This window comes from Phascolarctos cinereus, unplaced genomic scaffold, assembly GCF_003287225.1.
Source record: "Phascolarctos cinereus isolate Bilbo 61053 unplaced genomic scaffold, phaCin_HiC Scaffold_726;HRSCAF=1367, whole genome shotgun sequence".
Taxonomy (NCBI): domain Eukaryota; kingdom Metazoa; phylum Chordata; class Mammalia; order Diprotodontia; family Phascolarctidae; genus Phascolarctos; species Phascolarctos cinereus.
The window spans coordinates 326,473,981-327,050,696 of NW_027556098.1; the positions used below are offsets into that span (position 1 = coordinate 326,473,981).

The following is a 576,716-nucleotide window of genomic DNA, read 5'->3' on the forward strand; positions in this document are numbered from 1 at the left end:
TGTCCATCTCTGCCTGTCTCTGTCTCTGTCTCTCTCTGTCTCTCTCCATCTCTGTCTGTGTCTATCTCTCTCTCTCTCTGCTCTGTGTGTGTGTGTGTGTGTGTGTGTGTGTGTGTGTGTGTGTGTGTCTCCACTTCTGCCTCAGTGGAGCACATGTACAAACCACCAGGATATTCACCCTGGTGAATTCACCTAGGAAAAGCCTAGCTCCTGAGCCTTCACTTTGAGCAGGACCCAGATAGTGGCCAGTAGTATCAGATGGTAGTTAAATACAATCTTTTTATTTAATCTCTGAGGTAGCCAGGTGGTATGGTATAGAGTAATGGATAAATGGAGTTCAAATCCAGCCTCAGTCACTTAGCTGTGTGGACCTGAACAAGTCACATAAACTGTATCTACCTCAGTTTTCTCATCTGTAAAATGTGGATAATAATAGCATCTACCTCCCAAGGTTGTTGTGAGAATAAAACAAGATATTTGTAAAGTTCTATATAAAAGCCATTTCTATCACTATTATTACTCTCCACCATTATAATCTCCACTCATGCAGACCACATTACTTTGTGCACAGTTAAGTGCTTGATTAATTTTCATTATTCAATGAATGAATTGTAAAAATGAGAGTTTAAATTTGATTTTATGGTTATAGCATCATTTATAAACATTGTCTTATTCATTCCTCACAATGTCCTTATGAGTCAGGTCATGCAGGTGTCATTATCTTAAAAATGCATATTTCATGGAGCAAACAGGACTTCAACCCAAGGCACCAACATCAGGGAAGTGCACTTCCTCCCCATGTTGACCACCACCTCAAGTCCTTGCCTTGCAGTTTTACACAGGGAGGGCCATACTGCCACAAAGTACGCCCACGCCTGAGCCACCTCCCTCAACAATGTTCTTGGAGCAAGAGCCAGGCTCTTTGGGGGAGTGGGGAGTGGAGATGAGGGAATGGGCTACTGCATGACTATGAGCAGAATTGGATTGTCCTCCATGTTAATCGTGTACTGGTGCCACCAAATGAATTTGACCCAAGCACAATAATTCTCAATTCAGAATTATCCATTTTTCAGATGAGGAAACTGAGGCTTAAGTGATTTGTCCAAAGTCACAAAACTAATGTAACAAGAATGAACACGGGGTACTTCCCATAAATGTAGGCATACACTCTGGCCCCTTTCTGGGGGAATATGTGCTTTGGACCCCTCCTAAAGGACATATATGATCAAACAATTCCTGATTGGTCTCCATGATTTGGATTTCATCAGAGATGATTGGCCATTGAAGAATCTCTCATCTCCCCCAACCTTCTCCCTCCCCCCTGCCAACTGTCTTCAGTAGACTATAAGGAAAGCTACAGGGAGATATCACCTTATTTGGGGCACATGGCTTTGGGACTCTACCAGCTCTCCCAGTCATGGGACTTCCAGTGAGGAGGAGAAGAGATTTCTCTCCTCTGCTCCCCATCCCCCATGCAGCAATGGCAACCAACAAGCACATGTCAGAAAAAACACAGGATCATAAGATAATAGTATTATAGATCTAGAATTGGAAGGAACCTCAGAAGTCTTCTAGTCTAACCCCTTCAACTTACAGATGAGGAGATTGAGGCCCAGGGAGGTTAATGTGCTTGCCTAGGTCACCCTGAAGCCCTAGATGTTCTCTTCTGCTTTTGTGCTCTTCCCGGAGCACAGGTCTACAACAAGGAACCAACAGTCCTTGAGAGATGGCTGTTTCAATCCCTAATGGTTAGCCTGTTAGTTTAAGAGACTCCAACTCCTGAACTGGTGCCAGCTGCCCAACAAGAGGTAATTCCTTTAATTGTATTGATTCTTGGATCTGAAAGAACTAAAGAATGATGCCTGGCTAGATAGAAGATCTAGACCTTGTGAGGCATTTGGATAGTGCAGGTTAGAGGCAAAACAGAAATATTGATTCAGATGTCCCAGAAAGTGCCTTTACCTTATAATGAATTGTTTTATATTTTAGGTATTAACGTCAATGTACATTTCTGAGTCTTGTGTTTTAAGCATTTCTTTTGCATTCAAGGAAATCAATAGCTATCCTATACCTGGTATCTATTTAGTATACTAAGTAAGTTTTTAAGAATGGAAACTGCTTAATCCCTATTGCAGAGACCCTAAACATGAGCTACACAAGTGTTTTTGGATATTTCCCTGGAGTTCCAAGTTCTGCTCTATAATAAGCCAGAGAGAGTGAGAAGATCCTGATGCCCTCTCTTTAGGGTCAAATCAAGTCAAGATGAATCAAGATGAACTTGGGAAGGGACTTCCCCTGAGCCATGGATAACACTAGTAAGCAACTCAGCTGGGATTCAAACCTAAGTCTTCTAGCTCCAAGTCTGGATCCTCATTACCTTCCCCTACCCAGCTTCTCAGAAAAACAAACTGATGAAGAGGGAAGCCTGAAACCTGGTAGATCTGGGAAATCTAGACGATATCTCCATTGAGAGTAGTAGTGACATCCAAGACTGGATGAGATGTTTTTCAACAAATACAAGAGGTGCAAATTGTGAAAACAAGGCAAATAGACAATGGATGAGGAGTCAGAAACCCTAGGTTCTACTTTTCTGCCATCTAGTTGCTATGTGACCTTAGACAAATATCCCCTCTCTGGGCTTCAGTCGCCTCCTCTTTAAAATAAAGAAGTTGTATTTGATGACCATTAATATCCCTTACATCTCTAGTATTCTGTGGTTCTATGAAGGAAGATAAGATTGAAATTGAACCCTTTAAAATTGTCATGGACATACTTTGCATATTGGCCCTTTAAAAAGGTCTGTCAAATTGAATTGAAATTGGAAGAGTTCCTTCTCCCAATATACTATAAATCATCCACCAAGTTTCATCTTATAGAATCAAAGGATTTTGAGCTAAAAGAGAGCTTATAGATGATCTACTCCAATTGTCTCATTTTGTAGATAAGGTAACTGAGGCCCAAAGAGGGAAGATGATTTGCCCAAATTCACACAATAGTAAATAATATAGCTGGGATTTAAACCCGGGGATCTTCTGACCCCAGATCTTTCTGACTTATACTCCATAAGAATATGGCTCATCATAACCATTTTTCTTTATTGTACCTATTTCTTCACAGAGGGTTCTATTGAAGGCATAGTTTAGGGAAATTACAATGTTAACAAAAAAAGTTTCAATAACATTTTTAAAATGGCTAACCTTAAATGATCATCAACACCCATGAAACTCTTTCACTATCTTTTATATATTGCCTTAAATATTTCCTGAAGGCTGCATTTGATAACAGCTGGCCCCAAACTGTTGACCTACGTTTCTTCGAATTTCTCTGCATACTAATAGAACCCTGTATTCTACAAGGAGGAATGATTACCTTTGTCTCAATGCAATCACTTACCTAAGCCCTCAGTTTATCAGAGATATGAGGTACAGCGCAGAGTAATGGACCTGGAATCAAGAAGACCCAAATTCAAATCCAGCTTCCAATACATACTTACTATGTGACCTTAGGAAGTCACTCAATCTCTCTCAGCCTCAGTTTCTTCATTTGTAAAATAAGGATAATAATAGCACCTACCTCACAGGGCTTTTGTGAAAATCAAATAAGATAACACATACAAAGGATTTTGCAAATTTTAAAGGGTAATATAAATGCTAGCTATTATTATTGAGGTACTGATGAATCCTGCTACCTGGATAGAACACTTTTTAGTGACATAGGAATCAATAGGGAACCATTTAAGATAGACTTGCATATGTATTAATCGACGTTACCTATATTCAAAAAAGATACTATGTGAGAAACAGATATTTCAGTGACACACATTTATTAGACACCACATGTAGATGATATACTACAACAGGCAATGTGGGAGATTCCAAAATAAATAACTAGCAATGGGAGGAAGTTACCAAGAGGCAAATTTAAGTTGGGTGCAAGGAAAATCTTCCTAACAACTAAAGCCATCCATAAGTAGAGTGGGCTTCTTTGGAAGGTCGTGGGGTCCCCTAACTGAAGATCTTCAAGCAAAAACTATACAACCCTTTATGTTGTGGAGGGGATTGGATTCTTTTTCAGGTATGAATTGTACTAGGTACAACCTTTCCAAATCTGAGGTTTGTGATTCTGTAAAGCCTCTGTCTTCTGTTGTTCAGTAGTTTCAGTCACATTAGATTCTTTGTGATTCCATGTAGAGTTCTTGGCAAAGATACTAGAGTGGTTTCCTTCTCCAGCTTATTTTACAGATAAGGAAACTGAGGCAAACAAGGATAGGTGACTTGCCCAGGGCCATGCAGCTAGTAAGTGCCTGAAGCCGGATTTGAACTTGGGTTTTCCTGACTCCAGGCCCTTCTAAGAGTTTACAATCAAGGAAGGAAGATACAAAGGTACACAAATAAATGTGATTAAAAATGGAACACAAATTCATAAGAGAGATACCCTACAAAACTTTTCTATGAGAGTTCTAAGGAAAGAAAAAACCCATTCCTGACTGGAGAAATCAGGAAAGTCTTCATGAAAGTGTTAGCAGAATCTTGAAAGACTGCCTTCAAGAAGATCACAGATTGACTGGAGAAATTCCAGGCACAAACACATAAAAAGATAATAATAGTTTGTATTTAATAATACTTCATGATTATAACATGTTTTAAATTCATCGTCTTATTTGATCCTCGTTTAGCCATTCAAAATAATTAATTCTCCCATGATTTCTAAGAGTGGAGGATTTATTGTCCTCTCTTGCCTGAGGATGAGTTATTATTCACTTGTTGAAGGTTATTCGTGTGGCTCTGACAAAGTGGAAAACATGGAAACTGAAACAAATATTTCCTTTTTGTATTTCCACAAGTGAGTTATAAGCAGTTCTTTGAAATGCGGACTTCACTCAGTGCAACTACAACACCTTGTTTGTCAGAGTTCTTGAAGTCTAAAATGTAGGCATGCCAACGAGACAGATGATGAGATTGTACAGTACTTTAAAGTCTGCAAAGTGATTTCAGTATATCCGTTTTCTAGACTAGGGGGCATGCTCCTGCAGCATGAGAGATGGGATGAAATCCTCAAGGAGTGAAGGAACAAAAATTGAATTACTGAATATTTTAAAATATAGCTCCCACAAAAATTTAACCACTTTTTTCAGTGAAAACAACATTCAGATCAGAGTCAACAAAAGCAAGGCAATATGGTGAATTCACTCCAACTGATAGTAAATACATCACAATGGTTAGTTAACATAATTTGCATAAATGGGGTCATATGTGAGTTATCGGGCATGGGATCTCAGTGGAGGCATAATTTGTCATCATCACCATTTGTCATCATGATCAGGGTAGGCTTGTGACACCAACAGTATTATGTTGCTTGCTAAATTTGAGCAAGACACATATAAACTCAAAGTTAAACAATTGTTTGTGGAAGTTAAAGTGTTATAGTGTCTATTATATTTCTAAATGTCATTCATTTCTATATATATGATATAATAACCTGATTCATTGAGGGGAAAATAATTTGGAAAAATTATAGATTATTGTTTCCAATTTTAAAAAATTAAATGCCTTAAATTTCTTATTATCTCTGACTTTTAAGTAAAATAACTTCCTTTTGTGATAGATAAATACATAGGTGGTTTGAAGAGAAAATCTACTGGAGCAGACAAAAATAGCATAAGCAAAGAAAAGAGACAGTTTAAATGGGAGAAATACAGAAGTACAAAGTTAAAACACACATACAATTATATTTATGATAGGGATTCACAAGTACTATTACTTATGGAGAGAAAATCTCTGTATTTGCAAAAAAAAATACAACTTGTATTTCTTTTGTATGGATACTTTAGCTGCAGATAATGAAGCCTGATCAATTACAACACCTTGAAAATGTACAAGTAGAATTCTTTATTAAGGTGAAAATTTTTCTAGAGAAAATGAGATGCTTTTAATAAATAGAATTAAACACTTTCAAAACTGATGTCTATGGTAACAAAAGGATGGTCTGAATAATAGAAAGTTGAGGGGCAGCTAGGTGGCGCAGTGGATAGAATACCGGCCCTGAAGTCAGGAGGACCTGACTTCAAATCTGGCCTCAGACCAAACACTTGACACTTACTAGCTGTGTGACCCTGGGCAAGTCACTTAACTCCAATTGCCTAAAAAAAAAAAAAATAGAAAGTTGATTATAGAATTAAGAAAAAAGTGTCTCATTTGATAGGAAAAATCTGCTATCTCCAGGTATTGAGGGGTTTAAAATTTTTTTTTATATAAACAGATAAGGGGCAGCTAGGTGGCAGAGTAGATAGAGTACTAGCCCTGGAGTCACTGAGTTCAAATACAACCTCAGACATTTATTAGCTGTGTGACCCTGGACAAGTCATTTCCCCCTCAAATACAAAAACAGATATTAACATAGTAAAAAATAATCCTTAGCAAATAATATGTAAAGCATATTGCTCCATCTGCAAATAATGCAGTGGGAAGGAGAATTGTCCATATATCTAAAGACCTTTCTTTAGACCTCTACATTTGGAAACTACTGCATATGTTATCTCATTTGTTCTTTATGACAACTCTATGATGTAAATACCACAGATATCACAACCCCCATTTTACAGATGAGGAAACCAAGGCTCAGAGAGGGCAAATGACTTTCCCATGGTCAGCCAGCTAGTGTTAGAGGTGAGACTTGAACTAAGGTCTCTTATAACTCCAAGTCCAATATCTTTTCCATTACACTAAGTGAAATGTCACTGATAGAAATATACACTCTCTGCCATTTTCTCTCTATTTAAATAGATAGGTAGGTAGAGAGATAAAGAGATATCGAGATCTATATGGATATAGAAAGATATATATGTAGGTATCTATATATGTGTATAGAAATACATACACGCTTACATACAAACAGGAGATTGCAGATGACATCCATAGCTTTTGAGATGAAGGGCAGTGGAGAAGAAGGAACTCATTTCTTCATTTGGCCTCTTTTTCTCAGTAAAGATCAAGGCAAGGAGGAGAGAAGGATGGAGGGTTATGTCAAATGGTTTTGAGGCAGACTGTGAGAAAACAGAGAGCTCTTGGAAAATTGCCTCTATTGATCCATTAAGAAACTAAAATCCTGATATTTTGTAATGTAAGTTAATAAAGCAACAGATATAGGTACAGATTCTCATATCATTACATGTGTGTGATTTATTGTAGAACCTAATGTTAGGGAAAATTTGTTATTTTGCAAACATATTGATGATAATGGTACTTCAAGAGATGCTTTCAATAATAATATTTAACAGCTGTTTTCATTAAAAATTATATAGTCTAGGGGAATTGCATCAAGTAATCAAGTAATGTCAGAAGTAAATGCAGACCTACAAGCCCTAGTCAAAAATGTGAACCCGTATGCAATTTGGACACATTGCTTATTTCACAGAAATCCAGTTTGATCAATAAATGAGTCAGGAACTCATCCTATGTGTCTATCCCACCAAAAATTACAAGGGGATAGGGGACAAGGCTCTTAAAGAGCCTACCTGCTGAGGGGCTCCTGGCAAAAGGGAGAGGTAGATAAGCTAGAAGGAAGTGAATCTTCCCAAAGGCATATGCACAACTGTTGCTATAGATGTGGGGATAGCAGTTAGGTTGTAATTGCCCTGAAGAGCCAAGGATGGGGGAAAGCTGAGAGCCCGAATAGCAGAGCAAGGCAGAGAGGGAGGGGAAATGGGGGCATGTTGAGGGATAAGAGTAGGAGTGGTTGTGGTGGCTCTTGGCTGGGGGGAAGAGGGGAGGGTCAACTGTACTGGGAAATAGATCATTTGGGTCTGGTAATGAATTCATTGGAGACAATTCATGCTTTCTTAATATTTTCTCTTTTATCTCTGGTATCAATTTCTTACTAATCATTTTGTATTTAATCTTCCCAGTGTGAAAACCATTTTGCTTAGTAGAGAAAATTGGGATTGGGGATAGCTTGTGGAAAAGGCATTTAGAGAAAGAGGTGAGACTTTAGGCTTATAGAGAATGGAAAAGGTTTGAAAAAGCCCATGTGGGGAAAGATATCCTCAAGTTTCCTTTTATTTGTTTTATATAGTTTTTCTCTTGTACGCTTAAACATGTGCGAACTGTCTCTCCCCTGATATAAAGTAAGCTCCTTGAAGGCAAGGAATGTTTCTTTTAAGGTTATCTATCCCTAGCACCTGGCACATCATAGGTACTTAATAAATGATTGTGAATTGATTGAGTAAATAAATGAAAGCATTGCTAAGCAACAAAGAGGACCCACTTAAAATAAGGTAAAACAAATGTAACATCTTTTTCCTTTGCTTACTTATATTTGTTTTTATTTTATTTTAGCAGCTTGTTATTATTATTGTTATCATCAAGTTTTAATCCCAGGCCTCAGGTCCTCCTTACTGTTGTTTTCTGAATTCTGTCTGGGGGCTCAACCTCAGGGACTTCTCTCCTAAGGTACAGTGAGGGTCCCCAGCCACCCTGTCAAGAAAATATCGTTGCTCCCTGTACCACCACATTCACTGAGCGTCTCCCTCCTCGTTCACAGCCACAGCCAGGGATCACTTCTGGTCAGCACCTTCAGCCTTAGCTTCTGGAAACAGTAGGCACGGGGGTCCCTCTGTCTTGCCTCTCTCAGCTTCTGCAGTTCTTAGAACAGATGATAGTTTGTGAAGTGAAAGTTTGTGAGGTGAAATTTGTTGAGGCCTAGTCCTCCTCCTTGAAGAGCTACCGTCAGGGTATCCACTTGAAGGTACCTGTCTACACTTCATTCAGACCAAATCTCAGGCCTTGGAGGTCCTGTCTTTTCTGAGGTCCTCTCAAGTTATCTTAGGAGGACAACTGCTTTATCCCCTCAACATTCATTTCGTGGCAGTTTTCTGTCTGTTTGCGGAGGAAATCTAGAGAGCTTGGAAATTTCTGCCCTACTCTGCCATCTTCCCAGAATCCTCTTCAAGATAGTTAATCACTTTAGTATAAAAGAAGATCTGGGTTCATATACAGAAGAAAACAGTGAAGATAAAAAAAAAAAGCCACTCCTACCCCAAAAAGTAACATTATATGGTCACGAGTCCAAAAAGAGTTTTTGTAAAAACTTAGAAAGGAATTCAAAAATCAAATGAGAGATCAAGGAAAAATTAGGGGGAAAAAGGAAATCCAAGAAAATTATGAAAAAGTTAGCCAATTAGAAAAAGAGATACAAAATCTTAAAGAAAAAAGTAGAAATGGGCAAGAGGGATCAAATGACATTATAAGACATCAAGAAATGATAAAACTAGAAAAAGTAGAAGAAAATCTGAAACATTTCATTAGAAAAACAACTAATCTAGAGAACAGATCGAGGAGCGACAATATAAGAATTTTCCAACTACTTGAAAATTATGATCAAAAAAAGAATATGGGTATAATATTATAAGAAATTGTTAAGAAAATTTTCCCTGAAGTTTTAGAATAAGAGGGTAAAGTAGAAATAGAAAAAAAATCTACTGTTCACCATCTGAAAGAGGTCACAGAAGGAAAACTAATAGGAATGTCATAGCCAAGTTTCAAAAGTCCCAGGTTAAGGAGAAAACAGTGCAAGCAACAAGAAAAAAAACCATTTAAATACTGCAGAAATAAAATCAGGATTTCACAGGACCTAGCAACTTCTACTCTAAAAAACCATGGGTCTTAGAACATTATATTTCAAAGAACAAGAGTTGGGGTTGAATCCAAGACAACTTACCCAACAAAGTTGAGTATAATCCTGAATTTAAAAAAGGACATTTGATGAACTGAAAGACTTTTAGCTCCTGTAACAAAAAGATGAGAACTCAACAGAAAATTCAATATAAAAGATCCAAAAGAAATACAAGGAAAATGCTAAAGACAATTATAAGGCATTTATTAAGGTCAAACTGTTTACTTATTATATATATGAAAATGTTTTCAGTATTCTTAAAATTGAAATCATTACTAAGGTAGTTTGAAAGAATAGCTAGGGCTGAGTTGTATATTATTCTAAAAAACAAAATTGGGTAGGAAAAGGTAAAAGGGAGCAATGTGAGGCATGAAAGGAATATATAATACAATAATACAAAGGAAGCAGGTGGGAGTGGAGGCCTGGCAATGTTGGAATCTTACTCTCATCTAAGTTGAAGAGGAAACAACATGTACATCTGGAAGAGTTTTGAAGTCTTCTGAACATGTAGAAAAGTGAGAAAACTGGAAGACATGGTGGGAAAGGGACTTTTAGAGCGGTGTGTAGATTGGGATTGGGGAGGATGGGTTGAGAAAGTATGGGGGGATTCTTGGAGGGGTGGGTGGGATAGGAAGTGGGAGAGTGAAGGGAGAAGATAAGGTAACAGGAATAGGATTGAAAGGCTGAGAAAGAAAATAGTGAATAAAAATAGGATGGAGGGAAATTCACAAACGGTAATTATAACTTTGAATGTGAATGGGATATTTCTAGCAGCTCTCTTTGTGGTGTCAAAGAACTGGAAAGAGCAGGGATCCCCATCAATTGGGGAATGGCTGAACAAGTTGTGGTATGTGATTATGATGGAATACAACTGTGCTATAAGAAATGATGAGCTCAATGATCTTAGAAAGGCATGGAAAGACTTACATTAAATGATGAAGAGCAAAGTGAGCAGAGCCAGGAGAATGAAGTAACAGCAATATTGTTTTAAGAACAAATTTGAAAGCATACAGAAGTGATCATTGATAAATCAAAATAAATTAAAAAAAAATTCAAAAAAGAACAAACCTGAATGAGTAAGTCATTTTGACTATTATAAATATACAAATTAAAAATAAAGGACATATGAAGGTGCTGTCTGCATCCAGAGAAAGAACTGATAAATAGATGTTTAGAATAATTTTACATATGTGTATGTATTTTATATATATATATATATATAATATATATATACCTATATATAGATATATATGGTATTTGTATCTAATGTGTCTAAGCCCCATCTTTAGGGAAGAGCAGGGGTGAGGGAAGAAAAAAAAGAAAAAAAGAAATTTACATGATAACATTGTTTTATATTTAAAAGACATAGCAAGTTGTACATAATAGATTTGCAATTTCATGTGCAATCATCTTTTTATTGTACTGTTATGGAAATGCTTGTTTTATTCCATAAATTAAAAATAAAATGAATTTTTTAAAAAATTTAAATGTGGTATGAATGTAATGGAATATTATTGTGGAATGGAATATTATTCACCTTCCCTGAGCTTATCCACTTCTTCCCCTCTAGATTACCCAGTGGCTGTGCCAGGAGCCCATTAGCAGTCAGAAAAAATGATGAAATGGACAATTTCAGAGGAAACTGGGAAAACTTCTATAAACTAAAGTAGAGCAAAGTAATCAGAACTAGGGAAATAATTTATGCAATGACAAAAATATTATGGATGTAAACTGCAACTCAAAGTTCATTTGCATAAGACTCTCCTGATTGGTGGAGATTGTACTCAATGTTCCATACCTACAAACACAAGAAGAGGAGTTGGTGAGAGTTTGAGAGAAGAGAGAGCCTGGTCTTATGGCTTCCAGCTTTAAGAGAGAAGACACACAATTTCAGACTTTCTTCAAGTCCCTGAATGGAGAGAAAGACTCTGGGAAGAAGCTGACTGTTGAAGAGCCAATCACTCTATCACGTCCCTATCCCTAGTTTACTAGAGACTTTGAGAGATTTTCCCCTTGGGTGATTCTCTCTTGGTTCACCTGAAATAATCCTACTCCCAGTGAGAAAGTTCATTCCCTTTGTATATTGAAGTATGTATTCACATGTGTATACTTAATCTGATTCCTGTTTTAATATCAACTTGAAAAATGGGTTTGTTTACTATCCATCATGTGTGTTCATTGCAGAGCTTACTTCTGGTAGGAAGAAATCAAGTCTTTGGTAAATAGCTTGGGGCACTCCTCTAATCTTCACTTTGCCACTTACTCTCACATTGCCATATATCCTTGGGCAACTCACTTAACCTCTTTGGGCCTTGGTTACCTCATCTGAAAAATGAGGAGACTGAACTCAATGATGTCTAAAGTCCCTTCCAGCTTAATATCTATAATTCTGTAAATATAAAATGGTTGATAAAAAGGTCCCCAAAATGTCATACACTTCTTGGAGAACCATTCCAAGTAGCAGGAGATTCATATGGGGTGGCAGAAGAATTGAATGAGTTATAGGGCATTCAATTATAGGGTCTTCAAACTGAAGACCCAAAAACCTAATCCCAGCCACCCTAACAAAAGTCCCCCTTCCCCCTCACATATGCATACCACCTCTTTTCTTTCTTCTTTCTGAGGTTGGAGGCTATTTCCTATTTCATCCAAATTGCTTCATTCATGGCCAATCACTGGCATGGGTAGAGGGGGGTGACTAACTCTTGTCTTGGCTCAGACTGTTGGCAGGTGTCCTAGCTGCCGTTCTACCCTAGAGTTTGGGGGGAGGAGGGGTGGCTATAGATCTTGGGCCTGGATAAAGCCCACTCCACTATGTAAATAGGATTAATGGTAATGTCCTCCTGAAGTTTTATTGGCTCTGGGGATCTCTGGATCGACCTGCTTAGGAGAATGTACCATCCACAAACAAACTTGTTTTCTTTTCCTCTTCTTCCTCTTCTTTCTTTCCCTGGTTCTTTTCCTCTCATTCTCTTCCTCCTCCCATTCTTTCCCCATCCCTATTCCCTTTCTCCCCGTCCTCCTCCCTTTTCTTCCTCCTCTTATAGTTCCAGGCAAAAAAAAAAAAAGTAGGAACTGGGTTTGCCTGCTCCAAATCTCTCTCTTTCTATCCCCACCCCCTCCCTCTCTCTTTTTTTTTTCTTCTGGTGTGTGGTCTGATTCTTCATTTCATCAGGCAGACAGTACAGGGACTCAGGGTCAGCCAGGTCATCAGAATGCTAATAAGAAATCTGATTGATGAGCAAGTGTCTGGAAAAATGAATGGGATACTTAATTAATGACTTCTGCTGTGTTTAAAAGAAACTTTCCTCTATACCCATCCCTCTCGTTTTCTGGGGAGGAAGAAAAAGCAGGGGTAAGGAGGAAAGGAGAAAGAGAGCAAAACTCCACCAATAATCCCAAGTTTTCTAAAGAACATAGATGAGACTTCAAAGACAGACATGGTCAGGGTTTTTTTGTTTTGTTTTGTTTTTCTTCTGTGTTAGGCTGGTTCAATGATTCTTTCCTCCCTTTGTTGACTTGGGCAGCCAGGCTTGATTCCAAAGTTGGAAAATAAAAGAGGACATTGTTCCTGGGGAATCTGGGATTTTACAAGAAATTTCTTCCTCCCCAAAGGGGCACAGTAACTGCTTCAGCTCTGGCTAGTTGCAGGGCACAGGGCCAGGAAGTAGTTCAAATAGTGTGGCTGGCCTGTGGGGAAATCTTTGCAAAGACCCAAAGTGGAATGGATCATCACACCACCATATGTTGCCTCTTACATTCAGGAAATGGACTATGGACCACTGGACAGACCCATTCTATTTAGAGAGACTAACCCGGATTTTTCTCAAGTAAAAATCCAGGTTTTGACCTCAGAAAATGATGGAATCTCAAAATTGAGAAGAAACTCCAAGGGCTCCCTTCTGCAGCACCTCTGAAAAATAATCATATAGCCTCATCTTGAAGAATTTCAATAATAGGTGAACACAATACCTTCCCAGGCAGCCTTTTAAACCCAGTGGTTTAAAAGATTTTCCTTATTTCACACCAAAATCTCTAAAACTTTCAAAGATTGTGGCCATAAATTGGACTTCTAGCTCACTACACTCTCCATCTGCAGCTCTGCTTGCTTTCAACTCCATGGAACAAGATGCCTCTTGGCATTTTCCCTCCCCTTGCCTCTTTCCAGTTTCCTTTTGTGTTGCTTCCCCCATTAGATTATAAGATCCTTGAGGCAGGAACTGTCTTTCTTTTTTTTTTTTATTTGTATCCCTAGCACTTAGCATATAGTAGGCACATAGTAGGTACCTAATAAATGTTTATTGAATTGAATTGCTGTTGCCTAGATACAATCAAAGAACTGAGTCATGGAATTTTAAAACTCGAAGTGGTTATTTGTACAAGAAAGAGTTATTCTGGAATGGGTCTTATCTCCCCTAGAACTATAGAATCTCAGAGTTGACGTGTACTTCTAGTTAAATCCATGACAGAAGAGGAATTTATGACATTGCTGACAAGGAGTCAGTCAGACTTTACTGAAGGGAAACTTACCACCTCCCAAAGGAGCTTATTCCTCTGTTGGGAGGTTTCTCAGGCTGAAATCTGTCCATTCTGCCATTTCTACCTTTTGCTCCTCTAGGGAACATCCTTCAAGCAACCAACCAGCAAGCATTTACCATGTGTCAGGCACTGCGGTAGGTCCTGGGGTACAAAGGCAAAAGCAAAACAGACTCTGACATCAGGAAGCTGACATTCTATTGGTTCATAAACAAGTATACAGGGGGCAGCTAGATAGCGCATTGGATAGAGCCCTGGCCCTGGATTCAGGAAGACCTGAGCTCAAATGCAGCCTCAGACACATAACACTTACTAGCTGTGTGACCCTGGGCAAATCATTTAACCTCCATTGCCCCCCCCCAAAAAAAAAACCCACAAATAAGTATACACAAAATAAAAACAAGGTAATTTTTGAGGGGAGGCACTAGTAACTGGGGTGGGAGTGGGGGATCAGAAAAAGCCTCATGTCAAAGATGGCGCCTAAGCTAAGCTTTGAAGGAAACTTGACTTCTAAGAGATGGAAGTGAGGAGGGAATGATGCCCAGCACAGGGGACACCATGTACAAAGGCATAGAAAAATGGGAGCTGGAGTGCTGTGAGTGAGTAAGAGCAAGAAGTCCACTCTGGCTGGACCACACAATGCATGAATCAATCAACTAAGAAGCATGCATTAAGTGTTTATTATGTGCCAGGCATCATTTGATGAGAGTGAAACAAAGACAAAAATAAAACAACCCCTGCCTCCAAGAAGCTTGCGTTCTCTCAGGGGAGACAACATATATAAAATAGATTCAAGACAAATATAAGGTAAAATATTCAAGGCAAGGGTACTAACAGCTGATGGAACAGGAAAGGCTTAATATAGAAGGTGTCACTTGAGTAGAGTTTTGAAGGAAACAAGGGACTCTAAAAGATAGAGATAAGGTGGTTGCATATCTTAGGCATGGGGATAGCCATTGCAAATATGTAGAAATGGTAGGGGGAATGTCATGTGTGAATAATAATAATCACCAGCATTTACATAGTGCTTTAAGGTTTGCAAAGCACTTTATAAATATCTCATTTAATGCTCACAACAACCCTGGGAGATAGGTGTACTATTATCCCACTTTACAGTTGAAGAAATTGAGGCAAATAAAGATTAAGTGACTTTACCAGAGTCACACAGCTAGTAAGCATCTAAGGCCAAATTTGAGCTCAGGTCTTCCAGATCCCAGGTCCAGTGCTCTAGTCACCACAGGATCAAGCTTTCTCTAGGCAAGAAGGTAGTCTGAATGGTCTTAGAATGCCGGAAGGGGAGTAATGTATAGTTTGGAAAGATAGATTAGGGCCAAGTTGTGAAGGGCTTTAAAAACTAAGAGGAATTTATAACTAATACTAGAAACAAATTTAGAAGCTATCGAAATGTATTGAATAAAGGAATTACTTCCCCCAGAAGGAAAGTAATGTCTAGGCAGGTAATTCTGAGTCAAATTGGAAAAGGATTTTAATGCCAAGCAGAGGAGTTAGTATTTGATCCTAGAAGTAATAGAGGCACTGGCCATCTACTGCATAGGAGAGCAGCATGAGCAGACTTGCACTTTAGGAATATCATTTTGGCAGCAATGTAGAGGATGGGCTGGAAAGAAGAGAGACTTGAGGAAAGAAGTGCTGTTAGGAAGCCACTGGCATAGACCAGGTAAGAGGGGATGTGATAAGAGCATGAGCTAAGCTGGTGGCCATGCTTGTGGGCCACCAAGAGTAGAAAAAAGGAGATGGATGAGAGATCTATGTTGGAGTATAACTTCTCTTCCCACTTGACAATCCTTCAGAGGTTTAAAAATAGCTACCATGTCCCCCTATAAGTCTTCTCTTTTCTGTGATAACAATCACTACAACGTAATTTTAGTACTGTCACTATCCTGGTTATCTTACTTGAACATAACAACCGTGGATGGATGGATGGATGAATAAATGAACAAGTGAATGAGAAAGCATGTATTAAGAACTTACTATGCACAAAACAGTCTTAGCACTGGGGGTTAGAAATAGAAAAACAAGTTGGTCCCTGCTTTTAAAGAGCTCACATTCTAATGGACAGAAAACTCATATACCGTGACAGTAGGGATAGTACATTTATTAATCTTTTCTCCACCTAGTTCAGTGTCTTACACAGAGTAGGCACTCAATTAATATTTGTTGCATTGATCAATAAATGAATAAAGCTTAGAGATCTTTAGTCCATCTTCTTCATTTAACAGATAGGGCACAGAGACCTAAAAAGATTAAGTGATTTCCACGATGGTCACTTAGCTTTTTATGGGGTAAAATCAGATCTAGAATCCAAGTCAACTGATTCAGTGATTCTTTCTAGAATATTGCTTCCCTGAACACAGTAACCTAATAATAATGATATAATAATATTGTAATAATTATAATCTAATAAAAATTGGCTTTGTGTCAACAGGAATTTGTACTTTTTCAAGTTATTGCTAAATCTGGAGCCAGAGTTATTTGGTATAGAGGTATTAAGAGAGCTAAGACAGTCATTAAGATTCCTCTAAACATGGCCTATAACTTTGTAGCCAGGATCTTGTTTGGTACAGAACTTTATTTCATTTCACTAAAGAGCTCAGTCCCGTGCAAAACAGAAGTGAATGGCAAGTTCAAGCCAACAAACATTAATTAAATGTCTGCTGTGTGCATGGCACTATTCTGAGCACTAGGGATACAAAAGCAAAAAACAAAATCATCCCTACCCTCAAGGAGCTTACATTCTACTGGAGTGATATGTGTAGACAGAAAAGAAAATACAAAGTATATGCAAAGTTGGGAGGAGACCCTTGGGAGGTGCTTTGTGCCACCCTTGAAGTAGACTCAAAGATATGTGTGCTGAGCTTTCGGCTGAGTATGGCTAACCAAACTATGTTTTCTGCTCTGAATGGGAAAAAACATTGGAAGTGTTAATGAACAATTTAAATCAAGTCAATGAATATAATCTCTAAGGCAGGAACCATTAATCTTTTTTTTTTAATAGAATTTTTGGCAGTCTAGTAAAGCCTACAGATGCTTTGGAATAATGTTTTTAAATGTACAACATAAAATACCTAGGATTAAAAAGGAAATCAATTATATTGATATTGTTGTCAAAATATTAAGAAAACAAGTTTATAGGGGCAGCTAGGTGGCTCAGTGCATAGAGCTCCAGCCTTCGAGTCAGGAGTTCCTGAGTTCAAATCTGGCCTCAGACACTTGACACTTAACTAGCTGTGTGGCCCTGGGCAAGTCACTTAACCCCAATTGCCTCACCAAAAAGCAAAAAACAAAAAACAAACAAACTAACAAAAAAAAAAACAAGTTCATAAAGCCCATGTTGAAAAACTTCTGAGTTAAGGGAAATGTAGAGTATTTCTAAGCCTCTAAGGGAATCTCCCTTAAAACTTTGGGAAAGGGAGAAAATGGAAGAAATGGAGATAAAACAAGAGCTCAGAAGAATGACCTGTTAACATTCTAGCTAATCTGAAAAAAAAAAACAACTCAAGCTGGTTGATGTCCCAGGGTAATTTGCATTTCTATTGGACACTTGGAGAATACTGATAAAACTGGCTTTTAAAATTTTCCCTGGACAGATGGAATATCATCTCCAACATCTGTGTGGAAACACAAAAGGGGGTAGGGGGAAATATTTCAGTGATGCAATCCTTTTGCAATGCAATTGCATTTCAGAAATAAATATAATTGCACTAAATATACCATTTCCTCCTCCCTCCTTTCACCCCGATCATTTTGAAAGGGAAAAAATATGTAGGCATATGCTGAAAAATAGCCACAATTGTAAGCCACAGAGGGTTTATACAAGCCAGATTTGCAGAAGGAAAGCAAAACCTATATTTGGAACACTACAATATATATATACATATATATATATACATATATGTACATATATGTATATATATATATGCATTCACATACATACACACGTATACTTTATCTGCCTTATTCTTTCATCTAGCTTCAGAACCCCCAAAGAAAATCTCATATATGATTACTTTGATTGCTCATGAAAGAAATCTGAGGGGCTATTTCCAATAACAACCTAACAACTAGTATTTCTATAACTCTTCAAAGTTTTCAAGATGCTTTCTTTCTGGCAATCCTGTGGGATATGGAGTACATTTATTCTTTGCACATCATTTAGTAGGTGAGAAAGCTGATGCTCTGAGACATTAAGTGACTTGTCCAGTGGGATTCAAATCCATTTCTCTAAAGGTGGGGGCAGGGAGTCCAAGAAAATATAAACTTAATCAGTGGTGAGGGGCAAGGGGTATGGATAAGGGGGGCTCTGGAGATATTGTAGCCATCAAAGCTATAATGGAGAAACTGGCTTCTTCTTTAGTGGTCTTTCTGCCTGCCTACCGAACATTTTAAAAATGCTTCCCTCTATTGGCACTGCTTAAAGAAACCTTGTGTGTATGCCTGCACCCTGAGCCAGGACAATGACTCACTACCATTCAGGCCAAACATTAGCAGAGCCAAAAAGGGGCCTCTAGTGATCCAAATCCTTTGAAGAAAGAAAATAAAGGCAGGAAGGCAGGTGGCAGTTTCAGAGCATTTATAGGCAGCCCCTCTGTCCATCTCCCTCCCCAAGTTATCTTTGTGGGATGTAGTTGTGGCCATCCCCTTCCTTTCTTGGCTCCCTGCAAGGTAAAATAAGGCAGTGAGGAGGGGAGAAAGTACCAATTGTACCAAAGGGAAGAAACATAAATTATCCTGGAAAATGAAGACTTTTTGCAGCTGGGTTAAATTTCTCTGTTCTGAATCAAGTCAGTCACACAACTGCACTCAGTATACACTAAACTTTGCTCAAAGCTACCTTGTCTATCAAGCCAATTGTTTCTATAGAAATTTGGAGTTCCTTGTGAGAGAGGAGGCAGCCTAGCCTGGCCGTCATGGTGGGAGAAGAGAGAATTGGACATAACAGTGGAGATAACTGGAAGCTCAGTGAGCCTTTCAATTGTCTAAACAAGTTGGAGAACCATCTTACTATGGAAAGAGAGTGTCTTTTCCAATGAGAGGGAGTCAGGAGACCAGAGTTTGAGTCCTAGCTCTGCCACTAATATGCTGTGTAATACTGGACAAATAGGGTCTGGGTTTTCTCATTCAGAAGATGAAGGTGGAAAGAGGCAAAGATTATTATGAGACTCACTCCAGCTCTGACTTTCTAAGTGGCTAGACAGGAATTCATGCAATCAATTAATTCAATTGATTAGTCAATCAATAAACTAAGGGCTTTAATGAACTGCAAATTTAATACAACTTAACTATTGCATCCTACAACTCCAAAAGTTGGTGTAAACTTGGGACAGGCAGTTGTCGCAACGGGTAGGGTGCCAGGTCTGGAGTCAGAAAGACTTATCTTTCTGAGTCCAAATCTGGCCTCAGACATGTACTAACTGTGTGACGTTGGACAAGTCACTTAACCCTGTTTGCCAAAGTTTCCTTATCTGTAAAATTAGCTGGAGAAGGAAATGGCAAACCACTCTAGTATCTTTGCCAAGAAAACCCCAAATGGGGTCACAAAGAATTGGGCATGACTGTAAATGACTCAACAACAATAAATATAGGTTACATTACAAAAGTATTGTGTCTCAAGTTTCTCCCTGAAACAAAGGCCCATGATTCTTAATACCAATCTGCTTCCTAGAATAGTGTATAGCTGTTAATCAAGGAACTCAACAATTTCTGAAGATTTTTTCTCGCGTTACTTGCATCTAGCACCATGTCAGCCACATGGTAGACATTTAATAAATGCTTGTTGACTGATTAAACAACTAAATACATGGAAAAGAAGGTATAAAAGATGTCATAAAAGAAATACATGATGGAAAAAGAATATAAACATGGTAAGAATGCACACTGAAATCCTGTTGGGTGGACTCCCTATATTGGGTGGACTCCCTATGGTGTACTCATAGGAGCATAGGAACTAGAGTCTCACAGGATAGGCAAGCACAGGGATTTGGGTCTACATAGCTGCAAAGAATACCCATAATAGCTCACAGATCTCTTAGAGTATTGAAGGGTGTCCAGAGCAGGAAGTCTGTATGTATTCTGCTTGGTCAGACCCATCTGGAGTATTGTGCTTACTTCTTCTCCTTAAATTACATTTCAGGAAGGACATTGACAAGCTGGAATTTGTCCAGAGACAGATGACCAGAATTGTGAGGGGGCTATAAACTCTACCACACTTCTGTTCTTACAAATGTAGGATCCATGTGGGTAGTCTATAAATTCAGCCATCATTCCAAGTCTTCGTCCAAGAAAGCAGACAGAAACTTTTTTAAAAAACAACAAAAATTGGAAAGCATTTTTTAACAAATGGGAAGTAATTTGCTGCTCTACTAAATAACATCTATAAAGTTGTAAAGTTTTTAAAAATCAAATAAATTAGAAACATCAAATAAATGTAGCAAAATTAAAGTTTTCCAGACACATATTGTTTAAAGGAAATAGGAATGTTTAGCCTGGATGAGAAAAAACTCTGGGGAAATGGTTTCGGCCTTAAAATGTTTTAAGGATTATCCTATGGAAAAAGGCTTAATCTTATTCTGCTTGGCCCCAGAAGATAAAACTAAGAGCAATAAATACAAGCTCAGAAAAACAACATGGCTTAGTGGGAAAAAATTAAAATTTGAAGTTAAAGAACCTCAGTTGACGTTTCTTACCTTATATTGTATATCACAGCCTCCTTAATATGTATCTTTTCCCCTTAATGTATTGTAAGCTACCAGGAGGCAGCAACTGTGTTCTTTTAGCTTTATATTCCTTATAGTACCTAGCATCATGATAGTATACAATAGGCTCTTAATTGATGTTTGTTAAATGGCCAAGTTTATCACCTGTAAAAAGCAGATAATAATATTTGTATCTAAAGCAGGACGTAACAGATAGAATGCTGAACTTGGAGTCCAGAAGACTTGGGTTCAGCTCTGGCCCCTGACACTTTCTAGCTTCGGGATTCTGGATGAGTCACATACTGACTCAGATAAGCCCCTAGGACTTAATTTTGAAGTCACAGCTTATCTCTCTCACAGGTTTACTGTGAAGAGTGCTTTTCAAACCTTAAAGCACTGCACAACAGTGATTTATCATTTTGTGGCTCAGCATAAAGACTTCCCTATCAATCACAACAGTTCATAAGTAGACTGGGCTGTTGCACAAGGGTGTGTGAATCCTCTATCACTGGATCACTTCATGTGTGAAAAGGGGGGGGGGGACACTTGTAGATGAGAGTTGATCATCAGGTTAAGTTTTTTGCTAGATCATACGATCATAGATTTAGAGGTGGGAGGGTCCTTAGATTATCTAGTCTCACCTCCCCCATTGTAAAGATAAGGAAACTAATGCCAAGAGAGAGTAAGTGATGTTCACACTCTTTCCTAGCCATCAGTCCCTTAAATGTGTTGTCCTTCCTTCTTAGAATGTAAGCTCTTTGAAGGTAGAACTGTCTCTTTTGTTTTTGTACAACCAGCACTCAGCACAGAATATGACACATATTAAAGACTTAATAAAAATACTTTTCCATCCATCCATTTATTCATCATTCATTCATTTCTACTATACAGGTAGTATCTAGGACAAAGTTTCTTAAACTGTGGGTCAGGACCCCATGTGGGGTCATGTACCTGAATGTGGGGGCCATGAACAATTTGGCAATAGTAAAAGTTTGTGAATGCACAATGACCAAAAATTAATTCAAAATCAAATGCATAATGAATCCGAGGTGTTTCTGGTAGCACTTACCCATGCTGAGTCATGCAACTTCATTGCAGCCTTGGTTCTGAACACACAACATGCATGCTTTGCACGTGTGCCATCATGCCTCACAATGCCAACAAACGCTGCCAGAAACACCTCAGCTCAGACTTGAGACTATTGTATGTTATAAATTGCAGTGTTTGTACTGTACATATCTGCTCTTACAGAAACATAATAGTTTAATTACAGAAAATGAAGACTTTTAACATTTTCCGACTATCATTCATTAGCATGTAAGTATCATATGAGTATATCTTTGGATTGGATTGTGTTAGAATGTTTTATTTTAAAAATTCTGTTACCTCTTTCTTTTACAGAAACATAAGTGTTTAACTGCAGCCAGTAAAGACAAAAGCCCTTGAATAATATTTCTCCATCACTGCTGTATATGTATGTAAGTGTGAACATCATTTTTTAAATTAAGCACAAACAAATGTGATTTCATAAACTAAAGCTAGTATTTATCTGAGAAATTATTAGCAACATTATATTTTAGGACAAAAATATTTTTGAGGCATGGATAAGTGGCTAAGTTTAGACAGAAGAGGTTAAAAACACTGATGACAATATGGAAGAGTCTTTGCTACCAGGTGGTAGTACACCTAAATTGACAAGAAAAAAAATATGTCGAATCATTTTTGCAATATGGATTTACTTCTAATAATGATGGTGTCTGCAGAGAACATGAAACCAGCCAAACTAAAACAACATATCAATACCAAGCATGCATCATACTGCAAAAAACCAAAGGAATATTTTGAATAACTTTTAAAATCTTCAAATAAAGAAAAACAATGTTTACAGAAAATTGTTAGTCAATGAAAAGTATTTACTGGCATCTTATGAAGCTTCTTATTTAATTGCAAAAACTAAAAAGTCCTATGCAAAAGTAGAAGATCTCATGTTACCTGTTGCTATTAAAATGTCAGAAATAGTTCATGGGGAAAAGTATAGGGGTGAATTTCATAAAATCCCTTTATCAAATGATACTATTTCCAAAAGAATTTCTGAAATTAGTAATGACCAATTCCAGCAGCTTACTACCAGGCTTAAGGGCAGCCCAAAGTTTGCAATTCACTTACATGAAACAACTGATATTTCCAACATGACAGAGTTGTTACTTTATGTAACATGTTTATGAAGGAAGCATACATGAGGAAGTATTGTTTTGTCACCCTTTGGAAGGGCACACAAGATGGGAAGATACATATCTTAAAGTCGATGAATTTTTCACAAATGAAGGTTTACAGTGGAAAAATTGTGTTGGAGTTTGTACAGACAGTCCCAGAGCCATGATGGGTGAGCATGTTGGATTTGTAGCAAAAGTTAAGGCTATTGGCAATGAACATATAACTTTTACTCACTGCATGATCCATCAGAAGGCACTCATAGCCAAACGAACAAAATCACCAGAGTTAGATATTGTGCTTTGCAATACTATTAAAATCATTAACTTCGTGCCCTTACCAGTCATTTGTTTTCAAACCTTTGCAAAGACGTGGAACTAATTACAAAAGCTTATTACTACATGCAAAGGTAAGGTGGCTCTCAGAAGGGGGAAGTTTAAACAGATTATTGAAATTGAAAGATGAAGTTGTGATGCTTTTGACTGAGCAGAAATCTAATTTTGTTAATTTTTTTCATAATGACTTATGGCTTTCAAAACTGTGTTATTTGTCAGGTATCTTCAAAAACTCAATGATTTAAACATGTCACTTCAAGGAAAAATTTGTAACATATTTATGTTAAAAGATAAAATTGAAAGTTTTACTAAAAAAGTTAACATATAGAATAGGGTAGAAAATATTTCTTTAGAAATGTTTACAGCTACAGATGATTTTATAATTGAAAATAACCTTCCCAAAGATTTAATTGTAAGAGTTATAAATGATCATCTGAAGTGCCTGGAGACACAGTTTCAGAAATACTTCCCTTCAAATTTTGCTTCTAAAAAACTAAGTTGTGTTCGTAACCATACTCAACTGAAATTCAAAATGTCAATCATCTGCCATTAAAAGTTCAAGAAGAATTTGCCGAATTATCAAGCAACACAGGTTTAAAACCTGAGTTTCCTAAAAAATTGTTAAATGAATTTTGGTTTGGGATTAGGACAGAATTTCTAACAATTTCTGAAATGGCCTTAAACATACTTCTGACAGTTTTGTACTACCTATTTATGTGAAATGGCATTCTCAGCATTGACAATTATAAAATCAAAATATCAATCAACTCTGAAAAACGTTGAAGATTCTCTACATCCTGCAGTATCAAATATTCTGCCAAGATTTGATTCTTTATGTAAAAATAAACAAGCATCCATCTCATTAGTATGCAAATTTGCTTTCATCTTTAATAAATGGTAAAATTATATGTATACCAAAGAATTGTTTTAAAATAAATTTCTTTATGATTTATTATCAGTAAATGTTTGATTTGTACATCTGAGGTCATGTAAAAATTTCTTGGGCAAAAAGGGGTCGCAAGTGGAAAAATTTTAAGAAGCCCTTCTCTAGAGGAACTAGGATTTGAATCCAGATCCTCTGACTATTTCAGTCTAACACTCTATCTCTCCAGGCTGACTCAATGATGACCCTTCTAAATCTGAGATTCAATGATTGTGTCTTTTCGTGACTGGTTCTTCTTTTCACTCCATCACCACCACAAGCAATCCCTTGAAACCACAAAGGTTATGAGGAAAAAAAGAGTTTCTACCTACCTCAAAATCTTCAGGTTATTCAATTTCTCTTCTTTTCACTGTAGCCAGGAAGGGCTCACCAGTGTGGCATCCATAACCTGTTTAATCGCTCTTGTTGGGCATCTGTATTTTAGAATTGATTGAAAGTTTGCACATCCTGAGGAACTTTTGAGGGTCATAGCCCTATGGCCATGTTCAAGGAGAGAAGCCAAAACTCAGCCTTCCCTTATTAGGGGAGAAGGGACAAATCTCCTATCTTTCCTTTTGTGGACATTAATTCTATTCAATTGTCTATTGCATACTTATCATCAAGCTTGGCACTGTGAAAAATGCAAAATTTAAATAAGTCCAATGCTACACTTAGGGAGCTGGGATGAGATATATACACAGGAAGTTCTAATATATAATTTAAGTGCATTAGAGAGGTAGAAAACAAAGTGGTGAGATAAAAGAGGCAAGAAAAAGTTTTTACAGTGGAGGGGAACAGGGAGGAGATAAGGGAGGGTGAATGAACTTTACTCTCATCAGAATTGGTTCAAAGGGGAATAACATAAACACTCAATTGGGTATAGGAATCTATCTTATCCTACAGGAAAGTAGGAAAGGAAGGGGATAAGAGAAGGGGAAGGATTGATAGAAGGGAGGGTAGAATGGGGTACTGGGTAGTCAGAAGCAAAACACTTTTGAGGAGGGACAGGGTGAAAGGAGAGAGAAAATAGAATAAATGGAGGGGGAGAATAAGATGAAGAGAAATACAATTATCAATAGCAACTGGGGAAAAAGTTTGAAGCAAATTTCTCTGATAAAGACCTAATTTCTCAAACATATAGAGAACTGAGTCAAATTTATAAAAATAAGAGCCATTCCTTAATTGATAAGTGATCAAAAGATATGAACAGTTTTCAGATGAAGTAATCAAAACTATCTATAGCTACATGAAAAAATGCTCTCACTATTGATTGGAGAAATGCAAATTAAAACAATTCTGAGGTACTACCTCATACCTGCATTGGTTATGATTAGATTGGCTAATAGGACAGAAAAGGAAAATAATAAACATTGGAAGAGATATGGGGAAAATGACACATTAATGCACTGTTGGTGGAGTTGTGAACTGATTCAACCATTATTTAGAGCAATTTGGAACTATGCCCAAAGGGCTATAAAATCATGCATACCCTTTGACCGAGCAATACTACTACCAGGTCTGTATCTCAAAAGAGATAAAAAGCAAAAAGGAAAAGGACCTATATGGAGGAAAATGTTTCTAGCAGCTCTTTTCTAGTAGCAAAGAATTGGAAATTGAGGATGTCCATCAATTAAGGAATGGTTGAACAAATTGTGGTGGTCGTGATAGAATATTGTGCTATAAGAAATGATAAGCAGAATGCTCTCAGAAAAACCTGGAAAGACTTGCATGGGATGATGCAAAGTAAAATGTACTGGGTACAAAGTAAAAGCAATATTATAAGATGATCAGCTGTGAATAGCTTAGCTATTCAAGACAATTCTGTAGGACTTATGATGAAAAATGTTATCCATCCCCAGAGAAAGAACTGATGGTGTCTGAATACAGATTAAAGCATACTTTTTTTCTGCTTCTTTATTTTTCTTGAGTGTTTTTGTCTACGTTTTCATTTACAACATCATTGTTATGGAAATGTTTTGCATGACTATACGTGTATGACCTATATTGAATTGCTTGCCTTCTCAATGAGGAGAGGGGGAGGGAAAGAATTTGGAATTCAATTTTTTAAAGATGAATGTTAAAAATTGTTTTTACATGTAACTGGGGAAAAATAAAATACTAAACAAAAAATTTTAAATTAAAAAAAAAAAACAAAATAGTGAGGTAACAATAGAAGTGAGCTTGAAAAGACAGGTAGGAATTCAACAGATGAAGACCAGGTAGAGGTTATTGCAAGCATAGGAAACATGAGAGCAAGGCACAAAGGCAGGAAAGCTGAGAGAGTATTCAGGGGACAAAGAGTACTTCTGTTTGGCTGAAGCACAGAATACGTGCAGGGGAATAATGTGAAATAAGGCTAAAAAGGGAGAGTAGCCCCAATTTTAGAGGGCTTTGAGTGCCCATCAAAGAGATTAAACTTTACTCGGTAAGCAATGGGGAGCTGCTGAAGCTTCTTGAGCATTTTCACAATTTATCTCAACTATTATTGCTTCATCTACAAAATAGCAATTAAATCAGACCTGCCTGAAAGCAGAATAAGTACCTTTACAATCCTTCCTATACTTCATCTCCACCAACACAACCACCACTCTGGCTCAGGGCTTCATCATGATGGCTTAAACTACTGCAATAGTCTTCTAATTGGTCTCCTTATGTCAACTCTCTCCTCTGAAATCTATCCCCTGATTAGCTAACAAAGTTACTTCCCTAAATCAAAATATAATGTCAATTGCTTGGCATTTAAAACTCCTTATAGGTCAATATAGTGATTTGTTTTGCTTGATGATGCTTATTTGTTATAAAGCACTTTCTTTTTTTTAAGAAAAAGTGAATGTTATAAGAGGCAATGATAATGATTAGGATGATGATCTTTTGAGATCCCTTCCAAATCTAAGAGAAATGATTCTGTGAAACCAACGAACCCTAAAAGGCAAGAGACCACAAAGCTATAATAAAATCACGGTTACTTACATGTATATAGTTCTTCAAGTTTTACAAAGGACTTTTCTCAGAACAACCTGAGGAGTAGTGATACAGTTCAGAAAAAAAAGAAAGTTTTCTGACCTCTTCTTCCTTTATCCAACAGGTTGTCCATTCCCTGGATGCCTACTTCCTTTCTGCCCTGCACCTTCTACAGAACCAGCCATAACTGTGTAAGGATAGGGGTAGATCGAATCAATTACCCCAGTCCACTTAAAGTAACTAACAAAATGATCAAACGAAGCCATAACATTATCAGGTGAGAACACCTCTAGGAATAAATCAAGGGAAATTTAAGTGTGAAAAATCTACTTAATCAAGGTAGAAAGGAATAGAATACTTCCAGTATTCAAAATGACTCTGAAAAAATGTAAAAACGTCAGTTTGGATTTCATCCCTAATAATAATAAGCATGTATGTAGTGTTTTAAGGTTTTTTAAGTGCTTTACAAATATCTCATTTTATCTTCACCACCACCCTGTGAAATAAATGATTGTATAATCCTCATTTTAAAGATGAAGAAATTGAGGTTAAAGATGGTTGTGTGACTTATCCTGGTTCACACCCATAGTAAGTGTCTGAGCCTGGATTTGAACTCAGGTCATCCTGACTCCAGGTTCCAGCACTCTATCCATTGTTTCACCTGAGAGGAAGTCACTTGGAGATGGACAGAGAAGAGCCTCTGTCTCCAATGCTCTCTCCCCAGCTCCAACCAGAGGAAGACCTTCAAAAGGTCTAAGATATTTGGAACTCTCATGTGTACCATAACTCCAGAACATGTGGAGAGCAGTATCTGCCTCTAGAACCAGGGACAAGCTGGCACATTAAAGAAAGGCAGACTTAGGATTCTTCAGGGAATCCAGAAGAAAGCAATAGCCTGCCTAAAGGAAGCTTCATACAGGGCTCCACAAAAGGAGAAAAAGGACCTCCAATAACCAGGAGTTGTGAATTACACTCCATTGTCACATAAACTCTCTAAGTTTGTTCCTGTTTTACCCCAGCTCTGTATGTGCTTTGAGACAGTGAGTCCACATAGTTTGGGGAGGATATTTGTACCAACTATTTTTACTATACCATTTTAACAAATGATTGTTTACAAAAACTAATTAAGTCAGACTGGTTAATTGATATCAATGGATAATCACTGAAGGAAGCATACCAATGGGGGCTCATGAACTATAGTATTAGAGAAACTCCCTCTCCAACCCTTCAGAGTTAAGCCTTTAGGATCCTAAGTGGGGAAGTAGGAGCCCCCCTCCAGAGACCCAACCTGCCAATGTGAATATCTCAGGGCATTCATTATATCTGAAATCTTTTATTGGAGAGCTATACACTTACAGTCTCCTAGTTAATTGCTATCTCCTTGTCTGTGACCTCAGGGATGAGAAACTAGACGCAACCAGGCAGTGTACTCGATAGAGCTCTGGACCTAGAGTTAGCAAGACCTGAGTTCAAATGCAGCTTCGGATGTTTACTAGCTATGTGACCCTGGGAAAGTCACTTAACCTCTATCTGCTTCATTTTCTTCATCTGTAAAATGGGGATAATTATAGCACCTCTATACCAGGGTTACTGTGAGGATAACATGAGATTCATGAAGGACTTTGCAAATCTTAAATCAGTCTATAAACGTTAGTATTTGTATATTAGCCTATTTCTTGACTTTAACTTGATATTAAAGTTGGGTTCTGCTCCTGGTAGAGGGGGCACTGTCCCAAGCTTCAGGTGGTTTTGTGCAGCTATGTTCAGAGCTAGTTCTGGGGGTCTGTAAGTTCTCAGTTCTTCCAAGGTGGTATGACCTAAGGAGAAGTGTGGTCACCTCTCTCCTGGCCTGTGCTCTGGTCTGTAAATGGCCAGAAGTGCTCTTTTCTGCCCTAGAACTGTGACCAGGTTCTCTGTTCCTCTGTGGCCACAAGCTCTGGCGCGCTAGTGCTCCTCTTTGCCCTGGGACTGTGACCCAGATCTGTGTATGGGCAATGTAAGAGTCCTGTACCCAGTGCAAGCCAATGGACACCTGTAATCTCCTTCTGACCAATTGTCCAACCCCCTTTACCATCTGTGGGCTGAGAGCTCCGGAAGCTGCTGGTGATGACTCAATAGCCCCTAAGGCCCACTGCTGTCCTGCCTGGGCATGGCCTGCACAGGGCTGCATTCTACTCTCATCCCATTCCCTGCCAACCTCTTAACTTGTCTTGGGCTAGAAAATTGTTTGACCCTGTCCTCTTGTGGGTTCTGCCTCTCTAGAATTCACTCTGAAGCTATTTAAAGTTGTCTGGAGGAGAATTTTAGAGCTCAAGTGAGTTTCTGCCTTTTCTCTGCCATCTTGTCTCTGTTCTTTCTAAAGTGATTTTCTTTAAGTGTAGGTCCAGCTATATCACCTCCCTACTCAACAAACTTCAATGGTTCCCTCTGGCCTCCAGGATCAAATACAAAATGCTCTATTTGGCATTCATATCCCTTCATATCCTAGTCCCCTCCTACCTTTCCAGTCTTATCTCTTACTCCTCTACATATGTTCTTTGACCCAATAATACCAGTCTCCTGGCCATTCCACAAATAAACACTTCATCTTTCAGCAGGCAGTTTCTCTAGCTATTCCCCATGACTTAAATGATCTCCCTCATCATCTGTATCTATTGGCTTCCTTTAAATCCCAACTAAAATATTATCCTCTACAGGAAGCCTTTCCCAGCCCCTCTTAATTCTAGTCCCTTCCATCTCTTACTTCCTATTTATCTTGTACATAGTATGTTTGTACATACTTTTGGCTTCCCCATTAGACTGTAAGCCCCTTGAGGGTAGGGACTATACTTTGCTCCCCACTTTTTAAAATTTACTTAATATTTTTTTTATTTACTTAATAAATGTGTATTGACTCTCTATTCACTTTCAAACCCAAACTCCCAGAAAAAGCCATCTATATTCATGGCTTCCATTCCTCACCTCCCACTCACTTATCTACTACCCTTTACCATCTGGCTTCCAACTATACCACTTGACTAAAACTTCTCTGTCCAACCTTACTAACAACATCTTAATTGTTGAATTGAATAGCCTTTTCTCAGTTCTCATTCTTTTTAACTTTTAAGCAGCTTTTGAGACTATTACCTTTTCTCTGGAATCATCTCTTGTTTTGGCTATGTGTCTGTGTGATACTGCATTCTCCTGGCTCTCATGCTACCTCTCTGATCAGTCTCAATCCCCTTGTTAGATTCATCATCCATGTCCCTTTCCCTAAGTGAAGGTATACTCTCTGATGAACAGATGCTAGATCATCTATTCTCCTCCTTCCAGTTTCATCTTTAAATGCCCTCAAAATGATCTGCCTTAATTGGGTCTTTCACTAAACATTTCTATAAATTTGTTTTTCTTTCTACTGCTTATTAGTTTATGAGGCAAAAAAAAGTGTTCATTATTTTCCCTTACTCCCATTCATAAGATTTTACAGAGGAGTTTATATTCTAAAAGTGTTGCCTTTAGTTGCTATAATCTTTATGGTTGGTGAAGAGATCAAATGTTTTCTCGCTGGAATGGTTTCTAGGCTCTTTTGGTGTCATGTGGCAAGTGGCAAGGTTAATCAGTATTGATGTCTATTCTTTTATCTATTTCCCATTTTTTCCCATCAGAAGTCAAATTGGAGTTGCCTCAACTGCATGCCATATGCTCTCCTTTTGTATTTTCATCTTTACTTGAACAAAAGTTTGACTAAGCTCTATAGCAGATTCAGAAATAACTCTCACATTGGGAACTAGTCATTTTTTGTTGGTTAAAATATAATTGATTTAATTTTTATACTGCTTTTACTGCTAGGAAAAACTCAGGCAGTTACTATTTTCCAAGACAACTTCAAAATTTCCTAGGTCGTCTTTGTATATTTGTTTGAGCAGGAAGATGAGGAGTGAATATAATTTCCCCATTGGCAAACTCCTCAAAGATACATCTGGGTTAACAAAGATTGTGATCTCAGCTGACTAAATCCGTTAGTGGACACCACTAATTTCTCTGATCCAGTTAAAATGCTAGGGCCACTTATTCCCACACTATGTCAAAGAAGGTCTGACAATGTTCCTTGGATGTTAATTTAAATTATTCTGAGGGGGGCCTAGAAACCATTTTCCATCTGTCTCCATGGGGCCTATTGCAGAAGGTCTTTGATATAAATTAGTTGACATGGATGGCTCTGTTTCCTCTCCACCAGCCCATCCCCCAAAGCCATCCTCCTAAGCAGTCTGCACTGGTACCATAAGGGACAACCAGTGATAAGGGCTGACTTGCATAAGCTGGGGGTTTTTGTTGGGTTTTTTTTTTTTGTTACCCACACAAACAGCCAGTTAATATTGCTTTTGGTTTTGTTCATCAGCTTGGTTGCCTGTTTTGTATTTCTTTGCTTCACACCAACATCCTGCTGTTTGTTGATGGTATTAATAACATAATCAGCAGGACACTCTGTACCCCGGAGTCTGGTCTGTCTGAATAATTACTGAATGGCATTAGGACCAGTCTGTAAATTACTTTGTGACCTAGGAATTCAGCAGGTTACCACGATAACTCAGGCCGCTCACTTTATTGCTCCCACCTCCTGCTGTACCAACATTTATTAGACTATTTTACATACAGAGTGCTGACTTCATTTTTCCTCCTCCAGTAGAGAGAAAGCCATGGGCTCTTCTTTGGGGTTGATTGGTACATAGGGCAACGTTTTTTGATGACTTTGGCAAAGCATGTGGGGAGACACTGAGCATGAAATTTTCCTTTGTGTAGATATATGATTTCCTTGTATAACAATAATCATATTTAGGTGGACCCATAATTTCATCAATATGGATATTCTCTCTGCCAATGCAAACTATACAGTCTCTTCATATCTTTTCATTCTGTGAGGTTCAATAAATCACTATATATACATATACATACATATGTATATCTACATATGCATGTATGGGTATGCATACACATATATAATATATTTATATTATTAAATCATTCACTAAGCAATTATTTGTTATTGTTGAGTCATTTTCAGACATGTCTGACTCTTTGTGATCCCATTTGGCATTTTCTTGGCAAAGATACTGGAATGGTTTGCCCTTTCTTTCTCCTACTTATTTTACAGATGAGGAAACTGAGGCAAATACGGTTAAGTGGATCAGGGTTAAGCCCAGGATCAAACAACTAGCTAGTGTCTGAGAACAGATTTGAACCCATGAAGATGAGTCTTCCTGCCTCAGGACCAACACTCTACTTCACCATCCAGCTGCCCTGCCACCTAGCTGCCCCAAGGAATTATTAGCTATCTACTATATGCAGAGTGTAATAGCAGAGCCTGGGGAAGATAAAACCATCAGTACCCTCATGGTACTCACAGTCTGGCAAGTAATAGCCTATTTATTTAGGTGCATATCTTATCAAGGGGCAAATCAAGCAAAATGGTTAAAAGGCTGGCCTTGGAATCAGGAAGACCTAAGTTCCAGATCTGCTTCTAATACATAATGGCCATGTGACTATGGGCAAATCACTTAACCTCTCAGTGCCCCCCAGACAACTCTCTGAGACTATAAGTTACAGACAAATTGCTTTTCATTGGAGAAGGGAATTTGCACATCATTTCCTACTGACATAAAATCACAAGCCCAGATCAAGTAAGTCTTATTACCTACACCAAACTCATATAATGTCATGAAACAAACTGTTCAAACCTCAAATATACTTTATCACATTAAATATATCCAAAGTGGTGGCCACATAATAACCTGACAGATGGGAATAAATCTGGCAGAGGAAGTGAATGAATAAACAGAAGTAGTGTTATCTTTGAATCTGAAGCTATCTCCTCTACAGGCTCAGTTGAAATTTAGTAAGGATAAAAGGTAAACCCCACCTTAGGTTAAATGAGTCAATAACACAAGTATAGGAAGAAGATTCAGTCAGGCTAGATAGCAGTTCATACAAAAAAAGACCTGACAGATTTAGTGGGCTGAAAACAGGGTGATATGACTACCAAAAAAGCTAATCCAACCTCAGCTTATATCTCAGGAATGCAGCATCCAGATGAGAAAGGTGCTAGCCCTATTTTACTCTTCCCTGGTCAGACCTAATCCAGAACTGTGCAGTCAGCTCCAAACTTTAGATTTTAAGAAGTATATTAAGAAATTAGAGCATGACCAGGAAGGTATGCTGAACAAAGAAAAAAAAACCAACCATGCTTTATGGAGTCTTGTGGTGCTACTGGGGGAAAGAACTCTGTAAGCCATAAAACATTACAAAAACCAACTATTGTTATTATTATTATTGTTGAAAGATGAAAGGGTGTGACCCTACAGACTATGAACTCAGACAACGAAATCCAAGTCTTTCCTTTTATAGATGTATAGAGAAGACTTGGGAGGAAGACACGACAGCTAACCTCAGTTATTTGAAGTTCTGTCACATCGAAGAGGAAGAAAACTTATTATTCTTTGTGACTCTAGAGAGAGCCAAAAGTGCATTTCTTCTCAAAATCAGGAAGAAACAATAAGAATTATCTAATATGCAGCCTCAGGAGACAGTGAGTTCCTATCACTGGAGGTGCTTCAGTAGAAGCCAGATGACCATTTGAGAGGGAGGGTAGAGATCAAAAGAAATTCAGTTTGAATTAGTACTAATTAACGTCCTTCATGATTCCTTACAAACATAGCATTCTATAATGGTTATAAAAATGTACATTCTTAGTAACAGCCCACTAAGAATTCAAGGAATATGTTTAAAACCTAGGGGTAAAGGACTTGGTTAACATTGTAAAATTCTAACAGCCATTCCAGCAATTTTTGCAGTTGGTGAGATTAAGAATTAAAATTTATTCATTTTTGGTGAAAGAGAAATATAGAATGCCATACATAGGTCACAAAGTAGAAGGACAGGATGAACAAAAAAAAAAGCTTCACAAAAGATAAATAAATGACCATTCCTTAGCAATTAAGCCTTTGAATTTCAAAAAATTATGTGTCTATCCATCCAGCACCTAACACTAGCAGGAGCTAGGCCTAGTGCTTTTTTTAGATAAGAGTCTTGCCATATCTGTGGCAGTTACTTCTGAGATGTTTCATCTCTTAGTAGCTGAAGATGAGGCAGAGAAAGCATTTCCTCCAGAGTAAGTTTTGCCTTTGGCTAACACAGGAGAAGCTGGCTTTCTGTAAGCTCTCAAGTCCCTTTGGGTTTTCCCTGTGCTTTTGTGCTTTTTAGAAGGTGAAGCTAAGGGTATAAAGTGCTGCAAACAGTCCCTACCTCTGGAGACCAAGCATTTACTGCAAGAAAGAAAGACCAATAGCTTCCCAGAGCATTGTTCACCCACATTAGAGAAAGGATTAAGCAGATACATTCAGCTATTCTAACAGATTTTCTTTAAGCCTTCAATACCCCTCTCACAGTCACTCGGATAATCACATTAGTTTTGTCATTAAAAGATCCCTTTTATAGAAAGTACCTAAACCGCTTAAACCACCCAGAGAGGTTGCATATATTATCAAACACCAAGACAAACGGAAGGGATTTTCTGTTCCTCATTTCAGTTTTCCCTATTCCTACTTGCTAAATTCAGGAAACCAAGTTAAAAGATTTTGCAAATTAACAGTAAAGGGAAAGCAGTTCTCTCTTGTTCCCTCCCCCAACTATCCCTACTCCAAGGCTGAACAGCAATGGACTGAGAACTCTTGTCAAGAATAGGACTGGATGGAACACACAAGATAAAAGTAGAAAACAGCAGGGGAGAGAAGGTATAGAAAGAATCACACTAAATAACACTTAACACCCATACAATAAGAAACCGGAGGTTTGTTTTGGCCTAGGAAAGAGAAGACAGAGGTATGACTCAATAATAGATGTCAAAAATAAGAGTTATTATTACAGTATGGAGTATTTCATTTTGCCAGATGATAATGGAAAGTGGAAAGAAGGCTGAATTACGCTGTTTTCTCCACCAAGGGTTCATCCAGGGAAGGACTCAACTGATCTCTAAAGTCTCTTCCAGTGATAGACTATAGAAATAGATTGTCATCCTTTGATCTTTATATCTCTTTTAACAACTACCTAGCACTTAACAAAAATTTGGTGAAGGTGAAGGTATTTTTATAATAATTTAGCATCTAAAACCTTTACTAAGAAAATTTGGCCTGTTAGCAGAATGTTCTTCCAATAGAATTGTCTAGAAAGTAGATTTTAGCTAAAAATTTCTGCTTCTGTTTGGAATGCAAAAGATCAGGAAAATTGGCCTTGGCTCAAATTAATTTTATACCATCCAATTTGTTGTTGTCAGTAGAAAACAATTGCCTTTTTATTAATAATTTATAATCATACTGTTTTCTAATTTTTTCATGTCTTCCTCTTTTCATGCATTCATTTATCTAAAAGAACATAAGCCTGTTTATAGCAGAGACCATGCTATACTTTTATTTTTTGATCCCCTGTAAACACCAACTACAGTGCAAGAGACATATTAAGCACTTGTCAGATGGAACAGTACAATTGAACAAAATCTGAAATTTATACTAAAATCTAATTAAACTATCACTTTATATAAAATAGCATCTAATTTGAAGCGAATGATATTCATTCATTCATTCATTCGACGAATGTTAAGTGCCCTCTGTATGCAAGATTTGTGGAAGGACACAGACAAGAATTTGACACAATGGAATAGTATGCTTGGGTCACAATCTGTACTGCTCAACAAGGTATCCATGTCAGTAAGATCACAGACCCATTGAATTATTACAGTACTACATGCAGAGTTCTCACTGAATTTTATTTCCAAGCCCCCCCAAAAAAAGGCCTGCCTGATGTTCTTAATCTTTAAAAGATAACAGATAAGCCAAATCTGATTTAAAGGCTACTTTTCCCATCTTCTGGAGATGTATATAGTTTTTCTTCCAAAGACTTCTCCCCAGTGAAAGTCCCAGCATCACATATGTCAACTGGAAGTAGTTATTATATTAAATCAGTACAAATCTTTGTAACGACAGCAAAACAAAACAACTGAAAATCTTAGCTATTGTTAAATGTAAAAATAACATTAAATGTAGAATATTGAAACCAAATTTCAGTCAATGTTTTCATCTGTTACAAAATATACAGGAAAATACAGACTAACTAGTAATTTAGGCAAGTCCTTCTTCACCTCATTCAGCCTGTTTTCCCATACATAAAATGCAGTAGTCCAATGAAATGATCACTAAGTTCCCATTCTACTGTTATAGTCTATATTCTATTTTCTAATATTCTGCATATTTATGGATCAAAGGTTCCTCCTTGCTCTAACGTTCTGTATTCTGTATTCTAACATTCTATATCGTGAGGTCCCTTCCAGATCTAACAATCTATGAAATTATTGGGGATTAAATAATATTTACTGGGTATTAGAGTATTTTTAAGATTTTCAAAGTTCTTTATATACATATTTCACATGCTTCTCACAAAAATTCTGTGAAATAAATGCTACAATATTAATAGCCCCATTTTATCTAGGTGAGGAAACTGAGAGACTTGGTCAGGGTGAGAGTTATTAAGTATCATCTGAGTCAGGATCCACACCCAAGTTCTTCCTGTCTCTAAGCCAAATACTATCCATGATGCCTAGCAGCCTCTCAAAAATACCAGGTTGTGGGAAATATTATTTAAAGGCTCCCCCACCACCACCAAAGGCCACAAAATCTAAATAATATCAGCTGAAATAACAATATTCTAAACATAGTTTTAAGCTATGCTTGATACATACATAAGTATGTATGTATGCACACATACATATGTACAGTGTGTATGTATGCATGTATTGGATTTTTAACAAAAGCTTTCTTGGGCCTAATTTTCATTAAAAATTGTGGGGCTGTGTGTGTATGTGAGTGTATGGGTTAGAAAAAGAAAGAGAGAAAGACAGAGAGAAAGAGAAAAACAGAGAGAGACTGACTTTTAATGAAAACTTTTTTAGGCCTAATTTTCTCAGGAAGTTAATAGGATAGGTAAAATTTTTCACTAACAATACCATTTATATGTGTATATATATGCATATATACAAATACATATACATATATGCTACATAGATATAATACATAGTATAAAATGGACATTTTAATGAAAATTCTCTTGGGTCATTCACACACACATAACAAAAAAAACTTTAATTTATAAACTCTGAATTACATAACTATTCATGGGTGACAAAAAACAGCACTTGTTACACTTTGGTCATGAGATCCCCACGTCATGGAATTGTGCTGAATTTAAAATGAAACCAGTGACTAAATAATTCAACATAACATGGAACTGAATGTTTCTAAAAAAGGACAATTATCTTCTTATGTTTCTTAGCTCACACACACATAATCGTCCTCATATCTGAGACAGAACCATGAATTGGCATTTTTTAAAATTTTAGACTTGAGGTAAATTTTTTAAAGAACAGACATTGTTCCCAAGGCAGAGCAATGGGAAGACTCTGAAGAAAGAGACCAGCAGAAGTAAGAGAAAAAGGCTTTCAACAAAGTAGAAGCTGTTAAGAGAGTCCCTCTCTGCCCTTGAAAGGTTTTGATCCAGCCCTATTTGTTATCCTAAAAAAGCTCTCGGAAAGAAAGGTTTCAGTGTAAGTGCCGCATGAAAGAAGCCAAAAGCTTGAAAATAGGAACAGCTCGGCCATTTATTAATGTCAAAAATGCTGTCTCTCTGAATTGGTCAGTTGGCCTTTTTGGATACCAAACAGGAAACTTGGTGTGCACCTGCCCCTGTGTGCTGCAACACCCCAGGCTTTCATGACATCACTCCAACCAACAACAAAAAAGGAAAGGTAAATGTAACCAATTTTGAATAGTTAATCTATAATTTTAAAGTCTATATTGAAACTTCTATATGTGCCAAATTATATATAAGCAAACCCCTCAAAAAATGAAATGGGCAAAGTTGAATCTTTTTTTTTTTTTAAACCAGCAGAGCCTATCAAAAGTGTCCCAAAACTGAGCTAAGAAACAAAGAGAAATGGAACAGAAAATAGCCAAATTTCTCTCTGGCAGAACCACTGTGGCAAATATCCCAGAATTAAGAGAAGATGCCAAGAAGGAAGAAACACATAAAAGAAAAAAAAATTAAACAACCAACCAAACTAAATATGTGCTGTATTAAAAGACAGCTGGTATGTCCTTTAATATAAACAAACAGGTATAAGGTCCAGCCCTATTCCTTATTTACAACCCAACTTATATCCTTGGTTAACAATTTCAGAACAAGAGAAATGGTTTCCATGTTTTAGATGTGGCCTGATATAGGCCTGTTGAGAAGGTTTTCACAACAGCAGGTATCATTTTTTACCATTACCCGCATACCCTTAATACCATTTCTGGTTTCTTGGCTGGTTTGTTTTTGCAAAATTCTTTGGTGAGAAGTGACAAGTAGCCCCAAGGTGATCTGAAAAACTCAACCAGTGAGGAACCCAAAGCCCAAGATTAGTCAAGCTATCCCTCAGGAGAGTCATCCCTTTTTCCTAAGACAATCGGGAACTCTGACATTCAGAGAGGACACACCAGGTTAGATTTTTGGCAATTTGTAAAAACTGAAAAGGACCTCTTTATGGACATGGAATATGGAAGTCCAACACCTGCAAAATAAAAATCCCCAAGGGAATTTTATTACATGTACTTTCCCTCTCTTCTCCCCCATCTAGTAATGGAAAAAGAATACACAGAAAAAGTAGAGGGGGTGATGTTTGGAAAAAAAATCATGACATTATGTTGCATCCACATCACTTTTCAGCGATGACCCTGAAACTGTGTGATCCATTTCTTCATGTAGTCAACTTCCATGGTTCGGGCTAACAGCACTGACTCAGGGTCATCAGCATTCCTGGCACGTAGATCTAAGTGATGGGCCCCATCTGGGATGACTATGGAGACAAGAGTATCTGTGATGTTCTCATTCACTCCACCTGCGTACCAAGGATCCAGTGCACCATTGCTGCAGGAAGAAGAGGGGAAAGGCTATTAGCTTAACATCCCAACAAGTGGTATTAGGAATCTACAATGTGTACTATGATTAAAAAAAAACTACATTATAATCACAAGTTCATCTAGGTCCTCCTTGTTGCTCAGAAATTAATTTATTCCTCACCTCAAAAGTGCTGTTGTTTTCATCCATCTTCTGCTTACTTTCCCCTGTTTTTGAGGGAGAATCAGTTCTAAGTCTGGTCAAGGTTAATTCCTCCACTTATACCCCTAGATTCCATCTCTCCCTTCTTCTTCAGTCAGTTAACAAGCATTTATTAAGCATCTATCATGTACCAAGCACTGTGCTAGGCACTGGGGAGATAAAAGTGAAACAGTTTCTATCCTCAAGAAGCTTTCCATTGTATATGAAAGTATATACAAAATAGTGTAGGGGGGAATTTGGAGGGAAGGCACTTGCTGCCAGTGAAGAGAGATTAGGAAAAGCTTCATATAGAAGGCAGCCTTTCAGCTGAATCTTGAAGGAAACAAGGGACTCTAAGAAGCAAAGAAGAGACAGTGCACAGGAGACATGAGGAATAATCCAGGGCAAAGTCATGGAGGCAGGAAATGGAATGCCATGTATGAGGGAAGTAAGAGGCCACTTTGACTGGATAACAGTAGATGTGAAAGGGAGTAATGTGTAATAAGACAAAAAAAGTAGGTTGGGGCCAAGTTGTAAAGGGTTTTAAAAGCCAAACAAGAATGAATGTTTTCTATTTCTACTGTTGCATCTTCAATCTCTCTTCATAAATTCCTTCTATACCTGAAAAAAGTTTTCTCTATCATAATTTTTTAAAATCTCTTGACATCACTATACCCTCAAATGATTGTCCCAACTCATCTCTTTTCCTATTAACTGTTAAACTTCTCGAGGCAAAGTTTCTACTCATTGCCTGTACTTCCTCACTACCTACTCAATCCTCAATCCCTTGTATTCTAACATCTGCCCCAATGACTTCAGTGAAACCACTCCAAAATCACTAAAGACCTTCTAATTGCCAGGTCCAGTGTGTTTTTCTCAGACCTTATTCCCCCTAGATCTTTCTTTTGATCAATCCTTTTCTCCTTAGGATTCTCTCCTTCCTTGGCTAGTGAAACACACTAGGATCTCCAAAGACCATGTCCTTGACAAATGAATCTCCTCAGCTTTGAATCTCCTATCCTGAGGACTGAGCCATTCAGATCAGTGCATTAATGAGTGCAAATTCAGGGTCCACTGTATCTGGCCAGCATCAGCCATATTTCAACATTTTACCAAAGCTATCTTCTTGCCATCCACTCCTACCCCTGCTACCATTAACATAACCTCTCTCCTCCCACCCCACCTCAACTGTCCAGCTCTTAAACAGCTGTCAAATCAATATTGCCATTCCCTAGAAAAAGAATGTCAATCAGTTCCCCTATGGCTCTTCTCACTATCCCAAACACCCTTCCCATAAACAGGGTGTCACATGAGTCTTAGTGCAATTTTAAGCTTTAATACCTTAAGATAATCTTGAAGGTTGTTTTAATAGCTTAAAACTGCACTAAGATTCATGGAATGCCATGCATATGTGGCCTTCCCTATTAGAATATAAGCTTCTTGAAGGCAGGCACCGTCTTCCTTTTGCTCTTATATCCCCAGTGCTTGGCAAAGAAGCTTCATAAATGTTTTTACATTCACACATTCATTTATTCATAATTTTCCTAACTAACTCTTATCACTTGTTCCTCTTTCTTATTCTGTCCCTTTAATGCAGTCATTCTCCTAAGGCTTTGCTTAGTTGACTTTTCAACTTCGAATCTGTTTTCCTCTCTACTGCTTCTCAATGTTTGAATATGTGAAAATGTGCATAGTCTTAGGATCATAGAATTAGAGCTGGAAAGAACCCTAGAGGCAATCTAGTACAATACTATAATTTTACATATGAGGAAATTGAGGCCCATCTTTAACCATCATCCTCCACCATAACATTATGCAAAAAAGTTTATGTTCTAAACCACTGCTACTCTCAGCTGCCATCTCTTTCCATGTGATAAAAAGATCAAGTATTTGCTGGCTGAGAAAGTTTCTAGGCTTTTTTTGGTCAGACAACTGAGTTATATCTAAACTTCTATGGGGAAATGTTATGAAATGTTATAATCAATTTCAAAATAAAGTTTATAAAACATAATCGAATTATTACTCTCAGTTGGTTACACACTGGTTAAAGTATGGTGCAAATGAGGCTAAAGCAATTAGTTTAACATCAACATTAGACAGTTAGCTTAACATATCAAAAGTTGCTATTGTATAGCCACAACCAAAATCACTACTGAAAGAACAAAAAAGTGACTATCCTCCTGAATTACACCTAACACAATGGCTTTACACAAAGGTATTTAATAAATGCTTGTTGGATGGTTGAATCTTTATAAATAGGGAATGGCACCTTTTCTACTGTGGTCTCAAATTTGTATAAGATTATACCCTTTGCCCCTTTGGTGGCGAAGAAATGGAAATTGAGTGAATGCCCATCAATTGGGGAATGGCTGGACAAGCTATGGTATATGATAGTGATGGAATCCTAACGAACTGTAAGAAATGATGAGCAGGCAGATTTCAGAAAAGCCAGGAAAGACTTACAGAAAAACCTAGAAAGATGCTCAGTGAAGTGAGCAGAACCAGGAGAACATTGTACATAGCAACAGCAACACTGTTGGATGATCAACTATGATAGACTTAGCTCTTCTTAACTCTACAATGATCCAAGACAATTCCAAAAGACTCATGATGGAAAATGCTATCCACATTGACAGAAAAGAACTACAGAGTCTGAATGCAGACTGAAGCATACTATTTTCACTTTTTGGGTTGATTTTTTTCTTTTTGTTCTATTTCTTCTTTCACAATATGACTGATGTAGAAACATATTTAACATGATTGCACATGTACAACCTATATCAAATTGCTTGCTGTCTTGTGGAGGGGAGATGGGAGGGAGAAAAATTTGGAACTCAAAATCTTGTAAAAAATGAATGTTGAAAACTATCTTTACATGTAATTGAAAAAAAAATTCTATTAAAAATTATGCCTCTTTTATGGACAGTGTTACAAACCTGAAATGAAATTTTCAAAGTCAAATTGTCAGATAAGTCATTCCTATAATATATGTATATATTTATTGATGTACATCTCATGATCCAAATCATGTTTTAAGTAACTAACTTTGTATATACTACCATCATGCAAAATAAAGATAATTATATGTCTGAAGTCACACTGCCTATCCCTATCAAATACAGACCTACATTGTTTTTTAAAAAAATTTAGTCACTGACTTACTATTGTCTCAAACAATTCACTTAACTTCATTATAGCCACTTGCTATGCATGAGTGCAGACAAAACTAACATTACTCAGAGGTAAAAAGTGAAAACCAACACAAATCATGTTATTTGAGCCATACCCCCATCACTTTCTGAAAGTTATTTTAGATAAACACTAAGTTCTTAACATTAAAAATATAGCTAGTAAACTTCTGTTTTTTTCTAAGAAAAATTTATTTTCTCTTTGTAAATGTAAGTAGCTCTTTACCAATAATGGGTGTTAAAGTATGATTTTCAAATGCCCTGTTATTATTATGTTCCCTAAGGAATTCTCACTAGTAACTCAATAGTATACGAGAAAGACTCACTCCGAAAACAACACTGTCCTGCTATTGTTACACACAAAAACAGAATAAAACAAAGAGGGAACTGCCCCCTTCAATTACCCAAAGAGAGTTCTAAAACAAAGAGGGACTCTGGTTTTCAATTATTTTAAAAAATGTAAAAGTAAACTATACATCCACAGGGTTGGATTCTTTTAATTGACAAGTAACCTTTATCATCGTTCTAATTTCACAGACCTAACAAAAATAGGAAACACTACGTTATTTGCAAAACAAAAAGGTCATCCCAAAAGCAACATAATAAACAAACTGCATTTGATTTAAAAGGTCATCTGAACCAACCTAGTGGCTTAGCAACACTGTTTTGAGTTGCTGAGAGACCCATGAACTTGATTTCTTGGTCCTAGTCATGTGAAAACTAAACCAATCACTGAGAAATATACAAATGTATTTGCTTTCATGGGGGAATCTGGCTGACCTGTGTAAAGATTCCTATCATCAAGCCAAATGGAATCACTGGCAGCAGTTACTGGGCCTGAGAAAGGAGGCAGCTCAAAAAGGAACCCCTCTCTCATTTGTATTTAGAGACTCTACACAGACATGAGTGAAGCATTTCTTTTAAATTGTGTGAAGAAATGTTTGGCATCTTATTAAGCTATCCAACGGGAGAGAAAAATAAGTAGATAAAAATATTCTGTATTCTTCTTAAAGCCAAGTCAGAGAATGGGCTGTGAAGCTAATGGGTAGTAGCCAAACACAGGAATTAAGTGAGAGAAAATCCAGAGATACATTCTCCACATGCCATTTTAGTGCCATGATCCTTTGATAGGAGGCCATCTGGCTCCCCAAATACAGAGAAAAAATTATGATGATGATGATGATGATGATGATGATGATAAGCCTATTGGACCTTTTCATACTCCTTTCTTAGAGACGCCTTTAAAAAAAAATCCTATAGATGGTGGCCCACATCGAATGAAAACAGAAAATTGTGAGCTCCAAAAAAGTATACCCAAGGTTGCTTCCCTTCTGCCTTTGGAGAATGTGCATTCCTTAGCACAAAGAGAAGAGTATTTGAGTTGATTAAAAACCACTTCCTATGATTATGAATATTGGCTTTTAATTGATCTACTAAACTATTTACATTGGATTTTTTACACTTGACATCCAATTGAAAGATAATTTTTTTACATCCATGAAAAAGGTACCAATTTTCTACTACCATGTGGTAAGCCTGTCTTCTTTCCATCCTACCTTTCTTTATATTAAACAATGCAAAGCCTTTACTGTTTTTCTGGGATTATTTCATTTGAAATATTAATGGCATAGTAACAGAAACAACATTGTTCGTTCACATGAAGAAATCTTGTAAAACTTGTGAATCTCTTTGTGGTCATTTACATATACTTGTTTTTGTCCCTTAGTAAGTGCTGCTGGAATGCAGTATTAGTGTTTCTGGCAGCAAGGGAACCCTGCAATAAGGAGATACTCTGAATTAGAGTGTAAGATGGACCTGCTCCATAATGAATTTCTATTCTATAATAAATATTATAATATCAAGTTAACATGTCATTTGAAATGGGACCATGATATTGACAATCAAAAAGGTGACACTCACCTTGGTGTCTACCTAACAGAAAATCGCTGTACTTATATAGTTCAAGGAATACATGATATCATCAGTGAGGATCCCCTCCCCATCCATGCAGATCAAAACGGTTCTAAGACTTGTGTTTGAGAATGGCTATCCCTCGTTACCACCAGCCCCAACCCAAAAAGAAAACCAACCTTATGCCCAATTTCTTGGGCTGTACCACTCTGATTGTAACAAGGCTGATCTTAAGTGATAGATAATACTCTGACGGTCTCTCTGAAGAACTTTGGAATTGATTGTGTGATGTGGGAGATACTGGCAAAGGATTGCCCAGCATGGTGTACCCACATCGAAAAAGGCACTAATCTCTTTGAGCAAAGCAAAACTGAAGTAGATCAAAAGAAATCTGCTAGATGCACAAATTTAGAGAATCTACCACAAATGTTCACGTGGACTATTTGTGCCTGACCTGTGGTAGGTAGAGCATTACAAGCTCATATTGGTCTGATCGGCCACAGTTGGACACACATAGTGATGTCATTTTGGCCCTCTTCAAGAACAAGGGATGACCACCACCCAGAGATAGACAGACAAAGAGATAGATAGATAGATAAGATAGATCACCTAAATTAGAAAGGCTTTTCAAATTCCGATGTGTGTACAGATATCTTGATAGAAACAGATAGATATACATATATCTACAGATATCTATCTATAAATATTTATATATCTAAATAGACTTATCCATCTAGATTTACAAATATGTGTTATACACATATTTAATCACAAAGATTATGCTTAAAGCTTTTCTAGCTAAGTAGGGCTGACAAAACTTGGGCTTTAAGAGTGTAGAAGGATCTTTCAAGACCCCAGGATAACATCCACAACAAGAATAGGTATTATGAGAAGCTTAGTTACTGCAAGTTTTCATAAAATATATTTTCTGTGGGTTTTTTTTAAACCTAGACTATTATTTAGACACGAAAAATGTCCAAGTCTATGGAAAACACAGGAAAGTTTGGGAGTACAGTGATATTCTGTCCAGACAGAATAGCCCTTCTAGATTCTTATGGAAGTTATCTGTTGTCCTCCAGAGCTTTCTTTCTGCTCTCCCTAAGAGTTTCGTATCTGCCACACAGCCTTTCTCTCCTCTCCAGCCAATGCCCTTCCACTAGGGAACTTTGACATATGTGCTGATGTTCCCTCAATCACCCTGGCCTCTCAGTTCGTCAGTACGCTCAACTCTCCTGACCTACATCGCCAATCCAGCTTAGCTACACAAAGAAACAGTCACACCCTTGATTTCATCCTCATCCAAAGTGTTCCACTTTAATGATCAACAATTCTGAAATTCCTCCATAGAAGCAGCATTCTATCTCCCTCTATGCCTCCCTCCTAAACTTATTCATTCTCACTTGGACCTTCAGTCCCTCTATCCCTCAATACTCTCACAGACCATCACCCCTCATCCGGCTTTACTTTTCTCCCTTTTTGATCTTAACCCTATGGTTAACCGGTTCAACTATACACTGTCCTTTTCTCTCAAACCTATTGCACCCTTTTTCTACATCTGTTCACACATTGTCAAATCCCAACTGTGGGCTGATCCACTAATAACAATTCTCTGAGCCTGACCTCTTGTTAATCATGCATTTATATAACAATGTTGTGCTCTAGATAACATATCATTGTGGACAGAATTTAAAAAGGTTGAAGTTAGATTACATTCTGTCATTCTGCCTAGGCTGCCACTTTACCACAAAAGGAAATTAGATTATTCTGATAGGTCTTGGGCCTTTGTAGAGCCATTCTGTTTGTTATCCTTGTCTTCTTCAAATAACTTAAATTTTATTTTGTTATTTATTTTATCCTATATCCCACCATCTACCTTTTCTGCTCCTCCTCACACATTGCTGAATGGTTCTATGGAGGAAGACACACAGCTCTTTTGACTGAGATAAATTTTGCACATTTCAAAATTGTGCCTTTTCTTTAAAAAAAAAGCTGCTAACCTCCCCAAATGAGTCAATGAAGAAGCTTCACTTTTTCAACATTAACCATTTGCTCTTCCTTCTCCTCTATTCTACATGATGTTATGCTCCATTATTTCTTTCTCTACTGTATTCAATGATGATGAGGTGGCCCTTCTCCTTGACAAGGTCAACTCCTCTAACTTGTACTCTTCATCTTTTCTCCAGAAAATTATCCCCATAACCATTCCATCTCTTTAATTAATATTCATTTTGTCCCAGTTTTCTGGTTTCTTGACTGCTATCTACAAATATGCTAGTCTTCCTCATTTTTTAAAAACCCTTGCTTGCCCTGACCATTTTCTCAAGCTATCATCCTATATCTCACCTTCTTTTTCACAGGCAAACTTCTAGAAAAAGCTATCTTCACTCATTGCATCCATCCTCTTACTCACTTCTCCAACCCCTACAATCTGGTTCATGACCTCATCATTTGACTGAAATTGCTCTCTCCAGTCAATCAGTCAATAAACATCTATTAAGTGCTTATTGTGTACAAGGTATTGTGCTAAGTGCTGGGAATACAAAAAGAGGTATAAGATAGTCCCTGCCCCCAAGAAACTCACAATCTAATAGGAGAGACAAGAAGCAAAGAAACATGTACAAACAAGATGTATACTGGATAAACAGGAAATAATTAAAAGAGGGGAGGCACTAGAATTAAAAAATGTTGGGAAAGACTTCGTGGAGAAAATTACAGTAGGTAATTGAAGTTACCAGTGATTTCATAATTGCTATATCTAATGGCTTTTTCTCAGTTCTCATCCTTATTGATCTCTCCTTAGAGACTGAGACTGTTGACCACCCTCTAGTCCTAGATAATTTCTTTTCTTAGTTTTTATAACACCACTCTCATTTGATTCTCACCTTGCCTTTTCAGGCTCCTTTGCTTGAGCGCCATCTATGTCCAGTTCCCTAAATGTAGATGTGCCCCAAAGTTCCATCTTGGGTCTTTCTCTAAATTTTCTTTCTTGGCGGTCTCACGAGCTCCCATGTGCTTAGTTATCATCTCTATGTAAATGACTCAGATGCATATATCCAGTCCTAATCTCTCTCCTGAGTTCCAGATCTTCACTACCAACTTTCAACTCAATATTTCAAATCATATGTACCCAAAGCACCTCAAACTCAAAAGATTCAAAACAGAACTCATTATCTTTCCTGGCTCCCCAAATCCTACTCCTCTTCCAAACTTCCCTACTGTTGCAGAAGGTACTGCCATCCTTTTAATCAATCAGGTTGTAACCTAGCTGTTATCCCAACTCTCCCTCACCCCACATGTCTTATCAACTCTACTTCCCTTACATCTCTCATATCCACCCTCCTTGTTTCCAGTCACATAGCCATCACTCTAGTTCAGGTTCTTGTCACCTCTCTTGAACTATTAGAATGGCCTCCTAATTGGTTTCCCTGCTTCAAGTCTCTCCCATATCCCTTTCATTCTATACAAGCTGGTCAAGCCACATTACTCCACTGTTCAAAGAGTTCCAGTGGCTCCCTACTGCCTCTCAAATGCCTAATCCTGCCTTCTCCTCTGTCTGGCATGTCAAATTCTTAATAATCTGGATCCAATTTACCTTTCCAGGCTGGTTAGGCATTCCTCCCCTATCTGCCCTCTGTGGTATTCAAAATGGTCTCCTTGCCATTCCTAACACATCACATCCCATCTATGCCTTTAACAACAGGCTATTCCTCTCAACAAGAAGACAGTTCCCCTTTATTTCCACCTCTTAGAAGCCCTAATTTCCTTCAAAACTCTACTAAAGGGCTGCCCTTCCCCGATTCCCCTTCTGGCCCCTCCCTAACCCCATGTATTTACGCTGAATATATTTCATATTTGCCTCTGTGTAAATGCCATTTCCTCCAATAGAATACCAGCTCCTTAAACACTCTTTCATTTTTGTCTTTGCAGTCCCAGCACTTAGCACAGTAACTGATACATTCTAGGAATGTGGTGAATATTTGCTGATTGCCATAAGTATCACCAATACTGCTTGCACTAAAAAAGGAGATGAATTGCAGCACTTCCCACATAAAACTATCATACAAAGGCCTAAGATTCCATTTCAGTCCAACCATGATTTCCTTTTGGTGGGAACAAATCAAATATAAAATTTAAATTCACCAGTGGTAACCTGCTTGCTACACTGTCAGCTTCTTGAAGGCAGGGACCATGTACTTTACATCTTTGTATTTAGTAGATACTTAAAAGAACTTTGGTTGAATATATGTGTCATTCAATTGATATTAAAACGCTATACAACCACTTTAAGAGTACCTAATGGAAAAACAGCCACCAGACAGATACTGTAGTGAAGGTAGGTTCCTAAAGTACAAAATGGTGACAAAGTATCTGCCTGTGAAAGGACCAAGATGAGCTTTGAGTCTCACAGTGTTGTGTTTAAGCACTTATTTCTTTTCTCATTCATTTGGTTGCTTTGAGGCTTTTATAGTTGCAAACATCCTAATCTGGCATGGACCCCTTAAATACTCTAAAACAGGTTTATTTGTTCAACTGTCACTTTATAAAGCTGGGTTGTACAGTATAGTTTTACAGAATTATAATGAAGACAAGTAACTCAATTTAAAGAAATTCAACAAGATGGAGCTGTAAGTTTTCCATCAAAGTGATGCAGTTTTTAGTTTGGGGCTGATACCCTGCTGAGCTAGTAACAGCAAGAGCAAAAGAAGACAGCAGCTCTTTAGCAAAGCTAGCCAATGCCTGCCTCTGAAAGCCTCAAAGTAATCCTCTAATTCAAGCCAGTACTTCTCACTTTTAAAAGACTCGGGCTATTTGCTATGACCCAACAGCTAATTTTGACTTGTTTAAAGAAGTTTCTAAAAGAAATGAATTTGCAATTTGAACAAAGACCCAGATTTGGAGGGTCTGTGTGTGTCCCTCATGGTGCACTCTTTACAAAGACAAGGAAGTTTGCTGGAGGGTATGAGCTCTAAGTGTGTGGGGAAAATATGCTTAACTCTTACCTTTATAATGGGAAATCTAGTGTTCCAGGCAATATTTAGAAATTCCAAATTCACAACCTACGTACTCACGTATACATTTCACTCGATTAACTTTGACATAAACACATCCCAAATGCTTAGCTTCTTAAGACAAAATGGGAGGAATATATACTTCAATTTGATATCACATGCTGTTGCCCTTGTAAAGCTGTTTAAGCAAATGGGGTAATAAGTACAAAATATATTTATTTTCTGTCTTTTTTATCTTACAAGGAATAGGAAAAGATAACTAAGATTTCTAATCCAAACTACACAGCTCACTAGTGTTTTCCAAATCATATTTTCTCAGCTGTTTTACTAATGTCTTATTAGACCAAGATGCCTCAGCAGTTCATGAAGATACACTCACCTGAAGATGATGTTACTGTGTGAACTGATGTTTTTACCACCAAACACAGTTGGAATCCATGAAGGTCTAGGTCTCACACCCCATTCTTGGAAACACTGGTCAGAATATGCAGCAAAGTCCCACGCCTGAGGTTCAAACATATCACTGATACCAGTGGTACAAATGGGCATTACCATTTCTGTGCAGGCCTAAAAAGCAAAGACAAAAGAAATTACGCCTGCTTTACCCAAATCACTATCGTTGGTTTTGTCTTGGATAAACTTTGCAAGCAGGCCATCAAGTAAAAGCCAAAAGCAGTAAAATGATAAAAATGAAGTTATTAACATAGCTTGTAATATCTTTAATTGAGAATTAATAGCAGCTGATATTTAAAGAAGGTCCTTTTATAGGAAAATTATATATCTTTACCTGATAGTTCCAGCCCTGGATCCCAAGATTGCTTGTTGCTGTTTGTGAGGTATTCAGGCAGCTTGCTTCTCCGGAATAATTGTAATAGATATTCACTGCCTGGAAAATATTCTGTACCAATATTTTATCTGATGCACTGGGATCTTTCAGATATTTGCATACCTCCTATTGTTTTAAAAAGATAAAAAAAGGAGAATATCAGGAAAGAGAAAGAATATAAATATAAAATTAAATTTTGTCTAAACTATATTGAAAACCTGCCATTAATTCTATGGTGTCTTTTGATGATGATAAAACATATTATTATTATTTTTACCTTCTAGATTTCTCTATGGTGCTATAGTTCCTGAAATAAACAAAGTTCAGCTTCTCACTTTGACTGATAAGTAGCCCCAAAGCTAACTTTACATATGAAGAGTTGCCTACTAGATGTGATTTCAGGAACATTAAAAAGGCCTCTTGCCCCATAACTACCTTCCCTATTATAGCAAATGCCTGGAATTCTCTCATTAAAGGTCACAGAATATATATGAAGAATGCAGAGAAGCATGGAAAGATTTATATGAGGTGATGAAAAATGAAGTAAATAGAACCAGGAAAATAATAAACAAAATTACTACAATATAAAAGATACAATGAAACTGTGTAATGCTATAAAATGCTGTATGATTAAAATAATCAAGTTTGGCCCCAAAAAGAAGAAAAGATGCATCTCCCTCATCTTTTTGGTGGAGGAAAATGAGCATGGAACACTCAATATTCTGTCAGATTTAGCTGATGTATTGATTTGCTTACCTACAGTGCAGTTTTTCTCTCCTTTTTTATTCCCTGTTATGAGAGAAAACTGTTTAGAAAAGGGAGAGATGAGGACTATAACTAGAAATTGGCTCCAAAGGAAGAATATATTTGGAAATGAATGTGAGGCAAAAACAAAAGATAGGAAGGTCATAGAACCATAGAACAAACATTACCTCTATTAAAATATAATGAGGAACATAATACTTTAAGCTATTATATGCTATGAAGACCTCAACATAAATTTGTTTCTCAGCTCTCTCCCAATATGGCAGCCAACTGGGAATAGCTCCCTACAAAGTGAAATAATTAATAGGGAAGTTTGGAAAAGAAGAAAGGAAAAGAGATAAATCCACAGTCAACAGTTTTGCAAGGTCAAGTCTGAGTTAGGGATGTATAAGAAGAATAGAAGGAAAAAAAATGCTTAAAGGGAGAAGTAGAAAAGCACAGGAGATAAATTTTGCACATTTCAAAATTGTGCCTTTTCTTTTAAAAAAAGCTGCTAACCTCCCCAAATGAGGTATCATTAATGCTTAGCCTGAATACTCCCTGCTCATAATTAAGGTCTTAAGAAATTGAAGAAAGAAAAGTAAAAGCAGAAAAATTAAGAAAATCCAACAAACTGAAGGAAATTATAGGAACATTCCACCAACCCCTTGAGGACAGGGGCTATGTCCCATTCACTTCCATGTTCTTCTTGGGGTAAAGTTATTAAACTTTTAAGTGCTGTATAATGCTAAAGTAGGAGGCAGCTGGGTGGGACAGTGAATAGAGTGCTGGCCCTGAAATCAGGAAGACTCATCTCTCTGAGTTTAAATCTGGCCTCAGACATTTACTAGCTGTGTTTGCCTCAGTTTCCTCATCTGTAAAATGAGCTGGAGAGGGAAATAGAAAACCGCTCCAGTATCTTTGCCAAGAAAATTCTAAATGAGGTCACAAAGAGTCAGACTCAACTGAACAACAACGCTAAAATTCTATTAAACAGAGCTGACTAAAATCAAAGTTGAACAAATCCATTCAGCTCTGGAATGCAATAATAAAATAAGAACTGATGTTACAAGAAAATGAAAAAGGTAAATAGCTTTCATTTTTCTGGCAAATCTCCTTTATGTGGAGTAATATTACTAACTCCTTATATTTACACAGTATCTTTAGAAGAAAGCCTTGGCATGAAAAATGCCAACCAGAGTTTTTCAATAGCATTTGAAAGTTAGGAACTATTCAGAGAAGTTACTAAATGTTCAACTACGAGTTAAGCTATACACTTTTTGAATCTGAACGCTAATACTTGACCCAGTCATCTCAAAATAGAGTAATTAAAAAAAATACTCACTCAGCCAATTAAGCAACACTTTCAAAATCTTAGACTCTAGTAGTAAAAATATAAGGCCTATGGTGAAGCAGATGATAAATAATGCCACAGTATTCTATGATTGTAAGCCTACATTTGGAATAGTGTGACCAGCGCTTGGTGTCCTATTTAAGAATGAAAACTAGAGCTGATAAATCAAAATAAATTAATAAAAAAAAAGAATGAAAACTAGAGAATCTAGAATAGAACAACTAGAATGAAACATAAATAGGGCAAGGGGGAGAGGGGAGGGAGTTTGGGAATGGTTGGGAAGATGACATTATGACAGTTCCATATAAGAAAACTCTTTCTAATAATTAAAGCTATCCAACAATGAAATAATTTGCCTCAAAAAGAAGAGAATGCCCCATAATGGTAGGTATTCAAGCAGAGCTAGATGAACAATAATGTCAGAGAAAGAAATTGTGAATTGTAAGAAAAGACGGCCTTGCATGCGTATGTGTCTATATATATACACACATATATATATATACATATATATATACACACATATATGTATATATATATATATATATATATATAATATATATATATATATATATATATATATATGTATATGCAAATGTAGAGCTGTTAATTTGTCCAACCACTCTGGAAAACAATTTGGAATTATAAAAAAAAATGAACAAATTGTTCAGATCCATTGACCTAGAAATCCCACTAGTGGGTTTATGCCTCAAGTTAATGAAAGTAACAAAGTAAGAAAGATATATGTGCAAAAAAAAAGTATAACAACAATATTTATAAAAGGAAAATCAATTATATGTCCAATGATTGGAGAACACTTGTTTGATCAAATTGTGATATATGATATCATGCCATAATAAAAACAACAAAAACGAAGAACACAAAGAATTTTGGTAAGAATTACATGAAGTGATGCTGTGTAAAGGAAGAAAAACTAAAAGAATATACAATATAGCCACAGTAATATAAATGAAGACAACACTAAACAGAACAATACTCAAATCAAACACAATGGACAATACGGATATTAAATAATTCAAATTAAAGTCTACCTCCTTTTCCATTAACCAGCAGTAAATGAAACGTAGAAAGTAACACATGCTATCCATCACAGCCATTTTTTAAGGTAGTTTTGAAAACTGTTTTTAAGGCATATATTTTACAAATTGCGTGCTTGCTGGAATGTTGTTTTATTTTTTAAAGCATCAATTTAAAAAAGACTAACTGAAAGGAATATTAGGAGCAATACTTTTAACTGGAGATATTTTCTTGCCAATATACTTCAATGAGTAATAAAGTAAAATTGATCATTTAACCTCAAACATAAAAATATAAAAGAAATTGAGAAAGACCTCCAGGATGTGTTAGTTGGACTCTTTATGGATGATGCATAGGAAGCTAGGAGCAAGAATCAAACAGTGCCACAAAGTTGTAGCAATCTTTACGGGTGGAAGGAGTATACCCATACCCAATAAGGACACAGACTCCAAGTATCAGAATATCCTAGGTAAATACCCAGAAAAAGAGGAGATTATTCCTGTGGCTACAATAGTGGGGGAAGGAGGAACTCTTCAATCAGTGCCAGGTAGTGAAGGGAGTGCTAAAAGCTTCAGGCATCAGCATTTGAAATGACTGGACTTAAGTTGATTTTACCTTCCTTTTACAAATAACCATAATGCCACTTAGCATTTCTATAGCACTTTAAGGTTTGCAAAGTACTTTACATGGGCGTTCTTTTTTAGTTCTCCCTTCCACAGCTAGGAAGATGGAGGTAAGAGCTTAACCTCTTGATCAGATGAGGAACCAAAGTTTAAAGGAAAGGAAAATTCTAACCTTGGGACATAATCTAGTCGACTTTACACTAAAATATCAAAAGAGATAATATTTGTACAGTGTTTAGCACAGTGCCTTGCGTGTGTTTGGCATTTAATAAATGCATATTTCCCTTGCCCACAAATATATCAGGTTCTATCCTTATTCCCATACACGCCAAGGAAAGCAAGAATAATAATTCTTTTTAAAACTTCCAGTGGTTCTACATCTGAGAGTAAGTGTTTGAATAAGATAAAGAAGGGAGGAAGGGAGGAGAGGTTTGGAAAGAAGAGAAGGAAAGAAGACAGTCTGTTTTTTGTTTTTTAAAAAAAGGCTAATTTCTTCCCTTTAGAAAGTATGGTCCATCCACATTACAGAAAAGATTAAGCAGATACATTCAACTATTCTAACAGATTTTCTTTCCCTCAGTCCTCAATAGCCCTCACTCTCACTCAGATAATCACATTAGTTTTGTCATTAAAAGCTCTCTTTTCATAGAATGCACCTAAACCGCTTAAACCACCCAGAGAGGTCGTGTATGTTATAAAACACGAAAACAAGCAGAAGGGATTTTCCATTTTGCATCTTATTATTTCACTGTATCTATCTGTATGCTCAGAAGACTAAGCTAAAAGGTTTCATGAGCTATTCCCTAAGAAAAAATGCCATTTAGCCTGACAAGAGATCCAGTATTGAAGGTGTTGATAGAACAATCAAATGACAGGGGTATTTCTATTTTCTCCTCTCATTTTATTTTTAATCCATCAGCACAATCCATAATTATTTTTGTATGAATGCTGCAGCTTTTGTTAACAATATACAAAAGGAAATTGAACCCATCTATACATATAAAAATGTACAAAAACAATCAAAAGGAAATTACTGAAATTTGGATACTAACCAATGATGATTCCAAGCATGTGAAATCCAGGATTTAAATTCCCCTAGTATTTTAGAGATATTTAAATATGTCATCTGTAACATGCCACCCTGAAATTCTTAGTTCAAGTCACAAATCAGAAAAGGATAGCTGTTTGTTAACCCTTTAAAAAGGAGGAAATGGATCAGAGGGAGGAGGAGTTCTGAATAAATGGAACTATCCAAGTGAAAGAATAGTCACCAACCGGCTAGTGCTCCAGAGCTTAGTGGAATAGGAGAACAACATAAAGAAGGTCAGGAATGGAGAAATGGAATGAAGAGCTGAGAGAAAGTGATCCAAAGCTAGAAAGGTGGAAAAAAGCCGGTAGTGTAAATTTTTTGAAAAGCAGGGAAGCAATATTGAAAGAAAATTGAAAATATCCAGAAGCAACAAATATTTCCATACATGAATACAAGAATAGAGTATATCATGGGTTTTTTTTAATTACATCAAAGAGAAGTGTAGTTCAATCACTCAAGAATTCCTTCAACTTTGAAGAGTTAGGATAAAGCTAGTAAAAAATGAACTGAAATGCAAATGATAAAAGCTAGATCTGATCAAAAGAAGAAAAAAAGTGGAAACATACAGAAACACAGAAATTTTATGACCTTGAAAAAAATTAAGAACATCAACAAGAAGAGTATTGTTAGATGAGGAAAAAAATGTAAAGTATATATTAGAGTATACTAGATTGGCAGTGGTGAGAGGCTTCTGAGAACAGCACATTATCCTTTCACTTATAATGAGTACACTATTGTCTTAATTTTTTTTAAATCAACACTTAATTAAACAGATTACAAAATTTGGGGAAAATAAGGTCAGCAGACTCTATCTCTTACCATAGGACATCATGGAGCTGGACCAACTAACTATAAAACAAATTCCACTAAGTTTGCACTTTTTAAAAGAATAGCAGTACCTTGGGTGTACATTATAACAGCTCCTAAGCACTTAACACACTTTTATAATTGCTGTCTTATGATTGCATCATTCCCATGAGGATAGAGACTTTCAAATATTACTCTCATTTTGTAGATTGGAAAACTAAGGGAAAGAATTTAAAATGACCATCCCACTACAGTGTGTTGTAATACAATGGTTACTAAAGACTGGCCTCTCAATTCCAAAGGTGTATCCACTGGACTATTTTGTACAGAGAAATACTCTACTATGAAAAAAAAAAACAACTAGCTAGTTTGGACATTTTCCCTTCGTTATTTTGATGCCAGATCTCCCACAAGAAAACTTTTTACAATCAAAACTCACTGGTGATTATGCTTTTCAGATTTAAGAAACACTGACTCTGTAACAAGTTGAATAGTTGTTCCCTTCACAAATCAGCCTCTCCGAGCTAGAAGTGACTAACTTCAAAGGCCATGTGGTTCACAAGACACCTGAGCAAGAATCCTTCTACATCACTATCAAAAAGCTGGTTAGATAGCTTTTACCTGAACACTCTTGATGAGGAGGGAAATCCATTAACCCTTGATGCAATCCATTACACTTTGAAACAGCTCCATTTGTGGGGATAGTTTTCTTTACATTAAGCCCCAATCTGCCTCTCTACAATTTGCATCTATTGCTTCTATTTTTGCCCTCAGTGAACAAGCAGAGAAAAGTTTAATCCCTCTTCCATGAATAATAACTCTTCAAATTTCTGAAGCTTACTATCATATTCTCCACCCCACCTTCTAAGCCCTCCCTGAACCTCAAAGTCTTCTCTTCTCCACATTACACACTTCCAGTTCCACCAATCAATCCTTGCATTCCAAGGTCTCCTCTCTCCTCACCCTTGTAAGTTTCTTCTAGACACACTCAAAACTATCTGTACTCTCTAAAATGGACTAAAAGAACTGAACAGAACACTCCAGATGTGGTTAAACCAGGACAGCATGATGACCATTCCCCTTGACCTGGACACTATACAGGAAGTAGAAATAATATTAAAGAAAACAAAGTTGGAAGGAAAAAACCCAGCAAGACTAGACAATGTATACACAGAAGAGATGTGGGTTGGAGGCTACGCAATTCTGAGGGTGTTCATAGGCTGATTCTCAAAGTATATGAATAATAAAGAGTAAGATGGCAAAGGCATGAAAAAAAGATTTCAGACCTTATTACAAAATAAAAGCCACTGAAAGAACATCAATGACTAATTCATCGATATGACTTTTTTTGAGAACAAGCTATCCATCCTGTCTCATAAAGGAAATCCTGGACGAGGATATTAAAAAAAAAAGACAGGTTTTTGCAAGTGATGCTCCCACAGTACAGTACATATTTACCATCACACAATTGACTCAATGGATGCAGAGAATACAAGATATCACTGTGTTTCCTGTTTGTTGACTCCATAAAAGCATTGAATTTTATAGAGTAAAACACCACCTAAAAGGCTCTTCTTCAACAAAGTGTCTTCCAACCTAATGGTGACAGTGAGATAGATGCATATTAAACACAAAAGTAGCATTAAGAATGATTGAAGAACATGTTTCTGTTACCTTAATAGGCCAAGCAGGCAAAGGCATTAAAAAGTCTGAACTATATGGGTAATCCACCATTGCCAGATTCACCCATGTTTCAGCTAGCCATGATTTCAACATGATTGCATCAGTTTGGCTTCTTAATGGGTTGCACAGGTGAAATACTTCAGAAATCCATTGCAAACCTTCACCTATGGGAAAGAACAGGATCATTTGCCTTTGCTTCACTTGGTAACTACTAGTCAGCAGAAATATTTGAAAAATGGCAGTACATTTCACAATACTTCATGACAAATACTGCCTCAGATAATAGAAAATCACAACCTCAGAGCCACAAAGAACCTCTGAGGTTCTACAGAGTGTGCCAGAAGTCTTAGTTTGGTTTTAAGTTCTAAAAGCTTAATACTAGCTACTCCTCTTCTGTTTTGTATACTTGAGATTCATAAGCTTGCCATTATCCTGAGCTCCTCACTCTTCCTCCCCCAACATATCAAATAAGTTGCCAAATGTCATCATTTCCATTTCCTCAACATCTCTCACACCTTTCCCCTTGTCTCTACTTACAAAGCTACTACTTTAGTTCAGGTTCTCATCTCTTCTCACTTGTTGCATCAGCCTCCTTCATTGGTCCCAGTCAAGTTTTTCCTCCCCTCTGTAGTCCATCCTACATTCTGCTGCTAAAGTAATTTTCCTTAAGTGTAGTTCTGATCACATAAGTCCCCTACTTGCCCAACTCCAGTGCTTCCCAGCCCTTTGGCTCAACCTCCTCACCAAACGCCTCCCCCAAAACCCTCCAAGTGAAAGCAAAAGAACAGATGCTTGGAGAGGCTTCCACTGCCCAACAAAAGCCACTGATCATATCCAAAATGTACTATTTCAACTTTGAGGGAAGTCTCTGTCTAGGAGAGTGCCCCAGAATCTGCCCTTGGTCCTCTGCTGTTCAACACTTTTTATGAGTGACTTAGTGGAACAGATGGCAGGCTTGTCAAATTGCAGATGACACATACCTTAGAAGCTGATAGAGTACGGTTTCAAAAAGATCTCAATAGGTTCAAAAGATTGAATTGGAGAAAATGAAATCTATGAGGGATGAATATAAAGTTCTGTATTTGGATTAAAAAAATCAGTCAACAGTATTTAAATGCCAGGAACTATGCTAGCTGCTGAGGATACAAGTACCAAAATTTAAAAATCCCTATTTGGAATGAACTTACATTCTAATGGGAGAGACAAATTCATATTACATGTTTTGCACACACACCCATACATAAAACAAAAATAATGTTAACAGATACAAATATGTACAAAGTAGCTAAATACAGTGTATTTTGGGAGAGAGAGTGCTAGCAGTCAAATGGATTAGAAAAAGATGATTCAAGAAGATGTTGACTGAACTGCATCTTAAAGAAAGAACAACACTCCATGAGGAGGAAGTAAGGGGCTGGGAGAGTGTGTTCCAGGCATGGCAGAGAGCTAGCTCAAAGGCAGAGAGAAGAGGGACGAGAGGGCTTTGTGCAAGGAACAGAGAGGACATCAGTTTGGCTGGATCAGAAAGTTCCAGAGAGGGAGAAATGTCCAGTGAGGCTAAAAGATAGGTTGGAACCAAGTTGTGTAGGCCTTTAACATTCAATTAGAAGTATTTATATTTTGTCCTAGAGGCAAGTAGAGAAAGAGCCCACAGGACTGTACAGTAAAGTTAAAGTAGGCTTTTGGGTTTTTTTGGAATGCAGATTTCTCTCAGAATTCTTTATGTACAGTTGAATTTGTGTAACACAAATTTATGTAATGTGAAAACTGTCCATAATAATAAATATGATAGCTAACATTTATGTAACACTTACTATGTGCCAGCTACTGTTCTAAGTGCTTTACAATAAAAAAGAATAATACCTACCATTTATGCAGCACCTACTATTACCAGGCATCATGCTAAGTACTTTACAATCATTATGGCATTTGATCCTCACAACAATCCTGGGAGGTAAGTACTATTATTATTCCCACTTTATAGATGAGGAAACAGAGGCAAACAGAGGGTAAGTGACTTGACCAGGGTCACATAGCTAGTAAGGGTCTGAGGCCATATTTGAACTCGGGTCTCCCTGATCTGAAGCCTGGATGCTCCAGCCACTGCACCACTTAGCTGCCCTTTTATTCAAACTGACTCCTGGGCTGGCAGAATACCGAATGTAGAAGGTAAGGTGCCACATCAGCTGATCCTTGGAGAGAATCAAACAAGCAGAATAAGAGAATCCCAAGAAAAGCTAGGAAAGAGCCTTCCATTTTGACAAGGAGGCACAAGACTGTGCCTGATGTGGCCTGATTTGCTCAGAGGTAATAGACACGTCTTCAGACAAGACTCCTGGGTCTTTGTCCTTGACCATGTGGCGGTAGAAAGTGAGAGGCACTGTATTTTCTCTTTCTTGACAGACGTAGCTCCACTTTAGAAGAGGTCTCTATTGAATGAATGGTGGCAGTCACATCTAGGCTCTATGTTTTGCCTTCCTTTACCCCAGTTCTTGTGCAAGGTCAACCAAAAGATAGAGTCCATCCTGTCTCAGCCCCCAAGGCCAATAACAATACTAGCAGATTAAGATATCTCTGCTTCCCTTACCCTGAAACACAACAAATGGCCTTCAAGGTAGGTGACTGACTAGTTGTAAAACCAGCAGAACTATGTACTTCCTGTGTACTATAAGCACCTATGAGAAAGAGCAGACATTCACAAGCTCACTTGATCCATTGAAACATCCTTCTCTATGTAATTTAATATTTCTTCCTACCTTGGCTTATAACTATGGGTGAAATGAAACCTTTTACTGAATTGTGTCGTAAACTGTAAATAGTAGGTTTTCTATGACAACCCTGACCTCAGCTAGGGAGGAGCAGTAGCCTGACCTTGCTCTCTGGTCAGGCTTTCTCCACTTCTGAAAGATGAATCACTGGGAAACCTAAATGTCTCTTTCTGGATCGCGTTTTCTTTCATTTTCCCATGTGGCCTCATGTCAGAGTATGCCCAAAAGACAAATCTACAAATCTTTCTAATTTTGTACTGTTTCATATTCCTAGAGTTGTTAAAGATTTTTTTATTATATCAGTCATTGTTTTGTAGATTTCCATGTTCATTCATACTGAGCTAAGGAGTTCCCTTTATAATCCCTGTGCTTGATTCCTAGATTAGGTTTAGAGATTCATCATTGAGATAATAACTTTCCCTTGCAGTCTGAATGCTTGATAGCCATCATAAATATATCTCTCAAACCAAATGGAGTCTATATTTTCTGAGGCTCAACCTCCAAGTACATTAATGTCCAATGCCTAATCCAAAGACCATCAATAAATTTGGGTAGCAACAGACTAGACAAGAATGGCAAAAGACACCAAAAGTCTCTCGACCAAAGCTCCCTCATCTTCCAGCAAGACGAGTAAGAGTCTATACTTTTTTTAAAAAGCTCTTCTGATCAAGAGAAAATTTGTTTTCTTTAAGGTACAGCCAATTTAAGCACACAGCCATTTATTTCCCTTTTTAAAGAAGTTCAAGAATCAATTCAGCTGATAAAATGTTATGAATATTATTATCAAAGCATATAAATAAGCTGAATTTCACTCCTCTTTAGAGCAAAAGATTCAGGAAATGAAGATGTATGTGCTTTTACAATTTTTAAAGATTCAGTAAACCACCTTTTCCTCATCTTTGTTGCTGTCATTATTATTATTATTCCCAGCTACATTTCCAAACAATGCCCTCTGCACTCTAGTCACCATCCTTATCTCCACCACAACCTTGAACTCTTCCTCAGAACCTCCCTGGGCTCCAAATAGTAAGGTTTTTGCCTTATTTTGCCTAGGATCAGGTCTCCACCTCACTTCCTGGCACCTTTTCCAAACCATGCCACAACACTTGAATCTCCACTACCCAGAATTCCAGATCCCTTTTATGTGTTATCTTCTCCTTGTCAAAGAATGTAAGGCCATTGAGGGCAAGAACCGTCCTGCTTGCTTGTATCTGCATCACCCAGCACTTTGCACAGTGTTTGACACACAGTTAAAAGCTTAATATATGTTTTATGTACACTATATATTGATGCCAAATATACTGATTCCCTACTTTTCTCAACAACTTCAGCATTTCTCTCTTTCTGTACTAACTCCTACCACCATCCTTGTTGACTTCAACTTTTACTGATCTTTGATGGCATTTCCAATACTTTGTGCTCATGGTTTCTCTATCTCCATAACTCTAATGACTTTCATATATTTGCTTTACTTCACCCACACCTTGGACCTTGTCATCACTCAAAATGTCTCCACTTCCACAAATATAAACTTTGAAATTCCCTTCTCAAAAGACAACTACCTCACTCCTATTGAACCAGCTATTTGCTCTCATCATAACTTTCATTCTCTTGATCCCTACCAGCTTGCTTATTTCCCAACTTATATTCATAGCCAATCCAGCTATTACTTCACCAGCATCCTAAAATTCTTCATCCCTGTTATTTTCAACCACAGCACCCATCCTTGCCAATTCTAAGCCTGAGTACACTACATCAACAATTCTTTCTCCAACAATGCTTAAGCACACGGGGGCAAAGTTACATAACATTTCTGATTAGTGCCACTACAAATTCCTGCTACCTAGCCAGTTGTTTTCAATGCACCTACATATTCATTTACTCACATTTATGGTAATGTACATAACATACCTACCCAGAGCTCCAAGGAGTTAACTTTAGAAACTGATGAGTGATTCTTCAAACTATCGTCAAAGCAGCAATGTCACCTCTTACCCCATCACTGTCTTCTTACTTTAGAAGAGAGGGAGGGAACAAGGGTTTATCAGCCCATAGCCCCTGCTACGTATCAGAGATTATGCTAAGCACTTCACAAATATCATTTCATTTGATTTTCACAGCAATTCTAGGAGGTAGGTACTATTATCCCCATTTTACAATTGAGGAAACTGAGGCAGACAGAGGTTAATTGAGTTGCCCAGTGTCAGGTCACACAGCTAGTAAGTATCTGAGGCCAGATCTGTACTCAGGACTTTCTGACTCCAGACTTAGCCTTCTGTCCACTGTGCTGCCCAGCTGCTTCAGATAAAGGCTATCAAATACAAGCTCCTTTATCTTCTTTTCTTTCAACCCATCACCATGCAGTCCTCATTCCCACAGAAATTTTCTGCATGGCATCTCTTCTCTCCCCACCTCCCTGCTGTCCAGAGGAAGAAGTCTCTCCATTTCCAATGGCAATCCCTCTGCCCATTTCCTCGTTCTGATGTCCTTCAATGATCTCATCCTCCAATGACCTTGCACCATGAAGAACCCCTTCTTTCTAACATTTTTAATCAGTTAGTCAGTGAATCAATAAACAATAAGCATCTCCTGTTTCCTTAATGTTTAATGTCACTGTGTTAAGCACTGAGGACACAAAAAGAAGGAAAAGATAGTCCCTGCCCTAAAGGAGCTCACCATCTAATGAGGGAGACAACATGCAAACAAATACATACAAAGCATGCTATATGTAGGATAAGTAGGAAAAAAATTAAAAGAAGGAAAGCACTAAATTTTTAAATTAAAAGAAGGAATTATGAAGGGTTAGGAAAGTTCCTTATAGAGGGTGGGATTTTAGTTGGGACTTCAAGAAGCCAGGGAGGTCAGTGGTCACAGCAGAGGAGGGAGAGCATTTCAGGCATGGGGGACAGCCAGAGAGAATGGCCAGAGCCAAGAAATGGAGTGTCCTGTTCGTGGGACAGCCAGGAAGCTAGTGTCACTGGATTGAAGGGTACGAGTCAAGGAGTAAGATGTAAGAAGACTAGAAGAGGACAGAGCTGGGTTATGAAGGGCTCTGAATGCCAAACACAGCATTTTATATTTGCTCCTGGATGCAACAGGAAGCCACTGGAGTTTACTGAGGTGACATGATCTGACTTGCATTTTAGGAAAATCACTCTAATGGCTGAATAGAAGATGGATTGTAGTGGGGATGGACTTGAGGCAGGCAGATCCACCAGCAGACTATTGCAATAATTTCTCTCCATTGACTTTTTACACTTTGGAAGAAAGATGTAATTTCCCCTTATCATTTAAAAAAAATTCCTTTTCTCTATCCTGTTAAGCTACTGTTTCATCTCTCACCCCACTTTCACTAAAAGAAAAAACTTCTTAAAATAGTCTATACTTAGCTGCCTCTACCCACCTTTGCTTCTCAAACCACTTCTTCAATACCTTGTAATTATGTTCTAACATTTTCCATTCTCCAAAAACTGTCTTAAAATCACCAATGACCTAACAGCCAAATTCATTGGCTTTTTTTTTTAGTTCTCATCCTTGACTTTTCTCCAGCATTTTCCCCTGATCACGACTTCCTTGAAACATACTCCTCCCTTAGCTTCTGTGACAACGTTTAGTTTTTCCTCCTACCCCTCTAACTTTTATTGCTGCCTCCTTTCATTAATTTGTTTTCCTCTTTCTCCCCTTTCAAAGCTACAATTGTTGGTCCTCTTTCCTCACCTATCTTTATATTCTTGCCCTAGGCAACCTCATCAACTGCCAGAGCCTCCACTATCATCTCTCTTAAATGATTCTCATATCTTACATCCAGTACCAACGTCAACTCCAGATTCATATTTACAACTGCCCATTTGACATCTCTATTACAAGCACCTCAAATTCAACACAGCCAAAAACAATAAAAAATCCTTCTTGTTCTTCTTTCTACCTTTCTTATCTTTGTGATTGGCGTCACCATTCTCCTCGTCACCTAAGCACAAAAGATCAGTTATCTTCTCTTGTCGTTGACCCTACAACACATTCAATTAGTCATTAAGTACTATTAATTTAATTTCCAAATCTTTCTTGCATCTATCTTGTTCCTTTCACCCGCACTGCTACACTCTTAATTCAGGCCCTCATTAGCTCTCACTTAGACTAAAGCATTAACCTTCTAATCAATACTTTTAACTCCAGTTAGTCCTTGTTCCAATATATTCTATGTGCTGCTGCTAAAGTAATTTAAGGAAAAACCTATTAACATGCCAGTCTGATGATGCAGACTCCCTACTGTCTACAGAATGAAGTCCAAGTTCCTTTGCATGATATTCTAGGTTCTACATACTCTGGTCTCAACTTGGAAGTCACGTTGCCCACTGTCTACCTTCACACATCCTATGCTTTGGCTATTTTGAACAGCCTGTTGTTTCCTAAATATGCCCAATGGTCTCCTACCTAAATGTCTTTCTTCATATTACTTTACCTGGACTGCCTTCTCCCATTCCCAATTTTAAAAGTCCTACCCATCATTCATGGTCCAATTCAAATGTCACCTGTTCCTTAGAGTTTTTTCTGATTCCCTCTCCTCTTCCTCCCCATCCCACTGTCCATAATTCCTTCCTGTCTTGGGTATATCTTACTCCAATGCCTCACTGTGGAATAGAGGTGACCCTAGGTTCTTGAAGACTATGCCAGCAGGGCATAATCTCAGTAGGTCAGTCTGGAAAGGTTTCAAAAGCAAGTGCAATAACAAGCTGCATGTTTGTTTCCAAGGTCCAGCTTAGTACTGTTTTGAAAATGTCATCACCAGAAAGTAAGCCATTAGATGAATTTTTTGGAGTCACAGCAACTTACATAGGCCATCTACTAAGGTGAGTAAGGGGATGGGAGATTAGGGAAAGGAGAGGAGGTAGAGGAGGAAAGCAGATTTTGATCTGCATTGGTAATGAGAATATTCAAATTGTTGAAATCACACATCTGAAGTTTTGAGAAAAAGTATGACTTAAGTCCCCTACTAAATTAAAAATCTCCTTGACAGCAGGAACTGGTTCATTGTTAACCACAGTATCTTGAACATAGAAAGAGATTAATAAAATCTGTTGAACTGAAATTGAATCTGCTTCATATGAGACTCTTTGCTATACCTGTCAATCAGATAGCCATGCTTAATGTAAGCAAGGGATTTCAGGGGACTAGAAAAGTATCCATTAAAAATCAGGAAAAAACAAGTATGTACAACATCATTCTATAATTCAAAATCTTTTTTCAGACCAAATTTCTGGTTCTTAATAAAAATCAGCAACAATTGATGTGAGTTTTAAACTTTTAAAAAGTCTTCTATTTGACTTGGAAAATCAATTTCACATACTTACCTGTGGATGTCAGCCTATCAATTGCTTTCCAGGAACTCTGGATAGTTTCTGAACACTCAGAGCCACTTTTCTTGAAATCATTGGTTACAATTTCAAAAAATTTTCCACAAGAGACCAAATCCGTAAATTGCCAGATGGGAGCAGAGGCTGCAAGAGCTCTGAATAATTAAAGGAAAAACATAAAAAGTGGGAAAAAAGGAATAGGGAAAAAGAGAAAAAGATTAGTTTGTAGAATTCTAACTTTAAAATGTTAGATGAGATTGTGCAGATGTTTAAATAAGGAAAAAATATTCATTGAAGAAATCTAAACTGAGATTTACAATACAGATTAGAATGAACAAATTTTAATATAAATTAGATTTGCATTTAAAATCTTTAAGATGTACTACTATTCACTGGGTTTGCACTCACCCAATTACTATATGAGGATATTTCATTCTGAACCAAGCAGCAAGCATCCCTCCATACGAGCCTCCTATAGCAATGACTGGACTGTTTTTAGCACCTGGGATTGTTTTTTTCAAGTATTCAATTAAAACTGCAAAGTCAGCCAGAGCCTGCTCTGATGTCAGATAATTCAAGTGCTTGGAATCCTAAAGAAAAATCACAAATAGCACTATAAATGGCAAATAAAGCACAGCTTTAATCTAGATAAGAAACAAAAGATCACTGAGAATTTTGTTCAATCCAGTCAAGGTGGCTGATCAATGCAATTAGTATCCTTAATTAAACAACTGCTATTGCTAAAGTATTTTGGGGTAATGAAACAGCACATATATATGATACTTAGACTTAATATCTTTGTTATCGATTAAGTTTCAGTTACATATCAGTGTTACTATGTCTTTAAAGAAAAGGTCTAGGATACTTTTATCCTGTGAAGCTTTGGTAGTGTTCATCAAAGAAACAAAATATACACAGGGCAAAAGCTGATTCATAAAAAAATTTAAAGTAACTTCATTATGCAATTAGTCAAAGCATATTCTTATCAGATTCTGACAAATGAAAAAAATTGATATTTAGATGAGAAAGTCAAGATCCTTTCCCAATCCCCCCAATTCTGGCATTTTCCCTCTATTAGCTCCAATTTATCTTGTATATAGCTCTTCTGTACAAAGCTGTTTGCATGTTGTCTCCCCTATTAGGCTGTGAGCTCCTTGAGCACAGGGACTGTCTGCCTTTCTTTGTATCCCCAAGGCTTAGCACAGTGCCTGGCACACAGTAGGTGCTTAACAAATGTTTATTTACTGACTGAGGACTGAAACTGATTTAAGTTGGGAAAATAAATTTTACCAAAAAGATTACAGATCAAATTCATCACATCTAAAATCAAGTTTAAAATTGCACAAGGTCTAAATGTGCAGGGTTTTTCATAAAGATGAAGAAAGCTTCATATAGTTACTGACAAATTAAGTTCTAAAGACACACTCCAGAACATTAGACAAAAATAGCTGAACTTGTCATGTAATCCTAGAAAAATTTCCCAAGCTACCATGTTAGTTTAATTAAGCTATCAAATATTTATTGAGGAACTAACTGCCTCTCCCTTTAATGAACTGGTTCCTCCTAGAACCTCTATTTTAGTTAGGACAGCTCAGCCCCCCTTTCCCTCCCCACACCAGTCTTCATTTTTTCCCCAAGCTCCCCTGATGACTCTCCTTTGGGCTTTCTCTACTATGCCCAAACTAGATACCTTCAGTTCTCCCCACCTCCCTTTTCAGATTCTTTTCTGTTCCCCCCCCCCTTTAGAATGGAAGCTCCTTGAGGGTATGAAAGGTCTTTTTTTTTCTGCTTGTATGTATTCCCAGTGCTTAGCACAAAGCCAAGCACTTAAGTGCTTGTGGTCTCACCAAAGGCTCTGGGCTAGGCCCCCAGGGGCTACAAAGTGTAAACTATGGCAGAGATTACCACAGCTTTCTAATTACTATATCTGCAAAATAGTTCATCTTTAAATATTTTTTCACATAAAAAGACTTGAAGAAGGTCTCCTACAGACTGGGTAGATATGCTATGGACCTCTATATGACAGAGTGAAAAAAAGTGAAGAAGACAAAAAAGTTTGGTCAATTTGCAAACTACAACAAAGTAAGGGAATACTCACATCAATGTGATCACAGATTCATTAAGTATTGGCATGTTTTCATAGTTTCTTCAAGACCACAATCAACAATGTAACAGACTCTTGAATAAATGTCTCAGTGATAGGTACTATTACTTATTAAGTTTTTTTTTTAATTCCTAAAGGTATTCCAATACCACATATCCTTTAAAATGGTCGTACAAAATAATGTTAGTAGGACCAAATTTATTAATTAAACCCTGCTTTACAGGGCTGATCAATTGATCAACATGAGACAGAGAAATTTCCATTTTCGTAGAACCAACCATATCATCCTGGAACATGCTTAGGATCCTGGTCAATTTCTAAGGGCAGCTGCATGCCCTTAGTAACTACCAAAAGGACCTCTGGGGCCAGCACATGTAAGCCACCTTCTATAGAGCCTGGGTGTCCAGAGAGGTAGGGAGGTAAACTAGAATAGGAGTTCTTAACCATTTTTGTGTCATGAGTCCCTTTGGCAGTCTGGTGAAGCCAAAGGACCCTTTCTCAGAGTTATATTTTTAAATACATAAAATAAAACATATAGGATAATAAAGGAAGCCAGTTAAGTTGAGATAGCTATCAAAATATTAAGCAAGTTCATAGACCTCAAGTCAAGAACCCCTGCTTTACAACTTTATGATCACATATTTACCAGTCTAGGTGACAGCTGCATGCCTACCTTTTTGCTTGACTCCCATTATTGTATGGAGCTTCCTTCACAAGTTTTATGTTATCTTCCTTCTTAGTTTTCATCTCCATTTTTTTGCTGTTATCATTTCTCCAGGATATTTGCCCTTTGTGCCACCCTCCTGAATCAGGAGGTATAGTCCTGTACTTCATGATTTCCTATCCCTTTTAGACCACCTATTTATTCACTTGGTTCCCCTTCTACATTTCTTCTGAAATCCTCCTTGTGGCCTGACTTCTGACCTCCAAATACTACTGTTCTTGCTTCATCACTTCATGGAAATATACAGCTGATTAAAACATATTTTCTAATTCTAATAGGATATTATACAACTTCCCTCATTTTGCTGATACCACAAATTTTGTGACTGTATAAATGAATGATAGAGGAGAATCATCTCTAATGACAACATACATAGCATTTTATAAAATTATGCAATTTTGGTAATAGAGCATATATTCTCTGAGTACGTGATGCATGGATGAGGTTTGTTTTTTTTTTAATCCAAAATAATCACATAGTTTCCCAAACTGTTTTTAAGGCCCATTAACCTCCTATCAATCAAATGGTTTTGTAGATCAACAAATAATAGTGTATATATTATTTCAGATCAGTAAATAATGATTTTTTTTAGTGTTATAATAACGAGATGTCTTAATTAACTAATCTTCAGGGTATAAAGCTCCTTTTGCAAACTGGACCAGTGATGGGCAGGTCTGAACACAGAGTGGCCCTGTTGCTGAGGGTCGGGAATGCCTCATTTGGGTTACAGCCAACTGAAGCCTCTGGATTGATGACGGACTAATCCACCTCTTCTGGAAGGGAGACAGGAAGGAAATGTCTTGCAACATAAGCAGTAGGAAAAATGTCCTGCCCCCCACCCCAAGAAGCACTAGTTACTGGCAAAACTGGGACAAGAAACCAAGTCTCCTGAGCTTCATTAAACAGTTTCTCCAAGTTAATAAACATACACTTACACTGAATGACAGGTTACCAAAGGGTAAGGATTCTCCATAGTAGCGATGTTCAGCAAACACCAACATGGCTTTTAGCTCCTCGGCCACATCCCACATGAAGCCCTAGAAACAGTTTATAAATACACAAGATAACAACTGGCTCTAAGAAAAAAACTAAATGCATGTACAAGAGATCTAAAAAGATCTATTTTGAAAATGTAATTCCTTAAGCACTCCAAGAAGTTGCTTGGTTTATGCCTGTTCTACAGATGAATGAAAGCTCTGGACCTCACTTTTGATCACTACATTCATATTATAATGTGATCATTTAAAATTACTGCAATTTGCCAATTATCCCAGCCTCTGATTTTGACCCACAACAGAATGATCCGTGTAAGTAAAAGATCCAGTCAAAAAATATTACTAGATGTTTCAGGGAATCATTGAGAATGCTGAAGATAGTTCCCACTCTCATAGATATTTATAAGCCAAAGGTGGAGGGAGTATAGATATTAAGCTATATTTGAACCATTATAGAAATATTAATGAATGAGCATGAAGGATTGTAAGTCCTCAGTCAGGAATGTAGGCCTATTAAATTGGAAAATTTTAAAACATCCACTTTGGGGACTCCAAAATAAAAGAGAAAAGGTAAATATAATTTATTCTTTAATATACTAATGTGCTTTAATGAAGTCTAAGACTCCCACCTTTTTTACTGAAAAAAACTATTAGACTAGTTCAACCCATCTGGTTGAGTTTAATCCAGTATCTACAAACATATTCTGTTATTACTCCAATGATCGCTTACTCTCTTTGCCATCTATCTAATTACAAGCAGTCACCTACTAAACGGTCCTTCTTCCTTAGCTTAGTTCATTACCCACATACATTCTCCCCAACCCACCGAGCCACATTCTCACCCTATTATCCAATTACCCTGTTAAGTGTGTGTATACGTATGCTGTATGTTTACCCATGTATGTATACACATGGGAATTAAAAACTGAAAGTGAACTCAGGAATCATCTAGTTCAACATTTTTGGGAAGAAAGCGAGGGCCAAAGAGGGGAAATGACTTGTCCAATGTCAAAGAGAGAGTAAATAGTAGAGACAGGATGTGTACATATAGTTATAAATATGCACACACAAGCATAGAAGTATGTATATAAGCATATGTATGCACTTTTGTGTAAAGGGGGGTACAATACTCTCATACACTAATACTCGTCTCTGATTAGAGTAGAGGAGGAAAGTGGAAATAAATCTACGTCAATAGTTCAGGATGAGGGTTAAGTTCATTTTTTTTCAAACAAATTAATAAAAACTATAGAACAAGACATCTTTTAAAAGATGTAATCAGCTGTTTCCTACCTTTTCCCATTCTCTCTTGAAAGGAAACCTTTATAAACAAGTTCAAACATTCATATTCACCGTACATAACAAAACCAGAGACCGATGTTTCCTTCATTCCAAATACATAAACAGGGTCAAGAAGATTAGGAGTGACTGGCCATGTGAAAATAGTTAGTCCTACATAGGAATACCAGTACTTCAATATGCCCCTGACTGAATTAGATATACAGTCAATTCCCAATTATTCATACTAATTGTAAAGCTTAGAAAGTTCAAAAAACATAATGTAATTAGCTTTTATAATGTGTTTTTGTACTTAACATTTGAATATGTGTGTACAGCATTCTGGGATTTTGGTCTAAAACAATCACGACGCCTTAGACTGAGAAGATTTGACTGAGGAGCTGGGAAAGCATCCAATTTCCCCATCCAGGACCCATGCAGAGAATAAATAAATAAATTGTATTCCCTTTCATGGCTGCCTCCTCCATTGCCTCATCATGGCACAGAGACGACCCTGGCTTCTAGAATGGTATTATAGCAGAATGCAAACTCTGGCAAATTCTACCAAGTGAGAAAGGCATCAAATACGGGCTTGTCAAAAGACTATCATCTTTTGGACCAGACGACCAAACTGACTAAAATTCCATGAAGCTCATCACCAGAAGCTTAGCCATTGGGTGATAATTTTATTTGGGGGCAAGAATCACAGAAATTCACAAGAACCACCTTCTAAAGTAGAGAGGAATTGCAATCTATATTGGTAAAAGGCATACCCATACCTTTAATAAATCACAGATCCTTAAAGTGTGTATTTGCCTGATCTAATAACTTCCTGAGAATAAAACAGATAGATCTGGGAAATAGAATAAGTTTCTCCATTCAAAAAAGAGGTAACTGAGACACTGAAAATGTGATCCAAAGTCTGAACTGATTCACATTAGTACAGGTAGACCCTCACGCTTCAGAAAAGTGTTCATCTTTAATACGATGGTTGTTAACCTACAGGAATCATTAATTGGTACAATTTCAGGAGCCATGTGATGGAGGGGAAGAGGCTGCCAGCACTATGTTGGAAAAGATTTGGAGACAGGACACCACAAAATAAACAGATCAGTCCAGTCTGAGAGTGTATACAGCCCCTGCTTTTTTATAGCTCATTCTTCTTTTCACTATTCTCTAACCAACAAAATTCTCTAAAAGATTAAAGGTTGTTGTTTTTTTTTTCCCACATGGAAGTAATGTATGTCCTTCTTACCTAATAGAGAACAAACATTTGTGGAAGTACTTGGAAAACTTTTATAAAACATTTTACAAATGGAAGGTAGTGTCACAATTCACGACTGCTCCCCTGGCAGTGGCAGAGGGTTTCAGTATGGTTGGGGTGGAGCGGGGCAATACGGAGCACCCCCTTACAATGTACAGTCGTTTGTCAGATAGATGCTTTCAACCCAAGACTGGCTATACTGTCAAGTGCAGTCTATAAACCTGAAAATAAAATTTACCAGCCATAAACTAAAATATAATGACCTGTTCTCAATGTCAAAAGACTAGTTTATATGTACGTGTGTGTACATATATATATATATGTGTGTGTGTGTGTGTGTGTGTATACATACATACATACATACATACATATACACACATGGGGCACCTAGGTAGTGCAGTGAATAGAGTGCCAGGCCTGGAGTCGAGGAAGACTCATCTTTCTGAGTTCAAATCTGGTTTCAGACACTTACTAGCTGGGTGACCATGGGCAAGTCACTCAACCCTGTCTGCCTCAGTTTCCTCATCTATAAAATAAGCTGGAGAAGGAAATGGCACACCACTCCAGTACCTTTGCCAAGAAAACCTCAAATGGGGTCACAAAAAATCATGCACGACTGAAATGACTGACCAAGAAGATATCTGTGTATATGTGTATGTATGTATACACACATAGATATATACGTACATACTTACATTTTAGTAATTCAAATATTAAATGACATGCACAGGATCATAGGATTTAGCACCAGAAGGGATCTTAGTCTTCATCTAATCTGACTAGATAAGGAAACTGAGGCCCCGAGAAAACAAGTGACTTATCAAAGATTACACAGATAGGTGAGTTTGAAGCCCAGATCCTCGGACTCAAAGTCCAGTTCTTGCCACGAGGTCAAGATGCTTCATGGAGGTAGAAAAATCATATAAGTGGGCTCCTAGAGAAGAACAATCAGGTCTGAGAAGGGGCATAAAGGAGCCAAAGAGAATTCCTAGAAGAAAGATGAGCTTAATTCCTTTATCAGGTGATCTAATACAACTGAATAGCTTTTAGACAAGCACAACCCCTCACATTTGAACAACATATCATAGTTTACAAAAGTTTGTATAACTTATCTCACTTGAACTGCACAATTACACTGTGAGGTAAGGAGAATAGGAATTATGCCCAAATATGAATAAATTTAGGCTCCAAGTGGCTGGGTGATTTACTCAAGACCATAGAGCTGACAAGTAAATGAAAAGGTATTTTTTTTGAGATCCTCTGATTAATTTTAATATAATTCCTTAATTTCTTATAATTATAATAAAAACAAAAAACAAAATTCAAATTTCTGGCTTCTGTACAATTACAACATAATTAGATTTGCATGTCTTCCTATAAAAAATACAAAGTTCTAGTTTTTCTAAATGCTACTATGGGAGAATAGAAATTGGGCCCTTCTCCAACCCTAGCAGTATGAAGGCTGTGAGCTGGTGGCAGCTGAAGCTCCTGTCCTGGCCATGCCAGCCTGGGCCTGGGTTTGTAGCTGCCTCTTCTGCTTTGCTTCTTTTCTGAGTATGGATGACTGAATAGTGCCTCTGAGGTGGACATTTCTAGCCTTACAGACATCTTTGTGAGTGATCTAGAAGTCTCAGGTCCCTCAGACAGAACAGAATGCTATAGTTGTAGACTGGTCAGTACCTTCTAGCTCAAAATTCTATGATCTTACAGATGTCATTTAATAATTGTAGAATTTCTCCAACGTCTACAACTATTCCTGTCTTGGAGATGATTGCAGACAGGAGGAGTAACTCCAAGCTCTGCCCTGGCTTACCAGAAGAAATACACATTAGCTCCTATTTGCTCAGGGAAAGAGTGAAAGGGGCCTGACTTGCTGAGGGACAGCAGGAGGGTGTACAAGAGTAGTGTGAAGGTGAAGGTCAGAGTCACTCCTTTTCAAGGACCACTGAGTCAGCAGTGGCCAGTAAGGGGATTGCTTCATCATTCAAAGCACCAAACTAATTTAGCACCGTCATACCTGTCATAGAAACTGCCATGGGAGCTCTGGCCCATGCTCTATGGGATGGCCCCTATATGCCCATCCCTATGCATGCTCCCTGAAGTGTAACCCCCCAATACATATAAAATAAGAGATTTGGACTAGGTAATCTTTAAGTACCCTTCTAGTTCTAAAACTATAATCCTACAAAAGTAAGCTTCTAGCTTGTTGTTACCACTAAACACATAAAACAGAACATTTCAAATTAAAATGGAATCTGCATATTCCTGCCTTCATCCAGTCCTCTCAGAAAGGCAAATTTTATAAACATGATAAGTTTCATAAGCTTATGCATACCGTATTTTTGCAAAACCATGTAATGTCCCCTTCATTTCCAGTGTAGAAAAGTACTGCACCATTATCATTCTTCCAGTATTGATCTGCTATTAAGTACCGTTGTTTAAATGTCAAATTAACATCAAATCCAAAATGATCAACCTGTAACCAAAATAAACAATATTTCAAAAAAGTAAATTAGAGTCAAATGTAGTTAAAGTAACTAAATGGCATCTTTCATAAAATCAAAACCTACAGAAAAAGACACATTAACAGTATAACAAGTCCATTTTTTTCCTTAATTTTACAAAATGAGATTTTTAGATGTTCTTTCAAGTTTAGTTGTCCCATCAGGACACAAAACTCAACACATTCAAAACTGAACTCACCATCTTCAATCCTACACCATCTCTCCTCCAAATGTCTCTATTTCATTGAGGCCAGCAGTGTCTCAGTGCCTTAAATTACACTTTGCACAACCAGTACACCCAATAATGGCCATTTGTATAGCATGCACACAATAAAGATCTTCTCTCTCTCTCTCTCTCTCTCTCTCTCTCTCTCTCTCTCTCTCTCTCTCTCTCTCTCTCTCTCTCCACACACACACACACACACACGATACTCATCCCCAGCCCATAACTATACAAAACCATGTAACAGAACATTAACTGAAAATGTAAGGTTGAGTAAAAAAGACTTTAAAAGATTCTATTTTCTAAGTGGCTTTGCCAGAAAACTAAACTGCCAGAAATAGAGAACAACCTCTTATCCATACCAAACACCAAATTAGCTTGAATTTCTTATTACCAAAGATATGTACATGAATCAACTGAGGCGAGCTAAAGGATTGTTTCCACTCTCCAAGTGATACAAAAGGGCCAGGACTGGGTGGGGAAAGGCTGCCCTCTGCTGGCAGATTGATTCAAGCCTATAGCTTTAGCTCTCCAAAAAAGATAGATATAATAACCATTTGTAAACCTTTTCTTGATTTTGAAAAATAATTTGACTTGATTCAAAACAGAAACCTACCTCACTTAAATGTAAGTGATATAAAAGCAGCATCAAAAGAACAAAATATAGTTCAGTTCCAACAGAGTTCTTCCCAAATAATGATGCTGAAAATTTTCAAATGTTATCATTAATGCTACAAAAATTAATCATTAAGAATGATTTGGTGGAAAGAAATAAAAAAGAAAAAATTCAATAACAATTAGGTATCAAAATAACACCATTCTAGTTCTACTCTGATGTCTCATTAGGACAGAGAATTAAACCTGAGTTCTTGAAGGCAATTCCAACCTACCTAAGCTGTGACATTTCCTTCCATGTTGAAACACCTTGAACTACAGGCCTGGTGATCTTCTGAAGTCCAGCCCAGATAACTTTGGAAAAGTTTATCACCAAGATGGCTATACCTTGGTAATTACTATCTCAGCCAAAGCAACTCACACAGAGCTCCTACAGCACAAAAGGCTTGCAATCTGCAATGTGGAGTGAAGGGAGTTTTATCTACACCAAAAAACCACAAATCCTTTAAGTACTAAAGTCATAATAACAATTTTAATTATAAAACTTCTAAAGAATAAATTTCACAGTATATGTCACCACATATGCAAAGTGTTATCTACACTTTGGGGGACAGTTACTGTTCCTGTAGCCCTTGAGAAGATAGTGATGAAGGCTATTATAGTACTGAGGGTGCCATTGCTAACTTGTGTGAACAGACATACCGCCACACACTATGTTAAGACTTCTAATAAACTATGTAAGGATCCAGTAAGTCAGTGAATCCCATTTTCCATTACTTTATTCCTGTCCTTCACCAACGCTTAAAGTTATTCTATAACTTCTATAAATCAAAAAATGAAACTCTAAATACCTCACAGTTATAAGATCACATCATTATTTTTAACTGGATCTATGATTTCATCCCTTATCGAGAAACTCCTCTACGAGTGTACCTTCTCTGAAGCCCACATAAGAGTTGTATGAGGCACTTGAAGGTTAAGTGATTTGCTCAAGATTACATAGTCAGTATGTGGCAGAGGCAGGACCTTCACCCAGGGCTTCCTGGCTCTATGACTAATCTATCTGCCTCTCTTATAATTCTCAAATAATTCTTACTTCTAAGAAAGAAATCTCTGGATATATATTGAGGCCCAACTATATAATGAGCTTTGTGTTAGACCCTGAGAAGGATATATATCCCTGGCCTCAACTGGAGTTTTTAATCAGAAGACACATTCACCTGAAAAGACAACAATATAAAGCTAGTCATCAGTGCCAAATTAATTAAATAATCAAGCCATTGGTTTATTTTTTAAATAAATATATATATGTATAATTCTGCTGAATAAAAACAAAATATATGGAACAGATGCAGTTATATGGGTCGGATGATAATATAATTAAATGGACTCAAGTGATTCAATGGACAAAACGAAAGACTAGCAATTAATGGCTCAATGACAACATGGAAGGAGATTTGCAGTTGGGTGCCCCAGTGATCTGTTCTTATTTTCATCATGACTCAGGTAAAGGCATAGATGGCATTCTTATTAAATTTGCACAAGAAACCAAAAAAAATGGCTAACACACTTGATGGATTCAAAAAGATACTAACAGGCTAAAAAACTGGGCCAAATTGAATAATCTAAAATTTAATATAAACATAAGGTCTTACACCTGAGTCCAAACAATTGAATTCACAAGTATAAGATGGGTAGGGAAGCAGTTTACATTAAGAAAATCTGGTTTTGGTGAACTGAAAGTTCAATAAGAGTCAACATCGTGACAAGACAACCAGAAAAGCTAATGGGATCTGGAGCTGCATTGAGAATCAGAGAGCAGCCAGAAATACACAAATGAAGGTATAGGGCTATACTCTGTCCTGGTTAGAGCACATCTGAGGCACTGTGCTCACTCCTACATTTGAGGAAGGACATGATATGCTGGAGACTGTCCAGAAGGATGGCAACCAAAAATGTGACAGGCCTCGGCATTGTACAATATGGAGACTGACTGAAGGAACTGGGAATAGAATGGGTAGCCTCTAAGAGAAAAAATTCAGGGGTGACAAGACAGCTATCTTCAAGTGTGTGAAGAGCTAGCATGTGGAAGAAAGATTAGACTTACTCTGTTTGGTCCCAGAGGGCAGAACTGGAAACAATGGGTGGAAATTGCCAAGAGTCAAATTTAGGCTTGGCTTGACATAAGGAAAACTTCCTAATGATTAGAGCTATCCAAAGATAAAGGAGACCCACCGGGGGATTAGTGTGTTTCCCCCCTCATTAGAGCCCTTCAAGTCCCTTTGGTGGGTAGCTGCTTTGTATTGGGTTAGATGAACCTTACATCCCTCCCAACTCTGAACTTCTCTAACGTGAATTTGTGTCTAACGAGGGTCCACACATACAACTTTTTTGTGTTATCTGTGACTGTTGTTAATGATGAGGCCAGTGATCGTGGGCTGCTAGACACAGAACTGGAAGGGGTCTGGGAGGCCATCTAGTCCAACCTCATCACATTACAGATGAGAAAACTGGGACTGCTCATGCTGGGCACCTTTGCTGAAGTACTTCTCTTTTGTTCCCACTTGGAAACGTCTCAGCTTCCCTTTCTTCATCTATAACATGAAGCGGGTGGATGAGACGGCCTCCCATGTTCCTTCCAGCTAAAGATCTATAATCTCATGCTTACATGGTATATGACCATATAAACAACAACAAAATAACATAAAGAGGTTTGATGAAAGCTAAAGTTGATATACTCTTTTCCAGCTGATAGAAAGATCTGGACAGACACAACTCTTCAAGTGCCAGTCAGGTTTTGATTATCTTTCCTACCAAAGAGAAGCTGACTTAGAGTGCCTGAAGGGCTATCATGTGAAAGCAAAAATCAAACTTGCTTTAAAAAGCCCAGAGAGCAGAAATAGGAGAAAATGGTCCCTCCTAACTCTAATTCCTGTGACTTAGAAGTTATGGAAGGGGCAGCTAGGTGGCGCAGTGGATAGAGCACTTGCCCTGGATTCAGAAGGACCTGAGTTCAAATCCTGCCTCAGATACATAACACTTACTAGCTGTGTGACCCTGGGCAAGTCACTTAACCCCACTGCCTAGCCAAAAAAAAAATAAGTTACAGAATTAGACAGGCCTCAGGGATCAATGCAAGTAAAAACTTCTTAATAATTGCAACTCTCCAAAACCAGAATGGGCTGCCTCACAATAATGATGACCTCCCCTTTAGGTCTTCAAAAGAAACCTGGATGACTTACTAGAGAGATATTATTGAGGGGAATCAAGTTTCAGATGGGGGTGAAACTAAATGACCTCTGAGGTCCTTTCCTCTCAAGATTCTCAGGAGACATTCTTGTTACCCAAATAAATTTGGGGATAGGAATTCCATGCTTTTATCTTCTACTCTCTTTTCTGACCTTCTCCTACAACCAGGAACATCTCTTTTCTGTAGGAAAGGAGATTTAAATTGTAAGTAAAGAAATAAACTTTTTTTAAAAAGTAATAAAAGTAGAAGGATTAGAGTTTCAAGCAAAGAAAAGTAATGATACAGAGAGTGGTGGAAATTTCAGGATAGAAGAGGCCTTATATCATCCTATAACATAGACCTATTTTTTTCCCCTGATATGAATACCTTGAAAGAAAAAAAAAAGTCAACAGAGCACAACTGGTCTTAAACTACGTGGGCATTCAATAAATATTATTTTAATTTAACATAAATTTGAAAATTTTAATGGTTGCAATGTTCTAAAATAAGAACATCCTATGTCTACAATTTTCTAGATACAAAGCGGACAATTCCTAAAACCAGGAAGTAGAAAGTGGAGCCAGATAGCAGCTAAGTATTTCAACAGATGAAGACAGCTATCATAGTCTAACTATACACTCACCTCCAAGGAGGGGGAAAAAATATGTTTTTCACTAGAGATCCTGACTAGTAGTAGGAAATACATGGGTTCTAATTAAAAGCTGGAGCTTTAAAAATTAAAGTAGAAAAATAATGCCCTACATACACTAAGACCAAACCTAAGATCAATGGCCCCTCCCAAAGGCTATTACTAAATAATGTCATGAGAAACATTTTGAAGGAGAGAGGCAGTGAGGATAATGGAGGGAGGATGGACCTCAGAGTCTGTATCTTGCTTCTAATACACACTGTATCTAAATCAATTAACCTCTCAGTTCTCCAGGAAGCCCTCTAAGACCATAAGTTGCAGATCAGGAGCCAATCTCACCATAAATAAATCAGAGAGTTAACCCCTCTTCCCCCAAAAAAATCTTTTAGAAGCATCATTTTGTATCAACATCCAAAAAAGCAAGAGTCTAAATCTCTGATAATCCTAAGTCATCATATACAGCAACAAGAATACACAAATAACAACTTCCAGGGACCTCAAGAAGCTTTGAACCAGTAACTTTCAGGAGTGTTAAGCCTTCAAGCCAATAACTATGGACCTAGTACATATTATATATATCACCTGTGATAAAATTAAAAGCAAAGCAAAAATACTAAAGAACCACAAGGGGGTGCTATTGTACAATCCAGCTCAGATAACTGGTGAAGGAAAAAAGAGGGAAAAAAAGATGTTAAAGCTCATTGATTTGGGTTTTTGTGGGATGTTTTGGTTTTGTTTTTGCTTTGGATGGGAGTTGGGGGCTTGAGTAGGGAGGGAGCCTTATTTTTATTATTTTAAGCCAAAATGTTTTTAAATGAGATGTAGTCACATAATTAAAATATGGCTCAATCAACCTGACTGGAGACTTCAATAATTAAATAGGTTTATATCTAGATATAATTACATATCAAGCTGGAAAGTGTTCCAGTATGGCCCATTATATGCCTATTGTCCAAGGAACAGCTTTGGCTAAGTCAGAGGCTCCTCATCAGCTTAGCTGTAAAGTGATTAATTTTTCAGCCACAGTGACTCCTGAAAACCATTTCCTAAGTTATAGAAGGGTCGTGATATGTTCCACAATATGTTTCATAATATCCTTGAAATACCTTGGTATATTTAGGAAGTTGGATTATACAATGTTTGTATACTATAATACAATTTTGCATATAGATATATTTAGGTATAATGTGCTTAGATATCATTTACATTTCAACATATTTCATTTATAATAATACTACATAATAATACATAACAGAATTGTGATCTTGTTCACGTGGACGTTTCCTCCACCAAAATAGGTAATAGCCCTTCTTGACTTAGTCTGTAAGAGTGGCTACGAGAGAAGAATTCTTTACCCCACGGCCAACCTAGTGACTTGGCTAGGCTGATCTTTAGACAACAAATACACATTAAGTCACTAGGCCTATACTAAAGGCTTGCCAAAATCTGCATTCTTTTACACAGCATTTAAGAGTTCAGGTTTACTTCCACAACAGGATAAGTTACCACAGGAGGACTTTTTTTTTTTGAGGCAAACAGGGTTAAATGACTTCCCCAGGGTCATACAGCTAGTTAAGTGTCTGAGGCTGGCTTTAAACTCAGTTCTTCTTGACTCCAAGGCTGGTGCTCTATCCACTGCACCATCTTGCTGCCCCCACAGGAGGACTTTCACAGAAGGTTTTATTTGGAATAACAAACTCAATACTAGCACGCTAGAGTCCAATCAAATAGGCCTTTTTACCGTTTCTCATACATGGCCCTCTATCTCCCATCTTTGTGACTTTGCCCTGGTCCTCCTCCATGCCTGGAATGGACTCCCTTCTCACCTCCACCTCTTAAGAATACCAAGCTTCCTTAGCAGCTTAAATGTCACCTCCTCCATGAAGCCTTTGTTCATCCTCCCAGCTATTAGTATCTCCCCTTCAATATTTCATATGTTGCTCTCCCTCACTCAATGGTAAGCTCCTCCACAACAGGAACTACTTCATTTTGTCATTGTATTGCCAGGATCTAACACAGGTACTTGACAAAAGGGGTGTGTGTGTGTGTGTGTGTGTGTGTGTGTGTGTGTGTGTGTGTGTGTGTGTGTGTTGATGGATATTTATACCACCTATGTCTGAATAGAAATCTTATAAAATTCTCAAAACTAACCCACCATGAACAGATCAGGTTCATAACTGTTTTTACAGTCTTATATAGCATAACATTAAAGTAGTACTGAAATACCTACAATAGCAACAATGGCCACAAAAAAAATTCCTAGAAAAATCACTTTCACAAACGAATGTTTACTATGTGATTCTGAGTTGGTGATGAGGTAGACTGGTAGGTAGGGTTTGTTGCAGTGATCTGTATCTATGTTTAAATGGTGTTTGGGGAGCTAACACAGGTCTAATGAGGTTGGGGGAGGGAAAGAGGAATGTCCTTTTGCCCACTGAATCACATGCCTAAAGGAAAGATTAATAAGCAGATAGGATGAAGAACTGAGAAGTGTCATTGCCAGAACATCTTTAACAAGCAAGGTTCCTCGGAAACAACAGGACTCAGAGGAATAGACAGGGAACTGTCAGGAAAAAATTAATTAGAAATAAAGCAGAAAGAAGCACCTTAGTAAAGCCTAAAGACTACCAATTTATGGAATCAGTACAATATGTCTACCCCTAAAACAGTATGGGGGGGGTGTAATTAATCCAAAGAACAACGCATAGGGTAAGAGCAACTACACTGGAGACATAAAGGAGAGAGAATGTCTGGAGAAGGCAAAGTAAGGTAGGACCAATATGGGATAGAGGTTACAGAGAAGAAAAATTTCAGCTCAGTACAAGGAAGAACTATATAGAACAATGAGAACTGTCCGATAATACAATGGGCTACCTCCTGAAGGAGTGCATTCCCTGTCACTACTAGAAGCACTTAGGTGACAGTATGACAGTATGAGGATTTGTTAGCTATGAACATGGTAGAAAAGAATACTATACAAGGTATAGGATGGGTGGTGTATAATTAGGCCTTTGAGGTCCCCTAGGGCTGATTTGATTGAGTTGAGATAAGGCATTTGCTTGATCTAAGCAAGTTTAAAAATCAATGCTTGCTAAATCCCTACCATGTGTTACCATCTCCAGGAAGCTGGAAGCTTCACTTTATAAATAGCTATGTGCCAAAGAAGTAAGAATTTTCTGACATTAAAAATGTGCTAATACAAAAAAGTAATATGAAAACATATCTTTCACCGTATCTCTATGTACGCTGGGGCCCTAGTCAGATGCAGCAAAAGTATCTACTGGCAAGGAAACTCGAGATCCAGGGAGACCTCTAAGGGGTAGAACTGAGAAGTCACAAGACACAGCAAGGCAGTGTGCTGGACTTGGGGCTGCTAGGTGGTATAGTGCTTAGAGCACTGGCCCTGAAGTCAGGAAGACTCATCTTCTTGAGTTCAAATCTGGCTTCAGATACTTACTAGCTGTGTGGCCCTGGGCTGGTCACTTAACCCTGTCAGCCTCAGTTTCCTCATCTATAAAATGTGCTGGAGAAGGAAATGGCAAACCACTCCAGCATCTTTGCCAAGAAAACCCCAATTGGGGTCACAAAGAGTCAGATGTGACTGAAAAATGATTGAAACAAACAATGAACGTGCTGCACTTGAGGCTATGAGAATTCCAACAGGAAAGAGAGGCCAACTGCCAGGCAAGCCTTTCTCCCTTAGAAGCAGTGAGTTCTCCCCTTCCCCTTTCCTGGGTGATTGAGGCTGTGGAAGATTATACCCTTTCCTGTATGGGGAGGCTCCAATTGAATATCAGCCTCTTAAATTAAAACAGGTGGTAGTAGGAGTAGTGTGATTCCAGAACTAAATAAGATATCCATTACATGCAATAATTTTGAAAATCAAAACAATGCACAATATGACTAGCAAAAAGAGGTGCAAATACCATATCATATAAGGTACAAAGAAGGAGAAAGAAAGGTCACTATCAACTTAATGGATGCATCAGTGAAAATTTCCTAGAGGATGGAGAATTTGAATTGGCTTTCAAGAATGAGTAGGAATTCAGCCAGTGTCATTTTAAAGAAGCTTTGTCATTTTATCTTGCTGTAGACATGAGGAGTAAAGCAAAGACACCATCAACAAACACAACCACATTTTAAGTGATGTGTTACAAAGGATGAAGAAGTAAATTCCATAAAGAATTTTATGAGATCCTCCAAACCAAATCAATAGGTAACAGAGCTATTAAAAAGAAAAATAGCTACCTCAGGAGGTTTCCCCTCTCCAAAGGTCTTCAAACAAAGGCTTGTTAGATACATGTTGTGTAGAGGGAATATTTTCACACTCAGGTTGGATTAAATGGCTTCCGAAGATCCTTCCAACTTGGAGACTTATGATACCTGGAAACTCCAGCGGCTCCCTCACCCCTCTAACACAGGACTTTGTCATGTTTACCTAGTCTAGGGAAGCCTATGGACCCCTTCTCAGAATAAGGTTTTTAATTCATAAAATAAAATACATAGGATTAAAGAGGAAACCAGTAATACTGAAATAGGGTTATCAAAATATTTTTCAAAAACAAGTTTCCAGGCCTCCAATTAAGAAGCTCTCTACCCTAGCATATGATACAAACTCTTCTTTTTGGCTTTTAAGGCCCTTCACAACCTGCCTACAGCTCTCTCGTGCAATTTACCATCCAGTCAAACCAGCCCACTTGCTGTCCCTCCCAGACAGCATTCCAAATCCCAGCTCCATGACTTTGCATGGATTGTCTTCAGTTCCTACAATGTAACCCCTCCTTATTTGCACCACTTAAACTCTCTAGCTCCCCGCAAAGCTTCAAAGTGCCATCTTCTACACATCTGTCCTTAGCCCACCAGCTGCTAGTGCCCCTCCTCCAATGATCTTGTACTGTATATAGTTTGTATTTACTTAAATGTGAACGTATTGTTTCACCCTATGGGGCTGTTTTGTTTCTTCTTTGTATCCCTAACTGCTGGCATAGCATATGCACTTAATACATGTTTATTGATGGATTATTACAAACACTGGAATGAATAAATGAGCAATGAGCCTAAAAATACAATCAAGGCTGAGATTATTCTATATCACTTAGATAACATATAACTCCTTGTTTTAAGATAAATTATTTGATAAAATAAAATATATACATGCCACCATAAAGGCTTTTAGTACTCTGAAAAATAAACCCTTTGCAGAGTTCTGATACAGTAAAAAAGAAAGCAAATGTCTACAGGGAATTCCACAACAAAAAGTACAGTTCTGAGTCCATTGTCAAACAGTCTCAGGAGGCTTACTTATAATGTTAAAAACTATACTCCACACGAGAAAAACACCAACCTTATTGTTTTAAATCTTCATCCTGCCTGAATGATAAGGTCACTGTGAAAAGATACAGGAAGAAAGGAGGATATCCTCACATGAAACCAAAAGGGCCAGCACAATGGCCACAAGGTAAAGAACTACAGAACGGCTTCCTGTGATTAGGTTCTGGTTCCTTTGCTACAGGATTACTATCTTTTCAAACAACTGTTGACTGTTCCTGAAGATAAACGGAGAATTTCTTTTAATGGTTATGGATTGCTCCTTAATTCCCACCAGCCATCTTACTCAGGATGTCTGAAGGTCAAAGGGAGTCACAGGTGACTCCCCATGTGCGACCCTGGCAGGCCAACATGAACTAGATTGGATAGAATCCAATTCACCAAAGACAACATTAAGGACCTACAACTTGTACTAAATTAGTTAACTCAATTCTGCTTCCTTAAAAATCACATTTTTTACTCTATCATCTTATGTTTATATTAGAAGTTTATCACTAAAAGTACAAACCAACACTGAAACCATCATGGTATAATTCAAAATACATTCAGAAACTCAGATAAATGGGGGCAAAAGTTAACTCAAAAAATTTATTTTCCTTAGAGATCTAGTCATAGGCTTATTGCCATAATACTTAATAATACTTAAAAAATTAAAACTATGTAGGTATCTTCACAACTCTTTTTTATACTGAACCATAGTGCTATGGTTCTGTATTCTATTAAAAATTCTAATATTCTACAAGTAATTTTTTAATCACACAATTCTGCCATCTGGGAAACAATGATAAACATTTCTTTGATTTAAGATACCTTTTCAATAAAGTACGTTTTAAAAGAAAAAGAAAAAACACTTCAAAAATTATCACCAAGACAAGCTTCAACTCAAAGAGTCATTTCTTTTAAAATATCTGTCAGTAACATTAAGACTAGAGCCTTGACTAGAGCAAGGCCAGGTGTTGCCACACAGCATTCACTCACCCACCTGAGCAGGTTATGCATAAGGGCTTCTAGCAGACCACCCACAAAATCAGAGCTATTTTTCCAAGGGGCTGAAGAGGCAACAGGCCAGAAGGCAGTCCTCCTGCCCCACAAACAATGCTGCCTCCCTCCCATTCACCTAGAAACAAGCTCTTTAAAAACCAGCAGATGTCTTCTAGCCATCTGCCAGTTAAAATCTTAGCTCAATGGAGTTATTTAGTATACTGACTCTCAATCTCAAACTATCCGTGTAGTTGTGAGTGACCACATCAAGCCTAGCTTCACCCTTTGTCACGTGAATTTTAGACCACTCAGCCAGAATTTTAGGTATTATCAGGACAGTTATCTTGTTACTGTCCCTTAGAGAACTAGTTCCTAGCATGAAACTTCACGGGTCTACACATTCCAGTGAGGAGTAGATAAGAATATCTGAAGAAATCTAATTTAGCAGAGCTGTGGCATGACAGATAACTGACACTGTTTTGTTGTCTAAGGAATCAATCCAAAACTACATTCGGGGAAGTGGGGTAAAAGAATGAAGAGTAGGGGGAAAAGGGAAAGCCCAGCTAACTATAATAACTATAATAAATACCAACTAAAAACCATTCTAAAGTAATTCAATTACCATAATTATGATATGCAGTTACTATAAATATATTCCTTCCCTTTACAATTATCAACTTTGTAGCCTGGAATTACATGGCAGCTAGAGTTACTCTCATGTGATGATTTTATTCCACAACCTGGAATCCCCAAGGTTTTCTATTTTAGAATATTCCTTTCCAACTGTTTTAAATCAATAAAGAATGTTTAAGAACACAGGACTAATCACTCTTCACAAAGTCCTAATGTCCCTTCACTCTATTAGAATAACCACCCAAGGGGCAGCTAGGTGGCGCAGTGGATAGAGCACCAGCCCTGGATTCAGGAGGTCCTGAGTTCAAATCCAGCCTCAGACACATAACACTTACTAGCTGTGTGACCCTGGGCAAGTCACTTAACCCCATTGCCTAGTCCCCCCCCCCAAAAAAAAAGAATAACCACCCCCCCAAAAAAAAACCTCAGCAAGGAACCCTGCACCATAATGTAAACCTATGAACACAGTTGAAAAACCAACAAAAAAGCCCAAGAGAAGCAAGGAAAAGGAAAGCTACAAGTACTATACATGGCTGTTATTGTTGAAATCACAATTAAACACAATCTAATATAAGGACAATTATTGTGTAAACAAAATGTAGCCAAGGGCTGGGGAGAGTCTACAATGATCCTATGTAGAACTAAGCATCTACATAATGGGAACCTTAAGGAAGGTTTTAAAAGTTTTCCTTCCACACCATACCTATCATTTTCTTTATCTTGCTTAGAGTCAGTCAAATCAATAAACATTTGTTAAGCACCTACTATATTTCTGGAACTCTAGGCACTGAGCTGTGGAACAAATACAAATAAAAACAAAGACAGTCCCAGCCTTGCAGAATCTTACTTTTTTGTTTGTTTTGGTGAGGCAACTGGGGTGAAGTGACTTGCCCAGAATCATAGGGCTAGTTAAGTGTTATGTGTCTGAGGCCAAATTTGAACTCAGGTCCCCCTGACTGCAGAGCTGGTACTCTATCCACTTCTCCACCTCGATGCCCCAACGAGCTTACTTCTAATGGGGAAAGACAACACCCACAACGAAGCTGAATAGGGGAGGGGAAGGGAAAATACCCAGAGTGAGGGCATGCAGGAAAATTCCAAAGAAGTCCAAAAGCAGTACAGCTTTGGGAAATGGGGAGAAAAAGCATGCTGAGCCTCCTACTCATGGCCCTGCCCTCTAGTCAAAGGGAAAAGGGGGTACTGATGAGATATGAGTACCAGGCAGATTTAATCCTACAGCATAATGAGATTTCCCAATGATGAGTTTTCTGGACCGAAACTGGTAAATCTATTATGACAGTTTACTCCTCTTTCCCACTTAAAGCTCTCTTGATCAAATATAATTCCTGACCCTCATTAGATGCATCCCATTAATCCTCAATCTTAGGTCAGAAATTCAAATCACATTCTTTGATACCATGTTCAAAATCATATCTTCCTTTCTCTTCTGGAGTCTATCATCTCCATTTAGTAGCAGTGATTAAAAAGCCACCACCTATATACTTAAAGGTATCCAGTTTCCTGCCCAGGACCTCAGCTCTCTTAAGAGACTTGCTAGGTCCCTTCTGGTGACATTATTTATGCTCACATGAATCACTAGAAGTGGGCTTAGTCATCAAGTTAAACAAGTCCCAGATACATAGTAATGGACCACAGTGGCAGCAAAGTGGTCAGATACATGAAACCCAGGAAAGTGGACATCAACTTGGTAGTGGCAAAAAGTAAAGGAAGGCCCAGAGAGGCCTTTTTGCTTACAATAATCTACAACTGAATGGCCTTTCTGCATTGCTGCCAGCACAGCTGCTGGTGATCACTGGACAGCTCCTTCCCAGGAAAGGCTTAGAGCAGCAGTAGTATCAAACTCCAGTAGAAAAGACAGCCACTACCTGCCAGCACATACTGACTTAGAAAATCACATATTAACTTTATTTATGTTCTATTGTATTTTGATTTACTTTCCTAAACATTTCCCAATTACTTTTTAATCTAGTGGGCCTGTGGAGAGCAGGCTGAGTGTTTAACACCCATAGCTTAGAGGAATATGGGTGGTGTTGGGAAGCAGCTTGATTTCTGGCGATAAAAAGCAGATGAAATGGTCTACCCAGACACCAAAGAAGCAGACCCCAGTGGCAAAGGGAGGCCTAGTGCAGCTGTCCCCTTTTTGTTACTGTAATCTGGAATTGACAGGTTCCATCCAGATTGCTACCAGCAGTACCCAGGGGTTGACAGAAAATTCTTAAAGGATAATTCTGGGCATTGACCCTGGCACTGGGACATGCTGTATGTAGGAGAGTAATGATCTTTTAGTTACATGACTACAGAAAACTCTATCCTGTGATGAAGACTGGTGAATAATGTATAGAAAGCATCATGCTTTTCCTAGCGCTACTTTTGTTCATGGTCACCTCTTTATATCAGGAGGCCCACTATAAAGAGCAAAGATGTGTGGAATCATCCACCACATGGACAAAATCATTTAGATGTGGGGTTCACTCGTTCCAACATGGGGAGATAAAACCTGGGGCTTCTGGTCTTTGTCTTCCTGTATTCAGTCACTCTTTCAGGGGGTAATTGAGCGGCCTGTTTCTTTTGTTTTGTTTTTGCTGTATTTGAGATTTGGTTTTTCCTTCTCCAGTGCTGCCTAGGCCAGGCTTCTTGGGATGTCCAAAATAGCCCTAAAACCATAAGGTACTCTGAAAGAGCTCTAGAACCTTGTCACCAAGGGTTAGGATGTGGTCAGAGTAATAGCTACCAGAGACCCATTGCACATAAGCTGGTCTAGTTCTTTTCCTTAATAAATAATTGTGTGTGTGTGTGTGTGTGTGTATACATATATATGTGTATATACATATACATGTATATGTATATATGTATATACATATATACACATATACATATATATATACATTATATATATTGAAACCATCTTTGAGACTTTAGCTCAGAGAATTAAAGGTTCAGTCCATTCCTAAATAGAAAAAACCACTAAAAGCTCCATCTCCTTCTTGACGAATAACCAGTAGACCACCACAAGAAATGGAGAGGCAGAAGATCTGTGCTCAGCTGAATCAAGAAAATGTCCTCGAATATCTTTGTCAAATATCCTTCCCCAATACAGCTGAGTCAATCTTTCGTTAACAGTCGGACCTTCTATGAATGTTTCCTTTCAACCCAAAATTGAACCAAAACTGCCAAGAGACCTCTCCTACCACAGTCAGAGAAAAACTGTATATCTTCCTCCTGTTCAGATGCATCTGCCTACTGTTCATACAAGGTCAACTTGCTCTCTAACAATCAGCAGTGAAACATCAACCACCGGACCTCATCTCTTCCTCTAGGAATCAGTGCTAGATAGTCTTTCTCCAGAATCGATGAACCTTCATCACCTAATTGTGAAGAACGAGAATCTGCTTCCTCCCCAGAGGGTCCAGCTTTAACCGCTATGATAGAGTTTCTTTAAAATGTTTTTGTCACAGCTCCCCTTTGGCTGTCTGGTGAAGCCTATGGCCCTCTTTGCACAATAAATTATTTTAATTCATAATCCAAGAAAATGCTAAAATCAAGTTAGAAGTAAGAGAAAACAAAGATGTAATTGTTCTCCTTCCAATTCACTAAAATTTAATCGTCTCCCTGAGGGGCCACGAACCCAAGATCTAAAAACCCCAGCTCTAGAGGAGGAGCGTCAATTCAGTGGTTCTTTTCTACTCTTCAGCTTTCTGACACAGGGTGAAATTTCCTTTAGCTCGCTCCATGATATTCTTTCTTTTCCTCTTACAATTCTTTTCAGTTTGTTCAAGGAACACTTAATTCTCCCTGATAAGAAAAGACATTAAACATCTTGACTAGATATGCTATAGACATCTTAAACTCAACATGTCCAAAACAACTGATTATCTTTCCTCCCAAATCCTCCCCTCTTCCAGAATTCCCTATTATTTTTAGGGGTACCACCATTTTCCCAGTCACCCAGGCTCATAACCTAGATGTCATTCTCAACTCCTAACCCTCTCTCACCACCACTCCCACATCCAATCATTTGCCAAGTCCTGTCAATTCTATCTTTGCAGCACCTCTTGTATATGACCCTTTCTCTCCTCTGAAACTGCCACCACCCCAGTGTAGGCCCTCAACACCTCATGCCCAACTATTACAATATCCTGCTGGTTTCCCTCCCTCCATTCTCTCCTCACTCCGGTCCATCTTTAACTCAACTGCCAAAGTGATTTTCCTAAAGTAAAAGCCTAAATATGTCACCTTTCCACTCAAACGTAGGGGCTTCTTATTTACTCTATCATCAAATATGAAATCCTCTGTTTGGCTTTTAAAGCCCTTCATAACTTAGCCTCTTCCTACCTTTCCAGTGTTCTTAAGACTTACCTACTTCCATGTATTTTATAATACAGTGACATTGGCTTCCTTGCTGCTCCTCCTTGATATCTCCTGACTGCATTTTCACTAGCTGTCCCCCATTCCTGGAATGTTCTCCTTTATTGTCTCCACCCAAGATTCCCTGGCTTCTTCCAAGTCTCCATTCAAATCCTACCTTCCACAAGAAGACTTTCCAGGGGCAGCTAGGTGCTGCCAGTAGATAGAGCACCAGCCCTGAAGTCAGGAGGATTTGAGTTCAAATCTGGCCTCAGACCAAACACTTGACATTTAGTAGCTGTGTGACCCTGGGCAAGTCACTTAACCCCAATTGCCTGAAGAAAAAAAAGCCTTTCCAATCCCCCTTAATGCTAGTATCTTCCTTTGCAGAGTCCCTCTAATCTACCCTTTTTATATTATTTGCATATAGACGTTTGCATGATTTTCCCTGTTAGATTGTAAGCTCCTTGAGGGCAGGAATCATTTTTGAGCACCCCAGCACTTAGCACAGAGTCTGGCATGCAGAAGGTGCTTAATAAATGCTTGGTGATCAACAGGGTCGAATGCTGCAGAGGTCAAGAAGAAAGGAGATGCTGGAGACAGTAAATGCCTTGCCCAAGGTCCTACAACTAGGAACTAGCAGGATTTGAAGCTGGTTGTCCCTAGTCCAGATTCTGAACTCTTTCTGATCCACCACAACTGCCAAAATTGAAGCTCCTATTTACTTAATAGTGATGAAAAACTCTGGCTCTGTCTGGTTTACACACTCCTCTTTTCAAACAATCACCAGACTACAGTCTTAGGCTGTCTGCAAAAGTGTCATAATCTCTTCCATGTTATTGCCTAAGCATTTTACAAGGCTATTTTTAAGTGATACCTTGAAGATATTTTTAGTCATGTTCTTAATTCCACTGAGTGCTCAGAGGCCTGAAGCATAATCAAACTCCTCCTTTTGTAGGCCCTTCTTATATAACTGTAAAATTGAGAGAAAAAAATGAGCCATTATATCACCCTACTTTACCTGCCTAGCAATGGGTAATAGAAAAAGACAAAATATTCTCAATTCCAATATAATCCAACATGACATGATAAGCAATCAGCCTTCAGATTTTAAACTAAGCTTGCTCAGTAACCAGTGCCTGGGCCCAAATTTAGTATGAAAATTTTGATCAACTCTATCAACTCCTGAGAGACGGACTCCAGAAGGACCCTGGAGCTACTTAAAGCATTCCACAAATCCATAAGCTGGTCATTCTAATAGCTTTGAATAAACATAGCTTCTGTCAACTAAATAATGCACCCCCAACACATACATACATATTGCTATTTTTCAAATGTACATACATACTGTTATGATTAATAAAATAAAAAATACATTTAAAAGTGTCACTAAGTTCATAGAGGTGTTTTGCCAATATCCCTTTACTCAAAGAGTACTAAGAGTACAACTCAACATAAATTTAGTGTTAAAAAGAGGCACTTGTATTGCAAAACTTTGGAAATCATTGAGCAAGATGAACACAACATATCCTTATCATTAAAGCTATTAAGCAACATGTTATCTTAGATGCTGTACAAAGCAAATTAAAGACAAGATCCTTCCTGGACCTTACCTCCTGGAGATAAAGACAGTGACATTAGACATTCTGGTATGTTATTAATAGGAGGCAGCGAGCAGAGCAATCTATAAAATGGTGGAAGTGAAGTCGGGAAGGCCTGAGTTCAAATCAGCTTCAAACACTTTGTAACTGTGTGACCTTAAGCAAGTTATTTACCCTGTCTGCTTGTTTTCTCATCTATAAAATACGGATAATAATAGCACCTACCTCCCAAAGTTGTTGTGAAGATCAAATGAGATAATATTTGTACAGCATTTTGCAAAACCTTAAAGCCATACATAAATGCTATTCATTATCTATCGCCTACTATGTGCCAGGCACTGTGCTAAGTGCTGGGGATATAGATTTGAAAAAGAAAGACAATCCCGGCTCTCAAGGAGTTTATAATTTAATGGTGGAAAGACAACATACAAAAGGATTGGTGGTTCAATTTAAATTAACTGTCCTGATAATAAAAGCACAATTCCACTGCATTTAAAAAGCTTTCCTCACAACAATCTTGTAGTTAATGCAAAACACTACCTCTATTTGAGAAAACTAAGACTGAGAAAGATAAAGTCACACACACACACACACACACACACACACACACACACACACACACACACCCATCCCCAAACTGTACGTGGCTTTGGATTAATTTATATTATCTCTCCCCATAGAAGATTTACTTTCCTAACAATGTTTGTACTAAGCTGATTACTAAAATTATTTTCAAGCATCTAAACAACCTCTCTGACAACAGGCAAGGTAGTCTGGGTACAAGCTAAAAGGCTGGAAGAAACCTAAAATGAAAAACTGGACGCACGTAATCCCTGTGTAAATAACCAATAGCCTATCGCATTGATTTTATATGTAAGTCTAAAATTACTATTTTCAGCTAATCAGAAAAGAATCCCTAGAAGAGTGACTTTGGGCTTTTTGAATGACATAAAAGAACTGAGTTGGCGGCTGAAGGCCAAAGAAGCCTCTAAGTAAATTTGAATCAGAGAAGCTAATAGGTAGGTGAATGACCAAGAAAGCAAAAAGAAAGAGGTTATGTAGAAATAAAGTTAAAGAACACCGGGAGAATTTCTTCTCTGATAGATGAGCAATAGCCCTACTTGAAGAGTCCACACAACAACCTGACAAAAATAGTGTGTGTTCACACACACATGGATATAATTTCTCAAGCCTCTACCAGAAGAGAAGCTATAGATTAGAAATATCATCATACTCATTAAAGTCCCTGATACATATGATAGGATTTGAAATAAGACAAAACAAAGTGCAAGTTTTAAAAAAATGAATTAATGGCTATTTACTGAACACCTAATAGGTTAAAAAAAGTCACTTATAAAAGTTAAAATTATTTTTAAAAGAGATAAAACCAAAAGATACATTTTAAATCCTCCACAAACCTTGGGTATTCCTATAAAGATCATTAATATTTTAAGTCAATTGTTCATGAAAAAGGAAATACTCGTTGCCAAAGAAAGAGAAATAATTTTCATTACTTTCTGTAGATGTTGTACTAACTTCTCAAAGAAAGGAAGAAGCCCTCATTGTAAAGGAAGTAACCATTTCCGAGAGTTTTAAAAGGGAGTGTCTGCAGCATGACCCATAGTATACAATGCATAAAAATAAAAATTCACTAATAAACAAGTACTTCCTCACTTTCCCATCTGCAGAGTAAGAACCATTGTCTTGATTGTCATTCCTTGTTTAAATTAGGTTATTAAATCACAGTGATCTTTGCCAAATACTCCAGTTGTATACTATCGGGAAAACATATCAAAATAAGCCAACTCCATGACAAATACCAACAATATTAAAAAAAAAAAATCTTAAGGCTGTGATTTAACTGTTATTTAATTAGCACCAAGGGCAGCTTTAAATACTTTGTTTTTTCCTTCTCCTAGAGATTACAAACCCAGTTACATATTATTAGTGCCCCTCTCTCCATTTCTATCCCACTCCCCCCTCAAAAAAATCTTAACTCTTATTACCTATGTGACTTTCAACAAATCACTTACACCTCTCCAGTTCTATCTCAGCTTGTTTATAAAATGACAGATAAAAACTGTGCATAGCACTAGTAGGTTCAATAGGTAATTAGAGCAATAACTCTAACAGATCCAAAACCCAAAGAGATCAAAGAAAGAGGAAACATGCCTAAATGTGCAAAAATATTTATGGCAGCTCTTTCTGTAGTGGCAAAGAAGCTGAAGGAACAAGGCACTCTGGGAGAGACAAGAGGCAACATGTACCAGACAAATCCAACCACCACCACCGCCACCACCACTTTGACCCCCTTATTCCTTAAGATCACAATGGAGACAGTCCAGACCCTGAGTCCAAGAGCCTTGGGAATAATGACCTTAATGTCATTAAAAGAGAAGCATTACTATTGACTTTGCTGCTGCTCCCTAAGGACCATGGGACTTTTCCATCTGACTTGCAGCTAAAATCATCCATGTGTTGTTGTCTCCCCCATTAGAAGGTGACCTATTGGAAAGCAAGGGCTGTATTACTTTTATATTTGTATCCTTGGCACAGTGCTTTGTATATAGTAAGTACTTAATAAATGCATCATGCATCCAAAGAGCTAGAAACCAAATAGTATCCATCAACTGGGGAATGACTGAACAAATGATGGTACATGAATGTAACAGAATATCACTGCATCATAAGAAATGATGAAAGGGACAGTTTCAGGGAAACTTGATTAAGGCAATGACCCATCATGATTCCAGAAGACTAATGACAAAGCACATTACCTACCCCTCCTGATAGAGAAGTAATAGACTTAAGCTGTAGAATGATACATGTTGTACATGACCAATGCAATAATTTGTTTTGCTTAACCATGTATATTTTGTCTAAGATGTTTTTCTTTTTTTTAATGGAAAGGGGGACATGAGGAAAAAAGATATATAATTGTAATTAATATGATCAATAATATAATATATGGTAATAATAATAAATAATATACTTAATATATTGCATATAATATAATTAATAATATTCCAAGCAATAAAGTGTCCTAAGCTGTTTTGAAGCCACATTGACTTTTTCCCTAATCAGAAGCTTCCCTGAAGTTTACTTTTTTTTTTTTGCAGGAGGCAAAGAGAGAAAGAAGAGGGATAAAGAGTAATGAAAGTGCCCTATACTTAAATTTTCACTTCCTTATCGTGAATGAACTATAATGTCCATCCACTGGTCCATTTAGCAACCATCAGCTACTTCTGATAAAAATTTTGTAGCTATAAAAATCTAAATTTATGCCAGAAACTTTTTTTTCTTCCAGCATCTCTCCGTCAAAAAAATAAGTCGAAATAATATTGAAACAGATCTGAACAAAATATAATAATAATAATAATAGCTAACCTTTATATAATACTTCCTATGTGCCAGGTACTGTGCCAAGTTCTTTACAATTATTATCTCATTTGATCCTCCAACCCGAGGAGGCAGGCACTATTATTATCCTCATTTTATAGATGAGGAAATGGAAACAAACAGAACTTAACATAGGATCACACAGCTGCTAAGTGTACAAGTCCGAATTTGAACTCAGGTCTTCCAAACTCCAGGCCTGGTTTGTTAATATTATCTATGGGATTTGACTAAAGCTATGATTCTTTCTATTACAGCTTTAGCACTATAGTCCTCATTCTGTCAGTCATTAATTCAATTGGGGATGTAATTTTGACCTTTGCTCCATCAGTACTATACTTTAAGTCTGTGTACTTAACTAACTTTGCTATGGCATTCTGCCTTGTGTTATAGTCATTCATATATCTTATCTCATCTAACATTATAAACTTATTGAAGGAAAGGATTCCATCTTGTTGATTTTTGTGTCTCCCACAATGTATTGCACGTAGTTCATGCTCAATCAATATCTGATGAGTGAATGACCCAGGGTCATTCCCATACCACAGGATTTAAGAGACTGTGAAGAGAGAGAGTATGGTATAGTACAGAGCTGGCCTTGGAGCTAGCAAGACCTGGGTTTAAATCCTACCTCCGACATATACCAACTGTGTGACCCTGGGCACGTCACACATGCTCTTAGAGCTTAAGTCAACTCTTTCAGACCATAAGTAGCAGAGAACGTATTGACTTACATTGGTCAAGGGCATTTCACCATCCAAGAGTTCCCTACAACAATGAAATCATAGGTCCAGTTACTCTTGCTGTCCTGATCCTATGATTCCATACTAGTTCAGCATTAAAATACCCATAGGCACATGATGTTTTTTGCTTCATGCTCTACAAAATGAGGTAAACATCAACACTACAGCAGTTAAAATCAGCACATCCCCTGGAGCAGTATTTCTCAACTATGCTATGGGGAGGTAAAATATCTGCATTCTCTCTCATGGACTTTATCTGCCCTATGACTCTCTCAGGATCCAGAGGAAAGGGACTAAGGGCCAAAGAAAATAACAGACCTTAGAGTGGAAGGAACGAGATATATTTAAAGAATGATTAAGTGAGATTGTGCCTAAGAGTACACAATAATCTATAACTTCAACACAATGAGTTATATTCATATATGCATTCCTGCTAAGATAATGGTCCTATGAGACTTTAATAGAATTGTTCTTTTCCCACCCAGTCTAGGCTGGGAAATCAATACAACATAGGCAGGGAATAAAGAGGTTGTACAGACTCATTTGTTTTAGCCTCTAAAATGACAATCAAATTGTGATGCAAAATAGCTGTGAATAATTTGTATATTAATGTCAATTGGATATAAGAACTATATGTGTACATATAGTCATATATAGATATATATATATACCTATAAACATTATAAATTGGGATTAAATAAATCAAAACTAGGATTCAAAGAAAAATAAATAAGCCTGGGTAACTGTCACACTTCATCTCCAGCACTTAGGAGAGTGCTTTGAACAAATGCATAATAAATCTTTTTTCATTCATTCATTAATTAAAAATGTTGAGGAGCAGGTAGGTGGCGCAGTGGATAGAGTATGGGCCCTGGAGTCAGGAGTACCCGAGTTCAAATCTGACTTCAGACATATGATGCTCACTAGCTGTGCGACCCTGGGCAAGTCACTTAACCCCGACGACCTCACCAAAAAGAAAAAGAAGAGTGTTGAACTCAGGTCTTCCTGATTCTAAGCCCAACACTCTACTACATGATGTTGCTTCTTGATTAAAGGATTTGAGAAAATGGTTTTATTGTGTAACCAAAGGTAACAAGAAATATTTTATAGGCTACATTGTCTTCTTTTTCTTGCACTGGTAATAATTATGTTAAATAAACAGACCACCAAGAAGATAATTGCAGCTTTTGTGCCAACATCTGTTACAGAAGAGTAAGAAGAAAAAGGCAATGGAAAAACTCGCCAAGATTCTGCAAACCTCACTACTTCACCATGAAGGTAAGTATAGGGAAAGAATGAGAAAACTTTGTTGGAAAATATAATCCAAGTTCAGAAAATGAAAAAAGTCAAAGGCTTATAGAATCTTCAGGTGCCTAATAGCTATATATCATGAAGCCTTTGGTTTCAAGAACAAAGTCAAAAAGCCCTGGATATGAGGAATGCCAGAAATCATAACCAAAAATGAAGCATTAAATCTCAAAGAACAGGAAGTGACTGCTTACAGATGTTGAAATCACTTCAGAATCTGCTACATGGTCAGATCAAACTGATCTGGCAAAACAGGCAAAAAATAAAGAGACTGATTTTACTACCATTTCATAGAAAATTTTAATCATTGAATAACAATAGCCACAATTGGAAGATCAAAAAAGATCAAAACTATTTTAGTTCGCAAACACTTGCCAAGCAAAGAGTCATGGCAGTGAGGATATCAAAACAGCAAGTGGTAATGGGAATTGAGTGAACCAATCTGATGCCACCTTGTGACTCAGTTCTGGAGTTAGCTCAGTTCCCTTTCTGCTCAGTTATGGGTCTAGTCCAATTTATGTCTTCTGAAAAGACTTTATTCAATTATGGGAACTGTGAGAAAGCTTTATTGCATTGTTTGAACCTAGCAATGAGTGTCTGGGAAGCAGGACCTCCTCTCCTTGCTGTTTAGAGACCTTCAACTAAGGACCTAGACTATGCAGACCAGAAATCCAGTCATACTGAAGACTGATGCAAGGAGATTTCTCACAATTATACATCTCAAGCAACCCATATGTCTTATCTGAAAACTGGCCCCATACTGATTAAGCAGTTATTGTTTCCATGTTCCTTAGACTGCATACAGACACTTGTGGGGAGTGGGACACCTCTTTTTCTGATTTCAGGGAATTTTACCTGTTCACCCTCCCCCTTGCAACTTGGAAAGTCTCTAATCTTTCATCCAATTAGAAATCCAACCATTTAATTTTCTATCCTGACAATTGTTTTATTTTAATTAATTGGTCTTATTTGAGTAATTGTTTTTAATGCATAAAAATCTGTCTCTCCCTGTATTTGGGGTCCAGTGCCCAAGCTGAGGAGGCCTGGTCCTGATTTCTTATGCAATTAGCATGCATTGCTTAATAAATCTATATGCTTGGAAGCTTGAACCTTTGTTTCCTCAGTCATTTCATCTTTCACCCACCACAGTAGCCAAAGGCAATACCAGTGTAGAATAACAACTCATTTGCAAATAATAATAGAGAAGAATAATGAAATATTATAAACAGGATTGTTTCACAAAATAGTGAAGAGTAGGTTAGGAAAAAAAAGATCTTAGAGAGCTTAGAATGAGAACCAGGTAAACCAAATCATCCTAAAGGATGGACTAGATCTGCCCTGTTCCTACTGTATCCTATTCTTATCAGCACTGTCACTTCATCCACCACATTTGGATTCTTTCTGCTCAGTAGCCAATGTATTATGTGAGGAATTTCCAGCATCAAAAATCAAAAAAAAGAGAATTCACTACCTACAAAGAGGGAATAAAAGATGAGTAGAAATTATTTTGCCTAATTATATGCAAGCAAAACAGATAAATAGATGAATTTTTACAAAAATATAAAGGGATAGGGACAAACACAGAGACAGGGACTGGATCTGTGATTTTGTTGGTGTAGGGAGCTCTCAACAAGAAACATTCTCTACCACTGCAAGTTAGCACCTTCCCTGCAGTTTATAGTTTTAGATATTTGCCTAGTATGCTGAGAGATTTAGTAACTTGCCCAGGGTCATATAGCCAGTATATATCAGAATTGGGGCAAAAATATAAAATACTTAGAACAACAGAGCAAGAAATAAAAAATGTTAATAGTTCAATCTCAGAAAAAGAAATAGAACAAGACCAAAATGAACTTTCAAAGGGGGAAAAAAAAAAACCAGGACCAGATGGATTTACAAGTAAATTCTATCAAACATATCCAAAAATAATATAAAACTTTGCAAAAATAGAAAAAGGGATCCCACCAAATTATTTTCATAATACAAATATGGTCTTGATATTTGAAGCAATGAGAGACAAAGCAGAAAAAGAAAGCTACAGACTAATATTTCTTAAAAAATATTGAATAAAATATTTTAAAAGAGTCTACAGAACCATATTAAAAAGATCATACCCTATAACCGGGTTGGATTTATACCAGACATACAGGGTATGAAACTATAAATATAATAGGTCATACTAATAATAAAACAACAAAAATTATGATTACATAAATATGCAGGAAAAACTTTTAACACAATATTTAAATATTCAAATAGATCTGTAATGTCAATTTGAGAGTTCCCTTCAATAATGCAGACCACAACCTATTCACGTCTGATCATCCTGTGCAACTCTTGTCCACATCCTCTCCAAAATTTGCTACAAGGAATCCATGCAAGGTTCTCAAAGCTTTCCTCCATTTTCTTCAAGATTAGGGACTTCCAAATTGGGAGGGGAAGGATGAATAGGTACAATTCTCTGAAATTAGAAAAAGAGATGTCCCGCTCCCCCAAGAACAATCAAAGGAACATGGAAACAATAACTGATTGATCAGTATGGGCCAGTTTTCAGATAGGAAATATGGGTTGCTTAAGATAAACAATTGTGAGAAAACTCCTTGCATCAGTCTTTGAATCTGAGTCTCTGATTAACATAACCTAGGCTCTTGGTTAAGGATCTCTAAACAGAAAAGAGAGGTGGTCCAGTTTCCCAGCCACACAGGGTGAGGTTCAAACAGTGCAATAAAGTTTTCTCCCAATTCCCACAATTGAATAAAGTTTTCTCACAAGATAGAATTTGGACTAGACCCATAATTGAATAGAAAAGGAACTGAGCTAGCTCCAGAGTTGAGTCACAAGATGGAGCCAGTGTGGTTCACTCAATTCCTACAACTAACCACTTGCTGTCCTAATTCCCGCAATTTCCTCAATCCAGAATGGCCTTGGCAGCCATCTCTTTCCATTTGGCAAGTAAGTCAAATGTTAGCTCACTAAAGCACTTTCTGGGCTCTTTGTTGTAGTGGAAACAATAATTTCCATTTAATTTCTGTATGAAATTATAATTCTGTATGAAATATAATTAGTTATCACTTCTGTTGTCTACTTTCTATGTTTGAGTTTCAATAGCTTATTTAAATAATTGAATTCAATCTTCTTTATCATGTTCTACATCTTTTTCTCATTACATTCTTCTTGTTTATTAAAAATTTTGATCTTGGCTCTGATGAGTCAATGGTCTGATTCTGCACAAAAAGCCAAACCAGGAGTATCTCTCATGTCAATAATAATGTATTTTCGCTTTGTTAAAATATAATCCATTTCATTCTTTGTGATGTCATTTGGTGGTGGGCCTACCAATTTCTTTCTTTGAAGAAAGTGTTCACATACAACTTAAAGTTATTGGTCTCTCTCATTTTTTTTCCCTGAACCATATTTTTCCCATATATTTCTCTCCATCCTCACCCTTTCCCACCTTCACAATCATATATTCTTTTTTTGCAAATACTTGTCAGGGGGAAAGGAGATGCAAATATTAGCCAAAAAGGAAGGTGAGTGAATCAACTATTCTATAATCAGAGAGGGCTGATACAGCTTTTTCACCAACTACCTGGACAGGCCCTTGGCCACAAAGACTAACCAGATCCAAAGACTCATCTTGACCTCAGAAAATCAAGCTAACATCCTAAGTGGGGTCTGAGGCACAGTTCCCGTTTACTGGGAAGTGAATGACAATCTATAGTTTTATAATACTTCCTAATAGGTCTTCCTGCCTCCAGCCTCTCCCTCCTTCAATTCATTCTTCAGATGGCTGTCAAATTGAAATTATTAAAACACAGGTACTATTATATCATTCCTCTGCTCAAGGAACTTCAGTAGTTCTTTATCACCCTGAAGATAAATTACAAAACCACATCTGTTAGCATTTAAAACCATTCACAATCTTGCTTCAACATGTCTTTCCAAACTGAATACACAGTTTATTGTGATCTCACACACATTATTTATCCTCACATATTCTGCATGCCAGTTCAACTGGCCAACTTGCTGTTTCCTATACATAACATTCAACCTCCAACTTGAAGGCTTCACATAGGCTGACCACCTCCCCAGACCAAAAATGCTCTTCCTCCCTCCTCTAGCTCAATGCCTTGCACACAGTAGGTGCTTAAGGTTTGTTGAAATGAATCTATAAAACAAGGTAGAATTGCACTAGATGATTGATAGAGACATTACAACTAATTACTATGATTATTTGACCCAAAAAATTTGTGATGTATAAATACTTAGCTCAATATTCACATAACATTATATTTGCTATTCAAATTTTGTTTTAGGTTATTTCTAACAAATGAGCACAACCTCAAGACTTTTGAGGAAGTGAAAAAAAAACCCACTGGTACAAAATGGACAAGGAAAGAAAAGGGAAATAATCCTGCTCAATGACATGCACAGTGGCAATTAAGTATTCTCAGTCTTCAGTTTCATTTGATTTGGGGCTTCCTTTTGTATGAACTAAAGCAAATTGTAATCTCAGACTCTAAAAATTTTAGAGGCAGAGAAGCTTTAGAAGTCATCCAAGAAATATTCTATTCTTTAAGGAATCTAAGGCACAGGGAAGTAGTGATTTATCCAAGGTCACACTGTTAGTTCATAGCAAACTTCTGATTTAAACCCCACAACCTTTGACAATGCTATGCTATGCTCACTAAACCATGAATATATAGTGAATCAAGTTAAGGATTCTCGAGATCAATGGAGTTTTTAATCACTCGGTAATTAAAACACACTTGAGTTAAGTGTTTAAGAGTTTGCAGTTTTTTTCTTCTTTTATGAACTGAAAGTACTGCATATTTAAAGTAATGAGGGTATGTAAATGATTACAGGTAAATAAAATTTTTTAAAATGTGACAATTCACTTTAGCTATTGACTCTCAAACATTTTGAAATAATATATAGAGTTCACCTACATAAAAATTTTTAAATGTCAAAATTAATATGGTCATGATGTACTTGGTTTTATGCTTCTTTTTAGAAGGCACAATGGTTTAAAGAAAAAAATTAATGGTATAAATATTTACTTGAAAATCTGTACACTGAATAACAACAAACTGAAAATCTGTGATTCCGAAATTAACAACTACTAATACTGTAACAAATACAAGAAATATATGGATTATTTTCTCCAAAACACTATCACTTGTAAAAAATCAAAGTGGTCTGGCAGATGAGGAAGAATAGTTTACAACAATTTTAATTTGTTATTGACTGATTTAATTAGTTATTATTTTGTGCTCTAAAAAATTTGATATCTTGCCAGTATAAACCCATGAGCAAAACACAAATTGACTAAGGATTTATCTGATACATGTCTTTGCTACTTCATCCATTGGCCATTATAACTAATATAAGAGAAGTTAATACAAGAGTTACTTTGGGAAACTCTCTAAAATACAGAAGTTACTAATCTGGATCATTGTAGGGACTTTTTTGGACAGAGAGTTAACCACATGTATGAAATCACAAGCCCAGTCAAAAAATAAAAATAAAAAAACACTCACTTCACAATTTTTTCATTTGCTTTCTACTTCCTCTTTTATGGTCACTTTTCTATACCAAAGTCCAAAATCTCCCTTTCTTGTTTCATACAATTCTCTTCATCATAAATAACCATTTTCTGAACACTTAAATCACATTAACTCAACAAACAATAGACCTGGAAGGTACTTTACACATTACCTGGTTCAGGCTGCTGCTCAGTTTAAAGATGAGAAAACTAAGGCCTAGAGAAGTTGTGTTACTTGCCTAAGTTCATAGAGTGAATTAGTGGAAGAATTTAATTTCCCTACTTTCTCTCTTATTTCCTCAAAAACATACCTCCAACTTAAATCACATATAGTTAGAACTGTGTGCTACCTCAAAAATTATCTAGTCCAAATCCAACAATTTATGGATGAAAGCCAGGAGAAGGGAAATAATTTAACCAAAATCACAAAAATTAGTGGTAAGGCTGGAACTCAAATTCAGATCTCCTAATTCCTAGTTCAATGGTCTTTCCAACATGCCATAATGCTTCAAGAAAAACTCCTATTCTTATTCTAGACTAGAGATTCACTCCCCTTAACTCTAAATTGTAAAACAGTAGGCCAAATTCAGGTGAGTAAATGAAGCTTTGCTGGAGAAGGAAATGGCAAACCACTCCAGTATCTTTGCTAAGAAAACCCCAAATAAGATCACTAAGAATTAGATAAGACTGAACAATAACTATGAAGTGTTGCCTTTTTTTTTATCCCTATCATTCTACCAAGGCAGAAATCTTACCATGTTTCCACACAATACCTTTAAACCCAAAATCTGCCTAGAAATGCCTCATCTTGTGTAGCTAAGCTAAGCGTAAAATGCATTCAAGCCTATCTTAAAACTCAAAGTTCAAGTTTCATAGGAAAAATATGTATTCAAAGCTGCTTACACCCACAAACAACCCTAACAAACCCCAGACTGGATTTCTTTAGCTATCTGGTTAAAATAGAAAGAATCTGGAGTGGAGCTAGGAGATGGAGGAAGGGTTCTTGGACCAAGGAAAGGGTGGTGAACCCCTTGAGATATAGGTAGGAAAAACAAGTTAGAGTAGAACAGAGGTATGTCAGACTCAAAGCCCCAAGGTACCAGTCTTCCACAAAACTGGTTAGGCCAGAACTAGATTAAATGTTTAACAATGTTTAACAAAATAAATTAAAATACATTATTGCATTTGGATTTGTAATGGATGTTAATTTGCGGTTTTCCAAGTCAATATGCCACCTGATGGGACCCATTTCTCCTTAAGTTTGATACCAGTGGTAGGATTATGCAGGTATTTTAAAGGGGGGAAGAGAAAAAAGGGAAATTAGAGCGATCTCTTTAACAGAATGGGTTTCAAATTTGGTGGGGAAGATGGAATTAGATGGATCCCTCACACTGAGGAAAGTTTCAGACTTATATGTGTCTGAAAATGCTGGTATGGGGAGAAGAATTAAGCTGGGAGAGTTTGGGGCATTTTTAGCTGCTAAAAAGGAAAGGACTGAAAGAGAGGGAGATAAGGAGAAAAAAAGGCCTTTGTGGATATAGAGAACAGCTAGGTGGTATAGTGGATAGAGTGCCATACCTGAAGTCAGGAATACTTGAGTTCAAATCTGGTTTCATATTCTTGTGACCCTGGGCAAGTCACTTAATTCTGTTTGCCTCAGTTCCTGATCTGTAAAGTGAGCCGGAGAAGGAAATGGCAAACAACCCCAGGATCTTTGCCAAGAAAAACCCAAATGAGCCCACGAAGAGTTGGACATGACTGAAACAACCAAACGACAACAAAAAGGATAAGGAAGGTAATTCAAACCCCTGGTGCTAGAGTTAGGGACATGAATTCTGGAAGGTGGAGATGCACTGTTATATGCTGATTGAAGGGGGAAAAAAAAAGGAAAGGAAAGAAATCTGGCAGGATGACCCTGCCATCACTTGGCCTAAGGAAGGGGTCTCTAACTTGATGGAGAGGATGGAGTTACAAGTATTTCTTGTATTATGAAGAATTTCAGACTTGTATCTGCTTGGAAATGTTAGGTAGATGAGTTAGGCTAGGAGAGTTGCAGTCATTTTAAGCATGTAAAAAGGCAAGTTCTTTACAACATGACTAATGTGAAAATAGGTTTAATATGAACATGTTGACCCTATATCAATTTACACACAGTCTTGGGGTAGGGGAGGGGAGAGGTGGGGAGAAAATCTGGAACTCAAAATCTTATGGAAGTGAATGGTGAAAACTAAAAATAAAAAAATAGATTTATTTTTTAAAAAAGAAGTTAATATACATTTCAGAACTTTTGACTTTTAAGGATGATTCCTGTGACTCTCAGAATAAAGATTTCATATTTTGTATGTGAAAATGTGAAAACATATTATATCTGTAACCTTTAAAAAAAAAAGGAAAGGAACTGGGGAGGGGGGGAAATAATAGAAGACAAAGGATCTATTCAAACTTTTCAAACACCTGGACCTCACTAAGGAGAGGAGTTAGCTAGAAGAGGGAGGTTCAAGTGTTATAAGCCAAAAAAAAAAAGGGGAATTCAGAAGGATGGAGAAAGACCTCTCTGAGACTACTAAAAACTCTGGGGGGTGAGGGTAGAGGAAGAATGAAATCAGAGGGCTCTCTTCCACTAAGGAAGGGGTTTCAGACCTTCAGCCTGGAAATGCTATAGATGAAGAGATAAGTTAGGCTGAGGATTTTCTGGCATTTAAAGCTGGTATAAAAGGATAGGAAATGAGGGAGGGAGAAATGATGGAAGAAAAAGGGTCTCCGACTAGGGAAGAAATTTCAAACTCGTGGAACTAAGATAAGAGTAGGGAGATGATCTAGAAGGCTGCTAGAGGGGAAGATACAAATGTTAAAAGCAGATCGGGGAAAAAAAAAAAGGAAAGGAAAATCTAAGAGGCTGCAGGAGGAGGGGTCGCTTAGACTGAAGAAGAGTTTCCAAACCCCTGGAGCTGGGGAATTGTGCCAGTGTTCTCGGCTGGCTGTGGGAGGCGGTGTGGCGGCTCCCCCTTTTCTGAAGGCACCCTTTCCCAATGGAGAACAGGTCTGGGGCATCCTCTGAGGGGGTGGGGATACAGATCCAGCGACCTTCCAAGCTAGGACTTGGGGGCACGGGCGGGGGTCGCAGGAGAAAGAGGCTTCCTCGAAGGACAACTCTCCCTCTCGACCAGCGCTTACCTGCTGGACCAGGTAGTGGGTCTCGTAGCTGAGCCCCGCGGCGGGGGCGGGGGCGCTACTGGACAAGCTGGACAGCCGGAAGGTCTGGGCGGCCCGAGGTAGGTGGGGGGCAGCAGCCGCAGGGTTCGGCAGGCCCAACGCCAGGAGGAGCAAAACTGAGGAGGCAGCAGCAGCGATGGAGGCCCGACTGCCCATGGCTCCCGACACTAGTGAGGCTAGGGGCGCCGGGAGCCGGAGTCGGGATACAGAGCGGCACTTCCTGCTGCTCCGCCCCGGCCCAGCCGGGAACCAATCCTGGCCCCAGGGAGGAAGTGGCTCCGCCCCCTGCCGCCCACCAGGGAGTAACCCCGCCCACCGGGCACCAAGGGCTGGCTTAGCCCCAACCAGCAGACTCCCAATGAGGATGTAGCCCTGCCTATGGCACCCCCAAATAAGAGAATGGCCCTGCCCACCAGGCACCAAAGGATAGCTCAGCCCTATCCACCAGACTCCCAAGGAGGAAAAAGGCCTACTTACCAGGCCAGGGAAAATAGGAATTAGCTTGCCCACCAGGCCCACCCATTCCTCAGCCTCCCTCCTCCCTATTCTTCCCCTCCTGTCACTTGGCCACGTACCAGTTTCCTATGTGTCACACCACCCCCACCCCACCCCCCCACCACCCCACACTCCTATTGCAATTAGGCTAGTGGAGGTAATGAAATTCTGGCTGAGTTATTTAAAATCCTAAAAGATAATGCTGTTAAATTGCTGCACTCAATTTGCCAACAAATTTGGAAAACACAACTGTGACCATTGGATTGGAAAAGATCAGTTTATGTCTCAATTCTAAAAAAGGGCAGAGCCCAAGAATATACAAATTACTGAGCAATTGCGCTCATTTCACATATCAGCAAGGTTAAGTTTACAAACCCGCAAACTAGGCTTCAGCAATATGTGAACTGAAAATTACCAGAAGAGCAGGCCAGTTTCCAAAGAGGCAGAGGAACTAGAGACCAAATTGCCAACATTTGATGGATTACGAAGAAAACAAGGGAGTTCCAGAAACACATCTACTTCTGCTTTATTGACTACACTAAAGTCTTTGACTGTGTGGATCACAACAAAATGTGGCAAGTCCTCAAAAAGATGGGAGTACCAGATCATCTTATTTCTCTCCTAAAGAACCTGTATTCAGCCAAGAAGCAACAGTTAGAACCAAACACGGAACAACTGATTGGTTTAAGACTGGAAAAGAAGCACAACAAGCCTGTATATTGTCACCTTATTTATTTAATTTATAATGTCATGTAAAATGCCAGGCCCGATGAATCAAAAGACAGAATTAAGGTTGCTGGGAGAAATATCAACAATCTCAGATATGCAGATGATGCCACTTTGATGGCAGAAAGTGAAAAGGAATTAAGAAGCCTCTTAATTGAAACAGGTAAAAGAGGAAAGTATAAAAGCTGGCTTGAAGCTTAACCTAAGAAAAACAAAAAACAAAAAACCTAAGATCTTGACAACTGGTCCCATGCTTCCTGGAAAATAGAGGGAGAAGAAATGGAAGCAGTATCAGATTTTATATTATTGGGTTCAAAGATCATTGCAAACAGTTATGGCAAATCTGGACAGCACACTAAAAAGCAGAAACATCACCTCAATGACAAAGGTCTGTATAGTCAAAGCTATGGTTTTCCCAGTAGCAATATATGGCTGTGAGAGTTGGAATGTAAGGAAAGCTGAGCACAGCAGAACTGACACTTCCAAACTGTAGTGCTAGAAAAGACTTTTGAGAGTCCCTTGGACAACAAGGAGATCAAATCAGTCAACACTTAAAGAAATTAATTCAAGCTATCTCCTGGAAGGTCAAATACTGAAGCTGAAGCTTAAATAGTTTGGCCACATAATGAGAAGACTGGTCTCATTGAAAAAGACCCTGATGCTGGGAAAGATTGCAGACAAAAGGAAAAGGGGACAGCAGAGGATGAGACGGATGGTGTCATGTAAGGAATGAACGTGAGCCTAGACAGATTTCAAGAGACAGTGAAAGATAAAAGGCTCTGGCATGCTATGGTCCATGGGGTTACGAAGACTTGGATACACAAGACTGAGTAACAATAACAACTTATTCTCTCTTGTCATGCCATATCCATTTCCTTACCGCCATCTCAAACCCCACCCCTCCATGTCACTTCCCAAACTTTAACTCTATTTTAGGTCACCTCCATACACTAGTCTTTACTGTCATCCCATATCCTATTTTTATTCATCCCTTCTTTATATGAACCCCCACCCTATATTTTCTCTCTTGTCCTCTTATTCCCATCACTTTCTGTCACTCCAAAGCCTATTCTTTACTATTATTCCCAAACCCCATCTTTCCTATTATTCACTTTGTTCGTGCTTGTACTGTATTGTATTTCACTGTATTTATACTGTATATCCTTATATATGTACTTGTCTCCCCCATTAGAATATAAGTTCTTTTCAAACAGAAATTGTTCCATTCTTTGTAATTGCATCCCCAGTGCCTTGCTTATAGAATATGATTAATAAGTGCTTGCTGAATGACTGATTGACTTCTTCACATCACCCCCACATCCTTGTCTTTAATGTCATCCAAACTTCACCCCTCCATGACAACCTATATCTATTTTTTTACTGTCAAGCTTCCCTGCTTTCCCAGGCATTAATTTCTACCTTGGTCTCATGTTCCTCCCTTAAAAATCTCTCAACTTTTTAATTAATAAGTTCAACTTTACTCCACCTTGCACCCTTGAATCTCTTACCCAATTGTCCTATCACTGCTACTCCAGTTAGAAACTTCAAGTCTGGATTATTTCCTCCATCCACTTCTCCAAATATCACAAAAACTAACTGACTGATTAGGTCTACTACAAATTTGTTAGCCAAACTCAACTGGGTCCTCACCTGCCTAGATCTCCCCCATTCTAAAAAATGTCCTTCACTTGACCATTCTATATCTTTTTTCCATTTCACAGCCAAACCCTGACAGAAGCTATCTATGCTTACTGCCTGTACCATTCGCATCTAATCTGGTTTCCAACTTTATCATTTAATTGCAACTGCTCTCTCCAAGGCCAGTACTGATCACTTTATTGCTAAATCCAAATGCCTTTGGGAGTCAATCTACACTCAGAAACTAAATGAATCCAACTACAAAACACTTTTTGCAGAAATAAAGACAGAGCTAAATGATCAGAGAAATATTAATTTCTCAAGTAGGGATAATATAATAAAAATGACAATACAGTACTGTGTAAATTAACTTATTCAATGGCATACTAATCAAATTACCAAAAGATTATTTTATGGAGCTAAAAAATAAAAATAACAAAATTCTTACAGAGTAATAAAAAGTCAGGAAATCTCAAGGTTAGTAATGAAAAAAAAAGTAGTAAAGAAGAGGGTCTAGCAGTACCAGATTTCACACTATATAAAGTAGTAATCATTAAAATTATTTGGTACTGGTTAAAAACAAATAGAGAAATCAATCAGTAAACCAGGCTAAGTACTTAACATAGCAAAGCAAATGAACACGGTAGCACAGTATTTGATAAACCCAAAGTTATTAGAGTAAGGATTCGCTATTAGAAAAAGCAAAAAAGAAAAAGAAAAAAGAAAAAGGGAAAGAAAAAAAAAACTAGCGGGGTGCCAGGCAGAAATTATATAAAGCCACAATCTCATACTGACTATCAATTCCAAATGGATACATGACTTAAATACAGGCATACCTCAGAGATATTGTGGGTTCAGTTCCAGACCACTACAAGAAAGCAAATATCTCAATAAAGTGAGTCACACAGATTTTTTGGTTTCCCAGTGCACATACAAGGTATGTTTATACTATATTGTAGTCTATTAAGTATACAAGAATATTGTGTATCTTAAAAAAAAATTCAAGGTACATACCTTCATTTAAAAACATTTTATTGCTAAAAATGCCACCATCATCTGAGCCTTCAGCAAATCATAATCTTTTTGCTGGTGGATGGTGTTGCCTCAATGTTGACAGATGCTGACTGATCAAGGTGGTGGTTGCTGAAGGCTGGAGTGGCTGTGGCAATTTTTTTAAAACAAGTCAATGATGAAGTTTGCCACAATTAATGCCTCTTCCTTTTATAAAAGATTTCTCTGTAGCACGTGATACTGTTTGATAGCACTTTACCCAAGTAGAAGTTCTTTCAAAATTGGAGTCAACCCTCTCAAACTCTGCTGCTGCTTTATCAACTAAGTCTATGTAATATTCTTCAATATTGTTGTGTCTCAAGGAATAAGGAGGTCTGAGGAAAAGGAGAGAGGCAGGGAACAATGGATTGGTGGAGTAGTCAGTAACACAAACAACATTTATCAATTAAGTTTGTTGTCTTATATGAGTGTGGTTCACGGAGCCCCAAAACAATTACAATCGTATAAAATCAAAGATCATAGATCACCATAACAGATATAATAACAATGAAAAAGTTTGAAATATTATGAGAATTATTAAAGTGTGATACAGAGACACAACATGAGCACAAGCTGCTGGAAAAATAGTGCAACAGATTTGCTCAATGCAGGGTTGCCACAATCCTTCAATTTGTAAAAACAAACAAATAAAACACAGTTATCTGAGAAGTGAAATAAAGCAAAGCACAATAAAATGAGGTATGCCTGTATAAAAAGTGACATCATAAGCAAAATGGAGAAGCAGTAAAGAAATTAACTTCCAGGTTGATGGTTAAGAGAGAAAGTCATAATTAAACAAGGGATAGAGAGGATCACAGAAAATAAAATGGAAAGTTTTAATGATATAAAATTTACAAACTTTTGAACAAACAAAATAATTAAAATTTGAAATGTAATTGGAAAAAATCTTTGCTGCAAGTTTCTGAAAAGATAAAAATTAATATTACCTTGAGTTTCTACTGTATTGATTCTCCAATGTAACTGATTTTATGCTGTATTAATTTTATAATTGAGTCTGCATCTGCCTAAAGCCACCTTGCTCTTGAGTTGGGCTGAGGAATTTAGCTTTCCCTCTGAGTTAGTTTAAAGGGATAATTAAAAAAAAATTGTTATGGCTCATACCTGCAGTCCCTGAAATATTTCCAGGCAATCAATTTGTTCTAGCCCCTGTAAAATTCGGGGATATTTTATCTCTTCCAAGAATACAGCAACTCTGGTAGTTTTGATCCCCTAGCAAAGATTAGAAGATGCAGATGGGTTCCATAAAACAATTAACATTTCTTATTTGTCAGAGAGGGGTGTAATTAACCTCACCTGAATGCCAACCCATTTTTCTTAGTATAACCAATTATAATGTTCCACTTGACTATCAAGACTCCTTCTTTCTTGTGTATCTATAGAGTTCCCTCCCCCCTTCCCTTCTCACTGAGGTCACCGGCTTTATGGAGGTGGCCAATATGGCCTACTTTTGTTAATGGTTATATGAGTCACTGTTCATAAATTGATTGTGCTCGGAGTATGTACCTCAGTCTACCTTCATTACATTTACTTAAGTCACTTCTCTAATAAAAGCTTCATTTCCAAGATCTATAAGGAACTGATTTATATTTATAACATCAAGAGCATTCCTTAATAGATAAGTGGTCAAAGGATATGGACATTTTTCAAAAGAAAAAAATCCAAACTATCACTAGCCATATGAAAAAAAGCTCCAAATCACTAATAAGAGAAATACAAATTAAAGCAACTCTGAGAATCCACCTCATACCCATAATTTTTTCAAAGATGACAAAAGAGGGAAATGATAAATGACGGGGAGCTATGGGAAAATAGACACATTAATAGACAGTTGGTAGAACTATACATTGGTCCAACCATTCGAGAAAGCAATTTGGAGAAAGCAAAATGTCTCAAAAGATACTTAATCCATACCCATCCTGCTCCTAACTTCCTTATTCCTCTCAAGGGCACCATCAGGTTCACAATCTAGGAATCATCCTCATCTTCCCTCATTCCCTATACCAATTAGTGACCAAATTCCATCCCCTTTTGTCTACTCACACTACTCCTGGTTCAAACCCTCAAAGACCTCTTACCTGGACTATTGCAATAGCCTCCCAATTCATCTACTCCAGTCTATTCCCTCTCCAAGACACCTGCCATACTACTGCCAAATTGATATTTTAAAGGCACAGTTTTGACCACGTCACTTTCCTGCTCAAAAAGCTTTAGTGGCTCTTCATACTCTATTTAGGACAGGAGTTCTTGAGTTTTTTGTGTCATGGATCTCTTTGGCAGTATAGTGGAGCCTATGGACCCCTACTTAGAATGTTTTTAAATAATTCAAAGAAATGCTCAATTTCAGTTACTGAAAATAAAGATGTAAATTCTTCCCCATCCAAGTTCACAAATCAAGAGATCCCTCTTTTTTCAGAACCCTTGCTTTAGGATAACATTTACAAACTACTACTTGGCATGCAAAGCCCTTCACAGTCTGGCTCCACCCTCTTTCCAGTCTGATTATTTATGCTGTAGCCAAACTGACCAATTTGCCATTCCTAACACACTGCATTCCATCCCCACCTCCACACCTTTGCACAAGCTGCCCTGAATGCCAGGAATGCTGTCCCATCACATCTCAGCTTCACAGGATCCCTGGCTACCTTCAAAGTTCAGTCCCAAAGTGTTACCTCCTTCAAGAGGATTTTCTTGATCCCCCAAATTGTTAGCTACTCTCTCAAATCATTATATGCTTATTTTGCATGTAACCGGCATTTACTTATGTTAACATGTGTCACCACAGAATATAAGCACCTCAAGAGCGGTCTTTTTTTCATTTTTATACTTGTTACTCCATCTCCTAACACAGCAGCTAAGGTTTTGTATTAGGTGCTAGTTATAAATTTGTTGATTAATTGATTGACTGATCCTGTCACTCTCTTAACCTGTTTTTTTTTTGGTTTTTTTTTCTTAACCTGTTTTTGACTTAGATCATCTCTATACCCCACTCCATCATCCCCCAAACTGCCCCTTTGCCCACTTCACTCCTAAATCCCACCATTTCTATGATGCTATTGCAGCTCACTCTTCCATGACACTATCTACTTCTCTTTTTTCTTTCATCTTCCTACACATGCTACAAGGTATGGCTCAGCAGTACATGATGAACCTGGAGTTCATTCAGGTATGAAGGAGCCCTGAGTTCAAAACCTACATCAGCCTCATTAGCTGTGCAATCCTGTGCAAGTCATTCAGCCTGTTTCCTCATCTGTAAAATGGGTACCTCACAAGGTTATGTCAAAGATCATAAGAGGTAACAGATGTAAAACAATTTATAAACTAGCTATTAACAAATGTAGCATCAAATGAGATAACATGCAAAAGGCATTTTTCAAACTTTAAAGAAACATATGAATGCTATCGTCATTATTATTATTACAAGTCATAATTATCAGTGTGAAAAGAAGGGGCATTACCATCTGCTCTGTTGCTGCCTCCTAAGGGACTTTTGCATCAGACTTGGAGTTGAAACCTTCCATGTGTATTGTCTTCCCCATCAGAATAGCAGCTCTTCGAGAGCAGGGATTGTCTTTAATATTCGTAGCCCCGGAACTTAGCAGTGTTTCGCCCTTAAGAAATAGTAAGCGCTTAATAAATATTCATTCATTCATTCATTCATAAAAGATTCTCCTCTCTATTCCGTAAGTCTCCACTCTTTCTTTCCTTCTTTTCGCCTATTTCTCCCAATGCAGCCTCCTCCACATAGTACTTTATTTTCCAAAGCACTCTCGGTTCATAACCCCATGCCCCCTCTTTCCATTTTCTTGGTCTCCCTCTTTCCCCTAAATCTTCCCTTCCATGCTCTCCCTCTGCAATCCCACAGATATCACAATCACGTCCAGAAGGTCCGTAAAGTCCCACCGCATGCGCTCTGGGTCAGAGCCTAGCCTCCCCAGACCTGAGAGGTTCTACCACTGCTTCCCTCGGGGAAGGGAGGACGGAAGATTCCATTCCGGCACCCCTCCGGAGTGGGCAGAAATGGTTCGTTCTCCAAATCCGGCCTCGAGGCACTCTCGCTAATCCTTTCTGCTGCCCCTTGTTGTGATTGGTTCCATGGAACAGGAGCTTTTGCGTCACTTCCTGAGAAACGGCTGGCGGGAGATTCTATTGGTAGGAACTGAGGAAGTAAAGCAACCGAAGTCGAAGTGAGTGAATGTGTTTGGGTTCTGTGGGTTACAGTCCTGGCTTTTGCCCTGGGTCACCTAGGCTTCATCCACACTTGGCTCTCTTGGCTGGAAGGGTCGGAGGGGCTGAAGTCCTCTGGACAGCTGGTTCCCCCCGAATCTTCAGCCTTAGGAACCGATGGCCTCCTGGGCGTATGTCTGCCTCAGTTTCCCCCTCTGTGAGATGAGACAGCAGGAAGAGACCTCAGAGGCCATCTAGCTCCGCCCCCTCGTTTTACAATTGGGAAAACAGACCCTGGAGAACTTGATTGCTGAGGTCGCACTGCTACTAAGTTGCAGTGCTGGGATTTGAACCCGAAATACAGCACAGTTGGCACTCTACGATACTCCTTTCCAGAGAAAGTGGTGAGAGACCTGCTCTCGACCATAAAATGCTCTTTTGCTGAGCAAGCCGTGGGGCCCTGGGTAAGTTATTTTATCGTTGCAAAAGGGGGATAATATTTGCACTAGCTACCTACCTCATATCGTTATTTGAGGGCATTCTAAGCCTGTATGTATCATAGTCCCCTTCGGTAGTCTGATGAGACAGATGGACCTCTTCTCAGAATGATGTTTTTTAAATACATAAAATAAAACCCACAGGATCGCGAAGGAAATCATTTATGTGGAATTAGTTATCATTATGTTAACAACAACAAAAAAAAGTTCACGGACCCTGGGTTAAGAAAATATGCTTATGTCCCAAAAGTGGAGATCTGAGAAAATACTCCCAACCCACCCTCTTGCAGAGGTGGAAGGTCGACAGGTTGTAGACGCTGCACATTTTTTTATGTATAGCTCGGTTGGGCTGATTTTTCTCTTTTTTTGTCCTTAAAAATAAACTATTTGTTGTATAAGGTGGTTTTCTGGGAGTGGGAGGAGAAAAGGTACTGGGGGAAATCTATGGTGATGTAAAAAATAAAAAACATCAGAAATTTATTTAAAAAGAACATGCAAAAAAAAAAAGAATCCATGCCTGGGACTGTTATAGAAATGTGGACCATGATTATTATAATAGTTTTGAATGCAATTCAACAAAAATGCCAGTTGCCTGCAACGTAGTTTCAGGCACTGGATTAGATTAGTGGGCACTGAATCAAGACCTCCCATGCTCTTGGTACTAACTGTAGAATGTTGAACAAGTTGCTTTCCTAGGTTTTTCATTTGTAAATTGAGAGGTTGGACTAGATTATTTCTAAGGTCTTTCCTAACTCCAATATAAGGAAGGCCCTGTTATCAGTTTGGGAAAGGGAAGAAAAGACATTTAATATAAATACCATGAAGAAAAGACACTAATGTAAATAACTTTAATATGGGGAGAATCACTAAAAAATTGTTCAGATGGAGAGGTTCAGGAAAAATATGAGAAATTTGAAGAGGGGGCAATTGCTTTTCAAGGAGTGAGTATGAGGAAGAGCTACATGAAAGAAATAGACTCTGATTTGGTTCTGACAGAAAGTAGAGACTTCAACAGTAATAGATGATTGTGGAATGGAACATGATGAGAACTAGAACAGAAAGGAATTTAGTGTGACTAGAGCTCTAAATATTTGGATATGGAATTATAAGGCTAAAGAGATAGGATGGACCTTTGTAGCAGATCTTGAATAACAGCATTAGTTTATATTTTATTTTGTAAAATATTTATTTTATTTCACAAAAGTTTGTAAAATAAAGAAGTGACTTGATTAGGGCAATGCAGTTTGGAAATTGTTTTGTGCATGCTTTCAATTCTGTGGGTTAGGGAACTCATAATGAGAATTTGCAGTACTACTTAAGAGTCTTACAAGAGTCACCAGAAGGTATGTGGCAGAAGTGAGACTTGAACCCAGGTCTTCCCGACACTGAGGCTGCCTCCTCTTGGGAAAATTATTCAGTATAAAGGATAAATTAGAGATTGGGATAAGTTGAAGGCAGTTATAGTAACTAAGAGACTTTTCCAATGATCTAGGCAAGAAAAGATGACCTAAAATGGTGGCAGTGGAAGCAGAAAGAATAGCGTGAAAAGGAGAGATATAGCAGAGACAGAATTGACAGGACCTGGGAGTTAATTGAATGTAGCTCATTTTTATACTAATTAGTTGAGAGTTCAAATCCATCTCTGCTACCAACCACCAGTGTGACATTAGAAAAGTCATTTAAACTTTCTAGGCCTCAGTATTTTTGTCTGTAAAATTAGGGAGTTGCACTAGATGGAGATTCTTAACCTTTTTTGTGTCATGGGATGCCTTTGGGAGTCTGCCGAACACCTGTCCTCAGAATATTTAAATGCATAGAATACACAGAAGTATAAAAAATTATATTGAAATGAAGATGTAATGTTTTCCCATCCAAAATTAAGGACCCTCTGAAATCTATCTACAGACCCCTTGGGGTTCTTGACCTAAGATTTGATTACCTCTGAGGCCCCTTCCAGGTGTATGGAGTGTTCGAGAGGAATAGCATCTCTGGTGCAAGGGCTTGCCAAGCCCTCTTCAGAGCTGCTCATCCACCTTTGGTATGGAGCTGATTGACTCAGCTCTCACCTGTGGCTCCAAGAAGCTGTAGCATGCACAGCAGCCACACTCTGGTAAATCATATTAGCAGATGGACTAAACCAGGTTGAGGGAAAGTGACAGGCTTCAAACCCATTAATGAGTTAGGGGAGTGTCTACCCCAAGCATTTGAAGACTTCCCTTGGCAGAATGGATGAATGAGAACAGTTTGTTCCAACAGCCATGAAGGTGGCTGAAGCAGGTGCTGTGGAGCATTTAGAGCTTGGGTAGACATTGAAGATGCTAAGGTCATCCACTGCATCCTGGCCCATCATCAGTCGTCTTGACTTTTAATGCTACCACTAGACTTTGTTGACTCAGAAAGAGAGAATAAGGCTGACGACCTTGTGCAGTTATGCCTTACTTAAATCCGTTTTTTGAACACAAGTTATCACCTATGATGTCATTGATCCTCTTTGAAAATAAAAGATAAACAACAGCAGTCCTGAACTGATAATATCTCATATGTATATATGCTCATAGAGCATAGCATCTTCCTTGTTGAGGGCAGGCCATGCTGGGTGGTCCTGCACCATTGTCTCCTATGTATTATAAATACCAAAGTTATTCAGAAAGAGTCTTTGAGAGTGTTCTTGTATCACCTCCATGTGAGGACTTGCTGTGTGTGTGAGTTTTCTGTAAAATAGTCTTTTAGGCAAATACACATTTGGTATTTAAACAATGTGGCCAGCCCATCAGAGTTACACTCTCTGCGGTAGAGTTTGAAGGCTTGGCAATTCAGCTGGAGAAAGGACATCAGTGTCTGGTACCTTATCTTGCTAAGTATTCCTCAGAATCTTTCTAAGACAGTTCAAATGGAAGCAATTCCATTTCCTGGCATGTTGCTGGTATACTTTTCAGGTTTCACAGGTATGAGGTCGGCACAGTGGCTCTGTAGACCTTCAGTTTGGTAGGCAGTCTAATACCTCTGCTCTCCTACACTTTCCTTCAGAGCCTCCTAAACACTGAGCTAGCTCTGGTAATGTGTGTCAACCTTATCATCTATGTAGACATCCCTGGAAGGTGTACTGCCAAGGTATCCACAGCATTCAGAATCTCTCTATTTGTTGTTCTTTGTTGAACATTAACCATTGATTCCACGTATGGATGATGTGGTGCTGGCTGGTGGAGAACCTCTGTTTTTTTGGTGTTAATTGTCAGGCCAAAATTAGAACAAGAGGCAGAGAACTGATCCATCCTCTGTTGCATCTCAGCTTCAGAGGCTGCATTGCATGCACAATCATTTGTGAACAAAAAGTTGCACACCAATTCTCCCTCCACTTTAGTCTTAGTTTGTAACCTTTTCAAGTTAAATAATTTACTCATCCTCGTTGAGAGTGTCTGACAACATGGCTAAAAACATCATGCCAAAAAACATGGGAGCAAACACACAGCCCTGCTTCACCCCATTGGTGATGGGGAAGCATGAGAGCATCATCCATTATCCAGAACCCGGGCAAGTAAGCTGTCACGGACCTGGTGTACGATACTGATGATTCTCTGGGTGACTAAATTTTACCATATCTCCCACAAAGTCTTCATGACTGACAGTATCGAAGGCTTGTCAAATCAATGAACATTGTGCACAGATTTCTGTTCTGTCCCTGGAATTTCTCCTGGAGTTGTCAGGAAGCAAACACCATATTGACAGTTCCTCGGCCCTTTCTGAAGCCACACTGACTCTTGGGTAGATGACCATCTTGCAGGTGAAGGATCAGCCCATAAAGGAGGACTCTGACAAGAATCTGGCCAGCAGTGATTAAGAAACTCCCCTGTGATTGTCACAGGACAATCTATTTCCTTTTCCTTTATAAAGATGGACAGTGGAGGCATCCTTGAACTCCTGGGAGATAACCTCTTCTTGCCATGTAACCCGACAAATTTTGTTCAGCTTTTGTATGAGCAGCGGACCTCCTGCCTTATAAATCTCAGCTGGAATAGAATCAGCACCAGGTGCTTTGTCACAGGAGAGGAGCCTAATGGCATTCAGAAGCTCTTCTTTAGTTGGAAGTTTGGCTAGAGACCTATTGACTTCAACCTGAGTTATACTGTCAGTGGCTTCAGCGCTGATTGATGACAGTCTGTTGAGAACACAAGGAAGTATTCAACTCTTTTCTCAGGACCATGACATTCTCCCTAATCAAGGTGGCTCCATCAGCACGAAGTAGTTGAGATATACCATCGGTCATAAATAGCCTTCAGGGCATCATAAAAGCACTTTGGATTGTTACTATCAGAGTAAAACTGAATTTCATCTACTTTCTTACTGAGCCAAGAGTCCTGCATCTCTCTAAGCTTTGTTTGCTCTTTACTTTTTCTAAAAAGTTTTTAATGTTTATTTTTTTCTGAACTTAAGAAATAAAACAAGCATTTCCATAACATAGCTGAATAGAAAAAAGGATGATCATACATGAAACTGCAGATCTGTTATTTGTATTTAACTTTTGATGGAGTAAAAGCCTTCTTAGAGACAGATGAACTATCCTACTGGTAAACAGAGTTCTCATTTTTTGTTTAGCAGCTGCTGAATTTCCCCATCATTTTCATCAAACCAATCTTGATGTTTGTAAGTGTTCTGGCCCAGATGAGTAAATGTGGTGCTGTACACCGAATCGCTGAAAACTACCCGAACCATTTCTGCTCCACCGTTACTAACCATGTGTTGGCTCAGCTTTCCCTTCAAGTTAGCCACAAACTGTTAACACAGGGAGAAGTGCTCTAATCTGTTGACATTAAGTCTTCTGTTAGTCTTCTTTCCTTGAGGCAGCTGCTTTTGTTGAATGTGAATGTTTAGCTTGTCAAGGATAAGTCTTTTCTAACAATGACATAGTCTGTTAAACACCAATGTTTGCTGCGACGGTGCCTCCCCAAAGTTTTACTGCATTTAGGAAAACAGAAGACAGTGTTGGTGATGAGGTCATGAGACACACAAGTCTTCAGTAGTAAGTGACCATTGCTGTTGGTGCTTCTGACTCCATTCCTCTCAAGGACTTTCTGCCATGTTTGATAGTCACCCCGAATTACAAGCTTGTCCTATTTGGGTACTTTGATGATGAAGGTCTCTAGGTCTTCATAAAATTTTTCTTTGATCTCATCAGGGTTTGTCATGATGGGAGCATAGGCACTGATGATAGTGACATGGTACTTTTCTGCAAGTGGCAATCACATTGTCATGAACCTGCCATTCACTCCTTTTGGGAGGCATATAAGCTTGTTGACTAGATTAGGTTTTGGGGGGGTTTTTTTGCTCTGTGTGTGTGTGTGTGTGTGTGTGTGTGGCAGTTGGGGTTAAGTAACCTGCCCAGGATCACATAGCTGGTAAGTGTCAAGTGTCTGAGGTTGGATTTGAACTCAGGTCCTCGTGACTCCAACACCGGAGCTTTATGCATTGCACCACCTAGCTGCCCCACTAGATTAGTTTTGATCATAAAACTTACGCTAGCTTCATAGCACTCCCCATTACTGCAGCCACTTCAGAAAAATGTGTGTCCAGCTCAGACTTTGGTAAGCGTGTTTCACTCAGGACTTCTATTTGAATGTGATACTTGCTTTGCTCTCTAAAGAGAACAGAAGCTGTTCTTTTTAAGGTCTGCTGGATTTCATATTGTCCATAAACATGTGTACCAATGGTGGGTGGAATCATGTTCGCAAAAGTCTTTGTATTTGTGTGTGTGTGTTTCTACCACAAGGTAGGATCCATGCCTGATGTGTAACCCAGCCAGGGTTAGGTTAGGTGAAGCAGACATTTTTAGAGCACCTTTTCTAGCCCCTTCCTCATACCAGGAGGTAATCAATACAGTCCTTTAAAAAGACTGCTCAGAAACCCAGGAGGCTGCTGAATCCCACTGCTGCGTCAGTCCAATGAGAATATGACACCATGGCCTGGGCTGTGTGTGCAGGGTTGTGATTACCACTCCTAGTGTATCTACCCATGCTACTTTATCACTTGCCTGTCGCCACAGGACTTTGAGGTGAAAATAGTAAAAGGTGTGGGTGAGTGTTTCGACTCACAAATAAATTGGATTTTAGTGAGACAGTTGCTTGAAGTCATCAGAGTCACTCTCTCCATCAGAGTTCAGTGGCAAGACAAAAGTCAAGATAACTGGCAGTGGCTCAGGATGCAGTCAAGACTTCAGCGTCTTCGATGTCTAACTAAGCTCTAAGCATTACCAGCTGCCTTCAGGACCGTTGGAACAGATTGTTCTCATCTACCCATTCATTCACCAGGGGAAGTCTTCACATGCTTGGGATAGACACCCCCCTAACTCACTAGCAAGTTTGAGGACCATCAGTTAACCTCAGTCTGGCTTACCCTGACTGCCAAAATGGCTTACCAGGGTGTGGCCGCTGCATATGCTACAGCTTCTTTTAGCTATAGGTGAGAGTTGAATAAATCAAGCGGACACCAGAGGTGGAAAGCAGCCCTTACACCAGAGGTACTAGTCTTCCCTTAACACCTGTACACACTAACCCCCTTCTACTTTTCCAGCTTTTACACTTTACTCCCCAGCACATACTATTTGATTTAGGTGGTGTACTAGATAGAGCAGTAGGCCCGGAGTCAGGAAGACCCAAGTTCAAATCTAGCGTCAGATACTTACTAGCTGTATGATGGTGGGCAAATAGCTTAATCTCTGTTTGCCTCAGTTTCCTCATTTGTAAAATGAGCTGGAAGGAAATAGCAAACCACTCCTGGCTGTTTTACAAACAAGATATCCATCTCTCAGCTCCAAGCTTTCTCTCTGGCTGTCTCTCATTCCTAAAATGCTCTCCCTCCTCATTCAGATTACTGACTTTCTTAACTTCCTTTAAGTCCTAACTAAAATCCCATCTTCTGCAGGAAGCCTTTTCCAACTCATCTTAATGCCAGTGCTTTTCCTCCCTTAATTATCTCCTATTTATCCTGTATATAGCTTGCTTTGTGTGTTTTTGTATGCATATTTTTTCCCCCATTAGATTGTAAGTTCCTTGAGAGCAAAGACTGTCTTTTGCCTCTTTTTGTACCCCAATACTTAGCACAGTGCTTGGCATATATGTTGTTATTCAGTCATTTTCAGTCACGTCCAAGTCTTTGTGACCCCATTTGGGGTTTTCTTGGCAAAAATACTGAAGTAGTTTGCCATTTCCTTCTTCAGCTCATTTTACAGGTGAGGAAAATGAGACAAACAGGGTTAAGTGACTTGCCCAGGGTGACAGCTAATAAGTATCTGAGGCCAGATTTGAACTCCAGAAAAATGAGTCTTCCAGAATCTAGGCCCAGCAGTCTATCCACTGTATCAACTAGCTGCCTTTTCCTGGCATATAGTAGAATCTTAATAAATTATTGGTTGATTGATTTGAGCCTCACAACAATGTGAGATTGGAAGCACAGGAATTATTTTCTCAGTTTTACTAACTGGGAAACCAAGGCGGTGTATTGACTTACCCAAGGTTATATTGCTACTCATACTGTAACAATGATCACTTGTAAGACACTTAGCTACTCTGATGAAGACCATGATCCAAGACAATTGCAAAGGACCCATGATGAAAAAATCCTACCTCCAGAAAGAGAACTGATTAACTCTGAGTGCAGATTGAAGTATGCTTTTTAAACTTAATTTAATTATCTTGTTTTGTGTGTATGTGTGTGTTTTCTTTTGCAGTGTGGCTAATTTGAAAATATGTTTTGCATGACTTCACATCTATAACCAATATACTGCTTGTTTTCTCAAGTGGTGAAGGCAGGGAGAGAATTTGGAACTCAAAATTTTTATTTATTTTTTCTTTTTTTTAAATGTATTTTTAGTTTTCAACATTTACTTTTATAAGATTTTGAGTTTCAAATTTTTCCTCCTCCCTCCCTTTCCGTGTCCCCAAGACAGCATGCAATCTGATATAGGCTAAACATGTACAATAATATTAACATATTTCTACATCAGTAATGTTGTAAAAGAAGAATCAAAATGAAAGGGGAAAACCACAAGGAAGAAAAAACAAACAAAAAAGAAAAATAGTATGCTTTGATCTGCATTGTGACTGCATAGTTCTTTCTCTAGATGTAGATAGCATTGAGTCTTTTGGAATTATTATTACATTAGATCATTACATTGATGAGAACTAAGTTTATTATAGTCAATCATCGTACAGTGTTGCTGTTGCTGTCGCTGTGTATAATGTTCTCCAGGTTCACTCAGCATAAGTTTATGTAAATCTTTACAAATTTTTCTGAAATCCACCTGCTCATTATTTCTTTTTTTAAATTAACTTATTTTTAGTTTTCAACATTCACTTCCACAAGATTTTGAGTTCCAAATTTTCTCCCCATCTCTCCCCTCCCCCAAGATGATGGGTATTCTGAATACCTTCCCTCAATCTGTTCTCCCTTCTGTCACCACCCCCATTTCCTTATCCCCTTCCCCTTCTATTTTCCTGTAGGGCAGGATAGATTTCTATACCCCTTTGCCTATATATCTTATTTCCCAGTTGAATGTAAAAACAATTTTTAACATTCAGTTCTAAAACTTTGGGAACTCAAAATTTTTTAAAATGAATGTTCACAAATTTTTTTTCATGTAATTGGTAAATATTTAACAAAATGAATTTAAAAAGTTTTTTGAAGATCACATTGCTACTAAGTAGTGAATCTCCTAATTGTAAGCCTAGTTCTTTCACCCTACCTTATTACCTTGATAGTATGTTGCACGTATTAATATGCTACCTAGTAATATTCTTCTGTCTTTTTTATCTGTGTTCATTCTTCATCCTTTTTTTCCCTTTGATATATTCTCCGTATCCTATTGGCAAGGCCTACATAAGGCTAGCTGATATTTAAATACTTTTGTAAGGTATGTAAAGTTCTTTACCTATTTCATTTGAATCTCACAACATCCTTGTGAGGTAGGTACCACAGATATTATACCCATTTTGCTGAGAAAACAGAGGCCCAGATTTAACCTGTGGTTACAAGGTTAATGAATGCTAGGGATGGGGGTGGAGGAGATTCAAACCCGCATCTTCCTAATTTGAAGTCCATCTAGCATTCTGCCTGCGATGCCACATTGCCTCGACACTAGCATAGAGCACATAGGCAGAGCTTAGTACATAGGATCATAGGATTTAGAGCTGGAGGGGACTTTGGAGATTATCTGGATTTACTAGTAGTGCTGTTTACTGTGTTGCTTGCTGGATTCCTCCCAAGGTCAGTTAGGAAGGGCTTCTGTTGGGTCAACAGCTATATTTTGACTACTTTTTGCAAAAACTAGAATTAGTTGGCAGTGCATGCCCTTGGAGCTAATCTCTAAACATGATTAAAAACCAGTTCAGATTTGTTTAATGTAAGAGCTATCCTTAGCACAAGGTGAGATCTATTAACATGTGAAATAGAGAATATGATTCAATGGAGAGTTAACATGACAGGTTTCACAGCAGTAGCAGTTCATGGGAACTAATGAAAATGGTCCTTGCAATCCATGAGCACAGAATCATTGAATTTTAGACCTAGAAGAGATTATTGTGTAAACAAGTACATATGGACAGTGCTCTGGACCCAGAACTAAATAGAAAGGTGGGCTAGATTGCATTTCAAGAATTACATGGCACTTTGGGTAATCACAAACTGCTCTCTTGAACAAAAGCCCATCTTTTCAACATCAGTCTTCTCTCAGTGCTTCTATACAATTTCAAGACATGAAAAGAACATTACTGTCTCTGAAAAAACAAAATTACTGGTGACCCACAGGGCAATGGAAAAATGCTTAGTGGGTGTAAATAGGCTACTTTGTATAAATACAGGCAAAAATACTGTAAAATACATCATTACAGATGTATATGACTGGAGACTAAATGTAGTCTCACTAAGGCAGAGAACCAAGCTTCACTTCAACCAGTAAGTCCATCCCCTCTGAAAGATTTATGGAAAGATGAACTGCACCAGATGGGAAGGCATGGATAGCTTTCAGCTCCCCCAGGTGGAGGGAATGTCCACTTCTATGAGATCATAGCTGTAGTGACTGTTAAGGACACAGTGATAAGCTAGTCCCCTTTTGGAACAGATGAAGAATCTGAGGTTCAGAGACATAAATTGACTTAACAGAGTTGCACAGGTAATTAAGTAGTGTCAGGACTAGAATTCAGATTTCCCAAATACTAGTACTTTTTCTGTTATATCATCGAGTTGTACAGTGTACAGAAAGGAAAATTTCAGTCTGTACCAGTGGTTGTAGCCCTTGATCATTGTCTTGCATTTTTTTACTAATAGTTTCATGTGTACTAAACTTATCTCTGAAACTTTAGAATAAGTTTCTTGAAGGAATAAGATATGTATTATACTTATGTATCCTTCACTTTCCAATTAGGTGCCCTATCAATATTTTTTTCCCTTAATGGGTATGCTGGTGGGGACAGGAGATGGAATTTCCCAATAGTACTATCAGAGCTGTATAGCTGTAGGTGTCCCATTAGGGGTTAAATTAATTAAACCTGGATTGCAGGGCTGCCTTCAGTCTTAGAAGGGAAAGGTTGTATACTTGGAGTGGGGGAGGTGGTATTGGGCTATAATGGTGAAGGGTGGGTGTGATTGTGTGGAGACATTTGCTGTTCTGGGGACTGTGGAATTCTGCCTATCTCCTCACACTATGGTTAATCACACTTTGGGGGGGGTGAGGCAATCGGGGTTAAGTGACTTGGCCAGGGTCATACAGCTACTAAGTGTCATGTGTCTGAGACCAGATTTGAACTCAGGTCCTCCTGACTCCAAGGGCAGAACTCTATTGGGCCACCTAGCTGTCCCCAGTCACGTATCTTTTTAAGGTTATATCATGTTCCACCCCTATAATCTCACATTTCTGGCCTCAGAAATTCTGCTTTAAAAAAAAAAACAGCATTTCAGGCACAACAACTCGACTAGATAATAGAGTCTGGGTTTGACAAAGGGAAGAACACAAGATTTGAAGTCAGAGGACTTGGGTTTGAATCTTGGCTTTGCTAATTAATCCCTGTGTGACTTCCAACAATGGAAGTGGTATGGGATATTGGAAAGAGCACACAGGGTGGAGTCAGATCTGGGTTGATTTACTTTACTTACTTAATACTTGTATGACTTTGAGCAAATCCCAGTCTCCCTGAGCCTCAGTTTCCTCATCTGTAAAATAAAAAAGGTGAAATTAGATGGCCTCTGAGGTTCTTCCAGCTCTGCAAACTCTGATTCCATTATCCTTTATTCAGTTTTCTGAAAATGAACTTGAACATTCTAAGAATCATTTTTATATGAGAACTTGGAGTAGCAGCATGGAGTAGTGGATAATGCAACAGACTTGGAATCAGAAAGACCTGAATTCAAATATCTCTTTAAATACGAAGTGGCCATGTGACTCTAGGCAAGTCACTTCACCACCACCTTAGTTTCCTTATCCAAAATGAGGAGGATTGATGAACAGTTCCTTCCACCCCTAAATCCTATGACTTATTGAGGCCACTAGAGGGCAGCCAAGTCTCTCTCCATAGCCTGTTTTCAACTATTTGAGCAGCTATCTGTAAATTGTTTACCAGTTGTCAGGCACTGCACAGATCGGGAGGGCTTTTCTGTTGCTTAGCCCTGTTATTGGGAACTTAGTGTTGGATATTCTCACTTTGATATTACTTAGCTCTTTATGTATTTTCTTTTGTACTACTGAGTGGATTATAAGCCTCTCCTTTTCATCCTTCTTTGTACCCTGACAGCACCAAGAAGAGTGGTGTTTGCATAACCTAGCTGGTCAGATAAATCTTTGTTGATTAAAAACATGCCTATTGTGATTTGTAGATGAAAAACTAACAGGGCTTTGTGATTCTGAAATCTAAATAGAACTGTGGCATTATTGCTTTGCAGAGTAGCCCAATGTAAATGTTAGTAGTCATAGCAGCTGTTAAAACACATAATAGTAATAATAATAATAATAATAATAACAACTAACATTTCTATAGCATTTACTATGTGCCAGGCACTGTGCTAAGCACTTTATAATTATCATCTCACTTGATCCTCACACAACAATGCTGAGAAGTAGGAGCTATTATTATCCCCATTTTAGAGATGGGGAAACTGAGGCAAACAGAGAGTACGTGATTTGCCCAGCATCACACAGCTAGTAAGTGTCTGAAGCCAGATTTGAACTTGGGTCTTCCTGACTCCAGACCTACTGCTCTTATCTAGTACACCACCTAGCTGTTCCTACACATATTTTAAAAACGTCCTACTGTTTAATTATTGGCCGAGGATTTTATACATTCTGTTATCATTATGTCCACCATTTGTAATACAGTATAAGAGATTTATGATGATATTAAATCAGAGTCTCTGCCCACATGTAGAGAAAATATAAGCCGAAGGAAAGTTGCCAATAAAAATTAAATAGAAATAAGCTGTTCATCTAGATGCATGAGATGAAAGGAACAGTTTGCTGAAGTTTTATATTTTATTTTTTTCATGACAAAGCTTATTGAATAGGAGAAAAGTTCCTGAAAAGGAGTCAGGATATTTGCCAGAGGAAGAAGGGAAGGTATGAGGAGAGATTGAGGAAGGACTACAGAGAGGAATAATGGGAAATAGAGTATCCTAAATGAATATTTCTTAAGAAGATACATTCTATAGGATATGGAGAATCAGAAACAAGATTGTTTAAATTCTTTTCATTGTTAAATTAGTAAGCATTTCCCCCATAAGCTAGGTGCTTGTAGAACAAAGACAAAAACAAAGCATTCCCTACCTTCAAGGACCTTACATTCTCCTACCGGCTAGCCATATTCTGCTCAGGTTAAATACATACAAAATCATTTCGGCAGAAGCACTGGATGTGAAATCAGAGGAACTTAAGCTTGTGTTGTGTTAGATAAGTCATCTCATCTCTCTAAGCCTCAGATTTCTAATCTGTAAAATGGAGTGGTTTCACTAGACAGACAGCTTTAAATATTTATGGAGGAAAGGGGAGGAGAGGACTACCAACTGACTGCCAAGTCCTGTCAATTCTACCTCCCCCTTCTCTCCTCTTGAAACTGCTACCATCTTGCACAGAACCCCCTCTCACTATTGCAGTAGCCTTTCAAATGATCTCCCTGCCTCATCTCTCCCCACTGCAATGTATCTTCCACTTAGTTGTCAAATTGATCTTCCTGAAGTGGTCTTCCCCCCCCCCCCAAATCAATAAACTCCAGTGCCCAACCTGTGCTAGAACCTTCTGAGCTCATATTGGTCTGATCACCCAAAGTCAGACACACTATACTTTGATCCCAACATAGTGATGTCATTTTGGTCCTCTTTGAGCACAAAGGACAACAACTAACAGAATGAAGGGCCTATGTCAGGAAACCTGGATTCAAGTCTTGCCTCAGATATTTATTAGTTGAGTGATTGTGGGCAAGTCATTTAACTGCTGTGTGCCTCAGTTTTCTCTACTGTAAAATAGAGATAATAATGGCACCTACCATTGAATATTAAATGAGATAATATTTGTAAAAGACTTAGCCTGGCACATAGTAGCTGCTTAATAAATGCTTATTCCTTTCCCCCTCTACTGCCTTTGCCCCATTCAAATCCTACTGAATGAAGCTGAAGAAAATCACAAAACTGTGCTGCATCTACTGCATATTTATGTTTTATAATCTCAACTTGGACCTCACTGCATCAAAGCAGTCCTTTTACACCTCCCTAATCCATTCACAGACTTCTTCTCAGACCTACCATGACTCCCCCACATCCCATCCTCACAACTGAGAACCTTGCCTCATATTTCACTGACAAAAATGAGGCCATCTGAAAAGAAGTCTCTTCTTCCATTGTCTTCATCTCACGTCACTAAGATGCCCTCTGCTCTATCTCCTTCTTCTGCTCTATCTCACATGAAGAAATGACCCTTCTTCCCAAGGAAAACCATTTGGCATGCCTTCATTCTTTCCTTTCTTCTCCAGCAGATTGCTCCCTCTGTTATTTCTTCTCTCTCGCTAATCTTTGATCTCTTCCACTCTACTATGTGTTTCCCTACTATCTACAAACAGGCCCGTGTCTCACCCAGCCTCAAAAAACCATCACTTGATCCTTCCATACTTGTTAACTGTTGTCCAGTATTTCCTCTCTTTTGTGTCTGAACTTGAGAAGGCTGTCTGCAATTAGTTTTTCCACTTCTTTTCTTCTCACTCTCTTCTTAACTCTGCTACAGTCTGACTTCCAGCATCATCATTCACCTGAAACTGCTTTCTCCAAAATTACTCTTAAATTCCAAATCTATTGGCCTTTTCTCAATCCTCATCCTTCTTGACCTCTCTGCAGCCTTTGATACTGTGAATCAACCTCTTCTCGATACACTCCTCTCTTGGTTTTCTACTACCCTTTCTTGGTGCTCCTACCTACTTGACCACTCATCCTCAGTCTCCTTTGCTGGATTTTTATCGTGGTCACATCTGCTAACCCAAGGCTCTGCCCTGGGCCCTCTTATCCCTCTATACTATTTCACTTAGTGATCTTATCAACTCTCATGGATTCAGTGATCATCTCTGGGTAGATGTTCTCAAATCTACTTACCTAGCCTTAATTTCTCTGCTGACCTTCAGTCTTGGATCTCCAGCTACCTACTGCACATCTCAAACTGTCCCATAGATATCTTAAACTCAGCATGTCCAAAACTGAATGAATTTTCTTTTCCCCAAAACTTTCCCCTCTTCCTAAGTTCCCTGTTACAGCTGAGAATACCACCATTCATTCTCCCAGCCCTCCAGGTTTGGAACTTAGCTGTCATCTTTGACTCCTCTCTCTCACCATCACCAAATGATACAAAGTGAAGTAAGCAAAACCAGAACAGCATACACAGTAACAATAACATTGTACAATGATCATCTGAGAACGACTTAGCCATTATCAGCAATACAGTGATCCAAGACAATTCCAAAGGACTTATAATGTCCACCTCCAGAGAAAGAACTGATGGAGGCTGAATGCAGATCAAATCATAATTTTTTTTTAACTTTATTTTTCTTATTTTGTTTTCCTTTGTTTTTTGGTCTATATTTTCTTTTGTAACATGGCTAATAAGGACATGTTTTCCATGACTACACCTGTATAATCTGTATAAAATTGCTTGCCTTCTCAATGAGGGGGAATTTGAAACTCAAAATTTAAAAAAACAAATATTAAAAATTGTTTTTACATCTAATTGAGAAAAAAAATAATTAAAAAAAAAAGATCTTAGTCCAGCCTCCTCATTTAAAAGCAAGAACACCGAAACTTAGAGTGGTTAAGAGGCTTGTTCCAGATTTCCCAGGTCATAATAGCAGGACCAAGATTCAAATCTAGGACCTGATATGTATTCATTTCCATAAGTTTAGGTGTGCAAAACTTTAAAGTTCATGTAATTAGGAAATAATTTGTCATTTACTTACAGAAGCTGTTTTTTTCTCATAGAACAGAGTGAACACATGAACAGAAGAAGACAGTTTCTCATTGCCTCGATAGTTGCTGTTCAGAACTCCAGTTTCATCTATCCATCATGTCAGAAGTGCTTCTCTAGAGTAATCCTAGTTTCTAAAAGGTAATTTTTGGCAAATGCTCTGACTTTTCAAGGTTGAGTCTGGAGGAGGAGGGCAGTTTAAAATAGTTAAGTAGTGAAGGAACCCTAAGAATAGAAAAATTCAAATTTTAAAGTTCATGTACAGCAAAGCGTTCACACTCCATGTGTGTTTACTTCAAGTGTTAAGATGTTCCTTCCACTCTAGAACAAGGACTTGGACCACTTAAGAACATAAAACACAGAATACTTGAATGTTGCTTTTTAAGATATAATGTTCCTTGAAGCATTATAAGGTACTACACTTCTTATGATAATCTTTTGCTTTCTGTTTTTCTTACTTGGAAGATTAATTGTAGATAGTGAGGAAAAAACAATTCCTCGCTTTTACTTCCATACCTACCTAGTCCACTTATTTTTGTCAGGGAGTTCCACATTCTGGTCTCTACAGAAGTACATAAAAAGACTCGAAATTTTAAAGATCACTGCTTCTCTAAGCCCTTAAATTTTAGTGGTAGCAGCCATAAAAATATGAGGTTTTTTTTTCTTTGTTGCTTCGGTTTTTAACTTTGTAAAGAAACCTGTGCTAGTGAATCAATTTGCAGGTTCAATTCCTATGTGAACCAAGTAGTTTTATCTTGCTATCTGGGCAGGCCAGACTGCAGCCAACCAATTTGTAGAATAACGCTCTTGTTTGTCAAGAAGAGTGTGAATGAAGCACTGCAAATCAGTCGTGAGGACTTAAAAATAGAACTGATTGTTTAGTAACATCTTTCTTAAATCAGCACTTTCAGGCTTTCTGATTTTTTTTTGTCTCTTCCTCCTTTCTCCTTTCCCCTCCTCCCCCATTCATGCTCTATAATCATCAATTAACACAAACCACTATTTCCAAGGTAAGTTTTTTGTACCACTTAGATGATATTATTTAGATCTTAGTGTTGAAAGGGGTAAATGAGTTAGCTGCATCTCTTGTACAGAAATCTATACTATAATATCCCTGACAAATGGTTATCTAGCTTGTGCTTGAATACGTCCAGCACCATGACTGCCTTATGAAGGAGCCTGTCCCATTACTTTTTTTTTTAAGGCAATGGGGTCAAGTAACTTGCTCACAGTCACACGGCTAGTAAGTGTCAAGTTGTCTGAGGCCGGATTTGAACTCAGGTCCTCCTGACTCCAGGGCCAGTGCTCTATCCACTGCGCCACCTAGCTGCCCCTTAGGTTGTCCCATTACGAACAACTATGATTACTAGGAACTTATTTCTGATATTGAGCCAATATCTACTTTACTGTAATTTCCATCCATCAGTCCTAATTCTGCCCTGTGGACTCATTTACAATTAGTTTATTTCTTCTTTTAGGATCATAGATTTAGATATGGAAGAGACCTCAGACACTACCTAGTGAAACCCTGTCATTTTGCAGATGAGAAAATTGAGGCCTAGGTAAGTTGTGACTTGCCCAAAGTCACACAAGTAGAAAATGACAGAGGCAGGATTTGAACCCAGGTCCTGTGGCTCCAAAACTTTCCCTCGTGCCATTCTGGTCCTTGAAATAATTTCGCTTAGAATAATAGAGTTTGAATCTAAAAGACTTTTCTCCAATCTAAACAGCCCCAGTCGTTTTTTTTTTTCCAATTATTCCTTCAACGTGGATTCTAGGCTTTTTACCATACTGGTCTTACTTTGCTGGACAATAATTGGTGACCATCCCAGGCTGAAAGATAGATCTATTACGTATTCTTCAGGTCACTTAAATCATTGCCTTCAAGCCCATATTTACAAGGTCTTAGCCATTTGCATTTTACCACCTATTTTAGAATTCTTTCAACAGACTTTTATTATTAAGCACCTGTTTACAATGCAATCTGCTAGGCGCTGTTCTTATGTTTATGTAAGATTCTGTACCTAGCCACACTGAATTTCTAGTGTAGTACAGGGATAAGACACAAATACAGATAATTATGACAATATTACATTATAAGTGTATTAAGTATAAAACAAAGTGGTATGTTCAGAAGGGAAGGTTATTACTAATAGAAAGGAACAGGGCAGGCTTCATGAAGAAGGTAGATGTCATCTGGACTTTAAAGGATGACTAGAAATTCAATTGGCAAGAAACAAAGGGGCAGACATTCCCAGAATAGAGGTAAGAGCGAGTAAAGAATGGAGGTTAAAAGTAGTTCGGTCTGACTGGTATGTGGAGAGTAATACATGAGTTGTCTGTAAAGGAATGAGTAGTACTAGACTGTGGAGGGCCTTAAATGGTAGAGTAAAAGTTTGAATTTCACCTAGTAAATAATAAGGAACTACAGAAGATTTTTCAGCAGAAGAATGGCTTGATTAGATCTATGCTTAAAGAAGATTAATTGAGTAGCAGTGTGAAGGATAAATTATATAGGAAGACCTATCAGATGAATATTGTACAGGTAGGTGGTAAGGAGCACCTATACTTGAACTTTTGCAGTGGAAATAAAGAATAACACATGCAAGAGATATAGAACCCTTCAAAGATAACCCCAAACATAGGAGACTGAAAGAATCATTAAATTGATCTGGGGAGGGGGAAGAAGGGGAGGAAAGGTTGGGGTTTTTTGTTGTTGTTTTGTTTTGTTACTTTTTTGAGTTTGAGCATCCAGTAGAACATTCGGGTAGAAATGTTCTGGAGCTCAAAGAAATGAAATAACTGGTGCTAGAGACTTGAGAGCTGTCTACATAAACATGGTAATCGAATCCTGTCAATGAAAGAAAAGGAACATGAAATAGGTAGAAGGAGGTCGTGGGAAAATCCTCAAGAAATTAAAGAGTCAATAACAGAAAGAGGAGACAGGATATGTTAGGAAGAGAGCGAGGAGAATGTGGTATGTTTGAAGACAAGACAGGAATTCTGGCAAAGATGGTGACATGACAAGTTCTAGATAACCCACTACAACTATTGCAGGAACAATGAAGAGGTAAGTATCAACTAACAGGAGAAATGAGCTAAGAGAAACACCATTGAGGTAATCCACCCAGCAAAAGACATAATCACCAAGGAGTACGCTATGAGCTCTGCATCTGAGCTAGTGTCAAGGAGGCCCTCATTTCCCCCCACTGCAGTTTCTACATAGAATTGGGAGAAGACAAGGCTCAGGGATCAGATTTCTCATCAGTTAGTGACAGCTCTGTAGCTGTTTGCAGGCTTCTATTTCCACCCTGGGAAATATTCTGAGGAACAAAAGTGATATAAATTCTAACAGTTACATAGCCAAGGAAGTTCAGAAATAGCAAAGGAGGAGGCCTAGCACCCCTAGGAATCACTGAAAAAATGAACAAACAAAACTTAACAACAACAAGCAAAAAATGCAATGGATTAAGAGAACCTCAAGATAAAATTTCAGAAAAGAAAATAATCCTGCAATATTTTTAAGTAAAAACCCAGGAAAAAAAAATAGATTGTCAGCAAGAACTCCAAGAATGGTTTGATGGCCTATTAAAAGAAATAAGGCATTGAAGAAGATAAAGAATGAAATTGGAGCTCTTCATGAAGAACTAGGAAAGAGAATAAACAGCTTAGAACAAAAGCTGGGCAACTTTATCAAAGTCGTGGACACTGAAAAACAGAATGGGAAGAGAACTCAAATTCAGTGAAAGAACAAGAAATCCTGAAAGTCAAACATACATATATGACATATCTATTATCAAAAGAAATTACCTACAAGGGGTGGTCAGCTGTTTTAAATGCTTCAGAGAGAGAAGTCAAGGAAGGTGGGGGCTGGGGAAGACCATATTACCTTTGACAATTAAGAATTATGGTTGATTTTTGAGTGAGCAAGTTCAATAGAATGGTGGGTATTACCTATTACAGTGTATTGAGGAGACAGTAGTTAGTGAGAAAATAGAGGGAGGCATCAGGTGTAGGTAACGTTTTCAAGAAGTTTTACAATGAAAAGGAAAAAAGATCTGAGATAACATCCAAGATGAATCAGAAGAAGGATTTTTTAAGATTCAGGAAATGTCAGTGTGTATGTAGGCAAATAAGAGAGGGCCAGTGGAGAGGGAGAGATTGAAGATACATTCGAGGCAATGACTAGGACAAGGTAGTTGAAGTCAGAGGGTATGGGATCAAGCAGCCAAGGAGAGGGATTGGCCCTAGTGAGCATGGTACATACCTTTTTTTCCTTTGTGACTAGAGGGAAAAAAGAGAATGGGTGACAATGAAGAACAGTCTTAAGGAAGAGAGAAATTGGGAGACTTCACCGACAGCCTTAGTGTTCTCAGTGAAGTAGGAAAGTGTCATCTACTCCTTTCCTCACCCTCTATGATCCAGTGACTCTGACCCTTTTGCTGTTTTTTGAACAAAGCACTCCATCTCTTAACTCTGTGTGTTTTCACTAGCAGCCCCCTGTGCCTGAAATTCTTTTCACCTTCCCCTCCTGATTTTCTGGTTTCCTTCAAGCCTCAGCTAAAGTCCCACCTTCTGCAAGAAGCCATTCCCAGTCTCCCTTAACACCTTCCTTTTCAGTTTTATCCTGTATCTTGTTTATACATAGTTTGTATGTTGTCTCCCTCGTTAGAATGTAAGCTTCCTGAGGATAGGGACTGGTTTTTACCTTTCTTTGTATCCCCTGTGCTTAGCACAATATCCATTGCTTAGTAAGCACTTAATAAATGCTTCATGCTAGAAGGCAGAGAAGCCGAGAATCAATTAGAATAGAATGGAATTGTTGAACTTTAAGAGCCCAACTATGGCTATGTCCAGTAAGACCAATGGTTGGTAATGAGAGGAAATCAACTTGATTTTTTTGTCTTTTCTCCCTTAGTATCTAAAAGCTAGTCAGAAAAATTGGATTCCTGGGCGTTGCCCAGGAGTGAAAATCCTCAGTTTAGAAAGAGGGGAAGATTTTGGGAAATGGGGGGGAAAGAAAGATTTTAGTGTATTACTATGGGAAAAAAAATACTAAAAAACCTTACCTGTTCTCAGTAAATATGTCAGGGACAAAATGAAAGAGGAATCCTTTTTGCCCAATTCAAAATCATGATTAAAAAATGAGTATCAAAGTAAGCTGTCAAAGCAAGCTGTATATAATAGTACTATATAAATGCTGTAATAGAGTCATAGTTTCATGTAATCCTCCTTTTATGTTCTTCGTACAAGGAAATATTTGTTGATGTGAAGTCCATAATAAAAAAGAAAAAAAATTAAATGAATACTAAACTTTGATGAAGTTTTGCAAACAATTAGGCATTAGAGGAAAAACATATTTGGGATAGTAATAATTATAATCTGTATTTAGTTCTTCAAAAAGATAGCAGTGCTTTATTATATGGATTTTTTAACCTAATTAATTCTCATAAAGTTGATAAAGGGAAATTAAGTTATTCCCATCTGTAGTAAGGAAAATGAGGGACAGTGTGTGTAAAATAATAATATAATACTAGTCATTAAATTCTTGGCAGAAAAATAATGGTTAGAACTTTGGTCTTCTGTTAGTTTGGTTCTGTCTTCATTATGCTATCTCTAAAACAGTAAAATGTCACTAAATTTACAAGAAGTGATTTGAGTACCTAATAAATTCATGATACATATAATTTTTCATCCATTTTCATTAATTCCTAATATATGCCTAATGCTAATGTATGCCTTTACCTCATGAAGTAGGCCCTGGTCATTAGTAAGGTCAGTATTTCTGAAAAAAGCAATTAGGTTTGAGAGAGTCTGAGAGGAAGCTAACCTGAATCCTAATATTCTTCACTAAACACAAGTGAAAAAAAAATTGTCATTTCAGCTTCCCTTTTTTACTGGAGAAGGAAGATATTGATGATTCTTTAACCATGCACAAGTGAACACCATTCAATTCTATCATTTTCTTTTTCTCCTTTTCCAGGTTTGATTGCTCAAATGTGGCTATACTGGTGAAGCCAAGAATGTCACTTACAGATATAAACTGTCCTTAAAAGTTTCTGATGCAAACAAATTATTTGCAATTACTGTGTTTGGAAGCTGCTTGGATGCATTTTTTGGCATCACTGCTACTTGCCTAAACAGGTAGAAATATTTAATGTATAACTTCATTTGTTTTCTAACATTCTCTTTTATATCACTATAATATAGATGTCAGTATACTTCAAATTAGTATAGCTTAAATCCCGAACTTATTGTAATGTTATATGTAATATTCATAAAATTAAAAACTTCTTAAAAATCCTTTTGGCATAAGTTCTATCACAAGATGATAAAAGTAAGGCATAGAAAGACAAAGGATTATTATTTTCTGGATACACATAAATATGATTATTAATAACCAGGTGCCATTGATTCAAACTGGACCCTGAAGTTAGGATAAGAAGTTCAGTTATAAACTGGAAGAGCATAGGAAAATAGAGTAATGATCCTATCCAGTTGAAGGATTACCTAAATTGGGGTCAGAATTCAAATGGCCACATTCTATTGAGGAATAAGCTATTGGGAAAGCTGTCTGCCTAATTTCAGACCACATTATTAAATTGCTTTTCCGTTGTTGCATAGTTTGACCTGTTAAAACTTTTACAGTGTATTTAGGTGCTAAGAATTCCAAGAGTATCACAATACTAATAGCCCACATGGTTTACAAAGCATTTTCCTCATAGTAGTCATTTGAGGTAAATAATGCAAAATCCTGTTACCAATTTCCTTCTAGTTCTGTCTGCAGCATCTCTCTTACTTGTCCCTTCCTCTTCAATCCCATTGCCACCATCCTAATAAAGGCCTTAATTTCTACCCACCTAGATTATTATAGTATCCTCTCCTTATAAGGCTTTACACTACCAGTCAATCCTTCGTGCTGATGCCAGAATAATCTTTCTTACCCATACATCTGGTCATGTCACTTCATAAATTTTCACTGGGTCCTGTCAATTCTAAAATAAAGTTCACACTCCTTCCTGCTTCCACAGAAAGCAGGATTTCTCTGGTCCCGAAACACACCTTGCTTGGAATGTTCATCTCCCCCTTATGGAATTTTTCCCTATCTTTTAAAGGCCTTTGCAAATGCCACCTCCTCCAGAAACCTTGCTTCTGTGCACCTCTCCCATTAGACTTCATAGTGTACTTTGCTTTTTAACTTTCTGATGTACTTATCAGTTGCTCTCCATGGTGGTCTCTTACAGTCATCCTAGAGTGTAAATTCTGTAAGGATTCTGGCCATTTCTTTTGTAAACTCTGTAGCTCCCCTAGCACAGTGCCCTCTCCTAAGGCGTAGACACATAGTAAATGTGTTGCAGGTATTCTTAACCCCATTTTATCCATGTGACACTTGCCCATGGTCATGTTATAAGTATCAGCAGTGAGACTCACACTCTGGTTTTCTCCAGTAATTTTTCTGCTACACCCCTTCAAATAATAGTTCCTCATTTAGATATAGCACTTTACATTTTATAAAATGCTTTCCTTGAAACAGCCCTGGGAGATAAATAGCATGAGTATTTTTAATCTTCATTATACAGATGAGAAAACTGAGGCTCACACAAGTTGACTTGCCCAGTCATGTGACCAAAAAGTGTCAGAGCCAAGACTCAAACCCAAAACGCCTGACTCCAGCTCCAGTGCATTTTCTGCTTTATTGCCTCTTAATTTGTCAATAATTGCAAACTTTCTCATTTCCTTACTTCTCTACCTTCCACCTCTCATCTATAAAGTGGGGGTACCCCCTTTAAAGGGGGTGGGAAAATCGGGTTAGACTTGATCTCTAAGGTCCCTACCAGATCTAAAGCCTTTGAACCTAAAATTATTTGCCATAGATATATAAATTACTAGGATACAAGTCAGTATGTGCTGACCTAGAGTATCCAGTTGGTTGCAACTCAGTTTATAAAAGAAACAGTAGAAGATTCCGGGGTTGCTAAGGAAGAAAGAGACTCCTCTTGGCTTTAAAGGGAGGGGCTTTAGGCTACAGTGCCAGTGATAGAACAGTAACACCCTCAATTGTCAGGGAACTGGTATTATCATTACTGTAGCTCTCTGGAAAGCAGGACCATTCCAAAACCACATATTTCATTAGACCCTAGTTACATATAGGTAACAACATATTCCCTAAATTATTTTCTCCCTCCCCCCATTCCCCACCATTTTATATTTGATTATTGTGTTTCTTTAAAAAAAAAAAATTCTGATTATGTAAACTTAACTTCCTATCCTCTGTACATTTGGTCCCCAAAGAATATATTGCAGGTGGATTTGCAGAAGGCAGTTTTTGTTTCGGTAACTGTTAAGGAAGTTAGAGCTCTACTGCAGGCCTGCTCTTGTATGAGACTGATAGTTTCTAAATTCACTATGTTTCCATGTACAACTCAAAAAACTAATTCTGATGTCTTTCATTTTATCACATGATAGTATTTCAGAGTTTTTTATGTTCATATTTTAATTTCTCTTCCATTCAAGGTATATAAAAGATTCTAATGAGTTGAAGGAACATTGGACAGTAATTCAATTCAGGATTTATTAATTCAAGCAGTCCAAGTGTGCTTTGTTGGGAGAACGTTTATTTTTGGAGTGACGGTAATTAAACACTTTCTTAAAGTATTCTATTACATTTTTTGTAGTATTCAAATTATTTCATTTCACCAGATAGTTTTGAGGGGATACCTCATAAGTGTAAGGACCTGCTGTAATACTCAGATGTATTAAAATAGCAGGATCAGTAGTTTAAACCATTCAGCTGATGAAATTTAACACCTGTAGCAACTTCCTCTTTATGCACAGGAGGGAGGGCCCTGTTCTAGTTAGGGTTTTCACAAATCCAAAGACCTAAATTTAATATTATGGTAATATGATCTCAGAAGTGTTGACTCTTCTGTTCTGATACTTGGCACTTTTTACTTTCCAGATTTTGTTCAAATTATTCCATAAACTAAAATTTCATTCTGCTTCTCTGTTCATCTGTTTAACTGGGTATGTCCTCCTACAGTATATAAAAGATAACTAAAGGAAAACAAGGTAGAGGTTATATAGCCATATTATGAATTGTGGATGAGGACTCATCACTGAAGACAGGAGAAAAAATATATTAGTTTGAAAGAACTCTTCAGTTATAAGGCACACAAAATATATTACTAACAAATTGAATCTTTTCTATAACATAGTTGTTAGCTATTGTTCTGGGATGATTTGACTGTAGTCCCTACCCATTAATATGGTATAATAGAAAGAACATGAATTTGAAAGTCAGGAAAACCCAGTACTATTCCTTACTCTTAGTTTGCTAGTTGCACAGATTTGAGTGAATTGCTAGCTAGACTTCACTTTGTTCATTTCTAAGTTAAGAATACCACACCCAAGGGGCAGCTGGGTAGTGCGGTAGATAGAGCACTGGCCCTGGAGCCAGGAGGACCTGAGTTCAAATCCGGCCTCAGACACATAACACTTACTAGCTGTGTGACCCTAGGCAAGTCACTTAACCCACTGCCTAGCCACAAAAAAAAAGAATATGACACCCACGCTACCTATGGCATAGGGTTGTTGTGAGAATTGAATGAGATTAATGCATGTGAAAGAGCATTATAAATTATAAAGTGCTATGAAAATGTAAAATAGTATTTTTTTAAACTGTAGCAATGATTTCCTTGGCATAGGGAATTCCCAGTGCACAAACTGCTTCCTCCAGTGCTGACCTGCAACTGTTCAACAACTTTGTAGCCCTACAGAATAGCTCTGAGAGGACAAGGACCATCCCATAGCCAGTGGATTAGGCTAAGGACTCCCCAAGCAGTACATCTTAGAGGAATGACCAAAACTCAAGTCTTTAGAATCTGAGACCAGCACTCTATCAACTTGGCCTCTCAAGTTGTTATTATCATCATCAACATCATCATTATTATTATTATTACTCTTTGTAGACTAGTGAGTTTGTGATTTTAAACTATCCTAATTTTGATTTTGCAACGAAAAATGTTTACATTTTCAAGTGATTTTAAAATCACATAGTTAGAAAATGCTGTTATCACTCAAGTAAAGAAAAAGCATTGGGTTTTTCCTTCTTACCTCATGTATTTTACCCAGTAGTCAATATTGACACAAATGAAGCTTATTGAGAAAGATGGTTGTTTGGTCTCATTTCAAGTTCTTTCAAGAAAAGGTGTTATATATTTAAAAAAAAAGATGTTATAAAAATTCAACTAACATTGATTAAGTATCTTCTGTATCTCATAAAGTCTCCTCTCCACTCACATAGCTATCACCCTAGCTCATCATCTCCCACCTGGAGCATTGCAATAACCCTCCAATTACTGGTCCCCCTTCCTTATATTTCTCACCACTCCAAAGTATCTTCCACTCAGCTGATTTTTCTAAAGTATATAATTAGCCACATAACCACTCCCCCTACTCTGTTAGTAAACTCTAGCCTTCCTTTTACCTCCAAGGTCAAATTTAAACTCCTTTGTTTGGCACTTAAAGCTCTTCATAACTTGGCTCCTTCCTACCCTTTCAGACCTTTTATACTTTATTGTCCTCTATACATAAAGAATGATATCTAAGGAAAAACCACTTCGAAGAGATAAGTTCCCACTCATAAGAGAAGATGAATAATTTTAGAATTCATGTGACTCATTCTTCTATGTGAAATTGCATCTTCCTTTAGCATTCTAAACTTTTGCTAGGTATTTGGGCAAAGTTAGGGAAATCACATTACTAATGTCAGCTCATTCATTTTTCCTACAGAATTTTGAAAACCAAGGTGAACAAGCTTCAGCTTCCAATAATTTCTTACAGAAATGCCCTCACAATGACAGGCATATTAAAGAGTTAGTAGCCTGCCAGATTTCTCTGCCAAACTCAAATATCACAGGATACACAGTTATCAGCTACTTTGATCAGCTTTTGCAGTCTTCTAATTTCAAGACTATTCACTGTGGCCCACAGCTCCCTGATAGCCATTTACTGGAAGGTGATCAGCCTAGCAGTGAGCTCAGCAGCTTAGGTAGCTCTGGCAGCAGCTCTTGTTTTGTTCAGTCAGGTGGCAGAGATAGTCTTTCAAGGCTTTGGCAGCAGTTCCTTGGACTCACTCCAGTGGTTACACAACCAACTGATGATGAAGATGTCTCCATTTTTGAGCAAAGTAAGGACAATGGTGTTCTCCAGCAGAGAGAGGGGGTCTCTTCTGTTGAGGTCACCCACGTCAATAACTATCGTGAACCTATTCAGGATTCTCATGGTCTTCACTTGTTTCTGGTTGAGAAGAGTAAAAGGGGAGAGCTGGATACAGAATCTGGTTCACCAGCTAGTCATCCAACTGCCATTCTTAACAGTTATCATGAGACTGGAGCTGCCAATAACTGGAATAGTTTTAGACCTTTAAAAATAAAGCAGTCACTTGAGGAAAGCAACACAAATCTTTTCCCTGGTACTCTGGAGTCAGAAGAGAAGTGTTCCCAACCTAAGTTAGCTCATCACCAGGATCACAAGTCAGACCTGTCTTCAAGCTTTCAAAAGAGAACATCATTTAGCATATCATCTCCTAGCCATGAAACAAGTGTTGGTGATGCACAGGAGGAGGACCCTGAAATTTGGGATGACCTGCCATTCTCCGAAAGCCTAAATGCTTTTATGGCAGTCATTGAAAATGAAAACACTACAGTCCAGGCTACAAAATGTTGTAAGGGTAAAGACATCAGTCCAATGGATAATCACTGTGGCAGATCATTAGCAAATCCGCAGAAAGCTACTGGAAATGTACATGTGTCACATGTGAAGTCAGAGGTAAAACACAAAAACTGTGGCAAAAGTAGTGTTCTTTCCAGCAATGGCCCAAAAATTATCTCCGCTTCACAAAAGGAAATGCAACGAGATAACACAACCAATTGCTTTTCAGTAGGTATTAATGGAAAAGAAGTTTCTGACTGTGCTGTATCTAATGCCAATGTGTCAGTCCTATCTGAGGCTCCAAAAGACTTTAGCACATATCTTTCTTTTAAAAAAAGTGACAGTTTTCCACAATACAAAGTTGAAATCATTCCAAGTCCTAATACTTTGGGAAATGTCCATTCTTATGCCAGCACAAAGTATTCTGTGAAATGTGGAGAAAGGCAATCTTCAGAAATGGATGGAACAGTTACTTCTTTGTGTTCTGAAAAACATGTTGTGTTTTCTGAGGCTTGTGCAAGAAATAAAGAACATTCTATTTGTCTACAGAATCAAGAAGGAAGTTTTACAACATGCAAGGAACTTATGCAGAATTCAAACGCTCATTACAGTAATAAAAATGTGAGTACAAATGTGTTTTCATTAATGCCAGAATTTCAAGAAATAACTTCTACAACTGTAAAAGAAAACTTGCTTCAAAACTGCTCTCCTACTCATGACAGCAGTTATAATGCTTCTGCTGATCTCTTTGATGTTGGTGCCAAAGAAATGGAAACTGTGGCTGAATGTATTGATAAATCACAGGGCATTTTGTCAACATGGGAAACTGTTTTGACAGAAAATCATCCTGAATCTAATTTTCCCCTTAGTCCTATAGATGATAATTGCAGCCATATTCAAAGAAGGTCATCCTCACAAAACATACTTACACATGCTAGAACACATTCTTCACCTTATTTTCAGTCAGTTTCAGACCACAATCTGGGAAATAGCCAAGAATTTGTTCCATATTCACAGTCAACTCCTATTGCATCACTTCATCATAGACTAAGAGTCCATAGAATGAAAGAATCTTTCCAAAAATACCCCAGACTTTATACCAATCTGCACTCCAATTATAAAAAATCAGTGATGACCTTTGAAGATGGCATACAGCAACCTACCCCAAACTGCCTAAAAAATGAAAACACGGGTAGCCTGAGATCCAGGAACACTTCCATAGCTGATGATTCACAGCAAATGTTAATCAATGGTAGTCCTACTATTAAGTTCTTTGAAACTAATTTTGATGATTGGTTTCTCCCTACTGCAGAAAAAGTATTTCCTTCACCTGTACTTCCCACCTCAGAAATGCTTGGATTAAGTTTCAGGGTCCCAGGTAAATGGCCTGCTGCATGCAGTACCCCTAATGAAGCCAAGGGACCCGAAAACAAAAAAAGGCATATGGAACAAAGGACTGATGAAGATTTAATTGGGAAAGAATTTCATATGAAGAACAAGTACAGGGTGACAGCTATGAAACAGATCACTCCTGAACTTAAAAATTGTAAAGACAGTAGAGACTGTAGTTTCAAAAATGTAGCTCTTCGGACTGATTCCCTTTCACATGTCAAATGTCGACTTTCATTTTCTGAAAATGAGTCCCCTCCAGCTGCTGAAGTTCCAAGCGGCTGGTCTCCCGAATTGTTCACCCAAAGTCAGCCAAACCCAATTTCTAAACACTTATTAAAGATTCCTGTTTGGAAACTTTAGTATTTATTGGTATTGGAATCTAATAAATTTTAGACTTATAGAAAAACAAAAATTATAGAGGTGACCTTGTGAGCCTGATGCTTTTAATTTTAATGCATTTTGACATGATTAAAAAAATGTTGTAATGTTATCTTGTAAATGAACTCTGATAGAGATATTCTGGTACTTTACTTTGTGTTACAAATTGTACTATGGTGATATTAATTTTGTTTCTGAAAATGTTATCATAACAATACTTTGTCCAAAGTATTTGGACACAGAGATGGATTCCCCATCCAAAGAATAAAATTATTGCTTCATTATGTACAAATTGTGAAATTTATATGTAAATAAAATGCAAAATGGGAGAACAAATTATGTTCATGAGGAGATGCAATCTTCTGATTTCCATGATGACTATTCTTGTTCATTAAAAAAAAAAAACTTATACTTTATCTGTTTTTCTCCCAGGGCATCTTGTGGCACAGTGGATGGAGTGCCAGGCCTGGAGTCAGGAAGACTCATCCTCCTGAGTTGAAATCTGGCCTCAGACACTTAGTAGCTCTGTGACCCTGGGCACGTCACTTAACCCTGTTTGCCTCAGTTTCCTCATCTGTAAAATAAGCTAGAGAAGGAAATAGCAAACAGCTCCAGTATCTCTGCCAAGAAAAGCCCAAATAGGGTCACGAAGCATCAGACGTGACTGAACAACAACATTTTCCTCCCTCTTCAGATTATTTTTTTCAGTTGATTACCAGATCCCCAAGTGCTTAGGACTAAATAATAATAGAGGTAGCATAGTACTGTGGACAGAGAGCTGGTCCTGGAGCCAGGAAAACTTGAGTTACAGGTCTTGCCTCCAATATATGTTGGCTGCGTAGCAAGTCATTTATTCTGTCAATGCTCTAGGCAACTGTCAAAGACTACAAGTCACAGAGAAGGCATTAGTCTGCATTAGTAGTTGCCTATCCCAATGAAGCACAGGTCCAGTCCCTGACACTGTATAATAATAAAGCTAGCTTTTATATAGCACTTTAAAGTTTTTAAAATACTTTACATATATTTTCTTATTTGATCCTCGACCACTGTATTAAGTAGGTGCTATCATTTTTCAGATGAGGAAAGGGAGACTGAGAGAAATTAAGTGACTTGCTTAGGATCACATAGCTAGTAAGTATCTGAGGCAAAATTCAAACTCAAGTTTTCTTGACTCCCAAGTCCATTGCTTTCTCCCGTACACCAAACTGCAATAGAAAGTAGGCTGTCTTCCATACATTCTGAATCTTGGGACTAAGTTTTCCTCTTCTTTCAAAAAGATCACTGATACAATTCAACAACAAAAATATTTTTGCAACATATAATTATCCCATGGAAAACTCAAGAGTTTCTGAGTAATTAATAATTTATTAGGCTAGCTAATAACAAGTTAATGATCAGTGGTTTCAGAAAACCAAAGGCCCTCAATGTAGACACTGAATGCATTAAATACTTTGTAAAAGAGAATGCCCTTGACAGGTGAAAATCAGCACTAATTGGTGGACATTTAATGAGGTGGACTAGGAGTCTTCAGCTCCTCCTGCTGAGAACATGGTTTGATCATGAGATTTAGCTGCCTCCATCAATCTGGACAAGGGAATCCATCTCCATCCAGATCACTGTGGTTGGTTTTCTCCATGAAATTCTAATGGAAGGTTACAAGGACAGGGGCTCATTTCTTTGGGTCAAGAACTTGCCTAGACTGAATATCTATTTGCACTCTAAACAGAAATAAGGTCTCCTAGTTTGGTGAGGTCCAGCCCAGGATTGTGAAGCATGTTCCCCAGGGGTTAGAGCAAGTTCATCAATCAGTCATATCTTTCAGAGATGGACTTTCTGTAGTGGCTGGGCCCTAACTGAGGAAATAAAGGAGGAAAAACCTGGATCCTAATTTAATAATTGGCTATTAATATAATAGCAAAATAATTTCTCTCACACAATGTAGCACACTGGTTTTAAACTTTCAAATTGCTTTGAAACTTCATATTCTTAACATTTCCTATTTTATGTTGCACAGACGTGACTGGTATATCACAGATCCTGTTCTGTAGCTTCAGTTCTTCCATTGCATAGAAGCAGTCATGAGAGAAGACCTTCCTTTCCTCTTCTTCATTCTTCCCTTCAGTCCTAAAATCCACTTAAGGCTTGTCTTGGAGGCAGGTGACCCACAAAATTTTAAGTTTTTGCTTGGCAGCCAAGCAGCCATGGTTGCTCTTTCTTATTTCTCCATCAGCTTACCTCTCTCTTGACAATGAGCAGCTTGGAAAGAGCCCTGGATTTGCATCACAAGACCTGAGCTGAATACAGATTCTCCCACTTACTACCTGTATGCAAATCTCAGTCTCTCCAAGCCTTAGTTTTCTCCTCTATAAATAAGGGAATTTAACTAGATGACCTAAAATATCATTGTCAGCCATGAATTTAATCCTAAGACCTTAACTCTCATTTTTGTTCAACTTCCTTGCACATTGAATCTCTTGCAGAACCTTCCCTAATGCTATTTTGGTCTGTAAATATGCTCTATCACAAGTATGCTATAGCATGTTAAGAAATTAATAAATGTGTTATAGAACAAAAAGTTGAAAACTTTTTTTATATTTCCAGAGTTGCATCAAATTTTGGATTTTAGCAAATCTTTTTGGTCTATCACATTACATCAATACATAATCCATTCAGCAGTATTCTGGTTCTGATGGTAGCACCAAGGAATACATCAATAGAAGGCAGTAGTTCCCTTTATAAGATGATGGATCTAGAATAAGAAAGGACCTAGGATCATTTCCCCCAAGATAACACCAAAGGTGAAGAAGGAAGCAGTTGTCCTCTACAAGACAGAAGCCAAGTCCAAGGCCTTGAAGGCCAAGAAGGCAATGTTGAAGAGTGTTCATAGCCACAAAAAGAAGATCTGAACATCCCCCACCTTCCAGTGACCCAAGACATTAAGACTTCAATGGCAGCCCAAATACTCTTGGAATAGTGCCCCTTGGAGAAACAAGCTTGATCACTATGCCATCATTAAGTTTCCCTTGACCACTGAGTGCTATGAAGAAGATTGAGGACAACAACACTGTAGTCTTCTTTGTGGACATCAAGGCCAACGGGCATCAGATCAAGCAGGCGGTAAAGAAGCTGTGTGACATCGATGTGGCCAAGGTGGACACACTGATCCAGTGTGATGGAGAGAAGAAAGCCTATGTCCAACTTGCCCCAGAATATGATGCTGTAGATGTTGCCAACAAAATTGGAATCATGTAAACTGTCTCCTACCTACAATAAAAAGTTTTCCAGTATGAAAAAAAAGAAAGAAAGGACTAGGAGACTATCTGGTCCAACCCCCTCATTTTACAGATGAGGAAACTGAGACTCAAGAAACTTAAATGATTTGCCCACGGTCACACAAGAACTAAATGTCTGAGGTAAGATTTAAACTCAAGGACCTCTGATTCCACAGCCAGTATTATTTCTGTTATATGATGCTGTATCGCTTCAAAAAGTTAGGTATTAGAAAGAACAACTGGTACAAGCTGTATCTGTGGTAAATACCCAAATTCAAGTAAGTCTGTGGTCAAGAGATACGTCTACAAACCAACTACAGAAAAATCATTATATAGATGATTATATACCTTGCATAGTCTTGCATGCCCACGAGAAGGAATGCAACTAGAACAACTTTTAAATTGTTTTAGCACATCTATTTAACCAGCAAAAATAAAACTTGGGGTACAGAGAAGCAAATTATATATTGCTATCACAATGAATTGATTTAATTTTTTCTGAAAAGGGGTCTGGCAGTATGTAACAATAACTGCAAAACTGTTCGTATCCTTTGACCCAGTAATTTCTGTTGGGGAATGTATCCCAAAGAAATAACCAGTTGTTTGTTTTCAAAAAAAAATAGCAGTATTTATATTATCATAAATGTAGAAATATGTTAAATACCCAACAGTTGAGTGATAGGCTTGTATGTTGCATGTTGGAATACTATGTAGCTATAAACTGACAAATATGTTACCATGTCAGTAAATGGAATATCTCAAATTATGCCAAATAAAATATTGTGTTTATATCGATTATGTACAATTGTATTTCTGTAAATCAGTACCGAGTAAGAATTTGAAATAACAAAATACAGCCTTAGATGCTATCCTGCAACAGGGAATCTCATGTATTTGTTAAAATTACACAAGATTCCTTGATAAATGGAAAATTTACTTTAAAAATTCCTCTGTTCACTGTCTTTTAATACCAAATGTAGTATAGGATAGTGAGATGAATGTTTTCAAGAGTGGAAGTTCTGAAAGTTAATTCAATTATGTATTTAGAGCTGGAAGTACCTTAAAACTTCATCTAGTCCCAACTCCCTCATTTTGTAGATGAGAAAGCAGAGGCCTAGGGAGGTTAAATGATTTGCCCAAAGTCATGGGTAGCAAAGCCAATATTCAAACTGAAGTTCTTTGACTTTCCTATTCAGTATTCTTCTAACTAGAAGGGGAATTTCCTTTAAGGAAGTGAGGACTTCAGTGTATTACTGGAGTATTCGAAAAACGACTGGCCCAAGATTTCACATGGGAAAAACTAAATATGTGAAAAATTACTATTTTCCAGACTATGACAGGAAGTTGGATGTCTAGTACATTATGTTAGCACATCATATATGTGTGTGTATTAGACAAACACCTCAGGTGGTTGATAAGGTAGGCCTTGAACTACATAGGAGAAAGAAAATAGGCTGACTTGCAATTGGACAATAATGCAGTATTTTCTTTACCCCAAGGTACTTCCCTGCATATAAACCTTTTTTTTCCCATTAGAAATGCTCTCCCAGTAACTTGTATGGTTATCAATCTTAGAACACCAAGGAATCAAAGTTGTGGGTGACTACAGGTAATGGAGAGATGTCTGATTAGCACACATAAGCTGCAACCTATTGCTCCAATACTAAAGAAAGGATGTGATTTAAAAAAAAAAAGAATGGTCATAAGAGGAAGTGGCCATTCTGGTGGCAAGAATGAGAGAGAAAAGCAGGATGGTCTAAGTGCCTCACTGGTGCCTGTGAGATATGTAATAAGACCTTAATGAAAGCTTCTTGCATGTTGGGCAGATGCTTTGGGTGAGAATCAGGAATATGGACAAGAATCATACAAAATGGGAAGGTATATACACATAGTTGTCGATTATCATCAATGGAACAAAATATCCACTTTGGTAAAAATATGGATCCAATGAAATATGAGCAAAGTTTAATATTCACTAGGTTCTTATTTTCTGTAAAGATGCTTACACACCTAATATTCTGAACCTCCTTAAGTAATATTTATAGGAGTTAGAGCTAGAAAGAACCTTTGTGATCTAGGACCAAGACTTCTTCATTTTCCAGGTGAACATCCTAAGGCACTCTCCTTAATTTCTGAGAGAAATCAAATTTCTTTGATTGAAAAAATATGAGAAGAGCTTCTGTGAGAGAATTCTAATATACAAATCAGTTTCTTAACAACATGAAGATTCCAGAGGGGATAATGGAGGGAGAGGGAAAAGAGAGACTCTCGTTGATGGGCTTTGGGGTGGTAGAAGGGGAAGGGAGTTTTCTCCTAAACATCCTTCTAAATTACAGAATTGCAGAGGACAAGAGAATTTACTGTCTCTAGAATAGTTACCGTTTGTCCTGTAGCAGAGAAAGTGGTATCCTAGGTCCCAGCTAGTATAACGGCTTGATTTTCTTTCTCTCTGTAGAAGAAAGGGGGCGGACAGGAGTTATGGCTCTGCCTGGGTTGGTCCTGACGTCTAGGAAGCCTGGTGGCAAAAGGACCAGTATAAGTAACTGATAGTAACAGGCCTGATGTATGGATCCTTGCTGATTAAGAAGCAATGACTCAGTTGATTTACTTACTGATATCAACCAGGACAAAATCTGATATTTCATATTCCCCTTCAAATATTTCAAGGCAACTTTCCTCCCTCTTCCCCCTCCCCAAGCCTATTTTGGTTCCTTCCACTGATCCTGGATTAATCTCCTCCACCAAACCCGGATCTTTATTTCCTATTTACTGAAATTGCTTCCTGGATTAGGTTTAGTAAATACTACATGCAATATCCTAAAAACTTAAGTTAGCTGCATATGGCTTCTCAACAGGGCTAGAAATGAGGTTCTGCTCTTGTAGTTCACTATAGAAATGTTAATAGTAATGGCCAAAAGTACTAAATATAGGCCCATTATTTGCCTCTTGGTTTCTCTAGCTCTTTGGAGCATGCAATTACAATATGCTTGATATATTCAATAACAGCAGACATTTGGGATCATCAACCACCTACTGATGGGTGTTGGTGGCCCATAAAACACAAAGAAGTCAATTTCCATATTTGCCAAGTAACTGGTTTCTGGGGTGTTTTCTTGTTATTGCCTAAATGAAAAGGACCATGTTGTGTCTTTGAGGGATAAAAATTCAATATTTAGAATTTTCACAGTATGGGAAGGACTGCAGTCTCTACCAGTGCAGTGCCAGTCATGTTTTCTAATGATCTTTGATAGTTTATGGAATGTTCTATGCTGCCCCCCCCCAAAAAAAAGCCTACATTCCATAGTTTAGCATTCCAGACTTTCTGTAATGTGATGCTTCTCTCCTTTTGCAGTCATCACATGCTACTTCTCACCATGAATTCTAGGCCCTGAGAAAAATGGACTTCTTGGACTCTATGGAGCAGACCCGGCTCCTCCCTGCCCCAGGGCCTTCGTTCGTGCTGTTCCCTAGGTCTGAAAAACTCTCCTTTCCCATTCTCCACATGTCAGAATCCTACCCATTCTTTGATACCCATCTTTAATGCTACATATTCCATAAAGCCTTCTCTGATTATCTAGTCAGAAAGTATCTTTCTCAGAACCTTGATGGCATATGGTACTTTGAACTTATCATGCATTTGCTATTTCCTCTTTGTCCTTCCCTCTGCCTTATTTTGGGGATAGGAGTAATAGAGACAAAACTTTGATTTACTTAGGCACTTTTTTGGCCCATTTAACTGGTTAGCAGCAATGGGAAGCAAGCTTGCAGCACGCAACATAACAAACGTTTCCCTTTCTTCGAGAAATATATGACTTTATATTCCCTTCCACCCTTTGCCTCATCCTCAGGCTCATGGAGATTGTTGCATTTTTGCCCTCTCCGAATAGTTTGTGTTGCGCTATCATTCACACACATTAGCATTCTAATTCTCCTGCCAAGGTCCCACCCAGGCTTGGGAGAGTAGACTATCATCCCGGCATCAGTTTGAATGTGCTTGATTATCAGTGTCTCAGTTCACCCCCTGGCTCTTCTGACCTGGGTCCTGCTAGTTTAGGGTTCCTTTAGCATTCTAGAAGACTTCTTCTCATTTCCTTGTGTACATTAAGTCCAATATGAAACTTCACACCCAAGATTCTTTTTATTGTCAGCACCTGCATTTCTTGAGATAAAATGCTTGTAAATAATCAAGCAATGCAATTCAAATGGCAAACCGAAACTGCCGAAGTTTTTTTTCTAAAAATGTAGAAGCCCATCCTTGAGTCTGGTCTAGCTGCTGACCAAACATAATTTTAGTGGTACTCCTGTCTTCTTCCATTTCCCCTCCGAGTTAACCCTCTTGGCTATCATAATGCTGTTTTGCACTATTTGTATGTATGTCTAATCACCCCCCAAAAATGATGAGCTTCCTTAAGGCAGGAAATGTTAGGTGGTATCAATCAATGTCTTTCACCTATTTAGAAGCCATTGTTAACCAAATCAGAACCTTTCTTAATTGAGTACCATGATTCTGCTTGATGCCCTGCAACTATGAGATACAGGCAAATGGATAGTATGTAAAGATCATTTGAAAGAACTGGGGATTTTTATTCCAGAGAAGAGGAGATAGGGGAAACATGAAGATGTCTTCAAATACTTTTCATGTGGAATAGGGATTAAGTTTATTCTGCTTATAAATGGAAGTCACAAGGAGGCATATTTCAGCTTAATATAAAGAACAGCTTCCTAAATATTAAATCTGTCCAAAAGTAAAATAGATTGCTTCAGGGAGACAGTGGACTCCCCATCAATAGAGGTCTCACATGGAGGCTGGATGACTCCTTATGAGAGATGTCATAAAAGATTCATGCTTCTGGTAAGAGAAGATCCTTTAACTCCAAATCCAGTGTTTTTTTTCCCACTCTAAGTATTTGTTTAATTTATATTTATTTAATTGGGGAAAATGGAGAGAATATAGATCTGTCACCACTACAAGAATGCCCAAAAGGTCATGCCTCCTCCTTGATAATCAGTAATGTCATCCTACATATATGGAACAATTTATAGAATCTCAAAAGTCAAAAGATAACCCAGACATCTAATCTATAGCGCCACAGAACATTAAAACTGGAAGAGACTTTAGAGATTATTTAGTTCAACTAATTTTACAAATGAGAAAACCAAATCCCAGAGATTCCTGCTTGAAGCATGAAGTCCCTCTACAACATCACCAACATGTATTTATCATCATGTTTGTACCTTAGTTGTCTTTTCTTATGTACATAAGAGGACCCTACGTGTAAAACTCATTTGCTCTTGCAAATGTTAATGGTTATATGAACCCCAAGCAAGGGGAGCATTAAATGTGTATTTAGATAAAGGTACAGGTGTAAGCAATTTTCATTCAGTTTGGTTTTTTTTAAAGCTTAATTACAAGTAAACAAGTCTTCATGGGCAGATAGGTGACACAGTGGATTGAGTGCTAGGTCTGGAGTCAGAAAGATTTATTTTCCTGCGTTCAAATCTGGCCTGAGATACTTAATAGCTATTGACCCTGGGCAAGTCACTTTTGTTTGCCTCAAGTTTGCTCATCTATATAAATGAGCTAGAGAAGGAAATGGCAAACCGCTATAGTATCTTTGCCAAGAAAACCCCAAACAGGGTCATGGAGAGTCGGACACAACTGAAAACAACTGAACTACAACAAAATAAGTCTTTGCATGTTCATTCTTTTCACAAAATACATTTTTGCTCCATTTTTGCTCATCGTGATTATCTTCCTTAATAATGGAAACTTGGAATATAACAAATAGTCTGATGGTTTAGCAGTTTTACTATTCTTTTCAGGTAGAGAACTTATTTATTTTCCTACAGTGTTCCCTCTTTGCTCCTAGAATAGAACTCATGTAGTAAGTGCTCAGTAAATATGTGTTGATTTGAGTTGAATTGAATTGAAGATGTAAACACAGTACTTTTCAGGTTGAAGTCAATGTATGGAATGCATTCTATGTTTAAAAAATTTCCTTCACAGAAGGATGAGGAAGAAACCTTGTCTTCCACATTATGAGGCTCATAGGATTTAGAGTTGGAAGGTGAGAAAAGTGAGCCCCAAAGAGTGAGGCAACTTGCCTAATATTTATAGCTACTAAGTATTAAAAGGCAGGATTTATGGATCCAGGTCCTCTGACTCCATAGGACCATGCTACTTCTGATAGGTTAGCTATAAATTTGATCGGTAAAGAGGATTTCTTCCTGAAATTCTACTCAGAGTGACAGCTTAGTCTCTATGAGACTAAACTTTCTCCTCAATTCCCATATCTAAAACATAGTCTGATAAGGGCCTTTGGATGTGCCAGTGGGTTGGCCATTACTGACTGGTACGTTTGAATTATTTTATTTATTTAAAATTTTTACTTGTCCCACCTGACAGCATGGTAGAATGGAAAGAGGACCATACCTGAAGCCAAAAAACTTGGGTTTGGATTGTGTCTCTGACATTCAGTAGCTATGTGAAAATGGGCAAGTCATGTCACTAAGCCACTATTTTCCTATATGTAAAATGTAGATAACAATAAAGTGTGTACTACCTACCTCACAGGGTTGTTATGAGGAAAGCACTTTGTAATTTTCAGTGCTATGTAAATGTGAATTATTTTTTAGCAAGATGAGTGTGTTGTATCCATTGATCTCTAAGCTCCCTTCTAGCTCTAACATTCTTTGTGTCCACCTAAAGGACTTGAGGTGGGTGTCTTCAAAATACAACAAACAGTAAAACAACTTAATTAAGCAACTGGCTCAAAGCAAAAAATATATACAAATAATTTTTATGAGAATTATTTTGTTCTGACTCAATGCATGCTTTTTTCTGTTTTTTTCATTTTGGTTCAATCTTTTACTAGTTACCTTTCTACAAAATGTTTTCCTGACAATTGCTTTTGAGGCACCACTCCTCAATTGTATAAGAGACATTCTGTCTTTTAAAGAGTTACAAAATCCATTTATGATCATAATTTATGAAAACAAAAGGATTTGATTAACTATTAACACTTGTAATACCATTTAAAATCAATCCTCAAAGAGCCTTTGCTTAACTTCAAAAATCAGAGATACTGAAGGGAGAATGAATATTTTATTTGTCATCTTGGTATCTCTAGCTCCTAGCAGAGTGCCTTGCACGGAATAAGAAACTATTAAGTACTTGATGAATTGAAGACTGAGAAATAAATTCACAGTATGCCATGCAAACTCTGCTCAGCAAAATCAAGCTAGGTTTTTGTTCAAGAAATGTGTTTTCACTAAAAAGGAAGGTACAGTGAGAAAAATCCTAAATGTCATCAATCTTTGTCAAACTATTTTTCTGAAGGATTTTTCTGAAGGACTGGTGTCCTAGAGTTTATATCATAATTATGCCAAGAGCCATGCATCATTCAATTATGTAGATGGAGTAGGGTTTTGCATTAGGCCCACTTTTCTGCTTTTGTTTGCCTAATTAAAAGTATTGATGAATATGCCAACATTCTACCTACCATACCTTAAAAGATTTAAATTTTCTTGGTCTGTATTTGTTGACCTTCATTTTTGTCAGACAGCCACTGAAAACTTCTATAAGCATTCTGCAGTTATGGACAGTGGGGAAGAATGCATTTGCTACTAATCGCATTCAAAAAACAATATTGCTATTCCTTGGAAAGTGGCCCTTTAGTTTTGTTCCATTGTTATAGATCAGCTATTCTCATTTAGTCTAATCCTATCCATGTAACTCAGTTAAACTACATTCACTGTCTTAGTAAGCTAGTGACAGATAATCCTAATAAAATAAACTTTTTCTATTTTACCTTATCCTTTGTTATTCTGTAAGAGACTTGAATTTTGAATGCATCTGTGACTCCAATTTTATATTAAGAGTTTAGGGCATGCAAAGGAGGTAGAAAGTAGCAATGATCCCATGTTGTAAACTACATTCATCCAATGTGTAAAATTCATGTATGAAATAGAATTTCTTATTTATCAGTGGAGAGGTTCCCATGAAGATCAAGGCAGAAGGTCTGTAACAAGGTTCAACAAGCAGAAACTTGTGGTTCCCCAGGGTCCGATGCAAAGGATGATGTGTGTATCTTCTTGGCAGCAGCATATAACAAATGAGGGACTCTTCTGAAAGTAGGAGTAGGCAGATAAGGCAAAGTAGGTATGTTGTATACTATGGGAAGAAAAGGTATTAGGTTGATTTGTGCAGTGAGAATAATGGACCAATTGGTCTCACAGAATCAACAAGGGTAGACCAAGAAGCTGAAAGTTCAGTGGGAAGAGCTACTGGAACAGAGAAGAAAATGTCAAGCCTAGTATTATTGTCAGTTCTCATGTTCAGAGAGACCCATGGCCACCTCATGACAACATGATGACAAGAATTAAATTCTACTGGCAAATCTTGAAATTGAAAAGCCTAATTCTATTTTTAGTGAAAGAGAAAAAAAATTCAAAAAACCAAAAATAACCATTTATGAGTAAATAAGTTTAGAGTGAAAAAGATATGAAATTATATATCTGTAATCACAGGTCATCAATTGCACATTTCTCCAATATTGATACCAAAAGGGAGCCTACAGAGAATTAAAGGTTGATTAATACTTATCCTAACATTTATTATGAGGACAATGTGATTGTTTTGTGTTGCCTTTTTAATACTTATATTGTGGTTTGTTTTCCCACAGAGATAAGCATATATGGACAAAAAAATGCAATTATTTGATAGAAATGGTGGTGAGAATTTACAAATGGGAACAAGGTAATCAACTCTAACTCCCCAGAAGGACAAAACAAGAAAGAAGAGATTTAAATTGCACTGTGAAGTACTTAGGTTAAAAAGTTAAATTTCCTGAAAGTAAAGCATTGAGAGAGTGGAATGAAGTATTTCGGTTTTCAATCAAGAAAATTAGCAAAGGATCATGGGAATAGGATAGCACCTCAAATAAATAAGAGGCAGTCTGGTATAATGGATGGAGCCCTGAACTTAGAGTCAAGGAAGACCTGGATTCAAAACCTGTCTCAGATACTGTATACTATTTCACCCCTAGGCAATTCACTTAACCTTTCTATCCTCAGTTTCCTCATCTGTAAAATAAGAGGATTGAACTTTATGTTTCCAAAGTTCCTTCCAACTCTGAATCTATAATCCTAAATTTTGTTTGGGAAGTAAGATCTCATGGGTAATTAGCAGTAGAAAAAAAAAAGAAAAGAAAAGAAGAAAAGAAAAACTCCCACTCATGCTTCAAATAACAGTTTGTAACTATTTAGAACTTTGGCATTTAAAAATCCATTTCCTCAGGACAGTCCCACGAGGTAGGTAATATAAGGGTTACTGTTTCTATTTTATATATCTGGGAACTAAGGATTAAAGAGGTTATGTGACTTACCAAGGTTACATACCTAATAACTGTTCAAATCAGATCTTGACCCTATATCTTCTAACTCCAAGTTCAGTTTGCTTTCCACTATACCAGATTTATTCAGATTTGTGAATGATGATAATCATTTCCTGCTCAGAGCTTTCCTTTACTGACCTACATTAATATGTTCTTAATTAAAGAATTCTTTTTAAAAAATGATAGCCCACATTAAAAAAAGATCTGCACATTTTATGCTTGTTTTCAATATAGTTTCTATTTATTTCAAGACCTAAAATAATTTGTTTTGAAATCAGTTCTTAGGTGCTTCTCAAAAACCTGACTTGTTCCCATTAATAAGCTATTACTATTGTGACAGTGCATTGTACATCCACTCCTTGACAGCCAGTTAGCGAATGTTAATTTGTCGGGGTATAGACTTCTCTTTCTTCCATGGTGTCTTGTTTTTACTAGGCAAACTGTTAAGTGTACGTTAAAGTGCAATGAACCTGAGGAAAAGCAACATTAGAGGACAGATCGTTTTGTGGCCATAAAAAAATTATGAAAGGAAAACTTAAAATTTTAAAAGAATAAAAAATAGGCACTCAAATGTTTTTTTTTTCCACAGTCTGGAGGATAATGGTTTCTTTTAGAAGGGGCATATGAAAAGGGAGTAAGTTAATTCTGTTTGACCCCAGAAAGCAGAACTTGGGAAAATGGAATTTGCAGAGGCAGATTTTTGCTGAAAATAAAGAAACTCCATAATAATTATACTTATTTGATTTAGAGGAAAATCCTAGTCAGGTGTTGGCCTGGATTATTACCTCTAAGATCCTTCTCAACTCTGAGATTCTGCCATTCTGAATTAGTTATCAAAAATTAGAATGGGCTGCCTCAGCAGACAATGGATTCCCCATCTCTGGAGGTCTCCAGTTAAGGGCTGGAAAACCATTTGTCAGAGATGCTTTAGAGACCAATGGTTCTTAAGCTGGGGACCATAAACTTATTTCAAGAGATCTATGCATTTAAAAAAAAAATATATATATATATAATATATATATATATATATATACTGACAATTGCATTTCAATATAATTGGTTTCTTTGATAATCATTTTTACTTTATTTTATGAATTTAAAAACCTTATTCTGAATAGGGACCCATAGATTTCACCAGATGCTAAAGGCATTCATAGCACAAAAAAAAGTTGAGAACCTCTGTTATTGAGAAATCATAGATTTAGAGCTAAAAAAGATCTCAAAGGCCAACTAATCCAACCCCTAAATCTTAGAGATGAGGAGACTGAGAGAGGTTAAGTGACTTGCTCAGGGTCACATGGGTAGTAAATGTTGGTGACAGGATTTGAATCCAGGTCCTGTGCCTCCACAGCCAATGCCACACAGATTTCTGCTCATGTATGGACAGGACTAGAGAACTATAGTCATGAGGTCCCTTCCAACTCTGAGACTCACATGGAGATGTAATAAGCATGAGGGAGCCTTGGTCTACAGCTACAGTTATACTTGATGCCATTGACTTTACTAGCAGAGGTTGCTCATAGCTGCCTTTTCCAAAATGAGGGCTTTTCTTTCCGTTCCTGTGTTGAAGTTCCCTTTTATTTACTCAGTTCCTCATTTTCAAAATCAAGTTTGCTCAAGTGAATAAAAACCAACTCACCTGGTTTAGTTTTATGTGAGAATGGAAACTCAGTGGTTACCCAAAGCTTACTACAGCCTTGTGATAGAGAAAACATTTTGTAAGCACCACAAAAATGTGAGCTTTTGGTTTTTTTCTTAATCATAGCCCCATTGCTAGGTAATTATTACTGGTAATAAATTTTTAATATCCATATTTAAAATCACTGGGTTCTATATGTGGGGGAAAAATTATCACATTTTCAACATAGTTTTTCTCATGACAGATGCAAAAATCCATAACATCTTGAATAACAACTTATAATCACAAAATCTCAGGATTTGAAGAGAACTTGGAGGTCACATCACCCAATGTGGACCTGAAGAGGAATCCTTAACAATGGCCATCCAACCTCCATTTGAAAATCTAAACTAATAGGGGCAGCTAGGCACTGGCCCTGGAGTATCAAGAGGACCTGAGTTCAAATCTGGCCTCAGACAAGTCACTTAACCCAATTGCCCCTCCCCCCAAAAATGTCTGAGCAAACCCACTTCCTCACATGATAGTCAATTCTACTTTTCAGCAGCTTTAATTGTTAGGAAATCTTCCTCATATGGAGCCAATATCAACCTCTCTACAACTTCTTCCCATTGCTTTTAGTTCTTCCCTATGAGGCTGAGACAAATTTTACCCTTCTTCATGACAGCCCTTTTAGTAGTTAAAAGCAACTTATGACCTCTTTTCAGGCTAAATAGCCCCATTTCCTTTCAGTGATCTTCATGTAGAATAGGTTCTAGGCTCTTTACCATTCTAGTTACCTTCCTCTGAATATTCTCAACTTATTGTCCTTCCTTGTCACTGTGGTTCTCAGGCCTAAACACAGTATTCTAGAGAACAGTGGAACTGTCACATCTCTTATTCTAGATACTATTCTCTACTAATGCAACTTGGGATTTCATTAATTTTCTTAGCTGCCATGTCAAACTGGTGATACATATTAGGTTTGTGATACACTAAAATCCTCAGATCCTCTCCACGTAACCTGTTATCTGTCCATAGCCAACACATCCTCTATTTATACAGATGATTTTTTTTAACCCAAGTATAGGACTTTATACTTAAACTCATTTAATTTTCTCCTATTATATTTAACCCCATAGTCTTAGCCTTAACCTTTTGGTCATCCATATAAAGTATCCCTCCCAGCTTCATGGCATCCCAACAGCATACTGTCCATACCTTCATCTAAGTCACTGATAAAAATATTGAATAGTACAGAGTGCAGGGCAAATTTGTGAGGCACTCCACTAGAGGTCTTCTTTCACATTGACCCAGTCACTCAATCTGTTCCAAACCCACCTAATTACAATATGATCTAACCTACCTATCTCCATCTTAACCACAAAAACATTATGAGAAACTCTGCAGGTATTTTGTTGAAATTTAGGGTAACAATATTTACAGTATTTCCCTGATCTACCAGTGCCTGGCACATAATAAATACTTGTTGATTCACTGATAGTCTAGTAGCCCAGTCAAAAGTAAATGAGGTCATCCATTCATTTTCTAAGTGCTCCCTTCATTCAGTTCACTTAGCTAAGCTAACATTCGCTTATAAGTTGGTGGAAATGATGTTTTTGAAGTCAGAACACCTCAAAAGCATCTGCACCTCATTTCTACCCAGGACAAATTATTGTAAAAAAGCTTATACCAGCATTGGGAAAAAAGACACTTTTATAGGCCATTGCATCCAACACATTGGCAGTGACATTTGTGTGGGTGGAGAGATTGGAGAAGTATGGAGAGGAGAGAGCAGTGTGGCACAGTGGATTGGAAAATAAATGTTGGAAGGAGTCCGGCTTTGGTAGCACCACTCCTTCAGGGATCCATAAAGTCTCATAAGCTCTTTACCTTTTGTTTCAAAAACCTTACCTGTGGATATGGTGCAAAGTAACATCAAGAGTTTGGGTCTTACCATTCTTGGGACATTTGGAGGAGACACTGAAAAGATAGAGCAGACCTAGAGGTAGGGAGGACTACAAATTATGCCATATGAAGATTGGATGAAGGAACTAGAGATTAGTGGAGAAGAGAAGACTTTGGGAAGTTGACATGACAGCTTCCTTCAAGATTTAGGAGCTGTCATGAGGAATTAGATTTGTTTTGCTCGGTTCCCCTTACCCCTTTCCCAGAAGCTAGACCTAGGAGCCACAGATGAAGTTGCAGAGAAGCAAATTAAAGTTCAGAGTAAGGAAAAATTTCCTAATAATAAGTTGTATCCTGGTGGAATAGGCTATCTTAAGAGGTATGGGATTCAAACAGACAGGATCTATTCCTGAACCAACATCTGACCCAGTCCCTTTAGCCATATATATATTATATAAAAATATATGTATAGCCCCTCAGATGGAGAAGTCTAGAAGAAAAGGAAAATGGGCAACCCTCAAGTCCAATGAAGAAATGCCAGAAATGTCTTTTCAACACCATATTGTTGTGATACAATTCAGTTCATTAGTTTCTGAATGTAATCATATTGGGACTGAGGTCCTCTTCCATAACCACAGACTCACGTGATCCCCTTGTTCCATTATCCATCCATTGTCACATCCTAAATAGCACACTGCAAAAAGGTTCACAAGGATTGACAACATACAATGGTAAATTTGATTCCAGTTTGCATTTACATCAATGAGTAAAATGAAACATGTTAGATATATGGCACTAAAGAGGGCATAGCAAAAATAAGGAAGTGCTTCCATTTTTAGTTGGCTTAGCCAGGTTATACATACATAGGAGTTGGAGACTTAAAACACAAAAGCAACAAGAAATAGCATGAAAGGCGATGAATCAGAAAGTTTTTCTATCACATGGAAGAGGTGCCCAAATCATAACTGAACTTGCTTCTATGAACTGGAGTTTCCTAAGGTGTTTGAGACACACACACAAAAATGGTTCTGGATATGTCTCACTTAACAACATATTAAAAAAAAACACCCTACAAATCACATCTGGTTCTTGGTGGGTATGGCAAGAATTATCTCAATAGGCATTAATTATTCAAAGGCTTGGTGGCCTGCCATCAAGACTGTGCTCTGCTTTGAACCCTGCATTGTCATCAGTAACCACAGTATTTTGGTCGCCTGTGCTCTATACATTTAACACTATCTTTAATTTCTTGGAGCTAATTTGTTAAGTTTGTTGAACTTTTTTTCAATCATTTTCAAATGTTTTCCTCTACATAGGATTGGGGTTAGGGAGCAAGGGGGAGGAGTGAAGAAGGAAGGGGGAAATGGTGGACAGTAAGGAAGAAGAAATGGTTCCCCTTTCCAACACATAAAAGAGAAGTATAGCTCCTTCTGAACAACTCAGTTCTGATCTAGAAAAGGAGGTAATGAGACGTTAAGAAACAGCATTTTTTATCATACTTCCCCTATTTATTTCTACATAACACATTCAGAGGATACTAATGTAGTAAAACGTTTGGTCTAAGGAATTGTCAGCTGAACCATTAGCACCAAAAGGAGTCACAGGGCCTAATATCCTTTGTTAGCCATGATTGTTACTGTTGGTTGTGGATCAAAGGTCCTTTGAATTTCTCAATTCCAAAGTTCTTGAAAGGGTATGTGGACAAGAGATGTAATACTTTTCAAACTCTGTATGGAGTTGGTGCTGAAAATCCCTCACGATGTGGCAGACCCACCATAGATATTGTAGTTGGCCTTCCCAGTGTTCATTTGGCTGGTAGGCTAGAAAATCGAGGCGCTCAAAGGATCCTAGAGAAGACCCTACCCATTCACCAAGTGCTAGGCAGGATCACTCCTTTGGGGGGGGGCAAAAGAGGGAAGTCTTCCCTCCACTCAGTCCAGAAAGGCTGGTTTGGGGCGTTGTTTATTTTTTGCTTTTTTAAAAACAAAAAGCAACTATCACAGCACATGCTCAGCATCTCAGGGAGCTCCTAGTGCAATCTTCTTCTCACTCAGCCCAAGCCTGCAAAAGGGTCAAACCATATGAATGTTCTGCTAGTATTGGCCTGTGGACAATGCCCTTGGCCTGCCATGCTTTTTTAAGCTCAGGAACCTGAAGAAGTCAGAAGGTCCAAAGAGCAAGAACCACCATCTTTGCTCTACCTCCCAGGAACTCCTGGCCTATCAGAGCAGGCATGGATTCTTTTCTCCTTCTCTGCCTTTTATCAGCTTTTAATTGAAATTGCAACAAGTCAAATAGCTGATGCTTTTCCCTTCTCCTGGTAAAGGAGAGGCCACATTGTTCACAAGAGTATTCTGCCTGGCCTCACTGATCAGTCGGCATGCCAAGTCCAGGAATAGTTTCTCCACATTATCAGACTCCTTGGCTGAGGTTTCCAAGTAATACATGTCCTGAGCCTCGGAAAATTCTTCAGCTCTTTGCTGAGAGACCTCTCTCCTTTCAGCTAGATCAATCTTGTTGCCTGTAGCAAGAGAAAAAAAAAAACAGAGGAGTCACCATTTGGGATTTGGTGGGCTCAGAAACATCTCAATTGAATTCAGGCCTTGAAGTCAGCTCCAAATGGTGAGAAAAGAAAAGCTTACACTTACTGTTACTGCCATTTATATTTGAGAGTGCCACTGCCACCTAATGTAGTCTTTCACATGGAACTAACTGGCTCTTGCCCCTCCAGTCTCTCTCTACATCTTCATTTAATGTGCTTAGATGAAATCCCAGAAAACAGTGTTGTGACTCACAACCTCTGAAAGGTCTCTCTGTGATGTAAAGTCCTCATTTTCCAGATACTGCAACTTACATTTTTACCTAATGAAGTGTTTCAAGCTTCTATTCACATTGACCCAAATAAAGTGGCTCCAGATTCTCCTTATAAAAAGATAATCTAGTTATTTGCAAGTTTTTCAGCTGAGCATATGGACTATGCTAATGGAAGTTAAGTCAATCAGCCAGCCACTAAGGGAAAACCCAGCAATAAGATTTATACTGTAACAGCATCAATAATTCTGATGCCTGGATTTCTCAAATTTGGGTTGCTATTTCTCACTTGATGAGACTGCAGTAAGCATTCTTAACAGCCAGGCTTGCTTTCATTATTGAAAATTAACTACTAGCACTTTTACATGGCTACTAAAGAAGGTACTTCTGAGGGACAAATTTAGAAGTCAAAAATGGTGTTGGTATATTTCACTGAAAATCTCATTTCTGCTTAGTGTATCTACCACTTCAGGAAGGTGCACTCTTTTATATCAGAATGCACTTCTGACTGTTCCAAAAAATCAAAAAATAAAACACAACAATTTCCCAAGTAGGCTCCTCCAATAATTTAGAATTGTATAAGAGCAAGATTAAATGTGAGAAGGAAAAATAATTAAAGCCACTTTGATTTTTTAATGATTTAAACAAAAATAACTCACATTTCTTTAGTGCTCTGTCATACAGTGATGCTCCAGGTCATACAACTGATTAGCTGAAAACATGATCTATTTTGTAATCTTCACAGGTGTTCCAGAAAGAAAAAATCAAGCCACATATACCATAGCCACAGCCCTGGGGTGGACTTCTTTTTAGTACTATGCTTGCTCTCTACTGGCCTAAATCCCAAAGCTGCTGGGGGTGAAGAGTCAACTGTGCATGACCACCGATCAGTACTCCCTTTTCCCATATTTTCTTGACCTTACCTCCTCAACCTGATATTCCTTTAAAATTCACAATGTCCTCTCCTCAGGACAACCCTGGGAGGTGAGTAATTAGAGTAGTTCTATCTCCATTTTACAAATAAGGACACTGAGGTTTGGAGGTGAAGTGACTCACAGAGTTACTACATGTTAGATTCATGATTTGCAGGAACACAGATTCAGCAGCAGAAGGGCCCTAGAGATCAAAGAGGACAAGGTCCTCATCTTGTAGTTGAGGAGATGGATGGATGTCATACAAGTTATAAGTAGCAGACTCAGGATTAGAACCCACATTTCCTGATCCCAAATCCTGGCAGTGAAATAACCTGTAAATTATCTCAAGAGATATATTTTATAGCTACTTGGAAGCACAATCTGTGTTTCATAGAAATTTGAAGTCATTTTTGTGAATTATGATGGCAATAAATGAGAGAAAAGCCACTTGAGGGCAGGCTCTATTACAAGCTGTGTAACCCTAAATGAACAGCTAGGTTAGGTGGTGAAGTGGACAGAGCCTGGAGTCAGGGAGAGTTTTAATCTGGCTTCAGATACTAGTTGTGTGACCCTGGGCTAGTCACTTAACGCTATTTGCCTCAGTTTCCTTGTCTGTAAAATGAACTGAAGAAGGAAATGGCAAACCACTCCAGTGTCTTTACCAAGAAAACCCCAAATGGGGTCACGAAAAGTTAGACACTACTGAAAAATGACTAAACAAACTTTGAGCAAGTTATTTAACTTCACTGAACCTCAGTTTTCTTAATTGTAAAATGAGGATTATATTCACAATCTACTCACCGATTGATTGTGAGGAAAGCCCTTGTAAAGAGATTTGTATATGGGAACTATTAGCCTTGTTATTAAAATGGATTCCAAGGCATGGTTTTAGTACATTGACTGAATCTCTGATACTCAAAAATTAGTATCTTCTATGAGAATAAAGACAAAGTCATTTTCTCAGTATGGTAGAAGCAGTGAATTTAGAATCAGAAATTTAGGTTTGACTACCAGCTCAACCACTTACAAGGCGTATGAATAAGGGACATGCTCTCTCCAAACTTACATTTCTTCATCTGTAAAATAGGAATAATAATACTTGCACTGTTCCTACCTTACAGAATTGGGAGGTTCAAATAAGATTATATACAGATATAGATATATAGATATAGATGGATATATACAATAACACTAATAATAAGATAGCATAGGTTATATAGTCTTATAAATCACAAAGTCCAATGTAAATGTGAACTCTTTATTATCATGAGTTATTTTTGAGCCTCACTTACCCACTAATACAGTGATGACCTTGTTGCTAGCATACTGTTCTATTTCTCTTAGCCATTCTGGAAGACAGCGAAAGGATTCTTCACAGGTGATATCATAGGTGAGTATCAAGGCATTGGCACTGCGGTAGTAACTCTGGGTAATTGATCGGAATCGTTCCTGTCCTGCCGTGTCCCAGATCTGCAGCTTTGGGAACATAAGAAAAGGAAAGAATTGGGGACAGGAAGAAAGCACTGGTTACCATGCCTTCATTTGGAAATGGCAGGGCTTCCAACAAATGTTTCCATAGTCATTTTCTATCCTAGAAAGACACATAACACTTCTTATATCTTATGAGTGTTTTAGGGTGGGAACCAGAGAGTGAAAAGAGGGATAAAGATTCTTTTTTTTAAAAATTTGTGGGTTTTTGGAGGTTTTTTCCCTGGGCTTGCTTTTTTAAAAATTCCTTTTCAGCTTTAGTCCTCAAAGATTTTTAAATTCAAGGCACAGAAGAGTCAGACATTCCAGCTTATTCCCTTGGAAGCTGAAGGGCCATGCTCTTTCATGTGACTTTTAGCATTTCAATCAGCAATTGGAGAAGCAAAACAGAAAACCTACAACCCTTTCCAATTCTCCACTGAAAAGGAAGTTATTAACATATTTCTCTGCTGAAGACTACAGGAGCAACACATGATAAGATCAAGCAATCCACAAGCATCACTGTACAAAGACAAAAGTGAAACAGTCCCTGACCTCTGGGAGTTACAGTTTAGCAAGTGGAGATATATAAATATAGGTCTATACAAAATATATACAATAAACTGGGGGAGGAGGGGAGAGACATCAGCAGCTGGGTCAGGAAAGGCTTCATGTAGAAGGTGATTCTTGAGCTGAGCTTCAAGGAAGCCAGGGGTTCTAAGAGGCTTAGGTGAGGGTGGTGCAGGTTAGGACCAGTAAAAAGACCAATTTGGCAGGGCCACAATGTTCCTGAAGGAGAGTAATGTGTAATAAGGCTGGAAAGGTAGGAAGGAGCTGAAGGACTTTAAATGCTAAACAGGAGAGTTGAAATTTAATCCTAGAAGTAATTAGGAGCCATGAGAATTTACTGAGGAGTGACATGGTCACTTTAGGAAAAGTCACATTGACAGTTGTGTAGATTAGAGGAGAGAGAGAGAAAGACTTGAGGCAGGGAAGTAAACTGGAGGGCTAGGCTACTGCAATAATCCAGGCAGGTGGTTAGGAGGGCTTGATCTAGAGTGCTGGCTCTTTGAGCAGGAGAAAGGGGATGTACATAACAGACCTCGGAGAGGGAGAAACAAGATTTGGCAAATGACTTGGTAACAAGCTCTTTCCTAAACATTACTATCAGTATGACAAGAGGCAAAGACAAAAGGGAGACATAGTAAATCTCTCTATGGAATTTTGTCTATACAACCCCATGATAATGGGGAAAAAATGGAAATTTGTAGATACTACAGCAAATTCATATGATATTATGTATTACTGTGTATGAGTCTTATTCCCTTATTGTACTGTAAATTCCCAGAGGACAAGGGCAATGTCTAATCATGTCTCTTCTAAATTTAGTATCTCTCTGTGTGGATAGTATACCACTTTGCAATCAAGAGGCACTTAATAATTGGTTGTTGAATCAAAGGAGCATACAGCATGAAGGATCAAAAGATCATGGATTTAGAAGTAGAAGGCACCTCAAAGATCAGCTGCTCCAAATACCTCCTTTTACAGATGAGAAATTGAGAGTGACTACACATGCTAAATAAGCCAGAGATCTTTCAAAGTATCATAAGTCATAATAGTCACATTTGCTTTTCCCTGGCTTTTCTGGGAAGGAAGTGGGGAACCATGACTAATCCATCCGAACGTATGGAAGTAAACGCAGCCAGCATCAGAACTCTGAAAGATGAGAAATGTTTAACTGAGTGTTATTGGTCCGGACAAACGTTGTATATGGTGATAGCCAGAAACTTTGAGCGCAAAGGAACTTGGAAATGGATTGGACTTGGCCGAGGAAAGATACTTTCTCTGGGAGTGTCTCTTCCAAGACAACTTGACAACTGGTCACTTATCACCCAGGCCTCCCATGGTATGCGCAAGTATTATTGTCTGTAAATTGTCTCGGCAGTCCCAGATCTTCTACTGACTTTATTTACCTCCTCTATGGTAGGCAAGTAGTTAGTACATGTCTTAAGTTCTTCTTAAGTTTCTCTTTCCCAGAGTCAACTCAGTGATGCCCGATTTGTGACCCCCAAAATAAGGCCAGCAAGTACTGCTTGCCCTGAGTTCATGTCTTTCCAAGGTCACAGGAGCCTGACTTTCAGTCAATTCGCATTTATTTAGGTCTGGCTAGGTGTCAGGCACTATGCTAAGACCTGGGGTTACAAAGAAAGGCCAAAGACAGTCCCTGCCCTCGTGGGTCTCACAATTTAATGGGAGAGACAACATGGAGGCAACAATGATACACCCTGAGTAATCAGGAATTTGGGGTCTGAGGTGAATATAATTGTTTTAATCTGATGGTTCAAGGCCTGCAATGATCTGTACTCTTAGCTGATGAACTGTTTAAACCTGCCATAAACTTGGCTTCATTCTATCACTGACAGTCTCTCATATGGTCACTTACTACATTTCTTAGTTCCTAAGATTTCACTGATCTCCATGGTCCATCAGATGAATACTCCTCCTAACAGTGCCATTTAACCAAGGAGCTATGCTGACTTCCAGAGCTTCCTTAGGGCTCTCCCAGGATAAGATGACAATGCTCTGATACTGTGTATGCTAAAGCTTTTGCTTTCTCTTACTTTTTAACCTTTATTCTTTCAGTCAGTTGTAAAGTCCTTTTTTTTTTAACCCCAAACTCTTTCTTGGGTACATTGGAAAGGCAGTGTAGTATACTGAAGAATGGACTTGGCATGAAATCCACTCCACCACTAAATAGTTACAAGTCCTTAGACAAGCTATTTTACTTATCTAAGCCTCAGTTTAGTTTCTCCATCTGTAGAATGGGGATAATATCACTTGTAATGCCTATCTCACAGGGTTGTTGTGGGGAAAGCACTTTGTAAATTTTAAGGTGTTAAAGATATAAGTTATTATTATTAAAAAGAAGAAGAGTAAGGCCAGACAAATATGGGTAGGGAAGAAATCAAGATTCCCCAGTGACTAGGCAAGGGCCAATGGCAACAGGAGACACAGAAAACACCTCCACCCCAAGAACTCTATGATGTAGGCCAAGAGAAATCAAGCAGAGTTTTAGGAAATAGGTTTGCTGAGTCCTTTTCCTGCCCAGGACCTAAAAAATTTTTAAAAATACAGTTAATGTTTCCACTAATTCTAAGTGGCCTTGGTCAAGTCATTCATCAGAGTTCTCTAAACCTCTTGGAAAGTAATAATACTTTAATTGCTTAAAGGCAGGGACCTGGATCAGATGATTCATGATTGTAATATCAAAGAGACAGGGAACATCTTAACCCCTATGTCCTCAGTTCTTGGAATACCCACAAAAAGTATGATAGGTACTTGGTGTTCTTCCAGAGGAAATGGTTCTTAGCCCTGAAGTCTCTGGCATATTCCAGGGAAGGCTACTGTAGATTTAGAGATGGAAGGGACCTTGTACATCATCTAGCCCAAATGTGTCATTCTGCAGATGAGGAAACTGAGCCTCAGAAAGGTAAATTAACTCACTCAAGGACATATGGGATAGGAAGTAGGGGTGAAGGTCTTCTGACCCCCATTAGGCTAAGTTATAACTGAACTACCATTCAGTCTGCCACGCTGTATTAGAAAGAACACATTTTATTCAGAAGACCGCGAGTCTGAGTCCCACTTCAGCTGCTTACAAGCTGTAGGACCTCAGACCAGGCTGTTAACTTCCTTGTAACTCAGTTTTCTCATATGTAAGAATGGAAATACTTAAGACTAGTCACCTAAATGCTATAAATCACTAGCAATAAAAGACATACAAATCAAAACAACCCTGAGATTTCACTTCATATCTGGAAAATTGTCAAAGATGAAAAAAAAAATTCTTGCAACCAACCCAAATAGAATGTAAGCTCTTTGAGGGCAGACATCATTTCAGTTGGGGGATTCTTATTTTGTTTTGGGGTTTTTTTGTCTTTATACATCCCCAGATATATAGATCCTAGTTCAGTGCCTTGCACATTCTGGGTGCTTAAATATTTATTGAATCAACAAAGTTCTCTTATTTTTTTTTCTCCACAGGCTCTGAAATTGATGTGCTAACAGCTTAGAGCTGCTTTTAGTGGTAGGTTCCTTGATTTATGCCCAAACTAATGCTATTTATGAACTAATTAATAAATCAACATCTATTAAATGTTATACCACCCACTGTGCTGAGCACTAAGAATACAAAGAAAGGCAGAAAAAATCAACTATAATAATGCAATCCAATTTAACTATTACTATTGCTACTATATTCTTCTCTAATCCAAAAAGCATACATGTTAAGCACCTACTATGTGCAAGATACTGTGGTAGGCACTGAGAATAAAAAGACAAAGAGGCAGTTAGGCGGCACCTGGAGTGAAAAAGACCCAAGTTCAAATCTGCCCTCAGATACTTACTAGCTGTGTGACTCTGGGCAAGCTATTTACCCTCTATTTGCCTCCGTTTTGCAGTTTGCAATTTCCTCAGCTGCAAAAAGGGGATAACAATAGCACCTACTTCCCAGGATTGTTGTGAAGATCAAATGAGATAATAATTATAAAAGTGTTTTGCATAGTGCTGCCACATAGTTTTGTTGTTGTTGTTGTTGAATCATTTCAGTTGTGTCCAACTCTTCATGACCCCATTTGGGGTTTTTCTTGGCAAAAATACTAGAGTGGTTTGCCATTTCCTTCTTTAGCCCATTTTACGGATGAGAAAACTGAGACAAACAGGATTAAGCGGCCTTTGTAGAATCACACAGCTAGTAAGTGTCTGAGGCTGGATTTGAATTCATGAAGATGAGTCTTCTCCAGGCCTGGCATTCTAACCACTGTGCCACCTCACTGCCCAGCACATAGTAGGTGCTACATAAATGCTTATTCCCCTTTTCTTACCTGAAAATGACCCTTGCTAAGGAATTTATATTATACTCAAATGTCTCAGCAATATGTCAAATAAATTATTTCCCCAATTATCGTAGTATAAGTACCATGGATTTAGAATTAGAAGAGAGCATCTGACCCAAGGATTCTTGTTTTATGTTATGGACCCCTCTGGTATTCTAGTGAAGCCTAATGGACCCCTTCTCAGAATAATGTTTTTAAGTGCATAAAATAAGATAAAATAAAGAGGATTACAGGGTAAACCATTTGTGCTGAAACAAAAATGTAATTATTTTCTCATCGAAATTTATAGACCCTTAAAATTCATGGGCTTCTTGCTATCTGGGGCACATGGACCTCAGGTTAAAGACTCCTAGTCTAGTCTAACCCCCTCATTTTATGGTTAAGGAGCTAAGGCCCAGAGGTTAGGTGACTTGTCCAAGGTCACCAGGTAATGAACACATTTATTTAAGTATTGTTAGTGTCCTCAAAAGAAAGTGGATAAATGGTATTGTACCTCATCTTATATTCACATAAATGAATTCGTTAATTTTATTTTTATAGGAAGTGGCTGTTACAGTGACCCTAGATAAGTTACTTAACCACTTTGGGTCTCATTCTCCTTATCTGTAAAATGAGGACAACGATACCTGTAGTACTAACATTTCATGGGGCTGATTGTGAGGTTCTAATGAGATAAAATATGCAAAGCACTTTACAGACTTTGAAACACCATATAAATGTCAGACCTTATAATTATTAAGGAACCTCAACAAGAAAAATGTTCACACAAGGACCACAGACATCCTCTAATCAAGCTTCTCTTATCTTCAAAGGTGACTAAGGAGAAATAAAATATGGAATGAAAGCATGTGCAAAGAAATCCTTTGTATTCAACTTCTTTCTTTTTAAGAGCCTATTCCTAAGGTTTCCTGGGTTCGCAATTCCTTCCCCTCTTCTTCTGCAAGCAAAGGCCTTCCTCTACCCGATTCTCTTCCTCCCTCCTCCCCCTTCACTGTCACCCCTGTATGCTGAGCTTTTGAATTTTCTATTTGGCATTCACATGGCTTTCACATCCTGCTTTTGTTTTCCAGTACACTTAGCACACCATTCATTATTGTATTTGGTATGGATTTCATTGCTATGAGGGACTAATTTGAGAAGTAGAGCCAGCTGACTGCAGGGACTCCTAGCCTTCCAAGAGGGCCTGCCCATCCAGTGTTTCTATCCTTAACTCAGGAAACCAATTATTTTAAAGCTGACTCTATCTCTCTCCCTCCCTTTCTCTCTCTGTGTTTCTGTCTCTCTGTCTTTCTCCTTCCCCCCCTCCCTCTCTGTCTCAGAATTTTTCTGTGTCTCTCAGTACAATGTCTCTAAAGCACCTAGTGTGAAGGAAGGATTTTGTCTTAGAAATCCAAAATATTAGTGTTAAATCTTCAATGCTTAAATTGTTTTCAGTTGGAACCTTGGAGTTGCTATTTTTATTATTAATGCTTTTCCTTTAAGAGCCTCAACTTCATTGTAAAATCTAACCATTCTCATTTCAAGACCTCTGTGAAGTGGGGCAAAGGGCATTGCCAGAGGAATGATTCTATAATGATGGAATTTCTAGTATTGTAATACAGTAGGGATTTTCAAATAAGGGGCCCTTATCAATACTACTAAATGACTCAGTTTACTTAAAAGATAAGTCCTGTAGGTTTCTAAAAGTTTATTGGAAAGTTACTGTTTTGGAGTCAAAAGACATGCAAAGAATTCATAGTTAGGATAGGGTGTAGAGGGACAGAAAAAAAAAGATCTATATATGAGCTGCAGTTATTAATAGAACATAATCTGCAGCGGGCTCTTTTTATAAAGTTCACAGCAGACAGTACTGTTTAGTAGACTGAATCTAAGAATTACTAAATTGTCTCTGGTGTTTCATCTCTGAAATAGGATAATTCCGTTTTAGGGCTGAAAAGGACTTTAAAGACCATGCAGTCCAGTCCATTTTACAGATGAGGAAAATAAAAACCACAGGAGGGAAGTGTTCTTCCCAAAACTGCTTAGCTCATGGGTCACAGAACCAGGGCTCAAACTTAGTTTGGTTCTAAATCTAGCAGTCTTTCCACCTAATCACAGCTGTCTTTAAGACAGGAAATGCTGGGCTATTTTATAGCTACCCCTATTCTAATATGCAAAATCTTCCCTTTTGATACTGCAAACGTTGTCATCCATATTTATTGACTTATCTAGAATCATGGAATTAGAAAACTTGGAAAAGGTTCACCCAAAGTATGAATGCCCTCAACAACCTAGCCCAAGCAAAGGTGATCTGTATTCTGATGCGACACCTTAGATGGTGGGAAAAGGCAACCTATTTAATTTTTAATACCTCTAATTGTTAGGAAGTTTTCCAAATATTCAGTCAAAATCTGCCCCACTATCATTTCAATCCACTGAATCTACTTCTGCCCTTTGGGACCAACCAGATGATGTCTAGTTCCCCTTCAGCATTACAGTTCTTCAAAGATCTAAAGAGAATAGTCAAACCCCACCTACAGTCTTCTTTTTTTTTCCAGGCAAAACACCCCCAGTTCCTCAGCTGATCCTCTGATAGAATAGTTTTAAATCCTCAATCCATCCCAGTCACTATATGTTAAGAGCATCCCACCTGCTTTCACAGAAGTGCTGGAAGACTCTTCTTGTTTTTAGAAGTAAACATCTTCTGCATGGGCTAGTGGTTATAGTTTTACTTTAAAAGGTAAATTTAAAGCAAGTGACTTAATAGAATATAGTATGTTATACTATATGTGTAATATATAACATATAATCTATTACATGTATAATTTATATATCATGTATGAGATACATATCACTTAACCTCTGTTTGCCTCGGTTTCCTCAATCTGTAAAATGGATATAATAACCACACCTATCTCTCAGGGTTGTTGTGAGGATCAAATGAGATATCTGTAAGGGGCTCATACATATATATGTATGTGTATATGCATATATACATACATATATGACATGCATGTGTATATATGCATACAGAGAGAATACACATGTTATATATAATACAATGTGTTATATGTATACCATCTATTATATAATACACATCACATATGATATACATATCATATGATACACATATACATCTATAACATATTATAGGCAGCTGGTGGCACAGTGGATAGAGCACACTGCCTGGAGCCAGGAAGATCTGAGTTCTGATCCAGCCTCAGACACTTACTAGCTGCATGCCCCTGGGCAAATTGCTTAATCTGTTTGCCTCAGTTTCTTCAGGTATAAAATGGGGATAATAATACCTACCTTCCAGAGTTACTGTGAGGACCAAATGAGATAATCATTGTAAAGTGCTTAGCACAGTGCCTGGCATATACTAGGCACTATATTTTTATCATTGTTATCATCACCATCAACAACAAAGTTCATTTTTCCTCTAACCTCACAAACAACACAATGAGTATCTCACTAAAATTCTAGAAACTTACCTTGACTTTCTCGCCATTAATCTCCACTGTTTTAATCATAAAGTCAACCCCAATTGTGGCTCCTTGACCTGGTGGGAAAAGACCCTAAAAAGAAAACAGTAGAGTTAAATAAACTCAGCAGTAAAATGGAACCATACCAGACAGGTAGACCCTTTGTCTGAACTGAGCTGATATGCTGATATTACTAAATGCCAGATCTAACCAAGTCACTCCCCTTGCTCAAAACCGGAACTCTTTTATTTGACATGTAAAGCAAGCCCTTCGTAGTCTGATTCCAGTCTACCCCAACATCTTCACTGCACCCTATTCTCCTTCACAGATCCTACAGTTCAGCCAGACTAGCCTACTTGCTGTTTCTCATACACCACATTCTATGCCCTGCCTGCCTGCCTCTCCATGCCTGGAATGCATGCCTCCTGCAAGCCAGCATCACAGAATCCCGAGGGCTCGGCTCAAGTGCTGCCTCCTTCATGAGGCCTGTCTTGATTCCCACCAGATGCTAGTTCTTTTTGCACCCAACTGAATTACTTCATATACATATATATATATATATATATATATATATATATATATATGTATATCTTCAATTTATTTATATATGTTTGTGATTCTTTCTCCCGATGGAATGTAAACCATTTGAGGACTGGGACCATTGAAATTTGTCTTTGTGTCCCCAGAGCTTAGCGCAGTATCAAACACACAGTAAGTGCTTAATAAATGGTTGCTGATTTGTCTTTGTAGAGAGACACTCCTGTTTCCATGACAGTTGCCTCATCTTGACCCTGAACCCAAAATATCTACTCATTCTGAGTAAAGAGGAGAAAGACTAAGCAATTAAAAAGCCATCAAGGGGCAGCTAGGTGGCCCAGTGAATAGAGCACTGGCTCTGAAGTCAGGAGGACCTGAGTTCAAATCCGGCCTCAGATCAAACACTTGACACTTACTAGCTGTGTGACCCTGGGCAAGTCACTTAACCCCAATTGCCTAAAAAAAAAAAAGTCATCAAAATAAAAAATGTTTGAGAAAAAGGAAAAAGGAGAGGTGAGACGGAAGCTAGAAAAGGCAGAAGAGGATTGCTATTGAGACAAGACCACAAAAAGCTAAAAATGAAAATCAAGAAGTGTGAATAAGATAGCATGAAATACAATCCTGAGGATGTTGTAGATAAGAGATATTAACCAAGAATTCAGGATTAGGGACGTGGTCATGGTATTACAACCACGTACAATGATGACAATCAAAATTGGAGTTTTCCCTATTTTTATAACTTCCTGACACCTCTCTCATATGGCATTTTGTTTTGTACACCTCTACTGAACTTGTGTAATATTTTTATGCATTTTAAGTCATCTCTTCCTAGTAGACTATAAATTCAGTGAAGGCAGGGACTGTCATATCTAAACTTTTTATCTCTAGCACAGTATTCTGCATCCAGCCGGTACCTAATAAATGTCTGATGAATGAATGACTGTATGAAACTTGATTTAAAAAAATTATATCTATCATCAAAGGGATAACTAGAGAGAGAAGAAGTAGAAGGAAGAAAAAGAGGATAAGAGGTTAAGCTGAGGGAAAAGCTCCCCACAAATTCCTATCATAGCCTGAGTGAAATAAAATACGATAACTAAGTTCCAAGAAACATGCACCATCATCACCGCTCACTGTACTCAAGTTGAGGCATTCAGGAAAGGGCCACCTCCCCTGACTATTAGCATCCTCTTCCTTCCCCCCAAATTTCAGCTGCCTCAGGCAAAAAAAAAAAACACACCTGACCATAAAACGACACTTTTATTCCCATCTATGTGGATACCCCTTCCAAGGATGCAGGTCCAAATCCATCCATACTAGCCCATCATGAGTTACTGATTTTTAGCACCTTCTGCCTCATTTTTTGCCACTCTGCCAGAGTCACTGCAGAAAAGAAAGGGGCTCACCCAGGACCGAGGTCAATTTTATACTGTTCTTTTGTTCCATGGGTTGCCATAGCCAAAGAATGTATCACTGAGCAGCATGGTGAGGAGCCTCTCTTCTGATGATAGGCTGGTCCTGGGAAAGCAGACACATTCTGCTGTTGGGACCATTCTCAAAGCTTTTCATCCTGGCATGACCAATCAGAGCTTAGGCTCCAGTGGCATAAACTTTGAGAACTCAGAGGTGCCCTCCACACCACGATGAAGCATTGGAGTATGACTTCACTCCTCAAAAACATTTCCAAATAGAAGAGCATCAGTGTGTAACTTTTGAACGGGAAATTGGAGGCAGAGGAAGAATGGGGAAAATGTTTCACGGAGGCATGGAGAACAGGCCTGGGAGCAAGGACAGCTACATTTTTGTTTTCATTCTGCCAAATGACCAGCCATAGTAACACTAACCATGTGACCTGGGGCAATTCATTTCACCTTTCTATCTCAACTTCCCCATCTTTAGAATAAGGCTAATGATCTCATTTGTACTACCTGCAGAAATAAGAATAATAATAGCTCACATGAAAATAGAGCTTGACTAATGACAAAGTGTTTTCCTCACAACAATCCCGTGAGGTGAGATAGATACTTAAACACAATCATTGTGAGGAAAATACTTTGTAAACTCTAAAGTACTACCTAAAAATGAGCTGGTTTTAGAGTCCCTTCTTTTTTATTTTTCAATTCAACTAGCATCGATTAAGTGTTCTACCATAAACAAGGCACTGTGCAAGGCACTGAAGATACAGTCACAAAATGAAATGGTCCCTGCCCTCAAGGCACTTACATTCTAAGGGAAGCAGAGGGGGTGGAGAACAACATGCACAAAATTAAATTATTAATATTAAGTGCTAGATTCTGTCTGGCTTAATAGTGGAGCAGAAAGACTGCTGCATTTGAACCCAGGCTTGAAGTCTGACTGTTGCCCCCTGTGTGTCCTTGGACAAGTCCCTCAACTTCTTTGGGTTCCAGGCTCCTCATCTGCCAAATTGGGGAGAGGGGTGAGGGTTGAACTCAATAATCTCCAAAGTCCCTTCTAACTCTAAACTGATCCTATGAATCTCCCAATTTTTATTTATGATTGGCCCCAGCAAGACATGACCGAGGCCAAGGTCATAAGTACAATCTTTTGATAGGCTGCTTAGGGAGGTGTATCTAGAGAGGAAGGGAGGGGGATGGGCAGGGAGAAGACTGGGTAGAAGAAAGAGGAGAAAATAGAAATTAGAGTCCCTTTTACACCTAAATATTTAGTAGGCTAGATGGTAGAGTAAAAAGGATGCTAACTCTGGAATCAGAGGACCTAGTTTCAAACCCTAGCTCTAACGTAAATCTGTGTGATCTTGGGTAAATCATTTAGCATCCTGGGCCTCTGTTTCCTCATTTGTAAAATGAAGAATTAGACTAGATGGTCCCTATGCTATCTTCTAGCTCTGTATGTATCATCCTGTGATTTCATGATCATGAAATGAAAGGAATTTCCAAACAAAGCAGGTTTTATCTTGTAGCATCTTAGATTTTGAAGGAATCTTATAGATCATCTAGTCCAGAATTGTCAAACACATGATTAAAATGTATTTGTAAAATATTTATTTTTTTCATTTGTAAAATATTTAACAAAATAAATAAAAATACAATAGAACATAGCTAATGTTAAAATGTTATTTTCTAAGTCAATATGCAACTCACAAGGATCTTTGTATATGGTTTAGTGGCCCTGTTTCTATTTGAGTTTGAAACCAGAGATCTAGCCCATTCCCCTATCAAGGTAAAAGCATGAATTCCCAGTCAGCAGCATTCCTGACCAAATGGCCATCCAGCCCAACTAGAAGTACCTCCAAGGAACTAGGGACTTGAAGCTTAATGAGGAAGCCCATTCTAATTTAATGGTGGGTAACTATTTATTGTAAGAGAAGGGCTTGGTGTTCTTCAAACTGCATAGAATAATTAATTAATCTAAAGCTAGCAAAAATGAATTTAAAAAAAACACAATAAAAAGATGCTAGTAAATAGCCCTATAACCACCCCACCCCCAAGTATTTCTAGATTCCTAAAACTAACATGGACTATGTTAGGAACTCTTTAACTGGCAATTGTAACTGGGTCATTCTTAGTTAAGCTTGTCCCTAACAAGAGAACTCTTTAATTAAAGTTTGCCCCTCCCAGACAGGGCCTGAAACCAAACAGAAAATGTTCCCCTGCATGTCTGCAAAATATGTAAATGTAAACATTCATAACTTTACACACAAATATTGAAGTAATTTTATTCTCATTTGGCTCAACTGAATCAAAGGCCTGCCAAGCTTCAAGTTTATAGCCCCAGCTGTTTTGTAACTTAACAAATGCCAAAAAAAATTTAAAAACTTCTCAATGTTCTTCCCTATCTTTTTTCCAAATTCACACAACTAAAAAACAGCTGAATCAAATATGTTCAAACTTTCAGGTAAGCAGAAAGCACTGAAGCAAAATGCCCTTTTTTTTTTGTTAAGAGTGAACAGAAAACCAGAAGAGAAGAATAGCTTAGGGTGGGAGAAAGGAGAGCAGAATGAATCATGGAAATGGAAGCTACTTTTCAATTTTCATTATATAACTGAGACTTTTAAAGATATGGTCATGAGTCCTGTAGAATTACAAAGGCTGAGAATTATTCACAATATTCTAATTACTGGACTGGCAGTTAAAAGACCTGAATTCTAGCTCAGGCTCTGGTTCACCAACACACCATTACATCTTAGGCAACTCATTTGTTTTCTCTGGGCTTCAATTTTCTCTTCTCCAAAATGGACAAAGGTGATGGCCACCATTCTTTTCAACATTGAAAATCCGATTTACTCCAATAGAATGTAAGCAATTTAAGAGCAGAGAATATTGCTTTTCTTTTCTTTTCTTTTTAATTCCCAACACCTACCACAATGCTTTGTGCATAATAGGCTCTTCCTTGTAGGATTTCAATCTTCACCTAGGTACTCTCCATTAACCACTTCTATGATCAAGACACATATAATTGATGCTGTCTTTTTGTAGTTTCATTTCACCTTTGAGCATCAGGAGATTGCTGAAGTTCCCATGAACTAAAAACCATTTCTTGTTTCAGTCAAGTTTCAAGTTGAATGCTGGGGCTGATTAGGCTCAAATGCCTGCTGTTCATTACTTGCTGTTATGACCTCACACACCAAGAGAGAAGGGAAGAAGGGGAGGGAAGAATCTAGCATTCAGTTCCCAATTAACTTAACAGGGGGAAAACCATGACATTTTCCCAATGATTCCCTCAGCTAATCCTGCTCCAAGGTTACCCAATCTGCTACATGAATTTTCCTTTGCCCCAGTTTAGAAGCCAGGCTTGATCTTTTCCCAAACCACCTCTCAGAAAGTCAGAAGAAACACACAGAGCATACAGACTTATATCAGAACTATCTTTTCATTTTCCTCACAGAGATGGGAGTGCAATGGGAACTCTCACTACCTTGGGAGTCGAGTCACCTGAATCCAAGTCCTGACTCCATCACTTACTGGCTATGGGACCTTGGCCAAGTATTTCATTAAATCTGTTTCCTCATCTGCAAAATAAGAATGATGGTGCTTCTACTACTTAAATCTCACATGGGTGTTGTGAGAATCAAATGAGATAACGTGTATGAAGCAAGTATAATATAAATGCAAACTAAAAAACTGGGAGAAGCACAGAAAGATGGTCAAATTCAGAAGCCTCCTTTCTTTTAAACAAAAGAGGTTTGAAACCAATAAGCAATGGTTCTCAAAGCCTACAGTACAAGGCCTCTTTAAATGATCTAGAGACTGGTCTTTTTAGTAGAGTATTTATGCTTATACCAGGTAAGCATGCAAGCCAAATAACATGCCATTTCAGCTCAGGTTTGGTCCAGAGAATATTTCTGGGTTTTCATTCCAATCAAATAATTTTAGGAGAAATATATAAATATAAATATATGTGTATATTTAAGTGATTTGCCCAGGGTCTGCCTCAGTCTGAGATGAGATTTTAACCTGGATCTTCCAGACTCCAAATACAGCTCTTCCTCTGAGGTTAGTGTTCAACACAGTTGGAACTAGCATTCTGGCAGGAAGGCAAAGAACATGACATATGCCAACAAATTAACTTTGTAATTCAAAATATAAAAATAATCCAAGAAGTAATTAAGACAAATTCATTCGATCAGATGCGAATTTACCACTACAGAGGCTCATAGATGACTGTTATTTCCACAGCATGGTCTGGTAACTTCCTATTTTAGCTAATTATTCTTGATAACTAGGTGTTAAATTCCTAGTTTGTAACCAGATGCTTCTATACTACTAAGTCAGCCCATGTTAAATTTTGTGCCCTCTAAATTTTGTTGTCCTTAAGTAAAGCTGAGGTAGCCCAACCTAGTTACAGCTCTGGTCTTCAAAACAGTTTTTGGTTCTATTGTTCAATCCAAGCTTCCCATTTATGAATAAATATTTGTTGTGTTTTTTTTTAATAAAGTCCCACATCGATGTGTCATTAAAAACAAAACTGTTTTTCTCATTCATTCTAAGAAATGACAAAGGGGTCTGAATAGATGGCCCATGGAGTTTTTTTGGCCTTGAATTGTGACAAATATTGGAAAAGTCTGAGAATGACTGATCAGTATATAAACCTGCTACATTTGGAAAGATCACATTAGAAGTATGGCCCCAGTGACGGAGTGTTGCAACCCCACCCCATCAACTATCCTTACCTACGACTAAAACTAACACTCTATCCCTCCCCAGTCTACTCCATCTCAGGACAACTCCCTCTGTCCACACCAAGAGCACCTTACCTGAGTAAAACGTCGGACTAGGCACGTCTTCCCCACACCAGCGTTTCCAATTAAAACAATTTTGAACAGGAAATCATAATCTTCCATACTCATTGACACAGCTGCAAACCAAAGAAATGCAATGATTAGGAGGAATTGTAGGAAGCAGCTCAGTCAGATGGGATAGGCAAGGTTTATCTACTCTGTCCCCGTCTCCTCAGTAACCACAGGCCTGACTCATCTGAAGAAAAATATGACTTTCCTCTTCAGGTCACACCACAGATCTGAGAGTGACAAATATGTTCTGTCACTGGTGACCTTTAGTCTTCCAGGCAGTCAAAATACAGGTCCTCAAATGATAAGTTCTATTTTCTTTTGGAGTGAGAAGGAGGCATAGGTTCAAGGTTCAAAGGGAAATACAAAAACACTGTTGGTGTGTGTGAGATAAACAGAGAATCACTGAAAGGTTGTGTTTTGGTAGGAGAGAAATGAAATGAGAATCAGAGGAAGAAGATTGTGGGCCAAAGTTAAGAGATGTCCTTGAATCCCCCCTAATGCTTTGGCAGAATGGAAGCTTTTTGAGAATAGTCACTTGGTTTTTCTTGGTAACCCCGGTGTCTAGAGGCAATGAGGCACAGTGAGATAGAACCAGCCTTGGCATCAGGAAGACTTAGGGTCAGTCTTACCTTTAAAACCTACTGTCTGTGTGACCCTGGACAATTCACCCAAACTCTCCATGCTCCCAGGCAATTCTCTCTAACATTAGAAGTTCCAGTACAGATGCCAATCCTCATTGAGAGAAGAAATTTCCTTGCCGAAAGTTCTTTACACCTAAGACATCACAGATCTGTGTCCCTCCCTCTACTCAAATCCTGAGCACCTTGCCCCACACCTAGCAGCCGGTCATACTTAATAAATGCTTATTGAATTTAATTGCTTCTTGCTGTCATTCATCATATTCTCTATTCTAGTGTTGTTATACGTCTCCTTTTTTTATCCAGGTCATTTGGTAGAGTGGAAGAGCCCTGGAGTTAGAGTCAGGAGACCTGGATTCCAGTCCCAAGTCTGCCAGTTCCATTGTTTTCTGCCATATTTCAATTGTTGGACTCGTCGTGACCCTATTTGGGGTTTACTTGGCAAAGATACTGGAGTGGCTTGCCATTTCCTTCTCCAGCTCATTTTACAGATGAGGAGACTGAGGCAAACAGGGTTAAGTGACTTGGCCAGGGTCACACAGCTAGTAAGTGTCTGAGGCTGGATTTGAACTCAGGTCTTCTTGACTCCAGGCCCAGCTCTCTATCCACTGTATCACCTCCTTGCCCAATTCCAGTGTTTAAGTGATTAGGAAAAAAAAAGGTTTGAAGAGATTAAATAATTTTTTTTTATCAGAGTGACATTGTTTAAATGATAAAAATTATTAACCTCTCCAAACCTCATTTCCCTTAATTGTAATAAAATAATAAATCAAGTCCTAAATGGAGCTAGTTCCAACACACTCCTGTCACCAAGCCCCTGCTTGTACACCCCCAGAAATGGAGAGCTTATTATCCTCTGAGGCAGCACATATTGTTTTGAGATAGCTCTAATTGTCAGAAAGTTCTTCCTCACATGGCATCAATATCTGTCTTCCTTTACCTCCCGTCCATTGGGCCTAGGTCTATCCTCTGGAGCCAAACAGAATGTCTATTCCTTATTATTGTAACTAGATGGCACAGGTGACAGTGCTGGACTTGGAGTCAGGAAGACCTAAGTTCAAATCCTGCCTCAGACACACAACTAGCTATGTGATGCCAGGCAATCCCTTACCCTCTCTCAGTCTCAGTTTGCTCATCTATAGAATGGGGATAATAATAGCCCTAAACTCACAGGGCAGCTGTGAGGATCAAATGAGGCAGCATATGCAAAGTACCTTGTAAATCTTAAAGCTCATTTTAAAGGCCAGCTATCACATTCTCCTTATGTGGCAGCTTTTTAGATATTTGAAGACCTCTGTCGTGTTCCCACTAAGTATTTTTTTTCACCTAAGCTAAAAATGCCCAGTTCTGACAGTCAATCCTCCTATGACACAATTTTGAGCCCCATTGCCTCCCTAGTCATATCCTTTATCAGAAGATTAAGAATGACAATTCCAGAGGAGCCATGGTGAAACATTCTCTCTGCCACCTGAGAGAAGTGATAGACTTGGACTACAGATTGAGGCTCTATTTTTTTGGGACACAGCCAATGTCAGAATTTTTTTTTTTGCTTGACTATACTTATTTGTAACAGGAATTTTGTTTTTCTTGCCTTCTCAGTTGGGGAAGGAGGTGAGGAGAAATGGGAGGGAGAGAATTCCAATCTGAAAATAAAATTTAATTTAAAAAAAAAAGAAAAGAAGTGAAGTGAAACAGAGGCTACATTCTGCTTAAAGGCCAGAGTTAGGGGAAGTTAGAAACAACATACCCACAGTGTTGGTCTGTCAATACAAAGTGGCAGGGAGCACAGACCAGGTCAGCAGGGGGAATGTGGGCTAAAGAAAAGCCTGCTACCTGGAAACCAGTTCTACAGCCTGAAGGGCAAAATCTTGGAGATCATTCTGAATGTATTCTGAGGTCTCCTTGCAATGATTACAGACAACTTTGCCAAGGTCCAGATGGTGTTACAACCCCACCAAGAGGGGCCACCTTCTCAGCCAGAGAGCAAATAACAGAGCAACTTCAGCAGACTTCATTAAATATTTCTCCTTTGGAGCATCTGCTTATTATGGAAGAAAAATTGGCCGCATTATTTCCTTCTTTCCCCCTCTCGTCCCTTGAGTTGGAAAATCATCTGGAGTCCCAGAGACAGCCAATTATAAAAAGAATGAGGGGCCTCTTTCATGAAGTGGTCTTGGTTGGTGGAAATAATACAAGACCAGGAACCAAGAGTTTGGTTCATGTTCCAACACCAGCTGTGTATGACCTTGGCCAAGTCAAAGAACGTTGGAGCCAGAAGGGATGTTCCAACACAAAATGTTGGAATAAGGAATGGGAGAGCTAGATGGGACTTCAGAACAATGGTGTCAAACTCAAATAGAAATGAATCCCTGTGGCCCCATGTTGATTTAGAAAACCACAAATTAACATTATCTATGTTGTATGGTATTTTTACTTATTTTGTTAAACACTTCCCAATTACATTTTAATCTGGTTTGGGCTGCACTTGGGAGTTTTGCAGATAATGAGCTGGACATCTCTTAGAAGTCTTCTAACTCAGAGTATTATTTAGAGACAGTATGGTATATTCAAAAGAACTCTAAGGAAAAGATCTCTTGTCTGGGGCAACTAGGTGGCGAAGTGGATAGAGGACCAGAGTTCAAATGCGGCCTCAGACACTTGACACTTACTAGCTTTGTGATCCTGGGCAAGTCACTTAACCCTATTGCCTAGCCAAAAAAAAAAAATTCTTGTCTTCAAATCAGAAAAACCCTCAAATCAGAAGTTTGGACCTTGACTCTGACACTTATTATCAGTGTGACCCTCAGGCAGGTCACAGCCTGAGCCTCAATATCTTTGTCTATGAAATGAGGATAATGATACTTGTGCTATCTACCTCACAAAGCTGTTGTGAGCTAAGTATCTTGTTAACCGTAATTCATTACAAATCTGAGTTATCATTATTATATTCCCACCTTCCCCAGAAGAACATAAGCTCCTTAAAGGTAGAGAAGGACTTTTGTTTTGTTTTTTATACCCTGGCAACTAGCACAGTGTCTTGCATATAGCAGGCACTTAATAAAAATCCATGAAATTGAACTAATATTATTTTATAGATAAGATAACTGAGACCCACTAACGTTAAGACATTGTCTAAGGTCACACTGCTAAGGGGTAGAGTCAGGCCCGGAACCTACTAATCTCTTGACTATTAGGCCTATACTCATCCTACTAAAGACTCCCACCAGATCATGCTGTCCTCCCAGACCCATTTTAGGGCCTAATTGATTCCTCTAGCAAATGGACATTCCTTTACTCATCCAAAAAATGCACAAACACTTATTAAGTACCTATTATATCCTATACACTGCAGTAAGATCTGTGGGAGATGCAAAGATAAATAAGAAATATTCCTGGTCCATCAACTGGGGAATGACTGAACAAGTCATAGTATATAAACGTAATCATCCTGCTCATCTAATAATGAAGGTATCTCACATTTATACCCTATGTTGCAATTTACAGAGCACGAGGACTTCTCATCAAACCTGTGAGGTAGATGGTTCAAGTGGTATTATCTTTAGTTTACAGATAAGGAGACCAAGTTTCAGAGAGGTTAAGTAACTTGTCCAATGTCACACATCAAGTAACAGAAGTGGGATTTAATCAGAGAAACTCAGCTTTGGAGGAAACCCCTATCTACCCCACCCCATTCCTTATGAGAAGTATCATTTATAAGTGATCATCTAGCCTTACCTTAAAGACTTTATCTCGGGGGAATCTATAACCTCTCAAGAAAGCCCACTCCACTTTCAACAAATGAGATAATAATAATAAAAATAATAGCTAACATCTATATAGTGCCTACTTAGTGCCAGGCACTAAATGCTTTACAAATATTATCTCATTTGATCCTCACAACAACCCTGGGAGATAAGTGCTGTTATCATCCCCATTTTACAGATGAGGAAACTTGAGGCAAACAGGAGTGAAGTAACTTGCTTTGGGTCCCACAGCTAGCAGGTGTCTGAGGTCAGATTTGAAATCAAGGCCTGGCATTCTGTCCACTGCAGCACTTAGCTGCCTCTAATAATATTTGTAAAAGATTCATTTGGCATAGCTCCTGGGACATAGTGGGTGCTATGTAAAGGCTTATTCCCTTCCCCTTCCCTTCTCCTCTAATTGTTAGGAAGTTTTTCTTACGACAAATCTAAATCTGCCTCTCCACATCTTTCACCCTTTGTTCCTCGCTCTATCCTCTGGAACCAAGCAGAACAATTCTAATCTCTCTTCCTTCAAAACCTGAGGAAAGTTATCATGCCTCACCCAAGTTTTGTCTAGGTTAAACATCCCCAGTTCTGTTAACCACTACTCCTAGCCTCAGCCCACTTTCTTCAACTCGAGGTCTAGTGTTGTTTTACCACACCAGGTTATCTGTCATGAGTGAGATGGTAGATAAACACTAGAGAAGCATCCCAAGTTGTGGACCGTGTGTGGACACAGTGATATGGTACCTCACAGGGCTACTGTGAAGACAAACCTGGAGCATGTATGTAAAAGTGAATTGAAAACTTTCCTATGCTACAGATCAGCTGCTGGAGGGCGAGATTGGTTTTTTTAACTGTTTTGGCATTTCCAGAGCTGAGCACAGTGCCTGGCACATGTTCTTGCTGTTGTCGAGTCATTTCAGTCGTGTCCAGCTCTTTGGGACCCAATTTCGAGTTTTCTGGGCAAAGATACTAGAGTGATTTGTCATTTCCTTCTCCAGCTGATTTGACAGATGAGGAAACTGGGGCAAACAGGGTGAAGTGACTTGCCTAGGGTCACTCAACTAGTAAGTGTCTGAGGCCAGATTTGAACTCAGGAAGAGGAGTCTCCTGAGCCCAGGTCTAGCATTCTATCCACTTCGGCACCTCGCTGCTCCACCCTGGCATATAGCAGGCACTTAATAAATGTTTACTGATTCATTATCATGCTCTCTTCTCCTACACATGTCATACCTCCTTCTGTCTCTCAGCTCGTTATTAGTAAGCTGGCTAAAGAAATTATTATGATTAAATTTACATTTTATCACCTAGATTCACTTACTATATATATTAAAAATTGAAAATGGCTCATAACCCCAAAAAAGTAGTTTCATAAACATTTAATAAGAGTCAATAGAAAGAACACTTCTGTGAAATGATGGTGATGGAAGCTTGGCCCAAAAAAAAGAAATACGAGAACGTGTCTTCCCACCTGTCTTTGCAGAAGTGAGATACTATGGGGTGGAATACTGCATATGATGTTAAATTTGCTTAATATCATCCCTACTCTCTGCTTCTCTGACTGGAGAATGGGGCCATGAAATCTACATCTCCATTTAAGGAGAGACCTCAGCTCAGACAACTCTTCATTTCTGACTAGCTTTTCCTATCCCTTCTCCATCTTCTCTCCCCTACACCAAAATTTTCAGTTTCCCCATTATATTTTGTTTTCTCTCAGACTGTCAGCTTCTTTTTTTTTAAATTTTTTTATTTTATTTTTAGACAATTGGGGTTAAGTGACCTGCCCAGGGTCACACAGCTAGTAAGTGTCAAGTGTTTGGTCTGAGGCCAGATTTGAACTCAGGTCCTCCTGACTTCAGGGCCGGCGCTCTATCCACTGCACCACCTAGCTGCCCCTAGACTGTCAGCTTCTTGATGGCAAAAGACATCCTTTAACATCAAGGAGCTTACAATCTAATGGACAGAAAATATGCAAGCAAATATATATAAACAATCTATATACAAGATAAATAGGAAATAATACACAGGAGGAAGACATTAGAATTAAGAAGGGTTAGGAAAGGTTTCCTGTAAAAGACGAAATTTTAGTCGGGACTTAAAGGAAGTCAGGTAATCAGGTAAGCAGTAATCAAGAGGGAGAGCATCTAGGCATAAGGGGCAACCAGAAAAAATGGACAGAACTGAGAGTTGGAGTGTCTTGCTCATGGAATAGCCAGGAGGCCAGTGTCACTGGATGAAAGTAAGGGATGATGAGTAAAAAGTAAGAAAACTGATAAGATAGGAGGGGCTAGGATAGGAAGGCCTTTGACCATTTTGTGTTTGGTCCTGGAAACAACAGGAAGTCACTGGCGTTTATTGAGCACAGGAGTGATGTGGTCAGGCCTGTGCTTTAGAAAAACCAGAGGATGGACTGGAGTGAGAAGAGACTTGAGGCAGGCAGACCTACTTGCAGCTATTGCAATAATCCAGGCGTGAGGTGATAAGGGCCTGCACAAAAATGGTGTCAGTGTCAGAGGAAAGAAGGGGGCATATAGAAGAGACGTTGCAGAGGCAGAATGAACTAGGCTTGGCAACATCATGGATATGGGAGGCATGAGAGATAGTGAGGAATCCAGGATGACTCCTAGGTTGGGAGCCTGAGGGATTGGGAGGATGGTGTTGTCCTCTATAGCAATAGGGAAGGTAGGAGGTGGGGAGGGTTTCGAATGAATTGTTTTGGACCTGTTTAGGTTAAGATGTCTGTCTACTGGACATCCAGTTAGAGATGTCTAAAAGACAGTTGGAGATGGGAGATTGGAGATCAACAGAGAGGTTAGGGCAGATCAGAATGGAGATGGTAACTAAATTCATGGGAGTTGATGAGATCATCAAGTGAAGTAGTATAGAGGGAGATGAGAAGACCCAGGATCCAGAACACTTAGGGTTGGAGAGTGTGATCTGGATGAAAATCCAACAAAGGGGACAGAGAAGGAGTGGATAGATAGGTAAGAAGAAGACCAGAAGAGAGGGAAGTCTCAAAAACCCAGAGAAAAGAGAATATCAGGAAGGAGAGGGTAATCAACATTGTCAAAAGCTGCAGAGAGATCAAGGAGAATGAGGATTGACAAAAAGCCATTGGATTTGGCAACTAAGAGATTATTAATAACTTTGGTGAGAATAGATTTCACCTCCTTAGTCAATAAACTCCAGTGTCTTCCAATTACCTCCAGGATCAAATAGAAAAATTTTGCCCTTCACAACTGGCCTGTCTTATCTTTCCATTCTTCTTACATTTTACTCCCTCAAATAGTCTACAATCCAGTAACTGGCCTCCTCCCTATTCCTCACATGACATTCCATCTCTTATCTCTATCTTTCTACTGGCTGTCTCCCATGCCTGGAATGCTGCCTTTGGAGAATTCTGTTCTGGAGAGAAAAAGCAAACTCATTTCCCTTTCAGCTATCCACACCTTAAGAAACCCTTTCTGCTCCCACCATAGGAATCATTCAAATAATAATCATAGCAAGGACTGACATCTAGATCTCTCTTTAAAAAAAGATTTCTGTGCTTTACCTCATCAATAACACTAAGAGGTAGGAGCAATACAGGCCTAATTATCCCCATTTTATAGGAAATTAGAGATCAGAAAGGCCAAGTGATTTTCCCTAGCTCACGTGAAAAATCTGTAGCAGAACCAAGCCTAGAACTCAGGTCTTCTGCCCGGGCTCTTTCTACTACATCAAACTGCCAAGAGGTTTTAGCCAAGGCACCATGTTCTACCAGGTGGCAGCTTATCTGAACTCTACCTAAGGAGCCTCAGAGTCAGAGTAATGGATTATTAGAGTCTGAAAGGACCACCTTAGTCAGAAGCCCATAGGATTTAGACCTAAAAGGGGACTTTGAGACCAAAACAACATCACCTTCTCAATTTACAATGAGGAAACTGAGGCTCAGGGAGATTTAGTAACTTACCCAAAGTCATATAGGCATTAAGTGGTAGAACCAAAATTTGGCTCTAGCTCTTTTGACTCTTTTGACTTTTGTTTTTTCTACCACGGTACAATAGAAGTAGAATAGTTATCTACCAAACTCCTCATTTAACAAAGGGCAATTTGTGGTCCATACAATTTAGTGTCATACCTAAGATCACATGCCTATCCTAGCTCTCATTCTACCAATAAAGAAACTGAGGCCCAAAGTGGTTTAGTGGCACACCCATGGTCACATGGCTAGCCTAGCTCTCCTTTTATCAGTGAGAAAACTGGAGTCCAGACTTTATCCAAAGTCACAAGGCTAACAGCAGAGTTATTGTTCATACACTCACATCTTATTACTATGAAGTATTTAACATACATTATCTCATTTGAACCCCACAACACCCCCATGAAGTGGGTTGTAAAAGTATTATTTTTATTTTAAGTTCTAAATTCTCTCCCTCACTCCATCCACCCGCCACCCATTGAGAAGGCAAGCAATGATACCCATTATACATGTGAAGTTATGTAAAATATATTTCCATATTAACCATGTTATTAAAAAAAGCGAGAAAAATGAAGGAGAGAAGTATATGTGCAAGTATTTTTACAACCCCCATTTTACAGAAAAGAAAACTGAGACTCAAAAAGTTAAAGTGACCACCCTATGGTCACGTAGCTAGCAAGTGGCCAAGTCAGGACTGGAACCCAGTGCAGCTCTTTCCACCAAAAAAAGTACAGACTAGCCTTGCAAACCTAAGCCTATGTGGCAATTTCAAAAATGATACCATTGTGAGGATAAGAAATGTCCTGTATGTAATGACTTTGGTATCTACTGGCCCGAAGACAGGGTATTGAACTAGAAGTGGCCTTAAGTTCCCTTGGAACTACAGTATTCTAGGATTCTATGTTTCTCTAGAGACATCTGGCCTACAGTTACCAGTGCTCAGGGTAGAGCCTTTTTAAGAAACTGGACCCAAAGCAATAACCCTGTTTCCCTGCAGTGAAGTCATGGCAAAGTTCCAAGTAATACAAACCAAGGAACAGCTTCCCACAAGTGCATACACCCAGTTGAGATGCAGAGAAGCTGGGGAATTTCAAAGAGATGAGTGAAGAAATGGTACAGGAAAATTTTAGTGGAAGAAGACTGAAGTAAAGGACTGCAAACATCAGTTGCAATTCTAAACAATGCTGATTTTGGCAACATAAGCCATTTATCAAAATGACCTTTTTCAGCAGATTCAGGGTTACATGAAAGTGTATTTTCCCCTCCCTCCTCCTTCCATACTGATGCAGTTCATACACAGTGAGATGAACAAAATGGAGACTCCTGCTGAGCTGGGGCTCAAAGAAACAAATTATACTTTGTGGATTTTTCATTGTTCAAACAGAATTTATGCTAACGTGTGGCCACCTACTTAGAGATTCTCTATCACTGGAGAAAATCCAAGTCCCTTCCCAAACCCATTCTCTCTGCCTTCCTCTTCCTTCTTGTCCTTTCTGCCTATCTTCTTTCCCTCCTTCTTGCTTTCTATCCCCCTCTTTAATACTTTCTTCTTTCCCTAGTCTTTTCCATCCCTCCCTTGTTCTTTTCTGGATGTCTTCTATCCCTCTCCTTGTCCTTTCTTCTCTCCTTTCTCTTTCCCTCCCCCCCTTCCTTTTCTCCTTCCTGACTTTTTGCCTTTTTTTACTCCTTTCTTCCCTCCTCTCTCTTTTCCCTCCCTTTGTTCCCTCCTTCCTGACTGGCTTTCTTCCAGAAATATATGCTAAGCACCTACTATGTGCACATACTGCTAAGCAGGTCTTGAGGGATAAACAGAGGAAGTAAGTTATGGACCCCACCTTCCAGGACTTTACAATCCAGTTGAGAAGACATAGTTAAGTAACAATGCATCATCCAGTATGCTTAAGGGACCAAAGGAGTGATATAGATAGTAACTGCCACAGGAACTGAGAGAAGACAGAGGAAGAGAAAGGTCCCCATGGGCTAGATGGGCCAGGCAAGGCCTCATGAAGGAAATGGAACTTGAGCTAGACTTTGCATGGGAAGGATTAGGGTAGGGGGGTGGAGAACAAAAAGAACACTGAACTACCAGTCAGAGGGCCTGGGCTTTGTCACTTACTACTTGTATAAGCTTGGGAAGTCATTATCCTTTCTAAATTTCAGTTTCCTTATCTGTACAATAGGAATCAGTATTTGCCCAGCCTAACTACTGGAGTTGCTGAGAAGATGAAAAGAAACATCTGCAAAGTCCTTGTAAATTGTAAAGCCTCTATATAAATAAAAATTATGATATAGCAGAGACCAAGGACCAGAAGAAATAGACCACAGGACAAATAAATTGTGATGGGGAGGTGGGAGGTCAAGAATGGTCTGGAACAAGGAGAAAGCAGGGATCTGTAGCAGAGAACCTTGACTGCTTCAAGGGCATCCAGAGCCTGAGTGGGAAATCATAGACTCATAGAATGTCAGGCTTTTGAGATTATCTGCTCTAAACCCCTCATTTCCACAGAGGAGAAAACAAAAACCTGGAGGGGTCAGGTGGCGTATCTGGGTCACATGGCTAGTTAGGAACTGAGCCCGGCCTAGAATCCAACTCCTAGGCCAGAACTCTGGGAAGGCTGAGGTCCTTTTGCCTCTAGGAAATCCATCTCCTTCCTCCTGTCCTCTCCCAGGCCACACACCCTCCACAACATACCCATACTGTGTCAGGAATATGCTCTCTCCTCATGATAGTGAGGTAGCTGGGCAGAAGAGGGGATAGAGTGCTACACTTGGAATAAGGAAGATGTAGAGTTCAAATCCTGCCTCAGACGCTAGCTATGTAACCCTGGGGAAGTCATTTAACCTCTCTATACCTCAGTTTGCTCATCATTAAATTGTAAGCTCCTTGCAAACAGGGACTGACTGTCTTTTGCCTCTTCTTATATTCCAAGGGCTTAGCACAGTGCCTGGCACATAGTAGGTGCTTAATAAATGTTTACTGAATGGATCTGTAAAATGGGAATAAAAATAGCACCTATGTCATTGGACTTTTTGTGAGGATCAAATGAGATTATATAGGTAAAATGCTTTGCAAACCTTAATGCACTATATAAATCATTACTACTATTATTGTTGTCATTGATATTATTATTATTTACCCAATGCTATACCCATAAATTGTCTTCAACAATGACCTTCCATGGGCATTAAAGTCAGAAGGTCTTACCTCTTACTTTTCCAACAAGGCGTAATTCATGGACCACATTCCCTGCTCTTTCTAGTTTAAAATGTTCTCTCCTGTCTCAGATTTTCCTAGAACTTTGCCTTGTTCATTCCTTTGTTCTTATCACACTCTAGACCTTTATATTATTGCTATGTAAAGGTTATATCTATATCCCATCTCTATAGCTCTCTTCCTTCTCCTCCCTTACTCCATACCCCACCCACAGGCAGGCAACCAGGTGGTGCAAGGAATAATAGGGTGGGGCTGGAGTCAAGAAGACCTGAATTCAAATTCAGCTTCAGATATTTACTAGCTGTGTGACCCTGGCCAAGTCATTTGAACCCCTATCTGCCTCAATTTCTTCCACTGTTAAACAGCACCTACCTCCTAGGGTTGTGAGATACAAATGAAATAATATTTGTAATGCACTTATCACAGTGTTTCATAAATGCTTGTTTCCTTCCTTCCACTGTCCTACCTTAGACTGTAAGCTTTCTGATTTTTTATTTCTTGTCTTGGTATTCTCAACACCCAGCCCTAGGCCTGGAAAATGGGAAGAACTTAATAAATCTTGAAGTGATGCGTGATGGGATACCAGACACACATCACAGGCTTTACTCTTGTGCCTAGCATTAGCTTACTGGGGGGGGTCTCCCTGCCACTCTAATCTGTCCTGCATTCAGCTGCCAAGCTGATTCTCCTAAAAACCCAGGTATCCCCACCCCACCCCACCCTTATTCAGTAAATCCTAGCGGCTCTCCATTACCTCCAGGATCAAATAGAAAATCCTGTGTTAGGCTTTCAAAGCCCTTTATAACCTGGCCCCTTCCTCCTTTTCCAGTCTTCTCACAGCTTATTCCCCTCCACATACTGTGAGATCAAGGGACACTGGCCTTCTTATTATTTCTCAAACAAGACATTCCATTTCCCAACCCTATGCGTTTTCATTGACTGCCCCACTTTCTGGAACCTCTCCCTCCAGGCTTCCCTGGACTCCTTCCTATCTCAGCTCAAATTCCACTTTCAGCAAGAAGTTTCCCAATTGCCCTTAGTTCTAGTGCCTTCCCTCTAAGATTGTTCCCATTTCATCTTACACAGATTTTGTTTCTACATAATTGTCTATTGTGTCCCCCATTACTTCTTGAGTACTTCTTGAGATCTAGGGTTGTCTTTTGCCAGCACTTAGCACAGTACCTGACACATAGTAGGTGTGTCTTAATCAATATGAGTTGATTGACTGACTAGCCCTGCTCTGTATGCACACAGAAAGGAAGCACCTTTTGCTTCATTCCTAAACGGTTTCACACAGTAAGACACATAAACACTAACCAGGAGCATAAAGAAGATGGTGCCCATGGCAACTGCCCATCCTGTCATAGTCAATTCATTTCAACCAGGATTTAAGGAAACCAAAACTCAGATGAGCTAAATAGTTTGCCCAGGGTCAAACCAGTAAGCTAGTAAGTGCCAGAGGTTATATGCAAACTGAGATCTTCTGACCTGAAGACTAGTAAATGACTAATGAATGCTCTCTCCTCTGCTTCCTAATGCCTTTATAGTTCTTTAAGGCTCAATGTCCATGATGAGGCCTGGATCAGCCACTGGGGCCTAGGTATACACTAGAGAAGAAAACACCTGACTTGGGGACAGAAGACTCATGCTCAAAACCTGGTAACTGCTGGCGACAGTAACAGTATCTGAACAATAGCATGCTCATCAGCAAAAGGTTGGCAAGCTGGTGATAACTTTTTTCATCTACTACAAATGATAGAGACCATGTTCTAAGATCTGGATGCTTTAATTAATTACATTAATTGGGGGAACACTCCTACAGCAAAGATTCCTAACCTTAGGTCAGTGCTCTTGCTTTTTTTACTATTTCAAAAAAAAAACCCAACTATTTCAATATAACTAGTTTCCTTTGTAAATCCCATTAAGCCTTGAGAAACATAATTCTAATAAGGGGTCCATAGGCTTCACCAAGATAGATAACAGTGACAGGGATATACCCACAGTAGGTGGGGTAACTGTCATTTGAAGGTGCTCTTTGAACAGCCAACCCTCCCACAACAGCCCAGATATGTATGGCAGCTAATGTTTCAACACTTCTGCACAAACTCTGGTTCATTCCCTACACGTTCAGGACTAGTACCTGGAGAAAGAGGGTAAGGGATGGTATCAAAGGAGGAACAAGGAATAGGATATCATAATGAAACCTTGGCTACATCTTCCTGTGACTAGTAATTGATCCTTAAACCCAAACCACAGTTGCACAATTTTAGAGTTGGAAGTGACCTCAAAGGCCAACATTTCTACCTGATAAAGGATGCCTTCTCCAACAAATGCTCATCCAGATTTGCTTAAGAACCTCCAATGAAGAGAGATCCCACTGCCCCAGAAGCAGCACATTCCCTGTGAAACACAACTAGTAGTTAAAACCTAAATTTGTCTATCTAATGGGAGCAGCAGCAGCAATCATAGTAATATTGGGGGTTCAGAAACCAAGTCTGTGCTCAACCTATCCATATTTTCAGGATCTTGTCTCTACCAGAGCACCTCACAACCTCTCCAAAACTTAGAAGATGGCCTTTATGAGATGCTGTAGCCAAATAATTTGCACATTCATTGACCAAACTTCCGGTAATGAAACTTTCCAAAATTAGCTGGGCCATTCCTCGGACAACAGAAAAACAGTCCATTGGTAGACCCATATTCAAAGCCTTTCCAGCTACTATTACTTAATCATTTAATTTACTTAAGGACTCAAGGCTACCCACATGCCACAATCAGACATTTGTGTAGACTGTTCTATGCTTTTAAAGAATTTTATGGAAAAGATGGCAGAGTAAGAGGTGAGTTGCTCTTCCCTTCCTCATTAACCTCTGAAAGCCCAGAAAATGTCACCACAGGAAAAACCCTGTAACAGCTGAACCAGAAGAAAGATGGGGTACAGCAGTCCAGTAGCCCAGGTAGCTTGAGGAATTAACAGGAAAGGCCCCTCTTACCCTGGGGAAAGAGGAGCAGTACAGAATGGGAGGCATCCCAGCAAACTAGTGGAAAGCCCCACCTCAGCATATTAGGAGGAGATCCTGAAGCACAGATGGTGGAGCAGGCAAACACCAACATCTGGACCCTTCATTGCCTCCCTGAGTGTGGGAGAACCAGTGGAAACCAGCTTGGAAAACCACATGCCTGGGCATTCTACAGCAATTGGCTCTCCCAGTGCCTCAGCAAAACTAAGGGAAGCAGCACTCAAAGGGGCCCCAGGCAGATAAACACCTGAAGGAGTTAAAGAAAGTGAAAGGAAGGAAAGGCCCAGGTGAGTAGGAAATCTCCAGGAGCCACACTATCTAATCGTACCCCTAGAGTTCCAGTGTTGCTGATTCCAACCCAATACCAAGTAAGCTGCCAGAACCCCACAGCCGCCAACTACCAGCATTGGCGGCCCCAGCACACAAAGCTAGTGACCAGGCCCCAGGTTTCCAACACAAGAAGCTTGGGTCAGTGCCCTCTGCTCCCCAGCAGGAGAACTCAATCTTTTTAAAGGCAAGGAAATAAGCAAACACCATGAGCAAAAAGAAACATACGATAGATTCTTATTATGAGAAGAGTGAAGATCAAGGCAGAAATTCTGAAGAGGACAACATTATCAACAAACCCACATCTGGAACCTCAAAAGGGAATATGATTTGGTCTGAAGCCCAAAAAACCTTCTTAGAAGAGCTCAAGAAGGATTTTAAAAGTCAAATGAGAGAGGTAGAAGAAAAAATGGGAAAAGAAATGAGAGGTATGCAAGAGAGAGTCAATAGCTTGGAAGAGGAAGGACAAAAGTTAACTATAGAAAATAAGTCCTTAAAAAATACAGTTGGCCAACTGGAAAAAAATACACTGAAAAAAACAAGTCCCTAAAAGTTACAATTGGCCAAATGGGGAAGGAGGTACAAAATCTAATAGAAGAAAACAATTTGTTAAAAATTAAAATTGTGCAAATGGAAGCTAATGACTCGATGAGAGAGCAAGAATCAGTCAAACAAAAACAAAAGAATGAAAAAATAGTGGAAAATGTAAAATACCTCATTGGTAAAAGAACTGACCTGGAAAATCGATCCAGGAGAGACAATTTAAAAATTATTGGTCTACCTGAAAATCACAGTGAAAAAAAGAACCTGGACAGTATCCTTCAGGAAATCATAAAGGAAAACTGCCCTCAGGTCCTAGAATCAGAGGGTAAAATAGCCACAGAAAGAATCCACCAATCACCTCCTCAAAGAGATCCCAAATTGAAAACCCAAGGAAAACATAGCCAAATTCCAAAATTACCAGGTCAAAGAGAAAATACTGCAAGCAGCCAGAAAGAAACAATTTAAATATCATAGAATCACAGTCAGGATTACACAGGACCTTGTAGTTTCTACGTTAAAAGACCATAGGGGCGGAGCCAAGATGGCAGAGTGAAAGCAGTGACTTGCTTGAGCTCTCCTCCAAACCCCTCCAAATACTCATAAAAAATGGCTCTAAACAAATTCTGAAGCAGCAGAACTCACAAAAAGACAGAATGAAACAAATTTCCAGCCCAAGACAACCTGGATGATTGATCAGAAAGGTGTATCGCACGGCGCAGGGTGGGCACCCAGGCCGCAGCAAACCTGGAGCAGGCCTCAGAGGACTGAATCTCGGGCAGCTGTGGAGGTTTCCAGACTCCTCCATCCACCAATACCAAAGACAACTTAGAAGGTCAGTGGGAAAAGTCTGTTTCTGTCAGTGCTGAGAAAGGAAGGCGGGGTCTCAGCTCCATTCCCCAAGAGTGTGGCCCTGAGGGGGGCAGCTGCTTCCCGAGCTTCCAGCCCACAGACTGAGGGGGAATCCAGTGGATGATCAGAGAGGGATTGCAGGGATCTCTATGCCAGTGCTGAGGCAGGAATCTCTTGCTTTGCCCGTGTGTGGATCTGGGTCACAGTTCTGGGCATCCATGCTGGGGTGAGGAGGAGTGCTGGCTTGGTGGAGCTTGTAGTGGCTGTGGAGAGCAACCCCTCCTCACAGTTATGGGACAGAAAGGAATACTTGTGCTCACAGGCCAGGAAAGGAATAAACACCTCACCCCTTATCATACCACCTTGAAGAACTGAAAATTTACAGGTCCCTACAAGTATCTCTGAAAACAGCTACACAAACCCCTGAAGCTTGGGACAGTACACTCTCCACATTGGAAGCAGACTCCTACCTTAACAAGGAGTTTAAAACTCAAGTAATTGGCTGGGATCATGAGCAAGCAGTGCAAAAAGAGTCAGACTATTATCTTACTTTGGTGAAAAAGAAGATCAAAATATACAACCAGAAGAAGACAACAAATCAAAGCTCCTACATCCAAAGCCTCCAAGAAAAATATGAATCAGTCCCAGGCCTTGGAAGAGCTCAAAAGGGATTTTGAGAAGCAAGTAAGGGAAGTAGAGGAAAAACTGGGAAGAGAAATGAGAGTGATGCAAGAAAATCATGAAAAACAAGTCAACAGCTTGCTAAAGGAGACCCAAAAAAATACTGAAGAAAATAACACCTTAAAAAACAGCCTAACCCAAATGGCAAAAGAGGTCCAAAAAGCCAATGAGGAGAAAATGCCCTAAAAAAAAAATTGGCCAAATGGAAAAGGAAGTCCAAAAGATTACTGAAGAAAATACTTCCTTAAAAATTAGAATAGAGCAATTGGAAGACAGTGACTTTATGAGAAATCAAGACACTGTAAAACAAATCCAAAAGAATGAAAAATTAGAAAACAATGTGAAATATCTCATTGGAAAAACAACTGACCTGGAAAATAGATCCAGGAGAGAGAATTTAAAATTATTGGACTATCTGAAAGCCATGATCAAAAAAAGAGCCTAGAGACATCATCTTTCAAGAAATTATCAACGAAAACTACCCTGATATATTAGAACCAGAGGGCAAAAAAGAAATTAAAAGAATCCACAGATCTCCTCCTGAAAGAGATCCCCAAAGGAAAACTCCTAGGAATATAATAGCCAAATTCCAGAATTCCCAGGGAAGGAGAAAATATTACAAGCTGCCAGAAGGAAACAGTTCAAGTACTGTGGAAACACAATCAGGATAACACAAGATTTAGCAGCTTCTACATTAAAGGACCGCAGGGCATGGAATATAATATTCCAGAGGGCAAAGGAGATAGGATTACAACCAAGAATCACCTACCCAGCAATTATACCCAGTATAATCCTTCAGGGGAAAAAAATGGTCATTCAGGGCAATAGAGGACTTTCAAGCATTCTTGATGAAAAGACCAGAGCTGAATAGACAATTTGACTTTCTCTACAATGCCCCAGCATCAGGTACCTTAATTTCTTCCCCAGCTTTTCATATCCCTTTTATGTGTTGTCTTCCCCTATTAGAAGGTAAGCTCTTTGGGATCAGGAGTGATCTATCTTTCAACTTGTGTTTGTAATCCCAACACTTAGCATAGTGCCTGACACATAATAATAACCTCATGAATATTTGTTTACTTGATGACCTAAGTCACTTGATGAAAGTCATAAAGGTAGCAAATGGAAGAGCTAGGATCAAATCCACTGCTCTTTCTACCATACTGCCCTACATTTATTGTCTTCTCTGCACTGGACCCCATCCTTGGCCTTGGGAATACAAAGCTTAGAAATGAGTCCCTTCCCTCAAGGAGCGCATAGCCTAATTTAAGGGGATGGGTGGGTATATGTCACATATAGAAAAAGCATTACTATTTCCATCTTAGTCCAACGAGTTACGTGACCTCATGACCTTCCCCAACATTTCTTCAGCAAGTTACTTAACTTCTCTGGCCTCAGTTTCCTCATCTGTCCTTGTTGATTGATCTATAAAAGGTCCCTTTTGGATCTAACATATTGTGATTCTAAGCCATAAAGGGCATTCCTGGATCAGAAAAGGGAGAGGAAGAGGAGGAGGCAGAATCACATGATGTTTGAGATCCTTCATGCTGAGATTCTTTGATTCCAAGAATCTTTTTCCCCTCTTTAGTAACTGTTTACAATGGGGACCCCCTAAATCATCTTAGTTTACAAGCTGACAGACTACTCTCCCCAAACCCCCTTACTTCAAAAATAAACAAACTGATCTCTAAAGTGCTTTGTGTTTTGACCCACTTCCCTTCCCCTGAGTTCCTCCCAAGACTTTATATAAACTGAGGCTTGCTTCTATTTTTTTTTCCTTGTGGCACATTTTCCTGCCTCTGGACGGAAACGGAAAAGATTTTCTCCTTATCTCTGTCATCCTCCTATATGCTGAGCACACAGTGTGGGGCCCTTTTGACTCAGTGCCCAAGCAACCAAAGTTCAACACTATTGATGAAACGGAATACAGTCAGGAAATAGTGCAACAACTGCCCAAGTCACAGTCTACAGGGCTTCACATTCCTTGATGCTGGAATGACTTGGGACTAAAATTAAAACGTCAACAGAGACAACTCCCTCTCATACTGGAATACTGCCACCTCTGAAGAGGGTGGCTTCAGTGGTATAAACACCTGAATTAGGAAAGCAAAATGGACCTCAGAACATAATAGACTGTTAGAACTGGAAGGGACTCTAGAGCACAGAATGTAAAAACTAGAAGAGACCTTAGAAACCAAAATATTAGAGCTTCAAGGGAACTTAAAATCTATGCCATTATAACACTAAACATAGGATGTGTTCTCTAGAAGAGACTTAGAATAAAACATGTTAGAGCTAGCTGGTTCCTTAGAGATGACCCATTTTGTAGATATGGAAACTGAGGCACATTGTTTTTTTTTTTTCATGGTCCCTCAGCTATGAAACAAAAGAAGAACCAGAAAGCAGCATCTGCTTTGGAACCCCAAGTGTTCTTTTGACTATATCACATTCTTTTCTGAAGGTCTCCCTCCCTAGTCCTGGCTCTGTTTCTTATTAGTCAGTCAGTTAATAAATACTTATTGAGCACTCTCTGTGTGCCAGGCACTATGCTAAGTGCTAGGGATATAATAAGGGGCCTCAAGGAGTTCACATTCTATGGAAGATGACATGCAAACAAGCATGTACACATAAACGGAAGGTCATCTCAGAGGGAAGGCCCTGGCATTGAGGAGGACCAGGAAAGACCTCTCACAGAAGGCAGGATTTGAGCTAGTGCTTGAAGAGAACCTGGGAAGTGAGGAGGTAGGGAGGGTGAATAGATCAGTCCAGGTTCTCAAAGTAAAACAAATCAGACCCTCCACAATGTGTCAACATGTGAAAGAGGATACACGGTCACTGCCAGGAACCATTGGAAGATTGAGAATCAATTGTCACAGAGAAGTGTTTCTATATTGCAAGCTCCTGGAGGGTAAGGATTGTCTTTTGCCTCTTTTTGTATCCCAAGTGCTTAGCACAGTGCCTGGCACACAGTAGGCACTTCATAAATGTTTGCTGGTTGATATTGCATGATTCATGATGGGAAGAAGGAGGAGGTTGTGACAAAAGAGAGGGCAATGCACATGAGGTCCTCCATCAGATTCAGCCTCAGTTTTAGAGTGTTCCTCAACTATCCTCTTTACACCCAAGTAGGGATAACAGCAGAGACTAATGACAGGAAACAGCAGAAAGATGGCAGTGAGCCCAGTGTCTTGAAAAGCTACAGGCTATTGTGGAAACAAAAACAAAACCACACACGCTGAATTTAGAGTCAGAGTTCAAGTCTCAGATCCACCACTTTCTAATTGTATGGCCTTGAACATGTTGCATTATCTCTCCAAACCCCTGGTACCTCATCTATAAAACAAGGAGAACAATGCTCATACTACCTACCCAGCATGTTTGCTTCAGAGCTCAAGGTGCTACAGAAATATTTATCACCATCTTCATCAACATCATCATGAGATGAGACAGCATTGATAAAGTACTTTGTAAACGGACAGATAGGGTGTTCCAAAACTCAGTGCAGTTTTAAGTTATTAAATGTGTTTACAAAACTAATTGTTTTATGGGTTGCTTTCATTTCATCAATTTCAATGTGATACTTAACTGCTGAAGCAATTTAAAGTTTGCAAAGTCATGTATATGTGTATACATACATACATATATATATATACACATAGTCATATTATTTTATTTGATGTTCACAACACCCTGGGAAGTGAGTGCTATTATTTTCCCATTTTACAGTTTTCTAACTGAGGCTCAGAGAGGATTAGTGACTTGTCCAAGGTCACACAGCTAATTAAGGTCAGAGATAGGATTTGAATAGAGATGTCCTTTCTCTAAGTCCAGTTTACTATCCACCATTGCATGTTGCCTCTCAGAAAATGCTTTTCATACGTGATCTAATTTGAGCTTCACAACAGCCCTGGTAAAAGATGGTACTACAAATAGTACTATCTCCATTTTATAGAGAAAGAAAGTAAGATTCACAGAAGTTAGGTGACTTTCCCAGGGTCACAAGTGTCCAGGGCTCCAAAGAATGAGCTTTGGACCCCAATCTTCTTGACTCCAAATCTAGCACTGTATCTAATGTAGATGCCAGTCAAGATGGAGGCATTAGGAGACAGCAGACAGATGTTGTGTCTGGGTCCACCATGTCTGTCTGAGAGAAATACCTGTGATATTCCATGTTGTAAGAGATCATCAGTCAATGCCAAAGCAAGCACTAATTCAGGTAGCTGGACTAGCCACTTACGGGTGCTCTGGGAGAAATTATTTGTGAAATAAGTTATTTCACTTCTCATTTGATCCCCACTATGCCAGCTGTGATGTAGCTAGCACCAATTCTGTTTTATAGATGATTATAGACAATTGTGGTTGAGATGGATTAAATGACTTTCCCAGAGGCACAAAGTTGGTAAGCAGCAAAACCAAGGTTTAAACTCAGGTCCTCCAACTCTAAAAGCAGTGTTTTTTCTAACAGACCTTGCTGCATCCTGTAATTCTGTGATTCGTTCGTCTAGTTGATTTGACACACTTAAGTTCATTGGGCAACAGATGGCTAGGTGGTACTGAATTTCCACTTCTCCTTTGACCCTGGCTCCCCCTCCTATCTCCATGGTACTAGAGTGATAAAGGGCATGGTCTTTCATCAGGGAGTGACTCACATCTCACCAAATCAATACACATTCTATGTTGCAGGGTTGTGTGTTCAAAGACAGCCCTGCTGACAGCTAATTAGACAAACATGCAGGCATGACTAGCAAGATGAAAATGTGAGTCACCTTCTCTCTCACACATCCTACACCATTCTTTGTGTGGTGACTGCCCCCTCTTTGGTAAGGGTGACTTTTGCAAATCTTCCATTTTTCTTGACAAGTCTGCTAAATGAGCTTGCTTGCTACCAACCATCCCTTCTCCAACTACTGGAAATCAGCCTGGTCAATTGGTGCTGCCATTTTCCAAACCGCTACAAGCAGTCCCACATCACCCAAGACCACTATATAAATCTGAGCTGTGTCATGGGTAATTCTATCCCTGCGCTAATCTGTTAACACTAATCCTACCAGGGGCCAGTCACGGACAGAGAGGTTGTTGATTCATTCATCATGTCAGTGACACACAGCTGGCATACCCCTCAATGTAGACTCTTATGCATTTGACAGGCAGTAAATATAATTAGCTATAATTGGCAAAAGTTACTATGGCATAATGGAAAACCAGGCTAGATTCAAAATCAGAAGACATGACTTTGAGTCCTAACTCCCACACTCCCTAATTGTGCTTCTTTAACAAGGCATTTAACCTCTTGGAGGCTCAGTTTCCTTATCTATTCATTGGGGACAAAACTGCTTGTCCTACCTACCTCACTTCAGAAACCTTAAAGCACTCCAGAAATGCATTACCCAACTCCATGTCTTTGCCCTGGCTCTCCTCTATGCCTGAAATGTCCTTCTACCTTGGCTTCCTGGCTTGTCTGGCTTTTTCCAAGGCTCAGCTCAAATCTCAACTTCTGTGAGGCCTTCCCTCAGAGATCACCTTCCACTTACACTGTATATGTATATGTATGTACACAGTTATTTGTATGTTGTCTCTCACTCCCTCCCCCTTTAGAATCTTTGTATCCCCAGTGCTTATCACAGAGCCTGACATATAACAAATGCTTAATAAATGTTTGTTGAGGTCATCATAGAATGCTTTGATTTACAAAACATATTCCTCCCATCTCCATGAAGAAGGTGGTCCAAGCAAATAAATATTATTATCCCTCCTCCTTTTACAAAGAAGGAGACCGAGACTTACAGTTGAAGTAACTTACTCAAGGTGCTGCATGTAGCAAGGTTGGAGGCAGGACATGAAGCCAGATGTCCATACTCCAAGCCAAGGGCTCTTTTGCCTTGTGATGGTTCTCAAAACAGACTTAAGCATCAAGTAGACCCAAATTCTGCCTCTGATACTTACTAGATATGGGATCCTGGGAAAGTCAGTGGATCTTTCAGGCACAGGCTCCTCATCCATAAAATAGGAACACTACTACCTTCAGCACAACTCACTGGGTTGTTGCAAGAATCAAATAATGGAAATCACTCCCCAAGCCATAAAGCATTATCAATCAATCAATATTTACTAAGCATTTACTATGTGCCAAAAATTGTGGTAAACATAAATGTTAGTTGGTATCATTATTATTATTATTGCTACTATTATTACATCAACACTGACTCAGTTATTAGTACCTGAGACCATTTAACCTTAGTGATGGTATCTTTTTATCTCTACCAACTACATAAAAGAAGGCACTTCTACATACTTACTTTTGAGAAAGCACTGCTCAAGGTCACTCATGCCCTAGGTTTTCTGAACTGAAAGATCAAGGGAAGTTGCCACCATAAAGAGTTGGAGGCCCTGAACTGATATTTCCCCAAGCCGTGTGTATGTGCACGTGCACACGCACATGCCCATGCATGCATGTGTGTATGTATGTGTACATATGTGATACATACTATAATAAAATAAATATATGTAGTATGTAATATACAGTGTTTATCCTTAAATGTAACATTAATAAGTAGGGGCTATCTAAAAATTTTTAATTATGGCCATGTAATTTGCATCAATTCATTTATTCACTAAACACACATGCTCTAAATCACCTACACCAATTGGTCTTTCTGCCTATCTGTCTCTCCCCTCTTGAATACATTTTGTAGCTGCCAAATTGATATTCCTAAAGCACAGGGCTAACCGCCACTCTCCTGCTCAGAAAGCTCTGGTGTTTCCCCATTGCTTCTCAAATCAAATACAAATGCTTTGGCAGATTTATTCTGGCTCCAGCCTCTTTTTCTGGGCTGATCACACCTTACATTCCCCTTTATGCACCCTCCGTTCTAACCAAACTGTCCTGTCTCAAGATATTCCATGTTCTATCTACATGCTTTTATCCAGACTGTTTTCCTGAAAACTATTCCTTCCTCATATGTGCTTCACAGAATACCTACTTTCCTTTAAAGCTCACCTATTACACAGGCCTTTCAGCATCCCTGCAGTTGCTAAAGCCAAACCCCAGAAAATTGTTTTACATTTATTCCTCAGTACTCACCTCTATGTCCACGCCCCCAACTTGAACTTCTCATTGAGGACAAGAACAATTCCTTTTTTGTCTTTGTATCCCCAGGGCCTAACTCAGAATCTGGCACACAGTAGGTACTTAATAAATGCTTATTGCCTGATATTATGCCTAGTAAATTAAGGAAAATACAAAGATAAATAAGACTCAGTTATGGCCATTAGGGAACTTATAGTCTAATAGCAGGGATAAGATGTGTAAACAAAAAATTAACTAATTAGAATATGATAAGCATTAGTGGGGGAAAGAGAGTGTCCAATTTGGGAGAAACAGAATATGTTGATAGTAGTAATGTGAAATAATATTGGAAAGAAAGTATGCCTCTAGATTGTGAAGGTGTTTTAATGCCAGGCAGAGGACTTTGGATTTTATTTGGTAGGCAATGGGAAATTAGTGAAGGCTTCTGAGAAGACTAGACCTGTGTAGAAAAAAGAATTAGGCCAGCACCTATGTGAACAATGGATTTCAGTAGGAGAGGGATAGGAGGCAGGAAGACCTACTAGGTTACTACTGCTATCTTCTAGAAAAAAAAGATAAAGAGAACTCAAATTACAGTGGTGGCATTGGCAGAGGAGAGATGGGGAAGGATGTGAGAGATATTCAGAAACATGAAGAATTGGTTTCTGATTGACTGTGGGGACAGGGGTGGTGAGGAGTTGGGAAATGTTCAAGAGAGTCAACTCCCAGCTCTGAACCTGAGTGACTGGGAAGTAGGTAGTGTAATTGAATGAAATCAGAGGAGTAACAGGTCTTCAAGGAAAGGTGATGAGTTTAGTTTTGTAATATTGACAATTTCTAGTAATTTTGTTCCATCTTTCTTCCAAACGATATTGCAAATTCTTCATGTGGATAAATACATGAGTTTGGAAGAAATAACAAAATCACAAGGCATTTTAATTTTTATCCTGGAGGTTAGCTTACATAGTACAAAACCTATACTATGTCACACAAAATTTCCTTCTTGGGGAAAATGAAAAAAAGCTTTCTGGGTTTTTTAATGGCAATTAGCAACCAGACTTGAGGACCATAAAGATGATGATGATAAATTTGACAACTGACATTTATGTAACTTGTTAAGGTTTGCAAAGCACTTATAATTGAACCACACAACAATCCTGTGAGATAACAACTATAGCTATTCTACTTATTCTACAGATGAGGAGACTGAGGCACAAAGTAGTGAAGTGACTTGCCTGTGCATGATTCTATAGCTAGCAAGTATCAGAGGCCAGGTTCAAACCTAGATCTTGTAGAGTCTAGACTCCAACTCCAGTGACCTCTCCTCTATGCCTTGCTGCCTCTCTCAAGTTGAAAAGGTTTTGAGTAACAGTGTGATAAACTTTGTATCTGCAATGGAAAAACAGCCAAGCCAATTTCAGAAAGGCCTATCACCACAGGGTGGTGCAATAGGTGATATACATACATACATACATACATACATACATACATACATACATACAAATCATACACACACATACACACATATGTGTATGTATGTATATAGGGGGCCTCAGGAATTCGCAAAGAATATCTAATAAGAGCACAGGGAAATCTCATAACTACAAAACTGTGACTCCTTGTCTAAGAAGATGAAGGAGAGAGAGAGGGTTCCACTAGATGAGTCCTATGGTCCCTTCCAGTTCTAAATCTATGTCCATGACCCTATAAGTACAAAGTGCCTTTTTTTTTTAACTGGAGAGAAAAGACAGTGAAATTAATGAGAACATGGAAGGGCAGCAATTTTTCTGGGAAACAGGATGACAAAACCAAACCAAGGAAGAATTCCCATTTTAACTAAAGGATGGAGAACGAGGAAGAAAGAGGAGAAGGGGAGGGAGGGAAGCAAGAGAAGAGAGAGATAGAGAGAAAGCGACAGAGACAGAAAAGTCCCAAATCTTTTGTAAAGACGGGGGGGGGGGGGGGGGGGGGGGGGGGGGTTGACCTCAGTAAGGAGGGCTGGTGTGACTCAATTGTCCTTGGTAAACTACCTTTCTGGAGATAATTTAATTAGAGAGATAGAGAATACAAATGACTCAAAAGTAACAAGGACTTTGCATAGATGGGAGATAGTTTCAATCTAATCAGTGAAAGGAAGAAGAGAGAAAGAGAGAGAGAGAGAGAGAGAGAGAGAGAGAGAGAGAGAGTGTGTGTGTGTGTGTGTGTGTGTGTGTGTGTGTGTGTGTGTTGTAAGTGGAGGGGGTTTGCTTATTATGTGCCGGGCATTGTGGTGAGTGCACAAAAGTACAAAAAAGAGGTAAAAGACAGTCTTTGCCCTCAAGGAGCTTATAATCTAATAAGGAGACCACATGCAAATATAAACAGAGAAAGCTATAGACAAGATAAATAAGAAGTAATTAACTGAAAGAAAGCACTAGAATTAAGCAGAGTTGGGTCTCTAGGGATCTAGTGTACTTTGTATTGCAGCTAGTAAAGTTTATGTCTTATCCTCAGCTAGACTGCAAATTCTAAGAGGGCAGGAACCTCCCTAGTACTAGCACAGTGCTTTGCACACAGTAGGGCTTAATAAATGTTTCTTCGACTTCATGGGACACTGATAATTTTTTTTAAGTAAATGTTCAGTGATTGTAATAGTAGCAGATAGCTTAAAACAAAACAAAACAAAATACCTTTGAGGTACTAGTCTTCCTTAGCTACTATGATCTATAACAATGATCTAAGACAAATCCAAAGGACCCATGATGAAAAAAGCTCTCTATCTCCAGAAAGAGAACTGATGAACTCTGAGTGCAGATTGAAGCATACATCTTATAATTTCTTTATTTTTCTTGGGTTTTTTGTCTGTTTTCTTTTCCAACATAACCAATATGGATATATGTTTTACATAACTTTACATACATAATAAATATCAAATTGCTTGCTTTCTCAGGGAAAGGGGAGGGACAAGAAGGAGGAGGAGAATTTGGAATTCAATTTTTTAAAAAATGAATGTTAAAAAATATTTACATGTAATTGGGGAAAATGTAATGAAAGAAAGTAAAAATAATTTTAAAATGAAGTATTAGTGTTTAAGAAAGAGGGACTGAAGGGGGAGGGAAGCAAGGTTACTAAGATTTCAGCTCACTGCCAGTGATCAAGGAAGGCAAACAGCTGTGGGCCTACACAAGAGCAAGCAGAAATCTCTTTTTTTTAACCATTTCTTTGCTTGTGCCTATTCCCATCAAAGAAGAAACAGAGTTGGCAAGAAGGAGGCCCCTGCCCCTTGTAATGTTCTCACTCTGTTTCGCCCCACCTGGAACAATGTCCTCTGTGCTTGCCACCCAAACATACCCATTCTTGGAAGCTCCAGCCCACTGCCCCCAACGCTTCCCTGGCTATTTTAGCTTACATTCATCTCTGACTTCTCTGAATAGCACTTAGCAACTGAGCCATACCACTCAGCACCTGATTGTCTAATATCTCAGACTGTTTATTTCACTTGGAGGGATGTCATGCCTATCTCCCCAAGAAAATACTTAATTCCATGAGTGCAGAGGCCATGCTTTATCCTACTTTCACATCTCCCACAGTATCAAGTACAGTACACAGCAAACAGGGAAACTTTGTCTTATTTTTCTTCTCCTCTCCTAGAGCCTGAATTGGAAGGAATTCTGTTAAAAGGTGACTTCAAGTCAGAGAAAGAAGTTGGCAAGGGCTGTCACAAACTACACAAGTTGGGGAACAATTAAACAGATTGTGTGTCTTCTCCAAAATTGCATTTTGGAACCCTTATCCAGCTTCTTTCTGCAAAAGACAGCAAAATTGTACTGAATATTCTGGATATAATTTCAAACCTTTTTTTTTTCTGGATGCTCAGAAACTAAAAGAAACTGAGAAACCATGTATCATGATTGAAAAATAGATTGTACATATTTTGCATGACTACATGTATAACATATCGAACTGTTTACCTTCTCGATGCGGGGGAGTGGGGAGGAAGGGAGAGAATTTGGAACTCAAAGTTTTAAAAACGAATGTTAAAAATTGTTTTTACATGTAACTGGGGAAAAATAAAATACTAAAAAAATTTTTTTAAAGAAAAATAGATGGTACTAGACAGAATTAAAAGTACTGTAGTTCCAATAAAAATGAAATGGTACATAACACTTCCTCAAGCTTAATTGAAAAATTTCTCTGAAATGGAAGAGGATCAGATTTTGTACCAGAATCTACCACTGATAGCTATACTTTCAAGATGGCATACCTGGGTCATCTTGGGACTTTTAACTTTAGATTTTATAGTCAGTCAAGGTGTGTATACCTTGTTCTTGGTATAATTTTATCTTCCTATCTTTTTCCAACCTTTATGCATGGTAAGCAGTTAATAAATAACTTGGGTTAATTTGTTCAGTCTTTTCAGTCATGTCCAACTCTTCATGACCCCATTTGGGGTTTTCCTGGCAAAGATACTGGAATGGTTTACCATTTCCTTCCCCAGCTCATTTGACAGATGAGGAAACTGAGGCAAAGAGGGTTAAGTGATGTGCCTAGGGTCACACAGCTACTAAGTGTCTGAGGACAGATTTGAATTCAGGAAGATGAGTCTTCCTACCCCCAGGCCCAGCACTCTATCCACTCTACCACCACCAAGTATTAGCTAAATACTTGATTACTAAGCTTCTCATCAAATTATGTATTATATAAGGAATATTTTGTACCAAAAAAAAAAGGTCTTTAACTTTGACAGATTTCTGATGATCATTATGGATTTACATGTAATTGGGAGCAATGCAATCTAGCAATGCAATCCCTCCATGACATATTACAGGAGTTCTTCTTTTAGGCAAAGGTATGCTTGGCATTCAAAAGTGATGTCATTTTTGTCCTCTTTGACTACAAAGGACAACAACCAACCAGCAGGAGTTCTTAACACATTTTGTGTCATAGACACCCTTTGGCTGTCTAGAGAAACCTACAATCTGCTTAAGCCTGTGCCCTTCTCTAAGAATAATGTTTTTAAGAACATAAAGTAAAATAGAACAAAGGAAACTGAGCATATTGAAATACAGATATAATTTTATTCCCATCCAAGTTTATACATCCACTAATATCTATACAAGAACCCTAGGCTAAGAAGGCTTGCCATTGTAAATTGTCTTTATGAAAAAGATATATATATTGTGTACAACTTAATGTGTATATATGAACATATGTGTATATACAGACGTATATATGTGCGTGTAGATGTGTACATAGGCATGTATGTGTATATTTATGTGTAAATTCATGTGAATATACATGCATGTATGTATACATGTATATACACACGTGTATACATACATACATACATATATATATATATTGCCTTACGGCCAAAATCCTAGTGATGAGCTTCTCCTTATTCAACGATGTCAATTTACAGAAGACAATACTTACACACGAGGCCTGTCCAACTTGGTAGGATCTATGCTGTTCTGCTGGCAAAACTAACTCAGTTTGACTTCTATGCCACAAGAGGACTTTGATAAAAAGTGGCAAAAAGGGGCATGTAAATCAAAATTTTGTCAATCGTATTTAAAATGCTCTATGTGCCAAGGAATCCGAAGGCAAATCAGTTTTTAAAAAATCATACAAGTGGGGCAGCTACGTGGAATAGTAGATAGAGCACCAGCCCCAGAGTCAGGAGGACCCGAGTTCAAATCCAGCCTCAGACACTTGACACCAGCTGTATGACCCTAGACAAGTCACTTGACCCCATTGCCTAGCAAGAAGAAAGAAAGAAAGAAAGAAAGGAAGGAAGGAAGGAAGGAAGGAAGGAAGGAAGGAAGGAAGGAAGGAAGGAAGGAAGGAAGAAAAAGAAAAAAGCTTCAGATCAATTGAAGATATAGAAATGAATTTTGGGCAGCGAGGTGGTGCAGTGGTTAGAGCTGCGGCCGTGGAGTCAGGAGGACCTGAGTTCAAATCTGGCATCAGTCACTTGACACTTACTAGCTGTGTGACCTGGGAAAGTCACTTAACCCCAATTGACCCCCCCGCCGCCCCCCCCAAATCATACAAGCCTGTATTTTCATATGTTGAATTTGATCACAGAAAAGCACAAAGCTTCTCCAGCTTCTTCTCTTCTGAGAGTTTCCTAAACATCGTTATATCACTCCTCCCAATATTTCCTACAGTCAGTGGCTGGAGAGCCTGACTAAGTTAAGTCCCATTGGCCGTTGAAATTGAAGGCCAGAAGAAAAAGAATGTTGACCCTTGTCCCACTTTTCAGGTGTTCTAATTTAAGAAAAGGGAGCCAAAGTCCACTTCTGAGAGCAAGGTGGCAGCAAAGAGTACTAAAGAGCAATACTAACAGGGCCAGGGTAAGGATATTGCCATCCACACCCATTCCATGCTAATTAAAGAGAGTTTCTGAGCTATGTGTCATCATGGCACCATGGCCCTGTAGAAAGGTACCTGGACTTTAAATCAGGAGAAACCTGGCCTTAAATTCTGGCTCCTAAACTTACTAGCTGTATGATCCTGGGTCACTTCCCCTTCTTGAGACTCAGTTTCCTCTTTTGGAAAATGGGGATAATAATATCTGTCTTTCCTACCTCCTGGAGTTGATGTGAGGAAAGCACTTTGCAAACCTTAAAGTACTATTTCATTTAAGCCTTTATAAAGTGACCCCATGACAACTGCCACTTCAAGTAGACCTAGTACCAGATAAGCAGCCAGGAAACCCAGGTCCTAGTCTTGGCTCTGACACTTAATAGATGTTGATATTAAGCAAACCACTTTACCTCTATAGGCCTCAGTTACCCCATCTGTCAAATAGTAGTTTAACTAGAATTGGGCTTCTTAACCTGGGGTCCATAAACTTGGATTTTTTTGTTTGTTTTTTTGAATATTGTGGGGGTGGGGGAGGTGGTACAGTAGATGGACTGATGGACCTTGAGCTAGGAAGATCTTAGTTCAAATCTGGCCTCAGACAATTACTAGCTCTGTGTCCTCAGGCAAGTCACTTAACTTTGGCCTGCCTCAGTTTCCTTAGCTGTAAAATGGAGACACCTCTTTCCCTAGGATTGTTATAAGAATAAAATAATATTTGTAAAATGCTTAGCAGACCTTAAAGCACTGTATAAATGCTACCTAGTATTATTGTTATTATTAATTATATTTCAGTATAATTGGTTACTTTTGTAATCTAATCCTGTGTGTTTTATTTTATGCATTTAAAAACATAATTCTAAGAAAAGGTTTATAGTTTTACCAGACTACCAAAGGGGCCCATGACACAAAAAAATTAAGAACCCTTGGACTAGAGGGTAGTTGGGGTCCCTCTCAGCTCTGGCATTCCATGTTTCTATTTTTTTTTTTTAGGCAATTGGAGTTAAGCAACTTGCCCAGGGTCACAGCTAGTAAGTGTCAAGTGTTTAGTCTGAGGCCAGATTTGAACTCAGGTCCTCCTGAATTTAGGGCTGGTGCTCTCTCCACTGTGCCACCTAGCTGCCCCTCATTCCATGTTTCTGCAGGATTAACTAACCTTAAGTCTGGTAGGTTATCAACACCAAAGACAAGACATCCATCTCTTCTGAGTTCCGATCTGGTAACCTACCACGGACCTAGATTATTCAAACATGCTAAATAAAACAAGGAAAGAATTTGGCTTTCAAAACCAAATGATCTTCAAATGTTCCCAGACTACTAGCTAAGAATTCAATTGGTTTAGCAGCTTATAGAACTGCATGAGAATGAATGCTGTAAAAACTCACCATTCTTTAATCTTCACCCAGACACATACAAATAGTTACTCATATAGGATTAAATTTCTGGATCATGGCTTAAAACATAGAAAAGATAGGCTTTTAGCAAGAGCTACCTAATAAGGGCCTATTTTTTGCCTGGAGCCTATAATCAAGAGGGTTATAAACTGAAGGGAAAGACAAGGAAGACAAGTATCCACATAGATCTGACAAGCTTGGTGCCAAGAAGAGTAGCAGGTAAAAAACAGGAGGAAGAATAGTGTAAGAGAGGACTAGTAATCACAGGAGACCATATCTAAGAAGCCCCATAGCCTTAGATGTCTACACTCAAATACACAACTGTGGGTAATAAGTAAGGTGAACTGGGTGAACTGAGAACAGGAACTATTTCTACCATTTCATGTCCCTTATACCTAGCACAATACCCTGCATATAAGAGGTCAGTCAGTCAGTCAACAAACATTTATAAAATGCTTACTATGTGCTGAGTAGTCAGTCAATCATTCACTCAGTAAGCATTTATTAAGTCCCTACCACAAGAGGCAGTTAGGTGGCACAGTGGATAAAGTGTTGGATTTGGAGTCAGGAAGACCCAAGTTCAAATCCAGCCTCAGAAATTTACTAGCTATGTGACCCTGGGCAAGTCACTTGACTATTGTATGTCTCAGTTTCTCCATTTGTAAAATGGAAATAATAATAATAACACCAACCTTCCAGAGTTATTATAAGGACAAAATTGATGTATGTGTAAAATATTTTGCAAACTATAAAGTGTTATATAAATGCTAGCTATTATTATTATTATTATTATTATTATTATTATCATTATAGCATTAAGAATACAAATAAGGGCAAACACATAATCCCTGCCCTTAAGGAACTCAACAGTAGGTGCTTAATAAATGTTTGTTGAATTGAACTTATTCCAAATTTGACCTATTAGGTATCCCTAAGACTTCATAAGGTAGGACTCATAACTGGACTTTAGCTCTGAAAGGTATGCCCTATTTAAAAGGAATATGATCCATGAAGGAGCTTGTGGAATAATGTTGCATATTAAAATATATATTCATGGGAAGAAATCTAGAAACCTGAAGGGGAAAACATTGTTGAGAAGATTTGAGTGAGTAGCAACAGAAGTAGAAAGAGAAATTATATTGTTGCAGGATTATACTACAGACCACTAGGACAGAAGAAAGAATTAGATAAGAAATTTGGGAATTCGATCAAAAATCTGCCCCAAAAGCACAATATTTAATGATGGGAGACTTTTATGGTCGGTATTATCTGCTGGTACTCCCTCTGCCAAAAGATAAATTTCTGACTTGCCCTAAAGATAATTTCATCTTTCCAAGAGCAGAGAAAATCACAAGGAGAAGTGCGATTCTGGATCTGATTCTAGCTAACAAGGAAGCGCTGCTTCCTAATACCCTCTAGACATATCATGTGTGAACATACTTATTTACAAGTCATCCCCTCCATTAGGATATGAGCTCTTTGAAGGAAGGAGTAGTGTTTTTGCCTTTTGTTGCATCCCTAGCACTTAGCAAAGCACAGGCACATAATAAACACTTGATAAATGCTTATTGACTGGAAGAATAGAAATGGTAGGAAGTAGGGGACAAGTGACCACTTGATCATAGAGTTCAGGATGGGCTACTTATTGAAATTCTCATAAAAGACATTTCATTGTTGTTCAGTTATGTTCAATTCTTCATAACCCCATTTGGGATTTTCTTGGCAAAGAAACTGGATGGTTTGCCATTTCTTTCTCCAGCTCATTTTACAGATGAGGAAACTGAGGCAAACAGGGTTAAGTGACTTGCCAAGGGTCACATAGCTAGTTAGTGTCTGAGGACAGATTTGAACTCATGAAGATGGGTCTTCCTGACTCCAGGCCTGGTACTCTATCCACTGAGTCATCAAGCTACCCCCATAAAAGATGTACTGAAATCATAATAAATGCTTCTATGTGGCACATAAAAACTACTGAATTCCTTCACATGGATATATAGCAGCATTGGGAAGAATTAGAGAGGAACTCTTATGAAGGAAGTGGGTTTTCTGATGATCCCTTGTTTTCCTACTTTGAAAGGCACAGCTCCCATCTGGTTGACATGGATATATTATACCCTTGGGTATACAGGATAATTATATTGTTGCAGGATTAAACTACAGACCACTAGGACAGAAGAAAGAATTAGATAAGAAATTTGGGAATTCGATCAAAAATCTGCCCCAAAAGCACAATATTTAATGATGGGAGATTTTTATGGTCGGTATTATCTGCTGGTACTCCCTCTGCCAAAAGATAAATTTCTGACTTGCCATAAAGATAATTTCATCTTTCCAAGAGCAGAGAAAATCACAAGGAGAAGTGCCATTCTGGATCTGATTCTAGCTAACAAGGAAGCACTGCTTCCTAATACCCTCTGGACATATCATGTATGAACATATTGCCTGGATTAACTATTCTGAAACCAAACCTTATTCAGAATTTAAACCAGGATTAAAACAGGACAAGAAAAATAATGTGTGTTCAGACTATAACTCTCAGACCCAAACTTGGAAGAACACAATCTACAATATGTCCCGAAAATTGCTCTCACTGCCTTTCCACACTGAATTAAGATGGTCCTTGAAGACAACTAAGCTATTTGCAATGATTTTTTGAAACGTTATCTAACTTCCCTATGTAGAAAAGAAACAGTGATTATAAGGCCAAACTGGAATAGAAAGAGATATGATAGAACAAAGACTACTTCTAGATACTGTATCCCCACCTTGGGAAAGTAGAGACTACTCTTGATACCCAACAATGATGGAACAAGCTAATGTAGTTTGCAAAGCCTGTGGACTTTTATTTTTTGGTTTTTAATGAAAAGCCAGAAGACCATTGACCTTGAAGAATTCAGCCTGTAGCAAATAACAATTGCAAAAGCTGCATTTGGCAGTGTGAAATATACAGTGTCCCAAAAGTCTTAGCATTATTTTAATAAAGCCTAAAATGGCACTAAGACTTTTGGAATTCTTTCTCTCTCTCTCTCTCTCTCTCTCTCTCTCTCTCTCTGTGTCTCTCTATCTGTGTGTGTGTGTGTGTGTGTGTGTGTGTGTGTGTGTGTGTGTATGTGTGACAGAGACAGAGAATTGAGGAACTTTGAGGGCCTCTTTTATTTAGCTTCTTTTCTGACTTGAACAACTCAGAGAACCCTCTTGTCTTTCCAGTCTTCTACTCTTTGATCCAATGACAAGGGGCTGCTGGCAGTTCCATGAATAAGACACTCCTCCTCTTGCTTTCTCTGGTTCTGCTCCACACGTGGAATGTTCCCCCTCCCAACATTGCCTGGTTTCCTTTAAGTCCCAGTTAATATCCCATTTTTTATAGGAAGCTTTTTCCAACTTCTCTTAATTCCAGCGTCTTAACTCTCTGTTAATTATTTCCTTTTTATCCTGTATATAGCTTGCTTTGTAATAGTTATTTGCATATTGTCTCTCTCACTAGGTTATGTGAGACAAACTTTTGCCTGTTTTGTATCCTCCGTGCTTAGTACTGTCCCTGGCATAAAGTAGGCATTTCATAAATGTTGATTGAATGATTAATTATTAAATACTTTACTGTCTTACAGGCTTGGTGCTAAGCTCCAGGGATACAAAGAAAGGCAAAAACCTGCCCTCAAAGAATTTACAATCTAATAGGAAAGATAACACGCAAACAAGATACATACAAGAGCAATTGGGGGCAGCTAGGTGGCGCAGTGGATAGAGCACCGGCTCTGAAGTCAGGAGGACCTGAGTTCAAATCCGGCCTCAGACCAAACACTTGACAACTTAGTAGCTGTGTGACCCTAGGCAAGTCACTTAACCCCAACTGCCTAAAAAAAAAAAGAGAGCAATTGGAGGTAATCACAGAAGGAAAGCACTTACATTAAGGAGGACTAGGAAAGGCTTCTAACAGAAGATGGGATTTTAGCTATGATTTAGAGAAAGCCAGGGAAGCCAGCTATAAAATGCTTGGATTCTGAATAATGACAAAATATTAAAAATTATTTCTGAAAGACTTGTGCCTAAATGCAGAGCACGATATTAATAATTTTTCTTTGACATGATCAATGAATATTTTAGCTTTGTGTGTTTAATAAACCTACCCTCCTGTTTTCAAGGAAAGGCAGATGCAAGAATATGATTTATTGGATGTAATGTGCCAAAATGCATTATTGCCAAAGCTAAAGGATTTAGGTTTATAAGACAATTGGAATATGTATAGAAGAAACAAGTATCCATGAGGGGAATGAACAGTGAACTATATGTTTGGAAAGACAGATTTCAAAGGATTGTGATATATTTGTACTTCATTAAATTTTCATTTGTTTGGAGAAAAGTTAGATAGGATCCAATGGTTTAATATTTTGAATACAGAAATCAGACTTCGATAAGTTTTTAAGAATGGAAAATTTAAGACACAAGCAGAAATCATTCAAGTGAAGAAAAAGAGGGGCTCACTAAAGAGATCAAATCATACACAAGAAGACAAAAGACCCATCAACTGATTTAGATTTTTAAAAGTCACATAAAGGAGACAGAAAGAAGCAAAGCCACATAACCATTAAACAATGAAAGGGCAGATGACAGCATGAAGGCAGAGAATTTAATCCCTGCTTTGTTTCTATCTTCTCTCCTAAGGAAAAATTATCTTGGGACTAGGAAGCATGGGACAAAATAAAAAAGTTACCTGGGAATGAAAACTCAGGATAAGTAGAGAAGAAGATAAGCAGAGATCAGATAACTTATAACTGCTTTCAGTTAGTTCAAATGGAATATCAAAAGAATTGGCAGAAGAGATTGCTGAGCTGCTGTAGGTATTCTCTAAAAGATCTTGGAGAACAAGAGGGGTGCCATAAGATTAGAAAGGGACAGATGGGCCAGTTGGGATGGGGTGAGGGAGCCGCAGGGGCAGAGAGAAGAAACTAGGGAACGGCAATCTTGACTTTTATTTCTGACAAAAGTTGAGGGTAGATAATTGAGGAAAGTTTTATGGATGCTCAGAAAAGGAAGCAGTAATCAGTCAGATAACAAACATTTGTTAAGTACCCACTATGTGTCAGACACTGTGTAAGCACTAGGGATACAAATACAAATAGAAAGTCTCTGCCCTCAAGGTGCTTACAATCTAATGGGGAAAGACAACATAGAAAAAGAAGCTGAAAAGTTGGGATGAGGAGAAATCACTAAAAACCAACATGGCTTCATTTCTCTTTTTGATAGAGCACCTAGATGGGTAAATCAGGAAAAAGTAGTAGACACTGTATACTTATATTTCAATAAAGCATTTGGCAGTGTTTCTTATGCTGTGGTGGTTAAACTAGACTCAAAGAGTAGTCATTAATTAATTGAATTATGTAAGTTTGGAAGGAAGTCTCTAGTAGAATGTTTCAGGGATCCATGCATGGCTCTATGCAGTTCAACAAGTTTATTAATTATTTGGATATGTAGCAGGATTGTCAGATTTGTGGATGACATGAAACTCTGGAGGCTGATTAACACGTATGACGGAGCTGTGGTCCAAATTAGATAATATATGGGAAAAGTACTTAGCACAGTGCTTGGCACATAGTAGGTGCCATACAAATGCTTATTCTCTCTCCCTTTCCTCCATTAACAGAAATATAATGAGGAATACATGTAAGATTCTACACTTAAGTTCCAAAAATCAACTTCATGAGTATAAGATGGAGGAGGCATGGAAAGCTAAAAAATAGTTCCTGTGAAAAAGATTGGGCAGGCTCAGTGGACTACAAGCTCAATGAGTAAAAGATCTGACCCAGCATCTTAAAAACAATTACTCTCTTAGGCCACATTAAGAGAGGCAGAGTGTTCAGAATGCTAGAAGTGATAATCCCACTATACTTTATCTTAGTGAGATCATACCTGCAATACTGTTAAGTTCTGGATATTACATTTCAAAAAAACATGAATAAACTGAAGCAAGACTAGAATTAGGCTACTAGAATGGTAAAAGGATTGATTGTTTGGCTTTTGTTTTGTTTTGCTTGGTTCCAGAAACTAGGAAAAGCAGGAAAAGTTTCTGGCAAGCAGATTTAGGCTGAATACAGGGGAAAACTTCCTAACAATTTTGTGCCATTCAGCCATTTCAGTAATGTCTGACTCTTTGTGACACCATTTGGGGTTTTCTTGGCAAAGATCCTGGAGAGGTTTGCCATTTCCTTTTCCAGCTCATACAATAGATGAGGAAACTGAGGCAAACAGGGTTAAGTGACTTGTCATGGGTGATGCAGCTACCTGAGGCTGGATTTGAACTCATGAAGATCATTTTCCTGACTCCAGACCCAATGCTCTATCCATTGTGCCACTAAGCTGCTCTTCTAACAATGAGTACTAACCAAAAATAAAACTACAGAGGTAGAGCCAAGATGGCCAAATAAAGGCAGAGACTAGACTGAGTTCTCCCAAATTCCCCTCCAAACAACTTCAAATAATGTCTCAGGATGAATTCTGTTGGAGCAGTAGCACCAACAAAAGGACAGGGTGAAACAATTTTCTAGCCCAAGACAACTTAGAAGGTTGACAGGAAAGGTCTGTCTCATTGGGGTGAGAGTGGAGTGCAGTCCAGTGCAGGGCTTGAGGACTACTGAATCAGAGGATGAGGGAAACTTCTGGAGCTCTCAGCCCACAGGGAGCTATACAACAGGTTAGAAGGAGATTACTGGGGACACTTTGCTGGCACTGAGCACAGGACTCTGTTGCTTGGACTATTTGGGGATCCAAGTCGCAGGTCGAGGTCATGTTCCCAGGGCAAGGAAGAGCACTAGCACATTAGAGATTGCAGCTTCAGGGGAGCAGAGACCCTGGTCATAGTTCCAGAGTGGAAAAGAATGCTTGTGGTCACTGACAGACCAGAGCACCGACCAGGAGAGCAGTGACCACATGTTTCCTTAGATCATACCACCTCAGAAGAACTGCAAATTTACAGGTCTCCAGGATTAGCTCTGAAAACAGCAGTACAAAAAACCTGAAACTTGGGACAGTAACCCCTCCACTCCAGGAGCAGAGCCCAAATTTAACATAAAGTTAAAAGTCAAGAAATATGTTGGGAAATGAGCAAACAACAAAAAAAGAACCTGACCACAGAGTTACTATGGTGACAGAGAAGAACAAAACACAAACTCAGAAGAGGACAACAAAGTTAAAACAGCTACCTGGAAAGCCTCAAAAAAAAAAAAGTGAATTGGTTTCAGGTCCAAAAGAATTCCTGGAGGAGCTCAAAAAGGATTTTGAAAATCAAATAAGACAAGAAGAGGAAAAATTGGGAAAAGAAATGAGTGATGCAAGAGAATCATGAAGAAAGAGTCAATAACTTGGTAAAGGAAGCACCAAAAAAAGTGGGGAAAAGATGCATAAATATTCACTGAAGAAAATAACACCTTAAAAAGTAGAATTGGCCAAATGGAAGAGGAGGTATAAACACTCACTGAAGAAAAGAATTCCTTAAAAACTAGAAATGGCCAAAAGTAGAACTAACTATCTGAGGAGGTAGCAGGTTCCCCATCACTGGAAGTCTTCAAGCAAAGAATGGATGACCACCTGCCAAGAGAGTTATACAGAGAATTGTTATTTAGGCACAGTTTGGACAAGATGGCCCCTGAATCCCTTCCAGATCTTGGATTCCATGATTCTTCAATATTTTGTACATATAGCTGATTCAGATTTGTTCATTCAACAATAATGTCAAGTTTTTATTAAACCCACATTAGAATTCAAGTCTCCTACCTTCCAGTCCAATGTTCTAATATACCATTTGTTTCTGTTCCTCCCCTCCTTTCTCTGCTTGCCTATCTTCTCTCCATCAGTGTCCCTACATCATCCTTACCCATACTTCCCCACCTAAGGGAGTTCCTCTCCCAGCGTCGGGGAGAAGGAGAAATGGGTGAATAAGTATTTGCCAGGCACTGTGCTAAGTGCTTTACAAATATTACCTCATTTTAACTTCACGACAACCTTTCTGAGTTCAGTGCTATTATTATCCTCATTTTACAGAAGAAGAAACTGAGGCAAACAGAGGTTAAGTGATTTGCCCCAGGGTTACATAGCTAGTAAGTGTCTGCAGCTGGATTTGAACTCAGGTCTTCTTGACTCCAAGCCCAGCACTCTAACCACTGCACCACCTAGCTGCTTCATTGCTAATTCATTGCTCTCCCATCAAAACTGTTCTAACAACTCGCAGAAGTGATCACTAATTTAATAAATTAAATCTCCATAAACTGTTAATCCTCACAAAATTACAGTATCCAACTCAGATGGAAAGAATGCTCCACCTGAATTGTCAATTAAAAAAAAAAACCAAAACCAAAAAACAAAAACTGTCAATTTCAAAAGAATTAACAAGTGGTTATCCAGGCTACAGTAAAGCCCTTCAGAGAATTCCCCACCCTCTTCAGCAGCACATTCCATTTTTGGACAGCTCTAAGGGTTAGGAAGTTTTCCATAGGGTGGGCCAAAATTTGCCTCCCTATAATTTGCAATTATTGTTCCCAATTCTGCTTCAGAGGCCAAGTAGAACAATGCTAATTTCTCCTCCTCCTCCTCATAACAAGCCCTCCAAGTTCTTGTAGACTGTTGTTACATAACTCTAAAAGTCTTTTTGTTTCTAGACTAAATGGCTCCATTTCTTTTCATGAATCCTCCTAAGATGAAGCTTTAAATTTTCTCATTATGCTAGTCAACATTAGATGAGCTCCATCTTTTCAATTTCCCCTTTGAAAATATGGTACTCTGAACTGAACACAATACCCCAGATGTGGTCTGGCCAGGGAAAATTACAGCGAGACTATGGCTTCCCTCGGCCTAGACATTATACTCCTCTTTAATGTAGTCTCAGACTATACGAATTTGTCTGGCTACCATATGTTGTAGGAACTAACAAAACAGTGCCTGGCACATAGCAGGTACTTAAATAAATATTTACTGATTGATTATAATAAGTATTTAATAAATGCTAGTTGACTAACATTATTCATATTGAATTTGTGGGCTACTAAAGCCCCTAGATCTTTTCCATAATAACTGCTTCCTAGATTCTGTTTTTATGTAGTTGATTAGCTGAAACCAAGACAGGACTTGAGGATTATACCTACTGAACTTCACCATCTTAATTTAACTTCAGCCTACTTACTCACCCAGTCATAAGGATAAGGTCCTTTTCTGATCCTGAATTAGCCATATGATGTATTAAAATATCTCTTCTAGCCTCATGTCATCTATGCCTTCACCCCAGTCATTGGTAAACATATTGAGCAGCACAGGGCCAAGGACAGAGCCTATGGGCACTTGACTAGGAATCATCAATCCATTCATTGATTAATACTTTTGGCATTTGACCAATAAGTCAGTTTCTAAATCCATCCAACTGTATGATAGTCCAGCCCATATCTCTCCATCTAGAATTCAAGGGACTCTACTTCCCAGGTAATATATTTGCATTTTAATGGAGGCCTCCTGGAGACAATGCTTTGACCTTTGTTGTTGTTCAATCTTTTGACTCTTCGTAACCCCATATGGGGTTTTCTTGGTGAAGATACTGGAGTGGTTTGCCATTCCGTTCTCCAGCTCATTCTACAGATGAAAAAACTGAGGTAAACAGGGTACAGCTAGGAAGTGTCTGAGGCCAGATTTGAACTCATGAAGATGAGTCTTCCTGACTCCAGGCCCACAGCTCTATCCATTGTGCCACCTAGCTGCCCTGTGCTTTGACCTTAGGAAAAGACCAGAAGTGTGATACCTATCAGAAGAAAACAAGTATCTTTTCTGATGTAAAAAAATAATAATAAATAGAATTAAAATCACAAAAGGAACATTCTGAATCCCAGAAATGACCAGGTTTGGGAGAAAATTTGGGGCAATATGTCTCCAGGAGGAACACTTCACTGTCTGAAGCAGACCTATTTAGCCCTAATAATATTTCACATTTATATAGTTTTTGAAAGTTTACAACGGCCTTTCCCACACGTTATCTTGGAGAATCATATAGCAGATGAAGACACTTAGATCTAGAGACTGAAAGAGATTTGCCCAAGGACCCAACCCAGGGCTAATCTTTTAATTCCTAACCTTTCCACAATTCTATACTGCTTCTCAGCTGATTCTCACAACAGGAATGTGAGATAATACTGACCTGGCTATCTCCAACTTTAAAGGTGAGGAAATCAAAGTTCAGGGAAGATAGTTGAATTTCTCAAGGTCACATAGCTAATAAACTGCAGAGCCGGGGCTAGAGGCTAGGGTTTGTATCTTGCAGGCCCCTCTAAGGCACCAATCCCCATCTTCCAAGTGTTTAAAATGTGGCTTGTGACCCAAATACAGCCTGCCAAACTCCTAGTTAGATTGAGGCCCACTGATTTTTAAAAAGTGTTACCTAATTGTGTCAGTACACATCAACTAAAAGACCAACAGGGCCTAACGACCTGCTTGTTAAAATTGTTATGTAGCTGCTTTCTGGACAGTGTCACCTCAGCAGATTTGGATTCAACTCAATTCAACAGACATTTTTCTAGTGTGCAGAACACAGTTTAGCTAGGACGTAATTCCTTGCCCTTATCAAGTTCACAAACTGTCAGGACAAAATGACAACATGTAACTATAATATTAAGTAAGTATAATAGACACATACAAAGCAAAGCACTAGGTGAAAGCTGAGGGGAACAGCTGAGGTCCAACAAGAAGCATCAGGGAAAGTTTTGGGGAGATAAACTATATGAGAGGGGGACTTAGCAAGGGAAGTGAGAACCCTTTAGGGCTTGTCTCCCAGGCAAGTGAAAGAGATCCTGCCTGTCTTAGTACCATGGAAATCCCTGAAAGAACAATGGAAAATAGGAACAAGAAGGATGGGAAAATAGAAATAGGAATTGAAAGAGAAAGGAAAAGTTAGAATGTCTTCAGTTAGTTACTGTAAAAATTCTATCTGGCTTGCACACATGGATTTCTGGTCAAATGGTTCTTTACTGAAAAAACTCAGATGTCCCTGCTCTGACCTCGCTTATCAGACTTCTGCCCTTAATTGTGTTTACCAAACTAGCTTCCCTATTTAAAAGTAATATTAACCAAGAGACTGGCTTCTCGGAACTACTTAGTATCATATGAGACTGGGTGGCAAGTGCCAGGCTTTCTTAGGTCCTTACCATCCCTGGATAAGCTGGCCATTGGGTTTCAAATCTCCCAAATTCTAAGAGGTCTCAGCCACCTTGAGGAATTTCCTGACATCAAACTACCTTACATAGCACCCCATAGCACTTCACCACCACCTCTACCAGCAATCAATTAATCAGTCATTCATTAAGCATTAAACAAGTAACTACTATTAGTTAGAAACTATGTTAAACACTGCTACCACTGCTCCTTGGCTTTTCTATGAGACAGAAAAAAAATTTCAAGCAAAGGGCCTTCTTGATGACAAAAATAATACTAACTGACATTTACAGAGCAGGGCAGTTAGGTGATGCAGCTAATAAAGCACTGGGCCAGGAGTCAAGAAAACCTGAGTTCAAATGTAGCCTCAGAAACTTCCTAACTGTGTGCACCCTTGACAAGTCACTTAACCCTGTTTGACTCAGTTTTCTCATCTGTAAAATGAGCTGGAGAAGGAAATGGCAAATCACTCCAGTATCTTTGCCAAGAAAACCCCAAATAGGGTCACAAAGAGTCAGATACCATTGAACAACAACAAAAATAGAATTCCTCTAAGATTTACAAAATCTTTTACACACATTCCCTCATTTGATTTTTACAACAATCCTGTGAGTGGCAACTGTTATCAATTATCCTGATTTTATAAAGGATGCAACTGAGGCTTGGACAGGATATGTGACTTGCCCACAGTCATACTGATACTAAGTATCAGAGGAAGGATTTGAACCTGCGTGCATTACTCTTTCCACAGAACCTCTTCACCTCATCCTAGAAGATTATTTCAACCCTAGGAACTCACACCTGGTGTGAACTCAGCACTGGTGACCCTGGAGCACCTCCTTCTGATTGAAGGGTTCCATGGATGTGGAATACTATTGTGCTATAAGAAATGATGAGCAGGAGCATTTCAGAAAAACCTGGAAAGACTTACATGAACTGATGCTGAGTGAAGTGAGCAGAACCAGGAGAACATTGTACACAGTAACAGCAACATTGTGTGATGATCAACTCTGATTGACTTAGCTCTTCTCAGCAATACAATGATTCAAGACAATTCCGAAAGACTTATGATAGAAAATGCTATCCACATCCAGAGAAAGAAGTATGGAGTCTGAATACAAATTGAGGTATACTATTTTCACTTTTTTCTTGAGGTTTTTTTTTCATGGTTTTTCCCTTTTGTTTTTTTTTTCACAACATGACTAATATGTAAATATGTTTGACATGATTGCACATGTATAACCTATATCGGATTGCTCACCATCTTGGAGATGGGGGAGAAAGGGAAGGAGGAAGAAATATTTGAAATTCAAATCTTATTTAAAAAATAAATGTTGAAAATTATCTTTACATGTAATTAGAAAAAAATAAAATACTGTTTATAAAAAAAAAAAGTCCACTGAGAACCTTCATTTAAGGAGGGTGCCTAAGCCAGCCATCTATTGATTTCTCACCAGGCTGCACACCTCCAGACATCTCCACCATACCCCTATCCACTACCTTCTTCTCCTTCTCTCCCAGCCACTTCTTATCTTCCTTTTAAGTGTTATCTTCTCCATTAGCATGTAAGCTCCTTAAGGGTATCAACTATCTTTTTTTTTTTTTACTAGTATTAGCATTCCCAGCTTTTAGCACTAGGCAGGCACATAGTAAGAGCTTAATTAAAGCTTGTTGACTATTCTACCAGTAAAACCAAAGGTTTTCTTCCCATCCATTTTCTATTAAGTGAGAGGCAATGATGCAGAAAAGGTGTTAGACCCTCAGATAAAAATCTTTATCCTGCTTATAAGGAATGCTGCCCCAGATGAGCAGAACAGATATATAACTTCTTAGAACAGGCAAAGATAGGTCACCACTGGTGAGGTTCATGAAGGAGAGGATTGCTCAAGCTTTAAAGGGTGAAGAACCTAGAATCCTGACCCCAAGAGAGAAGACCATGGACCTAGCATTGGCATGGTAGAAAGAACACTGCATGAGACGTCAGGTGATATCAGTGTGAATCCAATTCTGCCGTGTGACCTTGAGCAAGTCATTATTATCTCTGAGCTCTAGTTTCCTTAAGAATTCATAAAAATAAGGGGCTTGGATGAGATCAAGGGTTCTTAATCTAGAGTTTATGAACTTGATTTTCCAAATATTTTTATATTAAGAGATGAGTCTTGAAATCCCAGACCTTCTCCCAACTAATTATGTAATTTTACTTCTCTGGTATGTAGTTTACTCATGTGTTCATGACTGTACCAAATGACTTCTATGGATTCTCCAGAGCTAAAATTCTGTGACTCTTGGTTAGCAGTCTTAAAATGCCAGCTAAATGGAGGAAACATTTATCTTAAAATAAATCTAATCATTCCTCAGAACATTTACTGTCAGTTAACATCATAATAATGATTATATCTTTGTCAAGGGCAGTGATGGAGATGGCATGGAAAAGGAAATACCAAGCCTTCACAATTTAGAAAGCAGTAAACTTAAATAATCTAACCCTGTAAGTCCTCCCAAAAGGCAGTGCATTCAAAGATATGCAGAATCAAGTGGCTCTTAGAGCAAATAAATATCCCTGGCTTCCCCTCAAAAAAGTATGTTTAATGAACAACTAGCCCTTTTTCTAAAGTGCTGCAATTCATGGTTTCATCATTGTATGAAAGTTACAATGCAGTCTTGACTTCCTGCAATGAGCAAAGGTTCTGTGAGGAATGGGAGAAGCACTGACAGATTGGAGAAGGACAAATGTCCCACTTTTCAATAAAGGAAACAGAATAGAGTCAGAAAATTATAGGCCAGTGGATTTGAATTTTATATCTGGTAGAATTCTGGAACAGATTATTAAGGGATAGTTAGTAAACATCTGCAAAGGAAGGAGTGCTGGCCACTTTAAGTCAGCTTAGCTTCATCAAAAGAGGTAATGTCAAACTAACTTTACCTTCTTTTTTGATAGGGCTTCAAGACTTATATATCAGGGAATACCATAATGGAGATATAAAAGTGAAGATGGAAAAAAAGAGAAAAACAAATTTCTGTTAATTAAAAAAAACTGATTTGATAAAGTATATGATGCTACTACTATGAAGAAGTTGGAAAGATGAGGGCTAAAAATATTATAAAACTGGTTGAATGGCTAGATGCAAAAAGTAGTTATTAATGTTTCAATGCGAGCTCGCAGGAGGTCTCCAAAGGGACAAGTGTTGCCATTGAATCATTTTTCAGTCGTCTGACTCTTCATAACGCTATTTGGAGTTTCCTTGGCAAAGATACAGGAGTAGTTTGCCATTTCCTTCTCCAGCTCATTTAACATTTTAGATGAGGAACTGAGGCAAACAGGTATCTCAGGCTAGATTTGAACTCACAAAGAGGAGTCTTCCTGACTCAGGTCTGGTGCCACCTAGCTGCCTAAAGGAATACCCCAGGTATCTATGCTTGGCCCTATACTTTTTTTTTAAATCAATGATTTAAATAAAGGCATAGGTGGACTTCTTGTCAAATTTGCCAATGCTTCAAAACCAAGAAAGCTGATATGTGCTGTAACAGTCACCCAAGAGGCTGTTAACTCAATATTGACCCTAATCTAATAAGATGCGTTGTAATAAGGATAAATGTAAAGCCTTATGTTTGGATTCAAAAACACAACTTCACATGCACAAAATGGCGTGGATGAGACTCAACGATTCAAATGAAAAGGATCTAGCGTTTTTAGTGGACTACAAGGTAGCCAAAAAAAAGAGAATTCTATCTTGAGCTGCTTTGAGAGGCACAATTTTCAGAAAGAGGAAATGATTAATCCTATTGTACTTTGTACTATTCAGATCACAGCTGGAAGACTGGGTTCATTTCTAGTCACCACATTTTACTAAGGACATTGAGGAGACAGAGACAGAAACAGAGAGAGAGAGAGACAGAGAAAGAGAGTGAGAGAGAGAGAGAGAGAGAGAGAGAGAGAAGAGAGAGAGAGAGAGAGAGAGACAGCTAGAGACAGCTAGAGAGAGATCAAGTTGATAAAGAGCCATAGAAGAATCTATTGGAGTGACTATATTTAGCCTGGGAAAGACTTAAGGAGGATGTATTCTTTGTCTTCAAGCATCTGAAGGACCCTTATGTGGAAGGAAGATTTGATTTATTCTTCTTGGATCCTACTGCTAGGCATATACTTAGGAGATCAAAGACAGAAAGAAAAGTCACATATCTACTAAAATATCCACAGCAGCGCTTTTTGTAACAGTAAAGAACTAAAAGACAAATGAGTGTCCATCGATTGGAGAACAGCTAAGGAAACTGCCGAGATCAAAATAACAAGTATTTACATGTCTACTATGTGTCAAGAACTATGTGGGGTGGTAGGGATACAAAGAAAAAGACTAACCTTAAATGCTTTCTGTCAGGAGAAACAGCACGAGCGCACGCACGCGTACATACACACACACAGAGTTTGCTTTGTCAGGAGAAATACATACACATATATACATACACACATACATGTGTATGTGTATATATAAATATACATATGTATGTATGTGTATGTGGGTGTGTATATATATATTATATATATATATATATTATATATAATATATATATTTATATATATATATATATATATATATATATATATATATATGAGATGAATACAAGGGTAATTTTATAGTTGAGGAACTGAGACATAGGTTAAATGACTTGTCCAGGGTCACGCAGCTTAGTAAGGTGTCTGAGGCCAAATCTGAACTCAGGCCATCCTAACTCTAGGCCCAGTACTATATTCACTATGCTAGTTAGCGGCCTTTTGGGAATTCATAATCTGGCTAGAAAAGTAGTTTGAAGCTAGCTTGTAAAGAGCTTCCAATGGCATATGAATATGATGGAATATTGCTCCTTGGTTAAAAACAAAGGCTATGAAGAATTCTAAGAAATATAGGCAAACTTAAGTGAACTAATGTTGAAGTAAGCAAAACCAGGATAACAACATACTGACTGAGTACAATATAAAGAAAACAAACTAAAAATTTTAACACGAAGGTTATGTGATTATAATGACCAAGCTTGGCTTCTAGAGGTGTCTCTCCTCCCAAGAAATAGGAAATAGTTTCCTACTGTATAGAGTACCAGATATAGAATATCTAATATAGAATACTATAGAATGTATAGAATACTATGTATATATATACTGTCAGACATAGGTGATGTGTTAGTTGGGTTTACTAAACTACTTCCCCCTGTACAACCCTTCCCCCCCAACCCCCCATGACTTTCTATTTTTTGATAAAAAGGGATAGCACACTGGGTAGGAAAAGAAGAGAGAGATACAGTTATCTCCTCCACACTGTGACATTCCCCATTGAGGTTTTGATATATCACAGGTCGCCAAAAGAAATTAAATGGGAATTTTTGAGGAGTTTTGTGGAAGCCTCTGATGACACAGAAAGCCAACAGACAGCACAGAAAAAGCTGAAAATGAAGAAATGTGTAAAACATGTGTATGGTATTATATAATATCAACATATTTTATCTCAATACCATAATAATTCAGACTTTCTTTTCTGGTACAAAGGGAGGGCCAAAAAATTTTACATGGATTTTCCAGAAAGTGGGGGCCCAACCCTTAACCCCCAAGATGTAGAAGGTATAACTGTATTTAGAAATGAAGATGATATAAAACCAAAAGATATCAACAGAAATAAGATTTTTAAAGTTTTTTGGGGTTTTCTTTCCTGCTTGACTCCAGAAGGTAGAACTATGCCCAGTGGGTGTGTACAGAGAGACAAATTTAGGCTTATGTGTCAGATTGACCTTTTCTTAGTTTTTTAACTTGTTCACCAATTGATTTCATGAGAGAAGGACACCCCTAAATATAAAGCATAAAAATAAACTTTGTGTAATTTGTTAATAAGTCAAAAAAAATGCTCCCTGAGATCTGATCTCAAAATAACTCCCTCCCCTGTCATTTCAGACCCACCTACTTTGAAAAGCTCCTGTCAACGATTCTCTTTTCCCTTTTAAATTAAATATTCAGTTGTTCAATAGAATCACCTTTAGAAAATGACTGGTAAAAGCTTTTTGATGCTCTAAGACAAACAACTAAAGGAATCAAATTCTTTACTCCCCAAAAAATAAATAAATAAAGAAGGAGGAGAATTAGCAATTGGTGGAGGAAGCTGGGGATTCTAAGAGGTAGAATGAGGAGGGAGTGTACTGCATGCACGGGGGCCAAGCAGTACCAAGACACAGAGACAGGAGACAGCATGAGGAACAGCAAGCTTCCCCATTTGGTTGGAACGTAAAGTACATGAAGGGGAATAGACGGTAATCTGGACAGATAGGCTGAAGTCAGGTTGTAAAGGCTTTCAAAGCCAAACAGAACAATTTCTATTTTATCAGAGAAGAGACAATACCCCCCCCCAATTTTTTATTCCATCAGATTTACCATCATTTGAGTAAGTTTTGTGGGTCATTTATTTCTCATTTTCTGGTGCGCCCATCAACATACCACAAAAGGCACACATTTGGAGTATTTACTGATAAGTTATTAAGCAAATCAATTTGGCCCACCCTCAAAGTGGCCTGAGGTAAGAAAAATTTCCTAATAATTGATCCTTCAGGTTTGGATTGGAATCAATGGCCTCTGAGGTCTCTTCCAACTCCCTCATTGATTAATTCAGTAAACAACCACTGAATTTAAAAGTAGGAGGGAATCACTTTTTTTTTTAACATCGAACAAACATTAATCTACTTTTGTTCATTTCATATCCACAAACATTTATTAAACACCTCTTATGTGCAATGTTCTGTGCTAATACTCTGGATGCAAATATGAGTGAGACATAATCCTTGCCTTCAAGAAGCTTCCAGTCTATTAGGGGAGATAACACCGGTACATAAATACCAGAATGTCATTCTTGTTATTCAGTTGTTTTTCCAGTCATGCCTAACTCCTCCTGACCCCATTTGGGTTTTTGGGGGTATTTTTGGCTAGGCAATGGGGTTAAGTGACTTGCCCAGTGTCACACAGCTAGTAAGTGTTATGTGTCTGAAGTCGGATTTGAACTCAGGTCCTCCTGAGACCAGGGCCGGTGCTCTATCTACTGCGCCACCTAACTGCCCATTAAGATATTTTCCTTTTTTTTTCTTTTGAGGCAATTGGGATTAAGTGACTTGCCTAGGATCACATAAACTACTAAGTATCTGGTCTGAGGTCAAATTTGAACTCAGGTCCTCCTGACTTCAGGGCTGGTGCTTTATCTACTGCGCTACCTAGCTGCTCCCATTTGGGGTTTTCTTGACAAAGATACTGGAGTATACTCTGCCATTTCCTTCTCCAGCTCATTTTATAGGTGAGACCAGTCAGGGCATAACAAATTCGTTGAAGACACCCAACAAAGTGCTATGAGAGATCTGAGGAAAAGATTTCTTCTAATTAGGATAGAGAGACCAGGAAAAGAAAGCATCCTTTCAGAGGCAGTACATGTACTAGTACTAGAGCAAGGAAAGGATTTCAACAGGCAGATGTTGTTGGTAGGGTTCAGGAGGAACCCTGGGAAACAGCAGGAGGACAGGCATAAAAGGCTAGATATCTTAGGGTGAGCGCCGGGAATAGTGAAGAGTTCTATTAATCTGGATCATATAGCGAAGGGGAAACAGGAGAGAAGGTTGGAAGTGTTTGGGATCAGATTATAGAAGGACTTGAATATTAAAAAGATTTTATTTAGTTATCAATGATTTTTGACCACAGGAATGACATGAATAGATTTGTGCATTAGAAAGATAAAGGGAAGGAAAGGAGGGAAGGGAAGGGAATAAATATTTATGGAGCTCCTGCTATGTACCAGGCACTGTAACAAGCACTTTTTTATTTTACAAATATTATCTTATTTGATTCTCACAACAACTCTGAGAGGTAGATGCTATTATTATCCCCATTTTGCGATTGAGGAAACTGAGGCAAATAGAGGTTAAATAACTCGTTCAGAGTCACACAGTTAGGAAGTGCCTGAGGCCATATTTGAACTCAGAAGTTCCTGACTCCAGGCCCAGCATTCTGTCCACCTAGCTGCCATAACAGAAACTTGAAGGGTAGATTACAAAGGGAGAAGAGGGAGAGAAGGGGCGGGGGGAGGGAAAGGGGGTGAGGGGGTGGTGAGTGGAAGACAGCAGCAGGGAGACAATCTAGAAGGCGATGAGCCTAGTCCAGGTGAGAGGTAATGAGGGCCAGAACTAGAAGGAGAGCAGTAGGAATAGTAGAAAGGAAAGGGTACATTTAAGAGAGTGGAGAAACAGAATTTATCCAACACCTGCAATGTGCTAGGTGGTCTATGGCACAGACCATAAATTTGAGCATTTTCTGATTCCCAGGTGCAGAGACAGAGATAAGGTAAACTCAGGGGACTTCTCTAGAATGAGTATCATGAAACATCTGTGTTTGCTGCACAGACTGCCTTCACACAGCCCCTCAAGAGCAGTAAGAAAAACACAGCTCATCCCGAAAGACCATAAATCTCAAGCTTCTAACTTGGAAAACTAATTAACACCTTGTATTGTATTGTTCCAGGGAGAAAAGATACAGGTTGTCCCAAAGAATAGGGCCTGCTTCATTCAAGACCAGGAGACTCAGAGCCTCCAGTTAATATTATTACTCATATTATATCAACAACAGCATTTCTATGATGCTTAAGATTTACAAATCACTTTCCATAGCTTCCTCCCAGTTATCCCCATTGGTTGTCCTGTTAGCGAATCATGGTATAATGGATCTGAAAAGGGAATTTAGAAATTCCAGTCACCTTATTTAAAAAAATTAAGATTCTAAGCTAAAAAAGGCTCCTACTTATATAATATGTAACAGTTTACAAAGTGCTTTTTCCTTGCAACTCTATAAGGTGGATATTATTATCCCCATTTTACAGATGAAGACATAGAGGTCTTCCGCCTCCAAGTTCGATGTTCTTTTCAGTAGATAGCACCTTTGCATCTGCCAGAAGTTCAATTCTTTAAATATCACATACTCCTGACAATCATTCTGCCTCTCCCCCATACAGATCCCCTTTGGAAGCCTAAAGGGATCAGCTTCTCCACATCTCTGAAGAGAAAGCTAACCAAGGTCTGATGGCTTCCAAAAAATCTCAGTATATCCAGAGGACCAAGAACCAATTATGTCCCCACCAATAACACACTCCTTGATTTATCAAAGCTTCCCTTGTCTACCTATCTTCTCCCTTCTCAGTCTAAGACTTGAGTACTAATAAATCCTTGCTCCCCAAAATTAAATGTGGAACGGGCCTAACAACATAGAATATCAGAGGTGGGATGGAGAATAAGTCACAGAATGTCAGGAATCTTAGACCTCATTTTAGCCCAATCCCCGAATCTTACAGGTGGGGAGACTGAGGTTCTATGGATATAGGAATTCTCTTATTACAAACATCTTTGTTTAGGACCTCACAGCCCTTCCTCATCTTAATATTTCCTTTTTCTCTCAGGAACATTTTATTCCCACTTATAATTTTATGGGCGTACATAGTATTAGGGGGAAAAAACACTGCAAAACCACCAGGAACGCAGAAACAGTTATGGAACAGTCTTGAAAGCCATCCAGAGTATTTTAATGAAAACCATAAACCCCCAGCCACTAACTTATACAGTATTTTATTCCAGGCCCACTGCCCCACCCCCTACCAGCTTAGTATCCCTAGGCAGCTGAATCAGCTGCAATTCAAAAGAAAGGGAGCTGGGTGAAATCTATTTTACATTCAGCAAAGGCTGGGAAAGCTGCAGCTTCCAAGGGCCAGAGAGAGAGGTGAAGTGAGTACAGCTGCACCCAGAGAGCTTGAGGAGCTCAAGGTAGAGCAACAGCAGCTTAAAATCCAAGAGATCATGAAACAATCATGCTGGGGAAAAAGAAACAAACAAACAAACAAAAAGCTCCTTGAGGCCACTCAGCCAAAACTGTCTGCACACAGACGCGCCAAGTAGAAGGAGGGATCTCTAGAACAAGGAAGGCTTGTGGGCAGGGACCAGGAGGGTAGAGGGAGATTCAGTGGTTCTGTCACTTAGTCAGGAAGAGTCAGGGTAAGTTGATACAGGGGTTCTGGTGTATGTGGAAGAAGGAGGAGGAGAGGGAAGAGGAAGAGCAGGGAAAAGGGAGGAGGGACGAGAAGGAAGGTGCAGGGAGGGAGGAGAAGGGAGGAGGAGAGAAAGGAGGGAAGAGGAGGAGAAGGAAAAAGGAGAGGGAGGAGGGAAAAGGGAGGAGGGGGGAAAGGGAGGAGGGAGAAAAGGGAGGAGGGAAGAGAAGGAGGGTGCAGGGAGGGAAGAGAAGGAGGGTGCAGTGAGGGAGGAGAAGGGAGGAGGAGAGGAAGGAGGGAAGAAGAGAAGAAGGGAAGATGAGGGAGAAAAAGGAGGAGAGAGGAGGATGAGAGTGCAGGGAGGGAGGAGAAGGGAGGAGGAGAATAACTAACATTTATACAGAGCTTATTATGTGCCAGGCACTGTGCTAGGGCTTTATAATTATAATCTCATTTGATCCTCCCAACATAGATTTCAGGAGGTATGTGAACTTAGACGGGGAAAAATTTCCATCTTTATTTTCACTATCCTCTCTAATTGAATTTTAATATTTCCTTTAATTATTTAACAAACATTATTTTGAGAAGGGAACCATAGGCTTCACCAGAATGCCAAAGGGATTCATGGAGGAAAAGTAGGTATAGGGGGAGGCAGGAGGCTTATATAATATATAGCATCATATAGCATATAGGACCCCTGGCAAATCTCTGGAAGTAGAAAGAAATCATATAAAGGTTGCAGTTGAGCATCCATCTACAAACATTTATTAAGCACTGACTGTATGCCAGGAACTGTGCTAAGTCCTAAAGACAAAAAGACCTAAATAAAATGGTCGCTCCAATAAGGGGCTTACATTTTATAAGGGGAAGACATGCGCTCATAAAAGAATATATATAATAACCACAGGGTAATTTCAGGTGGGGAGATGCCGGCAGCTCAGGGGATCAGGAAAGGCCTTGATGTAGAAGGGGACATTTGAGTTGAGCTTTAGGGGAAACCAGGGATTCTAGGAAGCAGACGCATGTACGACTCTTGCAGAGCAGAGGCAGTCAAGAGAGGGAGAGAGAGAGAAAAGGGAACAGGAAGAAAAGTATAAGAAAAAGGACAACGAGGGATATTTCAGGATATTTATTTTGAAAAAGGTCAGGAAGCCTCCCTTCCCCCATTGATACAACAATTCTGACTCCCACTTCAATAATGCTTTATAGTTTTATTTATAAACTTCTTGGTTTATTCTCATCGACTCTGTTACAAGGAAGTTAGTACAAGAATTATTAGCCACATTTTACAGATAAGGAAAAGTAAGGTTTGGAGAGGACTCATGGGCAGTAAGTGATGGAAACAGGACTTCAGCCTGGTCTTCTGACCTCAAGTCCAATTTTTGCTATTCCACATAGCCCTTTAATATAATATACAAATATAAAATGGCTTTCCAACAAGTGAAGTTGCCCCCAAAGTCACTACAGGAAGTTTCCCATCACAGGACATATTCAAATAGAGCTTAGGTGAACACTTGTCAGGGATGTTACCAAAGGAATTTGGCTTTTTAACAAGCATTTATTAGGCATCTATGTGCCAGGCACTGTGTCAAACAGATTACAGATTTTTATTTACAGATATTATGTCATTTTATCCTTACAAATAACCCTGGGAAGTAGGTGCTATTATTATCCCCATTTTGCAGATAAGGAAACTGAAGCAAACAGAGGTCAACTGACTTGTCCAAGGTCATATAGCTAGTAAGTAAGCATCTGAGGCAAAATCTGAACTTGGCTCTTCCCAACTCCAAGTCCAGAACTCAAGCCTGGTACTGACCTAAACCAGGCATGGGGAGCCTGTGGCCTTGAGGCCACATGTGGGGCCATACTTGAGGACCTAGAGGGCCACATGTGGCCTCAAGGCCACAGGTTCCCATCCCCGGAATGATCTCTTGGGTCCTTTGCCATTTTGAGAGTTTATGGTTCTAAGTCAAAATCTGGATCTGCCCTACCACATATAATGGGCCCTTACTCACTATATGACACTCCTTCACACCTAAAATCAGCAGTCACTCAGAGCAAGGGAGATGAATTTCCACAAAGGGCTCCACCTTCGAACTCTTAACTCAGGTTTCAGGGATGAGATGAGAGACCCTTCCAGCCCTCTGTGTTGTCTGTCTGGAGGGCACCAGACTCAGGCCCAGAGCTCCACCGCTTGGGGATATTGGGCAAATCATATCCCATCTCTTCATCAGTAAAATGGGGGCAGCCACATGCGTACCACACCCTCACGGGATCTGGCAAACCATCAGCACTTACAAAGGCAACGTGGCACCCAGAAGCGGCGTGGAAACAACAATGGCTCTAGAGACGGAAGAACAAAGTTCAGTCCCATCTCTGTATCTTCCTTGGTCAAGGGCCTTACTTTCCTCATCAGTAAAATTAGACAGCTGAACTAGATGGTCTTTGAGACCCTTCCAGCTCTAGACTATCACGCCATGATGCTAGACATATGTGAGCTGTTGCTATTGCCTGTGTCCTGGCTTCTGAACACAGAGCTTGGAGGGTCCCAGGAGTGTGTTTCTCTGTCCACCATGTTTTCCCCTTCCTACAACCCTGAGGCCTCCTTTTCTAAATCTGCAGCTGCCATTGGGAATAGGGTTGTGGTTGCTCCCAGATGCTGGATTCTCTTAAAGCTGGTTTCACACAGCACTTTGTGCCTGAAGAGGCCTCTGAGCTTGGCCTCTTCTGGCCCGCTGCAGACTCACTTTATATTCTTCAGGAGACATACAAGGGCCTGTTCCCTTAACAATAATTATTTCCCTAGAGAAAGTCTATGTCTAGACAGAGCAGTCCAATTTACCTTTGCTGCTGTGGCAATGGCATGCTAGTTCACATTTCAGAAAATGATTCTGGGGTTTGCAAATCATAACAGTGAAGATGTTAGACCCAGCAGGGCAAAGTGGTCTAGCTGTAGGCCACACCCCTAGACAAGAGGCCAGATGGAATGCCATGGCTTTAGGAGAGCTCCCCAGCCCCCAAAGAGTAGCAAGACAGGATACTACTGGGCATGTATACAATGTGCCCACAGCTGGTCAGGTGATAGTCCTCCTGTCCTCTACCCTGAACTCCTAAGCAATGGAGAGAGATGATGACCTAGGGAAGACATGGTGGTGATCCCCATGTGTCTAAAAGACTATCACACAGAAAAAGGAATGCATTTTTTCTAATTGGTTCCAGAACAAGGAGCAATGTGTCTTTGTTGTAAAGAAGCAAATATACTTTTGAGGTAAGGAAACTACATCCTAACAATTTGAGTTATCCAAAAGTAGAAGGGGCAGCCTGAAAGTTTCTTCTTACTGTAGGTCTTCAAGGAAAGGTAGATGACCACTTGTCAGAAACACAGTTTTATTTGATTATGGGTTCGACTAGATGGCCTCTGAGATCCCATCTCTGAGCCTCAGCATCCTTATCCGTAAAATGGAGAGAAGACTGCCTACCTCACAGGGGTGTTTTGATCAAAGCACTCTTTGCCAGCCTTAAAGTATTACAGAAATGTGTGAGCTTTGCTGTGGTGGAGAGTCTGCTGTTTTTGGCAAGAATTAGACTAAATAATCTCTAAGATCCCTTCCAACACTAAAATTCTGTGACTCTATAACAGCAACCATGTTGGGGTTTTTCTCCCACTTAATAGTTTTTTATTTTTTTCCAATTACATGTAAAGATAGTTTTTGACATCCATTTTTGAATTCCAATTTTTCTTCCTTCTCCTCTCCCCTCCCCAAGACGGCAAGAAATATGATATAGGTTATACATGTACAATCATATTAAGCATATTTCCACATTAGTCATGTTGTGAACGGAAAATCAGAACAAAAGGGAAAAACCACAGGAAAGGAAAAAAAAGACAGAAAATAGTATGTTTGATCTGCATTCAGAGTCCATAATTCTTTTTCTGGATGTGGTAGCATTTCCATCATGAGTCTTTTGGAATTGTCTTAGATCATTGTATTGCTCAGAAGAGCTAAGTCTATCAAAGTTGATCATTGCACAATGTTAACAGCAACCATGTTATACACACACACACACACACACACACACACACTCACATCCCAAAATTCTCTACCATTCAACTGCATGCCATATTTTGAACAATAGGCATTTTAAAAATCCATTAATTTTTTTTCCTGCAAGGATAATCAGGCTGAGGTATTTTGAGTCACCATGGATGTCACTGGGGAGGCCCTTGTAATGCTTGGGGGTTTGATGCAATCAGCACAATGCAATCTGAAAACAGGAATATCTAGAAGGCCTCCTCATTGATAGGGAATCCTTCTTCCACTGGGGCAGGAACCTTGCTCAATGGTGATCTTGGGATCCTAGAGACCGCAAGAGACCTCAGAGGCTATCTAGTTCAACCTTCCCATTTTAGAGATAAAGAAACTGAGACCCAGAGAGCTTAAGTCATTTGTCCAAGGTCACATAAGTAGCAGGTGAAATTGAACCAAGCTCCTCTGATTCCAAATCCAGTATCCTTTCTACTGCACCACAATGTTGTTGTTGTAGTTGGTTTTTTTTGGGGGGGAGGTTTGGGGCTTTTTAAAAAATGGATAAAAGGCATTAGTGAGTTGGTTCAAAACAGAGAAGAAAAGATTTATGGTGGGGGAGGGGGAGTATGCTAACTCTCTTCAAATATCTGAAATGTTCTTGTGTGGAAATGACATTAGACTTATTCCTTAAATAAAAGCCTTTCCAGGGCTTCTCAACTTCTTCCCAAACTTATTTTTGAGTCATTTTTCAGTTGTGTCCGATTCTTCATGATCTTATTTGGGATTTTCTTGGCAAAGATACTGGAGTGGTTTGCCATTTCCTCCTCCAGCTCATTTTACAGATGAGCTGCTGAGGCAGACAAGGTTAAGTGACTTGCCCAGGGTCACACAGCTAGTAAATGTCTGGGGCCACATTTGAACTCAGGTTTTCCTGACTCCAAGCCTGGCACTCTATCTGCTGCACCACCTGGCTGCCATTAGTTTTATTAACTACCTACCAAGTGACAAGTACCATTCTTGATGGTGAGGTTACAAAGAAAGCCAAAATAAAATTTGTTTTTTAAAAACCACCCACAAAACCAAACAGTCCTTGCTTGGTAAGGGTACCTAAGTGATGCAGTGGATAGAGGGCAAGTCCTGGAAAACTGGCCTCAGACACTAACTAGCCATGTGACCCTGGATGAGTCATTTAACCCTGTTCGCCTTTGTTTCTTCATCTGTAAAATGTAGACAATAATAGCAACTACCTCCCAGGGGTGCTGCGAGGATCACATGAAGCAGTAACTGTAAAATTTAGCAGAGGACCTGGCACACAGTAAGTGCTGCATAAATGTTAGCTATCATCATCATCATCAAAAAGCTCACAGTCTAACAGGGAAGAGACAACAGCCCAACAATTATGTGCAAACAAGATATAGACACTATAAACCGGGGGGAATCTCAGAGGGACGGCACTAAGGTTGAGGAGGACTGGGAAAGGCCTCTCAGGATTTTAGACTTAAAGAAAGCCATGGAAGGCAGGAAGTGGGTATGAAGAGGGACAGCATTCCAGGCCCAAGGGATAGTCAGTGAAAACTCTCTGAGTTAGGAGATGGAGAGTCATGTGCAAGGAACAGCAAACAATTAAAGCTACCCCAAAGTGAAAGTGGCCACGTCAAAATGTAATAACTTCTCTTATGGGAGGTGTTTTAAGTAGTAGCTGGAAAAACAAGATATTATAGAGAGGAATTCATGTTTCTAATGGTAGTTAGACTCAATACCCTCTGGTCCCTCCCAGCTCTGAGATCCTATGATTCTACTGTATTTTACAGGGTTGCTATAAGAATGAAATGAGATAATATATATATAAATATTCATGCCATATAATCTATGTAAATGCTAGGTAATATGTATAAATACAAAATATAAAAATGCTATATAAATTCTAGCTATTGTTATAATGTAAAAATGTTTTGCAAACAGTAAGTACAGTTAAATTATCACCTCAATTGGACCAAGTACTCACAGTGATGAGATTATAGATCCATTGAAGCATGGAATATTATTACTATTATTATGCATTCATTAAACCAATAGCCATTATAGAAACAAGCTAGAGAGTAGCTTGAAGTCAAATTTTTATCTGTCCCCAGTTTTGCTTCTAGATTCCCCTGGCCACCTGATGCACAAACCCTGGGATGACTCACAACAGCTTTTGAAAACTACTGCCTTAAAAATCAAGATAAATATCAGAAAATATAGAAAATCGGTTGCCAACATTACATGTAGAGGTAGCCTTCAATTTCATTCAACAAGCATTTCTCAAGCACATATGCATGCCAGGAAGTGACAGAAAGACATACACAAAAAGAAAGCCAATGCCCTTAAATACACTTTACTGGGGAAAATACATACAAGGTAGCTAGGTGGTGCCATAGATGGAGCACCAGCCTAGGTCAGGAGGACCTAAGTTCAAATCCAGCCTCAAATACTTACTAGCTGTGTGACCCTGGGCAAGTCACTTAACCCCAATTCTGGAGATCAAGCAAGGTCTCCAGTAGCATGTGACAATTCAACTAAGCTTTCCTTTAATGGAGACAGAGATTCTAAGAGACATACATGAGGGGGAACCGGTCCCTTCATTTTACAGGCATGGTAGAATAACCTGAACAAAGATACAGAGGTGAATGATGGAATACTGTGCATGATGAAAAGACAGTAGGCCAGTTTGGCTGGAACACAGAGTGTGTTAAGAGGAATAACATGGCATGTCTAGATAACAGATAGGTCAGGCCAGATGGTGAAGAGCTTTAAATGCTGAACAAAAGAGTTCAATTTTATCCTAGGATCAAAAGGAAGATGCTGAAGCTTCTTGAGAAGGGAAGTGACATATCACTTTGTCAGTTGGACAGCTGGGCACATGGTACACTGGAGATGGGAAGGGTGGAGGCAAGGAAGCCTAGAACACTATTACAGTTGTCCATGAAAGGTGATGAGGACCTGAGCCAGGGTGATGGCTGTGTTGATTGAGAGAAGAGGTGAAAGATGGTACAGAGGTAATATAGACAAGATTTAGCGACCCAGCCCCAGCTCTGCTGTGAACTCTGCTGCATTACCTTAGACAAATCATTTCACAGGTATAGTATGTTCTGGGCCTCATCTGTAATGTGAACACTTGATGGTTTTTAAGGTCCTCTCCAGTTCTGAAATGCTATGATTCTGTTATTTATCTTACGAGTTAGCGTAGCTCTTCTTGCTATATTAATATTCCTCCCTCAAGGATATGTATAACTAAAAAAGGAGAAGAGACTGTCATGAAAAGCAAGAGACAACAGATGGGCAAGATATTAAATAAGTGTATGGATGTGGTGCACTGAGATATTAAAATATCCAAAAGAAGGCCTGGAGGGCATTGCGTAGGAATCATCATTTCATGAGTCATGTACCAGTGGTAAGAGTAACTGCCTCTGATCAGTTCCATCAAAGTTTCTAAACATAGTGGCTCCAAATAGCAGTCCTCCAAGCAAACCACTGTGCCCTGACAAAATTCACCCTTTCCAACCTCTGAAATAATTTTTCCTCTGATTCTTGTAACCTCATTACTCACTAAATTCATAAACATACCATGCACATGGCACCAGGAGGATCATCCCTGGTTGGTAAGCAAATATCCACAGGAGAAAACTAGGTCTATGCTGGCTGCTCCCCCAACTACCACTACACTAATTTACTTCAGTTTGTAATAATTGCCTAGGATTTGGACCGGAAAGGGAAAGGGAGGTGGGGAGGAAAGAGGGAAGGATGCTTTTCTCTTGCCTGTCCAAGAGTTAGGAAAAGCACATGGCAAACTGCCTATGCTGAGACCAAGAAGGGAGCTTATTCACCTCAGGTTCCTGGAAGGTTTCCCCCTCATCTCTTTGTTCCAACAATAAATAAGTAGACAGACAGATAGATGAGTGAATGAATTTATAAAATAAATCCATAAAGCTAGGATCTAACTTATATTCTATCCCTTCATTCCCTCCTGCGAAATATCCACATATTCTTGTGAACTGATTGATCCAGAATGAATTTAAAAACAGTATTCAGAACTAGGAAGGTTTCTGCCCTAAAGGAACTTATACAGTACAGCTGGGGGAGAGAACTCTTATACTTATAAGTATAACCAAAAGAGAGATTAAAGTAATTTAGTGGGGAATAGACACTAAAATCTATGGGGATCAGGAAAGGCCTCCTGATACTTGAACTGAGCCTAAAAGTAAATTAAGGATTCTGAGAAATGGAGGTGCAGAGAGAGTGAGTTCCAAGGATGTGAGTTAGACAAGGCAAAGGTATGGTGGCAAGAGATAGACCATAGTGTATAAGGCATAGTAAGAAGACGAGTTAGCAAGACCACACACACAGTGTGCAGAAATTACAGGACACATATGATAAATCAGGAAAGGAAGCCAGGTTGTAAAGTGTTTAAATATCAAAGAGAGGAGTTCATACTTTTGGTTAAGAGAGGGCCCCAAGAGTTTAATTTGTAGGGGACTGATATAGTCAGACCTGAGCTTTGGGATACTTCAATAATTTTTGTTGTTATTGTTGTTACAATAGCCCCCCACCCCAATTCTGGTGTCCTCGAAGGTATACATACACTTATTTCTGCCTCTCTGTACTCCCCTCCATAATCCAGGGACAGCAGTATCCATGCCCTTCTTCCCACAAGACGCTCTATCTCCTGACTCCAAGAATTTTTACTGGTTCTCCCCATACCTGAAATGTTCTCCCTCCTCATATCCATCTCCTGACTTCCGTGTCTTCTTTCAAATCTCAGCTCAAATACTATCTTCTGCAAGAAAACTTTCCTGTTCTCCCTTAATGCTACTGCCCTCCCTCTGAAATTATCTGCAATTGATTTTATATATGTGGAGAGAGAAAGAGAACGAGAGAGAGAAAGAGAGAGCACGAATGTAGTTGTTTCTACATTTTCTTCCCCATTTGATTGTTAGCTCCTTGAGGCCAGGGATTAATTTTGTTTTTATTTGTACCTCAGAATTTAGCATAATGCCTATAGCACAGCAGGTGCTTAAAAATAGCTTGTTGACTTTACTCGTCTCAAGTAAGAAAATTTTGGAAAATAAAGCATGTCATTGAAACAAATCCTCCTGTGTCAACAGTATCACAATTCTACTAGAAGTGGAGATCAAAGGGCCAAGGGGGGGGGCTTAAGGAATATCTGTCTGCCATAGGATCAGAAAGACTTAGGCCTATATATGTCTGAACCCTGCCCTTTGCTTCTTGGATACCAAAAAAACAAATGATAAAAATGAGAGCATTTCTGAGTTATAAGAGACTGTAAAGGTCTTATAATCCATACCCTCACTCAATGCCTGAATCCAGTAGCACAGTATCAACTGGAACACAGACATATGAGAGAGAACACACTTACTACTGGTGGTACATAGAACTATGGAGAACACACATGCACTGTTCTGATTGTCTTCCCAAGAGTTTTGCTATGCCAGTAAGGGGTTAGAGTTGGCTCCTATCCTACCTGTAGCAGGTTAAATAGCAAAGAAAGAGAAAGGGACACAGTCATGCATCTCAGTACAAACAGGTTCTGTAGTTGTGTTGAAGGACAGGACTTAATTGTCAGTTTTCATGCTAGGGCTAGGTGGGCACAGTAGATAGTACACTGGACCTGGAGTAAAGAAGACCTGAGTTTAAATTTTGCCTCAAACACTTACTAGCTGTGTGACCCTAGGCAAATCACTTAACCTCTCCGTTTCAGTTTCCTCATCTGTAAAATGGACATAATAATAACACTTACCTGCTGGGTTACCATGAGTCTCAAAGGAGATAACCTGAAAAATTATCTGCAAACTTTGAATATAGCTATATAAATGCTAGCTATTATTAGGACAACTCAGATTTCCTCTACCTATGTCTCCCCTTTCAACCCAATTCAATTAGCTTTCTTAGAATTCAACCTCAGCCTATGTTTCTTGGTGGTAGCTGTGCCCCTAACTATGATTCCCAAAGGCAGAGCAAATCACACTAATATAAGCAGAGAAGAAGGTGGTAAACACCAGGGACCCAAAACCAACAGCCACACAGCATCAGTGTAATAAATCCTACCCACTTCTTTTCTCCAACATAGCAATTGTTCTCAGGATTAATGTTTATTTTGTGTCTTTCCCTTCTAGTCACAATGGCTCTCCTTTTCATCAGTAGACCATGAGGATCCCACTTTCACACACACCACCATGTACTGTTCACTCATTTCTTAGTTGTGTCCCACTCTTCATGACCCCATTTTGGTGCTTTCTTGGCAGAGATGCTACAGTGGTTTGCCATTGCCTTCTCCAGATCATCTTACAGGTAAAGAAATTGAGACAGGGTTAAGTGACTTGGCCAGGGTCACACAGCTACTAAGTGCTGAGGCCAGATTTGAACTCAGGTCTTCCTGACTCTGGCCTAGCACTCTAGCCACTGCACTACCTACCTGCCCAACAAATATTAATTGCTCATTCCATATTACATCATCCTGCCCTTATCACGGTGCCTGGCACATACTGTTGTTGTTGTCGCTTGGTTGTTTCAGTCACGTCTGACTCTTTGTGACTCCATTCTTCTTAGCAAAGAAAATGCGGTGGTTTGGCCATTTCCTTCTCTAGCTCGTTTTACAGATGAGGAACTGAAGCAAACAAGGTTAAGTGACTTGCCCAGGGTCACACAGCTAGTGTCTGAGGCCAGATTTGAACTCAAGAAGATGAGTCTTCCTGCCTCCAGGCCCAGCACTGTCCCACCTAGCTGCCCATAGTAGGAACTTAATAAATGTTTATTGATTGATTCATTGTTTGCCTCTCCAACTTCAATTTACTGTGTACATATGCACATTTCTTAATTTCCTGCCTCTTAAGTTCCTATGCCTTGGCCATCACACAGCAGCTATACTTGATACACAAATCCCCTCTATAATATCCCCAACAAATAAGTGTTCATTCAGCCTCTGTTAGAAATCTTTAAAAGCTTTTTTTTTTAAACCACTGCACTGATGAGTAGAGGTTCTGTGTCTGTTTAATATGTCTAGTATAGTGCCACATCCAAGCAGGGTCAAATTGCTCCTTAATAAGTACTTGTCAGGTAATGACAATATTTCTCAAACAGAACTTTCCCTCTCCTTCTATAGATAACAATAAGGATCTCATTAAAGTCAAATGTTCTACACTGTCCCCTGCCCCCAGTGGCCTAGGAGTCATTCATTCACAGAGTGTGAGTCTCACAGTCCCTCTAGGCAACTCTTGTGAGAAAGGGCCAACCTCGAACCTCTAAGAAAGGCAGGAATTTAAAAGGTGGATGTGAGAAGGAAGCTCACTTCAGACACGAGGTGATCTTCTGTGATCTTTCAAAGAGGATGCTGTGCTAATTTGCCATTTGTCTCGATGTGTCATTTGGTCATACACTAGTGTTCTTATTCAACTTGGGTGTCCTGTGGTGAGTAATTGGCAAATGGCACAATTTTACCAATTGACTCAAAAAGTGGACACAAAACAAGCATGCAACAATTCTGGAAAGGGAGCTCCTTATTTTATGTTTATAATTACTACAGCAAGTCATTAAAACAAATTGTCATTTCTCTTTCAATTTATTTTGATTTTTGTTTAGTGGCATACAGAAAAGTAGGTGACAGACGAAGGTTTTTTTCCCTTGTTTTTTTTTTCTCTTCTTGTATTCCCCTTACTTGGTTAAAGTCATTAATGGTTCAAATTTTTTTATTGTTGAGTGTCTTAGATTGTCTCAATATATAACCCTGTCACTTGTAAGTAGAAGTATGCTATTGTCTTTACCGCCTACGCTTATTCTTTAATTTCTCTTTCATGCCTAATTGTTACTGATAACATTTCTAAGACAATGTTAAACGAGAGTGGCAAGAGTAGACAGACGGTGCATTTGCCCTAATTTTAGTGAAAATGCTTCCTAATGGTTCTCTACTGCCTGGACTGATTCGAGCCTGTGGTTTCAATATTTCATATTGATTTTGTCAACATTAAAGGAAGATCCTTCAATGCCTATATTTTGTAATTTTTAAAAACATAAATGGATTTTGTACTTTGTCGAAAGCTTCTCCCCCACATCTAGTTACATAATCATGTCATCCATTTTTCTCCTCTTCTTGAGATAATTATTATGTTGGTATTAAACCATTCTTGTATTCCAGTTCATAAAAGCTACTCAATTGCAATGGATAACAATGCAATAAAATGAGCCTTCCTCATTTTATGGAAAGGGGAAATGATGGATTTGTGATGCAGTGGGAAAAGCTTAGGACTTCAAGCCCATTTCAAAACCTTAGGGGTTTTTGGTGACTCCTCCTTCTCCCTTAATGCTCATATTTGATTAGTTACCAAATTCCGTTGACTTCAGCTCCCCAACATCTCTTAAATCTGTCTCTCCTCCTCTCTATTCCCATTGTCACCATCCTAGTAAAGATTATTAGAGTTGTAACTAAGACAGAGCAAACAGGGTTTTGCCTCAGGGTACCAATATGTAGGTGCATTCATTTCTCATAGCAATCCAAAGGCTACTATCCCTATGCCTTGTGCCTTAGTCTTTCACAAGTCTGTGCCACATAGTACAATCATGCTCCCTTCCTTTCCACCTCCAGGGTCCCATCACTCTAGAGCCCTTGGCCAAGGTCTGCCTTCCCTTCCAAACTCTTCAGGGACATAAGCCAGACTCTTTGTCAGATAAGTCACCATCTGTCCCGTGGTAATACTGTTCCTCCTTCATTTTTGAAGAGCAGCAATGACATCACTGGTGATGTCTTAACTTGCATGTGAATTGGCTTTAAGTGAGATGATTTTGCAACTCCCGTGGTGACTACACACATGATTGAAGTGTCTTTTGTGCAAGTAATGCCCCAAGTGAAAGAATTACTAGTTATGACTCTGCAGGCCCTCATTCCCACTCACCTAGACTGCTGCAATAGCCTTTGAACAAGTCTTGACACCTCCAGTCTCCCCGCACTCCCACCCAATCCATCCTTCATAATCAGTATACCTTTACACTGGCTGTCTCCTATGCCTGGAATGTATTACTTCCCTATCTTTGCCTCTTAGGATCCCTTGTTTCCTTCAAAACTCCAGTGAAACCCTCTACCAAAACCCTTTCCTGGCAGCTAGTGCCCCCCATGTTATCATGTATTTTTACATATATTTTGTGTATGCTTATATAGGTGCATGTTGTCTCCCTTGATAGAATGTAATTGGGGAGTGTTTCATTTTTATCTTTGCAGCCACAGCACCAAGGACAGTGCCTAGCACAGAGTAGGAACTTAATAAATGCCTGTTGATAAATAGATGGTAAAATAAATGGAAGGATGGGTGGGTGGGTAGATAGATGGATGGAAGGATGGATGGAAGGGTGGAGGGATGGATGGGTGGATGGATGAATCTGGTCAAGTCATTCCTCTGTTTAAAAATCTTCAATGGCTACCTATTCTCTTTTGAATAAAATAAAATCTCCTCTCCCTGGCATTCAAAATCTTCTACAACCCACTGCCATTCCACCTTTCCAGCTTTATCTTTTATGACTTACTGTTCCAGTACACATGCTGTGAACAAAATGAATTCCTCTCTGTCCTCTGAACAAATCCTGTACTTTCTCACCTCCATGGCCCTAGGATCAGAATGTTTTCCCTCTCCTGCTTTGTTTATTGAATTCTCACCTATCCTTTGAAGGACAAATCAAATGCCACTGCATTCATAAGCCTTACAGATCCTCACAGTGATAAGCACTTTTCCTTTAAATCATCCATATAACTTTGTTTTACACACCTCTACTACCCTGGACATAATATTGTATATTACAGTTATCTGTGTTTGGTCTTACACCCTTACCAGGATGTAAAGTCCTTGATGGCAGAAATTCTATTTCATTCAAGCTTTATGTCTCTCCCAGCACCTATCACAGGTCTCTCTATAGAGGAAGTATTTAATAAATGTTTGTGTTTTTTAAAAGACCTAGGTTCACTGGAAAGACTTATACAAACTGATGCAAAGTAAAGTGAGCAGAACCAGGAGAACATTGTACACAGTACCAGTAATACTGTAAAATGATTAGTGGTGAATGACTTAGCCATTCTCAACAACACAATGATCCAAGACAATTCCAAAGGACTCATGATGAAAAATGTTATTAATCTCCAGAGGAAGAACTGATAGAGTCTGAATACAGATTGAAGCATGCTATTTTTCACCTTCTTTATTTTTTTGTCACGGGTTGGCTTGTGGGTTTTTTTATGGGGAGTGGGGTTGGTTTGTATCTTCTTTCACAACATGACTAATATGGAAATGTGATTTGCATGATTACACATGTACAACATATTAAATTGCTTACTGTCTCAAGGGGGGGGAAGGGAGAGAGGGAGAAAATTTGGAACAAATTTTTTTTAAAAAATGTTAAAAATGGTCTTTACATGTAACTGGGAAAAACAAAATATTATTTTAATAAAATAAAATAAAAGACCTAGGTTCAAATCCCAGCTGGCACTATTTACCAGCTTTAGGATCTTGGTAAGAAATCATTCAACCACTCCTTGACTCAGTTTCCTCCTCTGTCAAATGAAGATTATAATGCTTTCATTGCTTATTTCACAGGTCTGATGTAAAGGTCACAAGAAATTATGTACATAATAGCACTTTGAAAATTGTAAGGTAAAGTATCATTATTCTCATTAGAAGCTTCACCAAGCCAGTCAATATCATCGGAGAAGAAACAGGGAATCCTATGGTGTAGATGCCAAACTAAATTAAATTAAAAACTCCCCAATCCATTAACATTGAGAATTCCCTGAAATCAATATTCAATTTGGCAGGATCTTCAGTTCACATACCAGCCCCCCCCATACACACACACACACACACACACACACACACACACACACACACACACACATACACGTCCTTGTGCTATCACAAAGAAAAATTAAAACATCCACATTAGCACCAAAGGCTAGGCAAAACATAAGAATGACTGGCAGTGAGATTTCAAAAAACAAAACAAAAACAAAAACAAAAACAAAAGATACAGGCAAATGGAGCCTAGTAGGAAGGACGACACCTGGTTCTGAGTCCCATTTTACTTTTTCTGTGACTTCTGGTAACTCATTCCACCTTTCTCAGCCCAAGCTTCCTCATCTGTAAAATGGAAATGATAATTCTCACTTACCTTACCGAATTCACCGGGATTTTGTGGAGAGCAATCCAATGGCATAAACATTTATCATGTACCTGCTATGTGTCAAGCATGGGACCAGACACTACTAGGAATACAAAGAAAAAACAACAAAAAAAATGATCTCTGCACTCACACAGCTTAGATTCTATTGGATCAAATAAGATAATACAGATAAAGTATTGTATAAACCTTAAAGCTCTATATAAATGCCAGGTATTATTATAGAAGCTAAACCTAGATTAAGGTTTTTGTTTTTATTTAAATACTCTGTCTCCTGAAGAGACAGGGTAAAGTACACTTGTTAATTTTTGGAAAAGAAATAATATACTGCTCTTCATATTTGATGAATAGATTTCTCCCCATCCTAGACATGCTAAGAAACCCCACTTTGGGGACAGGTGACCAAGATCTTTGCTCTCGTTCTACAGTTAGGGGAGGGAGTCTACCACACTGTAAGAACCAGAAATCTGGCATCTGAGCAGTGTTTCTTGGAGGCAAGTGACACCCTCCCCTCCCCCAAAAATGAGGCCTATGAGGTCCCTTCTGGTTCTAATAATCCAGTGAATTATGGGTTAAAACCATTATCACCACTCACCCAGTCAAAGGCTGCTTCTCCCCGGTTTCCACGCAGCTCTGTACCCTTCCTTAAGTTTCCCTTACACCTTTGTATATACTTATATTCAAACTTAAAATGCACACACAGGGCCAGTCATACTTGGAGGCAGTTGCCTACAGTGCATTTTGAGAGGCATATGCGAAAAGACAGTAGAAGATGTTGGAAAGAGTAGTGTATTTATTTGGATCCATAGTCTGGGTGAGTTTTGGTTCTGCTACTTGCCACCTGGGCAGCTAGGTGGCGCAGTGAATAGAATGGCAGGCCTACAGTCAAGAAAACTCATCTTCATGAGTTCAAATCTGACCTCAGACACTTACTAGCTGTGTGACTCTGGGCAAGTCACTTAACCCAGTTTGCTCAGTTTTCTCATCTGTGAAATGAGCTGGAGAAGGAAATGGCAAAGCGCCCCAGTATCTTTGCCAAGAAAACCCTAAATGAGGTTGAACATGACTGAAACAAGTGAACAACAACAATTTGCTACCTGGTATGACCCTGGGTAAGTCATTTAACTCTGGATATCAGCTAACTCATTTGAAAGACGGAGAAAGTTAGGCTGGATCAGTGGCATAAACTCAAATAGAAACGGGCCACTAGACCATACATAAGCATCCCTGTGGGCGTATACTGACTTAGAAAACCACATAATTTATATTTTATTTACTTTTGTTTATTTTGTTAAATATTTCCCAACTGCATTTTAATCTGGTTTGGGCCACAAACAGGAGTGTTGAATGTGTGACACCTCTGAACCAGATGGCCTGTACGGTCCTTCTCCACTTGAAATTGACATCTGTGCTAATAGAATTCTACACCATCCACTTCATAGATAGTCACAAGACTTTGGACAAGTCCCTTAATTGCTCATCCATAAATTAAAGATAATAGTCAGAGCCCTGCCTGGTCTTCCTCACTAGGCTCTGGTGAGGATCAAAAGAAATAACAAGGATGGAAGTATTTTAAAAATTGCAAAAAGTGAGATGCAAATGTAAATCATTGTTATTGTCACTGAATCATGGGGGTAGATGTGCCCCTCTCCTTCCTCTTCCAGGCTTCAAGGTTTATTTTAACCCCTTTATGACGTTTTCCTTACTTTGCCTCAGGGCTACCCATGAAGTGTTCTTGAACATGATGGCTGGAGGAGACACAATGTAATTTGCCCCACAGCCATCTAGGATAGACTCTGTGTTACAAACCCCCACTGGGATAAATCTGGGACACCTTCTATCAGCTGTTCATCCAAAGCCCCCAAGTATTTCTCCATGGGGGTAAAAAGAGTGGGGCGGAGAAGGGGGATAGATTCTTTTTCAACTATACTTCTTAGCATTCTATCTACCTCATGACTCAAATTCCACTCTAGTCACAAGACACAAGGACATAATTAAGAGTGTGCCTCTGTGACCAAGGAACAAGAGAACAAAGAAAAGGGTTTGCCTTGGACTCCCTTTGCATAAAGATCTCATCCAGGAATGAGAATAGAGAGCCGTATAAAAGAGAAAAATCAACTTAATTTATGGGCTCTACCCAGGGAGGGAGGGGAATGGGAGGAAAACAGAACTTAATTCTTAAATGAAAGAGAGGAATCCACAAGATGTTCAAATGTTCTCCAAAAGATACAACCAATGGAGAGGAAAAAGAGAATGTCAAGAGGAAAAGAAAGAAAAAAGGGAACAAGGGGGAGAGATATAGGAAGGGGAAGGAGCAAGAACTAGATGAGAAGTTCAGTTCAACAAATATTAGGTGCCTACTGTGTGCAAAAGATTGTTCTGGGCATGTGTCTGTTTTTCAAGCAACTTAGAATAAAATAACAGGAGAGGAAATGGTAAAACTCACAGCCAAAGAGAGGGACAGAGACACACTGAAGTTGAGATGGAGGGAGAAAACAGGATGGGGGGCAGGAGGGGCAGGAACTGAGGAAAAAAAGTGAAGATGTAATCGATCTTGAAGTGTTAATAAACTTCTCCTCACATTCTACTATTCATTTGGGCAGTAGGCTCCAGAGTGTTATCATCCCTCAGCACCAGGGTATTACTGCCCTTTGAAAAGCTCATTAGCTGACTAAAGAAAGTTCACACTGTCAACTTCTCTTTACCCCCCAGTGGCAGGAGAGCAGGACTAGGGAGAGAGAAAGAGATGAAAGGTTGCCACATGGGTATGAAGATTACCACCTCCCCCGCTATCACCGTGGTGGGGATTAAATGTGCCCCACCCCCAAAAGGGAAGTGATTGTCAGATCTAAACGATGTCAGAAAAACTTCTCAACATTTGAAACAACGATCCAAGAGTGGAATAAGCTGCCTTAGGAAGTAGTGGGTTCCCCTTTGCTAGTGAGGTATTAAGAGAGGATTCTCTATGGGTTGGATGAAATAAGCTCAGATCCCTTCTGACTCAGCAGCTGTGACTGCAATTTCACTGGAGATATTTCGGAGTATCAAGAGAGTGCTGGTATAGCAGCAAGAGGAGGTTGGAAGCTGGCCTGGATGGATTAAGTACCAGAGCACAGAAGGAGAAATAATAGTTATGTTGAGCATGTTTCACACGTTCTTACCCTGTATCTCCTTACCCAATATAGTCATCATGGTGTATACTGATGTCTGCCTGGGCACAGAGCTTGTGGCTCGGTTGCTAAAACTAATCCTCCTCTCAACTTCTACCCCCACACTTGCCTATCATGTACCAATAGGAAGTAAGCAATAATAACATTTAGCACAGTGCCTGGCACACAGTAGGTGCTTAATAAATATTGATTGATAAGATTGATTGAGAGCTATAGGATCAGATTCTGTCTGATCTAGTTTATCTGAATATTGGACATAGCTAATTTAAATTCCCAATTTCTATTCCCAAATAAGAGTTCTTTGAAGCTCCATCAGTGACCTAACACCTAAACCTTTCGCAGCTCACTTATGGTTGGGTGGTCACAGAAGTCCACCATTGGAGAAATGATTCCCTTGGTTACAGCAGTGGGGCTTCTGAAGCAATATTATTCCAGTGCACAGTGAAAAAAAGACTGGAGGCCCAATGCTACCTGAAGGTCTCTCAACCCTGCTAAAGGCAATGAAGCTAGCTAGGCAATGCTAGGCTACGAGTCCTGAAACCTAGGGAAAAGCAGACCATGGAATTCTCAGACAACCAAGCAGATAAGGAAATCAGAAGTTCAGAAGTCCTGAAGGCTGCACCTGAAACTTCCTTTGTGGACTTGCTCATAGAAGTGGATTTCAGGAGGGGCACTTGCTGAGCTCCACTATCAGAAAGCAAAGTATGGTGGGAAGAACCCTAGAACAGCACTCTTAGGATCTAGGTTCTAGTCCTGGCCCTGTTACTCACAGGCCACATGACCTTGGACAGCAGAATATAATAGAAAGAACACTGGACTGAGATTAAGTCAGTGGGTCTGGCTCTAAAGATAAGCTTTGCCACTAAATCTCTGTATGTCCTTGGGCAAGCCACTTCGGTACTCTTGGCCTCAGTTTCCCCCTGTAAACTTAAGAGGAATCAGACTGGATGATGTAAGGTAACTTCAAATTCTAACTTTCGCCATAACAGGATGATAGATTTAGGGCTGGAAGGGACTTCAGGGGTCACTTAGTCTAACCTCTTCATTTGACAGATGAAAAAACAAGCCCAGAGAGGTAAATAGCTTAACCTCTATCTGCTTCAGTTTCCCTGGCTGTAAAATGGGTATAACAATAGCACCTACATCCTAGTAAAGTAGTATTTGTAAAGCTCTCTGCAAACCTTAAAGAATTATGTAAATGCTAAGCAATGAACAGGATGATGATGATGGTGATGATGATGATGATGATGCTGATGTGATTTTGCCTAAGGTCATACAAGTAGCTAATAAGTAGAGCTAGTATTTGAATCTAGGTGCCTTGAATCCAAACTGAACATTCTTTCCACTACACCATGATCCTATGCTCTCTTAAGCATTGAGTACTTTCTATGTATTAGGCAATTGTCAGAGATAAAAAGTAGCCCTCAAGGGCCGTCGTTGTTGAGTCATTTCAGTCGTGTTTGACTCTTTGTGCCCCCATGTGGGGTTTCCTTGGCGGAGATACTGGAGTGCTTTGCCATTCCCTTCTCCAGCTCATTTTACAGGTGAGGAAACTGAGGTAAACAAGGTCAAGTGACTCGCCCAAGGTCAAACAACTAATAAGTGCCTGAGGCCAGATTTGAACTCAGGAAGATGAGTCCTCCTGCCTCCAGACCCAGGACATTATCCATTGTGCCACCTAGCTGCCCTCAAGGGCTACTTGCCCACGAGAAAAGACAGCTAAACAAAACCAAGTGAAAAAGGGGACAGAGGAAGGGAGAGGGGAGGAGAGGAGAGAATGTTTTTTAAGCCTCTATTTTTGGAATGCTAAGTGTCCAAATCTGGATTGCGATTGGATCTGGACTTTCGGAATACGTTATCTCACCTAATGCCTCTTTGAGGTGCATTTGTAGGTGGGAAAACAGAGGCCCCAAAGGGAAGTAACTTGCTCAAAGTCACACAGGTGCTTATTTTTGGAGCCAGGATTCGAATTCAATTCTCTCCTAACTCTAAGTCCAGTACTGTTTTTACTATGCCATACTTCCTGTTATCATTTATCCTTTCAAACCATGATATCTATGCTTTCATAGGCAATGAAATATGCATCGAAGATCCACTACTGTCTCCTGAACCCAAAATTAATTTAACAAACATTTATTAACTATTTATTATGCACAGAATACTTGCTAAGCATGGAGGAAAGGACAATGATAAATAACTTACAGTTCCTCCCTCCAAAAAACTAACAAATTAGTGGGGATGATGAGATATGTACACAGATAAACAGAATACTAATTAGAATAAGCAGAGCACAAAAGGCATACAAATGTTCTGACTTCAGATAACGGAAGGACGTTGTAGAAGGAACTTCTACTCAGGTCAGTTTAGACCAGATGGCTCCGACATTCTGTGAAAGTACTTCCAGCAGGGGAAAGGGGAAAGAGGAAAGCTTCCTGGGGAAGGTGATACATAAATTTAGTAATTCTACTGCCATTGCATGTGATCAATTAATCTCCCGGGTAAATTGTATAACTGAGTCACAGAATGTAAGAGTTGGAAGGGCACCCATCTAATCCAGCCCATCCAACAAAGGAATCCTCATTGCAGAATACCTGACAAGTGGTTGTCCTACCTCCAAAGAGGCTAAGCCAATGACCTTCGCAGGAAGCCTATTTCCCTTTCAGACAGCTCTAATAGTTAAGTTTTTCCTGACCTAATGTCTAAATGTTCTTCTTGGCAACTTGTATCTATTGTTTCTGGGTTCAAATAGAATAAGTCTGATCTTCAAATATTTAACCAGACCAACATGTTTCCCCTCCCCCCACCCTGAGTCTTATCATGTCTGGATTAAACAGACAATTAGAATAAATCCTTTTAACTCATTCCAATATGACATGGGCTCAAGACCCTTTGTCCACTTCATTGCCCTCCTCTGGATACCCTCTAGCTTATCAATGCCCTCCTTAAACTGTGGTGCCCAGAACTGAATATATCATATATAATATAAAAATATGACATGTAATATAGAACACAAGTACATATAAAAATTGTAGCACAAAGCACTGAATGACAGAGCCAGAAAGTCTCTTAGAGAGCTTCTATTTTTTAGATGAGGAAAGTGAGATCCTGAGAAGGAAAGTGACTTGTCCAAGGTAAAATATCTATAGCAATCTAAAAGTAGCAGTTAAGGCAGCTGGGTGTCAATTTATTATTTAAATTTATTTTAACAACTTTATTTCTACATTTATTTTAATCCTATGTATCCTACTTTGTGCATTTAAAAATGTTCTGAGCACTAAATGAACTTGTTTCCATCTGTATAAAAATGTAAATTTGTTTTTGACCCACTGCCTTTTAGAATAGGTAACTTCTTTTGCTCAGGCAGGTCACATGTTAGAGATGGGATGATCCCTAGTTTCGAGGCTTGCTTCACTGTTCTCTTTATTTTTTCATTGTGAATTGTTTAGTAACATTAAACTTAAAATGTAGTTTTAAATGAAGTTTCGATTTGTCTGTAAAAAAAATGTTCTGAGAAAGAATCGTAGGTTTCACAAGATTGCCAAAGGGGTCCATGACAAAGAAAATGTTAAGAACCCCTGTATTACACTAAACTGTTTCTCTGTAAAAATGTTTAAAAATGTGTGCTCTCATCAGCATCATTATTATTGCTATTATTATTATAGCCATTCAGGCAAACTGATGACTTAATTCAAAGGTCCCTAAGTCAACTACCAAGCTCTTTTGAGTGATTTTCATAAACCATTTTGTTGTCCAAAGTTGTCATCAATATTCTTTCCTTCCTAGAATTATTTCCTAAGCAGTGATAATCCAGCCTTAGGGGTTGATAATGTACGATCATCATCTTTAAGAGCTGGAACTCTCCAGTACAAAACCCAAGTAAGTGATGGTACAATTTACAATAAAAAGCAAACAAGATTTATTGGAGAATTTATCCTAGTGTAGTTCAAAGTACTGAGGTAATTACTCAGGGATAAATGGTTTCTAGCATGAGCACAGAGCCTTGATCAGAGGATATGTTAATAGATCAAGGGGCAAAATATCCATCAATCAAGGAGGCTTCTGGGAGAATTTACAAGATTCTAAACCCTGAGATAAAAGAAATAAACAGGGAAATAGCACAGGAACTACCTACCACCTTCAGCAATGCAAATGTTTCCCCAGGAGCACATTCCCTGTAATGTGTGTGTGTTCTATTCAGTGTCCTTATGCATACCTATTACAAAGCCTAACCAGGCAGCTACTGTGGCTCACAGACTACAGTGATAGAGAAACCAGCCCCGGTAAAATGGATCATTCTACTCAAGGCCCCTCATCGATAACATTAAGCAACAGGTCTCTAGGGGACCTGAGAAGTAAAAGGAAATGAAAACAGTTAGACATTTCATTGCTTAGGTATGTATAATATCTCACTTTGTTCTTCCAACAAATCTATGAAGGCAAGCAAATCATAGCTGAGAGAAAGGAAGTGACTTAACCAGAGGCACGCAGCTAAGAGATAACAAGGACTTGTACCCAGGTTCACAGAATCTCAGACTGGTAAAACTGTAAGAGACCTTAGAGATTGTCTAATTCAATCCCTTTAGTGTGACTGAGGAAACTGAGGCCCATTTTCAATTATGTTTGATTGATGTATCGGTCGGTTGGTTTTCCTGAATTTTTTACCCTTCGCCTCCTCTTAATGTTCTTTGTTACAGAGGATGGTTCTCTAGGTAGGGTAAGAAATGATGGTGACATAAAAACAAACAATACCAGTCTTTTTTTTTCTTAATATAACAAATCTGAAATGATAATCACTTCTGACAACTAGGTTACCTAAGGAATCTTTGCAGAGGGTGGAGAATAGCATGGATGAGTTCAGAGTTAAATCAGAAATTCAGGCCATGGACAAGCTTTGGTATCTTTATTCTTTGAATGTGCTCAAGACCACCTGTGCAGGGGAGAGTATCTCACAAGCCTAGCCAAAGAAGAACAGGTTCCTATAACTAACTATAAGAACAAGCCCAAGTCAGCCATGAGATGAGTTAGATTCTCTCTGTCTCTCCTTTGTCCCTATCGACCAATTATGATGCTCAGAAATCCCAAAGCATAGATCTGGGGAAGGAGGGTAAAAGAAGATAACACCTTGCTTCCCTACCAGTCATTACCCAGACACCCCCCAAAAGCAAGGACACAACTCACCTCAAAGAGACTTTCCTTGTAAGAAGGGGAAAGTTAGGGAGCTATCTTTGGAACTGTTCCATCAACAGCTTGCTCTCTGAAGCTACCCATCTCTCATCCTCCTAAGTAGTCAGCTCTACAAGCAATTATTTGCAAACTTTTTTGGTCTCAGGACTATATAACTTTCTTAAAAATTATTAAGGAACACTTACTAGCTATGTGACCTTGGGCAAGTCACTTAACCCCAATTGCCTTAAAAAAAATTATTAAGGACCTTACGGGCAGCTAGGTGGTGAAGTGGATAGGGCACCGGCCCTGGATTCAGGAGGACCTGAGTTCAAATCTGGCCTCAGACATATAACACTTACTAGATGTGTGACCCTGCGAAAGTCACTTCAACCCACTGCCCAACAAAAAAAAAATTATTAAGGATCTCAAAGAGCTTTTGTTTATGCATGTTATATCTGTCATATGAATATTTGACATACTAGAAATGAAAATTGATACATTTTAAAAACATTTATTTTAAAATAACAATTATAAACCCATTTACATATCAACATAACTTATTTTTAGGAACAATGACTACATTTTCTAAAACAAACAAATTTAGTGAGAAGAGTGGCATTATTTTTATATATTTTTACAAATCTATCTTAATAGAAGGCAGCTGGATTCTCATATCTGCATCTACATTCTATCTCTTGAAATACGTTGTTTTGGTTGAAGTATACGAAGAAAATCTGGCCTCACACAGATATGCATTTGGAAAAGGGAAGAGTATTTTAACAGCCAAACAGTGTTTCAGTATTTTCATGACAATAGTTTTGACCCTGAAACAATCTTGGGAGCCTGCAGAGGATCTTGGACCATAAGTTGAGAACTGGTGCTCTACAGGATAATATTTAATAAATTTAATTTGGAAACTTAAGTCTTGTGTGTGGGTTTTTTTTCTTTTTCCCTTCCCTAGAACAGATGCTGAATTACCACATAATCAGTCATTTGGAGTGAGAATATATCCAAATGTAGGAACTGAGGAAGGAAAAATTGATCAAGTCATCTCGTTTTAAAACTCCTACAACTCACACAGAGAGCCTTCATTCAAATTCCTGTAGTGAATGGGCCCAATTCACTACCTCATGAGGTGGCACAGTCCATTCAGCAAGCTCAGATCATCTGCAGATCATCCATTCCATTTGTTCATCTTCAAAATCAAATTTGGACAGTTTACCCTAGACCTCCAGACCACGGGCCTTATATTATCTTACCTCTTACCCAATACTACTTCATATCTATTAAGACTTTCTCAGACATCTGAAAGAGGATCCAAACCTTTTAAATGGTTTGCCATTTCCTTCTCCAGCTTTTTTTTACAGATGAGGAAACTGAGGCAAATAGGGTTGAGTGACTTGCCCAGGGTCACACAACTAGTAAGTGTCTGAGGCCAGATTTGAACTCAGGAAGATGAGCCTTCCTGACTCCAGGCCAACACTCTATCCACTGTGCCACTGGTCCACAAAACAACCTAGTATCAGTCCATCAATTCTTTTTTTGGTTCCAATAAGACCTTATTGAACCAAAACCTAACTCACAAAACCCCTCATTTAATCAAAAATTTTAAAAATTTACTTTATTTTAAGGAGAAAGAGTCAAGGCAGCTAGGTGGTACAGTGGACAGAGCCCTGGACCTGGAGTGAGGAAGACCTGAATCCAAATCCAGCTTCTTACTAGCCGATGCCACTCAGCTTTCTGCCACTCCTAGCTTACTAGGGGTGCTCTTACTGCCTGTGTGATCTGGGGCAAGTCACTTAACCTCTGCCACTTGCCTCAGTTTCCTCATCTATAAAATGAGGCTAGTAATAGCACCTACTTCCCAAAGTTCTTGTGAGGATCAAATGAGTTAAGAACTGTCAAAGCACTTAGCACAGTGCCCAGCACATAGTAAGTACTACAGAAGTGTTAGCTGTTATTAAATGACCAAAAAAATTATATTCAAAATAACAGCAGCTGTAGGGTCAGTTTCTAATTTTCTATGAGGGCAGTATTTAATTAGCATTAACCTCAACTGACAACTTGGAACTAGCCCAGCTACTGGGCAGTATAAGGGAAGAGTAAGTTACCTTCCTATCCTGGGGCTTATGAATTACTGCCCATATTTATGGGAACACAGTCCCACCCATCTGGAGGTAACATTAGATAACAAAATGAATGCTGGACTGGGAGATAAAGGCCTTCTGTTTGAATCCTGGCTCTGTTACTAGCAATTAGACCTTGAATAGATGGACCATTCTAAGACTCAGTTTCCATAACTATAAAATGGACATAATAACATTTACATTATTCATCTCACAGGGCTATCACGAGGCACAGTGGAGAAAGTGCTAAGCCTAGAGTCAGGAAGACCTGAGTTCAAATCCAGCTGCAGACACTTTCTAGCTATGTGACCCTGGGCCACCTAGGTAACCTCTGTTTTCCTTGGTTTCTTCAGCTGTAAAAAGGGAATAATAATAATAGCACCTAGCTCCCAGGGTTGTTGCAAGAATAAAAGGAGTTGGGGCAGCTAGGTAGCACAGTAGATAGAGCACCGGCCCTGAAGTCAGGAAGACATGAGTTCAAATCCAGCCTCCAACTAAACACTTGACACTCACTAGCTGTGTGACCCTGGGCAAGTCACTTAACCCCAATTGCCTTAAAAAAAAAAAGCAAAACAAAAAAAGAATAAAAGGAGTTATTTGTAAAACATGTAGCACAGCACACTAGGCACTACATAAATGCCAGAGATGATTATTATTATTATATGTCAACTGTTTTATAAACTCAAAAGCTCTACATAAATGGTTGCTATTACCACTATTGTCACTGTCTCCAAGTAGCCAAACTGACATAGCCATAAACTCAGCCTAGAGGTTCCTGCCGTGCAGATTCATGGCATCATAGGATTGAGAGTCAGAAGGGAACTTAAAGAGGAGCAGCTAGTTGACGCAATGGATAGAGTGACAGGCCTGGAGGCAGGAAGACTCATCTTCATGAGATCAAATCTGGCCTCAGACACCTACTAGCTGTGTGACCCTGGGCAAGTCACTTAACCTTGATTGCCTCAAAAAAAAAAGAGGAGAAAAAGAAGAAGGAAAAGGTGGAGGAGGAGGAGATACCTTAGAGATCATGTGGTCTAACCTTCTAATTTTACAAATAAGGAAACCGGGACCCAGAGAGGTTAAGTGATGTACTCCAGGTCACACAATGTGAAGAAGAAGAAGAATAGCCATTATTTATTTAGTGCTTTAAGGTTTGCAAAACATTTTACATATACTGTCTCATTTGATTCTCATATTTGCCCAGGGTTCACACAGCTAAATAAGTATCTGAGGTGGCATTTGAACTCAGGTCTTCTTGATTCCAAGTCCAACACTGTATCCACTGCAGCACTAAGCTGGTACCTAGTACCAGGCCATGAATTTTTTTGTTTCAATAAAGCCCTTTACTGAATTAACCAAATTAACCAAAGCAGTAGACTGGAAGAATTAGCAAACAAAAAAAAATAATCCCATCACAAAGAACTATTATGGTGATGGGTGCTAATTAACCAAAATCCTCATTTAACCAAGATTTTAAGAATTCACCTTTTTTTAAGGAGAAAGAAGCAAAAATGACAAGAACCCATATCCTCTGACTCCAAGTGTAGCTAGCACTCTTTCCTTTAGGCCACACTGGTTATCCCTCACCTGGAGGCCGTCCAGCTGTGCTGAGCGCTTATATAACAATGTCTTGGCAACTGTCTCTCCTGACTTTCCCCTGGGTATGTGTGTGTGTGTGTGTGTGTGTGTGTGTGTGTGTGTGTGGGTGGGTGGGTGGGTGTGTGTGGGTGTGTCTGTGTCTGTGTCTGTGTCTGTGTGTTGGCTTTTGAGCTGCTGTCCTGGGCACTGGTCTAGGGAGATGTATTTTATTCTTTGTGTCTTCAGGAGACTATAGATCCTGGGTGGCCTTGTGGCAACTCACTGGTTTGTATATCTACATCAAGGCCACGGGGATTTGGGACAGGGTCCAGAGTAAAATTATAGGGATTTCAGACCACTGGGGAGAAGTGGCCTCAGTCTGATGCAATGAGAATCAGGCCTGAAAATTTGGTTCTGAGGCTCTACCTAAACCTAAAAGGAATGACAGCTGCAGAAGAAGAATCATATTCATGACATCTTTAACACCACACAATCAGAATTTATTTTCACAATGCTGACCTGGTGGTACAGCTGCCTGTAAGATCCTCTGTGCTCAGGCTCAATAGACCTTACTAGGGTAGGAAAAATTATTCTATGATGTTATCTTGTTTTTTATTGGTATTTTGTTTTTAATATTGCCTTAATTTCCAAAAATAGCCTTTCCCCTTTTCTACTCAGCAACTACTAATCTCTTATTAAAAAGATATTATTTAAATAGATTCAATAAAACTAACAAATCATTTATGTCTCATAGTATGTGCAGTATCTCCTACCCATAGTCTCTTACCTCTAAGGATTCATCTATTTTATTTTATTTTTTAAATTCAATTTTATTTTATTTTCAGGTCCAAATTCTTTCCCTCCCATCTCCCACCTTCCCCACAGTGAGAAAGCAAAAAACAAAAACAAACAAACCCTATTATAAAAATGTGTGGTCAAGCAAAACAAATTTATGCATTGGCTACGAGCAAAAGAAAAAAAGACGTAAGTCTCAAACTGCCCTCTTGAGTCCATCACCTCTCCATCTGGAGGTGGGCAGCAAGTTTCAACATGAGTTCTCAAGAATTATGATCAGTCATTGTTTTTGCTAAGAGATATCATACACTTTCCTCTAGTTGTTTAGTCTTTTGACTTTTAATATTTCTTATTCTCTCATGGAATCATTGGCTACTATTTGGTCAGTTCTAACTTTTGGGGGTTGTGTTGCCTGGGTAAGGTTTTTTACCCATTGTGTCAAGCTGTTCATTCCCTTTCTAGTTTTTCTCCCCCGTATTTCTCATTTCTTTTCCAAAATTTTCCACTACTATTCTCATTTCACTGACAAAAACATTTTTAACTCCTCTTAAACTCTTGCTTCAACTCTTTCAAGAATTTTGGTTGAATTTATGCCCAAACTGTGTTTTTCTTTGAGGTTTTGCTTGTAGATGTTTTGGCATCATTCTCTTCTTTCAGGTTTGTGTCTTGAGTGTCCATCACCATAATAGGGGGGTTTTTTTGTTTGTTTCTGTTTTTGTTTTTTTATGATAGGATTCTTTTTTTGTTTGCTCATTCTTCCAGTCTACTGCTTTGGACTCCTTGTCCAAAGGCCAGCCTTTGTGCACTTTTGTAGGAAAGATCTGGGTTGATCTTGTTGGTACTTTCCTGGGGTATTTAGTGTTTTGTTGTTCCATGAACTCAGGCTTGGGACCTACAAGATTTCAATGCTCCCAAAGCAGTCTGACTCAGAGCAAAATCAGATTTCTGCCCCTCCCTGGTCTGAGCTCTGCAAGTTTCTGACCAGGATTTGGGTCTGAGCAACAGTAGACTGCTGCTGGGCTCAGCCGCTGTTAGCCAGTTAGAAAGTTCTGCTCGTTCAGAGGGATACAACTTTGGTCTGGGATTCCTGCCCTGCTTATTCCTCTGAAGGGTTCATACTGGACTGGAAGCTACAAGCGATACCCTGATCTGCTCTTTGGATAAAGACTCCCTCCTCCATCCTGGATCTGTGACCTAGAATTAAATATTTGGTAACAAATTCACCAATTTGCATCTATTCCCTTCATATCCGTGGTATGGGTCTGGGACCTCTCCTTGCCATAGAGCTGGGGTGCTCCATTTGGGACCTGCTCCATAGTAGGCCTACCCCCAGAATTCCCAGAACTCTGTCTCCCTCTGCCAACCTAGGCTAGAAAAATAACATTCGTATACCATAACTTGTTTAGCCATTCACCAATTGATGGGCATCCCCTCATTTTCCCATTCTTTGCCACCACAAAATGAGCTGTTCTATTTCTGTACATAGAGGTCCTTTTCCCTCTTTGATCTCTTTGGATATAGACCTAGCAATAGCATCACTAGGTCAAAGGATTTAAACAGCTTTTTGGGCATTGTTCCAAATCACTTCCCAGAATGACTAGGCCAGTTCACAGCTCCACCAAGAGTGTATTCATATACCTATTTTTCCACATCCCCTCTAGAATTTGTCATTTTCCCTTTTTGTCAGTTTAGCCAATCTAATGGGTTTAAGGTAGTACTTCAAGGTTGTTTTAATTTGTATTTCTCTAAGTATTAGTGATGTAGAGCATTTTTATGTGACTATTGATAGCTTGGATTTCTCCGTCTTTATTCATATCCCTTAATCATTGATCAATTAAGGAATGGCTCTTATTCTCATAAATTTGGAATTCATACATTTTAGAAAGACGTTCAAAAAGCAGTTTCTGTTGAATTAAAAATGTTTATATAACCAAAAAAATTCCAGTTTACTAAGCCAAAAATCAGAATAAAACACCCTCTGCTATGTCTTAGCAGTGAAACTGAGGCCTTTTCTTCCAGTCTGTTGCCTATTAAGTGCAACACAGAAAAAATTTGGCAAAGGAGGTTATTGAGTTTCCATATTAGTTGTGTTTGCATTTTTTTAATATTAACCAGAAAGTTGTTGTTGTTGTTGTTGTTTTTCTCATGAACTATGGGATTTTACTGGGGCTTGGGGGAGAAGGGGAATTCTAGACTCATTGTTTCATTTCTTTTTTTTTTTCTAAACCATGATATTTTTCTGGAGTAAGAGAAAATACACTTATTTCAGTTTCTTTCAATGGTTCCCTAATATCTAAAAGATATCCAAATTACTTGGCCTGCATTCAAGGCCTTCCATTATGTGACTCCAACTGACCTTTCCAGCCTTTACTTTGTACTGTTCCTTAACTTAACTGTACTTTTACTCCCTGCAATGCTCTTACCTCTTGTTTCTGGAAATCTAAAAGTTTTTCACCTAATTAAAGAGTTCACACAAGGCATTAGAGTGAGAAAAGGGCTGGCCTTGAGGTCAGGAACATCTGGAATCTGTCCCCCCTCTGATGTTTTCTGACCTCATCCCCCTCAGTAAGCCTTTTGACCTCTCAGTGTACCAGGTGATTCTAAATTGCAGCGCAGGTACCAATCTGCCCTGGTGAAGGATGTTTCCTCACTGGGAATTCCATATTAATAAAATCATGTCTGATTTTTTTTTTAAAAGAGAGCTCCTCCAAAGCAGAAATTGCCTTGCTTTTTCCATTTGTATCTACAAAGTTTACATGGTATTTTTGGCATAATGAGTACACAGTAAGGCATTTTAAGCCTTTTCCTTTCTTCATTCATTCATTCATTTTAAATGTCTATTAGTAATGATAGCTAACATTTATAGGATGCTTACTATGTGTTAGTCACTGTCAAATGCTTTTTTTCAAATATTATTTCATTTGAGCCTCTCAACAACCCTGTGATGTAGGTGCTATTATTATCTCAATTTTATAGATGAGGAAACTGAGGCAGACAGCAATTAAGTGACTTGCCCAAGGTCCTATAGCTAATAAATGTCTAAGGCTAGATTTGAATTCAGTTCTTTCTTACTCTAGACACAGTGTTCTATCCACTTTGCCACAGAGCTGTTATAAGATCATTTTAAAGCAGGAAAGGATTGAAAAGATCTAGTCTAACCTCTTTTTTTCAGATGAGGAAGCTGAGGCCCAGACAGGTCAAGTGACCTGTCCAGCTATTGGCAGAGTTGGTGTCTGAATCTATATCCCATAATTCCAAATTAGTGCTCTTTTCTGCTAAACTATAAAATGGGTCCAGAATCATTGAGGCCGCTGAAATCCATTCCAGTGACAGAAGAAGCTTTATACTGATTCCTTCACACACACACACACACACACACCCTATCCTAGGTCACCAAAAGTTGAGAAACACCAAAAGTTGAGAATCAAAGAATCAGAGTTGAAAACTTCTTCAGAGTCATCTGGCCTACTCCCTCCCAGATGGATGAATCATCACTCCAACACATGGGTTAACTCATCAGGTGGTAACTAAAGATCACAGAATCTCAGCCTTGGAAAGGTCCTCAGGGTCCATCCAGTCCTATTTATACTGTTGAATGAATGGACAGGAATCTCCTCTAAAATATACCCATAATAAACAGAATGTACATGGTCCCTCATCAGGGGCATTATAGAAGGGCCCAGCTTCAGGCAGGGGTTGGATTAGATGCCCCATAAAATTTAATTATGACTGCTTACTTCTAATAAGGGTCTGCCAAATCTCTAATGGAATACTTCAAGTGATAGAAAGCTCAATGTAGTATAGCTAGATGGTGTAATGCTGGACCTGGAGTCAGGAAGACCCAAGTTTAAATCCAGCCCCAGAGGCTTCTTAGATTTGTAATCCTAGGCAAGTCACTTAACTTCTGTCTGCCTCAGTTCCCTCTCACATGTAAAATGGGGATAATAATAAAACTTTTCTTCCAGGGGTTGTTGTAAGAATCATATGAGATAATATTTGTAAAGGACTATGGGAAGGGAATGGAAAAGGTAGAAAAAGAAGGGAAAGGAAAGGGCATAGGATAAGGAAAGAGGAAGAGAAAGGAAAGGGATGATGTGATTATAGTTGGGGCTGGAAGGAACAAGCCAGAGCAGTAGACTTCTCTGGGATTGCATTCCTGTCATCAAGAGACCAATGTAGCCAAGTTCATTGAGGCTCTTCACCTTAGGGTGATACCACAGAGACTCACAAAAGTGGGTAGAGGTTGCTATTTATGTTGGTGGAAAGAGCACACAAACTGATAACATTACATATAGATTCCTGAAGCGCTCCAGTGGGAGGTTGGCCATGTATCCATCTGACCACAGAAATACACTATTAAGCAATTCATAGATGATCCCCAGGGCTGGAACATAAAGCTGACTGGCTAAGAAAGTACAAAAGAAATAAGGAAAATCATTATCTTTATGAGGCTCTCTTCTCCCCACGTGAGATCACTCTTTTCCCCTCCACTGCTACCCAGGTATTATATGCCAAGATAATTTTCACTAAGATTTTACTTTTGTAGCCATTTTCTACCTATCTGCTAGGAGAGAAAGGGAACTTGGAAAAGGGGAAGGAAAAATAATCCCCAGCTTCAGGGACCATAGGATCCTATCATCTTCCTCTGACTTTGGGTATCCCTTTTTCTCCCCTTCTCCTCCTCTGTGGGGAGTGCTCTCCACAGAGCTTCCAAAGGGATTTTCCTTAAGCACAGGTCTGAATACCACTCCTATACTCAATAAGCTTGCCAGCTATCTTCAACACTAGCCTTCCAATGTTCCACTCCAGTTCTGCCCACCCTTTGCTTTATATCTTCTGGAATTTCCATTCATTAATCAACAAAATTCTCTTCACTTGGTATCTCTTCCTCTTCTTCTCCTTCCATCTTCTGGCACTCATAGAGACCTTGATTTCCTCTGGCCATTGCCCCCACCCTTCACCACCCAGATAATGTTGCCTGGGCACTGCCCATCCTTTGGAGCACAGACTGCACCTTCTCTAATGACTCCAGCACCAGTTCTTTAGGAGAAACAGGAATACTCCTTGCTCCCCACTGACACTTCTAGACTCTCTCTTTGCTGCCATCACTCATCCATCTCTCATCCTTTGTGATTCTCTCTAACCAAATTTATCCCACAATTCAGATCTTACTGGCAGTTACCTACTGGCCCTCAGGTCATTCTTCCTCTTAAGGGGGGTAGCCAACTCTCACCTTTATACTACGAACCCCAAAATACATATTAGTGTCCTGTGAAAAACCCTAATTTCTCAATTCCTTAGTCTCCTCAAGTTTGATTAACTACAGACTCACCTTGGTTACACATAAAAATGATCACACCCTTGATTTTGACATCACCCACAAGTATTTTTCTGCTCCAATTAAAAAGCTCCAAAATCCCTTTATCATTCCATCTCTCCTATGCCTTAGCCTCCCTAAACATATTCTTCCTTTTCCCTGTAGCCTCCAATCTCTCCATCCCTAGGTACTGTCTCAGGTCATAACCCCTGTATTAACTTCACTTTTCTCCCTTTCCAATCTACACCCTGTAGTAAAACAATTAGACTTTATATCACCATCCAGCCTTAAATCTCTTGCTTTCTTGTCTTATCCATGCTTAGGCCTCGCCAAACTCCAACTCTGGATGACTCTCATCATCTGCCTTTTCCACTCCCACTCACATGCTGTTGAACAAAGCTGGAGAAGAAAGTCACACAACTGAGCCAACGGAGCCCACTACAAATTTATGTTATCTAATCTCAACTGGGCCCACTTTTCAGGAATGCATTTTTTTTAACTCTTCCCTAACTGATTAGCTATCCAGCTCCCCAAGGATATTCCAAACCTCTCTCCTCTAACCTTTCCACCATACCCTCCCTTGCCTGCTGAATTGAAGATCTTACCTTATACTTTACTGACAAAATAGAAACTCCTTATCTTCACCCCCTTCTTCTCCCCTTTTCTACATCATCCCTCATTCTCTTCTCCTTTGCTACAGTTTCTTGATGAAGAGGTGACACTTCATCTAAGGCCAACTCTTCTATATGTGTCTTTGACCCCATCCCATCCTGTCTTCTTTAGCAGATCACCTCTACAAATATCCCACCTCTCATCTCTAATCTCTCACTTTATATTATTTCCTTCTCTGCTGCCTACAAACACAAAGTCTCCCCTGTCCTTAACAAATATTCACTAGCCTCTATTATCTACACTTCAGCTATCATCCTATAACTCTATTCCCTTTAATAGCCAAGCTCCTAGAAAAAGTTGTCCATACTTGTCTCTACTTTCTCCCCTCATCCTTTGCAATATGGCTTCTAACATAATCTTACCCTTCATTTCACTCATCTCAACCCTTTGCAATCTGGTTTCCAGCCTAATCACTCAGTTGAAATGTTTTTTTTCTAAAATTATCACTGCCCTCTTAATTGCCAAATCTGATGGATTCTCCTCAGTCCTCATACTATTCAACCTCTTACCATTTGACACTTGGTGATCACCCTCTCCTCCAGAATACTTTCTCCTCTACAGATTTTAGTGACAATGTTCTCTTTATTCTCCTCTTATCTGACCACACCCTCTCGTTCTCTTTTGCTGGTTCAACCTCAATATCATGAGATCTATCCTGGACCTATTTCTCTTTCTATACTTTCTCAGTTGCTGACCTCATTAGATACTAAGGGTAAAATTATCATCTTGTGAAGGTGACTCCCAAACCTATAAATTCAGCCTTAGTATATCTTCTGGGCATTAGTCACACATTTGCAATTGTCTATTGGACATTTCAAATTGGATGTCCCATAGGCATCTCAAGCTAAACATGGCCAAAACAGAACTCATTTTCCTCACTCCAAAACCTACCCCTCTTGCAAACTTTGCTGTTTCTGTGAAGGACACCACCATTCCTTAGTCTCAAGTTGACAAGCTTATTGTTGTCCTTGACTTCTAACCTTACCTCAACCCACATGTCAAATTGATTGCCATGTCTTTTTGCTTCTATGTCCACAACATCTTTCATAGCCATACCCTTCTCCTTACTCTCAGGGTCATCATCCTATTTCATGCCCAAATCACCTCTCACCTAGACTATTAAAATAGTCTCCTACTTGGTCTTCCTGACCCCAGTCTCATCCCAGGAGAATCAATCCTCCACACAACCCTTAGAACTATTTTCCAAAAGCGTAAGTCTGGCCATGATAGTCCCCTATTCATCAAACTCTACTGGCCCTCTATTGCCTTGAGAACCAGCTATAATCTCCTCTGTTAGACTTCTGGAGTCTTTACAATCTGGCCCCAACTCCCCTTTCCAACCTTGCAATGCATTATTCCCTTAACTTCATTCTTCCTCACACTCAGACTGGCCTTCTTGCTCTTCTTCTCACACAACTCCCCATCTCCTGTCTCCTTGACTTTGCATTGATTGTCTCCTAAGCCTGGAATGCACCCCTACCTCACAGTTAACTTCTCAGAATCCTTTGTTCCACTCCAAGCCTCACCTCAAGTAACACCTTCTACATAAAATAAAGCCTTTCCTCATCTTCTGTGATGCTAATGCCTTCCCCACAAAATTACTCTGTATGTATTTTTATACATTTTCCACATATTTATATATATACATACATATATATGTATATATATACATATATATATATATATGTGTGTGTGTGTGTGTGTGTGTGTGTGTGTGTGTGTGTATAAAATCTCCCCAGATAGAATATGAATTCCTTGTGGGCAGGAACAGTTTCATTTTTGTTTTTAATATCTCCAATGCCTGAGTGCTCAGCATACAGTATATACTCATCACTTCTAATCTCACCACCATGCTGCTAACCCAAGCCTTGACTGACATCACCTCCCTCAGCCTCCTCTCCCCTTGGATTGGGAGGCTAGAAGGCAGAGGACCAAACTCCTCCTAATGCCTTCCTTTATAGAGGGCAGAAACTGGACTCTAAGCTCCTTCCACTTTTCATCTCCTACTTCTGCTACTCTGCCTAGTTTCAATGCCATGGAACAAGATGCCTCCCACTGGTTGCCTCCTGGTATCCCTCCCTTCCTTGCTTTCCTGCTTCCTTTGTGTGCTGTTTCCCCCTTTAGAGTGTAAGCTCCTTGAGGGTAGGGGCTATCTTTCTTTCGTTTTTTTATTAAGTCTATTCCTAGCACTTAGCATAGTGCCTGGAACCTAGCAGGTGCTTCATAAATATTTATTGGATCAGACCTGAAGTCAGAAGAATCCTGGATTCAAATTCTGCCTCCAAAATGAATAGATCACTTAACCAGTCCAAGTAAGGCTCAGTTTCCTTATTTGTAAAATGAACACAATAATACTAATAGTACCTTAAAGTGCTTGATAAATGTCAGCAATCATACTTTTATTTATCTCAATCTAATAATAGCTTATTAATAATGATAATAATGGGAACAAAAGCTTATGTTCATAGGGTATATCAATCTTTTCAAAGCACTTTATATGTATGATCTCATGGATCCCCACAATAGCTCTGTGGAGGTAAGCAGTATAAGTATTGTCCCAATTTTACAGATGAGAAAACTCAACTCAGAGCATTAAAATAATTTATTGAAGATGGTTAGTGACAGAGCCAGGACTCAAACCCAGGTCTTCCAATTTCTGGTCTAGCCCTCTTTTCACCAATGGAAAAATTTCTGAAATGTAATATCCCCCAACTCCACATAACAAAGAGTAATTATTGCCCTAAGAACATCTCTTACATATGCCCCTGCCTCTCATAGGCGACTATAGGGAAAGTGAAGGAAATAAGCATATTTAGAGTGCCTACCATGCACCAGGCACTGTGCTAAGCATTTTGCCATCACCACGATGCAGTGCCTCATCACCTCACATCTAGACTACTGCAATATCCTGATGGTTGGTCTACATGCCACAAGTCTCTCCCCATTCCAGTCCATCCTCCACTCAGCAGTCAGAATTCATCTTCCTAAAGCACATGTCTCACTATGTCACTCCACAATATTCAATTAACTCTAATAGTTCCCCATTGTCTCCAGGATCAAACATAAAATCCTCTGTTTGGCAACCAAAGCATTTCATGACCTAGCCTGCTCCTATATTTCCAATGTTCTTACATCTCATTGGCCTCCTCACCTCATCCTTCTACATGTTCTTCAACCCAGTCACATTGGCCTTTCTGTTCTTTGAACAAAACACTCCATCCCCAGACTCTGGGCATGTTCATTATCATCCATGCCTAGAATTCTCTCCCTCCTCATTTCCACCTCCCAGATTCCCTGGCTTCCTTCAAGTCAGTTTAAAAAAAAAATCCCATCTTTCCTGTTGCCTCTAAATGTGAGTGCTTTTCATCTGTGGGTTATTTTCAGTTTATCCTGATATATATTGTTTCTATATAGTTGTGTGCAGGTTGTCTCCCTATTATACTGTGAGCTTCCAGAGAGTAGATACTGGCCTTCTGTCTTTTCCATATGTTTTTTAAAAGTAAATTCATATTGTTTTTTAAAAGTAATGCAAAGTATATTATCCACTTTCCTGCCCTGGTAAGTTAGGGATACTGAAAATGCTTTAATCTTTTCTTGAAGACTCAAAGACATCCTGATGTACATCAATTACTACCTTAAGCTCTAAGATGATGATGATGATGATGATGATGATGATGATGATGATGATGATGATGACGACGACGACGACGACGACGGTGATGATAGTCCCGAGGGTTCTTGAGGTGCTAGGACTGTTGCTCCTACATTAAATGGTCCCTGTCTCCTCCACTTTTATACTTCTTCCCTTCCCATCTGCTGTCAACTGTCACTTTTCACTGGCTACAGCTGCTTCAAATCAGCCACCTTATAACCAACGATCTGGGCAACAAAAACAACAGCCTGAAGACAGCATTCTCTTGTCCTATAGTACATGGGCTTTGTGGCAACTCTTTGCAGACCAAAGGCCCTTTCATTTTTTTCTGTGTTCCAGATGGTTGAGATTACTGGAAACTTAACTCCTAGACTACTGGACCATTACATGATTAATTTCTTTTAACTGATTTCAAGCTGAACAAGTTTTTTTCAAAAGACATCTGGTAAGCTAGCTTAAATGCTAATAGGACATATATGTTTTCTAAAACTATTATACTGAAACATCAGGATAGTCTCTGAACTGACATTTCATTTGATTTAAGCCCCCTGCCCTGCATGTTGGATATCATGACACTCTCCTCACCCTGAAAAAGATCATTTGGAGTTTTATTTAGTTTTTTCATTTAAGTAAATTAAAATTAATTTTCTCTGAAGAACTTCACAACACCTTTGGAGTTAACTAATGACACCTGAGGAAGCTAGGTAGTGCAGAGCAGAGAGTCCTAGGCCTAAGTACAAACATGACCTCAGACACTTACTAGCTGTCTGACTCCGGGACAAGTGACTTAACCTCTGTTTGCCTCAGTTTCTTCATCTGTGTAATGGGGATAATAATAGCACCTCCTTCTCAGGATCATTGTGTGGATCAAATGAAACAATAATTTTAAAGCACTTAACAGTGCCTAGAACACAGTAGCACTTGATAAATTCTTGTATCCTTCCTTCCTTTCCTACCCTGGAGCATCACAAAACCACTGCCTAGGATTTCTAGCTTTACAACTCAGAATTAGAATCTAAAGAGTTAGAAAGACCTGTGCTATATTAAAAACCCTCTAAAACATCCCTCGTCATCCAATCCCCTCCTGAAGACATTCAGTGATGGGAAACTTACTGCCTTTGAAGGTAGCTAATTGTATTTTTGGACACCTACAAGTACGGAAGTTCTTTCTCATACTAAACTACCTCCTTGTAACTTCTGGACATTAATCCTAACTCTGCCTTCTGGAGCAATACAGAATAAGCCCAATCCTTCTTTCCTGTGGTAGCCCTTTTAATATTTAAAGACAAAAAAATCATGTGTCCCATATATTGTCTCCTGACCAAATATTTTCCTTCTTTCAAGGGATGGCATGGTCTCAAAGCCCTTCCCTGTCCTGGTCACCCTTTTCTGCACATACTTCAGTGTGTGGCATTCTAGAGCTAGGCACAGTACTCCAGATGTCCTTTGATTAGAGCAGAGTACAAAGGAATCATCATTCCCATCAATCTGTACTTTGTTCTTAACATATCCTGAGATCACAATAGCCTTCTTGGCCCCCATAAGAGACACTGGCAGTGCCTTCCCTCTGTTAACTATTTCCACTTTATCCCATCTATCTTTTGCTTGTATGTAGTTTGGCTGCTTGTTGTCCCTCAGACTAGACTTGTTAGCTCCTCCAGGACAGAGTCTGTCTCATCCTTAGCACTTAGCACGGTGCCAGGCACACAGCAGGCTCTAAATAAATGTTTATTGACTGACTGACTGACTGACTGACTCATATGGGGCCAACAGACCACGGCACTGACAGGTTTTTGCGAAGTGAACTTTTCGCCACATCTCTCTCATCTCGAATGTAGCAGAACTGATTTTTTACCCTTTTTACATTCATGCTCTCCTTCGCTCTGACACTTCTATAGTACCTCAAGGTTGACCTAGAACTTTAAATCAGTTATCTCATTTGAACCTGACAACCATCCTGTGAAATACCTGCTCCCATTTTACAGATGAGCAAAGACTCTCAGAGAGGTACAGTGGCTGGGCCTATAGTCACACAGCTAGTAAGTATCCGAGATCAGATCTGAACCCACGTTTTACTGACTCCATATTCAGCCCATCATGTCAGGATACCCCAAGAGTGACTTGTGACTTGCCCAAGGCTGCATAGGTAGTGACAGCAGAGTCAAGACCAGCACCTCCAACTCCTAGCTCCTGTTCCAGCTATTGTACTTCCCTCTACAACAGGGCTTCTCAAGCTTTATCCCCTTTTCACGGTGCAGGCGTTGCATGGCCTGAGGGCACACGCAGCGCAAGGTGCAGGCGCTTTGTGTTCCGAACCAAGGCTGCCGTGAAGTTGCCCCATGCAACTTGGGCAAGCACTGACAGAAACACCTCGTATTCAGTATGCGTTGATTTTGAATTAATTTTTGGTTGTTGCATGTTCAGAAACCTTTTACTGTTGCCAAACTTTTTGCAACCCCAAATTGAGTCATGACCCATAGTTCAAGAAACACTGCTATCCTGCCACTAGCCCACAAACCGTGGTGCTAACATCATCTCAGTCTTTACAAAGAAGAATAAAAAAAGATCCATGCTGCTAATCAGAGTGATTATTTTCACTAAGAACAGAGAAGTATCACAAAGTCCCTCTCCAAAGTCAGAGATGATGTCAATCAGTTAGTCAATCAACAAGCTTTTATTAATGCTTCCTATGTGCCGAGCACTGTGCTACTCACCAGAGATACAAGTACAAAGAATGAAACAAGCCCAACTCATGGGGAGCATATAAAATACATACGTGTGTGTGTGTGTGTATCTTTGCAACAACCCTCTAAAGTAAATTATATTCTACAGGAAACTTACCATCTTTGAAGGTAGCCTGTTGCATTTAAGGACACCTACAAGTGTGGAAGTTCTTTCTCATATTAAACTACCTCCCTGTAACATCTAGTCATTAATCTTAGCTCCGCCTTCTGGAGCAATACAGGATAAGTCCACTTCTTCTTTCCTATGATAGTTCTTTTGATATTTAAAAATGAAGGTTTTACAGATGAGGAAACTGAGGCTGAACTAGATTAAGTGACTGGCCCAGGGACACATAGCTAGTAAGTGTGTGAAACAGAATTCAAACCCAGATCTCCCTGACTCCAAGCATCTTTTCCACTATGCTATATATTTGCTACTAATTACATTCTAGTAGGGGAGAAAAAAAATATCAATATATTCACACACACACACACACACACACATATGTGTGTACACACATCTATAATATATATGGACATATGTATATAATAGCAACTAGGTGGTACAGTGGATAAAGTGCCGGGCCTGGTGTCAAGATGACTCATCTTCCTGAGTTCAAATCTAACCTCAAACACTTAACTAGCTGTGTAACCCTGGGCAAGTCACTGACAAGATGGCCTCCAAGTTCTTTCCAGCTCTAAACCTATGATCCTATAATGCAGTACACCTGAGGGTAATCTCTTTATCCTACTTTGCTGATGAAAAATATAGAGAAAGGTCACATTAAATCTCATTAAAAGTCACAGGAAAATAATATAAGAAGCAAAAAAAAAAAAGCCATCAACATCAATGGTCCTCCAACCAGCTATTTTCAGGAATCACATGGGCTTATGGCATAGAGAACTAGTCAGAGAGAGATGGCATAGAATAAGAAAGAAATCAAAATGGAAATAATGGCAAGCAAAAGCTATTTCACTGAAATATATATCATGTACACACACGTATATTTTCTTGTGGGCCAGAGAGCGACTTCCTCTACCAACACAAACGAGCAATACCTTTTCTCCCTTAGAAAGTTGCCTGGAGAACTAAGAGGTGAAGAAGGCACACAGCCAGTATGTGTCCAAGGTAGGACTTAAAGCCAAACCCATCTTGCCGTAACTATTATACCATTCTACCTTTCTCTACATCCCACCCCACTCCCCACCACAGAGACAGAAAGAGAGAGCCACAGAGAGAAACACAGAGAGAGAAGCAGACACATATCAATTTACTGAATAGAATTTTAGAATTGGGAGGAATCTTGGAGATCTAAAATTCCAGGTGAAAAATGTATCTCAAGGTAAATCCAACCTTTCCACCTGCGGGATCAGGAAGCTGCCACCTGGACCAGGTGAAGCAACTTGCCCAAGGTCACAGAGGTACTTAGTCACAGAGCTAACCCTAATCCTAACCCTAACCCTAACCCTAAGTTTTCTGATCCACCATTAAGTGCCATTCTTATTACATCACACAGCCTAAAATTTCCCAGGAAAAATTTTTTCAATATCCCTCAGAATCCTCTTTCACTATGTCAAGACAAATATAACATGATGGACTACATTTAAAGGAGTTTTTTAAAAAAAATTTTCTCATTTTTTAACCCCATAGACTAACACCAAATAACAATGTACTTTCTTTTACTTTATCTGTATCAATTTAAATACCTTCATCAGTCCCCTTTCCCCCTTCCAGGACATCACTTCACAGGCTGCTGAGACCTGGATACCATGAAGCTAGCTATCACTTATAGTTGTCCAAACCACTCTTTGTTATCCTTCACTTCATTTTCACTTATTTATTTATCTTCATCATATTTATGAGACTGTGGGCCCTAGGCTAGCTTAACCTATAGGTAGCTTATATTAATCTCATTTGGTTTATCTGTTTCCACTTAGGAGAAGATATCTCCTAGACTCAAGGAATGCTGGAAATCTGACTCAATACAGTCATTCACTAGTCCTTGCAAATGTCCCTTTAAGCCCATGTTTTGTAGTCAGTTCTCATATAGAGATAGCCTTTCTGATACAGCCAATGGGAGACTCATTCATGTCCATTCCAGACCATTTGGGTCATTACCTTTGAAGAACTGTTTCTCAAGCACTAGTGATTTTTACAGTGTAAGTGTCCCTTCCATAGACAGTCCTTCAGATGAACTTTATGAAGTGCTATGGCTCAAAAAAAAAAATTCCCCTGGTGGGCAGTCTTCTTATGATGAGGCTTCTCATACTCAGAAACTTTCTGGCTTAGTAGCAACTTCAAGGGCTTGACTCTACCTTCAAGAACTTAATGTCATCTTGACACCATTAGGAAGCATCCATCAGAAGAGGGCTTTAGTGGAGATTTGAGTATTTAACCAGTGAAATGAGTTTTGTTTTTGTTTTTTCGCTTTTTGGTGAGGCAATCAGGATTAAGTGACTTGCCCAGGGTACACAGCTAGTAAGTATCAAGTGTCTCAGACCAGATTTGAACTCAGGTCCTCCTGACTCCAAGGCCAGAGCTCTATCCACTGCACCACCTAGCTATCCCCCTTGAAATGAGGTCTAATGCACTTCTTAGCCTTTCTGGTCTCGTAGGTAGTTTCTAATGGTTTCGTTGCTTAGCTTATTCCACTTAACCAATCAGAGGCTACTTGGTATTTATATAACAGGGTCATAAGCATTTAGAACTGAAAGAGCTCTTAGAGGTTATCCAATTTGATTTCCTCATTTTAAAGATGAGTAAACTGAGGAAAGGCAATGATAAATGAGTCTTTTTTTTCAAAGTTATTTGACCCTTCAGCTAGTTTTACATAGCCCAAAACAGTTTAATTAATGTCTCTAAAGGACTTCATTCCCCAATGGGAGAAATAATGCATACACTCACATAACAATAAAACAAAATAGTACACGGTAGGTACCATAGAGTGGTACAAAATGAAGTTATATAAGAGTTCAAAAAGAAGAGCCTGGGTGAGACCAGGACAATCAGGGAAGGATTTCTGAAAGGTGGCTTTTCAGCTTTGCTTTGAAGAAAGGGAAGGAATTGAGACCAAGGGCCATTCCTAAATGGGTGAGAGGTCAGAAAATAATTAGTCTTCACAAGAAGATTATAAACTAACAACAAGTATATGAAATACTCCTCCAAGTTACTAATAAAAGAAATAAATGCAAATTAAAGTAATTCTGGTGTTTTCCTTCACACCTAAGTATCAAAAAAGACAAAAGATAGAAACAGTCAATGTGGCTAAAGGAAGCCAGGAACACCAGTATACTGTTGATAGAGCTATGGAACTGGACCACATGTTTTGGGGGAAAAAGTTGGAATGAGAAAAGAAAAGTCACTAAACTGTTCATACTTTTTGATCCAGAAATGCTACTACTAGGCACATAGCCCAGAGATCAAAGACTTTTAAAAAGGAGCTATAGATATATAGATATAAAATGTTCACAAAAGCATTTTTGTGACAGCAAAGAAAAAAAAAGGTGGGAGGGAAACAAAGTGGTAAGTGGGTATCCATTGATTGTAGAATGCTGAATAAACTGGGGCATATGAATGTAATAAAATATTATTGTACCATAAGAAATGATGAATGAGTTCAGAGAAAAATGGAAAGATTGGTATGAATTCATATAAGTAAAGTAAGCAGAACCAGGACAATATGCTTTATGACTATAGTAATAGAAATGAAAAGAATGATAAAATGAAGCCCAATGCTAAATAACTGGAGAAATGATGAGGAACACCTTTTTCCATTCAACAGCGGTAAAAGACTACAGGTATAAACTTTCCTATCAGTCAGACATGGTAAATACTTTATCTGGTTTTGCTTAACTATTTTTATTTGTTACAACTAGAGGCTTATTTGGTGAAAGAAACTATAGGCATATATTCCTGTCCCCATTCCTAGTAATATATCCAGGAATGACTCTTAGATGGTTTCTGCCACTATCTCTGCCCTCAGCACTGTTACACATAATGAGGTGACCCTTCTCCTTGCTAAGGCAAACCCCTCTACATGCACAAGTAATCCATTGCATCCCGTCTTCTTCCAACAGACTGCCCCTCTCTATCATTCCTACTTTTTCATTTATCTTCATACTCTCCCTGTCTGATGGTAGCTTCCCTGCTACCTACAAATATGCCCTTATCTTACTCATCCTCACAAAAACCTTACTTAAGTCTTTCATCCCCACTAGTTATCATCTTATATCTCTCCACTCTTCTGTGGCTAAACTCCTTGAAAAGGCTATCTAAATTAGGTACTTCCACTTACTCCCCCTCTCACTCTCTTAATTTTCTATAGTTTAGCTTCTGACCTCATCATTCAACTGTAATTGCTCTCTCCAAAGTTACCTATGAGCTGTTAATTGCCAAATCTAATGGACGTTTCTTAATCCTCATCCCTTTTAATTTCTCTGCAGTCTTTGACACTGTTGATCACCCTCTTTTCCTAGATACTCTCTTCTCTCTAGGTTTTCTTTCAGAACACTACTCTCTCCTGATTCTTCTCTTAGTCCTATAACTTCTCTTTCTCAGCCTGGATCTTCATTGAGGTCATACCTTCTAATGATGCATACCCCCAGAGCTCTGTCCTGGATCCCATCAGCTCCTATGTATTCAATTGTTATTTCTTTGCTGATGATGCTTATAGCTATTCATCCAGTCCTAACCTCATTGTTGACTTCTAGTCTCATAACTCCAATTGCCTATTGGACGTCTCAAATTGGATGTCCAGTAGTCATATTAAATGAAATATGTTTAAAACTGAATTCGTTATCCTTTGCCAAACCCTTCCTTCTTTCTCACTTCCCTATAACTGTCAGGGGTATCACCATCTTCCCAGTCCCCCAGGCTCTAAATCTAAGTGTCATCCTGGATTGCCTACTCTCTCTCACCCACCACATCCAATCTGTTGCCAAGGCCTGTTGATTTGACTGATTTTACTTTAGATCTCTTGTCTATGCCCCCTTCTTTCCTTGGACACTCTGGTGGAGGCCCTCATCACCTCACACCTATTCTACCTAGTAGCCAGCTGGTTGGTTTACTTACCATAAGTCTCTCTCCATTCTAGCCCAGCTTCCACTCAGATGCCAAAGTGATATTCCTAAAGTGTAACTGAAAACTGCTTATGAGGTACTGATCCTGCTGCCCTCCCAGTCACCTCCAGAACAAATATCAAATCCTGTTTGGCATTAAAAGCTCTTCATAACCTGCCCCCCTTCACATTTTCAGACTTCTTATACCTTAACGCCCATTCCCACATACCCTACAATCCAAGGAGAACAGCTTTGCCTTCGTGCTATTCCTTCTATGTGACACTGCATCTCCCAACTCTGGGCATTTTCATTCACCACTGGTCCCCTCATTTCTGGAATTCTTTCCTTTCTCATTTCCACCTTCTTTACCTAGCTTTCTCCAAATCTCAGCTAAAATCTCACCTTCCTCAGGAAGTCATTCCCAGTCTCCCCTTAATTCTTATGCTTCTCCCTTATTGATTATTTCTAATTTATTCTGTATACATCTTGTCTGTACAAAGTTGTTTGCACATTGTCTCACTCATTAGACAGTGAGCTTCTTGAAAGTAGGGACTTGCTTTTTGCCTTACTTTGTAACCCCAGTGTTTAGAACAGAGTCTGTCACATAGCAGGCACTTAATGGATGCTTTATTGACTTACTGAGTAAAAACAAAATGCATCAACATTAAAAAAAAAAGACTTAGTATGATTGGGGGAGATGGTAAGAAGGAACTTCTAGATGCATAGAATACCATGAGCAAAGATATGACTGTTAGAAAGTATAAGGAGTCTTTAGGAAGAACAAATTCTAGGACCTAGGGCAGTAACAGGAGATAAATCAGAAAACATAGGTTAGACCAGATTATATTGGTATTGGTATTACATTGGTATGTCAGATTAACTGAAGCAAGTAGAAATTTCATTATGCCCCTTTTGAATATGGAAAACACGGGGTTAGGGAATATTTCAGTAATTATTCCAAGGTCACCAGAATAGTACCTGTACAGAACAAGTCATGCACTTCAGTTCTCTCTTAGTTACCCTAGAGTGCTTAAATATTGGTCATCACTAACTACATTCAGAAGTTTAGCTAACTACAAAGCAAGAGTTTACAAAGTGTTTTACATTTGTTCCTTTGATTCTCACAACAATCCTGTGACATAGGTATCATGCTCATTTCATAAGTGAGTTAATAAAGCTCTGGGTACTTAAATTGACTTGCCTAAGACCACACAAGAAGACTACAGAGAGCGGTAAGGATTGAGGTCAGATGATCATTTCCAAACTCACCTGGAATAGCAGCAGTAGCTGCTCTCAGACCATAACTGCTGTCTGGTTTCCAAAGCTAACAGAATTGGTACTGTAAAAGAATTGCTTTTTATAGCTCACATGAGATAGCTGTATATAGTTACACAGTCCTTCCCTTCCTCAAAAAAGAAACAAAAGGAAAAACGCAGTTACAGGACCCTCTACCATACTTGCAAAGAAAGGGCAGTTTGGATACATGTATCATTCCTTAGTAACTCAACAGGGAACAGGAAGGAAGGGAAGAGAAAACCTTCCTACCACTCACTCATCCACTAGGAAAAATGGAAATGGGATTTAAAAAAAAGTGAGATGGAAACTGCTCTGAAGAATATTTATTCTTTGAAAATTACATGATAAGCACTTATGAAGTGATTGTTTTAAAATCATGATGTCTAGACTAATCTAAATACATTGACTGATGGAGAATGCCATTGTCCACAGAATGCTCTCTGGGATAGGAGCTCTCTGGAATGCCAAAGAGATGGACTTGTCAGGGGACCATACTGTCACACAGGACAACAGGCCAGAAGCAGAAAAATCATGGGGTTCCCACAGCTTTTTTTTTTAATTTCATCTTTTGATTTTATTTTATGTTTTGGCTGGGCAATGGGGTTAAGTGACTTGCCCAGGGTCACACAGCTAGTGAGTATTACGTGTCTGAGGCTGCATTTGAACTCAGGTCCTCCTGACTCCAAGGCCAGTGCTCTATCCACTGCACCACCTAGATGCCTCAGTCCCACAGCTTCTTTAGAGCTGAGTACCAGATTGGGGAGCAGCACATTTCAAAAGGGACACTGATGATCTTATATTTTTATAATACAGGAGAAAAAGTATTAGAGGGGAAGGAAAGAAAGAGAAGAAAAGGGGAAAACAGTCACAGTCAGAAGAAGGGAGGGGAAGAAACAGAGAAGGGAAAAGAGGGTGAAGCAGGTGAGTGGGGAAAAGGGAAAATAAAGTGAAGAGGATGGAAAGGGGAGAGACAAATATGAAAAGCTGGATACAAAAGCTGAGAGAGGAATCCACAGAGAAACAGACAAGAGAAACAGATAACTGGGTGATTAAGGCAGTACCACTCTAGAAATATTAAAACTTCTTCAAATTAAAAAAAAATACTCGCTCCTGCCCACCACAACCCCTACACACACACAAATCCATAAATCTGAATAGATTTTCCATTTGTTGCATCAGAGCCACAAATATTATATAACAAACTCTCTTTCAGCCCTGGAGGTATCTTGTGAAATGAAGCCAATGTGGCTCAGAGAAAATGAAAAGCAATGCTTGACTTTCCCCCGGGTTGATCCCACTGTGAAACTGTGAGGAATTTTAAGAGTTAATTCTAGTCTAAAATGTATAAATTTCTTGTCCTCTTGACATTCCAAAAAGGGGTGTGGTGAGCCAACTCATCTCCTAGGACGATTTATGAGATCGTCCCCATCTGTTCTGGAACCAACCAGATGTTTATTTTAAAGTAACATATTTATTAGGCTAGTCACCATAATAATTCTTACAAGACAAGAGCCAATATCAGAACTTAAATGATCTTTTGCCCTGTTAAATGGGTCAACTCTGGAGGGGAAAAAAAAACAACTCGGCTCATTCGTCCATTTACCTAAAAACTATGCTCACTGTCTCATCTCTGTCCCTGGACACCAGTAAGTAACGGCAAATTAAGGTTAATAGCATTTGCAGCTATTCCGATCCCTAACATGCTAAGCGGAGCCAGGGCTTCCCTCATCGATCCGCATGCCAAACCCGTTACTTGTGACTGACTGGAAACTGCGACTAGGGAAACTGCTGGTTATCACCGTCTTATTGCCAGTGGCGTGAAACCTATTACAATGTGATTTAAGCACACACTCAAATCTGTGGACTAGTCTTCCAAACCACTCTGAAACATCGCAGAGTCAGGAGGAATTGAAAATATTGAACAAAAATGCTGCTTCTACCATTTGGAAAGGACCAGTGCCATAGACACGTGAACTACTTCTGACTGGCATAGTGCTCGCCTCTAAGGACACTGTCACCTCAAATGAGCAGCGAGGGAGAAACAGAACGGGTTCGCACATAGGCACATAAGCCAAATAAAACTTCACACACACGAGAAAATCTCATCTTTGAAAATGAGTTGGCCGCTTTCAACCTCGAAATCAAAGCGTGCTAAAGCAATCCCAGTCATATTGAAATCAATTATCTTCATTTCTTGCCTCGCATCATCCCCTTCCCACTTAGATAACTGTGCATGCAGGGGCCAGCGCTGCCTGGTGAGGATGGTGCAGACGCAGCTAACTCTGGTTTCGTCTCATTTTCCAAAAGCAGCTCTCTCCATTCTCCCCAGTTCCCCTCCCCCATCCCCAAAGAGGGATGGGAAGTGGGGTACTCTAGGGAATGCGCAGGCACCCGTCCTCTCCAGGAGGGTTACTGGAGTTCTTCTTCGCAATGACCCACATCGCATAGTGGCTTTTTATTTTTCTCATCACTGACTCCCCAACCCCTTCACTCCACCTACCCCCAAAGAAAGAGATCAGAAGAAGGCACAAGTTGGTAGGAACCATCTCAATAAATCATTTCAACTCACCTGGTTTGGGATTTGTCCCCCCACCCCAGGCATAAACAGAAACAATGTGTGAATGAACCAATCACCCACACATGGGATGGTGCTGCGATGCCCCAGCTCCTATGTCCTAGAGTTGGAGTCAATCCCCGCCAGGGCTCTAAGCTCAGCAAGAGCAAGCAGCAATAGCGGGAGGAGCAGCAAGCAGAAGGGGGATAGACCTTAGCACAATGAATGCAGTGGGGTTTTTTCAATGACATCATCCCTCTGGCCAAAAGGCCCCAATAGCCATGCTCCTGACCAAGGCGTTCTGGGAAAGGTAGTTCCAGAATCCTAGCCCAAGAGAGCTCCGAGGCAGCCTGTGGAACTACTACATCCGGCATGCGCAGCAGCGGGGCGCACCCTGAGCTGACTGAGAGAGCGAATGGCCTTGGCGGCCATGTTAGATCCACACACACACGGAGGCAGCCGCGGACTCGGGAGGACCAGGGGGACGAGTGAGCCAGCGTGGGAGCACCGGGGATTGAGGGAGAGACTGTGGGCAGATGGAGGGCCGAGGGGGATGGCCGGGCTCCTTGCCTAGGGCTTCCCGCCGCTGAGGTCGAGCTTCAGGGCCACGGGCTTGGGGCGGGATGGAGATCCGGCCCGGTCGATCAGGCCCAGTCCGGGACTCGGCGGGATGAGCTTCTCACTCGAGCCCGGGGGTCCAGGTTGGGTAGGCCTCATTTCCCTACGAGGATCTGGAGCGGCCTGGCTCCGGCACTGCTGATTCTGGGGCTCGGGACGGGTGTGAGCCTAGAGCCCTCCTCCCCCAGCTGGGGAGAAGCGGGGGTGATTCGGTCCCCTTTCCGCCCCGGGGCCGCCTCCGCCCAGGCTTGCCGCGCCTGCGGCCTGCTCTCTGCCCTGGCTCCTTGTGAAATGTTTATGTCCGTGGCTCCTGCTCCTCCCTCCCCCTAGGGAGATTTCTGGGCCTTTCCTTGGATTTTTCTTATCTGTGATCCCTTCACCCTCCATTCTCAAAAAAAAAAAAAAGGAAAGGAAAAGGGGAAAGAAAACAAAGAAGAGCGAGAGAGACTGCATCCAGTTTTTGAACTACTTGGTCAGGTTTGGACGGTGGCCAGCCAGATGTTAAAAGGCCCAACAACAGGAAGGGGGGAGGGAGGATTAAGGTAGTGTAATTGAGACACCCAAGGGCTCCTGCTTATCAGCAAATGAGGGCAGATTTGGTAAGATTTTTTTTTTTATTAGGAATGACCTTGGTGGGACGACTAACTGTCGGGGTAGAGATTTTCATCATTAATGCCCGTTACTAGAGCTGGAGAGCGAGCTTTTCTCCCATCGCGAGAAAAATGATAGCAGACGCGTTCACATGGGAGTGAGGGGTGAAGGGTAGTGATGGAGTGTTTAATTTGCCCCTTTAGAAAACTGTTCTGGATTAAATTGTGGGACTTCCAGATTTGGTGACTCTTTGAGGACCACGATTTTGCTTTTTTGCATTTTCCTATAAGAGAAATTAGATAATGGGATCTGAAGTGAAGTATCCAGAACTATGGTTTTCAGTTACATAATTAAAACCATTCTCTGTTTTTGTTCTTTTTCAGAGTTTGTCAACACAATGGAAATGGAATGAAATTTCTTTTGCTCTTAAAGGTTTCTGAAGACCCATCTGATATTCGTTCTACCATTTCTCCCCTTTATCTTCCTATTCAAAAAAGACAAAATCACTTTGACTCAGTAAAAGGGCATACTTTGGGTCTTGGTAATAGCTGAATAAATAAAAATATGGTTGAGGTTATATCCTTTAACAAAATGGGAAAACTAGAAGAAAACATTTGGAAACTAAAAGCTTTTTCTTTCAGATGTTTGCAAGTGATAAAAACAGGTTGTCTTTTTTTAAATGCCATGATTTTGAGAACAGCTTAACAAAATGAGTGGGCTTTCTTTGGTTTAAGGTTTTGATGATCCCTTGGCATCATTTGTAATGAATACAGTGATAGAAAAAGCTTATGGAAATAAGTTTGCACTATACATCTGGAAACATTGTCATTCTAAAGTGGTTCTTGTAAGTAAAAATGGTAAGTACAAGAAAAACATACTATGTATATTATTTTGCTTCTAAAACTCTTTAACTGTACACCCTAGGTGGGTAGAAGTAATAATTTTGCCTATTTTTTCTATGTTTGTGTGTTGTGAAAAAGACTTGAAAATTACTTCAAAGTAAGTACTTTTTTTAAAAAAAGCAGTTTATGCACATCTCTCAGTATGGCTCATTTCCTTATGCAAACAGGCTTGGATTTTCTGGAACTTTCCCTTGAGCAGAAAAGGTTTTTTCCTTTACAGAAAAGATCTTCACTTCTGTTTGAGTTGCTATGGAAGTCCTGTTTGGTGGAAAGAAAAAGACTAGCACCAACTGGATTAAACAAGTTTCCTTGTCACATTGGTTTGTGGGGAAAAGGAGGAGAATATAGTTCAACATATTACATAATCTGATACATTTTGCAGCAGTTTGAAATTTTTCCAACCTTCACTAATGGACATATGGGGTGTGACTATAAAATAATGAAACTATTTTCTTCATGGTATTTGTGAAAACAGTCTTATTTCTTTATAGTCACATGTATTTTGTTGGCATCAGAGTTAAAGAACCATGATGGATTGTTTGGTCTAGTGTCATTTGCCTTTGAAAAAAGTGTGCTATGGTGTATTTCTGGTAGTTGAACATCAGTTACTTTTGAGGAGACAGTGAGACTGCCTTTTTGGGAAAAGCCACTGTTTACTAATGTTTGTTCTCTTGGCAAAACTTTTGTGGCTATGTTCTATGTGAGTTAATGCTTCAAAACTGCTGTGTGTTTTTTCCTACTAATTTATTTAGGGCATATTGACTGTAGTTCGAAATACCTGATCTTTCCTCATTTTAGGAACCCATTTCTCCCTGAGCCTCATGGAACATCTTAGACGAAATTTCAACTTCATTTAAAAACTTAACTTCAGAATCCCTGGTTTTTATATTCATAATGCTTCAGTGAAATTTCGACTAGAAATTTATCAGTTGGACTGCTGTTGTTTTTACCATGTCATTCCATGATGGAATGGATTTGATGCCTTAAGAAATATTGTTGAAATAGAACCTTGTTACTTATAAGCCCTATCCTAATTGATTAGGAAAACTGTATAAAAGAGAAAATCAAAATTCATTAATTAAAACAGTCTCTATTCCCTGGTATTTTTACCCATATTGTATTGGATGAAAAAGCTTCAGGAAGACTGGTACATATGTGAAGCTAAGATTTTATTGAGTCACAGTACTGGCAGCATTTGAAAGTCCCTTACCTTTAACAATTTAAAATGTCACCTATTAAACTGGGAAAGCTTACTACCAAGAAGCAAGGTAGGTTGGGACCAAGTGTACCGTGTTTTATCTTTATATCACACATTTCCTTACTGACAAATATAGCAGGAACCCTGTGATTTCAGTGAGTCAGTTACATATTTTCAGTTGCCCATACTACACATGCTTTAATTCAGGGACTCTTGATTCTTTAAAAATCAAAGGCACTGAAAGGAAACCTGTCAGTGTATTCCAAGTTATTGGTCTACAAGCAGAGGCTGTATGTATTGTGGAGATGATTTGTGTTTCGGGCATGAGTTGGACTGAATGATATATTTGAGAGTATACAGTGCCAGGACAATTATTCATTGCCCAGATAGGGTGGAGGGAATATTTTAATCTCAATTGCCAGGCCTCTTGGCATGTGGTAGTTGGCTTCCACTTAATACCCACAACAAAAAAATTGCCCTTAACAAATGGAAAGCCACCTACTATCATGCTTACCTTACTCTAAATATTTGACTAGTGAAATGTCAGGAAAGAAGAAAAAGGGCATCATTTCAAAGTCTTCTGTGGACTTGAGTATTTTGTCCTGTTGAGAGACATTTCTGTCATTCCCCTTTGTGTACAAACTTTTTGTAGCTCCCATTTACAGATCTTCGTAACATCTGTGCATCATACCTATTTTATATATTAAGGTAAATGGCTTTTGAGGTTACAGTCTTTTAGGATAGAACAAAACTTTTCTGTTAACTACCTCAGTATCAGACCTGTTAGACATTTCCCATGCCCAATGACAATGCAAGTCTAATTGGTAATGGAAATGTTTTATTTTTCAGGTATAATGAAGTCAAGCCTAATAGGATGTTATTTCAAAAGTGAAAATAAGGAAAGTTCTTTAAAAATTGTATACGTGAAAAAGGTTTTTGTTTTAAATTGTGTATCCTTTTGAGAAAATGTTAAGATATATACAGTTTAATTATTTCATCATCTAAGTCTTTGTGTGACATATTAGCAGAAATCGTGAGATTTCAGATTGGGGATTCAAATCCTGGCTTTCTGAGTTATACTTGTGTGACCTTAGAGAAGTCACTTAACCTTTCTGAGCCTCAGTTTCCACTTCTTCAAATGAAATTGGATTAGATGGTCTGTCTGAGAATGACAGGAATAGAAAGTTAAGTAGCTTGGCTAACTTTATACTTGCCCTGATTTCCAAATAGTGGTATTGCTTACTCCTGATTAGATACATCACAGCTGTAACACCTGGTAAATGAAAGACCCAAAACTTTATAAATGTCAGTAATCAGATGTGCACTGATTTGTAGTTTGATCCAGTGATCTTGATATTGAAAGTTTTTTGAGTTTGTTTCAGATCAAGTACCAGAGTGTTTTCCCTGAGGATAATCCACCACACACCTATGCCCCAAATTGTAAAAACAAGTTCTTCTGTATGGTTTCTAGGCCTAATGGTGTAAAGCAAAGAACCAGATTTCAAATCCTAGGTTTGCTAGCTATATGATCTTTGACAGATTACTAATCTGTAAAATGAGGGGTTGAAACTAAATCTCACCAAACTCAGAATCCTATGGCTTATATTGCTAGAATTTTTTATTCATTTTGGTGAGGCATTTGGGCTTGAGTGACTTGCCTACAGTCACAGCTAGTGTTATGTGTCTGAGGCCAAATTTGAACTCGGGTCCTGCTGGGTCCAGGGCTGGTGCTCTGTCCACTGCACCACCTAGCTGCCACCTATTACTAGCGTTTTTTAAAGGTCAGTATTGAAGTGATCAAGATTAAAACTACCTCAGAGAGCTATGGAAATACTTTGTGCAAAATGCCAATCTAAACAAACAAATTGAGTTGGAATACCTAGTCTGTCCAAAATAAAGTACATAAGAAACGTATGAATCCATGCTTAGGTAACATGGGTCTAACAAATGTTTTGAACCACGTATTAAAGGTGGGTGGGGTGGGGAGAGAAGTGTTGATTTGTCGAGAGTTCAATTATGAGTGTTAAATTATTTAAACATCAATTATATCCAGATAACCCTCTTTGAGTTGTCACATCCACAAAGTGGCTCCACTGTTCAGACCAAACTTTCCAAGTGGAGAAGTAGAGAGTTGACAACATCCTTCTAGTAATCAACATATCCCCTTAAAAGTTGCCAAAATTAGGAATCTTAAAAGTTAAGAATACTGCATATTTAGAATCTAACCATAAGGAAATGTTGTGAAAGTTACTAATTTGGGGGAGTAAGCCAATTTGCTAAATGTAATATAGAACACCTTGAATTTCCTTGATAAAGCAGAGTGACAATCCTGCATTTATCAAATGTTAGTCCCCTAGTGGGGATGGGAGGAAAGTTGTGTAATTGTCCCACTTTAAAAAAAAAAAATTAAAAACATTCCCATGGTATGTACTTGGGATTGGATTTAAGAGAGAAAGATGCGGCCTTAAGATTTTTGTTTCAAGTGAGGCATAGTGCAAGTTGACTTTCAAACATCTCTGCCTTAGGGTAAGGCATGCTAATTGCCTTAGCAAATAGCGAAGTTGTAACAAAATGAAACAGGTAATTAATGCTTGGTCTTCAAAACACTTTTTTTTTTTGTTTAACAGGTATGGCTAAATGCTGGTGCTGACAAATTACTAGGCAAGAGTGGAATGGACAACGAAAGTTATCTTGCTGAATAAAGTTATTGAGGGAAATGGGAGTTTTAAAGAAAACTACGATATTGACAACTAACCGGATTGCATCGGCAATGGCTAAAAGATGTATATATTTCAAAGTCTCAGACTAGCACAGTGTTTGAGGGTGGATCTGGGACAGTTCTCCTTGAGTTAGCTTTGGGTTCTTAAGGTAGCACTGTTAACATTTAACTTTGGAGAGTAGCCTATTGATTTACTTGGGATTTACCGAGTGATTTAGTGAAGGATGTCCTGAATAATTCCAAAGGTCTTCATTTTTGAATTAGGGTTTTGTTATGTATATTTCTCATATTCATTTGCCTACTTATTCAAAGGTAGATTGTGTGAGAGAAAAGGACTAAATTTAGAGTTTACCTGAATTCCATTTTTGCCATGACATGTGTCTTGGCAAATTACTTAAGTGATTTGGACCTCAATTTCCTCATGGAAGTTCTAACTCACAAATAGGATTTCTTATAGGGGGATTAAATGCAGAAACTGGGGGTGTGATTCTAATCTGGCCAATAAGATTTTGCATTGCTGAGCATCAACATAATGCTTAGGATAATACCCTTCTAAAATTTTTAACCTAAAACAGATGGTGATGTATGGATAATAAGATAGACATCTGAAAAACATAAAGAGAAAAGGGGTGTCTTTTGGGAGCCAGTTACTCATTTCAAAATAACTTTACGGGATAACATTGCACATGTAAGTGTAAACCCACACAATTAGGTGGTCGTTTTGCTTTGGCTGTCAGGGTTAAGTGACCTGCCCTGGTTCACACGGCTAGTATCAAGTTTGTCTAAGGCCAAATTTGAACTCATGTCCTGACTCCAAGGCCAGGCTGTCCACTGCACAACTTAGCTGCCCCTACATAAAAGTAGTTTTGAGAGAAATTGGACACTCATAGCATCTTTCCAAGGGATTTGATTGTAGGTATTACACTGAATTTATAAAAGCATTTTCACTGTATTGTAGCAGCACTTTCAAAGTTCTGCTTTGTTGAACTGTGCTATGCTTTGACCTATTTAAAACCTAGTTTGCTGCCTATCCTTGGCACTTCATAAATCAGTTTGATCTTTACACTGTTCATGTATTCTGTGTTAGTGACCTTGCTAGTTACTATGACTGTGTCCATCTGTTCCTACTAACGTTTATTCCTCTGCAAGATTCTTTGTATTGAGATGTTTATAAGTATTTTTCTGTTGCTCTTATAATTCTCTAAATGACTTTCTGTGGGGTTTTGTTTGGGGGTGTTTTTTTTTTTGAGGGGGAGGAAGCTTATTGTCTTTAATCTGATCTTTTTCTCCCCATCTCACCTATCCTTTTTTATCCTGCATCTGGTAGTTTTTTGTGTTTCTGGTTGAGAAAAGTACGACGGACAATTTTTTGTAATGGTGTCTGGCCACCTGAGCATTTTTTCCCTCAGTCCCTTTTTTTTCCCAGCCAAAGACAAGGTTTATTTAAACATCTGTCATATTGGGCAGACTTAAGGAATCTGAATGTTAGTGAGTTATTGGCTAGATTATAAGAATCTGAGCATTTTAATGGAGATAAGATGGACCTTATATGCAGAAAGACTATGGGAGGGATCTAGGAGTGGTCAAGTAGTCTATGAGGTAATAGAACTCCAGGGACCTGGGCATGTGACCAGGGGAGAGTGGAGGCTAGATAGGATTAAGAGTGGAAAGTGGCCAGAGGCCATAGGGAGGTAAAACAATGGAACAGAGAATTGGGAGTTTAGGTGTAGCCACAATGAAAAACCAGTTCTTGGAATAATAGCCTCAGGCCAACGCCAGAGATTTGGCCATGTGGGAAAGTCCAGGGTTTTTCCTTTTTGGGGTCTGCCTTAGTCGCTTTTTTAAAAAATCCTTTTCATTTTATATTCTCACCTTCCCGATATCCACCTTCTTTCACAGATCCTTAAGAATTTTGGTTTTTACAACTTCCGAAAAGGTCCTGAAACTACTCCCATGTTTACTTGGAGAGTAGAGTACTGAGATTACAATGTTGTTAAATGAGGTTAGTCCTCTCCACCCTTCTCATAGGTCCCCAGTCATGTGCAGCTCAGCTCCCCCTCACTTAACTGCCTAATCAACCAAGGAAAAAAAAGTTTGGTGTGCCTGAAGCTAAAAGTGGAGGACAATATAGGTTCAAATCTTGGTGCCATTTGCTTTATGCATACCTTATGTTAGCTTCGGTCTCAGTGTCAGATCTAAAATCTGTTACCTGAAGGATTTCGAGTAGCACTGTTCAGGTTATTGCTTTGTCTCTAGCCCAACACCTGAAGCTAATGTACTTACAAAAGATCATTGAGGGGCGGCTGGGTGGCCCAGTGGTTAGAGCACCAGCTTTGTAGTCAGGAGGACTTGAGTTCAAATGTGGCCTCGACACTCAACACAATTTGTGTGACCCTTAACCCCAATTGCCTCACCAAAGAAGAAGAGCAAAAATAGTTCCCACTTCAAAGGAATTTATATTCTAATGGAGACCTCTGCTCTTTATAAGTAGAGGCAGAGCTGAATTTACTGATGAGATTTGGGAGAAGTCTGAGTCTATCCGGAGGTTCCTCTGACAGATAGTGGCAGTGGAAGAGTGGGCCTGGGAGGAGGATGTTCAAGTGCAGCAAAACTTGCTGTTGACAACAAAATGTCATACAAGTAAACTAGTATGACAGTACATCAAAGCAATGACATTTTTCTTTTATCTGAAGTTCCGTTTGCCTCCATGTTAGCTGGTTTACATAAGCAAGAGTTTACCTACTTTGACTATATTGGTTTCCCCTCGTTGACATGGTACCTGGGAGGAAGGAAGTAGCAAATGCAAGAGAGGATAATTCTTGAAAGGAATATTGAGGGGAATTGTTTGTTGCTATTAGATCCTGTAAGTATAGCTAGGATTTCCATGTATTTTAGGGACCTCAGTCTTTTAAAGGCCTACCTTTTGTGGCTGAAGGAAAGTTCACTCCCCCCTGCCTAATATTGTCTTGCATACACTAATATTGACTAGCCACACTGTTTTGTTGAATGGATGACATCTACCATCCTGATTTCCAAAGTGCTTTTTGCTTTGGGGCAAACCTCAATACAAACCAGTTCCTCTTCCTGGAACCTCCTGAAAACAAGTTCAAAGATTGCTTGCTGTCAGTGATCTGTTATCAGCTGTAGAGGGCACTGAGGCCCAATTTTTGAGTGAAGAAATTGGATAAACTAATACCAACAAGAGTTCTTAGTAGTACTAAATTTAAAGGCTAATTGTTAAAGGAGTGAATTTCTCACTCTTTAGGAAATTGAAATAATGGTGCAGACCATTACATAAATTAACCCTGAATGAATTTCTAATGCTACTAATTTTGATTATTCCTTAATGTCATTGGGCCTATTTATAAAGTCCTAAATTAAGATTAAGTGATGTACAGATCTCTTCAAGGTTTGCAAAGCTGTATTTGTCACCTGAACTTCACAACTCCAAGGTAAGTACTAGAGGTATTATCCCTATTTTATATATAAGGAAATAGGCTTAGAGTTCTCTGGTTATAATTAATGTCAAAGACTTAAACCCAAGGCTGTCCTACCTCACATCTACTAGTAAATCTCCTTTTTGCTACACCACACAATTTCTTGATAAAGCCCTAAAGAATTGCTATATGATTTTTACCAGTTCGTAAATGGAAATGAAAATTATTTGCTATAACATATATGAGGTAATTGTTGTATTTCAGCATTGGAAATATCAATACCCTCTGATAATAGTTCTCCAATTTTCAGTGTGTATGTTCTTTTAAATTCTGATGGTTTTAGATGAACACATGTCATGTTAGAGGTAATTTTTGTTACTTTTGTCAAATGTTGCTATTTTAGTTTCCAAGAAATTCCACTAAGCATGTGGCAGAAATACACCCAAGCACACACTTAAGATTAAAAATATATATATTTGTCCTAGTCCATTTACTGAACACATCCAACAGTAATGCTCAATATGCTATATACATACATACATACATACATATATATATATATATATATGTATGTATGTATGGAATACTGTATGTGACATAATGCATGAGTTGAAAACAGGAAGAGATCCAATGTAAAGGGCCACATCACCATTTATGACTTACAATTCATTTAAGAAATGAAGATCATTGTCTGCTTTAGAAACATGTTTTAAAGAAGCAGATGATGGCCTGTCAAAGCATACCAGTGGAAAAAATTATTGGGTGAATTTTTTAAATGGATTTGCTTAAATGGGTGGAAGAAAGTGCAGTGGGGGACAGACTAGAATTCAACTGAATGAAAAAGGACCTGAGGTGAGGAAGTAGAGCTGTTGTATAAATCCCTCTAACTAGGTCAACTGGCCCACTGTTCTCTTTGATATACTCCCCAACTTATTTAAGCACTCCTATTCTAGACCATTCTATTCAGAAACAGCTCTTAAATGTTGGTGGAAATATGTCTCTATACCTTTCATTGCTGGTTCCAGTTCTATTTGACTTGTTTTTCCCAGGCGAAATATTTTTTCTTAGTAACTTCAATCATCCTTATGTGACACAGTTTCAAGACCATTCTAGTCTTCCCCCCTCAATTCTTTCCAGAATATGGTGCTTAGAACTGAATATAGTACTGTAGATGTGATGCAACTAGAGCAGAATAAGAGAATTACTTCCTTTTTTCTGGGCACTGTATGCTATTAACTGAGTAGTTTGCATTAGCCAGGATGATGGCTGTGTCAGATTTAATGTTCACTAAGGAAGGATACAAGCATTGATTAAACTTAATACTGTGTCTGAGATGCTGTGCTATGCATTTTACAAATAATTCATTTGAGTGTCAAAATAACCCTGTGAGGTATGTATTATCCCCATTTTACAGTTGAAGAAGCTGAGATTAATTGAATTGTCTAGGACTACACATTGAGGCCAGATTTGAATTCTGATTCCAGGCCTAGCTCTCAACTGTACTACCTAGCTGTAGGTCTTTTTCATATCTCCCTAAATCACTGTACCTGTGAAAGTGATTAGAGGAAAGGGGAAATTAAGTGCAGGACTTTACATTTATCTCCATTAATTTTGAGTATTAGTTTCAGCCTGATATTTAAGTCAGTATAATTCTGATTCCGTCATCCAGCATCCCTTCTAGGTTTCTTTCATCCGTAAATTTCATACTCTTGCCTTTTGTGACTTCAAGTAATTGATGAATGTCTAACAGGACCTTAGTTCAGTTTGATACTGATACATGAATACTATTAACTAGCTAAAAATCTACCTAATAACTATAATTCAGCTCATCTTGTCCATGAGCTTTTCAAATGTTCCATTGAAATTGATATGTCTACTACGTTGTTATCTAAGGCTCTTAGAACCCTATCATGTCTATCATTTTCAATCTCTGTCGGTCCTTTTATCTCTGCTACTTATTATCTTAAATTTTTTATCCCCTTTGTGGCCAAACTTGACCAGACCATCTACAATAGGTGTCTCCAATTTCTCTCTTCTCTCCTTAACCTCTTCCAATCTGGCTTTGGACCTTAAATGAAACTGTGCTCTTTCCAAAGTTACTCTTTCAGTCATGTCAGACTTTTCATGATCCCATGTGGGATTTTCTTGGCAATCACTGGAATGATTTGCTATTTCCTTCTCCAGCTCATTTTACATATGAGGAAACTGAGACAAACGGTGGAGCAACTTGCCCAGGGCCACACGGTAAGTATCTGAGGCCAGATTTGAACTCAGGAAGATGAGTCTTCCTGACTCCAGGCCTAGTACTCTATCCACTCCACCATCTAGCTGCCCTGCAAAGTTACTAATAATCTCTTAGTTGTCAAAGCCAATAGCTTTTTCTCAATCTTCATTCTCCCTGACCTCTCTACAGCCTTTGACAATGCTGATCACCTTCCTTTTTTTTTTATCAAGTGAAATTTTAATATTAATCTTTAACACGGCAAGTAAGCAAACTACAAAACAGCAAACATTCACTCTAAATAATTAGCTATGATTCCTCTATGTCTTCAGTGTTTAGAAGCATGTTCCTCTTCATTCTTTGGAGCAGTTAGGAAATACTTCACTCCAATAGCTAGTAAAAATGCTCCAAAACCCCATTTGAATGCTCTTGACAAAGCAGCCCACAAAGTAGCAAGTTTTCATAATCACCATGTGTTGCCAAGCTGCATTTTGGCCCCATGGATCCCTGAAAGCTTGCGTAGCCAACCTCTCTTGGACTCGATGTAATGGTGTTCCTTCTATCTTCCACTGTTTGTAATGTGGAAGTTCAGTTTTTCCCATGACTGTGTCCATCCTCATGTCCATATGCCATACCTGACAGGAACCTTGACCTCCCAGGAACACTGGAATCTCAACACTCCCCCTCTCCTTCCTGATATTCTCTTCTCTCTAGGTTTTTGGGACATCAGTCTCTTGTGGTTCTCCTAGTGTTCCTTCTCATTCCTTGCTGGATCCTCATTAAATCATACCATCTAATTATAGGTGATAGGAGATGCTTAGGGTTTGATCCTGGGTCCTCTTCTCCCTCTACAGTGTTTCACTTAGTGGCCTTACTGACTCCTGTGGATTTTAATTACCGTCTTTAGGCTGATGATTGTCAAATCTACCTATCCTGCTTCAAAGTCTCTGTTAACCTAGTCTTGCGTCTCCAACTGCCTTTCAGATACCTTGTCTACTGGACATCTTGAACTCAACATGTCCAAAGCAGAACTTTTTCCCCTTAAACTGTTCCCCCTCCTACTTTTTGTACCATAGAGGGCAACATATCCAGTCCCTCAAGTGCACTACACCTTATCCTTCACCCCTCAAATCTAATTTGTTGCCAAGGCCTACCAATTTCACCTTTATAATATCTCTTACATATTTCCCCTTCTCTCTGACACCACCACTCTAGTATAGGCCTTTATCACCTCAGGCTGGATTATTGTAATGGCTTGCTGGGTGGATCTGCCTGCAAGTCTCTCCCCACTTCAATTGTTCTTTCATTCAGCCATTAAAGTAATTTTCCTAGAAGCCCAGATCTGATCATGTCATGCTCCTTCTCAAACTCCAGTAGCTTCCTATTGTTTCCAGGATCAAATCCAAAATGCTGTGTTTGGCCTTTAAAACCCTTCATAACCTAGCCCCCTCCTGTTTTTCCAGTCTTACATCATGCTTCCAAACACATAGTTCTCGATCTAGTGACATTGGGCTCCAGGCTGTTTCACAAACAAGATACTCCATCTCTGCCCCTGGAATTTTCTCTGACCATCTCCAAAGTCCAATATCTTCTCTCTTCAACTCTGCCTTCTGACTTCCTTTTAAGTCCCAGCTAAAATCCCATCTTTTACTGTAAGCCTTCCCTAACTCCTCTTAAGTCTAGTGCCTTTGTTCTGTTAATTATATCCTATTTAACCTGTATATAGCTTGTTTTGTGTATATTTGTTTGCATGTCAACTCTCCCTTTAGATTGTAAGCTCCTTGAGGGCAAAGGGTCTTTTGCCTCTTTTTGTATCCCCAGCACTTCCCGTAGTACTTGCCACATATTGAGTGCTTAATGTTTTATTGATTTATTACAAAAGGAAATGAGCTGTTTGGCATGTCTCATTCAAAGTGAACCTGTGTTAGCTTATAGTGACCATCACTACCCCTTTTAAGTGTTTACAGATCATTTGCTCCAAATCACAGAATCTCAATAAAAGAGATCTCAAAAGTCTAGCCCAACATATGCCAGAACAGGAATCCCTTCTACAATAACAGTTATGAGTAATTAATCTCGGCTTGTTTTGAGATCTCATGAAGGATAACTTACTACTTCAAGATAGTCCATTCACTTGGGACTAGCCATATTAATTTGATAAACTATCACCTCTGTATACTTCAGGAGGAACTCACCAATTACCTGCTAATAACTTTGATTCAAAGGCCATTATGCCTGGAATACATTGTGGCTTGGCTTTGGATGATTTACTTAGCCTGAGTTAAAACTAGCCTGTTTTCTGATTATTTGACAATTGGATGGAAATATGTGACTTAGAAACTGAGAACAATCATCCCAGAATGAAAATTTCACCGTAATGCATTTATGGGTAAGAATTGATTGAGATGTTGCAAAAGTCTCAGTGCAGTTTTAAGTTTTAGAAGATCAAAACTGCACAAAGACTTTTGGAACGTGTATAATCATGAAATGTTAGTTGAAAGACTAAAATTCAATTTATCTCTACATCCTGGAGAAATGGTCTCTACAATGCTGAAAGGGATCACTAACTCATGAAGTGATCATCATTCTTAGCTCATTATTGGAAGATTCTCATATTAAGCCAAAACCTGCTTCAAACGTTGTTATGAACTTAACCATTCTTTTCAGAACTTAGAGCTCAGCCTTTTGGAATAACAGAGGAGGCTCTCATATAAAGTAAAAATGGAAGAAAAAAAAACAGAGCTAGATTCAATCCTTTTATTTTACAGGTAAAGAAACAAGGACTCAAGAAGTAAGTGACTTGCCAGAAGTCACACAGCTATAAATTAGAGGAGCAGTATTTGAAGCTAAGTCCATTGATTCCAAATCTAGAGATCTTGCCAATACAGCAGGGTTGTTTTTATTGAGTTGATCCTGTCATTTCCATCTTCTCCAATCCAAACATCCTAAATTCCTTATTCAGTGTATTACATGTAGGGATTCTTTTTAACCCCTCTCTATCCTGGCTGGTTATCCTCTAGATTCACTCCTAGTTTGTCAGTTTTCCTCTTCAGTTTAATTCATGAAACATCAGGCAACTTGTATGGTTATGTGATACTCTGGGAGTACAAAAACCTGCTCTAAATGGGTATAAGCTAATGGAAGGCAGGGAGAATAAGTATGTAAATAAATATGAGAGTGAGGTAAATGCAAAGAAAACATCCAGATTAAGCACCCTGAAAAATTTGAGAATGGAGAGATTTTTATCTGGGAGATTCAAGGAGGGCTTCATAGATGAGGTGGTGGCTGAGATGGAACTTGGAAGAAAATTAAGAAAGCTTAATAAACACAAATGAAAGAGTAGAATGGGAACAGAGGATAACTCAGTTTGGCCGTAATATGAAGAGAGGTTTTATAGTACGTCTTGACATATTGGTTGGAGCCAGATTATAAATGCCTTCCAAAGTCAGAGGTCTAAACCTTATTTGGTGGGGTGGGAGGTACAGTGCTACTGAAGGTTTTTTCAGCAGAGGAATGAGAAGATCATAAGTTATGAGGAAGATTTTTTTGGGCAGCAATACAGAGAATAGGTAGACGGGGTTAATCTGTGAAGAGGCTAGGTAAGAGGTGAGCATACTGGGAATGTAGATTAGGCTCCAGATATAAGAGATGCTGCAGTGTCAGGACTTGGCAATTGTTTGGAGACATGAGTAAGGGAGGGGGACAATCAAACATGATTCCCATTTTATAAGCCTGGGTGCCTAGGAAAGATGCTGCTTATAACAAATCAGAGGAACCAATTTAGGGAGGCAAATCATAGGATTATACATAGAGTATAGAGCTTGAAGTGACCATAGATACCTAGTCATCTCCTTCACCGCCCCCCCATCATTTTACAAAGGAGAAAACAGGCCCCAATATATTAAGCAAAAAGTTGGACACAACTGAAAAATGAACAACTAAATATGCTAATGGTAGCTTTATCCTAGAGGGACTTGATGCTTTTATCTCTGAGTTACAGAATCTTAGAATTAAAAAAGGCAATGCAGTAGAAGGGGCATTAAATTTGGAGTTAGAGGACTTGGATTTGAATCCTAGTCTTACTGTTTACTGACTCCAGGCAAGTTGTTCTGGGCTTTAGGTTTCCTCATCTGCAAAATGGGGGTACGGTAGGCAGGACTGGAATAATCTCTTAAGATTCCTACCTCCCAATCATATGACCTAATGACATACTAGTTCAACTGCTTACCTGATGCAGGGATCCCTTCTACATTATTCCTGAAAAGTGATTGGATCTGAAACTATGTTGAGAAAATAGTCACGAGGAATCCTTTGTCCCATGGCATCCCCACCACCCTTGGAGTACCATTTCAAAAATGTTTCTTGTGAGGGCGGGTAAAGAAATGTGGAGTAGAACAATTACACTAGTGTCCAGAGGCATGATACTCACTATAAACACTTCAAGAATCTACTAAGTATTGTACAGTCAGTTGGAATCATTCCCTTCCTGGATTTCTCAAAAAACAATTGGTCAATGTAATGCTCTGTTGGCTGCTTTCCCTCTACACAAACCACGAACATTTTAATTTGCTACATATTTCAGACCTTGTTTGATGCTTGGTCTTCCATGTAAACTAATTTCTGTTTGACATAGCTCTTAATGAAAGACTTTTGGATAGGAATCTTCAGTATGTGGTAGTTGCATTTCTACTATATTTGGCTGAGTAGTTTGTAACCCAAGTCTCATTTTAAAATCCATTTTTATTTATATTGAGAAAAATACCCAGTTAGAGAAATTTATCAAATTAAAGTAATAACTCACATGTATCATCTATTTCAATGGATAGATTTCTCTAAGGTTTATAAACATCATTCCTTTAAGGTAGACAGTGTAGAAGAAAGAGGTTCAGATCAAATGCTTTGCCCTTCCTCACAGAGCATTTTACTGGAACTGGAATTTGGAACAAGGTCTAGCTTAGTGGATAGAGTGCTGGGCCTGGAGTCAGGAAGACTTGAGTTCAAATCCAGCATCAGACACTTACTAGCTGTGTGATATTGGGCAAGTCATTCAATTTCTGTTCGCCTTAATCCACTGGAGAAGGAAAGGGCAAAACACTCCAGTATCTTTTTCAAGAAAAGCCCATAGACAATGGTCTACATGTCATCAAGAGTCAGACATGACTGAACAACATTTTGCTTGGAATTTAGTGCTCTCTCCATGGGACCACATCACTTCTCATAATGATGTTATCAAATACTCAAATGTGACCTCACAGATGTGGCTATTCCAATCTAATGATACAGATTGCAACCCTCTATACCTGGACATCCCATGCAACAATTCTGTGTCTTTGCCTAAGTCCTCCACAGAGAGTTTGCCACCATTCTGGGAGCCTTCTTTGATTTTCTTCAGAGCACAAGGAAGACAATGGGGCACAAAGGCCATTTGACGGTTATCTCTGATCCTTGACCCATGACCAACTCATCTTTTTCAGTCATATATTTCTACTCCAGTTCTCTGTTATTCCTTGTATGTTATATATTATGGCCTTCTCATACATACCATGTGTCTCTCCATTGCCCTTTGAGTGATGCACAACTTTACTTTTTTAGAAATTGTAGTTTTCCATGTCCAAGATGCAGATAGTGCTAATTGATACTGAGTTGGGCCCAGAATTAGGAAGAGGAGAATTGACTGGATTGCCTATGGGAAATGACGTATCTTCTTTAAAGGTACTATGCTTCTCCCTGAAACGAAGACCCATGTGACATGTCAAAAAAAAAAAGCATTTTATTTGATATACTGATGGATGAGCTCCATAGGTTGTCCATTCAAGGTAGTCTTTATGACTATACTTTTTGAAAAATTGCACTGTTTTGATATATGCATGAGACTCCTTAAAGTCTATTTTGCTCTGCCAAATAAAATTTTGTATTGTTTGTTTTCCAGGGGAGGAAGTACAATACAATGTCAAGAACACTGGCTCTGGACCCAGAGGACCTGGCTTCAAATGTTGCCTCTGATCTTTACTACCTATGTAACCTTGTGATCACAGCCTCCCTAGGCCTCAGTTCATGTATGAGTAAAATGAGGGGATAGGTTAGATGGCCTCTGAAGTCCCTTCTAACTACATTTATGTGCCTATGATTTAATTTATTCCTAGTGCTCAGTTGGACTTAGGGTAAGCAATAAGCACCATGGGAGCTTATATTTCTACATCTTTCAGTCAATTGAGTGATGATATGTGGTCTAATGTGCAATATTATTTGCAAAAGCCTACCTGTTCTCTACTAATACCCTCATCAAGGATACCTTCCAGTTGGATTATATATTATTATTATTAAATTTTTGTATAGGGGCAGCTAGGTGGTGCAGTGGGTAGAGCACTGGCTCTGAAGTCAGGAGGACCTGAATTCAAATGTGGCCTCAGATCAAACACTTGACACTTACTAGCTGTGTGACCCTGGGCAAGTCACTTAATCCCAACTGCCTAAAAAGAATAAAAAAATAAATTAAAAAAAATAAATTTCTGTATAGATAGGAGAGTAGGCACATAATTTGGTAGTTGTTGATACTCCCTTTGTATCGATCTCCCATTTTAATAAGGTCTGAATAATAAGACCCATATTAATAAGGTCTGAAATATTTTCCACACTTTTGGTTTCAGTTACCTAGTGAATCGATCCTTCAATGCCCTCATAATTATACGATTGCTCTTCAGTATGTATCTCCTCTATATATACCTGTTCTTATCGACTACTTTTTCCTATCCGTGTAATCTCTTACCTACCTTCTCTCTAACTACATCTGGAACTGTGAAGTTAAAGTCTCTAAGTATGGTGCTTCTACTTTCCTTGAGGATGAAAAGAGGTTTTTGTTTGTTTGCAAATATTTTGCAAAATAGGTATTTTCTGTCTTTTGTTTATTTGCTGACCTCCTTATTTCATCCTGAAATGCTCTCAGATGATTTTGCTCAGCTGAGTCACAAAACTTTCTTTAAAATTGTTTTCTTTAAATTGTTATTGATATTTTTCTTACATTGCCTTCATTTTGCAACATATCTCTCTGTCTTCCCCTTCCCAGAGAATTCTCTCTTACAACCAAGATTAAAAAAACAATGAAGGGGACAAACATTAATTAAGCAGCTATTATTTAATAGACACTGTGTGAAGGGGGAAAAATGTCAGTTCAGCAAAACTAACCAATCAATTGAGTCTGGCAGTCCAGGACATACATTGGTCCATATTCTTAGTCCTCACCTCTGCACAGAAGTCAGGAAGATGCATTTTCTCATATCTTTTCCAAATCCAATCTTGGTCGTTATAGTTATGCAATATTTTCATTTGGGGGGGGTTTATTTACATTGTTGTACTCAAACCGTATACGTTCTTTTCCTATTTCTGTTTATTTCACTCTGTATTAGTTTATCTGAGCCTTCCCATATTTCTCTCAATGCAGCTAAGTGGTGCCATGAATAGAGCACTAGACCTGGAGACCTGAGTTTAAAACTGATCTCAGACTCACTAGCTGTGTGACCCTGGACAAGTCAATATAACTGCTGTCTGTCTTAGTTTCCTCATCTGTAAAATCGGGATAATAATAGTACCTACCTCCCAAGGTTGTAAGGATCAAATTATGAGTTAATATTTGTAAAGTGTTTTGTAAACAAAGCACTATATGAATCCTAGCTATTCATTAAATTCATTGTTTTTTTTATAATACAGTATTATCCCAATATGTTCATGTAACATATTTTGGTTAGCAATTCCCCAATCAATATTTGCTTCTAATTATTTGCTAGTGCTGCTACAAATATTTTGGCGTATAGAGGACCTTTCAGTCTTTGACATCCTTTCCTCAAACTTTCTATAAACCATAAATCATCCACTGCTTTCTCTAGGTTTTATAAGTCAAATGCTACTTATTATTTTAATATTTTATTTCTTCCTAATTACGTTAAAACTTTTTTAGATTTTTTAAAAAAATGCTTTGAGTTCCAAATTCTATCCTTCCCTTTCTCCCTCCTCTCTCGAGACGGTAAGCAATCTAATATAGATTATACATGTGCAATCACGTAAAACATTTCCATATTAGTCATTTTGTACAAGAAGACTTGAACAAATGAAAGAAAGAAGGAAAAGAAAGGAAGGAAGATAGTATGCTGAATTCAGTCTGTATTCAGACAACAGTTCATTCTCTGGAGGTGGATAGCATGTTTCATCATGAATCCTTTGGGATTGTCTTGAATCATTGTATTGTTGAGAATAGCTAAGTCATTCACAGTTCTTCATCATACAATGTCAGTGCTACTTATAATTGTTTATCGTCCAATAGAATATAAATTCAGATGCTGTAGAAAGAACATAACATTTGGAATCAAAGGAAATGAGTTTAAATCTTTAAGTCACTTAATCTATTTGGATCTGTTTCCTCAGCCATAAAATGAGGGGTTGAACTAGGGGATTTCAAATGTCTCTTTCATCTCTTAATCTATGGTACTGTCTTATATTTCTATCCCCAAGTCATAGCACAATGCCTGGCACATAGTAGGCATTTAATAAATGCTTTTTGATTGATTTATCCTTTCCCATAAGATTTTACAAGTAAATTAATATTACAAAATGGCTGCCATATTTCCTGCTTCACAAGTCAAGTATTTTTAGTAAGGTATGTTTAGACTTTTTATTCTCCCCAGTATGGCAACTGATTTACATTGATTGAGCTTCTATATGAAATTATTATAATTTCTATGATTCTTATCTCATTTTTGTCATCAAAAACTTGTTTCTTAGATGAGGTATTGTTTAATTGTTTCAGTCGTGTCCCATTCTTTGTGAACCTGTTTGGGGTTTTCTTGGCAAACATACTGAAGGGATTTGCCATTTCCTTCTCCAGCTCATTTTTTTTTTTGTAACTCAATTGGGGTTAAGTGACACAGCTAGTAAGTGTCAAATGTCTGGTCTGAGACTGAATTTGAACTCAGGTCCTCCTGACTCCAGGGTCGGTGCTCTATTCACTGCGCCTCCTAGCTGCCCCGTTCTCCAGCTCATTTTACAGATGAGGAAACTGTGGCAAACATGGTTAAATGACTTGGCCTAAGTGTCTGAGGCTAGATTTGAACTCATGAAGATGAGTCTTCCTGACTACAGTCCCAGCACTCCATCCACTGCACCACCTAGCTGCCTATAGATGAGGTTGGAGTTGTTTTAATTGCATACTATATATTTTCCTCATTTTTCTTATGGCTTTGTACTGTTGGATTTTTTTTTTAATCTTTGCTATATCAAGTTGATGATGTAACTGTACAAAGATTTGATTCAGGAATGACTTCCACCTCCTAAACAAGCCCATTACAGTATAATCAATTTCATTTTTTTTTTTTTGGTGATACTATTCAACACTCATCATATGTAGTGCTTGCCAATTCTTTTCTTGAAGAAAGTATTAATGACATAGTCTGCAAGGTTTCTACATGGTCTACAAATCTTTGACTTCTTTCCTTCTTCATTCCTACTCCATTTTTTCCAACATATTTTTTACCACCCTTCAATATTCCCAACTTTACATTGCAGTCACTAAGCATCACAGTACTGGAGAGTCTTATTGAGATCTTCATAGATTTTCTCTATGTCTTTGTCTACTGAGCTAGATATTCATGGATAAATTACAATCATTTTCATAGTGTTCTCTTTACAAACACTTATCATGAGCACTGGAATATATGCCCAAATAATTTGTGAAAGATTTCTTGTTGCCCCTGAATGCATGATAAAAGCAACTCCATCAGCTCCTTCATTTGCCTTTCCAACGAGAACTGAGTCATCTTTCCATTTAGCTGCCACTTGCTTCTTTTTTCTGTATGGTTTATAGCCAGAATGTCAAGATTGAGATGATTTAGTTCCTCCAACAATATGTTCACTTGTTGGACCTCACATTTAGAATACCAATAGCTAAGTCAAGTATATAGACTGTCTAAAAATTCAGTTATTCTTAGCATGCTCTTTTCCCTTTTTTACCACTGCATAAGTATAAGGGGGCCAAACACATAAGATGAAGTTCCATTTTGCATTTCTCTTTGTTTCATGGGTTTCCATGCCCAATGCATCCCCAAGACTACTGCTAATGAAAGTTTCTATTCTTAGCTAGGTTGGTCCTTGAAAAATAGTGGGTCCCTGCATGAAGCCTTTGTAGCATAGGAGGACTGTCAGTGTTTGTGCTCTGCTGGCATAGCTTTTGGGAGCCCAGGGTCACCTCCACACCATAGCCCTTGATGAGGCATTGGAGTGGGACTTTGTGGAAGGTAACAAAGTAATCTAATAGAGGATAGGGACTAGACTTGTGATTGCACTGGCAGAGGAAGTGCCCAGGTAAGGAAATGCCCTCTACTACTTCAAGACAACACCTTTTTTTTACAAATGATAGCTCTGAAAAACTGCCTAAAGTCCTGAGAAGTTAAACAATTTGCCCAGGCCTGTATATGCCAAAGGCAGAAGTAGGACTTGAATTCAAGGCTTCCTGGCTTCAAAGACTACTCTTTATTATTCCATGCTATATATTATCATAATTTAAATGTATATAAATTCATTGGAATCCACACAAAGTACAGAAGAATTAGCCATGGGTTTTTTGTAAATATCATTATATTTTAGGCCACTGAAACATTTTATTAAGCATTGTTTGCTTTTTTTTTTTTTTTGGTGAGGCAGTCGGGGTTAAGTGACTTGCCCAGAGTCACACAGTGTTACTTGCTTTTAAAAACTTCTTTGTGGCTTGGGTTGATCCTTATGAAAATATATATTACTTGCCAATAATGTATAGTTGTGATTTTTTTAAGTACATAATTAATCAGGAAGCATTTATGAAGTATCTATTATGTGTTCACCACTGCACTAGGTTCTGGGGGTTTGTGTGTGTGTGTGTGTGTGTGTGTGTGTGTGTGTGTGTGTTCTGGGGTCAAAAAGACAAAAATAAAATGTCTCCTGCCCTCAGGAAACTTACATTTCATAGGAGGAGGCACTATGGTATATAAAAATAAATATAAGGTGTAAGTATAATGGAGGAAGCTTTAGAAATTGGGGGGATTGAACTAGGCCTCATATAGGAGGTGGTATTTGAGTAGAGCTTATTAATTAGTGGCAAAATTAAGACTAGACTGAGTAAAACAATGCTGTGATAGGAAAAGCACTAAATTTAGACTCAGAAGACCTCGGTTTGATCCTAGTTTCTTCTATGACTATAGACCTTGGTCAAATTACTTAACCTCCCTGTGTCTCAGTTTCCTCATCTGCAAATTAAAAGGATTGTACAAATTGATCCCTAAGACTCCTTCTACAGTAGCTCTAAATCTTAAATTCTCATGAGCCCTAGTCTCCTTACCTCCAGCCTCAGGCTTTTTTCACCATGAGAGATAAACTCAGTAAATCCCAACATCTGTGTTTCATGGTAACACTCAGTCTTGGGGAAATAGAGTATAATTCATACCTCAGAAAGTCCACTACTTGAAATTAAACACTGACGTTTCCCAAATCAAAGCTAACAACAGCTCACATTTATACAGGATTTTAAAGGTTTATAAAGCAGTTAACTTACCACGAATCTGTGAAGTATTATGGGAGGTCTCTTTGCCAAAACCCAACTCTAAAAATGTCAGAGCCAGGATATGAACCCAGATCTTCTGATTGCAAGTCCAGGATTCTTTTCATCTCACTATGCTGCCTCTCAAGTTTGATGCATGTACCATTGTGCCCTTACTGAGGGGATTAGGACAGAAAATACTTAATTGTGGGAACTGAGTAAACCACATTGATTCCATCTTATGACTCAATTTTGGAGCTAGCTTAGTTTCTGGTCAATTCTGGGTCTAGTCAAATTTCTACCTTTTGAGAAAAGTTTATTCAATTGTGGGAATTGGAAGAAAAACTATATTTTTTGAACCTAACCTTGTGTGGCTGGGAAACTGGACCATCTTTCCCTGCCACTTAGACTCTCAAACAAGGATCTGGGTTATGCTGGGCATCTAGGTGGCACAGTGGATAGAGCACAGGGCCAAGAGTCATTTTCCTGAGTTCAAATCCAGCCCCAGATACTTATTCTGTGACCCTGGGCAAGTCATTTTACCCTTTTGTCTCTGTTTCTCATCTGTAAAATGAGCTGGAGAAGGAAATGGCAAACCACTCAATATCTTTGCCCTGAAAACCGCAAATGGAGTCACGAAGAGTCAGACTTAACTGAAAAATAACTCAACAAATCAATAGTTTATACTGACCAGAAACCTTGACTGATATAATGAGTTTTCTCACAATTGTACAACTCAAGCAACTCATATGTCTTATTAGAAAACACTGATCAATCAGTTATTTCCTTGTTCCTTTGATTGTTTACAGATACTTGGGGAGAAAATCCTTTTCTGGTTTCAGAGAATTGCACCTGTTTACTCTTCCCCCTCCCAACTTGGAAAATCCCTAATCTTTATTCCAATTAGAAATCAGATTACCTCATGTTGTATTGTTTCCTTTAAATTCATTTGATTAATTGTTTTTAATGTATAAAAGTCTGTCTCCCCCTGTATTTTGTGGTCCAAGCTTAAGCTGAGGAGATCTGTTCCTGTTTTTGTTAGGCAGCTGGCATAGATTGGCAGGGATTGCTTAATAAATTGATATGCTTGGAAGATTGAACCTTTGTTTTCCTCAGTCATTCATTTTTCACCTGCCACATTTCCTAGAGTTCACTAAGTTTTTGTTTAACTGAATTGAATCAGTAAAATGGGAATGATAATAATGCCTCCCACCTCACCCTGCTGGCTCCCTAGATATGGTCACTGTGATTTTGTTGGGGCTTAAGATTACCCAGTAATGATTTGCAGAATCATTACTACAGCTATGTGTATATACCCCTAGCAATTTTGAATTTAGCTTTTTTAATGATGAAATTATACTTTATACTAATGATACCTTTTCCTCTAAATACCTAGAAGTCCTTTGTAAATATAAAATCATGGCATAGATACAGCTCCTACTAATCTGGACATCCCCCTCCCCCCAGCTGATTTGTAATGGATTACTGGAAGAAGCAGCTGCCTTCCTTGTCCCATCCTCCTAAACTCCCTACAAAAGGCTACTCAGGGTAGTGCTAAAAAAAAAGTTATGGGCTTCACAAGCACCCAAATGAGTTAACCTGGAACTACTCACACCCATCATGCCTTGATACACAGCTGCTCACTCTTTCCCCATTTAACAAAAATCTGTCTCCCTCAGTTTTTCTCAACTGTAAAATAAGGACAGAAGCAGCACCTACCTCCAAGGGTTGTTGTGAGGATCAGATAAGAGAATATAAAGTGCTTAGCACAAAGCCTGGCATGTTATTGCTGATTAGTGTCCGACTCTTTGTGGCCCTGTGGACAATAGCATGTCAGGACCTTCTATCCTCCACTATCTCCTGAAGTCTATCCAAGTTCATGCTCATTGTTTCAATGATAAAATCTATCCATCTTGTCCTCTGCCATCCCCTTTTCCTTTTTGCCTTCAATCTTTCTCTACATCAAGGTCTTTTCCAAAGAGTCCCATGTTCTTATAATGTGGCCAAAGTATTTAAGCTTCAGTATTTGACCTTCCAGTGAATAGCCTGAATTAATTCATTTAAGTATTGAATGATTTGACCTCCTTGCTGTCCAAGGGACTCTTCAAAAGTCTTCTCCAGCACCACAATTTGTAAGTGGTGCTCAGCTTTCCTTATAGTCCAACTCTCACATTCATACATTGCTACTGGAAAAATGATAGTTTTGACTATATAGACCTTTGTCATTAAGGTGATGTCTCTGCTTTTTAAGTATGCTGTCCAGATTTGCCATAGCTTTCCTTCCAAAGAGCAAGCATCTTTTAATTTCATGGCTGCAGTCACTGTTTACAGTAATCTTTGAGCTCAAGAATATAAAATCTGATACTGCTTCCATTTCTTCTCCTTCTGTTTGCCAGGAAGTGATAGGAACAGTTGACAAGATTTTAGGGGTTTTTGAGGTTAAGCTTCAAGCCAGCTTTTATACTCTCTTCTTTCACCCTCATCAAGAGGCTTCTTAATTCCTCATATCTGAGATTGTTGATATTTTCCCCAGCAACCTTAATTCGGTCTTTTGATTCATTCAGCTTGGTATTTCACATGATATACTCTGCATATAAATTAAATAAATAAGGTAACAATATACAGCATTATTGTATTCCTTTTCCAATCTTAAACTAATCTGTTGTTCCATGTTCAGTTCTAACTGTTGCTTCTTGGCCCTCACACAGATTCCTCAGGAGACAAGTAAGACGATTTGGTACTCCCCTCTCTTTGAAGACTTGCCACATTTTGTTATGATCCACACAGTCAAAGGCTTTAGTGTAGTAGAGCAGAAGTAGATGTTTTTGTGGAACTCCCTTGCTTTCTCCATAATACAGCAAATTTAGTCTCTAGTTCCTCTGCCTCTTTGAAAACCAGCCTGGTGTTTGGTAATTTTTGGTTCACATATTGCTGAATGGCATACAGTAGGCACTTAAAAAATGCTCACTTCCTTCCTTTCCTAGAGACAAAAAATCACAGACAATTAAAGAGACTGCAATGCCACACAGTGTAGGCAGTGGTGAGAGTACTGGGTTGGAGGTGAGAAGAGCTGCCTTCTACCTGCCACTTTCCAGCTGTTGGATCATTGGCAGATTACTTGACCTTCCTGAGCCTGGTTTCTCTTCCGTAAACAGGGAGAGTGCAGAGTGTCCCAAAAGCCTAAGACTTCTGAGACATCCTGTATTATTTCCCCTGCCCACTGCACAGAATGGTCATGAGGAAAGGACTTTGTAAATTGTTAAGTGCTAGATGAATTTGGGCTCTTATTATCTGGTCTAATCTCCTATAGATGAGGCAAGAAAGGCCAGTTGAGATGAAGTAATTTGTTCAAGGTGACAGAAATCTCTGGTTGCCTAGTCCCAGTCTGTCTTCTTCACAGTTCTGGGTATTCCTCTGTGTATTCTTTTTTTTTAAAGTCTTTCTTTCTTTCTTTTTTAATTAAGACATTGCTTTCTCCAGAAATCCTCTGTTGAAATGTTAACCCAGATCTTTCCTGAGTCCAAGTCCTGGGCTCTTTCTCCTCCATCATTGTCAACAGTAAGCAATAAAGCTGGAACTCCAGCCCAGATCTCTTGACTCTAAACCCAGAGCTCTTCCCATTGCATCAAGCTGTTGATCTCACCTGTCCTGGAGCCACCTTCTTTCTTCAGAGCTATGTTCCTAAATCACTGCCTAGTATCAGCTGTACCCTCTCCATCCCACCCATGCCTGCACTTGGGCATTTACCCTTCCTCCCCGATTCAACACATTCTAGGGGTGACTCTACCAATAGAGCAGGTGTCCCTCTTATTATTTCAAAGCTAGCTTTTCTTTTTGACTGTGCAGAAACTCTCAAGAGGGAAGGACTAGGAAGAGTCAGGATTAAGTATTTGCATAAAACACACTCAGCAGCTTTTGGCTTCAGATCAAGAAAATGTACAGTCTGTTCTTCTTTGTAGTAAGAGCCCCTGGGCCAGCCCTGACCTAAATTGTGAAGACAAATTAAGTTTGGCTTCAAAGCACCAGTACCTTCTTTTTCTGTTCTACTTTCCCCAGGCCACGGAGTGTTCTACCAGGGCCTGATCTCCTCCCTGGGCCTCAGAGAAACCCAGCCTGCTGATCTCCTTCACACTAGAGCCATGAACATCTTCGTGTGAATGAAGACAATTCAGACAGTGAGACTGGGGAGACCCTGTCCTGTGAGGATCAGCTCAAAGATTCTTAACATGGAGAAGAGATTTAGGGTATACATTATCAACTGTCTTTAAAGTATATGAAAAACTGGTCTAAAAAAAGAGGGATTCGGCTTGTTCTGCTTAGCCCCAAGGAGGTAGAACTTGGAATGAAAGGTGGAGGAGTTTTGTAAAGAGGAAGATTTGATTTGATAATTAGTGAAAACTGTCCTTGAAACCAGAGCTGCCCCAGGTAGTGATGAGTTCTCCACACCCCCCCCCCCCAGAGGCCATCCAGTAAAAACTGGATGACCACTCATCAGACATATCATGGAGGGGATTTCTGTCCAAGTATGAGTTGTGCTAGATGGCTTCTGAGATTCTTTCCAACTCTGATGTTCAGTCATTCTGATGAGGTACAGGCCCAAGCTGAGACCTTTGCCCCTTAGCCCAAAAGAATTTGGGTACCATTTATTTGAGGTGGGGAATGATGAAGTACTAGCTCTGGAAAACTGCCACCTCCACCCCCACCCCCCACCCCAACCTTGAACTCTCTTTGAATTTCCCCACTTGGTGAAGTCTCTGTGTTTTGCCTGAGGCATCGACCCTTCTCAGTTAATTAACTGCCTTTCATTATCTGCACCTTGCCCCACCCTAGACTTCTACTCCTGGATCCTATCTAGACACCAGTCTCTCTTGGCCATGTGGTCCAGGTCCCTCCTGTTCCTGGTCCTTCTGTTACCTCTCAGTCACTCCAGACTACTTAGCCACTCCTAGATCCTTCCCACAGTCTTTCTGTATATAAGATTCATTTTGGCCTCCATTAAGGGGCTCAGATTCTTAAAATCTGGCCAATGGCTCAATCAGGTCCACTTGCATTAGTGATACAAATGTTCAGATTCCTTAAGAGTCTAGCCAATATGGTGGATTTTTAATAAACTCACTCTTTGGCTGAAAGAAATCTTGAGTTGAATTCATTTGGGCAGTTGTTAGTGTTGCTATTTCAGGGTCCCAGCATCCCTAAACCTCAACAATTCTATAGTCTCCTTGTAATCTAAATTAAGCTCAATAATATCTTACTGAGCACCTACTGTATACAAGAAACTGATGGATCCTTGCTGGAAATAGTTTGCAGTCTAATAGAAAAGAATACATTTACCCAATAAGTACAATGCAAACTAGAGCAGGAATGGGCATGAGAAGTTCAAAATAAAACAAAACAAAAAAACTCTAAAGATTTATGAGTGTTAGTAGGAGGGAAGAATCACTTCTGGCTCTGGGAATTGAAGAAAGCCACAAGGTGGCATTTGAACTGGGCATTCCAGGAACTTTGAAGACATGGAGGCAAGAAAACCCCAAGCTTGTTCTGGAAATGTCAGAGATTGGTTTAACTAGAATTCAGAGGACCTGAAGAAGGATAAAGTAAGTTTGGAAAAGTAAGCTGGTGCCAGATTCTAAAAGCTTTGAATACTACTTCAAAGAGTTTAAATTGTATCCAAATGTGCTTACAAATTCATGTAGGTAAAGGAGAACCGCTGGAGGGTTTTGAGTATTTAGATACATATCTGTATCTATCTATGCACACACATATATATGGATGTATGTGTCCACACACATATATATATGGATACAGTAGCCACATTCACCTGTTTGATGTTGAGGCCTGATCAAATAACCATACTACATAAATTCATATTCTTTCTCTCTCTCTCTCTCTCTCTCTCTCTCTCTCTCTCTTCTCTCTCTCTCTCTCTCTCTCTCTCTCTCTCTCTCTTTCTCTCTCTCTTTCTCTCTCTCTCTCTCTCTCTCTCTCTCTCTCTCTCTCTCTCTCTCTCTCTCTCTCTCTTTTCTCTCTCTTTTCTCTCTCTCTCTCTCTCTCTCTCTCTCTCTCTCTCTCTCTCTCTCTCTCTCTCTCTCTCCATGGGTTCCCCAAGTGGGTGATGCTGCCCCCTGGGGGGGTGCTAGAACATGGGGGAGGCAGTAGCAGCCTCAGGTGCAACTGGGGGACATTGGATAAAAATAAGGGGGTGATGGAAGCATAAGGAAAGAAGAGACATGAAAAATTTGAAAAATCATGTTTCATCTGTTGTGTAACAGAGTTAAAAGTCATAGTGATTACATTGTTTTCCAAATAAACACACAAAACACAAGTTATAACCAATCAATGGTCAAGTCCGCCGATAGGTTTTAATAAGCAGATGTTGGCAGGCCAGCACATTGCACATTGTTGGGAAGTCTAGCATGTACCGGCAGGAATATATGTGTGTAATGACTTGTTTACAATGAAATATTATATAGTATATGATGCAATATTGCATCATCAAAATTTCAATGCAGGAAAAAACTCAGAAATTTATAATAAATTATTAAATTTAAGATGTGTCATTTTTAAAAAATATATTTTATATACTTTTGAAATGAAGCAAATTTTTAAAAAACAGTCACTGAGTAATTTTTTTTAAAGGGGGCAGTTTGGGAACCTCTGCTCTAGGGTCTCCCTTTTCCATTCCCATTATGGTTAATCTGGCTACTATATATACGTAAGGGGTACATGGATGTCAGGGAAGGCCAGTACCTCTGGTAGGGGCTGTCAAGAAATTCAGATGAAATTCAATTTTATGACAATAATAACAATCTAAAATGATTTTATGATGCCCTGAAGGATATTTATGGGCCAAAGACCTATGGTGCATCTCAACTACTCAGTGCTGATAGAGCCACATTGATTAGTGATAAGGACATGATCCTGGAAAGACGGGCTGAACTCTTCCATAGAGTTCTCAATAGAATTCTGAAGCCATTGACTGTTATACCTCAGGTTGAAGTTAATTCTTCCCCAGCTGAAGCTCTATTTGAAGAAGAGGTTTGGAATGCTGTTAGGTTCCTCTCGTGTGGCAAAGTGCCTGTACTGATTCTATTCCAGCTGAGATTTACAAGGCAGGGGGTCCACTGCACATTCAGAAGCTGACTGAAATTTTCCAAGTTACATAGCAAGAGGAGGTTGTCCTCCAGGAGTTCAAGGATGCCTTTATCGTCCATTTCTATAAAGGAAAATGAAATAAGTTGTCCTGTGACAATCACATGGTAGGGAGGGGGAGGGAATCTCTCTCTTAGTTATTGCTAGCAAGATTCATGCTAGAGTCCTCCTTAACGGGTTGATCCTTCACTTGGAAGATGGTCATCTACCCGAGATCCAGTGTGGCTTCAGAAAGGGCTAAAGAACAGCTTATATGGCATTTGCTGCCCAAGAACTCTAAGAGAAATGCCAGGAGCTGAACAGAGGTCTGTACACAAGGTTGATCTGACCAAGGTCTTATACTGTCAGTTAAGAGGGCTTGTGGAAGACCATGGCAAAATTTGGTTGCCCGAGGAAGTTCATCAGTTTCTTGATAGCGTGCTTGCACAGGTTCTGGATAATGGATGATGCTCTCACATTTTCCCAGTCACCAATGGAGTGAAGCTGGGCTGCATGCTTTCTCTCATGCTTTTTAGCGTGATGTTTTCAGCAGTGTTCTTGGACACCTTTAATGAGGATGAAAATGGCATCAGGGTCAGCTACCTTCCTGATGGTAAATAATTTAATTTGAAAGGGCTCCAAGCTAAGACCAAAGTAGAGGGAGAGTTAGGGCAGGACTTTTTGTTTGCACTCAATGCAGCCTCTGAAGCTGAGAGGCAACAGAGTACAGATTGATTCTCTGCCACTTGTGCTAATTTTGGCCTGATAATTATCAACAAGAAAACAGATATTCTCCACCAGTCAGTATCACATCATCCATACATGGAATCATCGATTACAGCAAATGGAGACGTTTTGAATGCTCTGGATAAGCTTACTTACCTTGACAGTATACTTTTCAGGGGATATACTTATAGATGATGAGGTTGATATATGCATTGCCAGAGCTAGCTCAGTGTTTTTAGGCTCCGATGGAAAGTGTGGGAGAGAAGAGCTATTAGACTGCCTGCTAGACTGAAGGTCTACAGAGCCCTCATGCTGACCTCATTATTGTATGCCTGTGAAACCTAAATAGTGTACCAGAGCCAAGCCAGGAAACTGAATCGCTTCCATTTGAATTGTCTTAGGAAGACACCTGAAGATCACCTGGCAAGATAAAGTACTAGACATTGAGGTCCTCTCTTGAGCTGAACTGCCAAGCATTCAAATTTTACAGCAATGAGTGCAACTCCAATGGCCTGGCCATGTTCTTTGAATGCCAAATGTACATTTGCCTAAAAGACTTTTACAGAGAACTCACACAAGGCAGGTGTTCACCTGGAGGTCAGAAGAAGCAATTCAAGGACACTCTGAAGGTCTCTCTGAAGAACTTTGAAATCTATTGTGAAACATGAGAAACACTGGCACAGTATCATCCAGCATGGCCTGCCCACATCAAAGAAGGCACCATGCTTTATAAGCAAAGCAGAATTGCAGCAGCTCAAAAGAAATGTGAGCTGCTTCCCAAATTGATAAATAAATGGTCAAAGGATATGAACAGGAAGTTTTCAGAGGAAGAAATTAAAGCTATCTATAGTCATATAAAAATGTTCTAAATTACTATTGATTAGAGAAGTGCAAATCAAAACAACTCTGAGGTCACATCACACCTATCAGATTGGCTAATATGGCAGAAAAGGACAATGATAAATGTTGGAGAAGATGTGGGAAAATTGGAACACTAATGCATTGTTAGTGGAGTTGTGAACTGATCCAAACATTCTGGAGAGCAATTTGGAACTATGCCCAAAGGGCTATAAAATTGTGCATACCCTTTGACCCAGCAATACTACTTCTAGGTCTGTATCCCAAAGAGATCATAAAAATGGGAAAAGACCTACATGTAAAAAACTATTTATAGCAGCTCTTTTTGTGGTAGAAAAGAATTGGAAATTGAGGGGATACCCATCAGTTGAGGAATGGCTGAACAAGTTGTGGTATATGAATGTAATGGAATACTATTGTGCTATAAGAAATGATGAACAGGTAGACTTCAGAAAAACCCGGAAAGACTTGTATGGTCTGATGCTGAGTGAAATGAGCAGAACCAGGAGAATGTTGTACACAGTAACAGCCATATTGTGTGATGACTGACTTTGATAGATGTATCTCTTCTCAGCAATACCAGGATCTAAGACAACTCCAAAAGACTCATGATAGAAAATGCTATCCACGTGCAGAGAAAGAACTTTGGAGTCTGAATGCAGATGGAACCATGTTAATGCTCTCCTTTCCTTTTGTTGTTTTGTTTTGTTTCTTCTTTCTGATGGTTCCTCCCATTAGTTCTAATTCTTCTTTACATCGTGACTAATGTGAAGATATGTTTAATATGAACGCGTAAGTAGAGCCTACATCAGATTGCATGCTGTCTTGGGGAGGGGGAACGAAAGGGAAGGGGAGAAAATGTAAAACTCAAATCTTATGGAAGTGAATATTGAAAACTAAAAACAAATTAATTATATTTTTTAAAAAATATGAGATGCACAAATTTAGAGACATCTCCACTCCAAATGTTCATATGACTATTTGTGCCCAACCTGTGACAGCTTTCTGAATTTGTATTGGTCGGATCAGCCATAGTCAGACATCCTGTACCTTGACCCTAATATAGTGATGTCATTTTGGTCCACTCTGAGAACAAAAGACAACAACCAATCACACACACACACACACACACACACACACACACACACACACACACACGAAAATGTGCGCATAGGTAAGTACAATGGGTAGAGTATCAGTCCTGGAATCAGGAGGACCTAAGTTCAAATCTGGCCTCAGACACTTACTAGCTGTGTGACCCTGGACAAGTCACTTAACTGTGTTTGCCTCAGTTTCCTCATCTTGAAAATGAGCTAGAGAAAGAAATAGCAAACCACTCCAGTATCTTTGCCAAGAAAACCCCAAAAGGGGTCACAATCCATTCAGTCGGATACAACTGAAACAACTGAACAACAAAATACACACACAAACATATACACATACATAAAGTGTATAAGCATAATATGTATAAATATACATACACATATACACATGAAACATATGTGTATATGATATATGTACACACATGCACATATACAAATATGAAAGGAGACATTGGAGGTAGGGAAGCCTATTAGAGAATATTGCAAATGGTCTATTACCTCTTGATAATGAAGACATGAGGTATGAGGTTTAGTGGATTAAGTGACTTGTCCATAATCAGCAGCAGAAGGCAAGTTTTGTGGATAAACTTGGATTCATTCTAGCTGTGTGATTCTGGGCAAATCCCTGAGCTTACCTCTCAGAGACTATTTACTCAACTTGGGTAAGAAGAGGAATGGGATGATTAGAGAGATCCTGCATTTATAGACTTAACAGGCTATGGGACCTTAAAGGTTAGTGTTGGTGAAAGGGTTGGCCTGAGTTTCTCTTGACCTGGCAAGGTAATTTCTTCCTTCAGGGCCAGAAGCCTCTAGATTGGAGTATGGGCCCCAGAGGCATAGTTCCCTATTTAGGCCCAGTCTGTAGACTGAACTCCTACTATAAAGTACTAGAGGGAGGTACAACTGACCACTGAAGGAGCACACACTAAGGTCAAGAGGACAAAACCCATCCACAGTACTCAGAAGGGCCAGGACTAAGAAGAAAATAAAATAGCAGAGTATTCACAGGTACCCCACATGCTAGTCTTCCATATCCTCTGTGATGTATTTCTAGTAACTTTCCGGGATCCTAGGCTGTTAGAGCTAGAAGGCAGGTTTAAGATCATTCAGCCTAAATCCTCTCATTTTACAGTTGAGTAAATAGTCTCTGAGAGGTAGGCTCAGGGATTTGCCCAGAATCACACAGCTAGAATGAATCCAAGTTTATCCACAAAACTTGCCTTCTGCTGCTGATTATGGACAAGTCACTTAATCCACTAAACCTCATACCTCAAAGTGAATAATGACATTTACATTCCCCACTTCACTGGGTTTTCTGAGAAAAGTACTTTGTAAACCTTCAAGGACTCTAGCTTCTTCTTTACTCCATTGACGATAGTATGTTTAGAGCTGGAAGGACCTCAGATGTCATTGAATTCAACCAATACCCTCTTTTTACAGATAAAGAAAATGAAGCCCAGAGAGCTTATGTGATTTGCCCAAGATCACACAGTGCCCGAGGTAAGATTCAAGTCCAGTTCTTCCTGATCCCAAGTCTAGCAATGGAACATAGACCCTGAGATTTCTGGAGGCTATATCTCATAATGGAAAAATCCTGGGACTAGAACTCAGGAAAACTGGGCTCATAGGATCTTAAGATTAAGACTTACAGTAGGAGCCATAGAGATAAATTTGTCTAATACTCTTAATTTACAGATGGGGAAATTGAGGCACTGAGGCTAGAAAGGTTTCCTTTATAGATAAGGAAACTGAGGTTCTCTTTTTTTTATCTTGATTCTGTCTCTCACTGCATCCCTCCTAAATTGATTAACAAATAACATGTTTATGCTTTCATTCAAATTATTTACAAGTACAGGATCTCAGGCCTTAAGTCAAAGTAATAAATTAAGTGACTGAATTCTGAGAATAAGTCTAGTAGCTGTTTGAGGCCCTTGGAGGAGAAGGATTTGGAAGGGTTATCGGTAGTTTGTTTTTCTTGGGGATTCTCAGATTATACTCAGAAGAAGCAGGCTCCTCTACATTCCCCTTGTGTTAGGGTGACTAGCCAGCAAGGTTGTTCCAGCTGCAGAGAATGAGATTGTCTTTTAGGACTAGCAGTTGCCCTATTCCTCCATAATACTAATTACTTAAGCAGAGATTAGGTTCTCAGGGCTTATCTGACATCTGCTCTAGTACAGCCTGTATTGTCTTACATCACTGATTCCAAGGTGGAATTCTTCAGTAGGATCACAAGGTGTGCTGATTAGTTTTGCTGAGCTTTATTCCCTTTCTTTATTCCCCATTATAAGGCATGGCTCTCTAGGGAGGAGTGAGAGGAGGAATACACTGGAAAATGTAGGCAATGCGTAAACAAAAGATTTTATTTTTAAAAAATTTTATTTAAAAATGTTATTAGTTATTATTATCCCCTTTTCTATTTCCAAACATCCTCCTTTATGAAGTAGAAATCATTTTATAAGATTTACCTATATCACAAGGAAAGCACTTCATTATTCTGAAAAATAAGGTGTTTTTTTTTTCTTCTCCATTAAGGAGGGCTTATGCCTCTCTCTCCATGTAAGAATGGCCATGCCTTTTGTGCTGAGGAAATGACTAAATTTAGTTGGCACCAGGAGGAAAGACATGTCTCAGAAAAGGTCAGTGTTCCCTGCTTGATGCAGACTCCTGTCCCCAGGGCTTTTCCCAATCATGAATGTGTACTGTATTCCCCAAGGTGAAAAATAACTCAGATGGATAGTGACTAACCATTATACCCTTTAAAAAAAAGTTGTCTGGACTTTAAAGAAATAATTTTAAAATTAATTCAAATCAACAGATAGCATTGCTCATCCACTGTGTTAAGTCTGCTAGAGGTAGAGGGAAGCATAAAAAGAGGTCTAACAGTAACAATAACTCCTATATTCAGAACACAAGCTGTGCAAATTACTTTCATCAGTCAGTCAAAAAATATTCATTAATCAATGTCATTTAAAAAAAAACAACTAAAACTCTGTAAGGAAGAGAGTATAAGATATGATCCAGAGGATGGTAATCATGCTGGTAAAGAATCTGCAAAATGACAACTAGGTTGAAGGAAATAGAGATATTTAGCCTGGAAGAGAGAAGACTTAAGAGTACATGACAACTGTCTTCAAGTAGTGGAGGGATTGTACTTTGGAAAAGAGATCAGACTTGTTTTGTTTGACCACAGAGGATGAACTAGGAATGATGAGTGGAAATTGTAAATAGGTGAATTTTTGCTTAGCATTCTAACATCATTTCCACCCCAGGAATCTATAGTAGTCTCCAGTACTATACTAAGGTACTATACTAAAGTCTTGGTTTCCCCTTCAGGAAGGAAAATAATTTTGGAGTTGCAAGAGTGGGTACCTCCTCCCCCTCAGAACTGCACTGTATAAGTAATTCATGATTTGTAGCACAGGACAAAGTTCAGGTCTTTCATCCCTTGGTATCATGGATCAGTTCCTTACTTCTCCTTCTCCCCAAGAAGTTAATGCTATCCAGGAACTCCTCCCCTTCTCTCTAGAAGTCTAGGTCTTAGAGGGATTGTAGTTAAGGTTGCTTGCTGTTTGTCCTTTGTTCTTGAAAAGATGCTATGATATGTAAGTGAATTGGATTAAAGTAAGGGAGGGCTGTGCAAGATCACCAGCTTCACTTTCTCCTCCAGAACAATCTGGGTCCAGTGGCCAGATTTGGATCAGGACAACTGGAGATGGCCCAGGATGCAGTGGGGGACCTTGGCTTTTCAAGCTGTTGTACAGAGATATCAGCGAGCAAGACCCAGACATAATTTGAAATGTGGATTTATTAGCGTGCGGCTGCAAGGGGTACATACCCAAATAGAGCAGCCCTGATCAGGGGCAGAGCTTGAATTTATAAAGGCAGAGGCCACAGAGGGACCGCTCAGGGGTTGCGTAAGCAGGAAGTTACAGAAGCCAAAGAAGCGATTGGTTAATCGTGCCTTTGGGACCATATAAGGATCATGGAATAAGATTGGGGCAGGTATCTTTCTTGGTGGGTTTTCTAAGGTGGGAACTCCTAAGGCAGGAACTCCTACTTCCTTGAAGAAGGGCGTACAAGGTGAAGGTCAGAAAACAAAATAGAGTTCAGCACATGGAGTTCAGTACTTCAAAGCTAAAGTCTTTAATAGGTCTCAATTTGACTAAGGTAGCACCCATTCAGAGATTAAAGCTTAATAAAAAAAATTAGGCAAAAATTAAAAAAAAATAGATCTGGGAGGGGAAAACCCTCAGGGTTTCTGGCCAAAACAGAAACAATTGTTATTTACATTCATTCTGAGCCAATCAGTGCCTGAAACAGTTACCAAGTAGGGCTTGGTCTGGGACTAGAGTGACTTAGGGTTAAAGCTGGTCTATCAGAGAAAAAAGCCATCTCCAGTTGTCCTGACTCATATCTGGCCACTGGACCCAGATGGCTCTGGAGGGGAAAGTGAGGCTGGTGACTTTGCACAGCCTCCCTCACTTCAATCCATTTGCTTGTCAAGGCAGCAGCTCCCTGATGTCACGGTCCTCTAGGAGAACAAAGGACAGACAACAACCTCTGCGAGGAGAGGAGCTGCCCACTAGGGACCAGACTTCCAGGTGGGCAACACAGCTGGCTTTCTGTTTTTCTTCCTTCTTTCCTTCTTTTTTTCTTTCTTCCTTTTCTCTCTTTCCTTTCTTTCTTTTCTTTCTTCACTCTCCACACCCTGACCTGCTGGTGTTCTGACCAAAGGGAATGTAAATTTTAATTTATGTAGTTGAGGTATACAAAGAGGCCATGCCAAGTTTGTTGCTGTCCAGGAACACCTGGACCCAACTTGACTATGTGGTTGCCCTCTCCTGGATCAACATACTTTTGCCATTGTTTCTCTGTGGCTGGATCCAGGAACTCTTCCAGGCTTTCCACTCATCCACACATCCATCATATATTTACTAAGACCTGACATGTACCAGGCACTATGCTAGGCCCTGGGGATACAAAGGAAAATATGAAACAGTCCATTTCCTCAAAGAATTTCTATTCTATTGTAGTAAAGTAGTTAGAAAGTGCATTGTGTACCTTTCCTCTTTCTTTGAAGAAAGAAACCCAGGTTACAAGTCTGGAATATTAAACAGTTAATGTGATTATTGGTTTTGCTTAACTAGTTTTTTTGTTTTGTTTTTTTTGTCACAAGAAGGCTCATGTTTATATCCAGAACAACTGTGCTGCAAAAGGCAGCAGTAGCTTTTTATATGTGCACTGAAAACTACAAAACCTGCTAGAAAAATGAGCTATGTCATCTTTGCTCCCTTATTCATTCTTATTCCATTTTAGGGGAGACTATTTCTTGTTCATATTAAATTGTAGAATCTTTAGAATTCTTACTTGAGATATATTAATTGGATTAGCCCTAATATGAAGAATTCTTGGCTGAATTGTTTACTTCTGCATGATAAAAAACTTTTAGGGGCAGGACTTTGCAGTATTTGGTCTGAGTGATATTTTAAACTGCGTAATTAAATCATTAAAGGAACAGCCTGATAAAGTGGAGAGAGAGCCAGCCTGGAGCCAGAAAGACCTCTGGCTCAAGTCCTGCTACTGGCACATACCAATGGGTTGACTTTAGGTAAGTCACTTAACCCTGGTAACTTTCTAACACTATAAATTAACAAAGACTGCCAATCCCATCAGTGGAGGGAGTTTTATTAACAACAACAACAAGCATTTATATATTAATTTAAAGTGCTGTATATATGTTCCTGGGATTTCTTCCTAGTGATAAAAAAATCATACATCCAGGTGACCTTACCACACTCTCCAAATAGAAAATCTTGAGGGCAGGTAGGTGGTACAGTGGATAGAGCTCTGGCCTTGGAGTCAGGAGGACCTGAGTTCAAATCCGACCTCAGACACTTGACACTTACTGGGTGTGTGACCTTGGGCAAATCACTTAGCCCGATTGCCTCACCAAGAAGCAAAAACAAAACAAATAGAAATTCTAACCAACACTAAATTTACACATAAGAAGTGGTGAAAAAGACATCATTAAGGACTTTTATAACCAGAAAAGGAAGTCAGCCAGTAATGTAATAAGAATGGGAGATAACAGATGCCAAATCTGAGTGCTACAATGAGACCACTGAGATAGCATTTTACAAAACAAAAGAAATGAACAAACAAAAAACAGAGGAAGGTTTCCAACTTGTTGTATTCTATGGAGGACTGATAGACATGGAGAAGGGTTCACAAGGGGTAAGAGGACATAGAGAAGTTGAGTTCTGTACTGATGGAGAAAGAAGTAGCCACACCAACGAGAGCATAGACCCAGCCACATTTCAAATTAATTGAATTCTTAGTACTTAGATTGGCAGCGTGGATAATGGGGGGATGGGAACAGCTAACCTTCCTCCCTTCAAAACAAAACAAAACAAAACAAAAACAAGATATGGAATCAGAGGACTTGGGTTTGAATCCTGACTGTGTGAATTTGGGCAAGTCGCTTAACACCTTTCCTCTGGGCACGGTGGGTACATGCCAATAATCCCTGCTCCTGGGGAGTCTGAGACTGGTGGGTTTATTGAGCTCAGGAGTGCTAAGCTTCAGTGGGTGAAAGTGATTGAGTTGACCTTAATGTGGTAAGTCTATAAGAAAAAGAGGTAGGTAGCATGAGGTAATGGGGGGAAAGGAAGTGTTCTCATAGAGAAGCCACCCCTATTTAATTCACTCAGTTTTGGAACGGCCACCTTGCTGTTTTGATTGAAGAGTTAGTAGTCAATGCCCATGGCCCACTATATCTAGCTGGCTCCAGACCCACAGCATGCTTCACATCTCATCCAAATGTTCACCCTGGTCATCTCTATGCCATCTGTCTTGCCATGCACTCCTTGTTCTAGGTACAACAATCAAATCCATCCTTTCATTGTTTCTGAAAAAGGCATGCCAATTAACTCCCCTATACCCCCACTCAGAAGCTCTAGGACATCCCAAAACAAAATACCCTTCCTTGCCTATCTACCATTCCCTTATGTGTGTTGTCTTCTTCTCCAATTAGAATGTAAGCTCTTTGAGGGTATGAATTGTCTTGCTTTTGTATTTATATCCCCCAGAATTTAGCACTGTATTTGGATTATATTAAATGCTTAATAAATGCTTTCTTTTATTTGTTGAGTCTCGGCTCTGCCTTTTACTAGTCATGTGATCTTGGACACAGTTCCATTGCTCTGAAGTTCAGTTTCCTCATCTATAAAACAAGGGCAGAAGTATTCACACTACTGTGAAGAATGTGAATAAATTTGAGCAATCATTATTAAAATAGTGACTTTTATTTAAAGGGCAATCACTAGCCTGGAGAAGAGGAAAACAAGCCATAGCACAAGTAATAGTAATATGGACACACCCTGCACTCTGTGTTTTCCTACCTGGCAGACGGGAGGAGCTTCCTTTGATCATCTACTAGCTGGAATAGGCATTGATTGTCTTTAAAACTGGCCAGACTGGACAGTCTCTCTTTCCTTTGAGTCCTTTCCTACAACACACAGTTTGGGTGCCACTGCGAATTGAACCTAAAGGGGGGATATCTTTGCCCCCCCTCTTTTACCCAAGCTTTCTTGAGAACTAGGGTGTTGTTTCTAAGTCACTTGTCCCTCTCTGCATCATGTGCTGGTGGCAGTCCCCACTGGACCCACGAGTTAGAGCCATGGCGACCCTGGGGCCCAAATTCCAGGAGGGATGTTGCAGTCAGCCACCCTGGAGAAACCAGAAATCTGGATCTCTAGCCTGAGGAGGTTTGAAATCTAGTCTGAAGACTTGGGAGTTTAGGAATGGGCTCCAAAGTAATGGGAACCGAACGAGGCTGTGAAACTGTTCCTCTTCCCCTCTCCAAAGACTGAGGTGGTATAAGGGGAGGAGTAAGCCCTGCATATTGGAGGAGAAATATTTCTTTGTAAAAAGCATTTATTAAGCACCTTCTATGTAGAAAGCATTAGAATACAAAGACCAAAATAAAAATGCCTGCCCCCATCTTCCATTCATTGCTCCTATGTTACCCTCTTAGAAAAACCAGGACAAGTCCAATTCCCCTTCCAGTTATCCTGCTTCCCTGAAGTGCTTATGAAAGTATTCCCAATTCCTCCAGTGAAATCGAGGATCCTAGATCTGGGGCTGGGAGGTACCTCAGAGGTCATCTAGTCCAACTCCTTCATTTCATAGATGAAAAAAACCTCAGACCCAGAAAGTTTAAATCATCTGCCCAAGGTTCCACAAGTAGTAAGGAGGTTTTGAATCTGGGTCCTCCAACCCCACAGTCAATGAGCTTTCTATTGCATCGTGCTGCCAGAATTGTCTCCAGTCCTCTTACCATCTTGGTTACTCTTTCCTACTTGCCAGAGGGCTTTGCTCTCCTCTTTGTTGGCAAATGTAGTATCTGTAAAATGTGTACTTCATGAAATAAACAAAAACCAACAAACAATACTATGCATTCCTACCTGCTATCACCATAAATGCCCATTCAGTCACTGGATAGCTCTACAAGTGGATACAATCTAATAATGCAGATGTCCCTTTCATGGGGTCTGCGTGTAGTGATTTTTGGGGTTCCAGCACCCCTAAACCTCTAGACCTTAAAGCTCCAGAAGGCAAACTGTGAAGCCTTTAAGTTGTTTTGTGAATTACTATAATTAAGCTAAGGTGAGGAGGGGCAGCTAGGTGGTGAATTGGATAGAACGCCAATCCAGGAGTAAAGAAGACCGAAGTTCAAATCTGGCCTCAGACCCTTCCTAGCGTGTGAGCCTGGGCAAGTTACTTAATCCCAATTGCCTCCAAAAAAAGAAAAAATAAATAAACTAAGGTGAAGATATAATAGCTCAAAGAATAATTATTGATGGGAATTATACATATGTGAAACTATACAGCAAAATTCTTGTCCAAAGTATTGGGACCATGGAAAAATACTCACAATTGCCTGATAGGCTAACTCATTTTATGCCCACCTGTTTTTAGGGATTTGGTCCATGGAATATAAATACATCATATAACAGCAAGCCATATTACAATGTGTTATTATTCTTGATGATAATGATTTAATTTTAACTTCAATACTATGAAATGTCAAGTACACCAATTTGGCTGGAATATAGGTACATGAGGGAGAATAATGTAAAAAAAAGTCTAAAAAGAGAGATGGAGGCAGGTCATGAAGGACTTTAAATGCCAAATCAAAGAGTCTATATGTTTTTCTTTAGGCAAGAGGAAATGACACAAACTTATTGAGCAAAGCTTTTGATTGACAACATACTTCTGCTTTAGGAATATGGATTTGGAAGCTACATGGAGGATGGGCTGCAGAGAGGAGAGACTGGAGGAAGGGAGATTAATTAGGAGGCTACTACAATAGTCCTAGTAAGAGGTGATGAGGGGGTATGAGCTAGAGTAATGGTCATAAGAGGGCAGAGGAGGGAATAGATAGGAGGGATACTGTGGTGGTTGAATTAGACTTACCAATTGAGGGGATATGAAAGTGTTTAAGACTGTGAGCTTGGGTGTGTGGTGGTACCCTCAATAGAAACAGGGAAGTTAGGAAGAGTAAAGGCTTTGGGAGGAAAGGTAATCATTTCTGCTTTGGCCATGTTGAGTTTGAGATGACTATGGTAAACCAGATGGAAATGTATAGCAGGTGATGTGGAACTGGAGCTCAAGCGAGAGGAAGGTAGATAGGTAGACAAAGGAATCACTTGCATGGAAATGATAGTTGAACTCAAGACAACTGATAGAGTTCACAAAGAGAGAGAGAGTAATTACAGAGAAAAGAAGAGGATCTAGGACAGAACTCTTGGTTATGCCAAAACAAAGAAGGCAGGACTTTGATGTTGATCTAGCAAAGCACACTGAGAAGAAAGGGCCAGATGGGTAGGATAAAAATCAGGAGATAGCAAAGTCATGAAAACCTGGAATAAAGTTCATATGCTGCAGAGAGGTCAGGAAGGATGAGGACTGGGAGATCATCACTGGCTTTAGTGATTAAAAGATGACTGATAACCTTGTTATGGGTAGTCAGTCCCATGGAAGGAAGCCATATTGCAAGGGGCTGAGAAGGAAGTGGGAGATGAGAAAGTAGAGGCAATGAGTATAAAAAAATAAGGATAATAAAACAGGTAATTTATATAATGCTTCAAAGTTTGCAAAGCCATGCAGATGGCTTTTCTAGGAGTCTGATTTTGAAGAAAAATATAGCCTGAGGTGATGGCAAGGTCAGACCAAGGTGTTTTTTAATTAAAGGTCAGGTAAGATCTATGTATGTTTATATGCACCAAGGAAGGAGCAATGGACACATTTAATTTATTCCCACATGCATTTATTAAGACATATTTACCACGTGGCAGGTATTATAATAGACAATTGGGGTACAAAAATGAAAATGAAATAGCTTCTGCCCTCCAGAACCTGGCAAACTACTAGGGAAAAGATGTATGCATATAAAAAATATCAAATGTGCAAATTAAAATGACTTGGCAGGGGGTACCATGAAGAATAAGAACCAGAAAGGTCTCTTGCAGGAGGTGCCACTTGAGCTGAGCCTTGAAGGAATTTATGGAGGTGAGGATGGAGAATTTTTCAGGAATGTAGTACAGTCTGTACAAAGACAGAAATGGGAGATGGGGAACATCGAGTACGCCAGATTGGCTGGAACCGTTCAATGAGTGGAGAAAATCAATGAGACTGAAGGAATGATTGAAGGTACAGACTCTCAGAGAAGAAAAGGAAAGATTAGAATCCAGGGCATGACTGTAGCAGCTGGCCTTGGCAAGGAAGAAAGCGACTTCTTCCTCAGGGATGAGAATAGAACAAACAAGAAGTTTGGGGATTAACGATGATGGGATTTGGGGTATAGACATGCAGAGAGGATCACAGAATCATATATCTGAGAGATAAAAGGCAGCTCAGAGGCCACCTGGTTCAATGACCTTATTTTATAGATGAGGAAACTGAAGCCTACAAGTTGTAAGTGACAGAGCTGATGATGGTTGACCTCAATTTTCTCCGTAAAATATGAGGCAAGTTTCTCCTGCAGAGGGGTAGGGGGAGGCAGTTTAAGGGAAGGAAGTTTGAAACAGGTGCTATGTGGGGTATGTGTGTGTGTAGGGGGTGCAATCACGAGAACATAAAAGGACTGATATGGAACAGAGAGGATCCAGTTGAAATAAAATAATATTATAAAAATGAACAATTTTGAAAGACTTAAGGACTCTGATGAACTAAATGATCAACCATGATTCCAGAGTAAAAAAGAATACTGCCTACCTCATAACAGAGCAATGATGGGTTAGTACATAGAATGAAAAATGCTTTTTTGAACACAATATAGGAGTTTGTTTTGCTTCACTATGCTCACGTTATTTAAGGGAAACTTTCTCACTGGGCTCAGCAGCACAGAAAGAAAGAAAAGAAGATGAAATAGGAATGTAGCTGCAGCAGTTGAGAACAGAGGAGCACATCATTTCCCAGGTGGTTCCTTGGCTTTTGCCATGCTGAGTACTGTACCCTAGAGAAGCTGACAGTTCAAAATGTTAAGTCAGAAAGTGTGCTTTCAACATGGTCGACAAGGAAGAAGACTGGTATGACACAGTGATCTTTCTTGTGGAACATTTTAATAGCTACCTCCAATATTCACAGCAGGATCTGAACTGTTCAGAAGAATTATTTGTCACCACATTCTTGTTTCAGAAGGACTTTCATCATAAACTCATATAAAAAAAAGCAGCGTTGGTGAAAATTCAAGTGACATGGATCACTGTGTGATTTGACCTAGAAGGAGATCTTTTTTTCTTTTAAACTATGAGTCTCTGACTTTTGATATCCATGTTCTTCCAGTGATGTCATATAGCTGCAAATCATAGAAAACCATATCACTAAGGAGTCAACATTGCAAATCATCCAAAGGTCAGTGGAGAGATAGAGGGGGCACATGGAACAGGCTACAACAGAGGTGTCTAATTTGCAGTTTATGGTCGGCAAAACTGAAAACTCCCGAGTGCAGAGAGAACCAGATTAAAATGTAACTGAGAAATGTTTAATAAAATAAATAAAAACAAATAGAACACAGATAATATGAATTTGAGATTTTCTGAGTCAATTTGGGCCTGGAGGGAGCAGGCTCTAGTTGAGTTTGATACCATTGCTCAATTACATATTACCAGTGATGACTGTCCAGGAGATTTGTTCTTGGAAAAGGAGTTAGGTCCATCATGTTACAAGAATGAGGTACAACAGAAAGATAGTCAGTGAGCTCCATTGATAGCAAAGTAATACCAAGAAATCTAGAGCAGGAGGAGACTAGATTTTGGGGATCCATGAACTTAGATGAGAAAAAATGTATATCTTTATTTCACTAGCTTTTTGTTTCCATTGTAATCCTATGTATTTTGTTTAATACATGTTAAAATATTCTTTTGAGGAGCCCATAGGCTTTCACTAGATTGTCAAAGGAATCCATGATATGACAAAGTGTAAGAATCCTTGATTTAGAGGAAAGTCCTTTAGGTAGTTGGGTGGAGTGTCTTTGAAATATTTATAGAAGAATGTGGGCTATAGTTGCACAGTATGAGAAGGTATGGATGGGTTTCAATCTGGGTAAAGGGGAGTATTTGCATCAATGAGATCACAGATCCATTAAAATGATAAAATTTTCTAATAAAGTTTCTACCTTTCCTCAAAATAGAAGAGATTCTATTTTGTTTCAACAGTTTTAATCAACTCCTACAAATCACATTAAAGAATCGCATATCTTTATAATACAAGCTCCATGAGATCAGGAACTTTTTTTAAAAAATGTCTTTGAATCTCCAGTGTCTGACCCTGTGTGACACATAGTGATAGTTTTACAGATTAGGAAACTGAGCCCTATTAAAGTTAAGCAATTTACTATAGATTATGAAGCTAATTTAGCAGTAGCCAGGATTCAAGCCCACTCCTGTTTCTCCTTACTCATTTTTTCTTTTCCTTCCTCCTTGTCTCTCTCATTCAATATGGTTTATTGAGGCTGGTCTCAGTCATCAATTAGACATAAGCAATTGTCACGGAAGTTTAAGTGATTTTTCCTGGGTGGCAAAGAAGTCTCTTAACACTATGGGGTCTCTAATTCCCCTTGACTTTTCCTTATTATTGCCACTACCTGTTCTGCACCCCACTGGAATCAATAAAAAGAAAGTTTGAGCTAGAGAAGAATATGAACGGGAATTTTTGGGGCACTGTAATGAAAATAGAATTATGGGGAACAAAACAATTTGATTTACTGAAGTACATGTATGTAGGGGAGCACACTTCCATTTGGAGCCCAAGTATTCTCTAATGGGAAAAATTTCTTCACATCTCACACTGTGATTATGGGCACTATCAAAGCAAAGCAAGTCAGCTTAGTGGAAAGAGCTAGAGTCTGGAGGGAGATATCAGAGGAAGCATGGCCCAGGAAAGTCAAACCACTACCATTGAGGTTTAGGGGTTCTGGGACCCCAAAACAGTGACACACGGGTCCTGCCCAAATGAATTTGATCCAACCTTTCTTTCAGCCTAAAACAAGGTTTATTAGAACACTGATTGGGGTGAGCAAGATTCCTAGTGAATCTGTGCTATTGGCTAGATTTTAAGAATCTGAGCCCCTTAATGGAGGCCAAAATGGATCTTATACGTAAGAAAGACTGTGGGAGGAATCTAGAAGTGTCTGGGGTGATTGGTAGGTAACAGAGAACACCAGGGGACCTGGACCACATGGCCAAGGGAGAATGGAGTCTAGATAGGATTAAGGGTGGAAAGTGGCTGGGGGGGGGCGGGTCCCGAGGAGGATTGAGAGGTAACAGTATTGGGATATTGGGTATAAGCTACAATGAAAGGTCAGTTGAGAGGGTTATAGCCTCAGGTGAACTCCAGAGACTTGACCATGTGGGAAAGTCCTTTTTGGGGTCCAGATCCCAAAGACATGGTCTTCTCCTTTTAGGAGTTCAGATCCCATCCCCATCACCACCACTACTTTGATTACAATATCCCCTAGGATCTCTGGGGAGTCAGCCTAGGCCCTAGATCCATGATCCCTGGGAACTAAAAAGCCTTGCTCCCAGACCATTTGTCCTGTTTCTAGTCAGGACCTTATAGCTATCATTGAGGGAAGTGATTCTAGTGGAAAGGATCCCAATCCCATCAACATCAACTGTCCAACAAATGCCATTAATAGGCAGGTAAGCCTAAGAGTCCCAGGAACAACAATTCCTCCTCTTCCGTCAACTCTACTACCAGCCTGGCTCCATAAACATCAAGCAGAGGAGCAATACTTGCGATAGTGTCCTGGCAACTGCCTCCAGAGGTGCTACAGTAAGTAATCTCCTCCCAACTCCACCCTCACCCCCCCTTCACCCTCCACTGCAGTCATAGCTATTGAAGAAGATCCTGGAAAGAAAGTGATTGACTGCCACCAAAGTCCTTGACATTGTCAAATGGGTCAACATCAGAAACCAAAATGACTTTATTATGAAGACAACATTAAAGAAGATACCTTACTATCTTTTTTGCTGTTGTGCCCTAAGGATCATTGGTCCTTTCAATCTGACTTAGCTTAAACCTCATAATGTGTTCTCTCCCCTTATTAAAACATGAGCTACTTAAGAACAAGACTCATTTCCCTTTTCTATTTCTATTTCTAGCACTCAACACCATGCTTTGTACAGTGTAAGTGTTTAAGAAATGCTTTTCATTCATTCAAGGCCCTGCTGAATTAAGTTATGAACTCACAGGATATGAACCCACTCTTAATGACCTTGGTATTTCCTCCAGCTCCTGACACAGCTCCCAGCATTCTGAAGGCACTTATGTGAGTTGACTGTCTGAATGAAGACACAGTCCTTGCCTTCAGAGGGCAGTGGTAATCACTCTCTTCTGTAGCAGTCACTGCACAGAAGCAGCCAAGTCTTGGAAGCTCCTCTAGCGCCTAGCAGAGTCATCTCTGATGAATTTTTGCTGGATACATGAATAAATATGCCTTCTGCTTATTTCCTAGTCTCTCTCTTGGGTAGTGCTTGATCATCTACTTAACTGAGTCTATGAATGCTTCTGTCACCTAGTTCATACAACCTAGGGATGTTTGTACTCTGTTGACAGTTTCTAAGACAGTTTCACCTCCAAGCCATGATAAAGTAGGGAGAAGGAACTGAATGCAGATACAGAGTGCATATATGTAACCAGGGTGGTTGGGGGACTCCTGACTTACTACAGGGGCACCTCCCCTGGAACTGGCTGAGCACTCCAGCTCTCAGGTGAATGCAGAGAGTAAGATCTGGCCCTCAGTCCCAGAACTAGGCTTGCTATATAGCCCCTCAAGGTAGAGATATTGTCTTATTTGACCCTTTTTATTTGTCTTTCCTAACCCTCAGTGCTCAATCAAATATAATCGATATTAATATAGATATTGTAACTATCACCTTTCCTTCTTCTTTGCTTTACACATACAAGTTCAATACAACAAATACTGTATTTGTTGGTTTTCAGTTGTAAGAGATGGCCTAAAGTGCAATTCCCTCAGGCCTAAGTTATACTTTTCTAGAAAGCCCTGAGTTGTGTTTCCCCTTTCTCAAGAATCCGTCAGCACGGGCAGTTCCTGGTTGCTCCCACTCCCTGGCACAGGCATACATCTAGTTCCCAAATATGGGTATGTTTGCTTCTATTGGGTATTAGTTGCTGAGTTTAGATTGTACGCCTTGAGTATCCAGCCAATGGGGGAAAGAGGTAAGAGAGTAGGAGGGGGCATGAGTTAGGGCTATAAGACTTTTCTCCTCACAGCTAGTAGGTACACTTCCTGGCTGCTGCTGCTTGAGCAACAAGGCCTGTGCCCTTTCTCATGAGAAAGAATAAAGACCTCTTCTGATCTCTGATTCAGACTCCAAACTTGATTTCGGTGGTCACTGTCCCACACACAGTCATGGGTTTTCTGTTTTTTTAAGCAAAGATACTGAAGTAGATTACCGGTTCCTTCTCCAGCTCATTTTACTGATGAGGAAACCTGAGATAAATAGGATTAAGTGACTTGCCCAGGGTCACACAGCTATTAAGTGTCTGAGGCCACATTTGAACTCAGAAAGATGAGACTTCCTGCCTCTAGGCCCAGCGCTCAATCCACTGAGCCATCAAATTGCTTCTGCCACCTGGAGATCCACATGGAACATGCCCAAATTCTTTATATTTTGCTTTTTTTGAAGGTTTCCCAATTTTTCTACATGCTTTAGTAAGAATTAAAGGGGAAAAAATAAGGTTAAGCACTTACTATGCTCCAGGAATTGCATTAAGCCCTGGAGATACAAGCTCAAAGGAAACAAAATAGTTCCTGCCCTCAAAGAGATTCCTTTCTACTCAGAGAATACAAGATGTACACAGATACAAATACAAAGCATAACCATGTGCTAACAACTGAGAAAACATACTTTAGTGGAAGGAGTACAAGCTTTAGAATGAAAGACCCTGAAATTTTGCTTTGTCTGGTTTCAGTTCCATGGAATCAGACATATCTCCCAGGTTAAATTTACCACCTCTAATCTTATCACCAGGCTGCTAACTCAAACCTGTATTGATACCACTTCCTTCAGCCTCCTCTCCCACCTAATAGGAAGGTGGGGAGGGTGGAGTACCAGACTCCTCCCAGTGCCTTCCTTTATTAAGGACAGGAAAAAAAAAAACACTTTCTGGCTCACTCCACTCTACATCTGCTGCTCTGTTTTCAATTCCACAAAACAATCCTCCCCACCCCCCAACCCCCCAACCCCCCCCCAAAAGCATCCCTTCACTTTTCTGAGCCTTATTTTCCTCCTCTGTTAAATAAGAGGATTAGACGAAATGTTCTCTAGGGTGCTTTCTAGCTCTAAGTCTTAGGATCCTGTGAATCTTCTTTTCTCCCAGAGCTGACCTTCAGTTTCTATCTGATCCTTCTCCACCACACATTCTTTAAAGGGCCTCTAGGAAAGCCACCTCAAAGGAAGAACATCAACATATGTTTACATAGCTCTTTGTCATTTTAAAGTGTCCTACAAATAGTAATTAGTTAAATATCACAACTCTACTTGGGGGCAGCAAGCTGAATCACCCTCATTAGTAAGTACAATTACACTTGCCCAGATTCAGGAAGGGGTAAAGTCAGTGGTGCTTGGTCTTGTGAACTTCCCCACCACCACCTTTTCTTAAAGACTCACAGAATGCTAAGTATCTAGAATCAAATTTAGAAGTAAGTCATCTAGTCATACCAACTCCTTTACAAATGAGGAAACAAGTTCAGAGGTGAGTGACTTGACCAGGCCTCAAACCCTGGTCTCCTAACTCCCAGTGTAGCCCTCAAAAACCTCTCTCTGCTGTTCCTTCTCCTCAACAGAAAAAAATTTTCTTGCCCCTAGTCCAGTAATCTAATTGCTGACATCTCCATTTGGTTGTAAGAAAAGCTGAAAATTGCCTTACATAATGAGGTCACCATGTCTACTTTCCTGGGAAAACAGGCAACCCTTGTTGTCAGTAGGCACCACCACCATAGTTCACTACTCCCACAAGCAGAAAGTCATTTCCTTATTTCTTTTCTTGTGTTTCTCTCTTTTCTTGCATTTTCTCTGGCTGTCCCTCATACCTGGAGTACTCTCCCTCTACTCCACCTAGTGACCCCTCTTGGCTTCCTTTAAGGCCCAACTTAAATCTTGTCTTTTACTGGAAGCCTTCCCTAACCCCTCTTAGTTCTAGTGCCTTCCCTCTGTTAATTATCTCATATTTGTCTTGTATAAATCTTGTTGGTATATATTTGTTTGCATGTTGTCTCCCCCCTTTTAGATTGTAAGATCCTTGAGAGCTGGGACTGTCTCTTGCCTCCTTTTGAACCCTTAGTATTTAGCAGGGCACCTAGCACATAGCAAGTGCTTAATAATTGTTTGCAGAAGTCTGATGATTAACTGGTGGATGCCTCTCTTTGGATCCCCACAATACCTAATCAGTCACTAACCTGCACCTTCCTTCCCTCCTCTACCTCTCCTCTGATCAAGGGTTTCATCCTCATGTGCCTGTGCTATTATTGGAATAGCTTCCTGTCTCTATAAAAAACAAAAAAAGTCTTATTGATGTCTCTTGTTTCTATTTTACACCATAGTAATTTCCTAATATAACTCTGCCCCTATTGAAACTTCCCCGACAACAAAGAAAAGCAGTTAACATAAATGACAAAACAACCAGCCTGACAGCATGGGCAACATTCCACTACCTCAATTCTTCTCCTTTTGGTATTAAGACTATTTCATCATCTGGCCTTGGGGAACAAGACTGGTCTTCACATTTCATCTGAGCTTGGCTATTATTTAATGGCATTTTCACGTGTATTATTGTAGTCATGTATATTGTGTTATTGTGTCTGTTTTCTTCACTTTAGCTCATATGCTTTCTATATTTTTCTGAATGCTTCAGTTCTATTGCTTCTTATAGCACTACAATACTCTACTAAAAATCATATGTCATAATTTATTAAGCCAAACTCCAATTTATAATCACTTTTGTTCTTTCCTTTTTTCTTTCTTTCTTCTTTTTCTTTTCTTTTCTTTTCTTTTCTACAACAAAAAGTGCTGCTATAAACATTTTGGAAGGTTTCTGTATTTGACCTCCTAAGGGTATACATCCAGTAATGAGATTACAGGATATGAATAATTTAGGGATTTTTCTCAAATAATTTCTCATTGTTTACTGGAAGGGCTGAATCAATTCATAGTTCCACCAACAGTGTTTAATGTGTCTTCCTTTCCATAATCCCTCCAGTATTTATGTTTCTCTTTTTTAAAATTTATTTTTAGTTTTTAACATGTACTTTCATAAGATTTTGAGTTCTAAATTTTTCCCTCTCCCTCCACTCCCCCTTCCCCAAGATGACATGCAATATGACATGGGCTATACATGTATGATTGTATTAAACATATTTCCACATTAGTCATGTTGTAAAAGAAGAATCAGAACAAAAGGGAAAAACCATGAGAAACAAAAAACAACAAAAGAAAAAGACAACAGTATGCTTCAATCTGCATTCAGACTTCATAGTTCTTTCTCTGGATGCGGATGGCGTCTTCTATCATAAGTCTTTTGGAATTGTCTTAGATCGTTACATTGCTCTGAAGAGTTAAGTCTAACAAAGTTGGTCATCGAACAATGTTGCTGTTACTGTGTACAGTGTTCTCCTGGTTCTGCTTACTTCAATCAGCATCAGTTCATGCAAGTCTTTCCAGGTTTTTCTAAAGTCTGCCTGCTCACCATTTCTTATGAAACAATAGTATTCCATTACATTTATATACAACTTGTTCAGCCATTCCCCAATTGATGGGCATCCCCTCAATTTCTAATTCTTTGCTACCACAAAAAGAGCTGCCATAAATATTTTTGTATACAACATTTATATTTCTTTTAAAATATTTATTCCTGGGGGCAGCTAGGTGGTGCAGTGGATAGAGCACTGGCCCTGGATTCAGGAGGACCTGAATTCAAATCCAGACTCAGACACATAACACTTACTAGCTGTGTGACCCTGGGCAAGTCACTTAACCCCATTGCCTAGCCAAAAACACCAAAATGAAACAAAAAAAATGAAATATTTATTCCTGGAAGCTTTTCTCTTCCCCTCTTTTCTTCTTTTTTTTTCTTTTTCTTCTTTCTTTCTTTCTTTCTTTCTTTCTTTCTTTCTTTCTTTCTTTCTTTCTTTCTTTCTTTCTTTCTTTCTTTCTTTCTTTCTTCCTTCCTTCCTTCCTTCCTTCCTTCCTTCCTTCCTTTCTTTTTTTCTTTCTGTAGGAGACAAGATCTCCTTATTTCATCTAGGCTTAAAGTGCACCAGCACTCACGGGTCCAATCCCAATTCTGATCAGCAAGAAGCTTTCACCTGCTTTGTTTCTGCCATCTGGATTTGCCTGACTCCTTCGGCAGCCTAGTGGCCTTCTGCCCCTTTAGGGGCTCACCATATTGGTGCTGCTTAGTGCAGACACCAGATCAGCTTTAGCCCTGCTGAAGATTAGAACTCTAGGGCTTAAGCAACCCACCACCTTCCGCCTCCTCCAGCAGCAAGGATTACCAGTGTACACTACCATGCCTAGCTCCTGGATGTTTCTTCCGCTTTCTGTCCCCAGTTCTACCTATTCTGATCCTCCATATGTACTATTGAAAGAATGACATTTCTTAAACATTTTCCCCCTCTAAACCAGTCAACATACAAAAAAAAGTTTGCTCCACATTTCTCAGGGCTGCCCAAAATCCTTTGGCATGCTGCAAGTGGCCCAAGGACCTTAAGTGACCCAATGGCCACAGGTTGTGCAGGCCTGTTCTAGAGGAATAGATGATCTCCAAGCTCTCTTCTCAGTCAAAATTCTATAATTCTACAAGAAGTGGCTGGTTATTTTCTGTCCTATGGTATAATCCTTAGACTGAACAGCCTTTCAAGGCTTTCCAACAACAGACCTCCTGCTCCAGTCGAAGTTCTTATGATTGCCCACCTTACAAAGACCATCTGATTCAGTCAAGAGAATCTATTTGCCTCCCTCCACGAAACAGCTTGCTCTGTTCCTGCCTCTGTATATTGGCATAGGCCATCAATTCTGGACCCATCTCTCCCCTCTCTGCTCTGCCAGTCCTTTGCCTACTTCAAAAAGCCAATTCAAAACTCATTGCACTCAACAAGGCTGTCTGGTTCTGTTCACTCCTCTGTTAACTCTTCCCCATGCAATTACACTAAATCAGTTAGCAAATTATTAAGCATCTACTATGTGCTAATACACTGTGCTGAGTATTGAGGATACAAAGAAAGGCAAAAACTAGTCCCTGTTCTCAAGGAGACAACATGCAAACAACTTTGTACAAATAAGATAAATTGGAGATAACATCAGAAGAAAGGCACTCTTTTACTTAATTAGTATAAGACAATGAGCAAGTGACTTCATCCTGAGGAACCTTAATTTCCTCAGTGACAAAATGGAGTAATAATACTTGCATTGCGGCAAAGCATCCTGGCATAATGGATAGATGCTACTTTTAGAGTCAGGGAGACTCAGCTCAAACACTGACACATTGACTATGTGACCCCTGGGTCTCAGGGAGTCAGGCTATGTGCTAACACTGTGGAACAGCTGCCCATCTGCATTGGTAGGAGTTTTTTCACCAGGAATTTCTTACAATGAATTAAATTACAATATCAAACCAAAAGACAAAACAATTCTATATCTGCCATTCAATTGTTGGGAGGAAAACACTTAAAGTGAACCTTAAAGCTTTGTGTAGTTGTGAGTTATTATTAGTGTATATCACACATGAATTACTCTTTCACATATTGCTTTGTAAAAAGTGTGCTTTGGTTGCTTCTTGAAAAGTTTTTGGTCATTTCAAAAAGACTGTGAGTTCCTTGAAGCTAGGAACCACATTTGCAGGATTTTAGCAGAAGAAATCATAGAAATGATCTAGTACAATCTCTTCGTTTGACAGAGCAGCAAACAGGCCCAGAGAACTGCTGTAGCTTCCGCAGAGCAGCTGAATATCAGAGCTGAGACATAAACAAAAATCTCCTGTTTCTGAATCCAAGGTCCTTTCTACCACTTCTGTTGTGTCTCTATTCAATAAATATTTATTAAGTCCCTACTGCGTTAATAATAATAATGAGAGCTAGCATTTATATAACACTTCATGATTTGAAAAAATTTTACAAATAAATATTAGGTCATTTAATCTTCACAACAACTCTGGGAGGCAGGTGCTGTTACTATCCCCATTTTACAGATGAGGAAACTGAGGCAGGGTGACTTGCCCACAGACACAAAGCTGATAAGTTTCTGAGACTGGATTTGAACTCTGATCTTCTGACTCCAAGTTCAGAGATCTATCTGAGAACATACCAAGAAGCAAGCTAAATAGTGATTATACTTAAGGGTCTTATATTCTACTTAAGGGATGGGAAAATATGACATGTACATAAATAAGCCAATACAAAATAATATGAAGCATTGTCCAGAGAGAGAGAGTGCTACTAATGAAAGGGATGAGGAAAGGCCTCATGCAGAAGGTGACGACTCTTGATCTGTGTCTTAGGAGAAGTCAAGGCTTCTGGAAGGGGGAGGGAGGGGGAGTTAAGGTGAGAGTCCATTCCCATTAAAGGGAACAGCTTATTCAAGGCGCAGACATGAGAGGTGGAGCTTTGTGTGCAGAGGAATAGCCAGCCAGTACGTTTGACCTGAATGCAGAGTAAGTGAAAGGGGGGTATATGAAATGAGATATGAGATGGGAAAAGGAGGTAGGAGCCATATTATGTAGGGCTTTCAATAGCTGGCACAACAAACATTTTATATTTTATCCTAGAGGTAATAAGTTGACACTGGCTACTTGGAGCCACTGCTTCATTACTATGTGACCATTGTGTTGACTTCAGTGCATTTATGCTTGTCTTTAAAAGTTTTTTTAGGGTCCTTCACCACCTGACCCCAGCCCATTTTGGTCCTATTCCTCCCATTCATTTTATCCCAACAAACCTTGTCTTTCTATATTTCAAAATATGCCATTTGCCTGTAGCAACTTCATATGCTCCCTCTGGGAAAACTTGGTCTAAATCTCACATCCTCAAATCAGTTATTTTATCATCCTTACCTGAAGTATTGGAAAAGTAGATGGGGCTTGAAGGTGACCAATGAAGGATATAATTCCCAGATGTATTTGACTTCAAAATCCACCTCCAGGAACACTCTGATTGGCTTCAGCTGATTCTATTTGCCCAGGCATATTTCTTTTGGTTTGTGTCTGTCATCTTCTTCTATTCCTATGAGCAGGTATCATCTAATTTGAGGTTTCATATGGTGCTTCCTGCATCTTTTGGAGTCATCAGCCTTGTAACTAAGAGAAATTTATTAGGCAGCAGAATGGTCCTCAGCTTTCTCTCATTGGATATACATACATATATGTATGTATGTGTGTATTTCTATATATACACGATATATAACATAAATATACACATATAGATATATAAAACATGCTATATATATTATGGGTATATATACATGTATACCTCAGAGATACTAGGGTTTCAGTTCCAGACCACTGTAATAAAGTGAATATCACAATAAAGAGTCACATGAACTTGTTTCCCAGTGCATATACAAATTATGTTTACACTATATTGTAATGGCCTATTAAGTGTGCCATAAAATTATATCTAAAAAAACAATGTACATACCTTAATTTAAAAATACCTTATTGCTAAAAATGCTAACCATCATCTGAGCCTTCAGGGAGTCATAGTCTTTTTGCTCGTGGATAGTCTTGCCTCGATGCTGATGGCTGCTGACTGATCAGGGTGGGGGTTGCTGAAGGTTGGGGTGACTGTAACAATTTCTTAAAATAAGAAAACAGAAATTTACCACATCAATTGATTCTTCACTTGAGCACTTAGAGGCCATTGTAGGGTTATTAATTGGCCTAATTTCAATATCGTCATGTTTCAGGAAATAGGGAAGCCCAAGGAGAAGGAGGGAGACAGGAGAATGGCTGGTTGGTGGAACAGTCACAACACACACATTTATCAATTAAGTTTACTGTCTTATATGGGCACAATTTCTGGAACCCTGAAACAATTACAATACAAATACAATAACATCAAAAATCACTGAACACAGATCACCATAACAGATACAACAAAAATGAATACATTTGAAATATTGTGAAAATTACCAAAATGTGATACAGAGACATGATGTGAGCACATGCTGTCAGAAAAATGGCACTGATAGACTTATCAACACAGGTTACACAAGCCTTCAGTTTGTAAAAAACTCAATATCCGCAAAGCAGAATAAAGTAAAGAGCAATAAGATAAGGTATTCCTATACACATATACACACATATATCTGTGTGTGTATACATATGCCACATGGAGATATATGTGTATACATATATATGTGATCTGTGGTATATATACCACATATACACACTATAAATATACACATACATACACACCACATATATATGCATATATATGTGTGTATATATATATATATATATATATATATATATATATATATATATATATATATATATATACACACACACACACACACATGTATATGAGGAAGTTCCTACTTCCCTGTCTTTGCTCAAGCTGTTCTTCATGCCTTGAATGCCTTTCCCTGAATTGAATTTCTACTCAGTCTTTTGAAATACAATTGAAATATACCACTCAATCCCTGAAACTTTCTCAGATATCTCCCACCCTTTCTCCAGTCAAATATGACCTTCCCCTTAGACCTTAAATAGCACTTTGTATGTCTCTACCATACTTATTATAGAGTTCTGGATATAATGGATATCAGTCTTGGTGCATCTTATCACCTGCTAGGATGTAAGCTTTATGAAGATAGCAATAGTATCTTACCTAAACCCCTCTTTCCCCATTTGCTTGGTACAGAGTTCTGTTTACGGTAGGTACTTAATAAATGTTTGTCAAAGGAAGAAGCAAATGCTAATAAAATAAAACCTACTTCCATTTCTACATATTGAGAATAAATTTGGCTTTGTTTTTGAAAGCTTTCCAAGGTTAGCTCCTAATATTAACACTATTTTTTAAAAATGCATCAACTTAAACATATGCCAGAAGGTTTATGGAAATTTAGAAGAAGAACATTAATAATATGCAGTCTTTGATGTGTGATCATTCTGATACCCACATTTTTATTCACATTCACTCATTCAATAAAAAACCAAAAGATATGATTCAGTTGTTTCAGTAGAAATACTTAGCTGAATAGAATCAGCTGGAGTCAATTGGGAGATTCCTGGAGGCGAATTTTGAAGTAAAAGACAATAGGGTAAAAGAGGAATCTGAGTGTTATATATCCATCATTGGTCACCTTCAGGCCCAGTCTAGATACATATAATAATAGCCAACATTTAAACAGGCCTTTAAGATTTACAATATGTATAAATGTTTCATTTGATCCTCATAACAACCCTAAGAGACAGTTGCTATTATGATCCCATTTTACAGATAAGGAAATGGAGGCTGAAAGAGGATGAGTGACTTGCCCAGGGTCACAAAGCTAGGAAGCATGTGAGGCAAGCATTCCAACTGAGGTCTCCTAGCACTCCATTATCTATGCTACCTAGCTGTCATGTAAATTAAATTCACATTAGAAACATTAAAATCAATCTACAGAGATATAATGAATAATAACTGCTGACATTTGCATAGTGCTTTGTGGTTATATACATTCTCACTTAATCCTCCCAACAACCTTCTTGGGTCATAACACAACTATTATCATTATTTTACAAATAAGAAGCCTGAGGTAGAAAGGTTCATAGTGTTATATATTAAAGCTGAAAAGGACCTTAGAGATTTTGTCTTTTTTTGTTTGCTTGTTTGTTTTCTGAGGTAACTGGGGTCAAGTGACTTGCCCAGCATCACATAGCTAGTGAGTGTTATGTGTCTGAGCCGCATTTGAACTCAGGTCCTCCTGACTCCAGGACTAGTGCTCTATCCATTGTGCCACCCAGTTGCCCCTTTAGAGTTCTTGTCAACCTTTTAATTTTAAAGATGAGGAAACACATTCCCACAGAGGTTAAATTACTTGCCCAAAGTCACAAGGTGAGTGACAGAGAAACAATTTGAATCTGTCATTCCAGATCCAGTCCTCTTTCCACCATACAATGTTGCTTCTTAAGAGAGCTTAAATGGCTAGCTCATGGAAATATAGCTTAAGTCTAAGCAAGATTCAAACCTAAATTTTTCTTAATTCCAAGATTTGTACTCTTTTTACTACACTATATAGCCCATTTAATAGGGATCAAGATGAAGTCCTGCACTTACTATTAAAAAAAATCCAGTCTGGCCTCAACTTACCTTTTCAGGCCAATCTCACTTCATTCTCATATTCTTATGCTATCCCTTCAACTACTTGCTGCCCCCCAAACACATCCCATGCTTTCCCACTTCTTATTTTGTTCATATTGGTTTCCTATCCCTGTAATACCTTTTCCACATACCCACCTCCATTTAACCATTATTTAAAGCTGAGCTGAAATACTGAGAATATTTCCCTGATCTCCCTTGAAGTAAAATATTTCTTTATCTGATCACATGATACTTCATATTCTTATAGACTTGTCACATTCTAATGTGTATTTGGGGCTTTTTTTTGTCCATATCTTATCTTCTCCTGGATTATGAATTTCTTGAGGATAAAAACCATATTTTGTTGGTTCTTGTATCTGCCCAGTATTTTGCATAGAGCATTGTATATAACAAGTGCTTTGTTATATGAATAGATAAATCCACCTCTTCCCCTCTGTACCCTCTACCTCATCTTGTTATTTCAATAGAGGTGTATTAATGAAACTGTGGTAGTTGAAACTATCTTTAAGAACAGGAAATCCTACTCTTTAACATTGCTTTAGCAGAGCTATCTTACATGTTGTCAGAGCAAAGGCGTTATTGTGAACCTGAGTGTACTTTACATAGGACGAACTCTTCTTAAATCATATTTGGAAGTACTGCCTGTTCTCCAGTCAATGCTGGAAAGGTAACTCAGGAGCAAACAACTCCTCCTAAAAGAACATTTCGATGAAGCTTCCAGGACCCAAAGAAGGCAGTATCTCTAATGTGAAGCATGATAAAGAGCAGAGCAGAGCTGTTTGTCTGAGGCTTTGTCCATCTAAATATTGATAACAAAATACCTTTAAGATCCAAAGTGCTATGTAAAGGCTGATTATAAAAAGCCCTCATTATTATTCTTTACTGTTAACACATTAATCTGCTAGGAGACTTTGAAGTGAGTACCTTATTAAGATAAAGAGGATGTTGGGAATACAGCTGACTCTCCTAGTTTTGATACTTTTTTTCTTTTTGGTGAGGCAATTGGGGTTAAGTGACTTGCCCAGGGTCACATAGCTAGTAAGTGTCAAGTGTCTGAGGTTGGATTTGAACTCAGGTTCTCCTGACTCCAAGGCCAGAGCTCTGTCTGCTGTACCACTTAGCTGCCCCAGTTTTGATACTTCTTAACTAAGCAGCTTGGACACAGAAAGATGACAGGAAAAAATATAAACTCTAGAAAGCCTGTAGGTTGATTTTCCCTTCTATTTTGAGAATGGACTTTGAAACAAGAATATCACACTGTATTGAAAACATTTGGGAACTTGATGGAGATGGGGCTGGACTTGTAGGAAACTCTAGGTAGGGAAACTTCTTCAACCAAGGAAGACTGACAGTTGTTCTGTAATTTATAGTCATAGAGGATTGCCTGAAACCCTGGAGGGTTAAGTGCCTTGCCCAGAATCTCATACCTAGTAAGTGTCAGAGGCAGAAATGGAACTCAGGTCTTCCTGACTTGAAGGCCTGCATTGTAACCACTCTGTCACATAAATGAAGAAAAAAGACCTTTTTTTTTTTCTTTTTGGTAAAAATATTATCCCTCTAGTTCAAGGGTGAAGATAAAAATGCTCATTACCTGAGGTCTTCAGTGGATCCCCTATATCCTCAGTATGGGGACAGTTCAAAGCCCATGCAAGTCCCTTCAGCTATAAATTTTCTATAGATGATATACCTAATATACTGGAGGCCTTTCTCTGGTTCTTTCAATATTAAACAGAAAAATCTTAGCTTAAAAATACAGAGAAATTGGGCTTTGAAAAGTCAGGATCTAATCACCAAAAAGTGTGGATAAAGAGTTGTTAAACTTAACTGTAAAAGCATAGTCCACCTTGATGGTTCTTTAAAGAGGTGCAACAAGTCACTGGAGTAAATTAGAAAGAGAGCAACTACTAGCTAAGTAATGATAAACTGAAGCTCAAATGACCCTTAAAAAACACTGGAACGGTTCAAAGATCAGTTGAATAAATATAGGCGGAAGCCAGACTCCAAGAGATACCCTGTTCCCAATGAGGTGCTCAGAAGACTGGATAAGAAGAGAACCTGAGAAACTCTGTGGGAGAAGGAAAGTAAAAACATCAGGTAGACTAAATAGTGGCCAGGATTTCAGGAGCAGGATTGTATAGGCTTGAACATAAGCAAAAGGAATGTCCTGATAAATGTGATGTTGCTGAACTTCCCTAACCCATATTAGATGCCCTCATGGAAGCCTGAGCTTTTTCTTCTGGGTACAGGGAAAGTCTATTTACCTTTTTAGTTTGTTGGTTTTAAACTTTTAGTCTTTGTTTTAAACATTTACCACAGGCATTTGCTAGTTTGGGATTGAAGCAGAGAGTTGGAAATGGAGAGGGGAAGCATCCCAAAGAAGATAGGGAGATAAACAGAGCACTGCCTTTGGCTGGGGGCTCAGAGATAAAAGATGGAGAGACATATAGCCTTTTGTTACAACTTCTCAGAACTGGGAGAGACTATCTATACTAGGAAACCCATCTAGGCAATGAGTCAATAATACAGGATGGGGGCAGCTAAATGGCTCAGTGGATAGAGCACAGGCCCTAGAGTAAGGAAGACCTGAGTTCAAATCTGGCCTCAGACACTTGACACTTAATAGCTGTGTGACCCTGGGCAAGTCACTTCATCCCACAGCCTTGCTTAAAAAAAATAATAATAGGGTGGGGTGAATAAGCTTGAGTCATTGTCAGAATAAAAGATGAACTTCTTAACTCCAGTGGTTCCATATTACATTTAGGATCAAAAACAAATGTTTTGTAAATGCCTCTGTTTGGCATTGATAGCCTTTTGCAACCTGGCCCCAGACTACCTCTCTGATCTTATTATACATTATTATACTATTATACATACAGCGATACTATTACACATATTATGTTATTACATATTACTATATTATTATACATGTAGTAATATATACTGGTATATTACTCCCCTTTATGTACTCTACAGTCCAGGGACAGCTAGGTGGCACAGTAGACAGAACTTCCTGGAGTGAGGAAGACCTGAATTCAAATCCAGCCTCATACACTAACTGTGTGACCCTGGGCACTTAACCTGTTTGCCTCAGTTTCCTCATCTGTAAAATGAGCTAGAGAAGGAACTGGCAAACCACTCTAGTATCTTGCCAAGAAAACTCCAATTGGGGTCATGAAGGGTTGGGTACAACTGAAAATAATCTAGCCAAACTCACTTTCTTGCAGTTCTTTCCATATGAGGTTCCAACTCCTATCTCTATGCTTTTGCATAAAATTATTCTCTAAATTTAGAATTTATTTCTCTCCTATAATGCAGTCTTGGAATCCCTGGTTTCCTTTAAGGCTCAGCTCAATTGCCACCTTCTTTAAGAGGCTTTTCCGGATTCTTCCCTTCTCTAACCCCTAAATTCCCTTCATTTGGTTTGGAGTTAGAAAGACCTGTGTTCAAATCCTAACTGACACATATTGGCTATGTAACCCCTAGGCAAGTCATTTAAATTCTCAGTAATCTATGCAACTTTACAAGATGATAAGTTGAAGAGAAGGGGGTTAACTTGCATCTGTAGAGAGGGTATCTTCATCCCAAAGTTCCCTATACCACTGAAATCACAGGTTCATTCCCTATCCCTATATTTTGTATATTTTCATATAGGGTGTTCCAATATCTTGGTACAGTCTTAAGTTATTAAAGAAGCTTAAAATTGCACAAGCCTTTGGAATACCTTGTACAAATACATGTTGTCTCCCCCAATAGAATGTAAGGTCTTTGAGGGCCAAGTGGGCTAATTTTTGTCTTTGTAGCTCCAGTGACTAGCACTGTGCCTCATGCATAGCAGATGCTTAATAAATGTTTGTTAATTGATCACTAGATGTATACAGCTAATTTTTTCATTCTTGAACAGTAAGAATTGAAGTTAAGGACTGAAAAACAGCCAGGTCCTGATTAGTTTGAATAATGAATCCCCTAAACTGTTGGAATTATTTGATTTTGCATTGTGTTTTTCCATTGGGCTGGAACAAATGACCAGATTGTACATAATTATGACTTCAAAGGATGAGAATTTGAATATATGTGATCACTTCTGGGGATTCATTAGTCACATTAATCTGCACCTAGGTGTATCCAGTCTTTGCTTAGCTGCTTCATTGTTTTCTAGAAAACATAGCTTCCCCATGACTCACCAATCTTCACCAAGGATCAGGAAGAAAAAAATAGATGTGTCTTTGTGGACTATTATTTTATTCCCAGTGTTTGTTTACTGGCCTAACAACTGGTCATCATCAGGCAGTGTTTGATGAACCTGGCAAAATATTGGTTTCAGTTGCATATTACCTGCCTGTCTGAAAATGTAAGCACAGCACAAAGGACAAAAGTCATCCTTTGGTGAAGTGGTAAGAGCCCCGGAATTGGAGTTACAAGACCAGAGATTTAGAGTCAGGAGGGACCTTACAGAACATCAAGTTCAAAGCCCTGGTTTTACAGAGAAATGAGATAACTTGCCCAAGGCCAGGATTGGGACCCACATCCTTTGACTCTAGGACCTGGGATAAATTTCTGTTTCTTCCACGTACTAGTATGACTTTGAACAAGTCACATGAGCTCTAAGTTTTACAATCTACTCTCTCTCTCTCAAAAATCCTTTGAAGTCATGTCTAGAGATGAGGAAACTGACTTATTCAGGATATATAGAGCTAGTAAGTATTAGCTTTCAGAACTTAAACCCAGTAATTCAGCCAGTGCTCTTGGCATGACACAATGCTGTCTAGTACATGGTGGAAAGAGTCTTGAATATGGAATCAGAGAACTTTGGTTCAAATCCTGGCTGTCACTTTATCTGCTTCTCCTCAGGTGAGTCATGCCATTTCTCTGGGTCTCGGTTCTTTCACCTATAAAATTAGAGTATTGTACTAAATGACTTCCAAGGTCTCTTCCAGCTCTAGATCAACTGCTCCCTGCTAAAGCTCATAGATTAAACAAATTTTTGTATACCACAATGTCTCTTTACCAAGACAGAGGTTTCCTTTGATAAGTTCAAAAAGGGAGATAACAGTATAATCACTGACAGGAATTGTCAAGGTCATCTCATTCATTCTCCTGCCTCAGGCAAGACCATTCTTAAACTTAGATGAGGATCTTAGATGTTAAAAGGCCTCTAGAGAATAATATTCTACAATTTCCCTTCCCAACTAGGCCATTCTAGTACTTGATAACTCCAAACCTTGGAAAAGTCTTTCTCATACTTAACTAAAGTTACAATGCTATGGTTTTATTCAGTCTAATTGCTTATTAATTGAGTGCCTACCACAAACAGAACAATATGCTAGGCACTTTGGGAGATGAAAGGTAAATAGATACAGTCCCTTCCCTCAAAGAGTTTGCTACAATAACAAAAATAACTAGCCTTTATAGAACACTTCAAGTTTTTTGCAAAGCATTTCACATTTGTTATCTTCTTTGATACTCACAATAACTCTAAGGCAGGTGCTATTATTATATCACTATTTTACAGATGAGGAAACTGATAATATAGGTTAAGTGATTTGGCTAATATCACACAGTTAATAAGTGTTTGAAGCAGGATTCAGTCTCAGATCTTCTTGAATCCAAATCCCACACTCTCATCACTGTACTATCTAGTTGCCCCATGTCTGGCAGGATAACTGGTGTTATGTATAAAAACACCCATAATACCAAAAAGAATGTTTTAAATACCAGTAGAGTGAAATAAAGTGCCATAAGAGCTCAGCAGATAGAGATCTAAGGAGGATCAGGTAAAGCATGGAATATGGAGCATTTAGGTGAGTCTTGAAGAAAAGGAAGGATTTCACCAGAAAGATTTGGGAAAGAGCACTCTAGGCAAAGTGAATGTTTAATCAATCTATATTAAGTATCTACTATATGCCAGGCACTGTGATAAGTGCTGGGGATACTTCTTTTTGTTCTGTCTTGTCAGACTCTTCATGACTCCAGATGGGGTTTTCTCAGCAAAGATATTGGAGTGGTTTGGCATTTCCTTCTCCATATCATTTTACAGATGAAGAGACTGAAGCAAACAGGGTTAAGTGACTTGCCCAGGGTCATAGCAAGTGTCAGAAGCCACCTTTAATTCAGGTCCTTCTATCTACTGTACCACCTAGCTGCCCTACAAAAAGAGGCAGAAGATAGTTCTTGCCCTCAAAGAGCTTTAAATCTAATGGGGAGACAACATGCAAACAAATATATACAAAGCAAGCTATATACAGGATAAATAGAAAATAACAGTGGGAAGGCACTAAGATTAAGAGAGGTTGGGGAAGGTTTGGGGTAGGATTTTAATTGGGACTTAAAGGAAGCCAGGGAGATAGTTAGAGTGAAGGAGGGAAAGAATTCCAGGCATGCAGGACACATGCAGAACAGCCAGACAGAATGCCAGGAGCCAAAAGATAGAATGTCTTGTTCATGGAAGAGCCAGGAGGCCAGGGTTATCGAATGAAAGACCTCTAACACCTGTTAGAGGAATAAGGTGTAAAAAGACTGGAAAGGCAGGAGGGGTCTAGGTTATGAAGGGCCTTGAATGCAAAATAGAACAGTTTGTATTTGTTCCTGGAGGCAATAGGAAGCTATTCAGACTTATTGAGTTGGGGGGCAGGAGCGGGGTGGTGTATGACATGATCAAAGCAGCATCATAGGAAAATCACTTTAGTGGCTGAATGGAAGATATATTGGAGTGGAGAGTCTTGAGACAGGCAGCCCCACCAGCAGACTATTGCAATAATCCAAGTGTGAGGTGATGGAAACTTGCCCTAAGTAGTGGCAATGTCAGGAGAAAAGGGGGTGCATTGGAGAGATATTGCAAAGGTGAAATTGACAGGTCTTGGCAACAACTTCCATATGGGGGATGAGAGGTAATGAAGAATCCAGGATGACTCCTAGGTTGGGAGCCTGAGGGATTGGGAAGATAACGTTGCCGTCTACAGTAACAAGGAAGGTAGGAGGTGGGGAGGCTTTGGGGGAAAGGTAATGATTTCCATTTTAGACATATTGAGTTTAAGAAGTCTACTGGACATCCAGTTTGAGATGTTTGAAAGGCAGTTGGAGATGTGAGATTGGAGATTAGCAGAGACATTGGGGCAGGATAGACAGATTTGAGAATCATTAGTATAGAGGTAATAACTAAATTCATGGGAGCTGATGAGATCATCAAGTGAAGTAGTATAGAGGGAGAAGAGGGCTCTGGACAGAACCCTGAGGTACACTGTTAGGGATCTGTAAGGATGTAGAGGGCCACAGACAGTTCACGAGATCTCACTGAACAGCTGAGGCCCCTTTCAGGTGCTGGTCTGTGAGCAGGTTGCCTGGTTCGGTGTGGTGCTCCATTCTATGCATCTCTAACTTCCCTAGTTACTCATTAGTCATTAACAGTGTATTTGTGATTGGTGGTAGGTAAGTGCACGGACTGTGCATGCACTGTCCTTGAGCACTGCATGGGTTATACATAATTGTAACATGAGACAGAGTTTTTGTTATTTTACTATATAAATGAGTGTTTTGCTAAAAATAAACGGAGCTGCTGCCATCTTATCTCCCGTCTCATCAATGAGCATTTGAGATAGAAGATCAAGCTGGTCTTGATTCTTTCGGTGATTGGGAAACCCTAGGTCGTAGGTAGGCTCTGTAGCCGAGTGAGCTGGTCGCGACAGTACACCTATGATTAGAGGGCCTGATCTGGATGAGGATCTAGCAAAGGAGACAGAGGAGTGGTCAGACAGGTTGAAGGAGAACCAGGAGAGAGTGGAGAGAAAATAGTATCAAGGAGGAGAGAATGACCAACAGTGTCAAAGGCTGCAGAGAGATCAAGGAGAATGAGGATTGAGAAAATGCCACTGGATTTGGCAACTAAGAGATTATTGATAACTTCAGATGAAATGTAAGGAGATAAGGGGGGAGAAACAGGTAGTCCAGTTTAGATACAGTAGAGAATACAAAGAAGCTCAATAGACATTTAGTGGGTACTGATTTCCTGCCCCCTACCCCTGCTTTGTTTCCATCTTTTGGAAGAACAGACAACTATATGAAGATATGTATAGTGATTGATGAGGCTGCTAAGTGAAATGGAGGAAGAAAAGGAAGGGCCAATCTTCCAATAAGGTGACAGCTGGAGAGAAGAGAACTCTGGAAATGTTGCTTTCATTCTGTACTGGAAGATGACACAGATAGATTAGAGAAGCTTGGAACTTGTCCTTACTGAACCTGAAAAACTGGTAGGTAGACATGATATTGAGATGGGTAAAGTGGGAGTCCCAACAGAAATGTCATGGAGAAAGAAGGAAAAGAGACAAAAGAGAAAGATTCCACTACCCACTAAATTTAGGATTGTCAATCAGAGAATTTACATACATTAGGATTGTTTCAAGAATCACATTCTTGAATTTCCTTGAATTTTCCTTTTAATACAATTTCCCTCTATAATATTTTGAATATTATATACTTGCAATGAGGAGTATTAAGTATGCCCAGGGAACATTCTGCATATATTTTCTCAGGCTAGCAGTTACAAGTAATAAATGTATCTGAGTTCCCCAAAATGTACCTGAGTCCCTCCCACCCCTCATCCTGCCCTGGCTGAGTGCTTGAGCACAGGCAGGGGAACTGGTAAACACCAGCTTGGAAAACTACCATGTGCACCAGCATTTTCCAGCAGCCAAACCTCCCGGTGCTTCAGCATAACTCCAAGCTGGCAGACAAACTCCAGCAGTCAAACATTTGAGTGCTTTAAAGAAGCCTGAGTGAGTAGGCATCCTCCAGGGGCCAGACTCCCCACCCCCACCCCAAGAGCTCTAGTGATGCTGACCCCCGCTTAGCAACAGGTAAGCTGCCAGATACCTACAGCCTCCAGCTGCCAGCACCTAGGTTCCCAGTATGGAAACTTGGGTCAGTGCCCCCTGCACTCCAGCAGAACTCAACTTTAAAAGCCAGGAAATAGGCAAACAGTATGAGCAGAAAGTAGAAACAGACAATGACCATAGATTCTTATTATGGGAATAGGGAAGATCAAGACACAAATTCAGAAGAGGACAACATTGTCAATATACTCATACCTGAAACCTCAAAAGGGAATATGAACTGGTTTCAAGCCCAAAAATCCTTCTTGGAAGAGCTCAAGAAGGATTTTTAAAGTCAAATAAGAAAGGTAGAAGAAAAATTAGAAAAGGAAATGAGAGGTATGCAAGAGAGAGTCAATAGCTTGGAAAAAGGACAAAAACTGACTGTAGAAAACAAATCCTTAAAAATACAATTGGCCAAATGGAAAGCAAAACTCTAGTGAAGAGGGAGAGGGAAAAAAGAGAGAGAAAAGGAGAAACAGGTGAGAAAATAGGATGGAGAGAAAGACACAGATGGTAATCATAACTGTGAATGTGAATGGAATAAACTCTCCCATAAATTGGAAGATGATAGCAGAGTGGATTAAGAACCATAATCCTACAATATATTGTTTAAAAACCTGGAAAGACTTATATGAACTAATGCTGAGTGAAATGAGCAGAACCAGGAGAACATTGTACACAGTAACAGCCACATTGTGAGATGATTTTGATAGACTTAGCTCTTCTCAACAATGGGAGGATCTTAGACGACTCCAAAAGACTCACAATGGAAAATACTATCTGCATCCAGAGAAAGAACTTGGGAGTCTGAATGCAGATGGAAGCAGACTATTTCTGCTCCTTTTCTTTAGTTGTTTTGTTTTGTTTCTTCTTTCTCATGGTTTCTCCCATTAGTCCTGATTCTTCTTTACATCATGACTAATGTGAAAATGTGTTTAATATGAATGCATAAGCAGATCCTATATCAAATTGCACGCTGTCTTGGGGAGGGAAGAAGAGAAAGGGGGGAGATTTAAATCTCAAAAACTTATGGAAGTGAATGTTGAAAACTAAAAATAGATTAATAGTTTAAAAAAAAGAAAAGAAAAAGAACGTTTAAAAAAATCTATAACACCTAGAGATATCACAGAAACAAGGTTACAAAGGCAGGTTGGGGCCAGATCATGGAGGGTCTGAAATGTCAAAGATCTTTTTTCCTCTTTTCTTTCAACAAATATTTATGGAGTATCTAGAGTGTGCCAAGTACAGTGCTATGTACTGGGAAAGATACATTTACATAAGGTCTTAGTACTGGTCCTCTTTTAGCTTACAGTTTGTAAAGGGAACAAGACACACAGGTTAAGTATAGTACCCAATCTGATTTGTCTTAGAGTGTAGCAGAAAGAGAATTAGCCCTGGAGTCAGACATCCTGGTTGGAATCCCTGGCTCTTTTACTTACTTGCTTCACCACTATGGGCCTCAGTTTTATCATCTGGAAAATCAGGGTGTTGACTAGATGATTTTAGGTCCTTTGCAGCTCTAATTCTCTATGAGATCCCAAAGAAATCAAAGGAAGAGTTAAAGACTTGTATGTACAAAAATATATCAGCTATTTTCATAGTAGCAAAAAACTAGAAAGCAAGAGGTATACTCTTCAATTGGGGAATGGCTAAATATGAAGAATAAGTCATAATCAGTAAGCACTCAGATCCCTTCTTAGATGAAAAGGCAATGTGGTGTAAGAAAGAAGGCAGTGTGGTACTGTGTAGGAATTCCTGGCTGTCACTCTCTGTGTGACTTGGAGCAAGTCATTTAAACTTTCTGGGCTTATTTCCTCACCTGAGAAATGAGAATGTAGAATTAAATGACCTCTGAGGTCCTTCCAGTTCTAAATCTATGATCCTATTATGCTATGTACTCTGTATTTAGCAGAGGTTACACAAGCAGAGGTATGCTGGTGTCAGTCAGACCAAACCAATCTCTAAGCTGTGGATGGATGGTCAGAGCTGAACAGAGTAGGCTAGAGACAGGAGAGTCAGGAATTAAACAGAAGTTTAATTTCAAAGTTTAAAGTTAATTTCAAAGGAAATCACTTGCAAACAAGAAAGGGATCTAGACATATATGCTAGGGCCCTGTACCTAGTAGAGGGACCTAAGGCAGCGTGGGGAGATCTCAATATTTATACCAATGGCTGTGCAGTGAACTGTAGCCCTGACAATGAGGGATAACAGCAACAATGAGCAAGTTTGGTTCCTAGCAGAGCTTTGTAACCAGAACTTGTCCAAGCTTGTCTGGTGCTTATCAGAGGTCAGAGAACACATGATGTTGGTCAAAGCAATACCATAATTATATGATTTTGCCAGAGGGTGAGATCATCCAAAGGGTGAGCCCAAAGCATTGTTGTTACGCCAAACTCAGGGCACAGCTTGCTTTCTGAGCCTTGGCTCTGGAAAACAGGGTGTCTCCTAATATCTTGACACTGGTAAATGTTTAACAACCAGCTCTCTGAAAAACATGACATACTTCTAAGTTTAATTTTCATTATTAACATTTTCTCTATCACTTTCTTAAGTTTAGAGTCTAGACTTAAGTGAATAGAAAACTGACTCTAGAATCATAAAGACCTGAGATCAAATCTGGTCTCAGACACCAGCTAGCTAAGTGACCCTAGGAAAGTGACTCAACCTCTGCCTCAGTTTCCTCAACTGTAAAATGGGGATAACAACAATATTTATCTCCCACCGTTGCTATACGAGATATTAATAAAAAGCACTTAGGACAGTTTCTGGCACATAGTAGGTGCTGTATAAATGCTTATTCCCTCCCTTCCCCATTTAGACAATCAAAACAATAAATCAAGCCCTGATTTGTAGCACTTGACAATTTCTGAGGTGTAAATGCTTACACTGAAAATTTAACAATCAGGCTCTGCCATAAATATAAGCTGGTTCCAGCATATCCCTCAAAAACCGGGGGAACACAGACATGCACATGGGATTTTGGTCTTCATTGGTATTAAAGCCAGGGCCACATACAATAACACTGGAAGAGATGGCAGGAAAAAGCTATACCATCATGACACCTGAGCCATTAAAGTTTCTGTTTTCTATTCCCTCAGTCTTTTTTCAATTTATTCCTTCTTTCCCCACTCCAAAAAAATGTGACTCTTGTTTAAAAAAAAATAGGTTGGTCTGATAAGGGCACATCATCATTATGGGCAGTGTAAGCTCAATTCTTGCCTTTTCCCTTTATCAAATATGGATAGAACCTGAGCTTGGCATAACAACAATGCTTTGGGCTCACCCTCTGGATGATCTCACCCTCTGGCAAAATCATATAATTATGGTATTGCTCTATAGGTAGCCTGTCAATTCAGCTAGCCAGTCGGCCAGCCAGTAGTGCATTGTGCTGCCACTGAGATAATAAATAAATAAGAAAATGGCTTTGCCTTCAATCTAGTTGAAAATGCACACACAAATTATGATCTAAAATTCATTATAAGAGCATTAGTGCTTTCCTCACAGCAACCTGGTGAGACAGTAGAATATTATTAATACTTTTTCAGAGATGAGAAAACAGGTTTAGTGACTTACGTAGTGACAAAGTTAGTATCAGAGCTGGGATTCAAACATAGATTACTCCTGACTTCAAGGCCAATAATCTTTACATTACTCTAGGATGCCTCCTTAGAATGTGATAAGTATATTAGCAAGGTACAATACTTATACCAATGGTTGCACAGTAAGCTGTAGCCCTAACAATGAGGGGCAACAGCAACAATGAGATAAGTGGGATTCATATCAGGACTTCATGACTGGGACTTGTCTGAGCTTAGAGAACACCTGATGCTGGTCAAAGCAATACAAAGTTGATTTCTTTGGGTGACTCTCATAACCTTGCCTTAGCTGAACTAGAATGGCAGCTCTCTATTTTTAGTGGCCACTGTCTCTTGTCTGCTCCATTAAATCACAGGATCTCAGAATTCAAAGGAATTATTACTATCCCTGAAAAGTGGTCATCTGGCCTGTGCTTGAAGAGCTATAATAAAGTCAGATAGAACATTTCCTGAGCATGGGCATTCACAGGTATGCCAGGATGCCTAGGCATACTCTGGGACAAGGTAGACAATTGGCTTTTCCCCTTCATGCTAATCACATCACCTCAGTTCAAGGATCAATGATAATGCTTGCCTAAAAGTATGCAGACACACTCTACCCATGATGTGTGCATGCCTATATTCCCCAAGATATTGCGGACAGCCTATAGCACTTTTTGGACAGCCCTAGTTATTAGGAAGTTTATTCTGAAATTTAATCTAAATTTCCCACTTTGCAATTTTCTGTCATTGTTCCTAGTTTTGTACTCCCTGGCCAAGTAGTACAAGTTGAATCTCTTTTCCTTATGACAATCCTTCAAATATTTGACAAAGCAAATTGGGATCTCTACACTTTTCTCTGCAACAGACCTGACAAGTGGTCACATAGCCATTGCTTGAAGACCTCCAGTGAGGGAAAACCCTCTGTAGAAGAGCTGTTCATTTTGCTTTCTAACATGAATTCGTGAGACAGACAGGTTGCAGTGTCTATGAATAACCTGGCCTACTCAAGTTAAACAGGACATAGGCTCTGGGCTCAAGGGTCTTAGAGTCTAAACAATAAACTCCAAAACATCCTAGTGACTTTGAACATAGTGCCTGGGTTTTCAATGAATGTGCTTGTTGCATCGACAATTTCTTACCTCTCTTCAAAACTCTTAAAGACAGAAGACCCCACATTAATTTCCCACTTTCCAACTTCTACACTTACATATTTTTCAACCAAGTAAACACTCACCTTCAAAACGAGAAGACAAAAAATTGTGGGTGAAAGCAAAAACTCTGGGGCCCAAAACAAAGTAACTACATCAGAGGTATAGAAGGTGTCTATGTTCAGCCTGCCAGTAAATTTGAAGACTAGGAGGGTGGTATTAATAGTGCTAAAAATACCTTGTAATTGAAGAACATTTTGCAGTTTGTGAGATGCTTTAATGTGTAGAAATTGAAGCAAGGCCAGTGACTATAGTGTATTGTGTTCCCCTGAACAGCTTAGGCTTATTGTCAGCAGTCCCCAATTGGATGATATATCTGTAGGGGGAAGTGGCTGATCCCTAACTCTTGAGTATCTAAAGTAGCATACCCTTAGGAACTGAGAAGGTGCTCATCAGTTGGGGAATTGCTGAACAAGTTATGGTATATGAATGTGATGGAATAATACTGTAAAAAATGATGAAGGGATTGGTTTCAGAGAAACTAGGATGCAGACTGAAGTGGGTAGAACCAAGAGAACAATTTATACAATGACAGCTATATTGCAAGGACAAAAAAACTTTAAAAGACTTAGGAACCCTGAACAGCAAAATGACCAACCACAATTCCAGAGGACTTCTGATAAAACTTTACCCCTGACTCCTGAGAGGAGAGGGCTACAGCTCACTGTGCAATCATTGGGATGCTACTTTAAAAACAGAATACTCTTTAAAAATAAAAAGTTTCCTTTTTTCAGTGTAAATGACAGCCTAGCCTTTTGCATAAATACAAAAAGCCATGGATAGCAATGAAACATATTAATTGTCCACGTGTCATAACCTCATTTGCTGATTTCAGCTATTATATAGTTTAGGAGGCAGGACTTGGGATCTAACCTTGTATTAGCTATGCTGGGAGAAAAGCTTATAGTATCATAGTAATATTTACTGAGACAATCATTCTTGGTATTATGACATTAAAATATAAGAGTTTGAAATATTAACTATTTCTCAAGGAAAAATTTTCCGCTTTTTAAAGCTGGTCTAAAATGTTGGAGGGGCTATAGGAAACAAGCACTATTTAAAACACTGGTGCACTGTTGGTAGAGCTGTGAATTGGTCCAGCCATTATGGAAAGCAGTTTGGAACTCTGATCCCAAAAGTAATTAAACACTGCACTTGACCTTTGACCCAGTAATGACACTATTATGCTAATGTCCAAAAAGATCAAAGAAATAGGAAAAGGATTTATATGTACCAAAATATTTATAGCAGCTCTTTTCATAGTAGCTCAAAATTAGAAACTAAGGGAGTATCCTCCTACAGGGGAATGGCTAAACAAATTATAGTTTACAAATGTAAAGGAATAGTATTGTGCCTTAAGAAAAGACGAAAATGATAGTTTCAGAGGAAACTGCGAAGACCTTAATGAACTTATGTAAAATAAAGTAAGCAAAACTACGAAAATAATTTATATAATGACATTTTTTCTTGTTTGGATGACCAGACCAAACTTTTACAAAAATTTTTTTGATCAATACAAATCTGCCTTCTTTCCCTACCTTGCCCTCATCCCAATGAGAAAGAAAAATAAACCCCATACTACAAATATGCATAGTCAAGCAATACAAATTCCTACAGTGGCCATGTTCCCCATTCACTCCCCCTCCAATAAAAATAATCTTAAATTATACTTTCCTCTCAAGTGTGGGTGGAAAGTTTTATCACAAGTTCTCTGGAATTGTGGTTGGTCATTTTGCTGTTCAGAGTTCCTAAGTCTTAAAGATTTTTTGTCTTTGCAATCTAGCTGTTATTGTATGACTTGTTCTCTTGGTTCTACCCACTTCAATCTGCATCCTGGTTTCTCTGAAACCAACCCCTTCATCATTTTTACAGTATTATTCCATCACATTCATATTCTATAACTTGTTCAGCAATCTCCCAACTGATGAGCACCTTCTCAGTTTCTAATTCTTTGGCACTACAAAAAGTGCTGCTAAAATATTTTTTGTATATCCATGATTAGAGTTTTGGTTATGACTACTCCCTCACTTAATCTACCATCCCTTTTATACCAATCCCCTTCCACCCCCACCTTTACTTTGCTTCTCCTCTTATTTCCTGGAATGAAAAATATTTCTGTACCTCCCTCCCCATATATCTTGTACCTCCAACTGTGTGTGTATGTATATTCTTCCCTCCTTTGACCAGTTCAGAGGTGAGGTTCATGTGCAATGACAACAAACATTGAGAAAAACAACTTTGAAAGACTTTAGATCAGTGTAATGATAAACCATGAATCAGAGGATTCAGTATGAAACATATTACCCACCTCATGCCAGAGAGGTGATGGAATGAGATGGAGAATGAGACATAAATTTCTGGAAATGGTAAATGTGGAGATATGTTTTGCTGGACTATGGATATTTGTTCTGAAGGCTTTCTATTTTTCTCCTCTTTTTAGTGTTCAATTAGAAGAAGGTAGTGTGGGGATACTAAATACTCGTAAAAATAAATAAAAAATTTTTTAAAAGCTGGTTTAAAAACTCTGAGATTCTTAGAATTCTCTGCCACTTTTTCCATCACTATGCCACCAGTGCTGTAGAAACAGATGGGGTGCAAAAATGTCTGATGAACATCTTGCATTTTTCTTTGTTTCATGTGTTGTCATGGCTAAGGGATTAATTACTAAGTAGTCAGTGAACTGGTAATTAAGGTTTCTGAATTTAGCTAGGATTGTCCTTGGCAAATAGATAGAATCTGTTGTCAAGACCATATTCAAAAGGCTTTCCAGCTTGGTAGAATGTAGACACATTTCACTGCATAGCCTTTGAGAACCCAGAGTCACAACTATGCCAACATGAAGCAGGGGAACAGGACTTTATGGAAATAACTACCCAACAAATACAATATTAGATACAAACATAATAGTGACCAACTTGGAGCTGCTGCATCATCCCAAGGCATAGCATATTACTTCTATTATGCCATGATGCCTCCAATTCCACTGGAGATATGGCATAATGGATAAGGCACTAGACTTGCATTTAGGACAGTTTGAAACTGCCAAATCCTATACTCTGTCCCTTAGTTTTCTCATCTGTAAAATGAGGGGGTTAGATTTTCAGGCCTTTAATAGCTCTTTCAGCTCTAAATCTATGATCTTATGATCCATGTGCTATCATGGGAAAGATCTAATATGCTGGAATGGGCCTTCTCCATTAGAGCTGGAGATGTGCTCTATCTCATTTTTATGAGACATATGCATTGGCCTCTTACTGAGAGACATACATTGTAACTTAGGATGACATAAAAATTTCTTATTGGTGGACATTCCCCTTTAATTTTCAAATTCTAGTTATAGAAAAAGCATTAAAAATACAAAAGTGAGACTAGAAACACAGTAGAATGTAAGTTCCTTGAAGGTAGGAGATATTTTTCATTTTGTCTTTTTATCCACAGCTTCTAAAACTGTCTTGCATTATCTAATAAATACTTGTTAGGTTGGATTGGGAAATGTTACTTGCCTAAATTATTTAGGTATTATACGAATTCCTTCTGAACATACAAGGAATGTTTCATATGTACTAATTTTAAAGGACTTATTTTAACTATAATGTAGGAAGATATTATTCCATCTTCCTTCAGCTTACATAGTTTTAATATATTAACAAGTAGAACACCCTGTGATCCCTTTGTGAGGTGTTAACACCTCTGAGAGTCAAAAAAGGAATAACAACTGAATTAGTTGAGTAAACAAATTAGCCATATTGCTGAAGGCTTTAAATAACTAAATCCTGCATGAATTCCCACCCCCTCCAGTATAAATATGTATGTATTTATGAAAGGGGAGCTATTGGATCAATAGGAGACACTGTTTAGCCTGGAGCAAAGACATATACTCTAAAAAGACATGGATACTGAGAGACAATCATTTGAAAAAGCAGCTGCAAGGAGAATGACCCCTGGAAGCAAAGAAAAGACTCAAGAGATAACCAGCCCTAGAAGTTGAGAGTTCAGGAAAATTGGAACACTAATGCATTGCTGATGGAGTTGTGAACTGATGCAACCATTCTGGAGAGCAATTTGGAACTATGCCCAAAGGGCTATAAAACTGTGCATACACACCCTTTGACCCAGCAATACCACTTCTAGGTCTGTATCTCAAAGAGATCATACAAATGGGAAAAGGATCCACATGTACAAAAATGTTTATAGCAGCTCTTTTTGTGCTGTCAAAGAATTAGAAATTGAGAGGATGCCCATCATTTGGGGAATGGCTGAACAAGTTGTGGTATATGAATGTAATGGAATACTATAATAGTGCTATAAGAAATGACAAGCAGGCAGACTTCAGAAAAACCTGCAAAGACTTGCATGAACTGATGCTGAGTGAAGTGAGCAGAACCAGGAGGACATTGTACCCAATAACAGCCACAATGTGTGATGACTAACTTTAATAGACTCATTTCTTCTTAGCAATGCAAGGATCCAAGACAACTCCAAAGGATTCATGATGGAAAATGCTGTCCACATCCAGAAAAAGAACTATGGAGTCTGAATTCAAATTGAAGCATATTACTTGCTTTTTTCCCCCTTTTTTTGTTTGCTTCTTCTTTCTCATGGCTTCTCCCATTGGTTCTAATTCTTCTTTACAACACGACTAATGTGAAAATACCTTCAATATGATGTATATGTAGAGCCTATATCAAATTGCACACCCTCTTGGGGTGGGAGGAGGGGAGAGATGGGGAGAAAATTTGGAACTCAAAATCTTATGGAAGTAAATGTTGAAAACTAAAAGTAAATAAATAAATAACTAAAAAGAAGTTGAGAATTCAGTTATGGAGAAATTGGGACTTCAGCTGAGCAACCTGCCTAGTAGATATATTGCACACAACAGTAATGGTATGAAGATTCTGTAAAAAGAGGAAGAAATTCCAGGTCTTGAACAACCAGAGGTTGAGTTGTCTTTGCCATACACATTTACCATATACGCAGCTTACTACCATTGGTCTCTAAGTTTGGACATTGTACATATTTGTGCGAGAGTGATTCCCAAATTTATGGAAGGAAGGTTTTATAGCAACTTTTCTTACTATTCTACATTAATAATTTGCCTTTGCTAAGAACTAATTGTGTATCATGGTTGATTATCAATGGGAAGCACACCTGTGGGGGCTTGTGAGCCAAAGTTTGACCATAGACTACAGGGTTTCCCCTAGAACCTGAGGTAGTTAGTTGCTCCTTGGTAATCCAACTTGCAAACCTATGAATAGAAATTGGGGAGCAGCCCAAAGGAAATACCACACAATACTTTGTAAAACTGAAAAAGGACAGGAGCTCAGGCACTATCAGGCACATGATAGTAAAGAAGGCAAAGTTCCGCTAATTCTAATGTCACACATTCTGCCTACCTAATTCCTATCCTTCTACAGCTATAGCCACCAAGTTTTCCACTAGTAAGTATTATATAGTGGAAAAGCCCCTGTATTGGTATCTGGAGTCAAATTATCTAATTTAAACTTTGGGCTCTCCTAATTACTACCTGTGTGACCTAAAGCAAGCCACTTGCCTTCTCTGGGCCTTAGTATCCTCACAATTTGGGGAAGAAGGAGTTGGACTAAGATTACCTTCCAATTCTATAGCTGTGTTTCTAGATTACTTAAAATAACATAACATATACAACTCTGAAATTGGCTTAACTAGTTATGAAATGCAGACTAAAGGTAGATATGGCAGTTTTTCTTTTGGCATAATACAGTTGGAGTATAGCTGGGGGACAGAAAATTATTTATGAATAGAAATTCTGGTAAATTAGGGCCAATAGGTGAAAACATGAGTGAAGACAATTTTGGAGTCAGTTGAGATGCTATATTGACAATGTCTAGAAGCTGGCTGGGGAGATGAAGCAGAGGCCATAGGGTAATCATAAGTATGATTTTTTCATCAATATTATTTAAGTGTATTATCTATATTACATATTTTTATTACAGGTTGAACATTGCTTATTTTTTTTGGTTAGGGGTCCTTCAAAAGTAACATGCTACAAATCTTAAAGTATATAAATTCTAGCTATTATTATCATTATTATTATTATTATTATTATTAATCTACCATGCCATGTTGGCTGTACATCTCTTCTGTTAAGCAGACCCAATAACATGAATGTGTTTGCAAAAATGGGTCATAAATTAATAGTTTTAAAGGTGGAATATAAGGGACCTTTGAGATCATCTAGTTCAGTAGTGTCAAATTCATTAGAAACACAAATTCACTAGAAATACAAAAGGGAGCCATTAATCCATACATAAAGATTTCTGTGGATAGCACAATTAGTTTTAAAATATTATATTATCTTTGTTTTATTGCATTTTCATTTATTTTGTTAAATATTTCCCAATTACAGTTTAATCTGATTTTGGCACACTCAGGAGTGTTGCAGATCGGCTGCACGGGTGACATATTTGACATCTCTGATCTAGTCCAATCCACTATTTGGGAAACTGAATCCAAAAGTGGTTGAAATGACTGTCCAAGGTCAGATGGTAGAGCCAAGATTTGAAATCTGCTCCTTTGAGTACAAATCCAGCTCTTTCTCTACTATAGTATATCTCCCCCAATAGCAAGGGATAAAGCATAATGACCTAGGTATCTGTTAGAAGACTGAGATTCTTGTTCTTGCTTTAGCACTAGTAAGTTATCTGACATTTATATATAGATTTAAGGTTGGCATATTAAGTGCTTTGCAAACAATCTCATTTGACACTACCAACAACTCCGTAGGGCAGGCACTGTTATGATCTCTATTTTAAAGGTGAAGAAACTAAGGCAAAGAGAGATTAAATGTCTTGCCCAGGGCTACACATCTTGTTAAATGACAGAGGCAGGAGTCTGAATCTAGAGTTTCCTAATTACAAGTCCAGCACACCTTCACTGTGACAGGTAGCCTCATAAGGGATGTGACCTTGTCATGTCACCTAATTTTTAAACTCATCCATTTCAAAAAAAAGAATGAAAAAAGACCTAGGGTTGTTGTGAGGACAAAATTGCATTCATATATATATATATATATATATATATATATATATATATATATATATATATACACACACACACACATATACATATATATGTACACACATATGTATATATGTATATATGAATGTATACATACATGAAAAAATAAGGTATCCATATCTATATGAAAGCCCTTTTGTGAATTGTAAAATGCTATACAAAAATACAATATCACTATAAATTATTATAGGATGGTTTATTCACTTGGTAATTGCCGTTGTGGCTGTCCATGGCATGCAAAAGTATAGAAATAAATACATGTTCTAACATATAATTATACTATGCGAATCAACTCATGTTCCTGCTAAGCCATAGTGATTCCCAAGAGGCAAATGTACATAGTTACAAAGAGGCAATGTTGCATACTAGATAAAGGGCTGATTTGTGAGTCCAAGAGACCTGGGTTCTACTCTTGTCTCTGATTCAGATTGACTACCTGTGTGACTCTGGGTAAATATCACTTAGGGTAAGTTTCACTTCGTGAATGAATGAAATTTTGCCAAGGTTGGAAAGGGGTATATCCTTACACTGTCATTCACTTTCTGTATCAAATACATTGATTTCTGGTTATTTTATTAAATTTGTCCTATTATTATCTCTAATTGTTTAAATATACACTTGGCAAAATTTCAGGATGTAACAGGTAGGGAACAGAGATAATGAGATGTAAGAGTGTATCTCATTCAAACTACACTTATACCTTCGGGTAAGGGAGTACCATTTATTTCTCAATGGATCATTTTGTAATTTGGTAAAGGATGCAAAACTTTGAGTAAGTTCAATGCATCTTGTAAACTTGGGCTAGGTTTTAAGTAGTTCTTTTGCATATAAAAAGGCCAACAATGATAACGAACTTGACCCAAAGGGCATGGATTGATTTGGTACTTTATACATATATATATATATATATATATATATATATATATATACTCATTTGTATGGAACAAGTGGATGGATTTAAGAGGTTTTTTTTCTCCTTAAATGAGGACTCCTACACCCCAGAGCTTATTGAGCATGTGACTTATAAAAGGCAAAATAAGCATTCCTTGAATACAAAATGAGGGGATTAGACTAGATGGCTATTGAGATCCCTTCTTGATTTGTATCTATGATCATAATTATGATTGACACTGTGAACCATCTACTTCTTTATATTGTTTCTTCCCTTGTTTTCCATGATGCTGAAGCCTCATGATTCTCCTCTTATATCTCTCCTAACTTTTCTGTCTGTAATGCTGCTTCTTCAAACTCCTTTTACCCCATTAAATTTTGCTATTTCTTAAAAGGTTTGTCCTAGGCCCTTTCCCTTTATTTCTCTCTGTTCCCTAATACTTGGATGCCATCTGTTATCACCATTATGAAGATGACTCCCAAATCTATGTCTCTATATATCAATTTTCAGAGCTTTAGTTACATATTCCAGCTTCCTCTTGGATATATCCACTTGGATGTCATACTGGTTACTCAAAAATTCAACAAGTCTAAAACTGACATTTTCTCCTCCAACTTGTTTCTCCCCCTAAGAGTAATAGTTCTCACATATAGTACTTTAAGGTTTATAAAGTCTTTTACATTTAACTTACTTTTGAAATGTAAGAGCATATCTGTAAGGTAGATGTTATTATTATTACAAATGGAGAAAGTGAAGCTTAGAGGAGAGGGGTTACATGACTCAATTTTATATAGCTCACAGTAAGTGTTTGGGGGAGGGGGTAAGAAATAGACTAAGGTTTTTCCTCAGTCTAGTACTTTTTTAGGAATTGAGGAAGTGAAGTGGGTAGAAGCTCTGGATTTGGAGTTAGGAAGACCTTGGATTTGAAGTTGTAGAACTGGGCTTCTATGGTAATTCTACTGCTTAGAATTGGTGAGCTTCTTGTTTTTTTTTCTTCTGATAGGCAATGGGGTTAAATGACTTGCCCAGGGTCACACAGCTACTAAGTGTTATGTGTCTGAGGCTGGATTTGAACTCAGGTCCTCTGGAATCCAGGGCCAGTGCTCTATCCACTGTGCCACCTAGCTGCCCTGGTGAGCTTCTTGAAGGTAGTGACTGGGTTTTTGTTGTTGTTGTTGTTGTTGTTTTTGTATCTCTAATGTTTAGTAAGTGAATGCTTGTTGACTTGATTTGACTGATCAGACATAGCCCGTGTAATTCTGGGCTACACAATGAACCTCTCAGTGACCTTAGTTTCTTCTTGTAAAAAACGAAAAGTTTGGGCTGGTTAAGATCCCTTTTACCTATAACATCATAGGATAGATACAGTTACCAAGTGAATTAACAAACAACACTGTTTGGGAGACATAGGAAAACATTTTCAAAAAGAAATATTTACATAAAAGATTTTTTAGATACATTAAACATATCAAGGAAACATTGTTACTGAATTGCTTCTAGGGATACGGTATAAGTTTCATGGAGGGGGAAATGTGGCTACACACGAAAACACCAAGTTGTTTTGACATATGTACCTCTAAACTAAAAGTTTGCTTTGTAAATACCAGGGTGTTTGAATCAGGTGATTTTTACACAGAACCCATTTCCCAGATTTTCTGGATTTTATAATTTTTGAGAATCAACATAATGGATTCTACTTCCCTCTGGCCTTTACAATGATGCCTTTTTTGTTTCTCTGAAGCTCCTTTAAACACCCAATTTAACTTTAGTAGAGTCCTGTACCAGGAAGTGACTTAGGAGAAAAGAGTTTATTAATGTTTCAGTAAGTTAAAGTGAGTTTAAGGGAAGTGAATACAGGCAGCAATATAGAGGGAAAACAAAAAAGTTAATCTCTAGCTATTCTGAAAAAAAATTTACTCTATCAAAGCTCTTTTCACAAGATGAAAAGTAGTAATCCATATTATTTAATGAGTTGAATATATGTAACTATATGAAATTACCTTAGAGTTAAATACATTAAAATAAGTTATATGAAGTGAACTTGTGATTTCTTTGTTTAAATGCAATGATTAACATATATTATGTTGACTCTTATTAAGAAATGATTTTCATTCTCCTCACTCCCCAGCAGGAATGGTTACTCATTTCAACAATAGGCCTTCAAGGCAGTATAAGCTAGTACGATCTCGGCTGTACTTAATAATTTAAGGATTTTAATACATCTTTACGCAACTAAATAAAAAGTAGTTTGCTAGGTGCTGGAGATACAAAGCCGAAACAACTCTCACACATTAATAGTTTCTACTCTTAAGGAGTTTACGTTCTACTTACACTTCCGGGGGGGGGGGAAGGGTATCGTGTTGCTAATTGGTGGAAGCTCTTCTGGTCCGTAGTAGATCCTCTAGACTTTCTGTAGCTTAAAACAAAACAATACACAACCAAACCCATCTCTTGTTGGGTGGCCAATTTCTGGAGATAACACTAATAGGCCTTTGAAAACTTTTTTTCTTTTTAGACGTTTGCTTTGCACTTACATGTTTATAAAGGACCACAAAGGATAAACTACAGATGTCAAAATTAAGAAAACATATTCACCTGAAGAATAAGGAGGCGGAATGTAAGGAAACTCTACAGTGGAAACCTGGAATTTCGGTGGACTATTAACTCTGGCCGTACTGTCAGATACTCACTCCAGCGATGGTGACCCAACAACTACGGAGATCAGAGAGCTTCATTGACTATCCAATCGTATTTTTACCTTCAGTGAGTGACAAGTCGGCTCCCCCCCCCTTTTCATCCTTTGGTTTCAGTTTCCTATTCCGGAGCCATTATGACAAAGAATGGGGAAATAAAAAATATAGGAAACGCACATGATACAGTTGTGAAATGCTTCACTCGCCCTTCTAGAGCTGTTCCCTTTGGGAAACAACAAAGTAACTTTTACTACGCAGAACTGTAGCTTAAGAAAGGAAACAATGAAGCGTGCTGCAGGTAGGTAACCCTGGAGAGAGAATTAACAAGGTGAGGGAGACTTTTCCTCCCCGACCAAACTCTGGGTAACATCTCTGTCCCCGAGAAGAAAAAAAAGATGCTTCCTGGTGTTCTGTTAGGCAGCATTCCAAGGGCCTGCAAGTTTGGAGGGCTCTGTTCTACTTTCCATAGCTGACTCGCAACAATTAAGGAATCTTAGAGAAGTGGAAACCTGGCCTAGGAGCCCCCAAGGTCCGGGCACGAGTGAACCAATAAATGCACATTAATTTCCCCCCTTCCCCCGCATTTTCTGCTCTGAGCAGATAAGAGAGCCCTTGTGACTGCTTCCCTCCATGCGGGGTAAACTGTGACGAAACCGTTGGCGCCGGGGGCTCGATGCCAACTGCAAGGGGGCCACTGGGCTGCCCTTAGAACTGGACAGACGCCCACCAGGGTTAAGTGGTTATCTTCCGCTGCCGACTGGCCTCCTGGGATTCAGCAGCGCAGGCCACGTTGGACGAGTTCTATGCTTCCCCCCCCCCCCTTCTTTTCGGTGGAAGACTACAGGGGAGCGAGAACTGCCTCCAACCCGAGGTGCTCCCAGGACGGCGCGGGCACGACACTGCTGCAGTGGCTGCAGCTGTCGTTGCAACCTGGACCTGTGGCCTCCGTGCACCTGAGACGTGAGGAGCGTGGACTGAGCCAGCTGCCCGGGCCGAGATGACACCTTCCTCATTCACCTAGCCCCAAACAAGATATGGCTTTCCCTGAGCTGAAGGGGAGGGTTGGTGGATGAGTCAACTGTTAGTGCCAGAGCAGGCTGTGGGGAGGGGAGGGAAAGGGGGCCGGGATTCGGCCACGCAGCTCCTCAAACTGGTTAGGTGAGGCTGCTGGGCTGGCCCCTCAAGGGACTAACAGGCCTCTCTGAATGGGTTGTTATGGTAACAAATGACCGAACAGTCTTGTACAAACGGACCAATGAGCAGAGACTTCTCTTACACTCCAACTCGATGGTCGGAGTTGCGAAAGCCCCTGCTAGAGGCTGGCAGCGCCGAGGAAGAAGGCGGTGCGACGACGTCTTGTGGGGGGGAGGGGCACTTTCTGTTGTTCCCGAGTCAGATCCAATCAGAACTAGGCATCCTGCTGGAGCCCGCCCCCTTTCTGAGCGTCTCCCCTCCCCCTCGCTCATTTCGCACGACGCAGCGGTTGGGAACAGAGACATTTTCGGAGCTGGAGCTGCCACAGCCGCCGCCATTTTGTGTCTGTGGAGAAAGGAGCCGCGGCGGCGAGTGAATTAGGCAGGAACCCCCTCCCCCACCCCGTGCGACGGCGGCGGTTCCCACCCGAGGCTCCCTCCCGGCGTCGTCCCCAACCCCCCCTCCGTGGTCAGCATGTGGTAAAAGCCGGAGTCGCGAGTGACCCGTCGAGAGGAGGAAGAGGAGTCGCGAGGGAGGCGGGGTAGCGGGCGGCGGCGGCGGCGGCGGCGACAGCTGCGGCGGATCTCGGAGGGGGGCCGCAGCGCGATGTCGGAGCCGGCACCGGCCGAGGCCGGTACCGCGGGGGCCCGGGAGGACGCCTGTCGGGATTATCAGTCGTCCCTGGAAGACCTGACCTTCAACAGTAAACCGCACATCAATATGCTGACCATTCTGGCTGAGGAGAACCTGCCTTTCGCCAAGGAGATCGTCTCCCTCATCGAGGCCCAAACCGCCAAGGTTTTTTTATACACCCCGCAGCCTCCTATTCTTCTAATACCCTAAATACTAGTGTCTGCCTCATCCCAGGTCCCACTCTGATCCAAGGGGGACAGTCTCTTCCCCCTCCCCCCCACCTCCGCTCAGGCTCATACACGCAGCATGGCGGGGCCTGTCCCTGGGGAAGGGAGGAGGGCGGCGGGTGGGGGAGGGTGGAGCCCCACTTCCGCTTACCAGCACCCCGTTCAGACCTCTCTTATTCTATACATCTGTCTCTCCGATGGACCTTGGTCGGGGTGGGGTGGGGGTGGGGCAGATCCACTTCACGCTGGGAAGCTAAGAGCTAAAATGCTACATTTAGCCTTATGCAGTGGTAGTGGGTTCATCTCCCATCCCGCCACACGTTCCCCCCCCCTTTCTGGTAATGGTGTTTTGGGACCTGGGAGGAGGTGAAAAGGGACTTGGGAGTGAGCTGGTGGGGGAATGGGGGGGGTCGTAGGGCAATTGGCCCCCGAGTGGAGCAGCCGCTTGTAAGAACCCAACATGGCGCCTGAAAGGCACATGATGCGAAGGGGAAGAGAGGAGGATCCACTCCCTGCCAGCCAGGCAGCTGCTCACACCCGTCAACCCCATACTGGGGTGGGGGTGGCTAGAGTATACCTTTTGGCACTCATCTCTCCTATTGGAGACTTTAAGATATCCACAGAGTATGAGAAATGGGAAAGCAATCTTTCCCGAATTTTTTGGGATCCTAATTGTAGGGGGGGAGGGGAAAGAACAGAACTTAATAGATGCCTTGTTATGTAGTGTTCTAAAAAAGTGTAGTTCCTGGTTCTTTTTCCTCTTCCTTAACTGAAGGTTTACATTTTATTCACCTATCTATGAAGGTGATCCTTTGTGCCACTTTATTTGACTATAATCTTGCTATTCTGTGGACCTTATTGGTGGGAGTGGGAAGAGTCTGAGAGATGTCATTTAAGTAGTTAACTGTTAAATTTAGATATTACAAAAGTGAGTGATAACATAGCCTCCCAGTGTGAGTTTTAAAAGTAATTTTAAACCCTGTATTTATGGTTTAGTTTTTCCTAGTTAATGTTAGTGAGTACCGTTATACAGGATGAGCTCTCCTCAGTAGAGAGAACTCTTTTAAAAGGCCACTTTAACAACAACCACCAAAATATTGTCTAGAGACGGTTTCTGTCTAGTGTAAAATGAGTGGTCTGACTTTTTTTAAATAAATGGTTTTGAAATGTGTGACTGGTATTATAAAATTTGTGAATAAAACATATAAAATATGTATTTGTCTTTTTTATTTACCATTGTAAGGTGTAGAATCTGTTTTCAAGACTTATTTTTAAACATGTGGTTGTGTGTTTAAAACAAAGTTCTTTAAATTCCGTGACTTGGGGTTCATTCTTCCTTTAGGTTCCAATCTTTACAGCGACTAAGTGTTTGGTGCTACACTTTTTCAGATGGCCCTTTTCAGCCCTTAATTTAGAGGGGACAAGGAAGCAGTGAGCATTAAAAAAAAAAATGAAGGCCCAACATGCTAACAATTTGACAGCTAACTACAAGTTTCAGGGTCCGATATTTTGTTTTCATGTGGATAGTCTTTGCGCAACAACTCTTTTTTTGGCCTTTTTAAAGCACAAAATTAAAACAGGAAGGTTTGAAAATACAAAAACATTGCAGATAGGTTAAAATTCCCTTAGTTAATGGAATTCCTTTCTTATCTCTATATCACAGACACCATGGGACTTGAAGACTAAAATATCTTAGCCTTGTTGAAGGCCTAGCTCTTAAAGTGGATCTGAATGCTCTTTTTAATTACTGAAACCTTAGCTTGCTTTGTGTTTATTTTTAAGTGATCTGTCAATTTTACTTTCCAAATAGCCTGATTTTGTAGCTCAACTTGAAACTTAAAGAATTGTTTCGATGGATCCAGAAGACCTTCATGAACTGGAAAATTAATCCCCCAAATAGTAACCACATTAAAAACATCTAGTTTGTGGACAAATACACAGTGGTAAAATAGATGAACAGAGAACTCTTGGGGCTGTGTGCTGATATTGGGAGCTGTGAGTTTGCTACATTTTCCCCAATTAAAGCCAGTTTGAAGAAAAGATGTAAGGTCTTCATTCTGCCACAGTTTTGGAATCCATCTTAATGAGGGTTGGGACTGGTGGAGGGGGGGATGGGTGATATTTCATTTTAGAATCAAAGGGGCTTGGTTTTGCCCTTGGGGAGTTTTGTATCCTTATTTTGTAGAATCACAGAACTACTAAACTTGAAGTTCAGTTTTCACATATACTTTGACCCCTACCTTGAGACAGCCTTAACTACAAACGACTTGCTGTGTTTTACATAAAAACTCCACCTACTTTATTTATATACTACTTACATACACAACAGTAGAAGTAGCATTCTGGACAGATTTTGGTTTTGAAAAGATGACCTCAGTGCCTCTCCACCACTTTATGAAAACAAGGATTAAAATGGTATAGCAATACCTTTTAAGGGTGAAAGACATCCATTTGACGTGTTTGATATTTGGCTATGGTTTACCAAAGTAGTGGCCTTGTGGACCTTAAAAAAAATCCAGTTAGGACTGTGAGGAAACATTCCATGCAAGGTTATTCAGTTTTTTTAGCCAAATTCAGTTGTACAAGGCATTAAATATATTTATTATATATATAAAAAAGCAAGAGCACTTCCACACACTTGTATGGGCAGTTGGTTTTGTGAAATAAAGTGGCATTGTGTTCAAGAGTTGTGACCCCTACCCTAGCTATGCTTGGCTAGGGGGAAAGTTGCTGGGGGTTTGAGAAAACTTGGACACTTTGGAGGTATGGGGTAAGGAGGTGGTGAATGGGAATGACTTAAGGTTTTTAACCATGGGGGAATCCTGTGGAAGTGAGGAGTGTAATCAACACACAATTTGTATGGTTTGCCTTCCTCTAATGCTCCTCAACAAGTCTGTGTACCTGCTGATGCTTTCTGGAAGTTTGCTGTGCCTTCTACTACTAAAAAGCCAATGAATGAATGGGTAGGCATTGCAATTGAACTTGGGCAACAGCAATTCTTTTGCATTGGAAGCCCTAACAGTATCAACATCACCACACTGACTGTGCACAAATTTAGATTCAGTGGTTTGTGCATGTCAAAGAAAAAAAAAACAGCTCGACGGAATGTCCATCCCATGAAGAGCATCTTCGGTGCAAATCAAATCGTGGTTGCCAGTGTCAAGTTCAACCTGACTTACATGACTCAACCTGCTGCTTGATCCAGTTTTTCTTGTATCAGTAACAAACCCCCAACTTGCTGCATGTTTCACATGCAGTTTAAAAAGTGGTTTGTCATTAGCCTCAGATGTGAAACCTTCCTGAGTCTCCTTGTTCATTAGGATTGTAAAATAATTTTAGTCCTTTCACAGTGTGACTTAATAGAAAATAGGCTACGTAGAATTCAACATATAACAAATGTCTACTGAAATTACCTTGGGCTTTCTGCCAGAAATCTGAACTCTGTTATTTCATGAAGCCTAGGCACACTATTTTGAGTTTGTGTGGGTCATGAAACAACACTTTTGGGTTCCAGCAGAAGAGAATTTTTTTTTGTCACCCTCAACCTCATTTTCTCCCACTTTTAAAACCGTTTACTACCACATGAATATGAAACAACATTGTGTCCAGTAATTACATTACAATTGCATTTTTTTCCTTTCCCAGTAATTGAGCTTGTTTTGCTTGCTCCACAAGTGTTAGTGTAAGAGAAATTAATTGAACATTTGAACTTCATATAGATTAATGTCAACCCAATGATACTTAGTTATCAACCAAAGATAGTTCTGCATTTGTGGGTTTGGAAATTCATTTGCAAACAATTTTAAAATGATATTTCCTTATACTAAACTTCTCAGTTTCTTTTTATTACTTCAGGCTCCTTCTACAGAGAAGCTCCCTGTTATGTATCTTATGGATTCCATTGTGAAGAACGTTGGAAGAGAGTATCTTACTGCCTTTACTAAAAACCTAGTTGCAACATTTATTTGTGTGTTTGAAAAGGTATATATGCATTTAGAAACATTCAGAATTTTTATAAAAAACTGTTCCAGATTAAATAAATACTTGTTTTTGTGTTGGGTTTTCTTGGGTGGATAAAGTGTTTGGTTCTTTAAAAAAATTTTTCTTTTATCATTTACTGCTAAAAAGAAAGTGGTTTTATTAGTTAATTTCTAGAAGTGAATGTTGAAGACAGTTTACTTTCAGAATTATTTTCAAGTCCTTATTTTTTATTGATCATTAATTTCAAATCTGTTGTTTTGTCACTTAGAATATTTACAGGAATGATTTGAAAGAAACGAAAATAAGTTAAATCATCTTTGTTAGTGGAGTTTGTTGAATACCCCTATCCAATGTAAATGTTGGTCCAGAATTTTTCTCAGGTTTTTTTTGGTGGTGGTCAGAAATTTGTTTATTACTAAGTAGAGGTATCACCCAGCTGAATTATGCTTGAGTTTGAAATGTTAGTTTACCCAACTATAGTATTACAGTCCTTTTCTCTTAATATTTGAGATAAAGTTTTTGGGGGTGTAGGTTCTTGTGTCCTGTGGGTATGTAGTCATCTGAAATACTTATTATTTTGTATCAAGTATAGTTTATACAGTATTTAAAATGTTGAGGAAGAATGAGAAAAAGTTTGAATTTGCTTAGGTAATATCCTGACTTTCAAACGAGTCTGTATATCTCACGATTTTGGGAATATTTGAATTTTGGACATACTTTGTGTTGTTTCTTGAAGAGGGGACAATAATTACTTTTTATTTTTATGGGAGTGGTTTTTATCTGGAGAAATACTAATTTGGGATTGGGTTGTAGAATGAAATAGTTTTTTAAAAAAGTCTTCAGCGTTAGATTTTACATGCATATTATAAGTTAATAACACTTAATGTTAATAGAAAATGTATCTTAGATACTTAGAGGAAGGAAGTACCAATATATACTGGAATTGCACTGAAAATGAATATTTTAGACTATAAATGGCATTTCTGATCATCATTAGTAGTGACTAGCTCAGACCCTTGTCAGAGGGACTCATTTCTGCGAGGCTCTGATGAAGGGAAGAGAGACAATTTTGAGTGTTTGGAGGGTCCGTATTTTTAGATAATAAGGCTCTTTGTTTATCTGTTTTCATGTGACATCAACCCTCAGTTTAAATTAATTTGTATCTTAGTCTAAATTCACATGTGTTTTTTATAGTTGATTCCATTAAGTAGGTTGTCAAATACACTTCTAAATAAATACTATAATAATATTTGATGTCAGAAGACTCAAGTTACCACTGATTTTTTGACTATTCAGAGGCAGATAATCTGGGTTGTGGAAATGCTAGGATCCATGATGCCTCTTCTAGCTGCTAGATAGTTTTGGTTTTTAACTACTTGCTAGCATTTCCAGAGAGAGGGCAAGTAAAATAAAATATGGAAGTTAAAGCTAGTTACTTTGGCTGTTAGCACAGTTTTAGAAATTGACTTTTGGAAGGTTTTAAGTTTATATACAGATTTTCTTTATTCATTATGCTAACCTTTTTATACAAGTAATGGAGAATTTGTTGAGATAGTTATTGTCTTAACTTTTATCTCACCATCCTTTTCTAAGAAACCTTACAATAGGAACTGTTCTCTTTGAAGGAAAAAAATTCACACATGTAAATGCCTACTACTATGTACAAGGTCCTCTGTGCTGGGGGTTGGAAGTGGTCTAATTCTAACCCATGTCCTCACCATTTAAGTTTAAAAAGTACGCGTTTTGATACACCTCATTTTGATACACCTCATTCTGATACACCTTTGTCTTGTAACTTTGGACTGCTCTGATTGAAAAACAAAGTCATTTTGGAACCACAGTAAATTGCTTTGAGAGTATTACATCTAATATGTGGGAAACTTTGTGAATAAGAAACTTTTATAGTTGCCATTTGGAGTTGCAGAGTTATAAAAACACAGATTGGTTTTCTAGAATGAGAGCCAGTAGTAGTAACAGCTTCTGCTTTGCCAGTTTGCTTTTCTTGGAGGAGAACAAATTAATTTTTTAAAACCCAAAATAAATTAAATATTAATGATAATTCTGTATGTTCATAGAAAAAAGGCATAGCTCCATACATAAGATGAAGAAAAGGTAGTTTAGCAATTCAAAAGGATTAACTGCATTTTATGTATAAAACTTTTTTATAGTAACTTAACATGCAATAGAATTGTTCTGTTGTTCTAGGTGGATGAAAATACTAGGAAAAGTTTATTTAAATTACGCTCCACATGGGATGACATTTTCCCTTTGAAGAAACTCTATGCCTTGGATGTCAGAGTTAATTCTTTAGATCCTGCTTGGCCAATTAAGCCTCTACCCCCCAATGTGAATACTTCTAGCATCCATGTGAATCCTAAATTTTTAAATAAATCGGTAAGTTTTCAAATGAATGCTACATTGTTAACATATTCTTGTCACAGGTTTCATTTTTCTGTTGTAAAATTACTGAACTAAAACCAGAATATGGAACTCTAAATTTATTCAATTGAAAGGTAAATCGCTTCATAGTTTTAAGTTGGCATAATAACATATTTCTTTTTTTCCTTTTATTTTCACTAAGATTTTTCCCTTCTATTTTCTTCCTTCTCATCACCACCTATCAAGAAAGCAAAAAACCCCAAACCTATAAACATATATAGTAAAGCAAAACAAATTCCCACATTGGCTATGTACAAAAAACTCTTGTTCACCTGAGACATATCACCTCTCATCACGAGAAGGGGGCATATTTAATAATGAATCCTTTGCAATTGTGGTTGGTAATGATCAGAGTTGCTAAGTCTTTCAACCTTGTTTCTCTTTACAATATTATTGTATAAATTATAACATTTTTTACCTTTTTCAGTTTTGACAATTTAATATCAATTTAATATGGTTAGAGGTTTGTAACATACTTGAAAATATTGTAGGTGTTAAATTTTCTTAAGTGAGATGTCTTTTTAAAACTGACAGCTAACCATTCAGTTTAAAAGGTGTTATATTTTCGAGCCACCTTTTAAATTCCAGTGTAGATATAACATATTTTTTTCTTTTCATTCTATTCTTTTATAGCCCGAAGAGCCTCCTACACCTAGCACAGTGGTCAGTTCCCCTGGAATCTCCACTCCTCCAATTGTCCCTGATATCCAAAAGAATTTGACCCAAGAGCAACTGATAAGGCAACAGCTGCTGGCAAAACAAAAACAGTTGTTAGAACTTCAGCAGAAAAAATTAGAACTGGAGCTGGAACAAACTAAGGCACAACTGGTAAGTGGGACAAATGTCATATATGCCCAAAAGTGTTTTATTCTACATCTAATGCTTTCTCAAAGGGAAATCCCTTTTGTGTGTGGTGGTGATGGTTTTTAATCAATATACTCTAATTATTTGCATATGGTTTCAGAATTTTTTTTTGTCTCAAAATAATGGTTTGCAAGTTGAATTTTAGTGTATATCATTTAGTTTTCTTCCCTCAAAGAGACAGTTATACTTAATTCCTGTAAGAGCATACTTAATTATTATTATATGCTTAATAATTATATTTACAGAATATTTGCTTCCAAAGTGAATTCTGTTATACTCTTAGTATTCTTGCTATTGTTAAGCTAAAATTCAAAAGTGAGCTTAAATGTCAACTTAGTCTAATGTCTTATTGGGAAAAGGCCTGCTTTTTTTATGATGATGATAATACCACCTAACATTTATATAGCACTTACTTTGTACTAGGCACTGTGCTAAGCACTTTGCAGATATCTCATTTGATCTTCACAAACCTGGGAGTTGGCTCTTATCCCCATTTTGCAGTTGAGGAAATTGAGGCAAACAAGTTAAGTGACTTGCTCAAGGCCATACTGCTAGTTAGTGTCTGAGGCTGGAATTGAACTCATCTCTTCCTGACTCTGACTCCATCCACTGTGCTATCTAGCTGTCTCCTTTAATAACTTAATAAAGCATTTGAGAGAGATCTTTAAAAATGGTTGCTTTGGTAGCACGGAACTTTAAATAGGTTAAATTTTGATACTCTGAAAGATATGTAAATCACAATTTCCTTGTATATTATAGAAAATGTTGGCATAGTCTTTAATGTTTTATAAGCCTAAATCTATATTTTTTGAGAAATTAGGTCCTATAAACTCTTTGCAAAGGAAGCTCTTAACAAGTTTAGAGGAATAAGGAGAAGACTTCAGACAAATTACTTAACCTCTCTTGGCCTTTTACTTCATCAGTAAAAGTGTGAGGGCTGGACCTCTATAGGACCTCTAAGGGCCTTTCTGGTGCTAAATCTATGTTCCTAACTCACCTGTGTAAGAAATAGGTTTTTACTGCTACATGATATTTTCAGGGTGAAGACTTAAGGATAGGGCCAGCAGTGTGGGGCCATATACATGTGGGTAATTATTCGTGTGCCTTATTTAGTGTTGGCTTGTTGAGCACTGAATTTTAGAACCTAGAAACTAGTCACTGAAAACATTCTTGGTGTATAATCAGGTTAAAAAATATTGGACTAGTAGAGGAAACATTTTCTCTGCTTTCTGTGTCTGGTTATTTGGTGAGGCAGTGGGACCAAAAGGGAGAATTGGGCACAATAGTGGTAGCTGTGTCCTAGTATAGTACATAGAACTGATCTTGGAATGAGGATAATTTTGGTTTAATTTCCCTTTTTGACACATTTGACTGAGGAACCCTGAGCAAGTCTCCTAACTTCTTACTGCCCTGGGCAGATTTCTAAGACTAAAAATTGCAAAACAGTTGTTGAGTTGTTGATGGAGGATGTTTCACAGAATTCTAGAAACTGACATTTGGAAGGAAACATAGTGGATCTCTAGTCCCATACACGAAATGAACCTTTGCTATAATTATACTAGACAAGGGTTGTCTAGCTTCTGCTTGAAGACCTCCAAGGAGGGGGAATCCATCACTTTTATCGGTTTTTTAGGCAGCTTTCAGTTTTTGGACCTCCAGTTGTTAGGAAGATTATTCCAGACATCAAACCTAAACTGTCTTTTTTGCAGCTTGTACCCATTGTTCCTAGTTCCACCTCTCTGGAGCCGCACAGAACAAGTATAACCCTTCCTTTATGTGATAGCTCTTCAGATACTTGAAGACAGCTGTCATGTCCCTGAATTATATAGGATTGGGTTCCTTCAACCATTTTGTAAAAGATAGGTACTCGAGGCACTTTATCACCCTCATTGCTATCTGCTGAATATTCTCTACCTTAACAATAGTCTCCTTAAACCATAATGACCAGAACTGAAGGTAATACTCCAGATGAAATATCTCGATGGAAGATTATAGTGGGACCTTCCTATTCTTACAAGCTATACCTGCCTTTGTGCTCTACCCATGATTGTATTCACCTTTTTGGTTGTCACATCATGTGCCTCATACTGAGTTTGCAGCTCACTAAAACCCCCATCTTTTTCGGAATGCCATTCCATATCTCTCTTATTATTGTGAAGTTGATTTTTTAAAAAATCCAATTCTAAGAGTTTACATATATTCCACTTGAATTCTTTTATGAGATTCAGCCCAATGTTCTACCTGTCTAAAATCTTGTTGGATCCTGTCATGTAGTATGTTTGCTATTCTTCCCTGCTTTATGTCATTTACATTTGATGAGCATATCTCTAATACCTTAATCCAAGCTGTTGGTAAAAATGCTAAATAGTACAAGACTAGAAATCCCTTAAGATTACTTCTGGAGACTAACATTGTTATTGAGCCATTAACAACTATTCTTTGAATAGTCAGCCAGTTTGATTCAACTGATTGTTATTATCTACTCCACCTCTTTTCAATTTGTCCACAAAAATAGTATGAGAGACTTTATCAAAAACTGCTGAAATTTAGAAGTAAACTGTAGCTAAAACATTTTCTTTTTGGTATTATAATCCTGTAAAAAAAAAAAAGGAAATCAGATTAGCGTAATACTTTCTTGAAGAAGATATGTCGGCTTTTTGTCACAGCTTCCCTTTCCCAGTCATTTCTTTAATCTCAGAGTTTTCCTATGAATGAAAATAAAGCTTATTGGTCTCTGGTTTACAGACCATTCTCTTTTTCTTTCTTTAAAAATCAGGACGTTTGCCTTTCAAAAAATGAGAATCTGCTTTCTCTATTACTTAATTACATTCTTGGCACTCCGGTCAAAGGTTCTATCCCTTTGATCCTCCTTTTTCTTCCAGTGTAGCTGTTTTTGTTGTTGTCCTTTGCTTCTCTCACCAGCCTTTGTTTATTCTGAGCTTTAGTATTCCTGACAATATTTTTATGGGATGATGCTACTCTTATATTCATCTTTTGTTAGCTTGTCTTACTTTCATTTTCTGCACATTTTTATTGAAATCTAGGTTAGTAAATTCCTTGTTTGTCCACATTGGTTGCTTCAGACAAATCATATTTTTTTCCCCACTGGAATTATTCAACTGTATTATCTTGAGATTTTTTTTTTTGGACAAGATTATAAAACAAGTAATGAAGATCTGACCACAACAAACCCATAATCTCCCAAAATAATAAATTTTAGTGGCTCCTTATTATACCTCCTGAATCAAAAGTAAAATCCTGTTTTCCTTTTTCAAGAGATTTATTACTTGGTTACTTCCTGTCTTATCATACTTTATTCTCCTATACATACTCTACACTCCAGCAATATTGTCCTTCTTAGTGCTCTTTACACAAGACACTCTTGTCTCATTACTGTTGAGTGTTTTCACTGGCTATCTCTTCCATTCCTGGAACTTTTCTCTTTTAATTTCTGCCACCTGGCTTCCTCAAGCCTCAGCTTAAAGTTATACTTCTTGCAAGAATCCTTTCATGGTCCTTCGTAATATTAGTGCCTTTCTTCTGAGATTTTTGCCAATTTATCCCGTATTTATATTGTTTGCATGTTGTCTCTTTCGTTAGACTGTGAGCTTCTTAAGAGCAAGGACTGTTTTTTTGCCTTCCTTTGTATCCCCAGTACTTAACACAGTGTCTGGTATGTAGTAGATGCTTAATAAATTTTTGTTGACTTGAAGGGAATGTTGTGGATATAGTTTGCCCAGATTTTAGCAAAGTTTTTGATAAGGTATCTCATATTGTTTTTGTGGAGAAGATAGAGAGATATAAGCATCTCCCATCCTTCCTGGGCTGACTTCCCCCAGATCATTTGTCCACATGGGATCTGACCTCTTTTTCCTGTGAACCCTTTGAAATCTGCTTTTCCAAAATGTAGGGTGCATGTCTAGTTATTCTTGAATTTCACCTCCTTTCTCACAAACCCTGGAGTAGAGTAAACTTTCCTCTACTGTCCCCATCACTTCCACCCTAGCAAACATTTCTTCCCTGTTTGTGAGAGTCAAATCTAGAATAGAATTTCTCCTTGTTGGTTTTTCTTCCTATCTTTTTTTTTTTTTGGTGAGGCAGTTGGGGTTAAGTGACTTGCCCAGAGTCACACAGCTAGTGAGTGTTATGTTTCTGAGGTCGGATTTGAACTTAGGTCCTCCTGATTCCAGGGCCAGTGCTCTATCTCTTTTCCCATCTTTTGAAGGATTTGATTATCACTGAGGCAAGTCAAGAAGTTGTCTACTCTGCTTTTGGCAGAGAGCTCTACAGCAGATGTTTGGAAAATCTACATCATGCCTTTGCCAGGCTTGTGATGTTTCCCAAAATTCTCATCTTTTACTCTTTCTGTCCAGGTGGTCTGTAGTATATTCAGTGACAAATAATTCACAGGGGCCTCTCTACATTAAGGAAATCAGGATGGCTCAAAAAAATAGGTTGTGAAACACTAATTTCTTTGCAGTCTTGCTTAATACAATGTTATGTGGCATTAGGTATTCAGTGATTATTGAGTGGATGAATAATTGGACTGGACTTATTATGGAATATTTGTTTTCTCGTTTCAGAATTTTTGACAGCTGATTCGCAGTTTTTACAGTTTTTATATGGTAAAATTTATTTGTTTTTTTCAGGCAGTTTCTCTTAGTGTTCAGCAAGGGGTATCTAACATAGTTCCTGGATCAGCACCTTCCAAATTACTTGTTTCACAAATTCCACCTATGGCAGTTAAAACTTCTCATCAGGTTTCTGTACAGCCTGAAAAGAGTCGTCCATCTTCTTCCTCATCTTCACAGCTCCAGGATATGAAAGTAACAAACAGAGATCCTCGTCTTAATCGGATTAGCCAACATTCTTCTCATAGTAAAGAGCAAAGTCACAGGAAAGACTTTCTAGTAAATACAATGAATCAATCTGATATCAAGGCAAATAAATCTATACCTACTGACAAACAAAACTCATCAAAGCAAGAAAAAAGTAAATCAGGTGAAAAAATCACAAAAAAAGAACTTGACCAGTTAGATACCAAATCCAAATCTAAATCTCCTTCACCTTTGAAAAACAAATTTTCTCATACAAAAGATACAAAAAATCAGGAATCCGAAAGTGGTCGAGGGGTCCCTGAAATGAGCAAAAGAGATCCCCGATTAAAAAAACACCTCCAAGATAAACCTGATGGCAAAGATGACGACTCAAAAGAGAAGAGAAAATCTTCAGAAAAAAAAGATAAAGAAGAGCATGTGAAGTCATCTGAACATAGACTCACTGGAGGTCGAAATAAAATTATAAATGGCATTGTACAAAAACAAGACTCTGGTACTGAAGAATCAGAAAAACAAGGAACAAAAACAGGAAGATCCAGTACTAGAAAACGGTCTCGATCACGATCTCCTAAGTCTCGGTCACCAATCACGCATTCTCCAAAAAGGAGAGATAGGCGCTCACCTAAACGAAGACAAAGGAGCATTTCTCCTTCTACTTCTACACCTAAAACTGGAAAGCTACGCCAGTCAGGAGTTAAGCAGTCACATGTAGAAGAATTTACACAAGCTTCTCGTGATGAAAGAAATTCTAATAAGAGAAGTGCTAAGCAGGACACTCGAGATCCTAGACGAGTGAAAAAGACTCAAGAAGAGAGACCACAAGAAACTGTAAATCAACATTCTACAAAATCAGGATCTGAACCAAAGGAGAATGTAGAAAATTGGCAAAGCTCTAAGTCTACAAAAAGATGGAAATCTGGTTGGGAGGAAAATAAAAGGTAAGTTGTTATATTTTGATTAGAAATGTACTAATGTATATGTTTTTAGAGTGATAATGTTTTTACTTTTATATACTTTTACTCAATCAGCAGGCATTTCTTAATGTGTTCTAGGCACTGGTACCATGTGTTGGGATGCAAAGATGAAAGTGAAGTAGTCCTTGCCTTTGTAGAGGTTATATTCTAGCCAAAGGAAACATCATGTACATATATAGGCATATATAAAATAGTTTTAAGATAATTTTGGCAGTAAGACTTCGTGGGGAGGGAGGAAGGTCTAGGAAAGACCTCCCTTGCAGAAGATATTTGAGCTGAGTCTTGTAGGAAGTCATAAAAGGTAGGAGGGAAGGGTTGAAAAGAGAACTCATGTATTCTTGGAATAGAGGACAGCTAATGCAAAAGTATTGAAAAGGGAAATGGGAGAGAACCGTGCATGAAGAACAAGAGTAAGGAGAACTGTTTTGCTCATAGTATGTGTGTAATGAGACTGGGCAAGTAGGATGGGGCCTGGTTATGAAGTGCTTTTAAATGTCAAAAAGAAGAGCTTATTTTTATACCTAGATCAAAGCATCCTTAAACATAGGATTTTACTGATTTAAATTTGAGTGTTAACATATGGTATTTGTTTCAGCTTACAACAGGGTGAAGAGCATCAAGGACTTGGTAAATCACCTCATCTAAGGCATAGAGAGAGTTGGGGCAGTGCTAAAGGAATTTTATCATCCCGGACCCCCAAACAACAACATCGATTAAGCGTAGATGCCAATCTTCAGATTCCTAAGGAATTAACTTCTGCAAGCAAAAGAGAATTACTTAAAAAGGTAACTATGGTGGTTCATTCCATAGTTATTACTGTTATCTTTTGTTTTGAATTTTCGTAAATATTGTTCATTGAAACTACTTAATTCTCCCCCCCCCCCTTTTTTAAATTTTGTGCAGGCAAATGACAGTTTAACATCTGGTGAGATTACACAGGATGAATTCCTTGTTGTTGTTCATCAGATTCGTCAGCTCTTCCAGTATCAAGAAGGAAAACATAGATGCAATGTGTGGGATAGTCCTACAGAAGAAAATAAAGGTGGATTAAAAAAGAAACCTCTCCTGTCTGATGCTGAATTAACATATTATGAGCATAAAGCTAAACTCAAAAGGACACAGGTTCAGCATTCATTTCCAAGACTTGATCTCTTAGATCCTGATATTTTTGATTACCATTTGACTGATGCTTTGTTGTCTGGAATAGAATGTGAACCATCCAAAAGTAAACATGGAGGTAGGAGTAGCGGAGCACAGTTTGACAGAAAAGAACAATTTAGTGAAAGATCAAGGCGTCTTTCTCCAATATCTGGAAGCCGTACTTATGCGGAGAATCTTTCCCCCCATGATGGTCGAAGAAGGCATGAAGAGCAAGTCTCCGCTAAAGGTACAAAGTGTAAAATAAATTATGACTTTGAAATTGCTTAGGTGGTGATGGATTTTAGTGAAGGAGAAATAATAGTTAATTTTAGTGTCAGCAATAAAGGGGTTTTTCAGGTGATTTGATGTGTATGCAGATTTGAGGAAATTTAAATGTTCTTTTCTCTCTGAAGGTGTCCGAGAGGAGCAAAGGTCTCCATTCAGTGAACGTTTTGCACTCAAGAGGCCTAGATATGAAGATTCAGATAAAACATTTGCAGATAGCCCAGCATCGAGATATTCAAGCCTCGATACAACAAATCAGAGACTTACAGCATTAGCTGAAGATAGACCATTATTTGATGGACCTTCTAGGCCATCTGTAGCAAGGGGAGATGGCCCAACTAAAATGATTTTTGAAGGACCTAATAAGCCAAACCCTAGAATTGATGGACCTCCAACACCAGCTTCTCTTCGGTTTGAAGGGTCACCAGCACAAATAGGGGGAGGGGGACCTATGAGGTTTGAAGGACCACAAGGTCAGCTAGGAGGTGGGTGTCCTTTGAGATTTGAAGGTCCTCAGGGACCAGGAGGTACTCCTTTGAGATTTGAAGGGCCACTTGGACAGCCAGGAGGAGGTGGCTTAAGGTTTGAAGGAGCGGCTGGTTTGCGGTTTGAGGGTCCAGGTAGTTTGAGGTTTGAGGGCCCAGCTGGCCAGTCCGTAGGTGGTCTTAGGTATGAAGGTCCCCGTGGTCAACCTGTGGGTAGTCTTAGGTTTGAGGGACCTCATGGTCAGCCTGTAGGTGCTCTAAGGTTTGAGAATCCCCGAGGTCAGCCTGTAGGTGGACTCAGATTTGAGGGGAGCCATGGTGCATCAGGAAGTGGAATTAGATTTGAGGGACCCCATAGTCAGCCAGGTGCTGGAGTCAGATTTGAAGGCCCTTTGCTTCAGCAGGGTGGTGGTATGAGATTTGAGGGTCCCCATGGCCAGCCAATGGCAGGTCTGAGATTTGAAGGACAACATAATCAGATTAGTGGAAGCCTTCGATTTGAAGGACCACATGGTCAGCCGGGGGTTGGGGTCAGATTTGAAGGACCCTTAGTTCAACAGGGAAGTGGAATGAGATTTGAGGGTCCTTCTGTACAAGGAGGTAGTATGAGATTTGAAGGACCTCTAGGCCAAGGTGGTCCAAGATTTGAGGGGTGTCATGCTTCAAGATTTGATGGTCAGCCATCTCTCTTGCCAAGATTTGATGGCTTGCATAGTCAGCCCGGTCCTAGGTTTGAAAGAACTCCTGGTCAGCAAGGCCCACAAAGGTTTGATGGGCCACCTGGTCAGCAAGTACAACCAAGATTTGATACGGGGCCTCAAAGATTTGATGGTCCACAACACCAGCAAGCATCGAGATTTGATATTCCTCTTGGTCTTCAAAGTGCGAGGTTTGACAATCATCCTTCACAGAGACTTGATGCAGTCTCTTTTAGTCAGACTGGCCCATATAATGACCCTCCTAACAGTGCATTTAATGCACCATCGCAAGGAATACAGTTCCAAAGACATGAGCAAATGTTTGATACACCTCAGGGACCAAATTTTAATGGACCACATGGCCCTGGAGCACAAAGTTTCTCAAATCCACTTAACAGAACATCTGGACATTATTTTGATGAAAAGAATCTTCAGGGTCCTCAGTTTGGAAACTTTAGCAATTTGCCCACGCCAATTGCAGTAGGGAATATTCAGCCATCTCAACAAGTAAGTGTATTTAATTTTAATCGTTCTTCAATTATGTGGCTTACAAATGAGTTAAAAACATTTATACTTCCTCACAAAATACTAGGAAAGATGAAGGAAGAGACTAAGGTAAAAGAAAAATAATCTAAAACTTTGGTGTTGGCTTGAATTTATGGATCCCAAATTAAGGCCATGGTTTGAGGAAATTTTCAGGAGACTAAGTTCACTGTGGCTGGGGCTATTTCATCTTGATTTTGAAATCCCTTAGTTGCCTGTATTTTAGGAAGGGATGATTTCTGTGGTAGTAAAGTGGAATTAGTGTTTTTTGAGGTTGATAACTTCTGCTTTGACCTGAAGATAAGCTGTTGCTTTTGCACTACCAGAAACTAGGAAACTGGTACTCCTATTTCCTTGGCGTTCAGATAAAGTGCCTTACTATTTTGTGGGAACTTCAGATAGATCTAACAAAACAAGTTCTGACAAACAAGTATCTTTGTAGCTGATTTTTTAGAATCTTTTATTTTCCAAGGACCTAGTTAGTCTGTTAATTTTTAAAAATTAGGACATTAGGGGCAGCTAGGTGGGGAAGTGGATAGAGCACCAGCCCTGAAGTCAGGAGGACTGGAGTTCAAATCTGGCCTCAGACGAATCTCTTGATACTTACTAGCTGTGTGACCCTGGGCAAGTTACTTAACCCCAATTGCCTAAAAAGGAAAAAAAAGAAAAAGAGAAAAATTAGGACATTAATAATTTTCAGTACTCTTATCTTTGTTCTTGTTAATCCTAACAATCTACTCTAGATAAAGTTAACCCATCAAATTTCTGTTTCTACCCAAGGCAACCCTGTTTAATCACCCCCAGTTTTCCATTGGTTATCTCCTACATCAGTGATACTCTGGAGTATGTACTAAGGGATTTCAGTCTAATTAGTTGAAGTAGTTCCTTTTAAACTCAGTAGAATTTGTCATTTTGTCAAAATTCTCTAAAATAATGAGAATGCCTTATTAAATGGCCTATTATTCATCAGTGATAATTCTTTTATGTTTTGGTTAATAATTTGTAAAAACCCTGTCATAAGAGGGTAGTTCTATTATTATGGAAAAATATTTAAAATAATCAAGAATTTTCAAATACTTTAGACATAGCTTTTCTTTGCATAACACAAATAGATGTTAAAGTAAAAAGCAGTCTTTTCTGTTTATTAAAAACCAGACTCCTTAATTTGCTATTTGTAATTTGAGTGAAGGAATTTTATTTGCTCTTATAGATTCTTTAAAATAAGTTCTTTGTGAATATGCTAGAATTTGAAATTGAGTGGTTTTATTGTGCATTAATCTGAAAATCTTGGTTTTTTTTTTTAATACATTGAATTGGAACATAATTTGTACTATATAGGCCTGACACATCCATACATATTTTGTATACATATTTAACAGAAGAGCAAGCAGGCATTTTTCTAAGTGCTCTGCTTTCTTTTTTGTTAGTATTTTAAGTGCCCTCTTTTCAGTTTCACACTGTTTTCATTCCCACTTCCACCATTTTCCTACCTGTCTTCTGTTAAGATTGAAATGGAGGGAGAACCCTGAGTTTTAGCTTCTAGAAAGAAGACATAATGATTAAGGTCATGTGGCATGGTAGAAAACACTGCATGTGGAGACAAAAGGACCTAGGTAGGGATTCTTAATCGGTCCTCATCACCTACATAACTTTGAGCATTTCATTCTTCCTGACCTCATCTATAATGGAGGTAGTTTGGTATAGGTTAGTCTCTTAAGTCCTTCTAGCTCTTAGTCCAATAAGCCTATAAAATGGAGAGGGGTGGGGAACTACTTCTCAGGTTCTTCCAGACTTTATGTTAATAGTTCAATTCTGTTTATTCCACAGTTGCTGGTCTGTCTCTCCATGTGATTTATATGGATGGTATTTTAATTATTTGCAGTATATTTCATTTTTTTTAGAGTGATTAATCTGGTTAAACTTTTATTTCCTGTTATAGTACGGCAATAATTAGTTATTCTGTTATTTTAATTGAAATGATGGTGTCTATGCCTATGTCCTAACTATTTCTAAGATAATTTCTTCTTAGGGAACTATACAGGTAGCATTTAATGCCAGTACAGGAAAAATTTTCATTAAATACTCATGAACATTATCCTTATAACAAAGTAGTTTATTTTGTTAGTCTAATTTTAATGAATTCCCTATAGGAAATTAACCAGTTGAAAGTGATGCCTTAATTTTTACAAGGGGGGAGAATAGAAAAAACTCATCTGATTTTTTTTTTAAACTGTTCAGCTTTCCTTCTTGTCTTCCTATTCAAGCTCACAGAAATTCTAACTAAATTTAAATCCCAAATCATTCACCAAGATAGAGCATGTCAGCTCTTACTTTCCTTAGTTTTTTATTTTTGTTGTTAACTCTCCATAGAGAAGTTTGTTTTTTATCTTCTTATTTCCTTTGTCTGGACCATGCAGACTGGGAATGTGATTTCTTTTGCAATGTAATCATAACAAAATGTAAACAACAAGAAATTTGGATATTTCAATGAATTAGTTAAATTAGGATTTTACCAATAATCTCAAGATTTAATTCTTAAAAGACTTCTTTGTAAGGGCCCATTTTAAGGTACATTCAGGAGTTCTGCTTTGTCTGTTTCTATGCTAATCACTGTGGAGTAAGTTGAAAAGACAGATTTCCTTCCCTTGACACTGAAGAATTTCGTGATCATACTCTCCTCTATGTGCTCAAAAAGTGTGTTGTAATGGGAAGAAATTGTTAATAAACCTTCATCTTTATCAAGGTCATGCCTAGTAACTTGAGTGTCTGTCCCCCAAGGCTTCTACCTGGGCCCTCTTCTCTTGTCATTTGATCTCCTGTTACTATGGATTCACATTCTTCATATATCCTAGTAGATGTCTTATATTGAATACTCTATAGACATCTTAAACTCAACATATACAAATCTGAATTCATTATTTTCCCCTCCAAACTTTCCCTTTTTCTGTCCAGGGTATCGCCGTCCTTCTAGTCACTCAGGCTTAAAACCTAGGTGTCATCCAACTATTCATTGTCTCTCATACCCATATTTAATCACTTGCTAAGTCCTATAGTTTCTACTTTCATAACATCTGCTATATGTCCCCTGTTTCTCTTGACCCTGCCACTACCCTGGTGGAGGCCCTTTTTAACCTCGTCCCTTGAGATTGCAGTAGCATTCTATTCATCTCTCTGCCTCAGATCTTCCCACTCTAGTGCATTCTTCACTCAGCTGTCCAATTTATCTTCATAAAGTTCACATCAGACTTAGGTCGGACTTGAATATCAACCTTCCTCTTTCTCTACCCCTTCCCCCAGTAAACTGTAAACTCTAGTTGCTTCCTGTTTCTCTAAGGTCAAATACCTCTTCCTACCTTTTCAGTCTCCTATTCCTCATTCACCTGAATATACTCTGTGATCTAGTGATACTGGTCTCCATGCTGTTACTGGAGCAAGAAACTCCATTTTCCCAAATTTTACTGGCTGGTTTCCATGCCTGGAATGCCTTCTTTCCTCATCTCCATTTCCTGGCTTCATTTCCCAGCTAAAATTGCACCTTCTATAAGAAGTCTTTCCCAAGGCTAATGTCTTCCCTCTTTTGATTATTTACAATTTTTCATGTATATTTTCTATTTAAACATAGTTGTTTTCATGTTCTCTTCCTCTTTTAGTCTCTGAGCTTGAAAGCATGGGCGAATTTTAGTTTTTCTTTTCTCCCCAGCCTTTACCACAGTGCCTGGCTTACAGTAGGTACTTAATAATTCTTCTTGATGACTTGAAAGAAGTGAAGTTGTCTTGACAGCTTAAGCCATATTTAAATTATTTTGAAATAATTTTGAAGGCTGTTTTGCAGTTTTTGGCTCCTTATAAAAGAAAGATCTTTTCATTTTAATAGGTTGTTTTAATTCTCAGAAGTGATGTACATGCCACTTGTCAGTTATTGTTCAGATAAGATGTTATATAAATCTAAAATTTTCTTAAATCTTTCTATATAACATTTTACATGCCTTAACTTTGAATGTTGGACTGGTCCAATGTAGTGTACTTTGGTGTTGATTTTACTCATATACTTAAAAACTTAACTATTATATTCATGTCCAGAGGTCAGACCTATAGAGATTGGTTTAGTGGTATTCTTACTAGGAAATCCTTTGATTTGAAAAGAAAATTACTCTCAGTCTTAAACTTTTCTTTGGATGGCCTCCAAAATGGATTGTTTTAATACTGAATTATTTTCTGTAGTGAGATACTTTATAATTAGATTTCTGCATAAGAGTAGAAAAAGAATTAAATATTATTATTACAACTTAATTTTAACTATATTTGAAAGTATTGATTAAATCTGAAAAATATATTTTCTTGATTTCTACCAGATCTGTTCTCTTACATCCATAATGCTGTTTTTTTTTCTCATTTGCATTTTATTTAATGGTTATATGCTTTCACTTGCCCCCCGAAGTAAGTCAAGATGTGTTAAAATGAAATTGTCATACTTTATCATACTTTAATAAAAATTTAGCATGTAATATCTGTGCAAATTTATAGCAAGCATATTTTTAAAATTTATTGTAATTAAATATTGAAGTTTTTACATAAATATAGAAATGGTATACATGTTTACAAAATGTATTCTTTTAAAGGTTCTCTCTGGTGTTACTCAGCCTGTAGCTTTTGGACAAGGACAACAGTTTTTACCAGTTCATCCACAAAATCCTGGTACTTTTGTTCAGAATCCAGCAGGTACGTACTTTTAAAAGTTGAGTCCTAGTTGCAAATTATAGTATTTGCCTTGCTGATTAGTAAACTTTTTTTGATTTCAGAAAATGATGGTGTTTTTGAGGGAGCATATTTTGTTTTAGAGAATTCTTATTTAATACGTATCCAAGTCATATCAAAGTTTGCTTTTTTGTTCGAACACTCAGCTTGCCCTGTTCATGGCCATTCACATATTATAGGCAGAAATGATTAGCAAATAATTGTGACTTATGGTGTGCTTCAAGAAGAGGGGAGGAAAGTTTAGAAGGGTGAGTATACTTGAGGTAGAATTACATAAATAACAAATCACATTATAATAATAATCTAATAATCAATCAGTAAACATTTATTAAGCACTTACTATGTTCCAGGCACTTTACTAAGTACTGAGGATACAAAAAGAGGCAAAAGACAATTCCTGCCCTCAAGAGTTCACAATCTGATGGGGACAACAAGCAAACAAATAATGTATAAACAAGCCATAGGTTGTATGTATAGCTTGTAATAGATAATATTGGTTATATTTGCATAGCTGTAGCTTGTTAAGATAGCTTGTAGCAGATACATTGTTTTAGCAGCCATAAAATAAAGTTCATAATTTGAGTGCCTTTTGAACTAGGTGCTAAATAGAATATGTAAGTGGTATCCCTATCTAGTTGATCTAATAATACATTTATCCTAATATGGACTGATCAGAAAGGTCCATAGCTTATCTTATAATTGAATGAGGTTTCCTATAATTTTAAATCTTGATATATAATGAAAGGGAACAAATACAAATTTTTAGAACTAAGAATTAGGCCAACATAGCCAGTTAGTTAGCAAAGCAGTTGTTTTGGTTCTGTGTTATCCATAAAGGAACATCTTCGGAAGTATAGCATCACACTGTGGTAAGATATTGGAGTTAATTACAAATTGTGGGAATGGCTGAACTCTCTGAAGTGACTGAGCATCCTAGCCAAATTCCATTTTGTGCCTATGGTTCATTTAATGTACTCTCTGAAGCAGTTATTGGAATTACATAAAGTTCGAAAGCATTTTGCCATTCTCACAAATTATCTCACAACAACTTGGTAGGATAGGCTGCGGAATTACTATTACTCTTTTACCAATGAGGAAATTGGAGCTCAGAGGTTAAATGACTTGCCCGAGGTTACATGGTACAAATATCACAGGTCTTCTGGCTTTTAGTCCCATGTTTATAATATATAGAATTGAGTTCCAAACATTTGATCAGATACAATATAAACAAGAAGAATAGTTATCCGTGTTCAATGTTTCCTCTTGAAGTTTTAGGAATGAAGAGAACTGTCTTATTGATGAATTTTCTTGGCAAAGGGGTAATTTAGGTGGTCAGATGGGTATGGAGGCTGTGTAGCTGCAGTCTAAAAACCCCATAAGAACAAGGGGTTCTCAACCAATTACAATTAGCTTTTTCTTTCTTTTTTTTTTTGCTTTTAGGCAATTGGGGTTAAGTGACTTGCCCAGGGTCACACAGCTAGCAAGTGTCAAGTGTTTGGTCTGAGGTCGCATTTGAACTCAGTTCCTCCTGACTTCAGGGCCAGTGCTCTATCCACTGGGCCACCTAGCTGCCCCTTGCTTTTTCATTTTTAAGGCTAACACCAGGTTTTCTCTGTGTCTTGTTCATTTCTGGCAAAGGAATGCAATGTGGCACTCAAGCATTTTTTAAAAATTAATTTATTTTGAATTATCAACAAGTTTTTGAGTTTTAAATTCTTCTCCCCCTCCCAACTTCCCTCCTCAAGACGGCACATAATCCGATATAGGCTATACATATACATTCCTATTAAACATATTTTCACATTAGTGATGTTGTAAGTGAGAATTAGAACCAATAGGAGGAACCACCAGAAAGAGGAAACAAACACAATAGCAAATATCATGCTTCGATCTGCATTCAAACTCCATAGTCCATTCTTTGTGGATAGAATTTTCCATCATGAGGCCTTTGGAGAATGTCTTAGATCTTTGTATTGCTGAGAAGGGTTAAGTTAATATCAATATTAGTCATCACATAACATGGCTGTTATTGTGTACAACATTCTCCTGGTTCTGCTCACTTCATTCAGCATCAAACCATACAAGTCTTTCCAGGTTTTTCTGAAGCCAGCCTGTTCGTCATTTCTTATAGTACAGTAGTATTCCATTACATTCATATACCACAACTTGTTCAGCCATTCCCCATTTGATGGCACTCAAGCATTTTTATAGAAGTAGATTGTAAATCTAGCTTCATTATTTTTAGCATTTAGGTCAGTAGTTGGAAGCATGTTTCTTTTGGAGGGGGAAGTAAAATGTAGATCTCTTCTTGTGGATTGTTGGGTAGTATGTCTCACTGATTCATTAACTTCCCACTTCATTGTTCATTGTTAGGAACAGGAGTGGAAAGGCTGAGATGCTGATTGATAGTGGTAGTGATATACCCCCTTGGAGAAAAAGTGGGCTACCCACTCTATTCATTTGCTCATTGTTGGGTATCTTACCAAAAAGAAAGCATTTTAATTTTACCTTTGGAAATTACTTTAAAGTGCACTTTTTTTTTCAAAGGTGCTCTTCCAAGAGCATATCCTGATAATCATCTCAGCCAGGTTGATGTGAATGAACTCTTCTCTAAACTGTTAAAAACAGGAATACTTAAATTATCCCAACCTGATTCAGCAACAACTCGTAAGTACATTTTGGTGTTCTGACAACATAAAGCTTCTTTGAATTGTGAATTAAAAGATTTATGTCTCTTGGTTCTTAGATAAAATCTTAGCATTTAGGAACCAGAGTGGATATTAAATTCCATGTGTAGCTTTTCATGTTATACGAATTTATTATGACTTTTAAAATTGTAATGCAATTCATTAACTATTAATTTTTCAAACTAGATTTTTTTCAAAACTTGAGTTGTTGAGCTTTATCATCATTTGAAAAAAATAACTAGCAGTTTAGTAAGCTTCATGGTTAAAGTTTCTTCTTGTACAAATTATGACATACCAGTTCATAGTTTTATTAACATTTGCATACTGAAATATACAAAATTGGTAGGCTTTTAAATATTGCTTATAGTAGTCTCCTTTATGCCTTTGACATTTGAATTCTCCCCTGTAAAGAATCCATTCAAATATTTTCAGAAATCATTAAGAAATGTGTTATGTTCCTTTTAAATTAAAGAAGTAAGTGAAGTCGCTACACAGCCTCCCCCTGAGGAAGAAGAAGAAGATCAAAGTGAAGATCAAGATGTTCCTGATCTCACTAATTTCACAGTTGAAGAATTGAAACAGTATGTATACTAATGACACAATCCATATTAATTCAGTGAAGTTTTTTTTTAAAAGGCATTGGGGTTAAGTGGCTTGCCCAGGGTCACACAGCTAGCAAGTGTCAATTGTTTGGTCTGAGGCCGAATTTGAACTCAGGTCCTTCTGACTTCAGGGCTGGTGCTCTATCCACTGCACCACCTAGCTGCCCCCAATAAAGTCTTGGCTTGGAAAAAAAGTTATGTCAAAATATCAATTGCAATGCTTTTATTACAAAATGGCACCACTTTTATTATATTCCAGAAACAATTATATTTTTTAAGTATTTTAAACCTGTTCTCTATTTTTTTATTATTAATGATTACTGTTATCCTGTTTGAAAATTCAGTTGCTAATATGTTCCCTACTATAGATGGCATGATAGGATTAGTCCCTGTTTATATGTGCTGGCCCTTAGACCAGTTTCCCCTTTGTATTGCTGTTTTTTTCCTTCCTGGTTTTAAGTCAGTTGTGCTTATAGGATTCATGCTTATATAGGGTTGGGGACTGCTGATATGAATGATAAATGTTAGGTACTACTATTTATTTAGTCACTTAATCTCAATAAAAAAAGTTAGTCTAATATGTAATCAACAGCATTGGTCTTGACCAGGCTCAATTCCTCTCACATAATACCTATGTGACCATAAGTAAATCACTGATTCTCGTTATGATATGTGCCATTAGAAGGAGTTCCTATCTTTACTGAATCACTGTTCTTGATATACTGGCATGTAATAGTTCCACCACCATCTAACATTATGGTTATTTTCCTGTTTTAGAAATCTTTTAGTAACTTAGAAGTGGAGGGAAAAGTGCTAGGGAGTTTAAATAGCTTCTGGAAAGCTGTTAATTTGGATTTGTTGTTCCTGATCTCCTTTTTCATTTGGCCTTCTTAGTTAATCCTCTCATTTATGTTTTCATATGGTTCATTATAGTGGACCTCTTTCAGGTTGTAGCTTGGTTACTAAAATCTTCAGAAGTTCTGGATAATTTAAGTCATGGCCCTTGGGACCCACTATGTGGTCTACTGGCTTGATTTTGTTCCCAGTCTAAGAATAGCCTAACTGTTGTCTTACTGTAAGCTGGCAGGTGGTTGGGCTATTTTTAATCTGGAGTTTTAGGACAGCGCGTGACGAAAGGAGAGGGGACCCCACAGTAGAATATTTACCTAAGTTTTTTTCAATCCAACATGTACTGTGGGAATGATGTATTAAAACTATTGGCAGACTACAGATGTTACGAGGCTCCCATAGTAGAGAGGGCAGATTTAATTTGGGTTTGAATCGTGCTGAGATACTTTCTAGCTGCGTTTCCCAGAGGAGTTTCCTAATCTGTAAAATTCCCTACCACACAGGGTTTGCAAATTTTAAAGTGTTGTATGAATGCGAGTTGTTATTTATGTGAACTATTCCGGAATGAAAGCCATCCATGCCATTCTAGAAATCATTTTTAGAGAGGGATCCACTCATGCTACTAGAGGTCTTCCTCTGAAATTGTAGTATTTGTGTGTACCAGTGCAGTTGGTGGCTTTTCATCTCTATCCACTGATCTATGACTGGTTAACCTTTTCTAGACTTTTGTATTTTATTTTAAGCACGTCATAAAAACTACAAAGCTGCTTTTTTTTTTAAAAATAGGCGTTATGATAGTGTTATAAATCGGCTGTATACTGGTATCCAGTGTTATTCTTGTGGAATGAGGTTTACAACATCACAGACTGATGTCTATGCAGACCATTTGGACTGGCATTACCGACAAAATAGAACTGAAAAGGATGTTAGCAGAAAAGTTACTCATAGAAGGTGGTACTACAGTTTGACAGTAAGTTATCTATACATGCTATAATATATTTTTAATTTTTATTGTAGCATCTTTTTTGGCGGGGGGGGCAAGGCAGTGGGGTCACACAGCTAGCTAGTAAGTGTTATGTGTCTGAGGCTGAATTAAAACTCAGGTCCTCCTGAATCCAGGGCCAGTGCTCTATCCACCGCGCCACCTCGCTGCCCCTGAATGGCATTATTTTTTATGTTTTCTTCTTTGGGAATGAGTGTGGCTCTATATATATGAAGATGAATAAATAAGCAAGCACCTTAAGGGCAGAAACTATTTTTTATTTTTGTCTATGATTCCATTGCTTACTTACACAGGGTTGCCTAATCAAAATTTATTAAATTGAATAGTTCTCTGAAAAGTCACCTATATTATTTGTTAATATTCTGAATAGGATTATGATCCTATGTATAAACAGACACTTAGACAAGCAAACCTTAATTCTGGTATTTTGAAATAGATTTTTAAAAAATTGGAGCTGAAAAGATAACTTTGAGATCATCTAGGCCAAGGGTTTTTTTTTAACTTTTTTTGTGTCAGGCACACCTTTGGCAATCTGGTGATGCATGTGGTACCCTGAAATACATAGGATTACAAAGGAAACAATCATCGAAATGCCTGTATCAGAGTACTTTCTGTGATTGATTTCTGTGCTTTCAAAATTGTATAATATGACATGACATTGTTTACCGTGTAATGGTTCAGCTTTTCTGGCATGCAGCCATTTTGAGAGATTAAGGGTTGACATGATTTTAGAATAGTTTTACTAGCTAAGTTTATATACTTGGTGAGCACAGTTACACAAAACAGTTGTCTTTTGGTCAAAGATTTTTTTTTTGCCATGGTCAAAATTTCTCAACAAATGTGGACAAGCTTCAGGAGATGAAACTCTCAAAATTTTGCTAGACATGTTTCCAAAGCTTTTCCCACTGGCTAAACCTCCTAGAAGAAGGTTCTGCTTGAATAGACTTAGAACACACTGGCTATTGCTCCAATCTGATGCTATAAGGCAGTGATGTCAAACTTGAATAGAAACACTATACACTGTACCTATGGTCCCTATGTATACTGTGTGGCCATATACTGTCGTAGATTTAAAATGTAATATTACCTGTGTTCTATTGTATCTTTGCTAATTTTGTTAAATATTTCCCAGTTACATTTTAATCGGGTTCAGACTGCATGGGAGTTATGGCTGTAAGACATCGAGACTAAATTCTTTCCTTTTTCCCCTTAGATCGGCTTCTATTGCTTGAGCTTCACACACATCCTCCCCTACCCTCATTCTAACTTCTGAACATTTTTTTGGCCAACATTCTATTTTTAAAAGGTGCAAAAACAAACACACATAAAATGTTCAGCACTAAATGGGAAAAAATAGTATTTTAATTAAGAGTTTATGGTAATATTCTTCTTTTAAGGACTGGATAGAATTTGAAGAAATAGCTGATTTGGAGGAACGTGCAAAGAGCCAGTTCTTTGAAAAGGTACATGAAGAGGTTGTGTTGAAAACCCAAGAAGCTGCTAAAGAAAAAGAGTTTCAGAGTGTCCCTGCTGGACCAGCTGGGGCAGTAGAGGTAAGGAAAGTGTACATGAAAATTTTTACTCTTTTGATTTGAGTTTTATAAAGGTAGGAATAATATAATCTCTGATTAATTCTAACCTTTACTTTGTATTTATTAGGAGTTTTTGAACTTCAAAGAAAATTCTTATCTGATGTACTTTTGCCAAAAAAGAAACAATAATAGTTTTATAAGAATTAACATTTAAAATATTGTAAATTTTCTTAATGGTAAATTCCTTCCTTCTTACACTTAATGAAATTTTGACAGTGGTATTAGTAGCAACTAGCATGTTATCCTTATTTGATTTGTCCTATTTTCCAGAGCTGTGAAATATGTCAGGAGCAATTTGAACAATACTGGGATGAAGAGGAAGAGGAATGGCATCTTAAAAATGCTATCCGAGTAGATGGAAAGGTAATTTTGGATCCTTTTGATATTAGATATACTGAAAATGTTTGGAGTCTTTTTTTAAATGTAAGGTTTGTAATTAATACTTTAGATTCAATTTTTAGATTATGTTATGTAAGCTATCTTAGTGTTTAAAGTATTGGTGACTTTAAGAGTTTATATTGTGAATGGGAAGAAAAGTAATTTCATTTTTTAGCTTCTAGATAACTGAAAGACTTAAAAAAATAAACATTGTAGCTTAATTCTCTTTTTTTCCTTGCTTCAGATTTACCATCCATCATGTTATGAAGATTATCAGAATGTAAGTTCTTTTGATATTTGGTTTGGTTGTGTTTGAGCTTATATATATTAACATATCATAAGCCAGATGCATGTTTAATTTTTTCTCTTAAGGAGCTTTTTTCCTTAGTGATATTTTTCCCCCCATTTTAAGGCCTGAAGGTGATTGTTTATGAGAGTGATTGGTTGAATTGGATAAGGAAGTTCTGTGGCAAATTAGCTATGTAGCTTTGGATACTGGTAAAGATTTTTCCCCCTAGTTTTTATCTCTGGCATTTTGCTGACTTAAATGTTGATGTCATATTATGTCAGAAGGGAGAAGCAAAGGTAGAAGTGGACTTGCGATAGATTGATAGGGAACAGGTTGTTATTTAGGATTTTTTTTCTAATTTTTCTTATTTTGTTCTAATAATCATGTAGAAGTATGAGATTGACCTTTTGAGTGAAAGTCCTAATTTGCCATATGTGGTTTTAAAAAAAGGTGTTCAAGAGATAGACATGAATGAAGTATCCCACAGCTAACTTTCTACTGAAGGTCACCATTTTTCTTTCCCCAGATCTTCCTATTTCTGATGGCATCTTCTTTTTCTTAGTCATTAAGTTTGAAATCCGAGTCATTTTTCTTATACTCTACACCCCTTAAGTCCCTAAATTCTATTGATTTCACTTCTTGCCTTGTGTCATTTTAATTACCAACACCACCTACCTTTAGGCTTTAGAAGCAGGTCTAGTGGAGACCAAGAATAATGTTGAGATTTCAGGAGATCTTGGTGTTTTTTTTTTTTGTGCCTATTTTTGGTGTGATCTTGGGCCAACACACAAACTTCTGGACCTTAGTTTCCTAATATTTGAAATGTAAGTTCTTTTTCCAGTTCTTAAAAGTTTGAGACTTATGATAGCTTTTAAACTGATCTTTCCACTCTTTAGCCTGTTCCTTTCCCCCCCTACACATTACTACTGCTAGATGCTTAATGCAGTTCCCATCACTATAGAAGCCTCAACTCCCTTTTAGCATTTCAGGCTCACAGGATGATGTGATTGAAAGAATATTGACTTTGGAGGCATATAACTTGGGTTCAAATCCTGCCTCTGCCACTTGTGTGAAATTGGACTAAATGATCTTTAAGTCCAGTGATGAAACTGCATTTTCATTCTTTGATTCCCCTACCCCCACCATATCTTGTGTTCCAGCTTTCTGGTGCTTGATTGAATGTTCTCTTCCTTACTTCTTCCTATTGAAATCTTATCCCTTTCTCCTAGGTCCAACTCAAATGCAACCTTATTCTCAAAGCTTAAAACAAATATTTCTAGATTAAGAAATACTTATCTTCTCTACTAAATAGAAATCTTGAGGATATTCTGAACCAGCTTTTTTTTTTTTTGTTCACGCTATAACCATTGCCTTAATTCTTGTTCAGTTGTGTCTGACTCTTAATGACTCCATTTGGGGTTTTCTTGGTAGAGATATTGGAGCGGTTTGCCATTTCCTTCTTCAGCTCACTCATTTTTTAAAGGTGAGGAAACTGAGGCAAACAGCGTTAAGTGACTTGCCCAGGGTCACACAGCTAGTAAATGTCTGAGGCCAGATTTGAGCTCAGGAAGATGGGTCTTCCTCACTTTAGGCCCTATCCACTGTGCCACCTAGCTGCCCCTCCATAGTTCTTACTGGTACTTATTGATTGCACTTTTGTGAGGACATGGGCAAGGCATTCCTGTTAGTTTTTTGTTTTTGTTTTGCTATCTCTACAAATTGGGTATGTATAAGATTTAATAGCAATGAATAGTTAAAAACACTTCATTAATAGTTGGGTTATGCTCTTACTTTTGTAGACATCTTCATTTGATTGTACACCATCTCCCAGCAAGACACCTGTTGAAAATCCCTTGAATATTATGTTGAACATTGTCAAAAAAGAATTGCAGGAACCTTGTGACAGTTCCAAAGTTAAAGAAGAACCAGTTGATGTACCACCAGCTTGTACAGATGACAGCATAGCTACACCTACTGAAATTAAAACAGAACCTGATACAGTTGAGTCAGTTTAAATAAAATGAGAGGTATGTTTTTCTTAAAAAAAAAAAAGGAGCTGCTGTGTTAGTTGAATCTAGAAAGTGAAGAATTTTTATATATGTGTGTATATATATATATAAATTAGCTGAGGCAGGGTCCTTAGCTATCATTTGGTTAATAAATACATTTTAGTATTTGCATTTCCTACTGCCTGCACAGTTTCAGGTGCTCATTGTGTGAAAGTTCTGTAGATGTGTGCAAATTTAACAAAATGAAATTGTATGTGTAAAATATGTACAATTTTCACTTGTGGAATTGTAAATTATAAATAAAAATATTTTTGCTATCCATGGAGTGTAATGTTTATGCACACCATCAAATAAAGACAGTGTTTCTGTACTTTTCATTGGGTGGAATTAAACAGCGACCTCAACATAGACCTTTTTACTAGTAGCCTCCTGTGATTAAAAAAGAAAAGAACAAAAACCAAACGCACCTGAAGTTAATTTTCATCCTTCAAAAGGGGATATCAGCACTGCAGGACCTTTCTCAAATAGTAAAGTCTAGATTTAAAAAAAAAGTTTTAAACTCAACAGGACAAACTTGCATACATATCCAGATTATTTAAAAAAAACAACTGTCAGTTAGACAGAAACAAATGAAGCAACTTTTATTCTTAAAAGTGGACACCAGTGCCATCAAACATTTGATTAACAAACAAGTACATTTAGTAGCTGAAGGTGATTTTTACTGACATTTTTCAAACTGTCAGCAATTTAAAGCAGATGAACATAACATTTTTTATTTTTAAGTCAAAGGGGGGAAATGTAAGAATGTTCATTTTGAAGCATGGTTAATCTTTTCCTTTGTTGATTTTGACTGGATTAGATGATAAATCAGATACCGTGAGATGTTAATATTCATACATGTAATAAATAGACTGATGAAGTAACTTTAAGGTTGTATCTCTTTATTTCATGAGTGGCTTTAGAATATATGGCTAAATTTTAATTTGTGAAATACTTCGTACTTTAAGGTACTATTATAATCTGAATATGAATGAAAATATTGTATTGTGATTAGTTGGGATTGTTTTAAGGGTGGCTCTTATACAACTACTAACTTCAGTCTTTAACCTTTAATAACAAAGCTTCTTAATGTGGGGCCTGCAAGATCCATCCAGCTTGGAGGGGGAAGAAATTACATCTTTATGTCCATATAATTGGTTTCCTTTTAAATTCAACATCTATTTCATTTTATGCACTGAAATACTTTAGAAAGTTCATAGGCTTTACCAGATTGCCAAAAGGATCCATGACACAAAAAAAGTCAGAAACCTTTGCCTTACGTAGATAGATGCCCTTGCCCCAATAAATTCCTATCAAACTTCAAAACCCTTTTGACCTCAAACATTATAAAGAAACCTTACTATAGATCACTTTACTAGACAAGGACCTTGTTCAAATATTCTAATTTTAACAAAGGTAGAGATTTGTCTGTTACCCATAGTTTTTTTGTCTTTTTAACGGGCAAGACTAGCTATCTAAGCTTGAATGACAGCTACTTCTTAATTTCTTACTGTACTTTTATAAACCTGGAATTAAAAAGCCATTATTTATACATTTAACCATCCTTTAAAGTTTGATTTAAAAACTGGTTTTACAGGTTTGAGGAAAGTTTTTCCTTTAGGATCCTATCTGTGAAGAGAGCTGAAAAATTTGCTCCACTAATATAGTTTGGCACATTCTCTGCAATATATAGTCTTAGTTGCCTGGGTTTTGAGAAGTTAGGTGACATAGTCCAATGTTATCATTGTTGGAACTTTTAAGTTTACAATTTAATGTTGCTGTATTAATAACCCATATTAAGCACTAATTCAAAGCAACCCAGGAATTGCTAGCCTATAATTTACAATTTGAAGGGATCTTTCAGGTTACACCTAGTCCTCTAACCATTCCAGTCTCAGTGGTATGTGGCAATGTTTGCCAACTGACTAATGTAAGGTCAGATCTTAGAATCATTTTAATTTGTACTGAATATTCTTTCATGTGGTTTTTGATTATTAATTCTTCTGAGAACTATTTGTATCTTTTGACCCTGTTAGAAGACGGCTCCCAATTATATATTTGTGTTAACTTCCTATATACCTTTGTATATGAGACCTCTATCAGATTTCTTCCTCTTCCATATGAGGAAACAAGCTAGAGTTTAATCAAGTTCATAGTTCAAGGTCATACTCCTAATAGTGAAACCTAGACTTAAATACAGGTCTCCTAGTTGTAGTTCAATGTTTACTATCATACCAATCTAATCTAGCTCTAGTTGGAAAACTTATTTTAGAAAGAAAAAATAGCAATTAAATAAAAAAAGCACACTTGAATACCTAAAATGATCTGTCATTCTGGAATACCACTTTTCACCAACGTGGATTGAATCCCTTCCTCCCTCCCTCTCTAAAAGGGTCTTTAACCAAGGGAGTATGAACTTGAAAAAAAAGAACTGATTAATTTTCAGCACAATCGATTTCCTATATAATTGAATGGCGTCCACAGCTATCAGACTGCCAAAGGGGGCCATCACACAAAAGTGAATTCACAAAAAGTTAAAAGAAAATTGTTCCATAAATTAGCAGATGGTTTTAGTTGCAGTGCTTGAAAAATTCATTAGTGTGACTGCTACTGGTGCTATTCTATACTAGCTACTGGGGATACAAAGACAAAAATAAATTAGACCTTCCCTCAAGGAGCTTACATTCTAGGTAGAGGGATATAATTTAATGTTCAGTGAAGTAAATAGATGGTAAGAAAGAACTGTCCATCATTAGGCTGGTACCTGAAGCCTTTCTGATTTGATAGATCTTGTCAGACCTCTACTTACATAGGCTTTTTAGACCTCAGTGCCACCTTTTGTCATCAGGTGGGTGGCTGGGGGGGTGGGGTGGAATGTTGAGTGGCAGATATAGAACTAAAAGGAATTTTGGAGGCAATCTAGTCCAACTCTATTTTGTTATCTAAGGAAACAGGCTTAAAAAGTGCCTTGCCCTAGAGTCACAGCTATTAAGAGTCAGAAGTATTAATTGAACTTGGGTCTTCCAGACTCTGAGTCAGCACTATTCACCATGCCATAAAGCCTCAAAGATTTTTTAATAGTAAAGTGTTAAGTAAATACTGGTTGAGTGACATTGAGAATTTGTTATCTCATGGCTTGCATCAAAATTGACTCGTGTTGAATGTCAATCTAGACAAACTGGGATGATGTTCAATTAGAACTGTTGAACTATGTGTGATTAACTAATTGCCCATATTAAAACAGGCTGGTAATAAAAAAACTTAAAGAATTTTTCTAATATATGTCAGTGCTATAATAGGTGAGTTAATATTGCCTGAATTTTCAAGTTAGAAATAAAAGTTGTTTCTTACCGTGCTAGTACATTTTTGAATAATGTCTACCTGGTAAGTGATGGGTGTTGCTCAGTTGTTTTAGTGTCCAACTCTGTGCGACCCCATTTGAGGCTTTCTTGGCAAAGATACTGGATTTCCTTCTCTGGCCCTTATAGATAGGAAACTGAGGCAAACAGGGTTAGGTAACTTACCTAGGGTCACACAGCTAGTAAGTGAGATCACATCTGAACTCATGAAACTGCATCTTCCTGACACTGGGCCCAGCATTCTATCCACTGTACCACCTAAAGGCCCCAAGTGATGGGTAGACAATAGGAAATAGTGTGAGGGTAGGGCAGGGGTGGGAATAGTCAAAATTCCAACGGAAGGGGTAAAAGTTTCACATGTCATCTTGAAACTTAGGGCCACGTTTGACTTCTCCCTCTTTCTCAAATCGAGTCAGCTACTCAGTCACAACATTTTTTCTTATCAAATATCTCTTCCACTATATTTCTATTGCTTCTAGGCCCTTTAACCCTTCACATATGGATTACTACAAGAAAAGCTCTTGTGGCTGTGTGGTCTCCTAATTCTCTCCACTCCAAACTATTCTGCATACTGTTGTCAGATGCCATTATTTACGTCATTTCTGTTAAAAAGCTCTACTGGTTCCCCGTTTCTTACTGAAAACAAATCAAAACATCTCTGCCTGTCTTTCTATGCTGCACAGTCTAGTCTCACATCTGTTCTTCAGGTAACTCCACACTGCTATCTTCACTTCTATAAAAATGAAGTCCAGTTATGCTAATTTCTAACACTACATAACTCATGTTCTCAGCTCTCCTTCCCCTTTATTCTGCTTATAGCAAAGAGAATTTTAGTTCTGGAAGGGTTATTATAGGTCACCTAGTTCCTGCTTTTAAAGAAAGGAGAAACAGGTTTACTGAAGTGACTTGCCAGAGGTCAAACCAATAAATGATGGCAAAGCCAAAATCAGAATATCATTATCTTCATTAGCTGGATTAGAGGTCTACAGTGCCTAATAGTGTTTTTATAACACTTTGAAGTTTTCAAAGCACTTAACAAATATTATCTCATTTTATCATCACAATAAGCCTAGAAGGGAGGGTGCTATTATCATTCCCATTTTGCAAATGAGGAAATGGGCAGAGATAGATTAAATGACTTGGTCACACAACCAAGTAGTCAGAGGCCAGATGTGAACTGAAGGTACCCCTGACTAGCTGACTCCTAATAATTCAATTATCTGTTAAGTAGAAACTACTACTTCAAAACCTGCCTCAGACATTTAGTTGTGTGATCCTGGGCAAGTCACTTATCCTTCGGCTCAGTTTCCTCATATGCAAAATGGGAATAATATACAATTAATATCTAATCTAGCATAGGATTGTGAGGATCAAATTACATGACATGTAAAGTGCTTTGCAAATTTTAAAGTACCACATAAATCCTAGCTATATTATTATTATGTGTCTGGTACTGTGGGAAGTAGAGAATGCAAGAGAAATTTTAGTAAAATGAAGGATTTGGTCATCTCTTCCAACTCTAAATTTATGCTCCTATGACATGGTTTCCGCATACAGTGTTTAGGATCTTGTACCAGAAGAAGATAACCATATGTATGGCACTGTTGTTTAATTGTGTCTGATTCTTCCTGACCCTGTGGACCATGCTGTCCATTGGGTTTTCTTGGCAAAGAGGTTGGAGTGGTTTGCCATCTCCTTCTCCGGTGGATTAAGACTGAGATTAAGTGACTCACCCAGGGTGATACAACTAGTAAGTGTCTGAGGCTAGGTTTGTACTCAGGAAGATGAGCCTTCCTGACTCCAGGCTGGCACTCAGACACTTACTAGTTGTATCACCCTGGGTGAGTCACTTAACTCTGCCTCAGTTTCACGTCTGTAAAAATCAGCTGGAGAATGAAATGGCAAACCACTCCAGTATCTTTGCCAAGAAAATCCCAAATTGGGTCACAGAGAGTCGGTCATTACTGAAATCACTTAACAACTTCCTGGCTGCAAGTCCTGAGCTCTACCCACTGAGCCATCTAGCTGCAGCATACACTATGTATGTAAGGCATACACTAAAATAAATAGCTGTGACCTTGGGCAAGCAACAGCCCTAAATCCTATAATCTCTATCATCTAATGCCACCTCAATTTTGCACAGGCCTCTATAATTTATAAAGGGTTTTTGCCACCATTACCTCATCTGGGCCTCACAACAGGTCTGAGAGGTAGGCAGGGCTGGTGATGATAATGGATTATTTAGAGCCAGAAGGACCTTGGTTTGAATCCTGCCTTAGACACTAGCATGTGAAACCCTGGGGGACAAGTCACATAAACTCTCTAGCACTGAATCAAAGGAAATAAAACATGTAAAGAGCTTTGCAAACTTCTTAGTGCTTTATAAATGCTGGTTGTTACTAAAATTTTGAGCAGAAATGGACTTTGGAGAGCATCTGGCCTAATCAACATCCGAGGCCCAAAAAAGTGTGAGACTTGCTCAAGTCTATAAGCTAGGAACAGAGTAGCGATTGTTTGCTGGCTGACTCCCAATTCGGCAGTCAATCCTTTCTTCTTTCCTCCCTCTCTTTTCTACTGTTCTCTGGTGTCCTCCCTACCTCCCTCCCTCCGCTGGGTGTTACCACCACGTTTTATCGAGGAGGGCGGCAAGTGACCTGCCCGAGGTCACACAGCTACGGAGCGGGCCGAGCGCCAGCCCCCGCTACGCCGAGCAGCCCCCCCCGCGCCCCACCCCCGGCCGGGCCGGGCACCTACACCAAGGCAGTCCAGGCCGTCCCGACGTCGGCGCTGTTCACACAACCAGCGTCTTGGGACAAGAGAGGAGCTGTCGAAGGCTGCCCCGCCACGATTACCGGTGCGGAAGAAGTGACGGCTGGGAGGCCGAGCGAGGGGTGGCCCGTTGGGGAAAGCTCCTCCTCACTCAGCCTCCCGAAGGAAAGGCCTCTAGCCTCGGGGGACTAGGGTGCGGCTGGGCGGGGTGTGTGGGTGTGGGTGTGGGTGTGTGGCCGTGTGCGCGCGCGGGAGGAGGGGGTGCAGGAAGAGCTAGCCGGACTTCCCGGAAGCGGAAGTGACGCAACCCACGAACGTTGACCCGTTCCCGAAGTAACCAGTCCCTTCCAGATTCCCGGCGAGAGGGCGTTGGAGACTGAAAGCTGGAAACCAATAGCAAAGGGAGAGACGGCAGTGTCGCCGAGGGCGGCTGGGGGGTCGTCTCAGTGGTCTCAGGATTACCCCTTGCCTGCGTCCTCTGCCTCCTCCCTGGCGCGCATGACCGTCTCGAGTGAGTCCGCCCAGCAGGCCGCTCTCCTGGGCGCGGCTCCTGCTGCCATCCGGGAGGCCAAGACTTAACCGTTCTCCCCTCGTCCCCCCTCCCCGCGTGGGCCCCAGGTGCGGCCGGGGCTGAGTGGGCTACCCCCGCAGCTCCAGGCGCTCCGAGGGGCTGGGGAGCGAGCGCCTAACCCCCCCTTCCCAATGGAACGACTTTCTTCTTCTCTCCCTACCCCAGGTGCTCGCCAACCTCCGCCTCCATCCGCACACCCCTACCCCAGCCTCCGGGCTTTGCTTCTGTGGTTCTCTTTGGGTGTCCCATTTCCACCTCTTCTCTTGCTCTCCGCTAGGTGGGTTTATGTGCCCTCCCCCGGGAACTCCTCCCCTTCATCTTTTTTCTAAACCTTTCAATGTCCAGCTCCCCCTAGAGTATCCCGTGCCTCTTACTCCCTTTCACCTCCTTCCTGCCTCTGAGGTGATATATGTGAAATTTTTAAAAGTTAGGGCCCTGTGAACCTTAGCTGCTGCTGCTGCTGCTGCTGCTGCTGCTGCTATTATTATAACCCTTTCTCCCTCACCCCCCACTCCTTTTATTCCTGGTCATCCTCCCCCTTTCAGTTTTTACTGTTGGTCTCTACAGTCTAATTTTTTTTTCCCCCTACCATATTAGTCATATTGTGAAAGAAGACAGAGACCTAAAGGCATAGCTCTAATTCTTGAACGTCAGTAAGCATTTACTGGGTGCTTCCTAAGTACCAGGCGCTGTGCTAAGCACCTTCTTAGCACAAAGAAAGGCGAAAGACAGCTCCTAGTCAAAAGGAACTCACAATTTACTGGAGGAGACATTAAAAAAACCCAACTATTTACAAAGGAGATATATACAGAATAATTTGGAAATAACAGAGGGATCAAGAAAGGCTTCTTGTGGAAGATGGGATTCTAGTTGGAACTTGAAGGAAATCAGGGGACCCAGTAGATAGACAATGTGGAGGGAGAACATTCCAAGCATGAGAAACAGTAGTGGAAATGGCAGACAGGCTTGGAAGACAGGGAGTATCTTGTTCAGGAACAACAAGGAGGCTAGTGTCCTATTTAATTAGCCAAATAAGAATTTTCTTTGGTATGCAAATGATAAAATTAGAAGTTTTGTCTCTATGTGTGTATGTGATAAAGGATCAGCCTTGGAGTCCGGAAGACCTGGGTTTAAAATTCTTGACTTTGACACTGACTAGCTGTGTGATCGTAGGCAAGTCACTTAATGTCTCAGTGCTCCAGGTAACTGTGAAACTATAAATTATAGGTGAGTTACCTATCTATTTGCATTGATAAAGGGAATTTCCACACTAGAGGTTCTCTACATTGATAAAATTACTTGGCTTAATCCAAAAAGATTGTGTGCATATGTGTGTCCTCTTTGCACCCAAATCCTTATGCCTTCATTTGCTCTTGTTTCTCTGTCAGGGTGTGGAAGTACTCGAGGGTTTGACTAGTGGAACATAAAATCTTTTGTACCTCTCACCAAGCTAGACAAACTTCACATATGGCCGTATGGACTTATGTGTCTGTGATCCTAGGGACAAGCTAGCAAAGTTTAAAAAAATTTTTTACCAGTTTTGTCATCAGGTGATACTTTTTTTTTTTTGGCTGCAGTAACTCGTGATGGTGGAGGAATGATTAAGATCTGCATTGATGGGGGCAGCTAGGTGGCCTAGTGGATAGAGCTCTGTCCTTGGAGTCAGGAGGACCTGAGTTCAAATCTGGTCTGAGACACTTGATACTTACTAGCTGTGTACCCTGGGCAAGTCACTTAACCAAAATTGCCTCACCAAAAAGCAAAAACAAAACAAAACAAAAAAAACTTCCTTGATGAATGTAACACCCACACCAGTGAAATTTCAGATAATAGTTTTAATCCAAAGACTAATGAAGAACATGGCTTTTATTTGACTACAAAACTAGGGGAATATCATAGTTTAATAATAATATAGTTTTAAAAACTCTAACCTCAAAATCAGGAAAATTAGGTGCTTGATTTGGCTGTGCTGTTTATTACATCAGGCAAACCACATCATCTTTCTAGGCTTCAATTTTTTTGTGTGTGTGTAACATTGAAGAGGTTTGACCTGATGATCTCAGAAGAATCTTCCTGGCTCTGAAAATTCTATAACTGTGATTTTATGAACCTTCTTCCTTCTGCTACAGTTTAACAACATTCCATCAGTCAGTTGATAAGCACTTAATAAGCACTTTCTTTGTGCCAGGCACTGTGCTAAGCCCTGGGGATACAAAGAAAGGCAAAAGATTGTTCCTGCTCTCAAGGAGTTTACAATCTAAGGGGGAGACGAGATGCAAACCACTGTGTACAGATGAGCTACATACAGGACAAATTGGGGATAATTTACAAAGGGAAGGCACTAGTTAGGGAAGACTTTTTGTAGACTGTGGGATTTTAGATAGGATTTAAAGGAAACCAGGGAGGTCAGGAAATAGAGATGAGGAGGAAGGGAATTCTAGGTATGAGGATTAGAGCAAGTGCAAATGCCCAGAGTCAGAAGATGGAGTGTCTTGTGTGAGGAATAGCAAGGAGGCCAGCATCACTGGGTTACAGAGTACATGAAGGTAAATGAGGTGTAAGTATACTGGAAAGGTAAGAGGGGGCCAGGTTATGAAGGACTGTGAATGCCCAATAAAGGATTTTATAAATTATCCTGCAAGTGATAGAGAGCCAATGGAATTTATTGAAGAGGGGGTGGTATGGTTAGATTTGTGCTTTAGGAAGATCAAAAGATAGCCAAGAGTAGGGAGAGACTTGTGTCAGGGAGACCAATCACCAGGTTACTATAATAGTCTAGGTAGGGGGTGATAAGATCTCAAACCAGTATGGTGGCATTGTCAGAGGAAAGAGTGGGACATATTATGTGAGTGAACAGTGTTATACAAGTAAAATTGATAAGACATAGTAACATATTTGATATGGGGAGTGAGAGTAAGGATTTGGATGATAAGTTTCAAGCCTGGGTGACTGGGAGGATGGTGGTGTCCTGGCATGATGAAGGACTATAATAGGGGAGTTTGGGAAAGGGATAAAAGGTTTGGAGGGAAAGAAGGAATGAAGATCTGGATATGTTGAATTGGGTGTCTAATCGGCATTTGGAGATGAGAGTTGAGAGTTGAGAGATTAGTACTGAATGTGTAGATCTGAAAATCATCAGCAGGGGGATGGATAATAATTAACTCCACAGAAGCTGATGAGATCATCAAGTGAAATGGTATAGAAGGATATGAGAAGAGGGCTCAGGAATGAACTCCATAGGACATACATTTAGAGAGCATGACCTGGATGAAAAGCCAGAAAAGGAGGCTGAGGAGCAGTCAGATGGAAAGAAAACCAGGCAAGAGTAGTATGATGGAAACTTCTAGAGAAGAGAATGTAAAGGAAACAAGGGTGATCAACTGTTGCTGTAGAGAGATCAAAAAGAACGAAGATTAAGAAAAGGGCATTAGATTTGGAAGTTATCATTAGTAACTTTAGAGAGAGATGTAAGGTTGGAAGCCAGACTGTAGAGAGGTAAGAAGAAAGTAAGAGGAAAGGAAGTGAAGGTGTCAACAACATTTTGTGATTTTTCTCCAGCACCATTCAGCTTCAAGTGAGTAGGACTCAAGGTCCTGAATAGTGAGAGTAATCCAGGGTTCAGGTTTGATAGGGCAAGATTGGTGATAGGAAAAGGGGTCAAAGGACTTAAGAGTTGAGGACAATATAGAACTGAATGGGTTCACCAAGGGATCCAGATAGAGAAGGACAAGAGTATAGCCAGTTCAGGAGTGATAGCCTGGGAAAGAAGTGAGGGTTGGAGGGATTGGACATTATGGAGGCTGAAAAATGGGGTTGGGGTTGTGAGGCAGAGTGAAAGATGGAATGGCAACAGACAAGGGAGTTTCAGAGTTCGTGGACATGGAAGAGGTACATTTGTGGGTGAAAGCAAGATCAAGGATATGACTGTCTCTGTGTGGACCCAGGAGGACAGAGTATGGGTATTTGAGGGAGTATCAGTATGTATGTTGAAGTTTCCTACTGTTAGGACAAGAGTTGTGGGGGAGAGAAGATTGTGACCCAAACACTAAACATTTACAAAGGAAACTAGAGGATTATCCTAGCAGAATTTCAATGTGGTAGTAGATATGGATTGACTGAACCTCAGAGGAAGAGAGGTTCCCAAATGATGACAGAGGAAGAAACTGGAAGAAGCAATAGGAAACAAGGAACATTCCACCAGTGATTGGGGGGAGTGAAACAATGCTGGAGAGGGTAGCCATTGAGGCTGTCTTCAGTAGGGAGCCTGGTCTCATTGAAAGTCAGAAGATGAAAGAAATGGGAAGGGAAAAGATTGACGATGAAGCATGTTAGTTACCCATGGAGTAGGCACATTGACTTAACAAACTACTGAAATCCAAGTATGTGTGAAATACTTTGCTATTAAACAAAGCAGAGGCCAGATAAGATGTGTTCCTTGGCTTCAAAGAGCTTACCCTGTGTAGTATGAACACTTATTACTTGTTTAAATTATATCTGTCCTTTAAAGCCTCTAGTTCCACCTTTTTTATGAAGACTCATGGACCTAAAAAACTGAGGCATACAGAGGCCAAATAAGTCACTTTTCAGTACCTTCATCAACTTAGTAGTGGAGCCAGGTCTAGAGCCCTCATTTCCATACTGCCCGGTTGAATGCTCTTTCCGTTATACTAGTTATGGCCGATTACCCTTGACAAGGCATTCTTAGAGATAAGAGAATTAGTTGAGCCACTGAATCTGGGATGTGTAGTTACCACTCTGCTCCCCCCAGACACTGGAGCAGCACAATAGCAAAATCATAGATTCATGCAAATACTCACACCCCTTGTCCTTCCGGTCATTTCTCCCAGGGACTGATGACAAACCATGTGCATGTTTGTGGAGACTGAAGGGTTAGCTACCTTGGCATCTCAGACTCCTGCATCTCTAAAGGCTTTCATGAGTTCCATCTAATTCCTCCTCCTTGCCTTTTCCCAGTAGGTCTCTGCACACTTCTGGACCAGTGTGTTAAATAAACATTTCCTTCATTACCCCAGAAATACAGAGTTCTCAAGGAACCTAGAATGAAGTTTGGTAGGCAAGTTATTGTTGTTCAGTCATGCACAGCTCTTCATGATCCCGTTTTGGAGTTTTGTTGGCAAGGATGCTGGAGTAGTTACAGATGAAGAACAGAGGCAAATGGAGTTAAAGTGATTTGTCCAAGGTCACACAGCTAGGAAATGTTTGAAGCCATATTTGAACTCAGAAAGATTAGTCTTCCTGAAGTTGAGGCCCAGGATTCTATCCACTGAGTCACCTAGCTGCCCCGTAGGAAAGATATGGGCATAAATAAACTAAACTACAAAGTTGACTCTGCCAAGTAACAAATTAATGGTATAGCTTTTGTCTTCCCCCAAAGATTTTAAGCTCCTTGAGGACAGTTACCATGTTACATATTTTTCTTTCTTTCTTTCTCTTTTTTTACATCTTTTTCTTGTAACCTGACATCTAGTGTAATGAAAGGTCACTTAGAAGATCCTTCATAAATATCTGTTGTGTTCTCCTTTGCCTAACTTGACATCCTTAATGAGTGTTTTCTTCTCAATAAGTTCTCATCATTTGGTTGCTATTTACATACCTCTACACTCAGTTCATCTGGTGCACAAAGCAGTTTGAAATAATTTGCAATGTGATATACCACACAGCTGATGTATAGTATATTAGATGATACAATATGAAGATAATAATGGTTAATTTATAGATATATTACTATAATTTGATATTATCCTCTTATTCTCCCATACTCTCAGAAAAAGTAGCTTGGGAGCACTGAAAGCTTAAAAAACACCCGAAATCGGAGTTAGGAGTGATTCATTCATTCATTCATTCAGTAAACTTTAAGTACCTACTGTGTGCCATGCAGTGTGCTAAATACTAGGGAATACAAAAGGGTGCAAAAGACAGTCTCTGCCCTCAAGGAACTTATGATCTAATAGGGGAGACAATATGCAAACAAAAATATACAAAGCAAGCTATCTATAGGATAAGTAGGAGATAATTAAAAGAGGGAAGGCACAGGAATTAAAGGTGTTGGGGAAGGCTTCCTGTAGAAGGTGTCATTTTAATTGGGACTTAAAGGAAACCAGAGGTGGAGGAGGGAGAACATTTCAGGCATGGGAACAACCAGAGAAAATACCCAGAGCTGAGAGATGAGTGTCTTGTTCATGAAATAGCCAGGAAGCTAGTGTCACTAGATCAAAGGGTACATGTCAGAGAGTAAGGAGTTCAAATCCTTCCTCTGATACTTAGAAGCTCTGGGAGCCTGGGCAAGTTCTTTTACCTCTCTGAGTATTAGTTTACTTATTGGTAAAGTAGAGAAAATAATTCCTGTAATACCTACCACCTCATAGGGTAGTTATGAGGATCAGATGAGGTCAGCTATGTAAACCTGTAAACCCTACAGAATCACATAAGCCCAGCTTAGGGCATCATCTAATCTAACTCTTACCCAAAACTATTACAATGTTCCTGACTTTTAAGTAGTTATCCTGTCTCCTTATGACAGGTACATCAACCTCCCCTTGATGTAGTAATAGTTATTGAAAGAGAAAATTTAAATAAAATTCATGTTAAGTGCTTGCATCAGATTCTGGCTACTTGCAATTTTGGTATCACTAATGAAATAGTAGGAGATAGCATAGCATAGTAGATACAAAGCCAACCTTGGAGTTAGGAAAACCTGGGATCAAATCCTGCCAGCTGTGTGACCCCTAGCCCTTTTCTGTACTCTGAGCAATTCTCTGAGATAGAATAGTTGCCAATTTTCATTAGTTGAGGGAATTTCCATACCACAGAGTTTCCTACACTGATGAGATCACTTATATCCAACCAAGAAATGAAATGCATTTCAGTAATTCTCATCCTATAATAGGTTAATTTTTGTGGACAGTGATTTAAAAAACAAGTAATTTTGCACAGTTTTTTTTCCCTCTGTACATTTAAATCATTGATGTATTCTGTAAACTATAATATTCTGTAATCTTTTAAACTTCATGATATTTCAGATGTAAGGAAGAAGGTGCACTTTGTTAGTATACATGATGCAGTAAAAGCTGGTGATGTGAAACAGCTAGCGGAAATTGTAGAGAGTGGAATCAACATTAATGATGTTGATGTCCTCCATAAATTTACCCCTTTACATTGGGCAGCACATTTTGGAAGTTTGGAGGTAAGAAGCTTTAAAAATTCTTAAACTTATTAAAAGTAAATGATCTAATTATGGAATTTTAGCAACATCATGTCTTCAGTTGAAATTATTTTTTTGGACCGAACCTGTGATTTCATTGGTATAAGAAGCTTCTTTTTAACTCATGATGGAAAATGCTATTCATGTGTAGAAAAAGAACTATGGAGTCTGAATGCAGACTGAAGCATTACTGTTTTATCATTTTTGTTGCTTTTTCTTTCTCATGGTTTTCCCCTTTTGTTCTGATCCTTCTTTCAAAACATGACTAATGTGGAAATATGTTTAATATTATTGTACATGTATAGTGCATATCGGATTGCTTGCTGTCTTGGGGATAGGGAGAGGGAGAAAAAAAATTTGGAACTCAAAATCTTATAAAAATAAATGTTGAAAAAACCCAACAACTTCTTTTTACCAGCAGAGCTGTATCCTGTTTGCAGTTTATAGTCTTGGGATAGTTGCTTAGAGCATTGAAATGTCAAATGAATGACCTAAATATTTGCAATTTACAAAGTTTAAAATAAGTATTTGCATCTGAATTGAGTAAAAATAGGATAATTTGGTATGTCTTTGATTTTGATCTTGGCCTTCTGCTTATTTTTTCCCTTGTTATCCATAAAATACTTCATTTTTCATATTTAACATTATTTAATATTATCTCCTCTGGTTCTTCTGAGCTAGCATATGTTCTAAAAGAAAAGACAGCTAAAAGTACTTTAAGATTTCTTTAGGTCTGGTCATGTAATTCTACTGCTTTAAAGGAATTCATGATGAGGGAACTCCTTCTACAAATTCAGATCAACAACTGCTTGGAAACTTAGCCTCAGAAAGAGTAGCTTGCAAGCTCTTAAAGCTTAAGTCATTTACTCAAAGTCATACAGCTAGCTAGTGTCAGAAACATGAAGACCTTGTACCCAGGTCTCCTGACTCCAAGGTCAGCTCTCTATCCATTGTGTCGTGCTGCTTCTTGCCTAAGGTTTATAAACTAACTCACATAAAGTTATACTTTTTAATAAGATGGAAAAATAGTTGACTAACAGTTTTGGACTTTGAGGATATATTTTGGCAATTAAGTAGTACTCTGCCAGTCTTCTACACCTTATACCCCACCACTTAATGATACGAGGCTTCAGGCTGTTTCATGAACAAGACACTCTGGGCATTTTCACAGGCAGTCCTCCATTCAGGGAATATTCTCCCTCCTCATCTCCACCTCTTGGCTCTCAAGAAGCTTCTGTAAAGGCTAGTTCAATCCTGGACTAATCAAGCCTGGATTATTCAGTTCAGCTTTGTTGTCTTTTAGGGAAAAAATAAGCCTAACTCATGTTGGGGGTGGGGGGAGGTGAGACTCCTAGTTTGTATAAGTATCAATTACATACCATCCCATCATGGCAAGGTCCTAAGGATTCTATCATTTCAATTTAACTTCTATTGGACAATCCTGGCATAGGCAGTGCTAAGAGAAAAGGAAAAAAAAATGATTAGCCTCTTTCCTTGAGGAAATCACCATAAAGAAAAAGAAGAAAAATATAATGGAAGACAAAAGCCAGAAAATCTAGGCTTTTCTTCCCCCGCTTTGGAAGGATCAAATATCAGATCTGAGTAATCTGGTCCATGTGGTGAGTGATACCAAAACTTTTCAATTCAGAGTTGATCTCCTGGTCCAGGGTGGTGATAATAAGCCAGAGAATCCCCAGGGACATCAGGGACATTGCACAAATGATGACATGTTAGGCACAGTCATAGATTGTTTGTCATGAATCTAGATCATCTGTAGTAAAGTGGATAAGGCATCATAAGCTTCTTGTATGTAACCTGTCCCAGGATCTAAGTTCGTACCAATACTTTTCCTGTACAATCACCCACTCAGTTGGCCACAGGAACCCCATTAGGGGGATGGTTCCAAATCTTTTCCCCTTTAGAAGCTTCTACTGAAGTGATTTCGCTTTTTTCTGCAGGGCCTGGGTAAGGACTGTCTCTTATCTTCTTCCAGGGACTCAGGTTTACCTTCAAGTTGTCTTAGGGATATCCTTTCTTCTGTATAATTTCACAGTCATCATTGGTAGGCATAGAGTTTCACCTCCCTTATGTCATTAGAAAGTAGGGCACCTCCCAAAAATTCCATCCTATGGTATACTATAGCCTTTATGGGAAGGAGTGGTTCAAACCATCTCCTGAGAAAGAGACATGCCAACTAGAGGGAACTGAGCTGTTTTCCCAGAGTGTATGGACCCACTGAGGCAGCAGGATCATTGAGGTCCAGGTGACTCCATGCAGGTAGTGGAACAAGGAAGGACCTGACAAGATCAGGTGGAACTATGTCCTTATCAAAGAAGTTATCCTGGAGGTTATAATCAAGAAATCATTGAACTGGAGAATCCTCCTCCTTTCTGGAGTAATGTTAATTTGTTGAGAATGTGGCTTGTGGGAGATGGGACAACTAACTATGATAGTCAGGGGCTGAATGATACAGCTGTTGTTTGAGAAGGCCATTCCAGCATCTAACAATGTCAGCTGTCTGAGGTAAAAGGAGTGGAAAACCCAACAGATGGGATGTCGTGGGCCTAATTGTGGCTCTTCTTCAGGTCTTTGGGGCAGGAGGCCTATACTGAAAAAGGATCTATCCTGTGAGGGCTTGCTACCTTAGGGGCAGCCTTAACCAGGGGTAAGAGCTTTTGTTGTCCCATCCCGTTCTTTCTAGTTTCCTAACCACTTGGCCACACACATGACCATTGCCCAGGAATCATTATAGATATAGATTTTATCGGCACCATCCCTCAAGGCAAGCCAGCCTGGCTGAAGCAGCAGGGCACCCCGATGGAGAGACAAGAGGCTGTACTTACCAGGCCAGTCAAATCACCACCATCTTTCCTCAGATCCTGATGGAGTCAGGCCATACTCTGAGCCCAACAGCCTGGGGAATAGTAAGTAGTTCTTTAAACCCACTGTCTACAGTCATTATCCTGGATGGTAACCCCTGTGGAGATGTGATCTGGTCACTGTTTCTGGAGGTGCTACAGCCACAGCCACTGAAGACCCAAATAAGAACATTCTTGTCCCAAGTCCTTGGTACTTTCTTTTTTTTTTTCTTTTTGGTGAGGCAGTCGGGGTTAAGTGACTTGCTCAGGGTCACACAGCTAGTAAGTGTCAAGTGTCTGAGACCGAATTTGAACTCGAGTCCTCCTGACTCCAAGACTGTTCTATCTACTGCACCACCTACCTGCCCCTTGGCACTTTCAAATAGTTCAAAATCAGAAACTGATATGATTTTATTTGTGGAGATGACATTAAAGGAGAGGCATTACCATCTGCTTTGCTGCTATACCTTAAGGACCGTGGGATTTCATCTGATTGCTTTCTGAAACCTTCCATATATCGTCTCCCTTATTAGAATGTGAGCTCCGTGAGAGGAGGGACCATCTGACTTTTCTATTTGTATTCCCAGCACAGGGCTTTTCATATAGTTAGTACTTAATAAATCATTAATTAATTAATTAGTTCAAGGCCCTCTCACATGCCAACTCTGCAGCCTGCAGCTCAGTCTTCTGGGAGGAATTGCCAGGACCCACATCCCTCAGAGTAGTCTCTGTTACCAAATTATTTGGTGCTGAAGTCCAATTTTGTGTAATTCTCATAATGAGTAGAACTGTCAGCTAACCAGGTAGAAAGGAGAAGAGAGGGGTAGGGAATGAGCATTTATATAGCACCTACTATGTACTAGGCACTATGCTAAGCACTTCATATTTATCTCATTTGATCCTCATACCAGCCTTATGATGTAGGTGCTATTATTATCATCCTCATCTTATAGTTGAGGAAACTGAGACAAACAGAGGGTAAGTGACTTGCCCAGGATCATGCAGCTAGCTAGTAAGTATCAAGCCAGACATGAGCTCAGGTCTTCCTGACACCAGGCTCTGTCTACTACACCACCCAGCGGCATCAAAATTATTCTTCAGGATTTAGGTCCTCATAGGCAGGGTCTATTGGGCCAGCAGAAAAGGCAGGGTGTTTGGGGCTTAGACGAATTGCAACATGTTTGTGAAGGACATTAGTATTCAAGGGGCCCAGACAGACTTAATCTTAAATGTACCATTTCCACTTAACAGTAAGAGCCTTTTGTGTCATCCCTATCTTTTTAGAGGGTTCATATTGCTCACTGTGCTCATGATGCACAATGCTGGGTGAAGAGTGATGGAATGACCTCGTGTCATCTGCTCAGTAGCAATTAGGACCCAGGAGCAAGAAAGCAAGTGAATTTCAAAAATGATGTAGTGAGTGACTGCTTTTGGAAGCTTGTGGTTCCAGAAACCTAATGTTTACTTGGTCTGGCTACCCTAGAAGCCTGTCAAAAGCTCCATTTTTCCTGATCTTTGTGGATAGAGACCTCCAAAAACATATGCACCACAGAGGTATAAGCAATCAGTGAGATAGACTAGTGGGTAGCCTACTTTAGGTCTTTCAAGGCTTTAACCTGTCCAAGACCCCACTCAAAAGAAGCAGACTCTGGGTGACTTTTCTTTCTTGAAGTTGCATTTAAAAAGTTTTAATTAGTGAAGAAAGAAGGTCTATTTTGAAACTATGCTCTATATACAAAGAAAGAGGAAATTAAATTTTTTCTGCACATTTACATTACGTTACAAACGCAAGTACATGAATGTATTATTAGCACAGTAATGGTATTTTATATAAACATGCACAATTATTTTATGTCTCTATATGTGGAGAACTGTGGATTAATTGTAATTTTGAATGTGTATTTTATAGTCAACATGACGTAATGAATTGGGAGCTGGCCTCGAAACAATGAAGAACTAGATTCAAGTCTCTAGGTGACTTTTTCAATGGGGGCCATCAAGATATGCAAGAGGGGACAATGTTCATTGTTCAGAATTAGAAAGTCCATTAAGCTTCTAGGCTTCCTTTTTAGATTTTGAGGAAGCCTTTTTCAGTAACTTAGAACTCTGTCTGGAATTATCCGGGTTTTTCCCATCCCCTATATTTCCCCAAAATTTGACCCGGATTTTCTGGGGTTAATTTCCTCCCCATTGTCCCTCATGAGCCTTTATCCAATCCAGGGTCTAAGCTACTGTGGCCTCATCAGGCTGGGTCAACATTACATTGTCATTGTAGTGGTTTACCTCAGGGCCTTTGAGAAATAAAGTCTTTTTTAGATCTCTGCCCGCAAGACAATGGCAGTATGAAGTTGACTTTAGGTAGCTCTGGGAAGTACAGGGAAGGTTCACTGAACTCCTTTCTAGGTGAAAGTGAATTGGTCCTGACTAGTCTTAGTCACAGAAATAGAGAAAAAAAGCATTGACAAAGTTGGTAAACCCATACTACTCACCTGTAGGTCTGGGATACCTAGCCCACCACATAGATGAGGTCAGGAACAGCTGTGGTGATGGGCATGATGAATTTGTTCAGCCAGGTACCATCTGCCTCTTTTGTTGCCATGTGGAGTTGTAAGGGGAGTTGGTATGGCCTCTTTCATCACCACCATTAAAGAGGAAATATCTTCCATTGTTCTGTTCCCTCCAGGGACCTCATATTGTTTGATTGTGACTATATGAGATGAATCAGGCAACTTCAAGGGTTTCTGTTTGACCAACCTATTCATAGTGACCAGTATAGTGTATGCTGAAAGGACTCATACTGGTGCCCTCCTCCGCAAGCTCGTAATGTCCGTTTCCACAGTACACTCTCTGATTAGCCACCACTGTGACCTACCCATAATGTCTTTCACTTCCACTTGAGCAAGGTGATCTCCCTGAATCTCCTTCTGAAAATCAGGGCGCTTCTTTGTGTCCATGTGTAGTCCCCTGGTATTAGAGTAATTTGGCTACTTTGTCCAATAGCCTTTCTATACTTGAGGTTTCCTTCCCCCTCCCACACACAGCTCAGGCATATGGCTTCTAGTCCCCTTGAGATTCTGTAACTAGGATGATCTAAGCCTTGGTGGAACCTTGGCCTTGACATTGGCCTACATGGAGTCTTCCCCGCAGTCCCTTAAGTTAGGCTACAAAGGCGTGAGTGGCTCAGAACTACCAAGTAGACAGGGAACCTTAGGGGATGCCTTAAACATGAATGTGGCTGAGGGGTCTTTTTGTTCATGAAAACAAACCCCAAAATCTGAAATAATTTTAGAAAGAAATTTATTAAGTCCTTTGGTAGAGGAGAACAAGCTGGAAAGGAGGTATGGCTCCCTCTTGTCCAGGCTCTAGAAGGTTTACATTGTTATAGAATTTAGACAAGGGTACCCACATACTAATCCCACATATGCAGTTAAGCAATTTTGCCAAGAGAGAAGCTTTGAAAGCAAGGTAGATTGAAGTGGATATGAGTAAATGTAAATATTCAATAAAATTTAGGCGAAGCCAAAACATAAGCTTGGTTGGACCCAAAACCAAGACTGGGTGTGGAGACCCAAAAGAAGAATGTTTTGGGTGGATCTAGGACCTGGGGGAACTCAAAATTCCTTGTACCTGTGTCTTCAGCATTCCTAGAGAATTAGTGAGGTTGGGGCATCATTCTGGGTTTAAATAATCTGTAATCATATAAAGTTGGATTTAAACAGTATAATGATAATTTTTCCAAACAATATAATGATAAATAATAATTCACAGACTTTGCTGTCCCTGTCCCAGATGTCATCAAACAATTTTATTAACATCCCCATAGGCTGCTGATCAATTGCTTTTTCAACTCCATTTTTCAGAAGCCAAATTCAAAGCTCCATGTAGAAGAAGATGTCATTCCCACTGGGAGGGAAATGGATATAGGGCCACCTTCCACCATCCTTGGATCAGCTATTTTCACTCGCATCAGTATTTTCCCTGATGGCAACTGCTGTCCCAATTTTCCATTCCAATTTCACCAGTTGTTGTGTCTATTTCTGTGTGAGTGTGTGTTAAGGAAGACTCAAAGCTAAATCCTAATGCCATTCAGGTATGGGTTCGCTCAGAAGGCTGGATTTAATTGCTCCTGAATCAGGCTGATCATAGGGTGTATAGACCTTGGTGGTGGTGAGGTGTCGCATAGATCAAATCTATCAAACTTATTCCCTTTAGGAACTTTATTTTCTGCCTGGCAGATCCCTATGGGGAATCAGTTGCAACAGGAATTCAAGTTTGTGAGGCCAGTCCCAATCTCAGTCACCTAAAAAGGGACAAAGGGAAGTTCTGACCTGGAGCCTTTGATTGATTTAGATGCTTTTGTCACAGTGAGTCCTCAGAGAGCTCCTCAAGCCAATGGAACTCTGCTGCAGAAAAAGTTTCTACATTGGCTTCATTATGCCACAGTCTCAGGAGCCATTGCACCAATGACTCATCAGGTTTCTATTTGATCTTCTCTTTCAACCTCCTCGGTTTCAGTTGGTAAATCTGGCTGGCACCCTGATCCCTTAGTGGAAGCAATCACATTCTGGGGTATTTAGGGTAAGACTTTTAGCAAATATGTACAGTCTAGCTTGCATTCTTACATTAGCCATGTCCAAAAAAAATATGTCTCAGTTTATACCCTGAGTCAATCATCTCTGTCTGGAGATGGGTAACATGCTTTATCATGAAATCCTTATGTTGGTCATTGTGTTGATCGGAATTCTTAAGTATTTCAAGTTATTTGTATCCATTTTTCTCCTAGTTCCAGCAGTACTTTTAAATGGACAAACTGGAGATAGCAAGTGTGGTGACTATGAATGCATAGTCTATCATTATAAAAATAAGTGACAGTTACTTAGAGCAGAGGTGTTATATAACTGCTTAGCCCAACTGAAGCTGACCCAGATTAAAATATAATTTGGAAATATTAAGCAAAATAAATAAAAATATAATAAAACAAATGTTTATCTGTGGTTTTCTAAGTCAGTATGCAGCCTATAGGGATCCTTATGCAGGTTAGTGGCCGTTTGCTATTTGAGTTTGACATGACTGATTTAGAGCAATCAATAATAATTTTATAAGAAACTAAATAAAATCTACAAGTGATACATTTACTACATTTAAATAAGCTTGTAGAGTTGAAATGTGGTCTGTGTTAAACTTTTTCATTTCCTCATTGGGGTGTGGAGGACAACCTGGGTTCTGGAAAATTATATTGGTGGAATGCATACTGTGGTAGGCCCTATGAGTTGGAAAGTCTTACCAGTACGACTAAGTACGCCAACTGTGTTTGTCATCTGTCATCTTAGCTAAGCTCAGAGAGGTTTATCATTGGAGGGTTGGCCACAAGAAGATGAATGTTTTTGGCCATGTTAGCTCATGAAGTTTGCTAAGGTGTAGAGGACTGCAATCTCTCTTATAGAGCAATACCCATACAGATGAAATCACACGTCTTTTGAAATTTTGAAATAACATGAAAAGCAAGGGTTTGGGAGCAGCATGAAAGATTTTGTGAATCAGATAATGAGGATACGTATCCATAAAACTGTACCAAGTGGTGAATCTTTGATATGTTGTTACTGAGTTCCATTAGAATAATCTGTGTGATATAATTGCATTTTAACCTTTTCATCCTCTTTAATTTAGTGTCTTCATTGGTTGCTGTGGCATGGGGCTGATATTACGAGTGTAACCCCAGGGGGTTGGACAGCAGCTCACATTGCTGCAATCAGGGGTCAAGATGCTTGTATACAGGTAAAGAGAAATTCTTGTTAAATGGATTTTTTACAATATTAATGAACCTGCTCACTTGAGTGGGATCTTATTGGAATGTTTTTGTTATTCTCATTGTTTTATTCTAAAGGTGGTGGTTCTTGAGATTTCATTATTTAGTGGTTCTTGTTATCAACTCTTCATTTATTGAACTTGATGTGAAACACAGGACCTAACTTTTGTGGTGTATTTTGGCAAATGCCAGAAGCCCATGCTTGTTTACTAAAAAATCTCTATGTCGTGGCTTGTCACTGAATCCTAAACTACTATCCTTATGTAGCAAGACTCTGGACTTGCTCTCCCAGAATAGAGCTGCCTACAGCTCCCCCTAGGGTTCTTGGGACACTCCTGAAGGGTCAGAGAAAACTTTCTTTAATGCTGTCCGCTGGAAGCCCCCATTCTATTGTGTTTTCTCCACTGGTTACTGCCAGTGGTTAAGACCTGGTTTCATTTAACTAATTAATGTCAGTTAGCTTTTACAGAAGAATATTTAGGTATCCTTGCTCAAATAGAGCAAGAACAGAAGCATAAACATTTTTCCCCAGTATGTGGGAGCACACCATCTGCTCTACCACCTTAGGTCCTCAGGAGAGTGGGCTCAGACTTAATGCAGCATGGACTTAATTAACATGGAAAGTTTACTTTCAGCTGTGGCACAGCTATTGGATGAGTCTGCTTTCAGCTGCTGACAGGCTTAATCAGGCAGGTTCTTTGGTACTTTGTTCCTCCAACTCTTGGACCTCTGGTAGTTTGCCGTGCTGATCTTTTGAAGCTCACAGGTCATAGCAATTGCCACTCTTCCTTCGGCTGAAAGCAAGAAAGGATGGATACAGCAGGGACTTGCCCCCTTGACTTCCTGTTGACTCCAGGGGAGAGAGCTAAAGTGGTGATTTTATGATGATGTGTATTAATAGCTTCTATTTATAAGCTCCTTAAGACCATAGAGAAAAGTATCCACAGAGACTCTGTGGGCTGCTCAGACCTCTGATGCCTTAGGCAAATTCTCAGCCTCTAATAGGAAGAGGTAGGACGGAGGTGTGGACCAAAAGGAAGATATAGTCCACAGGGTTGCCTAGTAGGCAGAAAAAGGTGTGGTCTCAGAGCAATCATTAGCCACTCCCCAAAATTTCTATGACAGGAGGGAGAGCAAGGAGTACTCAGCCAAACTTTGCTCCATTGCAACACTTGCTGTTTACAGTTGTTCATTTGATTAATTTGTGTCTCACTCTTTGTGACCCCTTTTGGGGTTTTCTTTTCTTACTTATTTTTAGTTTTCAACATTTGCTTCCCAGTCTCTCCCCTTCCCCCCACCCCAAGATGGCATGCATTCTGAATACCCCTTCCCCTAATCTGTTCTTCCTTCTATCACCCTCCCCTTCTCTTATCCCTTTTGCCTTCTGTTTTCCTGTAGGGCAGGAGAGATTTCTACACCCTGTTGCCTGTATCTTATTTCCCAGTTTCATGTAAAAATGGTTTTTAACATTTGTTTTTAAGACTTTGGGTTCCAAATTCTCTCCCTTCCTCCCTCCCCACCCACCCTCACTGAAAAGACAAGCAAGTTGATACAGATTATCCATGTGTAGTCATGCAAAACGCTTCCATACTAGTCATGTTGTGAAAAACTAACTATATTTCCCTTCATCCTATCCCACCCCCCATTTATTCTATTCTCTCTTTTGATCCTGTCCTTCCTCAGAAGTATTTGCTTCTGATTACCTCCTCCCCCAATCTGCCCTCCCTTCTATCATCCCCCCCTCTCTTATGCCCTTTCCCTCTATTTTCCTGTGGGGTAAGATAGATTTCTATATCCAGTTGAGTATGTATGTTATTTCCTCTTTAAACCAAATCTGATGAGAGTAAGATTCACTCATTCCCTCTCACCTCCCCTCACTTCCCCTCCACTTTAAAAGCTTTTTCTTGCCTGTTTTGCATGAGATAATTTACCCCATTCTACCTCTCCCTTTCTCCTTCTCCTAGTATAATCCTCTCTCACCCCTCAATTTTCTTTTTTAGATATCATTCCTTCATATTCAACTCACCCTGTGTTCCTGGTCTATATGTATGTATGTGTGTGTGTGTGTGTGTGTGTGTGTGTGTGTGTGTGTGTGTGTGTGTATACCCTCCTACTACCCTAATAATGAGAAAGGTCTCATAAGTTACAAATATCATCTTCCCATGTAGGAATATAAACAGTTCAACTTTAATAAGTTCTTTATGATTTCTCTTTCCTGTTTACCTTTTCATGCTTCTCTTGAGTCTTGTATTTGAAAGTCAATTTTTCTATTTAGCTCTGGCTTCTCAAGAATGCATTAAATTCTTTTATATCGTTGAATATCAATTTCCTCCCCTCATTGATTACACTCAGTTTTGCTGGGTAGGTAGGTGATTCTTGGTTTTAATCCTAGTTCCTTTGACCTCCTGAATATCATATTCCAACCCCCCCCATTCCTTAATGTGGAAGCTGCTAAATCTTACGTTATCCTGATTGTGTTTCTATAATACTTGAATTGTTTCTTTCTGCTGCTTGCAATATTTTCTCCTTGACCTGGGAACTCTGGAATTTGGCTGTAATATTCCTTTTGGGATCTTTTACAGGAGGTGATCAGTGGATCCTTTTAGTTTCTATTTTACTCTCTGGCTCATGAATATCAGGGTAGTTTCCCTTAATAATTTCATGAAAGATAATGTCTATGCTCTTTTTTTGATCATGGCTTTCAGGTAGTCCAATAATTTTTAAGTTATCTCTCCTGAATCTATTTTCCAAGTCAGTTTTTTTTTCCAATGAGATATTTCACATTTGTCTTCTATTTTTTCATTCTTTTGGTTTTGTTTTATAATTTCTTGATTTCTCATAGAGTCATTAGCTTGCATTTGCTCCATTTTAATTTTTAAGGAATTATTTTCTTCAGTGAGCTTTTGGACCTCCTTTTCCATTTGGCCAATTCTGCTTTTGAAGGCATTCTTCTCTTCATTGGCTTTTTGGATCTCTTTTGCCACTTGGGTTAGGCTATTTTTTAAGGCATTAATTTCTTCAGTATTTTTTTGGGTCTCCTTCAGCAAGCTGTTGACTTGTTTTTCGTGATTTTCTTGCATCACTCTCATTTCTCTTCCCAGTTTTTCCTCTACTTCTTAAAATCCTTTTTGAGCTCTTCCACAGCCTAGGACCAATTCATACTTTTCTTGGAGGCTTTGGATGGAGGAGTTTTGACTTTGTTGTCTTTTTCTGGTTGTATGTTTTGACCTTTTTTTGTCACCAGAGTAAGATTCTGTAGTCTGAGGTTTGTTTCTTTTTTGCACTGTTTGCTTATGTTCCCAGCCAATTACTTGACTTTTAAACTCTTTGTTAAGGTAGGGCTCTGCTTCCAATGTGGAGGGTGTATTGTCCCAAATTTTAGGGGTTTTGTGCATTTGTTTTCAGAGATACTTCTAGGGACCTGTAAATTTTCAGTTCTTTCAAGGTGGTATGATTGGGGCAGCTAGATGGCGCAGTGGATAGAGCACCGGCCCTGGATTCAGGAGGACCTAAATTCAAATCCGGCCTCAGACACATAACACATACTAGCTGTGTGACCCTGGGCAAGTCACTTAACCCCATTGCCTAGCCAAAAGAAAAAAACAAAACAAAACAAAACAAGGTGGTATGATCAAAGGAGAGGTGTTTACTCCTTTCCTGGCCTGTGCTCTGGTCTGTGAGTGACCGCAAGCACTCTACTCTTTCCTGCCTTTGAACTGTGAGGAGGCTTCCCTCTTCACCACCACCATGAGCTCCATCAAGCCAGTGCTTCTCCTCTAAGACTGTGTCCCAGATCCAAGCAGGAGCAAAGCAAGAGAATCCTGCCTCACCACCAGCGAAAAGATCCCTGCAATCCCCCTCTGATCAGCTCCAGAAGCAGCCACTGCCCCAGGGCTGCACCAGGACTGGGGCCAGACCACATTCCTCTCTCACGCAGGTCTGACAGACCTTTCCTACTGACCTTCTAAGTTCTCTTTGGCATTTGTGGATTGAGAAGTCTGGAAACTGCTACAACTGCTAGTGATTCAGTCCTGAGACATGCTCCAGGTTTGCTGAGGCCTGGTCTTTGCCTGTGAGGCCTACGCTAAACTATGCTCCTCTCCTAACCTGTCCCAACAGACCTTTTCCATCAACCATCCAGGTGGTCTTGGGCTGGAAATTTGTTTGACTCTGTCTTTTTATAGGTTCTGCTCCTCTAGAATTTGTTTAGAGCCATATTTTACAAGTATTTGGGGGGGGGTTTGAGGAAGAGCTAAAGCAAGTCACTGCTCTTAGTCCACCTTCTTGGCTCTGCCCCCCCCCCCCCTTCTTGGCAAAGATATTGGAGTGGTTTGCCATTTCCTTTTCCATCACATTTTACAGATGAGGAAACCTGAGGCAAACAGGGTTAAATGACTTGTCCAGGGTCACACAGCTAGTAAATATCTGAACAACTTGGGTCTTCCTGACTCCCGACTCTGCACTCTTATCTACTGCACTACCTATTTGCCCTAATTGCTGATTTTAATTAGATTATTACTTTGGGTTAAGGAATTTGTGTCTCTGTTTCACTTCAGCTAACATTTACTATTTATCTTCTGTGTGAAAGGCACTGTACAAGGTTGTGGTCAAGGTAACACATTAATACATGAGGTAGCTATAACCTAATATAGGGCATCTATCCATTTATTTAACATGTATTCATTGAGAACCTAGATGTGCATGTGACAAGTTAAGTAACAGTACAGGCAATATATGGTCAAATGCAAATTGAGTGAGTTGTATAAATAATAAATGTTGTTCGGTGATACAGTTCAACAGGCTTGCCTATAATCCTAGAAAGGTGAAAAGAACCTCAGATATTATCCAGTCCAACTACCAAAGTGTGAACCTTGTGTATGACATTCTTGAGGAGCAGATGGTTATGTTAAGGTTCAGGGGTGCTGGGATCCCAAAATATCAAGAGGAAGAGATGTAGGTCCTGCCCAAATTAATTCACCCCAAGCCTTCTTTCAGCCAAAGACAAGGTTTATTAAAGATCGGCCATATTGGCTATACTCTTAAGGAATCTGAACATCTGTGACATTTGTAATGACAAATGGGCTTGAGCAAGTCTCAGTCATTGACTAGACTCTTAAGGAATCTGAGCATTCATATTGCTAATGCAAGTGGGCCAGATTTTAAAGAACTTGAGCATCGGCTAATTTCTTAAGGAATCTGAGCACTTTAATGGAGGCCAGATGGACCTTATGTACAGAAAGACTGTAGGAGGGATCTAGGAGTGGACAAGTAGCTTGTGGAGACTGGAGGAGGGGTCTGGGAGAAGGGGTATCTTGATGGAAGTGGTCTATAAACTGGGGTGACTGGAGGAGGGGTCTAGGGAAGATTCTGATGGGAGTGACTGGGAGGTAGAATGAGGTCTAGATAGGATCAAGGGTGGGAAGTGTCTGGGGGCCAGCTGGAGGTAACAGATAATAGAGGGCTGGGTTAGGTTAAGGGTAACAGAGAATTGGGAGACTGGGTATAGGGGGTAATGAAAGGCCAGTTGATAGGATTATAGCCTCAGGATACGCTGGAGACTTCCTTGAGCTAGGGGGAGAGTTCAAGGAGAATCCAACACGGAGTTTTCTAGGGCCTGTAGACAGATGGGACCCAAATTCTTTTTGGGGTAAGGAGCAAAAGTCTCGGCTTGGGCCCATACCCTGTCAGTTCCCTTCCACTTGAATAGTCAAGTGATGGAGACGTTACTACTCCCTGATTTTCTTATCTTCCCAGACTTTCAGTTTTCTCTTCTCTAAAATCAGTACTATACTACTTGCTTTAGCTGCTATGACGGCTTATTGATAGAAAGTGCTTTTTAAGCCTTCTGGAACAATAGAAACGTGAGTTGCTATTATTCATATAGTGAAAAGTCACTTAAAATGTGACTGAGTAAGCACATAATAAACATACAATATTTCTGTATATTGGTTTTCTCAAGTTACTTTTTGTAGTACTTGTTAATTACAAGTATATCTCCTTTATCCTAAAGGTGCATATTGTTGTTCAGTCCTTTTAGTCATATATGACACTTTATGACCCGATTTGAGGTTTTCTTAACAAAGATATGAGGTCGTTTGGCATTTCCTTCTCCAGCTCATTTTATAGATGAAGAAACTGAGGCAAACAGGGTTAAGTGACTTGCTCAAGATCAAACAGCTAGTAAGTGTCTGAGGGTGGATTTGAACCCAGGTCTTCCTGATTCCATGCCCAGTGCTCTGTCCATTGAGTTGCCAAGCTGCCCCCAAATTCTATTTTTCTAACTTATTTAATACTTTGATCTGTGATCATTGATGTGGATTACTTCTAGCAGTGTAGGTTCAGTCATCCATGGCTTCTCATCGTGTGTGACTGTTCATTTACTCCCATAAAACATTCATTGGGGAACTAATTAATGTGGCTTGGAGCCTCTACTTCTTGGTATTGAATACATAGTAAAGAGCATTTGCTCTGGCTCTCAGACTGGCCAACAATAGATCTTCCTCCCAGGCCTCATTTGTTTATTGTTTGGGCTATGATGTCTCAGAGTGACTGTTAACAGCATTTGTTTCTGTTTTGGCCAGAAACCCTGAGAATCTTCCCCTCTCATTGAATGGGCATTGCCTCAGACAAACAGAGACCTGGGAAAGACCTTAGCTTACAAAGGCGAAGGTCTCCCACGGCATCCAAGGCTATCTCCAGTCATCTTGATCTATAGTTTGCTGCTGGACCCAGATGACTGGAGGAGAGAGTGAGCTGGTGACTTTGCACAGCCCTGCCTTATTTAAATCCAATTCACTTGCAAGTCATGATATCACCTTCCTGATGTCATGGTCCTTTTTAAGAACAAAGGACAAACAACAAAGAGCATTTACTCTTGCCATGTGACTGCCCTTCCTTTTCTAGTTATATGATTCTCTTCACAATCCTTTACTATGCTTCTCTTGTTCATTTCTTGGTTGGTAATATATGGTAGCCTACTCACACCAGCCAACTTTCCATTGCCTTATGGGCAACCCAGAACTTAATTCAGGGATCATAATGTTTCATAACTCACAGCTTATGAGCATTCTTTTTCTTTTTTTTGTAAATTTTAACATTTATTTTAAACTTATACAAAATGGGAAAAGAAAAAACAGTTGCCTTGTACCCAGTAGAATATAAGAGAGGATTCAATATAATACATTTCCATTTCAAGAAAACCTATATAATAAATCCTACACATTGTTTTCAAAGCTGCCCAGCTTTTCTTTGTTTCCTTGTAGGTTTTCTTTTATTTTCTGCTGTGAACTTTTACTTTATTTTTTTCCCCCCAACTCTCTGCTCCAAAGAAGGCTACACTTAAGCTCGGGTATATATACATATACATAGATATCTATAAACATACACATATATACACGTATATGTAAGAGTATACTATGATTATTTCCACTTGTCATTTATTTCTCTGAAGGTAGATAGCATCTTCCTTCATCAGTCCGTGTTTTTCTAAATCACCAGCTCGTCATTTCTTACACCACAGCAATATTCCAACCCAATTACATCCTGTCTGAGAGATTGTTTATGAAAGTTTCCCCCGAGTTTTCTGCATTCTTTCTATTCTCAGCTATGTAGATTTTATTTATGCAAGAAAATTTTAATTTAAAATAAAGAAAACTACCCATTTTAGACTTCAATAATGCTCACACCTTATAAAATAGTTTAAGGTCTAATACTGCTGAAACTACTTACTTTGCGTCATTTTTCTGTGTTTTCTTTGAAGTTACTGATCTTTTATTCTTCCAAATGAACTTTGTTATTATTTTTTATAACTCAGTAGGATAATTTTTTAGTAATTTAATTGGAATGGCATTGAATGCATAGATTAGTTGGGTAAAAGTGTCATTTTTTATTATATTGGCTTTACCTATCCATGAACAATAAATATTACCTCAGTTATTTAGATCTGACTTTATTTGTATAAAAAGTATTTTATGTTTACGTTCATATAGTTCCTGTGTCTGTTTTGGCAGGTATACACTCAGGTATTTTATACTGTCTAGTTATTTTAAATGGTCTAAAACAATATTGAATAATATTGTTGACATAATGTAGTTTCCTTATTTTTTTCTTTTGATTAAATTTATTTTAGCTTTAACTTTGTCTGAGATCATGATTACTACCCATGATTTTTTTAAATAATAAATTCTACTCTTGTCTTTTATTTTATCTTTGTGTGTATTTCTCATTTTTATCACATTTCCTGAAAGTCACATTTTGTTGAATTCACATTTTTATCAGCTATCCATTTCCATTTTATGGGTAAATTCATCCCATTCACATTCTAAGTTATAATTACTTGTTGTGTTTTTTCTACCTTCCTATTTCTCTTTTTCAGCCAAAGACAAGGTTTATTAGAACATGCGTCATATTGGACAGACTCTTAAGGAGTCTGAACATTAGTAAGCTATTGGCTAGATTATAAGAATCTGACCAGTGGCTAGATTTTAGGAACCTGAGCCTCACCTTCCTATTTTTCCTCACTGTCCTTCTCACCCTATTTACCTTATCCCTTCTCACTCCTCTGCTTTATTTTTACCCAGTACTTTGCCTTCTTATTTCTTAACCTACCCACCCCTCCAAGAGCCTCTGCTTTATCCTCTCCCCCTGCCCTATCATCCCCTTGACCTCTTATTTCTTCCTGAATTTAGAAGACTTTTGTACCCTTATCTATCTGTCTGTCTGTCTATCTATCTATCTATCTATATCTGTATCTTATCTATATTGTTCCCTCTTTAAGCCATTCCTGATGAGAGTAAGGGTCTAGCACTACCCACCCTCCCCCTTACTAGCATCTTCTGTATCAGTTTTTCCTTTTGTGCCTCATTTGTATGAAATGATTGCTCCATTTTATCTCTCCCTACCCAGTTTTATTTTTTTTGGAATCACTCCATCATATTCAGCTCATCCCAAGCCTTTCTTTCCAACTACCCAAATAATGATGACAATCATAAAAGTACTGATTATATTTTCACATATAAGAAGTAAACAATTTGCCTTTATTGAGTCCCTTATAATTGGTCTTTGATGTTTACCTTATATTTCTCCTGGATGTTTTATGTTGAATTTTCCCTTAAGTTCTCCTGTTTTTGTCACAAAAACATGAATGTCTTTCATTTCATTAAATGCCCATTTTTTTTTCATTCAGGATTATACTTAATTTTGCTGGGTAAGTTACCCTTGGTAACTTAAAGGGATCTGAAGGAGGTGTAGATCCTAAAGTTATGAAAAATATTTTGGAACTTATTAAGTAGTGACCAAGAAAACTGGAAATGAGAGGGTGCCTGTCAACTGTGTAGTGGCTGAACATGTTATAGAAAATGAATGTGACAGAATACTATTTTATTATAGGAAATGATGAAGGGGAAAGTTTTAGAAAAATTTAGGAAGATTGAATGAGCAGATGCAAAGTGCATCAATAAATGCTGACCCACATACCAAAATAATACCTAATAAATTTACCTAAGTAATATAAATATTTTTCATCTAAATAGTTTTTTGAGAATAATTTGTATATTCAACAAGGCCATATTTAATCAAAATATTAGAAGTGAAGAGATAGACTTTCACATGCAGTAGTCCTCCAAAAGACCTCTTCTTTACTATCACATAACTGAGTGAAAGGTGTAGAGAATACACAAACCCACTATGTATACCAGTTGTTAACTATAAAAAAAGCACCGGGTAGACCAAAATACTGCCTCAAAGGCTCTCCTTCAAAAAAGGTGCCTTCCATCCACATGTCAAAATTATATAAGATTCTTTGAAAAGTTTAACTACAGAGATAATAACCTTGTTTAGTGACATACTGCTTACTAATATCAAGTGAAACATAAGGTAATGAGATGTGTGCTTACCAAAGAAGTTTTGCTGCTGTCACGTAGGAGATCCAGTACTGAATCCAGGTTGAAGCATGATTCCATGTAGGATGGTGAGGTCTTCCATATGGTGCTGTTTAGGAATGATATCATACTGGTTTCATTAAGCCTAAAAAAATTGTAGAGCCTCTTAAATGAGAGCCATAATCATTCAAAAAGAGTTTATCCTTACTCTCCTTAAAGGAACAACCAAGTAGATGAAGAATATTTGTTGCCTAGACTATAACATACAGATAAATGTACAACCTGACAAGATCATCCATCAGTATGTGTATCTTGTGCAGACGTTACCAACGGACAATGAATTTGGTCTAGAATTTAACAGGAGGAAGAAAGTGAAATTGCATTGCCTTTGAGAAATTGCCAAATTCTTTTAATGAACCCAAGCTTCTCCTAGAAACAAAAGTCTGTCTTTTTGATACCAATATTCTGCTTGTATGGATTTGAGTCATGAAATGCTACAGGCACCAAAGAATTGAAACTGAGTATCACCTTACAATGTAGAGGCACATGGTAGATTTGATCAGATTACAGCTCATTGTAAGTGAGGAGTTAAAATGGAGAAGCAGCGTAAGTGATACCATCAAAGAAATGTATGATTGAAAAAGAATGTGACTTGGCTGTGGAACCAAAATTAGGGAAAACTGACAGACAGCTGTGAGCTCTTTTGTGTTCCTTGACCTGTCAAGAGAACTCAAGGAAGGATCCCCAGTACTTTGGGTGGACCCCTTTGGGCAAACTTAGTGGAGAACATGGGCAAGAGTTGCACAGGATGGGCAGACATGACTTGGTTTTGATTTGTGTCCTTGGAGAGGGGGCAGCTAGGTGGTGCAGTGGATAGAGCACTGGCCTTGGAGCCAGGAGGACCTGAGTTCAAATTTGGCCTCAGACACATAACACTTGCTAGCTGTGTGACTCTGGGCAAGTCACTTAACCCCAGTTGCCTCACTCCCCCCCCCAAAAAAAAAGTGTATCCTTGGAGAGAATATCCACATTGATGAGATCATAGATCCATTTGAGTTGAATTATTTGATTGCCAAAAAAACTAATGTGAGAAAATACTAACCTCGAAATGGTCCTAAAGGAACAACTTGTGAAGGGAAGATGAGCCAATTAAAAAGAAGCAGAGCGCTGTTAGAGAGCAATAAGAGAATGTCTGAAAAATAGGCTGGGAAGGAGGTAATTGATTAAAGGTGATAATTGCTTTAGATGCAGAGGAAAATGTGAAAATGACAGGATCACAGAATCTCACAATTGGAAAGGACCTCAGAGATTATCTAATCTAACCTATAGTCAAAAAGATTTTTCTGTACAAATCTGCCTGACAAGTGGACAAGTAGCCTTTGCTTACAGTCATCTAATGGAGAGGAAGCCACTACCTTCTGAGGCAGCCTACCTCATTTTTGTATGGCTCAGAATTGTTAGAATTTTTTCCCTTTGTATCAAGTTTAAATTTATCTTTTTAAAACTTTGACCTGTTTCTCATAGTTCTGTCCTCTAGATTCAAGAAAAACAAGTCCAATCCTTCTTCCTTGTGATAGCTTGTGGGCAACTAGGTGACATAGTGACTGGAGCCCCAAACTTGGAGACAAGGAGACTTGAGCTTGAATCATGCCTCTGATGCTTAACTAGTTTTGTAACCCTGGATGAATCATTTAACCTCATTTTCTTCTTATGTAAATTGAGCAGATTGAACTCCGTAGCCTCTAAGGTCTCTTCCAGCTCTATATTTATTATTCTATAAATACTCAAAGACAGTTTTCATCCTGATCCCCTTGTACCTCTCTCACCAAGTCTTTTTTTCTCTAGGCTCAACATGCCCAATTTATTCAACTGTTTATTTTTGTTATTAAATAATCTGTTTTGTTAGGGTCCGTTTAGACCCTAACATTACAGTACCTGAAGTGTTTGTAGGAGAGGCAGAAGTGACACTAATGAGAACAAAGATGGAAAAACTGTTAGATTGGGCCAAGTTTATGTAGAGGAAACATATACTGGAGATTAAACAATTTTGAGGGCATTGAAGGACTTATATATAATATATACATAATATTCAGATGTAAGACATCTGAAGGATGGGAAGATACCAAAGGAAAGGAGGAAAAATCTTATACTTTATTAATATCACAAACAGGTAATTAAGTAAGCATTAATAATTATCAACCTATTTAATCTATATAAAATCTTTATGAAGGTTATTTATACATGAATTTTGGACATCCTCAATGAGACTATTAGTTGGGAACAAGCAGGCTTTCACAAGGGATATTCAACAATGGATCATATCTTTACCTCGTAAAATTGACTAAATGAGAGAGAATGAATGAATAAATGAAAAAGAATTATTAAGAGTTTACTGTATTCAAAAGATTATGCTAGGGATACAAATATAAAAGTAAAAGTTCCTGCTCTCAAAGAGTTCATATTCTGATAGGAACAACATAATTACTGTGTGCTAGGCACTGTGCTAAATGCTGAGGATACAAAAAGAGGCAAAAGACAGTTCTCATGTTCAATGAGCTTACAATATAATGAGGGAGAAAACAGGCAAACATATATACAGAGCAAACTATATATAGGATAAATGGGATATAAATAGGTTAAATAGGAAATAATTAACAAGGAGAATGAACTAGGATTAAGAGGGATTGGGGATGGCTTCCAATGCAAGAATGGATTTTTAAGGAAGCCAGGTAAATCAGTAGGCAGAGCTGAGAAGGGGTAGGTCTTGTCCTTAGGATACAGTGGTAAATCAGGTAATGATACATCTTCCTTAATGTCCTCTGTATTAATAAAACCATATTGGTTTCTGATGCTGAAACAATTGACAGTGCCAAAGACTAGAGAGTATAAGATCTTATTGTGCATATTGTTTGTTGATTATGAAAAAAATTTATTCAGTAGAACAAAATGCCATCTTATAGGCTCTTTTACAGCAAAATTTCTACCATTCATACATCAAGATCATTTGGTATTCCTTGGATGATATAATGACAGAAATCAGTGACCCTCTGATAATAAACATTAGGTGACACATAAAATAGGGAGATGTATCCTTATCAGAAGTATTTGCTAGTGTGATGAAGATGTAACCAGGAGTCCAGTTAGAGAAGGGATTCTCTGTGGATGGCGAGATCTACAAGATGTTCCTGTTTGTGGACAACATTGAGTGATTACATTTAAGCCAAATACACTGCAGAGCCTTCTCAAAGAAATCTGTAATCATTCAAAGTAATTTGGCCTGTCCATCCACCCAGAAAAGACCAAGTAGATGAAGAATGTCTATTTCCTAAATTTCAACATGTTACTGAATGGTCTCCTATAGAGCTTGTCCAACCTTATGTACATTTAGGACAGACAGTATAGATAAACAATGAGCTGGGTCTAAAGTTGAAAGGAAGAAAGGAGCAAGGCAAAAATCACCCCTCAGAATTATAGATAGGAGAAGAGTTTATCATCAAACAAAAGATAGAGAGGATTGCAGAAGATGAAATGGGCAATTTTGGTCTTATAAAGTTAAAAAGGTTTCCATAACCCAAACAAATGAATTTAAAATTAGAAGGGAAACAGATTACTGGAGAAAAATCTTTGCAAAAAGTTTTTCTGATAAGGGTTTCATTTCATTTCATATATAAGAAATAGATTAAAATTTATAAGAACAAGATCCGTTTCCCTATAGATAAATGATCAAAGGATATGAATGGGCAATTTTCAAAGGAAGAAATCCAAGCCACTAATAACTACATAAAAATGTTTCAAATCACTAATAATTACAGAAATGCACTTTAAAATAACTTTTAAGGTTTTACCTCTCACTCATCAAGTTGGAAATGTTGGCAAAAAGAAGAAAATGACAAATGTTGGAGGCACTAAGAAAAAACAGGCACCCTTAATGGACTGTCAGTTGGATCAGAATGGTCCAGCTATTCTGGAATGTAATTTGAAACCCTGCCCAAAAGGTTACTAACCTGTGACCTTTGCCTTAGCAATAATGCTGCTAGGCCTGTACCTTAATGAGATCAAAAAAGGAGGAAAAGGATTAAAAATATTTATAGCATCTTATGTGGCTATCTACACATGCGAACACAAATACACATATGCACAAAGAGAATGAGAGAGCATAAGAGAATGTATGCTTTCTCTTTTTTTCAAATTTATTATTTATTTACTTTTAACATCAATTAAAAAAATTTTTTTGAGTCCCAAATTCTCTCCCTCCAGGCTTTTCCCTACCCACTGAGAAGACAAATAATATGATATCAATTATACATGTGAAATTATTTAAAATATTTCCACACTAATATGGAAATGTTGCAAAATGCTGCCAAAAAAAAAACCAAAAAAGAAAAAAAAATTCTGCTTCAATCTGCGTTTGGACTTCATCAGTTATCTCTCTGAATGTGGATAGCGTTTTTCATCAAGAGTTCTTTGGAAATGGTTTATTGTAGTAGCTGTAGTAGATCAGATCAGAGTAGATATAGTAGATCAGAGTAACTAAGTCTTTCACAGCTGATCATCATTACAATACTGCTATTACTATGTATAATTATTTCCTAGTTTTGCTCACTTCATTTTGCATCAGTTCATATAAATCTTCCCAGGTTTTTCTGAAACCATCATTTCTTATAGCACAATAGTATTCCATCGCAATCATATACCATATCACAGTTTGTTCAGCCCATTCCCCAGTTGATAGGCATTCCCTCAGTTTCCAATTCTTTGCCACCACAAAAAGAATTGCTATAAATATTTTTGTACTTATAGGTAATTTTCCTTTTTCTTTGATCTCTCTGGGATACAGACCTAGTAGTGGTATGTGTCACTGTATCAAAGGGTATGCACAGTTTTATAGCTCTTTGGGCATAGATCCAAATTGCTCTTCAGAAAAATTGGGTCAGTTTACAACTCCACTAACAGTGAATTGATGTCCTTCTTTTCCTACATTCTCTCTAGCATTTGTCATTTTCCTTTTCTTTCATGCTAACCAATCTGATAAGTATGAAGTGGTACCTCAGAATTATTTTAATTTGTATTTCTCTAATGCATAGTGGTTTAAAGCATTTTTCATATGACTATAAATAGCTTTGATTTCTTCTGAAAATTTCTTGTTTATATTCTCTGACTATTAATTGAGGAATGCTCTTATTTTTATAAATTTGACTCAGTTCTCTCTATATGTTTGAAAAATGAGGCCTTTATCAGAGAAACTTGCTGTACCATTCTTTTTATTTTCTGCTTGCCTCCTAATTTTGTCTGCATTGGTTTTGTTTGTGCCTTTAAGAATTTGGATGCTGTGCTATTTGGTACATATATGTTTAGTATCTCTATTACTTCATTGTCTATTATACCTTCTAGCAAAATGTAGTTTCCCTGATTACTTATTTTAATTAGGTGCATTTTGGCCTTTTGCTTTCTCTGAGATCATTATTGCTACCCCTGCCTTTTTTTTTAACCACAATTGGAGCATAATAAATTTTGCTCCAGCCCCTTGTTTTAACTTTGTATATGTTTTTCAAGTGTGTTTCTTGTAAACAACTTATTGTTGGATTCTAGTTTCTAATCTATTCTTCTATCCTCTTCTGTTTTATGGGCGATTTCATCCCATTCACATTCATGGTTATGATTATTAACTGTATTTTCCTATTTTTTTCTATTTATCCATCTCTGTTTTTACCCTGTCCCTCCTCAAAAGTCTGTTTTGCTTCTGACTATTGCCTCCCCTAATCTGCCTTCCCTTTTATCACCGCCTTCCCTCTTCCCACCTGCCCCCAGACTTATTCTCTTCCCCACTTGCTTCCCTAGTGAGTAATATAGATTTCTGTACCAGACTAAGTTTGTATGTATGTTCTTTCCTCTTTGAAACAATTCTGATGAGAGTGAGATTCAAGCATTACTTAGCATATCCCCCCATTCCATCTTCACTGTAAAAGCTCTTCCTTGTGTGCCTCTTTTATATGATACAATTTTCCCCATTTTCCTTTCCCTTCCCCCTTCTCCCAGTGCATCTCTCTTTCTATTCCTTTTTTTTAAAGATATCATCCCAATATAATTGACTCATACTTGTACCGTCTGTCTATGTAGACTCCTTCTAATTGCTATAATAATGATAAAATTCTTAAGAATTACATCATCTTCTGATATAGAAATGTAAACAGTTTAACCTTATTAAGCCCTTCTTTCAGGTTTACCTTTTATACTTTTCTGAAGTTTTGTGTTTGAATGCCAGATTTTCTATTCAGCTCTATTCTTTTTATTAGAAATGCTTGAAAAGTAATCTACTTCATTAAATATTCATTTTTCCCTGAAGGATTATATTCAGTTTTGCTAAGTAGATTATTCTTGGTTGTAATCCTAGCTTCTTTGCCTTCTGGAATATTGTATGCCAAGCCCTCTGCTCCTTTAATGTTGAAGTTGTTAAATCTTGTATGATTCTGACTGTGGCTCCATGGTATTTGAATAGTTTCTTTCTGGTTACTTGCAATATTTTCTCCTTGACCTTGGGCTTCTGGAATTTGGCTATAATATTCCTAAGAGTTTTAATTTTGGGATCTCTTTCAGAAGATGATTGGTAGATTCTTTCAATTTTTATTTTGCCATCTGCTCCTAAGATATCAGGGCAGTTTTCCTTGATAACTTCTTGAAATATCATACCTAGTAGGCTTTTTTTTTTTATCATGGCTTTCAGATAGTCCAATAATACTTAAATTGTTTCTTTTTTAATCTATTTTCCAGATCAGTTTTTGTGATGAGATATTTTACATTTTCTTCTGTTTTTTCTTTCTTTTGACATTGTTTTATTTTTTCTTGATGTCCCATGGAGTCATTAGCTTCCACTTGCTTGATTCTAATTTTTAAGGAATTTTTTTTTTCAGTGAGCTTTTGTACCTCTTTTTCCATATGGCCAATTCTGCTTTTTAAAGGAATTCTTCAGTGAATTTTTGTATCTTTTTAACCATTTGGCCAATTCTGTTTTTTCAGGTGTTATTTCTTTAGCATGTTTTTGTGCCTATTTTACCATAATCTCTTTTCATAATTTTCTTGTATCACTCATTTATTTTCCCAGATTTTCCTCTACCACTCTTACTGTTTTCTTTAACTCTTCCAGGAATTCTTGTTGGGCTTGTATCCAATACACTTTTTTTTCCTTTGAGGCATTGTTTGTAGCTGCTTTCCTGTTGTTGTCTTCTTCTGGGTGTGTACTTGGTCTTTCCTGTCACCACAGTGGCTGTTTGTAGTCAGGTTCCTTTTTTGTTATAAGTCTCTTTCTTGACTTTGAACTTTATGTTGGGCTCTGCTTACCTGGAGGAGGAAGGACATGACACTGTGCTAAGTTTCAGGCTTTTTCACACTGTTGTTTTCAGAGCTAGTTAGGAGGTCTGTAAGTTATGGAGGTCTGTTGTTTCCAGGATGGGGAGAGATGTGATCACAGCTCTCCTGGTCTGTGTTCTAGTCTTTACTGAGGAAGGGCCTCTGCTCCCCTGTAGCTACAAGTGCTAGTCCTCCTCTGTGCCTTGAATATCTTTTGGCTGACAGTTCCCAATATAGACCACAGAACTTTGGAATGACAATAACAGTTACTGACAGTGGTTCCTGAGGTCTGTCTCTGAGAGGATGACAATCTAAGATGATTTCTAAAAAGTTAAATAGCCTCCACGACAGAGTGGATGAATTGCTTCTTGGGCACTTTCTATATCCCACTCATATTGCTGCTGCTGTCACAGTCACCTCCAAGGCCTACCGCTGTGCACTGTGGGCTGGCCCTCAGCGTGGTGTCAGACCTTTCCTTCCAACCTCCTAAGTAGTCTTGGGATGGAAAAATGTCTTACTCTGACCTTTTCTTGACTATGCTGTGCCAGAAATCAATTTGACATGTAATTTTAAGGTTGTTTGGAGGGGAATGTTAGGAGTTTGGCTGGGTTGCTGCCTTTATTTTTCTATCTTGGTTCCCCCATGTACTAGCTCTCAAACAGTATAATAATGCTAGTATTCTCTATGAAAATATCCATTAATACTTTTGGGAAACAAAAAAATAGTATCAACATCGACTATACCTTCTGATCAAATGTTCTTTTTTGTGTATTTTTAGGCTCTCATAATGAATGGAGCAGACCTTTCTGTTCAGGATGATCGTGGATGCACTCCATCACACCTTGCTGCAACACATGGACATTCTTACACATTACAGGTTATGCTCAGAAGTGGAGTGGTAAGGAATTCATATTAATTTTGGAATATGTAATTTAGTAATAATAATGATGATGATGATGATGATGATGATGATAGTTCACCTTCTCATATTGCAATGGAGTTTACTAAGTGCTTTCCTCAGACCATCCCTGTGAAGGGGGTACTGCAAGTAGGATTATTATATCCATTTTACAGATAAGGAAGCAGAAGCTCAGAGAGGTTAAGAGACATTACTATAGCCACACAGCTAATAGTTGGAAAAGCTATAATACAAATCCAGATTTTCTTACTCCTTTAGTAGTCTATGCCAGGCTGCCTCTTAGGAGTGTAGAATATCAGCCTAGAGTATAATTTGAGAGTCTTATAATCTCTTTCTAACTCTGTCATTGACTTGCCAGGGAACTTGTAGGTGTCAGTGAAAGGTGAACACAACAGTTCTGTTATATTCAGACAAGACAAATAATTCTGGAGTGTTGGTGTGGACTGGAACCACCTCCGATGTGCATAGAGTACTGGCCCAGGACCACAGGAAATAATATGGGGTTGAGTGCTTGAGCACCCCAATAATCCAGATTTCTTGTGCAGAATCTTACAAAGAATTAAAGGACAGTGCTGGCTGTGAATCCTCCAACTCATGTGGTTCTAGAAAATTTAAGCTTGGAAAATTCTCCAGTGTCTGAAGAATGGAAAGATAATCCGAGAAAGCAGCTCAGTGTAAAATCTGGTTGATTGTCAGAACATGAGTGGGATGTAGAAAGTGCCCAAGGAGCAATGCATCCACTCTGTCTTGGAGACTATTTAACTTTTTAGAAATCATCTTAGATTGTCATCCTCTCAGAGACAGACCTCAGGAACCACTGTCAGTAACTGTTAGTTATTCTCATTCCAGAGTTCTGTGGTCTGTATGCCTATAGTGCTGGTAAGTAGCAGAAAATGTAGAAGATTAAAATGTGTATGGAGTGTGTGTTGGACTTCAAATAAGAGAATGAAGGTGGATTAGTATAGCATACCATAAGTTCAGAATGCTTTAGACTGTCTGCCTGGCAGCCAGTCATTTCAGTGTTGTATCTGTGCAGCTGTATGCTGTTTGTTCCCAGTAGTGCCAGATGATAAAGAAACGACAACTTTCATCTATTCAGTGGTATTTTACCAGTCTCAGCACATTTCCCAGTTGATTTTTTTTAAAAAGGTGGTCAGTTGCATTAACTGTGTTAGTATATCTTATTCTCATAGATGAAGAAGGTGATGGGAGAGCATGAAGAAAAACACTGAAGGTATTAGATATTAGATTAATGAGAAACCATTGCTCTAACACTGTCAGTGACAAATATCAGTTCTGTAGAAACTTATCACGTAGTATTTTATCAGGAAGTGAGTACTGACCCTGAGAAAGTAAATGTGCTTCCTTATCACTTAATCATGTCTTTGGAAATTATCAGGAAGTGAAAGTTTTTTTCTAGGATTTGAGGGCTGTGATCCGAAGTTTGAGAACTATGTCATAGCAGATCCTCTCAGTGACCTCATCCATAACTATGGTTAAGAAGAACCAAAAGCAGAAAGGTAAGAAGGGGATGATCTGTACCTTCTGCTTACCTACTCTGTGTTGACTTTTGTAAATTCAGACAGTGCTTTTGTGTTATCCGCTGATTCCAGCTAAGAGTGCTTAGGAACAGTTTTATTCCAGAAGGAAGATCGCCACTGAAAGTCATTGCATTTGTTGGTAGAGGACTCATTGACCATGAGCCTTGGCATTTTACCTACAAATTGGGACTGTTAGCTTTGAAGTAGGCTGTCACCAGTAAGTTCCAAAGTTATGGCACTTGGTTTCAAGTATGGACAGGAAATAACCGAAGACTTATATTCAGACAAGTGCCAAATTGGATGCTGCACGCCAGCCATAGTGAGTTGTGCTGGCTAGCATTACTGGAGAGGAAAGTGCAACGGGGATGTATATGCCCTGTCACTTAGCTGCAGTGCATTTGCAACTTTGATGGTTCCCATGGAAGAGTGAAAGTAAGACACATAAGGAGCAAGAATACTCAACACAAGGTGGCACCCGCACCCCTGGATGGTGTGAAGTTGTAGCACTGAGCCTTGATTGTTCTTGAGAGGTAATGTAAGTTGAGGATTAATGTCTATGAGTAGTGACAAAGGCCAAGAAAAAAGGTTGTGACCCTGGAAAACTCAAGCTTGTATCCTGAGAGACACTCTGCTGTTGAAATAATAGCAAATGGTGGCATGCAGTAGGGTGCTGTATCAGATTATTAGTGATCCTCTTTGGGGTTTAAAGGCAATTGATTCTACCAAAGGCCTATAATAAAAATGCTCCATTATGATTTTAGATAATTGGGCCAAGAGAAGACTCTGGAGCTGGTATGGAATAGGTTCTGTGGGCTCAGGATAGCAGCAGTTATGTGTAAGAAGTGGGCAACTTATGTTTAATTTGTTTAAAGGAATGTGCCACCATCTTAGACTGCTCATCTGGAAAGCATAAGGAGTAGCAAGACTTGGGAATTAGTATGTATAGACTTCTTGTCTCTAGAAGAGGATAGAAAGGAAGTAAGCAATAGCCTACCCTGAGGGATTTCACATTGTTAGCAACTGATTTATTTGTTTTGATTGCTTATCTCTTTTTTGGGAGTGGGCGGCATGGCTATTATGGGAAGACTTCCTTGAAGTCTTTTAGCAGACTTTTTGAGGTCTAATTACTTTTCAGATGTCCATCTCTTGCCTTGAAATAGCATCCTACATTTTGCTGGGTAGAAAATTTTGGTTTATATAAGTTTTATTTCAGTTTCTCCAGTTGCTCTTTATATTTTGGGAGAAGACTGCTCTAATATTGATTAGTATTTCTAAGTAGGTAATTTAGGTCTTTCTTCAAACAGGTATTTTTTTCTTATTGTTATTGTTGTGCCCCCTGTATGACACAATTTTCACTTCCAGGTTGGCTCCCTGGGAAGGAAGGGAGTGTGCCTGCTTCCAGTCCAGTTGCTCCCTGGGTCTACTTGCCTAAAACTATGGCTCACAAGCCTCTAATATTGTGCTTACCTTTAGTAGTTAACCAATAGAGACAGTTAGTTCAAAGAAAAGTCATTGACTAAGATAGCATAATAAGAACAGTAACTATCAAACACCATCCTGCCCCATATTAAGACATTAGCAATTTGTCATCTCCATTATCTGCCTCTTTTTCATATTGCATCATCTGGGCTGAAGGGTAAAGCGTTTGGTAGGGTGTCCTAACCAACTCCTCCCCTCCATCTTCAACCCCTTTCTCTTCCAGTTAAACAATTGCTATTCTCAATAAACGACCTGGGTTCTTTTTGGGCCTAGTTTTCCATTTTCCTAGTTCTAGATAGCACTCTAGGGACTTGGGCAGGCTCTAGAGTCTCTCAACAGAATCCATGGGATCAGATGAGGTCACCAAGCAATGATTAAACATTAAATGATTAAAATGATCAAATTTTTAAATAATCCAGAAATTAATAGTCTTCTGTGAGGGCCCAGACCTATCATAGCTAGAAATCCTAGAGATTTATATTCACCCCCAAATATATTGTTATACAAAATTGTCATAACTTGTTGCTTGTTAAGGCCTGCACCAGTCCAAACACAATAAAAACAAAATTGATCCTTCCCCCCCCCAAAGGGAAGGCCTGGTTCCCACAGAGCTCCCAACAAGCATGGAAAGCCTGGGTTTGGCTGGAAATTACCCCTTCACCTTTAGATGAGAAACCAAACTGTTCTGGGTGAAATTTATTTTGCATCCCTGTGACACATTGAACCCCTGAAATTTCTTCAGTGATTCTACACAACATGCATGGCATTCCATGCATGTGGAGGTCCAAACTCACCCTTCACTAGGATAGGTAGGTTTTAGCTTAAAAAGAAATTAAACAAACTCAAAAAAGTCTCGGAGAAGTATAAGGCTCCTAAAAATGGTGTAAGTGCCTTCCTTCTGATGTTATCTCCAGTTTATCTTTTTATATCTTGCTTATACATAGTTGTTTGCATGTTGTCTTCTTCATTAGATTCTGTCCTTCTGGAGGCCAAGGACTGATTGTGCCTTTCTTTGTATCCTCAGTGTTTAGCACAGTGTCTGGCCAATAGCAGATGTTTAATAAATGTTTCTTGACTTGACTAAGCATGAAGGGCTGACTACTCAAGGTTCTAGGCCAATAGGCAAAGTTTATCTTATAGGCATGTAGTCCATAAATGTTTCAGACAAGCGATATGAGCTCATGTAATAATAATAATAGCTAACATTTATATAGCATCTGCCATGTACTAGGTACTATGCTAACTGCTTTACAAATATTCTCGTTTGATACCCTACAAGAACTCTGAGATGTAGGTGATATTATTATCCCCATTTTACAGATGGAGAAACTGAGACAAACACAGTTCACATGACTTGCCCAAGATCACATGCTAGGAAGTATCTGAGGCTGGATTTGAACTCAGGTCTTTCTGACTCCAGGTCTGTTAATCTATCTCCTGTGCTACCTAGCTGCCCCATGTCACAATAAAACAGCCTAATAAATCTGCTTGAAAATTTAAAGAAAAAAAATAAACTTAGATGAGTACTCATGGTATGCTTTAGGTGAATTGATAAGTACTAGTATTCAGCTAGTATTGTAACATCTATGCCACTCATATCAGCTACCTTACTTGTAACACGTACATTAATATAGAAGATATGAGTAGATAAGTTTTCAGCCATGTAAAAGTTGTCTCAAAGCAAGTGATTTGACTTAGAAACACACTAGAAAAATAATTGTCTAATTGTAGTCTGAAAATGAAATGAAAGAAACAACACTAATTTCCCCTGCAGTGGATCCATGCAATACTAGGACATACCAAGAAGTAGAGTCCTTGATGGAGAATCTCTCTAATGAGTCTAGGGCATCCCAAATATATCCCCGACGAAGTCTGGTCCACAGTATAGCACTCCCTTCCCCAACTTGTACTTGGAAGTTGAGTCCTCCCAGTGGGTAGCTCCCTCAGATTCTGTGGGTCTGCTTTCCTAAAACTGTAATTCAAAACCCTTCATCAGTATTACTTTTAATAGTCTGCCAGTAAATAATTAGTTTGTTGGTATTTATTAAGTTGGTGTAATAACAATAATAGCTACAAAACATTTCCCCCATAAACCTGAGACTTCTGCACTAGTACAGTTGTCTCATTTTATAGTTGAGTAAATAGAGACCCAGAGATACTCATAGATGTACTCTTCATCAGCTGGATACTTTAATTCCTAATCAGGACATTTAATTAAGATGTCATAGTTACTAACTTTTGAGACAGCATTCACTATTAGAACAGTGCACGAGGTGGAGACAGAAGACTTGTGCTTGGGTCTTGCCCGTGCCTCTTAATAGCTTGGGTCTTGGGCATATAACTTCCCGTGAGTCTTCATTTCTTCACCCATAAAACTCAAATAATACTACTTGCATTACCTACCTTATAAGATCATTATGATAAAAGCGTAATGTAAATAAACCTCAAATAGCTATATAAATGTGAAAGTGATGGAAAAATGAATGAATATTGGGTAGAAGCAGATTGCAGCATATCTGCAGTGGTAAACTATGTGTGAGAAGTGATGGAAAAGATATAAGATGCTTTGAAGAGGTGAGCCATCCATATGGTGAGAATGAGGGGTATTCATTATTGCATTAGTATCTACAAAATATCCAAAGAACAAAGGAAGGTCTCTATTCTTTGGAGAGATTTTCTATGGAGGATTTACAGCTTTCGATGAGTGGGATTGGATGGGTCATGGAAAGAATACTCACTCTGATAAAATCATGGGTCTACTAAAGGACTGAACAATTAATATTGTTGGTAAGTAAATAATTGTTTTGCTTTTGTCCAGGTTCTGCTTTTATTGTCATATCCATATATGCTTTTAATTTTTTAAAAAAAATTATTTTTTGGAGGCAGTTGGGGTTAAGTAACTTGCGCAGGCTCACACAACTAGTAAGTGTCTGATACCAGATTTAAACTCAGGTCCTCCTGACTCCAAGTTTGGTACTCTATCCACTGTGCCACCTAGCTGCCTCTGCTTTTTATTTTTTAAAAGGCTACAAGCCATTCTAATTTGTAGAATTAAGGTGTTGGGGACATAAATTATGGGCATAAAAATTTAGTAAATGTGAATGTTGTCTCTAGGATCCCAATGTTTCTGATAAGTATGACTGGAAACCTGTGCATTATGCTTCTTTTCACGGGCGCCTAGGCTGTGTGCAACTTCTTGTTAAATGGGGAGCCGCTATAGAAGATGTGGATCAGAATGGAAACCTTCCAGGTAGAACTTAAAAAAAGAAACAAATCTTTGAATTTTGGTTCTTTAGTAGTGTGAATATTTAATTTCTGACAGTATTTCTGGAGTTTGGACAATAATCATTTGACAGCCCATGCAAAATTATGGAGATAAATGTTTTACATAAAATTATATTTTACAAACATTTATTAACCAGTTACCAAATGAGATATGCAAAGATAATTAAAATGTAGTCTTTATCCCAAGAAGCTTACAAATATTGGGAATGGGCAGAGATGAATGGAAGCTATAGGAAAAATAAGACATAGACACAAGTAAAATACAAGATAGACACGGGTATAAGATTTATAGGCAAGGTGCAAAAGAGAGTTTAGTCGAAGGAGGCAAGACTTTTTGACTGGAGATAATCAGGGAAAGCTTTGTTTAGGATGTTGCTTTTGTACCTCCTTTGAGGGAGGTATAAACAGAGCCCTGCTAGGGACTGTGTGTGGGCAATTGCCTTTTGACAAAGGCATGAGTAAGGATGTAAGAAAATACAGGGTATGGCTTTTAAAAATTATGAATTTAATAATATTTTTATTGTTTTAAATTAAATTTTATTTTTTTCAATTAACCAAATCGACCTTCTCTCCCTTTTACCTACTTCAGCCTCCAGTTGAAAAAGTTATTTTAATGTGCATACCTCCTGACCCAGCAATACCGCTACCAGGCCTATATCCCAAAGAGATCAAAGAGATCAAAGAAAAAGGAAAAGGACCCATATATACAAAAATATTTGTAGCAATTCTTTTTGTTTGTTTGTTTGTTTTTCGGTGAGGCAGTTGAGTTTAAGTGACTTGCCTGGTGTCACACAGCTAGTGTCAAATGTCTAAGGTCAGATTTGAACTCAGGTCCTCCTGACTACAATTTTTGGAACTTGGTCAATGCAGAAATTTGTTTTGCTTGATTATACATATCTTTTCCAAGACCTTTATTTTTCTTCCTTTTGAAATTAGACAATCATTTTTCTAGTGTGTTTCTAAGTCAAACCACTTGCTTTGAGACAACTTTTACATGGCTGAAAACTTATCTACTCATATCTTCTATATTAATGTACGTGTTACAAGTAAGGTAGCTGATATGAATGGCATAGATGTTACAATACTAGCTGAATACTAGTACTTATCAATTCACCTAAAGCACACCATGAGTACTCATCTAAGTTTATTTTTTTCTTTAAATTTTCAAGCAGATTTATTAGGCTGTTTTATTGTGACATGGGGCAGCTAGGTAGCACAGGAGATAGATTAACAGACCTGGAGTCAGAAAGACCTGAGTTCAAATCCAGCCTCAGATACTTCCTAGCATGTGATCTTGGGCAAGTCATGTGAACTGTGTTTGTCTCAGTTTCTCCATCTGTAAAATGGGGATAATAATAGCACCTGCATCTCAGAGTTGTTTTAGAGTATCAAATGAGATAATATTTGTAATGCAGTTAGCACAGTACCAAGTACTTGGTAGATGCTATAAAAATGTTAGCTATTATTATTATTACATGAGCCCATCACCTCATCTTGAGGCCTTAGGAATCATAGTTGGTCATTCATTGTGTTGATCAGAGTTCCTAAGACTCCAAAAGTTGTCTTTAAATCTTGTTTTTATTATGTATTATTTTCCTGGCTCTGCTCATTTCACCCTGCACCAGTTAAAAGCACAGGATTTTTTGAAACCATGTGCCTTATCATTTTTTAAAATACTATTTTATTTTTTCTTAATTACATGTAGAGATGAAAAATTCTAAATTTTTTCTCTTCCCTCTCATCTCCTTCCTCCTTTAGAGGGTAAGCAGTTTGTCATAGATTATATATGTGCAAACATGTAAAACATATTTCCATATTAGTCATATTGTGAAAAAAGAAATAGACTAAAAGAAAAAAACACAAAAAAATAAAGTGAAAAATAGTATGCTTCAATCTGCATTCAGACTCCATCAGTTCTTTCTCTGGAGGTAGATAGCATTTTTCATTATGAGTCTTTTGGAATTGTCTTAGATCATTGTATTGCTGAGAAGGGCTAAATCATTCACAATTCTCCATCGAACAATATTGCTGTTACTGGTGTACAGTGTTCTCCTGGTTCTGCTCATTTCACTTTTCATCAGTTCGTGTAAATCCAGGTTTTTCTGAAATCAGCCTGCTTGTAATTTCTTATGGCATAAGAGTAACTCCATAATAATCAGATACTATAACTTGTTCAGACATTCCCCAATAGATGGGCATCCCCTCAATATCAAGTTCTTTGCCACCACATAAAGAGCTACTATAAATATTTTTGTACAAATAGGTCTCTTTGGTATACAGATCTAGTAGTGGTATTGCTGGATCAAAGAGTATGCACAATTGGATAGCCCTCCCTTGAGGCACAGTTCCTAATTACTCTCCAGAATGGTTGCATCCATTCACAACTCCACCAACAGTGCATTAATGCCCCAATTTTCCCACATATCCTCCAACATTTGTAATTTCCTTTTCTGACATACTAGCTAATCTGATAGGTATAAGGTGGTACCTCAGAGTTACTTTAATTTGCATTTCTGAAATCAATAGTAATTTAGAGCATTTTTTCATAGGACTATAGATAACTTGTATTTCTTCTTGTGAAAATTGCCTCTTCATATTCTTTGACCATTTATCAATCCCCTCCTTACAGAACGATAGTATTCCATTACTTTGTATACCACAACTTATTTAGCTGTTTTCCAAGTGATGGGCATCCCCTAAGTTTCCACTTCTTTGCCACCATAAAAAGAGCTGTTAGGGGCAGCAAGGTGGTGTAGTAGATAGAGTCCTGGCCCTGGACTTTTAAGAAGTTAGTTTTAAACTTCATTTATACTGGATTGGCTACTATTCCTTGAATACACTTTGTGATTTATTTCATAAAACTTTTGCTGTCAGTGATAGTACTGTAATTTTTAATAACAGCTTAAATTTATGTAGCCTGTTATATAGTTTATAAAGTACTTATCTCATAACAACCCTGTGAAGTAGGTAGCATAAGAAGGAATAGTCCTGCTTTGCAGATGAGAAAATGGTCTCTCTAATGTAAGAAGGAAGGAAAAAATGAATGAAGAAAAGGAGGAAGCCTTTATTAAGTACCTGTTGTATGCCAGGCAAATATTATCTGATTTGATCCTCATAACAACCCTGGGCACGAGAGTGGGGGTGGGTGGGAATAGGTGCTATTGTTATCCCTATTTTATGGTTGAGAAAACTGAAGCAGTCAGGAGTTAGTGATTTGCCCGAGGTCACATAGCTAGTAAGTATCTGAGGTCAGATTTGAACTCAGGTTTTTCTCACTGCAGGTCCACTAAGTTTTATCCACTAAACTACCCAGGTGCCTCTATGTAGATATTATAGTATGAAATGAGACTCAAAAGATAGTTTGGAATCAGATTAATTTAGGTAGAACTGTCATTTTTATTATATTAGCTCGGCCTACAATTGATGTTTTTCCAGTTGTTTAGGTCTGACTTTGTTTAAGAAGTGTTTTGTAACTGTGTTCATGTAGTTCCTGAGTTTGGCTTAGCGGGTAGACTCCCAAATAGTTTATATTGTCTGTAGTTATTTTATATGGAATTTTTAGTTTGACAGGACCTACCCAACAGAGATTGTGCTTTATTCTCATAACTTTAGGGAACATTGGGCCATCTTAATGCTACCACATGGTGCTGAAATAGGGTGTAAATGAAGGAGGTAGAGTCATATTTTTGATATTTAAAATGTTTATACAAATAATCACTTGCCCACTGCATGTTTCAAGTTTCAGCCTGATTTCTCTCAGGTATAAAGAATCATAAAAATTAGATGGTTGTTGTAGCCTTATAAAAAGTCTCTACTCTCAGAACCAGAACAAAAGGGGAGCATTCTGGTAACCTACTGAAGAGCTGAGTTTTTGCCATATAAGCTAACATAGGTGTGGAAAGCTGCAAGGAATTTAGTTCAGATTTACTTATGCACTTCTTATCTCCACCTATAGTATCACCTGGAGGGATTGAATTGAGAATCCCAGTAGGAATAATATATGTTGCCTAAAGAAATACATAAATATTTAATTTAAATAACTATATGTGTATATAAATGTGTATATACACACATACATATATGAGATTGGAATTTTCCTAATTTGCTCTCTGTGAATGTGGAATGACATTGAAGAGGTATAGAGTTGCATACTCACCGTACCCAGTACAATATAGTCTGAATGCACAAATTAAAATAAGAATTGGTATTTACAGAATACCAAATATGACATTAAAAATTTATCAGCCCACATTATAAAGGGAAAGGAAGTAGATTTCTCTTCACTCCAGGTATTAATTTAAAGGACATAAAATATAAATAGATTACTGTTGTCCTGTTGCCAGTTAGTCAACAAGCATTATGTGTCAGGTACTGAGCTAAGCCCTAGGTATACAAAGAAAGGCAAGCAAGGTCTTTGCCCTCAAGGAGCTCACATTCTTATGGGGGAGACTATGTACAACAACCGTGTGCAAACAAGATCTATACGGAGTAGACGGAAGGTAATCTCAGAGGGAAGGCACTCGTATGGTTAGGGGGAGAGGATGAAAAGCCTTCTGCAGGTGAGATTTGAGCTGAGTCTTGAAGGTAGCCAGGGCAGGTAGGAGGTGGAGATGAAGCGGGAAAGCATTCCATGCAAGGGGAACAGTCAGAGAAAAAGGCAGAGAGCTGAGAGATGTAGTGTCAGATGCAAGGAACAAGAAGAGCATTAGCGTATCTGAATCATAGGGTGTGTAGAAAGGAGTGAAAAATGGGAGGACTGGAAAAGTAGGAAGGAGCCAAGTTGTTATGAACCAAACAGAGGATTTTGTATTTGATTCTAGAGGTGATAGGGAGCCACTGGAGTTTATTAAATATGGAGGTGACAGATCAGCATGTGCTTTAGGAAGATAACTTTGGCATCTGAGTAGAGGATGGATTGAAGTGGGGAGAGATTTGAGGCAGGAAAACCAACCAGTGCGCTGGCTGTTGCAGTAGTCAAGGCACGAAGAGCTACTTAGTCAACCATTTTATTGCCTGTTGTAAAATGACAGGGGATGGGAAGTGGGGTAGAAGGAAGTTCTATGCCCTCTGTTGCTCAGGATGGCAAAGTTATATATGATGGGAAGACAACTCCCATATTTATACAGTCCTTTGAAAGTGAAAACTGGTGTGTTGTGACTATTTTTTAAAGCAAAAACTTCAGTTTTGTTGCTAACTTTGCCCCCTTTATTTGACAGTTCATGTTGCAGCCATGGAAGGTCACCTTTACTGTTTTAAGTTCCTACTCAGTAGAATGAGCAGTATGAAGCAAGCCTTAAAAGTCTTCAATGATAATGGAGAAAATGCAATGGACCTAGCACAGAGATTCTTCAAAGATAACATTGTACAATTTATACAGGGGGCTGAAATTGAAGGAGATAATCAAAACAATCAGGAAAGTAAGTAATAAATTTAAAACTTTCTAGCTTATTATACTAGGTTTGGTAGACTTAGATGGATCTTTGGATCTTTGATTTCTTCTGTGGGGATGTTTCCTTTATTAGCATAAGTTCTAAACCCTCTGTACATTTTCTGTCTGCACATTTGTTATCAATAGTCTTCTCTAAATCCTCCATAGAAGATCCATCCAATATGCTGGAGATCTCCCTGAGTCATTCAGTCAGTAAGCATTTTTAAGTGTTACTCTGCACCTGGCACTGGGCTAAGCACTGGAGATTAATAAAAAGAGGCAAAAGACAGTTCCTTCTCTCAAGAAGCTGATAGTCTCATGGGAGAGACGACATACAGACTTTTACATACAATCAGTATACAGGATAAATAGGAAATAATCAATAGAGGGAAGTCAGTATAATTAAGAAGATTGAGGAAGGCTTCCTGTAGAAGGTAACATTTGAGTTGGGCCTTGAAGAAAGCCAGGGAGCCCACTAGGCTAGAGATGAGGAGGGAGAGCATTCTAGGGATGGGGAAAGGCCAGAGAAAATGCCTGGAGGAGAGATGGAGTGAGTGTCTTTTTTGAGGAACATTCAGGAAGCCAGTGTCACTGAATAGAAGAGTAAGTGGGATGGAGGACAGGGTGTGGTGTAACAAGCCTGGAAAGGTGTGGAGGAGAGGGTGGCTAGGTTGTGAAGAACTTTGAATGCTAAATAGAGCATTTTATATATTGTCCTGAAGGTATTACAGAGACACTGAAGTTTTTTGAATGGGGTGGGGATGACAATGTTGGACCTGTGCTTTACGAAAATCACTGTGGTGGCTGAATGGAGGATGTATTGCAGTGGGGGAGAGACTTGAGGCAGGCAAAGCCACCAACAGGCTGTTGCAGTAATTGAGGTGTGAGGTGATGAGGACCTGCTAGACTAGAGCGATGGCAGTGTCAGAGGAGAGAAGGAGGCTTATATTGAGAGATATTGCAAAGGTGAAATCAGTAGGCTTTAGCAACAGATTGGATATGGAAGCAGGGAAGATGAGAGAATGGAGTTGAAGATGACACTTTGGTTTCAAGCCTGGGGAATTCAGACAGTGATGATGTCCTTGACAGTAATAGGGTAGTTTGCAGGGGAAGAGGGCTTGGAGGAAAGATAATGAATTCAGTTTTGGACATGTTGAGTTTAAGGTATTTATATGTTGGACATCGAATTTAAAGTGACAGATAGGCAGTTGGAGAGAGACGAGAAGTCAACAGAGTTTATAAGTTTATAAATAGTTAATAAATAGGTTTCATAAGTACAGGCATGCCTTGGAGAGAAATATTGTGGGTTTGGTTCCAGACCACTGCAATAAAGTAAATATTGCAATAAAGTGAATCATACTAATTTTTTGTTTTCCCCATGCATATAAAAGTTGTTTACATCATATTGTATGCACTATACACTATTCACTATGCTGTTTATGCTATACATGATAGTGGTATACGCTAACCACTATGCACTGTATAAGTCTATTTTGTGTGCAGTTATTATGTCTAAAAAGTGTACATACCTGAATTTAAAAATACGTTATTTATTTTTTTTAAATGCTTCATATGAGCCTTCAGCAAGTTGTAATATTTTTTGCTGAGTGGAGGGTCTTGGCTCCATGGTTATGGCTGCTGACTGATCAGGGTAATAGTTGCTGAAGTTTGGGGTGGCTGTGGCAATTTCTTAAAATAAGACAATAGAAGTTTACCACATCAATTGACTCGTCCTTTCACTTGAACATTTAGAGGCCATTGTAGGGTTGTTAATTGGCTTGATTTCAATATTGTTGTATCTCAAGGAATAGGGAGGCCTGAGGAGAGGGAGAGAGACAGGGGAATGGCCTGTTGGTAGAGCAGTCAGAAGACACGTAACATTTATTGATTAAGTTCACCATCTTATGTGGGCATGATTCCTGGTGCCCCAAAAAAATTAAAATAGTGACATCAAAGATCACTGATCACAGATCACCATAACAGATATAATAATAATGAAAAAATTTGAAACATCACAAGAATTACCAAAATGTGACACATAGACATAATATGTCCTCATGCTGTTGGAAAAGTGGCATTGATAGACTCAGTTGATGCAGGGTTGCCATAAATCTTCAATTTTTAAAAAATGCAGTATCTGTGATGGCAGTAAAGCACAATAAAACCAGGTATGCTTGTAGATTTGAGAATCATCAGCATTGAGATGCTAATTAAATCCATGGGAGCTGATGAGATCACCAAGTGAAGTAGTCTAGAGGAAGAGAGAAGAGGGCCCAGGACAGAGCCTTGTGGGAAACCAATGGTTAGTGAGTCTTTTAATATCTCCTGGGTGCCAAAGTACCACTTGGCTTTCTATATATTTCTTCTCATTCTCACTATGTGAGTGAATGGCCTCCTTTTTTTGGGGAATACTTGATATTGAAGATGTCTTTTCTTACAATTCTTATGTTTAAATAATCATTGATAATGTGGTACAGCCTGCTTAAGATATACTGTGTCTCTTTCCATTGCCTTTTAGGTCACATGCAGTTTTATTTTTTCAAGATTCTGGTGTTCTATGATGCACATCCTTATAGAATCCAAAATATTTGTGTTAATAATGGGCTTTTTTGGCAGGGAGCTGCTTGGGGTCATTGAAAGTACTGTGTAATTTTCCAAATGTGATCCAATTTCTTTCTCAAATGCTCTCATAATGTAGTTTTTCTGAACTAGACAAATACCAACAAATGTGAACATTTCCATATGTAAAGAAGAACAGAAAAAGAGAACTGCACATATAACAAGAAATCTCAATACCTGTATCTTCCCAAAACAAGTATACAATATAGCACATTAGTTCCCTAGCTGTCTCACTTGCCTGTGTTGTCCAGTGAATCCTCCTCATCTTTTCTGTGCCTTTTCTTTAAATGCTTTGTTGACACTTTTTTCTTTATTCATTTTTGGCATTACCCTTACTGGGTATACATTTAGGGAGTGTTGTGGGAAAGGGATAATCTATTTTTTCCCCATTTCTCTCATTTCACATGATCTCAGTTCCTATGTTATCTTGAGTACATGTGGCAGAAAGCTGTGCTGATACATGAATTATCTGAATATGACTGAAAACTTGGATGGATAAGGTTTGTGTGTGGTAAATAATACTCTTACTTTAGGATTCTGCCTTTATTGCTTTTTAGAGGCATTATTTAGCTGGAAAACATTGAAAGTTGAAGTCAGAAAACTTGTATTTGGTCTTAGTTTTTTCACTTACTGTGACTTTGGATAAGTCGGAACCTCTCTGAGACTCAGTTTCCTCACCTGTAAAATGGGATTAATGCTTACCATACCATATTACATGTGTGTGTATGTGTGGGTACACACATAGCCCATAATAAGTTTTTGTATATACATATATATGTAACCCATATATGTATACATATATATATAAACTTATTTGCCTTTCTGTGAACAGTTTCAAATATATGTAGACTATATATGTATGCATGTATATGCATTGAAATGTTAAACATTTTCTTGACATCTGATGAATTTTTTTCTACAGATTTAACATTTCCAGGTCATGTAGCTGCTTATAAAGGAGATTTGGAGATGCTTAAGAAATTAGTGGAAAATGGAATAATCAATATTAATGAGCGTGATGATAATGAATCTACTCTTCTGCATAGAGGTTAGTAATCTTGCTTCTCATTTTTTTAAAATTATTTAACACTTTATTTTTCCCTAGTTAAATGTAAAAACAATTTTCAACATTCATTTTTAAAATTTTAAGTTCCAAATTCTCTCCCTTCCTTTTTCCTCCCTCATTGAAATGGTAAGCAATTTGATATAGGTTATACATGTGCAGTCATGCAAAACATATTTCCATATTAGTCCAATTGTGAAAGACAAAAAAATAAAGTGAAAAAAAGTGTTCTTTGATCTACATTCAGACTTCATCAGTTCGTTCTTTGGAGATGGATAGCATTTTTCAACATAAGTCCTTTGGCATTGTCTTGGGTCATTGTGTTACTGAGAATAGCTAAGTCATTCACAGTTGATCATTGTGCAATATTGCTGTTACTGTGTAGAGTGTTCCCCTGGTTTTGCTCATTACATTTTGCATCAGTTCATATAAGTCTTTCCAGGTTTTTCTGAGAGTACCCTGCTTAACATTTCTTATAACACAATAGTATTCCCTCATAACCATATACCACAACTTGTTCAGCCATTCCCAATTGATGGACATTGCTTCAATTTCTAATTCTTTGCCACCACAAAAAGAGTTACTATAAATATTTTTGTACATATAGGCCCTTCCCCCTGCCTTTTTAAAAATTTCTTTGGGATATAGACCTACTAGTGGTATTGCTGAGTCAAAGGGTTTACACAGTTTGATAGCCCTTTGGGCATACTTCCAAATTGCTCCCCAGAACAGTTAGATCAGTTCACAGCTCCACCAACAATTCATTAATTTCCCAGTTTTCCTGTATTCCCGCTAATATTTTTCCTTTTCTGTCATATTAGCCGATCTGATAGGTGTAAAGTGGTACTTCAGAGCTGTTTAATTTGCATTTCTCTAATCAATATGATTTAGAGCATTTTATCCTATTGTTATAGATAGCTTTGATTACTTTGTCTTCAAACTGCCTATTTATATTCTTTGACCATTTAGCAATTGGGGAATGGCTTTTATTTTTATAAATTTGACTCAGTTCTCTCTGTATTTGAGAAATGAGACCTTTATCAGAGAAACTTACCATAAGATTTTTTTCACAGGTATGATTACCAATTGTATTTTCCTCCATCTTATTTTTCCCACTGTTTACTCTACTCTCTCTCTCTCTCTCTCTCTCTCTCTCTCTCTCTCTCTCTCTCTCTCTCTCTCTCTCTCTCTCTCCTTCTTCTTCTTCTTCCACCCTCAAAAGCTTCTAACTGCTGCCTCGCCCAGTCTGCCCTCTCTTCTATCAGTGCTCTCCTCTTCCCTCCTTCTCTGCTTCTCCTTGTCCTTCTTATCCCCTTCCTCTCCTACTTTCCTGTAGGGTAAGATAGATTTATATACTTAACTGAATGTGTATGTTATTCCCTCTTTGAGCCACTCCACTCTCACCCCAGTACCATAGACCTTTCCTGCTGACTTTCTAAGTTGTCTTAGGCTGGAAAATTGTTTCACCTCATCCTTTTGTGGGTTCTGCCACTCCAGAAATTTGTTTTGAGGCATTATTTAAAGTTGTTTGGAGGGGAATTTGGAAGTGTTCAGGTGAGTCCCTGTCTTTTTCTGCCATCTTGGCTCTGCTCCTGTGGTTCTCATTTCATTTGCAATTCTTAAAATTATTGCTGACTTGGATATTCTTAAATAATTGCCCATTACAAAAATTTAGTGACACTGACAACTGATTTTTCTGAGACTTCTAGAAGACAAAAAGAATACATTTTACAGATTACGAAAAATGTTTGAATTTCAACTAAAGTACAATTCAGTTCAATTTCTATTATGAAGAATACCACATTTGGAATTAGAAGAGACCTTTTTTCAAATTCTGGCTCTGTTCTTACATATTTGAATCATATTAGCTGTATTACCTTGGGCAAGTCCTGTGGCCTCTCTGAGCCTCAGATTTCTCATCTGTAAAATGAGGATAATACTTTCATTCTGTTCCTCACAGAAGATTGTGTAAAGATTAAGTAGAATGAGGTTTTGGATTATAAAATAAAGCTGTAGTTTAGCTTACATATAATTTACAGTGAGGTTTATATATGTAAATATTTTATTTTTATATTTATTGAGCACAACTATGTTCAAAAAGCAATGCTAGGCATTAGAGGGAATGAAATAATGAGTGATACAATCTCTGCCCCTAAGGAATTCACATAATTGTTGTGACAAAAAGCACTTTGAAAATCTTACAATGCTCTATAAATGTGAGCCATCACCAGAAAAGGAGGTGTAATGTTAAGGTGCCCAGAGAAAAACTTCCATAGATTGTACCCCCATTAGTGATTGGTTGAATGGACATGGACAAGAATTGCATGGAATTAGAAGGCATGAATGGGTTGTGATCTTCTGCATGGAAGGAGTAGATACATTGGAAAATTGCGAATTCATTGAAGTGTTAAAGTATTTTTATTTATATATATCATCTCATTCTTGTCTTTTTTAGTAGGTTTTCAGATAGAAACAGTACAGGGATAAGTCACTATCCTGCTATATTCTTATACATAATGTTTTATGAGATGGGACTTCTGGGCCACATGACCAATGAGATAGAGGACTAGACATTTTCTCTGATCCCCGTGACCTCTCAGACCTCTCCAAAGTAGAAATTATGTGCTAAAGATAAAACTAATTCAGATGTCTTCATGGTCTGGGATATCCAGAATCCAAATTTGCTTGGACCTTGACAGTCAGTTTAGCCACTGCCCTTTAAAGAAGCAAAAACCTTCCAGGGGCTACAACTGCTGCAGAACTTCCAGTGCTGGGCAAAACAGCCCTGCAGAGCTCTGAACTTCTCAAGCCAGGCCCGAGAACTGAGGAACAGAGGAATAGGAACAAGTCACACTATGTGTGTGTGTCCGTGTGCTCACTCCTGCGCTACTCAGCCAAGTCTGAGGGAAAGACAACAGGATCCAGTTTGAGCAGTGACCCAGGCTAGTGAATAATGTATTGCTCTGTATGAGAGGAGATCCACCCTCCAAGGAAACCACAGTTAAAGGAGAGGAAATAGGAAGTGAGTGATATGGGAAATAAAGGGGGGGAAAGACAGAAATTACCAAGATTTCAGAAAGAAGAAAACTTGAAGACCTTAAGCATAAACAGGTGAAGCATCAGGAAAAACAGTAACAACAGAAGGAAATATGACCTCTAGAGCTAGTAAATGAGTTCAGGAATCTATGAATAAATACTGAAAAACAAAGGAAAATGATTTAACACTTGGTGAGACAGAAGACCGGTGAGACAGAAGACCCTGTGGAATTTGAGAACATGGAACTATAATATGCTTTTCCTGAGCGGTTCAAAAGAGAAATGAGAATTATGAAAGTAGGATTTATGACTTGCACAGCAAAAATAGTAGGCAGAAAAGAAAATTTTAATGTGCAATGGAAAGCTTCACCAAAGAAACAAAAGAGAGAACAATAGATTGGGAATGCAAATAACCAGAAGTGAAGGACAACCTAGAAGAAGAGAAGCAAAAACAAACAAACAAAAACTCATTAAAAGAAAATCTGCTCACTATGCCGGCAAAATATACTATGCTTTTTCAAAATTCATTTTTATTTATTTTTAGTTTTCAACATTCACTTTTATAAGATTTTGAGTTCCAAATTTTCCCCCTCTCTCCCCTCCCCAAGACAGCATGCAATCTGATATAGGCTATATGTGTACAATTATATTAAATATATTTCCGCATTAGTCATGTTGTGAAAGAAGAATCAAAGCAAAAGGGAAAAACCACTTTTAGAAAGAAAAAAAAGAAAATAGTATATTTCGATCTGCATTCAGACTCATAATTCTTTCTCTGGATATGGATAGCGTTTTCCATCATGAGTCTTTTGGAATTGTCTTAGATCTTTGTATTGCTGAGAAGAGCTAAATCTGTCAAAGGTGATCCTCATACAGTGTTGCTGTTGCCACGTACAATGTTCTCTTGGTTCTGCTCACTTCACTGAGCATCAGTTCATGTAAGTCTTTCCAGGTTTTTCTGAAATCTGCCTGCTCATCATTTCTTATAGAACAATAGTGTTTTGTTACATTCATATACGACTTGTTCATTCATGACCTAATTGATGGGCACCCCCTCAATTTCCAATTCTTTGCCACCACATAAAGAGCTGCTATAAATATTTTGTACATATTTTGTACAAATATTTTCCCTTTTTTATGATCTCTTTTGAATATAGACCTAGTAGTGCTATTGCTGGATCAAAGGGTATGCACAGTTTTATAGTCCTTTGGGTATAGTTCCAAATTGCTCTCACTAGTGGTTGGATCAGTTCACAATTCCACCAACAATGCATTAGTGTTTCTATTTTCCCACATCTTCTCCAACATTTTTCACTTTCCTTTTTTGTCATATTAGCCAGTCTGATAGGTGTGATGTGGTACCTCAGAGTAAAACATACTAATTTTGAAGACAGAAAGTGTAGATACAAGCTAAGGATTACTGGTTTACCAAAAGAACACAATTGGACATAAAACCTTAACATCACAAAGATAGAAATAATAGAAGAGAATTGCCCAGAACTTCTGAACATAAAAAATAAAATTATAATTGAAAAAATTGACAGATCACCTCCAGGAAAAAACCTAAGCTGCAAACACCAAGACATATAGTGGTTAAATTTAAGAATTCATTTCAGAAAGACATAACTCTGCAAGCCATTAGAAGAAAGACCATCAAATACAAAGGATAGGGCATTCTAATAACACAAGGTCGCAGGTTCCCCATCCCTGGTATTGTCTTCTCATTTCAAAGTGCCAACCCCACCTCAGCACTGAGTTATATAGCATTGGATCAGCCACAAGTGGTAAGGGAAGCTCTGTGTATGTTTTATTTAACCTCTATTTAGATTGGTTATTTACAGTATGGTACAAACAAAAAACTCAGAAAAGCTTTATTTTGCTTATTAATGTTGTTAACATAAGAATTATTTCCATAATATACACACATACACACCCCTCCTCTATTTTTTCCCTTGAAATCCTCTCTGAACAAAAACCAAAAACTCTTATAATGTAGTAACCAGGTTGGTTTTGTGTTATGCGTTCATCAGCCATAGTCATCTGATCTTTGGGTTCGTGATTGGTTATCATATTTATCCAGAGTTAATTTGTATTTTTGTGTTGTTTTTATTTATATTATTGTAACAATTGCTTATAATTTTCTTCTAATTCTGCTGATTTTGTTATCAGTTTGTAAAAACTTCCCATATTTATCTGTATTCATATTTTGATGTTTTTTATGGCATGATATCATTCTATTACATTCTTATGCTACCATTTATTTAAACTTTCCTAACTGAAGGACATTCACTTTGTTTCTGATTTTTTGCTATAGCAAAAAAAAAAAAGTTGCTACAAAGCTTACGCGTAGTTGGCTATTTTTGGAGTTCAGATTGTGAGCTAACAGTGGAGGAAGCATCCTAGATCTGGACTTCTCTGCTGCTCTCCTTTTAATTGTCAGGGAATAATTGTTAAGTCCATGGATGGTTTTCTTTTCATCTGCCGTAGGTCCTGCTTTTTGAATTGAGTTCCCCTTTTTACTTTCTGGATTGGTATTTCCTATTGGTTGAGTAACTGTGCTTTAAACTAACATGGTCTATGGGGATGGTGGGAGGAAAACAGATCCCTTTTCCCTTCCTGTTGCCTGTAGTATACGTGCAGAGGTCTCCTCTGCAACTACCTGAAACTGATAAACTCTCTACCTGCAGCGGGGAGGGTCTTCTGTGCGAGTGTGACCCACTGTAAGATTCCATGACTGAAGAGAGGGAAGGGAGAGATAAATCCCTTCCTCTCCTATTTTGTTGTTCAGTTTCAGTTCAGTTGTTTCTGACTCTTTGTGATCCCATTTGGGGTTTTCCTGGCAAAGATACTGGAGTGGTTTGCCCATTTCCTTCTCTAACTCATTTTATAGGTGAAGAAACCGAGGCAGAATTAAGTGACTTACCCAGGGTTACAGACCTAGTAAGGCCACATTTGAATTTATGAAGATGAGTCTTCCTGACTCCAGGCCCAGCACTCTATCCACTGCAGCACCTAGCTGCCCCTCCTCTACTTACCCTAGAGCAATGGATTCTTTCTCAGAGCCCCGGTTCTTCTAACTATTGGCTCCTAACCTGCCCTCCCAACCCAATTTGTACTCCCCTCAAAACAGACTGTCTCTAGCAGTTAGCTTTGTATAGCCATGCAAGGATGTGGCAAATTTTTTTTTTGCAACCAGTGGCCTTGTTCCATTCCAGCTGAATCAGAAACATTCATGCTTTGCAAAAAGAACACTTGGGGTGTTAACACATCAACATAGCACATAACATCTGTTATGATATCCACTGGATAGAGGGGAATCAACTGATTTCAGGTGGCAAAAATAGCATGAATTAAGTTGCAGAGGTGAAACTAAAATTATGTGAAAAAATGAGGAGGGCATCCTGGCTGGTATAGGGTTGAATAGATAACATGGAGCATGATTTTCCAGAACTTTGAATGCCATGTTCAGTACTTAAAAAAACCCCATGATTTTATAGTTGTGGAAGCTACCTCCATTAGTGGAGATTGCAAACCTTCTATGCCTTAGTAGGCATACTTCAATATATTTTGTGTCCAAAACTAATACTATATGTCATCACCTGGTGGCCAACTTTGTGGTCATCAGCCTTTTCACACTTTGCTGGTTTTTGGAGGACAGACTCACAATCAGGGGCCAGGCATATACCTGAAGTCTTTTCAGTGTAGCAGGATCTGCCAGGGCTTGTATAGCTGGCATAAGCCTTTGAGATCTCAGGGTCATCTTCACGGCACAATGAGGCTTTAGAGGAGGTTCTCACATTTTAGGAGAAAAGAAAGCATTAACTGCTTGTTTCTTTGACTCGGTAATCAGTAACTGCCTCTCTTTATGTTTTCTGTTTTACTTTAGCTGCTGGTCAAGATCACATAGAATGCTTGCAGTGGCTGATTGAAATGGGAGCTGATGTTAACATTACCAACAAAGATGGGGAGACTGCAGCTGACACAGCTAAGAAGTAGTCAAGACCACCTATTTTATATACATTTTTTTCTTTGAATTTTATATTTGTTCTTCTATGCACTCTTCAGAGCTGACAGATAACTTGTACTGAGAAGAATGGGAGACTATCAAGTTAGATAATGTATTTAGAGCTCTTTGCCAACCTTATAGCACATCCTTCTCATCCTCCTCTTTTTTCTCTCACTCCTCTCCTTCTCTTCCCCCTTCCTTTTCCTCCTCCTCCTCCTCCTTCTTCTTCCCAACTCAGTTATTTTCTAATGTGGAAGGGCATTGATATCAAAAAGTCACATACACTTGTGTTTGAAGTATATTTTAATACTTGGATTTGGATATAAGTACATTTGAAGTTTGGAGAATTAATGACACTTAACCAGTGAAGCTATACTTTGAATTGTCATATAGTAGAGATATCTGGAAAGCTACCTAGATTTCTTTTCTTGCTTCCCTGCTTAACTGGATCCTTTTTGCTACTTCATGTTGGAATTGGATAACATTACCTCTCTGGCAAAAACATTGTACTAGTTTACACAAAGCTATACTCTACCCACCAAACTCCCCCTCCTCCCCTTTCTGTCTAATATCTTCTCTCAAGGAAGGAGAAGTAACTAAATGCTTTGTTATGGAAGGCTCTTCCTTCCATTTTTTTATGGAGCTGAAGAAATGATGATAAAAAGGAGTTAGAATACAAATTACATAATGGGATCTAAAATTCAAAGGTAAGATTTGCCCTTGTGAACCCCAGGTCCCATGAACCCATGAACCCCAATTTATTTATTGTAAGAGACAAAACAAAATTGGGATTCATGTGTCCATGGTTTAATTTCTCTGAAGCTGGCTTGACATGCATCGCATGGGAGTTCAGTCCAAAACTGGGCCCCCCTAAGGGGGCCAGTTCAGAACTGGCTCAGAAGGGATTTTGGGGCACAGCGTTATATACCCTTTCAACAGGGGCTTATGTCAAACTGCCATCATTCCAGTCCTCTCCCATCTTCTGTCTGTCTGGGCAGTAGTATCTGTCTCCACCCAAGCCTGAGTAGGATAAAATCAATTCAGGTTTGGGTTGGATTTGACCAGGATAAGAAGATACAATGAAGAACTTTGACGTAGAAGGCTGGGGGGTGGAGCTCTGAGTCTCCAAGACACAGATTACCAAGAGAAACCATTTTTAACACCCTCAACATGTTGCAGTTGTACATAATAAACTTCCAGGGGATAGGTTAATAGTGACTGCTATAGCAGTGGGTCTTTTCTCCTACTTCAGAAAGCTTTAGATCAAAAAGGGTAAGATGATTAGCACTGGAGTACATTCTTACTCCTTTCTGTACATATATTTTTCTCTTTTTTTTCCAAAATATTTTTCAAAAATAATTGGGAAACTTGCATCTATTATCTTTGGTCAAGGGGAATTAAATTGAGCTGGTAATCTGGAGGTAAAATATTAAAACGTTTAACCTTGGAAGCACCTCCCTTTTCTTATGATTTCTTTTCTGAAGTCAGCCATACCACATTCCCTTTTCAAGGTTAAGGTCAGGGCATAATAATCATAAAAGTCAAAATCATAGAGACAGAGAGCAGATGGTGGGTACTCCTAACTACAAATAACTCTCCACTGTTTAATCTTCATTTCCTTTACAATACAAATAGTTAAATTCTGTACTTTTGACCTAAGAGCAAAATTCTGTAAATGCAACTGAGTGAAAAATGAAATAACCACACAACCCAAAAAGTCTTTTAAAACTGAAGTCCCAAAAGCTTATAATAGAAAATAGAGGAAATTGAACTGTTAGGAAGAAATTGAAAAGAAAATCTAAATTGCACTGAGACAGTGGTAAGTGGCTGTGTGGAGGGTCCTTAGTTAGGATGCATACCTGAGGCTGGAGACTGGTTAGTTGGTGACTCAGTAATCTTCATTGCTTCTAAGAGTTTGCTTTCCTGCAACTTTATCCTCAACAGCCTTCCTCTGGTGAGGACTCAGCTTTGCACAAGTGGCATTGATCTTTATAGCCACTGGCACAGAAGCTATTGGTTAGTCTCATCAGTGGCTTATTTTGGTTAGTCTGACAAAAACAGGTCCCTGTAATGAAGCTAATTTTTATAATTGTCTTCATTTAGTTAAACAGCTAAAACTAAGCAACATTATAGTGACTGATTTTCATTTATTAGTTACCCACACATGGGAACTATACCTCCCCTATCACTACTACCCCCATTATAGAGATATTACAAATAAAGAGCCACATCCTAAATTACTTTTTCCCCTATATTCATCCTTCCATTCATTCAATAAACTACATAGGTAACCAACAGCTATATATGTAAGAAACTATGATCTTAAGTCTTTTCAAGCCTAAACATGTTTAGACTCAGCTCATCTTCATATGACATGTTCTCAAATCAATTTATTATTACCATCTATTCCGGTAGCACTCCAGCTTGTCTGTGTCAGTCGTTAAATGTAGCTCCTAGAACTAAATAGAATATTCCAGGATAAAATGGTGGCAAGATGGGATGGGGTTAAGGGAAATAACAGAATGGAGGAAGGCCAACCTACTTTCAACCTATTCGACTTTGGGTTAGTCAATCCAGCTCTTATGTTTTAATGTCTTCATATGTAAAATGAAGAGGTTGAACTAGATGACTTAGTTCATTACCTTATAGCCTGGAAAGTCCCTTCTAACTTTAAGTACTATAATCCTATCATACTAAGTACATGGAAGTGTATTATTCTACTTCCTATAAGTTTTAAAGTTATGCAAAGTGCTTTGAACTGAATGGGGAAAGAAAATTTGAAGGTTGAAGTAGAGGTCAGTTATAAAAGTGGGGCCAGAGCTACTTGAAATATTTGAGTTTGGAACAAACCCAAATTTCAAATACGGGTCTGATATCTGGGAAGGCAAAAGGTAGGGAGTAGAAAGAATTAATTAATCACTGTCATTCAGGTTTTCTGCTGTGTTATTCAGTTCCTTTTTTTTTTTTGTTCTATGTGCTGAGTGAAGACATTCTAGAAGTTGATACTTCATATATTTATTTTGGGGGAGGCAAACTAATATAAGCCCTTATTTATATCTTGTGGTTAGAATATTCTTTCCCAGGGATCATTGTGTCTATAAAGCTGTGCAAACAGTGTTTGACCTTAAGTACCCTGTAACTGTTTATACTTTCCGTTAGCTGATCCACCTCAAATTGTCATTGATTCTTACGTTTTATCTTTGTTATTTACTTTTGGTTGGTTTACTGGTGGGTGGTTATGCAGAAAGCCTTAAATTTTGTTTAATTAATTTTATAGTGCAGTTATCAGAGCATATTAGCAGTTCTTGCTATGATGAGGAAGATCTTGAATCACATCCGCTTGTGCTTTTTTTTTTTGTCTCCAGGTTTGCCCATTTGTCAGCAGTGTCACTTTTAGTGGGGCTGCAAAAATATGAAGTTGAAGAAAATGATGAAATTGATGACCAAGATGTGAAGTTTTTTGAAAGACATGGTGTTCAAGGAAGCACGGATGCAAAGGATGAGTTATCTCAGAGTGAAGCTGAAAAAACAAATGCACGAAGTGAGCCAGCTTCCTTTATCTCAATGTACCTCTTATCATCATCAGTATTATTAGCCTTGAAGAAGTACTATAACCTAGGGCATTTTTCTCTCTTATGTAACTGCTTTCTGCAAAGATTTATATATGATTCTAAGGAAAATCACAGTTCAATCAAATAAAAAAGTCTTTTGCACCGGTTGGGTGCGAGGTACTGTGTTTGGTGCTCTGGGGGTAATGCAGAGGAGAATAAAGCAGAGAGACCATCATCCAAGAAGCTTGGAAATGTGTGAATCTTCATTCATCCTTCCATTCATTCGACAAACTGTATGTGAGAGGGACTCTGCTCTCAAGTCTTTTCTCCTAGAAGACCAGAAAGTCTAAATTAATGGTTCCAGATTTGACAACAATGGAAAAGTTGTTACACAGCAGCATATGACTAATTGCCAAGTGAATTGTTATAAAAGTTGAGAGGAGGGAAAAATCACTTGCGGCTGCCTGACTCAAATCAGGCTTTACAGAGGCAGTATATTTTAGCTAGACGCAGAAGACTTGCAGGATTTGGATAGATGGGGGAAAGAGTATATTTCACAAGATACATAATTCATTTATTTTCCCAAATATTTGAGAGCCTGCTATGTCACACACTTAAGATTATGTCACACAGATGTAGAGCTGAAAGGAACTTTAGAGAACATGTGGTCCAACCCCCTTATCTTATGGATGAGGAAACTAAGGCCTGGGGAGAGGAAGTGATTTGCCCAGAGTCGTACAGGTTCTAAGTGACAAGGTCAGGATTCAAACCCAGATTCTCTAATTCCAAATCCAGAGCTCATTTTGAGAGTATTGTGGGAGCACATTAGGAATCAAACTGTCTAAATTGTAAGTACCTCTTTCTACATACCTGTTTATGTTCCATTGTAAAGTATTATTTGGAGTTATAAAAATTATACTTTATCCATTCTTAATTTATAAACTTTTTTTACATTATTAAAGTAATTTTAGTCTTCTGCTATTTGATTCCCACCCATAATGACAGACTTAATGATCTCTCTTAGATCTATATAATAATAATTTCCCAAATTCATTCTACATTTTTGTATTTTTAATTTATGTTTTCATTCATTTCATGACTTTTCCTGTTTTTTTTTTCTTTTTGTTTGTTTTGTTTTTTTGTGAGGCGGTCGGGGTTAAGTGACTTGCCCAGGGTAACACAGCTAGTAAGTGTCAAGTGTCTGAGACCAGATTTGAACTCAGGTCCTCCTGACTCCAAGGCTGGAGCTTTACCACTGAGCCACCTAGCTGCCCCCACTTTTCCTATGTTTTGAAAAAGCATGTCAGAGATTTTAACTTTTTGTAACAAACTAAAAAAATTAATTTTAAGTTTGAAAATACAAGTATTCAAAATTGGCATTTATAATACTAACAATATTGGTATTTAAAATAATATTTATATTAAAAATGAGCAAGATATTTAGGGAAACTTGCCGTATAGGGTAATGTTGCTGCAAATCTGTTGATATAAACCATCAGGGGAACCTTCTTTCTCAGTACTATCATCAGACCAATTTTTATAATTTCCATGAAATATTTTCTTCTTGTTCAACTGGAAAATTTTAATTCTCTAGACAAGCACTTGTCACATGGTCTCCTGTCTTCTGAGTGATAGTGGTGGTAGTGGAGGATAATGGGGCTGATAAGGCAGGGAAATACATAGATTCACTGGGCTCCAGCAAAAGAATCCTTCAGGAGAAAGATGGCAGCATCCAAATCCCAGTTTGCTAAAATAAACAGGTCAAGCCAGAGTTCTTAGGGTAACAAATCCAAGGACAAGGCTGGAGGTGGGAAAAGTGTTTATGGTAATTAGTGAGAACTGGGGAAGTCCCATAGAGTCACAGGGAACATTAATAGGAACGAGATTGATAGGTACTGATGAGATAATACTTTATTTCACACAGTTTCTCTGCTTCAGGCAGCAGATAAATTATGGTGGTGATGTGTTAGCCATGGTCCATCTTTAGGCTTAGTGTATTATGTAATAATAATACTGATAGCCCACATTTATATAACATTCTGAGGTGTTCAGAATACTTGGACCACAGCAACCACATAATGTAAGGATAGGGTTTTTTTGCTTGTTTATTTGTGTTTTGTTTTGTTGGTCTAGCATCCTAAGGAAGAGCATTTAGACCTTACCTAATCAAGGTTACAACACCACATTTGTTTTGCAGAAAGAGCTTATGAAAAGGTTGTAGAATTGAGACGACTTCTAGAAATTGCTGAAAGTAACTTTAAACAGCTGGGAGGGATATCAGAAGGAGACATAAAACAGAAGAAAGAAGATCAAGAGTCTAGAAGGTAATGTCCCCAGGGATCAATCATTTTAAAAAGTTTTTGGATACCTTTCCAAATGCTAGCTGAGGACTTGTTGACTAGCAATTTTTCCTTGTACCTACTAAAATGGTATTAGATTTAATCCTTTCTATTTCCTCACACTTCTGATAAAGGATAATAATCTGCTATTTTTCAAGAACTCTAATTTAACTTTAAGCTGTAATATAGCAGGGCCTTACTACAGTTTGGATGACAAGAATGTAAAGAACCCTTGCATAGTGATGATGGGGTGATTACCTTATAACCAGAGATCTACCCCAGTCTCCCTGGGCTGTTTGTTTCTCTTTCCCATCTCCTATCCCTCACCAAGGGTATAGATGTTGACTATAAGGGATGAGGCCAGCAGTGGCTTATCTTTCACCTTTCCTCTTCCTTATCACCATGGCCCTCATTTCTCATTGTTCTGCCCTTATCTGGTTCTTTGTCCTGTGACTCACGGCCTGCCCTTCCTCCCCCGTTAATTTATTATGTTAAGTAGTTTCATGCATTGCTCAGGTAGGTGACCTTTTATATCCTGGCAGTTCTAATACCATGATTCTGATTGTTGCTGCTAGAGGATGAGAGGAATGAACCTGTAAGGGTAGTGAGTCTTTCTTCCCACTACTAACTTGCCTGCCTTTGTTCTAGGAAGAGTGGAGGTAAGAGGAAGGGGTTACAAAGTCCACTGGTTAGCAGCTTCCAGACTCCTGTGGGAGAACACGGTCTCTTTTAATACAGACTTTGGCAAACCAAGCTGAGTTGTTTTGAGGTTTCTTCCTCCCCACCCTACTTTGCCCTTTCTAAATTTTTTCACACCTTGGTGTTACTGGTCTCTCTCCTAGTCTTCTGAAAACCTCCTAGTTCTTTCTGCTGTCAAATAGGCTTTCAAAAAGGGAGCTGACACACTCATATGAAACTTAAATACTGATAAGGATTAACTGTGTTCATTCAGAAGTTTTTGCATTTTAAAACAAGACAAGGTCTAAAGACAAAGATCTGAACTACTAATTGTGAAGATTCAGATCCTGGGAAGCTAGTAGAAGAAATATTTGGGGGTGGGAGGTAGGGCTGCAGGGCCTTCCAGACTACTTTGAAGTCATTTCCTGAAGGAACTCTTTCTACCTACACATAAGCTCTGACTCTAGTACAAGGATGTGGGTTTTAGAGAAACCTCTTTCTATTTGTAAAATGCACATTATAGCCATTGGTAATGTTTCCAATATGATCTTGATATCAAACAGGAAGCTTTGCAAAGTATTTCACATGGGAGCAGTACTTTCTTTTTTTAAGGCAGTTGGGGTTAAGTGATTTGCCCATGGTCACACAGCTAGTAAATGACAAGTGTTTGGTCTGAGGTCAGATTTGAACTCAGGTCCTCCTGACTTCAGGGCCAGTGCTGTATCCACTGTACCAGCTGGCTGCCCCTGGGAGCAGTACTTTCCTAAGTGGTGTAAATAGATTTCAGTTTCCCTTGATTGTTTTAAAAAGCATAAGTCAGACCTTTATTTTTAGGTTTATTAAGTTTTTGATAGACCTTAATGGAATATTAATAGCCTGCATTTATATAGCACTTTAAGGTTCACAATATGTTTTCTTCAAGGCTATGCTATGAGGTATATGGTGCTAGTATTATCTCCATTTTCTGTGGGAGCATACTGAGGTTCACTCATAGGTGAAGTTACCCCATGGTGGAACTACGATTTTGGATCTCTGACTCAAAGACCAGTGTTGTAAGCAATAGTGATGTTGATACAAATGATTGTGTGTGTGTCTGTGTGTGTAATTTTTCCCCCAGTTACATGCGAAAACAATTTTTTAACATTTTTTAAGGTTTGAGTTCCAAATTCTATCCTTTGTTTCCCCCTCCGTGAAATGGCAAGATGTAAGTTATACACGTGCAATCATGTAGCATTTTAATATTAGTCATTTTGTACAAGAAGAAAAAGAACGAAAGAAAGAAAATGAAAAATAGCATGCTTCAGTCTGTATTCAAACAATATCAGTTCTTCTTGTGGAGTTTGCTTCATCATTAGTCCTTTGGGATTGTCTTGGATCATTGTATTGTTGAGAATAGTTAAGTTATTTACAATTCTTCATTGGACAATATTGCTGTTACTGTGTACTATGTTCTTCTGGTTCTATTCACTTTACTTTGCATCAGTTCACGTAAGTCCAGGTTTTTCTGAAATCATCCTGCTTGTCATTTCTTATAGCACAATAATATTCTGTTACAATTATGTACCACAGCTTGTTTAGCCATTCCTCAATTGATGAGCATCCCTTTGATTTCCAATTCTTAGCCACAGCAAAAAAGACTTGCTTGTATTTTAGTACAAATAGGTCCTTCCCTGAGCCTCCTCCCCTTTTTTTATGTCTTTGGGATATAGAACTAGCAGTGGCATTGCTGGGTCAAAGAGTCTGTACAGTTCTATAGCCTTTGGGCATAGTTAAAATTGCTCTCCAGAATGGTTGGATCTGTTTACAACTCCACCAATAGTGCATGTGTCCCAGTTTTCCCACATCCACTCCAACATCCATCATTTCCCATTTTTGTCATGTTAGCCAGTCTGATAGCTGTGAGGTGGTACCTCAGAGTTGTTTTAATTTGCACTTCTCTAGTCAATAGTGATTTAGAGCACAATGCAAATAATTTTCAAAGGGATTTTTTTGTCCATGCAGAGTGTCAATCATTTTTTAGGGTGCTTTGTTTTATATCAACAATGGGCCCCTGAAAAACTTTGGTTTCTCTCTTGAATTTATTCTGTTTGCATTTTTTCCTTATAGTAATGACAACACTTAATCCCTAATTCTGATTCTAATATTTCAGCAAGTGTTAAGTGTCTACTATGTAGGCACTGGTGATACAAACACAAAAATGAAACTGTCCCTGCCTTCCAGCAGCTTACATTTTCCAGAGATACAACGTGTACATAGACAATAGGTGGCAATTTGAAGAGCAAGAGAACACTAAAATCTGGAGAGATTAAGAAAGACTTTGACAGGGAGGTGATACCTGAGATAAACCTTAAAGGGATCCAGATACTGTAAAAGATTTCTAGGTAAGAAGAGAGTGAATTTTAGAAATAGGTTACAACCTATCCAAAGGAACAGAAGTGGGAGAGAAAATATGGAGTTAGGAGAAGGCTTGATTTGTTTGGAATGTGGAGAATGTGAACAGAAGCAGAGTGTAATAATTCTGGAAAGGCAGAGGACTTTTTTTTTTTTGGCTGGGCAATGGAGTTAAGTGACTTGCCCAAGGTCACACAAGAAAGGCAAAGGACTGTAAAATACAGGTGGAGGAGTTTGTATTTTATCTTGGGAGAAATAGGAGAGAGAGTGAAGATTTTTGAGTAAGAAGTGAAACAAATGAGTGCATGGATGGATGAATGAATGAATGAATGAATGAATGAATAAGGCATTTAATTAGGCTCCTGCTGTGTGGAAGGAAACAAGCCTTTGTTAAGTGCCTACTGTGTGCCAAGCACTGTGTTTAAGTACTTTTAGAAAAATTATCTCATTCAATCTTCACAACAACCCTGGGAGATAAAGTGCTGTTATTATCCCTATTTTATAGATGAGGAAACAGGCAAACCAAGGTGAAGTGACATGCCCACAGTCGTACAGCTAGTAAGCTTCTGAGGCAGGATTTGAACTCAGGTATTCCTGACTCCAGGCCCAGAGCACAATCCACTGTGCCACCCAGTTGCTTCATTCCACAAAGTGCCTTCCCTCAAATGGCTTTGTATTTTGTGTATGCTTCTAAATATGTACATACTGGCTTCCCTTTCCCCAGTAGGATATAAATTCTATGAGGGTGGGGACTGTGTGATTTTGGTTTTTGTATCCCTAGTGCCTGGTGCCTAGAGAGTACTAAACAAATGTTTATTGATTGATTGACAATGAAATTCAATAGGGATCCATGTAAAGTTTTTTTTTTTAAAGGACAAGATGGGGGAGATAGGATCAGGTAGAAGTTTATCTGAAAATGGCACAGGGGATTGAGTGTGTTTTCCTTGTGCTGTCCTTGTTAGCAGTACGATAAGACAGCCAAAACAGCCCATACAATGTTGGTATGCACTCAGTGACCCACGCTGTGCCTGTACTCTGTCCTTATCACATCTCCTCTGGAATTATGTGTATGATCTTGGGTTTCCAGAGTTTAGGAAGGACATAGATAATTTGGAGAGCATCTGTAGGGCAACAGGTTGGTGAAAGGTCTTGAGTCCATGCCACAGAAGGAATGGTTGAAGGAATTGGAATTGTTTAGCCTGGAGAAGTGAACACTCGGGTGGGGCTGGGGTATAAAATAGCTATCTTCGTATGAAGTAATTTTATGTGCAAGAGGAGTAGACTATTTCTATTTGACTGAAGAGGGCAGATCCAGGAGCTGTAGGTGGAATATCAGAGGATCATGGCTGTAAGATGATAAATCTGGGTCTAGAATCCACCTCAGAGGTCATTTAGCCCAACCCTTTCATTTTACGGTTGAGAATACTGAAGCCCAGGGACATTAAGTGATTTGTCCAAGGTCACGCATATAGTAAGCAGGATTTCAGCTCATATCCTCTGACTTCCTTGATGTCAGGAAGAATTTTCTAATAACAAGAGCTATCCAAAAGTGAAATGGACTGCTCAGGGAGGTAGTAAGTTACCTCTCATTGGAGGTCTTCCAAACCAGCCTGGATGATTATTTATTGGGTATTATTATAGTGGAAATTTCTCTTTCCAACTCTAAAATTTTGTGAGTCCTTCCTAGCTGAATTATAGCAAGTGAATTCCTTTCACCCCTCATTGTACCCTAATCAGCACCTAGGTTATACCAGTTACCTTGAAATTTGGGTGATAAGCATTGATTGAGGCAGGGGTTCTTGACCTATAGGTCTGTAAACTTGTTTTTAAAAATATTTTGATAACTGTATTTCAATATAGTTTCCTTTATGATCCTACATATTTTATTTCAAGCATTTAATAACATTCTCAGAAGGAGTACATGGGCTTTGCCGTGCCAAATGGGTGCGTGATATTAAAAAAGATGAAGAAACCTGCCTTAAAGAGACTGTCGACAATGCTGGGAGACAGGAGCAGTTGGCAACCATTGACCTGCCTTCCTGCTGCCTCCATTAAAGGTCCTTGTCTTTCTCACACAAATATAGTTGTGTATTGACTGTAGACATGAACGTTTTTGGTTTATGTTTTGGACAGGATGATCAAAGAGCTGCAGGTCCAATTGGAAGGTGAACGATTACGTAGAGAGAAACTAGAGTGTCAGCTGGATGAATGCCGAGCAGAGGCCAGTCACCGTCAAACCCCTGTGGATCAAATTCACCTCAACAATGTTGTTTCCATGGTGAGCTCATTTTGAACTAATTTATATTTCCCATACCACATCAGGTAAAAATCACCGTCATGAAACGATAATAAGGCTTTGTGGTTTGTTTGTTTGTTTTTAATATTTTTTCCAATTACATATTAAAATAATTTTTAACATTTGTTTTTAAAAAAATTTCTTGAGTTCCAAATTTTCTCTCTCTCCCTCGCTCCTTCCCCTGCCTCTTCCTTGAGAAGGCAGGCAATTTGATATAGGTTATAAATATGCAGTCATGCAAAACATATTTCCATGTTAGCCTTGTTGTGAAAGAAAACATAGAACAAATAAACAAACAAAATGAAACCCAAGAAAAATAAAGTAAAGAAAAAAGTATGCTTTGATCTTCATTCAGACTCCATCGGTTCTTTCCTTTTTCATCACAAATCCTTTGGAATTGTCTTGGATCATTGTAATGCTGAAAATAGTTAAGTCATTCATAGTTGTTCATCTTATAGTATTGCTGTAACTATGTCCAGTGTTCTCCTGATTCTGCTTACTTCACTTTCTGCATCAGTTCATGTAAGCCTTTCCAGGTTTTTCTGAAAGCATTGGGCTTGTCATTTCTTGTAGGACAGTAGTATTCCATCACAATCATATATGACTACTTGTTTAGCTATTCCCAAATTGATGGGCATCCCCTCAATTTCTAATTCTTTGCCACTACAAAAAGAGCTGCTATAAATATTTTTGTACAATAAGTCTTTTTCCTTTTTTTAAAAAATCTATTTGGGATACAGATCTAGTAGAAGTTATTACTGGATCAAAAGACTATGCACAGTTTGATAGCCCTTTGGGCATAGTTCCAAATAGCTCTCCAGAATAATTGGATCAGTTCACAGCTCCACCAACAGTGCATTAGTGTCTCGATTTTTCTACATCCCCTCCAACATTTGTCATTTTCCTTTTCTGTTATGTTAGGCAGTGTGATAGGTATGGGGTGGTACTTTGGAGATGTTTTAATGTTCATTTCTCTAATCAGTAGTGATTTAGAGCATCTTATCATATTACTGCAGATAACTTTAATTTCTTCTTCTGAAAACTGCCTGTTCATATCCTTTGTCCATTTATCAATTGGGGAATGATTTGTATTCTTATAAATTTGACTTGATTCTCTATATATTTGAGAAATGAGGCCTTTATCAAAGAAACTTGCTGTAAATTTCTTTCCTGTTTTCTGCTTTCCTTCTAATATTGGCTGCATTGGTTTTGTATGTACAAAAACTTTCTAATTTAATACAATCAAAATTATCCATTTTACATCTCATAATGTTCTCTTATCTCTTGTTTGGTTATAAATTCTTTCCTTATTCATAGATCTGACAGGTAAACTATTTCATGCTCCCTTAATTTGCTTGTGGTATCACCCTTTATGTCTAAATCATGTGCCCATTTTGATCTTATCTCAGTATATGTTGTGAGATGCTGGTCTGTATCTAGTTTCTACGAAACCGCTTTCCAGTTTTGCCAGCAGTTTTTGTCATATAATGAGTTCTTGCCCCCAGAGCTTTGCATTTATCAAACACTAGATTACTATGGTCATTTGCTACTGTGTATTGTGTACCTAATCTGTTCCACTGATCTACTACTGTATTTTTAGCCAGTACCAAATTATTTAGATGATTACCACTTTGTAATTCAGTTTGAGATCTGGTACTGCCTACACCAGGCAGCTTGGAGGCTCAGTGAATAAGAATGTTGGGTCTGTGGTCAAGAAGACTCCTCTTTATGAGTTGAAATCTAGCCTTAGATACTTACTAGCCATGTGAACCTGGGCAAGTCATTTAATCCTATTTGCCTCAGTTTCCTCATCTGTAAAATAGCTGGAGAAAATGGCAAACCACTCCAATATCTTTCCCAAGAAAACCCCAAATGGGGTCACGAAGAGTCGAGCACAACTGAATGACAGCACTACTAGGTCACCTTCCTTCACATATTTTTTCATTGATTCCCTTGATTTTCTTGACCTTTTGTTCTTTCAGATGAATTTTGTTGTTTTTTCTAGCTCTATAAAATATTTTTGGTAGTTTAGTAGTTTGATTGGTATGGCACTGAATAAGTACATTAACTTAGGTAGAATTGTCATTTTTATTATATTGGCTTGCCCTACTAATGAGCAATTAATTATTTCCCCAATTGTTTAGATATGATTTTATTTGTGTGAAAAGTGTTTTGTAATGGTGTTCATAAAGTTCTTAGGTTTGTCTTGCCTGGTAGACTCCCAAGTAATTTATACTGTCTACAGTTATTTCAAAAGGAATTTTCTCTTTCTGTCTCTTGCTGCTGGGCTTTGCTGGTAATATATAGAAATGCTGATGATTTGTTTGGGTTTATTTTATATCCTTCAACTCTGCTAAAGTTGTTAATTATTTCAAGTAGTTTTCCAGTTGATTCTCTAGGATTCTCTAAGTATACCATCATATCATCTGCAGAGAGTGATAGTTTTGTTTCTTCATTGCCCATTTTAATTCCTTTAATTTCTTTTTCTTCTGTTATTGTTATAGCTAGCATTTCTAGTACAATATTGAATAATAGTGATGATGATGGGCATCCTTGCTTCACCCCAGTCTTATTGAGAAGGCGTCTAGCTTATCCCCATTACAGATGATGCTTGCTGATTGTTTTATTTTTTAATTAATTTTTCATATTTTATTTTTCTCCAGTTACATGGAAAAAGAATTTTTAACATTTATTTTTAAAACATTGATTTCCAAATTCTCTCCTTTCCTCCCTCCTTATCTTCCTCACCCCAGCATTGAGAAGGCAAGCAATTCAGTATAGGTTATACATGTGTAGTGATCTAAAACATATCCATAAGTCATGTTGTAAAAGAAAACATAGGAATAAAACCTCAAGAAAAATAAAGTAAAAAAAAAGTATGCTTCAGTCTGTACTCAGACACTATCAGTTCTTTCTCTGGGGATGGATAGCATTTTTCAGCATAAGTCCTTAAGAGTTGTCTTGGATTGTTGTATTGCTGAGAACTCTAAGTCATTCAAGGCTGATCATCTTATAATATTGCTGTTACTTTGTACATGGTACATTTCACTTTGCATCAGCCCAAGCAGGTCTTTCCAGGTTTTTCTGAGAGCATCCTGCTCACCATTTCTTATAGTACAATAGTATTCCATCATAATCACATACCACAACTTGTTCAGCCATTCCCCAAATGATGGGCATCCCTTCAATTTCTAATTCTTTGCCCCCAGAAAAGAGCTGCTATAAATATTTTTGTACATACAGATCTTTGTCCCTTTTTTAAAAATCTCTTTTGGGATACAGACCTAATCGTGGCATTGCTAGGTCAAAGGGTGTTGCATGGTTTTATAGCCTATTGGGCGTAGTTCCAAATTGCTCTACAGAATGGTTAAATCAGTTCACAGCTCCAGTAGTGCATTAATGTCTCATTTTTCCCACATCCCCTCCAATATTTGTCACGTATCTTTTCTGTCCTATTAATCTAATAGGTATAAGGTAATACTTCAGAATTGTTTTAATTTGCATTTCTCAATCAATAATGAGAGTATTTTTTTCATATGGCTATAGATAGTTTTAATTACTTCATCTGAAAACTGATCATATTTTTTGATCATTTATCTATTGGGGAATAGCTCTTATTCTTATAAATTTGACTCAGTTCTCTGTGTGTTTGAGAAATAAGGCCTTTATCAAAGAAACTTGCTTCAAAATTTTTTTTTCACAGTTAGTATTGATAGCTCTTCCTCCCTTCCCATTTATTTTATTCTCTCTCTCCTTTCACCCTGTCCCTCCTCGAAAGTGCTTTGCTTCTGACTGCCCCTCCCCTAATCTACCCTCTCTATCACCCTCTCCCCTCCATTCCCTTCCCCTCTTACTTTCTTGTAGGAGAAGATAGATTTCTATACCAAATTGAGTGTGTGTTATTCCCTTTTTGAAACAGTTTTGATGAGAGTAAGGTTCACTCACTCCCCCTCATTTCCCCCTCTTCCCCTCTACTGTAAAAGCTTTTTCTTGCCTCTTTTATGCGAGATAATTTTACCCCTTCTACCCCTCCTTTCTTTTTCTCCCAGTACATTCCTCTCTCACACCCTTTAATTTTATTTTTTTAGATATCATCCCTTCATATTCAACTCACACCTGTGTCCTCTGTCTACATACACTTCTTCTAACTACCCTAATAATAAGAAAGGTCTTATGAATTCCAAATATCCTCTTTCAATGTAGAAATGTAAACAGTTTAAACTTAATAAGTCCCTTATGATTCCCCTTTCCTGTTTACTTTCTTATGCTTCTTTTGACTCTTGTATTTGAAAGTCAAATTTTCTATTTAGCTCTGGTCTTTTCATCAAGAATGCTTGAAAGTCCTCTATCTCATTAAATATCCATTTTTTCCCCTGAAGGATTATACTCAGTTTTGCTGGGTAGGTGATTCTTGGTTGTAATCCTAGCTCCTTTGGCCTCCAGAATATCATATTCCAAGCCCTCTGATTCTTAACTGTAAAAGTTGCTAAATCTTGTGTTATCCTGACTATGGCTCCACCATACTTGAATTACAGTATTTTCTCCTTGATTAGGAACTCTGGAATTTGGCTATAATATTCTGAGCAGTTTTCATTTTGGGATGTCTTTTAGGAGGTGATTGGTAGATTTTTTCAATTTCTGTTTCACCTTCTGGTTCCAGAATAGCAGGGCAGTTTTCCTTGATAATTTCTTCTTCTTCTCCTTTTTTTTTGGTAGGCAGTGGGGTTAAGTGACTTGCCCAAGGTCACACAGCTAGTAAGTGTTACTTGTCTGACACTTGTCTAAGGCCAGATTTGAACTCAGGTCCTCCTGACTCCAGGGCCAGTGCTCTATCCACTGCACCACCTACCTGCCCCGTTAAATTGATAATTTCTTGAAAAATGATGTTGAGGCTCCTTTTTTGATCATGGTGTTCAGGCAGTTCAATAATTTTTAAATCATCTCTCCTGGATCTGTTTTCCAGGTCAGTTGTTTTTGCAATGAGATATTTCACATTGTCTTCTATTTTTTCATTCTTTTGGTTTTGTTTTATAATTTAATTTTTTAAAAAAATTTCTTATAAAGTCATTAGCTTCCACGTGCTCCATTCTAATTTTTAAGGACTTATTTTTTTCAGTGAGCCTTTGGACCTCCTTCTCCATTTGGCCAATACTGCTTTTTAATGCATTCTTCTCCTCATTGGCTTTTTGTACCTCTTTTATCATTTGGCCTAATCTGTTTTTTAAGGTGTTATTTTCTTCAGTATTTTTTTTGTGTCTTCTTTACCAAGCTGTTGACTTGTTTTTCATGATTTTCTTGCATCACTCTCATTTCTTTTCCCAATTTTTCCTCTACTTCAAAAATTTTTCAAAATCCTTTTTTTAAGTTCTTCCGTGGCCTGAAACCAATTCATATTTTTCTTGGAGGCTTGTATGTAGCAGCTTTGACTTTGTTGTCTTATTCTGAGAGTGTTTTGATCTTCCTTGTCACCACAGTAACTTTCTATAGTCAGAATTTTTTCCCACTGTTTGCACATTTTCCCAGCCTATTGCTTGATTTTGGGGGGGGGGGCTGGGGACGCTAAGTAATGAGGTTAAGTGACTTGCCCTGGGACACACAGCTAGTAAGTGTCAAGTGTCTGAGGCCACATTTGAACTCTGGTCCTCCTGACTCAAGGTCCAGTGCTCTATCTACTGCGCCACCTAGCTGCCCCCATTACTTGATTTTTAACTGTTTATTAAAGTAGGGCTCTGCTTCCAGGATGGAGGGTGCACTGTCCTAAGCTTCAGGGGTTTTGTGTGGCTTTTTTCAGAAATATTTCTAGGGACCTCTAAGTTTTTAGTTCTTCCAAGGTGGTATGGTCTAAGGATAGGTGTTTACTCCTCTCCTAGCCTGTGCTCTGGTCTATGATTGGCCACAAACATTCTTTTCTGCCCTGGAACTGTGACAAGGGTCCCCCCTGCACTGTGGCTGCAAGCTCTGCTATGCTAGCTCTCTTTCTCACCCTGGAACTGCCACCCAGGACTGCGACTCAGATCTGAGTATGGGCAAAGCAAAAGAGTCCTGCCTCAGCGATGGCAAAGAGACCCCTGTAATCTCCTCCTGACCAGTTGTTCGACCCCCTTACCATCTCTGGGCTGAGAGCTCCAGAAGCAGCTATTGCCACGGCTACTGACTCAGTCACTCCCAAGGCCTGCTCCTGGTTTGCTGGGGCCATGATGTACTGGTGTGGCCTGTGCTGCGCTCTCATCCAAGTGTGACAGACCTTTTCTACTGACCTTCCAAGTTGCCTTTGGTGTCTGTGGGCTGAGCTGTCTAGAAACTGCCATTGCTGCCAGTGACTCAGTTGCCCCGGAGACCTCTTCCACGTTTGCTGGGGCCTGGTCTATCCTGGTGCAGCCTGAGTTGGACTGCACTCCTCTTTCATGCTGGTGCAACATACCTTTCCTGTTGTCTGGGGCTAGAAATTTGTTTCATTCAGTCTTTTTGTGGGTTCTGCTGCTCTAGAATTTGTTTAGAGCTGTTTTTAAAAGGTATTAGGAGAGCTCAGATGGGTCCCTGCCTTTACTCTGCCATCTTGGCTCTGCACCCATAGTCATCTTAAAGGCAACTTATTCAAAACAACTCAGTATCTTTTCCCTCAGATCCCCTTCCCATTCAAAACTTCCCTATTACTATTCCCTATTATACCATCATCTTTCCCAGTCTCAAAAAGAGGCAAAAATTGGCTTAATGTCCGGAAGAGTGTTCTGATAATTCAAGCTATCCAAAAGTGAAATGTACTGTCTCTTGAGCTGGTGAGGTTCCCCTTTTTAGAGGTCTTCAAGAAAAGACTGAATGACCCCTCACTGGGTATGGGTTGGATTCAGTGTCTGCCTGAGGTTACTTCCAGTTCTCAAATTCCTTGAATTTGATGATTTGCTTTGATCTTTGATGTTTGATGATAAACTTCTTGAGGGCAGAGACTAATGACTTTTTTGTCTTCATATCTTTCACAATGTAGTAGGTACTTATTAAACATTTTGTTAAATAAATATTATATGCTAACAGAATATATAGTTTAATATGTTAAATATTATTTATATTTATATTAAATATAGTTTAAGTTTAACACATAGTTTAATATGTGTTTTAATACTTAAAATTGGTATTTTACTTTGGTTTGCACAATAATTGAACATTTATTTAGAAGCAATTAGGTGGTGAAATGGAGAGAGTTCTGTACTTAGAGTCAGGAAGACCCTAGTTAAAATTTCGCCTTAGACACTTACTAGCTGTGTGACTCTCGGCAAGTCACGTAACCTCTTTTTGTCTCATTTTCCTCACCTATAAAATGGGTATCATAATAGCACCTACTTCCCAGGGTTGTTGTGAAGATTAAATGAGAGAATAATTGTAAAGCACTTAGCATAGTGCCTGGTGCATAGGAAGTACTATATAAATGATATTATTATTATTATTATTAAAGATCCTATAAATATTAGATGTTTCTTTTCCTTTTGGTACAGAAAGAATATTTCCCTTGAGGGAAAAGGTGGGAGAGGGAAAGTCTATGCTAAAGTAGTTACTTTATTTAAAATCTTTTCCCGTTGTTCATAGGAGCATGACTCTTCTGACTCAAACAAAGATAAGAGAAAAGTGACAAAAAAGATCACATCCTCTGGAGGGATATTTATGAGAAGGTCATAATCAGTGAGTGATACCACTTTCAATGAAGAGACCTGTTTGAATTTTCCCTTTCATGTTTATTTTGACATATCTCCCATTGCTCAGTATTCCTGCAAAGATCTGTGTTGTTACTTGATTGCAGAAAGCAAAAATGTAAATGAACTATTAGAGAGAATTTAAAGTATTAGATTAATATAGTGTCATTCCTTCCCTCCACACTCCCATATACTTTTCAGATATATTCTTAGGCAATGTCAAAGATTCAGAAACAGATTTATATATGTTAATAAAATTGGTTTTATAAAAACGTAAAATAAACTAGTTTTTGTGATTGTTTCTTTTTAAAATAGAATTATTATAACCTTGCAATAGATACTTCTCTTTTTAAAAGAAAGTTTTCCTTAATGAATTTTACCATGTAGATAATTTCATTAACAATGCTATTATTTATTATAATAACTCCAATTTATAAACTTCAGTCTGGGAGTGATTAAATCCAGAAATGAAGACTTGAGATATGATTTAAGGCAATGTCTCTGGACTCCAAATCAAGTACCAGTCTGCTTCTCATATGCTGTTGATACCAGTGGCTCACCATTCAGAGGACATCTGCCCTTTACATTTTTAAAAAATAACTTTTATTTTTCTTATTTTAATAAAATAAGAATCTACTAAAACTGGGACTAAGGTACCAGATGGAGAGCAATTTTACTTTGGAGATGAGTGCAATTTTACAAACGACCAACTATCATATTTCATGAAATTAATATTAACTTTCCAGGAAATTTAACAAGTAATAATATCTTCTAAAATCAAAAAATGCTAAGAGAATTAAAATAATCTATTTTAGAATCATTAGCTTTTGTATTTTCTTACAATATTTGTATTTTCTTCTCTTTCTTTGAGTTTCAAAATAAGTTGCTACTTCATGGAACAAGCACCTTTGAAATTTCCATTTGGAAAATTTTTTTAAAGTAAAGGAATTTTGGTTTCTTACCTGCCACAATTTGTTTTACTTGGTGCAGTGGAAAGAACACTTCCCTGGGAATCACCAGGATCTGTGTTGAAGTTAGCTTGGCCACATACTACTTACCTTACTATAGGCAAATCATCTAACCTTGGTTGAGCCTTTATTGTCTTACTTGTAAAATAATGTTATTGGAACTAAATACCTCAAAGGGCTGTTATAGAGGAAAACACTTACTAAATGTTTGTTTAGTTGAACTGAACATTACAGGAGCTGGTTGCTTCTAAAGGAAAATTAGAGTAAGTGGGATAATTGCATGAAAGATGAGCATTGTTTATAACCTGCTAATGATGTTGTTGTGATACAGTACTAGTCAGGGCAGCTTTATGTGTGTGATATCGACATGATAATAGATTTTTTTTCATGACCCATTCACACACTCACCTGGTCCCCCTTGCAGTCTAGATTTGCAAAGTGGTTGGCCAGAATTAGGGCTTTAGTGCGTGGCATTGGAACAAAAGGAAGGTAAACCAATCTATCAACAAGTATTTATTAAAGACTTATTATGCGCTAAGGCGCTATGGTGGGCTTTCAGGGTACAAAGACAAAAATTAAATGGGCCTTGCCCTCAAGGAGTTTACATTCTATCAAGGACAGTTGGCTCTGATGGAGGCTTCAAGTACTGTTCTAAACCAAACTGAGATAGCCAGCCACAGACAATTCTACTAATAATTAAGATGAATTTCAGGAGCCTATACATTTTTTTCTACTCCAAGAAAAATCATCCTTAAGGAAGTAGTTGGACTTAAGAATTTCTAAGGTGTGTATATAAACACACACATATATACATATACACACATACATACATACATGTATATATATTACTTGTGTGTGTATATATCTATGAGGGGGGGAGTATATGTGTAAAAAGTAGATTTCAGTTGAATCTTGAAGGAGGTCTGGGAAACCGGGAGGCAGAGATGAGGAGAAGGGAGAACATTCTGGGCACTGGAGATAGCTTGTGAAAAGGCATGGAGTTGGGAGATGTGGAGTGTCTTGTGTGAGGATTAGCAAGGAGGCCAATGTCAATGGATCCTAGATTATGTGGAGGAGAGTAAATTGTGAGAAGAATGGAAAAGTAGGAAGGGGCCAGGTTGTGAAGGGCTTTAAATACTAAACATTTGGGAAGTCTGGAAGAGGGGAAGGTTTGGGGGAAAAGATAATGAGTTCTGTTTTTAACACATTTGAGTTTGAAATATCTGTAGCATATCCAGGTCAATATGCAGTTGAAAGTGTAAAACTGGAGCTCAGGAGAGAGACCAGATACAGAATCATCTGTATAAAAATGATCATTGAAACAGTGGGATAGTATAAAGGGAGAAGAAAAGAAGATAGGAGATACGTGTGTGGGACACCACAGTTATTAGACCTGGCCTAGATGAAGATCTGCAGCAGAAATTGAGGAGTAGTCAGGCAGTAGTCAGGCAGGTTAAGAAGAGAATCAGGAGAGAGCAGTGTCATGAAAACGTAGATCAGAGAGAGTACACAGGAGAAGAGAGTGACTGATAGTGTCAAAGGCTTCAGATAGGTTAGAAAGATGAGGACTGAAAAGGCAATTAAAAGATCTTTAACTTGGAGACCTTCAGTCTGGCATCTCCAGTTGGTCTATAACTGGCTGTCAGTAGATAGCTTACCATAGACAGCTTAAACTCAGCATGTCCAAGAGAACTCATTAACTTTTCCCCAAAACCCTTCTCTCTTCCCAGTTTCCCTCTTATTGTCAAGGGCACCATCTTCTTCCCAGTAACCTGGGATCACAACCTAGGTGTAATCCTTAACTCCCCACTCACTCCACATAGCCAATCTGTTGCCAAATTCCTGTCCTTTTTATCTTTGCAATGTTTTTTGTATGTCTTCTTCTCACCTCTGACACAACTTTCACCTTGGTGCAGGTTCTCTTCATCCTTAGATTATTTTAATAGTCCTCTGGTTGGTCTCCCTGCCTGAAGTCTCTGCCTACCCTAGCCCATTCTCCACTCAGCTGTTAATAATATTTGTAAAGCACAGGTCTGACCATGTCATCCCCTTACTCAATAAATTTCAGTGATGCCCTATCACCTCCAGTATCAAATATAAAATCCTTTGGCATTCAAAGCCCTTGATAGCCTAGTCTCTATCTACTTTCCATTCTTCTTGTACTTTATTCCCTTCCTCATGTTCCAAGATCCAATTACATTGGCTTTCTTAAAAGCATTTCCCACCTCCACACCTTTTCATTGCCTGTTGTGCCTCATGCCTAGAATGCTCTCCTTCCTTACCTCTGCCTCCTTTAAGACTCAGCTCAGAAACTCTCTTCTGAAAAGGGATTTTCCTGGGTCTTATCCCACCCTACCCCCAAATTTCCATATATCAATATCTATCTATCTTTTGTGTGTGCATAATTGTTTGCATAGTGTCTCCTCCATTAGAATGTGAACTCCTTGAGGGCAGGGTCTATTTTCTGCCTTTCTATCCCACGTACTTAGCACAGTGCCTGGCACAAGGTAAGCACTTAATAAAGGTTTGTTGACTTCTTGAATGATAAAGTCAAAAAGCCAGATTGCAAGGGATTTGGAAGAGAGTGAAAGAAGTGGAGAAATTGAATGCAGTTAGCTTTCTCAAAGAGTTTAATGGAGAAAGGGAAAAAAGATTTAAGGCTGTAGCTGGCAGGAATAGTTAGATCAAGTGAAGGTTTTGTTTTTAAGGATGGAGGAGAATTGGATGTGTTTATAGGAGGCAGATCAGTAGAAAGGAGAGCTTAAAGATTACTAAGAGTTGGGATGATAGAGAAGGGGTAGTCTACTGGAGAAAATGGGATGGGAGTGGAATCAAGGGTTCATGTAGAAGGGTTTGTTTTGGGAAGAAGGACCACCTCTTCATAAGAGATGGGTGAGGGAGGAAATGTTGGAGGAAGATATCTGAATGAGGTGGAATGAGGAGATGAGAAAAAAAAAGGAGCTCTTCACAGACAGCCTCAATCTTTTCATTGAATTACGAGTTGAGGTCTTCAGATGAGAGGGTTGGGGAGTGGCTCCTGTGGGTGGCTCGAGATGAGAGAATGTTTGGAAGAGACATTTCCAATGGAATAACAAATTGATTAGGGAGGTATAAAAGTATTGCTTTGGAGTAGTGAGGGATAAATTGAGAATATGTAACATATTTGTAGGTAACCCAGTTAGCATGATCTTAAGATTTTTTCCCCCCTACTCTATCCAGTAGGATCCAGTAAATAGGAGTGAAGTAGATTGATGATGGAAGTAATCCAGAGTTGGGACTTGGTAAGGTACGATTGCAAGGGAGTGTAGTCTAGAACTGATTAACCAAAGCATAGAGACAGTGAAGGGAAGACAGTGCAGCCTTTGAAGTGATGATGGCCTGGGAAAGAATAGAGCAGTGCAGACACTGGAAGTCACTATGAAGAACAGTGTTAGAGGTGGTAAAACAGAGGGAAAGATGGAAAGACAAAAGATTTCTGGAAATTCAAGCCACAAGGGAACTAGTAATTAAGCTGGGCTTATGCTAGTAGGCCCTGTCATATAGGTAGCTAGAACACAAATATGTCTTTGATTTAAGTATGGGGTAATGGAAGGCTTTATGCACCAGTGACCTAGCACTTGGCAATCACTCCAGCATATGAAGGAGGCTCAGGCCCTCTTCAGACTTGGCACATTCTTCACCCTGTGTAAAAGCCACTATGAGAGCACATTTCAAAGGGGAATTTGGGAGCCATAGCAGATCTGGTGCTCACCACAACCAGAATTGTCCTCGTGTCTGACAATTGTATCCATGCATACTAACCTTTATGTTAGGTCAGTATTTGTGCCACTCTGATATCTGAGTTTAGGACCTCTAATACAGCAAAGAACAAAAAGTGTTTGTTTTAATACGTGCCAACCACTGGGGATACAAATCTGAACATAGCCTCCGCCCTCAAAGGAGAAACTTACGTTCTGTCTGGAGAGGGACAACCCATATAGGGAAGTGGAGGCCAAGGAAGGCCATCTCAAGGATGCTGACTGGACCTAGGGAAGTAAATTGACATAGCCTTCACTGTCCCATGAAAATACTATGTACAGAGGAAATAGCAGGTGGTATTGGTTGCTCTATTGACAGTCAATGAATTACTACTAGATCATGATTAGGCTAATCAGTGGCTCTTTGAAAACAAAATTTAAATTATATGTGTGTTTGTAAATATATACTGGCATCAGGAAATAAAACTGGCAGTCATACATATGAAAAGTTCTTTCTGTAGTTCACTGCCACTTCTGACCCTCTAAAACTGGACTCAGGTTGGGAAACCCAGAGCCAAGGGCAAAAGGGGTACTTGCTTCCTAAACCCCAGAGGAAGAAGAGGTAAATTAGAGAATCACAATGATTCTCATTTTTTTTAAAGATACATTTAGTGATATTCAAACAAGACATACTGCAACTAAACAATATTTAGGGGTACATACTCTATTATTTTTAATCAATACGTTTATTTTCCTGATGACATCTCTTACTGCAGTCATTCAGAGTTCTTCATTAGTCATATCTGCTACCTGCTTACACCCAGCATGTACCTCCCCGCTGCCCTGTGTGAAAATCATTTTCAGTTCTTCAAAGGCTGTTGTGTATCATGCCTTGGAGCCACATTACAACTGGTGAATCAAGGGAGGGGTAGATTCTATATAATAAATTAGAATTTAACTTTATTTTTTTAAATACTAGAGCAAAAAATTAGCATGTCTTGTCGTCATGTTATTTTGCCAGCAACATAACTCTGCAGCAGCTGTTCAGCAGCAAATAAGCTCTCTTACCAGATTTGCCTGTGGAGCATTAGGTTGGGCTTGCTTTCACACCTTGATGTCCTAACATCCCCTGCATCCTACTTCCTTTTTGGATTTTGCTGTCAGTATGTAAGGGGGACAGGCACTTGATAACTGCTAAATGTTTTTTTTTTTTAATGTGGGTTGTGTGGGTTGTGGATGGAGACCAGCCATACCCCTAGAGCAGTTCCTGCTGCCTGAGGGCTTCCCAGGATGTGCAGCATATAGATGTTGCTGCCTGCTCTAGTTAGCCTTGCTTCTTGTCATTCAGAGAGGGAGGGCACCACAGAGGTTAGCACTCTCTTCAACTTTACAACCATCCCATATCATCACCCATGTTAATTGAAGATGTCTGACAGCAGCAGACATGCTTTGTTCTTAGTTTCCATTTGGCTGTATTCTAATGACTAAGAGCCTTTACTTATCTCTGCTTGTGTTGATTATAGTGGCTTTGCTGGTGACCCAGAATCTCCTTTGACCTACCCTACTGTCTTCTACACTATTTCAGCAAATCTTTGTCTTTCTGTCTCCCTGAGAATTTTTGGTCAGTACTGAAGTCTATCTAACCTTGGTTCTTTCTGGGCTTCCTTATTGCATTTCCTTTCGTGCTTCGTGAGACCTACAGCTCATCTTTTTCCTCTCTGTCATTGGCAGTCTCACTGTTGGGCTCCCTTCCCCATGTCAGGCCTGTAAGCAATAGCACCAGCTACTATTATGATAATTCCTTCAGGTTTTTCTGCACACTTCATTTTTCTATATGAAGACCATCAAGGTTTATTTTGGCTGCTCATGATTACTAGGTGGCATCACTTCCATAACTAGAATATTGTGGGATTATATCTTTAGAGCTAGAAGGGACCTTAGAGGTCAGTAAGTGCAAACCCAATATTTTCAGATGAAGAATAAAGAGAGAGACAGGTTGTGACTTGTCCAGAGTCACAAAGCCTTTAAATGCATCAGGCAAGATTTGAACTCAGGTCTTCTAAACTCTGGGAAGCTAAGTGGCACAGTGGAAAGAGTACTGGGCCTGGAGTCAGGAAGACTCATTTTCCTGAGTTCTAATCTGGTCTCAGACTCTTATTAGCTCTGTGATCCTGGGCAAATCATTTAACCCTGTTTGCCTCAGTTTCCTCATCTGTAAAATGAGCTGGAGAAGGAAATGGCAAACTACTCTTGCATCTTTACCAAGAAAATCCCAAATGGGGTCATGAAGAGCTGGATATGACTGAAACAACTGAACAACTTCCTCACTCAAAATCCTGAATCCTATCCACTAAGCTATTATAATTTCTTTAAAAATTTTTTATTACTATCTTTTGTTTTCCCACCACCTTAATTTTTTTTTAAGGCAATTGGGGTTAAGTGAGAGGGTCACACAGCTGGTAAGTGTCAAGTGTTTGGTCTGAGGTCAAATTTGAACTCAGGTCCTCCTCACTTCAGGGCCGGTGTGCTATCCACTGTGCCACCTAGCTGCCCCCCACACCACATTAATTTCCCAGGATATCCCTTTCATGTCCCTTAGAGAGCAATCCCTTATAACAGAGAATCAAGGTGAAATTTTAAAAGTTCTAAAATGCTAACCAGCCCATTAACTAAGTCTGACCATATTCAGCATCCATAGTTTCCACCTTTGCAAAGAAAAATGGGAAGTGGGGCAGCTGGATGGTACAGTGGATAGAGCTCTGGCCTTGGAGTCAGGAGGACCTGAGTTCAAATGTGACCTCAGACACTTGACACTTACTAGCTGTGTGACCCTGGGCAAATCACTTAACCCCAACTGCCTCACGAAGAAGCAAAAAAAAAAAAAAAGGTGGGAGGCCCATTGTCTTACCATCTCTTTTTCTGGGCCAAGCTAGATCATTAATAATTTGTTTTCAATTTTAATTTTTTTTGTCTGGACTTTCCATTTATTTGGTTGTAGTAATTAAATATGCTGTTTTCCTTGTTCCGCTTACTGCGCTTTGTATCAGTTTATATTTTCTCTTCTATTTCTGAATTCCTTGTATTGTTTCTTATGGTAATAGTCCATTACATTCATTTATCATAATTTGTTTATCAACTCCCTAATTGATGGGCATCTTTGGTTCCAGATCTGCTATTACACAAAGGGCTACTAAAATATCTTGGTGTGTATATTGAAACCTTTCTACCTTGAACTCCTTGGAGTACGTGCCTAATAGTGGGATCACTAGGTCAGAGGGTGACATGAAGGACTGTACCTTCTCCAACTTCTTGTAGGAATTTTATTATTTTCACTTTCCTATTTAAGATAAAAGGCAGAAAAAAAAAAGAGAAAAGTTCTAGCAGCCTCATTGCTGTCTTATGGTAACTTTAAGTTTAAAAAGTACCAAAGACTTACTATATTTATATTTCTCTACAAAAAAAAAAACCTAATCTGGCAGTCTACCATCAGAACTTTATTATTCTTAGTAATTCAAAGTAGCATTCCTCAATATTTGCAAAAATGAAATCTGGAGGAAAATAGTAGAGAGTAAGACAGATTACAAATCCTTCTTATATTTCCTGATGTGATAGATCTTCTGGACTTCAAAATGACATGCCCTATCCTAATTCCTACTTCTCCAATACGTAGATACCATTTCTAAGTAGCACAGGATTTAAAAATCTTTGCAAAGCATTTTGAGGTAGGCAGGACATGTGTTATTTCAGAGAAGAAGAAACCAAGTCACAGAGGTTAAATGACTTGCCTAACTAAAGATAATAGTAAATAACAGCTGTGACTGGAATTGATCTCCAGAGATCACATTTCTTTTAACTTTTTTTCTGGCTCTCAAACAGCAAATACCTTCCAATCTGCATATCTTATGATTTCAAACATCCTAACTCTTCAAAGCTCCCTAAAACTCAAATAAGACCTGAAATAAAATGAATCAAAAAGTAGAAGTACAGAGGTGGTATTGGGAAATTATGGCATTCCCCTCCCATAATTGCTTCAAGACACAAGCATAAGCCTAGTGAGTGCAGCAGCAGAGAGCCAGAGACCTTGCTGGCTGTGGGTACTTGCAGGATAGTGGAGTCCCTGGTTTGGGTTCCAGGGCAGAGGGGAGTGATCCATTGTGGGACAGGGTGGCTGGGAGCCCTAGCTATGGCTTAGGGGTGGAGAGGAGTGCCTGAGATTGGGCCCCTGGACGGAGCTTAGAGAATAACAGCAAGAAAGACTGAGCCCTGGGCTCCTTTCCCCACACTTCAGAACTAGAACCTGATTATAAAACAAAATTTAAAAAAATGAGTAAGCATAGGAGAAAGACCCAACCACAGACATCTATGGAGACAGAGAAGATCTGGGTTCATATTCAAAGGAAGACAGTGAAGTTTAAAAAGCCACTCCTTTTTCAGAGAAAAACATCAAATGGTCACAAGCCAAAAAAGAGTTCTTGGAAGAACTTAAAAAGGACTTCAAAATTCAAACAAGAGATCAAGGGAAAAAAATTAAGAGCAATCCAAGAAAATCGAGAACATTATAAAAAGAAAGTCAACCAACTTGAAATAGAGATCCGAACAGTTAAGGAAGAGAATGACTCCTTGAAAACTAGAAATGAGCAAGAGAAAGCTAATGACATTATAAGACACTAAGAAATAATAAAACAAATCAAAAGAATGAAAAAATTGAAGAGAATGTGAAACATCCTATTGGAACAACTAATCTGGAAAACAGAACGAGGAGAGACAATATAAGAATTACTGGGCTACCTGAAAGTTATGATCAAAAAAAGAATCTTGATACAATATAAGAAATTATTAAGAAAAATTGCTTTGAAGTTCTAGAACAGGCCTGCAGAACACATGACCTGCAGGTGGCCTGCCACAGGATTTCTGGCAGCTGTCATGTGACCCATAGCAACCAAACAACTGTCAGTCTGTCTCTGGTCTAACCTGTCTGCGGCCCGAAGAAGTTTAGCCTAATTTAATTTTGGCCCCTACCTACTGCCAAGTTATGCAGGTCTGTTCTAGAACCAGAAATAGAAAAAATCCACTGATCTCTACCTAAAAGAGATATAGGAGGAAAATTTAGAGGAGTATCAGAGCCAAGTTTCCAAGCTCCCAGGTTAAGGAAAAATTTTACAAGCAGCAAGAAAAAAATAATTTAAATTCTGTAGAACTACAATCAGGATCACACAAGACCTAGCATCTTCTACATTAAAAGACCTATGGAGACAGAGAAGACCTATGGTCTTGGAATACTACATTTCAGAAAGCAAAAGAGCTGGAGTTGTGACCAAAAATAACTAACCCAGCAAGATAAGTACAATCCTGAATGGGGGGAAAAAGGACATTCAATGAACTGAAAGACTTTCAGGTATTTGTGACAAAAAGACTAGAACTTAATGGAAAATTTGACATGTAAGGTATATATGAAAATGTTATCAGGACCCTTATGACTATGTCATTACTTGAGTAGTTTGAAAGGAAGGCTTGGGCTGAGATGAGTATGATGGGGCAATTCTAAAAAATAAAACTGGGTATATTGAGGTAAAAAAGGGGCAATTATCTCGTACAAATGAGGCATGAAAGGAAGAACTGATACAGAAGAAGCAAGTGGGGGTGGAGGACTGGTAGTGCTGGAAACTTACTCTCAACAGAAATGAGTTAAGGAGGGAACAACATCTACATCTAGAAAGGTATAAAAGTCTTCTAAATTTATAAAGAAATGAGGGTGAGGGGATAGGATAAGAGAGGGACTTTTAGGAAGATGTGCAGATTAAGAATTAGGAATTATCAGAGGATATAGGAGGGACTCATAAAGGGGTGAATAGATTAAGGAACAGAAGGGCAATTTAGAAGTAAATTATATGGGTGAGGAGGGATAGGGTAAATAGGGCAAGGAGGATAAATAGTGAAGAAAAATAGGATTGGAGGGAAATACACAACTAGTAATTATAACTCTGAATATGAATGGGATGAATTTACCCATAAAACAAAGGGACAGCAGAATGGGTTAAAATTCTGAGTTACAAGAAACAATAAAAAATCAGAGACACACAGAGTTAAAATAAAGGGCTAAGATAGAATTTATTATGCTGATGTAAAAAAAGCAGGGATAGCAACCATGATCTCAGAGTAAAGCTAAAATAGATTTAATTAAAATAAACAAGGAAACTACACTGTCGACAATAGTTTTCAAAATTGTTTTAGACCATTTCAAATAACTGTAGACAATATAAAATACCTGAGAGTGTTCCTGCCAAAACAGACCTAGGAACAACATGAACATGAATCATAAAACACTCTTTATACAAATAAATAGCCAGATTTAAATAATTAGATAAATACTAATTGTTCATGGGTAGGCAAAGCCAATAATAAAAATGTAATTTTACTTAACTAATCTATTTATTCAATGCAATCCCAACTAAATTATTAAAATGTTATTATGAATTAGAAAAATAGTAAAATTCATATAGAAGAACAAAAGGTCAAGAATATCAAAGAAACTAATGACAAAAAAGTAAAAAAGTAAAGGAAGGGGTTTCAGCAGTACCAGACCTCAAACTATATAAGGCAGTAATTAATTGGTAGAAAGATTGATCAGTGGAACAGAGGAGATATACAATACACAGAAGTTGCAATAACCTTGTGTTTGACAAATGTAAAGATTTAAGTTTTGGGGATAAGAATTCATTATTTGGTAACAAAAAATGTTGGAAAAGCTAGGAAGCAGATTGGCAGAAATTGGGCATAGACCAATATCTTAATCCATTTATCAAAATGGATATATGATGTAGATATAAAGGAAGATATCACAAGAAAATTAGAAGAACATGGAACATATTACCTATCAGACTCATGGATAGGAGAACAATCTGAAGAAACAAGATCTGGAGAGTATTGTGAGGTGTAAAATGGATAATTTCGATTATATTAAATTTTAAAATTCTTGTACAAATAAAACCAATGTAGCCAAGATTATAAGGAAAGTAGAAAATTGGAAAAAAAAATTTATATAGACAGTTTCTCAGATAAAGGTCTCATTTCTCAAATATATAAGGAACTTTGTCAAATTGATAAGCATATGAGTCATTCCCCAATTGATAAATGCTCAAATGATATGAACAGGCAGTTTTTTGATGAAGAAATCAAAACTACAGTTATAATCATATTTACAGTTAAGTTTAGTCATATTAAAAATGCTCTAAATCATTAATGATTTATTATATTTATATATTACAACATATATAAAAACATTAGATTTATTATATGATTAGAGAAATGCATATTAAAACAACTTTGAAATATCATCTCACACCTATCAGATTGGCTAAAATGATAGCTGCACTTCAGTTTGGAATAGCTAAAAAAGCTGTGGTATCTGACTGAAGAAATGATGAGCTGGTTGATTTTAGAAAAACATGGAAAGACGTGGACCTATAAAAGAAGATGTTATCCACCTTCAGAAAAAGAATTGATGAAGGGAAATATGCATATTATGGTCTTACATATATGTATACATGTCCCTGTGTGTATATATACATATATGCTATGTTTGTGTGTATATTTGTGTTTAATTGTAGCCTTCTCTAGAGTGGGGAAAGAAGGAAAGATTTTTTTAAAAGTGGTGCAAACACATGTTAATTAGAACATACATTAAAAATTCTTTGGTCACAAAGAGAGTATATTTTAGATTAAGACCTAAAATTCAGTAAGTGAAGTTATAATAATCTTTTATTTTACTTAAATATGTAAATATGAAAATACAGATTTTTCTTACTGCATAGTAAAAAAACAAAAACCCCACAAATAGGATCAAGTCATTATGAAACATGAATATAGATATACTGATTACTTAAGTTTAGGAAGTAGTTTACTTGTATGTAGCCAAAACTGAGCAGTCCAAGATGGATCCATGCCCAAATTTCTTCATTGCACAGGCTATGCAAGGACACAATGAGCAAACTATATGGTTCCAATTCTGTAAACTACCTGCAAGTATAAACTGTAAAATACCTTTCCACCACACTTTAATTAGGTTTTGAATGACAGCTTTTTGGCATCAGGGAATAAAGGCAAATAAATTTATTCAGGAACTAAGACAGGCCAAACTGAATCTGTCTCCAGAGTGTTATATAAAAGCAAAGACCTACAAATGTACCTTGCTCCTGCTGGTGGTGACACTGAAGAGCTGCTGTTATTTAAAGAAGCGGTAAAATCCCAGTGCTATTGCCAGGCAAGTAAAAACAGACGCTGTGAAAAAGAGCAAATTATTACCACAGCATGTAGAGCAGTCATGGCCACTTTTGGAGGGGTACAGCAAAAGCAATTTTGTCTTATACCTAAATAGGAAGCAAAAACCCCCAGAGTTAACAAATTAGCCTTCTAATCCATATTCCATATACTCAGCTGAGCAGCAGGAAGGACCATGTGGGTGATGTACAAGCCTGACAATGGTCCCCATCATCAAGTTATTGAGAAGATTTGTGTTTGAGTACAGGTTTGATAAGATGACTTCTGAGGCGCTTTTCAACAATAAGATTCTTTATGGGAAAGCACTTTGAAATATATAAAATGTTTTGCAAATGTAAGGTTTGTTAACATCTCAAGTGTAATTGTTTTTGATAGTTATTTCTAAAATGTACTATTTGTACCAAAATGTACAGCTTCCTTTCCTTCTTAAACAGAGAATATAAAATCTAACTTGGCTTCTTGGAAATGTATAGTTACCATTATTATAATACACAGCAGTTAGTGTTACCTGAATTTTCCATCTCCTTCACTATTAGCTCTCACGGATCTCAGGGACATCAAGAATGCCTGCTCTAAATATTCCTCCCACCTCTTTTTAATTTGCTATTTTTGCTACTTCTCATCTTCTATGGGCTAGGAAATGAGCCTTTTGACACCACTGTTAAATAAAAACAAATAGGCTCAATCAATGACATTCTAAGAAGTCTTCTTCAGAATTAAGCAGATGAGCTTTACAATTCATGCTTTTTAAATGATAATTTAGGGTTGTGTTCAGAAGGAATGAGGTTGCTAAGGTATGCCCTTCAAATAAGTAAGTGGAAAGAATTACTGTTTGATTATTTCCACCAATCTTAGGACCTTGTGGTCTTACTAAATTCAAAGACTCACTCATAACAACTGAGTGTCTGAAGGAAGGGTAGGGAAGGGAAGGGGAAAGGAGTAGAGGGTATTCCTAAGGGATTATGTTACCCTTTATCTATAACTGTCTTTTAAAAAAGCATGTCAATCTGAGGGATGACAATATTTGGATGGTGAGGAAAGAGAAGAGTCCTTGGTACTGCTTCAAACAAATCTTCCTAGGCAAAAGGAAAGGAGAAAATAGCAAAAGGTGCCCAAAGAAAATATGTAAAGTGTGGAAGAATTCTATACACATAATTCACAAATGTATATTAATGATTCATGCTTCTCAATTTTAGACAAGTAAAATATTTCAGAGGTAATGCCCAAGGAATGATCTTCTAAAGTAAAGCTGTCACTTTTAGTCTACACATGGAAATTTAATTAAAAGAAAAATGTACCTAACTCCACAACCCAAGAGCTAGAGCCTGGGTGGCAGACTGAGGGAAAATAGCACTCTTACAAGGGATTGTCATAAAGTCCAAACACCAAATCACTCCAAAATGTCAAAAGTTTATGCTACACCACAGATGTAGAGTTGTTCTTACAGAAAAATATTCTTGTTCAGAACTCAAGTACAGTCCCCTAACATGCATGTTCTAGTGGTGTTTTTCATTGGGATATCAGTATAGGCAGTAGTACCTATCATTCCTTTGCTTTAAGACTCCATTTCTTGGGGGCGGAGCCAAGATTCCAGAGTGAAAGCAGTGACTTGCTTGAGCTCTCCTCCAAACCCCTCCAAATACTCACAAAAAGATGGCCCTAAACAAATTCTGAAGCAGCAGAACCCACAAAAAGACAGAGTGAAACAAATTTCCAGCCCAAGACAACCTGGATGATTGATCAGAAAGGTGTATCATGCTGGGTTGGGAGCGCAGCGCGCGCATGCCGCCGTGAACCTGGGGCAGGCCTCAGAGGACTGAATCTCGGGAGGTTTCCAGACTCCTCAATCCAGCAATGCCAAAGACAATTTAGAAGGTCAGTGGGAAAAGTCTGTTTCTGTCGGTGCTGAGAAAGGAAGGCGGGGTCTCAGCTCCATTCCCCAAGAGTGTGGCCCTGAGGGGGGCAGCTGCTTCCCGAGCTTCTGGCCCACAGACTGAGGGGAAATCCAGTGGCTGATCAGAGAGGGATTGCAGGGATCTCTATGCCAGTGCTGAGGCAGGAATCTCTCGCTTGGCTCGTGTTTGGATCTGGGTCACAGTTCTGGGTGTCAGTGCTGGGGTGAGGAGGAATGCTGGCGTGGTGGAGGTTGTAGTGGCTGTGGAAAGAAACCCCTCCTCACAGTTACAGGACAGAAAGGAGTACTTGTAGTCACAGGCCAGGAAAGGAGTAAACACCTCGCCCCTTATCATACTATACTACCTTGGAAGAAATGAAAATTTACAGGTCCCTACAAGTATCTCTGAAAACAGCTGTACAAACCCCTGAAGCTTGGGACAGTACATTCTCCACATTGGAAGCAGATTCCTACCTTAACAAAGAGTTTAAAACTCAAGTAATTGGCTGGGATCATGAGCAAGCAGTGCAAAAAGAGTCAGACTATATTATCTTACTTTGGTGAAAAAGAAGATCAAAATATACAACCAGAAGAAGACAACAAAGTCAAACCTCCTACATCCAAAGCCTCCAAGAAAAATATGAATCAGTCCCAGGCCTTGGAAGAGCTCAAGAGGAAAAACTGAGAGTGATGCAAGAAAATCACAAAAAACAAGTCAACAGCCTGCTAAAGGAGACCCAAAAAAATACTGAAGAAAATAACACCTTAAAAAATAGCCTAACCCAAATGGCAAAAGAGGTCCAAAAAGCCAATGAGGAGAAAATGCCCTAAAAAGAAAAATTGGCCAAATGGAAAAGGAAGTCCAAAAGATTACTGAAGAAAATACTTCCTTAAAAATTAGAATAGAGCAATTGGAAGATAGTGACTTTGTGAGAAATCAAGACACTGTAAAACAAATCCCAAAGAATGAAAAATTAGAAAACAATGTGAAATATCTCATTGGAAAAACAACTGACCTGGAAAATAGATCCAGGAGAGAGAATTTAAAAATTATTGGACTATCTGAAAGCCATGATCAAAAAAAGAGCCTAGACATCATCTTTCAAGAAATTATCAAGGAAAACTGCCCTGATATAGTAGAACCAGAGGGCAAAATAGAAATTGAAAGAATCCACAGATCTCCTCCTGAAAGAGATCCCCAAAGGAAAACTCCTAGGAATATATAGCCAAATTCCAGAGTTCCCAGGTCAAGGAGAAAATATTACAAGCTGCCAGAAGGAAACAGTTCAAGTACTGTGGAAACACAATCAGGATAACACAAGATTTAGCAGCTTCTACATTAAAGGACCGCAGGGCATGGAATATAATATTCCAGAGGGCAAAGGAGATAGGATTACAACCAAGAATCACCTACCCAGCAAAACTGAGTATAATCCTTCAGGGGAAAAAATGGTCATTCAGTGAAATAGAGGACTTTCAAGCATTGCTGATGAAAAGACCAGAGCTGAATAGAAAATTTGACTTTCAAATACAGGACTCAAGTGGAACATGAAGAGGTAAACAGGAAAGAGAAATCATAAGAGACTTATTAAGATTGAACTGTTTACATTCCTGCATGGAAAGATGATATTTATAACTCATGAGACCTTTGTCAGTATTAGGGTAGTTGGAGGAAAAAAATTATATGTGTGTATATAGATAGATAGATAGATAGATAGATAGATAGATAGATAGATAGATAGATAGAAGGCACAGGGTGAGTTGAAGATTAAGGGGTCATATCTGGAGAATAAAATTAAGGGATGAGGAGGATTATACTCAGAGAAGAAGAAAGGGAGAGGTAGAATGGGGTAAATTATCTCACAAAAAAAACAGAAAAGTCTCTTACAGTGGAGGGGAAACAGGGGAAGGTGAGAGGGAATGAGTGAATCTTATTCTCATAGGATTTGGCTTAAGGAGGGAATAACATACACATTCAATTGGGTATGGAAATCTGTCTTACCCTACAGAAAATAGGGGGAGAAGGGGACAAGAGAGTAGGGGGATGATAGAGAGGAGGGCAGATTGGAAAGGGGTAATCAGAAGTAAATACTTCTGAGGAGGACAGGGTCAAAAGAAAGAATAGAATAAATGGGAGGGCAGATAGGATTAAGGGAAATAGAGTTAGTTTTTCACAACATGTCTACTATGGAAGTGTTTTGCATAACTGCACATGTAACCTATATTGAGTTGCTTGCCTTTTCAATGAGGGTGGGGAGGGAGGAAAGAGAAAATTTGAAACCTAAAGTTTTAAAAACATGTTTAAAAAAAAGTTTTCACATGCTACGGGAAATAAGAAATACAGGAAATGGGGTACAGAAGTCTGTCCTGCCCTACAGGAAAACAGAAGGGGAAGAGGATAAGAGAAGGGGGGAGAGAAAGAAAAGAAGACAGACTAGGGGAAGGGATATTCAGAATACATGCCATCTTGGAGTGGGGGGAGGGTGAAATAGGGTGAAAATTTGAAACTCAAAAACTTGTGGAAATCAATGTTGAAAACTACAAATAAATTTATATTTAAAAAAATAAGAAAAAATGAAAAAAAGATAATTTATTATAATGAGCTATAAAGCAGAAGAGATCTTACTATTTTGATCTGAATTTGTAGTCATTTCATGGCCTATGCAAGAGTTAAATTAGTGTTTGAACTTATATGTATGAGATTCAAATCCTGATGTGTCTCATTCTTCCATAGTGAGTATACTTAGAGAAGAATAAACAAGCTGGTGAAACAAGTACATAAAGGGGGGGGGGGCAGAGCCAAGATGGCAGAGTGAAAACAAGGACATAAAGGTTAGTCAGGAACCTCTTTGCTTTGTTGAAACTGGGATGGGATGCCAGTACAGACAGTTTAGTGAAGTGTAGTAACTTATGAGCTCTTTTGTATTATCTTAATGGGAAATCTAATATTATTTTTAATCTGGAACTAGAACTTGTGCAGAAATTTATGCAAACTACTTAAGACTCACCTTAAGATGTTCCTATTGTTTAAAGGGATTCTGAGAGCAGTAGTATTTTTCTGTGATCAGTCTGTTACTGTTATCAATGTGAGATTAAATACTTGTCATGTAAGATATGTAATTCTTGGGAGCTAAAATCACCTGAAGCATTGATTATTGGAACTTGCTATTCAAGATTTTTGAGACTGCAATTTGCTATCGTTTTGAGCTTTGATTACGGGGACAGTTGTCTTTTGAAGCCAATAGTAAGTAGAGTGGCATGTGCTGCAGGCTAAGAACTGCTAAAGGTGGATGTCTGTGCCTGGGAAGAGTTTTGAGGACAACCTTGGACATAGCCTAAGTAGGATCTTCCTGACTGTATTTCCCAATTGTGCTATTTCCTTTCTGAAAAGAAAAATTCCCCACCTTAATCTTGAACCCTGCTTTTAACATCTAGTGACTTCATGATTCGCTATTGTACATGACTCATGCCTGGAACCAAATAGAGCTAGGAAAGTTCTTTCTTTCTGATATGATACATGATATTGTCCCTCTTTTTCTTTCATAGCAAATTTCTATAATTGAGTTCTGTAAGTACAATACTAAATTTATTAAATAATAGATGGATACTGGAACATCTCTAAGTTGCTATAATAGTATTCAAGTATGAATAGCTTACAAGTTTAACTTACATTCATGGCCAAATAACATCCTCTTAAGAAAGAAATGATTAGATAAAGTAATAAGACAAAGATGTAATGTGACAGATGTCTTAATTAAAAAGGATAGCAATTTTGAGAAAAGCAACAGGATTAGACTGATTCCTCTAAGAATTAAGCTTTAAGCATGTTTTGATAAGATTTCAAATTTGGATTTTTTTTCTGACAAAAATTGTATCGAATAGTGGTAAAAGTAAGTGAAATTATTTCTCCTTTATTAAAGTATCTGTCTGGTAATTTAAAAAGGCAGCAGCACTCATTTTAGAGTTGGACCTTCACATTTTAAAAGATTGTTATACCAGGTACAGGATTTCCGAAGCAGTATACCGAAGTTTCAAACATGGAGAATGCAATTTTAGTGACTGTACTAATGTATATTAAGTTAGAATTATTTGGGAACTTCTAGATTTACACCAGAGAAGCAGAACTTCCTTTTGGAACTGTCCTAAGAATAAAATTGTCCAAGAAATGATATCTAGGGACCAGATAACTACATGAGACATCTGGGATTCAAAAGGTGCTGTTTAAATAGACACTGAGAATAGGTTATTGGGATACAAGGAACTTAATGTTAGTTAACATTGGTAATAATGATTGATTTGTATGGTTCATGTTTAAGTTTTCTTGGTTATCTTGGTGACATGTAAATCTCCCTTCTCAAAACTAGTCTATGGTGAGCCCTCTAAGTGAGTTTAATCTGTACCTGACCTGATGTAGTTATGGAATTTTGTGAATTATGAGAAAACTTTGTTGTACTGTTTGAACCTAGCCCTTTGCAGCTGGGAAACCTGAACCATCTCTGTGTGCCTTTAACTAAGACCTGTGTTATGCTGTTTTCTCTCAATTATCAACTCATACGTCTTTTTTTTTTAAAGGGATTTGGCGTTAAGTGACTTGCCCAGGGTCACACAGCTAGTTTCAAGTGTTTGGTCTAAGGTCGTATTTGAGCTCAGGTCCTCCTGACTTCAGGGCCTGTGCCCTATCCACTACGCCACCTAGCTGCCCCCTAACTCATAAAGTTTTCTAAGAGCCCCTATCAGGTCTATCTGACTACTCCCATAGCTGCCAACTTCTGAATGTGGACTCTGGGATCATCTGAAGATGCCTGCTCTAAGTGGACATCTCTTCCCATCCCCTGAGGAAGAGGAAGGTTTTCCCTATACCTTCCTTGGTCTACAAGTGGCCTTTGGCTTACCTTTGACCAAAAGGAGGAAATAATGATCATTTAAGATTATTTGAACCCCAATAAGGGCCAAAACCTGAACTAATCAACCATAAGCAGCTTTGTTCTCTCAGTGAATTCAAAATGTCCCTTCCTCTGTCAGCAACTACAGGACCAGATGAACCTGACTCGCATTCTTCTGTTTATGGAACTTTTCTTATTTTGGTATTTTATGGACATATGCTATGTTAAACACAGATATCCTGGATCTATAATTTCACCTGACACTTTGAGACGTTCTCCTATCTTATTGTATTTACAACCTATTCAATTAAGAAAATTCTTTTCTCATGCTATCATTAAACATACACGGAGACCATAAATCTGAGTAACATAGACATCCTGAGTCAGGTTTTAAATGTCCTCCTAATTCAGTCTGAGTTAAAGTTCTGGTTCCATGTACATGTGGCTAACTTAAGGGAATAAACAATATGAATTTACTTATCGCCTAGCTTATTGCCTCTTTAACCAACTTTCAGCGGAACTCATCGCTCCGGAGGCAGCCCGCCCCAGGCCTGGACAGCGCTACTTTGCTAAGCTAGTTTTCCCTCATGTCGAGCAGAATTTCAACTCTGGTAACCGCGGGATCCTCGGCAAAGGTAACGAGCATTTATAAAGCCTTAAGAAGCTCCTTCCTGGGAAGCATGCGCTCCTGCCTCCAGTCGCCCCCGCGGCAACAAGCTCACAGCGCAAGTGACTTGCTCAGGATCACACAGGTGCTAGTTCAGCTCTCCATCACTTAACCTCTTCGCGTCTCATTTTCTCATCTACAAAATGGGTATATTGAGTTGGACGACCTGCTATGCTTAGTGCTAGACCACCGCTCCTAGTTCAGTCCCCCAGGCCCACCATGCCCCAACCAAGGGGCTCGGCGGAGGTGACGCGGGTGGGGGAATGGAGAGGTACAGAGCAGGCTCAAACGGGGCGGTGCCGGAGGGAGGACGGCAGCCAGTGAGGTTCAATAAAGTGGGCGCCCCGGGGAGGGGGAGAGGGGAGAGGATGGAGCGCGTGCACGTCCTGGCTTGGCTTCCCCTCACCCGTGATGGGCTCGGTAGCCCTGGTCTGACCAAATGAAGAGAGGCTCCTTTCACCTCCCCACTGGGTTAGTGGGCCGCCTGCTACACCGACGGGCCTCCCATGAAAGGAAAGAGCCCCCGAGAGGCTCCCGCTTCCGTCGGGGCGAAGAAGCCGCAAAGCCCAAAGGCCCCTCATGTTTTCCAAGGCATCCAGCTTCCGGCGGGGAGGCGGAGAGGCGCGGAAGGGGGCGGGGCCCGGAAAGTAGGTTGGTCACGCAAGGGTTTCTGGGAAGAGTAGGCTCATTGTCTGCATAGCTTCCTGGGAAATGTAGTCTCTGCATCAATTAATAGCAACCACAGGAAATGTCGTTTGGCCGCTACCTTCAGGTACCACGGATGTATACTAGTGACACTTGCCTGCTTTATGCAACGTCCGTTCATAGACTGGCACACTTCCTCTTCTTCTCCCCTCCATCCTTTCCATTCCCACTTTCCCGATCTGTGCGCGCCGGCAGCCGATCCTACTATATCAGGGATCTTTCAGGAGGAAAGATTTGATTCTCCGGGCGTTTTCTTGGTGATGATTCTTCCGTTTGATACTAATTCTTCCTCTTCATGACATATATGGGCCTCTGAGATCGTAGATTCTTGCTTGGTTGTGGTGCGTCTCAGGAGGTGTGGAGGCCCCGTAAGCCTCGAGCCCTATGGGAAATGTAGTCCATCCGATCCGTAGATCTTCCCGTATCTTTTTCATTCTAGTTCCGATTGATCTTTATAATGTTGTTACATTTACTTTTGATATTTTGGTATGTTGTTCTTTCCATTTCCATTGTTGTTACTATGTGTATTGTTGTCTTGGCTCTACTTGCTTCACTCTATATCAATCTATATAGATCTTTTCATGCTTCTTCAATATACCCCAATTTGTTTAGATATTGCCCGATTGATAGGCATCTACTTTGTTTCCAATTCTTAGTGTATCACCAAAAAAAAAAGTTCCTATATTTTGGAATATATGAGGACTTTTTTTCTTATAAATGGCTTCCTTGGGGTATAATCCCACTAATAGGGTCTCTGGTGCAAAGGGTATGGCTATTTTAGTCACTTTATTTGCACAATTTCAAATTTCTTTCCAAAATGGTCATACCATTTCACAAACTCCAACAATGTGTATTAGTGTGCCAATCTTCTGATGACCCCTCAGACATTGACTGTTGCCATTTTTTTAAGGTTGTTTTTTAGCCAATTTGCGGGATGTGAGGTTAAACTTCAGGGTTGTTTTGATTTGCATTTCTATTATTTGATCTTTTTTTCATGTGGATATGAATACTTTGCAATTCTTTTGAGGATTGTTCATATCCTTTGGCCATTTATTTGTGGGAGAATGTCTATTAGTTTTATAACTGTCCAGAGATGTTTAACCTTTTTGGTGTCATGGACCATTTGGACAGTCTGGGGAAGGCTCTGGTCCCCTTCTCAGTCTCCTGGTTTTTTGCTTGTTTTTTTCCTTTCACAAATTCATATTAAAGAAATGCTAAATTTCAGTTCAAGGAAGGTATAAATACAGATGGAATTATTTTTCAATCCAAGTTCATAAACTCCCTAGAATCTATCCATAGATACCTAATCAGTTTGTAGACGGAAGGCTCAGAACCCCTGATGTAGTCCAAACTTCTTATATTATAGATGAGGAAACTCAGTCTTGGAGAGGTGAATAGATTTGCCTAGCAGAGCCATTTTTCAAACATAGATTCTCTGGCTCTAAATTCATTCTTCATTCTCCCACAGTAGAATATGAACTTCTTGATCCAAGTGTTTCCTCTTGAGGTACCTGTGAGAATTGTAAAAACAAAATCAGACTAAATGATGCAGTTTGGGGTTCTGGGAACCCTGACATGTCAGGGTAGAGGGAGGCATCAGCCTGGAATGAATTCATGAACTCAAACCTTCCAGTCAAATGTCGAGGTTTATTATAACTGCAATAGAAGCAGGCAAGAATCTTAGGGGATCTGCAACTTAATGGGGGTGAGACTGATGATTATATACAAAAAGGACAATGAAAGGACCTGGCTGGGATTAAGGAGTGCTAAGTAGCCTGAAGTGGGCCAGGTGCAATAGTGAAAGTGATGGGGCAATGGGACCTGGTCCCCTAAAACCCTAAAAATCCCCCCAAACTTTCCCACACACAACCCAGCCCTTGAACTTTCCCATACTGGCTTTCACTTGAGGCATCTGTTTCATCCCAGCCCACTTAGGTGCTCAATAATCCTTTTAACTACTCTTTCACTGGCTTTCCCAACCACTTAACTCCTTTCATTGTCTGCACCTGGACCACTCCAGGTTATTTACCTTTCCTTAATACCATAAACCCCTTTCTCTGCTGTGCCTGGGCCACCTCAGGCTATTTACCACTCCTTAATCCCATCCAGATCTTCTTTCTCACTGTCTTTTCTTACCTCCATTAAATTGCTAAGATTCACTAGGAATCTGCCCTCCTTAATGGTATCAAAATAAACTGCCCCTTGACTGAAAGAAGGCTTGAGTGGTCGAGTTCTTTTGAGACAGCCCCCCCCAACCTTACATTTTGGGGTTCCCAGTACCCCAAACCACAACAAAAGGAGTATTAAGTAGTCTGAGGTGGGCCAAGAGTGACAGTGAAAGGACTGACAAGTAAAGCTAATTGGTGTCATGGACCATTTGGACAGTAAAGTGTAGTAAGTCTAGTCAAGTAAAGCTAATTAAATCTAGTTGTGCTGGGGTGGGCTGAGTGGGCCAGTTGCCTTGGGCAGAGGCCAGTGATCTGGGCTGCTGAAATGTATGGGAAAATTCAGGGACTGGATTGTTTTCAAAGACATGGTCTTTTCTTTTTAGGTGTCCAGGTCCCGTCACTCCATCACTAAACAGCCTGCATCTTTATTTTTCTTCTTTGATATTTTAGATTAGGAAAAAGGCAGCAAATGCAACTGGTCTTCTTGCTGATAAAATGTATGCAGTAGTTTGTTGATTGGACTAACAGTGAGACCATTATGTCACTACATGGCTCAGAATATGTAGGCCTATAGTAGCTTCACAATTCAGAGGATCTATTTTGTTAGAACTGAATATTTGTATTGTATTTCAGTCTAATGGCTATATACTCATTAAATGGGTATTTTCCCATCTCTCCCTTTATCTTTTAAATAAATTTATTGAATATACATGGAACTTATGGGAAGAGGAGAGTAAGGAAATAGGAGAGCATGTCTATGTCTACTGGAATATTCTATGTACACAATACCAGAACACACATTTTACTAGGCTGATTTCTTCCCCCCCCCCATAATAGTGTGTGGGATGCCACTCAAATTAAAAAATACCCTTAGAGGGTTTTCAAGGAGAAACAGAAAGTTAATGTATTTGCTATTCTCGAGAATAGGGTGTCCCTCCACCAGGATGCTCTGATGAAGGGAGACAGAATACAGAAACAGAAGAACCAGATTAAATAGCCCTAATGGGTAAAGCCCCACTTCCACCAACTGTCCAATGTTTGGTTCACAATCTATAGAAACAGAAACTATAGAAACTATATACATATCTGTATTTAGCCCCTTAGTTTACTGAAGTATTGCCAAAGAAACAATTAAAAATGTGCAGTCAAGCTAGATGCTGTGCTGTTGTGGCAAGGTTACCACTGCAACTAGAATATAGCAACAGGTGTAACAACATGATACAAAGAGGGTGTTTCAAACTTTAACTACTGAGATATGTTGTACTGTATAGCCAGGTCACCATGACTGGAATATAGCAACAGGTACAACAAGATACAGGGAAGAGGTGGGGCAAGGGGGGCGTCAGGAGTTTCAGGCTTGGCAGACTTTAACTACCGATATGACAATGGCATAGAAAGGGGGGGTACTTGGGGTTGGATTCCTGTAACTCAGGTGATTTGTAGTAAACCGAAACTTAGGCCTGTCAGGCTGCTATGCCTGCCTTGAGTCACAATACAATTTCCATTTATTCTTCTAAGAAGTTTTCACGGGATCCCTCATCCCTCTCAGCCTTATCCCAAACCTTAATTACACTGAGGAGTCTTCACTGGGACATCCCATTCAATACTAACAAACCATTTATTTATTTATTTATTTTGGCTAGGCAATTGGGGTTAATTGACTTGCCCAGGGTCACACTGTTGAGGTTTAGAGGTGCTGAGACCCCAAAATCACGATACCCGGGGCCTGCCGGAATGAATTCCACCCAGCCCTTCTTTCAGCCAAAGACAAGGTTTATTAAAGATGCCCCATACTGGCCAGACTCTTAAGGAATCTAAGTATCTGTATGGTTAATGCAAATGGCCAGATCTTAAGAATCTGAGCACCTTAATGGAGGCCAGATAGACCTTATATACAGAAAGACAATGGGAGGGATCTAGGAGTGGCCAAGTAGTCTGGGGTGACTGGAGGAGGGGTCTAAGGAGGATTTGGATGGGAGTAGCCAGTAAGCTGGGGTGACTGTGAGGAAACAGAAATGCCATGGACCTGGACCACATGGCCAAGGGAAAATGGAGCCTAGATAGCATTAAGGGTGGGAAGTGGCCGGGAGCCACAGGGAGGTAAGACAATGGAGGGCTAGGCTAGGTTAAGGGTAACAGAGAATTGGGAGATTGGGTGTAGGTGATAATGAAAGGCCAATTGATAGGATCATAGTCTCAAGTAAAGGTCAGAGATTTGGCCATATGGGAAAGTCCAGGGCTTTTCCTTTTTGGGGTCCAGGTCCCAAAGACATGGTCTTTTCCTTTTAGGGGTTCAGATCCCATCCCCATCATTTCTCCCTCAAACAAATGGGACCTAAATTCTTGGCTTCTGAAACTGCTTCTTGCTGGCAAGGGGTGTAGAGCTGTCCCTGCCTCGAGGGAGTCCCAAAGAGGAGGCTAACTGGAACCAAGCATAGGCTGCATCCAGGGGACAATGGGGGGACATTGGCTGGTACCCGCTGTTTGCTACCAAGTGTAGGTGAATGGCTTGTGGTCTGGAAGACACAAATCTGACAGAAAAGACTGCAGGGCCCAGATATAGGGAGAAGTAAAAGTGTAAGAGCCCTGTTAAAATCACTTACATTTGACCTGCAGGATTATGTGATCTTGTTACTTTTTCAAAAGTTTAAGTAACACTTTTGCAGGTAGAAGTTTTCCATCCCTGAGTTCAATAGTTACACAAATGAATTTGTCAAGAGACTGACTTTTGCTTCAATTATCACTGAAATTTTCCTTTCCAAACCAAACTGAAGATATTTCTGACTTAATTTCAGGTGTTTGGGAGTATTGAATGACTGCACATTCAGGTCAAAATAGCAAGATCTTACACACTTGCATTGTGCTTATATCTTTTGTTGTATATTTGCTCTGACTATAGAAATTTGCTATAAAAGATTTAGGGCCCAAATATTTCAGGATAAAACATCCTTAGCTCTGCTTGAATTCAGATAATTCACAGTTTTCCAACCATGCAGTATCAAATCCACCTCATAGCCAGACTCAGGAATAACCAGGTGGGTGGCATTCCTTTTCAAAGGAATGTAATGGGGAAACTGAGCCAGGAGAGTCCCATCTTAGACTGAGGCTAAAATTGCCCTCTCAGCTTTTCCTGATATAGACTTCCTACCTGTATCACATTTTCTCTGAGTAGCTTGTGGCATTTCTCTCAGAAGGTAGATTATTGATTATCGATGGATTATTGTGATCCATCAGACAACTCAAAATAAAATAATTTATGGCCCCATGAGCTTTTACCTCAAACAGCAAGTTTCATTAATCACAACTTAGGAAAAACTTTTCTTGGGCTTGTAAATTCTCAGCTAGCCATAACCCAAACAAGCTTTTTGGCAAGTTTTACACATTAAAACAATAACCAAGGATAGCCAAATTGTTTTGCTGTAACCAAATTATGAAAAATTGCATGGCATAACTGATAAAAAAGTTTACAGATTTGAAACTTCAAACAAACCTATTACCAATCAGGTTTTGTTAAATGCATTTCCAAATTACAGAGAGAATCAACATCTCATTAATAGTTAAAACTACAACTTTAAAAGATCGGGCTTACCCAAGTTCGGAGGCTGGCTAGTTTCTTTACCTTGACCCATCCCCCTTCCCTCTCTCCCATGGCTGCTGAGGGTTGAGGTGTGGGTGGGGGTGGGGGTGAGCAGGATGTGCTGAACCCCATTGGTGATGCTTCCAGGCAGAGGTTGCCTCAGGGCCCAAGGCTGTTGCCAGTGGGGCCCATGCAGTAGCTGGTGCCCTTCCCCCCCCCCACTCCTTTTTGCCAGGTGGGGGAGGGTGAATTTGAAGGTGAGGGGGGAAGGGTGAAACTCTCTTCTCCTATGAGAGGGGTTAACAAAGATACCCTCTTGACTCAAGAGAAGGGAGTGGGAGAAGGGAGTGACCCAGGGTTGTAAGGAGGTGTTTTAAAAATCCTTAAAGATCCATCACAAAATCTCCAGAATCTGCTAAAGATGTTTTTTAGCTGTTCTAACTTTTCCCTGTAGTCTCCATGAAGGAGGATCCAGGGGTGTAGAGGGAAGGGAGTAAGTAAGCCTCAGGGAACCAAAAAGCACCTGCAGTTTTCCCAATTCCCTAGCACCTAGAGAATTGACAGAATTGTGCATACGCTTCTGGATAGTACATCTATCCTTGTCCTCTATGCTGCAGCAGATGTACCCAGGTACCTGGCCTTAAACCAAACTGATGACCTGAGATCCTGAGAGCATACTGAGTGCGAGACAGCCTAGTAACTGTCTGCCCAAAAAGCATTTCCAAGTCTTCTTGGGTGCTTGGAGAGCAACTCCAACTGCAGAGCATGAAAGAGTGGGGGAAGCTTACGTACCTTCCAGTCTTGGCTGGAGAAGAGCTTGGGGTTAGGCAGCTTCCCTGTAAGGGGTGCCAAAATGTTGAACTTTAGAGGTTTAGGGGTGCTGGGACCTCAAATAATGTGGATGGAATCAAGAAGTGGCCAAGTAATCTAAAGTGGGGCCAGGTGCAAACTATGAGGGCCACAATGAAAGAGCAGTTAAAAGGATTATACTGGGATGGGCCAGGTGCCTCAGGCAAATGCCAGAGACTTGGGTCAGGAGCTTTGGAGTCCTTTTAGGGGTCCAGTGCAAATCCCATACCCGTCATGACCAAAGACAAGTCAGTCTCTTGGAGCCTCAGTGTTCTAATCTAATACTCATATTACCTACCTCATAGTATTGTTGTTGAGGAAAGTGATTTGTTAATCTTAAAGTATTATAAACATGTGAATTGTCCTTATAATCATGACTTTTCAAGACAACTGCACAGAGTGAAGAGGAGTCCAGAACATCCAGAATGAAAATGTCCAGGGTGCAGGAATTTGGGACACAGCTGGCTCACAAGAGCCTTTTTCCAAGGGCAGAGCTAAGGGGGGACCAAACTAGGGAAGGGAAAGACTGATGATGAGAGTGACAACCAGAAGCCTAAAGGGGTAGACTCAGACATAATGAAATCTTGCTTGGCCAAAGAACAAAAGGGAGGCTCTAAAAATGTCTGTATCTTGGCCTGGGACAGAAGGGTGAATAGAATTAAAAAAAACCACAAAAACCTTACAGGTCAGAGTCTACAACATAAAAGGAAAAAGAGATATACCTCAACACACAGAAAAAAGATAACATAATGCTTGGAACTAACCCAAAAGGCTAATCTCAATAATGAGATCTTGTTTATTTTAATCTCAACCAACAACCTCAGCAACAGCCACGTAGTGACTGCATTCAAAATAACCTTGATTGAGCAGCTAGGTGGCAAAGTGGGTAGAACACTGGCCCTGGAGTCAGGAGGACCTGAGTTCAAATTAGGTCTTAGATACTTGACACTAGCTATGTGACCCCAGCTAGTCGCTTAACCACAATTGCCACAACAAAAACTCTTTATTTACATTTTACACAGGAAATTTCTCCCCCCCCCTTTTTTTTATTTTTGAGCATGGGTCTCCCTATCTCATCTGGAAGTGCAGCATCAATTTTTTTTTTTTTTTAGGCAAGTGGGGTTAAGTGACTTGCCCAGGGTCACACAGCTAGTAAGTGTCAAGTGTTTGGTCCGAGGCCGGATTTGAACTCAGGTCCTCCTGACTTCAGGGCCGGTACTCTATCCACTGTGCCACCTAGCTGCCCCTGCAGCATCTATTCAGGTCCAATCACATTGGCGTGGGAGCTTTGACCTGCTTCATTTATGAGCCTTCCCCCTGCCCCCAAACACACACCTCCAGGGCCTTACTCTATTGGTGCTGGGCTTAGGTTGGGTACTTGATTAACTTAGCCCACTGTAGCTCAGATTGGGGTGATCCATTAGCTCCAGCCTCTTGGGCATCAGGGACCATGGATATTTGCCACTTCCCCTTTTGCCCTCCCCTTAGACGTTTCCTCCCTAACAAGAATGAGTGTGTAGAAAATGTAGTTTCTCTCGTAACACTGGAGAGATAGGAATGAGGCTCTTAATAAGTCAGGGCTTTATTTTGGTATCCAAGTAAATAGTCTCAAATTAATGTTAAGTGTCACCAAGTATACACACATACTGTGGTCTCTCAACCCTGTGTCTGTAAAATGTCACCACCAGAGTGTATATGTGTGTGTGTATGTGTGTGTGTATATATATATTCTGTCTGTTTCTCTGTCTCTGTCTTTTTTCTCTCTTCCCTCCACCACTCCCAACCTTTCCCCCTCTCCTACCCTCTCTCCCTCTCCAGTGGCTCAGTGTATAGGGCACTGGGCCTCGAATGAGACATTTATATAGCACATAGCACAGTGCTTGGCATATATCTGCTCATTAAATGCTTGCTTCCTTCCTCCTTTCCTTCCTTTCTGCCTTCCTTTTTTTTTTTTTTTAAAATTGCATTCGAACAATGTGGCTGGCCCGTTAGAGTTGTGCTCTCTGAAGCAGAGTTTGAATGCTTGGCAGTTTAGTTCAAGAAAGGACCTCAGTGACATCTTATCCTGCTAGGTGATATTCAGAATCTTCCTAAGATAATTCAAATGGAAGTAATTTAGTTTCTTGGCAAAGCGCTGTCCAGGTTTCACAGGCATACAACAATGAGGTCAGCACAATGGTTCTGTAGACCTTCAGTTTGGTAGTCAGTGTAATACCTCTTCTCTCCCATACGTTCCTTCAAAGTCTCCCAAACACTGAGGTAGCTCTGGCAATGCATGTGTAACCTCGTTATCAGTGTGTACATCCCTGGAAAGTACACAACCAAAAAGATTATTTTACGGAGATCTCACACAGGGCAAGCGTTCACACAGTGGTCAGAAGAAGCCATACAAGGACAATCTCAGGGTCTCTCTTAAGAACTTTGGAATTGAGTGTGTGACATGGGAGACATTGGCACAGGACCACTCAGCATGGTGCACCCACATCAGAGAAGGTGCTGTGCTCCATGAGCAGAGCAGAATTGAAACAGCTCAAAGGAAATGCAGCATGTGCAAATTTAGAGAATCCACACAGATGTTCACACAGGCTATTTGTGCCTGACCTGTGGTAGAGCATTCTGAGCTCGTATTGGTCTGATTAACCACAGTCGGACACACCGAAACTTGACCGTAGCACAGTGATGTCATTTTGCTCCTCTGAGAACAAAGGACAGCAACCAACCTTCCCTTTATAGCAACTGTTTCCCTCTCAGAGCTGTTTTGGTTAGCACCTCATTTATGTAGTATTATATATTATGATTATCTGTATTAGTGGCTGATATTTCTTTTTTTGAACTATGAGCTTCATGGGAGCTGGGAACTAGATTTTGTATTTCCCTTATTGCCTAATGCTGCTTACCATAAGTGGCTTACTAAATGTTTGTTGAATGAATATGTGAGGATTTAAGGCTATGAGGTTGTTGGTCCTTCCAGAGACTTAACTAAATTCTCCTTTTACTGCCATCTTCTGGCCAGGTCTGAAGAACAGCATATACTAAAGGCCTCAAGACGCATACCCTTTCCCTCTTAAAAAATAGGCACCATTACTAATTTAAAGATTCAAAAAGACAGAAGTTAAGAACTTCTCTATACACACACACACACACACACACACACACACACACACACAGAGACAAAGACAGAGACAGATTCAGAGAGAGAGAAAGTGAGTGTAGTGTGTGTTTGTGAGAACATTTTTACAAACTCTCCCTGGTCCCACCCTCCCGACATGATAGCCAACTAGATGGCACAGTGTATAAAGCTATGGGCCTAGCATTAGGAAGGCCTGAGTTCAAATGCAGTCTCAGACACTTATTAGCTATGTAACCTTGGGCAAGTTATTTAACCTGTCTGCCTCAGTTTCCTTATCTGTAAAATGAGGATAGTAATAGCACATACTTTCCAGGGTCATTATAAGCATCAAATGAGATGATAAATATAAGGTGCTTAGCATAGTACCTGATACCTAGTAAGCAATAATAGATGATTATTCCTTTCCTTTCTCCCTTCCAGTGAATCTGAACTCCTAGAGATTCAAACTCATTTCCTGTTCTCTACTGCCTGAACCCTTATTCTCATTCTTTTCTCCACTCTAAAGCTACCTCCCCCTTCCCCTGTGCTCTTTAGAATGCCTGCTCCATAGGCAAAAACTTGTTTCATCCTAAATTTCTTCCTTTCCCACTCTTTCCATCTTTTGCTTCTCACTGAGACTTGCCTTGATGATACAGACTCCATGGTCACTCCAGAACTGGCTGCACTTTCCTCATTCTCCCTATCTCACTGGTGAAGGTGAGGGAGTTGGAATACTCTTTACTCCAAAATTTTTTTTTCTACTACCATCACTTTCCTCCTTTGAGGTTCACTTAATTCCTCGATCTCCTGTTCTTCATCTGTACCATGACCTCTAATCCCTTGACTCCTTAGTTCTCTCCCAGGCCTTCACTCCTGTGCTAGCTACGCTCACCTTCATTCCCCATCTTGACTCCTTGGGGAACTAGTTCAACTCTGCATTGTTCTCTTGATTCCCTCCCCCCCAATCATATCGCTGATCTTGCCTTGCCAAGGCTCCACTTCAGATTTCTTCCACTGTGTGCCTTCACACCCACACATGTGCTGCTGAACGAAGGTGAAATAATTCATGACATTGTGCTGAGTCCATTACACATGTATGTTCAATAAACTCAAATAGGCCTCTATTTAACTCATTATCCCACTCACCGAAGCAGCTCTTCTAAACCTTGTCAATCCTCATGAAACCTCCAATGGTTCTCCTTTCCCTCACACTCTCAGATGAAAAAAGTTAAGGCTATTTGCCGAAAGCTCCCTTTCTCTCTTTCTCCTCATCTTATATCACCCATATACCTTCTTATTACCCTCCTTCACCCCTTTCTCAAATGAAGACGTGACACTTCTTTTTGCCAAGACAAACTTCTCTACATGCCCAAGTGATCCCATTCCATCTAGTCTTCTTGAGAGGTTTCTGTATCATCCCCACTTTCTCACTTATCTGGGCTCCTTCCCTGTTTACTAGCTGCTTCCCTCACTCAATCCATTCATCTCTGATATCTATCATCTCATGTCTTTCCTCTGTTTCATGGCTAAACTGCTTGAGATGACTGTCTATAATAGGTGTCTCCTCCACTTCCTCCCCTCTCACTCTCTTTAATTCTCTGAAGTCTGGCTTCTCAATCTCTTCATTCGGTCAAAACTACCCTATCCAAAGTTACTAACAGTCTCTTAACTACCACATTTAACTGGCCTTTTCCCATTCCTCATCCCTTTTGACCTCTCTGCTGCTTTTGACATTATTGCTGATTCTCTTCTCCTTGATAACTTTCTTCTCTCTAGGTTTTTGTGATCTCTCTCTTTCTTTCTCTCTGACTCTCTCTGTCTCTCTCTCTCTGTCTGTCCCTCTGTCTGTCTGTCTCTCTTCTACCCCCTCCCCCGCCCCCACTCCTGTCTGACTGTTCTTTCTCAGTCTCCTTTGCTATATTTTCATCCAGGTCATGCCCACTAACTGTTACTGCCCCACAGGACTTTGCCTTGGGCTCTTGTCTCTTTCCCCTCTATACTATTTCACATATTGATTTCATTAACTCCCATAGATTCAAATATCATCTCTATGCTGATGGTTCTCAGATTTATTTATACAGTCCTAATTTCTGCTGACCTCCAGTCTGACAGCTAGGCAGGCTCAAACTTCTTGTTTTGAATTGGATGTCCCATAGTCATCTTAAACTCAACATGTTCAAAACAATCCAGTATCTTTCCCCTCAGATCCTCTCCCATTCAGAACTTCCCTTTTATATCATCATCCTCCCCAATATCCCAGGCCCAAAAAGAGGCAAAAATTGGCTTGATGCCAGGAAGAGCGCGCTGATAATTCAAGCTATCCAAGAGTGAAATGTACTGTCTCAAGAAGTGGTGAGGTTCCTCTTTTTAGAGGTCTTCAAGAAAAGACTGAATGACCCCTCGTTGGGTATAGGTTGGATTCAAGGTCTGCCTCATTTTCAAATTCTTTGAAGTTCCCCATGTTTGATGATAAGCATCTTGAGGGCAGGGACATGTCTTTGTTGTCTTTATGTCTTTCACAATGTAGTAGGCATTTATTAAATATTTTGTTGAATAAATATCGTATGCTAACAGTTGGTTGTTGTCCTTCATTCTCTGAAGAGGATCAAAATGACATCACTATATTACAGTCAAGTTATAGTGTGTCTGACTGTGGCTAATCAAACCAGTAAGAGCTCGGAATGCTCTGTCACAGGTTGACTACAAATAGTCAGTGTGAACATTTGGAGTGGATTCTCTAAACTTGCACATCTTATGTTTCTTTTGAGCTACTTCAATTCTGCTTCGCTCATAGAGCACAGCACCTTCTCTGATGTAGGCATGCCATGCTGGATGGTCCTGTGCCAGTGTCTCCCATGTCACACACTCAATTCCAAAGTTCTTAAGAGAGACCTTGAGAGTGTCCTTATATCACTTCTTCTGACTACCATGTGAACACTTGCTCATACAGGGCAAGTGCCCACATATGCTAACAGAATATTTAGTTTAAGGGGCAGCTAGGTGGCTCAGTGGATAGAGCTCTGGCCTTGGAGTCAGGAGGACCTGAGTTCAAATCCAACCTCAGACACATAACACTCACTACCTGTGTGACTGTGGGCAAGTCACTTAGCCCCAATTGCCCTCACAAACAAAACAAAACAAAGAATATTTAGTTTAAGCACTATGTGTGTTAATACTTAAATTTTTTTTGTTTTGTTTGCAAAGCAGTTAAACATTTATTTCGAGGCAACTAGGAGGCACAGTGGAGAGAGTGTTTTGCTTGGAGTCAGAAGACCTGAGTTCAAATCCCACCTCAGTCACTTACTAGCTGTGTGACCCTAGGCAACCTCTGCCTCATTTTCCTCATCTGTAAAATGAAGATAATAATAGCACCTGTCCCCAGGTTTGTTGTGAGAATCAAATGAAATAATAATTGTAAAGCACTTAGCATAGTACTTAGTACATAGTAAATGCTATATATATGTTAGTTATTATTATTATTAAAGATCCTACAAATATTAAATATTTCTTTTCCTTTTGGTACAGAAGGAGTATTTCCTTTGGTAGAAAAGGTCGGAGAGGGAAAGTCACTGCTAAAACAATAACTTTATTTGAAAACCTTTTCCATTGTCCATAGGAGGGAGGATAACTTTTCTGGCTCAAACAAAGATGAGAAAAGTGGAAAAAAAAATCACAAGCTCTGGAGGGATATTTATGAGAAGGTCATAATCGGTAAGTGACACCACTTTTAATGAGAAATCCTGTTTGATTTTTCCCTTTCATGTTTATATTGACTTATCTCTGTGAGCCCTCTCTTTTCCTCCCCACCCCATTTCCCTCTTCTCAGTTTCTCTGTTACTGTCAAGGGCACCATCATCTTCCCAGTACCCCGGGATCACAACCTAGGTGTAATCCTCAACTCCCCACTCACTTCACATATCCAGTCTGTTGCCAATTCCTGTCCTTTTTAACCTTTGCAACGTTTTTTGTACATCCTCTTCTTACCTTAGACACAGACTCCACCTTGCTGGAGGCTCTCATCACTTATTCTTAGATTACTGTAATTGTAGTATGTAATTTGGTTGGTCTCCCTATCCCAGGGAGATTCTCCATTCAGCTATTAAATTAATTTTTCTAAAGCACAGGTCTGACTATGTAGTTCCCCTACTCAATACATTTTGGTGACTATTACCTCCATGATCAAATATAAAATTCTTTGGCATTTAAAGCTTTTTATAGCCTAGTCCCTATTTACTTTCCATTCTTCTTATATTTTATTTCCTTATGTTCCATGCACAAGAAACTGCATTTCCCACCTCTACACCTTTTCATTGGCTGTTGTGCCTCATACCTAGCATGCTCTCCTTCCTTATCTCTGCCTCCTTTAAGACTCAGCTCAGAAACTCTCTTCTGAAAAGGGATTTTCCTGGTTCTTATCCCACCCTACCCCCAAATTTCCATATATCAATATCTATCTATCTTTTGTGTGTGCGTAATTGTTTTCATACTGTCTCCCCCATTAGCATGTGAACTCCTTGAGGGCAGGGTCTTTTTTCTGCCTTTCTGTTCCAAATAACTTAGCACAGTGCCTGGCACTGATAAGCACTTAAAAAAGGTTTTTTGACTTCTTGAATGATACTGTCAAAAAGCCAGATTGCAAGAGGTTTGGAAGAGAGTGAAAGGAGAAGTGGAGAAACTGAGTGTAGTTAGCTTTCTCAAAGAGTTTAACAGAGAAAGGGAGAAAAGATTTAGGGCTGTAGCTGGCAGGAATAGTTAGATCAAGTGAAATCCAACACTGCATATCCCAGAGGAGAGTTGTAAACTTTCCTGAGTTCAAATCTGGTCTCAGACACTTACTAGCTGTGTGCCCCTGGACAAGTCCTTTAACTTTCTTTGCCTCAGTTTCCTTATCTGTAAAATGAGCTGGAGAAGGAAATGGCAAACTACTCCAGCATCTTTACCAAGAACACCCCAGATGGGGTCATGAAGAGCTGGATATGACTGAAACGACTGAACAACTTCCCGACTCAAAATCTTGAATTCTATCCACTAAGCTATTATTTCTTCAAAAGTTTTTATTACTTTCTTTTGTTCTTACATTACTTTCATTTCCCAGGATATCCTTCTCATTTCCCTTAGAGAGCCATCTCTTATAACAAAGAATCAAGATGAAATTTTAAAAGTTCTGAAATACTAACCAGCCCATTAATCAAGCCTGTTTTTAGCATCCATAGTTTCTACCTCTGCAAAGAAAGGTGGGTGGCCCATTTTCTCATCTCCTTTTCTGGGCCAAGCTGGGTTATTAATAATTAGTGTTCAGTTTTGATTTCTTTTGTCTGAATTTTCCATTTGCATATTTGTAGTCATTGCATATGCTGTTTTCCTGGTTCTGTTTATTTCACTTTGCATCAGTTCATATCTTTTCATCCTTCTTTGAACTCCTTGTACTGTTTCTTATGTTAAGAGTCCATTACATTCATCTATCATAATTTGTTTAGCAACTCCCTAATTGATGAGCATCTTTGGTTCTAGTTTTCTGCTATTACACAAAGGGCTACTAAAAATATCTTGTTGCATATTGAAACCTTTCTACTTTGTACTTCTTGAAGTATATGCCTAATAGTGGGATCACTGGGTCTGAGGGTGACATGAAGGACTGTACCTTCTTTAGCTTCTTGCAGGAATTCTATTATTTTCATTTTCCTACTTAAGATAAAAGGCAGAAAACAGAAAAGTTCTAGCAGCCTTATTACTATCTTGTGATAACTTTAAGTTTACAAAGTACCAAAAATGTACTACATTTATATTTCTCTATAAAACAAACTCTAATCTGGCATTCTACCATCAGAACTTTATTATTCTTAGTAATTCAAAGTAGCATTCCATTTTTTTTGCATATTTTCAAATTGAATATTTGCAATATTTGCAGAAATGAAATCTGGGGGGAAATGGTAGAGAGTAAAACAGATTACAAATCTTTCTTATATTTCCTGATGTGGTAGATCTGGACTTCAAAATAGTATGCCCTACCCTAATTCCTACTTCTCCGATACACAGATACCATTTCTAAATAGCACAGGATTTAAAAATCTTTGCAAAGCATTTTGACAACAGGTGTCATTTCCGAGAAGAAGAAACCAAGTCACAGAGGTTAAGTGACTTGCCTAACTACAGTAAGACAGTAAACAACATCTGTGACTGGAATTGGTCTTCAGATTTCCCCTGATGTTTCCCTGAGACCACATTTAACATTTTTGTGACTCCAAACACCAAATACCTTTTAATTTTCATATCTCCTGACTTCAAATATCTTGGCTCTTTAAAGTCCACTAAAATTCAAACAAGCTCTGAAATAAAATAAATCAAAAAGTAGAAGTACAGGGGTGGTGATGGAGAAATTATGGCATTTCCCTCCAGTTAATGTTTCAAGGCATGTTTCATCAATATGGGCTAATTTTGAATTACTGCGGGCTGGAAATGTGATTTCTAATAATGAATTCATTTTTAGCAAAATTCTATGACAACAAAACTTAGGTGTTCTTTGGTACTTGTTCTAATGGTTTACATGCATATACTAAATGGAGAAAACAGGGTTATACACAAAGCCTGAAGAAGCACAAGTTTTCCATTATGGCCCTGCTGGCTGTTCAAAGGGGCAAGTTGCTTGGTCTTTCTCTGCTGAGTTTCCTTAGCTGTAGTAACTTATACCAACTGACATGTATCGATTAGAACATACATTAAAAATCATTGGTTTTGGTTACAAAGTAAGTAAATTTCAGACTCAGATATTAAGACTTAAAATTCAATGAGTGAAGTTATAATAGTCTTTTATTTTACTTCAATATGTAAATATGAATATAAGAATTTTTCTTACTACTTAGTAAAAAAATGAAAACCCACAAATAGGATCAAGTCGTGATGAAAAATGCAGCCAAAACTGTCCAAACTATATAAGTTAGGTTATGTGCATAGGTTAGGTTATGAAAGGACACAATGAGCAAACTGTTTCCAACTCTGTAAACTACCTGCAAGTATAAACCATGAAATACCTTTCTACCACACTTTAATTAGGTTCTGAATGACAGCTTTTTGGTATCAGGGAATAAAGGCAAATAGATTTATTCAGGAATCAAGACTGGCCAAACTGAATCTGTCCCCAGAGTGTTATACAAAAGCAAAAATCTTCAAATGTATCAAAAAGTAGCCTTTCTCCTGCTGGTGGTGATACTGAAGAGCTGCTATTATTTCCAGAAGCGGTAAAATCCCAGGGCTATTCCCAGGCAAGTAAAAACAGATGCTGTAAAAAAAACCAAAAACCAAATTATTACTACAGTATGTACAGCAGTCATGGCCACTTTTCCAAGTGTGTAGCAAAAATAATTTTATCCTCTATCTAAGTGGGAAGCAAAACCCTAAGAAGTCAACAAAGCTAGCCTTCTAGTCCATTTTCCACATACTTGTTTGAGTAGCATTAAGGACCATGTGGGTGAAGTGCAGGCCTGACAATGGTCCTTATATGATAATTTACAGACTTTCCCGCTCTATTCCTGATGTGGTAGATCTGGACTTCAAAATGGCATGCCCTACCCTAATTCCTACTTCTCCAGTACTTTAGATTGTAGGTATGTTACAAATAATCTACAATTGACAGGGAAACAACATTTTAAAGAACAAGATTATACAATTATACATTGTGGTAGATTAAAAGAAAACTGTTGTGTGGCTAGTAAACAGAAGCCAAGATAAGATGAGAGGAGAAAATTTGATTTGCCTTCAAAATGAAATTTACAGATGAAATTTATTTTATTTTAATGGACAGGAAATATCTAATTACTGATGTGGGAGTCACTTCTGAATCAATCAACTACCTATACAGCCAGAGCACTGACTTGTTAAAAAAAAAAAGACCAAAGTTAATACAAAGCTAGAAGAATAAAAAATGAGACAAAGATATGGCATACAATTAAAACAAGTCAAACCTGACCTATTTAGACAAATTATTATTGGTGAAACATGGTATATGGGTGGAAGAAATCCCATCAACACAATTAAAGTAATGTCTAACTGATATAAATCAATTGCTATACACAGGAGACCAAAAAAGCCTAAAAACACCTTAGTCAGCAAACACCTGACTTCCTTGTCAAATAGAGAGATATGGTAAGCAAGATCAATCCTGTTTAATTACATATCTCTATGACAGCAAAAGATTGGGAGGATTAATATGTCCTAAAACAGTGAGGCAGTGGAAGAAAAACACAATCTTAAGAAAACCTGGTTAAGAGACCTACTAAATAAAGTCATTCTAAGGTCATTTAAGGATGAACCTGAAAGTACAACACAGGACTCAAGAGATGTGTAAAGAATTTTATGACAAACTCTCTTCATCATAAATCTTTCTCTCTATTATAAAACTTCCAATGGAAAAGTACATAGTGAGTGTAAGCTAGCTGCAACACATTAAAAACAACTTATATAGAGAATTATATGTCAAGGATTCCATGTAAAAAGCCTAGGAGTAAAAAATGTGAGCTAGTCACATGGCAAAGTGTGTGGGATGATCAATGGGTCCCAAAGTGCAATGGGAAGATCCTTTGTAGTGAACTTAAGGAAGAAAATGGCAAAGAAATGGGCAGGTCCTTAGATCAATGAGATCATAGATATATTCTGAGTATCCTGTGTTATGCAAGTGAAAAAGGCTGCAAACTACCAAATGAGATGGAGTGCAATGAATAATGTTGGCCCCTGATGTCAAAACTTTGAGACCTGGGTGAAAAGTTGCAGAGTCCTATTTAGGCTGGATGTAACAAAAACCTCCTAACAATTGGAGCTGTCCAAAACTGGACTTGGCTACTTCAGGGGATCATGTGATTCCCCATCATCAGAAGCTGCCAAGCCATGGATGACCCCTGTCATCAACTTATTGAAAAGATTTGTGTTTGAGTACAGGTTGGAAAAGATGACTTCTGAGGTGCTTTTCAACAATAAGATTCTTTATGGGAAAGCACTTTGAAACATATAAAATGTTATGCAAATGTAAGGTATGTTAACATCTTATTTAGGGTAGTTGTTTTTGATAGTTATTTCTAAAATGTACGATCTGTACCAAAATATACAGTTCCTTTCCTTGTTAAACAGAGGATATAAAATCTAACTTGGCTTCTTGGTAATGCATAGTTACCATTATTATATATACAGCAGTTAGTGTTACCTGAATTTTCCATCTCCTTTACCATTAGCTCTCACATCTGAGGGCTATCAAGAATGCCTGCTCTGAACACCCCTCCCACCTCCCTTTTTAATTTGCTATTTCTCATCCTCTAGGCTCAGTGACATTCTAAGAACTCTACTTCAGAATTAAGTAGATGAGGGGCAGCAAGGTGGCACAGTGGATAGAGCACAGGCCCTGGAGTCAGGATGACCTAAGTTCAAATCCAGCCTCAGACACATAATACTCACTAGCTGTGTGACTCTGGGCAAGTCACTTAACCCCAATTGCCTCACATAAAAAAAAAAATCACAGAATTAAGTAGATGAGCTTTAGAGTTCATACTTTTTATACGATAATTTAGGGCTGTGTTCAGAAGGAATAAAGTTGCTAAGGTATGCCCTCCGAATAAGTAAGTAGAAAGAATTACTGTTTAATTATTGGCACCAATCTTAGGAAAAGATTGTCTTTAGTCTTACTAAATTCAAAGGCTCACCCATAATAACTCTCCTTCTGAGTACCTGAGGGAAGGGAAAGGGAAGGGAATGGAGGGTATTCCCAAGAGATCATGTTACCCTTTAACTGTAACAGTCTTTTAAAAAAGCATGTCAATCTGAGGAATGACAACATTTGGATGGTGAGGAAAGAGAAGAATCCTTGGTACTGCTTCAAACAAATCTTCCTAGGCAAAAGGAAAGGAGAAAATAGCAAAAGGTGCCCAAAGAAAATATGTGAAAGTGTGGAAGAATTATATGCACATAATTCACAAATGTTTATTGATGATTCAAGCTTCTCCATTTTAGACAAGTAAAATATTTCAGAGGTAATGCCCAAGAAGTGATCTTCTAAAGTAAAGCTGTCACTTTTAGTCTACACATAGAAATTTAATTAAAAGAAAAATGGTACATAACTCTACAACCCAAGAGCTAGAGCCTGGGTGGCAGGCTGAGGGAAAACAGCTCACTCTTACGAGGGATTGTCACACAATCCCAACACCAAATCACTCCAAAATGTCAAAAACTTATGCTACTCCACAGATGTAGAGTTCTGTTCTCATACAAAAACATTATTGTTCAGAACTCAAGTATAGTCCCCTAACATGCATGTTCTTATGGTGTTTTTTGTTGGGATATCAGTATAGGCAGTAGTACCTATCATCCCTTTGCTTTAAGACTCCATTTCTCTTTGGAGGAATGTTCCCTCTGGACTCAGAACTTTGTAACTCTACCATTTATGACTCTAATTCTCAGGGTGAGCCATATACAATATGGCTTGGGATGGAGCAAGCAAATAACCCTCTCAGAGGAGAGAACACACTTAAGAGGGTTTTGGTTTTATAAGCAATAATGCTTTTTAAAAAAGAAAAAGAAGTCACATTATATAGCAAAACTTAAAGCATCCACCTTTGTCCTCTCTGCCAGATGTGTTGTTAAAAATCACGTGTCCCCTCCATTAACATCCCTCTTTGCTTCTGCCCTGTTACCTTGACCAATTCTTATCAGAATGTTATGGGGAAAGTCTCAATGGAAGAAACTCTTTTGTCTAAGAAAAAACCTCTCCAGAAACAATAGTCTAGGCTGGCAGTCATTTGCATTAGTGAGAAATTGGCAGTCATTCTATCCTCTACATTGCCAGTTATACAGTTGGCAATATGTAATGTAAGAACTATGGGAGCTGCTGTAAAAGTGGAATGTATGAGGACAGCACCAGCTTTCCAAGTGTGGCTGAGTCTGTAGCTCCAATCTGTACTCAGTTTCTCTGAACATGGGTGTAATGGCTGGTGGGAATTTACTAGCTGCATTAAGCATGAATGTGCCAGGGGAGCTACAAGAAAGTGTCAGATTGTTGCATGTTAGGGCCACATACACATCACTGGTGATTCTTTTCTGGACTGGAAAGCTCCCCCCTCAAGTGCTACATATGGACCTTTATGTGCTTTATACAGAGGAAGCACTGCATGGGGAAAGAGAGCTAGGCTTGGCATCAGTAAGTATGAAGTCGAATGCTGCTTCCACCTCTTATGAGCTTAAATACCCTGAACAAGTCATCTGACCTCGCTGAGCATCCGTTTCCTCCTGTATTTAAAAAAAAAAGGGCATAATAATATTTCTACTAATTACTTAGAAGGGTTGTTGTGATAAAAGCACTCTATAAACCTTAAAAGTATTTTAGAAATATAACCTAAAATGTGAGTTTTTACATCCTATCAAAACCTATACATTGTAGCAGTTCTTGGATTAAGTCTTAAATTGTACAAATCTGAAAAAACACACACTACCAAATTCCTTTCCTCCAATAGTACTTACCTGCAAGATAACGAATTGTCTCGAGTTTGTTTGACTCCATCAGTGTTTTTAGAGAAGCAATTTCAATGTCAATTTTATTGCTGGTCTGTGAAATACTGTTTTTGATATGGGTATCCTAAAACAGAAAACACAATTTTTATTAATTCAGTCTCTCTATGCTATTTTAAAACAAATTATGTCATAATCCACTTAGCTCTTTGACACAGAAAAAAGTTTTTTTTTTAAGGTTAACTTACATTAAAAGCATAGCCTGGGGAAAGCTAAGTATTGGGAAGAGTCAGAATAACATTGACAAGATGAACGTTTGGTAAATACTGTACAACAAGAAACATATTTAGGAAGCGGCTGCTTTGTAGAGTTCAGCATGCTAAGTGCCTGGGGAAATGCCAAGATTAGGTAACAGAGTCCTTCCTCTGCCTCAAGTATTCTGAGTCAGCAGGTATAATGATACAAATCCTCCACTGGAAGTCATGAAACCTGAGTCTTTTTTCTGCCACTAAGCAGCTGTGTGTCTTCTAATGCCAATGAATGTGTCTCCTAAATGCAAAGCAATGTGATAAGAGAGAGAAAAAGATTAAATAAGACATAGTACCTACTCTCATGGAACACAAAACCTAGAACATTTGGAGAAATCCCTTCATAGAATCACAGAGTTTAAAAATTCAACTCATACCTGACCAAGAACCTGCTCTATGACATGGCTAACAAGGTCATCTAGCCTTCTCTTGAAAGCCTCCACTGAGGGAAAATTTACTACCTCCTGCAGCAGCCTATTTCAGTTTGGGGGCAGTTCTCAACTGTGAAGAACTTCTGCTTAAACAGATGCTACATCTGCCTCCTTGCTACTTCTGCCTATTAAGCCTATTCCTGCCCTTTGAGGGTACACGGAAAAATCGAATTCCTCAAATACTTCAAGACTGCAATCAAGTTTCCTCTCATTCTTTCACCATAAGTCTGTTCTTTTCTTGGTTAAAATCCCTAGTTCTCAGTTTGAACCACTTTCTTTTGAAATGTTCTCCAGTCCCTTGCCAGCCTTGTTCACTACTCCTGGATTTGCTTCAGATTGTCAATGTCCTCCTAAAAATGTGGCAGCAAGAGCAATACAGCATTCCAGATGTGGTCTGAGCAGGGCAGAACAGAGCAGGAGCAGCACCTCACTCAGCCCTGCACACTGGCTCTCCAGGAGATGGTCAGCAGATGGCTACTAAGCAAGAGCTGAGATTCAGGAAAGAGATTAGGGTTCCATGCTGATTTCAGAGTTATCTATGTAGAAATGGCACTTGAACCCTGGAGAGGGCAGGAGATCCCCAAGGAACAAATACTCTAAGGCAAGAGATGGATGATGATTCAGCAAAGGAGAATGAGAAAGAATGATCAGACAAATGGAAAGAGAATCAGAAGAGGTCCAGGAAAATGAGGAGAGAGAAAAGAACAAAAGACTAGTAGTAGCAATTTCCTTAGTGAAGTAGGAGGCTCAGCCACCTGCTGCAAGGGTATACACACTTTGGAGCTGAAGGAAAGGGGAGAGTTTTTTGCAGACCAGTAGCAACTCTCAGTCATTAAATGCATCAAGAAGCTGGGTGGGAAAAGAGAACTCAGAAGGGCAAATGAGACCTTTCTCCTGATAAGTCACAAGGAAGAAGCAATCAGGTCTTTCTTGCTGGAGTGAAAATGAAAAGGTAAAAGAAAAAAGTGTAAAAAATACCAGAAAAATAGCCTAAAAGTGTAAAAATACCCAAATACTGGAGGCATGAATACTGTCAAGTGCTTTTGTTTCTTAAGGTTGAGGGTGAGTTCAAAAGTACTCTGATCAAAGAAAGGGGAAAAGGACCCACATGTACAAAAATATTCATAGCAGCTCTGTTTGTGGTAGCAAAGAATTGGAAAGTGAAGGATGCCCATCAATTGGGGAATGGCTAAATTAACCGACCAACCAATCAAGAAACATTCATTAAGCACCTTCTGTATGCCAGGCACTGTGCTAAGTGCTGGAGATACAAAATGAGGCAAAAGAGAGTCCCTGTCCTCAATGAGCTTACAGTCTAATGAGGGAGACAACATACAAATATACACAAAGCAAGCTATATATAGGATAAACAGGAAATAATAAGGGGAAGGCACTGAAATTAAGTAGGGTTGTAGAAGGCGGAATTTTAGTTAGGACATTAAGGAAGCCATGGAGGTGAATAGTCAGAGCAGAGGAGGGAGAGTGTTCCAGACATGGAGGACAGCCAGAGGAAATGCCTGGAACTGAGAGATGGAGGGTCTTGTTTGCAGAATAGCCAGGAGGCCAGTGTCTCTGGACAGAAGAGTTCGTGTTGGGTATAAGGTGTATGAAGACTGGAAAAGTAGGAGAGGCCTAGGTTATAAAGTGCTTTGAATGCTAAACTGGAAGTAACAGGAAATCACTGCAGTTTACTGAGGTGACATGACTGGACCTGTGCCTTTTGTAAAATCACTTTAGTGGCTGAATGGAGGATAGACTGGAGTGGGGAAAGACTTGAGGCAGGCAGACCCACCAGTGGCCTATTGGAATAGTCTAGGCACAAGGTGATGAGGGCCTGCACTAGAATGATGGCAGTGTCAGAGGAGAGAAGGGGACATATTGGAGAGATGTTGCAACAGTGAAATCAACACATCTTGGAGTGGGGATTTGAGAGACAGTGAGAAATTCAGGATGACTCCTAGGTTTTAAGCCTGAGGAACTGGGAGGATGGTGTTGCCTCTGCAGTAATAGGGATGGTAGTGGGGAGGAAGGGCTTAGGGGGAAAGATAATGAATCCCGTTTTGGACATAATGAGTTTAAGATGTCTACCTGACATTCAGTTTGAGAGGTCTGAAAGACCTGGATATGTGAGACTGGAGATCAGCAAAGCGACTGGGGCAGGACAGGTAGATTTGAGAATCATCAGCATAGAGACAGTAGTTAAATCCATGGGAATTAATAAGATTACCAAGTGAAGTTTTCTAGAGGAAGAAATGAAGGCCCAGGAGAGAACGCTGAGGGACACCTATGGTTAGGGGAAATGATCTTGAGAAGGATCCAGCAAAAGAGACAGAGAAAGAGAGGTCTGATAGGTAGGATGAAAACCAGGAGAGAATGGTGTTCATAAAACCTACAGAAAAGTGAATGTTCAAGGTATACAGAGAGGTCATGGAGAATAAGGACTGAGGAAACGCCACTGAATTTGACAACTAAGAGATCATTACTAACTTTGGAGAGAGCAGTTTCAGTGTAATGGTAAGGTTATAAGCCAAATTGTAAGTGGGAGAGGGAAAGAAGGGGGGGAGGGAGAGAGGGAGGCAAAGGTAGAGGCACCTATTGTAGATCTTTTTGAGAAGTTTAGCTATAAAGGACAGAATAGATATAGGACAATAGTGTTGATGGGTGATGGAAGGAGAGTGAGGTTTTTTTGTTTTGTTTTGTTTTTAGGATGGGAGAGACACAGCCATGTTTCTAGGCAGTAGGATATGAGCCAGTAGACAGGGAGAGATTGAAAATCATTGAAAGTGTGGAGATAAGAGATGGGGCAATCTGTTGGAAGAGACTGGATGGAATGGGACCACTTGAATAAGCAGCTTTATTAACTAGTGAGTCCACCTCATCATGTGAGACAGCAGTAAAGAAGACAGTGGCAGAGAAGGTACGGGAGTTCAGGTCAGTGGCTTCAATATTTTTTTTTTCAGTAAGATATAAGGCAAGGTTCTTAGGCAGGGGGACCCATGCAAAGTTTGAGAAGGGATCAAAAGTTGGAAGAGCTGTTGTGGAGACTGGGATAGTGAATTAATAAGGGAGATATACTGGGACCGTGAGGGCCCAGGTGAAGTTGTGTAACACAAATTTGTAGTGCACCTTAGTTCTGCATGTGTAGGAGCAGAGGAAATAAATAGTGGGAGTAATTCAAGGCTGAAGCTTGGCTGGGTTTCATTGGCAATATAAGTGGGTGAGAGATTTAAGAAAGGAGGAAAGTGTAGAGTTGAATGGGTTTGCCAAGGAGTCAGGATGGGGAGAAGAGAGAATGGCTAGTACATAGGAGTTGGCTTGGGAGAGAAATGATAGATCAAAAGATTAGAAGTCACAGTGAGGATGAAGAGTAGCGTTATATAAGGGAAGGCAAAGGGAGAGGTGAAAAGCCAATAGATTATGATTGGATAAGGGGATTTCAGAGTTCTTGAATATGGAGGTGGTACATTTGTGGGTGATGACAACATCAAGGATATACCAATCTTTTTGTGTGGCTGAGGTGGGATGGAGGAGTAACTCATAGGAGGTGAGTAGATTGAGGAACTGGTTAAGGTATTTGTAAGGAGTCAATATGTATGCTGAAATCCCTTAGTATGAGGGCAGGAATTGGGTAGGAGAGAAAAGTTGTGAACCAGATATTAACCTCATTCAGGAAGGAAGGTGAGTGACCTGGGGTGGGTCTGTAGGCAGCAGCTACCAGGATTTTGATTAGGCAGTAGATATAAATAGGAAGAACCTCAAAGGAAGAGAGGTTATTTGTTGGGAGCTGAGTCCTTATGGAAAATCTCTAAGTCCTTAAAGACTTAAGGGGTCAGTAGGTATTCTCCAAGACCTTACGGAAAATTTTGCCCAGTTTCCATAACATCTGGAAAACCATGAAAAGAAAAAATTATTTGATTTGTGCAAGGAATTTCTAACAAACCCCTCTGAGATTTTGGATTTTCCCTGTCATATTTTGTCTGTATTTGTTCTGTGTTTGTCTGTGTGGTATAAGTGAGTGTCCACGTGTAATCTGACACCCTTTGTAACCAGGTAGCAAGAATAGCATTTCAGGGGCTGCAGCTGGACTCTGGAATGCCGCTTTCTTTCTCCCCTTCTTCCTCCTTAATACCAGCCGCCTCACAGTAGCCGGTGGACGGGAGAGAGAGGGAGAGAAAAATACCTTATTATTTAGGTTATATGATTGGTAAAAGGCAAGTTGAGAAGGATCCTCAAAGTGTCAGGTCAGAATTAGAAAGAAATAAGATATGTGCAATTTTAAGGGGACTTCAAAGTCCATCAGAGGGATAAGTAGGTAGAAGGAAAGGCAAGAAAGTTAAAGCACGTAGGAATGAGAGAAGCATGGGTAAAAAAGAAAAGCATATGCTATTTGCATGAACAGTGTGAACAGAGGGTTTAAGAGTAAAAGATTTGGAAACTTTTGGAGAATTGTTAGGAAGAAATTCTATTTCTCTTTACATTCTGGACTCTGGCCAAGTTTTGAATGTGGATGGAAAGACAAGAAAGAAAAGTTGTTGGAAAATTTTCTCTTCCTTTCTTCCACATTCAGCTTTGGCCGGGTTGTGGTGCCCTATTTGGCCAGGGCTGAAATGCAGGAGAGAGGAAGAGAAAGAGGAAAGGAGGGTGAATCTTTCCCCCTCAGATCAAAGAAAAAAGTTTTTATGTATCAGAACACAACCAAAAGATAATTTAGTTCATTCTGATTGGTAATATGTTTGTTTCAAGTTTTAAAAATCTAGTATTGTTTCCAATTGGTACTTTTGTATTGTCATGTCAAGCAGTTTTTCATAATTTGGATGTTATTAAAGTGTGAACTGAAAGAAACTAAAGGATGGTGGAAGAATTGTGTAAAGCCAGTTATATTACTTTATCAAGCCCTGCTAATCCTGTCTTATGATGTTTAACTGTCAATTAGAAAATCAGATATTTCCACCTTTACCTGTAATTAAAGAACAGCTTATAGCTAAAACAATATCACTTACGAAAATTACCAGATTGTTAATTAAGTTATTCGAAGTTAATGTTTTAATGTGAAAACCTAGAATTGTTAATTGATTACTTGTGTGTGAAAAGGAGGGCACAAGTTTACTTTGTAAACTTGCCAAGGTCCCTAGAAACCACCTGTGTGGGCAAGGTCATCTGCCCTGAGAAAAGAACTTGTTTGTGTTATAGAATTTCTGAACAATGTTGCTGAGAATTTGCAAGTGTATAGAAATGATTTCTAATAATTGACTTTTACACCAGGACAAGTTTAAATTTGAGAAAAAAGGATGTTAAGTGAGATCTCTTATATATGTAAGTCCTACTAAATCTTTATTACTTATTGCAACTACATGAGAGTAAAATTAACTGTATCTGGCTTTAAGTTGTGATTAGTGAAACTTGCTGTTTGAGGTAAAAGACTCTTAGGCCTATAACTAGTTTTGTTTTGAGTTTGAATTTGGGTATAGTTGTCTCCATTAAGTCAGTATCTGAAGTTTCCCTATTGTGTTCCTTTAAGAAGGAATGTTTCCCACCATGTGCCAAAATTTTGTTCATAACACTATCAAACCTGTTAGAGATATTCCCAGACACAAATAATTCATTATCTGGATGATATACTTTGCAGTTGTTCTACTACTAGCGAACTCTCCTTATTAATGCTGGAGCTTTAACAAGCCCTTTAGTCTCATAGACTTATATAATTCCCCCTGAAAAGGTACAAAAGAAACCATCCTATTGGCATATTGTTTCACAGTCTACAATTAGACCCCCAAAATTACAAATTAGGCAAGATTCCTTAAAAACTCTTAATGATTTTCAAAAATTTCTTAAAGATATTAATTATCTTCAGCCTGCCTCAAAGATCACCACTAATCAATTATCTAATCTTTTTACCACCCTCAGATACCTCACCAAGAATATTTACACCTCAGACAAAAGATAAATTTAAACTAGTAGAATAAAAGATAGCTGAAACCCAATTGATCCTTATTAATCCCCATGAAAAGTACAAACAGCTATATTAGTCACACCTATTTCTCCTACTAGGGTCTTATTTCAAACTGCTAGTGTAATTGAGTAGATTTATCTCCCTCACCAATTCCCTAGTTCACTTACTTCCTATACTACCATAGTAACATTATTAGTTCAATGACTGTCAAAAAGATATTTACTATTGTCAGGACATTTTCTTCCCGTTATTCATCAGCCCTACAATAAACAACAGCTTGATCCCCTGATAGCCTCCTCTAAATATTGCCAAGTTGCTCTCTCTATAGTTATGAGTAAACTTCATGATCATCTTCCTTCACTTAAGATATTATCTTTTTTCACTAATTATTTTTGGATTTTCCCAAATGTCATACAATACAACACTATGCCCCAAGTGCTCACTGCTTTTATTGGCAGCTTAAGTAGTGAAAAAGCTGGTTATTCTATTTTTCAACACCATCACAAAGTAATTCAAACTTCCTTTTCCTCTGCCCAGAAGACAGAACGTTTTGCTTTGATACTTCTTTTTCAAGATTTTTTTCTCAATCTCCTAATGTAATGTCACACAGTAAATATTCTATGTATGTTTGTCAACATATACAAACAGCAAAATTAAGCCATATTTTGTCCCCCGATTTCTATTCCCTTTTTCAACAATTACAAACCCGTATTCAGTCTCATACCAATCCTCTTTATATTACTCACATACGAGTACATTCTAATTTGCCCAGACCTCTTACTAAAGGTAATGCTATTATTGATTCTCAACTACGATTCTATCCAACACTTTTAACCCCTACTATACAACAAACTATTAATTTTCATTCCCAGTTTCTCTAAAATGCTGCCACTTAACTTTTTATTAAGCTTTTATTGGGCCTTTTATTAAGTATGTTCTGCCAATGCAGCAACCTTAACTATAGAGAGGATAACATTTTGTGACTATTTTTGAATAAACCCCTACAGTATTAGAAACATAGTATAAAAAATAATTTTTTTTAAAAAAGGCTGTTCCAAATGTATCACTTTTAATAACCCTCCTTCTTTTCCCATTAATCCCAAATACCTTTCTCCCAACCATATTTCCCAAATGAATGTAACTTATATGCCTTCTTTTGAAAAGCTTTCTTATATTCATGTTATAGTCGATACCTTTTCTTCTTTCACTTTTGCCACTTTATAACAAGTGGAACAATTAACATGTAATCAATCATATTTTACAAGCCTTCTCAGTTATGTGTATACCTAAACAAATTAAAACAGATAATGCTCCTGCTTACGTTAGCAAAGCATTTTCTTCCTTTTATACTTTTTATAGCATTCCTCTGATCACAGGCATTCTATATAATTAAAAACAAAGATATTAAAACTATTCTTCTTAAACAAAAAGGGGGCATCTGGGCTATTACCCCTCATCGACAATTGGCTATTGCATTAAATATCCTTAATTTTTAAAATATTGACAAAGATAGGTACACTCCAGCTGAAAAACATCGTGAGAAAAATAAACATTCAGAGGTCCGGATCCATTACTAACGTGGGGATGAGGGTATGCTTGTGTTTTTTCAGAAAACTTTGATAAACCTGTCTGTGGACACCAGAGAAAAATGTCCGAGCATGTACCACAACTCACAGCCCAAATGCAGAGCATGACGATTTGGGGAAAGAGCAGAAGGAGCCGATCTACAGTGACGAGTTGCCTTCCCACATGGGGTTAAGTGAAAGCTCTCTCTCATCGAGCAATGGAAGACTCCTGAACTTGTATTTTTAGCAATGATAGCTGTACTTTCTGCTCAAGTGTGTAATGTAAAGAGTGCTCAGCACTAGACTTATTTTCCTTTTCCACCCTGGTTGCGACCCCTCACATATATGGACAAATTGGGGACTATATATATTAATAATACCTGTATATTCAGAGGCCAAGAATACCCTTTCCTCCAGGACAGAACCAACGTTACAATTACCCTCAGATTTCTAGCATCCAGGACACCTATATGTTTTACAAAAATTAGCAACAATACTGAACCCTGTCTTTCTCTTGTTGCAACATCTTTTAATACCAGTTCGTCTAATGGATATGTAAATTTTACTCAATCTAACATTTTTGAATAGAATGTTATTTGTGTCAATTGTACTCTCAAACAATGTATTGATAATAATGACTATATTGTACTTTTGGTTGAACAACCATCATTTGCTATTTTCCCTACTAACATCTCACATGAATAGTTCCAGAACTCTGGTGAACGTGCTTCTCAAACTATTACTTCCTCCTTAAGTCAATCAAAATGATTTATTGGTCTCCTTATTACTGGTTTAATCACTGTTGCTTCTCTTATTGTATCCACCGTTTCATCTACTGCGCTACAATCTGAAGTTTAAACTGCACATTTTGTAAATGACTTAGCAAAAAATATAAGTTTAGCACTTAAAGCACAAGCAGCTATTGATAGAGATATATTGTACAAGGTCAATTTTATTAGAGCAATCAGTATTGTATTTAGGGGATGAGTTAGAAACCTTGAAAACAAGGTTGCTATTGCGATGTGATTATAGATATTCATATATTTCTGTTACCCTGCTACCCTATAATGCTTCAGATCCTAATATCTCATGAGACAAGATACGTGCCCACCTATTGGGAGCCTGGCACGATTCTAATAATACCCTCAAATACTCTTCATGATATTACTTCCAACATTGAAAATAGTCCCCATCCTGGGATTGACCCCAATAAAATAGCAAATATTATCCTGTCGGCATTATACCAGCTTTCACCCTTTTCAAGTATATCCTTGCTTTTGCATATGCTCCCCTATGGCATTGGCCTAATTTGTTTTTGTTTCCCATTTCTTTTGAGTTTCACATCAGCAACCATTAAACTAATTATGAGTCAATTACATGAACTTAAATTAACAAACAAAAAAGGAGGAGATGTTGGGAGCCCGAGTCCTTATGGAAAATCTCTAAGTCCTTATAGACTTAAGGGGTCAGTATGTACAGAGAGGCTTGCCTCGGGATAAACGCTTCCTTGACTCTTGCCCTAATTCCGTTTGTTATAGTTTGTTGACTCTAAGTTCTCACTCATGCACAGCCTTGAGGCCAGGTGGCTGACTTGGGCAGATAATACTAAGAACTGGGCAGGGAAACAACAGATATGATTAAAACTACTTTCTCATGAGAAAATGAGGATCTTTAGCTGCTTAGTTTGTGTATGTTATTAATTGGTGCTTGTAGATCATTTCTTATGTTACAAAGCTGTTCTTCTATGGGTATATAATCAGAAAACTCCTGAAATAAACTAGTCTTGAACATTAATCTCTTAAGACTTGCCTAGCCCGACTTTTCTTTCTCCATTTCCCTTCCCCATTTTCTTCACTGCTCTGTCTTGCACCACGCCAGCTACTGGCAGTTATTGAGTGAGGGAGGAAGGAAGAGAACCTGAAAGTGGCAATGGAGAGCAAGGAGTATTCCAACTTCTTTGCCTTGATCAGTATGTTAAGGAGAATGAATGAAGGTATAACCAATATTGGAAAGGGTTGGCCAGGGAGACTGTGTCTTCAGGGGAAAGCCAGGTTTCAGTAAAAATTAGTAGATGGAAAGAGTGAACAAGTTTTGGTGTATGAATATGATGGAATATTACAAATATATGGAATACTCAATAATGGTTATGCGAAATGATGAAGGGGATGGTTTCAGAGAAGCCTGGAAGGACTTATCTGAACTTATGTAAAGTGAAGTAAGCAGAACCAGGAGAACAGTTAATACAATAACAACAATACTGTAAAGATAATAAACTTGAAAAGACTTAGGAACTATGATCAGCACAATGACTAACCACAGTTTCAAAGGACTCATGATGAAACATGCTATCTACCTCTAGAGGGAGAACTGATGGACTTAAGATTGCAGATGGAAGCATATTTCTTCTATTTCTTTTTCTTACTTTTTTCCCTTAGAACATGGCTAATACGGAAATTTGTTTTGAATGACTATGCGTATTTGTAATGAGTTTTATTTTTCTAGCCTTCTCAACACAGTGGAGAGTGGAGGAGGGGAGAGAATTTGAAACTAAAAACAAAGTTTAAAAAACAACAACAAATGCTGTACTCAAGTGTTGTAGTAAAACTTAAGTAGCAATAAGTTGCAAGGTAAGTAGCAAAAAAGAAAAAGCAGTTTTTAGCGCTAAGCCTTATAAATGCTAACCCCAGACGAGAACAACAAATAGTTAATGGATCCAAGAAAGCTATACTCATAATTAATAAAGAAACATATCCTAACTTACTTTTTTGTTAAATTCAGTGGTTGCTTCCATAAGTTTCTTTTCTTGATCTGTAAACTGAAAATTTTAAGGCAGAAAATGATTAAGAACTGAATAAATGAAAAAGAATAAGTAACTAAGAAAGAAATACTGAATATTACCAGATCTGTCACTCTGCTCCTCTCCAGGTTGATATCCAGTTTATTATTTGCTCTGCTTCGAGTAGTTTCAAGCTATAAAGAAAATGAAAAGTATATTTGGAATGACATCTTGCTCTTTTTGGAATTTAGAATTTGTTCTTATATGGCATGAAGAAAATGCTTTACTTACTATTAGTTGTTGTTTAATTTGGTCTAGTTCAATTTTCATTTTCTAGGTATAAAAGGGACCACTGAACATTAGTAATAATCAAAAGATCATCTTCCAATTGACCTAGAAATTCTGAAACACAAGATTACTAAAATTTTGTGCAATCTGTGGATCTCTACAAGAGATTTGTTCCATATAAAACAGAAACCACAGAAACTTATGAAGATATCTCATTCTTAGACCCCCAAATTAGATTTACCTTAAAAATGAGATTTACATCCAAACACTGTTATCTCTGTAAATTACTGTAGTTTTCTTTTAAATGAGAAATAATCTTTATTACCTTTTATTTGAAAAGAAATTCTCAAGCTGGTAAGTAAAAGAAATCCTTTTTCTTTTACAAGGACAGAGAAAATTAATGGAAAACTAAAATGTCTCATTATGCATAAAATTCAAATGAATTTGAAATAAGATCTTAACTAGGTTTTGTTTTTTTTCCTGGTATTAAGTAAAAAATGAACACAGGGCAGGAGAAACTTCATTAACTGCAACTATAGATGTACATATTGTATGTGTGTGTATGTATTTCTCCCAACAACTATGATTTAAACATAAAGGGGCAGGTGTTGTTATGGAATGTTCTTATAAAAAATTTTTAATAATTGTGAAGTATCACATATAATTTTGCCATCTGTCTTGTCAAAATATTTTAAAACAGCAAATTTTGTGATACAATGTATTCATTATTTAAAAGTTCACATTACCTCATTCTCTGCTCTCAGATTTGCAAATTCACTTTTCTCTAGGATGACCATATCTTTCCGGATCGAATCCAAATGTGCCATTATTTGCTGTACAGTAATTTCCTAAGATATAATATAGTATTTAAACACTGAATTAAGAAATGGCAGACCTTACAGTATTTATGGAAATTAAGACAGTGTGTAATTAAGACAACATATAAAAAGTCATAATTTTTTTTGGTAGTCTGAAGAACAGCAATAAATATGAAAATTGTTGTATATTTGGGGAATAAATGCCAAAGTGTGTTAGAATATTTCCTAGGAACTGAGAAAAATGGCTAGGTTTTACCAGAGTACAAGAGAAAAATTTTGAAAATCACTTCCTTAGCTTTAAGTATAATCCTATCAAAGGGGAGAAAAGCAATAAAAGTAAAGATCACTGGACTTGGATCTCCCGGATATGAATCCTGATCCAAATACTTACTAGATGACTATATACAAGTCACAAATTCTCTGAGTCTCTTTATCAATAAAATAAGGATAGGAATGCTTGTATGGCCTACTTTTCACAGGATTGTGAAGTTAAGTACTTTGTCAAGCTTAAAGCACTACAAAAATATGAGTTATTATGTAATAGGAAATCCCAAAGCACTACATGGGCGTCAGAAGCTGGTAATTAAACAAAACTGGTTGGAATATGTTTGCCTAATCACCATGGGCATCATTTCAGCAGGATAATTTATGGGTCATTTGTTAGGCATCCTTATACTATGCTTTGTACTGGAGAGAACATATTTTAAAAGGTAGTCATTTATAAAGTTTCATCTAGCTAGAGATACCACTTACAAAGAATAGTGGAAAAGATAATAGTTTAAAATATAAAAGTGGTTTAAAGAAGCTTTGCTAATAAAACATGACCATTCTCCTACTAATGAACTTAAAATTCAGCAGTCTGGTAACCTATTACAAAAACTCACTCATTTTTCTCAGTCAAAAGAAAAGCAGGGGTGACACATAGCTTTGAAAAGAGACAGCTAGAGGAGGATTCTATTAAGTATTATTGTTAAGCATTGTGAAGGGTATTCACATATCCTCAGTATAAAGGAACTATATGTCATTCATTCAACAAGTAGAGAGGAAAGCAACTATCAGCAGCCCTAATCCTCTAGGAAAAGGCTGTGGTCCCTGTTTAAAGTCAGGAAAGTAATATTTGATGGCTGCTTTGTTAGGCACAGGGACTAAGTAACCCTAATAGAACTACTTCAAATGTGGCACAACTCATGAGAGCTAGGCCTAGGCAACAGTCCCAGAGAGTAATCATAAAACGTCTCTGACAGTTCTGGACTGCTCATCTTACTCCAGAGGGGTCCTCCCTCCTTTACCTCTAATCTATATGCTTATGGGAGAGGGAGAAAAGGGGGAAAGAGTGTGACTTCTGGGAACTACACCACTTGAAAGATTCAAATTGTGCCTAAACAGCAACACAACTGTCATTAAACCCCAGAAAGAGCATCCTTTTAGTATAGGACAGTCTCTTGCACATAGAAGGTTAAGGGAATTTTCATTCATTTAACAACATGTGAGTGTCCCCTGTGCATGAGCTCTTTATGAAGTTGTTTTCAGTCCCTGTTGATGTTGTAAGGAAGTTTCTAGAAGACAGCAATAGTTCCTCACAGTTCCTCCAAAACTTCTCAGCACTATAGGGAGCTAAGTTTCCGCTATAATGATTATTATTAAGGATGATGATGATTTTCTCATTTGATTTCAGACTCTCACAGTTGGAAGGGCCCTTAGAGATTATAGTTGAACCAGAATCTCCTCAACAATATGAGATACATGGCCACACCTTTTCTTAAAGAAAGTTGTGTAGTGGGGGACACCCTACTTCCCACAGAGGCAGCCAGCCCATCCTACTTCTGGGGCGCTCTGTTAGGAAATGTTCATTCTATCAGACCTCAGTCTACCTTTTTGTAGCTTCTACCCATGACTCCTCCCAGTTCTGGTCTCTGAGCCAAGCATCACCACTCTAAGCCCTTTCCCATTTTAATTTTCCATTTTAATCCTTGAAGATAGATCTCATGACTCTCCTGAGCCTTCCTCTCCTCTTCCAGGCAAACTACCTCAGTTCCTTATTGATCCTCATGACATCTCTGTGATATAGGTACTATCAGTGTTCCCTTCATTCTACAGGTGAGTAAACTGAGGTTTAGAGGTGGGAACATGACCATAATCACACAGGTCATGTCTGAGGGAGGGTTCAGACCCTCATGTCTTTCTTATTCTAAGGTCACTACTATTCCCCTTATATCACATTTCCTCATGCAGTGGAAAATTGTGGGAAAAAATTTGTTAAACTAAAATAATACATTTATAAATTCAAAAGCAACTTAAATTCAGGGTCTGAAGGCTTTCAATTCTGAGTCTCTTTAGCAAGAAAAATAAAATGAAAACTTCCCAAAGCAGGGTACTCTTAGAGTCCATTAAAGTACTGAAATGTCATTCAGTTTGAAACTTCATGCTATAAAGGCAGCTAGGTGGTACGGCAGATACAGCAGGAGCCCTGCAGTCAGGAGGACCTAAGTTCAAATCCAGCCTCAGACACTTGACACTTACTAGCTGCTTAACCCTGGCACTTAACCCTGATTGCCTTGCCAAAAAAAAAAAAAAAAAGAAAAAAAGAAAGAGAGAAACTGCATGCTATAGCTTAAAACTTCACTGTTTCTGGTATGGATTACTGCTCTGAGGAGGGAAGAATTCATTTTAAAATGATCTTTGAAATATAACTATAAGTGAAGATAGATTCTATTATTGAATCAGAACAAATTAACTCATGGCTAATAAAACAAATCGTGCCATAGATGACATCATCAGCTAGTTTAATGATTAGTTTAACTAATCAACCAGTATAAAATTTACTGCTACTGGGTCAAATGCCTATTTTAATTTAGATACATCAAAGAGCCTTTGTTGTGATGAGTACTTATAAAGTAATTAAATCAGATGTGTATGCTATTTACCTTATCTTAGCCTCTAGACATTTGAACTAGATGATCTCTAAGTTTCCTTCCAGCTCTAAAATTCTATGAAAAGCAGGTAGAAAGATTTAACTGATAGGAAACATGTACTGGAAAAGATCTCTTAAAATATGAAAGACTTACTAGGTAGAGAGATTAGCTGTGTGATCTTTAAAAGAAAAAAAAAGTGAAGTGATCATTTACTGAGTGCCCTCCTCTATTCAGCAAGCCATTCCTTCTAACAAAGAATCAAAGAGGGAGAAAAAGGGCAGTCAAACAAATCAACTAAAGTCTTAACCAAGTCCGACCTCTAGTCCACCACTTTTACAATAACTGGAAGGAAGTAGATTTTCTCACCCCTTTTTGGGGGCTAGACTTGGTCATTGTAATTACAGCAGTTAGGTGATATTAAGCAAGCCATTTAACCTCTTAGGCCTTTACTGCTGACAAATATAAAATGGGGGTGCTCTAGGGGTTGGCTATTATATGATTTACAAAATCTCAGTTCAAAATATAATTTTGTCACTAGACAAATTTCTATGTCATCTGAACCACTTCTGAAATTGAAGAACCACTGAATAACTATAGGTCTGTTTTAATGCCTTAACCATCTGGACATGAATGATTTGCATTTTCCAGGAAGAAAAAGTATCTTAGGCCTTATAGGAAAGACCCAAAAACAAGCTAAAGGGCAGCAGATGTGATCCATTGTTTTGTTTTGTTTTTTTGGCTTAAATAATACATAACCAATTACCTGTTGAGCTCGAGTGACCATCTCCTTATAGATTGTGTCTAGGCTGACATTTGACAGAATTATTAATGCTAACACAATGGTTTCTGCTTGTGCTTTTTCAAATCCTGTAGGCAGAGAATAGGCATTAGTATTTTTAAAGCTATCAATCCTTATCAGAATAGACCTTTATAAAAATAAAAAAGTAGGACTTTATGCCATACTACAACTTTTTGCAGCTTATGAATGACACTCTAAATTGTAATTAATGTGATGAGATAAATAAAATAATAATACTATTTCACCTTTGAAGGATGTATTCAATAATTGGTTTCTCACCATGACTTTCTAAGTCCTGAACCACTGAATGGGTATCAAAAGTTAACTTCCTTTGCTCTAAAGGAGTTATGTCTACTCTCCTCATGTCATAATTTTTCTTGGAGCTGGTGGTCAGCAAACCTGAAAAGAGAAAGTAAGGGTCAGGTTTTTTCTTGTGAAACTGATTTATCAAATGTCAAAAAATAATTTAGAGGCTTATCTTTCACTTTTTAACCTGATAATTTTTTTGAAAGTCAAAAGGTTTGTTATTACAACCTGTGTTGCTATCTTATATCCAATGAACCGGGAAACACTGTGAGAGACATAAAGTCCACAGTGCATAGAGATGGCCTCAGAACCAGGCAGACCCAGGTTCAGTTTCCATCTCTTGACACATAATGGCTGTTGGAGGCTGGCCCAGTCAGTGCTCTGGGTAACTCTCTAAGGCTCTAAGTTGAGGAGCAGGCAATGATCTCTACTGGTAGAGAGGATTCCCTCATCTGAGAGTACCCTGCATCAAAGAAATCAGATGTGCAGTCTATTTTATTATCCCTATTCAATGAAATCAAATCTATTTTGACCTATTTAGCCAAATTATTGATGGCAAAAAAATGACATATGGGTAGAAGTGCAGATATCAACTAAAATAATTTTATCCATTAGTTAATGTAAATCACTTGCCCTAACAAGGAAGAAAAGAAGCTAAACAGTGGGTTACTGAACAAAAAAAAACCACTTTAAAATAGAAACTTGTTGGTAAAATGATGGAAAAGAATTTAGAAGATTGTAAGCACTATCGTCTACCAAAACAGAGAGAGGCAGTGGAGGTGTGAAGTCAGTTTAAAGAAAGACTGGAGAGAGATAACTAAGCAATGTCAACCTGAGGGCACTGACAGATGTAAATGCAAGGGTGAAAATCTGCAAAGATTTTTAACAACTTATTCCACCAAAAAGAAAGAAAGCGGAGCTGCAACACTTACAACTAAAACATTACTGTCCTAAATATGCTTAGATTGGAGATAGAAAGGAAAGAGAACACAGATAGAAAAATCAGCTAGTTTAGACCACATCTTTATTATCACACAATTGACTAAAGAATACAAAATCTCACTATACTTAACATTCGCTGATTATTAAAAAAAACCCTGAATTTAGAGTGGAAAACATTGCCTTAAAAGAATTTTCCATGTATACATCAAAATTATCCAAGATTCCTTTTTTCAAAAAATTATTTATTTGTTCCATTTTACATTCTGTATTGTCTCCCTCCTTCCCCACCCTACACTAGAGGACACCCTACATTACACCCTATACTACAACCTACACCATTTAACATGCACTTGGTGTGCTCGTGGGAGCGCATACGCACACACACGTAATATATACATATACACTGTGTATGTGTGTGTTAATATATGTAGTACCATCCTATATATACTCCCTATTTATCAGTTCTTTCTCTGGAAATGGATAGCATTTTCCTTCACAGTTCCATTATAGTATTTATATAGTATGTATACAGTATTTAAAAATGCTCAAAATAACTTAGTTTTTCAGTTATTCTTGGAACAATAATGCTGTTATCATATAAAACGTTCTCTTAGGTTTGCTCATTTCATTCCTTATTTCATCCAAGTCTTTGTGTGTTTTTCTAAAATCTATCTGCTGATCATTTCTTACAGCAGAGTGGTATTCCATCAGAATCATATACCACCATTCCATCACAATCTGCTGGCATCAGATTCCATTTTTCTATCATGTGGTCAAATATGCACATGACTCAAAGAAAAATAGGTAATTCCCTGGATGAGAGGATTCAAAAAAATCAAAGCTAACATTATAGACTAATGAGAATAAAATGATACTTAATAGGGATAAATAAATTAATAGCATTAAAATCAACTTCACTACTATGGGATTTAGGAAATGATGCTAAAGAATAGTTCATGTAAAAGAGGTCTGAGGGTCCTGTTGGTTGGTCTTCCTATTTTCAGTCTCAGCTATCAAACTGATCTTCCTCAAACTGATCACTCAGGTCTGACCATATCATCCTTCTTCCCCTTCAGTAAACTTTAGTGGCCTCCTATTGCCCCCAGGATCAAATACAAAATCCTGCTTGGCTTTCAAAGCCTTTCATAACCTGCCCCTTCTCAGCTTTCCAGTCTTCTTACACCTCAATTCCCCCAGGATACTCTGTGATACAGTGACACTAGCTTCCTTGCCATTTCCTGAATATAACATTCCATCTCCCAGTACATGTTTTCACTGGCTCCTCTCCTCCCCAAGCCTCCATTACCAGAAGGTTTTCCTGCCTCATCTCCACCTTCTGGTTTCCCTGGCTTTCTTCAAGTCAAAGCTAAAGCTCACCTTCTGCAAAAAGCCTTTCCCAGTCTTCAATCTTAATGTCTTCCTTCTGAGACTGCCCAAATATCTGTCCTGTCTAAATCTTGTTTGTATATAGCTGTTTGCATGTTTTCCCCATTATACTCTAAGCTCCTTGAGAGAAGAGACTTTTATCTTTTTTTGTATCCCCAGGGTTAGGCACAATGCCTAACATAAAGTAGGCACTTAATAAATGTTTGCTGACTGCAAGATCAGTATGTCACCAGTTTGACAGATACCAAAATATGTAATGCAATTTAGGCTATGTTCCCAGATATGATGTATAGCTTGAGGAAGGGGACTGTCTCTGTGTACCCTGCTCTTTTTAGATTTCATATGAAGTTATCATGTTTACTTTTAGGTACCACATCTTAGATGCCGACAAACTGGAGCACATGAAAAGAAAGGAGTTCAGGATTATAAGAGGATTAAAGATCAGGACATATAAACATAATTGATGGAATTTTGGGGATGGTTAGACTAGAGAAGCCCTAGGGGTAACCTAAATAAGTCTTCAGATAATTGAAGGGCTGTGATCCATAAGAGTGATTATACTTGTTCACCTTGGCCCCAGAGGGAATATAGAAGTAGATATTAACAGGTAGAGAAAGTTACATTTTGGCTGATAACACAGAACAACCTTCTAATCATTAGAGCTGAACAGAAATGTAAATGGCTTCCACAGAAGGAAGTTTCTTCATCAATGGGCATCTTCAAATACCTAAAAAAACCTTAAAATATTTTTTTTTCTTTTTCTGGTTCCTTCTCCTTGCAAATTTTACACACCCCTCACATACTTGCCTAAAGGTCAAGCTTTAGTATTATAATTTTAATTATGTAATTATAACATAAATTATATATAATATAAAAACAATACAAATATATAAAAATAATATAAATGTAATCCTTTTCCTTTATAGGGTAGCTATAGTGAGGAAGACCTCAGTTTAAATCTGAACTCATACACTTACTAGCTGCGTGACCCCAGGCAAGTCATTTATCCCTGTTTTCCTCAGTTTCTTCTCCACAGACTCCTGACTTTTCCAGACAGGTGCTTAACTAGTCAAGGCTGGCTGTCTTTAAATAACTGTACTCTTTAATATTTCAAAAGATTTGTGATCAACCCTTCCTTCATAGACCTTAGTAGAACTGAATTAATTGAATTCATATATTTCATTTCAACATTTTAAAAGTCAGTTTTCCAGAACTGTGAAGATGAGAGCCAAGCAATGATCAAAATTATTGGGTATTTTCTGAGTAAACTCCCAAGTAAATACATCTACTTATTTCTTTTTTTTTTCCACCCAAGCACAGGTTTTATTAAAGATTTGCCATATTGCCATATTCTTAAGGAATCTGAACATTTGTGACACTTGTTTTGACAAGCAGGCTAGAGTCAATCTCAGCCACTGGCTCTTTAAAAATGGATAACCATTTGTTGATTATTTTTGCATAGGAGACTCCTGCTTAGGTAGACACAAATACAGAATCTCTGAGGTCAAGACAATGTTAGTATAAATGCATGGTTGGTGTCTCCTTGCAACATGAGCTCATGTTCTTTTCAAATGAATCTACCTTTTGTTACTGTTGCTCGGCATATGATCTGCTTACCAATGTTTTTCATATCCAAATCCTCATTTAGCCCTGAGTTCCATCCTTATCTCCCAACAATCATAAAATACTCTAGGACAGGGGCTATCATTTTTATGCCATGCATGTAAATCTGGTGAAATCATGAACTCCTCAGAAAAACAATTTAAATGCAGAAAGTATAAAAGGTAAATACTTTAAAAAAAAGTTCATGCATACTAAGTTAAGAACCCCTGCTTTAGGCACAGTCTCTCTTTTCAATTATACAGGTTGTATCTTCATCAGCAGAATATAAGCTCAAGAGCAAGTACTGTTTCGTCTTTGTCTTCCCACTTATAAAGACTGTAATAAATGTTGAATAGAATACTTATCTCCCTTGGGAAGTAACAATAAATTGTTTCAAGCTGGGCTTTACTGTATCCTTAAAAGTATTTTAAACACTTTTTAACTAAAAATTGAAGACACTGGGATTTGCCTAGGAAAATCCAAAGTTTTTATAAACTTAGCATTTAAGACCCTCCACAATCTGGCCTAAACCTATTTTCCCCCAACTTTGTTCTAGCCAAATTTACCTACTTTTGTGCTCGTCTACCACTTCTACACTTTTGTTCATGCTACTTCTCCCTGCTGGGATGGCCTCAGCTTGTTTTTATCTATCCAAATCTTCCTCCCCCTCTAAAACCCAGCTAACTGTTTCTGCCTTCATAAAGGGTTTTCCTCATAACTGAATGTGATGAGTATTAATTGTTGTCCCATTTGTATAGCTCTTTAAGTTTGCAAATAGCTTTGTATGCCATATTGCCTGATCCTCATTACAACCGTGAGAAGAGCTATTCTCTCCATTTTGCAGAGGAAACCTAAGCTCTGTTATCTTGTTTTCTCAGGGTCACAAAGCACTATCTTAGGTAACATTTGAACTCAAGTCTTCGTGACTTCAAATTCAGCAGTCTAACTGCTCTATCACGTTGCCTTAATTTCACTGACAACTGGTACCCCAAAGATCCCTCAGCCAGTCAAATTACTTATTCATCTCGGCCAGATGAACACACCCATCTGGCAACCATTAGGCTGTTTCTGCCTGTCCTTATAGATATGTACAGTATTATATTTATCTCAGAACTGGAAAAGAACCTCGGATGTCATCTGATCAAACCTGTAACTGAACAGAAATCCTCAGGTCAAATCACCAAGCATTCAAGTGCTTAGCAGGTACCAGGCAAGATACTAAGTGCTGGGGATACAAAGAAAGAAAAAACCCCAACCCCCAAACTAATCTAACCAGAAAACACTCCAAACAAACAAAACCTCCAGCTCTCCAGGAGCTCACAGTTTAATGGAGCCATTTGGGTCCAGACTTAGCTTTGCAAAGGCGGAGCTCATCGCTCCGGAGGCAGCCCGCCCCAGGCCTGGACAGCGCTACTTTGCTAAGCTAGTTTTCCCTCATGTCGAGCAGAATTTCAACTCTGGTAACCGCGGGATCCTCGGCAAAGGTAACGAGCATTTATAAAGCCTTAAGAAGCTCCTTCCTGGGAAGCAGGCGCTCCTGCCTCCAGTCGCCCCCGCGGCAACAAGCTCACAGCGCAAGTGACTTGCTCAGGATCACACAGGTGCTAGTTCAGCTCTCCATCACTTAACCTCTTCGCGTCTCATTTTCTCATCTACAAAATGGGTATATTGAGTTGGACGACCTGCTATGCTTAGTGCTAGACCACCTACCGCTCCTAGTTCAGTCCCCGGGGCCCACCATGCCCAGTCAATATCCTCCCCAACCCGGGGGTTCGGCCGGGGTAACGCGGGGGGGGGGGATGGAGAGGTATAGAGCAGGCTCAAAAAGGGGGGCGCGGCGTCGGAGGGAGGACGGCAGCCGGTGAGGTCCAAAAAGGTGGGCGCCCCAGAGAGGGGGAGAGCGGCGAGGATGGAGCGCACGCACGCCCTGGCATGGCTTCCCATCACCCGTAACGGGCGGACTAAATGAGGAGAGCTGGAAGGGACGGGAAGGTTCCTCTCACCTCTCCACTGGGCCAGTGGGCCGCCTGCTACACCGACGGGCCTCCCGTGAAGGGAAAGAGCCCCCGAGAGGCTCCCGCTTCCGCCGAGGCGAAGAAGCCGTAAAGCCCAAAGGCCCCTCATGTTTTCCAAGGCATAGAGCTTCAGGCAGGAGGGGGCGCTGGCCGGGAAGGCTAGTTCGGCCACGCAAGGGTTTTTGGGAAGAGTAGGCTCATTATCCACATCGCCTTCTGGGAAATGTAGTCTCCGATCTGTTATAACCAACCACTGAAAATGTGGTTTGTCAGCTACCTTAGAGTACAGGGGATGCATACCTGAACCCTAGTAAAATTAGCCCGTTTTATGCAAGGTCCTTTCATGGACTGGCGCATCTACCCCTTTTTTCCCCTCTGCCCTTCCTATTCCCACTTTCCCGACTTGTTGGTGCTGACAGCCCTCCGTAGGCAACAGGAATCTTCCGGGAGGTAAGATTTGCCCCTCAGGGCAGTTTCTTGGCAATGGTCTTTCGTGTGGATACTCTTCCTCTTCATGGCACAGAAGGGCCTCTGGGAAACGTAGTTCTTGCTTGGTCGTGGTGCATCTCGGAAGCTGGAATCCCTGTCCGTCGCCTCCTATGGGAAATGTAGTCCGGGAGGACCGAAGATTGTTTCTGCTTGAGGGGCGTTGTGCTCCTGCCGCCCTCTGCTGTCGTGGAGGCCAAGCTTTAGCATCCCGCGGAAACGTTTGTGGGTGCTTTAGAGACTTGTGCCTGAAGTCAGGCGCGAATTCAAATTCGACCGTAAACACTGCCTAGTTGTGTGATCCTGAGGAAGTCACTTAACCTTTGTTTGCTTCCGTTTCCTCATCTGTGAAATGGAGATGATAATAACAGCACTTACCTCCCGGGGTTGTTGTGAGAATCAAATAAAACAGTGTTTATAAAATACCTGACGTATATAAACATGTCAAATGAGATAATGATTTAAAAGTACCTGAGCTTAATGAATGCTTATTTCATCAAGAGTTTTGGGACATCTTGGATTTCATAGAATGGAAGAAACTTCTCCACTTATAACAGAACAAACATCTCCCCTCACATATCTGTAACAAGTGGCCACTCACGTTTTTGGTGACGACCCCCAGAATGGAGGACCCCATAGCCCATTCCCTCCAGGACAGCTTTTTTTCCATGCCCCAATTTGTCTTTTTTTGCTCTTCCCTCCTGTTGTTCCTTGTTATGCCTTCAAGGCCAACCTGTCTTCTAGGTGCTTGGCCTTTCAAAGACTTGGAAAGAAGTCCTTGCCCCAAGTCTTCTCTTCTCTGGGCTCACCATCCTCAGTTCCTCGGAACTGACCTTAATGTGACTTCATCATGAGGTCCCTCACCATTCTGGTGGTCCTACCCTGGACACCCTCCATCTGTCTTCTGTTTGGTTCCTAAAATGTGGTGCCCCACATGAAAACACGTCTGCAAAGGGGAGGATTGCTCTACTACACGGGTGCATGTTACATTTTATCAAAAAACAACCGTGAGAGCCTAGGTACTAATATTATGCCCTCTTTATAGATAAGGAAATTGAGGCAGACAAAAATTAAGTAACTTATCTAGGGTCAGACAACTAATAAGTGTCTGAAGCCAAATTTGGACTCAGCTCTTCCCTCAGTAGTGCTATGGATAGAGCTCGAGGCTTGGAGTCAGGCAGATCTGAGTTTAAATGTGATTTCAGACACATATTAGCTGAGTGACCCTTGACAAATCACTTAACGTTGTTTGCCTCGGTTGCCTCATCCAGAAAATGAACTGGAGAAGGAAGTGGCCAACCGCTCCAGTATCTTGGTCAAGAAGAGTCAGACAGGACTGAAACAATAACTTCCTAATTCCAGGTTCTATACTCTGCCATCTAGCTGCCTTTGACCTGAGGATCCAAACAATTAGGCTTAACACAGGATTTGATATCTGAAAACAAATGTAGCCTGTTTATCCATATACTGTTGTGTTTTTTAATACACAAAGTATTTTATTAAAACAACTAGATGTGAACGTTAACCAACATCGCTGCTAATCACTATATCTAAATAGGATAGGCAATTCATGGATAATTTAAATATAGAAATTGCTTCCCTTAATCTAGTGCTTTATAGCCGCAAAGCACTTTTTACATATTTTTGTTTGATTTTTTAATGGCGATGCTATGACGTAGGCAGCCCAAATATTGTCATGTACATTTTATAGATGATTCAGTAGAGGCCTAGACAGTCTGTGACTTGTCCCAGATCATATACTAAGCAAGTGTTGGCAGGACAGTGGCGCAGAAAGGTGCGGAAGACAGAGAAGACAAGTAACTGACTCTCAGAATTGGCAGATAACTGAGAGGTCAATCATTTAGTCTCGCTGTCAGACCAATATGTGTATCCCTTCTGTAAATGAGAGCCTGTAATGACAGGGAACTTGCTATCTCATAAAGCAATCCATTTCATGTTTGGACAGTCTTCATTGTTAGAAAGTTATTCCTTTTATTGAACTGAAATAGGTTTCTTTATGACTTTCTATCCACCCAATTCCTAATTCTACCCACTGGGACTGCATACAACCAACCTAATCCTTCCTCCATATAACAGTCCTTTCCCATCCCATGCAGTCATCTTTCATGGGCATCTTGCCATCTGCCCTAATGCTAACCCTATTCTCCCCATTTGGAAGAAGTACCCTGTAGACCAAAACTCTGGCGGGCGATCATGCCCTGCTTCCTGGTGAGTAAGTGTGTGTGTATGTGTGTGTGTGTCTGTGTGTATGTGTGTGTCTACTCTGCTTTGGAACTTTGATTAGAGACTGAACTGATTGGACAGTGAATGAACCCTCCCCTAACACACTATGCCTTCTGACCACAGACCAGTAAGAAGTGTAAGAAGGAAAGAGCCAGGTTGAGAAGGGCTTTAAATGTCAAACAGAGCATTTTATATTTGATTGTGCAGATAATAAGGAATCACTGGAAATAATGGAGTAGGAGGTGATAAGGTCAGACCTGAGCTTTAGGAAGATCCCTGTGGCAGCTCAGAGGAGGCAGGAAGATCAACTAGAAGACAGTTCGGCAGTGAGGCCAGGAGAGCGGAGTGGCTGTGTGAGAGGAGAGCAGTAGAGGCACACAAGGGATATTGGGAAGGTAGAAAGGACAATAGTTGACAACATATTGGGGCGAGTGTGAGCGAGGAGCCGAGGATGGTACCGAGGCTACCAGTCTGGGTGACTGCCCAGCACACAGTAGGCATTTAGTAAAGGCTTTTTCATTTTCTTTCACTCTTTCATGCAGCTGCCACATTTCCATTCCTAAAGCACCATTCTGACCATATCACTTTCCTCCTAAATAAAATACAAACCCTTTGTTTGACATTTAAAGCCTTTCACACTGGTTCCAACTTGCCTTTCCAGGCGGATTTCATTTTACACCCCCAGCCTCCAGCTCTATGTTTCAGCCAGCCTGGCCTTCTTGCCTGCTCCCCTAGCTGGATGGGACCTCCCATCTCACCACTGTGTCTTTGGGTGGGCTGTTCCCCTGGCCCGGGATGTGCTTTTCCCTCACCTGGGCCTCTTGGAATCCTTACCTGCCTCTTAGACTTAGCTCCAGGGTCACACCCTACCCAAAGCCTTTCAAGATTTCAATTGTTCTTGCTCACTCCCTAATTAATTTGCAGTTTATAAGATGTCACCCAGTACTAGTTATTTCCTTTTAGTAGAAGGTAAGCTTCTTGAGGGTAGGTATGGTTTCATTGTTGTCTTTGTTTCACCAGCACATAGCACATTGCCTGGCACACAGGTGGCATCTGATAAGTGCATCGAATTTGATATATCATCCTGTGCCTAAAGTCTTTTCTTTCTTTCTTTCTTTTCAGTTTTTTAAAAAAAAGTTTAAATTTTTTCCAATTACATGTAAAAATCTTTAACATCTGTTTTTAAAAATTTTGAATTCCAACTTCTCTCCCTCCTGAATGGAAGGCTGAAATAGTGAAGCCCCCTCAGTGTAGGATCAGAGCTGACCCCTCCCCACATTTCTCAGAAGCTGCCTCCCTGAGAAAGCAGAGTGTCACCGGTAGATCAGGTGACAGAACCACATCCTGTTCTATCCCTTCTCAGACTCCCTCCCGGTGGTTAAGCGCACCGTGCCTTGTTTTCTGCCCTGTTTGACCTTTGTTCCCTCGTTGCTGTGGAGAAGTTCCCACACTTGGACTGCGAGCGCCCCGAAGCCCAGCCAATGGGAAGAAGAGCCAGTGGGTGGGCGGGGGCTCCACGTTAGAGTCTATATAAACTTGTTCGGAGCTGTACGCCCTTGCACTTTCTCGCTGATGCCATCTTGAGCAACACAGACAGTGTCCTTTCTCACGAGAAAGCAATAAAACTCCTTTTTACCTTTCTGAAGGAAAGTCTGACTGATTATTACAAGGGGGTCACAAATACCCCACACACTCCCTCCGAGCTCTAACGTCTTCTCGGTTCTAAGATCGATGTCTCTATTTTTTGGAAATAATCCCCAGATAACAAGCCCTCCCACCATCCTGGTCACTTCCCTTTGGACTTACTTCGCTTGTTTTTGTCCTTCCTTTACTAGAACGGTTTCAAAAGGTGCTAGCACTGGACGTGACTTTACAGTGACCTAGGCCAACTTCCTCTTTTTACCAAAAGGAAAAAGAGTCCCAGAGAGGGGAAGTGATTTATTTGCCTGAGGGTACCAAATATGGAGGGCAATGGCAGAGCTGTCTCAGAAACTGGTCTCCTGATTCTTAACTCAATGGGTTGGGTACCCCCCCCCACCTCCACTATAATATTTCTTCTTGAGGAGGCCTGTGTGCTGAACATTGTGCTAAAGAAAGGTGTAACATGAATAACGGTACAGAACAGTGGAAAGAGAACTATCCTTGAGGTCAGAATACCTGGCCTCGAATCCTCAATACAAAAACTATTAGCTGTGTGACCCAGAGCAAGCGATTTAGCATCTCTGAAACTCAGTTTTTTCATCTGCAAAATGGGACAATGATACTTGCACTCCCCACCTCAGGGTTATTAAGAAGGCATGTTGTAAACTTTAAGTCACTAGAAAAAATGTGAATTTTTATTGTTGTAAGCTAGTATGAATTTAATATAATAAGGAGAGGCGGCCTTGTAGAGGGGAAAGGTGGGTGTGGAATCAGAAAGACCTGAGTACAAATCCTGTCTCTGACACCAACTGTGTCATTGTGGGCATAACTTAAACTCTCTGAGCCTCAAGCCGTTCCCCTAAGACTTACCTACCTCATTATAGATGGGCTGGGATATGTTAGTCTTTCACAAACAAATACAATTTATGCCAGGGGTTCTTAAACCTGTTTTGTGTCATGAACCCCTTTGGCAGGCAGTCTGGTGAAGACTATGGGCCCCTTTTCAGAATCATGTGTTTTAATGTATAAAACAAAATAGGATCGTGAAGGAAATCAATTACGGTTATCCCTTTCACGCTGAGAGAGTTAGGAGTGTGGTATCCATGTGATCTGGAAAATCTGAGCAGAATTTTTTGGCCCTCACTCCCTACCAGAGGAGTCTGAATTTTTTCTTTTTCTTTTATGGGATGTTTACAATACCGTATTGTAAAATTTGGGTATATTTATGGTATTAAAAGATATGTGGATATTATACAATACCATGCAGATATTTTATGCATTTCTGAGCTTCTAAACTTTTTCTGTGTTGTCTGCAGCTTCCACAAAACTCCCCCCAAATTCCCTTTAATTTTTATGCAGATCCGCAATATATTGAAATCACAATGGGGAAAGTTGCAAAGTGGAAGAGGTAACTGTACACTGAAGTATAAGAAGAATACCTTCACAGACCCCAGGAACCCTTGATTTAAGCAGAGGGAGGAGATGAACTCAAACGTAGGTCTTGTGAGTGCTTTTGTTGTTGTTTGGCTGTTTTCATTCGTGTCTTAGTCTTCATGACTCCTTCTGGGGTTTTCTTAGCAAAAATAGTGCGGTGGTTTGCTATTTCTTTCTCCCCCTTGTTTTATAGATGAGGAAGCTGAGGCAATCAGGAAAAAGATAAATTTCTAGGGTAACATAGCTAGTAAGTATCTGAGGCTGGATTTGAACCCAGGTCTTCTTTGACTCCAGGCATAGTGCTCTATCCACTGTTGCTCTTCCTTGCCCTGATTACTACCAATACAAGGATGACAGGCTTTGCCAGTCGCAGAAAGCATTTCCTTGTATGAATGTGCCATCAACTTGGCTCTAGGCCCTAGCTAGTGCATTGCTTATAATAAGCAGTCTTTTCCAAACCATCTGCACAGGAGGGTTGTGATTCACACACTTGTTGCTGGGTGATGAGAATGTGGGAAGGCAAAATTTTGTGGAGGTGGCAGCATTGCAAATTGAAATCAGGAATAGTGGAGTAAAAGGAATTGGTTTTCTTTATCAGGAGAAAACAATGGGAATTCTACTCACCTGTAGAGGGCAGCTGGATAATTTCATATTGCAGAAATAATGTATCTCAGTATCTTTTGTGAGCAGATGCTAGTACCATTAAGTCTATTGCAACCTATGTTTTCCCTCTAAAGCTGAGACCACTGGGGTCCTTATTTGGTATCTCACTGACTAAGGGTATTTAAAGTGGTGCAGTGAACAGAGCGCCGGGCCTGAAGTCAGAAAGTTCTGAGTTCAAACCCAGCCTCAAATGCTTATTAGCAAGTCATTTAATGTATGTTTGCTTTGGTTTCCTCAACTACAAAATGGGGATAAGAATAGCATTTACTTCCTAGAGAGATAATATTTGTAAAGCACTTAACATAGTGCCTGGCACATAGTAGGTTCTTCATAAAATTCTAGGCTTTATTGTTATTATTATTATTATTATTATTATTATAATGCTTCTCTTCTTGGCCCAAATTTCTCACTACCCAAGTTTATCCCTGGGAGTGGATATAGGCTTTTTCTTTCTTTTCCTACTTGCTGGGGAAAATATATACATATTTCTTTAGGCTTGTTTTTTTGTTTTTTGTTTTGGCTTCCTTCTGTTTAAAGATTGTATTACTAAGCTAGAGGGGAGCATGCTGAGGATTAGAATGAAAAACCAAAAAACCAGGAAAGTTTACAAGTTTTAGAGGAGCTTGTCAATTCACATTAGTACTACAAACAAATGTTTAGGAAAATAGGTTTTAATGGTTTCTTAGTTCACCTTTTCATGCTTGATTGAAGAATCCCTGACTTCGGATCTCATCTCTGGAGGCAACAAGCCCCATCCTATCTGGACTGCAGGCTGGATCAGGCTTTTGTTGGTAGCAGAAATGATTTGGGTTTGGCAACGCTTCTAAGGAAGTGTCCCGGTTTCTTCGAATCTGTTTTCCTCCCTTGGTCCTAGTTGTGGGGATCATTAAGCTTGTGTCAGTTTTCTTCCTTATATGACCACCCAAATGAGCTGTCCCGAGAGAATCCCCTTGGAATTCAAATTTAGAAGCTACTTGCAATTGCCTCCCTTAAACTTGGTCTTTATGGTTGTGGACTTGAGGGTCCTGTCCTTATCTTTTAACTCACTGGAGTAGAAAAACTCTTGTCTCTCTGCCTTTCACAAATTGCTGTCCTTGGGCTTAAGTATTCTGTCCAGACATGAAAATCCTCCTCACTTCACTGAAGATCTTGATGGCTCCTGGCTATAGAAATTATTTCTCAACTTTGACTGGTCCTCTGTCAGCTGATTTACCTAAAACAAATTCTCTAGCAAGATATTATAGTTGCCCAAAAAGATCATAAAAAATAGAAATGCATTCACATGTACAAAAATATTTATAGCAGCTCCTTTTTTGGTAGCAAAGAATTAGAGATTGAGGGAATGCCCATCATTTGGGGAATGGCTGAACAAGTTGTGGTATGTGAATGTGATGGAATACTACTGTGCTATAAGAAATGATGAGCAAGCGACTTCAGAAAAACTTGGAAAGACTTACATGAACTGATGCTGAGTGAAGTGAGCAGAAACAGGAGAACACTGTACACAGCAACAGCCACAATGTGCGATGACTAACTTTAGTAGACTTAGCTCTTCTAGGTTATACAGTCATCTAAGACATCTCCAAAAGACTCATGATGGAAAATGCTGTCCACATCCAGAGAAATAACTGTGGAGTCTGAATGCAGATTGAAGCACACTATTTTCTCTTTTTTTCCCTTTCTCATAGTTTTTCCTTTTTGTTCTGCTTCTTCTTTCACAACATGACTAAGGTGGAAAGATGTTTAATATGATTGTACATGTATGGCCTATATCAGATTGCTTGCCATTTTTTTTTTTTTGCGGAGGGAAGAGGCGAAGGGAGAGGCAGGAGAGAGGGAGAAAAAGATTTGGAAATCAAAATAGTATAAAAATGAATGTTAAAAACTGTCTTTACATTTAAGTGGAAAAACAAAATACTATTAAATGGGGAAAAATATGTTATGGTTGCTTGTGCCCTTTGTGGTACAATTAGTTTCTTTGTTGAAAATACCTTGATTGGTATCTGGATCCCCTCCTCTCTGGAAGTTGTGAGGGAAAGGCCATGTGACTTCCTACAGGTTTGCTTGACATGAGTGATTTCATCTTTGAAACTATCTTCCATTGCATTCAAAATGAGATGACATGCGAATGTTTTGACATGTACATGAAATGAAAAGATATTCTTCTTTTTCTTTGTTCTTAAAAAACCTTTCCCCTCTCATTTTTTCTACTAGGTTAATATAACAGACAGTCTTTGTTTTAATCTATATAATGACAAAATTCTGCAACAAGGCTGAAATAGAGTAAGCTCATTTGAAAGGCCAATGCAAATGGAGAGTAGCTATTGTTCCTTAGAGGTATAAATTCTTCAAGCCCAGTTAAAGGGAAGCTGTTTTCTTAAAGGAATCATGCCAAAGCCATGTGTTTATATTTTCTAAAAATAAAGAAGATTTCTACTGACCTGTCTTTGAGAGTGTGAGCTGTGATTTTTTAACCACAAGAAAGTCATTATGGCGCTGGACCACATGTCCTTTGCTGTCTTGATCCCTTTTCCAGAGTTTGGCACTCCCAGATGCAGTTAAGGACCTCTCCACATGTTGACTCTCACTTTTTGGGTTCAAGTGGGCATCCTATGCAGTTCTTTCTGAGACTTCGCTGGTTCATTGACAAAACTTGGATAAGAAACACACCCTGGGGCCCATGACAACTGGCAACTTTGTTTTGCCCAGCTTCTTGTACCACCCATCTCTCTATATTCAGGTTAGTGAGTCTCTCCTTCCCTTCCTTGGGGAATGGCCCTCTAAGAATCCCCTTGAATAAAGGGTTTATTCAAAAGTTCCTAGTAATTGGAGCAGGAAGAGCCCCTGCAGTTCTTTTAGTCCAATCCCCTTGTTTTATAGATGAGCTAAATGAAAGGCAGAAAGTAAAAATGACCACAGAGCTAGGATTCAAGCCCATGTTTCTTGATTCCAAATCCAAATCTAGTACTATTTCCATGAAACCATGCAGGATTGATCAGAGTGTTAAGGGGGTTTAGAGCCAGAAGGAATCTTACTGGGTTTTTTTTGAGGTTTCTTTCTCTTTATTTTTTTTTAAATCTTATTAATTTATTTTGATTTATCAACAATCACTTTCATATGCTTTTGAGTTGAAAATTTTTCTCCCCCTTCCTCCCCCCAACCCTCCCCAAGATGGCACACAATCTGATATAGGCTTTACATTTACATTCCTATTAAACAGATTTTCACATTAGTGAAGTTGTAAGTAAAAATTAAAACCAATAGGAGGAACCATCAGAAAGATGAAACAAAACTCAACAGAAGGTAAAAATAAGTGATAGCGATTCGACTTCCATAGTTCTTTCTTTGGATGTGGACAGCATTTTCCATCCCGAGGCCTCTGGAGATGTCTTAGATCCTTGTAATGCTGAGAAGGGTTCAGTTTAACATTCTTAGGCTGCTGTTGTGTACAAAGTCCTCTTGGTTCTGCTCACTTCACTCAGCATCAGACCATATAAGTCTTTCCAGGTTTTTCTGAAGTCAGCCTGTTCATCATTTCTTATAGCACAATAGTATTCCATTACATTCATATACCACAGTTTGCTCAGCCATTCCCCAATTGATGGCCATCCTCTCAATTTCCAATTCTTTGCCACCACAAAAAGAGCTGCTATGAATATTTTTGTACATGTGGGTCCTTTTCCCATTTGTTTGATCTCTTTGGGATATAGCCCTAGAAGTGCTATTGCTGGATCAAAAGGTATGCATATTTTTGTAGCCTTTTGGGCATAGTTCCAAATTGTTCTCCACAATGGTTGAATCATATCACAACTCCACCAACAATGTATTAGTGTCCCAATTTTCCACATCTTCTCCAACATTTATCATTTTCCTGTTTTGTCATGTTGGCCAATCTGGTAGGTGTGATGTGGTACCTCAGAGTTGTTTTGATTTGCATTTCTCTAATCAATAACGATTTAGAGCATTTTTTCATATGACTATAGATGGCTTTAATTTCTTCATCTGAGAACTGTCTGTTCATATCCTTTGACCATTTATCAATTGGGGAATGGCTTGTGTTCTTATAAATTTGTCTTAATTCTCTATATAGTTTAGAAATGAGGCCTTTATCAGAAAGACTGGTTGTAAAAATTCTTTCCCAATTTTCTACAGAAGGAATCTTATTGTAAATCACAACAGACAATTCCCTCTATCAATGAGGGTAGTGTCATTGGGTCACTGAAGACAGTGATGGAAATAGTCATGCCTGATCTATTCCATATAAAGGTCAGAAGAAGGAATGAACTTTTCCATGATTTTTTATGTTGCCTTGTTGAGGCAATGATTTTTGAAAATCATAGAATCATAGTACTGGAAAAGACCTCTGAAGGTCATCTCATCTGATACATAACTGAACAAAAGTCTCCTCTATAGCATGCCTGACAACTACCACCTTTGCTGGTAAGAAGAGGCCTATTCCTGTGCAAAGCAGCCCATTTCACTCTGGGATAGCTCTGCTTGGGAATTTTTTTCTCTTCACTGAGCCCATGTCTGCATTTCTCAATGTCTTCCTTTTGTAGATGGGATTTTAGGGAAAGGGAGTACAAATAAGTTTCTTATCACTGAAGGTCCTTAGGTGGAAGCTAGAGGATTCCTTCTTAGCAATTTTGTAGAAGGAATACATAATTTGGGGAAGACTTGGATTCAGTGATTTCTAAGGTCCCATTCCATGATATAATTTTATGATTCTTTCATTCTAAGGGCATATCAGTGGCTATATCCTTACTTAGTTTCAGAACATATTTACTCACTCATATACTTCCTTAGGTCAATGTTCAAACTCTGGCTAGAGCTGAGATATGACCATTTGTGGAGTTAATGTGACTTCAACCCATTTGACTCCATTAGTGGGGAGACAACGAGGTGTCTCTCTTACCAGGGGCTAATAAAACTCCAAAGGTCATATAGAAATCCACCCTGAGATAGACCCTCTTCCCCTACTCCTAAAATACAGGGTCTAGGGCTGTCCTTCCTGTATTCCTCATACAGTTAGTCTTCAGGATTTTGTAATTTATTTTCCCTGTCAAGGTAGCCCATGGTTTTCCTATGAATGTGATTTTTAACTGGATAATAATGGTGTGTGTGTGTGTGTGTGTGTGTGTGTGTGTGTGTGTGTGTGGGTTCGGGACAATTAGCTGATGGAGGTATTCCAGATGTTTCTGACTGTAGGTGACATTGCTTTAATTTCATCTATTACAAAGCTTCTTCAGGGACCTCCCTGGCTGTTGTGAAGAGATCCACACAGGAAAAAGACAAGTAGATGAGGAGTGCATATTGCTTAAATTATGATTAAGTTGCATGAGTACACAAGGTAGGGGAGGAGGAACCATGGAACTAGAAATCGCCGATGTTCCCTATAGACCAGGGGTTCTTCTTAACCCCTGGGGTCCATGAATTTGTTGTTGTTATTGCTTTTAAATTTTGATAACTGTATTTCAATATACTTGTTTTCTTCTGTAATCTTATGCATTTTATTTTATGCATTTCAAAAATTATTCTGAGAAGGAGTCTAAATTGCCGAAGAGGTCTGTGATGGAAAATATGGTTAAGAACCCTTTCATAGAGTCTATCAGCCAAGTGGTTTAACCTCTCAGTGCTGCAAGTAACTTTCTAGGAACAGAAATTGCTGAGAAGATGCTGATCTGCAGTGGTAAAGGGTGTCCTCACTAGGAGTTCACAGAATCAATGAAAACGCAACAAGTAGAACTCCTTCCCCCAAACCTCATTTTACTATTATTTAACCTATTGTTCTAGACATTCAGAACCCTGATTTGGGCATTCAGTGTGTTAGTTGTCACTCCAAGCTTGATGTCATCTGCAGATTTGATTAGCATGCTAACCATGCCTTTATTGAGGTCAATGAGAAAAATACAGGGTGTCTCCAACATTTTGGTACAGTTTTTTATGTTAATAGTATTTTATTTTTTCCAATTATATGTGAAGATAGTTTTCAACATTCATTTTTTATAAGATTTTGAGTTCTAAATTTTTTTCCCTCCCTGCCTTACCTTCCTTCTCCCTAAGACAGCAAGCAATCTGATAGAGGTTATACATGTGCAATCACGTTAAACATATTTCCACATTAGTCATGTTGTGAAAGAAAAAGCAGAACAGAAAGAAAAACACACACACACACAACCCTAAAGAAAGTGGAAATAGTATGCTCTGACCTGCAGACAGACTCCGTTAGTTCTTTCTCTGGATGTGGATAGCATTTTCCATCATGAGTCTTGGATCATTGTTTTGTGGAGAAGAGCTAAGTCAATCATAGTTGTTATCACACAATGTTGCTGTTACTGTGCACAATGTTCTCCTGGTTCTGCTCACTTCACTCAGCATTAGTTCATGTAAGTCTTTCTAGGTTTTTCTGAAATCTGCCTGCTCATCGTTTCTTATAGCACAGTAGTATTCCATCACAATCACATATTACAACTTGTTCAGTCATTTCCCAATCACCCCCTCAATTTTCCATTCTTTGCCACCACAAGAAGAGCTGCTATAAATATTTTTGTATATGTAGGTCCTTTCCCTTTTTTTTATGATCTCTTTGGGATATAGTTGGTGCTAAATGAGCAAAGCTTAAAACTACACCAAGACTTTGGGATCACCCCATATTAAACCACATAGAGCCTAGTACAGAGTCTTAAAGCTTAAGTGAGCTTTAAAGGCAGCTAGGCACTCTCTTACTATCTCTTTACTTTTCTGTTAGACATTTTTGCTCTGTCCTTTGTATTCCAAAGGTCATTCTCATTGACAAAGAGAGCAGAAGTGAAATAAGAGTTGAGCATTTCTACTTTCCTTCTGTTGTTAGTTACCATCTTTCCATCTTCTAAGCAGCAGTCCTATCCCTTCTTTGATCTTTCTCTTTCTGCTTATAAAAAGAAAAATGAAAACATTTTGTTATCTTTACCTTCCTTGCCAAACTCGGCTCATTCTAAGTGTTAGCACTTCTGACACTAATTTTATAAGACTGCAACACATTATTATATTCACCCTCTCTTACCTCCCCCCGACTTCATCTTCTGTTTGTATCTTTTTAAAAAAATATTTAAGGCAGTTGGTGAGCTTCCTGTGTATTTTCTCTGCCTTCTTTAGATGACTTCTATTTTCCTCCTCAGTGGAATAGCTCTCTTTCGTATCTTCAGAGTTTTATTCTTGGCAGCTACTCACCCTTTCTGGGCTGATTTCCCCTGTAGAATTTTAGTCCTTTGGACTTCACCTCTTTTTCCTCTGAATGCATTGAAAGCAGATCTCTCAAAATCTAGGGGACACGTTAGGCTCTGACTGACTTTTCTCTCCTTTAGTACTAATTCAAGTCTCAGTGATACATATTTGTACCAGATTTGCCTCTTTACTTTAGTTCTACTTGCTGGTTGCCTAAACTTCGGGCATTTACATGTGGACTTTCACTTTGTGTGTTTTACTATTGTCTCATTATTTGGATTTAGTGTTCTATAAACTTCTCAGTTTCTTAGCTGTTATTTTTTTCTTCCTTCTTTTTCCTATTCTTTATCGTGTGTAGGTTGGTCAAAAATACTTAGACAATTTTCTCCCTCTCCCCACCTCCTTTTTATTTTAAAGCCTTTTGTTATTCACTTTATTTTATTTTATATTTAATCTTATTTATTTATTTATTATTTATTATTAAATTTAATAATTTAAATTATTTAAACATTTTAAATTTGATTAGATTTGAAAGATGCCAGGTAAATATTTTCTTGCCAGCCTTTGGTAGGCACTCTCTTTCCCTGGTTAGGAGCCTGTCATTTCTGTATTTTAAGGTTCAAATCCTGAGCCATTTACTACCTGTGTGACTTAAGTCAAGTTCCTTAACCTCTCTTGGCCTCACTTTCCTCACCTGTAAAATGAGAGGTTTGGACTAGATAACCTTCTAATATCCCTCCCAGCTCTTAAGCCTCAAATCCTATGATTATTGGCTACCCCCCCCACATGTGAAGGATGCCTTTGCTCATGCTTAGTTCGTTCATAACACTACAGCATTTTAAAATTGAAAGGGGGAACTGGAGAATATCTAATCCAATCTTGATTTTACAGAAAAGACCTCTGAGGCCCAGAGAAGCTAAGTGATTTTCTTCTTACTGTTGATAATTTCTCTTGCCTGGAATGCTTTAATCATACTCAGACCTGGGTATACTGGGTGTATCTTTCTGTTGTTAAAAAATGCAACTTTACTGGTGTAGCTAACTCCCTTTGTAGAAACTATCTTTTCCAATATATTCTCTAAAGCAAGACTTGAGTTCAAATCCTGATGCAGACACTTAGTAGCCGTATGACCTTGGACAGCTCACTGAACTTGACTTAGCTTCAGTTTCCTCATGTGTAAAAGGGGGATAATAATAGTACCAACCTTACAGGGTTGATATGAGGATCAAGTGAGATGACTTATGTGAAGTGCTTTGCAAACCAACTGAGCTAGGAGGTGCTATATAAAAGGGATATATAAACACTATTTATTGTTGTTGTTATTAACAGTTTGTTCTAACTTAGAATCTAAGAAGCTGAGAGCATAAGGGCTTACTTGCTGGTGGTCATATGGCTCATATACATCAGAGGCAGGAACTTTCAGAGAGCAATCCGAGACAGGTCTTTTAGACTCCAAGGCCAGTCCATAGCCAAACACCCCATGCTGCCTTTCCACACCTGCTATAGACATTCTGAACATCTTAAAGACTTTTATACCGAGAAGGATTATATATGACCAAATGAATTTAGTTTTCCTCCTTAGACTGCGGTGAAGAGCTCAACGCCAGAGGGAGCGTGATGAAAGACGCTGTGTGACCTGCAGCATCCGTTTCCACCACTGATTTTGTATCTTGTAATTGTCACACTCCATTAAGCCAGTAACCGTCCCTTCAGCTAGTTTGGAAGAGAGCGTCCTCAATAAGTAAACCATTAGATGGGATCTGGAGTCAGGCTGACAGTACCTTCACAGAGAGTGGCATTCTCTGGGAGTGGCAAAATCCACAGATCTTGAATCATCAGAATCAGAGGCAGAGGGCTCTACTGGAAAGAGAACTAAGTTTGATGCTCCAATCTGCAACTGACTTTGAGTACTTTACTTCTCCGAGTCTCAGTTTTCCCATCTGTAAAATGGGAATTGTAACTCTTGCCCTATTTACCTTACGAGTTTGTTTCAGTCAATAAGTTAGCTAGCATTTATTAAATGCCTCTGTGCCAGGCACTGTGCTAAGTGGTGGGGATAGAAAGAAAGGCAAAAAATGGTCCCTGCTCTTAAGGAAATTCCTCTAATGGAGGAGACAGCTTGTAGACAACTATGTATAGGCACCAAGATGAAAGAGAACAGAGAAAAGCTTATTTGCAGAAGGTGAAATGGTCACTAAGACTTGAAGGAAGCCAGGGAAGGAGGAGGTGGGGATGAGGAAGGAGGTAGAGCCTTCAAGGCATGGAGATCAGCCTGTGAGAATGCTTGAGTTGGTAGATGGAGTGTCCCATTCTGGGAACAGTGAGGAGGCCAGTGTCTCTGGATTTCAGAGAGGGTAATAGGGAGCCAATGGAGTTTATTGAATAGGGGGAATGATGTGGTTAGACTTGTGCTTTAGGAAGATCAATTTGGCAGCTGAGTGGAGGATGAACTGGAGTGGGGAGAGACCAACCAGCAGTCCATTGTAATAGTCAAGGCATGAGGTGATAAGGGCCTGGACCAGGGGGATGGTAATGTCAGATTAGAGAAGGGGGCATATATAAGAGATGTTATGAAAGTAGAAATAACGGGACTTTACTACTGATTGGATATGGTGGGGGGGAGTGGGTGAGACAGGGAGTGAGTAGACTAGTAGGACACCTGGGTTGTGAGCCTGGGTAACTGAGAAGATGGTGGTATCCTCCACAGTAGTTCAGAAGTTAGAAATAGGGTAGAGATTTTTTTGGGGGTGAAAGAGAACAAATCCAGCTTTGGACATGTTTTGAAGATGTCTATGGGATATTTGGTTCAAGATATTCAATAGGCAGTTGGAGATAGGAAACAGGAGATCAGGAGAGAGAATGGGCCTGGACAAGCAGATCTTAAGAGTCATCTGCATAGAGATTATTTAAATCATGGGAGCTGATGAGATCACCAAGTGAAATAGTAGAGAGGGAGTAGATGGAGAAGGCGGCCCAGGATACAGGTGGGGACATCTGAGGTTTTCGGTCTTGATCTGAAGATTCAGCAAAGTAGAAAAGGAATTAGCCATCAGATAGGTGGGAGGAGAATCAGGAGAGAACAGTGTACCAAAAACCTATGGAGAAGAGAGAGGAAGGAAGAGGGGGTGATCAACAACGTCAAAGGCTACAGAGAGGTCAAGAAGGATGAGGACTGAGAAAAGGCCATTACATTAGCTTTGGCAATTAAGAAACCATCAGTAACTTTTTATGTGTGGTGTGTGTGTGTGTGTGTGTGTGTGTGTGTGTGTGTGTGTGTGTGGTGATCAGGGTTAAGTGACTTGCCCAGGGTCACACAGCTAGTAAGGTTGGATTTGAACTCAGGTCCTCCTGACTCCAAGGCCAGAGCTCTTTTCACTGCGCCACCTAGCTGCCTCTAGACAATCGAGGAAAAGGTGCCCATTGGACCAAATCACCCATATGATTGCTTTGATCATTTAGCTGAGTTAGGATCTAGGTGCACAGCTTTAGAGGGGAACCCAAATTTTTTGGAAGGAAAATTGACAGAAAGTCTTTTCAGAACTCTGGGGCTCCTTCTCAGAAAGGCTGGGGGGGGGGGCTAGGAGTCAATTCAGCCAAAGGATCACAGTGTTTTCATTGTTCAGCCGTGTTTCAGTCATGTCTGACTCTGTGACCCCTGTGTACTTTTGCTCATTTGAGGAGCGAGTGCTCTAACTCTAACAGGGTAGGGGGCTGGACATCCCTTCCTTCTGCTGACCCAAATACAATCCCTTTGATGGTAGAATGGGGAATTCTGTTAATCATCTATTCTTTTAATAGCAAATTGAGGTCTGGGGAAAGGAGGCTCCATGACACATGCCCTGGTTGCCCTTCTCCACTGGCTTGTAAGCTTCTGGAAAGCTGACCTCCTGGGACACTATGTCCCCATTTTCTTGAACCTTTCATAACCTCTGTGGCCAGCAGACACCAGTGAGCCAGGTGTGGGGTGTGGTCTGAGGAGTTACCATAAATGTAAAAAGTGAGATAGTCACTGGCCTCATATGGGTGAGAGTATATGAAGAAACAGAAGCTAAGGTATTAGGTACATGTATTTCTCTTTCACATTAATAACATCACCTCCTATCCTTATCCTAGCTCCTTGTAGCTTATAGAACACCTTCTAGAGCCTGCCCTCATCTGAGACTAAGTAAGTCACATTACCTGTTGCCTGCCTCAGTTTCCTCAGTTATAAAATGGGGATAATAATAGGGTTGTTGCAAGAATCAAATGAGATATTTGTAAAGCACTTAGTAGAGTACTTGACACATAGTAGGTGCTTAATAAATTCTTGTTTCTTTCCATGATGCTGTAAATGCAGCCCATGATTATATCATTCTTTTTTGGGGGGCTACTGATTCATATTGTGCTTGCAGTCCACTGAAATCCCCGGATCTTTTCAGAACAACGATTGTCTATACCTCTCTCTCTTATCTTATATTTGTGAAATTAATTTTTTTATCCAAGCATAAGACTTTACATTTATCCCTATTGAATTTCACTTATTAGATGTAATGCAATGCTCTAACTTGTCAACATTTTTTTTTTGGATACTGCCTCAGTTATCCAGTGTGTTAGCTATCCTTCCCAGCTTTGTGTCCTCTTTGAATTTGATGAGCATATCATCTGTGTCTTTATCCAAGTCATTGATAAAGATGCTAAATAACACAAGGCCAGGCGTAGATCTCTGGTGTTCATCACAGGAGAACTCCTATCATGTTGACACTAAACCATGAAGCACTATATTTAGTCAGTTCTGAATCCATTTGAATCCATACATATTAGCTGGTATAACTATGGGCAAGGCATAGTTTCTCCATTTGTGAAATGCAGAGGTTGGTGTGTTAGTGCTAGTGATGACCTCTATTGTTCCCTCCAGCTCTAAGACCTATGTTCCTACCATCCCAGTATGAATGTTCCTTTCCTTTTTTTTTTGATTTATGAAATAAACCAAGCATTTCCATAACATGGTATAATAAAAAAGACAATTGCACGTGAAACTACAAATCTATTATATACAACTTGCTATTCCTCTCAAATATGTAATAAAGTTATCATGTAAATTTCTTTTTTTTCTTCCCTCCCTTCCCTTCCCTAGAGATGGCTACCATTAGACACAGATGGGTATTATATATATATATACACACACACACATATAATTATTCTATTTATTAGTTCTTTCTCTTGATGCAGATAATATCTTTCTTCATATGCCCTTTATAGTTAATTTGGGTATTTATAATAGTCAAAATGACTTATTTGATCAAAGTCATTCTTAAAACAATATTGCTGTTACTGTATACAATATTGTTTTGGTTCTGCTCATTTCATGCTGCATTATTTTGTGCAATATTTCGTGTTTTTCTAAGATCATTGAGCTTATCATTTCTTATAGCATGGTTGTATATCATCATTTACTGCCTTTCCAACATTTAGAGGGTGTAGGGTTGAGAAAATTGCTCTTGATACAGTTGATTTTGAAACAAATACCAGATTGTGGGGAGTGGGGGGTGGGAGGAAATTTACCTTGTTAAAATACCTTGGTGTCAAAAACTTAACTGCATCTTCATTGCAGACTACAGGAGAGTTTTAAGAAGTTATCTGCCTGCGCAATCATTCTGTGCTCCCCAGTCAGTCTATTTATCTGCTAAAGAGTCTAGGGAAGAAGGAGTTCATCTGCCACGAAGCAAAATTTGCCATCTTCGAAGCAGGGAGGCATTTCTCTATACCTCCTAGACTTTGGCTTCTTTATAATCACAGAGATATTGTCTAGGCATCACCTAAATTTAGCATAGTTTTCCACTTGATTAGATAATTCAAGATTTTCAATTCAAATCTGAAAGTCACAGCTAGAAGTGACAGACCATCTGGTGTACCCCTTGAATTCGCAGAAAGGGAAATTGAGGCCGGGACAAGGGAAGTGACTTGACTAAGAACACAGAGTTAGCAAGTGGCAGAGCCGATATTTAATAATAATAACTCTTATTTACATAGTACTTTGAGGCTTGTAAATGTACCATTTTCTCATTTTAATCCTCCAACAGCCCTGTGAAGCAGGTATCAGGATCATAGAACCATAAAGTTAGAGCTGGAAGGGACCTTTGAGATAATCTACTCCAACACTCTCATTTTACAGATGAAGAAACTGAGGCAGAGAGAAGGGAAGTGATTTGCCTAAGAATGTACAGATAATAAGTGACAGAGTTGGGATTCAAACCTTGTCTGAATTTATCATTCTTTCCATTGCACTGTACTACTTAAGTGATAGGTATCATTACCCCAAATTTAGTCAATCAACAAGTATTTATTAAGCACTTCCCATGTGCCAGGCACTATACTAAATGCTGTTGATACAAAGAAGAGCAAACACACAGTCCATGCTCTTAAGGAGCTCACATTCTAATGGGGGAGACAACATACAAATAACTATGTAAACATAAGATATACATAGGACAAGTGTAAATTGACTATTTTACTATTAAAACTGAGACTTTGAGAGATGAAGGGACTTTCTCATGGTTACACAGGTAGTATTTGTCAGAGGCAAGATTTGAACTCGGCACTCTAAGCTCCATCCTGAATGTTGTAACCCCAGGTCATCACATCACAATATTTCTACCAAAGGCCACACTTTTGGCCCTGGAGTAGATTGTAAAGCAGACTCTGTAGGGCTTACTATCTAGGGGCAGGACTGATGGTCATTATGGCTTGATCTGGACTCAACTGGTTTCCTGATTTCTGGGGGAAATGTAAATGGAAGCTAACAGTAAGAATAAGTCACAGTTCTATAGTACTATATGGTTCACAAAGGCTTTCCCTCCATAACAACACTGAGGGAATGGGTAGTACAAATATTATTATTTCTATTTTACAGATGGGAAGCAAATTCAGAGAGGTTGTGATTTGTACTCAAGGTCACACAGCTACCAAATGATCTCTTTAGATTTCTTATATTCCAATGAATAGAACATTTCCTAGGGCATGGTGAATTGGGGAACTAGGGAGCCCTGAACCCCTTAGCAACTGCTAATTGAGTGGGATGGCTCTGGGGCCCTGCTGAAGAAGCACATGTACATACGCACAATCTTTCCATTCCTGGTCTCTCCCAACATCATACAGGCAGTGGGTGGACACTTGTTTTTCAAGCTACATGTTTCCCCGTTGTGAACCCTCCTACCCCCAACCTAACTTTGAGGTTCATTTTAAGTTGGTTTCATCTGGATAACATTTTGGGCTCATTACCCACACAGTGTGATTTTGGCTCAGGTCTGTCCTGTCCACTGAAACAAATTATTGTTTGTAAGAACACTTCCTGCATTTGAGGTAATTCAGGGCTGCATTCCCACCAGGAGTCAGAACAAGGGAGATTGGAGATATCAGAGATTTTGTGGGAAATTTCACAAATGCTGTCTTCCAATGTTAGAAGGATTATTTTATGAAATAAGGATTAGATTCATTTTGCTTAAGCCCAGAGTCTAGAACTAGAAGCGATGGGCATGAGGTGAAGAAGGGCAGATTTTGGCACGACTTAAGAAATTGCTAACAATTAGAGCTGTCCTCCCACCAGAGGTAGAGAATCCCCTAATCACTGGTGGCTTTAAAACAGAGCCCCAGTGGCCACTTATTTAGTGGAATCTGGTAGAAGACAATTGCCATTTCAGTTAGGGGTTGGACTGAATTATTTCTTATATCATCCCTGCCAGCTTGAGTTTGTGCAGTGGGTACAGCAGTGGACTGAGAGTCAGGAAGGTCTGAGTTTAAATCTAGCTGCAGACACTAGCTGAATGATCCTAGGCAAGTTACTTATACTCTGTTTGCCTTAGTTTTCTCAACTGTAAACTGGGAGTAATAACAGTACCTATTTCCCAAGGTTGTTGTAAGGATTCAATGAGATGATATTTTTAAAGTACAGCACAGCACATAGTAAGCACTTAAAAATGCTAGTTTCCTGTTGTGATTTTATACCTTGCAGGGCTGAGATGGTCATGGGGAACATCCTGGCTTAGAATCTCTTTCTGCCTTGAGCTCATTTTTGGGGATTTCAAATTTACCAGGTCAACTATTAGGAAATTGTTATTCTCTATCCCTTAGGCAATTTACATAACCACTGCTTTTCCCTGGAGGAACATAAACCAAGTTAGCTGGAAATGCTTTTCCTCCTCAGAGTGACTTGCACTATGGTCGGTGGGGAAGGATGGGACCAGAGGCCACCAAGTAGCTAGACCTTCATTATCTTAATGATCTGAGGCATTGAGGTAGTACCTTGAGGTATGTTAACAAGAGGTCTGGATAACCTGGGTTTGAATCATGGATATTTCTATTTGTGTGACAATGGGCAAGTTACTTAATCTTTCTCTGCCTCAGTTTCCTCATCTGCAAAAATGAAGGGCTGCACTCAGTACTTCCTAAATCTATGATCCTGGTGGATTTTTTTTTTTGGCTAGGCAATGGGGTTAAGTAACTTGCCCAGGGTCACACAGCTAGTAAGTGTTATGTGTCTGAGTCCGGATTTGAACTCAGGTCCTCCTGAATTCAGGGCCGGTGCTCTATCCACTGTGCCACCTAGCTGCCCCTGATCCTGGTGGATCTTAATCTAGGTGGCCCCACATATTGCTCTTGGTCTCAGTTGTAGACTACTGGTTACTGTCATGGTGGCTTATTCCCTTGGGAGCACAGTATTATGAAATCACAGATTTGGAGTTTGAAGGAATCTTAGGTGATTTAGTCTAACTCTTCTTGATTTTGCAAATGAGGAAAATGAAGTTGAGAGAAAAGAGGTCACTTTTCCAGTGACAAGGTGAGATGCATTGATTCTATTTAATCCTAGCTTTTTTCCTAGTGTCTTGGGAGATATGAAAACTGGATTATATCATAGCAAAGTGGATTGGGGATTAGTTGAATGATATGACACAGAGCATAGTCATTAATGGATGGATAAAAACTTAGAAGGAAATTGTTAGTGGAGTGAGTCAGGCATCTGTCTTGGGCTTTTTGGCATGTTTATCAATCCATGGACTAGGGCACAGGGGACAAAAGCTAAGAGGAATATTGTTGTTTGTCCTTCATGCTTGAAGAGGACCAAAATGATGTCATGATGTTGGGGTCAATGTACAGTATGTCCAGTTGTGACTGATCAGACTAATATGCGCTCAGAAGGCGACCACAGGTCGGGCACAAATAGTCCATCTGAACATTTTGGTTGGTGATGTCTCTAAATTTGTGCATTGCATGTTTTCTTTGAGCTACCACAATTCTGGTTTGTTCATAGAGCACAGCACCTTCTTTGAAGTGGACACAGCATGCTGTGCCAGTGTCTCCCATGTCTCACAATAGATAGCAAAATTCTTCAGAGAGACCTTGAAATTTTCCTTGTATCACCTTCACACCTGGGGCAAGCAGCACTACAGTCATACATGTATTTGTTTTATTCTCACCTCTAGATGCTCCCAACCCGTGTGTCCTCTCAAATGTCTCATTAGACTAGCCCTCAAACTCATCAAAAAATAAATGTTTGTTAATGTAAAAAAATTAAATTCCTTAAGTGAGGGTCTGCCTCTTTTTCATCTTTGTATACTATCACGCCTCCCCTCCCTGGTGACTTACATGGAAGGGACTTAGGTCAAATGATCATAATATAAATCACCAACATCAGATCATAATGCTTTTCATAGTCATTGTTCTTTCAGGATCCATACCTGGATTGTATATATTCCTTGTATTGTGAGGAATAATTGTCAGATTGGATGACAAAATTCTAAGAGGCCATAATGATAGAAATCTATTAGAGAGAAATGTAAAATCCATACTTAGGTTAAAAAAATCCATTGTAAGATGAGATCTCAAAGGTCACTTCTAATTGTCAGCTGCCTCAGTGGTATGGTATGTCAATGGCAACGCAAGATTTTCAACTTGGGAGGTGGGTAAGTGGTTCTGTAAATGATAGAAGAAGCAGGGAAATCTTAAAGAGAAGAGATTTTGAGGAAAGGATAATCAGCTTAGATTTGGTCATGTGGAATTTAAGGTGCTAGTAATTAGATATCCAGGCAGAAATGTCTACAAGGCAGTTGGAGATACCTATTATTTAATATTTTCTATGAAAAAGCAAGGCATTAAATCCAGGTTATATCCATGGCATTTTTCTCCTACTCAGCTTCTTCTCACTGTCTCTGCAGCTGCTGGGGCTGGCTAGTCTTTCCATTATCTTCCCTTCCCCATTCCAGTGACCTTAGATCAGCCGGTTAAGACGCCAGTGAAGCTGTTATGTTATGAAGTTGTTTTCGTAATCAAGATTGCCTATTTGGGAGATCTTAACTGGACCAAAAGGGACTGGGTTAACTTTGCTTCTTAATAGAGAAGCCAGCTGGCTTTGTGAACTAACTCAGGGAATTAAAGGCATTAAAAACAAATAAATAACAATAACACCTATTAAAGTAACACATGGCTCCAAGTATTGAAAGATGATGGAGACTGACTCAGGGTAACCTTGCACAGCCCTCCGTCACTTAAATCCAATTCATTTGCAAGTCATGGTATCATCTCCCTGATGTCATGGTCCTCTTTGAGAATGAAGGGCAAACACCAAAAACAGGCATTGTGGCCATTTCAGTAGTGTGAGATGGTGCATCTGAACTCATCCCCCAGCTAACTTTAGCACCTGCTGAGCTGTTTCAATCAATCAGCCTAATCTAGAACTGGTCTTAACCTCTTCTGTGTCATGGGCTCCTTGGGCAATCTGGTGAAGTCTGGGGATCACTTCTCAGACTCCTGTTTTTAAGTGCAGAAAATGAAATACAGAGAATCACAAAGGAAACCAAGTATGTTGAAACAGTTATCAAAGTATTTTAAAAAAGCAAGTTTACAGATCTTAGGTTAAGTGTTTCTATTTTAGAACATACCTGGAGTACTGTATTCAGTTCTGGGCACTGATTTTAAGTGGACATTGATCAACCAGAACCTGACCAAGGATAGAGAAGCTTAGCCCAGAGGAGGAGGAGGAGGGGTGTGTGTGTGTGTGTGTGTGTGTGTGTGTGTGTGTGTGTGTGTGTGTGTATGTACCACCTGTCAGGGAAATTATAGAGATTAGACTATGAGACATCTGATTTTTTTTTTCAACTCTAAGATTCTATGAGGCTGCTATAGGCCCATTGCTGCATTAGGCACAGTGGCCGGGGGCCATCTCCAGTTGTCCTGATCTATATCTTGCCACTGGACCCAGATGGCTCCAGAGAAAGTGAGGCTGGTAACCTTGCACAGCCCTCCGTCACTTAAATCCAATTCACTTGCAAGTCACGGCATCATCTCCCTGATGTCATGGTCCTCTTTGAGAATGAAGGGCAAACACCAAAAACAGGCATTGTGGCCATTTCAGAAGTAGTGTGAGATGGTGCATCTGCCTGCCCTTCAGGGGCACGTTTAGCTGATTATGGTTTAGGTGGAATGAGAAAAACTAACATAATGTGCTATAATTTGAAAGCAAAAACCCCAATAAAAGTGATAAATGGACCTGTCTTTACAGACGTATCCTGAAAGAGCAATGACTACGAAATGAGCAGCAGTGTAAGTATTATGGTCATTCAACCTAAGTCCCTCCCATGTAAGTAACCAGGGAGGGGGCAGTGATATTATACAAAGATGAAATTTTTTAAAATTAACAAATGTTTATTTTTTTATGAGTTTGAGGGCTAATCTAATGAGACATTCAAGAGCATCTGGAGGTGAGAATAAAACAAATACGTGTATGACTGTTGTGCTGGTGTGAAAATTCTTAATTATGCTCCTGTGTCTAGCACCATGAGACCTTTTACCAGGTCTTTAACAGACCTTAGCTTAAAAAGGTCACGATCTCCCACTGCATTCAGGGCCATCTCCAGTCATCCTGATGTGTGTTTGGCCATTGGACCCAGATGGCTCTGGAGGAAAAAAGTGAGGCTGGTGACTTTGCACAGCCCTGCCTTGCTTAAATCCAATTCACTTGCAAGTCAAGGCATCACTTCCATGATGTTATAGTCCAGAGAAAGGAACAATTGATCTCAATCAATTGGGGGATATTCAATGTTGGTGGAAGTGGTGGCAATGGGAATAGTCTTTGTCAGAGGAACATGATGGTCTTTCCTGAGCTTCCTAATGAATCCTAGAATCAGTGTCTCTGGGTTAGCTGTATATTTCTTTTTTCCCCAGGGACTTGAAAAGAGGCACCCAGAGTCAAAGTGTTCTGAATTCCCTTAGCTAACAGGTCCTCCTGCTCCCCTGGTAACGAGGACCAAGACAGGGTGGATAGTGGTGTTATGATTTTTAGCTTAAATAAGCAGCATCTCCTTTCTTAAAATAAAAACTGAAATGTTACCTTTGACTATACACAGGCATTTCATAACTAAAGGCTGCACCTCTAAAACAAATTCTGAAGGGGAAGAAATTATCTATCTATATGCATATTTAGATATACATTGAAAAATTACACAGAATTAGCTGTGACCTTTTAAATATTTAAATTTTAATTAAATTTAAATAAATGAACATTCACATTTTATATATTTATTTTAATTAGAATAAAAATATCCTGTTCGTATTCCATCCAATCATGGTTTTTCTCTTTCTCTTCATCACTTTTGTTGTCATCTCTTTTTCCTGATTTTTTCACAAGTGGGTAATCTCTGAAGAGTCTGCAATCTAGATAGTAAGGGAAGACTAACACAAATGAAAAATTAGAGAACAATACAAGAACAGCAGAAGGCACTCTGACTTGTCATTATAGGTTTTGCATTCAAGCCAAAATTTGTAATATATATACATATATATAATATGTATACATATACACACATACATATGTACATATACATATATACATACATATGTACATACACAATACATTCATATACATATATACATAAGCTGGATTCTGAGCAGTACGATAATACTAAGTTTGTTCTTTTATGTGAATAGCTTACCATTTAATTTCTATGTAGACCAAGAATGATTATGTAGATCATATATGCCAGATTATCTTTGTTGTAAGGCTTATTTGATTATAACACTAAGGTCTCCTTATGCATGTTAAATCTTCATAGTTTATTGCCCATGTGGGCTGTCTGACAACAACTTAAAAAAATTAGAGGAGTATTGGTCTCAAGGTTAAGGTTCAGTCACAAGAGGTCAAAACCAAAGGAAAAGTTCAGACTAATGTTTCTCCAAGACAACATCAGAGACTAGAATCAGTGAGCTAATTCCACAGACCCTTCCTGAGGCTATGCTTTTTAGCAGCTAGTTAGGAAGGCATGAATCTTAGTTCCTTAATCAGCTTGGGGACATCATCTTTCTTTTTCACTAGAATTTCTCAGGCCTACCTGCTCAGACTTATCTTTCCTGAGTAGCCTCCCTGGATTTAAGGGGCCTCACTGACCTCTGACAAAGCTTCCGCACTTGTTAGCTTCCTCTTCATCAGAAGCACTTTTTCCCCACTAAGTCTGGGGTACTTGAGTCACTTGCAGACTCCTAGTCATTATTTTCATCCTCTGAGAATTGAGTGGGGGCCCAATTGAAGGCATCTCAGCACTTTGGCTTCTGGTGATACAGTAGATAGCGCTGGACTTGTAGTCAGGAAAACCTGAGTTCAAATTCTGTCTCCAAAACTTACTAGCTGTGTGAGCTTGGGTAAGTCACTTAGCTCGGTCTGCCTCAGTTTCCTCATCTATAAAATGGGGATTATATTAGTACCTACCTACCTGCGTTGTTATAAGGATAAAATGAGATATTTTTAAAGTACTTCACAAGCCTTTAATTAAAATACCATATAAATGCTAGTTATTATTATTTTCCCCATCAAGTATCCTTATGGTGCTATCATTATTGATCTCCCTGATTCTACTTATTTCAGTATTTCCAGGCTTTGTGATGTCATGAATGTGGGAGCTTTTTCCATCAATGAAGATCATAACACACTCCCTTCATCATGACACCATTTTCATGAGCTTCTGTGGCTGAAAAAATAGTCATACTTGGTAGTCAAATTTCTGGTGATGAGCTGGTCCACACTTAGGTAGGTTGGTCTATGGACCAGTCCATTTTGGAGCCCATACTCAAAACCTTTTGAGTGTGGTGGGACTGGCCAGAGTTTCCGCTCTGTGGGCAGAGCCTTCTTCAAGGACCCAGGACCACTTCCATATTCCAATGAGACAAAAGAGAATTTTTAGCAGAGTGGTCTTAACATTTTTGTGTCATGCACCCCTTTGAAAGTCTATTGAAGCCTATAGCATCCTTCTCATAGTGATGTTTTTAAATGCACAAAATAGAGAGGATAAAGGAAACCAATTATATTAAAACACCTTTTCAAAATGTAGAACAAATAAATGAATCCATGGACTCTAGGTTAAGAATCCTCAGAGAATCTAGTCCAACCCTATCTTAGGACTCCATCTAAACTCTGGTAAAATAACTGAGCATCAATTCTTTGTGCATGTAGGACACAAGAATGGAGCTGATTTCTTCCTGCCTTTTCTACTCCCAGGCGCTCTGTCCTCTACAATCTTTTTCTCATTGAAGCACACTCCAAGTCTCTACTCCAAAGAGGAAAAAAAAAATAGCTTTTCCTAAAATTTATTGAAATCCATTTGTTGTTTTTATTTATTTCCCTTTTGAAGTTTTAAATTGAATTTAAATTTTAAATTGAAGTTTAAAAAAAAAGTTTCCTCCCCATTTTCTGCAAAACAGTGCCCAGACAGATCAGCTAGCTAGTTTGGAGAGCTCTGTTCCTGGGGCCATATGTGGCATCTGGCAATCCCATAGAAGGAAAGGTGGGAATAGATCTAGTTCTAGGAACTAATTAGGGCTTAGGCTTGACTTGCTAGCATGGCCTGACAAGGTAACCTTAAAGGGAGAAGCAGGTGCAGCTGAGGTGATGGCAGCATATCCTCCCCCATCTAGACCTGCCTGTCACTGACAAGGCAGAGGAGGCGGGGTGATGAGCAGCTGGAACAGGGAGAAATTGCTAACTAAGCTTCCTTTGTTTCTGAAGGCAAAGGGGAAAAATTCAGGTTAGAACAGCGCGCCAGGCCTTCTCTTCCAAAGAGGATAGAGTCCCGGATTGTGAGAATTTGAAGGGACCTTAGGAGTCCTCTAGACAGTTTAGCTTGGTTTAGTGCAGAAAGCTTGAGAATCAAAGGACTTGGGTTCTAGTCCCATTTCTACTTTTTTCTCCTAGCTACATAATCTTGGGCAAATCATTTCATTTCTTGGGTACAGAGGGTGTTGTTAAGGATGAAACTGCCCTGGACAGTGGCACAGAGTCACCATCACCCCAACCTTTGGTGTACTTTGTGCCTAAGGTCCAAGACAACAACTTAGGGGAACACAGAAGCACCTAGAAATAAGAAAAAAACCACAACCCAACCCAACCTCAAAGAGGCCTCCTATGACTCTACTTCTCACACTGCTTCAAGGGCAACTGATTCTGTAGACTCTGGCTGAGTCTAGCAACACTAGCAAATTTGGAGGTTTCCTAGAGAAGGCGAAGTCCTCTGCCACTAACACGTTTTGCCTTATTTTCTCCCTCCTATGAAGACACTGACTTTGGCAGGCCCAGGCTACAGAGCAGCTTAGGGGGCACCAGCCCCAAGGCCTACTTTCAGCTGCTGACTGTGGGTACAGCCTGAGAGTGGGAGAGAGCCTGGTGCCCTCATCAGGGCTATTGGCAGCAGCTGGTGCCTTTCTGGTGCCCACACAGCTCTGTCATCTTGTCTCTCTGGCTGTGGTAAGAGCTGATCAGACTTGTCTTATGGGAACCAGCTGGGCTAATTTTATTTCCATTTGAGGACTAATGAAACACTGTATTATTATATTTGAGACCCTTTCTCCCAGTGGAGGGATTCTTTGCTAAACAAAAATGTCTTTGGGAGAGAGGAAGAAGAATTGTTTGACTTGGCATGACTTCAGACTTCTGTCTCGGGTATCATGAGTTCAAAAGGCTTCTGTCTTTTTCTATCTCTTCTATCCTTCCCTAACACCCCAACCCCCCCACCCCAGCTGATGCTTGGAAGATGAATAGCAATTCCAACACTTCTACAGTATAAAGTACACATTTGGCACACCTTTCTTTATCACTCTGAGCAGGGCCCTTGAGGGAGGGGGTCGGTGCATGCTCCCAAACCCAATTCCATCCCATGCTTGGCTGGAGAAACACTATATCCTGCTAGAGGGCTCCCCAAAGCTTAAAAGACACCCCTTTTCCTTTCTCTCCTTTTTGTCCTCTTCTGTAGCTCAGTTGACCTTGGTCAGAAACCACTCTCCAGCCCAGGGTTGTAGGTTCACACTTCTCTGCAGCTAGCTGGCTTCCTAGATAGTCGGGGCAACTCAGTAATATGTCTGATGTACTCCAGGCTTCTCTTTAGGAGGGCAGTCTTCACACTGAGACTTCCTAAGAGCAGCAAAGATTGGGGGAGCAGTACAAGGTGATTATTTACTTACTGCTTTTGTTCAGTACCTTACATGCCTTCTTTGAAAATACAAACACATACAGATCTGAACCCATGAAGGCTTACCCTAGGTATTCTATCCTAATACCAAAATCTGTACAAATCAAGATGTTCCTACCCTATTCCAATGGTCTAAGCTATGAAATGGCTCTTGGGGGAATTGATTATATTTTTTTCCATTGTAAGTGAGATCAGTCAATTAGCATTCATTAAGCCACCTGCCCTGTACAGGGCATTGGTCTAACCTCCAGGAATACAAAAAAAGGCAAAAAGCAATCTCAGCTCCCCTACACAGTTCCCCAGGTAAAGAATCTTTTAAATCAGGGGTTCTTAACCTTTTTTTGTACAAAGTACCTCTTTAGCAGTTGAGTAAACCCTATAGACTCCTTTTGAGAACAATGTTTTTAAATGCATAAAGTAAAATACATAGGATTTCCAAGGCAACTAATTATATTGAAATATAATTATTAAAATACTTAAAAAAAATAAATTCACAGACCCCAGGTTAAGAACCCCTGCCGCTTAGAGTCAGTGAGTTTGGACCATTTCTTCAAACAGGTGTAGGGAGTACAAAGCTCATTCAAAACAATTTGCCAGTTGTGATTTCATGACCCACACCTGTTTCCTATTGTCCAACCCTTGGGGGTCCTACCCATACTGGTTTTTATCCAGGTTTTGGAACCTTTCTTGACTTCTGTGTTCTTTGCTTTGTCTTGGACTTCCTTAACCAGGAACCTGGTTAACCTGGTTAGCCAGGAATCCTACTTTGTTATCCCTCTCAGCCGTCTTTCATGTGGACTTCGCTTCCTTCTTCTGCATTATGACTTCGTATTCCACAAACTGGATCCTACCCTGAACTCCTCTACTTTAAAGGAAACTTCTCAAGTGTCCTCTATCCTGACAACAGGCTCTGTATCACCATTCAACTGCCAATGATCTGTCCCCAGCCCTCAGAATCCTTCCACTGAGCCTTTGCAGCACAATTTTACCTGTAATTCAGGTAAGCCCTTTGTGTATTGGAAAAGGTTGTCCTGAATAAAAAGATACAGAGTAATTGGTGAGCATTACCATGATTAGGCAGCAGCATCCATCAATTTGTGAGAATAGAAAGGCAGCACCAACTGCCGATAGCCTAAGCAGGGCATTAACCTATACCCCATTCTGAGGCTGCCTGTATGCAAGATATAAAAGCAGGGAGAGCTCAGGCCTCTGGGTTGGCATAGCTAAACTGGCCCTTTATGCTGTGGTTATAGGAGTGTGTTGACAGGAGGC

General features: G+C 38.8%; 6 protein-coding genes and 3 long non-coding RNA genes across 26 annotated transcripts; 5 read left to right on the forward strand and 4 right to left on the reverse strand.

Annotated features, from left to right (window-relative positions):
• Window positions 1–36,122: 36,122 nt before the first annotated feature.
• Window positions 36,123–130,815, reverse strand: PRCP (prolylcarboxypeptidase). Of its 10 annotated transcripts, XM_078156948.1 has the most exons (13): window positions 130,643–130,815; window positions 126,321–126,377; window positions 114,458–114,676; window positions 113,976–114,128; window positions 110,464–110,834; window positions 74,593–74,733; window positions 69,656–69,757; window positions 66,301–66,482; window positions 65,890–66,047; window positions 57,765–57,937; window positions 50,399–50,563; window positions 49,991–50,178; window positions 36,123–39,332 (listed from the first exon to the last, which is right to left on the reverse strand). In XM_078156948.1, exons 5-13 carry the CDS (start codon window positions 110,467–110,469, stop codon window positions 39,128–39,130), a joined length of 1,320 nt encoding a protein of 439 aa, XP_078013074.1. In that variant the 5' UTR covers window positions 110,470–110,834; window positions 113,976–114,128; window positions 114,458–114,676; window positions 126,321–126,377; window positions 130,643–130,815; the 3' UTR covers window positions 36,123–39,127. The 10 variants fall into 10 exon arrangements, with proteins under 10 accessions (XP_078013074.1, XP_078013068.1, XP_078013069.1 ...); XM_078156942.1 differs by having other exon boundaries at window positions 113,976–114,676; XM_078156943.1 differs by having other exon boundaries at window positions 113,976–114,899.
• On the forward strand, window positions 130,679–148,199 carry DDIAS (DNA damage induced apoptosis suppressor). The gene is given in 6 exon segments (XM_020993682.2): window positions 130,679–130,791; window positions 136,634–136,641; window positions 136,644–136,794; window positions 139,165–139,184; window positions 139,187–139,281; window positions 141,442–148,199. Coding segments are annotated over 6 exon segments (3,060 nt in total). The 3' UTR covers window positions 144,115–148,199.
• A 12,838-nt stretch (window positions 148,200–161,037) lies between these two features.
• Window positions 161,038–283,233, reverse strand: RAB30 (RAB30, member RAS oncogene family). Of its 3 annotated transcripts, none has more exons than XM_078156952.1 (6): window positions 283,039–283,233; window positions 248,908–248,998; window positions 180,646–180,746; window positions 173,883–173,966; window positions 165,340–165,523; window positions 161,038–162,843 (listed from the first exon to the last, which is right to left on the reverse strand). In XM_078156952.1, the coding sequence occupies exons 3-6, from the start codon at window positions 180,736–180,738 to the stop codon at window positions 162,593–162,595; spliced, it is 612 nt and encodes a 203-aa protein (XP_078013078.1). In that variant the 5' UTR covers window positions 180,739–180,746; window positions 248,908–248,998; window positions 283,039–283,233; the 3' UTR covers window positions 161,038–162,592. The 3 variants fall into 3 exon arrangements, with proteins under 3 accessions (XP_078013078.1, XP_078013077.1, XP_020849486.1); XM_078156951.1 differs by having other exon boundaries at window positions 248,908–249,001; XM_020993827.2 differs by lacking the exon at window positions 248,908–248,998.
• A 186-nt stretch (window positions 283,234–283,419) lies between these two features.
• LOC144458214 (uncharacterized) lies at window positions 283,420–307,363 on the forward strand. The gene is made up of 2 exons (XR_013487792.1): window positions 283,420–287,282; window positions 292,422–307,363. It is a non-coding gene; the product is annotated as an uncharacterized LOC144458214 (long non-coding RNA).
• Window positions 299,521–366,339, reverse strand: LOC144458215 (uncharacterized). Of its 3 annotated transcripts, none has more exons than XR_013487795.1 (4): window positions 366,161–366,339; window positions 339,294–339,451; window positions 338,711–338,953; window positions 299,521–300,436 (listed from the first exon to the last, which is right to left on the reverse strand). It is a non-coding gene; the product is annotated as an uncharacterized LOC144458215 (long non-coding RNA). The 3 variants fall into 3 exon arrangements; XR_013487794.1 differs by lacking the exon at window positions 299,521–300,436 and adding an exon at window positions 312,492–313,957; XR_013487793.1 differs by lacking the exon at window positions 299,521–300,436 and adding an exon at window positions 312,492–313,476 and having other exon boundaries at window positions 366,161–366,338.
• A 7-nt stretch (window positions 366,340–366,346) lies between these two features.
• On the forward strand, window positions 366,347–399,646 carry PCF11 (PCF11 cleavage and polyadenylation factor subunit). Its single transcript, XM_020993826.2, has 16 exons — window positions 366,347–368,250; window positions 372,168–372,293; window positions 374,499–374,687; window positions 375,366–375,560; window positions 380,246–381,372; window positions 382,004–382,193; window positions 382,312–382,795; window positions 382,962–384,523; window positions 389,179–389,278; window positions 391,862–391,981; window positions 392,474–392,582; window positions 394,239–394,422; window positions 395,853–396,008; window positions 396,318–396,410; window positions 396,670–396,705; window positions 398,514–399,646. The coding sequence occupies exons 1-16, from the start codon at window positions 368,059–368,061 to the stop codon at window positions 398,727–398,729; spliced, it is 5,079 nt and encodes a 1,692-aa protein (XP_020849485.1). The 5' UTR covers window positions 366,347–368,058; the 3' UTR covers window positions 398,730–399,646.
• A 5,532-nt stretch (window positions 399,647–405,178) lies between these two features.
• ANKRD42 (ankyrin repeat domain 42) lies at window positions 405,179–481,165 on the forward strand. Of its 3 annotated transcripts, XM_020993706.2 has the most exons (12): window positions 405,179–405,401; window positions 412,502–412,665; window positions 421,209–421,316; window positions 439,348–439,467; window positions 445,623–445,758; window positions 451,010–451,210; window positions 454,763–454,888; window positions 461,826–461,931; window positions 465,311–465,486; window positions 467,694–467,820; window positions 473,038–473,182; window positions 480,779–481,165. In XM_020993706.2, exons 1-12 carry the CDS (start codon window positions 405,389–405,391, stop codon window positions 480,866–480,868), a joined length of 1,512 nt encoding a protein of 503 aa, XP_020849365.1. In that variant the 5' UTR covers window positions 405,179–405,388; the 3' UTR covers window positions 480,869–481,165. The 3 variants fall into 3 exon arrangements, with proteins under 3 accessions (XP_020849365.1, XP_020849366.1, XP_020849368.1); XM_020993709.2 differs by lacking the exons at window positions 405,179–405,401; window positions 412,502–412,665 and adding an exon at window positions 415,393–415,607; XM_020993707.2 differs by lacking the exons at window positions 412,502–412,665; window positions 421,209–421,316 and having other exon boundaries at window positions 405,181–405,401.
• Window positions 481,166–501,673: 20,508 nt separating this feature from the next.
• On the forward strand, window positions 501,674–533,253 carry LOC144458216 (uncharacterized). Its single transcript, XR_013487796.1, has 3 exons — window positions 501,674–502,270; window positions 515,333–515,427; window positions 531,497–533,253. It is a non-coding gene; the product is annotated as an uncharacterized LOC144458216 (long non-coding RNA).
• On the reverse strand, window positions 518,506–545,801 carry CCDC90B (coiled-coil domain containing 90B). Of its 3 annotated transcripts, none has more exons than XM_020993711.2 (9): window positions 545,284–545,801; window positions 539,324–539,443; window positions 539,009–539,112; window positions 535,262–535,363; window positions 534,519–534,560; window positions 534,350–534,421; window positions 534,213–534,266; window positions 523,210–523,324; window positions 518,506–518,992 (listed from the first exon to the last, which is right to left on the reverse strand). In XM_020993711.2, exons 1-9 carry the CDS (start codon window positions 545,591–545,593, stop codon window positions 518,937–518,939), a joined length of 975 nt encoding a protein of 324 aa, XP_020849370.2. In that variant the 5' UTR covers window positions 545,594–545,801; the 3' UTR covers window positions 518,506–518,936. The 3 variants fall into 3 exon arrangements, with proteins under 3 accessions (XP_020849370.2, XP_020849371.1, XP_020849372.1); XM_020993712.2 differs by lacking the exon at window positions 545,284–545,801 and adding an exon at window positions 544,991–545,087; XM_020993713.2 differs by lacking the exon at window positions 545,284–545,801 and having other exon boundaries at window positions 539,290–539,363.
• Between the last annotated feature and the right edge of the window lie 30,915 nt (window positions 545,802–576,716).

Bases quoted from the DNA above. Each gene is read 5' to 3' on its own strand.
- PCF11 (XM_020993826.2), top strand. From the start codon at position 368,059: ATGTCGGAGCCGGCACCGGCCGAGGCCGGTACCGCGGGGGCCCGGGAG. The intron at 396,009-396,317 runs GTAAGGAAAGTG...CCTATTTTCCAG, and splicing joins GACCAGCTGGGGCAGTAGAG to AGCTGTGAAATATGTCAGGA. The intron at 396,411-396,669 runs GTAATTTTGGAT...TCCTTGCTTCAG, and splicing joins CTATCCGAGTAGATGGAAAG to ATTTACCATCCATCATGTTA.
- PRCP (XM_020993683.2), bottom strand. From the start codon at position 106,746: ATGGGCAGTCGGGCCTCCATCGCTGCTGCTGCCTCCTCAGTTTTGCTC. The intron at 74,734-106,551 runs GTAAGCGCTGGT...TTTTGGTTACAG, and splicing joins CCCACTACCTGGTCCAGCAG to GTTGATCATTTTGGATTTGA. The intron at 50,179-50,398 runs GTAAAGATATAT...TTTGCTTTTTAG, and splicing joins TCCAGGGCTGGAACTATCAG to GCCTGCACAGAAATGGTAAT.
- CCDC90B (XM_020993711.2), bottom strand. From the start codon at position 545,593: ATGCATCCCCTGTACTCTAAGGTAGCTGACAAACCACATTTTCAGTGG. The intron at 539,113-539,323 runs GTGAGAAACCAA...CTCTGCCTACAG, and splicing joins TCAGGACTTAGAAAGTCATG to GATTTGAAAAAGCACAAGCA. The intron at 534,561-535,261 runs GTAATGTGAACT...TTTTATACCTAG, and splicing joins ATCTGAGAGCAGAGAATGAG to AAAATGAAAATTGAACTAGA.
- RAB30 (XM_020993827.2), bottom strand. From the start codon at position 180,738: ATGAGTATGGAAGATTATGATTTCCTGTTCAAAATTGTTTTAATTGGA. The intron at 165,524-173,882 runs GTAAGTTTCTAG...ATGTTCCCAAAG, and splicing joins TTAATGGCGAGAAAGTCAAG to CTGCAGATCTGGGACACGGC. The intron at 162,844-165,339 runs GTAAGTGAGGCT...CTCTTGCTACAG, and splicing joins GGTCATCACTGTATTAGTGG to GCAACAAGATTGATCTAGCT.
- ANKRD42 (XM_020993706.2), top strand. The intron at 451,211-454,762 runs GTAAGTAATAAA...TTTTTTCTACAG, and splicing joins TAATCAAAACAATCAGGAAA to ATTTAACATTTCCAGGTCAT. The intron at 473,183-480,778 runs GTGAGCTCATTT...CGTTGTTCATAG, and splicing joins TCAACAATGTTGTTTCCATG to GAGCATGACTCTTCTGACTC.